This window comes from Caretta caretta, chromosome 2, assembly GCF_965140235.1.
Source record: "Caretta caretta isolate rCarCar2 chromosome 2, rCarCar1.hap1, whole genome shotgun sequence".
Taxonomy (NCBI): domain Eukaryota; kingdom Metazoa; phylum Chordata; order Testudines; family Cheloniidae; genus Caretta; species Caretta caretta.
In genome coordinates this window covers 15841540-16332125 of record NC_134207.1, presented here as the reverse complement: position 1 = coordinate 16332125, position 490586 = coordinate 15841540, and the positions used below count along the sequence as shown (strand labels likewise).

Below are 490586 nucleotides of genomic sequence, written 5' to 3'. Positions count from 1 at the left end.
GTTACAAGTCCCAACCTGTCTGTACATCCCACTTTGTATGCTCAAGTGACTGGTCCCTTGACTTCATAGTGCATACACATTTCCTGCCTCCATGGAAGCCATGCCTCCCAGTTCACGAGGTTCACCTCAGTTCACACAGCACTTTGTTGTTCCTTTAGAAAAAACACATAGAAATTTATCTCTTGTTAAGATCAGAAGGGACCATCATAATCATCTAGTCTGACCTGCTGCACATTGCAGGTCACAGAACCTCACCCACCCACTCCTGTAATAGACCCCTAATTGCTGGTTGAGTTACTGAAGTCCTCAGATCATGATTTAAAGACTTCAAGTCAGAGAATCCACCATTTACTCTAATTTAAACCTGTAAGTGACCCCATGCCTCATGCTGCAGAGGAAGGTGAAAAATCCCCAGGGTCTCACCAATCTGACCTGGGGCAAAATTCCTTCCTGACCCCAAATATGGCAGTCAGTTGGACCCTGAGCATGTGGGCAAGACCCACCAGCCAGACACCTGGGACAGAATTCTCTGTAGTAACTCAGAGCCCTCCTCTTATAGTGTCCCATCACTGGCCATTGGGGATATTTGTTGCTAGCAGTCACAGATGGGCCACATGCCATTGACAAAGATTCAAAAATAGAAGCAAGTAGAAGGATTGGAAACATATGCTTATAGATGTAAGAAATATCAAACACAGTCTAGAGCTTACACATATGAACAAATCTCTTTCCTGTCTGATAAGGTATTTCTCGCCCAGTGGTCAGTCCATACATCGCTTGTCCAGCAGAGAGAGCTGAGATCCACTTTCTTTGAGACATTCCCGCTGGAAGAGTGTTGCCGCCATAATGGGTGCTGTCTTGTGCCCTTACTCCTATTATACAGTTCAAGCCTTTTTGTCTCTCTTCATAACCTGGGTGTTGTGTTAACTTCAGTTCACCCCTGTGGTCGCCCTATCTAAGATCTTTGTCTTGGGCTCTTTTGTGCTTTGTAAAGGTCCAAGCCTGTCCTTTGTCTAGGCTGTCAACCCTCAGCTAGGCCGGGTCGAAAGATGTCAGTTGTTCTAACTCTGGACTGCGCTAGCTCTGAGAACCACCATGCCCTTGGAGATCAGTTTCACTTCCGGGAGCTTTGGAACACCATGTTCTACATGTTACTTAACTTGTAAAAGGATTTCTGTACATACATCTGACAGTAACCATAGCAACCAGTGAGTTCTCAGCTTTAAGCAAAGACCACACAGGGTTCCCTTCAGTGAAATCCCGTGAAGATGGTGATCACAGGAGAAACACGCCTGTCTAGGCATGGCTAGGCAAATCCCTGAGCATAGACTCGTAATTTGGTACTGCCCATCTGTTGCCACCACGGGATGCTTGGGACACAGTATCACATCTGATTTTGTTTTCTTTTTTCTTACTCATCCCATTACAAGCCGCCAGTAGGAATGTGATCCTGATGTGGCACATTGTAGAGAAGCAGGAAACTTGCAAACAGCAAGTTTATACAAAAAAATGGAGGTCCAAGAATAATGAAGTGATATAAGCATTGCCAGGGTGTGTTGTGTGTGGGAATCGAGAGGTATGCGCAGAGATTCATAGATTCTAAGGGCAGAAGACACAATTGTGACAATTTAGTCTCACCCACTGTATAACACAGGCTGTAGACCTTCCCCCCAAAGAATTCCTCAAGCAGATCATTTCCTAAAAGATCCAATTGTGATTTTAAAAATTTTCAATGATGGAAAATCCACCATGACCCACAGTAAGATGTTTCAAAAGCTAATTACTCTCACTGTTAAAAAATGTGTGCCTTATTGCTAGTCTGAATTTGAATAGCTTCAACTTCCAGTTATTCGATCACATTACCTCTTTCTCTGCAAGATTGAAGAGCCCATTATTAAATATTTGATCCCCATGTAGATATCTATAGAATATGTGAATATGTATCTACTGTGTCGGGGCAAGGCCAGCTGGCTATAGAAAAGTAGTGGGAGATAGATATATTAGCTCCAGGCTAAACAAATCCCTGGTACCAGGTTAAGTGAAATGGAAGCTGCTCCAGGTCAATTAAGACACGTGGGGCCAATTAAGAACTTTCCAGAAGGCAGGGAGAATGCTAGGTTGATTGGGACACCTGAAGCCAATCAAGGGCTGGCTGAAACTAGTTAAAAGCCTCCCAGTCAGTCAGTCAGGTGGGTGTGCATGTCAGGAGTTGTGGGAGGAAGTTGTGCCATTGGAGAGGCTGAGTAGTACACACCATATCAGGCACAAGGAAGGAGGCCCTGAGGTAAGGGTGAAGTGGAGCTTGAGGAAGTGAGGGCTGCTGTGGGGAAAGTAGCCCAGGGAATTGTACATGTCATGTTTCTAAAAGGTCAGCTACCATAGCTGTTGCTATTAGGGTCCCTGGGCTGGAGCCCGGAATAGAGGGTGGGCCTGGGCTCCTCCCCGACCTTTGCCCCCTGATTAATCACTGAGACTGGGAAAGGAACAGAGACTGTGCAAGGAAGGATAACTTCTCCTCACCTCCCTCGCTGGCTTATGATGAAAATGGCTCAGTAGACTGTGACCCTTGCCTCTAGAGAAAGAAGGGTTACGTAGAGGGTCACAGTGAGCCTCTGAGGCTAGCGAAATCCGCCAGGAAACGTGGGACCCACGGAGGCAAGGACAGAGCTTTGTCACACTACTATAGGTACACAAATCTATCACCTGTAAGTAATACAGTACACTGTCTTATTGAAAATTGGGTAAAATCCTGGCCTTATTGAAGTCAATGGCAAAACTCCCATTGACTCCAAAAAGGCCCAAGTTTCACCAGTGGCGTTGAAATGCATTAATAATAAAATTATCCATGAGGTTTTGTTTGCTGGCTGGGACTTTAGCCAGTGAATGAGCAATTAGAGCCATCTGCATGGATCTAGGTTTCCAAAGATTTTACTGAGGACAGCAATTCGCTATATAGCATTCCTGGATTAGAGATTAACATCCTGCTCAATAAGCAATCAAAACAATAACAGAAGAATCAAAAGATGTATTGCCTAATGATATAAGAAAAAGATACAAAGCGAGGGAAATGAGGTTATCATTTCTCGGTCTTATTTTATAGTGTGTGGCTAAATCATGTCAGAATGAAAAAAGATTAGAAAATTTATCAAATTAAGATCTGGGGTTTCATATTTTTAACTCAGCCAAGCATGCTCTGTTAACAGTGATTATGGAGACATCAATAGTGACTCGATGGTTCTGATTATATTTAATTTTTCACATAAAGTGTGATCTTGGAAATGTATCACGTAAAGATTTAATTGTTCAAAACTGTCCACATAATCTCAAGTAATCCCATATTATAGTTGGTGTGAGTGGAAAGATCTGATCCATATGTATATTATCTACTCGTCAGCAGTGTGGGGTTCATCCAGAGCTAAGCTTCAGTAGTTCATTATAACAAGAGGTGAGTTTAAATGAAAGCAGGTCCTTCTAGCTCCCTCACTAGATTTCCACTACTGTGACCTTCTTTGTTTTGCATGACAAGACTCTAAATATCAAAGATTTAAAGAACTCTTATTGTGAGTGACAATCTTGTTATTGGACAATAGCAGCCAACAAAATTTCTATTCTATTCTTTTTCCACTAAACAAATACGCAGTGACTTGTCTGAAACTTATTCAGCCTAAGTTTCACTTTGTATGGTGATTTTCCAACTTCTCATTCCAGAGATATGAGACACCTTCTCCCAGGCCAACTCTCAGCCCAGCCACCCGCTGTCTGGTTCTTAAAATGTTTAAATTCTGCAGACCACTGGGGAGATGCCTGTGGAGCAATGGTGACCTAGGGACTGTTGTTTGAGAACTTCTGCTGAATGCAGATCATGTAGTGCCACCTCCAGACTCAAATCATCACTTTGGAGAATAATGGCTCTTGGGAATGAAACAAAACACATTTGACAGCTAAGCCAACATTCCATAACTCCTGCTAAATGAAGAAGGATTCAAAAATGAGAAGGATAATGCATGGACATCACAGTAGTGAGAAAAATGCTTAATATGCAAATCTATAAAATCTCAAATATATTCTAAATGCAAGCCAGTAATGTTCTTTATCTATTGTATATGTTGGCTTATTTCATAGTCTCATTTTGGAACGAACAATTCTCCTAAACTTAAATAACCTCAATTTCTTTTTAAAACCCAAATCAACTAATAAAACATCTCAAAATACATACCCAATAAATTCCAGAAAGAAAAATGTCATACAACGCTCATCCTAGTTCTGCTCATGTGCACTTTGTAACACAGTAAACCCACTGTATTCAGCACCACAACATCATAAATACAGCTACAGTGTACAAAAGTTGACTATTCTTTATAAAACTTCACAATCACACCCAGCAACAGAACCACTAATCAGCTTCATTTATAGCTAGTTACAGATAACAACCTGAAGAAGAGCTTTGTGTAGCTCAGAAGCTTGGCCCATCCACCAATAGAAGTTGGTCCAATAAAATATATTAGCTGACCTACCTTGCCTCGGACAACAAACATGACAGGATCCATAATGAATTTGTTTTGTGAATAAGTAAATCATCTCCCCCCACTATTTGCCGAACACTAGCATGAGCCAAAATCCTGGATCCAACTCCCCTCTGCTCTTTGGGGGAAGTTTTGATTTAGATGCAAATGCCACAGCTTGAGCTCCAACCCTCCCAATCAGTCTTATCTACCCTGCGTGTTTGATCCATACACACGATCTGATTTCTAGGCCATGCCTCCTGATGTAACAGGCTCAACCTTCCATTTGGTAGAAAGACCATTTGTACGTATCAGATTTTGTAAAGCTTCTCGACATCATTAGTGGCTGAGTGCCCAAAAAATACTCTACATGCACTGGATTAAATGAATCAGTCCTATCACGCTCCAAACTTCTTTTGGTCCCCACACTCCCCTTCTATGTCTGCTTCTCCTTTCTATGTCCCACTACTATGCCACCCACCTGTGCCCCTTCATACCACCCGCCATGTCCCCAGTCCTTTCCATCCTCCATGCCTTTCTTTTGCCCTCTGGTCCCTTCCCAGACAGTGGAGAGTGCCGTTTCATACCAGTTCACCAAATACACCACCCACTGCATTTCCCTCCCAGCCCTCTACCCCACCTCTCCATGTCCCCTTTTCCATTCCCGCCTGGACTTTTGACCCCAAACACCGTTGAAGTCAGGATGAGCATTACCATTGACTGATATGGCAGCAGAATTGGTTCTATGGTTTCCAGTCTTTAAGAGTATGTCTACTTGGCAAAAAAAAACAAACCCAAACCCCCACAGTAGCACATCTCAGCGTGCACGTCTCCAGAATCAGGCTTGTGCTACAGCAGTGTAGACATTCCAACTCAGGCTGGAGCTTGGGCTCTGAAACCCTGCTCCATCCCGAGCCAGAATGTCCACACAGCTATTTTTAGTGCCATAGTGTGAGCCAAGTCTGTAGACTCTCTGCCGTGGGGGATGGATGGTTTTGCTATATAAATGTACCCATGGATAGTACAGTGTAGCTCATTACTGTAGTGGTAGGCCTGATTTTGCCCCCCCTACATAGGAGGAGCAGTAATTAACTCCACAGTAGCCCTAGTGAGATCAGTAGCAGAGTGTGCAGCATAAGATATTGCTTCCCTGAGTAGTAGAGATCATCAGATTTCAATTTGAAATTGATCAGAGACTAAAACACCCCACAGACATAACATGACCAGAAAAGAAAAAACATCTACAACTTATCAAAAGTGAAACCTGCCTTGAAACTTACCCCCCAACTATGAGAAATTTCATCTGAAGAGCATATTTGACAGACAAGTTATCCAGGCTTTGGGTACATGAGGCTGGGTTGTACCTGCATTTTATGTTTTTGACTGTTAGGGCGTGGCACATCCTGTGATACATTTGTATGGAAGATGCTAGGCAACGGTAAAGCATATTGGGAAAGATTCCATTATGGAAAGCCAGCGAAGGTGCTGATTTCTTTCCCTGGGCCAAATGGCAGCTGTAATGGCTTTCATTGTAGCTGCTCTCCAGCAATTGTGCTGTATTAAAGACATAGCCTCGGTATCCTTTGTAACTTGCACAGCAGAGACTTATGCAGTAGTAACTGTGGAGGTATGTGCCACTGCTCTCCCACCAGCCCTGCTCCTCCCCACAGGCAACATAATGAAAGGCAAACCTCACCACAGAGAACCTGCAAAGCCATAGATCTCCTTCCTGGTTCTGATCTGTTCTTTTGAGCAGAGAGCATGTCAGAGCAGGGATCCTAAAAAAGATTTACAATTCGGGCAGAGAGAGAAGCCAGTTTTTAAAAGAGTTAGAGATTAACCAACAACTTTAACTTTTTTTTTCCCCACGGCACTGATTTCATCCAAACCCCAGATGATCTGACTCCCTGAACATGCACGCTTGGTTCCTCTTTAGCGACACCCAGTCATGCTGATGTGAGCGCCACCTCCCTGTTTTCTAGCTGCCTCAGTCCAGGCTTTCAGGGAATTTCTGGGAAAAGACCTTTCTACCCTAGCAGTGCAAGAACTCAGCAAACCTCAGATGAGATCCGATGTGCTGCTACGGAGAGTTAAAGATGGTTTAAGTTTTTCATCAGAGTCCCTGCCAAATGGCTTACTCAGAAGTTTAGCAGCCTAGCTGTATGGTTGGGTGTGGAAAATACCACGCTCCACAGCACAGCTTGACTCATTATGAAAGCTGGTATGTGTTATTGTTTTAAGCATATCCCCCCTCTCTTATGGATGCTGTATCTCATGCATTCTCTCACGCTAAGAGATGGTATCTTTTAGGAACTGTTCCAGCTGTTTCATAGGCCATCACTCAGCACTCTCTAGTAAAGGACAAAACAACAAAGTCATGACCCTGTGTCCTCTAGGTTAGTGGCTCTAATCCAGCGAAGTTTAGATGTACCTAAAAGCTATGGGTGTGATTAAGGAATTTGTACATTCAATCCATGTAAAATTAAGAGAGACCTGGGCCTCCTAATCCCCTGGTGGCTTTAAAAATCTCACCCTACAGCTGTGCAGTGGCCTATGTAAAGTGAATTGGAGGGTGTCACTTGGCAAGTGGTGACACTGAAAAACACCATTGCAGCAGGCATTAATAAAACGTTTCCACAAAATGTTTAAACTGAAAAAAGCCACCTTTCCAATGAAAAGCCTCTCCTTCAAAAACAATTTGGTCAGCTTTCTATCATGAAACTTTATTATTATTTATTATTTCTTGTTATTAATAGCTTTCCAGGGAGGTGAGCTTTGAGCCTCAGCTAGTCAGTATCTGTGGGATCTCTCCATTACAAGGGCAATAGCCTTTTGGATGATGTGGCAGTCCAAGTCTTACAACTATATTACACCGCGTAATGGTATAATGCATCATTCATACAAGTGTTTTGCAATGCACGTCAGAGATGAAAAAGTGTGAGAGCCACTGGGGAGAGAGGCCCAGATCCACAAAGGGACTCAGGCATTGCAATGCTCAATGGTCAGATTTTGCCTGCCAGATCAGGCCCCAGAGGCAAGAGAGGTAGAGGAATGCCTATCTTCCCGGGGTTCATGGGGTCTTCTGGGGCTTAGGCAGGCGATAGGTGGCACATGCCTAGAGTGGAACAGCAGTGCACATGCCCAGAGAGAGAAACCTAGGTACCTGGGGAATTTTTACAGTGAGAACGTAGGTGCTGAGTGAGCTTAAGTACCTACTGGGTTGGCAGCAGCCAACCAGGGATTGTAGCTTGCAGTGGTGCTTAGAACTGGGACTTGGGCACTTACATCTGGGTTTTAGGCACCTTAGTCCCTTTGTAGCCTTGGGCCAGAAGTCAAGGAGAGGTAGTTAGGCTACGAAGGGTGGTCAGCCACAGGCTATAGATGTATGGCTTCAGAACCGTAGTTTAAAAGGGGGAGTCCAGTTATTAAAGTGTTGGACAGACTGTGCTAGATGGCTGGTGTAGAGGTAGCAAAGGCGATGGGAGTGCTGAACTGAAAGGAGATCGGCAATGGGAAGAGTGGAGTAAGTGAGAAGGGAAATATAGGAAGAGATGAGATCACTGAGCTACCTATAATTGGGAGTATGGTGATGAAGAGACCAAAAGATAAAGGGACTGATTCTCTAGTGGATACATTTGTAGGTGGAGCAGAGATAGGCCAGAGAATACATCATTTGGAGCTGTATTTTAACCCACCCCAAAGTTCAAGGAATTTCAGATCTGGCATTTTCAATTCAAGACCATCTCTACCTCATAGCTCAGGTGAGTTAAGTACACTGGGGCAGTTCCCCGTGTTAGATCTCCACATATAATTTACAGTCCATTTCAGCACCTCCAGGATTCCTTAGCAGCAGCTTGTGGTGTTGACCAGCTTTGCTTCAGTACAGAGATTGCAGGAGAGCACCTTACACAGTCACCTTATCCCATGGGAAGTTGAATTCTACCACATCTACCACTGGCTAAGGGAGGGAACATGTAGGAAGTGGTGGAGCAAGAACTCCAGAATGGGGGGAAGGGGGGACAATCAGCTCCTTCCTTGCTCTTTAAAGGACTACTGAGTGCCTGAGATAAGAAGACGGTCCTGGCCCCTTTTTTTCCCCATGGGTGGGTGGCTGAGTCCTTGTATAAATTGTATCGCACCTTTGGGATGAAAGGTCTTCCAGAACGGTAAGAGGCTGTTATGATGCAGCACTCGCAGGGCTATGCAAATTCTCTGATTGAGATCATCTGTGCAGCTTTATAACCCCGTTTTTGCTGCAGCAGCAAGCGTAGGAAGTGCTTCACTTTCTCAATAAGCCCAGTATCGAATACATCTCCTATGTCAAATCAGAAGTGCACGTTGGGGAGAAACTACACCAGAAATAATCTCAGAAGACTGAATGCTCTGAAGTTTTTAAAACCCTTAACTCTTTCATCACCTGCTAAACTCTGCCCTCAAATGTACATGCACACCCCTGTGCCTGCAGAGGCAGGATTTCCTCATTCAGGGCATACTATGGTGATGCAAAACTAATAGTGGCATGGCCTGTTTTCTCCAAATCTCCTCAATACCACTTTGCACTCAGTTGTTGCAAGTAAAAGTGAATAAATGAGGGACCAAGTGTAATGACCGAGTCCTGGGCAGTCAGACCTAGTGATCAGAGTGCGAGTCAGTCCGGGTCGGGTACCAGAGAGTCAGAGGCCAAGACAGGCCAGATGTAGCCAATGATTTTAGTTTATTGTTCATTTATTGTGTGGTTATGATTAACCAACATATGTCATATATAATCATTGTATGTTAAATAGAGTTAAGGTGTAGGATTATAGAAGTATAAGATCCACCAGTATGTAGAGGGAATAATCATGTTTTAGATACCTAAGTAAGTAACTGAAACACAAGGCCTGTAGACTGAGACCTGCAAGATTTTAGCTTAGCTATTTTAGGCCTTGGAGATAAGACATGCTGATATAAGTAAGTGACCAAAGAATAACCTTATGCCCTAAGATTATGGGAAAAAATGCACCAATGGGTGATATTGTGAAAAATTAACAGTAAGAGTAATCTTTGCTTACAAGATACCCGGTAATCACATTTTTCTAACACATGCCCTAATCGCAGCGTGCATTGTGTGCAGTAATGCTAATGAGGTATAGTCAGAATTACATTATAAAAGAGGGTGCCTTGATTGGGAAATTGAGCTCCCTATGGGAAACTCCAGCAGGAACCACCCCTCTACTGATGATCAATCCATGAGAGAGACATCAGACCGTAACAGTGTTGTTAAGGATGTGAGTATAACTATATTTGTAACTTGTGTATGGGTCTGTATAGAATTTCTATATACTTGGGTAATCATAACTTTGATTGTAACTTTAATAAAACTTGTAAAAGGGACATGTACTGGTGAATGTCTGTGTGGTCATTACCCTGGGCCTTTATGTGTTCGTAGAGACTCTAAATCTCTACAGCAAGTAGCAGAGGTGACTTTCACTCTGTTAAGCTTGAAACTGTATCGACCAGAGCTGAACCCACAGTGACGTAATACCACATTACAAAATTCACGTTAAATAAAATAAAAGGCTACACAGGAGTCCAGGCAGCAGTAGGCAGGCAGTGTCCAATTACCAGGAGGTCATTAATTATTAATTATTTTTATTAATTAATCATTAATTATTTTTTTAAAAATCATGGCTTTATGATGCTTTTTCCTGCCTGTGAGGTATAGTTTTTACTATCCCCATTTTACAGATAGACAAGTATAACCCATTGGTCAGTGTGTGTTTCACGTTCCCTACTGTGCCCAATCTAGAGAAGACAAGGGTCTTTTACCGATCCTTTCCCACCCTGCTCCACCCCCAGTGAGTGTCTGGTTCTTAGTGTAACAACCTACGACCCCAGTCATCGGCAGGCAGGATTGAACCTGGGACTTCTGGAGTTTAATGTATGCGCTTCTACTGCAGGAGCTAAAAGCCACATGCTTCTTAGCTAAGGCTGTAGAGCAGAATCATTAATCTCTAAGTGGTCTCAGGGCCACTAGAGGGGACAGAACACCACACCCAGGAGGTGTGTGTGTTACCTTAGCTCAAGCTGCAGCAACTTAGAGCTGGTCTACACTGGGAATTTACTTCAGCATAGCACATCTCTTGGGGGCATGAAAAAGCCACACCCCTGAGAGCTGTAGCTATGCCAACCTAATCCCTGGTCTAGACAGAGTTTAGGCTGTCAGAAGACTTCATCTGTTGACCTGTACCACCTCTCAGGGAGGTGGATTAACTACACTGATGGGAGAACCCCTCCCATCGCTGTAGTGAGTGTCTACACTGAAGAGCTACAACAGCCCAGCTGCAGCTGGTTTGCTGTTGCATTTAAGTGTAGACATGCCTTTATTCTTATAGCTTTGGAGGTCACCAGTTCAATCCTGGTGTTGGCCAAGATGGAGGCAGCCATACAAGCTTTCCCGCCCCTCAGCTCCATCTGTGTTTTCCCCCAACATTCTCTCTCTCTCCCCCTTCCACCTGGTCCATGACCTGCTCTTTTCCTCACCACATTGGGTCACATCTAGTATTTCATTGGTGACAGAGGCAGGCTTTAGGATAGGGGCTGTCCATGCATTACATAATGCAGAGGGGAAAGGCGGGGCCTTAATTATGTGTGTTTGTTTCAGTGTTACAAAGGGTAGGTGGGTCTTAAAAATCACCAAAAAAGTGTAACATAATTTATTGACAACCCCAGATAGCAACTTACCTATTTAAGTAATCAGAAGCAATAACTAGTAACCACAGCACTGCTGCTGTGTTCTCTGTCTCAGGCCAAGTGTACCCTAGAAAAGGTTTGCTAGGGCACTATAACTACAAACCCTGCTAATGTAGATGCAGTTTATACCAGCAAAAAAGTGCTTTTGCCAGTATAGTTTATGCCAGTTCCCTGAGACTAAGCCCTGGGGAAAAGCCCTTTTATGCCAGTCTAACTCTGTCCACTAGGGCTTTTACCAGGCTAAAACACTCACCCGCAGCCCACATTGCTATGCCAGCCAAAGTTTCTACTGTAGACCTGGCCTCAGTCCCCGCAGTGGGTTCCTGTCTATGTGGGTCAACAGGAAGTGCAGCACTGCAGCCAACCCTGCTGGATGGCTGTCCCGTCTGCTTTAGCTTTCCTGCTGAAGAGTAACCCCTTATAGCACAAAATCTTCCCCATGCCATCCTCTTCCGCTCCTCCCTCGCAATCCTTCCTAGCCCCAACTTGCCCTCACTCGGGTCTGGTTTTCCTCCTGCTCCCCAGGTCATGTCTCTCCCCCAGTGTTATTCCCCTCCCCTCCCCTCCCGCAAATACATGTTCTACCCTCCTCCCCCAGCTGCTGCTGCTCCAGGTTGGGTGGCAGGCACAAGGCAGCTAGGGACCTTCTGCACGACTCCACTTGCCCTCTACCTGTGCTGCTCCACGAGGCACAAAGGGGACAACTGACCCAGCCAGAGGTGCAGTAAATGGGGGAGGAGGTGGTAGCTCGACTGCCTGTCAGCTGGTTTGGGGACCGGTTTCACGTGCAGCAGGCCCTGCTTGTGAGCGATGCTTCAGCTGGGGCGTGTGATAGAGCGACAGCAGAGGCAAACATGCGCCCGCCACTTCAGACCACTGACACTTGTCAGGGATGCGGCGACCGGACGGTGCAGCCTATTTAGTGGAGCTGGCGTTTAGTGACACTCCGGGGCCAAGACTGAATGGCCACAGCTGTCCCGTCAGGATTCTGCTACAAAATCTTTGGCAACAATTTGCAATTTTAGTCTGGGCTTCTGCTGTGGGGAGCGACTGAGTTTTGCGGCTGTTTCATTTGTCATGAAAGTTCACCCACATGTTATGATGACTTTGAATACACAAGAACATGGCGGGTGGGGGAGAAACCCCTGAAGCGCTGCTGAAAGGTGCTGACCCAACAGCGAGGGGGAAAGTGAATTTGGTGCTAGTAAAAAAGTGAATTTAGAGCTGGTAAAAGGTGCTTGCCTCTCAGCCCTGGAGAGTGACATCCTGTATTTCAGGGTGGAAAATGAAACCCGTCTGCGCTACCATAAACACTGCACAATGTGGATTTTTATCTTTGTAAAACTGCCCGAGAGGCTAAAGGGCTGTTGCTCCACTGATCTTTTTCCCACAATAACCACAGAAAATATGTTTGTGAGAGAAAACGGTGCTGAGCTATGAACCCTTTGTCGCAGCTGATATTGGACAGAAAAGCCTGTTTGAGCCTAATACATGGGAGACACTGTTTGCGAATAGAAAAGGAGTACTTGTGGTACCTTAGAGACTAACCAATTTATTTGAGCATAAGCTTTCGTGAGCTACAGCTCACTTGCTCAGGAAAGCTTATGCTCAAATAAATTGGTTAGTCTCTAAGGTGCCACAAGTCCTCCTTTTCTTTTTGCAAATACAGACGAACACGGCTGTTACTCTGAAACCTGTTTGCGAATAGTTCATCCCAGTGAAATTATGACCACTGTAATCCAGCCAGCTCAGGAAAGCTTGAATTCATGCAGCTTATTATTTTTTGCAAGATGTCAAAGTAAATAGCTAGTCTGAAGGAACTTGGGCCTGCTCCCATCACAATCAATGGCAATTCTCCCTTTGATATCAGCTGGGAGCAAGATTGGGTCCTTGAGCAGGAAGGCGGGGAATAAGTGTGGGACCGGGAGGGAGGGAGAAGCAAAAGGAGCTAAGAGAGAGACACAGTGGGCTACCGACAAAGAGACTACAAAGAGCATAAAAGTCAATGTGAGAGGGCATCTCGGCAAAGCCCTGCTTTGGCTTACATGCCTCCTGCACTCACTGAATCTGGGGAGGGTTGTGTGTGCAGGTCTGAGGGCTCTCAGGGGAGCGAGTGAGCCAATCGGCAGAGAGGAGGGCGCTGAGATCGGTAGCAGCAGCGAGTCAGGTACAGACCCTAGCTTGCAGAAAAGAGAGGGACATGTGTCATCGCTTCTTGAAACCAGCGGCATTATTAACCCGGCTTTTTCCAGATTGCCTGCCAAATGAGTGGTGACAAAGAGTTGTGCGAGGTGTATGTATCTGTACAGTATACTCCCCTTTAAAGAAAACCCTTTTAGCTGCACCTTCATCCTTCTCCTCCCAGTCCTGGCCGGGCGTGTCTGCTCTATTAGCCGAAACGCCATATTATCCGAATCCCTTCTTTGTCCCCGTGCAGGAACCACGTGAGGCGCTGCGGCATGGATCTCATGCAGGGAGACGAGGAAGGGCTTCGGATAATATGGCGTTTCGGATAATAGAGTGGAGACACCTGGCCAGGACTGGGAGGAGAAGGACGAGCCCGCTGCTGAATGGCACCTGCGGCAGTGCAGGGAACCCTCTGCAGCCCCTTGTCATGGGACTGTGTGAGCAGGGCCAGGACAGCGGGCTGCCAAAGGCTCCCTGCACTGCTGTAGGGCCGGTGACGTCCAGTCACTGCAGGCGCAGGGTATGGGGGGGCGGGGGGCAGGGAGGCTGCAGTCCTGGTGGCACAGAGAAGAGATCCCCCCACCCAGGACTGTGAGGAGGAGGAGGAGGACAAGCCCATGGCTGCGGGAGAGACCACTTGCTGCTGAATGGCTCCTGCCCTCTCAATTATCTGAACTCCTGATTATCTGAATAAAATTGGTGTCCCCCTGCTATTCGGATAATTGGGAGTATACTGAACACCCCCCCCCCCCCCCCAGCCTTCCAATAGTTAACCTGAGCCATCAATCCAGACTGATTATGCCCCTGGCAGTGAGAAATCCCCCATGCTAGAGCAGCCTCCAAAACTGCATGTCATGCAGTCAAGCCCTATGACGTGATGGAATTGAATGATGGTTTTGAACCGAAGCTGTTACGATCGCGGGGGGAGATATAAATGATTAGCTGCTATTTGCAGTGTCTCTTCAAATGCTACACTTGGCTTGAATGGCTGTTTCCTGCCATTTGCTAGGATAATTTAACCCAGAGTCCAAGACACAGCACTTCTGGAAAATCATAGCCAGGAATAAAGTCGTTATTCTTTGTAATAAGAAAGCAATTTTAAACATATATTTATAGCTATCTCAAACCATAGAAACATAGGGCTGGAAAGGACCGTGAGGGGTCGTCTAGTCCAGCCCCCTGTGCTGAGAAAGGACCAAGCATACCTAGACCATCCTTGACAGGTGTTTGTGTATCCTGTTCTTAAAAACCTCCGATGATGGAGATGCCACAACTTCCATTGGAAGCCTATTCCAGTGCTTAATTATCTTTATATCCTTACACACCCAGAGACACCAACCCCCTCCCCCACCACCCCCTTATTCTTATCCTGGGAAGAGCTGTGATACTGTAAAACGTTATTTTAATTTTTTTTACCCTTTTCCTTATAGGGGAGTGACTAATGGGACACTGTGCCCTTTTTTGTATTGCTTTTGGAAGTGTGGCATGCTTTTTTCAAATAACATTTTGTAGCCTTTACACAGTGTAACACGCAGCTTCATCTAGATGTGCCCCACTGCCCTCTATTGGAGGGAATCAGAACTGTTCAAGAATATGACAGCATGTCACCCTATAGTGGCTAGTATTTCTTTAGATATGATTTAAACAGTAGTGGTTTAGTAGTAGGTAGGAACCATGATTTCTACGGCAGCTATGTGAGAAATTCATGCCTGCAGACGGCAAACCCAATTACTGTGTAAATCACTTGTAACCACAAAAGCTAGGGCTAAAACTTTTACCTTTTGGATCCCAAAACCACAGGTTTCCACTGTGCTAGCTAATGGAGCGCTCCTGTAGTTGTTATCAGTAGTATTAGGTCTCTTATCCATTCCACTAGAGACAAACATTCCACTTTCTCAGGTATGCAAAGCCTGCATGTTACAGCAGGAATCTATAGTTTGAGGGCAGAACTTTCCTGAATACTGTCACCACAGAGGATATGGAGGTCTTGGTGACCAGTGTGAAGAACAGACCATGACTATGCCCCCCCCCCACCACCATTTTTACTCCTACCCGTTGATTTCATGTCTCTGACTGACTCCTCCAAAAGGCCGTGATTCTCAGGGCCCCGCTGCGAATAGTTTGCACCGTTCTACCATACCACAAAATGTTCTTTGTAAAAAGACCCGCCAAGTACTACAGGAATCGCTCCCAAAGTCCAGCATAAGGCTTGTGCTAGAGGAGGCTGCTTGCACTTCAGAAAAGCCTATGGTTATTAACATCTAAAACAGCAAGGAGAGCCTAAAACTTTCTGGGTTGTAGTGCAGTAGCTGGTGAATCAGATCCTTAAAGGAAGAGCTGGGAATAAAGTTTTCTTTTTGTTGTTTCTTTGCATACGGAATCCAGACGTTCAAATATCTGCAAACTCTCAAGCCGCAGCACTCTAGTCCTTGAAGATTAATGCTATGTCTATCAGTGAAGAAAAATGAAGTGTTGGTTTAAATGAATGGTTCATGAAAGACAGAGAAATAAGAGGAAGAAGGAGAGGCAGAGATAGTCTCTTGGCAGCGTGCAGAATTTTTATGATGGAGGTGCTAGTTGCAACTGGTTGAATCAGAAGATTTCAGTTTAACATAACCTTTAAGCTTTTATTTTGTAAAAATCTCATTGTAATGGCAAAACACAGACTTCAAACTCTGAGCACTCTTTGAATTTTTCATGGTGAAAAGTAAATTGACACATGTATGAGAGAAAGAGAGAGAGAGATCAATCTAGGGAACAGAATATAAGGTCCCAGTCTCTCTCACAGGGCAATTTTCATTCCACAGAGATCACTCCTCCCTTAGGGGCTTTTTCCTTAGGACTCAAGCTTTATCCACCTTTCAAGACCAAGGGTCTGCTTGACTATCCTGTAGTAGGGACAGCTTAATTCGTATCAATCAGTCCTGAATGTGTGACTTAAGCAAGTAGTTAATGGAGGTAAAATAAAAAATAAAAAGTGTAAGGGGCTCACTCAACGTGGCCTTGCCAGGAGTTCCTTGTGCAGGGCATTCATCGGCATACTGTTTCACAGACATGACATGACACAGTGTTTCCAGCTGTTTGAGTAGCTCCTCTGTCCTCTCCGTCCACCTGGAGATGCACTTTGCCACGAACATGCCAGACGCCCTCTGTTCTAATCTGCACACACCAGGATTCCTGGCTTGAGGCATTTGGCTGAGCTGCAGCTGCAGCCGTTAAGCCTTCTTGGAAACACAGAATTTCACAACTCCAAGCCATATGATCGCTTTTTCTCTTTACGATGAGAAAACATGAGCTGCTGGTCTGTGACACTGGAAATTCCGCTGAACTCATGGCAATATGGTCCTTTCATTCTTGGATACAGCAAGTACAGATACTAGAGACTATGTGCACCTTGATTGCTTCGCGTGTGGCACACACCGGATGGAGCTGATTTATTGTGGCTATAGCTGGCACCCGCCTGGATACAAATGTTTAGACCTTGACCTAGGATAAATTCATATTTTTGCACAAAGGTGTTTTGTTTTTGAATGTTGTTCGTTTCAATGTGACTAGCGTAACCTGGAATCTGGGAGCCGCGCCTTCTCTTTCCTCCAAATGTTACACTGCCAAGTTCAGTGGACCACATCTTAGGACAGTGATCTTCTCATAGACACTACCCCTCCCGTTCTTCACACCTTCCCTACGTCAGTTACAGGGCTTCACTATGTGACACAAGTAATAGGACATGTTCTTCATTCTGTGCCACTGTTAAATACATTTAATGTAAAGAAACAAATAAACGTGCTGAGCTAGCAAATGCCCCATTTTCCCATACTATCAGTGTTTTGTCTTCAGGCACAGATCGGTCACCTACAATGCTGGAGTCCTTAAGGTCCTGTAGGGCCTATCAAATCACAGACACCCCAATGGATTCGCTGGCAAAATGTCTTGGGTGAATTTTGAAGGCTGCAAGGACTTCAAGTTAAATTAGTACCTTTGAAAACTCCAGGGAACTCTTAAGTAGTTAGAATCTCACCAATCAGCAATGTATAATTCCACATAAAGTGGTGTGACAGAGTGCAGAGAGACAGTTGCTGACCCAGCATTCTCATCAATTAAGGATTAATTAGCTCCACCAGGAAAGGCCTGATGGTGGAGGAGTTAATTGCCTAAGCAGACTGGTGGTTGATGAGCTAATTATCCCACCAGCTGGGAAGGCTCATTAAAAGGACAGGAAGGCAGTGCAAAGAAAAAGGGGCTAGCAGAGACCATGGGAAGGCAGGTTTCTGGCTGGTGAGATTGCTCCCTCTTCCTCTCCCTGAAGAAAGTGTTGAAGGACACTGCAATTAGACGTGCTGCATAGGGAATGGGACAGGGACTTGGTGGTGGTAACATTCAGAAAACTCTGAGGTGTTGATAAGTAAGTGGGGTCCAAGACTGGGAGGAACCCCAGAGCGAGAGTTGCCCTTGCTGTGAAGACCTGTGGGCTGAGATCGAGTTGTGCGGGTGACCCCACCTGCAAAGTGTGATTTTGGGGTGTGGGGAGGGGAGGCAGAAGGAATGGACAAGCAAGAGGCATCCAAGACTGTTTGTGAAGGACCCCAGGGCAAGAGAGGAGCCTGCCCTGTCACAGGTGGGATTTTGAGATGTGAGTAAGGGGGTTAGGCACCCAACTCTAGGAAGTGGATACTTTTGAAAATCCCACCCAAACCTTCTATTGGTCTTATATGGGTGCTACGTATTTGATGCATTTTTTACACATGGAAAGTAGCAGAAAATATCTACTCATCCCCCCCTTTCCCCTGCAGCATCCTTCTCTCCTTCCTAACTCGCTAGACTCCCATACTGTGGGAGTATGCCCACCCTGTCCTACAAAAGATCCAACCCGAACAAAGGAAATACTCAGCTCATCATTGGCTGGGACAGATACATCTGGAAGTGCCTGGTTTAACCAGCCAGGCTTCCCCTGTACTGTCAAGAAAAGCCTCTGAAAGGGTCCGCTATGTTTATAGACCCACAAACAGCCCCATCCTGCTGCCACGGAACACCGAGGGAGTTTGGCCGGTGGCTTGAGTGGCAGCAGGATTGGGCAGGAAGTTTCACTGGGCAGACGTGTCCAGGGGAGGGAGAACCATTCAAAAGTGCAAATTTCTGACACTGTTACTCAGCTGGAGCTAAGTGAGTAAGGAAATGATCAGGCGTTTTGTCTGAATATGCTGATGAAGGGAGTCGTGTTCAACCACCGCACCAGAATCTGAGCTCATGCAGGTGATGGGCTGTTTGAAGTGGCTCACGATGGAGAGTGCCTGCCTCAGGGCAGACGGTCAAAACTAGGGGCAGACCCCCCCAAACGGGTGGTGTGTTCTATAATTAAATGTCACCATGCCAGTAACAAATGTGAACTCGTGGATCACTATAACAGCCTTACAATGAAGTTACTGAAAATCCCTCATAGACTCTCCACTCTATCTTGCCACCCAGACAAACTGGATTGAGTAAAAAATCATCCCTTACACCAACAATCACACCAAATCCAGGTTGCTTCCAGTCCCAAGAGACCAGTCACTTACCCCAGATCAATTGGTACCCTTGATCTTACGCCAAAGATAACACCTGTAGCCAGTCTTATAATAAACTATCCAAAGGCTTACTAACTAGGAAAAAAGAAATAGAAGAGAGTTATCTACAGGTTAAAGCAAGCAAACACATACACTCAAATGAGTTACCATCTAAATCTTAAGTGTGACAGAGTTGAAGTGATCTGTCAATTCAAAGTGTCTTTCAGGGCAGCCCCTGGAGACAGCCTCTGTGACTTTGTCCTCACCCATAACTATTTCATATTTGGGGACAATGTATACCTTCAAATCAGCGGCACTGCTATGGGTACCCGCATCGCCCCACAGTATGCCAACATTTTTATGGCTGACTTAGAACAACGCTTCCTCAGCTCTCGTCCCCTAATGCCCCTACTCTACTTGAGCTATACTGATGACATCATCATCTGGACCCATGGAAAAGAAGCCCTTGAGGAATTCCACCATGATTTCAATAGTTTCCATCCCACCATCAACCTCAGCCTGGACCAGTCCACACAAGAGATCCACTTCCTGGACACTACGATGCTAATAAGCGATGGTCACATAAACACCATCCTATACTGGAAACCTACTGACCTCTATTCCTACCTACATGCCTCCAGCTTTCATCCAGACCACACCACAAGATCCATTGTCTACAGCCAAGCTCTACGATACAAGCGCATTTGCTCCAACCCCTCAGACAGAGACAAACACTTACAAGATCTCTATCAAGCATTCTTACAACTACAATACCCACCTCCTGAAGTGAAGAAACAGATTGACAGAGCCAGAAGAGTACCCAGAAGTCACCTACCACAGGACAGGCCTAACAAAGAAAATAATAGAACACCACTAGCCATCACCTTCAGCCCCCAACTAAAACCTCTCCAACGCATCATCAAGGATCTACAACCTATCCTGAAGGACGACCCATCAGTCTCACAGATTTTGGGAGACAGGCTGGTCCTTGCTTACAGACAGTCCCCCAACCTGAAGCAAATACTCACCAGCAACCATACACCACACAACAAAAACACTAACCCAAGAACCTATCCTTGCAACAAAGCCCATTGCCAACTGTGTCCACATATCTATTCAGGGGATACCATCATAGGGCCTAATCACAACAGCCACACTATCAGAGACTCGTTCACCTGCACATCCACCAATGTGATATGTGCCAGCAATGCCCCTCTGCCATGTACATTGGTCAGACTGGACAGTCTCTACATAAAAGAATAAATGGACCCAAATCAGATGTCAAGAATTATAACATTCAAAAACCAGTCGGAGAACACTTCAATCTCTTTGGTCAATTACAGACCTAAAATTGGCAATTCTTCAACAAAAAAACTTCAAAAACAGACTCCAGCGAGAGACTGCTGAATTGGAATTAATTTGCAAACTGGATACAATTAACTTAGGCTTGAATAAAGACTGGGAGCGGATGGGTCATTACACAAAGTAAAACTATTTTCCCATGTTTATTTCCCCCACCTCCCCACTGTTCCTCACCCGTTCTTGTCCACTGTTGGAAATGGCCCACCTTGATTATCACTACAAAAGGTGCCCCCCCCCCCCAGTCTCCTCCTGGTAATAGCTCACCTTACCTGATCACTCTGGTTACAGTGTGTATGGTAACACCCATTGTTTCATGTTCTCTGTGTATATAAATCTCCCCACTGTATTTTCCACTGAATGCATCCGATGAAGTGAGCTGTAGCTCACGAAAGCTTATGCTCAAATAAATTTGTTAGTCTCTAAGGTGCCACAAGTACTCCTTTTCTTTTGACTTTGGTTTGGTGTCTGTAGCCCCATCAGAGTTCAAACAGTAAAGAAATGGAAAATTTTCCTATGACTTTGTTTTATTTTCTTCATTCAGCTTCCAAGTCCCCAGGACAAGCTTTGTTGCACGTAGCATTGCCAAGGTGTGATAGGGCCATTAACGAGTCCTTTGTATTGCGGTGTTCCTTGATGGCTCATCTGATTCTGATAGTCCATCTGGATGGTGGGGGTGGGGGAGGGTGATTCCCATGCCTGGGTTCACAAGTTCAGAGCAAACATTTTCAAAGTTGTAAGGCAAAACTGACATATTTTCTTATAGCACAGAATACAGAGATTGCAAGTGAGATTAGTGCTTGCTGCAATTTATAAGCATTTCATAGAGTCTAAGCTCTAAATGCATTCTTATAAGACTAATAGCTATTTTGAGCAAAACTAATGTACAGGTGAACTGGTCTCGTCTCCAGTTATGAGTTTGTCAGTTCTTAGCGAATGCCTGCAGCCTGGGCAGGAGCTGGCATCTGGCCTGCCAGTGTCACAGCAGGGTCATCTCAACCTCTAGTTTCAAAGTAGACAGGACAAAGGCTGATCAAAATGGAAATTACAACAACTTGTGGAGGGAGGGGAAGGACCAAAATGTCCAGTCATTAACAGTGCATTTAAAGAAATCAAGGGGCTTTCAGTACAGTGTGAGACAAACAAGAGTCTGGATTGCTGGAGCCATTCTTTGACTCCATCTTTCTGTTAGCTAAATAGTAACCGACAGGGTGGCCAAACCAGTAAGCCAACAGAGTTGGATCCAAACCAGTGTGGTATATTGAGGACTGTGTTTGAATTACAAGCTATAACTTTAAGAGCACTGAAGTTTTTCCTGGTCCTGCTTGCAGCCTAGGGAGCGCTGTAGGAAAGCATGTGATCAGAGCCAGTATGGAATGAGCCAGCTTACAGCAAGGTGTGGTGGGTTGTGCCTCACTACCTGAGGCAGCCGCATTTACCTTCTGTTTTGGGGTTCTTGTGTCATCGTTCTAAATTCCAAGAAATAAAGTTGTGTTATGCTGCAGACTTCCGGCAAGAGGATCTATGTTTTATCAAACTCCTCTGTGTGTATGCAATGAACATAACCATCAGACACAGGTGCCCATGAAGAGAAGCATATGAATGCCACACTAGATCAGTCCTTTGGCCCACCTAGTTGTGTATCCTGGGTGAACTGCAAAGAATGGGGCGGATAATCCCCAAAGCTGGTGGATATTCCAACACTTAGATTTCCCAAGCCAGCATAAAACAGCTTCTACAATACCTCACTGGTTACCCAGAAGCCAACAACACAGTTCCCTTGAAGTAACCCAGCCTCAGGCCTCCACCCAGACACCCAAGTCAAATATGAGGAGGATTACTGAAAATCTTATTCATCATATAAAAAAGTTCTACCAATGCCAAAGGACCGGACACATTAATGCATATTCCAGATCTTACCCAAATAAATGCTTATAGCCAATTCTGATTAACTAAACTAAAATTTATTTAAAAAGAAAAGAGAGAGAGCAGTGGTTAAAAGATAAGTATACATACAGCCATAAGTACAATTCTTGACATTCAGATTCATAGCAGAGATGATGAGCTTTGTAGTTGCAAAGAGTTCTTTCAGAATTAGTTCATAGGTTATAATCCAATGTGTATATTCAGGATGATTCCTGGTTAGGACTGGAGATCTCAATCTTGGGTTTAAGCTTCCCCTGCCTGAAGCATTAAGCAGATCTGAGATAAAAAGGATCAAGCCCTTTTTTATATCGTTTCAGGCCTTCTTTGTCAGGTTGGAGTCCTTCGGTGACCAATAGGCAATAATGGAGACTTATTTCCTAACCATTGCCTGTAATTAATTGTCCAAATTAACACAAGGCAATTTATCCATTAGGCAGTCTATCACAAATGTCAAAGAGACATATAGACAATGACATTATTGCACCCAAGATTAATCTAAATGTTAATATTTCCTTTTGATCTCTGAATCAATAGCTATAGTGACAGACAGAAACTGTCTGTTTACATGGCTAACATCTTAACAAGATATGAGTACACACATACTATTATTATCAACCCTAATTTCTAATAATATAGGTTTGCATTTCAAAGTTCTAGCCTATCTACCATGGAATGGCCCTAATTACCATTCACATACTCTTCTAACATGTCTCTAGAGGTTGGCTTTGGGTTATTTAGCCTGCATGCTGCTTAACTCTTTCTCGCCATGTGTCATACTTTGTATAAGATTCTCTGCAATTATATAGCTGTGGTAGCAACAATGGTTTGCCTGGTCATACCTTAATCAGATAATGTCACAGTGGGGCTCTAGTTATATATCAAATGCGAGTCCTTCTCCTATCAAAGTTAATGGAAAGAACTCCCATAGACTATGATGTCCATGGAGAACCTGTATTTAATACTTTGGTATTTGTATTTAAACACAGTAGCAGCCAGAACCCAGGGTTGACTTCAGCCTATAGCTTCCTGAAGGGCAGATCCCTGCCCTCCAAAATGGAAGATAACCTTTGATCTCTGCAATCACACCCACTTCCTTAAATAATTGCAGTTACCAGGCAAATTGACTTCAGTGAGGAATAGGATTTAGCTGTCAATGGATTAATATCAATAAAAGTACCAGCTGGGACAGCACAGAGTATATCCACAACCACATACATGCTAGGGTTGCCAACATTCTAACTGCACAAAATAAAACATCCGTGCCCCAACCTCTGTTCTGACCCTTCCCTGACCCCCCTCCCTGCTTCCCACTCACTCCAGCCCCCTTCCCTCCATTGCTTGCTCTCTCCCACCCTCACTCACTTTCACTGGGCTGGGGCAGGGGGTTGGGGTGTGGGCTCCAGGGTGGGGCCAGAAATGAGGGGTTTAGGGTGTGGGAGGGGGTTCCAGGCTGGGGCAGGGAGTTAGGGTGCAGAAAGGGGTGTGGGCTCCAGCTGGGAGTGTGGGTTCTGGGGTGGGGCTAGGGATGAAGAGTTTGGGGTGGAGGAGGGGGCTCAGAGCTGGGACAGAGGATTGGGGTGCGGGAGGGGCTTGGGGTGCAGACTCTGGGAGGGATTTTTGGTGCAGGAGAGGGCTCAGGGCTGGGGCAGGGGGTTGGGGTGCAGAAGGGGGTGCAGGATCCTGGAGGGGATTTGGGTATGGGGTGGGGAGCAGGACTGGGGTAGGGGGTTGGGGAATGGTAGGGTGTGCAGGCTACAGGAGGGGGTTCTGGTCTGGGGCAGAGGGTTGGGGTGTGGGCTCCAGCTGGATGGCACTTATCTCAGGCGACTCCCAGGCGGCGGTGCAGTGGGGCTAAGGCAGGCTCCCTGCCTGCCCTGGCTCCGTTCTGCTCCCAGAAGCAGCCGGCATGTCCAGCTCCTTGGCGTGGCCAGGCAGCTCTGCCTGATGCGCGCTTCCTATGCCTGCAGGTGCTGCCCCTGCAGCTCTTATTGGCCGTGGGTCCCAGCCAATATGAGCTGTGGAGCCGGTGCTCAGGGCAGGGGCAGTGTGAGGAGCTTCCCTGATTGCACCTGAGCCTAGGGGCCGCAGAAAGATGCCGGCCACTTCTGGGAGCTGTGCAGAGCCAGGGCAGGCAGGGAGCCTGCCTTACCCCACTATGCCACTGAACGGACTTTTAACAGCCAGAGCCACCAAGGTCCCTTTTCAACCGGGCTTTCCAGTCGAAAACCGGATGCCTCGCAATCCTAATACACACACTCTTTAGCATGGAAGAAACTGTTGGCATGGGCTGTTTTACTATACTAGTTTAAAGGCTGAGGCTTAGAAACCTGTGAACAACTTTGCAGGCCAAAGTGAGAAATACTTTTAAAAAATGATTTTGGTCAAGGTGGACAGGTCTGTCTGTCTGCTCATTTCAGAATGCCGACAGCAGCCTCTCACTGCTGGATCAGGTTTTGTTCCAAATTCTTAGTTAAACATAGGATTATTTTTGTGGATTAGCTGTGAACTGTTTACTACTACAGACAATTCAGCATTATCATAAATCACACCAATACATTGCCACTGAGGGCTTATTTGACATGAGTGGATTTAAATTATGAGCAAATTCCAGTAAAGATCAGAAGACTAATTAAACAGCTGTTTCCTACATATATATTATATATAGTTAATTTTATTTGTATGGTACTATGAAGTCTTTGAGCATCATTGGAGATCTAAGTGATAAATCGCACTTCTCATGAACTTTGGAGCATCTAACCTGCATGATGCCCATTTTCCCATCTCCACTAGAATATTGTTCTCATATTCCAGATGTGGCTTCAAACAGATGCCAAAAATCATAGAAAAGTTATCCTCATCACATCACCCTCCAAATACGGAATCCAACATAAAAATACACAGGTCTGGGTGTGGGATGGATAGGGCCCTTCGTTTTCAGGTTTTATTTCTTTAATTTTTTCCTGGGAATTTGTCAGTGTTTACCACAACAACAAAAACAGGTGAACATCAGTGCAAAAACTATTAATTTTTCTGGGTTAATATCGGGGTTTATTTTGGTGGATGGAAAGATGGGGGGGAAGTATTCAGTAGATTAATGCTTTGAATTCTGTTCATCAATGTGGTTTGCTGCAGAACTAAAACAGAACTGAAAACACAATGCCACCTCTGAGTTTAAGAAAACAATACAGCTCTGTCATAAATATAAAGGGAAGGGTAAACCCCTTTAAAATCTCTCCTGGCCAGAGGAAAAATCCTTTCACCTGTAAAGGGTTAAGAAGCTAAAGGTAACCTCGCTGGCACCTGACCAAAATGACCAATGAGGAGACAAGATACTTTCAAAAGCTGGGAGGAGGGAGAGAAACAAAGGGTCTGTGGCTCTCTGTATGCTGTTTTTGCCAGGGACAGAACAGGAATGGAGTCTTAGAACTTTTAGTAAGTAATCTAGCTAGGTATGTGTTAGATTATGATTTCTTTAAATGGCTGAGAAAAGAACTGTGCTGAATGGAATAACTATTCCAGTCTGTGTGTCTTTTTTGTAACTTAAGGTTTTGCCTTGAGGGATTCTCTATGTTTTGGTATCTACCATCCTGATTTTACAGAGGTGATTCCTTTACTTCTATTAAAAGTCTTCTTGTAAGAAAACTGAATGCTTTTTCATTGTTCTCAGATCCAAGGGTTTGGGTCTGTGGTCACCTATGCAAATTGGTGAGGATTTTTACCAAACCTTCCCCAGGAAGTGGGGTGCAATGTGTCCAAACTACGTTTCCCAGTAAACCCAGTTAAAGTTTGGTGGTGGCAGTGGAAATTCCAAGGGCAAAGGGTAAAATTAATTTGTACCTTGGGGAAGTTTTAACCTAAGCTGGTAAAAGTAAGCTTAGGAGGTTTTCATGCAGGTCCCCACATCTGTACCCTAGAGTTCAGAGTGGGGAAGGAACCTTGACAAGCTCTAATCCCCGAATAAAACTTTCCATTTGAATAAACAGTTCACTGCTGTGGACTTAGAACTATTAGCCTATAAATATTTACATTTAATAATCGGGCCACACCATTTGCAGCGGATACATTCAACTTTATCCTTTTCTCCTGTTTTTGTTTTTTTAAAACTTTCGAATACTTCCTTGTGGTCTGAAATGTATTTTGAGACAGATTTTCATTTTCTTCCCATTTGAGTGTGTCAGATCTTTAAGCTGTTATCTGCTAACAGCTTGAAATGTGTATGCGGTAGGCGTGAGTTTCATCAGTACGTTCAGATGTGCACGCACTTCGGAGCTTGTGTGCATGCCTGTTTGTTTAGTGTGTGTATCTTAATCTAGACTAATACACAGCCTTATTTCAACAGGCAGCTTTGCATATCCGCCCAGACGAATGTATTATCATAATACACATAGCTCATGCAATGTATTGTATTTTCCTAATAAAACAAGTTTTTTTTATATATTTGAATAATACAAAGATAGAGTGAAAATCAGAAAAAACTGAATAATACTTTTTGTAAAACTCAGGATTTTTTTTTTTTTGTAAAAATCAGTTTAAACTGAAAACAAGGGGGCTTAGGAATGGACAATATTCATACATTTGAGGTCTGATATCTTATGACCCTTTGGGGTTAGAAATGCGAGCGTTTTTATTACTTTAAATGGGATATTCTAACAGGACTCAGTTCATATTGTCAGCCCTGGAAAGTCCCAAGAAATTGGCCTTTCAAAACTGCCACATTTCTGTGCATAAGACAGCAATGTAATATGTTCTAAAAAGCATTAATTTCATTTTCTCTTTACTTTTGAGCCCTATCGAATAGGACCCTTGGTGCTGAGGCAGCCTGGATTTGCAGGATGAAAAATACAAAATAATGTAAGTTACCTCTTTTGACCCAAGCAGGTAGCCGAAGTTCGGGATACTACAGGTTGTTTCCATTAGGAGGAGAAATTGACAATGGAGTCAGGTACCTTTGTGCAATCCCTGTTTGTTTACAAACAATGTACAGTCTCCGATTTCCCTGAACATAGGAGGAATCACACAACAAAGGACAGTTTCTTTGCTCACAGCTCAAAGCCCCTTTCAGCTGGCACTCAGCCCAAGTGCTCTTTCTCATCTTTTTTAGGGAGTGCTGGGGGCGGGGGGTGAGATGCTCTTGCTGGTTATTAAGTTGTGTCTGGCTTTCTCATAGATACTAAGGTCAGAAGGGACCATTATGATAATGTAGTCTGACCTCCTGCACAATGCAGGCCACTGAATCTCACCCACCCACTCCTGCAATAAACCTCTCACCTATGTCTGAGCTATTGAAGTCCTCAAATCATGATTTAAAGACTTCAAGGTGCAGAGAATCCTCCAGCAAGTGACCTGTGCCCCATGCTGCAGAGGAAGGCGAAAAAACCCCTAGGGCCTCTTCCAATCTGCCCTGGAGGAAAATTCCTTCCTGACCCCAATATGGCGATCAGCTGAACCCTGAGCATGTGGGCAAAATTCACCAGCCAGATACCTAGGAAGGAATTCTCTGTAGTAACTCATATCCCACCCCATCTAACATTCTATCACAGGCCATTGGGCCTATTTACCATGAATAAAGATCAATTAACTGCCAAAATCATGTTATCCCATCATACCATCTCCTCCATAAACTTATCGAGTTTAATCTTGAAGCCAGATAGGTCTTTTGCCCCCACTGCTTCCCTTGGAAGGCTGTACCAGAACTTCACTCCTCTGATGGTTAGAAACCTTCATCTAATTTCAAGTCTAAACTTCTTGGTGGCCAGTTTATATCCATTTGTTCTTGTGTCCACATTGGTACTGAGCTTAAATAATTCCTCTCCCTCTCTGGTATGTATCCCTCTGATATATTTAGAGAGAGCAATCATATCTCCCCTCAGCCTTCTTTCTGATCCTTCCCTGCCTCTCTTTTGTTTCTCTCTTCCCAGGCCCTCATACATGTCCACTGAACAAAACCCTCTGCCCGCATAGTTCTAATTCCTGGGCAGACTAGGTGACCAGATGTCCCGATTTTCTAGGGACAGTCCCTATTTTTGGGTCTTTTTCTTATATAGGCTCCTATTACCCCCCCACTCTCCATCCCAATTTTTCACATTTGCTGTCTGGTCACCCAAGGGCAGACTCACGTGTGCCCTTGTTTGAGTAGTTTTGGTTTGTCTTTTACATCTAGGCTGATGGGTGGTGTCACAGGTTGGCTGGTCCTTTAAGGAAAGCTGGGCTCAGCCTTGCCTGTGACCAGACTGCAAGCCCCCAGCTGAGCGTGAGGGAGACGGTTATAATGACTGATCCTAGCTGCAGAGGGGACTGCTTAAACAGAACAGGGAACTCAGTCTGGGAAGCAGACCCAGGAGAAAGGAGCAAGGAGAGTTCCCTCTCTTGACAATGGTCTGGGGAAGTCAGGCTAGACAAGACCCATAGAGGGCTGGTTAGGCCAAGCAAGCCACCACCAGGGAGTGCTGACGTCACCTGCCGTTTAAAAGCATAATCTGAGGAACATAAATACCCACCTGTCCATTGCTCTGTAAGGAGGAAGCTGGAGTAGAGGATTATTTTAGCTGCAGTAGTGCTTAGTGGCCCCCATTGAAATCAGAGCCCCATTTTGTCAGGAACTGTGCAAATACAGAGTAAGAGACAACCTCTCCCTGGAAGAGCTCACAGTCTTAACAGCTAAAACAAACAAAGGAAGTATTATTCTCTCCATTTTACAAAGGGGGAGCTGAGGCACAGAGAGACTAAGTGACTTGCCCGTGATCATACAGGAAGTCTGTGTCAGAGCCTGGGATTGAATATAAGGGCACTGTAGCCTGAAACCCTCACAGATGAGGTGGGCCTTTGTATAGCCCATGTTTAGCCTACACTAGGTCGACTGGAAGGTTACAAGAGTCCAAGTTATCCACTAATAAAAGGCCCTGGTACCATTTCAGCGTCCAATAATGATTTTCTAGAACAACTGCATTAGAGAGAGTAGATATAAAAGAGGTCTTTTGCCAGGAGACATTCATTCATGATGACTATTTGACAACCGGTTACCTGACTGACCCAGAGTACATCAGGAATGGACCTGAGACATTACTAAGACCACGCATCGTGCATTAGGGGTCAGTTGTAGTTGTGTGTGGAGCAGTGCTTAGCTGCAGTGCCCCAGAAACACACCAGGCAGCAGGCTATGGTGCAGGGAGTACAGTTTATCTCCTGGTTTCCCTGAGTCCCAATAGCGACCACACCCTGTGCCAGCAGCACTGACTTGGGAGGGGGGAAGGAGCTAAGACTCCGCCCACTCCCTACCATTATGAGTGTGGGAGAAACAGGGGCTGGTCCTCTCTCTGCGTGGCTACTTGCAATGCGGGAACCAGCACAGGGGAGCGAGGGGCGTCTTACTCTCTTGCAGTTACCTAGGAGAAGTCTCAAGCTGGTCCCTAAGCGAGACATTCCCATTTGATGTATGACCTCAGAAATACACAAGAGAAATAGTCAAACTCCATGATGAACTGGGTGGGGAATCCCAGCCGAGATTTTTTTTTCTCTGCTGAGTTTCAGAACATAGAACTATTGTGTGTGTCTGTATGTATATATATATATAAACCAGAGGACTCTGAGAACTATTATTGTGTGTTAATGAGTGTACAGCACTTAGGCTATCATTGTCAGCTGGTCCCTGTGGCTAGACTGCACCCAGCACCGCTGGACTGGAGCAGGTGAGCCCAATCCAGCCAATTAAAGAGGGCTGGGCTACAGCTGGGCTTATAAAGGGCGGCTAGAAGGTAGTTGGTGGAGGAAGGACTGATGTAGGAGGAGCCCTGTGGAGAGAAAGCCACTCTGGGAAGGAGCTAGTTCCTGTGGTGGGTCCCTGTGGCTGTTGCTCCAGTAAGGGAGCAGAGCCAATAGAGGCTCGGAAGTTGCTGGAAGCTGGAGAGCCAGAAAGCCCTGTGAGGGGTGGCACTGAAGCCTGGGGCCAAGGACTGAGTTAAGACTGTTGTCTGTGTATTTGATAACCTCTGTTCAAGAAATAAACCTCCTTGACTGAGACTGGGCATGGCAGTGCATGTTTTGGAGCTAGGGTGAAGCACAGCCTGGTGACAGGCATGCTGCTTTAGAGACAAATAAAGTACGGTTAGTCATAACTGCGATGCTTGGGGGTTTACCCCGACCGGTAAGGGGGTCTGTCTCTGCCTGCCCTGTAACCCTGGGTGCTTCTGTGCTGTGCAACTTTGGCTCAGAGCCCTGACACCAGCAGCCTGTTCACAGCACAGTGGCCTCACCCTGGGTTCCCCAGCCTGGTTACTCCTTGCAGGGTGACACCAACAGCCCTTCCTGTCCTGAGTCTCCCCAAAACCCCCTCCCCTGAAGCGTCCAGTCCCTCTCACTGGATACGCACAGAAGTTATTAAATTCACTGCCTCCAAAGAGAGCATCCACCAGCCTGGTTGTTTAGCTGAAGACCTGCAGTTCTGTTTAATGTGCAGCACGGAGATGGTTTTGCAATAAAACAGGAATAAATGTATTCCCAAAGAACAGGTTTATGTGATTACAAGTAAGAACAGAAGACACAAATGTGGTTACAAGTAAAACAACACAAAACACGCTTCCTAGTGACTAAAAAGTAACTTCAGCAAGTTACAATCTTTGCCTAAGCAGGATTTTCACCTATAGTTAGTTCTCAGAGACTTCACCCGCTTTGCAGAAAGATCTAACTTTGAAGGATTACAAGAGCTTTGGTCTCTTTGGTCCTCCTAGTGATGGGTGCCAAAATGGCTTTCCCCTTCAGCTTGTATTTTCCAAAATCTGTTGTCTCTGTTTCAAGAGCCAGAAAGGCTACCTGGGGTTGTAGCCTCCATTCCCCCACTGTGATCATTAAGCAGCCTCCCTCACGCTCCCAACCCTCCGCCCCTGCACTTGTTAAGCTTGATGGCTTTGTTTACCATCTACATGGATGTATTTATCATTATCCTCTGAGGAGTTATCTGGCTTTCTGTTTACAGGGAGACAGAGAAAACAGGTAAAACATTCCTTTCTCTCGGGTAGTCTGGACTTACGCACTGCTTGCAAAACACCTTTTAAGTACAATTTCCATCACACATCTATCATTCTTTATACACTGCCCATATATACCTCAGGCAATAATATTAATGACCAGCATGTTACCAGTTTGCATATGATACCTCAAGGACACCCTTTCTATACAGATTGTGACAACAGTGAGGGTGTCAGGCCTGATGTGAGTTATGTTACGTGGTGCCTTTTGCCACTTGTCACTGAGGGACTCCAGGGGTCACAGTAACGTCAGGCAGGAATAATAGAATCCAGGGACCTGGGGGAAAAACCTCAACAAGCAGGGCACAGGTAGGAGCAGTTCAGGGAAAATGGCAGAGGGATTGAAGGAATAGTCCTAATTCGCTAACAGGGCCCTGAGCTGGAACCCAGTGAAGAGGGTGGGTCTGAGTTCCCCTCCCCTTAGAATCACAGAATGATAGAATATCAGGGTTGGAAGGGACCTCAAGAGGTCATCTAGTCCAACCCTCTGCTCAAAGCAGGACCAATCCCCAACTAAATCATCCCAGCCAGGGCTTTGTCAAGCCTGACTTTAAAAACTTCTAAGGAAGGAGATTCCACCACCTCCCTAGGTAACACATTCCAGTGTTTCACCACCCTCCTAGTGAAAAAGTGTTTCCTAATATCCAACCTAAACCTCCCCCACTGCAACTTGAGACCATTACTCCTCGTTCTGTCATCCGCTACCACTGAGAACAGTCTAGAGCCATCCTCTTTGGAACCCCCTTTCAGGTAGGTGAAAGTAGCTATCAAATCCCCCCTCATTCTTCTCTTCCGCAGACTAAGCAATCCCAGTTCCCTCAGCCTCTCCTCATAAGTCATGTGTTCCAGTCCCCTAATCATTTTTGTTGCCCTCCGCTGGACGTTTTCCAATTTTTCCACATCCTTCTTGTAGTGTAGCGCCCAAAACTGGACACAGTACTCCAGATGAGGCCTCACCAATGTCAAATAGAGGGGAATGATCACATCCCTCGATCTGCTGGCAATGCCCCTACTTATACAGCCCAAAATGCCATTGGCCTTCTTGGCAACAAGGGCACACTGACTCATATCCAGCTTCTCATCCACTGTAACCCCTAGGTCCTTTTCTGCAGAACTGCTGCCGTGCCATTCGGTCCCTAGTCTGTAGCGGTGCATGGGATTCTTCCGTCCTAAGTGCAGGACTCTGCACTTATCCTTGTTGAACCTCATCAGATTTCTTTTGGCCCAATCCTCTAATTTGTCTAGGGCCCTCAGTATCCTATCCTTACCCTCCAGCGTATCTACCTCTCCTCCCAGTTTAGAGTCATCTGCAAACTTGCTGAGGGTGTAATCCACACCATCCTCCAGATCATTAATGAAGATATTGAACCAAACGGGCCCAAGGACCGACCCTTGGGGCACTCCACTTGATACCGACTGCCAACTAGACGTGGAGCCACTGATCACTATCCATTGAGCCCGACAATCTAGCCAGCTTTCTATCCACCTTATCGTCCATTCATCCAGCCCATACTTCTTTAACTTACTGGCAAGAATACTGTGGGAGACCGTGTCAAAAGCTTTGCTAAAGTCAAGGAACAACATGTCCACCGCTTTCCCCTCATCCACAGAGCCAGTTATCTCGTCACAGAAGGCAATTAGATTAGTCAGACATGACTTGTCCTTGGTGAATCCATGCTGACTGTTCCTGATCACTTTCCTCTCCTCTAAGTGCTTCAGAATTGATTCCTTGAGGACCTGCTCCATGATTTTTCCAGGGACTGAGTTGAGGCTGACTGTCCTGTAGTTTCCAGAATCCTCCTCCTTCCCTTTTTTAAAGATGGGCACTACATTAGCTTTTTTCCAGTCATCCTGGACCTCCCCCGATCGCTATGAGTTTTCAAAGATAATGGCCAATGGCTCTGAAATCACATCCGCCAACTCCTTTAGCACTCTCGGATGCAACGCATCCGGCCCCATGGACTTGTGCTCGTCCAGCTTTTCTAAATAGTCCCGAACCACTTCTATCTCCACAGAGGGCTGGTCACCTCCTCCCCATGCTGTGCTGCCCAGTGCAGCAGTCTGGGAGCTGACCATGTTCGTGAAGACAGAGGCAAAAAAAGCATTGAGTACATTAGCTTTTTCCACATCCTCTGTCACTAGGTTGCCTCCCTCATTCAGTAAGGGGCCCACACTTTCCTTGACTTTCTTCTTGTTGCTAACATGCCTGAAGAAACCCTTCTTGTTACTCTTAACATCTCTTGCTCGCTGCACCTCCAGGTGTGATTTGGCCTTCCTGATTTCACTCCCGCATGCCCGAGCAATATTTTTATACTCATCCCTGGTCACTTGTCCAATCTTCCACTTCTTGTAAGCTTCTTTTTTGTGTTGAAGATCAGCAAGGATTTCAATGTTAAGCCAAGTTGGTCGCCTGCCATATTTACTATTCTTTCTACACATTGGGATGGTTTTTCCCTGTAACCTCAATAAGGATTCTTTAAAATACAGCCAGCTCTCCTGGACTCCTTTCCCCCTCATGTTATTCTCCCAGGGGATCCTGCCCATCAGTTCCCTGAGGTTGTCAAAGTCTGCTTTTCTGAAGTCCAGTGTCCGTATTCTGCTGCTCTCCTTTCTTCTTGTGTCAGGATCCTGAACTCTACCATCTCATGGTCACTGCCTCCCAGGTTCCCATCCACTTTTGCTTCCCCTACTAATTCTTCCCGGGTTGTGAGTAGCAGGTCAAGAAGAGCTCTGCCCCTAGTTGGTTCCTCCAGCACTTGCATCAGGAAATTGTCCCCTACCCTTTCCAAAAACTTCCTGGATTGTCTGTGCACCGCCATATTGCTTTCCCAGCAGATATCAGGGTGATTGAGGTCTCCCAGGAGAACCAGGTTCTGCGATCTAGTAACTTCCGTGAGTTGCCGGAAGAAAGCCTCGTCCTCCTCATCCCCCTGATCTGGTGGTCTATAGCAGACTCCCACCACGACATCATCCTTGTTGCTCACGCTTCTAAACTTAATCCAGAGACACTCAGGTTTTTCTGCAGTTTCATACTTGAGCTCTGAGCAGTCATACTGCTCCCTTACATACAATGCAACTCCCCCACCTTTTCTGCCCCGCCTGTCCTTCCTGAACAGTTTATATCCATCCATGACAGTACTCCAGTCATGTGAGTTTTCCCACCAAGTCTCTGTTATTCCAATCACATCATAATTCCTTGACTGTGCCAGGACTTCCAGTTCTCCCTGCTTGTTTCCCAGGCTTCTTCCATTTGTGTATAGGCACTTGAGATAACTTGCTGTTTGTCCTGCTTTCTTAGTATGAGGCAGGAGCCCTCCCCTTTCGCATTCTCCTGCTCGTGCTTCCTCCCGGTATCCCATGTCCCCACTTACCTCAGGGCTTTGGTCTCCTTCCCCCAGTGAACCTAGTTTAAAGCCCTCCTCACTAGATTAGCCAGCCTGCTTGCGAAGATGCTCTTACCTCTCTTCGTTAGGTGGAGCCTGTCTCTGCCTAGCACTCCTCCTTCTTGGAACACCATCCCATGGTCAAAGAATCCAAAGCCTTCTCTCCGACACCACCTACGTAGCCATTTGTTGACTTCCACGATTTGATGGTCTCTAGCCGGGCCTTTTCCTTCCACAGGGAGGATGGACAAGAACACCACTTGTGCCTCAAACTCCTTCATCCTTCTTCTCAGAGCCACGTAGTCCGCAGTGATCTGCTCAAGGTCAGTCTTGGCAGTATCATTGGTGCCCACGTGGAGAAGCAGGAAGGGGTAGCGATCCAAGGGCTTGATGAGTCTCGGCAGTCTCTCCATCACATCGTGAATCCTAGCTCCTGGCAAGCAGCAGACTTCTCTGTTTTCTCAGTCGGGGTGGCAGATAGATGACTGAGTCCCCCTGAGGAGATAGTCCCCGACCACCACCACCTGCCTCCTTCTCTTGGGAGCGGTGGTCGTGGAACCCCTATCTCTAGGACAGTGCATCTCATGCCTTCCCAACGGCGGAGTCTCCTTCTGTTCCCTTCCCTCAGATGTATCATCTAGTCCACTCTCTGCATTAGTTCCTGTGGAGAGAACATGAAAACGGTTGCCTGTATCTGCGCTGCTGGTACATGGACACTCCCCTTTCTTCTTCTGGAGGTCACATGCTGCCAAATTTCTTCACCGTCCTCCTGTCCCCGCAGTGCAGCCTGCTCTGAATCTTCAGAACATTGTGCCTGTAGAAGCATATCCTGATGTCTGTCCAGGAAATTGTCAGTTTCTCTTATGCAACACAGGGTCGATACTTGTTTCTCCAGACCTTGAACCTTCTCTTCCAATATGGAGACCAGCTTGCACTTTGTACAGACAAAGTCACTTCTCTCCTGTGGAAGAAAGACAAACATGGCACATCCAGTGCAGGTCACAACAGCTGAACGCTCCCCATCCATATTACCTTCCTTCTACGAGCTTCCTCAGGAGTTGTAGTAACTACTCAGAGAAGCCGGCAAGATGTAAGCCTCAGGGGGCTCTCCGCAGGCAAACTCCCTCTGTTAGCCTCTCTGCTGTTGACCGCTCAGCTGGTTCACAACTGTCTGGCTTTTTATAACAGTCAGGCCCACTCAAGGCTCACCTGGAACAAAGCACTCCCAATTCACACTTTTCAAACAAACAACCAATCAAGCCCAAGGTCAAACTGTCCCCACAACAGACACTCAGATACTCACCAACACAAAAAAAAAAAAAAAAAAAGACCAAGAGGGAAGGTACGGGCCTCAGAAGGAGAAAAGACCAAATATCACGGGGCCCCTGATGGAGGTTGAGGACTGGGCTCAAAAGCCATTAGACTTTGAAGTTTCCTACTGGGGACTTTTCTTTTGATCCTTGGAAGGGGAAGGGACTTAGCTGTTATCTGGCTGGAGGGCTAGGCCATACACAATGACAGATTGTTGTGGCACCAGAACAACTAAAGGGGTCACTAAAGTGAGAACCCCTGCAACATTGCACTCGGAGGCACTCTGGAGGTGAGAATCGTGATTACACAGAGAATAGGAGAGACTGAGGTGCACCGATACCCGAGGCCCCTACAATCATAGGGAAATAACTATGAGACAAATCCTCAGAAGATCGCAACATGTGACCTGTACCCCTTGCTGCAGAGGAAGGTGAAAAGCACCCAAAAATCACTGCCAATCTGAGCTGAGGGGAAATTTCTTCCCTACCCCACATCAGTTAGAGCCTGAGCATGTGAGCAAGAACTAGCCATCCAAACACCTAAAAGACTGTTTGGTGCCACCTCAGTGCGCTGGCCCACCCTGACCAGTATCCCATCTCCAGCTGTGGCCATCTCTGATGCTTCAGAGGAACGAAACAAAAAAAAAGAATCATAGAATAACAGAGTTGGAAGGGACCTCTGGAGGCCATCTAGTCCAACCCCCTGCCCAGAGCAGGACCAATCCCATCTAAATTCCTGACCCCTGCAGGTGACTGGCTGGAGCCCTGAAGCATGAGATTTTAGGAACATAAGACATAAACCAGAAAGGACCCCCGCATCTGGGCTGCCAATCCCTGCCCCCCACCATCACAAGCAACCCCATGATACAGTCCCACTCATAATTTTTATAGGCCCATACAGACTGCCATACAAGAGTGAAATTCAGCCCTGTGATGGAGGGCCAGTCCTAAATCTGTGCATTGTTTACATCTCAATGTGGCCCTATTTTGAGACCTTTCCTAGTGCTGACACTTTGCACATAGGTGAATTTCACCCTGAGGACTCTATACTGCAAGGAGCTCAGTGACTTCCATGTGATGCTGGTTGAGGGCACTTCGCAGTTCACAAAAAGGGCTTAGCACCTGGACAGGATGGATCATCTGTTAGACTTAATATTGCAATGGATGACTCTACAAATGTTAGGGGAAAGGGTGAAGTATTTTTAGCTCCCACCATGTCATTGCAAACATCTTGATATTTGGAGTTTTTCTTAAAAACCCCAGCTCCTGGAGTCAGGTAACTGTGAGGATCTGTGCTTTCTTTGAAAATAAACATACATTTCTAGCCCTCATGTCTGTGAAGAGAAACTTCAAAACATGAACCTTAGACCCCCCAAACCAGAAGGCAAATGAAAAAAACTTGAAATGCTGGGGATGAGGAGAGGGCTTGTTTATTTTTTTTAAATCTCATAAATTTTAAACCAATCTCATGATGTGTTTGGGCCTGACTCATGATTTTGAGTATGTAGGATTGGCAATTCTGAGGATGTCACAGGGGAACAAGAGGACCATCAGTGAAAGGTCCCGAGGTGTGCTTATTGTGAAGTATACATATTGATAGCTCCTCGGGGGATTTTTTAAACAAATAATGGAATATTAAAATGTGAATGAGGCCTGTGGTGCAGAGCAATGATGGAATGATTACTTGTTTAGCTCTTTGCGAAGGTGGCCATCTTTTTGATCTGTGTCTGTACAGTGCCTAGCATAATCGGGTCCTGGTCCGCGACTGAAGCTTCTAGGCATGCTAGCACAACACAAATAATAATTAATAATAATAATAATTAATAATAATAACTCCACCTGGCAGGAGTTAGTATCCATTGTTCCTGGCGGCTACTCTTAGAGGTGCCACTTGTGCACTTTGGGTATAAATCCACATGCAGTTATGCCTCTCAAATGTTGCTTATTTTGAAGGGCATTGCTCAGTTTAGTCCCAAAGTTACTACGTCCCCTCACTTTTAGTGTAAATGTCAGAAATGTCGATTCCGGAGGCTGAGGTTATCAGAAGAGTTATTTACACTAATGGAAAGAATCTCACTGAAATTTACATTTTCTGCATTAATATAATGTTTTTCTTCTTCCTTTTGGTTGGTTGTGACTCATTCCAGCCCACTGTTGGGCATAGGCGACTAAGAGGAACTAACACAATCCCTGTGGGCGGCAGGTATGATAGTCCAGGAGAGGCTAAATCTCCCCTAACTCAGGCCGTGGCCCTGCCCATGCTCTGCCCTGAGGTCCCACCCTTGCTCCCTGCTCCCCAGAAGCTGGCGGGGGCTCAGCTTGGGCTGGTGGCCTGAAGCTTGGAGCTCAGCCAGCTGGTGGCTCGGGCTGGCCAGTGGCCAGATAGTATCCCGGGGCAACGGGTGGCTTGGGGTGGTTCAGGCCAGCCCACGCAGCTGGCTGGCAGCTGGGGGTGGCTGGGGTGGGCAGGCCAGTGCTTGGGGCGGTTCGGCCAGGGCTCCTCCAGCTGCTGTGAGGTTGTTGGTTTCACAAGTATGATTCAGTTTGACTTCTTTTAGTCCAGAAAGGGGAATGAAACCTCACCATAAAATGTCAGTAGAGTAAGATTAAATATCTTGATTATTTGTAAGGCATAGGGAACACGTGACTGAGTTCAGGACGATATAACGCTCATGTTGACAGAGACCATGGAAAAAGCAAGACCTGGCTTAGTGGGGGAGGGGAGGGAGGTCAGAAAAAGGCTGAAAAGGGTCTGTGAGGAGGTCGGGGTGAGAAGAAGGAACCCTATGGATGGGTGAGAGTGGCTATAGAGAGAGGCCTCTTTGATGAGCCCTGGAGAAGAGGGAGGATTTTGATATGCAGTAGCGGGAAGTGGCCCTAGCAATTGTCAAGCAGGGAAGCCTTGCATTTAGGGCAGGAGCTAGGTTCCCCTATTATGTCACTAAGTGGTTGTGACGAAAAACCCTATGGGCAGAGGGAAGGATTGCAGGACTGCTTAGCCTGGGGAGATAAAAGGAGTCCTGCGGCAGCCCGGACTCAACGGGGTGAAGACTGTAGCTTGGGGTAAACCAAGGAAGGGCTGTTGAGACTGGGGAGGGCTATTAAGGCTGGGAATGATTAAGGACATTGTTTGTGTTAGGAGGTTGGTTGTATCCCAGAAGGGGTGGCCTTTTGCAATGGCTGGAGAGCCAAGTGACCACAGGGGGAGAGTAGGACCTGGAAGAGAAACGGAGGGCCAGTGAGGAAACTGAGGAAACAACACCAGAGAGCTAAGAGCTCCATTACAAATGCCAATGTATCTTTTGTTCATAATACATACGTTGAGATCCCTGCCTGTAGAGGCAGGTTTTCTGATAACTCTGCCCGATAGCTACAGGAGAACAGAAATATGATCCTAAAGCCAGAGACATGACAGTACATTAGAGGTGTTCAAAAACCCAGGTCCAGATTTGAATCTTGCAAATAGCCCTAATCTTTAAAATGGACCCCACCTCCAGATCCTAGGTTTGAAGCTGAAGCCCCTATTCAGTCACCTAAACCCAGTTCACTGGGAAGACCTTCAGAAATCTCAGTCAACATTATATAATAAAGGCCTCATTCAGTACAAAACTCTGCATGGCTCCCCCCCAAGGTTGTGTGGGCCCTTATGAGCCAAGGACTTTTATTAAATCTTTCCCTGAAAGAAGAGAGGTTGTAAATCCCACAATGCAAAATATTTCAGCACCACAAGCTTCATTGTATAAACCGAGACTGTCCTGTTTGAGGAATGGCTGTAAAATGTTTCAAGATGACAGTTACATAAAGTTACACTCCAAAGACCAACTCTGAGTCAATGCACAGGCCCCTCTTTTGACACAACAGATATTCCATCCTCCCTCCGAGAATAGTATCCAATACCCTTTTCTGAAGGATGAAGGAGGAAAGAGAAGAAAATGCTTTGCAATTATGCCAGGGTTGGTAGCTGTGGAGGAAAAACCTGAATTACTCATTCTGCTGCTGAGCTGCAACGTCGTCTCCTCAGTGGGATTTCCTGAGTGACAAAATGCTGGGTTAAATGAATGCATCTGCTGTTGGCCACTGCCTTCACTTTACTGTACAACTTGTAAACCCTCAGATTACTATGGAATGACATTTGGTTTCTGACAAACTCTGAGCTTCCTGGATTCCTGTGAGTCTAAAGCTCCCTCTGAACTTGACCCTTTTGAGTCAAGGCTCGGAGGAAAATATGCAAGGCAAAGCCACCCACAGAGAGAGTAGATAGACCTTGGACATAACAGGGATGCTTAAAATTCTGCTTGGGAGCGGGGTCTGGGAGCAGTGCTTCTTGGGGTAATTTGTTGGTTTTGGCTACTAAGGAGATACGGCCTCTATTTGTCAGAAGACCTCTGTCGGGAGACCACAGAGGCATGGGCCAACCTTTGTTGTATACTCATCACTTTATTAGTAGGGTACTATATGGATCTTGAATAAGAAATTAGAGACGAACAAAACTTAGACATGGCAGGGACTTCTTAGAAAGTCATGGACCTCGTTTCCTGGGGCTAGTGTTGGATTGGTCCCTACAGTATCTTCTCCAGTGCGTTTACTAAAGCAAGGCAGTTTGTCCAGTTAACCATTCAAGCTTCTCTCTTCACTCTCTGTGTAGTGAGTGATGTCCTAGAAACTCCCATACAAAGATAGGGCTGTTAGCCGAGAAGAACCTGCCTCACCCAAAAGTACATTGGAAATAATAGAAAATCCGTACTCCTGCCAGAAGCAGGCTGCCAAACTAAGGTGTTCTCCTTCAGCAACATGACTTCAAAATATAACACTACCTTTTGAACACTCCACTTGGGATAACGGAGAGAGCGTGCTCCTGTTGTTATTATTATTTGCATTGTGGTAGTGTCTACAACCCGAGTTATGGGTGAGGACCCCGTTGCACTAGGGGCTGTACAAACACAGAACAAAACGATGATCCCTGTGCCAAAGAGCTTGCAAACAAAGGTAAGATATGTCATGCTTTTATCAGCATGATCTGATACCCACTGGAGGAAATGAAAAGATTCCCATTGCTGCTGGGTCAGGGACCATATGAATATCATATTGAGGAAACCACTATCTAGGTACTTATACTGTTCCTACTATCACCATCTCATGATCACTATTGAGTTTATGCTCACAACACCCCTATAGGCAGAGAAGCATCACCACTCCTGTTTTTGGGAACTCAGGGAGACTGTGGGTACATCTACACAGAAGCTGGGAGCAGACTTCCCAGGTTGGGCAGACAGAAGCGCTAGCTCCCCCAAAACAGCAGGGTAGCTGGGATAATATGGGCAGCATCTCGGGCTAGCCACTTGAGGTACAACCTGCCCAGACCTCCTGGGTATGTACTTGGGCAACTAGCCTGAGGGCACGTGGCAGAACTGCATAGTGAATCCATGGAACCTGAGTCCCCATCCAATGCCTTAATCAAAAGACCATCATCTTTCCTCAGATTATCTGAGACAAAAAACCAAAAAGGGTCCAAATAAATTTGCTAAATAACTTCCCCTCTTTATCCCTTCTCCTTTGATCTTTTTAACATTGCTATAAAAAGAAACCCAGCTTAAACCACATAAAATGCAGTATTCAAATAGCATGAAGGATTTGGTTTAAACCCACAGGAATAATAAAACTCAAGAGTTAAGATTAAATCTGTTTTTAACTTGCCTAGAATGCCTGTGTATCGAGGGGCTCTGCAAACCTAGTGTGATCACATTGTAAATGTGGTACATACCATATGCTGCAATACCTAAGCAATGTAGAGTGAATTGGAAGCCTTAGTTCTGATTTTTTTCTTAGTGTCACTGGTTACAGCCAGTCTCTCAATATTATTTGAACATAGGATTTGTGGTTTCACCCCATGATCTTGTTCCAAGAGAAGTGGTAGGACTCAAACAGCACTGGATGCTTCTTGCAGACCATAAGAGGGAAGAAATGTATCTCAGATAATATTCACATTGTGTTTAGTGATAATAACATTTGGATTTTTTTACCCTTGGAGGTTTTCAGGGATTTCTAAGGTACTATTACCTTTTATGGACGTATATTCTTGATGCAAGATGTGACTGCTCAGTGCAAAACCAACCAAGTTATTTAGATATGTTAAACATGGATTTAGTTGTCTCATTTGCAGCACCCAAACCTGAAAATATTGGCCCTGAATGCTTTGGGAGAAGCAGAGAATAAAGACAAAATCCTCCTCTCAAGGCCATAGCCCTGGACACCAACAAGGCAGTAGATCTTATGGGAAGACTTTACTATACTCATCACTGTTGGGATCACTGTGACCCTAGATGCCAGTTCAGTCATGGTGTGATTCTGTAATGAGGAGGGTGGAGAGGGCAAGTATAATACTCAAATAGGGACTATCCCTGCTAAATGGGGCAGTTAACAAAGATGTGTTCCATCCAGCCAGCCACATGCAACAATATCACCTCATCAAAGTAATAGTGGGAGATTCCCAGGAGTAATGTATAACATATGAAGTGGCCTGTGAGCAAAGCTTAAACAGGATCAAGATATCCTCAGGAGATGATATACTGTTTACAGTTGCTGGACAGAACTTCCAAGAGATAGTTTGTTCCAATGACTTCAGGCCAAGTCCTGTTTACAGAAACACTGAGTGTGGTCAAAATGTATCCATGAGATTTCCTATACAAAAGCTCTATCTATAATTCCTTTGAATGACTGTGGAACCAGAGTGTCTAATAGTTTCCTAAAGAGCGCTCCAACACATCACAGGGCTTCTGGGGACACTTGGCTTTCAAAGAATCAACTAGTGATTGATTTATGGAAGAGGTGGGTGAGTAGCCAAGAAATAATCCTCTCGTCTCTAAACTTGCTGTTCCTGGGCCTCAATGTTCAACAACCTCCCAGCCAGGGAATTACATTTTCCCTCTTCTCTTCTCCGAAGCTATCTACATTGCATTTACACCTGCTAAATACAGTGTGCTCAGATACTATGGTGATGGGCGTTCAACATAAGAAAGTAAGTAAATAGAGATATTTACCTGGACCGGCAGCTATTATTATTTTAGGGGAATTGTAGCGTCTCCTGTATTTAGAAGCTCTAACACATCTATTGTTTGCTGCAGGACTTTGAAATATGGAGAAAGCCCTGGGGCCAGAGAAGTACCTTTTCTTTATGCTTGAAATTCCATTCAAGTTTAGCTGAGTCATAAGCTGTTAAAAATCACCATTTCCCTTTTCTCATTTGTGTTCCTCAGAGAAATGTTGGCAATCTGAACATGAACGTTCTAACAAACTGGGCCCACCCTACTGCCTCAGGAGCAGCAGCACACTGGAAATGATTGGGAGCCACAGAAGCAGTTGAAGTTGTAGAGGGGGGTGGAAGAGCTAGGCCAGGCTGGCTCTCCCAGTAAATTCCCATACACCTGATGGTTCATTTTCCACCTGGATAACAGCCATTTCCTGCAGTCAGCTAACCTTAGTCCTATAGCTCAAGTGGTAGCAGTCATAGAATCATAGAATATCAGGGTTGGAAGGGACCTCAGGAGGTCATCTAGTCCAACCCCCTGTTCAAAGCAGGACCAATCCCCAATTTTTGCCTCAGATCCCTAAATGGCCCCTTCAAGGATTGAACTCACAACCCTGGGTTTAGCAGGCCAATGCTCAAACCACTGAGCTATCCCTCCCCCCAGTCTGTCCTGTGGCAGGGGAGCTTCAGGCTTCAGACCATGCTGATGCATGGTGGGGGGCAGAGGAGTGTTGTACATATCAGATTTTTTTTCCCTTGAAAATAACCCAAGGAAATTGCATATAAAAAGCCTATATTAAAAGAGGGTTATTTAGGTTGCAAATGAAGCACGAGATAGGTGAAAATGCTAGATTTATGGTTGTCTCTGAGTTTGGCCCTTGTGCGTATGCATTATGATACCATTTTTTTTCAATTACACATGATTACATAGTTTTTTCCCTCTGGATTCCTGCTTCATTCAGTGCCAAGGATGGATGCACAAGGAGGCAGAATTAAACTTGAATGGGCAAGGGCAAAACTGACATTCCTAGATTTCTTTTAGCATTGTTATTTGCATATAAGTATTATTTGTACAACAGTAGCACCTTGAGGCCCCATAATACTAGGCACTGCATAGACACACAGTGAGAGGCAACCCCTGGCCCACAAAGCTGTCAACAGAAACAGGTAAAGGTGGGTGGGGAAACAGAAGTGAAATGACTTGCTGAAGGTTACACAGCAAGTCAGTGTGAACAGAACTCAGGTCTCCTGACAACCAGTATAGTGCCCTATGCACTGGCCAGTGTAATCCTGAGACCTTTAGGTGGCTGCTTTTTCCCTCTCTGTCTCCTTTGGAAATTGCACAGATAAATTAATGGAAATGACATTGGCTCCTACTGTGATAGGTCTTCTCTACATTAAGAAACTCTCTTGCTTATGTTTCTCACTGTTGCTGCCACCAGCTTAGCTCTCTCAGTAGTAGTAATGGTGATAGTGTAAATGCATACTGGCTGCTGGCAACCACGTGCCTGGGAAATACTGTGTCCCATAAAAATTAAGACAAAAAAATGTGAATGAAAATGGGGAGTTGTTTAAGAAGAGTTTATTAGGTGGCCAAAAAGCCATGATTTCACAATTCTGAAACAAGACCTCTTTGGTTAAAAGCCCATGCTAATTAAGTAGGAAAGTGAAAGCAACAATTAGAAATTATATATATAAACAAATGGCACAAAAGGGAAAGTAGGTAGCAATCAATATAAATTAGAAGTTATGAGGAGTAGAAAATTGATAAGAGAAGCTAGACATCAGGGAAAAGACCCTGGGTTGGAGGATCAATAAGGAGTTTTTTTTACATATTTTTAGGATTTCTTTTATTCCAAAGATTTTGTAGGCCCACTACTAGATGGAGATGTAACATTATTAATAATGTTGCAGAAAAGATGGTAACATGATTAATGATACAGAAAAGGCAGAAATGTTAAAAGATTATTTCTTTTCCGTATTTTGAAAGAAGTAGGATGATATATGGGTATCGTGGGACATTCACGAGGATGATGAACTACTTTCCAGTCTGTTTGTAACTAAGGAGGATGTTAAATACCATATTTAAATCAGTGGACCTGGATAACTTGAACCCAGAGTCCGAAAAGATCTGGCTGAGGAGTTCTCTGTCCAGCTGATGTTATTTTTTATTAAATCTTGGAATACCGAGGAAATTTCAGGGGACTGAAAGAATGCTAATATTATGCAGTAATCAAACAGGCATGCAAAATGACCCAGGTAACTATAGGCCAGTTAGTTTAATATCAATCCTGGGTAAAATAATGGAAAAGCTGATTTGGGATTCAGTCACTAAAGAACGGGAATATAATTGCCAGCCAGCATCATTATGTGGAAAATAGATCTTGTCAAAGAAGCCTGAGGTTTTTTTGTTTTTGTTTTGTTTTGATGTGATAAAAAGTTTGGTTGATAAAGATAACGTCATAGATATACTTAGACTTTTGTACGGTGTTTGACTTAGTACCTCTGACACTCTGATTAAAAATTTGGTACTGTATACTATTAACGATGCACACATTAAATGGATTAAAAACTGGCTACATGACAGAAGTCAGAAAGCAGTTGTCTAATGGGGGTGTTTCCAGCGGAGTTCTAGAGATGGAAAGTAGGCCCATTTTGTTCAATATTTTCATCCATGACCTGGAAGTAAATATACAATCACTGCTTATCAAAATTTGAGGATGACATCAAAATTGGCAGAGTTAAAAAATGGTGAGGGCAGGTCACTTGCTAAACTGGACCCACTCAAATAACATGCATTTTAATACAGTCAGATGCATGGTCATACATCTAGGTTCAAAGAATATCAGGCCATACCTACGGAATGTGGGACTGTATCCTGGAAAGCGCTAACTCTGAAAAGGGTTTACGGGTCATTATGGCCAAACAACTGAACATGAGCTCCCAGTATAATGTGGTGGCAAAATGGGCTAATGTGATACTTAAATGTATAAAGAAGGGAGTAGTGAGTAGAAATAGGCCTGTGAATTTTTAAACTCTATATAATGCATTGGAAAGCTGGACAGTAGAATACTGTGTCCAGATCTGGTGAACACATTTTAAAAAGGCTTCTGAAAAACTTGAGAGGGTGCAGAGAAGAGCCATAAATATGATTCATAGACTGGAAAAAATGCCTTATAGTGAGAGATGTAAGGAGCAAAATCTGTTTACCTTAGCAGAAAGGTGGCTTGATTACAGTGTAAAAATATCTTTTTGGAAGAAAATACCATGTTCTAAAGGGCTCCTTACCCTAGTGAGGAAAGGTATAACAAAAAACAATGGCTGGAAGTTAAAACCAGACAAATTCAAATTAGAAATAAGGCACACATTTTTAACAGTGAGGGTACTTAACCATTGGAACAAACAACCCAAGGGAAGGGGTGGCTTCTCCATCACTTGGATGGCTGTCTGCAAGATCTTCTTTAGCCAACCACAAGTTATATAGGAGGTCAGACTAGATGATCTAATGGTTCCTTGTGACCTTAAAATCTATGAATGTAGTTGTGCTCTGAGCAATTAGATGACACACATTGGTTAATAACAAAGTTTGAGACAGGAAGGGAGAGTTCTCAACACACCAGTCAAAGAAGAAGGGGAGCTGTCTCTCTGCTCTCCCTACCCGTTCTCCCTTCCCACTCTCCCTTACTTTGACCCTGGCAGCCATGCACAGAAAATGGCAACAGCCACCTTGATCCCTGCCTACACTAGTGCTCCCACCATTGCTACCATGGCCGAAGTTCATCCAGTGATAAAATTTCCCACTTTTGTTATCAGAAAAAATCCAAGTTACATGTGGCCATACAGTCAGATTCTACAGTGGGTCCTGTGGACAGATGCCTGCACCCATGTGTAACCCATGGAAAATGATAAGATTCTGTCGGTCAAAGGGCTCCTCCCTCAAGCTGCTGGTCAGGGCCTTAGTGAGAACGCTCCTCAGAGTAGGAAAGGCCTTTGAGAGAACATTGCCATAAAGAATGTTTCACTTGCCATTATTTCGTATGCTTGCATAAGCAACACGAAAAGCCCATGCTCATTTAGGTTGCAGTTCAGCAAATCACTTGTGCACATGCATAATTCCCACTGAAGACACAAACTCGTGCTGGAGCACCTTGCTGGATGGGGCCTTACATTTTACAAAGTTTCCACAATGTCGCCTTTGTTTTCAGAAGAAAAGTTAAAAAAGAAACTTTTAGCGAAGTAGATTTCTGCATGCCAGCTATTTCTTCCCCACTCCTCTTTTAATCTGGATGACTACTTAGCATAGGGAATGACGCCCAAAGTTCATGCTAGTAACATGGCAATGTGATGATGTATTACAATTTCTGTGGTTTTAATGTGCTAATGCGTATGCTATGCAGTCATGCCATTTTTGTGGGAGAATGACTATACATTAATCCTTCCGATGCTAGAAGTGTTTTACTGCTTGTGCTGAGGTCCAAGTTCTTACTACATCTTTAAAACAGTGTTTCTCTAACCTCATGATTACTAGGCTATTCTAGGGGAACTGCTGCAAAGAATGATTAGGGTTTATAGTCACTAATAACAAAACATATCCTGTTCAAGTGAGGAAATGTGGCAACCAAACTGAATGTAAAGTAGATCTAGAAGTGAAATTTGAATTGCCACTCAAATACAGGATTTGCTTCACTAGATCAGATCATTAGTTTGTCTAGTGTGGTTTCTTACCTCTGACTGTGGCTAATATATTATACTCCTGCAGAAGATCAATCTTCCCCAAAGAAGATCAGCTCCATTGGGCAATGAAGGAAATGAGTGTTAATGAAGGAAAATTCCTTCTTTAGCCTTTTGCAGCCAATCAGCAAGGGTCCTGAAATGGATGATTTTATTACCTTCATTAACTTAACTTGCAAAACTGCAAAACCCATACTGAGTGAAAATGTACTGGTAGAGATAAACAGATCAAAGCATGCACTTATACTGTGAAATAGTGTGCGCATCTTTAGTCACAATTACATCTCTGATATGTACATATCTTGTTGTGTAATGCCAATTGAGACTTAAATCCCAATCCTACACTGGAATTCAGCTCGCATTTACTGTTGCAAATTAATGGAATTACCCTGGATTTACATTGGTGTAATTTAGAACAGAATTGAGGCCCTACACAGGAGAATGTTCACCCCTTCTAACCTTTCATGGTTCTATTCCCAGGTTCTGCCACTGATCTGTGGGGTGGCCTTGGGCAAGTTACTTCACTGCTCTGTGCCTCAGTGTCCCAATCTGTAAAATTGAAATAAGGATACTTCCCCTCCTTTGCAAAGGGTTTTGAGATCTATGAGTGTAAAACACTTTACAAGATCTAGGAATTATGATGTATTTCAGCTTTATAGCTTATACAACTTTAGCTTTTCCCTGTTCTGGGGTGTAGCGAAACCCCAGTGAACATTCTTTCCAATCCACAGCCTTTCTCCCACATGGTCCAGTGCGACTTGCTGATAGGACAAGGCCTGACACAGGATTAGGACAAAGCCCAAGAATTTTAGAAATAAGACTTGCACAGACAATGGCAGTTGCCAAAACTAAAAGAGACATGTCAATGGCTTTAAAACCCTATTGGCCAAATCCTGCCCTGACAGGCACTACAAGTGACAAATCGAAATGGGGAGCACACTGTGAATGTGCCCAAAAGTCTGCACTTCTGCTGTACATCCATAATTCCCATCAGTGCTCATGTGATATTATGGCATATTACAGGGAAAGTCTATTCCAGTATATTTTCCTGCTCCTAAGAGCAGCAAGGGTTGAGCCTGAGTATATTACCTATTGTGAGCTATTACAATGAAGGATGTAATAGATGTTTTGCTTGCATGAATTTTTCATGATCCTGAGCTTTGGTCTGGCTACAAAATGTAAGATCCAAATACCAGATGGAACAAGAAGTTGTAATGGTCATATAGGCCCAAAAGCTAGCCCTGATGACATAATTTGTTCCAGGGCTTATCCCTTAAACTGCACATATATTAATCTCTGCATGTCCCACAGCATTTATTTACCCATCTTTAGTCAAAAGTGAGACTTTGGCAAATTATTTGGAAAATTTACAAGTCAAAAATAAATTCCTGCACAGTTGAGTCATTTCATGGCTATCAAGGGCCACATTTTTAAAACACGCAGGACTGGAGTATTGGTAGCTTTGTGTTTTCAATCATCTGTGTGCACTGTTGGTAGTATTTACACTCACAAAATCCATTTGTGAGAGTTTGAGGCATGCAAGCCAATGATCAGCTCTATGTACCAGCTACACCGCACTGCTCTGGTGACACAGAGAAGTTGTAGCCCTCATTCAAGTGGCCCGTTAAGCTGGACTTGCAATTGCTTTGTATCATCAGGGCAGCACAAAGTAGCTAGACTAGAATACCCTGATGAATCTGGCCAGTAAATACTATTTTTGGCATAAACTGCATAAAAATAAAGTATGCAAATGATTTGCACCTGCAGCCTTGTTTGGGCACACATGGCCCCTGAGCTAAGGTTCTTGGAAAATGTGTATAGCAGAATTGGAGCGTGTAATTATATGTACAAACTAGAGCTCGGCTGGCAGCATCATTTAAAATGGGTGAAAAAAATTCCTTGCAACAGTAATTAGTTAGGGCTAGATCCTTCCTTCAACTGCACTGCTAGAGAAGATTATTCCCCAAGCCTCATCCTCCTGGTGTCCATTGAGGAGAGTGTCCTGTTTCCTCTTCAGTGGGCTAGAACAGTGGTTCTCAAACTGTGGGTCAGGACTCCAAAGGGCCAAAGCCAAGATCTTCAGCCTTGGGTGGTGGGGCTCGGGCTTCAGGCTTTGCCCCTCCCTCCCCTGCCCAGGGTGGTAGGGCTTGGGTGGGCTCAGGTTTCGGTCCTGCCTCTTGAAGTCACTAATTTTTGTTTTCAGAAGGGGGTCATGGTACAATGAAGTCTGAGAACCCCTGGGCTAGAAAATATGCAACAGAAGAGGTATGCACCAGGATTGACCCTGGCACGATATACAGTAGGAGTAACACGCCTTCACCACCCCAGCAGACCACTGTGTGATGCTCGAGGCATAATTTTGCCCTTTGACTTATCTGGAGAAGCAGGGGCCTTGCAATATTTTCTTCTCAGAAACCTCGTTATGGAGAAGAGGAATTGATAATGGGTCAGAGATCCTTGAACCTGCAAGCTAGAGGTGAAAATCCAGCGTGGGCTGGTCACGGCTGGAAGTTGTTCCTGTCTGACAGCTCTTTGTTGGTCCACGAGAAATGAGCAAGCGGATTCTATTCAGTTGCTGATGGACAAGGATCCAGTATGTGAAAGCCACCATCAGAACTGGCCACCTTGTTGGTAGTCTCAGCTGCAAGGCTTGGAGACTGTTCTGTTCTCTTAGGGTATGGCCACATGGCAGCTGGAGTTGTAATTTCCAGCTTGTGGAGATATGCATGCGCCAACTTTGACCAAACTAACATGATACAAATGGCAGCGTAGCTGAGACGTGCAGGCAGCAGCATAGGCTAGCTGCTCCAAAGACAATCCCATCTGTGAGGCTGGGTACACAGGTGGGGGGCCCATGCAGCTACGGCTACACTGCTATTTTTAGCACACTGGCTAGATCAAAGCTAGTGCAAGTATGTCTGCCCGAACTGGAAATTGTACCTCCCGCTGCAGTGCAGCTGTAGTCATAGAGGTGCTTCAGAGCAGGACTAAGGCCCATTGGCAGCGCAGTGTGGGAATGGTAGCACTGCGTGAATAGAAGGCTGAGATTCCTCAGGGACGAAATGCGGCAGCTTTCACATGCACTAAACTGAATTAGCCATTCCAATTTCCTCCTTTAAATTTGGAGTGTGTGCAGTTGGATCTGACAGGTATTCTCATGGAGCTCCTGACTGGCAGCTGGATATACAAGCAACACATTGTAACGGACTGAATGGAATACCGTGAATGAGAATGCGTGGGAGTAAAAAAGAAAAAGAAAAAAAGCCTCTCGGAATCTAAGTCAACAGAGGGGCCTGTTTCAGTACAGCTGTTATTTCTATTGCAGAAGTGGCTAAAGGCCCTGATAAAGAATTGGGGTCCCTGTGTGCTACGTCCTATACAAACAAATACCAGTTCCTGGCACAAAAAGCTGGGAGGTGGAGAAAACAAAGGTGGGGAGGACCCGGTAAATGGGGACACAATCCAAATTAACGGAATAAGAAGTTGGTGTCAGCACGCACTGCCTAGCCATTGTGGAGTGAATGGTGGGTGTCATGGCAAAGGTGCGTTTTAAGCAGAGATTTGACAGGGGGTGAGGTAACGGCTTTGCAGATTTTTTAGAGAGCAGTGTTTGATTCCTTCCTCCCTGGGTATTATAGTAAAGGAGTCACTTCTGGCTTCTTTGCAGCTATTTTATTAACACAAAAGGGGTTTCTAAATTCAGAACATTGAGCACCTACATAAACTGATTTACTTTTTATCCCCTTTTTATTAACTTTTAAAGGAAAAAAGATAAGGACAAATTGCAACTGTAATGCTCCCACCATCATGCATCATTTTCAGAGCTTGAACCCTGAATTTTCAGTATTGTAACACTTGAGCTACAGAGTGCTCATGAGACAGAGAAGCGACAAAGGAGGAAAGAAAGGGCACAACAGTCCAGCCAACAACTATGTCTCCTCCAAGATTACACCTGTCACTTCTGTGGGAAAATCTGCAGGGCATAAATTGGGTTCCTCAGCCACTTAAAAACTCGCCAATGAACCCCATTGGCAGACATCATCCTCTCACTGAGGGATAGCCGAAGAAGAAGAAGATTAGATAGTGATGTTACCCGGGGTTCTTTCAACCCAAAGCTCTTGGTAACTTTTACTCAGTGCGAGGTGGTGTCAGGAAATAAATCAGGGGAGACACGGCCGTCCTACTGATAGATGGCTGGCAGAAACAGGACAACACAAGAGTGCTTTCACTTTAAGCTAAACTTTACTTAGTCTCAAGCACTTATACACACATCCGCAAGAGGTTAGTAAAACACCCCCACTCCTTGATAATTACCAAAGCTGAGCGTGGCTTTTGAGTGGCACAGCGGCAGTCGCTGGGAAACACAAGATGCATCCAGAGAGAGAGAGTCCGGTCCTGAAGAGTCCCCCTACCTCAAACTTTTCCCCCTTATTTATACATGAGTAATAGAATGACATATGTCTTAAAGAAAACTTGTTAAGCAAGCGGTTCCAATGGGCAAGCAAGAGGCTCCTGATTATCGATTAACCAGGTGTGAGTTTTTGAAGAGTTTGCAGCCTTGGGGCCCCAATAGACATTTCTGGGGCACATCCTGCTCTTCTAAGATGCATGTATCAGCAACTTCAACGCAATTCTTATCAGGAAGGATGTGGGGGTCAAGCTGCCCTCTCTGTGGCACCCAAAAACACCCTTCCCCTCCTGCCTTGATTAAGCTAAGCCTGCTGACTTGGCTAATTTACAGCCTGCTGACTTGGCTGCTTTTAGTAATAAGTCATAGTGGTTTCAGGCACTTTACTGGTTTGCCAAAGTCTCCCCGTACAGTAGCAATAGAAAGCTGTTTTCTCAGAAATGGGGAAATGGACCTCTGGGTCTGCAATTTTTGAAGGTTGTGAGTGATGCAGGAATTTCCCTTCCGCGTGAGTTTGGTGCTTGAGAACAGGAGATAGTGAAAACATTGGCAAGAGGCAAACATAGTGTGAGCAGGTGCCTTTCACAGCCCTCCTCTGTGCATGTGTTGTACCTGAGTCCCGCCTGCGATGCCCTCGGAATTCCGTCTCCTCGATCACAATTCCAGTTGTGCTGAATCTTGTGCTGGGTTACGGATGTTGATTACCAGCTGCCAGGGGATACTCATGACTTTAGAAATGATTAAAGGGAGGTGGATTGAGGCCATGTTTCCTTCAGTCAAACAGGAGAATTGCTGCCAGACCCAGAGACCCAGTGTTTTTTCTTCCCTTAAGAGTAAAAGCATTTATACGTTTGACCAGCTGGGGTTGGAGAAGTCCCTTCCAGCCTCTGTGTAGCTGACCGTAGCCAGCTCTTGCATACAAGTAGAAATCTGCTTGTGACCATTAGCTGACCTTCCTCCTGAGTGACTCTGCTCATGGCACAATTCCAGTTAGTCTATTTCTGCCCCATCATGTCCTTACTTATCTTCCTTAATATAAATAATATACATAATAAAACAAGTCATTTTAGATTAAAGGATGTGAATGCTCTTTGAATGGAAAATCATAACACTAGTAATAATAATACTCAGCTCTTACATAGTGCTTTTCCCCAGTAGACCTCCAAGCGCTTTACAAAATATCATTATCCTCATTTTCCATATAGGGAAACTGAGGCCCAAAGAGGCAAAGTGACTTGCCCAAGGTCACTGACAGAAATAGAGTCCCAGTCCAGGGCTTAATCCACTAGGTCACGTTGCCTCCCAGGAAGCTCAGTGAGATCAGAGATGGCTTTTGCTATTTCTTCCAACCCCAGTTCTTCTAGTCTGTAATGGGGTGTCCACCCCACACAAGCCCTGAGTGGGATAATGTGGGCTAGGAGGGGCCAATTAACCTTATATGCTGCATCAGGGAGGGAACCAGGGACTGACAGGGCCTAATGGCTGCTGAAACTCAGCTGGGGAGGAGCTGGGATAGGCATATAAGACAGGAAATGAGAGCAGGAAGGGACTGCAGAGAGGTCTGCAGTCACTCCCTGGAGGGAAAGGGAGTTGGCCAGAGCCAAGGAGGAGATCCAGGGAGGAGAGTGAGCCCTGGGGCCCGGCCCAGTCCAGCCTGGCCCTGCCCTGCCCTGCCCTGCCCTGCCCTGCCCTGGACTGGACTGGATTGGTCTGGGGAGTCTTAGAAAAGGCCTTGAGGGGTGAAGTAGCCACAGAGAGCAGCGGAGATAGAGAGGTGGGGTATGAAGGAGCTCAGAGAAGCAGCAACAGGGTCTGAGACTGAGCAAAGCTGGCTTGCTAGTCACAGGTTAAAATCTAAAGTAGCAGGTGGGCCCAGGTCCCCTACCAGCCACTGGGAAGTGGCATAGGACCTGGAGATGTGGAATGGAAGACCATCTGAGGTAGCATCTGGACAGCTTCTCTGGTGGACCTTTTTACCCCAGAAGCCGGAGGAGGGTACTGCATAGTGACCTGGCCAGAGGGCTGAGTCATGATGAGGCAGAACCCTGATTCACAGAAAGAGAGGGACTACAGCATGAGCAACTGACAGAAGGTGGCACCAGATGGGGTGAGAGCTAATGCCCAGACCTAGCCTCAAGAAAGTCCACCTGTAGTGAGGGGACCCCTTCACATATTCTTTATGCTATTTTGAAGGCATTTTTCAATAAAACTATGTGGGATATAAAATTACCCTTGTAGCTACACTGACATACCTACAATGCCGGCAACTCTCATTTGGTCAAAGATGCACCCGTGACAAACCCCGCATGTAATACTGTGAGGCACTTGAAACCAGTGCCTGAGGCTGATCGCATCTGAGGTAAGCCAGGAGCGACTGCGCTGAAGCCTATAGAGTTCTGCCAGCATGGACGAGATCGCCATAGTGTGGGATCAGAATCCAGCCTAAAGAACATTCCTGCGTTAGAGGCTGGGAAAAGTACCAGATGAACTAACAGATTCTGTGGTCGCCGCTCTACAAAATGGCTAATACCAGAGATGTGTGTTATACATTCCAAAAGATGACCTCACCCACACTGGGCATCTTAGAATTTCTTTCTCAAGGACAGTAGGATTCTGCAGTGGGATAGCATCACTGAGGCGTGCACAGGCCCAGCTTTGGGAATATGTGTCCGTGTGTGCACTCATTCTTCAGGCTTCCAGCTGAACACATTGGATTAGTCAACATTTTTCTCCTACCCTTTCATCTGAAAAGAGAAACAGTTTCACAGGAGACAAACACAAAGTTAAATTCCCTTCCCCCCACATCCCACATGTCTGTTTTGGGAGTTGAACTATTTGTGATTAATAGTGGGCCCGATCTTTAGGTGGTGTAAATCAGTGACACTCCATTGACTTCAGTTGGGTTATGCCCCTGTATACCAGCTGGGGATCTGAATCAATATAGGGTGAAAACCATAGAATGAGAAGGGACCATGAAGGGACCATGCAAGGGTCATGTAGTCTAACCACTGTCTAGTCTCTGTTTTTGGTTAGTAAATATTTGGCAATTTAATTGGAATATGTCAGTTTTTGCCTGCATGAACTAATTAAGTAGTGAGGGCCCAATGTTCTGGATTCATACATGTGCAACTCTCCTAATGTCACTGGAGTCACTCCTGATTCTCACCAGCATCTGTGAGAAGAGAATCAGGTCCTGAGTGAGTAGGATCACTGACTTTAAGGCTCTGCATCCTTTCAGCCCCCAGCTGTGGGGAGAGCAGGCGGCAGCTCAGTTGACCCTCGAGTGGCGGCACTGCTCAAGTCTCCCACAGGACCAACGGTGGCCTTCCAGAAAAGGGAGGGAAGCGAGAATTCGATGTGGAAAAAACAAGTGGAGCATTTTATAAACAAAAATGAGCTTTGAGGCCATCGTTAGACATAACAAAGTAGTAAAGGGCAATGGTTGACATCCAGTCCCCCCTTGGAGCCCTTGGCAAAACTCCCACTGACTTCAATAGGGTCAGGATTTCAACATCTATATTGCTTTAGAGTTCAGCTTTTAAGTAAGTTGGCCCAGGCCATTGAGAGAACTCATGTGGTAGCCAGGAATGCAGGAGTTCATGGCTACCAGCCCATATAGCCATCTTGGCACCACTTTTTCCTTGAGAAATAGCTGCTTAACAGGCAACTGAGAGAACCCTCCTGCTATATTTTAGCTCCTTGCCTTCGGTGGGACACATTCTTATCGGCAGAGATAACTACTATCCCTGAGAAGCTGAAATGCAATGTTGGCATGTGCTGGAGCGGTGCTGTCCGAATGCTCACAGGCTTGACAATATTGGGGTGGGGGTGATATTTTCTTGTCTGTGAGGCCCTTTTGGTATCTCTAAGGGCGAGGACTCATGTTCCCCTGTTTGCCATTACCTGACGTTTTTATTAATGGTTTAATTTCCCCCTTTCCATTCAGTTCTGTGCTCATTGGAACTGGTGCAGGAGGAGGGGCCCCAGCACTGAGTGCCAGTTGCAAGCACTACACTGTTCCCTCTATTAAGCAGCCAAACGCTAAATAAGAAGGAAGCCTCCTCCCTCAGACTGGCTGCAGCAAAAAGGCAACGACAGCTGGAGGAACCCAGTTGAAAGAGCAGCTCTGCTACCTGTCTGGCTTCTTTTAAAGCCAGGAAATGGCTCTCAGCTTTTACCTTCTATGAGACAATAAACTCAGAGACGGCCTCTTTCCCCCAGATATACAGAACCACGTTCTGATCTCATTCTGATCTGTAAGAGCAGAGTAACTCCACTAAAGGCAATGAGAAGAAAGAGGGTCCAAGGACAGGGTAGGCCCATTACTCAATGAGGGGGGAAAGACAATGACAGGAAATGGCAGAAGTGCTGAATAATTATGTTTCAGTTTTCACCAAAAAGGTTAATAGCGATTGAACATGTAACATAGCAAACGCCAGTGAAAACGTGGTAGGATCTGAGGCTAAAATAGGGGAAGAACAAGTTAAAAATTACTTGGACAAGTGACAGGTTTCAGAGTGGCAGCCGTGTTAGTCTGTATCAGCAAAAACAACAAGGCCATCCTTGTGGCACCTTAGAGACTAAATAAATACATTTGTTAGTCTCAAAGGTGCCACAAGGACTTCTCGTTGTTTAGACAAGTTAGTTGGCTTCAAATTGCCAGGGCCTGATGAAATACATCCTAGAATACTCAAGGAGCTGACTGAGGTGATATCTGAGCAATTAGAGATTCTCTTTGAAAACTCATGGAAGACAAGAAAAATTCCAGAGGACTGGAAGAGGGCAAATATAGTGCCCAGCTATAAAAAGGGGAATAAGAAAAACTCAAGGAATTACAGACCAGTCACCTTAACTTCAGTACCCAGAAAGATAATGGAGCAAATAATCATACAATCAATCAAACACCTAGAATATAAGAGGGTGATAAGTAACAGTCAACATGGATTTCTCAAGTACAAATCATGTCAAACCAACCTAATAGCTTTCTTTGAAAGGGCAACAAGCCTTGTGGATGGGGAAAAGCAGTAGATATGGTATATCTTGGAAATAAGGCTTTTGATACTGTCTCACATGACCTTCTCATAAATAAACTAGTGAAACACAGCCTAGATGGAGCTACTATATGACAGGTGCATAACTGGTTGGAAAACCGTTCCAGAGAGTAGTTATCAGTGGTTCACAGTCAAGCTGGGAAGCCATATCGAGTGGGGTTCCTGCAGGGGTCAGTCCTGGGTCTGGATTTGTTCAATATCTTCTTCAATGATTTAGATAATGGCATAGAGAGTACACTTATAAAGACTGCGAATGATACAAAGCTGGGAGAGATTGCAAGTGCTTTGGAGGATAGGATTAAAATTCAAAATGATCTGGATAAACTGGAGAAATGGTCTGAAGTAAATTGGATGAAATTCAATAAGGACAAATGCAAAGTACTCCACTTAGGAAGGAACAATCAGTCGCACACATGCAAAATGGGAAATGACGGCCTAGGAAGGAGCACTGCGGAAAGGGATCTGGGGGTCATAGTGGACCACAAGCTAAATATGAGTCAACAGTTGCAAAAAAAGCAAACATCATGCTGGGATGTATTAGCAGGAGTGTTGTAAGCAAGACACAAGAAGTAATTCTTCCACTCTACTCCATGCTGATTAGGCCTCAACTGGAGTACTGTGTCTAGTTCTGGGTGTCATAGTTCAGGAAAGATGTGGACAAATTGGAGAAAGTCTAGAGAAGAGCAACAAAAATGATTAAAGGTCTAGAAAACATGACCTATGAGGGAAGATTGAAAAAATTGGGTTTGTTTAGTCTGGAAAAGAGAAGACTGAGAGAGGACATGATAACAGTTTTCAAGTACATAAAATGTTAGAAGGAGGAAGGAGAAAAATTTGTCTTGTTAAGCTCTGAGGATAGGACCAAGAAGCAATGGGCTTAAATTGCAGCAAGGGAGGTTTAGGTTGGACATTAGGAAAAACTTCCGAACTGTCAGGGTGGTTAAGCACTGGAATAAATTGCCTACAGAGGTTGTGGAATCTCCATCATCAGAGATTTTTAAGAGCAGGTTAGACAAACAACTGCCAGGAATGGTCTAGATAATACCTAGTCCTGCCATGAGTGCAGGGGGCTGGACTAAATGAACTAACGAGGTACCTTCCAGACCTACCCTTCTACAATTCAAAAATTACTGAGATCAGAATCTGGCTTCCATGAGCTCCATCTCTGTTCTTAATGGATCCTATCTTTCTTTTACCAGCTGTGGAGCACTGATCAACTTGCGTTTGACTATCAGTAGAACATCATCTACTTTTCTACCTTGTTAGGAAAATAAGACAACCTTGTAAAATGGAATAAAAATCAAGAAAATACTTACCTGTTATGTGTCCAGCAGAATTTGAAACCTTATTTAAGGAGGAGCTGGATGTTAATATCATTGCTTTGGAGCAGGGGTAGGCAAACTTTTTGGCCAAGGGCCACATCTGAGTATGGAAATTGTATGGTGGGCCATGAATGCTCACGAAACTGGGGGTTGGGGTGTGGATGTGGGGGTGAGGGCTCCCGCTGGGGATGCAGGCTCTGAGATGAAGGAGAGTGGGACCAACGGGTTCGGAGGGGGTGAGGGCTGGGGCAGGGGATTGGGTCACTGGAACGGGTCAGAGGTGCAGGTTCAGGGTGGTGCTTACCTCAAGCAGCCCCTGGAAGCAGCAGCATGTCCGCCCTCTGGCTCCTATGCGGAGGCACAGCCAGGTGGCTCTACATGCTGCGTGGGGCGGCGCTTGGGACGGGGGCAGTGTGCAGAGCCCCCTGGCTGCCCCTACATAGGAGCTGGAGGGAGGACATGCTGCTGCTTCCGGGAGCCACACGGAGCCATGGCACACATGGAGTTGGGCAAGCCCCAGACGCCGGTCCTCGACAGGAGCTCGAGGGACAGATTAACATGTCTGAAAGGCCAGGTGTGGCCCCCGGGCCGTAGTTTGCCCACCCCTGCCTTGGAGCCTAGATAGAATCTGAGGTACATTGTGATTTACTGCTTGCTAACCACTTTGTTCCATTTCATTGTGAGACACATCTAGAATAATGGATAACTGAGTTCAAAGTTGTACGGCTCATGCAGGGAGAGAAGTGAGGAGTGGAAATCTTTAAACTACAGGACGTAACAGTGAGAGTTAAGGAGCTCAGTGCACTCATTTTATTTAAAAAAAGGTTAACAGGTAACTTGATCAAGCTTTGCAAGTACATACACAGGATGAAGGTATTTGATGCTCTCTCAGCTAGCAGATATGGACATCACGAAACCCAGTCGCTGGAAGTTGAAGCTAGATAGACTCAGACTGGAAGTGAAGTGCACCTTTTTGACAGTGAAGATAATTAACAATTGGAACAACTTTGATTTCATAGCATTTAAGGCCAGATGGGACCATTAGGTCTTCTAGTCAGGGGTTCTCAGACTGGGGGTTGGGACCCCTCAGGGGGATGCGAGTTTATTACACGGGGGATCGTGAGCTGTCAGCCTCCACCCCAAACCCTGCTTTGCATCCAGCATTTATAATGGTGTTAAATATTAAAAAATGTTTTTAATTTATAGGGGGCGGCGGGGTCGCACTCAGAAGCTTGCTATGCGAAAGGGGTCACCAGTACAAAAGTCTGAGAAACACTTTTCTAGTCTGATCTCCTGCATTTCACAGGCCATTCAATTTCAGCCCATTACACACTGGGTTAACGCCCGCTAATGTGGGTTAGACTAAAGCATTTTAGTTTTCAGGACACTAAAGGGGCGTGTGCCACAGGCACAGAACAATTAATATCAAGGTGCCACAAGTGCCCAAGGCCCCTTCAATGGCAGGAAATTGATTAGGTGGGATATGCCCAGAAAATCCCATCAGGTGATCCGTGCTCCATGCTGCGGAGGAAGGCAAAGCCCCCTGCCCCAGGGCTCTTGCTAATCTGCCATGGAGGAAAATTCCTTCCTGACCCCAAATCTGGTGATCAGTATGACCCTGAGCATTTTAACAAAACACACCAGCCAAGCACCTGAAAATAGGATTTTCTGGACCAGCTCAGAGCACTGGTCCACCCCCAAACAGTATCCTATCTCTAACTGTGGCCAATCTTTGAAGCTTCAGAGGAGGAGGGCGGGAAATAACCTTAGGTAGGCATGTGGTGAATTCTCCATGATTTGAGGACTTTAAATCAAGATTAAATGTTTTTCTACAAACCATAGCTCTAGTTTGACCACCAGTTTTTCAGCTCAAGGCAGGATTCACTGGGTGAAATGCTATGGCCTATTTGAGGTCAGATGAGTTGCTCATAATGGTCCCTACTGGCCTGAAGAGCTATGAAAACTCTTAATGGCTCTTGGCAGCAGTTTGGCAAACTATGAACTGCTGCAGTCTGTGTTAAATGAGAACCTGAATTTCCTAGTCAGTGTCTGTTTTAATGGATAAACATAACCGGTTAGTGCTTATGCTGACTAAAGCATTCACACACACACACACACTGAAAATATTGGTAAGGGGGCTGGATGCCCCAGGGGATTTGTAATGGGGTTACACTGGCCCTAATCCTAGCCAAATCAATAGCGTCTGAAAGTTCTGACTGAAGTATGGTTACCATGTGATGACCATCAACTGGTCTGTGTGTGCTGAGCTGTTGAGTTCCCAGTGGACAGGTGTCCACATCCCAAAAGCTGCCATTACCACTGGCAGCCTCAGGAGAGATGCAAATTAATGAAGGAACCTGGAGAATGAAACACTCAGGATGAATGGTCAGAGGTTAATAGAATGACCAAATGCCCTGGAAAACCCATGGGCCCAATGTCTGGGGCCTGTCCTAACCAACTGGTTACATTCACAAAAATGGTTCTTCATCCCTGATTTTGTAATGCAGGATGGGGTCGGGGGCTCAGTGTTGCTGTGTTTCCTGCATCTACTCAGGACATTCCTGCTGAATGCTGTTGGCGTTGCTTGCCTCCATATCTGGGAGCAGAAGAGAGGCACTGCTGCTGAGGGTTCAGAGGTATGAGGAGGTGCAAAGAATGTGGGCTCCTTCTGAGATGTGACATTCTGGACTCCTCTCCAGATCTTATCTCTTGATTCAGTTGAGGATTGGCCCTGCTTTGAGCAGGGGGCTGGACTAGATGACCTCCCGAGGTCCCTTCCAACCCTGATAGTCTTATGATTCTATGATGTCAAGGGCTTGGGTCAGGTGGAAGTGAAAATGCAGCAAGACAAATGAAGGGAATGGGGGTGGCTGAGAAGAAAAGAGGGAGTGTTGCTGGTGGATGAGAGGGAATGTGGGTAGGTGAAAGAGTGGGGCTGGCAGCAGAGACAAGTAAATACTGAGGGGGGAGAGAAGACAGATGAGAAGAAGTTGAAATGAGGAACGGGAGGAGAAGAATATAGAAAATGGAGAACAGGAAAAAAACACAGGTGGATAAGACTCTGTATCTAGAAACTGGTAGCAGAGGAGACAAATAGCCATTTCAAAGGAGGTAGCTAATACAGTCACAATGAGCCGCTTCTCCCACCCCACTCTTCACTATGGTGTGCCTGACTCTCATTGTGGAAGGGGGAAGGAGGGTAGCTGGCTGAGGACAGGGAGAGAGGAGAGGACAGCTATTTCCCCCAGGCCAGCTGCAAACCCATAGACAGCTGAGCTCTCCCCCAGCGTATCAAGGTGTCCTAGTATTTCACAAGGAAAATCTGTTCCCCATATGGAGGGAAGCTAACAACTACTCCTGGTCCCCATGCTCTACCTGTCCTGGCCCCATGTTGGCCATCCTGCACCTTTCATGAGCACAAAGCACCTTTTACAACACACTTAAGTGCACCGAGGATTCCATCTCTTCCTGCAGTGCCCAGATTAGGCCACTCCTGCAGCAATGGAGATGCTGGGCCTCGTTCTCTTTTCACATACGCTGGTGCAAACCTTTGAAGTCCATGGCCTTACACTGGTGCAGATGAGTGGCGTTAGGCCTCGTGTTCTGAGACACACACCTGTCCTCCCCCGCCAGGGGGCCAAACGCTGCACCAATACTCGCATTAAAGCCGGATCTTTTGCAGCTGCATTGAAAAGAATGGCACGGCCTGTGGAGGAAGGTGCTAATTGTAAGGCTGCAGGATCTGGCTCAGAGTTGCTATCTGGATTGTAACTCCCCTGACTTTAATCAGTTTAAGCTGGATCAGTAAAAGCTATTTGAACCTGATTCATCTTTGGGGGAATGAATTGACCACGTTCTGTTCTTCCTCACTTTAAGGAAGAGACAGAGTCTGAATTCACACAGGCACAAATTTAGAGGCGTGAGGGAATATTGTGCCTGACCTTGGTGCAGGGGCATCATTGCCCCCCCCCCCAACCCCCTGCCAAGGCTTTTCCTGGCTCCTCACCAGCTGGTGCTGTAGTGTCTTTTCTGGTCCTGCCGAGGCTGCTGTGGGGTGGGCCATGCCTCCTAATCATTGCATTGTCAGCCCCACCTTCAACTCCCACCAACCTGGCAGGAAGCAGCCATGGCCTGCCATTGTTGGGACAACCACCCTGGCCCACCATGCCCCCTACTCCTCATGACAGGACTTAGAAATAATCATAGAATATCAGGGTTGGAAGGGACCTCAGGAGATCATCTAGTCCAACCCCCTGCTCAAAGCAGGGCCAGTCCCCAATTTTTGCCCCAGCTCCCTAAATGGCCCCCTCAAGGATTGAACTCACAACCCTCGGTTTAGCAGGCCAATGCTCAAACCACTGAGCTATCCCTCCCCCCAAAACAACTGTCACACAGAATGGCCCCCTCAAGGATTGAACTCAAAACCCTGGGTTTAGCAGACCAGTGCTCAACCCACTAAGCTATCCTTCCTCTGGTCTTGCCCACCACCTCCCTGCCCCTCTCTGGGATGGGACCAGCCTGCTCATCTCCTGAGCAGTAATGGCCATTGTGGGGAGAGGGAACTAGGGATGCTGACACAACTTTGCCCCCCCACCCCTGAATTTTTCTGAAATGACACCTCTGCCCGGAGGAAAAGAGCAAGACGACAGGGATGGCATCACACTAGGGAGCCACCAGACAAGGAGCAGACAGTAACGACAAATGGACCCAGGGGACCGAATCCCAGGCAGGGTGGTCAGTCCTACCTGGGGAGGTTTGTACCTAACAGAGATCCCAAAGGCCTGCTTGTCTCATGGATACTTTGGCAACCCCTAGTACAGCTCGTCATGCTGATAAAAATCTCACTGAACTGAAACATCAGAGCAATGAAATGACAGGTATAAAACAGGGCCCAGATCTCTACTTGAAATCAATGAAGTGACACCAGCATATAGCCATGTGGAGGATCAGACCTTGGCCCTCCCTGTGTATTCACATGTGGGTAACTATGCAGCCAATAGTTCCATTGGACTTGGCAGGTCTCCTCCCATGTGTGTCTGCAGGATGGAAGACCAGACCTTCTCCCTGTCTCGCAAATAAAAAAATTACCAGAATTTTTAAAAGACCATTTTCAGTTGGGGGTGGGGGGTAATTTACGGCAATCAGTGAGACTATTGCAGATGCTTATGTCCATGCCACCTAGTCTGCAAGCCTAGGACAGCCATAAACATAATGATGGGTAAACTCTGAGTATTTAAACCCCCTGTTAAAATTATAGGTTGATGCACCACTGCATTGTAACTTTCCCTTTAAGACTCCTCTGGCTAAAGGCAATATAGTGAAATGCAGGAGGTGGGGACAAAAAAAAAAAAAAAAGAAGAAGAAGACGTGAAGGCAGGGAAAGTTTCTTCAGAGGAAAAATGCAGGGTTTGTCCTTTGCCCTGACGTCAGATCTGTCTTTAATAAAATCCCCGAAGAGCCAGGAGAAAAATGCAGATCTGCCTGACTCGCTAGGCTGCCAGTTGAGGATTGCTCTGCATTTCCAACGTGGTGTTTTTGTACAAAACGGCTCTAAATCTGGGTTCAATCAATGTATTTAATCCTGGCTTCCAGTGATGAGGTGGCTTCTGCCCTGGCTTCTAGCAACAAGCAGCATTTTGCAGGTGAGTTGGCAAAGTGGAGGAGAGAAATGTTTTCTGCAAACTATTATTGGTAGGATTTTAGTGTTCATAAATTGGTGCATGTCGGAAAATGCAAGAGCCGCCTGATAAGGATTGGGTAGATCGGATCTGAGAGTGTCAAGGGTAAAGATGAGATGAGGCAGGAGGGGACATATCTAGAGAAGAACAGAGCTGCCCCTCTGACCCTAATCTTTCACCACCTCAAAATTGGGACCAGTTTTTGAGGACAGAAAAGCAGCAACAATTGCAAGTTGTTCAATCCTTTTGCACAGAGTGAATAAATTCCTGTTTGACAGCTTAAATGTGTCAGTGGAACATCATTGTGGGAATTGGATTAGAAGCCACTTGGGAACTAAGAAAGAGTCTGAGGGAATCAAGAACAAACGATGTGTATCTTAAGAAAGGTCCAGCAGCAACGTTTAAGGGGGTGGGGAGGAACAGCCTGCTGAGTGAATCAACAGGTCAGAACACACCACACGTGGCAGCAGCTCCCAGTACACAAGAGAGCAGAAGAGATACTGATCAAGGGGGGGCAGGCCCAGACTGCAAGCCCTGCTGGAGGGGTGTGGGGAGGAGAGGAAAGCAGCTAGCTGAGATCAAACGAGTTTGCAGAGCAGTGTAAAATGGTTAAAGGCACAGGGTCTGGCCTGTGCATCATGCAGAAGCCACCTGGCTGGCAACGAGAGAGATGGCCAATGATTGAAGGAGCGGGACAGCTGTGCAGGGAGTAGGCCTCGATCAAACTCTCTGTGTATTTCTGGCTCTGATCTCTCCAGATCTGGCTCTTTGGGGTAATATTGATTGCTAATTTGGCTCCTGAACCACTGAGGTCTGAGTATCACTCATCTAGTGTATCTAATGTGCCTGTGTGAGACCAGATACCAAGGTGATAAGCATGATATAAATCAATAGATAGACAGATATAAGGTCCACCCTAGGAAAAACATTCTACTTGCCTGTTCACCTAAGGCAAGTAACTTGTTTTGATGAGCAAGTAACATAGCATGAGTGCATATTTCCCCTTCCCGTTCTCATGGTAGGTGTGGGTGAAGACTATAGGTTTTATACCTGTTGTAATCCACTTTCTTGATGTTGAAAGAAAAGGAGTACTTGTGGCACCTTAGAGACTAACCAATTTATTTGAGCATGAGCTTTCGTGAGCTACAGCTCACTTCATCAGTGAGCTCACGAAAGCTCATGCTCAAATAAATTGGTTAGTCTCTAAGGTGCCACAAGTACTCCTTTTCTTTTTGCGAATACAGACTAACACGGCTGTTCGTCTGAAACTTGATGTTGAAAGGCTCTGTATTTAAAAACCAGACACAACATGAGTCTGGGGGGCAGGCTGGTGGTGAATGTGTAAATGTTATTTGTTTACTTCTGGCAATGTGTTTGCGTTTGATTAGCCCACAAAAGTAAAGCCAGTCCCTGGCCAGGAGACCTTCCAGTTCAAGGTCCTGATCCTTCAATCAGATCCAGGCAGCTGGACCCCTGTGCCTGTGGGGAGTCCCACTGAAATCTTTGGGGCTCTAGGTGGGTCTGATTGTGTGGATCAGATTGCAGGATCAGGCCCTAAAAGGCAGACCCATCAAAGACAGGCTGTATGTGGGGAAGACTTCCTTTTAATAACTACTTCTTTCATAATGAATTTGCTTCTCGTGGGCCTCCTCTACAGAGGGTGTCTTAAATGAAAAAGGAAGGGGGTTTGGCAGACTGTGGCAGGGAAGATATTCCCTGGGTAGGGAGTAGCGTGGTAAAATGCCGGGAGCATAGTGGGACACCAAGGCTGGTATGTCAGCATATGAGAGAGCACATGAGGATGTGGGGTTGCAGTAAAGCACAGTGGATGTATTCTGTAAATGTGTCACATTCTGCTCCATCTTATTAACGTTTTAGTGAGTTCTTACACATTTTATTGGGATTATCTTTTCCCCTTCCACTTCTAAGACCAAACTCTCCTAGTACTAGGAGTGCAATTGTACAGGGAGGAGAGAAAAAAACTACAACACTCTACTGCCTATAAAACTTCTAAATATTTCCTAAAATAGATTGTTCTAGACATAGGGTAAAACTTTTAAAAGCACCTTAGCTACTTAGCCTCCCAACTCCCATTGACTTGCAACAAAACTGATTCTTCAAAGTGTCTGTCACTTTTGAAAGTGGGACTTATAATGGCAGGACTTGGGAGTTTGATAACATGACCCGCAAGTGCTGTGCTTCTCACTGGGAGACCAAGAATCTTCCCTTTCTTCTGATTCTAGCCCTGATGGGTCATGAGATTTGAATCATGTCATTTCCACAGGACTGAATATTTCCTGTCTTGGGCCTCAGAGCAGGATGATTTTGTGGAGGGGGAAATTCCACTCATAAGGAGAAATAAAGCAATCAAAATTTAAGGGGAGGGGGGATAGGAAACTCTTTGAGGTTGCTCAGAGGTTTGGAATGTTAGAAGTGGTCTTGTTGGAGACGGTTAGCAGTCGGAGTGCAATGGTGTGTGATCCATGCAGTTGGTTGTGTGGATATCACCACCATGTAAGGAGGGAGGGGGTGTGCTTGAGATTTTTTTTCCTCAAATCACATTGGTAAACAGGTCCCACGGGCAAAGAGTAAATGGTGCTATTGCCCCCCTAAATAAGCAGGCACTTATGCAAGCAGCAGGAAAGATAATAGTTTATTTGGGGACATCATCACTTATATCTGGTGTGAACAGCAGAAAGAGCACCAACCAAACACTAACTTTGTGGTTTTTGTTTGTGGGGAGCAGGGGTGTATGTGCCAACCTCCCTTTACATCCCTAGATCTTCATAATCATTGCCACTGATCTGAGCTATGGGCTGCCCTAGACCTATGGGTAGGATGCTTTGAGAAGAGTAATGTGTAGCTTTGCCTTCTCCTTTTTTTCGGATTTACCGCCATGGGTTTGGGTCCAAGAAGTTTTCATTTGTAAAATATTTGGAACTGATGGCAGGAAAAACTGATTGTGATTTCTTGGACTCCTTCTCCAAAAAAAACCCACATTTTGATCAATCTTGAACCAAAAAAACAGCCTGGATTTGATTTTATTTTTTTCACTGGCAGCTTGTCTGGTGTTTAATCATTTCATGAGTTCCAGGGACCTGGCAATACATAGATGTTAGGAGGAGGTAAACTCAGGTTTGGTCATCAATTTTGTATTTGGAGCTTACAGCCTGGGACATGGATAATTTCGTGCAGTGTGTGTTCAAAGTGAGAAGAGCTTGACTTGTCACATTCACCCCAGAGCATCTCCACTGCCACTGCTATTCTGTCGGGGGCCATCCTTTTGTTCTGTGTTTGTACAGCACCTAGCACAATGGTCCGCTAGGCATCGCTGCAATGCAAATAATAATACTTCAGTAGTGACTTGCTCCCCCCGTACATACAGCAGTCATGCTTCCATTCTTGACAACGGGTCTTATCCTCAGCTGGTATCAATTACTACAAGAAGGATGTGGATAAATTGGAGAGAGTCCAGCGAAGGGCAACAAAAATGATTAGGGGTCTGGAACACATGACTTATGAGGAGAGGCTGAGGGAACTGGGATTGTTTAGTCTGCCGAAGAGAAGAATGAGGGGGGATTTGATAGCTGCTTTCAACTACCTGAAAGGGGGTTCCAAAGAGGATGGCTCTAGACTGTTCTCAATGGTAGAAGAGGACAGGACAAGCAGTAACGGTCTCAAGTTGCAGTGGGGGAGGTTTAGGTTGGATATTAGGAAAAACTTTTTCACTAGGAGGGTGGTGAAACACTGGAATGCGTTACCTAGGGAGGTGGTAGAATCTCCTTCCTTAGAGGTTTTTAAGGTCAGGCTTGACAAAGCCCTGGCTGGGATGATTTAGTTGGGGATTGGTCCTGCTTTGAGCAGGGGGTTGGACTAGATGACCTCCTGAGGTCCCTTCCAACCCTGATATTCTATGATTCTATGAATTGACAAAGTGCCATTGGGAGCTACACTGAGTCACACCAGCCGAGAATCAGGTTTAATTTATTCGGCTACCTTGAAAATGTATATGCTGTAGTGGAAACCTGGTAAATGGCTTCGCTAAAGTGCACCTGCTAACTGCACCGTGTTTATTGCTTTGGATTAAAAAGCTTTTGATTTAGGCTGTGTCTACACTACAGCCTATGTTAGCACAATTTGTCACTCAGGGGGTGAATAAATCCCACCCCAATGAGCGATGGAAGTTACATCGACATAAGAGCCAGTGTGGACAGCGCTATGTCAGTGAGAGAACTTCTCCCGCCGACATAGCTACTGACATTCTCAGGGGCTGCAGAAGTTAGGCCAATGGGAGCTGTCAGCTTAGAGCAGCTACATTTAGAGCAGCCGCACCACTGTAAGCTCTCTAGCATAGTCATAGCCTTAGAAACTCCCCTTTTGCCCACACACATGCACAAGCAAATAATTGCCCTTTCAAATGCAAAGTCCGGGACATGTCACTGCCTGGAGGTTAAGATGGTTCCTTGAAGTTCATTTAGGACTCAGTCCTGTTCCTACTGAAACCATTCACAAAACCCTCATTGACTTCAGAAGTAGTAGGGCTTCTTTGTACTTTTCATAACGTCTGTCATCCATCCCTAAACTAGGGATTGTGCCGATTGCCTTCAGCTTCATTCTGTAGCAGCTGGATTTCTGCAAAGAGTGCAGGGTAGGCCTGGGAGCCAGGACTCCTGGGTTCTCTTTCCAGCTTTGCCTCTGACTACCTGTGCCTCTTTGGGGAGCTCCTTCCAGGGGTCTTGAGATTCTCTGAGGAAACGTGCTAAGAGTGATTGGTTTTAATAAGCCTGCTTTCACTTACATAGCATGTTCATGGAAAGATCTCAATGACATCATGGTTTTGGGAGTCTCCATTTTTGGGAACCCGAAGTGGGCGACCTGGGACAGAGTTTTCAAAAGGGTCCGGACCACACAGCTGGGGTCTGATTTTTTTTTTTAATAAACACTGGCTCAGATTTAAAAAAAAAAAATAGCAAAAAACAAAAACAACCCTCAGCATTTTGAGTGCTGACCTTATTGAAGAATCTGGCTCTATGTATCACAATGGGAACTGCTGGGTCCTGAGCCCACTTGTCTGCCCATCTCTTGCTTAGGCTTTGTCTACCCTAGCACTTTTGTTGGTAACGCTTTTGTCAGTCGGGGTATGAAAAACACGCATCTCCCCCTCCCGCGACTGACATAAGTTTCATGACAAAAGTGCTCCGTCAGCGGGAGACGTTCTCCCGTCCACATAGCTATCCCCGCTCATTGAGGGTGGTTTAATTATGCCGGCAGGTGTAGAGCAGCTACACGGGAGACCTTACAGCGGCGCAGCTGTGCTGCTGTACGGTCTGTAGTGTAGACGTAGCTTTAGACACCTGAAGGGGAGCTGCACTTCTTTGCAAAAATTGGTATTGAGCACTTGAAAATCTGTCCCCTGTATCTGAATTTTTTTTCCAGTAAAACTGAGCAGTCACAACTTCAGTTAAAGACAAGGGATGTTCAGCCCTTCTGAGAATCGGGTAACTCGTGCTGGACGCTCAAAATCAGGGCTCTTAAAAAAAAGGTGTCTGTAAGTGACTTGCCCCAGATCACACAATGAGGCAGTGATGGGGCTTGGAATAGAATGCAAGTCTCCTGAGACACACTCCCTGCTTCCTTAGGGTATGGCTGGCTCCCTGATCCCCACTTTCTGGGTGTTTAATTTAAAAGCAAAAACGGAGGTTCCGAATCAGGAGTAGCCCAACATGGGTTGATTGATAAGGATACCCTTCTAGGGTGGGATTTATGTTGCAATACCCAAAGGTAATTGATCTCCTTGCTAGTTCTGGGTTGGAAGTCCTGATTCTTACCTACCCTCCTTGCCCCAAAGCTGTTGAAAAGCCTTCTCCCCATTGCTGCCTTCTCCTTCTACTGCTTCTATCCAGAAGCCCTAGGGGTCTCCTTCTTAGATGTGTGAGGTGCTGCTTATTCCTGATGTGAGGGCAGTGTTTCCAGGGATCTCTGAACCTCTTGTGCCCTGTATTATTTTAATAGACCTATATTGGCCTGTTACTAGTTCTGAGCCTCACTTCTGTCTCAGATGTGGGGGAGGGAGAGAAGGCTTGTGTGAGTTAACTGTCCGTATGAGTAGAAAGGGGAGGGGAGTGCTCAGGCTGAAACAGCTGCAGGAGAAAAGTGACATTAAGGATATGTTTTGCAACAAAACCCGAATAATGAATTTCTAATACTCAGGTTGCGAGCACATTCCAGCCCTGTGCGGTCATCTATACATCGGTTTGCCCTCTCTCAATAGCTCCCCGGGTTAGTCTACAAGACAGCGTCTCTTCTATTAGTCTGGGTCTGTCATTATACTTAGCCTAGAAGGAGAATGAAGATGGGAGACGAGTGGGCAAGGAATCCTATGGTTCATGTCCTGTGGGATGTCTTGTGGCAAGGCCAAAGAAAGACTTTAGGGGTTTGTGCAAAGAAACTCTGCAAGATCTTGAGCGCATCAGGGACTGAGTCAGCTCAGCACAGGAAGTCTCGCCTTCTGCACCAAGCTCTGTGCAGGCACAGGGGTCCGTCCACCTGGTTTGGAATCTAAGAGCTTATTGTTTTGGAAAAGTCATAAGAGAAAATGACTTACACATATTCAGTGATGGGGATGTATGGCAGAGTAATCCAGCGCCATTTATATTCAAGTGGACAAAGTTTACAGCACTTGGAATGCTGTGAATGGCTCATATGCATGGCAAAGGTCTGCTCCTGCTGGTCACTGAATGATCACAAATATTTTAGGTGGGGTGTGTCTTTATTTTCTCGGTTTATGAGCCATTCATCCCAGACTAAGAAACCAGACTGGACATGAAGTATTGACTTTATTCCCCACACACCCAAATATATAATGATCTAACCGAATTTACCCAGGTATTCAGTTAGAGTTAGATGTACAAGACTACTGCCTACAGTAGTTACTGAATTTAATACATTACTTAGTTGAGCAACATTGTGCTTAGATCTGTAGAAAACCCCTCAGAAAATATGTTCCTTGCTACCAGGACTGTTACAATCTAAGTAGACTAAACAATTTTGACACAAACTGCGCTGAATGACTCAGAGAGGGATGAGCTAGACTAAAAGAAAGCAACTTTTAAATGAGCTGTGTGTGAGAGACAGCCCTTTTCCCCCTCTCTAGGAATTGCACCACCAAATCCAACGCTATTTTCTGCTTTGCTTAAAGTCTTGATTCCTTTATGTACTGTACACTTTCTTAGATTACAAATGCTCCTGTTTATTTCATGTTTCCACACTGAAACTTCTTTTTGAGTAAAAGCCTAGGTTGGGCTAGGGGGAGGGGACTGATGAACATTTCTTCAAAATCTGAAAACATTTGCCCAGCTCTAGGCCTAGATGATTCTAGGGAAAATAAGATACCTTTCACATGGAACTAATAGAACAAAATTCCTATTTGCTTTACACGAAAATTATGTTGTAGCCAGCTGGCTAGTGTTGTGTACCACTGTCTCAAATCAGAACTGTATGCCATGGCCTTATACAGCTAACTGCGGGGAGAGAGTTTCCTTCACTTTAAATGGAAGAGGAGTCTACAGTTATAGCAGGAGAATCAGAATTCTAATATCAATGTCACTGTAATGTTCCAAGAGGTCTTTGTATTCAGCATCATGACAACCATGATATACTGGGTTGCCACAAATATATTAGAATATTAGCTGGTTATTTTAAGTGAGATGGCAAATGCCTGTCTGTACTGCCAGAGGGTTTTTAAATCTTCCAAGATCCTGCTGGCTGTAAATCAGAACTAATTAATTGTTATCTTGAGTTTGTATTGTAATTGGCAAAAGCAGATTCTGCTACCACACTAAGGCGTTTTCTGCACGTGCTAGGCTGAATTTCCGGTTTGATGAGCAGGCAGAGAAATCCAAATTCATATGGGAAAAAATAAATGCTGTTCAAGAAAGCGGGTACATGTGCTTGGCTGGCTGTGGGGGGAAAAAGAGGTCCAGGTTTGACAGAGTAACAGCTGTGGAATTTTAGCGGCTGCAAGGAAGGAGTATAGCACAAAACTTGTAGCCAGTGCTACAATGCCTAGAGTCCTCAAATGTATTACACTATAAACCTTTTGGGTTCCACTATGATGAGTTAAGTGATGGAAAATCAGCTTGGAGAATATCCCTATTCCATTAATCAGAGTTGGCCATTAACAAGTGAGATATAGGCTTCGCCAGCAAACCTCCTGGAAATTGACTAGCTTGTTACTGAGGATTTGGATAGTCACCCAAGGCCAGATCATACCAGAGGTTCTGGAACTAGGGATGCTGGGGGTGTGGCAGCACCCCCTGCCTTGAAGTGGTTTCCATCATAGGGTTTACAGTTTGGTTCAGTGGCTCTCAGCAGCCCCACTACACAAATTGTTCCAGCACCCCTGTCATTGGCTTTTAGAGTAATACCCGGTATGTTTAATCCCTATTAAATTCTACAGGGCTTTTCTATAAGGGAAGCCTCTCTGTGGATCTGGGGGCATGAGAAACTGGTGTGCAGGAGATGAAGGGGTGCATGTCTCTCCGTGCCTCACCCAACTGAAACATAACCCAGAGTCTGTATTTAATTCTTTCAGCAGTGCCCCTTCTACCCTGGGGATTCCCTGAGAAGGGAAGTTCCAAGGTGCACCATCAGGCTGTTGAATTCTTGGCCATCTCTAAGTTCGAGGACTTCACTGAACTTAGGCTGACGTCCGAGTTTGTAATGTGTATGTGATACACATCTGCTTTCAGATTCAGCTATGAAATCTTCTGCTTCTCACAGATGAGATGCTTAATGAGCAGATATATATTTAAAAGGCTGCTTATGTAAACCTAAAATAGAGCCAATAGCTTTTCAACAATGTCACTATTCATGACTTATTTTTGGTTGTGTGTGTGTTGAGGTAGATCAAAATCCTTTCCGTGATGCCATCCTGACATGCAATGCTCTGTGTTCTTGATTAAGGGAGTGAAGCTGCAGCATCTAATTAGATGAATGAAAGGAACATGCAGGCTGCACAGCCAAAACCTCTCTTGTTTTTAATCTAGAACCTTGTCTGTGCTAGAAAGTTGTACCACTTTATCTCTCCAGGTATAGTTAAAACAATACAACCCCTCACCTACACCGTGGACTCAGTTATACCAGTTGAAAGGTGTTTATGTTGGTGTATCTTATTCCCATATGGAAAGAGCAATAAGATATACAGGCATAACCACATCCTCATTAGGGGTTGTTGGTATAAATACTGCAATAGCTGATCACACTCCTAACCAACATGGTTATACTTGTACAATTTTTAAGTGTAGCCCAGGCCTTAGTCTAGGGGTAGTCAATAGGTGGACCACGGGCCAAATCTGGACCACCAAACACTTTTGAGCGGACCCCAGAATCTTTTTATTTACTTATTATTATCTTTATTGTTATTCTTTTTTAAATATTTTAATCTGAAATCTGGATCTTGCTTATACCTTGACCAAGAAATTTGGACTTTGACAAAAAAATAATTGACTACTCCCACCTTAGGCTGTAAACTATTAGCTGGGAAGAAACATGGTAGTCTCTCAGGTGCCACAAGCACTGCTCCTTGTTTTTGCTGATACAGACTAACACGGCTACCGCTCTGAAACCATTCAGCATTCTGTCATTCCTACCTCAATACTGCCCCCTTGTGTTTAGGTGTTGTGCAATTAAGAAACAGACTTACTGGTACAACCAAAGGTGTCGATGCATAGGCTCTCTGTTTATAGTTGTGACTGCAACATGAAATGCTGTGAGCTACTGGCAGCCAGCAATAGCCAATTTTACAATAAAATTCTATGTTAAAAAAGAAAAATCTCAGTGCTCGTGTGATTGAAGTTTTCTTTACGAGGCTAGGACAAAAACACAAGTGGCCAGCTGTGCTTGTCTGTCCCTTGGGAAAGTTTGTGAGTACATTAACCATTTAAATACTGAGATACTTCCATTCACTTGGAACGTGGCTATATAGGGCAGTGAGAAATGATAGCAATTGTGAATGTAGTGCTTTTTAGATGTCCCAGTTTAACAGTCTGAAGACCTCTGTTCATAGCACAACTGATCCATGTGATCCACCAGTGTGCTTCAGTTCTGACCTGGAGGGACCACTTACTCTGGAGGCCAGGTCCTCAGCTGCTATAAACTGGCACAACTTGTTGGAACTCCCCTGAGGACCTGGCCCTTGGTTTTTATGCCATGCTTGTCACCATGGCATCAGAGTATCTCTTGTGCTGGGAGGGGAATTAATCTCCAGGTCCATTTAACCCAGGGCCCCTTCTGACATTACTGACCTGTGCAGATTGTGGTGGATGCATGTCTAACAGGCAATGAACTAAGCACCCCCCCTCTCCTCCCATTTCGCACAGCCATCAGGGTGTAAACTGTTTTGTTGTTGCCAGTTTGTGTTGGATTTGAACCAGTGTTGTGGTGCTGAATGGCTCTAATCCCTTCATCATTCAGACCCTCCTATGCCATTTGTTTACAAGATGCAAAAATAAAGCAATTTCCTCATTGTTCCTCACAAAATTTGTGAGGCTCAACTGAGTGGATCTATTTTATGCAACTTGTAGAACTCAACAACTTAGTTTGTTAAATATGTGTGGGAGGAAGGCTGGTATTGTGGGTAAGGCATGAGAGTGAGAAATCTAGGTTCTGCCACAGACATCTTGTCTGATTTCACCTCTCCGTGCCTCAGTTTCCCCCCGATAAAATAGGGGTATTTAATACTTCTTCCCTCAAAGTTAAGAGTGACATGCCTGGAAAATGTTTATGAACTGATTTGAACTCCTCCAGTGACAAGGCACTAATAAAAATGTGAAGCATTTTGATGTACGTTAGTCACCCTTTCAGATAATCCATGCACAGGCCTCTCTGGAAGGCAGATATCCTCTTTGGTTGGACTAGATGACCTTCAGGGGTCCCTTCCAACCCTGATATTCTATGATTCTATGATTCTTTGTCTAGCTTGAACTTCATTTTGGTGTTATCACCTTTTATTTCAGGCTGTCTGATATCTAGCATCATTTTAGTTAAATGCCACATTTCAGTTCTGTTTCCACTGACTTCACTGGAAGTGGGAGGGGGGTCTCCAGTGCTGTTTGTAACTTTCCAACTTTGCTCCTTTTTTGTGAATTTATTCCAGGTGGTATTCTAGTTTCCATTTTATTTCATCAAAAAGCAACTGTTTTGTCCCAAAAGCCACATATAAGCCAAAGGAGAATCTACAGTTATATTTTTCCCAGTGTGTCAACTTTCATTTGTTTGGATGGTTTTTATATATATATAAAATAAATATTTGGTTTCTCTGTTGCACACAGAAATAAGATCCAAGTTCAAAACAGCTCTGGAATAGCATTTGTCCTGAGCCTTTGGATTTGAAAGTGAAGGATGGTTTGACAGCCTAACCTGGCCTCTTCTTAGTCCCCTCCTTCCCAGTGTCTGAGTTTGTTCCTTTGCTGTTTCTGGGCCAGCTATTCAGGAACAGTCTGTTCTGTCTCCCCCATTGATTCTTCACCTACCTTTTTTTTTTAAATTTATTACACAAATCCATGCTGTCTGCAACCACCAAACTGATGATTGTTGCCCCACAATGGTGCTTACTATAAAGCCTTGTCTCTCCAGTTCTAAGATGCAGGGGGAACAGTATCGTTTTAACACTTCCACTGGGCATTTTGCGAGAGCTGTATGAATGGCCTAGACTTGGAGATGACGCTTCTGTCCCAGAAGTGATAGGGGAGCCCAGACCTTTAAATGCCACAAGTGCTTCCTGGGAGAGCGTGTCTGCTCTTTGCTAGCGGGGTAATAATCTGTACTTACACAGGAGCTTAACAAACATTGCTTAAGCTTCATGGCAAACGTAGAATTAGGTTTTATTAGGGGCCAAATGCTGCTTGTTTTACTCAGTGAATTAGATTCAGTGAGGTTACCTGCCAGGGTTGCCAAGCCTCCAGGATTGTCCTGGCATCTCCAGGAATTAAAGATTGTCATGGGATGAAACCTCCAGGAATACGTCCAACCAAAATTGGCAACACTACTACTTGCCTGTGTAAGGCACACTGGGTATGGCCCGAAATCTCTCTTAAAGATGCATAAACTGAGGCAAGGAGAGGTTGCTTTGTCCAAGGACACACTACAGAGTGGGAATAGGGTCCAGGAGAGCTGACTCCCTGTCTCTCCTCATTCAGATACCAAGATCTGTTGTTTTCTGTTCTTATGCACAGTGGCTGTGCACTCTGCTAATGTGGGGTATTGCTCCCCTTGAAGTCAAGCTCAGAACTCCCCTTGATTTGTAACTACTTTGAAATCATGAACCGTGAACAAAAGAGAGAGAGGCACAGTAATATATTTTAACGTGTTAAGATTCATCTCACTGTAATATTGATCCCATTGTAAAAACATTTCTTCTCCTGGAGAGGCTAGGTGGGAAATAGATTCAAAGTGCCATGCAACTGAGTGAGCGAATGCATATTCGATACTGCCTTCATGATAAATCCAACAACAGCCAAGTGCATCTCTTGCCTTTCACTAAAGTTTTCCACAGATGTATAGGTTTTAAAGGAACAGTGAATAATTACCCTCCTTACAAGTATACAAAGAACATTGCCTATTATTGGACCAACAAGTAATTTCCAGTAGAAAAGCAGAAAAAGACTTTTGTACCCTAGAAGCTGGTTAATTACTAATAAGGATAAACTGAATTTAGACCATCTTTTTGGGTAGTTAATGGAAGCTTAGTGCAAGGAGTAACTATCATAACAAAACGTTGGATGGAGGTGGGCAGGGAGGAACAGAAATCTCAGTCCTGAGATTATAAGGGGACTCGGCAAAGGGTGTATGTGGGTGGGTGGGTAGGTAGGTCATTTTTATTCTGAATAAAATTCTTGTTTGACTTGCATATTGCAGGAGTTATGGGGGGAAGTGGATCTTAATGAGTGAAAGGTCGTGTCTTGGCAGGTCACTTCAATAATGGCATGCCACGCTTTGGGGGAAAGGTCCAGAGGTGGCTATGGAAGAAATGGACAAATGGGCCATTGAAGCTGTCATCATTAGTAGAGCTGGGGAGCAGTGATGCACTAAGGGTATGTCTGCACTGCAGCTGGGATCCAATCTCTGAGTCTGGGCAGACAGGCTCTCGCTAGTGGGGCTTGAGCTGGTGTGCTAAAAATAGCAGTGTGGATGTTGTGGCTTGGGCAGAGACTCAGGGAGTTGGGTGGGCTTGAGAGCCTGAGCTGCTGCCAGACCCACAACATCTACACTTCTATTTTTAGGGCACTAAGTCAAGCCCCATGAATCTGTCTACCCATGCTGGGAGCCTCGCTAACAGCTGTTGCGTCGATGTACTCTAAGAGGCCTAGCGCAGTGGGCCATGGAAGGTTTATTCTTTGGTATGGACAGAACAAAACATCATCTCACTTGGTTTTAACCTACTTGTTCATTATGTGTCTGTTCTGGGCAATGATGCTGAGCCTTGCAAACACTACTACTGGCATCGAATTGGCATGTCTGATACTAATCCAAATCTTCCATATGGCACCAAACCAGCATTCATTCTGTAAGGATCCGAGAGAACTTTTCCCTTCTCCTTCCTGGCAAATGGGAAATGTTCAAATGGCTCCCCGCACAATTTGATGGGGAGCCAACGGAGAAGTACTGGTCTCCTGCCTCTCCTAGTTCTGAGCCAGTCGCCAGGCCAGTAAATGCCCATAGTGGGATTGCCTGACTGTTACAAAGATTTCTTTCTGAGTTAAAATCTAGAAAACAGAATCCAGTGCTGGTGAGTACGGTCCAAAAGCCACAACGCTCAACCTTGGCCTCCACCCCCTCAGGGCAGCTCCGGCACAGCAGTATTGCTGTTGCGTTTCCTGTTGAATATCTGTGTTTTAAATTTCCATTGTTAATTTTTTTAAGGGGGGAAAGAAAAGGGCAATTTTAAAAATGTGGTTTTGACTCCAGAATCCATCTTCCTGTTGATACAGCTGTATGAGTGCCACTTAATGTTTTAGCAAACATACAACAGATCAGAGAAAGGGAATTTAGCTCTTAATTCCTCTCTCTTTTTTTTTTTTTTTTGCTACTTCACTATTCTGGGACTCTCTCATTATAATGATTTCTTCTTTCTCTGTCCCTCCTCTCCCCTTCCCTGCCCCCATCCCTCTTTCCCTTTTTGCACATCCCCACACCTGTTACATCATGCTGCAGCTCAGTTTGGGTAAAGCCTGATCAAAATTTACAGGATTTTCTCTTGCAGTCGATGAAAATGCTTCAGTCCTTTGATGAAAATAGTTGCAACTCTTGTTCTTTGGTGTCCTGTTCCTGGAGGAAAAATGTAATTAAATTAAATCACTTCACATTTGTTCTTTAAACAATTCAGTCATATGACGGGGGCAGCAAGAGGCCTATGAACTATTAAAGTTGATATGAAGCCATGTGAGGGTTTAGGCCATATTTTGAGGACTTGAGTCTCTAGGGGGGGGCTAGGTACTTCATAGACCTTCGTCATACCAAAATGAACATAATTATGGCTGTAGAGCCCTGGGATCTGAATACAGCTGTTGGGTATGAGTCGTGTGGGAAGAAAATTGGACCCTCTTGGGTTCAGGTGGGGTCGGTTCTCCTCCTCCTGCCTGTGGGTTCAGTGGAGCAGTGTCTGCATGTCCTACTACTGTCGGCCACCACCGCCATCTTGCTGCGTTGTGGAATGAGTTTGCCAAGAAGCCTCTCGCTCAGCACCACACGCAGCTCAGCAGGGGGCAGCGGCTGCTAGAAGCAGGGCATGCGCCCACTGCCATGCCAGCCCCGTGGGCAGGAAGTGGTGCCAGCCCTGGCTTTCGTTCAGGGAGGAAAAGGCTGGGGTTGGGTCAGGTTTGGTGGACTTGGGTCTGGTTCCAGCCTAAAAAATAGACCTGTGGATGGCTGTGCCTGGTTCCATGGATGATCCTGCTGCCATTGCGGTATCCACACACATTTTGTGAGCAGACCCGCCATGGTCAGCCTGAGCATCTTACTAGAACCTACCAGTCGCACTCTGCTATTTCTGTGGAGCTGTGAGTGGCTGCGGTGGCCAGGCGGGAACATCATGTTTCCTACCCTGGACGCGTGTTGCTACTACACGAAATGTTGGAATTCTGGATAGGAGATGGGAGACCTGTCTTCTTGCCTAGAGCTGAAAGTTTCCAAAGTGTTTACCCTGGGTCTGTCTGCTTCAGTTCAAGTCAACTGAGCACCTTTGTAAATCACACCCTGCACAGATTAGCTTGCAGAAAACTGAATGCTGGGTGTAATAGTGGTGTCCATGTATAAACTGAGACAGAGGGGTTTACTTGTTTGACATGTGGCCAACGTAGCTACAGATACAAAGCTTTTTTTCTTTTTATTTCTTTTTAAATAGCTCAGGGATTCTGACTTTTTTTATAATCTGAGCTTCAGATCTGCTCATGAAAGGTACCGTATAATAGCTAGATATTACCGGTATTAATAGAGGTGCTGTACGCACCTCCCTTCCTAGTCACGGTAGCAGGAGTCGCCTCCTCTCACATGGGTTGTTGCATAGTGTTCCTGTGCCGATCCGTCTATTCGGCAACATTAATGACCCCCATCACCATAATATCTAAGCACCTCACAGTCTTCAAAGAATTTGTCCTCCCAACTCCTTTGTGAGTAGGGCAGTGCTATTATCCCCATTGTACAGACGGGGCACTGAGGCTAAGAGAGACTGACCTGCTCAAGGTCACACAGGAAGTCTGTGGTGAGGCCAGGACACGAACCTGGGTTTCCTGAATCCCCAGCTAGCTCCCATCCTTCCTCTCTGCCTGAGACAGCAAAGGAACAATTAAAATAGTATTTATGTGATGAATGCTTAGCCTCTTTACGGCCACTGGTGAAAGTGTTGGTGTCCTTTTTCTTCGAATACATGAATGACTTTTTTTGCTTCTGCTCCCCAGTTGGGTCTTTATTCTTGTGGATTATTGTGGTGCTTTCTTTCAAATTAGAGGGTCACTTCTGCCATAAATAATATTTAAGATGACCCAAAATCCTGTGCCTCTGTCACTAATAGCACACAGTAGGAGAGGGTTCACCCCTCACAACTGTACAGATTAGAAGCTGTGTACTGAGCCCCAGTTGTATGGGTGGCTCTTTAACACTCTTCCATGTGAGACTGTGTATTCCCTTTTCCAGCCTCTGCAAAGACAGGAGTGGGGGCTGTTGCTCTGGTAAAGTCATGGGCATGATGCTCAGAGCAGACTGGAAGAGAAATCTCTTCCTCACTCTTTCTGCTAAGGGGAAGCAGAGGCTCCCATTGGCTCGCCTATGTGAAGGGCTAAATGAAGGTGAACCTGCCAAGAACTGCACTGGTAGGGAAAGGGAGACAGTTGAGGATGGTGGGACTAGACCCACACATGAGAAGGCTCTTCCCCAGCATGGCTCTTCATCAACAGCACCAGGCTGCCGGAACCTCTGTTCCGCTCCCTCCTTTGAGTGGAATGGTAGCTAACATCTGAACATGCCCGTCTAGTGCGATGCTCAGCTAAGAGAGCAAATGTGACCCTAGGATGTATTATCAAGGGGGGACTTGTATTATCAAGTAGGAGCAGAGAGGTGGCATTTCCTCTGTATACAACTTTAGTTAGTAAAGCTGAGGGAATAACTGGCTTTTTTTCAGTTCAGTGCCTGACCCCTCCACCTCAGCCCCAAAATATCAGTTAGTTTTTAACCAAAAGTGAATTGGGTTTTTTTTTTTTTAGGCTTTCTCGCCAAAATGAAAAACCAAAAAAATGTCATTCAAGACAAATGTCACTTCGAATGATGAAACAAATTGCACTGCAGAATGTTTTGTGACCCAAAGGCTTTGCCCTTCCAAATGCTTGCCTTGTAAACAAGTGCCCTTTCCCAGCTGAGATTTGGTGGAGTTTCTTCTTTAACTGAGAGACTGCTAATAATGACATTCAGAAGTTTCATAGAGAAAATGGAGCTCAATGTTCTTTCCCTGCTGTCAGAGCTGTGTCTTGACAGTTGTTCTCTCCATGTTTCCTTTTTGCAAAATGATGTCCCCACAAGGCCTAGGAAAAGGAGCAGGAGTATTTTTCTTCATGCTCTAACTATCCAGATAAGTCAGAGGCTTTAATGAGGGATCAGTCATGGAGCAGCCTTCCAAAAGGAGTAGTGGGGGCAAAAAAAGCTAGCTAGTTTTAAAATGGAGTCTGATCAGTTTAAGGACAGGATTATACAGCTTGGCTGCCTGTATTAGCAGGAGGCTAGACTTACTGGCCCAGAAGATCCCTTCCAGTCCTACATTACATCAGGAGGCTCCTATGGTTAAGACATTGGATTGGTATTTGAGAGGTCTGGATAAAGAGGCCTGGGTCTACCATGGACTTCCTGTCACTGTGGGCAAGTCATTTAGTGTGTCTGTGCCTTAGTTCCCCACCTGTACAACAGGGATAACACTTCCCTCTACCTCCCTTTGTCTGTCTTGCCTATTAGACTGTAACTCTTTGGGCCAGGGCCTGTCTCTTACTACCTGTGCATACAATGCCTAGCACAATGGGATGCTGAGTTTGGTTGGCCTCCAAGCATCCCTCACAATTACCCCCTTGTGGTTACAAAACTGTTCTGTAAACAGCCCTCTGCATGCTACAGAGTAGGCTTTAGATAGCACAGTTCTCAGGAAAAAAAATCACTGTCCATATGGCTTTAACCCACGTGACTTCCACCATAGTATGTATGGACATGCCTCATGCAGACTTCACAGCAGTAGATGCATAAATCTCAACACTGTTTGATAACAGCCTCTCTTAGGCCATTTTAGTTTAAAAAACTAGGACCAGATAAGCTCTGTGGAGGGAAGTAGAATCATGAGGGAGGTGGTTTTCAGTTAGTCATGACAACCACATTAAAGTTAGTGGGTTAGTTTCACAATCAACTATGTTTGGATCTCATTTTAATTTCTAACTTGTTCCAGTAACGAGTCAGTGTTTCCATAGTTGTCTTGCCAGTGTGGGTCGGAGGAATATTTAGGTTGATTTGATTTCCGATGTACCCGGTGAAAGTGAGAGCAGAATCTGGTACAATCTGGTTTTGAGTAATAACTGGGACACCAGATGTCAAAGTTCATTAATTCCACAACTGCACTGTGGAAGGAATAAGCAGTTGCAAAACGATAGGGGCAGAGGACGTCTTACGTCACCCAGTGCTTGCACCAACATTTTCAGTGGAATCTCAAATCAAAAAATCTCTCCCAGATTCCACTGACTTGTCCTCTTTTATGTTATCATGAGTCAAAAGGCAAAGAACTCAGCAGATTGTATGCTTCACATTCTGCAGCTTGCTGCTCCCCTGTAATATCAAAGAGCGGTGTCACATGAGGTTTCATATTTCCTTTTTAACTCTTTATTTTGGCATGTACTAAAACACAGTGACAAAAAAATTAATTAAATCCAGCAGCAGAGGCTTTAAGAGGCAGGGGTTCGACATCAGTATCCTTGTAGGACAACAGAAAGCTTGTTATGCGATCTAGCAACACAGCAGATTGGGAAGATACATCTCTAGGAAATCAAACAACACATGTTTTCAAGGAAGTGGTAAAAGCAGCATCCACTTCATGCCATACCTTCTCTATACTGTCTTACAGATCACTGAATCTTCAGCGGGTTCTTCTAATGTAGCAGATGCACAGGGATTTACAGAAATTGGGAAATGGGCTAGAAATACTCAGCAAGGCTCTGAAAGCTGTAGGGAAAAGTTACCTGTGGAGCTAAGTTAGAAACGTGCAGTCAGAAGGAATTTAGGACATGGAGCCTTATGGAACCTGAGTAGAAAGTACAGTAGATGTAGACTTCACCCTTTCTGCCCCAACATATAAATGAACCTCCTTGTTAGTCCAGAATGATCATTCTGCCCGTAGCAACACAATCATTTTGTTCTCTTGGGACTTGATGCAAACCCTAAAAGTCCTTTGGAAGGATCTTTTTTCTTTCCTGTTACCAGGCATCTGTATCTGTGAAGGGATTTTTAATGACATAGAATTATATGCATCTTTTTCCTTCTTGAAACATCTAATTTGGTCATCTCATCCATCCCCTAACCACATATTTTAGTATCTTAGACTAGTCTAGTTCTAAGTGTTTCCAGGCATTGCAGCTTCTATTGCTTCCCTTGGGAGACTATTCCACAGCCTAATATTCTCAATGCCTGGAAGTATTTCATGCTTTTCAGATTACATTCTTCCTTTGCTTAATGTAATCCCATCACTCCTCGTTATACAGCCTTTTAACACCCTACATACTTCCTCTCCCTCCTTAAGCTTTCTCCTTCCATGTTTCGGTAGATGGGACTGCATGGTCATTGCTGAGCCAAGGGACGTATACATAACTTTTAATCTTCCTCATCAATTTATCCCTCCAGCCAATCAATTGCTTGGACTGGTTTTCACTGAACTCTTTCCCGTTTGTCAGCGGACCTGATTTCACAGTAAGGCCCCTATACCCTATTGACATGCAATTTGAGAGCCCTTTACATTGCCAGAGCAGTGTAAATAAGAATCAGACCTTATCTCTTTGCAAAAGCATGCAGGCTGACCACATGTAATGCATTATTAATACTGGCTGCAGGAATACAGGCTTGCTTCTCCACTGTCCTCCACCTTGTATTGTCACTTCTACCTGGGAGTGGTGAACAATTTTGGATTTGGTAGCATGTTACAGTGTTTTTGCACTGGTGTATATGGCTACAGAAAGTGCAAGGCAATAGAGAATCGAGCCCATAGTCTCTGGACATTTGCCTGGCTAACCCTTTTATGGGCTCTAGACACAATCTGCAATCACTCATCTCCTCTTCTGTTTCATTGGATCGCTTATGTTGCTTTCTAGCTAGTAGCCTAAGGTGTCAGTTGGATGCTGGTTTAACATTTGGCTTCCATGTTTCTTTGATGAAAACTGCTTTCATCTCAGGAATATGGCCAGACTACACCAAGGTCAGATGTTCGAGTTGGTGTAGCAGTCCCTGTGGATGCCTGTGGTTTGTCTTGTTTCAGACATGTTAATGCTGTTTTACAGATCTCTCTGCACTCATAGTTAATAGAAGTCAGCTGCTTTGAGGGACTGCTGCCACAGCTCTGCCTGGTGAAGGATGGAATGAGCCATGGAATTTCAAGTTGGGTCTTGCAGGCTCAGATTCTGGGTTAGTTTCAGGGCCTCTTGATGTACAATCTTATCTTGCAAAAAGAAAAGGAGTACTTGTGGCACCTTAGAGACTAACCAATGAAGTGAGCTATAGCTCACGAAAGCTTATGCTCAAATAAATTGGTTAGTCTCTAAGGTGCCACAAGTCCTCCTTTTCTTTTTGCGAATACAGACTAACACGGCTGCTACTCTGAAACCAATCTTATCTTGGTTCCAGATATTTTGCTGACCTGCATGTCCCTTTCATCCTCCTCCTCACTTCCTCCAGCTATAAAATAGTACCTGAGCTTGATTGATGCTTGAGTTACAGGTACAAAAAATGCCACATTTAATGCAACTGAATATCACAGTTCAGGGCACTCACACCTGTGTTCTTTCTCTGTGGTCCACCAAAGGCTCCCACTCTAGGCTCCTGGCTCCCCAGCTGTAGCTTCTCTTGGGTGCAGTTACCCATCTCTCTCACTTCTAACCAACGTATTTCCAGGCTGCATAGCCCCGAGACTGAACTGTGATATCCCAGCAAAAGACTGTCTGTTTTGCCTTCTCTTCAGAGATGGTACACAGTGTAATCGCCATAGTTAATGTCATAAATATAAAGGGAAGGGTAAACCCCTTTGAAATCCCTCCTGGCCAGGGGAAAGCTCCTCTCACCTGTAAAGGGTTAAGAAGCTAAAGGTAACCTCGCTGGCACCTGACCAAAATGACCAATGAGGAGACAAGATACTTTCAAAAGCTGGGAGGAGGGAGAGAAACAAAGGGTCTGTGTGTCTGTCTATAGTCTGTCTGTATGCTGCTCTTGCCAGGGACAGAACAGGAATGGAGTCTTAGAACTTTTAGTAAGTAATCTAGCTAGGTATGTGTTAGATTATGATTTCTTTAAATGGCTGAGAAAAGAATTGTGCTGAATAGAATAACTATTTCTGTCTATGTATCTTTTTTGTAACTTAAGGTTTTGCCTAGAGGGGTTCTCTATGTTTTTGAATCTAATTACCCTGTAAAATATCTACCACCCTGATTTTACAGGGGGGATTTCTTTATTTCTATTTACTTCTATTTTTTATTAAAAGTCTTCTTGTAAAAAACTGAATGCTTTTTCATTGTTCTCAGATCCAAGGGTTTGGGTCTGTGGTCACCTATGCAAATTGGTGAGGCTTTTTATCCAACATTTCCCAGGAAAGGGGGGGTGCAAGTGTTGGGAGGATTGTTCATTGTTCTTAAGATCCAAGGGTCTGGGTCTGTAGTCACCTAGGCAAATTGGTGAGGCTTTTTACCAAACCTTGTCCAGGAAGTGGGGTGCAAGGTTTTGGGAAGTATTTTGGGGGGAAAGACGCGTCCAAACAGCTCTTCCCCAGTAACCAGTATTAGTTTGGTGGTGGTAGCGGCCAGTCCAAGGATAACGGGTGTAATATTTTGTACCTTGGGGAAGTTTTGACCTAAGCTGGTAAAGATAAGCTTAGGAGGTTTTTCATGCAGGTCCCCACATCTGTACCCTAGAGTTCAGAGTGGGGGAGGAACCTTGACAGTTAAGCAACACCGTTATTTCTAAGCAAGCACACTTTATTCTGACGGTAACGGCAATACAGAAAAATAATATTAAAACAATACAAGAGTCTACATGCATGCTAATAAACTTAGCAGAGATCATCTCAACCCCAGCATGGGCTCTGGGTGGTGGTGAATCTTTCAAACCCCACACAGGGGTTTTTCCTGTGCTCACAAGTTCACCACAGCTTCAGCTCAGAATGAGCACACTCATGACTCTGAGTCACTCATTTATCCAGTTTGGGCCTTTGAAGACGCCATGAATGGGTAAGCAGCCAGACGATGGTTTTAAGGTGAAGCGTCAAAGAGATTTCATTCACTTGCATTCCCTTCACTCCCAGTATTGCCTGGGTAGGAAATCCACTTCACATGTATTGTCCCCAAAAGACCTTTGAACTTCCTAACACTTCCCAGAGATTGCATTAATTGCATCTCCTAGAGAAGCAACATGTGATGCTGGCAGACCAGGTGTCAGATCATGCCAAGTCCCCCAGACCTCACTGAACACTGACAAATGCACAACTGAAAACCGGTCTCCCTTATGTGTATCGGTATTGTCAACATAGATATTAGAGTTATAAGAATGTGTTCAGATTTTCATAGATTTTATGAAATGCTTGTAAGATGCCCAATGTATTAAATCTTTCTTATAATAACATGTGTACCCCATGTTATAAGGTAATATTTAAGAGTTTGCTCTGTAACTATAAATTGTTTGCTCTAAAAATGCATCCCCCACACTCAAGAGAGAAGCATTACCAAGTATGAAATACTAGATTACCACAGGAGGTGTCATCTCAAGCCCAACAAAAGAAGGCCTATAGAGGCCAGACAAACCCATGTGGAACATCAATGAACAAAATCTGTTGTTGATTGCTACCCCCATACCCACAAAGGGGTGACATGCAGAAACACTTGTTTCATCACAGCTTGAAGGCTCGGGGAAGGGAATAAAAATCCCTGTAAAGAAGAAATTGTTATCCTTATGCTGCATGGATGTCAGGGAGAGGACAAGACTTCTAAGCATAAGCTAGGGACCCTTAGCTGTTTAGTTTGGATTAACCCTAAAGGACATGCTGAGCTGGCACGTTATAGCAGCGTCTGTTACTTTTTGAAACCTAATAGTGTAACTCATTTGTGTGTGTGTGTTTCTCTGCTTTAAGCTTGTAAGTCTTATTTCTTTTTCCTAGTTAATAAATCTTTAGTTAGTTTATTATTGGATTGGCTACAAGCATTGTCTTAGGTGAGAGATCTGGGCTGCACTTGACCTGGGATAAGTGACTGGTCCTTAGAGATTGGGAGTAACCTGAATATTGACATGATTTTTGGGGTAACAGACCATCTATCACAAAAGCAGGCTTGCCTAGGTCGCAAGGTAGACCAGAGTACCCCAGGGGGCTGTCTGTGACTCCATGATAAGGCTGTTATGGTGCTTGAGGAGTTCACACGTGATACTTGGTAGGTGAAATCTAATTATAGCACACACAACCAGTTTGGGGTTTCTGCCCTGCTTCTTAACAGTCTGCCCTGAGGTTGGCACTCAAGGTCATGAGCTACTCCAGACAGCTTGACAAACTCCACAATAGCACACAAACAATACAATGGACTCCTAAAATACTTAATCCACAAAGACTTAATGTAATCCCATAAGGTTTGTCCAGAATATTGTCATATCTGTCCCACAGAGCAGGTCTCCCATCTCAAAGTTGCTGCTGCTTTTGAGTTAGGAGTTGCAGACTCCTTTTGGTTTCTACTCCCTGTGCATCTTTTGCCAAAGGACCTTGAGATGTCATGGGGATAAGGCGGGGAGTCTACTGAATTGCAATTGTGCTTTATGGAAGAACACACACATGCCCCCACCCCCATTCCAAAGGGGATCTACAATTAGTAATAGCTTAACACTGAAATAGTTTTGTTTCTCTTTATTAGCCCAGCGGGCTTCTTGTGTTCTTTCCCATTACTGTCTGACTTACAAAAGTTGCCACTGCTGGTTTTTAAGGCATGTTTTCCACCTTCTGCCTTTCTGCTGTTTGCTTAAAGCAGAGAATTTCAGGGCCTCTGTGGTAAGTATACGTTTGGCCAGTTGCTGTATCTCCCATTCTGCATAGAAATGATACCCTGAATCAGGCATTCCACATGTTTGCAACTAGCAATGAGTGCCCTGGGGAGAGAGACTGAATGTATCTGTACGTAAGCTGTTGAGGATAGTAAAGGGGTTTAAGCATCTCTCCAGTCCCTAAAAAATACAAATTCAACTCCTAGTAGGGGCCAGCTCAGTCTGTATTTTCAAGCTTTTTAAAAAAAATCTGAGGCCAGACCTTCACAGTTTTGTGTATTTGACCACACCCACTGGAGCAGATTTAATCAGGCAGCAGGTTTCCATCTTCTGGTGGCAGAACTCTCTGTATTCTGAGTACTGCCGCAGCCGGGATTCGAGCGAGGCTGTCGGTGACCCAAAGACAGCAGCTATTCTCAGGGAGCCAGGCAGAATCTGTGCACAGTCTGTGCCAGGCAGACATTCCTCTTTGTGTAGCTCTCTTAAATGGCAAGATATTTATTATTTGTATTATCAGAGTGCCTGAGAGCCCCAGTCATGGACCACGACCCCATTGTACTACACACCTAGAAAACAAAGACTATCCCGGCCCCACGCAGCTTACAGTCCAGCTGTGGAGCATTGGTGCATGCATGCACTGGCATAAAATTCAAGCATGAGCCTGGTTCTGAATGGCTTTAAAACCTGAAGCAGCGAGTCTCCGAGCCGGGGTCTACAGACTTGAGCATGCAGGGCTCTGACTATGGCGCTAAAAACTGCTGCATAGCCATTGCGGCTCAGCCTGGAGTTTGGGCTCTGAAGCCTGGGGAGGGCTCCAGGCCAAGTCCAACTGGCTACACAGCTGTTTTTAGCACCAGAGTGCAAGCCTGAATCTGTAAACCCAGGCTCTGAGACTCATTGCTGCGGGTTTTGAAACACAGTGTAGACGTACCGTACGCTGTCTATAAAACCAGGTGAGGAACTGCAGCTGTGGTTATGCCAGATTCTTGCCAGGATAATGTGTAATATCCTCAGTCAGTCAGTCCCCCAGAAATATCTGTCTAGATAGGTGCTTAGATGGCACCTGTCATTGTAATATCTAATATCTCACAAACTTACATTGATTTATCCTGCACCGCTATGAAATAGGGAAGTATTATCTCCATTTTACACCTGGGAAACTGAAGCACACAGAGAGATTGACTTGTCCAAGGTCTCACAAGAAGACTATGATGGAGGTCAACCCAGATCTCCTGAGTCCCAGTCCAGTGTCTTAACCACAGGATCATCCTTTTCCCCCTCTGCTCTTAGTGCAGTGCCTGAGTAGCTGAACAATAATAACTTTTGCACTAGTTTAGTATAGCACTTCCATTAATGATCTCAAAGCAAATGGAAGATGTAACCAAAATAAGCCCTAGTCCTGGGAGGTAGACATGTATTATTTCATTTTACAGATGGAAAAACAAAGGCACAAGAAGGTTAAGTGACTTGTCTGAGGTCACATAACCAATCAGCGGCAAAGATTCAAATGAAAACTCGATCTCGTGACTCCCTGTCACGTGTTTTAGCTATAAGAGCATCCTTCCAGTAGTTTTTCTGCTGTTGAATAAGATAATAGGTAGATAGTAGACAACTTTATAGGGTGAATTGCATGAGGGGAGAGATGGGGAGGTCAGAGATGTGTTTCTCTGTCCGCATTAAAGAATGTACTTTTAAAAATCCTTTGCTTTTACAATAGTTTTTTTTTTTCTTGGAACATCAGTTCGCTCAAGAAAGACCTAATGCAGAGGCTGCACTTTGTCTTATCTTTTGAATTAAGTCTATTGTGCAATTTAACAGAAAGGATTGTTTTACTGTTCTCTGCAAGACCCACCTTGCAGATGATGTCATTCAAGGCTAAATGGCTGATGATATTTTGTCGGTTGCTTTGGGCTACACATCACAGCAACGGATGCACTCCATAGGCCTCTTTAACCAGTCTCCTCATGGGTGTGTTTTTGCCGTCTGTAACTTGACAGTCTATTCAAAGACTGGGGATGGAAAGACTCTGAGGCTGTGCCCATCAGTGCCTGGATTATTAAGCCACTTGCAAACTGAGAGCAAGTTCCCTGCTTTGTGAATAGCCATCTGCAAGGAAGATATATAGACAAAGAAAAGCAACATGGGGGAAAATCAGGAAACCAAAGTTGAAATAAACTGAACAGTGGTGGGAACATGGAGAGAGATTAAAAGTCCTACTAGATGGTGCCTTGATGATTTACTACCTGGCGGGGTAATCTGGAGGAATAATTCTTCTGGCTTGTTGAAACCGGAGAGGGGCAATGATTGCAATACAAAGGGAGAAGTAAATGCAGCACATAGATACTGTGCAAAGGATCCCCAGGCACCAATAAACTAGCCGTGTGGCCTCGTTCTGGAGCTGGAATTGGGAGGGAAACCCAACATCTGCCACTGACTCATTCATCAACCTCTTGTTCTTGGCAGCTTTAAGGTGGGCATTTGTAACCTATTCATAATACTTGAATTGCCAAATGGCACCAAAGTTTGTGCTGCTCTCCACATTTAGTGTGTAATTCACCCATCCCTACTGGAGACTTTTCTTTGCAGCTTCTCAGACTTTCCCAATTGACTTGTATCTGTCAAAGTCATCCTGTTACTGAATAAATAAACTGTGCAAAGCAAATATCTTATAATCTCTGTTGATTTTGCCAGATGAGCTCATAAAGCAAACAAATCCAGAGACAGAAACGTACATGTTCTTATAGCACATAAAATATTCCATCTCATATGCACACTGGGTGTGACCTTTGTGTGGCTGTCAATTCACCAGTGACACCACAGAATTTTAGGTGACCCTGGTCTAATAAAATGCTGGTCTTTATTAAGAAAACCTACAGGAGGCATCTAGTCTCCTTTTTAATGGCCAAGTTCTTTCTGTCTAAACAATTAGAAAAATACGCAAGGATGCTTTTCTGGGGAAATGTGAAAGAATTCTGAGGCCCCAGTGCTTGTGGCAGCATAAGCAATATTTTTGGCAAACAGCTGAACATTTGTAATCCTTACATTTTAAATAGATGAGTTCCAGTAGGGATGAATACTTTCCAGCATTTGCTTGCGTTTTTCACACAGATATCTTTCCCAGCTCATGCTACTGGAAATTAATTGTGCATTGCTATCAAATCCACGGAAATATTAATGACTGGGTTGATAAGTGATTTTATTTTCTCAGCCTAGTGAGCATTTCATTTCAGTAAAGACAGACCCTGTTTCTTCTCTCCCCTCCCCATCCCTTCTACTTAGCACAGTGTACAGTGCAGAGCTAGGATGAATCCCGTTGCCATCTGAAGTCAGATGACTCTATACGACTGCCCCTTACCTACTGGGTGACTGGCTTTGGAATCTGCCAATTTACACACTGTTGAGGGTTCTGGAGTTTCATGTCTGGATCCCTTTCTATAAGGTCCTCAGCATCTCAGACTGGTGGAACATGTGTCTAGAGGAGAATGAAATCCCTATAGCGATATTGGCCTTTTACAGTTCCGTATCTTTGTATTTCATCCAGATCTCTTGATAGTTTGTTGTTTCTGATGCTCATACATGTGCAGCAAGCAAGCTATCCTGCATTCAGCATTGCCTACAGTTTAATAGTGTCAAATAGCTCAGCAGGTTGGTAATTAGCGTTATTCCTGTGGTTAACGACAGCTTGGCAGCAGTTGTGCTGATGCCACTGCCTGTCATATTGACAAATATTGCCTCATTGTTGCCTTATGCTCCCCATCCGTCTGTCTATAACCACCCAATGTCTTTTTTACTTAGACTGTAAGCTCTGTGGGGCAGGGACCATTCTTTTGTTCTGTGTTAAAGCAGCAGCTAGCACAGTGGAGTCCTTGTCCATGACGGAGGCTCCTTGGTGATACAAATAATAAATGACATTCAGCTCTAGGTCCTGGGTCCAAATTGGAGCCAAGTCAGCAGGCAACATTGTGCATTAAGAGCCAGATCCAACGCCCACTGAAATGGGCCAGGTCCTACTTCCTTTGAGGTCAATAGCAAAGCTCCCAATACAAACCTAGAAATGCACTGCAGCTCACGTGGACTACCCAGTGCTAGAACCTCTTCCACTACACCCACAGAAACACACTGACATGCCTTTTCTCCTAGCTGCAGCATCCATCTGCTTCCCCTCTGAAATACAGGTCAACCCACCTCACTGCTTAGCTCTCAGGGTCTACCCCGCCCCCCCCAACCCTCCCAAAAAACCTTGCTAACCACAGAAATGTTCCTTTTCCTGTCCTACCTGGCACCCAGTTTCCTGTATATAATCACAGAATACAGACATGTCCCCACCCTTCTGTACATATTCCCAGCCCTCTGAAAGCACCCAGAGTCATTTGCCTGGAAACTGGGGGACGCTAAGGGTTAATTTTCCATAATAAGATCACCATGGACTTCCACATAGCCAATGAGGCCCAGATCCTGCACAGTATTTAGTTTGGTGCTTAACTGCCATTGAAATCACTAGGAATTAGGTTCCTAAATTCCTTTGGAGGCTCTAGGCCTGAGTGGTTTTGGCCTTGTGTTGCTGTCAGAGTAACAGAACCACACTTGCCATGAAAAGGCTGCAGGGTTAGGACACACCGAGACCTGACAGTCTGTTCTTCAACGGCGTAACAAAAAGTAACCAGCCTTGTGTACCAGATGCAGTAAACGATGTTGCTAACTTAATGATTTTGTTGCTAGACTTAGAGACTTTTTGGTTTCCCTAGCAAGGAAATAATGCCAAAATGACCTGCAACAAATCTAGCGACTTCCACTGCTGATTAGTGATATTCAGAGAATGAAGTCACCAATGTGTATAGTCACAAAATCATAATAAAATCCATTCCACGCTCTTCATACTACATGATCCTGCCGGCGGCCCTCAGCCCTAAGACGGGGGCACAGTGTCCAGACAGGAGACGGCAAACCCACCTAGCTGAGGGAGGCCTGAGCAGTGGCAGCCAGTGATGTCAATCTGCAGGCACAGCCTGGCCCAGAGTCAGGTGGGGAAGGAGAAGGCTGGGCTGGGTTGGGGTGGCTTGGCCGGGCGCACGCAGCGGAGCCGGAGCAGAGGAGATGGCATCTCAGCCACCTCCTCCCAAGCCCTGCAGGAACCAGCACCTCACGGGCACCGCGGTCTTTCAATGAGTGCGGCCTCCCACTCCTTCCTGGGGATAATCCCTGAGACTCTGCCCCTCCCCCCTTGCTGCGGGGGAGACTCCCTCACACGGCTCCTGCCTACCCCTCTCCCCCACAGACCCTACCCCATTTCCCCCTACCACCACGGTAGAGAGACTCCCTCACTTAGACCTTGCTAGGGTGACCAAATAGCAACTGTGAAAAATTGGGACGGGGGAGGGGGTAATAGATGCCTATATAAGAAAAAGCCCTGAATATCAGGACTGTCCCTATAAAATCGGGACATCTGGTCACCCTACATGGTGCCCTGGGAGCCCTTCACTCATTGAGGAGGCTTCTGGGTACACATCTGGCTCTGGAAACAGATCAACAGAGCCAGACGTGTACCCAGAAGCCTCCTGCTGCAAGACAAGCCAAAGAAAGAAACCAACAGAACTCCACTGGCCATCACATACAGTCCTAAGCTAAAACCTCTCCAACGCATCATTGGTGATCTACAACCCATCCTGGACAATGATCCCTCACTTTCACAGGCCTTGGGAGGCAGGCCAGTCCTTGCTCACAGACAACCCGCCAACCTGAAGCATATTCTCATCAGCAACTACACACTGCACCATAGTAACTCTAACTCAGGAACCAATCCATGCAACAAACCTCGATGCCAACTCTGCCACATATCTACATCAGCAACACCATCACAGGACCTAACCAGTTCAGCCATACCATCACCGGTTCATTCGCCTGCACGTCCACCAATGCAATATATGCCATCATGTGCCAGCAATGCCCCTCTGCTATGTACATCGGCCAAACTGGACAGTCCCTACGTAAAAGGATAAATGGACACAAATCAGATATTTGGAATGGCAATATTCAAAAAGCTGTAGGAGAACACTTCAACCTCGCTGGACACACAATAGCAGATTTAAAGGTAGCCATCCTGCAGCAAAAAAACGTCAGGACCAGACTTCAAAGAGAAACTGCTGAGCTTCAATTCATTTGCAAATTTGACACCATCAGCTCAGGATTAAACAAAGACTGAATGGCTCGCCAACTACAAAAGCAGTTTCTCTTCCCTTGGTGTTCACACCTCAACTGCTAGAAGAGGGCCTCATACTCCTTGATTGAACTAACCTCGTTATCCCTAGCCTGATTCTTGCTTGCATGTTTATACCTGCCTCTGGAAATTTCCACTACATGCATCCGACAAAGTGGGTATTCACCCACGAAAGCTTATGCGCCAATAAGTCTGTTAGTCTATAAGGTGCCACAGGACTCTTTGCCACCTCTTCAAGTAGGAGTATCCTCGATGATGTGTTCTCTGTTTTATCTTTCACTCTTTTGAACCACCAAGCTGCCCTGAGCCATTCAGATGTGAATGTGAAGTGAACTCTTACGTTTATGCACAGTTGATGTAAGCTGGCCATGGGATACTTGATTCATGGAACACTACTCAGTGTCTTTGGCACCAAGTGTGGAAAAGGTCTGTTTAAGTTTGCTGTAAATACTGATGCAGCGGGTCATCTGTGGGTATGTTATATTCGTGCCTTCAGTCTCACCCTTAATCACGGGTGAAGCTGATGAGTTCCTCCTAGTTAACAACTTGGGTTGGGGTGGGGGACTGATGGGGTTATTTTTGTTTTGTTTTTGACACATTCAACCCCATTTTCTGTTTTCAAATCATCCTTGGTCAGATTTTAACCGCGCCAAACATATTTATTATTTTACATGATTAGGTTTATACAAACATATTTCAGGTTCTAGTGGTTTGCAGCCAATTTGCTATGATTATTGATTAGAGTGGTCACTATTTTTAATTCACTATTCATGCTGTGTGATTGATCAGCTAAGTCACATGTTATTTCTTCTGCTCCTTGACTGTAGGAGTGAATGCAAATATTACTAGTCTATGAGTAAAACATGATAACAATGATTGAGTCCTCGCTATATCAACTAGAGAGGCCCTTAGATAGCAATACACTTATACTAAATTATTTTTCCCTACCTAGCACAGACTTTCCTGAAGTTTCACCCAAATCAATACAAATGTGCAAAAAATAGCATCGATCAGTGCCAGATACAAGTGCACATATTTTAGAAAGTGATTAAGTTGTGACTTTGCTGTCTTGTTTTCTATGACATCTGTCACTTTCCCTGTTTTGAATAATGACACAAACTCCTTTGCAAATATAGACTGGAAGTGGAAATCTAGATCTTTAATTTTAAATGTTAGTAGGGAAGGAAGGGACTCAGTGTTATGTGCTGCCAGGCTTTTCCTCCTGTTCTGGGCTGAACCTGCAACCTTCGTATATTGAGACCAGTCATGCTGGCTAAGTAATGGAGTGCTCCAGTTGCTTTGTTTCTTTTTCTTTTTGTCCGTGTGCAGTTTCAGTTCTTGGTTTAGATCAAGCCAGGTTGCCACTGATTCTGGGACAGTAGGGTGCTCAGACATTCTGTAAGCTGTATAGTCCTACTGAAACATCCTTCATTCATTAGCTTTTACAAGTTTCTTAGTATTTATTTTATTATTTGTATTGCTTTTCTGTTAAGTTCCTAACTGTGTAACAGGTGTGGTGTGTCATGATCAAAGCCCTCCTCATACTCAGTGCAAACTCCAACATACTTTTGGTAGTTGGGTGTATATGTATAGATGCAATGTTCCTGAGATCCACCAAGCGTTACTGGGGAATCTGGGACAGCTGCCTCCTGATGCTGTCAGACAGCCACAAAGCGGTTGGTAGAGACAGAAGTTTTGAATCACAGCAGTGTACTTTAGGACTGTGTTTGGGCAGTTACTCCTTTCCTAGCAGGGTTTAAACGATTGTACTTGCTTTGGAGCAGATGGATTGAAGAGATAAGCCTTCACATCACCAAACCACCACCAAAATTAGCACTCTTGTGGCCACCTTGTTGCCTGAGCAGAGAGGTTGAGACTCTAGTCACGGTAATAGCTTGGTGAATTGCAGACGTATTATGTCATCAAGTAGCTTGACCAGTCTGTCTATTTTAATACTCCAAGGACCAACCCTGTTCCAGAGGGGCCAAGTCAGGGCAGCTTTAGGAAACATGCAATTTCATGAGTACAGAAGGGACGTGGTGCTTTTTCAACAATTCTAAATCACTGAAGACCTGGCTTGCAGCTGCTGCATCACGTTACAGCTGGTTCAACTAAACTTTCTGCACATATATTTTAGGATATTTCATTCCACTAGGTGGAACCAATAGAAAAGGGATACAATAGTAGCTCGTAGTTACGAACACCAGAGTTATGAACTGACCAGTCAACCACACACAGCATTTGGAACCGGAAATACACAGTCAGGCAGCAGCAGAGACAACCCCTGCCCCAAGCCAAATACAGTACAGTACTGTGTTTAAATGTAAACTACTAAAAAAATAAAGGGAAAGCAGCATTTTTCTTCTTCATAGTAAAGTTTCAAAGCTGTATTCAATCAATGTTTGGCTGCACTCTTTTGAAAAAACAGCCATAATGTTTTGTTCAGAGTTACAAACATTTCAGAGTTACAAACAGCCTCCATTCCTGAGGTGTTTGTAACTCTGCGGTTCTACTGTATGTGGTGACTAGTGGATATAGAGCATAAAAATATGGACCTTTTTTGAGGTTTCACTTGCCTTGCTGTCTTGAATGGTTTGAAATCCCAGGCTTATTTGCTTCGTAATTACTAAGGACAGCAAATTTGGAAGAATACAGAATAATGTCTTAACTAATAACAGGCCTGATTCTGCAAGCCCTTGACAAACGCTCCTCCCATTAGGAGTTCTGTAGGTCAAAGGACTTGTAGGATCCAACCCCAAATCAGTCCAATTAAATGAATAGTCTCTGTTGGGGGTCTCAAACTCCTTTATAGTGGGGACCACAGTTTTATTAGAGACCCCACTGTTTACCACTTCAACTTGTGATTGTCTGGACCACCTCCTCTCTGATCCCCTAGCAGCCCTCTATCAACTATAGCAAGTGTTTACATAGAAAATGAATAGTAGAAATGTTTCAGAGTAGCAACCGTGTTTTATGAGCTCAGTTGCCTGATCTATTGGTTGTTTATTGATTAGGTTATTGATTTAGTTTGCCCAAGTAGCACACTGTAAATTTGGTAGGTCTTGTCCCAAGATCAGGCCCAGTATTATCAGAGTTATTGCTTTGGCAGTCCCATTGGCACAGCAATGACAACAACACTCGCAGCAGACCTTTTGTATCTGTCAAAGTTTTATTATGACAATGATTAGTCCAATAAGTTAAACAATCCAAACACGTAAAGTGAGATAATATAACACTGTAAGAGTGACCGGCACCATTACATGTATATGCCTACTCTATCCTTTGGGAGAGTGCTAAAGGTTGAGACAGATCCTAGTCCGACTCTGGCATGTCTGTGAGGAACTCCAATGGCTGCATTGGAGACCAGATGTTCTATAGGCCTTGTTGTCCCCCATACATATGTATGTACAGCTGTTCCATCCTTTACCATATCCCTGACCTTCCTCACCCTTATAGTGTTGGGGAGTCCTTAATCTATAGGTTAGTATATTAATTAGCTTATGCTTATTAACATAGATGTCAATTGGATGACTGTGGTTACCTACAGCTGAGCATCATCTGCTTATATTTCTCTCCAAAAATACTCTAAACTGGTTGAAACTGCCTTCTTGCGGTTACCTACCAGCAGTTTGCAGCATTTGTGATTATTACAATACAATAAACAAACTCTTGTGCCATCTTGTGACTTAAGGTCATCGTTGGTTTACTTACTCATGCTAATTTATTGCTACTCAGGCTATAAGGCCTTATGCTAACTGTGTAAACTATTCTTATAGGTCTAGGTCTGCAGGTCTCTTGAGTTCCTGCTATTGGTTCCTTACCCTTTATCTACTAATTCCTACTATAAATATTACCTGGCTACAGCAGGAAATGCATGCATAGCCAGCTCTCCACAGACCAGTTTGGGAACCTCTAACTAGTCTTTACAAAATTCACAGGTAGCTCTGGCAACATACTCCTGTTAGAGCAACAAACTGCACCTTGAAGGGAGTGTCAGTAACTTCTGAATGGTTATTAATATTTATATCCCAAGGAGCGAAACAGGAGTGGGGTATGAGGACGTGATTTGAGCAGGGCACTGGCAAGCTCCATCCAGACTCCTGGATCCCAGTCTCGGCTCTGTCAATGATATGGTGAATATAATATAGGGCAAGGCATGCTAACCTTTCTATGCCTCCATTTCCCCATCTGTAAAATGGAGATAAAAAGACTTGCTTTCCGCACAGTGATATTACAAGGCTGAATTAATGTAGTTAAAGTGTTTAGAGATCTTCCCATGAAAGGGGCTACATATACAGGGAGAGATCTTTGGAGTTCCCCCACTTTACACGAGCTGAGGATTTTGCCCAGTAAGTGACAAGTATTAATGTTCTTTAGGTAAACAGCCTTCCCTTGTTAACGTGATCGAGAGGCACTGCAGATTGTTATATCTCATTGGTCTCCCATGTGACTCAGGGTTTGGTCTAGGCTTATCTTTAGAAAAAACAACATAAAAGAAGAACACCTCAAGCGACACGGAGGCAATTGAGTGAATAAACTTGTCTGAAAAGTTTCAGAGTAGCAGCCATGTTAGTCTGTATTCGCAAAAAGAAAAGGAGTACTAGTGGCACCTTAGAGACTAAATAAATTGGTTAGTTTCTAAGGTGCCACAAGTACTCCTTTTCTTGTTTGAAAAGGCCATAACAACTGAAAGCAAAATGATGACACAGCAGTAAACCTGGGACTTGGCTACTGAAGAAAGAAGGCTGGAGATTCCCTTACGCTTGGTGTAAAAGCCACCTGTTATTGCTGTGACTGGCTTGAAAGCCAAGCTAAACAGCAGTTTCAGCACAATAACCCAGACCATCAAGGTTTCAAAAACAAAACTAACTTTCAATAACCGTGCTTCCTAGAGAACTGGTAAAAAGCAATGCCTGGTAAAAAGCAATGCCATCATGTAAGACATACCACTGAATGGTTGCCATCTACTTGATTCCTTTAAATAAGATTTGTACAAAAAATGCTTGGCCATTATAAACACTGAGATTGTGGCCATGTTATGCTATCACTTATCATCTTCTCTTTCTTCCCTCCCGGAATGGGTACATATTAAATAGCTAGCTGCCGTTGGCTGGAGATGTGTTATTCTATGCAGGTGCAAAAGGCAGTTCAGATTGGAGCCTGCCAAATAGAAGTAACAAGTGACCTTAACAGAGACCTATCAGCCATAACAGAGTGCGAGGCGCCCTGTGTTTTCCTTACATGAGCACAGGCTGGTAACTTGGAAGAAATAAAATCAGAAGTCATCATAAATAACTAGTGTTGAAATATTTTCTCCTGTACATCGAAGATGGCGTATTCCCAGACTACAGGATTGGAGTGTAATCATGCAAAATTAATTACTGAAAGCTGAAAAGAGAAATTGATTTTGGCATTCTGGGGGTTCCAGAGTATAGATGACAAAGAACTCAGCCCTTCGGGACTTTGGAGTCAACGTCATCCCCTAGCCTGCCTTTTTGAATCGCTCTGTAACCCAATCTTGTGGACTTTGTATGTACTGATGTTCTCATGAAGGGATTTCTAAAAGCTCAACTGGCATCTGAAATTGTGTTTTGTTTTTTTTAAATCAAAAGATGGCAATGAATGAAAGTCAGAACCATCATGATGCCTGTTGGGTGGCGTATGTGAAAGAAGTTCTGTCTGTCGAGGTGTTCATAAAGTGTCACTACCCACAGTATTTAGCCATTATTAGTGGGTCACTGTCTGCATCACAATCACTGTGAGGATTGAATGGCATCCTTTAGATTTCTCAACTGCTACAGGGATGTGTATTTGAATAGATGCTTAAATGCATTATAGATAATTTGCTGCAGCAGCTGACTGAACGAGCTGGAGGCTGAGTTCCTCTCTGATCCCCAGAGCTGGTTCTTCCATGGTAAAGGTTGAGGTGTGTTTTGGGGCAATAGGAGGAAGATACCTGTTCTGTTGTTTAACATCAGTCTCCAGAGAGACAAAGTGGGTGAGAGAATATCTTTTATTAGACCAACTTCTGCTGGTGAGAACACAGAGCTCTTCTACACAGAGCTCTTCTTGAGGTTGGGAAAGGTAATCAGTGTAATCAGGTAATCAGGTAATCACAGCGACAGTAGAACCTCAGCGTTACGAACACCTCAGGAATGGAGGTTGTCCATAACTCTGAAATGTCCGTTAACGCTGAACAAAATGTTATGGTGGTTCTTTCAAAAGTTTACAACTGAACATTGACTTAATACAGCTTTGAAACTTTACTATGCAGAAGAAAAATGCTGCTTTCCTTTAGTTGTTTACATTTAACACTGTACTGTACTGTATTTGTGGGTTTGGGTTTTTTGGTTTTTTTTTTTTTTTTTTTTTTTTTTGGTCTCTGCTGCTGCCTGATTGTGTACTTCCAGTTCCAAATGAGGTGTGCAGTTGACTGGTCAGTTTGTAACTCTGTTATCCATAACTCTGATGTTCTACTGTAAATACAAGGTTGTGTTCAGTAAATCAGACTCCAAAGACAATCATGTGGTGAAGGTGCTGACAAAAGAGAGGCTGCCAGCTTTCTGCCTGATCTTGAGCAATCACTTCAATCTCTCTGCCTCGGCTCCCTCTCTGTAAAATGGGGGTGTTAATAATGCTCCAGTACCTTTCAAAGATGTTGTGAAGATAAATCCACTAATGTATGTGGGGTGGTGATGCAACCCATGCTAACGCAAGGTGGCTCTGGCTAGACCACAGATAGAGCTTTGAGACTGCTAATGTCTCTGAAGTGTTGTCCCGAGTGACAGATTCACAGCAGTTCAATTCTCCATACAAGACACAACTCCCCTGGTCAGGTCGTAGATTCCTAGCATTTTAGGCCAGAGGGAACTATTAGGTTATCTAATCTGACCAGCTGTGTAACACTGGCCACAGAATTTCACCCAGTCACCAGGTTGTTTACAGGACTCAAACCTGGGACCTGTGAATGTGAAAGCATGACTAGAGCCATTAACTTAAAGCCAGTAGCAGACTTTTAAACTTCACTTGGCAGGCTAGCCATTATAGGGGACAGAACTACATTGTGTTAGTGTGGGCTACGCTCTGATTCAGGGCTCAAGCAGTGATGGAACACTCCAGAACACCGTTCTGACACTTTTCGGGGGAGCCATAATGGCCTTCCAGTATGTCCGGTACTTTCACATCCTGAAAGTGTGTTCTGACACTTCTGTTTTTTAGGACTGGAGCACTGCTCTGGGACTACAGTTATACTTCCTGTGAGGAATTACAATAGAACCTCAGAGTTACGAACTGACCAATCAACCACACACATCATTTGGAATTGGAAGTATGCAGTCAGGCAACAGCAGCAGGAGGGGGAAAAAGCCAATACAGTACAGTGTTAAATGCAAACTATTAAAAAATTAAGGGAAAGTTTTAAAAAAAAATTGGACAAGGTAAAGAAATTGTTTCTGTGCTTCTTTCATTTAAATTAAGGTGTTTACAAGCAGCATTTTCCATCTGCGCAGTAAAGTTTCAAAGCTGTATTAAGTCAGTGTTCAGTTGTAAACTTTTACAAGAACAACCATCAGGTTTCAGAGTAGTAGCCGTGTTAGTCTGTATCTGCAAAAAGAAAAGGAGGACTTGTGGCACCTTAGAGACTAGCAAATTTATTTGAGCATAAGCTTTCGTGAGTTACAGCTCACTTCATCGGATGCATTCAGTGGAAAATACAGTGGGGAGATTTATATACATAGAGACCATGAAACAATGGGTGTTACCGTACACACTGTAACCAGAGTGATCACTTAAGGTGAGCTATTACCAGCAGGAGAGCAGGCGTAGGGGGGGAGAGGGGAACCTGGCCAGTCCTTGCTTACATCCAGCCCCCCAACCTGAAGCAAATACTCACCAGCAACAACACACCACACAACAGAACCACTAACCCAGGAACCTATCCTTGCAACAAAGCCCGTTGCCAACTGTGTCCACATATCTATTCAGGGGACACTATAACAGAGCCTAATCACATCAGCCACACTATCAGAGGCTCGTTCACCTGCACATTGTCAAAGTCAGATTCAGGACTCACATAATCTGTTAGACCGCTCTGTTTATTAGCAAAGCGCTTTGCCAATGCACCCAGATCTGTGAGTCCCTGCAAAAGCTCAAGCTAATTTATTTATACAGACAAGCCAAAGCCAATTTAACATAACAGAACAAAAGGAAGCAGAAACTGACAAATATACATACATATCTTATTTGCATACTAACGTTTACCAATCTCCTAGCTCAGTAGAAGCTCTAAGTTAATTAGTTTGGGGACCCATTGTCTTACACTCCTTAATGTTTCTCTTCCTGACAACTATATTTCAACAAACCCTTCAAGTAGCATTTCTTTAATGAATTATAATTTCAATATAATTCATTCTACTTTCATATCTACCAATGTGATATATGCCATCATGTGCCAGTAATGCCCTTCTGCCATGTACATTGGTCAAACTGGACAGTCTCTACGTAAAAGAATAAATGGACACAAATCAGACGTCAAGAATTATAACATTCAAAAACCAGTCGGAGAACACTTCAATCTCTCTGGTCACTCAATTACAGACCTAAAAGTGGCAATACAACAAAAAAACTTCAGAAACAGACTCCAACGAGAGACTGCAGAATTGGAATTAATTTGCAAACTGGATACAATTAACTTAGGCTTGAATAGAGACTGAGAGTGGATGGGTCATTACACAAAGTAAAAGTATTTCCCCATGTTTATCCCCACCCCCACCCCCCACTGTTCCTCAGACATTCTTGTCAAATGCTGGAAATAGCCCACCTTGATTATCACTACAAAAGGCTCCCCCCCCCCCCCCCCCGCACTCTCCTGCTGGTAATGGCTCACCTTAAGTGATCACTCTGGTTACAGTGTGTATGGTAACACCCATTGTTTCATGTTCTTTATGTATATAAATCTCCACACTGTATTTTCCACTGAATGCATCCGATGAAGTGAGCTGTAGCTCACGAAAACTTATGCTCAGATAAATTTGTTAGTCTCTAAGGTGCCACAAGTCCTCCTTTTCTTTTTGCGAATACAGACTGACACGGCTGCTACTCTGAAACCAAACATTCTGAGTGACAAACAATCTCCATTCCCGAGGTGTTCATAACTCTGAGGTTCTACTGTATCTACGTACCTTGTGGATAAATTCTCCTGAATCTGGCATAGCCTCTCCAGATCCCAGGAACTGGAGCCTGTGCTCAGACCCACCACTAATGCATATCTTCCAGCACACTAATGCAACAAGGAGTTCTTAGAGCTCTGAAGGAATTCCAGCATAATCTGTATTTTACTGATGACATCTGAGCAAACAATTACATATGCTTCAGCTTCACACCTGATGCCAGGAGCCACCCCTGTTATTTCTTATCCAAAGGATGGCCAGAAACTATGATGCCCCAGTGTGATATGTATTGTCAGAGGTGGACATTTTTAATAGCTCACTGTTTGGGACAGAGGGGCGGGAGGCGTGCACAAATTATAACATAAACATGATCTTCTCTGAACTAAAACCAGAAGAACTATGGTTTGAGGGTTTTCGTTTGTTTTCGCCTTTGCTATCTATGTTGATTGAGCCGTAGTTTCATAGCTGTACAGGATGCAACCTTTGCCAGCCAATCTACTGGCTCACTCTTGTCTAAACCAGCAATAGCTTGGCAGCGGTCACTGCAAATGCATTTACTTATAGGGTTGTGCTGTGATTATGCGCTCATTACATTGCTGTAGAGTTTCTTTTTATATCTGGATTTGATCATTAACTGTTCTAATGATTAACCACAATGCAACTCGTTTGAAAGTATTTTCTCTCCTTAGGCTAGGTGAGCACAAGGGCCTGGTTTCCTTACCCTGCCCTTCCCTTGGGCCAGTGACGTTCTGTGCCCAGGCATGCACTTTTCCACCAGCACATTTGTGTGTCGAGCTACTTGGAAAGCATTTGCAAATTGATATGTGCACAAACGGAGGCTGGGTTTAGAGGCCATTGACAGCCAGGCCCAGTGGAGGTTGTCCATTTCTGATTGATGGGAGATGTTTTTACAAAGCCACCATGTGCAGAGCAAGGAAGGGAGCAATCTGTAGCCCACAGACAGCCGTGCAGAATTTCCTTCCCAAAGGGTTGACTGGGATTTGGAACTCCTGTAGTTGCCAGTGTTGGTAATAGTGGTAATTAATATGTCTTTTCAAATGGAAAGTACAGCTGGCTGGGATATATTAGATACTTGTCACTAAAGTTCTATGGGATAGCGGCCCTTAATGCACCTTGCGGCCGTCTCTCATGGCTTAACTTTGCAGCACAAACACTTTTTCATAATCTCTTCATTGACTGTCTCCTGTTCTGATTCTGTCTCGAGTACCTCAGTGCAGTGATCTCCCACCTTGTACCAGCTGAGGAAACATTCAACTACTGTAGTAGCAGAGGGCCCCTCCATACTCTCAGGACAACCAGATGTCGCATTGCAATGTGATGTTACATGACTGCAGTGATATATTATATATTATATATTATCAATATATAATAGGGCAGTGTCAAGATTTACACCCGTCTTTTCCATACCCCATCCTCTCTCCTGCTTGAGGACAGTGATGTCACCCTCCTCTTCTTGGCTGTGGGGAGGCTTACGGTCTCTCGGTTTTACACACTTACAGGATATTGGTTCAACTCTTACCTGTAAGACAGGCGGGGTTGGGAAATGGGACCCTGGCAGCACTTTCACTGCACGATCTGTTGCCTCAGCATGCCCCATTCTGGGAAGTCTGTGTATGCCAGTAACTTGGGGAGCTCTGCAAACAATGATCCTTGTCTCTTCCGATGTGCAGGGCATTTCAGCCATGTGCCGAGTGGCAAGGGCTGAAGCTAGCCGCTTTAATGTCCCAACGGCTGTTTGTGGAGCCTTAGGGAAAAAAGAAAAAGAGAAAACAAGGCACCATCAGTGTGAGTGCCTCAAGAGCCCATCAAAGAGGAATATGCAATTGTGACAGCAACCTGATGCCAGTGTGAATCACAATTAGGCAGAGATGGCTGCAATACACCTATGGTATTTTTGACATTGACACGGATGAATAAGGGTTTAAGTCACACAGGCCCAGCTCCACAAAAGGAATCAGGCATCACAGCGCCTAACTTTTAGGTGCCTAGAAAATCACAGGAAACCCGTGTAATCCACAAAGCCTGAGTTAGGCAGGTAGGCTCCCAATGCAAGGAATGGGGAAAGACAGGCATCTCAGCCTGCGCTCCACAAAGCCATCACGTGTACTAAGCCCCACCCCTCTCATGCAGATAGGCGCCTAAGCCCAGGCTGCAGGGAGGTGCCTCCCCTGAACCAGGGGAAGACAGGCTCTTGGCCACCCAAGTTGTGTGAGGGACCCAAAACAAAACAGTGGGGGTGGTGAACAGCATTCTGTATAGCTGTTAGTCCAGTGGTAAGGTGCTCACCTAGGATTTGGGAGTCTCCCAGTTCTAGTCCTTCTTTCTCTGGGGACAAAGGGAGTTGAACAAGGATCTACCACCTCTCGGGTTAGTGCTCTAAACACTGGCCTACATAGTCATTTTCACTAGCCCAAATAATATGTAATTGTTGACTTGTTTAGCTAAAGTGGAACAGCTTCAATAGGAAAGACTGAGGAAGCCCTACACCATAATATCCTATAGTCCCCATGGCTAGGACACTCACCTGAGGTGTGGCAGAGCCCAGTTCTCCCCCTCTGGAAGAGAGGAGACTTGAACTGGGGTAGGAGGGGGGATCTCCTACCTCCTGGCTGAATACCCTACCCACTGGGCTAACGGCTCTAATGGGGGCTGGCTGCCTGCCAGGCTGGGCCTCTGCATGTTACTGCACTGGCCAAACACCCATTTTTCCAGGTGGGAGATAGGTCTGGATGCCTGGAGAGAGGAAGCAGTGCACATGCTCAGGCAGGAGATAGGCACCCAGACATGCCCAGAGGAAAAATGTGGGTGCCAAGTAGAAGCAGAAGCAGAGTTTTGTGAATCACAGTGGTATCTATCAATGGGACTTACGTGCCTAAGTACCTTCATGGACCCCACCCATAGGACTTAAAGTAAATGTTAGAGCTAGCGTAAATCAAAGCCACATAGATGTGGGACGCTGCCAAGGAATTTGATTGTCTGTGACTTGTTCTACAACTGGGACATGCGGGGGAGCTAAGAATTCATGGACTGGCATGGGTGAACCAGCTTGGTAAAACAAGAACCAAATGTTTGGGTAACAGAGAAGGAATGAACATATCTTTCCCCCTCGCTAGCTAATGCACTTCCTATGGCGGGTCCGTATTTGAGACTGAAGTCTTGAAATACTGTACAAGAGGCAATTTGTAGCCTGACTGTAAATGAGAAGTGGCAGGGATCTCAGGAGACCAGCCTGTCCTCACAGGAGCCCCAGCTCAGGAGCAGGCCCAGGAGTTTCAGATAAGCTAGGGCTCTTGGGCCTTCAGATCATGAAGAGGTGTCAGGGAGTCACAACCTCTTTGCCCTCGCCCAATTGCTAAATGGAGAGACATCCCAGCTGGGTAGGAGATGGGTCTTCATGTGAAAAAGGCTGAGTATCACTCAGATAAGACCATCCAAGCTGGGTGCTTCTCCAAACTCCTGACCCTCTACCAAAGGCTGGTAATGGAGATTATGCAACAAGAGGGAGGTGGCTGCTCTCCAAATGAGGTCCACCTCCATAGCTCTTTGCTGTGACCCCTTCATTCCTTCTCGGTCCCTTTGAACTTGACATGGGTTAATTAGTGGATAAACCTTTCAAAGCCCTTCCCGAAAGGACTGTGAGCCTTGTTTGTTCATTTGTAGGCCGTGTCCCAGGACTCCACGACCATGCCCCCTACCGTCACCGTCGTGACTGAGGGCTACACACGGACTCAGTACTGTAAGTGGCCATGCGAGTGTCCCAAGTGGCCCCCTCGGTGCCCGGCAGGGGTCAGCCTGATCACCGATGGCTGCGAGTGCTGCAAGACGTGTGCCAAACAGATTGGAGAGAATTGCACGGAGGCTGATACCTGTGACTTCCATAGGGGCTTGTACTGTGACTACAGTGGAGACAGACCTAGGTACGAAATAGGAGTATGTGCACGTAAGTGATGTATGTATATTTTTGGCTTAGATACACAGCTCTGACACCTCCTATTGCTCTGAATGTACCCAAGACTTGTCTATTAACAGAATCATAGACTTGTAGGACTGGAAGGTGCCTCCTTAGTTCATTTAGTCCAGTCCCCTGCACTCAAGGCAGGACTACATAATAACTAGACCATTCCTGACAGGTGTTTATCTAACCTGTTCTTAAAAACCTCCAATGACAGAGATTCCACAACCTCCCTAGGCAATTTGTCCAGGTGCTCAACAACCCTGACAGTTCGGAAGTTTTTCCTAATGTCCAACCTAAACTTCACTTGCTGCAATTTAAGCCCATTGCTTCTTGTCCTATCCTCAGAGGTTAACACAGTGGTCCCCAGACTTTTTACCTTGCGCCCCCCCTCCACCCTTGCCTTTGTCTGCATCCCTCCTTCCCCCAAGAGACCATTTCTCCAGTTTGTCCAGATCATTTTGAATTTTAATCCTATCCTCTAAAGCACTTGCAACCCCTCCCACCTTGGTATTGTCCACAAACTTTATAGGTGTACTCTCTATGCCATTCTCTAAATTATTGATGAAGATATTGAACAAAGCTAATGTACTCAATGCTTTTTTTGCCTCTGTCTTCACGAAAAAGGTCATCTCCCAGACTACTGCACTGGGCAGCACAGCATGGGGAGGAGGTGACCAGCCCTCTGTGGAGAAAGAAGTGGTTCGGGACTATTTAGAAAAGCTGGACGTGCACAAGTCCATGGGGCCGGATGCGTTGCATCTGAGAGTGCTAAAGGAGTTGGCGGATGTGATTGCAGAGCCATTGGCCATTATCTTTGAAAACTCATGCGATCGGGGGAGGTCCCGGACGACTGGAAAAAGGCTAATGTAGTGCCCATCTTTAAAAAAGGGAAGAAGGAGGATCCTGGGAACTACAGACCAGTCAGCCTCACCTCAGTCCCTGGAAAAATCATGGAGTAGGTCCTCAAGGAATCAATGCTGAAGCACTTAGAGGAGAGGAAAGTGATCAGAAACTGTCAGCATGGATTCACCAAGGGCAAGTCATGCTTGACTAATCTAATTGCCTTCCATGACGAGACAACTGGCTCTGTGGATGAAGGGAAAGCAGTGGACGTGTTGTTCCTTGACTTTAGCAAAGCTTTTGACACGGTCTCCCACAGTATTCTTGCCAGCAAGTTAAAGAAGTATGGGTTGGATGAATGGACTATAAGGTGGATAGAAAGCTGGCTAGATTGTCGGGCTCAACGGGTAGTGATCAATGGCTCCATGTCTAGTTGGCAGTCGGTATCAAGTGGAGTGCCCCAAGGGTTGGTCCTGGGGCCGGTTTTGTTCAATATCTTCATAAATGATCTGGAGGATGGTGTGGATTGCACCCTCAGCAAGTTTGCAAATGACACTAAACTGGGAGGAGAGGTAGGTACACTGGAGGGTAGGAATAGGATACAGAGGGACCTAGACAAATTGGAGGATTGGGCCAAAAGCAATCTTATGAGATTCAAAAAGGACGAGTGCAGAGTCCTGCACTTAGGACGGAAGAATCCCATGCACCGCTACAGACTACAGACCGAATGGCTCAGCAGCAGTTCTGCAGAAAAGGACCTAGGGGTTACAGTGGACAAGAAGCTGGATATGAGTCAACAGTGTGCCCTTGTTGCCAAGAAGGCCAATGGCATTTTGGGATGTATAAGTAAGGGCATTGCCAGCAGATCGAGGGACGTGATCATTCCCCTCTATTCGACACTGGTGAGGCCTCATCTGGAGTACTGTGTCCGGTTTTGGGCCCCACGCTACAAGAAGGATGTGGAAAAATTGGAAAGAGTCCAGCAGAGGGCAACAAAAATGAGTAGGGGACTGGAACACATGACTTACGAGGAGAGGCTGAGGGAACTGGAGATGTTTAGTCTCCGGAAGAGAAGAATGAGGGGGGATTTGATAGCTGCTTTCAACTACCTGAAAGGGGGTTCCAAAGAGGATGGCTCTAGACTGTTCTCAGTGGTAGCAGATGACAGAACAAGGAGTAATGATCTCAAGTTGCAGTGGGGGAGATTTAGGTTGGATATTAGGAAAAACTTTTTCACTAGGAGGGTGATGAAACACTGGAATGCGTTACCTAGGGAGGTGTGGAATCTCCTTCCTTAGAAGTTTTTAAGGTCAGGCTTGACAAAGCCCTGGCTGGGATGATTTAATTGGGGATCGGTCCTGCTTTGAGCAGGGGGTTGGACTAGATGACCTCCTGAGGTACCAACCCTGATATTCTATGATTCTATGAACAGAACCAGACTCAGGACCAACCCCTGCAGGACCCCACTCGATATGGCCTTCCAGCTTGATAACTACTCTCTGGGAATGGTTTTCCAACCAGTTATGCACCCACCTTATAGTAGCTCCATCGATGCTGCCTAGTTTGTTATGAGCAGGTCACGCGAGACAGTATCAAAAGACTTACTAAAGTCAAGATATACTTGACTGTAAACCTTCCATTCCCCCTGCCCCTGAAAAAGATCTGCTGGTTCTCCAGCCTGTTAGTCAGTTGAGAGGTGACTGTAGGGGTCTTGCTCTTTGAGTTGGCTGTGGCCAGGAGTAAGAAGGACACCGCAGCTGGAGGCCCAGTCCTACCCTCCGATTTACAGCTGTATGCTCCTCCATTCCCTGGAACAGTAGGTGATGCTCAGTGTCTTGAGTAGGCAGGGAAGATGTCTTGACTGGCTGGCAGATACACATGGCTGGCTTCAGACCAAAGCAATACAGGCGCATGCTTGGGACGGTGGGCCATAGGGAGACCCACCACTCATCCCTGCCATGGGGGCCCAAAGGAGAATGCAGCCTGCTGCCTTGCCAAGAGGATCAGAGAGGCAGTCATCTCTTGGCCTGATTCCTCACCCTCAGCAGCTTGAGGTCCCAGCTCAAGTCTCGCAAGGGACCCTGAAAACCCTGAGGCTGGCCAGGTAGAGGGAGGTTAGGGGTCTCCTGCTGACCAAGTCAATTAGGACACAGCAGTTTCTCATGTGACACTTTACACCCCTTTCACCTTCACACTCCTTTCAGGCTCCTTCCCTGCTCTCAAGGCACTTGCTTCCTTATTTGGGATTGTCTACCCATTCTCCATGCATTTCAGCGAATACACTTCGGGACCGATCCTGCAGAGGACTTGGGGCCCCGGGGACTGAACGCACTCAGCACGTCCCAGGAACTGGCCCTTATATGTAAAGGCCATGCAGAGCTCCTTATTCAGCAGCAGCATCTGTCCCTGCTCATTGAGAGTATTATGCATCTGGTCCTGTCCATCCAATGTATATAGTATAATCTTCTAATAATATAACACCTGAAGGAGATATACAGGTGTTGGGATGAGTTTGAGGTTTGGGGTGAAACCTATGGAAAACGCAGTGACTGCATGTGGTTTCAAGTCAAAACCTTCAAGCTTCTGAGGGTTTGGATGGGTTTTTCTGTCTGAGCTTTGGGATAACTCCAAATGAAACTCTCAGTGTGAGGGGTACAAGGCAGTGTGAGCCTGCATAAATCATGCGGGGGAAATGTTTGCAACAAATCCCCCCAGCAAATTGAAACCACGGACTTGCTTCCCGATAGTGTGTATGCAAGGATTGCAGCGTATCACTGGAATTCTCTGGCTGAGTTTTGTCTCTGTGCCCTCACTCAGAAACACCCTCTTCACAACTGCAGGTGGGCACAGGACACAGCATCTTGAATCTGCATTTGGATTTCAAACAACTCAAATTGGGGCGGGAGTTGGATTCAGGGATTTTGTTCGATCCATTCTAAAAATAAGAGGCTTTTGCAAAATGTGAATCTAAAGTTTCAAATCACCTGGCAGTTGAAGTGAGGTTTGGTTCAGGCCCCTCTTTAACCAACCTTAAAACTTTGTGATCGTTCCAATGCAAGAACATCTTCATCAATGAAGAGAATAGAAGGGGGACGGCAATGCTTTATGTAGCACACTGCTTCCCTGGGACTAATTATGAAATTGCAGCTTTAACTTGCTACTGTATTACAAGCCCCTGACTGCCAATTGATTCCAATCAGAGCCTTGTAGAGCTAGCCTTCATTACAGAATGAGAGCTCCCATAACGTGCCTAAGTCTGCTTTTCATTGCGAACTCAGAACTTTGCCCCAAAGGCTCACAAGCCCTGTTTCCAAGAGCACCCGTGTTGATTTGTTTGTGTAAGAGTTGCGTGGAGCATTCATGAGGCCAGGTAAAACTCAGTAGTTCTATTGCTCCTGGCTCTCAGGCTGGGAATTCCTTCAAGTCCTATAAAATAATCGAGCAATCAACAGTCATAAGCTTTGCAGTCATAAGCTGCAATTCCCTGGATCATTATTACAGTCCTTTTGTGTCTGTTTGCTTGTTTGTAAGGGGAACTTGAAACTCAATGAAAAGCTCCGTGGATGCATGTGTGACTCCTGGCAGATCCAACAAGGAATAAAATATGTTCTTCAGACCTCTAAGAAGGAAACTGCCACAGCTGTGCTTCATAAGGGGGAGCTACCCTATTAGTGATGATAAGGCCTAAAATTATATGGACCTGCTTTGTTCTGCAGCAGAATGGTGCTGGCACTTAAATTTTGGCCCTGTCAGTCTGGGGAGTTCCCCATTAAAGAAACTAGCTATTCTGAATACCGTTCATGATTTTCGTGGTTTTGTCTCTCTCTCGATCTCTCTCTTGCTCTCCCCGTTTTAGAAATTGTGGGCGTGGGCTGTGTCCTTAATGGAATCCGGTATAAGAACGGAGAGACCTTCCAGCCCAATTGCAAGTACAATTGCACATGCATTAATGGGGCTGTGGGCTGTCTGCCATTGTGCACCAACTCACGCCCCCCGCTCATCTGGTGCCCAAACCCAAAGCAAGTTAAGATAGCAGGCAAGTGCTGCGAGCAGTGGATCTGTGATGACTCAAAGAAGATCAGGAAGACATCTCCACGACATATCTCCTCTGCAGGTAGAGTGTGTGTGTGGGTAATGGGCATCGCCTTGATCGTCACGGGGAATTGAACCCGGGACTGCCAGAGCTAAAGCCTCTGCAGCCTCTGCAGCTTGAGCTAAAAAATTAAGTCCCCCTAGCTGGCAGCTGCAGCAGACTCCAATCCCCTGTGAATCAGGCAGCAGAGAGAGCGCTGTGTAACTCACCCTGCAGAGTGGGTTACGTGCAGGCCACTGCTGTGTTCAAACCCTGTAGCACAGCTGCTGGACAGGTTTCTGCAAAATGCCCAAGTGCTCCTGACAATTGCATTAACCACAGCAAAAGAGGGGGGAGGGGAAGGGGGGAGCTGTCACTGAAGCTAAGACTTCTAGCACTGGGAAAGTGCCATGGGCTGCTTCCTCATTTAGCTCTGCCCATGTCACATTCAGGCTTAGAGTTAGCATGCAAGAGTTTATCAACACAGGGGCGTCGGGTCTCAGACAGAATCGTACACATGCGACTAGCCCCTCCTGCCACTCGCGCTGCCATGGCTGCACGCTGATTCTTAGCACACTAGCTCGATCAGAAATTACGCCTCCCACGCCAGTGTAGACATACCCAGAAACAGGCCCATTCCGCAGCCATGCAGCCCTGAATTTTGAGACAGTCTGGGTGAGGATTGGTGCCTATCACTATAGTGGCCTACCCCCCATAATCTGAACTCCTCCCCCAGACTTCGGGCCAGCGTGGGTCTAAACTACAACACGGGGCTCCCCCCTCCGATGGACCCTGACGCATGCAGCAGGGTAGCTGTGACGCACTCCCATTGCACTGCAACATCACCATGTCTGACTAACCTCCTCTCTGGAGTGTATGGAACATCCTGCCATAAAAGGCTGGATTGTATGAGCCCTAGCTAAAGCATGGTAGCTGAGAAAACAGGCAGAGAGGTGACTGCCCAAAGCTACTTTAGGTACTGATAATCCCTGTTACCATGGCAGCTGGATGCTTCACAGTCTTTAGTAGTGTATTTATCCTTATAACACCTGGTGAGGTAGCATAGTGCTATTATCCCCATTGTACGGATGGAGAACTGAGGCACAGAGAAGCTAAGGGACTTGCTGAAGGTCACACAGGAAGTCTGTGGTGGAGCAAGGACTTGAGTCCAGGTTTCCTATGGATTAGACTAGTGTCCTAAACACTGGGAAATCTTTCCTCTTCATCAAACAACCTTGAACCCCAAAAAAGTGTAACTTAGGTTCTAGATGGGTCTCCAGATCTGGGTTCAAATCCTGCCTCTGTCCGACTCATTGTGTGGCCTTGGGCGAGTCACTTAGTTCTCCTAATACAGCCTTTGTCTGTCTTGTCTATCTAGAATATACATTCATCAGGGCAGGGACTGTCTCTTACTTTATGTTTGTATAACACCTAGCACAATGGGGCTTCTCTCTCTGTTGGGACCTGGAGGCTGTACTGAATTACAGGTAAGACCAGTCCAAGTTCTGCAAACTGCGTGGAAACCTGAGCTAAGGATTGTGAATACATTAAACCCTGACCCCACCGTCAATCTGAGTGCCTTCTGAGTTCTCTGTGGACTATTCCCTCATCCCTATCTACAAATGAAAGGCTCTGGGCTACTCCAGCCCTCCACAAGGACTGTGGACCATTCCCTGAGTCAGCTGAATCAGTACAGAAATAAACTTTCACAATAAACTCAAATCTCATCTCACTCCTACAGTGACTGGTACATGTTTCCATTGTTAATTGTTCATATTGTGGTAGAATATGGGAGCCCCAGTCTAAGACCAGGGCCCCATTGTGCTAGGTACTATACAGACAAATAAAGGAGGCAACCCCTGTCCCAAAGAGGTCACAATCTAGGAGGTCGCATGGGATGAATGAACAGAGCTAAGCAGGAAAATGGAGCCCTTTCCATTTGATTTAATTGTCATTCAGTGTATTGGCCTGGCAGTTAGAATGAGCCTTAGAAATTATGTTTGTGGGGTAAAATGATGTCATATGACTTTGGTCTGTAGCTTACGAAGGAGAGAATGAATCCTGGCAGAAGAACTGCATTATTCACACCTCATCCTGGAGCCCCTGCTCGAAAACCTGCGGGCTGGGGATATCAATGAGAATTTCCAATGACAACGACCAGTGCCAGCTCATGAAAGAGAGTCGCCTCTGCAACATGCGGCCCTGTGAGGTGGATATAAACAAACACATTAAGGTGGGCCCATTTCACAGCTCGCCTTTTAGTTTGCTGATTGATTGCCCCTCTCTGCCCAGGTGCAGGGCACTGAGAGCTACGTGTTGGAGAGTGTAATAAGGTGGATCTTCTGACAATGAATGGGATGGGAAATAAGGAAACACTGACCTGCTGATTAGCAATTGCAGCCTGTGGCCTAAATAAAGTCTGGCCAATGCAGATAGGTGTAATTTCTCCTCCCTGGACCAGTAGGGACCCTATTCTTCCATTGCAGGATGGAAATAACTCCCACTGTGGGAAGATTGCTTTACTTCCCGCCAGGAGCTCCCTACAGATGACAGCAGCATACCAGCCACTCGTTCAGATGTGCCCATGACTGGGCTAGCCGGAAAGTGATGAAGCAATGCTCTCTGTAGGTGTAAAACAGTGGTTCTCAACCCACAGCCCATGGGCGACTTGCGGCCCAATCAGCACCCAGCTGAGGCCCATGTGACATCCTCGGGGCCATACAAGTAGTATATATATTGTGTGGGTGCAGCCCACAAAGAACAAAGACATCTACACATGTGGCCCACAATAGTAAATAGGTTGAGAACCACTGGTGTAAACTCTGCCGTTTGGAAGCAACCAGCCTGCCACGAGTGAGTTTGCAAGTCCATGCATGTAAATCTGCAGCACCTACAGGAGACAGGTGTGTGGAATATTCTGTGAGAAAGTGTGTGTGTGGGGGTGGCGATGGAGTTAAAAATCCTTGAAATTAGAGGGGATTTTACATTTTACTTTGATTTTTCTGTGTTGTGAAAATCAAAACGAGCAGTGAATATTTTTTTCCACACACGAGAGGTACGGCCCTAGTTTTCAGCAGAAAAGGTCAGCATTTCATCACTGAAGATTTGTCTTTGCAATAACACATGAAAAGATTTTTATTTTCCAAGGCAAAAATTGCCATTTTGTGAACAACTTTTGAGCAGCTAGATTTTGGGGCCTTAAAACGGCTTGAAACAAAATATGTATTTTTTTTCCTTGAGAAATGTTGCAAAAAACATCGTAACCATCGGCAAGTACCTATGTCATATGCTGAAATAAGGGTTTATGCAGCACTTAAAGGCTGTTGGCTCTCTGCATAGGGTGGTATTTGGTGTGGTAATGCTAACCTCACATGGCAGGCAAGGACTTCTAATTAGAGTTTGTAGAAATTTATCAGTACAAGAAATTTTCCCATTGCTTTTTATCAAAAGCTAGTTTTTTCATGAGGAAAGATCATTTGACTAAATTTTTCAATTGTTTTCTGTGGGAAAATCTGAAATGAAACAAATGCTTGTTTAGCTTTGACTCAAAATTTGCTTTTTCAAAAGCAGAAAAATTTTCAAAATGAGGAGCATTGAGGTGTTTTTTGTCTCTTCGTGTTTTCCTTTTCCTTCTCAAAATGTCTCCAACTTTGGAAAAGTGTCTGAGAAACAAAAACAACAAAAACAAAAAATGGTCACTTTTCCAAAGTAGGAGAAGTTTGGAAAAATTAGAGTGGAAAAAGGAAGGGGGAAAAATGAAAAAACTAAAAGAAATGGACCATAGGCATTATTCATTTTAATCACTCTCTGGGGGAATGGGTGAGAAAAATAAATTTTAAAAAATGGAATTTTTTTAAAAACATATTTGAAATGCAAACTTGTTTTCAATCCTGTGAATTTGAAACCATTTGGAAATATCAACATTTTTCACTAATTGTTTTCCGTTTTTGACCATCTTTACTGCCACCCTCAGGGAAGTGCTGCGTACGTGGGACAAAGTAGCATCTGGGAGCACCCAGCAATGAAAATTAACCTTTGCCTCTCTTTCTGTCCTCTCTCTCAATCTAGCCTGGGAAGAAATGCTTGGCCGTGTATAGGGCAGATGAACCAATGAACTACACCATATCGGGCTGTGTGAGCAAAAGTACATACCGGCCAAAATACTGTGGCGTCTGCACAGACAACAGGTGCTGCTCTCCGTACAAGTCGAAGACTATTGAAGTGAGGTTTGAGTGCCCGGATGGAACTGGATTTTTCCGGAAAATCTTGTGGATCAACGCCTGCTTTTGCAACCTGAGTTGCAAGAACCCCAATGACATCTTTGCTGACTTGGCACATTACCACGATTACTCTGAAATAGCGAATTAAATTGGCCGAATGCTGGAATGAACCACTGCTCTGATTTTACAGAGGTTTTAAAATAAAGGAGAATCTTCCATCCAGTGCCAATGTAACATTTGTTTCTCAAAGTCAGAGTTAAGTCTCCTTTGTTTATCCCACTATATTGAGAGGCTTTTAAATAATGGGAGCTAGGCAGCGAAATACCTTTAAACAAAATCTGGCCCCCAACCCACTGCAAATCCCAACCAGAGCTGTTGGGGCAGATCCTGCAGCTCGATGGATGGAGCTATAACAAGCTACACCAGCTGACTTGCTGCTGCTGGCTTTTCACTTACCACTGGGCTAAATCCTGATGCACTTCCTTTTACTTAACCAATATTCTGGAAAACTCTCATTGGCCTGCAATAGGCATTCTGCCAGGGTAAAGAGTTAAGGATTTGGTCCATACATTTGTATCAGGAGGTGAGGATTAGCCCCAATCTCTGTTCTCCTTAGCAGTCAATCATTCTTTAATTTATAGACCCCTCTATTAGTTCTTTCTGAGGTTTCACTGAGGCCTGGTCTACACTAGAAAATTGTCGGCTTAACTGTGTTGCTCAGGGGTGTGAAAAATCCACCCCCCCGAGCGGCGTTATGCTGACCTAACCCCCCAGTGTAGAATTTGTCCATTCCTCCAGACTTCACCTGTCGGGGAGTTGGATTCGCTGTGTCGATGGGACAACCCCTCCCGGCAGCATAGGCAGTGTTTGTAGTGGTGCAGCTGCGGCATTTCTAGCTCTGAGTCTCCAGCCCCAGGTGCACCTGACTCCTGCATGGGTGCACTAGCTGGGGAGCAGATGCAAAGAGCCACTCTACCCCTCCATCCCCACCCCCACCTCATGAAACGTCCAGGAACCAAGGAATGTCGAAGTCCTAGAACTCAGTGACTGCAAGGGCTGCTGTCTGGGGGAGACGGGGGGGCAGGTGTGAGTTGTGCCAATCATTCCAAATCAGTGCTCATGAACCTTCGTACCAGACCCACATGATCATGCTTTTTTCCACTTAAAACTCCATAATGCACCATAAAAGATTTATGGTGCTATAATGCAGCGTGGCCAGAGCCAAGAAATTGAACCCTGATCCAAAGGGCTCCAAGGGATGAAGAGGTTTGTGGCTGGGCTTCCAGGTCATCCCTCACGCTAGATGTACCTGAGCTGTGAAGTGAAGATCAGGAGCTAAACTTTTCCAAGTCTGAGAGAGTTTGAATCCAGTGTTCTGATTCAGGCCAATCTGTAAAACCATGTACATAACCCCGGGCCCTTTTTTGTGGATATATATACACACACTTGCATATAGTGCACCATAACATATTCTCCTAGACACTTTCAGTGGCAAAGAGAGGGACCAGGCAAAATGATCAAAGGATATAAAATAACCAGAATCATGCTCTAGGGTGCATTTGTTTAACTTTTTTTCATAGTGTGATTAGCTAAACATTAGAGATGCCAGAATGAACTGTTGGCAGTGGACGTGACGCATTGTTTACATCAATGGCTGAAAGACGCTCTTGTGAACTGATACACGACCATCATCTCCAGGATACGGCCATTTTCAAGTGAAGTGAATGCCTATCAGCCACAGAGCTTTTATCAAGACAATTCTGTGTTTCATTTGTACCAACTGAGAGAATAATAGCGGAAGGAGGTAAACTCCATTTGTGGTTTGAGATGGAGACCTTCTCCTATACTTTCAAGAGAAATATGAACCTTGTGGTGCAGAGACTGAGGACATCTGGGTTCACGTCCTGCCTCTGCCACAAACTTCCTTTGACAAGTCACTTAATCTCTCTGTGCCTTAGTTCCCCTATTTGTGAAATAGGAACAACAAGAATCTTATTCTCTAGGCTTTGTCTGTCTAGTTAATCTAGACTGTAAACTCTTCAAGGCAGGACTGACTCTTGCTGTATGTTTATACAGTGCCCTAGCACAATGGGATGCTGATCTCCGTTGGGACCTCGCGGTGTTACAGTCATAGAAATAACACAATAATAATGCTAGGGAGGAAATACCAATCTCTGAGCTGCTGCTAGAATTCTTTTGGTGCTACGTTCTACAGCAAAGATAAAGCTAAAATACTCTGTGCTGGGGGGAGGCCACAGACAAGGCCCTTTGGCCCAAACCCTGTTCACTCCAGGCACAGAATCCCATGGACATTCATGTACTTGTATGAGGAGGGGTGTGTGTGGAATTTGAGGGTCTGTTCCCGCTGCCATCAGCAGCGAACCTCCAGTTGGCTTTGAGGTTGGTAAATTTGTGATGTCTCACCCTCTGTGGGTGCTTTACCTCTGTAAGGACTGAAGGCACAAGCCTCAGTGGTTTGGAACCATTTAAAGCAATAAGTACATCTGATGCAAAAATAAAAGTACCAAATATATAACTTAAACAAGGTGCCTTTGCACTGAGTCAATTAGAACTTAAAAACACTGAGAAACGTATATGGGATTGTAGCCCCTGCTTGCTAGAAGTGGCACTCTGTCCCCCTCCAGTGGTGGCTAGGCCACCTAGAGATCCATAAGCCTGCTACCGCTTTGGAGAACAGACACGTGCCAGTCAGCTCCAGAGGTCCCAGGTTTGATCTTTGCTGCCTACTTTATGGGTCTTCAGCGTTACATAATTAAAATGCAAGCACGTTGCATTCTGTCGGTAATATGATCACTAGCATTGTATTGTATATAGGTAATGTCGGAAGTTACAGAGCTCATAAACACTAAGCGATATTTTAAATTAAGCCACTGATTACCCACCCCCTGCTTTTTGTTTTGTTTAGGAAGACCAAAATGTGCAAGGTACTTTAAGAAGAGCAGCGTATTAAAATGATGGGACTAGAATGCTCAGTGTTACAAATTAAATCCAAGCACAGCCTTGTCCATACACATATATCATTTCAAACTGTGATTTCATTATGTATAGAACTGCCAGAGCTGTATTTGTACGTATCATTGTTCTGAGGTATTTAGAAATTTGTTGGGAAGGTGCAATTGGTTGTGGTCAAGAAGCCTTTGAGTTATGTTAGCTTCATAACAAATGTAAACGTAGGACTTGGCTGTACAACACGGTGTGTGTTTTCCCAGCTGAAATGCTACAGCTACACTTTAAAGGGAATAAATAACTGCAAAAACAGTGAATTAATACACAACTGCCTCCTTATTTAGAAACATTTAGAAAGTGTGTGTGCGCGTGTACGCACAAACATATACATCTGTCCTGTTCCTTCCTTCTCTTCTGTACCTCTCAACCTGCAGGGCCCAAATATGAGGTGTCATGTGTGTCAAAGACCCAAAATGAAAGACACACAAAAAAATTAATCATTCAGGAAACTTAAAACGTGATGGGATCCTTTCCTCTAGCAAAAGGCCCCTCAGGCCCCAACTACCCTTTGATTTGTATCTACAGGTCTCCTTCCTTGTACAATACATGTCACTGGACCAGGACAACCCAGTCCCTACCGTTTGCCCAAGCCTGAGTGGGTAGTTTGGACTCCATAATGCCTTTTGACGCCTCCCCTTGGAGGGTGCAGGGTTTTTCCTTACTAGGGAGGAACGACTTGCAATCCCCACACAAGATTTATTCACAACAGACAGAAAAAAGAATTAAAAGAAGCTATTAGTATATTTAGATTTACACTTCTCCTACGCTAGAGAAGATGCTTAACTACAGACAAAGCTCATTATTGTGCGAAGTTTGGTCACCTTTTTCCTAAACCAGCTTTTACTAACCATCCCCACCCCACCGCGAGCTAGGTTACCCAAACCAAGCGGAACTGTAGGGGAGCGACTGTTCTATGGAAAAGCGCTTGGAGGCCAAGGAGGACAGTATGAGGACAGATGCCTCTATCTGTAACTTCTATGACTGAGGCATGTTGTAGCTGTGTCGGTCCCAGGATATCAGACAGACGTGATGGGTGAGGCAATATTTTTTATTAATATTCCTTAAGGCATAGACACGCTCACCCCACTTTCCAAGCCATAAGACTCAAGAGGGACGGGGCCTTGCAGAATATATCATGCTGTTGGGTATCAGACACACAGGAGGAATGCACCTTCTCGAAAGGAGGGGCTGCCCTAATTCAGGGCCTTGATTGCACCACAGCATGAGTCCTAGCTGGTACCAATGGTACCGCATGGTGGTACGTACCCCAGTTGCAGTGTCAGTCACCACCATGGGTGGAGTATTCCTCACCATGGAGATTAATAGAAATGCCAGCTCCGCCATCACATGTAGATCTCCTGGTACCACGAAGGTCCTCAGTTCACCGATGGTGCCACAAATCTCCATGCAGGAATAGACTGCACCAGGATGGGTGGTGCGGAAGTAAACAATGCTGAAACAAACCCTGTCAAGGTGCAAGGGAGCCTGGGGATTTGGTGTGAAGGGACTGGCACTGAAGTGAGTGGTACCAGGGCAGAGAATGGCACTATGGGCTTGGTATCCAAGGCAGCAAGTCATGGTGCCAGAGATGGTGCCAAGGATGTACTGTGCACCCTTGGGGCTCCAGCAGTACTCATCCCACTCCATGAAGTCCCCTTGGAGTGGGAAGTGACTTTGAATCTCTTTTTGCTGGGGAATTTCCAATGGATCTTTCTCCCACTCTCCCCAGAGGAGTGATGTGCCTACCTGAGTCCCCATGATGGCCGGCTTAGAAGATGGGACTCAATGCTGATCTGGAGCTCACTGATGCAATTATGGACGTAGACTGAGATGGTCTGGAGGGAGCGGGGGGAGGGGTGCATCATGCTTGAATGAGAGGAAGGCCGCACAGAGTGAGCTAACTGGGATAGTTTACGGCCCACCTCTCTTGCCCTTGGGGAACTTTTAATAAAAAAACTTACAAACAGAGCTTTTCAGGGATATAACCTTCCCCAAGGCAGAAACAGGAACTAGTGTGGTCGCCATCAGAAGGAAAGGCTGAGGCCTGAGGCTTGACCATGGTACCAGGGAAAATCTTCTGGCCAATAATCAGACAAAATCACTCCACGATGAAAGAATTGCCAGTGGACAAGCTGCACTAACACATTAGTGCTCACTGATGGGACCCACGTATTTACACTAACGTTCAAAAGAAAGGGCCTTGAGAGGTGCATGCTGGGGCATTCTGAATCACAGCCATTGAGAGGGACCTGAGGGGTGGTTGGCCCTGCACTGCCCGATCACTCCTCAGTTCCCTCTCTGCCCAGTTTGTGAACAGCCAAAACTACTCATGTCAAATTTGCAAATAGTTTCAGGTTGACCAAAGCTGCGTTTTCCCCTCAAATAAATTATTCATCTGGAAAACTTCCACCCAGCTTTACTGATCAAGAGAGTCTGATCTCAAATACATGGGGGTGGAGGTGCAGGCATCCCAACGGTGGAAAACATCTGGATGTTCACGCGAAGAAGCAGCCTCAGTTTCTCCCCCCAGGTTTTGTTTGCAGACTCTGTTAATTCATTCGTTCAACCAAGGCAGCTTTGGCTTCAGTGGATCGTTGTCATAGTCAAAGCCCAAACATCTGGTAGTTGCAAGGAAAAGCATGAAAACACGCCCTGAGGGCTCGGCTCCAGAAAGCAACCAAGCAGCACTGTGCTACTGTTCCCAGCACAATGGGCACCTGCTCGATGCCTGGGCCTCCTAGGTGGCACTGCAAATAAGACAATACAAATAAGAGACCTAAATGTATTAAATATCCCATGTTTTTTTTCACATTTGGGGTGGGCAGAACTGCCTTGCAACAACCGATCCTGGAGCTTGCTCCAGCAAATTGATTCCCCAGACAGTGAATGCATAGCCCTGGCTGTTTCTCAGCTACTTTCACTACTGTTCCTGTCGCTACTAGGTTCTCAGCAAATTTGTCTGTCAGCTCCTCAGACAAGATGAGAAACAGCTGTCCGCTGCTTCTTCCTCCCAGACACGTGGCATCCCCCAAAGCATGTGGTCTCCGTTTGACAGCCACCGGCCTTTTTTTTTCCCCACTGGCCACATCTGAACCAGATTACGGAAGCCATCTGCGTCTGGGTCATCTATACTTTGCATGCTGAGACCCCGTCTCTGGGAAGAGGGACACACTTGTCACATTTTATGCATGTGATAAGGTTCCACTGAACCAAATGAGTCTGCTCAAGTGAAGATTCGCAAAAGGACTTGCGTGCCTCACTGCCCCTTTAGGTGCCTAAATCCCAGAGTCAGACCCACCGGGATTCACAACCCCCCCCCCCCCCCCGAGCCCACAAGTGCCTAAAGTCACTGAGCACCCTCAACATTTTTTTTTGCAGTAAAATCTTTCTGGGTGCCTGTATTTCTGCCTCAGAGCATGTGCAGTGCAAAAACACAGGGGCCTCTCTCTCTATCACAGCGATTCTTTCATTGCTTATCCAGTGGAACTGCTTCAACAGGAGAGACTGAGACCACTACAGCAGACTGGCCCATAGGCCAGTGCTTTGAGCTCCTGCCTGAGAAGTAGCATATCCCAGCTGAAATCCCTTCTCCCCCCCAGGTGGGAATGGGACTTGAACCAGGGACCTCCTATCTCCCAGGTGAGTACCCTAACCACTGGGCTAAAGTTAAGAGGGAGGGGGAAGGTTGCCACTGCTGCCTCCTGTTCCCCCACCCTTGCTAAAATGGAATAGGCCCCTCACACCAAGAGAGGGCTTGCAGCTGAGAATCCCAAGCAGCGGGAGGTGCCTCCCTCCAGCCCAGACTTGGGAGCCTATCTAAGAAAGGGGCAGAGCTTGGCGTACACCCCTTGGCTTGGCAGCTACCTTAGGTGGGGAGCCTCCAAGGGTGCTGGCTTTTGTGACTCCCCTTCTGAGGTGCCTGTCTCTCCCCGTTTGTTGTACAGGGAGCAGAGGTGCTGAACTCAGGCTTTGTGAATCCCAGGGATTTTTCTAAGCACCTAGAAGTTAGGCGTGGGAAAGCTCAGCATCACCAAGCCTAAGTGTCTTTGGGAATCAGGGTGACCAGACAGCAAATGTGAAAAATCGGGACAAGGGGTGGGGAGTAATAGGAGCCTATATAAGAAAAAGACCCCAAAATTGGGACTGTCCCTATAAAATTGGGACATCTGGTCACCCTATTGGGAATCAAGTCCCACAAGCCGATAACTTTTCAGGATCAAGGCTTTATTCTTGTCTCTCAAAGTCACAGAACTGAGCTGTCTCATTTCTTCAGCTTGCCTCGCAAAAAAAGAATTTTGTTTAGATTTTGTTTCCCCAAACTATGCCTAACACACAGGTGCTAAAAACCCCATGTGTCTAGCACCGTGGGATCCCTATCCTCATGCTTCCAATGATATCACAATGAATTGTTTTATTAGGGCAGGGCCCACTGACAGAGCAGGAGCTGACCCGAGTGGAGCTCCAGTAAATATTTTCAACCCCCCAGGAGTTTTTAATAGCATGTGTGTGTGGGGGGGAAGGCGCTCCAGGAAATTACCAGAATTTAAGCCCTGCACAGGAGACAAGCATTTACCAGAAAAGCTCACAATCCGTATCACTCACCAGCCTCAGAATGAGCAAATTCAATGAACACAACCACAACAAAACACAAAAATACTACCTAAAACAACATGGCCTGGTAAAACTCTCTATTTGCAGAGCCCACAACTAGTTAAAACAAAAGAGGAGCACAGCCACATCGATAGTATAATTAGTGCAGATGAGGAACAGCCTCGGGAGGGGCTCTTTGGATGAGCAAGATGAACTTTCGTCCGGGCCAGTATTGTCAGGACCAAGCATTCAAATTTTACCAGTCAGATTCCCACCCAAAGTGCCGAGATAGACACAGAACCTTGTGGCTGTTAAAGCAGTCTGTATAATGCCTGGTTTCAGAGGAACAGCCGTGTTAGTCTGTATTCGCAAAAAGAAAAGGAGTACTTGTGGCACCTTAGAGACTAACAAATTTATTTGAGCATGAGCTTTTGTGAGCTACAGCTCACTTCATCAAGTGAGCTGTAGCTCACGAAAGCTCATGCTCAAATAAATTGGTTAGTCTCTAAGGTGCCACAAGTACTCCTTTTCTTTTTGTATAATGCCTGCCTTCTGCCCTTTGAGCCTTCGGTGCGGAGCAGCCCACTTCCCGTTTGTAGCTGATCCTTTCTGATTCAAGAGTCAACCTGAAATGCGGGCCCAAAATTGCAGGCTGCCCATCTACGTATTCAGAGGAATTTCCCCTGCTTCTAATCTCTGAGAGGAGGGGAGCTGGTGCCTTCCTTATCACTCTGTAGCCTCCTTCCCTAATCTTCCAGTCACTTCCTCCCTCCCTGTCTCTTGCCCAGTCCCATTTCCCCTTATGTTTCTCCACAATCTCCTGTCCCACAGCTGCTCCCGTATACTGATCGCCTCCAGATTTTCCCTCCCTCTCTTCCTCCATCAGTCAGGTGCCTCTCATAGTCTCCCTCTCTGGTGCACCTTTCCCTTGTCCCCACAGATCCCTATCCTCATATTATCCCTCAACTCCCCAACCTGTCCCAGCCACTTCCCTCTGGCTTCCTCTTGCCCCACACATTCCTTTGACCCCCCCCCACCCTCCATCCCCTTAGGCGTCTTGCTCTCCCCACTGGCTCCCACACTGTGAAATGACAGGGGAGTTGTATCCACCAGCTCCGGCTACATGGAAAGGACACTGTGCTCTTCATCTTCTTCACTTTGCCACGGCCAAAGGGACTCTGTTGTCAACAGTGTATGCGCCACATGGCTTCTGCTCGGCAAGGAAGGTGGATTTGGTCCATCTGTATTTATAGGGCCACCAGGTGGCAGCAAAGAGTCAGGAACCGGGGAGCCGCAGGGTGCTTGGTAAAATTGCCCAAATTTCACCACAAGAAAGCGGTAGCCAAAAAATTACCCGTCGCCACTTCACGATTAACTGGCTAAGGCGTTGTAAAAGTAGCCCAGTCAGCAAAAAATCACAGAGGTTGGCAGCACTGGGCTGAGGCCCGGGATTGCCCTGCCCCGCTGGCATCTCAGCTTCCCAGCTCGCAACAGCCCCCACACCTTAGGCCCTGGCTGGGCTGGGTTTAATCTGAGATAAGAACTCCATCACCAGACATGCCTAGCTCTGGAAAGCTGCAGCAGGGAGGGAAGCTTCCAGGACCGTGCTCCAAAAGGCTCAGCAAGTCTCCTCTTTAGTCCAATTGGCTCTGGGCAGGTCAGACAGCCCCTGTGCCCACTTGCAGAAAACGGACGTAGGGTGTTCAGCAGATTAGGCAAGCACAAGCCCTTTGGGGCGATTACTAGTCAGCAGGTGTGGGGGGGCTGTGGGGGGTTGCACACGCTCTGAGTTGTTTAAATATCAGACGTAGGGGTCACTAGTTACCAAACATAAAACCTGCATATGGCTGAGTGGAAATAGCATATCCACACGTTAAAACCTTGCCTTCTGTGGCAGCAACAACTGCTCACATATGCAGGGGCCCGGACTGCAGAGAGACTGTCAGTAACCCGTACTAGCCGATGATGCCAGGAAGGCAGAATGCACACGAGACGTAGCAGCGCAGTGGCCACTTATAACCCATACATGCTGGAGTCACAGCTTTACGGGACAGCACAGCTGAAAGCAGAACATACTAAAACCATGTCAAATGCTGCAGCAGCTGCTTGTTGCCCGAGAAGTACCGGACAGACACGAAGAGGATTCCAAACAGCAGGGAGAAAAATAAGCAGCTTTACTGAAAACTGCTTCTCCCGCCTGGCCCATCACTCACAGCAACACGTGACACTAATAAAAATCACATCTAGGTTATTTATCTGGAACTGGAGCTCTCCAGCTATTTGGCCTGCAGCAACATGTACACGAGCTCCCTTCAGCACACACACTCTGCTGTGTCAACAGGAGCCAGGTAGCAACTCATGCCCTGCTGTTACTGTTCTGCATTTAAAAGGACAGGGGGAAATCTGGGCCAAAAATCTATTCAGAACTCTCCAGAGGGGTGGCCCTGGGGGGGGAGGGGGGGAAGCAACATTCACCACCAGATTTCAGAGATAATATCTCTCCTTTCCTGAGTGTGGAGAGAGAAAGTGTGATGTCTCAGCTACCCCAGATGGCAACTAGTGATATCTCTCATGGGCCCCCTCAGTATAGTATCTGGGAACTAGCATAATGACAGCGCTGTCAGTGAGCCTGCAGGGCCACTTTGGCCTTTGGTGCTGTCAGGTAGCAGGCATGGAAGGATTGCTGGGACAGGGGTGGGGGGGATTTTGTGTCAAAGTTTTTACTGCTTCTCTTCAGGTAAGATCCTCCCCTGTGGTTCGCGATACACAGCCCAGTTTATTCCTTCCTTACAACTGCTTCTATTTCAGAATGGGCTGTTGGAGACTGGCTAGGAAGAGTGGAGCACTAAGTGAATTAATACTCCTGTACTGGAGTAGCCAGTCTAACCTCTGCCTCCCATGAGGCAAGCAACACAGAGCACACATCTTCTGAGCTCCAGGTAGGGGCCCTAAAGCAGATTTAAAAATGCATTCAAAAGCCACGCCATGACCTTCAGTGGAGTAAAGACAAGTCATTTGAAAACCAGCACTGGGGAATTGTTATATCCTACCCTTTGCATCACTTTAGTCTTAGCTGACTACATACCCACCCTTTCACAGAGCCACCACACATCTTCACTCTTAGGGCCCTGAAACCTTTTGCAGTTGATCACAGAGGAAATTGGTCATTTTTCAAACAGAAAGTCAGATCCATCTCACCCCAGCACACTGATTTACACCACAAGAGACTTGAAGGAAAGTTCACAGAATAAGTCACGTAAGGACTAGTTTGTCCTCTTTGAGCAGGAGACGGTTACTTCTTAAACCAGCTCTACTAAACATCTGAAAACACAAGTAAACTTTGACAGGCCAGTCCCACAGTTTGTTAATCAGATGAAAGGCGCATTCTCCTAGTAACTTAAGCTTTTCTGAAGCACTGGGGAACACCTATAATTTTTGTATACATGTAGTTGCATCCTGCCATGAAGTTATTAGAAGAAAATCTATTTAAATATATAGTATTGGCTAATGTACCTATTGAAAACTGACATCTACCAACCCTGGCATTAATGCCTGAGACACATACTAAAAGCCTTAGTAATGTAGTAGGACTGATATCACTACAAGATGCTAGCTAGGTAAATTCTGCTGTAGCTCAACAGGAAAAGTCTGCTGGCCAAAATTTGGAAAAATGATTGGGAATTTTGGATGCTTCAGGCGGGCCTCTTTAAGGCATGTTTATTTGGGCACCCAAAATCAATATTTTCAAAAATCTTGAGTCTGGATGATTCTTTAGTTCTGTACATATTGAACAAAAATTCACCTGAGCAACACAATTTGTAAAGTAGGGATGTGAAAGAAGGATTCCAAGTATAGCAGCAGAGACTTGGGAGGAGGATCATGAGGAATTACTTAAGAACTGTGGGAAGAAAAAGCGCATGTTGATTCAGGTTGTGATTAAATATCTGTAAGTTACCCTACTATGAGATCCAAGTGCTAACTCACCCTAAAAGCTTCAGCAGCATCAAGCCTAGCTCTTTATATAGTTCAGCATTGTTCCTTACCAAATGAGTGCTTTTGTTGCAAAGTTGCCATTCATCATAGAGGCCCTGAGCAGCAGGTCTCTTTATTGCAAGAGGGATTGGATAGCTTCCTGCTCGTCTTAAAGCCAAGCAGTTAATTTTTATTTAACAGGCAGACTACACTCCCTGGTAGGAGTGTTTACCCATTCCTGGAAGAGATGAGAGAAGGGCACAGTTGTACCCTTGTTTCATAGGATGGTTGGGCACACATTCATACTTAAGGTTTTATAGACTGGTTATTAAAAAACAAGTCCAGCTCTTAGGGTCCATACTGTCTAATCACTGCTGCCTGAAATGCTGTTACCGGGCTCAGGTACATTAATGATTTTTAAATTGTTTATACTTAGACCAGAGGGAGAAAAAAATGGGACCAAAATAAAGTCCGAGCAAAGCTGAACATCCATCTGTTGAAAATCCTGATCCTTAAATCGCTCCCCATCTAAGGACAGTTGATTTATCCAACATGTACTGACTAAGCTCTCTTTATCCAACACACACACACACCTGTGCCCTTTGTCTGTTAACCTGCTTCAGTCCTCTCTACAGAACCTGCACACATTGAACTTGATCAATATTTCTTCAGCTCTCCTCTGTCAAACACTCGCTCTATGTATCTTTTTTGAACTCCACTGCTAACTAGAGCTTGCAGGGGCTGCTTCTCAGTGGAGTGTGAAGGTCATGGCTGTCCCAGGGAGAATGACTCCAATTCAGGCTTCATGTGACTTTTATGCCACTACACTGCAGAACAAAACGAGAGTTCTGCAGTAGACATTCAATGTCTAACATCCTGTGGCCTAGAAAAATACACAATTCTGATTAGTTTTAAAATGGAATTAGGTGTAGGTGTAGATTAGTTTAAGAACAGACCTAGGTTTTAGTTAACAGGAAGCTGTATTTGAGATATGTTCTGGACAGGTCTATTAATGGGACTGAGGAAAGTATAGTTCAGCACTCAAGACCATTGTCCTATGCCTGCAAAGGGGGGTGGGGGGAAGAGAGACTAAGGGATCTTCTCCAGATCTCCACCAAGGGAATGCAAGTCTAGGCTCCTGTATTCCACTCCCAGCTTTACTCCCATGTGACCTTGGCCAAGTATTTTCTCTATAATAAAGTGGCAATAACATCTCCCTCCCCCAGGGGTGTTGTGGAATTCAACTTCTGTGGAGCACTTGGTCACAGGACCTGAAATCCAAAGTATTAAATGATCCCACATCCTATGTAAAGTCCCCATTATGCCTACACAGGGGAAAACAATCCTTGCACTGAACAGCTTACAGCAACAATGGGCAAGGGCAAAGAGGATCATAGAACGGGAAGGGACCTCCAGAGGTCATCTAGTCCAGTCTCCTGCACTCAAGGCAGGACTAAGTATTATCTAGACAAGGGGTGGGCAAACTACAGCTCAGGGGCCACATCCAGCCCTCAAGCACGAGCTGGGGAACAGTCTCAGGCTTGCCCCACTCTGGTGCTCCAGTTGGGGAGCAGGCTTGCGGGCTCACCCTGCTCCACATGTACTGTGGCTCCACACAGCTCCTGGAAGCAGCAGCAGCAGCATGTCCCCACTCAGGCTCCTACATATAGGGGCAGCTAAGGGGCTCCATATGCTGTGCCTGCCCCAAGTGCCACCCCCACAGATCCCATTGGCTGGGAACCAGAGTAGAGCAAAAGAATCTTGCTTACAATACTCCTAATACATCCCAGAATGATGTTTGCTTTTTTTTTTTGCAACAGCATTACACTGTTGACTCATATCTAGCTTGTGATCCACTATGACCTCCAGATCCCTTTCTGCAGTACTGCTTCCTAGGCAGTCATTTCCCATTTTGTACATATGGAACTGATTGGATTTTTTCTTATTGAATTTCATCCTATTTACTTCAGACAATTTCTCCAGATCATTTTGAATTTTAATCCTATCCTCCAAAGGACTTACAATCTCTCCCAGCTAGTGTATTCTGTGCCATTATCTAAATCATGAAGATATCGAACAGAAGCGGACCCAGAACCAATCCCTGCAGGACCCAACTTGTTATATGCTTTAAGCATTACTGAACCACTGATAACTAGTCTGTTGCTCTTGTACTATAGCCAGAATCAGGCCTGCTAGTTCACTAATGTATAATAGGGCTGGGCAGCCTGAAGGAGAGCCAGAATGAATTCTAGGAACATTAGAAAAATGAAAGGGAAGGAACAGAATCCAAGAAGAGAGTGATCTCTGATGCTGCATCCCTGCACTTCATGTTATCACTTTTCCAGATCCTGTCAGAATAGCTGGTACGACCTTTGCTGCTCACTCTACCTCTAGGACTTTCATCTGTTCTTCCTCCAGGATGGTTCAGAAGAGGGTAGGATGCCTTAACCCTCCCACCCCAGTATAAAGTAGCATACCACAGTAAGGGGACTATATTTTTCAAAATGGACACCACCATGGGCTGACCTGAGGCCACCCCTCTAGTGTGTGGAGCCAGCCCAAGCCCCCCTACCAGCCACCCACCTGGGGTTGACCTAGGCTAAGCCAGCCATCCTATGTAGACCTGGGGTTGTTGCTCCTCCCCCTGAATGTTCCTCCACACCCCACTAGTGGTTGCATTCCCCATTTTGCCAAAAAGTGACTGTCCCAGCTGAAACAGGATGTATAGTCACCCTACTGTGCAGGGATACTAAAAACACTTACTGGATGGCTTTAGAAAGTAGATACTATGCTCATGAAAATGTGAAGCAGTATGTCAGCTATGAGGGGCTAGACAGCAGGCAGGGTAAGCTAAGCCTGAGAGTTAAGGCATGTGGAAAGGATAAAGTGCAATCATCTCAAAAGATCTGTGCTCAGGATACAGGATTAAGACAAGACACTGCAAAGTTACAAATTTATTTGTTTTGAAATAAATACAAATAGTTCATTAAGAAAAACTTTTGATAGACTTTACACAATAGCTTTATTCTCTTTAATGTTTGTTCTTTCTACCAACCACCATGGAAACTCTGCACAAGAGTGTAAGGTAAGTCAAAGTGGAGTAACCTAAATTGTGTTCTTCTGAACAAGAACTACCCAAAATATTTAAGTATTACCACTTGCTATTTAACTACTCAGTATCTCACTTTTCATAGCTACACAAGAATTGTGATGTAGCAAATATGTATCAAAGCAAATGAAAGACTGTCCCAGTATGTATAGAAGAAAAACTGAACACTATGAAAACCTGTGGGTGGTAGAAAGGTGCCATACCCACTTACTTCCAAAAGAAGATAACCTGGAGATATCAGTAGGTTACACCAAGATGCAGAATCATGCATTGCTAAGTTTACAGTCACTAAATATTATGTTTATCAATTACAAAGTTGCCCCTCCCACTGCTGTGGAATACATTTCTCAGCACCAGCAAATTCAAAGTCAGAGGTTTTAGGAGCTAGTAATTAGTGACAGTTGAGTGCACAGTAATTACAAACCATCTCAGTTTTTCATCTTTCCTCAACAATTAACAGCTGTATCTGGCTTGGTTTACAGAATTGAGTTTTACAATTGTGCTGAATACACAAAAAACCTCAAACTCCAACAATTAAAAGCCATACAATGTGAAAGTAAAAACTGCTTCCACTGAGCAGTCATCATGGTCAAGTACAGCTGCTGTAAGTGTCAACTTTGCCACCAAGTTGTGAGCTCTTTGGTTCAAGGTCCCGCCAAAGAGAAAATATTAACCTGCTTTTAAAAGTTAAACTGGGTCTTGTTAAGCAGGTTTTAGGATCCAGGAGGGTGGGGGCAATAGGAACTAAATCTCAAAAACCCCAAATACAAAAAACCTTGCCTATTTTAGTAGCATATTATTGTACTTAGGAAAAAACAGGTTCAAATACCAATTAGGAGGCCTATAAATGCACAAGTTTAATTTTTTCCTACTCTTTGAAATTGAACTATATACAATTTGAGTTTAACTCCAGCTTCAACATGAGGCTGTACCATTTTTTTTAAGTCAACCATAAAGCACTGCTTCCCCTCCACCAACAAAGCCTTAGGTTTTTTTTTTTTTTTTTTTAAACATGCCAGAAACTGGGTCACTTTATTTAGCCAAAGAAAACGAGATAAGTGGGCATATCGTGGCTTCAAAACTTTGTTTGAACAGGATGTTGGGTAAGTCTGGTTTGATTTTGAAATTTTCACAACCATATAACTTTTGGCACGCAGCCCTTAAATTTTGGCATCAGTTGGAGGAGGGCACAATAGCAGCAACCATCTGTATTAAGTAATAAAAATAGAGCAATTGAGATGTTTGCTTTCTTTGGTCTCTTTCAAACTGGTAAACAGTTCATCTTACAGGAAAGCTTGATATTAATACCAGCTATGTGTTGTGATACACAGTGGGCAGTCATTAAAACTTTTACAGTTTCAAACTACATCCAGGTTTTTGTGTGTTTTATTTTCTTTTTTTTTAGGTATTTAACAAGAAACTTCCATGGATTTGGGACTAGGTTGTTCAGTATTGCCTGCAGAGTTAGGAGTGAGCTCAATGCGTGCGTCTGGGTGGGTGCGGTTTCTGGACCCATCACCAGTATGGGATCTGCTCCTGGTACCCTCACCGGTATGGGACCTGCTTCTTGTTCCTTCTCCAGTGTGGGATCTGCTCCTCTGTCCCTCCAAAGATGTGACGCTGGAACCAGATGCTGTACGGGACCTCATAAGCCTGGTCATACTAGCTGAAGGCACTGAAAGAAGAGTCTTGTATTAGTGGATTTGTTTAGAATAATTCAGTGTGTTTGAAAGCACGCCCTTGTCTTGAATTCCCAAGCTGACAGACTAAGGCCCTGATCCCGAACACACTTGTGCACATGCTTAATTGTACACATTTAAGTAGTCCCACTGTTCATAATGCATGAAGTTAAACAGGGCTTCAGTAGAACAGTACATGTGGGAAATCAGGTACAAAACTGAACAAAAACAGGGACTAATTAACTTCTTAGATAGGCATTAAGAAAAAGACTGCCCTTCAACTCACGCACAAGTGTTTAAAACAGACTAGTAATTTTATGCCAACAACGGACCTTTATTCTAATATACACACTTCAAATCACCTGTGTCTGATGGTTATTACAATGGAAGGGAATGTGTAATTTCTGAAGTGAAGTCATTTTAGACTCATACTACACATTATGCATGTCACAGCAGAGCTAATGTTGTATACAAAAGATGCTAACTCAAACATTCACAAGGAGGGGTTGAGTTTCCCCTCATTATTAAAATTCAGTTTAAATATCCATGCATTATGTGCACACAGGGGAGATGCACAGAAACCAAATACCAAATGTCTGCTTTGCAACCAAATTGTGCATGCATTTTTAAAATTCACACATTTCTAATTGGGCAGACCGACCGCCAGGGTCATATCTACCTGGTCTTTACACAGCCAGGTCAGATGTTTGCAAGTTTGTGCACTCCTGCTAAATGTGCAGCGATGACCCACAGTTGCATGTGGCGTTTGAATCAGGCTCTGAAATTATGGTTCAAATTATGCAAGAGATTCATTTCTCCAATACATGAAGCAAAAATGGAGAAAGGGGAATAAAAGGCAGTAAAGAGATTCTCAATAGCTCATGCTGCAACTCTCCCAGGAATGCTATGCAACAGCTCACACAGTTCAGGAGTCAGCTTAGTTCAATTCATCTCTGCAGATTTAATATAGTAGCATGAGAATATTTCATTCTCTGTCTTCTAGTTGGAATGGAGCACTTTATTTAAGGGCATCTTTACAAGCTATGCAGCCAAACCACCTCTCCGGTGGTACCATGGCAAGTTATTACCAGTGAAGTACATACAATGGTCACAGTCAAGTCACACTGAGATAGCAGGGACAAGATAGGAGAACTACAGTATCTCAGGTATCACTGCATATATCACCTGTGGGCACCAATATTACTGATTGGACTAAGTCCTCATGCTACTCTGCTGTGGTCCACATGCCCTTTCCCTCAGACAGCAGATATTTTGTGGTGTAATCTAGGTTTTCACAAACAGGTTACTCTATTACCCCACTGTAGAACTTAATTATAGCTAGGCATTCTTTTAATAAATACATACTTACTGTATCCCATTCCCTGAACAAAATATTTGAAAGCTTCTGCAAGCTTTGCAGGCTGTAAAAGGAAATGGAAACACATTGAGTACAGTAATTGTCAAATGAGAAACACTAGTATAAGTAGTCTTATTCTCCCCCTGGGCTCTACTCAATAGTGTTACACATATAAAGAATGAGTACACAACTGAGAAAATTCCCTAGGTCAGATTTTGTTCTCTCCTCCTCTGCCCTGCCACCCCTGTTATATACCTATTGTACATGAACATTACTGTACAGCATGTTAGTTCAGTCAATTCTCCAACTGACCTCCAACAGGCCCAAGTTTTGCTGATTCAGTTACCGAAACAGAAGATTCAAAGGAACAGTTTGTCTCAAAGCACATAGAACAATTTATTTATAGCAGTTTCTAGGCCAATTCCAACTAGCTGAAGTTTTAAGTGTGTTCTGCATTGGCAAGTTTTTCCTCAATAAAATGAGTGAGACTGCAAGCATAGTTTAATAGACTGCTACTACTCTTGAACTGCTGTGTGTATACACACACAAATGTTTTCCTCTGCTACTGGGCAAAGCAGTGACTCAACAAACTGGGGTGACAATATTTTTAATTGAACTTATGCAACATTTTCTTTTGCACCTCAAATCTAGAGAATAATGGCTCTTAACTTTACATAAAATCAACAGGAGGAGCAGAATAAGCTCTACATTGGTATTCAAGCTTCTTACTTAAGGTTTTGCCATTCTAAACAACTTTTAAAAAAAACAAAACAAGGATGGAGTGTCTTTCTTGCACCCCTCCCTGTCACTAATCACATTATACACTGCTAGCGCAATCTTGATCTCTTTTCAATTGTAGCTGTTTACAAATTCCAGTTTCTTCAGAGTAATTTCATACCTACATTTCAGAATGCCTCCATTTGGCTCAAACTAGAACAAAACGTATACCCTGCAAGTTAGTGTATAGGGTCAGCTTCTTTAGTGAATCGCCCTAAACAATAGTTAAAATAGTAGTGTACAAAGTCTGTTGTATGAGGAGCCTTGGAATTTATGTCTAAACAGATTTCAAACACTTGTGCATTCTACTAGACCAGATTAGTGCACGTAAGAACAGACTAGTTATTGCCTGCCTCCCACCCTGAACCAAACTATAAATAGCACAAATAACTAAATGTTTGACTTAATGATCGTTCAGAAGCAGTAATCCATGTTAGTTTAGTCAGTAAGAAAAAGGTAATGTCTATATTCCAAATACAAACCCTTACACAGTTAAGGCTTAATTAATTAGTGGAAATATCCCATCCTAACCTTAATTTTGTGCTTGGTTGATCTTTAAAAGAGAGATCAGGTGACAATGACATTACTACTCATGAATGATAGTCACTTAACACTTGGAAACAATGAATACCCTTCAGAATGGGGCCCCATTTGTCACATTCTGCAAAACAGACTAGTGTAATGAGTTTCAGAGTAGCAGCCGTGTTAGTCTGTATCCGTAAAAAGAAAAGGAGTACTTGTCACATCTTAGAGGCTAACAAATTTATTAGAGCATAAGCTTTTGTGAGCTACAGCTCACTTCATTGGATGCATCAGATGAAGTGAGCTGTAGCTCACGAAAGCTTAGAGACTAACAAATTTATTAGAGCATAAGGTGCCACAAGTACTCCTTTTCTTTTTACTATAAGAAGCATTAGCAAGTTCAGTCAGTCAAATCATACCTGGGAAACTTGAGGGAGACCACCACAGTCTGCCATCTATAAGAAAGTAAAAAGGTAGGTCAGCACAGTGCCAGAACAGGAGTTCCTTTGAGTTCAGAGATTGTACCAAAGAAATATATTCAAGGTTTATGTATCTGGCACTTTGGAGACAGACATTTATTCTCATCACACAGACAGGAAAGCTTGAGTAGAAGGCAACAGGTAAGGCTTTTTATAAGGTGAACACCAGTTTCTTAATGCATTAGAAATCCAGATGGCCAACGCTTACTGGATTTCAAATGGTATGCCTTGGCTCTGAACAGGAAGATGGCACACAGGTGAAGGAGGAAATACCCTTACAGGTGAGGGTATTAAAAGCCAGCAGCAATGGCTGAGATGGTGGAGGACTCCAACAGGAGGTAGATTTGTTAAGGGAAGCAAGATCTGTGAAAGCAGTCAGACTGTCTACACATTTTTTGTAGCACTTAAGTTTTCTTGCTTGTCCACCCCTTCAAAAAAAAAAAAACACACCAAAAAACACAGGAACAGGAACATTTCAGTGAATGCTATGAACAGAAAGTCAAATTGTGAATTACAGGAAGCCTGCAGTCCTATCGGGGATTAGCTAGCAGTAAAACAAATCTTGCTATGGTCTAGTTATAGGAACATAACAATTCATAACCTCAATCTCAGAAAGAGTGGTCATGTACAGAGGTCTCCAGCTGAACAATGACAGAGATGAGAATTTATGATTGCAGGGTGAGGGGGGCAGGAGAGGATTTAGATGGCTAAAATTCTCTATTAATGTTAGACCAATGCAACAAAACATTGAGAATCTATTGCTTTGACAATAGTACTGACTGCCTTCTTAATTATATCCTAGTATGGAATATGGCACGAACGCCAAATCTTGACCAGACACTTTCTATAAGAGATTAAATAAAGTTCAGTACTGCAAACTACAGATGCACCCACTCCATGACTGAAGAGCAAATACTAGAAACAAGCTCTCTTCTCCCAAAACTCTTGATTTGGAAATCCACTGTGTCAAATAAAGGGAAACATTAAAAGCCACTTCTGATTCTGAGCTATGCTGGAAAGTAGCCCAGAGTAACAGAAAAGGCAGCCAGGTAGGACAGTGAATGAAAATCAGAACATTACATATTTATTCTACAGAGTGATTACAGCTTGTTTTGTTGTTGCAGGAAGAGAAGAATCTAAATAAAAATGAGTTTACAAAAAAAGTCAATAAAGATTTCAAAAGTAAAGATGGATACAACACACACTATGTCAGTTGCAAAAGGTTTCAGACAAGGTCCAGGGGTATTTGGGCCTGCATATTCATCTTTTAGAAGGAGCCTTCAGCTCTAATCAACTTCTATAGGAGCAGAGAATGCGCTGCACTTTGCAGGAGTCAGAACCCTGAGGTTAACTGAACTATTTGAAATCTCCCAAATAAGTTTTGCTGAATTAAAGGGTCACTCCAGATGAACAGGTGCACTGTTTAATTATTTAGACCAATTCCTTTAGGATAAGGACATTCTATCAAATCAGAGTTGAATGGAAAGTTGAATGTTTCCTAGAGAGAGGGGCACTATCTAGCTAACAAGTCTGTCCATCTGCCAGTCAGAAAAAGCAATTAGAAAGTCTTAAAGGAGATAACTGAATTGGAGACAATGTCTATACTGCATGTTAGGGGAGGGCTTCCTCAGCTCGGTTACACATACTTCTGCTAGCTACCTCTCTTCAAGCTAGTAGAAGTATAAATAGCAGCATAATCATGGCAGCTCTGGAAATGGCAGTGGAGGCATTACTGAGCTATACCAAGTACAAACTCTGCTGCAACCAGCATTTATACTTGTGCTAGCTTGATGAGAGGTAGAGAGAGTTCTTGTACACAAACAGGGGAATCCCAACCCTAACTCGCAGTGTTAACAGTCTAGGACGACTGAGGGCTTGTCTATGCTAATCTGCAGTTTGGACTTTAGGGGGAAGAGTTACAGCATGCACAAGATTGCTGTGCTGTAATGTTAATGCAAACTAGGTACCCTTCAGTTTGCATGTGCAGTGTCCACATAGAGCAATTACAATGCAGCACTTTGAGTGCAATAATTCACAACCATGTAATGCAAATGTGGGGCAGGGCAGACAGTCTGAAACTTGTGCAGGAAACAAAGCAGAAAACAACTCTTTAGGTGGGGCAACCCAGCCACCCTGGACAATGGCCTGTGATATGATCATGATGAACATATTATGCAGTCAGTCACTATGCTACTTGCAGTATTCTTGAGCCCAGAATGTTTGTGGATGAGTCTGCTCACAGAAAGCGTGCAGACAAGAGAACAGAGCAACTGCACAATGTACACAGGTGCAACTATGGACCAGAACAAAGCTAAATCCAATTTTAGGTTTATGAGCATCAAATACATTTAATCAGGCATGTCATTCCCTCAGTCAAAGTTAATACTATTTAACTAAGGTTTAGCTCATCTGTCCCCATTCTCTTCCCTCAAACCCTCTTTTGAGGTTTCAGGAGGTTTGTATGAACCAGAAGTCTTTAAACCACGATTTGAGGCCTTCAATAGCTCAGACATGGGTTAGGGGTTTGTTACAGGAGTGGGTGGGTGAGATTCTGTGGCATGCGTTGTGCAGGAGGTCAGACTAGATGATCATAATGGTCCCTTCTGACCTTAAAAAGGGTATGATTATGCCACTCCAAAATGACCATTCAACAGGTCAAAGTCAGGGTCTCAAACTTAGTAAAATTGATTTATGTCTGTTTTACATATGTAAAAGATTTAAATGGTTTTCATTCTACTTCTGATCTAGCCTGGGTCTGACATAAGGCAATTAAGAGAAAGTTGTTGATCACTTGTGATCAAATAAATTCTACAAAGTGTCTGGCTACTGAAATCCAGAACGTTATTTGTGACTACTCCTTTGAGGCAAAAATATCCTATTAGCAGAAGCCTGACTAGTTCACTCTGCAGCAGCATTTTGCACTGACAATACAGTTTTACTTCATTAAATGACCCCCTCCTAATCCTGTCAAGTACCAGTTTTTAAAATCTATTATAGGATAAGTTTCTAACTATACAGCCAGTATCATCCTCTTCTTAATGGTTAGCTCAGGGTTTCAACCCTGAGGTTCTGTATATTGTCTGTGAGTCCACAGGTTAAAGACACTTTTGTCTGCAAGTTTAAATTACTGTATACATATGTTGTATAACTAAAATGGTCTTTAATTTAAAACAAAAAAAGACCAACCCCTTCCCCCCCCCCGAAGGTGAAAAAGTGTGTGAGCCCACAGCTATTTCCCCTCCCTCCTAAGTCTGAAGCATGCAAACAAATTCTCTCCAAATATTGTTTCTGCAACTGATGTTTTCTATCCTCCACTCCAGTAATGATTTCATTCACTCGTGCTGACTGCTCTGTGCTCAAGAACAAAAAACAAACAAACACTTTCCCCAGTTAACTTAAAACTAATCTTACACAAATTTAGTATGTACTGGCATGTACCACACTGAGCTCATTTGTGCTCTCTAACTTGTGGTCTCACTTAAGACCAATGTGGTTGCATCATCGTAAAGCAAATATGTAATTTACGGTTCTTATTCCTATTACCTTTAGGAGTGTGGTCTTTGTTGGGTCCAGCTTAGAGTTGCACTCTACCTATATGGAAAAATAGCTGTGTTAGCATCTTATTTATTCTCATCTTCAAGACCATTAGTCTGAACTTATTAGTTCTTTGTGGTTCTCTCATCCAACTACTTTTTCCTTAAGTTAATTGCATTAATACCTTGTTCTCCAAAAGGGTTTGGCATACCCTAAATATTACACATCTTAGATTTTACCCCCTGTAGCTTTTCTAAAATATTATTCAAATTTTGTTCTAATAGTCTATTATTCCCACATGTACAGGCAAGTCCATTAGCAAGGAATTAGGAGAGTTTTGTGCTTCAAACACTGTAGTGGCAACAAACTGGGTCATGTGACTGGGGATCATGTGGTAGAATCCCAAATGGTAAGCAGCCATATGGCCAAAGAATAGACATACCCATTAAGGCACAATATTTTAAGTCAAGCAGCCATCTGAGGCTAGCTATATTGGCCAAAGCAACACACTGCTTCTAGAGTCACCAACTGCAAGACTCCATTTAACAGCAGAGAACATGCTACAATACTGGATTCAGATTCTCCTCTAAAGGAAACACATTTTTAGACCATTTTTCTCAACCAGCTCCTTCTATGCCTAAAGTACTGCTATGGCAACTGAACCTAGAACAGTAGCCATTACATAATGGTATCCAGACAGAGGCTTAGACATCTAAGAACAGTGACTGCTCTGTCTTGAAAGGTCTGACAGGGAAGAGCTAACTGTGCTGGGTCAATAGCAGGAGACTTTCCTATATGGGTGTGATTTCTGCAATGCTGCTATAACTTCCCAGTTTGCATACTGATTAATACAAAGGAAAAGAAGTCTCTTTATTATGAAAGTCTGACTATACATACCACAGCATCAACAGCAGGAGAACTGTCACCAACCACCAACAGTGAAGGGCATCTGGTGGGGGCGAGGGGGGGGGGGGGGCGGAGGGAAGAGATACAAGGCCATGGTTATTTCTATGCTCATTTCAACTTTCTCTGCCTCCACCCTGCTTTTCCCAAAATTCTCCTTTAGTATGATTGGAAGGATCCTGACCTGGTTAAGTGAGTAGAAGCAAGTTCTTGCATCTGATGTCCTAAAGATGTACCTGACTAGTTTTATTACTATTCCTGGAATCTTCTATATTAGTGAACAGCCATGTATTTTCTTCTACTTTTCTCCTGAATTCTTGTACATCTTCCCCTTTTTCCTACCACTTTTTTCTTAAGCATTTATCAGGGAAATGGTTATATTTTTTAAAAAGTGGAATAAGTTTAATATTAACATTTAAACTTAATTTATCTTTCATTAACCTTATTTTTTCTACTAGCTAATGAGAAAGTTTGTCTTTTTATTCCCTCCCCACCCCAGTAAACAAAAGTTTTGTAAAAGCACTCATGCTTCTAGTGGTTATTATACATACTTATGTTCAAATTGCAAGGTGATTGTTTTCTTAAGTGGGGTAAGGCTTCAAATTAAGCCAATTACATCCACTTTCTAAGCAAAGCAGTTTAAACCCCTTAAACTCAGGTTTGCAAATCCATCATAGTTAAGAGTAAAAGCACCACCAGGCATCACCTTCTCCACTATTTAATCCCCACTTGAAGTACTACCCATCATGGACATGCTTCCCCTGTGACAAACTAACTAAACAGGCTGGGGGGGGAGAGATGAGTGACAACACATGCAAAGATTTAAATGCTTGCAATTGCTCCTCCCTTACGGCTAATTCAAGGTTTTAAACAGAATGCTACAGTCCGACCTATTCACTGATTCAAGTTTGGAGGATCACTTTACAGCCAACTTGCTGAGACTGCAACTTTAGGAGGCACAACAAACTCTTCATGAAGGAAGTCATGATGTGCAGCAAGTTTTTAAACCCGAAATCCAAATTTTGAGACCCCTTTGTACCCATAAGCAGCAGCATGCATCTGCAATACTGAGCTGCCTTTTTATTATTATTAATTACTGAAGTGTACTGAAGCTTATTTCAATTAAAAACCTGGAATGTATATGCAAAAACACCCACCAATCATACCATTGCTTTAAGGCCTTTAACACTGATATATTAAAGAGCAACTTGAGAGAGTCTCCTTGTGGCACACGATATTAAAACACTTATTAACCAGTCAGGATGCTTTTATTATGTTCTTCACCAATTGTAACTGGTAAAATATTTGGTCAACCATTTTTATTTAAATATACTGTTTAAATATGAATATATTGTAAATAAAACAAGGAGTTCACATTCCTGTGGTTCTTTTGGGTAATGCTGATTGCTAATTTGGCTCCTGAACTGAGATTGAGTATCACTGCTCTAATGACTGTCCCTGTGACAGTATCCATGCCACCGATAGTTACTCAAATCTAGCACAGATTTAACGTTTTTCCAATTCATACAAACCAGTAATACTTACTGTAGAGTAACAACATTTGTTCCAGGAACAGGACGCTCAATCTCAAGATCTCTTCGACTGAAGATTGAGAGAGAAAAAGCTTATTGATACATTGGGATTCAGGTATTCACGTGAATCTCTACACTTTTCCAAACACGAAAACATAAGTTACTTAAAGAAAAGTATATATCAACTGAGAGATACAGCTGAGCTTTCTTTAGATTTGTAGTTTTAGTTTAGTCAGCCCCTGAAGTTTAAAAAACAAAAACAATACACGCGGTAGTGTTAAGATGACCCTTTGATAGAGTTATGGTTTCCAATACACTCTAACAGATCAAGCAGAATTGTATCTGCTGCATAAATTATATTTGCTTGTCCCTTGACTAATTGCTTAACAGATTTCACTGTAAAGACTAATTGGAGAACAAAGTATATTACCTGTTGTATGAGTTGACAAAGAGATGAAGATTAGTTTGATTCATATCATGGACAATATGTTGGCGATAAGTCTGGATCAGATCATGGCTGTTATGAATCTCTTCCTAGATTAAAAAACAGGATAATTTAATATTAAAATACTACTATGATAAGTGGCATTGTAGCATTGGTTAATTACAATTAAGACTTAATAAAACAAGCAAGACCCTTTAAGAAGCTTGTTACTTATTGGTGTTCTCAAACCAGTGGTACCAGTATTTTTTTTAGGGTTGAAGTACTGCGAATTGTCTGAAAGTCAGTTCCAGATTTAAATATGTTGATGTATAGTTTTATTAATTCAAGGCACTTAATCTCATAACAGTGCATGGTTTGCAGTTTGCTTGTGCAATGTTGATGATCAACCTGAAATACACATCCTTTCTAACAAACCCAAAGGATGCAAAGAAAAGTCCCTGGAGAGATATATAGTATCAAGGAAATACAGTTAAAACTGCTAACACACTTCAGGATTAAGAGCCAGACTTTTAAAAATGTTTAGTAATTATGTTCAGACCAAAACAGACGTTCACTAATTTGTCAGCTTTGAACATCTACAAAACTGAGCTCAATTCTGCAAGACAAGAGCAAGCAGCAAAGCTTCAAGGTCTTTAAAAACTGCAGTCTTTGAAAGTTAGTACTTTAAGAGTCTCACTCTACACAAGCCTTAGAAAATAGAGCATCTGACATTAAGGTAGGCACAAAAAAAAGCTTAGTTTATACCAGTAACTTGTTTTCTGGATTTAGGAATTGTGGTGCCAAAATACAGCAGGAGCGCTCTTATCAGGAGCCAAAACAATAAGCTGTATTGTACTATCAATGTTTAGAGTAGAAATTGCCACTGAAATCAGTGAGTTCTGCTTAGAACTTGACAATGATATTTAGTTCACCAATTTAACAAGCAATTAAATCTCTCCACTATGGCTATATGCAGCCTTTCATACACTGCATATCAAACTTCAGTGATCGGGGAAGTTGCACCTGGAAACATTTGAATTTAAAATGTTGCGTTTCAACCACAAACTATTCACAAGTTATAGCTTTAGTTTCAGTTTGGGGTATTTTAAAATTGTACAAAAAGTACAAGTTTTCAAATGTTTGAAGGATGATACATTAGCATCACTGGGTGCAGTGGCGCGCACCTGTATTCCCAGCTACCTGGGAGGCTGAGGCTGGCAGATTGCTTGAGCTCAGTAGTTCTGGGCTGCAGTGTGCTATGCCAATCAGGTGTCCGTTGCCACTGACAGCCTGGCCAGCAGGCAGCTGAAGGAATGGCTAAAACATGAATGATGTCTTATGATCAGTACTGGACCAATCGATCAAGGTGACATTAGCTTTCCCCACAATATGAGAGCTAAATAAGTGGAGCCTCAAAGTAGCTTACCTTCCCAAAAAGATGTGAAATGACCATATCTGGAAGGGCATGAGCCCATCCTGAAATCTAAACAGTGAGAAACAGTTAAACAAGAGTCATTGACCAGCATAATCAAAAGGAAGATTTTTCAGCTAGAAGTGCTAGCTCTCCCAGGATTAGGTCAGATATTTACACTAGTTACTAGTAATCATGTCAGAGGGCACTACAAGTGCAAGTAGCACAAACCACACTGGAAAAGTGCCCACAGGATAGAACTCTTGGAATATCCTTGCAGTTTACTTAGTGTAAGCACATAAGCATCATAGTGAATGCACAGTAGATGGAGGAAAGAATGCCCCATACTCATGTAATCATTCCTTCTTAGAACTTTGTTCACAAACAGCCCACAAACAGCTAGGCCAAAAATTCTACCTTTAGGACAAACAACCTGCATCTGGATAGTGTTCCTACATTGGTACCCAACACATGTGCAGTAGTAGTTCCCAGAACAAATGCAAATAAGTTTTGAAAGGAGCAAAATCCAATGATACCACCGTGAGGCTCAGTGATTCTGAATGAGTGTTGAGAGAAGCATGGGGAATGGGACACAAGAATTTAAGTGAGCCAAGGCTATTGGGTGAGGTGATCACCTATTTTGCAGGCCAGTTAGCCCATCTTTATAAGTAGCTTTTCAGTCCCTCCCAGGTCAAGTAATGTTTGTTAATCCAGTAAAGCCCCTCTTCTGTTGTTAAACCAAGGAGGTAAATATCTCTCAATCTTATGAGAAAGACTATCCTACACCCCCCCAACCCCCCCTCCCATCTCTGGAACCAGAGCACATTTTGTCATGGCATTACAAGGTGTGCCTTGATTTGCTCAATTCAGGACTTGGCAGACAAGTTGTTTAGCCTAGAAATACCAGAGTTTTTGTAACTTCCTCCATTTATCCATTGGAAGTTCTATATGCAGAGACTTAGAGCCACCCACCTGTTTTCTGGGGTGCAAGTATGCCCAAACACTTAATATGAACATGTTACAAACATGTCCAAAAACCATGCATCTTGTCCAGTATTAGCTTGTACATACCATTTTTAGGCTTGCATTGTTCACTCATTTAAACGTTAGACCTTGAAGCTTAAGGTCCTTAGTATCCCTTAGTCTTTAGATTAAAATGTGGTCAGAAGATGCATGAAGATTATTATGCATTTTACTGCACAGAGGTGTCACTTCTAAGACAGTGACACATTCTTGATGATCCTGTGTCATAACCCTCCTGGCTATTGCAGTTAATTAATGCATTTTTCCCCGATGCCCTTAACATTTTTGAAACATGTACTTTTCCTAATTTTCAATGCCCTAGCTCACATTATGGATTTCTGGTTGGCAGGCAAAGAAGGGGTTACTTACCTGTAGCTGAAGGTTCTTTGAGATGTGTGATCCTATCTGTATTCCACTGAGGGTTTACACATGAACACACATCTTGAGCTGGAGAATTTGAAAGTAGTAGTCTCTGTTGGTCTGTTCATGCACCCATGCTTTACCTCCTGGTTTCAACTGAGGTAATAAAGAGCAAAGCAGACTGACTGGACCTCCTGTTCCTTCTCCACAGCAAACTGAACAGATCCCCAGCAGAGGGGAAGAAGGGTGGGAAGTGGAACTGCACATCTCAAAGAACCTCCAGTTACAGGTAAGTAACTGCATCTTCTTTGATTGAGGGTCCCCATTGTATTCCACAGAGGGTGATTAACAAGCAGTACCTAATTCAGAGGAGGGTGCGAGGAAGAGGATGGAACAGTGGACGGGAAGACAGTCACGCCAAATGAGGCATCTGTGACAGAGTCTTGTGCCAAGGAGTAATGCGTAGCTAAGGAATGTACTACCCTACATATCTGGAAGCAACACATTGTGCAGGGCAGCTGTAGTTGATGCTTGCACTCTTGTGGAATGGGCTCTCACCCCAACAGGTGGAGGCAATCCCAATAGCAAAGCAGAATGCATCCCAAAATCAATGTTCTCGTTGTGTCTGACACCGTTTATTACAAACGGACAAGAAAGCACAAGATCAACCGTACTCAGTGTAGAAGCAGTTCATCCGTGGGACTAATGCATTGCCCACAAGATCCTGTTGTCCCCAGCCTATCTTCATGCACCACAGGCAGCACTGATGTTTGTTCATGTACAGAGAAGAATGTAGGCAGGAGACGCAGATCTTGAACCCAGGCATAATCCAGTTTCCAGGCATAGGGACTGGTAAATGGATTCCCCAAAGTCTCTCTCCTAAAAACTACTACTATACACTAAAAACAGCAAAACCAAGAAAAACTACATGCAATTTTAAAACGGGTTGGGGTGTTTTTTTTAAAGTGTGTCAGACAAGAGGACACTAACAGCTCCTACTCAGACAACAGCTCCTACTCAGACAACAAGGCAGTGAGAAGGAACTGGAGGCATGGTCAATCCACCCCAGTTTATCACCTTGGTCAAAACCATGAGGTGAAGACAGGGTGCGAACCAATGGACACTACTACTTTCAAATTCTCTGGCTCCGGACACATGGCATGCATGCTGTGATGGGGCAAGGCCAGATGGCTATAGAAAAGTAAAGTAGTGGGAGAGATATATTAGCTCCAGGCTAAACAAATCCCTGGTACCAGGATAAGCAAAATGGCAGCTGCTCCAGGTCAAGACACCTGGGGCCAATTGAGAACTTTCCAGAAGGCAGGGAGAATGCTAGGTTGATTGGGACACCTGAAGCCAATCAGGAGCTGGCTGAAACTAGTTAAAAGCCTCCCAGTTAGTCAGGTGGGTGTGCACATTAGGAGCTGTGGGAGGAAGTTGTGCCGTTGGAGAGGCTGAGTAGTACACACCATATCAGGCACAAGGAAGGAGGCCCTGAGGTAAGGGTGAAGTGGAGCTTGAGGAAGTGAGGGCTGCTGTGGTGGGAAGTAGCCCAGGGAATTGTACATGTCATGTTTCTAAAAGGGTCAGCTACCATAGCTGATACTATTAGGGTCTCTGGGCTGGAGCCCAGAGTAGAGGGTGGGCCTGGGCTCCCCCCACTTTGCCCCCTGATTAATCACTGAGACTAGGAGAGAGAGACTGCAAGGAAGGATAACTTCTCACCTCCCTCGCTTGGTTATGATGAAAATGGCTCAGTAGACTGACCCTTGTCTCTAGAGAGAAGGGTTATGTGGAGGGTCACAGTGAGCCTCTGAGGCTAGTGAAATCTGCCAGGAAACACAGGACCCATGGAGGCAAGGACAGAGCTTTGTCACAATGCATAAACCTGCTAGTGGAATATAGCTAGGGACCATCACTTGAAAGATGGAAAACTACATACTGCACTAGCTTGTACAATGAAATTGTTTCCAGATCTAGATCTCAGCTACATATTTTTCCACCTCAACAAAAGCATTTACAATAAATTGACAGCTACAGTACAATGGCACTGCTGGGTACAGCTACAGCAGTGGTCACCAACTGGTCTATTGCACTCAATTGGTCAATCCTAGAGGAACTCCCAGTTGATTGCAATCTCCGGCAGTGCAGTGTGGCTGCTGCTAAGGCAGGCTCCCTGCCTGTTCCCAGCCCCATGCCGCTCCTGGAAGTGGCCAGTGTGGCCCTTCAACCCCCTGCCCCAGCCTGGAGCTCCCTTCTGCACCCCCAACCCCCAGGCTCAGCCCAGAGCCCCCTCCCACACTGTGAACCCCTTAGCCCCAGCCCAGAGCCTGCACCCCCTCCCAAACCCCTACCCCAGCGAAAGTGAGGGGGGAAATGGAGTGAGTGGGGCAGGGTAGATCCTGGGTTGCCCTTAAATTCCAAAAGTGATCTTGGGCATAAAAGGGTTGGAGACCACTGAGCTATACTTTATCAACCCTACAGGAAGTACTCCAATTAAAACGGAGGAATGGAACCAAAAGCAATTATCCTTTAATATTGCAGCCACAATTTTAATAAGGGAATACAAACTGAAAAAAGCTTAGCTAAAATCTGATGTGACATTTTAAGAGCCCATTGTTCAAGTGCAAACCTTTTTAAAAAAACAAACCAACCAGCCAGATTGCATGTGATTTAAAAAAAAAAAAGTTTACCTTAGTTGCTGCCCAGTCCATCCATCCTTCAGCACAAGGGTTTACATTGATGAGAACTAGTCCTTCCACCATTTCTGGATTGTTCAGCTGCAATTTAGGAAATCATGTGAACATGCAAGTTGCCAGATATATAACAGTACAGAGTTTAAATTAGAGGGATAATCATTTTGGGGCAGGGTATTGGGAAGTATAATTTTATCATGTGAAAGAGAGAAGCTTTGTCTTTATTATCAAAGTTGTCCAGCCAAATTACTTTGAGAATTTAACTTCTTCACTTTAATGGGAATTCTCTACCTTAAATTTAAGAAACCACCATCCACAAGTTAACTGGGTAGAGCCCTGGGTTTAACAGATCTAATCTTTTGAATTAGCCATCCTGCAGATCATGTTATTTCACTTTAAAAACTTGACTGCTTAAATAAGTGGGTATGGCAGGGTAGGAAGTATTTACATAGGCTACAGGTTAGCTTCAAGGCAGCTCCATGAAACTTACAGCAAACCTAGTTAAGATGTAGGCACCAGCTCCAGTTCCCATTCCAATAACACTTTTCAGCCTATACAGAGCAGTTATGTGCAACAAAACAAAAAAGTGTGTCAGTAAAAGTGCACTGAAACAAACAAGTTCCATCCAACCAATTTCTCCCTTTTAGGTAACACCTCCTACATGCCAGTTCATGATTACATAGCTGGTCAGCAGCTGGTGTAAATGGTCACAACTGCATTGACTTCAGTGGGGCTTTGAAAATGTACAACAGATCTGCTCCTAGCAGTTAGCAAAGTAACTTAGTGCTCTCTTGGTTTCAGCTAAATAGTTATATTCATGGGACATCTGTCCATCTGCATTCTAGTAATAGTGACAGTTACAGTATTTCTTTAGAGAAATATACTGGGTGAGCTACAGTATTCTGATTCTGGAAGGGAAATCAGCTGCCCTGATTTGCAAGATTTCCCTGGCAAATACCAAGTGCTGAAATAGCTACGGCTTATTTTAACAGCCTCCTATCATGACTATGGGACAATGTCACCCCAATCTTTTCTTTCTTCAGCAGTGAAAGTGAAGGCTGTTATGCCAGTTATCAGGCAATACATAAGTTACCAGAATACACTGAACTGAAACTAGTCTTATGAATAACTTGAACAGCATATACCAATAAGGTACGAATAGTACCAATTTCAGTACAGTGCAAATTAAAGCATTTTACTACAGTAGAAGGGGAGAAAAATCAGTACAAAACAAGTCATACAATATTTTAATAAAAACGTGACACGAGACTGGTGTACTCTAAATCAGTGACATTAAGAAGTGGGAAAAATATATACCAAACAGGCTTGTTTAACATTTATCTGAATTCAAATTAGAATGTCCTGCTCTGAGAGGCTAGATGCTAGAAATTTAGTGATTCAGAGTCTTACACTGAACTATTGACACATTTGAGGACATTAAATTTTCAAGATGACAACTTTATCACTGTTGGAGCAGGGAAAGAGCAAGACAAAAAGGAGTACTGTCCAAGTTTCTGCAATAAAGTAGTCTGCACCATGAACAATTTAAAATTAAACTAAATGAGAAGTCTACCCAGAGAAAAATTTGAAATAGTTTGCAAATTTTTTGAACAAGCAATAACTGAACAAGACTTCTCAAAACAAGGAAAAGTGCCAGTAAAACTTACTACTTTTAGAAAAAAAAGGACAAGTGCAATATAGGGAATAAGGTGGAAATTAAAAAGAATGACAGTGAATCAATCTTTCTAAAAAGGACTTATGAAGAGTTGGGACAAAAATTGAGAAGCAGCACATGAAAATTTGAGTTTAGAAGCTGGACACATTCTCCCAAAAGTTAGGTGAACTTGCTTATCCATTCAGTACACCACATGCTGAAGAAACTGTCAGAACACCAGAGACCAAAATGGAGGCTGAATGACAAGTATACAACTCTACTTACCCAAACTGTTTTAGGATCCCAGGGAGCATTTCTGCCAGCTGATCCATGGAGGGATACATGTATCTACAGGGAAAAAAGGTATTGGTAAAATTTGTAATTACCCACCAGTAGGGTTTCATCCACTGGATCAGATGGACATTTAAGACTAAAGTAAAAAGATGTAGGTGTTATAGATGTAATACTTTGCACTTCTGGCTCAATTCAGGCAAAGATCTGAAAGTGATTTTACAAAAAATAATTAAGCCTTGGCACTGGTACAATGGAGAAGTCATTTTGCAAATGGGGTAAGTAGGGCTGGCAGGAAAGTTACATTTCATTAAAAAATTAAGTTTTATTTGTTTTTGTTCATATATGGAACCAAAGCCATCATGAGTTTTTGTAAAACACAACCTGGTGGTTGGGGCACTCACTCAGGACATGGGAGACCCAGGTTCACATCCCTACTCTGCCCGATTTGGAGCAGAGACACAGCCCAGACAAGTACCTGAACCATCAGGCTATAGCAGCAGTTTCTCCATCTCTGCAGTTGCAGCCATTCCCCTCTGTGGAAATAAAATACTCACTGGCCCAGAGAAACTGACTGTATAGCCCAGGGGCTAGGGCACTTCACCTGGGTTGCAGGAATTAAGTAGAGCCAGGATTTAAACTTGGATCCCCCACATCCCAGGTAAGTGCCTTAACCACCAGACTACTGGCTATTGTACTCCTCCCCCCTACCCAGATCCTGGCTGATCTGTATTCGCAAAACATTTCAGTTTCAACAAAACTGCATTTTGATAGAAAAAAGTTTAGTAAAAAAAATTTGACCACCAACTCTCAAGGTAAGTGACTTGCCTAATGCCACTAGTTTTGTGGCAGGAGCAATTAAATTCAGAACTCTTGACTCAGTCTTCTTGTTTGGTCATTAGATGCTTCTTCAAAAGGAGGCTGGTCATTGACTTTAGGCAGTAAAAAAACAAACCAAACTCACTCCCCCTTTAGATCTGAAATACAAATTTTGTACCAGTCAGTCATTCATCACATGCAATCTTAAGTGTTGTGACACCTCCAAAAATGCACACACACACAGAGCTGAGTTTAGTGATCTCCGGATTCACTGGGCTCAGCTTCCAGATCTGCCAATACTTCAGTACTTTCCTATCTTGTAGAAGTGTTGCAAGTGTTAACATCTGTTTCAGAAAAAAATTACTTCTAAACTTGCAGGGAGGGCACCAACCCCCCCACCCCCACCCCGAACTAGAAGTGGTTTACAAGTAATTCATATTGGGGAAACTAATAACTCTGTTCAAGAAGTCACCCACAAAGGAATATGCCTAAAACCAAAAAGTATAATTGTTCACCTGGAGTTTGAAGCAAAACTGCTGTCTATGTGCTGGGAGAAAAAGTGGTGCAAGATGAACTACTGCTACTGGTTCAGCTTACAGAGTATATTTCAGAAAAAGTTTTATTTTTATGTAAATTTTTCCACATTGTTTAACAATCCTAAAGCATCAGGAAAAAAACAGTAGGAAACAAAAAAAAGTACCCTGAAATCCCACCATGCAGTGAATAGGCTGGAGAAGTTTAAGGGTCAAATTCACTGTGGATAGAAATTGGTGCTCTATTAAAAGTCAGAACTATGCCAGCTTGTCCCCAAGGGTTTTAAATAAGCCCTTTTGCCTTAACTGTGCTTCATTATTAGCATTAACCTATGGCAATGCTAACAGTCAGCTTGTCTATTGAGAGTCTAAGAGAATCAGCTAAATGACTAGCTGGGCAATACTTTGGGAACTAACTGGCCAGAATTTTAATACCTTGAAGTACTGTTCCCTACAAGGGCAATACTACAGGACTTTTATAGAATGTGTCCAAGTGGATTTTGTTTTGGAATCCAAGAAATATCCCACCAGAGTAGATGTTACTGGGGTAAGCAAATAAAGCCCTTGCTGGCTAGTGTTCAATAACTGATGAGCCTCTCAAAAACACTAGGCAGAAAAACCAGTTCTCCTGTGAAGTGTCTACTTTCATCCATTATCAATTTCCTTGAGGTGAAGCTATGTTGGGTCATGAAAGAGGTTTTGTATATTGGGCAAGAGAGGAACGGTATTTGGCTTCCTACTTCCCCTTTAGCCACAAGCCCCCACTGGCACTTAACTGTAGGTTAGAAGTGCATTTAAAAGTTTTGAACAAAGGAGGCTTTGTCTCAGTGATGCCAACTGGGGGAAAAGGAGGAATGCCACCATCCCTGCCCTCCTACCCACCTGGTTTTTGCACTTGCTCAAAGTTCTATAGGCCATGACCTGACCACTTTTAAGAAGAACCATGCTTAATACAATTGCTGCTGGAGCATTACTCTGGCCACATGCTTGTAATGTCACTGAAATTTGACCTGCCATTCCTCTGTACTGACAGGAGGGGCAGCCAGGCCAAATTTTAGTAGGTGGCATTGCAAACTGGCTAATGGGGTTGCAATGCCACTCAAAGTTGGCCAAGCTGCCCCAGATAAAGTGGCAGCCGAGCCAAAGTTTGTTGCAACCTAGCATACAAAGTGTTCCAGTACAGCAGCATGCAGGGGAGTCCAGAGAACTCAACTCCTGGTGGCATTGGCTCACACAGAGTAAAAGAGGAGACTTTCTGGTTGAGAGAGACAAGGGTCTCTGCAGGGAGATTGGAAGGAGGGATGAGCAGGGACCAGAATGGGGTCCCGGACAGGGAGACCGGCTAGAATTTGCCACCCCACTCCAACAGCGAGAAATGTATGAATTGACACCACACTGCTATCTCTACCCACTTTGGACTAGAAAACAAAAAGTGTTTGTGCATTTGTAAAAAAAGTGTTTCAACTATTTCTGCCAACATGGTTTAAGAACATATGTACAGAAGACAAACTGGCACAGGTTAAGAATCTAATCCAGTGGTCCTGCCAGAGACTGAAGGGACATTCCTGACAGGCCACTCAAAATGACAGCAAGCACCAAAGAGAAGATACTCTACAACATGTACAAATTGCATTTGTTTCCTAATTAGTGAAAGCAAGAACACTGTTGGCTGTGGTACATGTAGTCTTTTCAGTAATGTCAGCGAGGGGTGTGATGGGGGAGGAGGGAGAAATGAACCACCATTTCTATACTGGCAAAAGCCCTAGTGTAGATACAGTTGTCCTGCCAGGTACCCTTGCTTTGTTAATATACCGGATTTCACTCAAACGGGTATGAACTAGCAAGCTTAGACTAGGCCTTTGTCTATGAAGCCACAGACTCCAAGGTGTGTTTTTTTATTATTATTATTAATAAGTCTGTTATAGGAAATGGGCAACGTTAGTGGTTAGGTTGCTTTGAAGCACAAAATCCACAAGACTGAGTAGATGAGACAGCTGTTGCACCAAGAAGTACACTGAATTCACACAAGGCCAGATTATCAGATGCTCTAAAAAAAAACTGTCGCTTCAGTTACATCAGTGGAGCTATGTCAGTTTATGCCAGCTAAGAATCTGGCCCACAATCTTTTCCAACAAGACTTCACACAGCTTAAAAGTAAGGGATCTAGCCCAACTTCCATAACATGGGTAAAAGCTCATTAATTAGTACTATTATACCTAGCTCTTACACAGTACAACTCTTACTTCATTTGCCCATTTCCCTTTGCCTGTTGGCAACTCCTCCTATATCATGTGGATTATCCAAAATACATCTTAATGTAAGGCAATCCAGTCTTGACACACGCACTTTGGCCAAGATAATCCATGCAAGCACCAAGATCTTTCCCCAGCTCCAACTCACCCAGCTGGGAAAGATGCTGCTCCATCTTGTTGCCCTGGTGCATCCACATGACAGACTGCGAAATGTTGTGTTATTTCTTGCATATCTTCAAAGTTGAAGAGGGGGTTGAAGCAAGTTTTGTCTTAGAGGGAAAAAGAATGTAACAGTCATTAAGATGAAAGACTGAATGGCTTACACAGTTGTAATGCAGACACCACAAGAAACTGCAATTTGAGAGTTTGTACGAGTATTTTAGTCTGCGTTTCTTTAAGTTTGAGATAAATGGTGTTACTTTACTACTTTAACACCTTGAGGCAGATAGCTGAACAGTTCCCAAGAAATTCTCATGTAAGTAGTTAAATTCTGGCACTCGGTCAAAATTTGTGGCAGACCAAAGTCTCAAGGAAATTCCTGACATGAAAGTTAAACCAGAAGTCAGGTGGGGCAGAAGCATTTATCCCAGGATTTGTTTAAAAACAAAAAAATTTCCATTTTACTTCATTTTAGTCATCTTAGAGTTATAATAAAAGTGAAAGAAAGCAAATCCAAAGTAGAGCTGACAGTCAATTATCTTTTTTGCAGAGTTCTCTTGTCCTTATCTCCAAGGACTGCAAGTTACACCATGCTAGTCTGAGGTTTCCTATGCTAGCTACAAGCAGAATACATTAAAATGAAAATGTTTTACAGGAATACTATGAAGCAGATTAGGCCTCAACATTTAGGGTTCTTTAGAAATATGAACTTCTCACTTTAAGGTTTCAGCAGAAGCCTGTTAAAGGTTTATTCATTTCCTCCTGAACTTAAAACCCAATGCCAGCTGTATTGCACTAGGGTGAGACCCAGCAAGAAAACCTATTTACACTGTTAAACATGAAAAGAAATTCAGAAGTTAGGCAATGCACCACAAATGGATAAGTTTTTTAATCCTTCCCTTGTTAAAATGCAAGGTAAGGAACAGCAAAGTTACTTAATCTTTTTTCTGCTATCAACCTCTAACATCACATGTAACTGAACTGAGTAGTTTTAGTATAAAATGTGATGAACAATAAAACTTTATAGCATAAAGACAGGTTTTTCTTCCTTCCTAGACAGAAATCTCAACTATTGTTAAGGCCAAGAGGCCACCTGTCCCTCCCTAATCCATGGAAAGTACAAAATGAAGTATAGGGATACTTCTAGCAAACTACCATGAAGAAATGAGTTACAATAGGCTTACTGATGGAAAGTGAACTCTTTGGAGCGGGGACCATGACTGTGTGTTTACACAGTTCAATTAATCCCTAATTCTACTTGTGGTAGTGACTATGGGTCTAATAGTAAACATTAATAACTGAGTAAAGAAATGCCAAGTCTCGTGGAGTGACAGTGGCAAAAACATATTTGGTATTAGATCTGATTTTTTGGTCTAACTGGCGTTTTATTAGATTGCATCTATACAAGATTAAATCATGCAGCACTGAGAAGAAACGTCACATTTTGTGCTGACACCATTTCATCATCCATTGATTTATTCTGGTTTGAATCTATACAAAGTTCTAGATATCCTGACACATACATAGCTAAATACTTAAACCCTCAGCAGCATTAGGACAAAATTCAAAAAAGGAGTCTTCCACAAGTTTCTTTTCACCCTTTTGTCATTTTGTGACGTATACCCTTTTCCTGCTCCAAAATCCTTATCAAGCACATGTTGGTGCATGGTCCTTGGAAGATTCCCAAATATAGGCTATTTTTGACCCAGAGGTCCTTCACCTTTTATCTAGAAAAATTTTGTTTATAGGTACAAGGATTATACAGGAGGGGAAAATCTCTGCCGATGGGAAGGCATGAGATGCCCTGTCCTAGGCTTGGCGGTTCCACAACCGCCACTCCCAAGAGAAGGAGGCAGGTGGTGGTGGTCGGGGACTCTCTCCTCAGGGGGACTGAGTTGTCTGCCACCCCGACCAGGAAAACCTGGAAGTCTGCTGCTTGCCAGGAACTAGGATTCACGATGTGACAGAGAGACTGCCAAGACTCATCAAGCCCTTGGATCGCTACCCCTTCCTGCTTCTCCACATGGGCACCAATGATACTGCCAAGAATGACCTTGAGCGGATCACTGCAGACTACATGGCACCTCCAACTTTTATCCTTCTTCCCAGAGCAAGTAGTCTTCTTGTCCATCCTCCCCATGGAAGGAAAAGGCCTGGGTAGAGACCGTTGAATCGTGGAAGTCAATGAATGGCTACATATGTGGTGTCAGAGAAGGCTTTGGATTCTTTGACCATGGAATGGTGTTCCAAGAAGGAGGAGGAGTGCTAGGCAGAGACAGGTGCCAACTAATGGAGAGGGAAGAGCATCTTCGCTAGCAGGCTGGCTAACCTAGTGAGGAGGGCTTTAAACTGGGTTCACTGGGGGAAGGAGACCAAAGCCCTGAGGTAAGTGGGGAAGTGGGTTACTGGGAGGAAGCAGGAGCATGCGAGAGGGCAGGGCTCCTGCCTCATACTGAGAAAGGGATGATCAGTGACTTCAAGTGCCAATACACAAATGGAAGAAGCCTGGGAAAGAAGCAGGGAGAACTGGAAGTCCTGGCAGTCAAGGAATGATGCGATTGGAACAACAGACTTGGTGGGATAACTCACATGACTGGAGTACTGTCATGGATGGATATAAACTGTTCAGGAAGGACAGGCAGGGCAGAAAAGGTGGGGGAGTTGCATTGTATGTAAGGGAGTAGTATGACTGCTCAGAGCTCAAGTATGAAACTGCAGAAAAACCTGAGAGTCTCTGGATTAAGTTTAGAAGTGTGAGCAACAAGGGTGATGTTGTGGTGGGAGTCTGCCGGGAGACCACCGGACCAGGGGGATGAGGCTTTCTTCCGGCAACTCACAGAAGTTACTAGATTGCAGGCCCTGGTTCTCATGGGAGACTTCAATCACCCTGATATCTGCTGGGAGAGCAATACAGTGGTGCACAGACAATCCAGGAAGTTTTTGGAAAGTGTAGGGGACAATTTCCTGATGCAAGTGCTGGAGGAACCAACTAGGGGCAGAGCTCTTCTTGATCTGCTGCTCACAAACCAAGAAGAATTAATAGGGGAAGCTAAAGTGGATAGGTACCTGGGAGGCAGTGACCATAAGATGGTAGAGTTTAGGATCCTGACACAGGGAAGAAAGGAGAACAGCAGAATATGGACCCTAGACTTCAGAAAAGCAGACTGACTCCCTCAGGGAACTGATGGGCAGGATCCCTTGGGAGAACACCACGAGGAGGAAAGGAGTCCAGGAGAGCTGGCTGTATTTTAAAGAATCCTTATTGAGGTTACAGGGACAAACCGTCCTGATGTGTAGAAAGAATAGTAAATATGGCAGGCGGCCAGCTTGGCTTAACTGTGAAATCCTTGCTGATCTTAAACACAAAAAAGAAGCTTACAAGAAGTGGAAAATTGGACAAATGACCAGGGAAGAGTATAAATATTGCTCGGGCATGCAGGAGTGAAATCAAGACGACCAAATCACACCTGGAGTTGCAGCTAGCAAGAGCTGTTAAGAGTAACAAGAAGGGTTTCTTCAGGTATGTTAGCCACAAGAAGAAAGTCAAGGAAAGTATGGGCCCCTTACTGAATGAGGGAGGCAACCTAGTGTCAGAGGATGTGGAAAAAGCTAATGTACTCAATGCTTTTTTTGCCTCTGTCTTCACGAACAAGGTCAGCTCCCAGACTACTGCACTGGGCAGCACAGCATGGGGAGAAGGTGACCAGCCCTCTATGGAGAAAGAAGTGGTTCGGTACTATTTAGAAAAGCTGGACGAGCACAAGTCTATGTGGCCGGATGCGCTGCATCCGAGAGTGCTAAATGAGTTGGAGGATGTGATCGCAGAGCTATTGGCCATTATCTTTGAAAACTCCTGGTGACTGGGAGAGGTCCTGGATGACTGGAAAAAAGCTAATGTAGTGTCCATCTTTAAAAGAGGGAAGGAGGAGGATTCTGGGAACTACAGGCCAGTCAGCCTCACCTCAGTCCCTGCAAAAATCATGGAGCAGGTCCTCAAGGAATCACTTCTGAAGCACTTAGAGGAGAGGAAAGTGATCAGGAACAGTCAGCATGGATTCACCAAGGGCAAGTCATGCTTGACTCATCTAATTGCCTTCTATGACAAGATAACTGGCTCTGTGGATGAGGAGAAAGCAGTGGATGTGTTCCTTGATTTTAGCAAAGCTTTTGACACTGTCTCCAACAGTATTCTTGCCAGCAAGTTAAAGGTGGATAGAAAGTTGGCTAGATTGTCGGGCTCAATGTGTAGCGATCAATGGCTCCATGTCTAGTTGGCAGCCGGTATCAAGTGGAGTGCCCCAAGGGTCGGTCCTCAGGCTGGTTTTGTTCAATATCTTCACGAATAATCTGAAGGATGGTGTGGATTGCACCCTCAGCAAGTTTGCAGAGCACACTAAACGGGGAGGAGAGGTAGATATGCTGGAGGGTAGGGATAGGATACAGAGGGCCCTAGACAAATTAGAGGATTGGGCCAAAAGAAATCTGATGAGGTTCAACAAGGACAAGTGCAGAGTCCTGCACTTAGGACGGAAGAATCCCATGCACCACTACAGACTAGGGACTGAATGGCTTGGCAGCAGTTCTGCAGAAAAGGACCTAGGGGTTACAGTGGATGAGAAGCTGGATATGAGTCAACAGTGTGCCCTTGTTGCCAAGAAGGCCAATGGCATTTTGGGCTGTATAAGTAGGGGCATTGCCAGCAGATAGAGGGATGTGATTGTTCCTCTCTATTTGAGATTGGTGAGGCCTCATCTGGAGTACTGTGTCCAGTTTTGGGCCCCACATTACAAGGATGTGGAAAAATTGGAAAGCATCCAGCAGAGGGCAACAAAAATGATTAGGGGACTGGAACACAAGACTTGAGGAGAGGCTGAGGGAACTGGGATTGTTTTGTCTGCGGAAGAGAAGAATGAGGGGGGATTTGATAGCTGCTTTCAACTACCTGAAAGGGGGTTCCAAAGAGGATGAATCTAGACTGTTCTCAGCGATAGCTGATGACAGAACAAGGAGTAATGGTCTCAAGTTGCAGTGGGGGAGGTTTAGATTAGATACTAGGAAAATTTTCACTAGGAGGGTGGTGAAACACTGGAATGCGTTACCTAGGCAGGTGGTGGAATCTCCTTCCCTAGAAGTTTTTAAGGTCAGGCTTGACAGAGACCTGGCTGGGATGATTTAGTTGGGGATTGGTCCTGCTTTGAGCAGGGGGTTGGACTAGACGACCTCCTGAGGTCCCTTCCAACCCTGATATTCTAGGATACTCAGAATTCAAGCCACTTTCTCCCTTAAAAACCAGGGTATTAAGGAAATCATGTCTGAGGTAAGAGTGGCTCCACACATGCCAACAATTAGTCTTTTGATGCCATTTATCTTAATGGAAAGCTGTCAAAGGGCACCACTTTCTGCTCCTATTTGCCTGCATTCAGGCTCATTTCCTTCCTCCTGACTGCCAGCTAGCCTAAAGTCTACCATGAACAAAATCTGGGCCCCTTGTTCCTCTGTACCTCCATATTGGTTTTATGGAATGGCTCATAGTTAAGTCTGGGATGCAGCAAAGGCCAGTTTGGATCAACCTGCACTGATCAACAATTTATTGGCAAGCTGCCACACCAAGATCCTAATTTTACCCCTGAAAACAAATGTGCTGCAAGGATCATGGCAGGATGTAAGTTAAAGAACCACAAAGTGATCAGCTGTTACAACAGCACAGTGATGGCCAGCTGTATGAAAGATCACACTTACGATTCAATCCAATATCATGGTATGTTAGGATGGCAGGCCTGTTTCCTTTGGGAGTCCCATACATAGTAACATGGACAGAGCCATGAAGGGTCTCAACATCTTGCTCCTGCAAATAAGAAACAAGTGATTACTTATTTAAATGCTTCACTCAGACACTAACTTGATCTTTTGCATCATGCACATCCAGCATAATTTGGACATCATTCAAAGTGAAAGGAAAAACAATAAGGAACTCATCACAGCAATATTCAGACTCTTGATACAGACACCAAGTTCATGGTCATTTTTATCTTATGGGACAGATGGCAAGAGCACTGGATGGTGTTGATAGAAGTTTTAAAATTGGACTAAGTAAGACTGGGGGGGTGCCATACATTTTGCTGCTTCTGTAGGCCAAGCTTATTGCACATGCAAAGGGCCCATTGTATCCCTCCATTCTCCACCACAAGCTCCATATGCCATCCTCCCATTCCCCTCTATTTTAGAGACTCAATGCAACCCTCCTTCATGCCAAGGCCAGGATGTCCCCCCATACCAGAATTGATCATTCCCCACATTCTAGGGGTTGTGCCCCTTAGTCCCCCTCCATGCCAGAGGATCTGTGTCTCCCACCAGAGTCCCCCATTCTACCTCCACCAGGTGTTTTACATGCTTCTCCAATCCCACATGCCTGCCACCCTTCCCATCCCAATAATTTTTTCTCCTTTCTTTGGTCTTTCAGGAAGAAAACATTTCTCAAAATGTACTGAGAAAATGGGCAGACCTAAAGTGAACACTGTTAATGCTGGAATGCATTAATTGACACCATCAACTGGTTATTTGATCTACAAACAATTAAATGGGCAACTGAAGCGACTAGCTCAGCTAACAAGATGCTAGGGTCTAATGTGTTGCCCTCCGCCATTTCTTCCTTTCAGTTTTCCAATCATCACCAAAAAAACCAACATTCTGTCCTCTAATGCCTTGAACACTCCCCGAAGTTCTGGGATTGACTGGATATGGTGTTCAAAAGTTAGTGTTACATTATCCAGAGAGTTAAAGGCTATGAAGTGACTATAAGGCCTTGCAAACTTGGCCAATAAATAACCACCATTAACAGCCTGTACAGAAGTCAGTTAAATAGACACATGCAGTGCTGTTGTAGCCATGCTACACTGTGGTGCTTGTCATGACTACAAACATAGCCCTCTACTTTAAAGAGGGAGTTTCACTATGGCAAAGTGCCCAGTGAACTTTACTGATTTTTACTGTAAGCATCCACACAAAAAAGTGTCACAATCAGATAGAGATGATGCAGTCATCCTAATATGTCTGTGATCAGTACTAGATAAAACCACTCCATGAGTGTTATAACAACTAGTGGTAGCCCAAATCTTAACTCCATTAGAGGAAGACACTAAACAAATACAAATTAGTACAAATAAAAAACAGACATCTCTCACTATGCCTACAAGTGTTAAATGACAAACACTTATACTGTACTAGTCTGAAGTTTAGACTGACAGCACTCTGAGGGAGGCCATTGTTAGGGGGCTACATTTCTCATTAAGCAGTTATCAGTAGCTTGCTCCTGGGGAAATTCTGCACCACTGTGAAATGCAGAATTTTGCAGAAATTTAATGTTGTGTGTGCATAATTTCTCCCCCCTTCCCCCCAGAAATGGGCTGCAGTGCTGCTGGCTGCCACTAGATCCAGCTCACACATAGAAGACACTGCTGGGTGGAGGGAACTAGAGGGCTCCTGGCAGCTGCAGTTCCCAGCACACCCTGAGGGAAGGAGATGGCAATGCACAGGCAACTCATGCAAGCCTGGGACCAAGTATCTGGCTGTTTCTCCCTCTGGATCCCTGGGCTCTGGTGGGGGGAGGGAGCAGGTGTTAGGGGGAAGGGAACGCTTGTACCTGGGCTGGGGGACCCTGCAACTGGGCTTGAGTGCACTGGCTGGGAGGGCACCATGGCTGGGCTCTGGGGGAGGGAGAAGAGTTGTGGGTGTTTGGACCCCTAGCTGGGCTCTGGGGGAGGGAGAAGAGTTGTGGGTGTTTGGACCCCTAGCTGGGCTCTGGGGGAGGGAGGAGACAAACTGGAACTGGGTTTTCATAGGGGTTTCTTTAACTCACTATTCCTGGGGGAATTGTGTATTTGTATTGTTACAGACATACTTACTGACTGGTATTTTGAAACTTATTACATAATCACATCAGTTTCAAATATTTTGGTAATGTTATTTTAACAAATAAAATTGGCAGAATTTTAAAAATAGTGTGCAGAATTGTTGCAGATTTTTTGCACAGAATTAATTTTTGGGTGCAGAATGCCCCCTGGGAGCAGTAGCTATAGGAGTTGTGGTTCAATCTTGTACTAAGAAGTCTAACATCTACATGATTTTTAAAAAAAAAAAAAAGTTTGAAGTTTTCAGCTGATCATACATACATGTGACCATTAGTACAAAATTCTCGACTTAAGTCTCCTTAGGTTTTAAATGCCAAAAGAGGTGGTGGTGGTGGTGGTGAATATAGGAGTTTGTGAAATATTTTATTCATGTTTGTTGTCTACATTATGATTGACAATGCTTATCTAGTGATATGTACTTACAATACTTATTCATGAGATATGCCAAATGTTTTCAGTCCCATAGCATACTCCACCCTACCCACCAGTTAATAACTACAAGGGGGAAGGGATGCAAGCCAAAATAGGAAAACAACAATTGTGACACTATACCTCAGGGGAACACCCTGCATCCTTATAAAATGATTGTGTGGTATCCAATGCAAAGTCTGTCATGTCCAGTGTCTTCGGAAGGCTTATAATGCACTGAGCATTGTTGTTCTAGTAATGTTATAGGTTGCAATTTCATGTATATAGTTATGAAGCTGAAAATGTGTCCTCATGGTTTAAAATAAGCCCAGACAAAAACTCCAAGAGCAGAGGGGCAGTTCACACATCAGGGCATGTATGGGACATACCCAGCCCAGCCACACAGGAACAAAGGACACTAACCTAGGCAGCAACAAAGGATTGGTTGGACTCTTGAGTCGCCCCCCCCCCATTCCTTGGTCAGTTTGGGACTACGATGAGGTAATGCTCACCTGACTCTGAAGGGGGGGGCAAAGCCAAGAGGGAAGAAAGGACATGATAAAAGGGAAGGGAGAGACAGACATACATATTTGCCATGCTCTCTCTCACCTCCATCTACAGATACCACCAACTGACTGAAGTCCTAATCAAAAGGGGAGAGCCTGGCTGAAAGGCAGCCAGCCAGCGGTGAGAAGCATCTAAGTTTGTAAGAGCACTGGAAGTGCTAAGATCAGATTAAAATGTGTTTTGCTTTTATTTCATTTGACCAAATCTGACTTGTTATACTTGGACTTATAATCACTTAAAATCTATCTTTAGTTAATAAAAGAGTGTCTATTCTACCTTATTCTTGTCAGCAAGTTAAGGAAGTATGGGCTGGATGAATGGACTATAAGGTGGATAGAAAGTTGGCTAGATTGTCGGGCTCAACGGGTAGTTATCAATTGCTCCATGTCTAGTTGGCAGCCGGTATCAAGTGGAGTGCCCCAAGGGTCGGTCCTGGGGCCGGTTTTGTTCAATATCTTCATAAATGATCTGGAGGATGGTGTGGATTGCACTCTCAGCAAATTTGCGGATGATACTAAACTGGGAGGAGTGGTAGATACGCTGGAGGGGAGGGATAGGATACAGAAGGACCTAGACAAATTGGAGGATTGGGCCAAAAGAAACCTGATGAGGTTCAATAAGGATAAGTGCAGGGTCCTGCACTTAGGACGGAAGAACCCAATGCACAGCTACAGACTAGGGACCGAATGGCTAGGCAGCAGTTCTGCGGAAAAGGACCTAGGGGTGACAGTGGACGAGAAGCTGGATATGAGTCAGCAGTGTGCCCTTGTTGCCAAGAAGGCCAATGGCATTTTGGGATGTATAAGTAGGGGCATAGCGAGCAGATTGAGGGACGTGATGTTCCCCTCTATTCGACATTGGTGAGGCCTCATCTGGAGTACTGTGTCCAGTTTTGGGCCCCACACTTCAAGAAGGATGTGGATAAATTGGAGAGAGTCCAGCGAAGGGCAACAAAAATGATTAGGGGGCTGGAACACATGAGTTATGAGGAGAGGCTGAGGGAGCTGGGATTGTTTAGCCTGCAGAAGAGAAGAATGAGGGGGGATTTGATAGCTGCTTTCAACTACCTGAAAGGGGGTTCCAAAGAGGATGGCTCTAGACTGTTCTCAATGGTAGCAGATGACAGAACGAGGAGTAATGGTCTCAAGCTGCAGTGGGGGAGGTTTAGATTGGATATTAGGAAAAACTTTTTCACTAAGAGGGTGGTGAAACACTGGAATGCGTTACCTAGGGAGGTGGTAGAATCTCCTTCCTTAGAGGTTTTTAAGGTGAGGCTTGACAAAGCCCTGGCTGGGATGATTTAACTGGGAATTGGTCCTGCTTTGAGCAGGGGGTTGGACTAGATGACCTTCTGGGGTCCCTTCCAACCCTTATATTCTATGATTCTATGAAGCAGTGAATTTGGTTGGAAGTGTCAGACTCCTCTTGGGATAAGATGCCTAATGCAGATCAATTTCTTTGTTAAATTGATGAACTCGCATAAGCTTGCAACATCCAGGGGTCATAACTGGACACTGCAAAAAAGAGAGGCTCCTAGGATTGTGGCTGGGACCAGGGGTATTGGCTAGTGTCATTTGGTTGCACAATCAAGCAGCGCCTGGCCAAAAGTGCTCACTCATGTAGCTGGGAGCAGCTTACATGCTAGAGGCTGTGTGTGAACAGCCCAGGAGTGAGGGTTCTCACAGCAGAGCAGGGTAAGGCTGGCTCCCAGAATCAAGGATTGGAGTGACCTAGCAGATTACTGGTCCAGATAATGTCAGGGGAACATCACAATATTTAGATAAGTTAAATACATTCAAGTTAGCAGGGCCTGATAAGTACCTTAGGATAAATTTTAAGGAACCAGCTGAAGCAATCTTCAAGAACACATGAGGATAAGTTTCAGAGTAGCAGCTGTTAGTCTGTATCTGCAAAAAGAAGGACTTGTGGCACCTTAGAGACTAGCAAATTGCTCAAATAAATTTGCTAGTCTCTAAGGTGCCACAAGTCCTCCTTTTTTCTTTATGAGGATAAGTGAGGTTCTCACAAAGATGGAGAAGAGCAAACATAGGACTATCTTTTAAAAAAAAGGGAACAAAGACGACCTGGGAAATTAAAGACCAGTCAGCCTAGCTTTGATACTCAAAGATGCTGGAACAACTTATTAAGCAAACCATTTGTAAGCAGCTAGAAGGATATTAGAGTTAAGGAACAGACAACTAAGCATGCCAAACCAGCCTAATTTGCTTCTTTGACAGTGTTACTGGCTTAGGGGATGGGGCAAAGCAGCAGACATATATTTTGATTTTAGTAAGGCTTGACAGTCCCACATAACATTCCCATATGTGAAGTAGGGAAGTGGGGTCTAGATGAAGTTATGAGATAGGTGTACAACCAGTTGTACGACTACTCAAATAGCAGCTATCAGTGGCTCAGTGTCAGAGGACATATCTACTGGAGTTCCACAGGGGTCACTCCTGGTCTGGTACTATTCAATATTTTCATTAATGACTTGAATAATGGAATGGAGAGTATGATTATAAAATTTGCAAATGACACCACTAGAAGGGTTTGTGCAAGCATTTGCGGATGGATTAGAATTCAAAATTATCTTGACAAATTGGTCTGAAGTCAACAGGATACAATTCATTAAAGACAAGTGTTTCACTTAGGAAAGGGGGGAAATCAAATGTACAACTACAAAATGGGGATAACTGGCTAAGCAGTAGGACTGTTAAAGGATCTGGGGCTATAATGGATCACAAATTGATTATGAGTCAGCAATGTGATGCAGTTGTGGAAAAGGGCTAGTATTCTGAGATCTACTAACAGAAGCGTGGTGTAAGACAGGTGGTAATTGTCCCACTCTGCTTAGCACTGGTGAGCCCTCAGCTGGAATAGTGTGTTCAATTCTGGGTGCCACCCTTTAAGATGTGGACAAACTGAAGAGAATCCAGAGAAGAGCAACAAAAATGATGAAAGGTTTAGAAAGCCTGATCTATGAGGAAAGGTTAAAAACTCATGTTTAGTCTTGGGGAAAAAAAGCAGCTGTAAGGGGACCTGATAACATATTTGAAGACTAAGGGCTGTTATCAAGAGGACTATGATTGAAGGTTCTCCATCTCTACTGAGTTAAAACCAGAAGTAGGGAGCTTAATCTGCAGTAAGGGTAGTTAAATTCTTGAATAGACTTTCAAGGGAATTTGTGGAATCCATCATGGGATGTTTAAGACAAGGTTAGACAAACACCTGCAAGGATGGTCTAGGTTTACTTGGTCCTGCCTCAGCACAGGAGGCTGGATTTGATTACTTCAGTGTCCTGGCCAGCCCTACATTTCTATGCTTCTGTGAAAATCAGTACTAAAAGATAGTTGAAATAAAAACAAAGAAAGCTAAACTACACTTGAACATAATCTTTTGTAATGAGTGACTAGCCAAGCAATGAAATTCAGGTAAGAGCAATAGTGCTTAGTAGAACCTTAGTCCTAGCCACCTCCAGGCATGCTTTACTTGACCCCCCCCCTTTTTTTAAAAAAAAAAAAAAAGAAAAAGAGTTTTGCCGTAAGGCATACTTTCAGGGTAGCTTTGTTTCTCAAAATTAAAGGACTGCACAGAGGAATGAATATACATCTACATCCAAACAAACACCTTTACAGTACAAAGCCAGAATACCTAATACTTGTAAATAGGGTCAAAAACACAAACAAAAACCTTCACCTTTAATCCAATTCACAACTCAGTAATATTAAATACACAGTACACCTTCAACATCTAATGCTGAAAGTAAATGCTAGAATTTGTAAATTCTACTCAAGTTTCTTTAGTCATTTATTCACATTTTTGGTTTATGCACCAAAAATGCAAGACGCACAAACATCAAGTGAGTTTAGATAACACTTTATCTCACCTATGTTCAATGTCACTAATGTTCAGTCTCAGTCTTTTTACACACCCCAGATCAATACTTACTGCATTATTTATTAGATAAGCAGTATCTTTCACATCCAGCACCATTTTTAGACACAGCAGTATGATATAAATCCAACAAGTCACTAGGCAGAAACAAGCAGCAGGTTTTAGTTTGACTCTGTAGAAAACCGGGTTATATAAACAAGCTGCTATTCTGCATAAGCTCACAGCTCCTGTGAAGCTCCATACAGAAAACCAAAACAAATTAATTTAGGAGGACGTCATTCTTAAATAGAATTTGAGTCAGGTTTGACCAGAAGAAATGCCTATTAAATACAGTTCAGACAACTACCAAAACGGTGAAAATGTAACTCTCCACTGTACATAATGCAACACATACACACACCCCCTACCTATTCTGAGGGGGGAACCCTCCACACACTTAATACACATAAGTCAAATGATTAATTCTGGATGCAACTCTTGTTATCTTCATACGCACTGGTAGAAGCAAAATTCCAAACTAAACTATTTCAGATACAAGAAAATTCAAAGCTTTTAATCTCAAAGTCTATCTCCCCCCCCCCAAGGTAAAAGTAGATCCAGTACTTTTCAGAAAAAATGTGTCTTTGAAGAAGCTTCTAGAAAGAATTTCTAGACAATGACTTTAAAATAGCACTTTCTTCCAACAGGAATGATCAGACACATGCAGACACTTATTTTGCACTTATGCGCCTTATTTTCTAAACAAGGCATGAACTACAGCATTTATGGATTTAGTACAAGCTCACATATCATACAATTATTTTTTATTCTAGCTAGAGAGGTAACTGGTATGGGATACGACTGCACAGTAGCTGCTGTAAACTCTCTCCAGTTTAGTGGTTGCCACTGGAAAGAACAAAACTCCCCTCTTTTATAGAGGAGTCTACATTAGACTTTAAATACTTTTTTCCATTTCATCCATTTGACAGAAAGATCTTTAGACTTCAGCTAGACAAAGGTATTAACATTTAACCTATGCAACCCACTGACCCTTCACTATTCCAATTTACCCAATCTAAAGTTTGTCTCAATTTCAACCCCCAGCATCAAACTATTTTTGGTTGAATCACATGTAGGACAGGGACACAAAATTCAGATGGTTGATGTGAATAAGACTGCTCTTTTAAAGAGGAGGTGTAATTCTTCAGTCTTTATTAGGAGACCATGGTATAGATTTGTAACCGACTTAAGCTATTTTCCCCACAAGAGTTTAATTAAGAATTCCAGAAATTCTTATACCTGGCCAAATCAAATCAGTTTCCTTTATATTACGCTAACTACTTCACATCTCCACTGATCCTTAGCGATCCAGAGATCTGTCCATGCGATGTGTAGGATGAGTGTTTTAAAATGTAAAGCACCAAAAACAGATGGCAGCACATCCCAATCAATGTCAATGTTATATTAAGAGGCTCTTCACTGACCAGTTTGTATTAAAAACAGTCTTGGAAAAAAATCCAAGGTACACTAATCCGATAGAAGGATAAAGACAAATGTGCCATCTGGTCTTATATCTCTAGCTTTTAAAAGAGGCACATCCCTACTGAGTGTCCTATAAACAAAAAAAAAATCTCACACCAGTTATGGTAATGTTCTATATAATGCAATTTGAGAGAAGACATCTTAGTCTGAAAAGAGTTTATCCATTTTAAAATAGACTTTTGGTCATCAAATGACACTGTTGTGTAGTCATAAGGTTAGAGGAGTGAAGCAATTTGTACACTGCTAGCATGCAAAGAAGCCCATTTATTTCCTCTAAGGCTTTGTCTACACTGGCACTTCATTGGCAAAATTGTGTCATTCGGGGTGTTAAACAAAAAACCCACCACCCCCGAAACGACAAAAGTTTTTACCAAAGAAAGGCTCAAGTGTGAACAGCTCTTTGTCAGCAGGAGAGAGCTCTCTCCTGCTGACAAGCAGTAGCCACACCACATGCCTTTTAGTGGTATGGCTGTAGGGGCACAGCTGTGCCACTAAAAGCCTTGTAGTGTAGCCATAGCCTTAGACTGTTGAGGAAGGTGGGTTAAGTTGGATATGTTTACAGTTTTTAAGTTATGGGATATATGCTCAGAGCATTGTGGACACTAAATAAAAAAGTTAAGTAGGCATCTTGCTTGAAGCCAAATATTGTGTTTCAACTCAAACTAGTGCTACATCAACACGATTTGAAAGCTAAAAGCTTATCCTTAATCCCATAGTCTCTTCAAGTGCTTTTATTTAAAGTGTACCACTACTTCATTCCACACACAGTCTCCCTCCTTCAAGAAATTCTAGGGAAGCAGCTTTTTTTTAAAATATATTAACCTAAACTTGTGCAAACAGTATTCCCCTTTAGGCTTGTTTTAAATCCACATTACTTATAACTTCTTGGATGAAGAAGTGAAAATTTAAAATCCCAGTTACTAACTACTGTTTATGTTCTATTTAATTTCATTCTATTCCTCTATTGATTTTTAGATGTATAAAGCATTTTTACTTCTAATTTAGCATGCAATGTCTGGTTCTCTAATTGCAGGGTAATGTTGGTCTAAAACTGTTCATGGATTTTTTATTTTTTTTTTTAAAGAGACAGTCACCACATTTTACCTATGTTTAGTTCTGTGTAAAAGCTTGGTCAGTTTATCCATTTAAATTTAGGCCCCATGTTTAATTTTCAGTTTAGTGGTCAAAAATCTCCCTGCTCCAGGAGGATGGAGTTGGGCACCTTAAACAGCGATTTCAGTGGCGCTCAGCACCACTGTCTTCCATAGCAATTGTAGTTACTCAGTGTCAGGCCATTTATAACACTCCGTATTACCAGTGTCTCTAGATGAGATTTTGGTACCTTATTGCAGCAACTCTAGTTTAGTTCTGGCCAGTGATTGTTCACACCGTAATTAGCAAATGGGTTATGTTGAAACACTATCTCCCCTCAATCATCCATTTGGGAGAGCACAGCAATGGGGCTGATCACTGCAGCTATGACTATTTGCACCAGCTGGGAATGTGCCCCTATAGTATTGGAAAAAAAGAAGCTCTTCTTGTCAATTTTATGACATGGTTCTTTTTGTAAGAAAGACAAAGCAGTAGGGGGAGATGAACTGATGGTCACTTTACCAGTGAACAATGATGGCCAATAGCCATGGATTTTTAAAAAATGATTAAAACTCATCTCTGCCACCTACAACTATAGTGCAGCAGAAACAGTCGCCTTGTTAGTTATTTGGTAAATAAAAAGTTTTATGGCTGACAACCCACTTTTGAAGTGTGATCATAATTAGGAAAATGACCAATAATGTCTACCAACCCTTACCTGCTTAGGGTTATGTCTACACTACGAAATTAGGTTGATCTTCTAGAAATTGATTTTTAGAAAATGATTTTACAGTTGATTACATATATCCACACTAAGTGCATTAAGTTGGTGGAGTGTGTCCTCACTACTGTGGCTAGCATTGATTTACAGAACGGTGCACTGTGGGTAGCTATCCCAGTCTCCACCACCCATTGGAATTCTGGGTTAAGCTCCCAATGCGGCAAAAATATTGTCGCAGGTGGTTTTTGGTCCATGTCATCAGTTGCCCCTCCCTCCATGAAAGCAACGTCAGACAATCATTTTGTGCCTTTTCTCTGTGCAGATGCCATACCACAGTAAGCATGGAGCTACCCACAGTGCACTGCTCCGCAAGTCAATGCTAGCCACAGTAGTGAGGATGCACTCCACTGACTTAATGCACTTAGTGTGGACATATGCAATCGACTGTCTAAAACTGAATTCTAAGAATTGACTTCTATAAAATAAATCAGCAATAACCCAAATCGGAGTTCAGCCTGCACAGATTCTTCTCCCCAGACAGCAATCAGATCCAGCGTCTCCCTTTTGGTCCACGCTGGAGCTAGTTTGTGATTCTGGGACTGCATGGTTACTTGTGCTGCTGAGTTCGCCACGCTGACCAAACAGGAAATGAAATTCAAAAATTCCCGGTGCTTTTCTTGTGTACCTGGCTAGTGCATCGGAGTTGAAAGGGCTATCCAGAGCACTCACAATGGAGCACTCTGGGATAGCTCCTGGAAGCCAATCAATATGTACACACTACCCCAAATTCAACCCAGCAAGGTTGATTTTAGCACTACTCCCCTCATTGCGGAGGAGTACAGATATGGATTTTAAGAGCCCTTTAGGTTGACGGAACAGGGTTGGTTGTGTGGACGCAGTCATTTTTAAAATTGACCTAATGCAGCTAAATTTGACCTAACCCTGTAGTTTAGACCAGGTCTTATATTTATGATGCAAAACCAAAAATTTTATGCTCTATTCTGCATCAGTTTAGCATAAATTGGTGTTAAAACAGCTCACCTCTAGAATTTCCAGTGCTCATGAATTATGATGTCTAACAACTCCAAGGGATAACTCCAAAACCTAAGTAAAGTACCCACTAATACTGGCCAACATATCCACACCACAGTTGCCAACTTTCACGTGGTAAATACACACCCCAACTCTCACAATAAGCCAAAAAAAATCAAGCTATCCCATTTCAAAACAAGACCAAAACAAGCCACTCCCTAAGAACCCCAACACTGATTAGAACCTTCTGGTGTGCAGCCTGGGACTGTTGTGTTGGGCCCACTGTGCACCCCAACTCTCTCCCTCCCTCCCCCTGCTTGCCTGTGGCCGATTGGGGGGTGTGGGGAGGGGAGAAGAGTGTAGAAAGCAACAAGCTACAAGCCAAGAACTAGGCAACAAGCAACTCACAAGCTAACTAAGCCAAAAACAAGCCAAATTTCTGCATTCCCCCCCTCCCATGGGTTTGGCATGTCTGAGCCACACAGGAGAAAATTTAGGAGTTAATTGTGTCACCAACTTTCCCTTGTTTTTATTATACTCTTTAGTGGAGAGCTTCCACAGAGTGGAGGCATCAGCCATATATATATATATATATATATTTGTATTATATTATAAACTCTTCAGGACAGGGACTGTTTTGCTATAAGTTTGACAGTCAATTTCCCACTATCATAATCTATTTCTCTCCCAAATCTTACAGTTCAGGTGGGTATATAAAAACAGACTGACTACTTCCTAATCTCAAAATTGCATTACCAGCTAAAAAATGTCTCCTGAAATTCAAATGTCATTGTAGATGAGAACCACTGCTATAGACTGCAACCGGGGTTGGGGAGCCCCTGGAGGACCACAAGCAGGTTTCAGGGGGTCCACCAAACAGAACCAGTGTTAGCCTAAGCCCTACTGTGCAGGACTGAAGCCTGGGGCCCTGAGCCCTGCCACCCAGGGCTGAAGCAGAAGCCTGAGCAACTTGGCTCTACAGGGTTCCCTGAGGCACAGGGCCCCAGGCAATTGCCCTGCTTGCTACCCCTTAACACTGGCTCTGGCTTTTATATGCAGAAAACAGTTGTGGCACAGGTGGGCCATGGTGTTTTTACAGCATGTTGGGGGGTTTCAGAAAAAAAAGGTTGAAGTTTTCATTAACTGGAAAAAATAAAGTAACTAAATTTACAAATGTTTTAGATAGCCCCATAAGATTTTGAACAACTTTTCTGAATCTAAAGGTAGGCATCCAAATCCATATTTAGGCATGAAATAAGCCGATTGCCGCCGCCCCCCCCCCCCCCAAGGTGATCTTAGCTCCCAGTAACATTTGACTTGTGGGTGCTCAGCACCTCTGGAAAAAAAAATCAAGCCACCTATTTAAATGCATAGTTTTAGGTACCTTAATTAGCAGCACATGTATGCTCTTCAGGGGTGAAAGTAATAAATTCTTAGTAGTGTGGGATTGGGGTCAGTGTCCCCAGCCAGCCCATCTATGCTATCTGGCCCCTGCTGCCTGCGGCTCCAGAGGCGCTTTTAAAGGACCCAGGGCTCTGGTTGCTGCTGTGGTAGCAGTGACAGTGGCCGAAAGCCCCAGGCCCTTTTAAATCACTGGCCCCAGGGCAGCTGCCCTTTTGCCTCCCTGGTCAGTGGGGAAGCGATGTTAAAGTGTGGGCTGCGTACAGGCTGGTACTGGTACACTGTACCAGCCTGTACTGGTTCATTTTCACCTCTAGTGCTCTTATCACCAGTAGCAATTCAATATACTGGAATATTGTGTTTCAAGAAAAATATATAACTGCTACTAAAGATGGCAGCTGTCTTGTAAGCTAAGAGAAAGATCATAGAGCAGGAGTTTACACAAAGTTATTGTTGGCTAAACATTCAGGACAAAAAACCTGTTGGTCTGGATTAGTGGCTGTTAAATATCTGAATTTTTATTTTTGGTTTCATTCTTGCAGTTAAGACTGATTTATAAATCATGCAAATTTGAAATTAAAGTAGTCAGAATAGAGACAGGACACAAAAGGTCATTTCTAGTCATATTTAACCAAAATATTGCAATACTCCAGTTAGCAAACTTAATCTGGGATTCAGATTAATTTGGAACAATTGATCAATCTGGACCCAAACTGAAATTTTATCTTCCATGTGCTGCTTAAAAAAAGCCTGCTTTTGCAACAATTCTTTGATATATGTAGTTAACTAGATTTAGGGTAGAGTGCCAAAATTCACAAAGATAGAAAAAGGATTTACTTGAATAGATGCTATAAAACAGATATTTACTGTAAATAATAAATTAAGGCTTGTTCCTGTGTTTAAGTGCTGTATTTTCATAGCAAAATTGCACAGCAGATACAGTACAAACTTGCAAAATCCAGTACATCTTTCCAGTATCTACTCCCCTAAACTTCATCAGCAGAAGTCTGATACTGTATTTAATGCCACTCATTTCATGGAGAAACTGCCTCCCTGCATCCTTTGGACAAGAATGATAAGTTAAGGTCCCACACCAAAAGGGTGGGGTTTTTACATTGTCTATGGGCTCTGGCAAATTCTGATGTATGAACAGAGGAACAATCTTACAGTCCTTACTCAGGCAAAACATCCATTTGAGTCAAGAGAAATGGAAAAATGGAAAATGTGAACATTAAAATATTGTTTCAAAGTTACATGAACTGGCAAAGATGTAAACACAGGCAACATGGAAAGAATAAGCAACAGTGTTTCTGGACATTTGTTTAGATTAACCTGATCAACCATCTTTGACTAAAGAGGGTACTACTAAAAACAATAGCCACCACAACTTCAAGTAAAGAGACTGAAAAATTTGGGAAGTCTACCAGGCCTTCAAAGACAAGTGTGGCTAATGGCAAAGACATCACTCTTTGATCTGGACGTGGACAATTCACAAGTTTAAAACTGCAGACAATGGACTTTTCTGGAAAAAAACCTACAAGTGCAGACATTAACTGCTTTCCACTGCTCAACATGCTCCAAGAATCTCTTGGAAACTAGACACTATACAAGGCACACAAGACCTACCTGCCAATAAGAAAATATTTAGAACAATTGATTTCACCTTCATCCAGTCAGCCAGTCACATCCTCATTAGCAAAATAAAACTACTTGCAATGCTTTCCCCTCTTTAAGTGGATACTTCCTCAGAACCAGTTTCTGAAGACCTCTTCACAATGTTATGAAATAATTGATACTATTCAGCTTCATGCTTTGCAATTACATTGTTTTTGAATAAGTCACTTTTGATCAGATTTTGCATAAATTGGTTTACCAAATGGAAGAGTGGAAAAAAGTGTTTACTTGCCTGAACATCAAAATCTTGAAGAAGGCGAGTGATTCCCTGTGAAGAGAGATTTGTAACATATTAATGCAGATATGCATTGCAGCTGCAAAATTAGTCCAAGTATATACACTTAGTGAAGCTCCCAAATTTACAAGAGACCAAATTCTATAGCCACTCCCTCCCCCACCAAAATACAGTAAGACTTCCATTACCTTCAATGGGAGTTTTACTCAGCAAGTGAACAGCTTAGCCCCAAGTATTTTACAGACACTAGTTATGCTTTGACAGATATACTTGCTTAATTTATAGCATGTATAGTGAAGTACAGAGAAGCTAATGATTAACCTAAAGTAATGAATTAAATCAATGAACAAGTCAGAACTGAATAGAATCCAAGAATTTTAACTCCCATTCCTTGTTCTAGCAGCTAGACAGCACTCTTTTAGGGCTCCCCTACACTGGAAAGGGACATTATATTAGAATCCGAGACCCCTTAGGGACTGCATGCAGGTTTTTGTGGGGTCATCAAGCAGGGAGGCCTCAGAAAGGTTGAGAGCCTCTGTTTGAACATGCGCTAATGTTTCACAGTTCATTCATGCAGCTGTTACTCATTTATGTGAATTTCCACTTAAGTCAATGAGACTACTTGTTTGTTCTGAGGGTTAAATCTCTCCTGCCTTACATAAACAAGGATTGTGATGCTTAACCCTGGTATTTACCTTATGGTTAGCCATCAACACTAAACAAGCCATTAAAGGCTGCCCAACACGAAGTAGGCATACGGTACCACTCCTCTACCTGCAAGCCAAGAGACTTTATAACCTCCTCAAGACAATAAAGAGCTAAATGTATGCCACCTTAAATATTTCTATGTGCAATAAATAAAGAATGTAGATATATTAGCTGCATATATTTTAAGAACAGAACTTAACTAGGAAGGAAAAAGTTGATATGGTGGCTGAGGACAATATGGATAAGAGCAGCAGGACCCTAGAACTCCATATTCATCAAGCTACGCTAGTGAAAGGAGAAATATACATGCAAAAAAACAGACCCCCCCCCCCCCCCCGAGGCAATGAGGCCCTAGACGACTAAACCAGGATACTTTAGTGACTAACATTTTGGTCTTGACCAATGGCATCATGATAAAAAACTATCAATTAGAAACACAAGCAAGGCCTCAATGGAATGATTGCTTTATCAGAAGTCTGAGTCTGGATTACAAGAGGGCTACAGAACCAAGCTATTTATATTGGTAGCTAGGCACTCTCATTGTGCAGTAAGATATCATATAATGTAAAGTTTGTAACTCCAAAAAGCATTAGTGTTTCAGGATGAGACGTTTCTGAAACCTCTGAGAGCTGGTCCTGTTAAAAAATAAATAAAAATCCTATCTTGTAGGAATGGGTTTGGTTAGGTTATAACCAGGAACAATGTTATACATAGGAACAGGTCATAGACAGCTCTGGAAACATTAAGGGTAGAAAGCATAGCTATTTTGCTTATTCACCACAGGGTTGTGGTACTCTAGAGCTGGAAAGCAGATAAATAATATGCATCCAGAGAGATTGTGTGCTACTTAGAAGACTGCTTGTGTGTTTAGAACTAAGGTAGCATCTTGGGTCAGAACATGTATATATTCCTCTTTTACTCAAAAAGACCAATTTTCCATCTGCCCATGACAGAGATCCAGAGAGTTCTCCAGTGTACTGTTAGAGATGTTGACATCTTTTAGAAATAAAACATGTTTAAGAGGAGTCTTCAGTGATGACACGCTTAAGATCAGTGCTTCTCCTCTTACTTTAAATTCCAGGTGATATTCACATGAAAAGAGGATCTTTGTTTCTGAAGAGATTTCCTGTTCTTTTATTGCCAAGAGTGTTTGCATGAAAACAATTTGGAATCTGGGTAAGAGGAACAGAGAACTATTTTAACACAACTGAAACAAAATGGTTAGTGGATTTCCAAAGTTTTGGAGTGTGTAGTCTTAATGAAGGTGGGTGGATGAAAGTTACAAATCTAGGAATTAAGAGTTTAGCATGGGAAACAGTGCAGAAAGATGTCTAAGATTTACTGTTGCCAGGAATTACAGCCACATGTTAACAAGACTAAGAAGGGCAAATCTGAGGGATCCATTCATAGGCAATAGCGAACTATTTGCTAAGAATGTATTCCCATTACAGCAACTTTCCACTCAGAAAAAGTGAAGGCAAAATTTGCCTAGAATTGCAGATTAACAGAACAATCTGGCCTACATATTTTGAGACATTGGCGCTGCTTTACGAATCATTGGGATGAGATGTTCTAGGGATAGTGGTGCTTTCCATCCAAGTGTACAGGTGGTCTAGACTATTTATTAGACTGTGGAACCAGATCCACAGAAGCACACAGACTGTTAGTGCTATTCATGATTAGGATAGCCAATGAACTTGAATGCTGTGGACAAAAAAAGTTAAAAAAAACCCAAACACTCCAGTACATGGGGGAAGATGACTAACATTAAAGTAGAAACAGTGGTATAAAGAGTTAAGTAAGGGTGTGTTTACAAAGTTTCTGTGCTGTTTTAAAGTGCTTCTATCAGTACAGCTTTTCTGCAAGTTTCAGTAAAAAATATATATAAAACTGCATCCAAATTAGATGATTACACCAGTGTAATTATCAGTTTCTAAACTGATAAGTGGCATAAAAATGATGCAGACCAGCCCTAAGCAGGAGGAATGGTTGAAAGGGGACCAAAACAGGACAACTTTCCTTGTGCTGTGTCATATTATGACCTGTATTAAGTTTTATTTACACAGATGAAGGAGGCAGGGGTGAGAAAAGAGGATTTGTGTACAAGTTTGTTTTTTAATTAGAGGACTAGATAACAAGGCCCAGTCCTACTCGGATTTTCAGACACAGCAAGATTAGCCCCCAGTGTTTCCACATACCTAGCATTTGTCTTTATGACCAGAGTAAGAATTTTACAATTTTTCATATGAAGAAAAAATATGCAGTTCAAGCTAATTCCAGATTACAAAATGTAACTATTTAGTTAAAATTACCTCATCTTTCTCTACCAGAGGTTTCACCTCTGCGAGGTGAGCATCCTGGAGCTCCGTCGACATGGTTAGTAGCGGATATCTGCAAAGATCAAGAAAGCTTCAGCATATTTATGTTTTTATTTTACACCAAAGCATTTTAAACGCGAAGGAAAAAATAGAGACCACCTCCCAGAGTTTCAGGTTGAAGACTGAATCTGCTGGGAAGTATACATACACACCTTCTCCCCTGCCCACCCCAGTTAGAATATGAAGGTTACAAAATCAATTAACACTGCACAGAAGTGAGGCAGGGATTCTATAGCAAAAGATGTGTTCATGTCACTCAAGGGTGTATCAAAGTGTATGCACAAGGAGTCAGAATAAAGGTTACATAATCAAGGTTGTAGGGGTACTTACTTCAGATATGTCCTAATTGGAATATTTGATTTTTGTAACCCTACTATTTTTTCAAAGCAGGCTTTCCCCATGTAGTTTTCTATATTTACGGAAGTGGGGGGAACAAATTCAAGTACATGTATAAGCCATCCTGCTCATCAGTTTGAATCTTGGACAGATTCACAGCACAGACCTCTACCACTTCAGCTAACAGAATAACCAGTAGCAAATGTAAACTGATTTCCTCCATGTGGACAGCCACAAGAGGGATGTAACACTGTTCTTTGCTTGACAGACAGTAGAAGAAAGGTGGAAATCCAGATACTTGCATTCTGTTCCTGGTTCTGGGAAGGGAATGTAATCTAAGTGCAGAAGTAGGAGACCTCATAGCGAAGGATATACATTTGGCACATTCAGTCTGAAAGTTAGTGTGGCTCAGTGGATAGGATTCTGGATTTATTCTATTGGATACCTTGGCTCTGCCAGAGATGATCTTGTGCTCAATAACATGGACAGAGAAGTGCACAGCAATATTAACATGACAGTGGTAGAGGTGCAGTCTGAACTCAAGTCATCTGGTTCCCAGACTAGTACATCTAAGATGGTATGTTTTTTGATGTTGGAAAATAGGCTGGTGCAGGCAGTTTAAAGCTTGAGCCTAAACAGTGGTGACAGGATTTCCAGAAAACTAAGAAACAAGTGTTGAACAAGTTTGGCTGTGCAAAGGCACAGTCAATTTCCAGGATTTAGGAATCTGGATTATAATTCATCCAAATTGGATGACTTTTCATAGGGGACAGTAATATTCCCAAAACCATCCCTCTGTCAAATTTCAGTTCCAAATTTACTGCTCCAAATTTCCAATCAATGATCATTTGTACTGTAGTAGCACCAGGAGACAGGGTAGGGGCAGACTAAGTAGCATCCCACTAAGGGGTTTTCAATCCAAGTATGATCAAGTGCCAGCAGAGGCACCCTGATCAGACATTTTTGCAGCATGACAACCGCAGGCCCAGCTGGAGGCAGTTAACCATTTTCTATTCAGGGATTATGGTTAAGGCTGTGGGTTTGTCATGGAGGTCACTGAAGTCAGATTCTGTGCTTTATGACCTCTGACTTCTACAGCAGTTGGGGTGCCTGGATCAGGGGCAGCTCGGGCAACCCCTGAGCCAGTTGCACTGGATCACTGCACCCCCACCTGCCCAGCAGGAGCAGAGTTTGGTTGTGAGGGGGGTGCTTACCTGGGGGGCTCCCTGGAAGTGGACATCCCCCTTGCTCAGCTCCTAGGTGGAGGTGTGACCAAGCAGCTCTATGCACTGCCTCTGCCAGAGCAATGGCTTTGCAGCTCCCATTGGCCAGGAACCATGGCCAATGGGAGCTGTGGGGGCCACATCTCTGCCTAGGAGCTCAGCAAGGGGGATGTTGCTGCTTCTGGGGAGCCCCCCAGGTAAATGCTATCAGAGCCCACCTCACCTTGTCCTATACCCCAACCCCCTGCCCCTCCCCACACCCAAACTGCTGCAAGGGGGTGTGTGTGGGGGAACCAGGTAGGGAGCCTGCTGCACCTCCCCCCAAACACATGTTTTAGTCATGGGTATATAGTATAAGTCATGGGCCATCAATTTTTGTTCACTGCCCATGACTTATACTAAAAATACCTGTGACTAAAATGTAGCCTTAATTATGAGCACCTGGGTGGTAATTACTGGGGCTAAGGATATAATTGGGAGGATATAATTAGAAGAAACAGAAAGCAAAAGCGCAATTGCACTAAGAAGGAAGGCTGCATGGAAAGCTCCTGCTACAAAGTGTGTTATGTTCTGGATGTAAAAGTGCAGAGGAATAAAAGATACACATGATGAAAGTGAAACAGCCTGGGCATGTTTATGACAGTGAGTTGAAACCAAGTACTAAAGCTATTCAAAGTGGTCAGGAGACCAAAAAAATTACTAGCATGACTAATTTCCATCCAATCTTGTTCTCCGAAATGGATTTACCATTTTTGCTTAATGTTTCCAGAAAAGTTTGAGGTAGAGACTAGGAATAAAAAAATTAATCTAAAAAAAGTCAGAAGTGTCAGCTGCCTTCATTTGCAGTTGCTTGTAAGGGAAAAATATTAGGCAACCGTGAGAATAGAAATCTATACAATCAATACATAGTAAGCTACTGTTCACACTAAATGCACTATTAAAAGCTAGAGATGAAAAAGCTGCAGCTTTTTCATTAAGATATTTCTCAATGGTCTAATAGCCCCAAAGAAAAAAAAAAAGAAAACCACACCTTGCTAAAACTTATTTCACAGTATCCCTTTCACTGAATTCTACAACATGGGACTGAAGAATGTAAAAAACAAAAGTGTCACGCTTTGCTACTAATCCATTAGTTTCAATTCATGTTCATAAAAGTAATGCAAGCATGTCTTCATGAGGGATTGTGAAAGGTCAGACTACATTTTTCCCCAGCATTATTAGGTGGGAACCACACCACAACTTTTATTTTTGTGGTGGAAATACCCATAAGTTTTTTTGCATGGAATGGTTTAGGTCTCAAGGAGGTTAGACCACAAAAAAGGATTTAAAAAGCCATGCCAGAAAGAATATCTTAGGTATCTTATGGCATCAAAATTGTTTTTGCAATAGTTCAAAGTTGTTACATTGTTTTTGTAAAAAACTAAAGCTAGGAAGTGCTGACCAACATGCTTCTCCGCTACTTCTGTGAAGATCTGAAAAGAAAAAGCTGTGTGTGTAACCAGATGTATTTGATCTCTGGAAATCTACTGGATCTTCAAATCATACTTTGCATCAGATCAGGTATTTCTGACTTAGTAGGTTTTCCTTTTATCAATTAAGAGCACTTGAAAGATTCTCAACAAACGCTAATATTCCTAATATAATTGGCATAATATTGTTCCACTGGTTTAAAGACTGAAGCACAAACCGTATCTGACTTCACTGAGCCAATTTATTGTCTGAAGAGAAAGTGGCTTGGGTGAAGTGGTTTTGCATATGTTCACTGCAAGTTTCATTATGTTTAAATAGGTGCTTTGTGTTGCCTTCTAATACTACACTGTAGCTTGTAGCTGATTTAACAAAATAGATTTCCTGGATCAAAATAGTTTGCTCTTGCACAAGTGCTCAATACACAAAGTTCATCTATATTTGCAAGCATTTGTGTAAAGTTGCCAGCACTGGGGGGAAAAAACAAAACCAAGGTTCTCATTTCACTTCACTAGTTCAGCTTTTGGGTCTATATTAATTGAACATCCTTGCAACATTCAGCAGTAGGCTCCCACAAACTTGAACCTGGTTATTAGATGCAATTCCAGCCAAGTTAAAGGATTAAAAATTTCAAAAGGCTCACACATTATTACGAGGAGAATTAAAGGCTTCATGCACCTTAATTATTGGAACAGAATCTTCTCAAAACTGATCATACATCAGTGATTGCCAACCTGCAGGAGCAGAATCAGATTAGTTTATGGCAAGACAAGGGGAACAGGAAAGGAAACCTGTTCATCCATTACAATGGGGGTTCCAACAGAAAAGGTGGGGAATCTCATGTTTTTAGGCCCCATCATGGTGTCATCAGCAGCAATCCCTAGATTCGAGGATGCTCTCTACCACAGATTTACATATGGGTCCTGAGAGGACTCAGGAGTCACATCCTGGAATATCAGATCCACCCACAACAAGTGCAGACATTTCCTGGCATGTCAGCTGCCTGCTGGGAGAAATCCTTGTTCCTTCCTTCTCTTTTCAGCTTCAAGGACAAGGTACTTCTGCTCAAAGCAGGCCACTGCCTGATGGAGGATGTGGCATCACTGAAGTCAGCTGGTAGCTTACTTCTCCCAGCTTGTGATGTCCACATCAGTTTTCTTGAGATATGCTTCGTTTGCCTTTGTAGCATTTCCTCTGGCCACCATGGGATCCCTGACCATAGGTGATCTGAGAGTAGGTTTGGTATGGGAGGTGAGAGTGTGGCATTGGCATACAATATCCAGCCCAGCAGAGTGGATGCATGAGGATCATTGCTTCAATGTCATAAAAAAATCCAAACCAAGCAGAAGTTTAACAGGCAAAAATGACACTTTCACTATGTTTTCTGGGGCAAAACCATTCATGACTACTTTCAATTACACTGGTATCTGAATAAATACTTGAGAACAAACAGCCAGTGTTAACTCTTGTTATTTAGTGCTATAGAGCCTCAGAGTCAAGTGATAATTGAAAAAGGATTCTCAAGTAAAGAGTTAGTCGTCTTGAGATTTAAGTTTTAACTCAAAGTGTGGCCCAAATGTACCTTAAAAAGCTAAAACCAAAGAAACAAGAACTACATATTATCTTTAAAAATCACTACTTACGTTAATCAGGATTTTCTGGGGCCTGCTTAATGGTTACTGAACATATGGGGTTGGCAATACAGTAGAACCTCAGAGTTACAAACTGACCAATCAGCCACACCCCTCATTTGGAGCTGGCAGCAGCAGAGAGAAAAAACCAAGTACTGTTTTCTACCAAAAAAATAAAGGGAAAGCAGCATTTTTCTTCTGCAGAGTAAAGTTTCAAAGCTGTATTAAGTCAATGTCTCATTGTAAAAACTTTTGAACAACCAACATTTTGTTCAGAGTTACAAACAACCTCCATTCCCAGGATGTTTGTAATGGAGGTTCTACTGTACTATGATTCCATAAGAGTAAGCTCATTTATTCACAAAAAATTGTGAACCACTGTTACTCTGCCAACATTATTAGAGAAACCTTTCAGTATATTTTCATTTATTGCAAATTTGATAACTAAATGGAAGTCACCCTTTGGCAACTACTCCAGAAGCATTTCATGCACTATTCCAGTGATTTTCAAACTGTAGGTTGGGACCTCAAAGTGGGTCATGACCCTGCTTTAACGGGGTTGCCAGGACCAGCATTAGACTTGCTGGGACCTGGAATTGATGCTGAAGTTGGGCCCTTCTCCTCCACATGGAGAGATAGTAATTTTGTTGTCAGAAGAGGGTTGTGGTACAATTAAGTTTGATAATCCCATGCAATAGTGCAAGGGTTTTCATTTAAAAAAATAAGACCAGTTCAAGTATTCAATGGGTCCTTTAAATAAGATATAATGGTAGCAAAATCTTGTTTTCAAAGCCAAAATATTTTAATGTAGATTTATACAATGTGGTAGTCAATTTGGAAAACCCACATCTTAGCTGACAATCTGCAAGTCCTGTGCCAAACAACATGTATACAGCATAAACTGCCACAATGAGACTACTGTTTGTAATTGAGCCAGAAGCTGATCTTTAACTGGGTTTCTGCAAACCAATTCAACTCTGCAAGGATACTAAGCCACAGTATACTTCTATGAAATCATGCCTTCCAGAAATATCATATCTTTGCACGTAGGAGGCTAATCTACCCAGACTCTTCTCCAGTCCAGTATTGTTTAATCCAGGGGTGGGCAAATGTTTTGGTCCAAGGGCCACATCTGGGTATGGAAATTGTATGGGGGGCCACGAATGCTCATGAAATTGGGGGTTAGGGTGTGGGAGAGGGTGAGGGCTCTGGGCTGAAGCAGGAGATTGTGGGGCAGGAAGGGGATCTGGGCTGAAGCAGGAGATTGTGGGGCAGGAAGGGGTCAGGAATACAGGCTCCAGGCAAGTGCTTACCTCAAGTGGCTCCTGGAAGCAGCAGCATGTCCTCCCTCCCAGCTCCTATGTGGAGGCATGGCCAGGCAGCTCTGGGTGCTGCCCCATCTGCAAGCGCCGCCCCCTGCAGCTCCCAGCCAATGGGAATTGTGGGGGTTGTGCCTGGGGCAGGGGCAGCATGCTGAGCCCCCTGGCTGCCCCTACATCTAGGAGCCAGAGGGAGGACATGCCACTGCTTCTGGGAGCCATGCAGAGCACAGAAAACCCCAACCCTGTTCTCTGGCTGGAGCTCAAGGGCTGGATTAAAAACATCTGAAGAGTCGGATGTGCCCCTGTGGGCTGTAGTTTGCCCACCCCTGATTTAACCTCTGAACTGTATGATTTTCACTATAATCTGTTATCCATGGTACTGTTCCACTGTAACCACTTCAGGGCAGAGACTAGATGCTATGCCTTTAAACTGGAAGCTCCTCTAGAACAGGATTCACTCTTTTAGCCCCATGCCCTATATTTTGACAGTAGTACATAGAATATATGGTTAAAACCTGTAAAGCTGGCAGTAAACCACTACAGACTTCATTACAGGAGAAACACCCTACTTCTACTACATAAACATTAAGGGGTCTCAAACTCAATATTTATAAATTTAAATTACATAAACCCTCTGCTAAGTGAGAACTAAAGATATTCCTCTAAAGTATGGGTCCCTCCCCATTTAAAGATTGCAACTTCATTCATTACACACAAAATATCATTAAGTGGGCTTCCCAATATTCTTTATTGTGTACCTAAAGATGTGCTAGGCATCTCACAGCATAGAAAAGCCAGCCTCTGTCCAAAGAATAGAATGCAAACAGACAAGCAGCAGAAGCAAGCCATTGTCCCTGCAGCTCATTAGTGCCATAGCATGTTCCTCTCCCCATTCACTTTCTGGGTCTGACTGTGGCTGATATTTCCAAGCTATATCTACTTTGGTGGGGGACGGGGATGGGACAGATAATCTATCAAGGAACAACCCTCATGAGACAGTATGCCAAATCCAAATACATAGAATCACAGGAGCTGGAGGGGGAAGAGACCTATTTGGTTATCTAGTTCATGCCCCTGCCAGTACAGAATTGCTCCATAGATGCCATACCAAAGTCTACACTGAAGGAACATTAACGTTGCAAAGTAAAGCACTCAAGTTACAAAATGCCAGAATTAAGGTTGGCTCTGCACCCTTAGTTTGCCCCCCCACCTTCTTATAGGCGCAGAGGGTAGTGCCTCAAGTTCCCTCTGAGCTGTGTGGCCATACAGCAGGCTATCAAGGGCTGCTGCAGCCAGGGGAGAGGGCTGGGAGGAGTTCCCTCTCCCTGCCACAGCCCCAGGGCAGCCTGTACCCTGAACCCCTCAACCCTGGTCCCATCCTGGAGCCTGCACCCCCAGCCAGAGCCCACACCTCACTCTGCCCCAGCCCTGTGTCCCCTCCCACCCCTCTGCCTCACCCCCACCACACATCTCCTCCATATTGGGTCACATAACAAAATTTGTTCTGCACATGGAGATAAAAAAATTAGAGGGTACATTGGTAGTGCCACATATTAAGGTTGCCTGACACTTCCTATTACAAGACTGATTTTAGTTGGTTAACTTGGCAAAGTTATAAGCATTTGGATTGAAGTTCCCATGCTGGATATCTCCCTCAGGCAGATTTTTTTGGGGAAAACATGTTAAAACGTATTTTGCCTACATTAAATTCTGATGATCTTTCCTTTACAGAGCTCTAGCACCCTGGTGTTCTGGACTAGAAACTTTAAATTTGGCAGATGGTGCTTGCATGTCAGGGATGTGCCTTCTGTTGCCCATGGGGGGGGGGAAGGGGAAGAAGAGAAGAGGGGGAAAGGTGGGAGGACACACAAATTTGGCCAAGTTATAAATCTTTGAAGAATTGTTGTTTGCACATGCTCAGTAGAAACTTAGCTTTTACTTGCTAAAAATCACTGAAAATTCAGTCCTCACTGAGCATGCTCAAGCTGCTCTCAGCTCTTAGTACGGAATGAACTGCATATGTGCTCCACAAAACAACTGAGGATGCTTCAGCCCAGGACTATAGAGGTGAGCTGGATTTTCCCTGTGATCTATGATCCCAGCCCAAGATAGAGACACAAAAGGAGCACAGAGCCCTACTCCTGTTCTTTCAGCCATTTCAGTAGCAGCCAAGCAGTGTGAAGGAGAAAGCCATGAGGTCCAAATGCAACGGGGAAGAGAGCCAGACTGCAGGAGGGAAAAGGAATAGATTTGGACAAGGAGTCTGGTAAAACTGGGACCTGATGGGGAGAAGAGAAACTGGTATAATCTGGGAAAATCACAGATTGGACAAGAAAATGGGTGGAGGGGAAACACTGAGTTTTACCCATATTAATTTTTTTAAACATGCTTTGACTAGCTAAGCATATCAGGAGTTCCAGGTAGGACCCTGGAATTCAGCATGGGAGAACTTGTTCTCTCTCTCCCACCCATGATAACTCTACCCTAAACTCAGCATAGTTAGTTCCTGAAAATTTCCATTTGCTCCTTAACTTTCTGAACCTTCCTACTGCTTGCTTTCCTGTCTACCCTCCACTTCAAATTACCCTGAGGCAGTGGCTCTCAAACTTTTACTGGTGACTCCTTTCACATAGGAAGTCCGAGTGTGACCCCCCCTTATAGATTAAAAACACCATTATAAATGCTGGAGGCAGAGTGGGGTTTGGGATGGAGGTTGACAACTCATGACCCTGAGTGGTCCCAACCCCAGTTTGAGAACCCCTGGGCTAAGGGAAGGTGCACTGATGTGGCAGTGGCAACTTGCCTTTTCCACAGATGGGTGTTAATTTTGGGTATAACCATTTATTATAAAGCAGACCGCCCCCCCCCCCCCCCCCCATCTACCCTAGCAAGCAGCCAAATATCAATCTGAAGTTGCACATGGACACTACTGGCAAAACTGGAATCAATAAGCAGATTCACACACCTTGCCATGTGCCAAGTCACCACACTTGACTTTGCTTTCAGTGAAATTTGACTATCCAACCAAAGAGTTGGGAGCATTATTAACAACAAACAGTACCCCAGACTCCTACTTCTATCCACCTGTTCTGCCAATAGAGCACACTTAGAGCCAGGGTGAAAACTCAGGAATCATAATTCTAAAGCATTTCATTGCTGTCTGGCAGTTGTGCAATCCACTGGCAAAGTAACACATCCCTCTCTAGTGGCTACTCCACAGAGAATCAGTTATTACTTTTTTAGCTCACATATGAGAGGTCTGCTCTGTTTGTAATAAGTAGTGTTTATCCACAAAATTACTAAAATGTACCATCTAGAGAAACAGGAATTAAGAGGAAGTTTAAGAACATTTAACCTAATACCAATCAGGAACATGACCCCCACTACTTAATGCAGGGTAAGAATCATATGTGGATAAGGTATCAGTAAAACAAAATACTAAGTAAATTACACACTAATAAGAATTAAGAAAAAAGGTCAGTTCAATCAATCTTTTCTGTTGTAATCACTTTTGGAAGCTACCCACAACAGAAGCCTTTACGAGAGTCTGAGGCACGACCAGAAAGGGTTAAGCATCCTGCAGGAGGATGAATGACTCCAATTCAATCCTTAAAGACATATGGGGATAGAATGTTCATGTTTATTTACTACTACATATATATGTAATGCACAAAATGTAATCAAACTGTCCCTGTCTATGCTGTATTCTGATAATTCAGAGATCAAAAGGACATCTTAGCATTTAAATGAACTGTAAACATGGATATTGCTATATTCATCTCTTTGAAATATATAGAGAATCTGTTAATGATGGATAATTACCAGTGATGCTTAGGAAATGGGTCCACTTCAAAGTCCCCATGAGTGCCTATTGTTTGACTAAAGGCTCCGAGCTGTCAAAGAAGGCCTGAAACTGTATTAAAAACATGGCTTGGGTCCTGATCCTCTGATGAAGCTTAAGCAGATCTGCGATGACAGGAAGTTTGAGATGCAAGACTGAGATCCCAGTCCTAAGCTGGTACACCCTGAATAGGATATTGGACACTGGACTATAACAAGGATCGGCAACGTTCAGCACATGGCCCATCAGGGAAATCTGCTGGTGGGACGGCAGCCATCACATCATTCAGCCTGCGCTGCTTCCCGCAGCCCCCATTGGCCTGGAACAACGAACCATGGGCAGTGGGAGCTGTGGTCAGCTGAACCTGTGGACCCTGTAGGTAAACAAACCATCCCAGCCTTCCAGCTGATTTCCCTGATGGGCTGCGTGCCAAAGGTTGCCAATCCCTGGACTATAACCAATAGATTAATTCTAGAATAACTCTTTGCAACAAAGTTCATCATCTCTGTTATGAATCTGAATTTCAAGATTGTACTCATGTTTGTATGCATACTGATAGTTTAACCACCTCTTTTCTTTAAAGAATTTGTTTAGTTAATAAGAATTGGCTATAAGTGTGTATTTGGGTAAGATCTAGAATATCTGTTAATGTGTCCCATCCTCTGTGATGGGTAGAACTTTATATGATGAATAATATTTTCATTAATTGTCATATTTGACTAGGGTGTCTAGGTGGAGGCCTGAGGCAGAGTTACTTTAAGGAAACTTGGTAACTTCTGAGTAACCAGTGAGCTATAATAAAAGCTGTTTTATGCTGGCTTGGTAAATTTAAGTATTGGAATATCCACCAACTTTGGTGGATGCCTGTCCCGTTATTTGCAGTTCACCCTCATTGAGGGAGCTCAGCTGGCTCCCCCTTAGGAATCCAATCACAGAGTCCAATTCATTTTAGCATAAACAAAATTCCTTTTGCCACTTATGTTTTAAGAGTAGGTGAATCCTGTTTGGCTTTTAATAAAAAAATCTTTCAAGCCTCCAAATTTCTAAGAAAAATAGATCTTTTCATATATGACAAATCTTCAGAAGTGACTGATGATTTTGAATCCCCAACTTGACACTTAAAGAAGGCCTGATTTTCAGCAAGTACCAAGCATTCTCTGAGAAGGGAAACTTCAAGTTGCCTCATTGTAGGTGGTCAAAAAATTGAAATGCCCAAAATTACTACGTACTTTTGAAAAATCTCTGCCTGTGTTCCAGGACAGCATGTATTGACCAGGAGGGAGGCCCTTCAATCTCCCCCTTCTAGACTTCATTTAGCAGATAAGAATGACAAATCTTTAGTTGTAATTAAAGACTTTGTAACATTTTATATGTAATATTTGTAACAGGTTCTCTTTATAAATTCTTGTAAAATAGAATAAAATGTGTAAAGTTTGTTATTTTATGTGAAAGCAAATGGCGATATGACTTTTGTGCTTGCTAATGTAACAAGTGTTGCGTCATTGCAGAAGTAGTTTAAACCTGATGTCAAAGACTAAGTATAAGTTAACATGGTATAAGCGTATCCACAAACATGACTCTTAAATATTTATAAGAAGCAAAACCAAGTTTGTAATAACCTAAAAATTATCACAACATGAAAAGAATTTAACTGTACATAAACAACTTCACTGAAGCATAAGAACATCCTAGATTCTTAAAAAAAGAAAAGTAATGAAGATCTGCAAAAAGATCAACCACACTCCTTCCTACGAATCATGTACTCCTGCCACCAGGCTGTCTATTCCATTGTATAACTAGTTTAGTAACAAAGAATGCCTATTAAAAACCTGTATTGTTCAAACATGAGACTTACATTTGTCTAGCACCATAAGTATCCCTGGTACTTAATTTCTTACATGAGAGGAAAGTGATCAGGAACAGTCAGCATGGATTCACCAAAGGAAGGTCATGCCTGACTATTCTAATCGCCTTCTATGATGATATTACTGGTTCTGTGGATGAAGGGAAAGCAGTGGATGTATTGTATCTTGACTTTAGCAAAGCTTTTGACACTGTCTCCCACAGTATTCTTGTCAGCAAGTTAAAGAAGTATGGGCTGGATGAATGCACTATAAGGTGGTTAGAAAGTTGGCTAGATTGTCGGGCTCAATGGGTAGTGATCAATGGCTCCATGTCTAGTTGGCAGCCGGTGTCAAGTGGAGTGCCCCAGGGGTAGGTCCTGGGGCCGGTTTTGTTCAATATCTTCATAAATGATCTGGAGGATGGTGTGGATTGCACTCAGCAAATTTCCAGATGATACTAAACTGGGAGGAGTGGTAGATATGCTGGAGGGCAGGGATAGGATACAGAGGGACCTAGACAAATTGGAGGATTGGGCCAAAAGAAATCAGATGAGGTTCAACAAGGACAAGTGCAGGACCCTGCACTTAGGACGGAAGAACCCAATGCACAGCTACAGACTAGGGACCGAATGGCTAGGCAGCAGTTCTGCGGAAAAGGACCTAGGGGTGACAGTGGACGAGAAGCTGGATATGAGTCAGCAGTGTGCCCTTGTTGCCAAGAAGGCCAATGGCATTTTGGGATGTATAAGTAGGGGCATAGCGAGCAGATCAAGGGACGTGATTGTCCCCCTCTATTCGACATTGGTGAGGCTTCAGCTGGAGTACTGTGTCCAGGTTTGGGCCCCACACTACAAGAAGGATGTGGATAAATTGGAAAGAGTCCAGCAAAGGGCAACAAAAATGATTAGGGGACTGGAACACAAGACTTGAGGAGAGGCTGAGGGAACTGGGATTGTTTTGTCTGCGGAAGAGAAGAATGAGGGGGGATTTGATAGCTGCTTTCAACTACCTGAGAGGTGGTTCCAGACTATTCTCAGTGGTAGAAGAGGACAGGACAAGGAGTAATGGTCTCAAGTTGCAGTGGGGGAGGTTTAGGTTGGATATTAGGAAAAATTTTCACTAGGAGGGTGGTGAAACACTGGAATGTGTTACCTAGGGAGGTGGTAGAATCTCCTTCCTTAGAGGTTTAAGGTCAGGCTTGACAAAGCCCTGGCTGGGATGATTTAATTGGGGATGGGTCCTGCTTTTGAGCAGGGGGTTGGACTAGATGACCTCCTGAGGTCCCTTCCAACCCTGATATTCCATGATTCTTCTGTGTCTGTAGTCTAGGTATTGCACACTTTTCTGAGTAAAGCCTCCGCCCTGAGGATCTTACTATCAACTAGTAGCTAAAAGCCCAGACTGTCACATGTGTAGAGTCATTGTGAAAAACAGCCAAAAATGGCTCATTTGCCTACACTGTGCTGTAATAAGCAATGTAGCAGTTTGTTCACGTTCCCTATAATTTGTGCACAGAGCTGCTTTGGGCTAGAGGCACCACCAGCTGTGTTACTCCACATAGCTATTACTCCCACCTTCTCTTAACAGCAGTCACATTCCAACCAGCACAGAACCTTGGACTCCAATGGAAGAATTCTTCTGCTGACCTAGCTCTATCTACCCCAGGGATTAGGTTAGTTTAGCTATGTCCCTCAGGGACAGATTTTTCATACCCAAAAGACCTAGCTATACTGATGTAAGTCCCAGGGTACACCTGTCCTCAGATGTTTAGGCTTCAGCATGACAGTGACAATCCTGGAAGATCTGTATTTATTTGTGAAGATGGCAAATCATGGGCATGTGCTGAGGTGAGAACCTATGTATATTTGAGGTTACAGCATGCGCTGTTTGTGTTGGGGGGTGGGGATGCTTTGTGTTCCTCTGTGAGAGTAGCAGCTGAGCCAGGCAATCTGTCCATCTCTTCCTCACACAACCAATGAAAATCACTGCACATAAGTTAGCTTAGAGTAATGGTGGGGATTGGTTGAGTTAGCTCTGACATCAGACTCTTGGCCTGGGATAACCTAGACCCATGCCTTCCAGTAGCTATAGACTGCATGGATGTAATTCATAAAGTGAACATGGCTGAAAACTTAAATTGGACTGCAACAGACTGCAAAACCTAGTGATTCAACCTGGTGATATTCTGAACAAAATGAACTCTCAGCCATGTTTATAGCTGTTTCCCTCACTTCACAATGATTCTACAGACATGACATAGGCTTCAGAGTAACATTCCTGGTATCTTGCTATAAAGATTTCATAGGCATTAGGGACCAATCATAATGTCCAGTCACTTTCCCTGGAAATACAGATTAAAAAAACATAAGAAAAAATAACCGTTAAGGGTGGGGAAGTGGTGGAAACAGGGAGCAGGGTAAGGATTAGATCACTAGGGAGAGGTGTGTTAGAGCAGTACAGCTTGGGTATGAGCTTTCTTGGTATTGTGATTTTTAGGGCCCTCAACATAATGTTTACATAGTTAATGCAACAGTGGAAATGGAGTGTTCAAAACAGATCAGCAGTTATAAGTCAGATTTGAAAGGAACTGTGTGGTCAGTCTCCAGCTGTGCAGAGAAATACTATTGACAGCTGAAAAAGATTTAATAGAATGGTAACAACTGAAAGGGAAGTAACTCAAAACAAAAGGAACACAGGAAGTGTGTCTGCCACACATTAAAATCAGAACTGTAATAGTCACATGCATCCTGCTTTGTGCAAACACACGTCTGTGGGGAAAAAAAACCACTAGACTACTCAGTCTTACATCAGCAAACACACTGTATACCTATGCTGTACAAAGTCAAATTTGGCCTATGGAACTGGGGATAGTCCAGAGACAGTAACATTCTGTTATGCAATGTATGAAGAAAACAGGCCTGATCCTGCGCCATCCATTTGATGTAAGTTTAACTGGAAACTGACTTTAGTTCAAGGTGTAGGGGTTTTTTTTCCCCTACTCTTGGGGCTACAGGACCCAAGACTGATAAATATGATGCCTGCATGTAAGGGACTCATGTTCTCCTGTGCAAGCAGCACCTACTACTCTTAAGTTGATGCAGAGAACCCACCAAAAATCAAGCACTGTTTATATTGTGTTCTATTCAGATATAACTATCTGAAGTGATGCATATTCAGGAACAGTTCTGAATTGCTTCTTACTGCTGCTATTCCTTAGCATAGCTTAAAATAAAGATGGATACATTTATGAATGGAATCATATGTTGGGTTGCTTGTGATGCAAGGAACTGGACTCATAACAAAGGAGGTCCCTTTCAGTCCTGTCCACATTATTGACCAGATGGAAAGATTAGAGTTTTATTGCGTCAGGAAGGGTTGTTTCACCATGCACACATGAAAAAAATTTCCATTGAGAATCAAAGTTTACAGACAAGCATTTATTTTAAATTGCCTAAAGGTAATGGATAATATCCAACAAAAATTATAAAAATCTAATTCTGCCAAGCAGAACTGGCAATGGGATTACATCCAGCCAATTGTTCACTTCATCTTGAAGAAAAATTACAGAAGGGAGAAGGGTAGGGAGGAGAGCATGACTGGAGAGCATTACTGAACAGTTCAGTAATCAGTGGTACTGATAGTTTGATTTTCAAGTGGTCTTCATTGGCATCCAAATCAGTATTTGAAAAGGGAGTTGCTGTCCACTGCAAGCCTTATATAGAAGGTTTAAGGCTACTGCACTAGTTTCCAATGCCAAGGAAACTATTTTTTTTTTTTTTAAAAGAACATGCATCTCTGAGAAGTACATTGTGACCCAAGTACAGCTTTTAAGAGAATGGAGTTTACTATTTCTTCCTCCTTTTGCTATAGAGTAAACTGCATATTGCATGATGGTACAAATTTGCCAAACACCAATCAACTTCCAAATATGATTACAGTTATAAGGCAGTGATGGGAGGAAGATTAATATGGTACATGCAATTTTGATTAATGGTATACAAATTTTCTAACATTTCATTTTGTTTCAGTAAGTAAGTGATAAGTAATGTGGTTATTGATAATTGCATGCATTTTGTTTTTAGTATTCTGTTCAGTTTTCTATAGTTCAGGTCTAAGTTTCACATTCTTGTCCCTTAAATAATAAAGGGAGTTTGAAAATGACCACGATTCCAGGGGTGTTTTTTCTAAAATCAATCAGCATTTAGTCATTCATTATTTCAATGACCGATGCATGCAATTACTGCTTGATGTTCTCATTGCTACCACAATATTCCTTCAAGCACGCTGCAATTCCTATTTTGTTGTTAAATTAGAGAAAACCACAGATTTGCTCATTGGTCCTGTATGCTGGCAAGGTCTGAACTAATTCCATCTAGTCACTTTCCCAGGTTCTTCTATTTGTTTCATAGAACTAAAACACTTCTAGACTCTGGAGAGGACATATGTTGAGCTAAAGAGAGTAAACAGCTAACTTTCCAGAAAGGCCTCCCCACCCATGATGCATAAGTATATGGTTGGTAAATCTTAAGTGCAGTTTTTATTAGTTTTGGGGGACAATAGAGTCTACTGGATAAGGCACTGGCTATCAAACCACTTGGATATGTGTGTGAGCATAGGTAAGTTTTTTGCATGAGTCAGGGAAATCAAAACATTGTTTTGGAGCGGACCCAAACCAAAACACTTATTTTTGTCAAAGCAACGTTGACCTTGATCTGTCAGCTGCTGCAGTGTCTCATGGAAGTTTTAGTTTGAGTGCCTTGTGAACTCATTTTTAATAGGCCTGGTTCCCAACTGGACTACATCTCCCATGATGTACTGTGGTTCCATATCTGGTTGGACAACCACTGTTCATCATGGGAGATGTAGTCCAGCTGGGGAGCCTGGCCTATGAAAGGAAGAGGGGGCATGAGATACCATGGCAGCTCAGGTGGATGCAGATTAACATCACTGACCCAAAGTGTTTTGATTTTCTTCAAAGAAACAAAACGTTTTAGTTTAGGACTATTGTAACATTTCAAATCAGATGTTTCCAAACTGATTGAACAGAACTTTCTGCTCAGAGAAAAAAAGATGTTTTGTTCCAATCTGATGAAAACAAATGTTGAAATGGAAATTCTGATTTTCATCCAGATTAATAAATTTTCAAGAAATACAACCTCACTTAAGTGAACTAGCACCAATACTTCATTTGGGCCAAAGTATTCTTTTTATCCTGTAGCACAAGAGTTCTGCTTTGTACTGCAATTTCAAATAGATTTAGCTGTCCAAAGAATCTTTCTGCCATAGTTCTGACACCCATCTTGCATTTTATTGAAAAACAAACTGTCCAATTCAGAATATTCAGCTCTTTAAAAACTTCTAGGCTGTGCTCACCACAAGTTTGGCTGAGTCTAACCACTACCCTATGTGTTCATTTCCCTACCATGTGACAGTTTTCATGTCTCTGCTCACCTTATTTTTAAGAATTTGGGCCGGAGTTTCTAAGTTAAATGTCAACACTCTTAGGTCTCAAGTGACTACCTAGCTTTAGTGTTTACCCCAGTTTGAAAATACTCCATACTATAAACCCTATGTCATGGTATCTGGGCAGGTTGTATTGCAAAGTACTAGGTAAACAAATTTCTGTAATATTCCTATTTACATTCATCAAAACATTCCATCCTCACTGAATTAATTGTTTTCACTGTATTGAGCCCTTTACAAATGACTAGCTCATACTAGTATTTCATAAAGGAGAATACTCACACACAAAAGTGCACTATACAGTTTCTGAAAACTCTTGCTTTCCAAACAGACTAATGCACAAACTTGCATGGAAGAAATTTACTTGTATTCTGGGTAGTCTTATTCTCTTGCTTCCCAGTTTTACTATTTGATCTGTAAAATCGTATGATTCTTGCAGTCCACAGAAGTATCTGGAGCATAAACACACCACAAACAGCAGTATGTGTTTTTAATCACATGCATAGTAAAGGCATTATGAGTCAAACTATGCTAGAACAAGGATTTTAGATTAATACAAGTACAGAAAGTATACAAGAATACAAGTATCCATTTCCAGCACTAAATTTAAAGTGACATCATTTCTAATGAATTTGTCTAAATTTTTGCTTCAGTTTTTGTTGTCATTGTTACAAGTTACATCCTATTGTTGGAACTGCAAATTAGACAAAGAATGTTTCTCCCTATTTTTAGGATTTATTTTGAGCCTCTGACAAGTCAGTTTCATGTTTTTTTTTTCCAGTGCGGTCAGTTTCTCTTTGCATGTCTTTCACACAAGGAGACAGAAAAAAAAAGTGTGTCAAATATAGGAAATCATGACCCTATAACCACATTTGGCAGGGACACTCAACAGCTATAGGGCCTGAAACCACCTTTTATTTTTTACGATTTTCTAGATTTCAAGCTGACCATTTCCAAACCAACCATTTCCCTTTAAATTACTTCTTTTGGTCCTCAGATTTATTTTTAGATAGATCCCCTCAGACTTCAAGAGAAATTAACAAATGTTTACTGCCATCTTACTCATTAACCTCTGCAATCCTTAAAAAGGGAACATAAGGAACATTTCTTGTGGGCTGTCTAAAACAATGGGTAAGATACAGAGGGGGCCCTCAACTTGCAAGCATTTCAAAGGAAGGCAGCAACACTGGAAAAAAAAAAGAAATATCCTTAGCCACACACTTTCACCCAATTCCATCTTCAAAGCAAGATGCTTTGAACATGAACAGTGCCCCAGAAGTATTCAATATACAGTACTTAAACTACAGCTATAAACACATAATGAGATACAAGAGTAAACAATGAAAACTGATCTGTTGCAATCAAGGCTACAGTTAAGCTAGAAAATTTGGTAGATATGGCTGAATTACACTAATAACTAACTTATGTAACGCCTTTCACACAGAGAAATAGTTTTTCCGTTCCAAACCCTTCCCAGTTCTGTAAGTGCAAAGAGGCTGAATCATAACATCAGCATCTAACAAGATTCCAGCTGTTTTCACCACTTTCAGAGAGGGGCAGGGAGGAGATCTGGGACATCTGTTATGGAAACCTGAACTGCCAGTACTTGGTGTCTCTCTCCCATTAGCCACAAGTCTCCAGTGACATTTCCAAGCCCTAAGATTCTAGCAGATTTAATATAGAGCCCAGCTAGTAAATTTGTTCAAGATAATACAGTAGTAACTGGTCAAACTGAAGTCCATAGGTACCAGGATTTCCCCCAGTTCTTCTGGGTCCAGCTGGTAGACACCAAAGATTTCACCCATCTTGACTTCTGTCAACACGCTGCTGATCCTGCCTATTCCATTCCTTCCCCTCCCACCCATTCCAACGAAAGAACACAAGGGACTACCTTCCACCCCAGGGTGCAGCCTCAGATTCCAGAGGCTCCCTGTCCCTCGGGCCCACCCACAGCCAGCACGCACCCTGCCAAGCGGGAACCGCTGCGCAGAGAGAGGGGCAGGTGCGTCCCTTTCCAGGCAGGGCTCTGGGAAGCAGGGTGAGGAAAGATAGAGGAGCTCAGTGCACAGACCTTCTAGGGCAGCAGAGCCAGAGTGGCTGGGATGCTCAGCCCTCAGAGGAGTCACATTTTGGGAAGTTAAGTAGTCCTCCTTCCAGCCTCTTGCAGCTCGCCACAGCAGAGCGGCTCTGACCACTAGGTCCTGTGGGAGGGAGGGAGTGAAGACTGGAGCCCCACACCCAGGGGGGCTAACACTCTCCTCCCACACCCACCCAGAAGGGCGGGGCACTTGCACCCCGGACAGCAGCACCAAATTAAGCCCACCGGGCCCCCTCTTCCCTGCACGCAATGGAGAGCCAAGCGTGCCCAAGGGCCCCCCTCCCCTGCCCTGGGAGGGGGGAGAAACATGGAGAAGGAGGGGCACGGCCAAAGGAGCCCTCTTTCTCTACCCTCAGGAGGGTCTGGGGGGCAATATGGAAGGGGCCGGCAACGGCCGAAGCACCCCCCCCTTTCCCTGCCCTGGGTGGGGGGGAAGAAATACGGGGGGCCGGCAAGGGCCGAAGAAGGACCCCCGTCCCCTGGGGGGAGAAGTTCACGAGGTTTCCCGGGCACCCCGCGGACGAGCAAGGCAGGAGCCGGGCTAGCGCCGCTCACCCTCACAGCCGCCTCCGTCCGTAGGACTCCGCTCCCCGTCACCCAGCGCCGCGATCGCGTCTGGGTCCGAGCCCCGGCTCGCGAGCCATTTATACCGCTCCGGCCCCGCCCCCCGCCCGCCCCGCTCGAGCGCTACCTGCGGCCGCCTCTTGCGCGGGGCTCCGCCTGTCCGCGGGCGGGGCGAGGAGCGCGGCTGGGCTGGCGCAGACCCCGCCCGCCCCGGGCCCGCGCTGCGAGGCGGAAGCTGAGGGACGCTACCCTGGCTCGTGACAGGCCCAGGCTAGCAGCCTCCGCCCCACGGCCCCAGGCCCGTCACAGGCCCGCCCGGCTGGAGCTGAGGCTGCGGGGAGCTGGGCCCCGCCTGCCGCTTTGGGCCCCTCAGGCCAGGCCAGGGACGGTCACAAAACCACCCTTTGGCTGCCAGCCAGCCAACCCCGCAGGCCCCGATGTTTCTGCCCCCTGGCCCGACACCATCGGCAGCCCGCGAGCGGGAGGTGCCTTTGCCAGCGCCCCACCAGCGAGATGGGCGCAGGGGGCGTTCGTCGCCTGGCTTGCTTGCAGGGCACGCCTGGCCCTCACCAGAGGTGGCAAAACTCACCCCCCGAGTGACACAGTTGACTGACCTAGACCCCGGTGCAGACAGTGCTATGTCAACTGGGGGGCTTCTCTCGCCTACGTAGCTACCACCGCCCCGTGGGGTGGAGTACCGGCCCGGACAGGAGAAGCTCCTCGTCGGCATAGGTGGCATCTTCGCTGAGGGCTTGTCTACACGTGACTGTGCCGCTGTAGCACTTAGTGAAGACACGAACTACACCTAGGGGAGAGCTTCTGTCAGGGTAGCTAATCCACCTCCCCGAGAGGGTGGTAGCCGTGTCGATGGGATGGGATAAGTCGGCAGAGCGCTGCCTACAGCGGGGGGTTAGGTTGGTGGATTTTCCACACCCCTGAGTGACGTCATTAAATCGACATAAGTGTGTAGTGTAGATCAGGGTGAGCGCTAGAGTGGTGGAGCCGTACCACTGCAGCGCTGTAAATGTAGACAAGCCCTAATTGTTGAGTGTTGTGACGCCTCGGTCCTCTTCGTGAATCTCTAGTCCCTGCTCCTCATAGGCCCAGCCCGCACAGTTTGGATCCTGACTTCCCCCATGTTCAGTGGTGTTCAGATTCAGTGTTCTGGTTTGGGCCCAGGGTGCAAATGTCCTCAGTGTCAGATCCAGTGCTCTGGTTCTCTAATGTATTCCTTGATGTTTAAAATGTTTTTTAAGCTTTATTTTTTAAATCCTTCTTTTCCCCCATTTCAAAGGGAAAATCAAAATGTCAAGTAGGAATAAAATAGGTTTAATTTCTAGAGGACCCTTCATTCAAAAGTTTCCTTAAACCATACATTTCCTCAGGCAGGGACCCTGGCTTTAGATTGCCCAGCTCTTGTTTGAATCCTTATTCAGTGGTGAATGTAGCATCCTGATTCAATATATGCACTATACTACACTGCCATGGGACACTGACCCTTGCTGTAACTCTCTTCACCCAGGCACTAATCCTGGCCTGTGAGAAGGGGAGGACCCAGAAGGAGGGGGAAGGCTGGAGAGCAAACTGACCCCACATTCACCCCACAGCAGTAGCCTCTGTTCCACAGGGTGGAGGGGAAACCAGGCCAAACCTGAGTGGTCCTGTGACCCCATAAGCCAGCTCGCAATGCCTGCAGAGGCATGTGTGCAGTTTCTGTGGGTGCAACTGAACCAATGAACCCACACTGAAGCTGCCCTATGCATAATAATCCTAAAGCATTTGGAAATGCTGTTCCACATAAATAAATAAAAGCTATAAACAGGGATCATTTTGCCCATCTCTGAAATGCAGCAATTTGGGTGTGAAATGCAATAATAATAAAAATAAATATCTAGCTCTTATACAGCACTTTTCATCAGTGGGTCTCAAAGTATTTTACAAAGGAGGTCAGTATCATTTTTCCTATTTTACAGATGTGGAAACTGAGGGACAGAAGTGATGTGACTTGCCCAAGGTCACCCAGCAGGCCACTAGTGGTTTAACAGTGCATGGTGATATCATAATCAGATTAGGACAGGAAGTGAAGCATTCTGGCAGACAGAACAGTGTGATGGAATTTGCTCATGACACAGATTAACAATCATATTTTATGTGAATTTAGCTGATTATATTTAAACTCTTACAAATCACTTTATATATTTACTTATATTGGAGCATTTCACAATCTTTAATGTATTGATCTTCACAACATCCCTGTGAGGTAGAGGAGTACTATTATCCCCATTTTATGGATGGAGAACTGAGGTACAGAGAGTAAGGCTATGTCTACACTTAAACTGCTATGCAGCTCAGCTGCAGCTGTGCTGTTGTAGCGCTTCAGTGCAGACACTCACTACAAGGACGAGAGGGGTTCCCCCATTGCTGTAGTTAATCCTCCTCCCTGAAAGGCAGTAGCTAGGTTGACAAAGGAATTCTTATGTCAACATAGCACTGTCTACACCAGGGTTTAGGTCAGCATAGCTAGGTCTCTTGAGGATGTGGATTTTTCACACCCCTGAGAGACGCAGCTATGCTGCTATGAATTTTCAGGGTAGACCAGCCCTAACTGACCTGCCCAAGGCCATAGAGGAAGTCTGTAGCAGAGCAGAGATTTAATTCTAATCTCCTAAATCCTAGGTTAGTGCTCTAGCCACAGGACCATCTTTCCTTCCAATTGTAGATAGGTGTGATGCAATGCCAATCAAGGGCCTAAGCTGGCAACAAAGTCAGTGGGGCTACTAGCATGAGCAAGGACTTTAGCATCAAGTCCCAAGAAATGACCAAAATATAGTGAACTAGTGGAATAGTTGAAAATAGAAACCCAGCTTCAGGGTTCTCAGACCCCACACTTTTCTTCCCCGCACAAGAACCTTTTTCTCACAGTTCACCTACTGGATACAGGTGGGGTACAGTGGCAATTTATAAAAGGGTCCAAAGCTCAGTAGTTGTAGGAAATGTTGAAAAATTAATGTGTATAATAGTGAAATCTTGTTGTAGAAAATAAAAAGAGTATCATGTACAAGTATCAGTTTAAAATAAAGCAAAACCAGTATGACAGAAAGACTATGAATTTCAAAATATCACATCTGTACTCTAAAACACGGTCTGCTTGTGCTCCCATTGAAGTCAATGGCAAAACTCCAATTTATTTCAATGGGAACAAGACTGGGCTATAACCAGTGATGAGCTGCCAAAATCTTAACAACCTGTTCCCTATAAAAAGTTCTGATTTAAGGGATGTGCCCCAGTATGTATTTTTTGTACCAACAGGGTTCATACGTCCGTATTTTCAGGCGATTTAAGAACCAAAAAGCCTGACCTGTCTGGGAAAATACAGATGTATGTTAACCCTGCCTAAAGTTCTTTTTTTAAAAGATGGGCCTCAACCAGAAATGAGCTCCGTTTCACATGTGTGGGTCCCCGCCACACCCTGGGGGTGTGCTAGGGTGACCAGATGTCCCGATTTTATAGGGACAGTCCCGATTTTGGGGTCTTTTTCTTATATAGGCTCCTATTACCCTCCACCCCCTGTCCTGATTTTTCACACTTGCTGTCTGGTCACCCTAGGGTGTGCACATGTGTGGGTCCCAGCTGCTTCATGCCCCCCTCATTGAAGCAGGTGTGCAGGGTTACTGCCCTGGGAACTGCAAGGCAACAGTGGACGTAGGGCCAGCTGCAGACAGGGGTGTGGGGCATGGCTAGCTGGAGGCAGGGGGTGCAGTGCTGGCTGCAGGCAGGGCAGGAGGTGCGGGGGTGGCTGGAGACAGGGGCTGGCTGCGGGCAGGGCAGGGGGTACGGCAGGAGCTGGTGCGGGCAGGGCAGAGGGTGCGGCAGGGGCTGGTGCAGGCAGGGGGTGCAGGGGTGGCTGGAGACAGGGGCTGATGCGGGCAGGGGGTGTGGGGGTGGCTGGAGACAGGGGCTGGCTGCGGGCAGGGCAGGGGGTGTGGCAAGGGCTGGCTGCAGGCAGGGGATGCGGGGTGGCTGGAGACAAGGGCTGGCTGCAGGCAGGGGGTGCGGGCAGGGCAGGGAGTATGGCAGGGGCTGGCTGTGGGCAGGGCAGGGGGTGCGTGCGGCAGGGGCTGGCTGCGGGCAAGGCAGGGGGTGCGGCAGGGGCTGGCAGTGGGCAGGGGGCGCGGGGGTGGCTGGAGACAGGGCAGGGGGTGCGTACAGCAGGGGCTGGCTGTGGGCAGGGCAGGGGGGTATGGCAGGGGCTGGCTGCAGGCAGGGGGTGCAAGGGTGGCTGGAGATGGGGTGGCTGGAGACAGGGGCTGGCTGCGGGCAGGGCAGGGGGTGCAGCAGGGGCTGGATGCAGGCAGGGGGTGCAGAGGGTGGCTGGAGACGGGCTGGCTGCGGGCAGGGGGTGCAGAGGGTGGCTGGAGACAGGGGCTGGCTGCGGGCAGGGTGGTGGGTGCTCACGGGGAGAGCGGCTCCGAGCAGTCCGAGCAGCAGGACGCAGCCCAGGCCCAGCAGAGCAGCTGGGGACCCGCCAGGCAGCAGCGGGATCCCCAGGGCCAGTGGTCCGGGGAGCAGCAGCAGCAACAGGGCTTGTGCCCAGGGCCAGGCAGCAGCTCACATGCCCCCCGCTCACATGCCCCCACCCCCCAGCACCGTGCCCCCGGTGGCCAGAGGAGGAATTATGTCACTTCCTGGCTGGAGCCCATCAAAGCCTCAACACCCCCTGCAGGGAAGCGGGTTAACAACCGGTTCTAAAACTGCTTCAAAATTTAACAACTGGTTCGTGTGAACCAGTGCGAACCGGCTCCAGCTCACCACTGGCTATAACACCTTTGTAGCTAGGTCCAGGCAGAGTAGTGGGGGTTACAAATGCTCCATGCCACAGAAACATCTTCTGCCAGCACCCCCTCAGGGAGCTGTTTCTGCAAGTAACAGCCTGGGCGCTGTTGAGTAAAGATTGCCAATAAATACCATATTTGTGGGTATTAGATTTATGATGTCCACAAGTCCACAATGGAGTAGGTTTAAATTGTTACAGGCTTGAGCTACTTTGGTTTCTCTGGTTTGCTGTGAGACATGCTGTTTACTATTTCAAAGAGGAGTCCTGATTTTAATGTATCTGTTCTGCGTCCTGCACTAGCCAGAACTATGAAATACTAACATAATAATAAAGTGTCCTCATGGTGCGTAGTTGTCTGAACGGCAGAACAAAAGCCAGGAACTCCTGAGTTCTAAACTGAGCTTTAAAACTGGCTCCCTTAAATTCTCTGCATCGGTTTTCAGATCTGTAAAATAAGCCTAATAATGCAAGCTATGGTGTGTGGTGTGTGTGTGTGTGTGTACAATTCGGAACTGCTCAGTTGCATGTCATGGGGTAGATCTAAACTTGCAGCGGCGTGTAGAATACGGACACTGCATGCCCTGCTACCATAGGTATAAATAAATGTGTAGACAGTGAGGAACTGCTTAGGCAAGTACAGGAAAGCCATGCCAGAACTTTAGGATGTATTCCCTGTATGGGTCTCTATACGCCCTAGTAGTGCCTCCCACATCTACACATCTACATTTAGTAGTGTCATGCTTCTGGAGCCCCACTGCAGAGGAAGGCTCCAGCGTGAGAGGTGGGGGAAGGGAGCAGGGAAAGGCTCCAGTGTAGGGCCCCTCTGCGGAAGCTTTTCCTCTCTGCTTCCCCCATGCCAGAGCCTTTCACTGTGGTGTAGCTACACATATGCTACGTAGTACATGCCACCACAAATGTAGACAAGGCCATAGTCTTTATGCTGCTACCAGCACACCGGTGCCTCAAATGGAAGGGGGTTTTGCTTCTGGAACAAGAACACTCAAATTCTATCCCCACTTCCACTGAACAGTTCCAGGTAACTATGTTGTGCAGCATAAAGACAACTATTAAGGCTAGGTTGATGCAGGTTTATTACAATACTTACCAACAAAACGTTGTTGTGAATATTAATTAGTTAATGTTTGTAAAAAGTACTCCTAACAATAATATTATTTGATGCAAAGGTCATATCCTCATCACATCATTTCCCCTGCACTGGCGAAAAACAGCAAAGGTAACAACTTTAAAATATGGACATGTTTGCTTAGTGCATTTCCATGGTCTTTTACATTGGACATAGTAGTTCTACCGTCTTTGTACTCATTTTATAGTTTGAGACCTGGAAGCTGATGAAGCCATCCAAATCCGTTCACTTGGAACTTGAGCCTATTTTGAATCCAAACCTTCAAAAATAAGAGGTGAGCACAATGCACTGCCCCACTGAATCTCACTGTATTTGTTATGATCATGCCAGAACATCTATATAGCTCATCAGTTTTTAAAACTATGCAATAAGAACGAGAACACTGGAAGGAAAAGGTAGACAGGACTATTTTCCCAAGGGATTAATCCTTCATAGAGATGAGCCTGAAATAAACCCCCAGCTCATAAACACCTAAATTTTGGGAAAATTCCAGTCTGGGTCAGGATCTGGACTTTGTGGCTCAGTCCATCTTCATGCAGAGCTTAAGAGTTCTTCAGTCTGCTCTGCTTCTGTGCTTCCTGGGGAAGGGTCCTGCAGATTGAAGAGATTCAGTGGAACAAACCGGAGGTCAGACTAGAACTGGGCAAAGCTTTGGCAACATTTGCAATGAAACCAAGAGAACGTCTCTTGGTTTCAGGTTTTATTACTAACCAGGCTCATTGAAAGTTTTGCTGAGTTTGGGATGAAAACAAGGCAAAAGTTGGTCATTTCATTTGAGTTTCACTTTGAGCTTTGCAGTTTATTTGAAATTTAGGTTACACATGGTTAGAAGCACTTCAGAAATACTTGAGACAGAAAGAAAATAGATGGAAAGATGCATCCACAATGTAAGGGGTGCAAACCCATGTGAACTGAAACCCTGGGAATCAAAACCCACAATGGGCCAACATTCCAAGGTATATTGTCCATTGTAAGGATGGGATTTATTACTCATTGTAAGGCTGAGAATATCATAGTGGTTTATGATGTTTTTCTGGGCAGGAAGATGGATTGCAAGAGAAAACAGTAATTTCAGAAGTCCAAATTAGGAAGTATTTACTATGTGAAGATGCAATATCTAACCTATGCAAAAGGCCAAATCCTGCCCTATGCTACAGAGGAGCACTGACAAGGCTTTGAGGAGTCTCTTTCTGCCGCTGCCCCAGTTCACAGCAAGAGGCCTACCTAGGGCTCAGAAGAGTGCTAGAGACTTACGCAAGTTGCCATACAAACTAGTGTACCACAATCCCTATGGAGCTAATTAGTATTTATACTGCAGTGTGCTACACATCCTAGCCAGGGGCACTCTCAGCACCTGCACAGCAAGATCCGTCCAGCCCCCACCATCAGTCTGTCTCTTATAACTAATGTGCATGCAGTACCATCCTTCCCCCACTTCTATGTGTGGGTGGCTCTCACTTGCAATGGCAGTATTTATCACAAAGACTTTTAACCTGCAATATAACAGATGTTATTGTCTGTTTCATTGCCCAAGTAGCTGGAGGCCTAACAGGCAATCCTATTATTAGTGGTTTAAAGTAAGTTAGAGATGTCATAAACTTTGTTTTATTAAGATGAATTGCTAACAGTTATGGAGGTTTTTAAAAACAGGTTAGACAAACAGTTGTCAGGAGTGGTCTAGTTATTACGTAGTCCTGCCTTGAGTGGAGGGGACTGGACTTGATGTCCTATTGAGATCCCTTCCAATGCTACACTTCTCTGATTCTATGTATCTATATCTATATAGCTATACAGAAAGACTTTAAATCCCAAGAGAAATTGTACACAATTCCTTCCTGAGCAAAGGACTGACCAGGTTCTCTCGTCTGCCTATTGTGTTCTGATAGCGAGAAGTCATAATGCTTAGAGCTTGCCTTATCTACGCTTGAAACACTACAGCAGCAAAGCAGCGACACTGCAGCTGAAGATTCTTCCATCGAGTAGTTATTCCATCTCCCTGAGAGGTGGTGGCTAGAATTCTTCATCAATCTACTGCTGTCTACACTGGGGGTACGGTCGGCTTAGGTACTTCGTTCAGGGGGGTGAATTTTTCTCACCCCTTAGTGACATAACTGGGTCGACTTAATTTTTGAGTGTAGACCTGGAGCAGGTATTTAGATCTCCCTTTACAAACAGAAAAGGAGGACTTGTGGCACCTTAGAGACTAACAAATTTATTTGAGCATAAGCTTTCGTGAGCCTATGCTCAAATAAATTTGTTAGTCTCTAAGGTGCCACAAGTCCTCCTTTTCTTTTTGCGGATACAGACTAACAGGGCTGCTACTCTGAAACCTGCCTTTACAGACATTAACTAATGAATCCTCCAAATGCCTCAGGGAATGGAGGAGGGGGGAAATGAAGCACTAATAGGTTAAGGGCCTGATCTAAAATTCACTGAAGTCAATGGTAAAACTCCCTTTGAGTTCAATGGGCTTGGACTTGTATCAGGCTCCAAATCAGTGTCAGCGCTACGATTAGAACACAGATGTTCCTGCTATCCACATTTTTATTTAATCCACTAACTCACTCTGTCTCTTGTGTCAGTAGTGCCTTGCGGACTTGAAATATGTCTAAATGCCAGCTAACAAACTGCACTAAGTGCCTTCCATAGAATGCTGCTGTTTGAGGCAAGGAACGTAAAAATATAGGCAGGTTAACAATAATGCTTAGCGCTAAAGGTGGACTCAGGAATTCCGGAAATGTAGGACATGATTATTACTTGTATTAAGTATTGCCTAAAGCAGTGGTTCCCAAACTTGTTCCGCCACCTGTGCAGGGAAAGCCCCGGCGGGCCGGGCCAGTTTGTTTACCTGCCGCGTCCGCAGGTTTGGCCGATCGTGGTTCCCAGTGGCCGCGGTTCACCGTTCCAAGCCAATGGGTGCTGCTGGAAGTGGCAGCCAGTACATCCCTCGGCTCACACCGCTTCCAGCAGCTCCCATTGGCCTGGAGCAGCAAACCACTGCCACTGGGAGCCACGATCGGCCGAACCTGCGGATGCGGCAGGTAAACAAACCGGCCTGGCCCACCAGGGGCTTTCTCTGCACAAGCGGCAGAACAAGTTTCGGAACCACTGGCCTAGAGGCCCCAACCTGGACTGGGGCTTCATTGCCATAAGCACTGAACAAACACATTAAACTAGACGGTCCTTGCCCCAGAGAACTTGCAATCTAAATACAGACAGACCAGCAAAGGGTAGACTTATTATTTCCATGTTACAGATGGGAACTGAAGCACAAGCTCATCCAGGAAATCTGTGGCAATGCCCAAAATTGCTCCCAGGTCTCCTGGACTTTAACCACAAGACCATCCTTCCTTCTTTTTTTGACTTATAAATCAGTGCAATTCTAGTGTTAAAAGTGGGAGTGGACGTGTTACTGCTGCCAGCTGTAAACAAGGAAGAAAAGCTGAGTAAAAGTTAAAGTTTAGTATCATTTTTTCGAGTTAGACCATTGTGCATTTAATTAAAAACAAACAAACCCTACACACTCTTTACATTCATGCAGCAGTAAAATGATTGTATGGTAACTTCCAACTTATCTGTATGTATATATATATATATCTTACTATATGTTCCATTCTATGCATCTGATGAAGTGGGCTGTAGCCCACGAAAGCTTATGCTCTAATAAATTTGTTAGTCTCTAAGGTGCCACAAGTACTCCTGTTCTTTTTGCAGGTACAGACTAACATGGCTGCTACTCTGAAACCAGAAAAATGATTAGTCACTGCATGAGTAACTCTGGGTGTTTCCATGCGCTTATTAATAGTGCTACAGTTGTAATTTTGAACAGGTAACCTATACATTATGTACAGTATATTAGAGCTTTGCTGATATATGTTGAAGTGAAATTCCACTCTCGAGAGACACCCTATCAACTGGGAATTATGGTGTAATAGAACCTTCCCTTGCTGTCTATGGATCCCTCGGTGATGTTAACATGCACCCACTCAGATCAATTGTCCTTCTAGAAATCATCCATTGCAGCTTTGGATCGAGGAAGCTGACCTCAATTTAAAAATATAAATAAATAACACTACAGATTGCCTCCTGCTGTATCAGCTCCACCCTCCTTTTCCCCTGCTGCTTTGCTGCTGTCACAGATTTGCCTGATGCTTGCCTGAAATTAATTCATTACTCATATCCGGACAAAAGTACTCATTTCCAGTTTGTAAACTGCTTTTGGCCTGTTTATCTGACTAATTCAGCAGAATTTATAAGTGGGATGAAGTCATTTTCTGTCTGGGAGCATGAGTCTTGGTCAAATCTGAAACATTTGTAGAGGAAGAGATCCTGTGCTGATGATTTTTATATATTTGTCTTTAAGGTCACTCTCCTTCAATATGCTCTTTTGCTGAAGTGGCAGATGCAGTTTAATAAGGAAGTCTTTGAGCATTTTACCAAGACAACTGCCTCACAGCCAGTTTTGCTATGTAGGGAATAGAATCTATGTGATTAAACTTCTAAGATTTAGCCTGAAGCAAATGCTTCATGTCCTGAGCACACTTTGAGAAACTTTGGATCCAGATCTGAACATCATCTTGGTATCTGTGATGTGATAATACTCAAGAATAACAGAAGGTTACTTTTCATCTAACACTGAACTTTATTAGACAGAGGAAAGGGGTATTATTCCCAAAGCTACCCCATTTCTCTTTCCACTTCATTGTAGAAGCTTCCCCAGCCTGTTCTGCCAGGCTGCCTGGTAAACTTTTAAAGAAACAGTATGTGTATCCTTACAATCTCTAGTGCTGTAATGGGCAGAAACCCTGGATCTAAAGTCTCCCAAACTTTGGACATGCTTGAATATGATCCAGACTTTGCAACTTGAGCTCATGTTTACTTCCCCCCGCCTAGCCTATCCTGCATTAGTGTGCCCTCCATCACAAAGCTTAAAATCCCTCAAAGCTGGTTCTATAAAAGATACAAAACCCAATTATTTTGCTACTTCTTAAATATATTAAAAGTTGTTTAAATTCACCCTCTCATCTAAATTCAAACCTATGGAACCAGATGCAGTATTGTCAATGGCAAATGTTCAAAATTCATGAGGCAAGCCCCCAAAAGTCATTAGATTGACTTAAAAATCATAAGATTTTAAAACAATAATAAATGTTGAGGACTTTATTTGGCTTCCGGGCAATAGGGCTTTACATTTCCAAGCTTTACTCTGCAACCATCAAGGCTATACATTTCTTTTATTAAAAAATGAAAGCTGAGATTCTCATTAATCATTGGTGATGAGATGAATTTACTGAGCAGCATTTGCCACAGCAGACACTGTCCGAGGGGCATTCGTGCTTTACTCAGCTGAGGGCTGTACAGGCAACTTGCCACAAGCCCGAGGGCTTTTCTTGATTTGTGTAAAATGTAGCAGTTTGCAACCACCTTGTTCAACACACTTGTATGATCCATGGAGACTACATGGCCCAGCATGCAATGCTCCCTCTTGATCTGATACATCAGGCTACTCTGAGCAATCCATATTGGGAACTGTGGTTGCCAAAGGCTAAATAGTTGGCTGCAGTGCTGGTTTCTGGCTAACATTTTGCCACCCCTGAATCATACCATGCATAAGGGATGAACAGACTGAGCGGAGTTTGACATTTTGTGATTAACTTAGTCTGTTATTTGACTTTGCAAAACCATTCGCTCTCCTGCTCCAATTCTGTTTTAAAATATGTTTCTCTAGCTAGATGGAAGCCAGTGCTGTAAATTAGGAACTGAAGAACCCTCCTCAAAAACTGGGCTGGCACATGTATGTCCCATATCAGAATGTCTCCCTCTTCCTCCCCCTGCTTGGTCTCTCCTAAGCAGAATCCTAGTAGCCTTTAAATTGAACTTTTGAACCCATAAAGTTTGAATGGGTTTGAAATCAGGTGAAACAAGCTTTCAGGTGCCTATCAGTTATAGAGAACATCTGACTACAATTCAGACACAAGTAGAATTCAGTCTTTACTTAGAACTTATAAGGAAGGCCAGCAAAATGGCACAGTTGCTGTCTAACGTCAGTAAGAAGACAGATAATGTATAACCCCTGATTGCATTTGAAGGTATATATCCTTCTGGGCTCTAAGGCTGAGTGCACATTCACATAGCAACAGCAAGTGGAATGAATATCAAAAGGAAAGAAAAAGTCTGGATCAGGCAGCTCTGTCCTGAATCACGTGTAACACTTTCAAACTGTGGGATGACCCTGGAATGTTTTTTAAAGTCATATGTTGTGAATGCTGAGCTCACCGCTTTGTACCCACTTTCATGCAAGCTCAAAGCAATTAACTTGTTTCCACAGCGTACTAGAACTAACCGTATGAACAAGGACTGCAACCACGTGCCCTTAATTAAGCACATGGTCTTGTGATTCTGGATTCAAAATATAAACACCCAGTAAACAAATACAAATACCTTGTTTTGGTTTATTCCTTGTTTTATATTCAGAAATAGGGTTTGGGGGTTTGTTTGCATTTACTTGTTTCAACACAAGGGAGAGATGATGATTAGTTGTTACTGGGAATGACACGCCATCTGACTGACTACACAAAATGTAAGGGTCAAATACTGCAGCAGCTCCTACTCATCTGAGTTCTCCTTACTCCTGTTGTAGACAATGGAGATAATAGCCACAATTGGCCCTAAATCAACACTGATTTTGACCCAGTAGCTTTAAAGATGACTCCCTATTAAATCGGACATCATGAGTCTGTCCAAGGTTAGCAAATCGAAATAAAAAATTCCACCATTTCCATTACCAGCTCAGTAACTCAGCTACGATCAAATCCCAATGTACACAAGTGTAAACTTAAAAGGTTCATGCCTGGTCTACACTAAAAAGTTAGATCAACGCAAGGCAGTTTACGTCAACCTGGTTTTCTATGTGTCTACTCTAAAATTGATCTTCCATCTCTGTAAGCACTCTGTTTACATTGACACAGTAACACCACCTCTCTGAGCGGCATAGAGCCACGGTCGATGTACTTAGGTTGACACAGATGCTTACTTACGTTGACCCTAACTGGCCCCTCACACTGACCACTCTGGTCGCCATTGTGAACTCCAGTGCCCAGGTGTCATGGAAACTGGAAGCCCTCCTGCCCTTTAAAGCCCTGCAGATTTCTGAAATGCCTTTTCCTGACTTCCCGGCTTGGTGAGCACACCTAGCAGTTCTCCATTGTTGAGTGCAACTGCCTAGCTGACGACGCCAGATACACACTCCAGGTGTGCTCCTGCCTGGAGAAGACAGGAGATATTGGATCTCCTGGGCTTTTTGGGGAGAAAAGGTTGTGCAGGCACCGCTTCGAACCAGCTGTAGAAATGTCAACATCTACGAGCAAATTGCCCAGGGGATGGACAAGAAGGAGTACACCAGGGACCAGCAGCAGTGCCACATGAAAGCCGAGGAGCTGCGGCGTGCATACCAGAAGGCCAGGAAGGCCAACAAGCTATCTGTTGACAAGCCGCAGACCTGCCACTTTTACAAAGAGCTGCAAACTATCACCACCGCCACAGCATCTGGGATACTTCCAAGGAGCCTGAGCCACAGGCCCCTACCATGAATGATGATGAGGAGGAGGAAGTGGTGGATGAGGAAGAGGAGGAGGAGTATGGGAGACAGGCGATTGGGGAGTCCAGCTGTGCAGTGAGCCAGGACCTGTTTTTGACTCCACTGCAATCCAGCCAGTCAAGCACAGGGGAGCCCGATGCAGGGGAAGGAACCTTGGGTAAGAGTGTAGATAAATTTTCAGTTATAGAGATGCTCCCCCAGAGTAGCAGGTCACAATCTCTTGACTTTTCATTAATTTACTTGGGCTAGAATAGGTACTGAGTGTGGTACAACCAAGAGAGGTAGAGTTGCTATCTGCTTTTCATTCTCCTCTAGAGTTAGGCAGGGGTGGCCATGCGGAGCAATTTATGTCCACAGTGATGTCCCTTGAATGCTCCTGAGAGATCTCAATGAAACTTTCCTGGAGATACTCTGCAATCCTCTGCCAAGGGGATTTCTGGGGAGGGCTGCCTTATTTCTTCCTCTGCGGTAGGATACTTTCCCATACCACTCAGTGATAACTTCAGCAGGTGCCATTGCAGTACCCAGGCTAGCAGCATATGGGCCCAGGGGGCTTCGGAATGCCAGCAGCAGCTGACCTCTCTCTGCCTTTGTGACCCTCAGGAGTGAGATATCAGCTAAAATCACCACTGCCTGTGGAAATTGGTGCCAGTATTCAGTGTCATTACCCTAAACCACTAGATGCATTCAACCAAGCAATTCCCTCCTCATTTCCCCAACCCCTGGCGGGCCATATTCACCATAGATGGTGCTGTGAGTTTCACTGTGCATGAGCAATCCCAAGCAAAAGTGAGAATGTAGTGCCTAAAACTTTAGAGGAGCAATGGGAATGAGTTTGGTGTCTTAAGATTTGCTTTCCATAGTGAATAGACTGACAGAGGTACCTCTGTGTGTTTTATCTGCAGCCATCTTACTCATTGCAGCCTTTATGGTCTCCCCATCCACATCCACAGGACACCTGAGCCAGATAAGGAGGAGAAAGAAGAGTGCTTTATTGGACCCTGAGCACAGAGCCTGGAGGAGAACACTGTAGACAACCTGGAGAAGAAGAGAGTGGAGAGGAGAAAGGCCCAGGAGTCCCAACTGGAAAAGGAGAGGAAGATGCACCAGGACATAATGGGGCTTCTCAGGTGGTAAACACAGATGATGCAGACTCTGGTGGACCTGAAAGTTCAACAATCCCGGCTCACCTCCCACTGCTGTTCATTGGGAAGTCAATATTGGGACCTCCCTACAACCCCCATCAACATTCCACGTGGCATCAGGGGTCTCTGCACTACCCCATCACTCCACCCTGGGGGACATTAAAGACAATCACAGCTTTACATACACTGATCAGTGAAAGCCATGGTTGGTGAATGTGTAGCTGAAATGGACGTGACTGTTCTTTCCCATTGATAAGTTCTGTTCTATTAATTTATGAAGTTTTATTTTTAAGATTGCACAGGTTTGTTTGCACAGATGTTACAGAATAAAATTTTATTATTTGGAACATAATTCATCTTTATTAAAACATATGCTTCCAAGTGCTCAGCAGTTCTGAAAGCAACCAATTACTTGTTACTGCACAGTGTCCCACAAGTCATATGATCCATCACAAACAAAATTAATAGGTGCATTGATAATGTGATTTCCTACATGTACAGCAAGCATCAAACAATTCCTACCAGGCCACAAAAGAACTAGGGCAGGTAGAGCACACTACAACAACACACATTACTCACTGCTAAAGTGCTCTTTTAAAGCCTCCCCAAGTTCTTCTAATAGCCCTTGTGTCTGGCTATTCAAATTCAGCAGACAGCGCTCCACCTCTGCGCTCCACCCCAGCAGAAACTTTGCCCCCTTTGCTTCACAGATATTCTGCAGGACACAGCAGGCAGCTATAACCATTGGGATATTTTTGTCACCGAGGTCCAATCTTGTGAGTAGACAATGCCAGCGACCCTTCAAATGACCAAAAGCACATTCAACTGTCATTCTGTACCTGCTGGGCCTGTAGTTGAAGCGTTCCTTGGTGCTGTCGAGGTGGCTGGTGGCCGGCTTCATGAGCCAGGGGATCTAGGGGCAGACTGGGTCCCTCAGGATCACTATCGGCATTTCAGCATTCCCAAAGGTAATCTGCCAGTCAGGAAAGAAAGTCCCTGCTTGTAGCTTTCTGAACAGTCCTGTATTTTTAAAGATGTACATGTGTCATGCACCTTCCCTGACCAGCTAACATTGATGTTGACGAAACATCCCCGGTGATTCCCCACTGCTTGCATAACCTTTCTGTTGTACTCTGTGGCAAGGTAGTCTGGTGCCTCAATAGGGCTATGTGTGCCAGCTATCACCCCATTGCAGTTCAGGAATCCCATAGCTGCAAAGCCATCTACTATGTCCTGCACATTGCTGAGAGTCAGAGTCCTGCGTAGCAGCAGGCGATTAATGACCCTGCACACAGCCCCGTCCGTGGATTTCCTGACTCTAAACTGATTCCCATCTGGCAGCAATCTGGCGTTGCAAGTTTCCACAATGCAATCGTCACTCACTTTTGCACTGTCAGTACAGCTCTCATTTTGGTTTCCCTGCACTGGAGCTTGCTCGGCACACAGATCCAGGAATAAGAAAAGGAGGACTTGTGGCACCTTAGGGACTAACCACACGTCCTCCTTTTCTTTTTGTGGATACAGACTAACACGGCTGCTACTCTGAGATCCAGGACTGTGGCCTTGCATATCCAAAAGTTCTGCAGCCACTGCTCAGCATCCCAAACCCGCACCAGTCAGTGCTTGTGTCTCAGGCCCAGAAGCCGTGGTCCACAATCCGCAGCTGCTCCATGAACTCCACCAACAACCTTGAATTGGTTCTTGCTATGTCCCACAGCAATTTATCCTCGAAGGAATTATCATGCTCCCCACTGATTCAGTTGTTCTTTGCAGCTCTGCCAATACTGCAGGATCGTGCGCCCTGTGCTTGCAGCGTTCATGACAATAATGCAGAGCTGTGCAGGCTCCATGCTTCTGTCAGAGATGGTGAACAGACAGGAGGGCCGTGCAGATTTGAGAGATTTTGAAAAAATGCACAGAAATTATGGGATACAGATACCATTATAGGATGGAGACCATAGCAAACTGGAAAGTTGATTGACCATGCTCCCAGTCACCCCTGCGAGACTTGTTTCAGCCCCATCATGCGTTGCCAAAGCTTCCAAAAAGACAATGCGCTGGACGGTGGCAAGTTGCACAGTGGGATGCCTACCCATGCACTGCACTCTGCATCGATACAAGCACTCCTAGTGAGTATATACACCAGCAACACAAGGAGCCAAGTATGCACGTGCACAGGTGATGTACTAACTGCAGTTGCTATATGCCGACGTAACTTGAGTTGACATAAGTTGTAGTGTAGACATGGCGTCAGCCGTACCCTGTCCTGTGGAGTTGTGCAATTAAGACAGATGATATAAAGAGCCTCCTTCTGCTCTTTGTCCCTGAGCAGAAACTGAACACACATGCAGTCCTTGAAGTCCCAGAGACTAGCAACAGGGCCCTAGCTCCCCACTGCCTATTAACTCTCCCATTTTTGTTGCCCCCTAAGCCATCCTGGTGAGCACTTATGCAAGTTGCATCGGTAGATGAGACTATTCATGGGAGTAAGTGCTTTCCAGCTTGCATAAAGGTTCCACATTCCAGACCTAAATCAACCTACCACTGAAGTGCAGCCACCAGGGAATGAAATGCCGTTTAACAGCACACAGCACAACCATACAACAGTGTAGGCCAGGAGGTGAAGAAGAATTCTATGCCCAATTATTACTAATAATTATTGTTTATATTACATTCTCTACGGCGGTTGGGACCCCATTGGGCTAACGCATTGTACAAACGTAATAAGAAACAGTCCGTACCTTGCACAGCTTACTATCAAAACAGAGTAGACAGACAAAGAGTGAGAGAAAGGAAGTGTTAGTATCCCGTTTTACAGATAGGGAACTGAGGCACAGAGATTAAATCTTATATATTAAAAAGTGGATAGGGAATTGGAGCTCTTACATTTTTTGGATGCCAACTAGATATACCTTTGAAAAGAGCCAGACTTTCGTAAATGCTGAGCACCTACTCTCTGAAAAATGAGGCTTTTTAAAGTGTCTTAGGTCGAACACCCAAAAATAGCAGCACCAAAAATCACTAGTCACTTTTGAAAATGTGGACTTTAGTGATTTGCCAAAGGTCACTCGAAAAGGCTGTCAGAAGTTAAGAAGTCTCAGCCCTTTAGCATAACCATAAGACCATCTTTATTCTCAAAACTATGAGACAGATTGAGGCAGACAGAATGCAGTTACCAAAACTAGTCATTGGCCTTATACCTCTATTCTTGCAAAAAATACCATGGGATCTTTGAAGACAACAAAAGCATGCAGTATTTATAAGACTTTCACCACATTGTCTCATCTTTTACGAAGTGTACATTTCAACCACAAAGTAAGAATTACGAGTATGATGAATAATGATAATTTCATTCAGGCTGACAGCATCATGTAACGGTACTGAAACAAAACATTTTGAGCTTTTAGGAGGCCACATAGATTGGAAAATTACATGTAGACTGTTTTATTTATGACCCGTTAGTTCAAAAAAAGACCCTGAGGCAAATTTATTAGAAATTAAATGAAGAACATTTGTTGCATCCAATGAAGTGAGCTGTAGCTCACGAAAGCTTATGCTCAAATAAATTGGTTAGTCTCTAAGGTGCCACAAGTACTCCTTTTCCATTTGTTACTAAATGAAACTTCTCCTCTTTAGCATGTATTCCCTGATGGAATGCATTCACTGCTTGGTTTGTTCTGCAAATAATTGGCGACTTTCTTTTCACAAGAAGCTCTTTAAAAGCATGACAAAAGATGTTGTAGGTTTTGAGCTCAAATTTCAAGCCAGAGCTTCTGAACCATAGCTGGGCAAAACTCCAAAGTCATGTCTAGACAAGCAAATTGAGGTTGGTTAAAAATGTGTGAGTTAATACATTTTTAAACACGAGCACATGTGATGGGGAAGCCTGTGATGGGCCACACCCAGCTAACACATTTCTAAAGGTGTGAAACTCTATCTACACTACTGTTTAAGAATGTGCTAGGTAACATGTTTTAAAACACAATGTATTTACCTCATGCAAGAGCCCTCAGGGGGGGTCTTAGCCTGGGAAAGGACTAGGGTGTCAAACCCTTCACACTTTGCTACAGCTTCCTATCCGTTTCAAGATATGAAAGCATGGTGGAGAACTGCATTTAGCGGCACATCCTAAACCCTCGCCAAGTCTGAGTAGCCAGACTGGGTGCTGTGCAGACACATGGGGGTCCCAGTGGGGACAAACCCTCCCTTAGCCACAGAGCAGCCATGGAGCTGCTCCACAAGACTGTCTCTTCCCAGTGGTGAAAGTAGCCGCTGTAGGTCCTTACACAGCCCATCTCACAGGTGGGAGGATCCAGGGTGTGACTTGAACTCTTCTTTATATAGAGCCAGCCTATCAGCAGCTCTAGGGAGCTCCCAGCAGGATCTAGCGCTTGGCATAGCCCCCAAGGGAAAGTAGCAGTGGGAGCAGCACCTGCCTTTCCCTGGTGTGCATACTGCCCCTGGAGGCAATGTCTTGTCAGTACAACACACTCAATGTCACTGCTACAGAGTGAGCTGTATTCCACTGTCTCATGCATAAACAATTAAACTTCCAGCTGGGTTTGAAGAGCCCAAGCCAAGAAAAATAAGCTTTAGTGACTGTCGGCTCCATACACCTCCACACACACAGCTGCAGAACTGCAGAAGCTACTTCCTGTTCAAAGGGGAAGTGGCCCTCTCCAGCAGCTACAGGAAGTTGGACATTCCACAGCCACACCTTCGACCCTGTCCCTACAGACAGCAGCCATGCTCCTGGGAATGGTGAGTCATCAAACATCCTGGCATGGGGATGGGGACTTCCTGACTGAGTAGCAACTAAAAAAAGAAGTTTCAAGGCTTCAGCTAGTTGGGCTCAATGGAGATGCAACAATGTAACTCTGGGCAGAATTTGCCTTGCAGTTAGAATTAGTTAGCAGTTTGGTTGATGATGCACAAGCCAGAAATGGTGTCTGTCTCTTTTTTAATTGACTCTGCCGGATTAATAGGAGTAAAAAGTAGCAAAAAATTATTTTGATCACTAAATTCAACAGACATGTCGCTACATATACCGACTGAAGAGCTACTGAGTTAAAAAGACCCCATTGTTCATTGTAGCTTTGTAGAGGAGAATGACACTTCGCTACAATACACCTTTATTTTCTCTAGCCATTTGTGCATGCTGTACCCCAGAAATATTGCTCAGGGATACATATATTTAAAATTTCCTAGTTATAAGCATTTCTATTTCTATAGTATTCTTCATCACAGAATCTGTGCATCTAAATAGGCAACATGAGGGTCTGATAAATATCAGTTCCTCAAGAAAAGGTGTGCTTTCATAAAGGTGTGTGTGTGTGTGGGGGGGAAACATGCTCTGGGCATTTGGTGTTACTGTGAGGACCTTTAAGCATGGGTATTGGCTAATAAAGTCTATACTGATAATATATAATAGCAAAAGAGAGAGAGAGAGAGAAAATAAGAGACACCACATATGCAAGGGTGAAGAGAGAAATTTTCTGATTAGACTTTATAAGAGATGAGGAGTCAATGAAGTGGGGAGATACTTACTATTATCTCTCAATTAAGAAGAATCAGCAACAATAAATAACATCCATAATATACAAACAGAGAAGCTAGAAGCTGGTGAGTTGCAAAATAATGGAAAGAAAAATTGCCTATTTTAGCAGCTAGCACCACCTTCCTCAGTGCAAGAAAAATACCTTACCCCGATATAGTATTTTATTTCAGCAAACACACCTGATTTGTAGCAATTCTCTTGCTGCAGCAGACAAGATGGTGGTGTGATCTTTTTAGGGCATCTCTGTCGTAGAATGGTGCAGTGTTTGTGCTGTGTCATTGGAAGAGGTACAACCAAAATACATTTTGTCTTAGTAAAAATAACTCGGGTCAAATTCTGTTACCCTTTCCACTCCCTGAAATCCGTGGGGTTGCATGGGTGTAACAGAGGGAATAATTTGTCTCTTGACATGTAACCCACATGTCTCCACTCCCTGCTCCTGCCCTACCCTACCCTCTTTCCTTGCACATCTGGGTTTGGTTGAATTAAAATGCTCTTGTTCATGTTTCAGGCAATGAATTGTGAAGAAGCCTAGATAAATTGGACCAGATTGCCCCCCTCCCCCACCATTCCATGGCAGAATGTGTGGGAGAGGTAGGAAAGAAGAGCTAGTGAGTTGTCCCCAGATACTTATGTTCTTGGAGTGGGGTAAGGTTGAGGTTTGACCCCTTGGAACTAGCCAAAGATCCTGCCCTCAGAAACTCAGATGTCAGTGGATCGGCCAGGGGCACAACCAAAGGCTACCTATCTGCTTGGAGGGTCTGTGTCTCTACACTGGATCAGGTAAAACTGGCTGCCCGATAGCACTCTTCCAATGGAGCTGTCCCACCAAGGCTTAGCTTCCTGCTGCTGCCCCTGAGACCTCACCACACGGCATGAAGTAGGGTTCCTGGGGAAGACTTTTCAGTGGATTTCCTGCAGGGTTGGAAGGAGGATGATGCACAGTCCTTCAGCCAGCCCTGGAAAAGAGTGGACATTCCCCCTGACCTCCCTTCTTCCTTGTGGAAAGGGGAGAACCACACGTGGATGGTATCTTCCCCACACAGACTGGGGAGAGGGGAGCAGATGACTGGGCCCAGTACAAACACCTCAAATGTATCAGTATCATTCAGGCAACATTGTTCAATACAGTTTTGTCAGTGTCCCAGATTTGAGCTATGCATCAAAAACAGGGGCCATATTGTCTCCTACACTAGTAATTTTGGCACAGGAGACTGGAAAGTCTGTGTGATTTTTAGTCCCAGATCTTCCACTAGGTCAGTCCCTTCTATGCAGCTTCCTAGATTTCACGGTTCAGCGAGTCCCCTAAACCCATGAATTCTCTAAGATTCTCTACTATCTAGAGCCAGATATGTCCATTCAGTCTGTAGTGCCCCTGCTAATACCTTGCACAGGTGGTAGATGGTTGGTGCCACAGAGAGCAGCCATCCCCGTGGTCTCTTTGCCTACCTAGATTTGCCCATATAGCAGACAACAAACTGTGCCATGCACCCACAGATGGGCTGCTGTGAGATAGGTAGGGAAGGGGGTTTTTATATCTCCCTCATTACCATGCTCCTGTTTCACAGCCTCTCGGCTGGGATCGACAGAAATCCACAGGATCCCAGAATGCAATATGGCCCCATGTATTTAATTTTAAAATGTCTAGATTAAATCCCATATCATAAAGCTTGTCCAGCCCAACAAACAGACAAGCTAACCAATCATCTGATGAGAGATTTTGTTTTTCTGCAAGCTACCTAAATGACTCCTCTGCCCCTTCCCCCTGCACTTCCTACCCTGAAGGAATTATCAAGAAACACTGCTTCCGAGGGACAAACAGAGCTGATGGGGTTTCTTCTGCTTATGTGCAGGAGTTCACAAACTTTTTTTGCTGGGAAAATATTTCAGGCTGTGATGACCCCCCTCCCCAAAGTGACCAACCTCCCCCCCACATACCATGCCACCTTTACTTCTTCAGAGCTGGGCTCCTGGCCAGCAGTCACCACTCTCTGGCTGCACAGCTCTGAAGGCAGCTCAGAAGTAAGGGTAACAATACCGCGACCCCCCTACCTTAGGCTTGTGACCCGCTTTTGGGTCAGGACCCCCAGTTTGAGAAATGGTGTGCTAGATACACATACACAGCATGTATTGTTCTTCGTTTTGCTTTGGCGTACATTTTAATTGGCAACCCATTAGCTTAGGAAGGAACAGCAGTTGATTGAGGCTCTCAAAATACCAGTTGCCGTTCACCACTGAGTACAGTTCTGAGTGGGCAGAGGAGAGGTTATTCTCATTCAACCTCTTTAGGACTTCTAACTGTGTGACTCAATCACTGTGTGCCGAGAATTGTGAAAGAAAGACAATTGTGAAATGGTAAATTTCTACAAGTATATATCTAATCTCTCTCCCCACACACTCGTACACACACAGACCTGTTACTTGAAAGGAAGATAAGGAACAGAGCTCCTTAATTTGATCAGAATGACAGAGAGATTGGTGCCCCTTTTGGTAACCTCTCTGAAAGGGAGGACCAGCTCCTGAGATGATATAATTAAACTGCTTAGAGAGGATATATGGGTGGTGGTGCTTGGATGAGAGGAAAGAAAGGGAGTGGCTCAGTTCACTCATTTAAAATTCCAGCAGACACAAGGACAAAGAGCCTTCTGGGGACACCAGAAAGAATATGGAAAGCAACTGGATCTATTTATCCACTGAGAAAAATTAGCTTTCATTTGTATCCCCACTATGTACCTTCCCAGGCAAAAAGCACAGTTCCAGGATGCGATAAATGTCCAAAACTCTCTTTGTTACAACCAAGGCAGCAAAACACCTTTCAGAGTGGGGTGAGCGACTGCTTTAAAAGCAAGCCATTCCCAAGGGAAACTGAAACAATTTATAGTCCTCCTTTGCTGTTTAATGTGTTTGATTTGCCTACACACTTTCATATGTCAATCCTCTCACTGTCTGCTGGGGAATGTTTAAAGAAAAAAATCTTAACTAAAAATGCACAACAATATTTCTGTTTATACTTGGTTTTGTAACCCATCCACGCTATAAAAGAGATACAGATGTGGCTTAATCTCCTGGACAGTGTCCCTTGGACTGCTTCTGCTTGTACATGCCCTTCTCATTCGGGGTTTCTAAATGTGAGCACTGTGTATGCTTCTACTAATCATTCGCTAATTACTCACTTGCAACTGCACTCGCTTAGGAAATTGATCCGTAAGCATCGCAGATCCTGGGTGGTTGACACAGCACTTCTTTTTATTTCCCAGTTAAATGCTCACATATGTTGTTCTTCTTGCAATCTTCACAAAGGCCCGGATTGTGCACTGCTTTGGGTACTAAAATGAGTAATGCTGGCTGATCTTGCCCTTTGCAAAGCTGTGTTTTTCTTTTGAAGTCAAACAAAGGCCTTTGTGTCCTAATGGAAAGAATGATTCTAGAAGGGAAACCACAAGGTGTAAAAACACATTGCAACCCAGAATCCACTTCCAAGCCCTATGCTGCTGTCCTAGCTAACATGCCCTTTTGCAGCGTTTCAAAAGGAACTATCCTCCTTGCTAATGAAGATGAATTTTAATGACAGTTTCTCTGCAGATCTGGGGAGCAGGAACCAATCCTTATATTTCGATTGTCTAACACTTTCTATTATAAAAGACTGTTACAAGTTTTTTAATTGAATTTTATTTTTTTATTTTTTGAGATGCTCTCATATGTCCATTGTTTGCAGCAGGCCTTTGAAATTCAGCAGGGGGGAAATTCTAGGGCTAGAGTTCGTTGTCCGATGAAATTCTATTCAGGGTTAGTTGAGTTATAAACTGTTCAAAAATCACCATATCCCTTCTCTTGCTTGTGTTCCTCAGGAAAATTCTGGCAGTAGTAGGCCAAAATAATAACAACTGGACCCACATGATCTAAATAGCTTTGCCCATTCCACAGCCAAGCACCTGCAGCGACGCACACTGTGCTGGGAAAGCCAGAGGCTATGTCTACACTACAGTTTATGTGGGCATAATTTACGGCATAAATTACATTGACATAAGCGCCAGTGTGGACAGTGGCCTGTCGGTGGGAGAGCTCCTCCTGCTGACATAGCTACCGCCGCTCGTGGGGGCTGGAGTAAATAAGCCAATGGGAGAGCTCTTTCCTGTTGGCATAGAGTGGCTACATTAGAAAGCTTACAACAGCACAGAGTGTGTCATAATATAATAATATGTGGGTGTGTGCAACGCAGAGGTGTAATGCATAATCTTTCACCTTTAGACAGGCTACCCTTTTTTAAGCAGTTTGTTTGCACTGAATTTTTCTAACTTTCATATAGGTACCTGGGACTTATAACCATATATTTTGGGGGGCACAGTCTTTGATGAGAGCCCAATCCAGCAAGCCTAGTACACACAGCATCCCCGCAGTCTTCCACGGCAGTTCTGACCACATTAGGCTTCTTTTTATAGCATGCCACTGGTACTGAATTCTATGTTCCTCTGTAGTGTTTAAGTGACAACTATTGCAGCTACTGTGGGGAATGGTTCCATATCAATATTTAAGATAGATAATTGCCAGTAGATATTGTCAAAACAGCCAGCAAGGATATATTGTAGAGACAGAACCCAGAAAGAGTCCCTCAGGATATCCATTAATAAAGTTCTGCCAAATGACAATTCCCCCAAATAAATACGAAATTCCAACATTTATTTAAAGTCCTTTCCACTCTTCATCAATATTTTTAACTTATAAACCTATGTGCTGTGACGTACTATTAGGGCTAACCTAAGGTTCCACCATGTGTGTGTGTGTGTTCTGATATTTAGTTTCCCGAACTGACCCACAGGCAGAACGTCTCCAAAGTTCAGTAATCAATGGTTTTGTAACATTTAACAAAAGGAACTTCCCCTCTTTAATGCCTTTCCCCCATATTTATCAAACTGGCAATAGTGTAAATGGATGCCATTGGCTAGGTGAGGTCACTCACTGCAATCCTATTGATGTTAATGGGTAATTTAGAGCAGAATCTGATTCTTTTCATAAAGCTTCTGGTAGCAGGGTCTTCTGTAGCTCCAACTTTGGATCCCAACACATATGGTAAAAAACAAACAAACAAACAAAAATACCGAACAAAAATCCAGACGGTAGTTGGCATCAGTGAGGTATGGCACGATTAATTTGTAACTGAGAGCCAAATTTGACACCATTTATACTGTTGAAGTCACATATTGTAACAAGTAACTACATCCCTTGGGAAAGACAGCTTATAAAGTTGATCCTGGGCTTTTCTGGGTGACTCTGTGCCTAAAAAGAACTGGCCTGTGGTTAAGACAATAGGATCAGGAAAGTCCCAAGAATACTTAGATATGAAAAACCACCAGTCTTCCCTGATTCGCTGAACAGCAAACTTTCAGAGATGCCCAGTCAAAAAAATCGTCATGAAAATATGTCACCATCCTTGTACAGCTGTACTAACAATGCTCTTGGGAATTAGGAGTGGTATTATTCATCCAATTTACAGATGGGTAAACCTAGGTATAGAAAGGTTAAGTGGCTTACCCAAGATCACCTAGTGAGTCAGTGACAGAGCCATGAATAAGATCCAGGAGTCTTGACTCTCACAGTCCCCTGCTCTTATCACTAGACATATGGGTTTAGTGTAAAGCTAGAATAATACCACTGAAGTTAATTAATCTTTTGGCTAAAACTGGTCAATTCCTTGGAGATACTCCAAATGTAAATCAATCTAATGGAGAATAGAATATGGCCTATTGCCTCTTAAATAAAAACATCTCATACAGTGTACAGTTTGTCTCTTAATCATTCTGTTTTGCTGCTCAGTTATAAATTTATTAAAATCATTTACCATGATCATGTCAATGAGATTGAGTAATGGGCACTTACACTAGGTTTATAAGACAAGGTTATGAAACTGGTTCATATCTTACAAGATAAGCCTGGGACAAAGTAAACAGCATTACAAATGATTAGCCAGTTTGACTCCAGGTTTCAGCTACAACAATGCCTTTTATATGGAAAGTCTGTAAACAGTAATGAAAATTCTAGTGTGTGACTGCAGTTAATACTGCAGTTTATTGTCGGCACTTTGCTCCTCGCATACTTTTAAGAGGCTGGCAATAAAATGTTACTGTTCAAGCTCATTTAACAGGGCTATCACATGACACACACAGGTCAGAATTCATAACTGTGACACTAACATAATGCAGCACACCTTCATTTTGCATACTATCTTCTGTATAAACTACAGGCCTGATTCTTTTCTCACACTGGTTTTGCACCAGACTGGAATAACTCTATTGACTTCAGTGGAGTTATTCCCAATTTACACTGGTGTAAGTGAAAGGAGAATCCGTCCAATTCTCTTCTCACTTACACCAGTGTAAATTGGGAGTAACCTCACAAAACACATGATAGTATGAAATACTGCAGTTACACAGTACTGTGCAGGAACAAGAGTTACTGGCCGGACAAATGAAGAGGACTAGGCAAGGAGGGAAAGGTGTGGTTGATGGCCATCTGAAAACTGAGGGTATGTCTACACTACGAAATTAGGTCGAATTTATAGAAGTCGTTTTTTTAGAAATCGTTTTTATACAGTCGATTGTGTGTGTCCCCACACAAAATGCTCTAAGTACATTAAGTGCATTAATTCGGCAGGGTGCCTTCACAGCACCGAGGCTAGCATCAACGTCCGGAGTGTTGCACTGTGGGTAGCTATCCCACAGTTCCCGCAGTCTCTGCCGCCCATTGGAATTCTGGGTTGAGATCCCAATGCTTGATGGGGCAAAAAACATTGTCGCAGGTGGTTCTGGGTATATGTCATCAGGCCCTCCGTCCCTCCATGAAAGCAACGGCAGACAATCATTTCACGCCTTTTTTCCTGAGTTACCTGTGCGGACGCCATACCACGGCAAGCATGGAGCCCGCTCAGCTCACTGTCACCATATGTCTCCTGGGTGCTGGCAGACGTGGTACTACATTGCTACACAGCAGCAGCAACCCATTGCCTTGTGGCAGCAGATGGTGCAATAGGCCTGAAAATAATCGTCATCATGTCCAAGGTGCTCCTGGCCTCCTTGGTAAGGTCGGTCAGGAGTGCCTGGGCAGACATGGGCACAGGGACTAAATTAGGAGTGACTCGACCAGGTCATTCTCTTTAGTCCTGCAGGTAGTCCTATTGAACCATCTTATGGTGAGCAGGCAGTAGATGAGGATGGCTAGCAGTCCTATTGCACCATCTTCTGCCGGGCAGGCAGGAGATGAGGATGGCTAGCAGTCATACTGTACCGTCTGCTGCCAGCCAAAGATGAAAAAGATAGATGGAGTGGATCAAAACAAGAAATAGACCAGATTTGTTTTGTATTCATTTGCTCCCCCCTCCCTCCCTCTGTGTAATCAACGGCCAACAATCATTTTGGTGAGGTCTGTCAGGGGCTCCTTGAAAACTTTAATGGAGATTCAGTCCTACCTGAAATACCAGAGGGAAGGATAGCTTAGTGGGTTGAGCATTGGCCTGCTAAACCCAGGGTTTTGAGTTCAATCCTTGAGGGGGCCATTCTGTGTGACAGTTGTTTTTGTTTCTCCTTGATGTAAAGCCACCCACTTTGTTGATTTTAATTCCCTGTAAGCCAACCTGTAAGCCACGTCGTCAGTCAGAGCAATGGCAGACAATTGTTCCACGCCTTTTTTCTGTGCAGACGCCATACCACGGCAAGCATGGAGACTGCTCAGATCACTTTGGCAATTAGGAGCACATTAAACACCACCCGCATTATCCAGCAGTATATGCAGCACCAGAACCTAGCAAAGCGAAACTGGGCAAGTAGGCAACGTCAGCACGGTGATGAGAGTGATGAGGACATGGACACAGACTTCTCTCAAGGCATGGGCCCTGGCAATGTGGGCATCATGGTGCTAATGGGGCAGGTTCATGCGGTGGAACGCCGATTCTGGGCCTGGGAAACAAGCACAGACTGGTGGGACCGCATAGTGTTGCGGGTCTGAGACGATTCCCAGTGGCTGCGAAACTTTTGCATGCGTAAGGGCACTTTCATGGAACTTTGTGACTTGCTTTCCCCTGCCCTGAAGTGCATGAATATCAAGATGAGAGCAGCCCTCACAGTTGCGAAGCGAGTGGCAATAGCCCTGTGGAAGCTTGCAACTCCAGACAGCTACCAGTCAGTCGGGAATCAATTTGGAGTGGGCAAATCTACTGTGGGGGCTGCTGTGATCCAAGTAGCCAATGCAGTCACTGAGCTGCTGCTATCAAGGGTAGTGATTCTGGGAAATGTGCAGGTCATAGTGGATGGCTTTGCTGCAATGGGATTCCCTAACTGTGGTGGGGCCATAGACAGAACCCATATCCCTATCTTTGCATCAGAGCACCAAGCCGGCGAGTACATAAACCGGAAGGGGTACTTTTCAATGGTGCTGCAAGCACTGGTGGATCCACAAGGGACGTTTCACCAACATCAATGTGGGATGGCCGGGAAAGGTACATGATGCTCGCATCTTCAGGAACTCTGGTCTGTTTCAAAAGGTACAGGAAGGGACTTTATTCCCAGACCAGAAAATAACCGTTGGGGATGTTAAAATGCCTATAGTTATCCTTGGGGACCCAGCCAACCCCTTAATGCCATGGCTCATGAAGCCATACACACGCAGCCTGGACAGTAGTCAGGACCTGTTCAACTACCGGCTGAGCAAGTGCAGAATGCTGGTAGAATGTGCATTTGGACATTTAAAAGCACGCTGGTGCACTTTACTGACTCGAAGAAAGAAAAGGAGTACTTGTGGCACCTTAGAGACTAACCAATTTATTTGAGCATGAGCTTTCGTGAGCTACAGCTCTGTAGCTCACGAAAGCTCATGCTCAAATAAATTGGTTAGTCTCTAAGGTGCCACAAGTACTCCTTTTCTTTTTGCAAATACAGACTAACGCGGCTGTTCCTCTGTTTACTGACTCGGTTAGACCTCAGCGAAACCAATATTCCCACTGTTATTACTGCTTGCTGTGTGCTCCACAATATCTGTGAGAGTAAGGGGGAAATGTTTATGGTGGGGTGGGAGGTTGAGGCAAATCACCTGGCCACTGGTTACACGCAGCCAGACACCAGGGCGGTTAGAAGAGCACAGGAGGGTACAGTGCACATCAGAGAAGCTTTGAAAACCAGTTTCATGACTCGCCAGGCTATGGTGTGAAAGTTCTGTTTGTTTCTCCTTGATGAAACCCCCCCGCCCCTTCGTTCACTCTACTTCCCTTTAATTTAACCACCCTCCCCTCCTCCCTTCGATCACCGCTGTCAGAGGCAATAAAGTCATTGTTGCTTCACATTCATGCATTCTTTATTCATTCATCACACAAATAGGGGGATAACTACCAAGGTAGCCCAGGAGGGATGGTGGAGGAGAGAAGCACCAGGAGGGGTGTTGGAGGAGGGAAGGACTAGGCCACACAGCACTTTAAAAGTTTAAAACTTTAAAACTTATTGAATGCCAGCCTTCTGTTGCTTGGGCAATCCTCTGGGGTGGAGTGGCTGGGTGGCCAAAGGCCCCCCCACCCTGTTCTTGGGCATGGGTGAGGAGGCTATGGAACTTGGGGAGGAGGGTGGTTGGTTACATAGGGGCTGTAGCGGCGGTCTGTGCTCCAACTGCCTTTCCTGCAGCTCAACCATACGCTGGAGCATATTAGTTTGATCCTCCAGCAGCCTCAGCATTGAATCCTGCCTCCTCTCATCATGCTGCCGCCACCTTTCAGCTTCAGCCCTCTCTTCAGCCCGCCACTTACTCTCTTCAGCCCGCCACTTACTCTCTTCAGCTCGCCACCTCTCCTCCCGGTCATTTTGTGCTTTCCTGCACTCTGACATTGTCTGCCTCCACGCATTCGTCTGTGCTCTGTCTGTGTGGGAGGAGCTCAGAGAACATTTGCTGTGTTCATGAGCTCAGAGAACATTTCATCGCGAGTGCGTTTTTTTCGCCTTCTAATCTTCACTAGCCTCTGGGAAGGAGAATATCCTGTGATCCTTGAAACACATGCAGCTGGTGGAGAGGAAAAAAGGGACAGTGGTATTTAAAAAGACACATTTTATAGAACAATGGGTACACTCTTTCACGGTAAACCTTGCTGTTAACATTACATACATAGCACATGTGCTTTCATTCCAAGGTCACATTTTGCCTCCCCCCACCATGTGGCTAGCCTCTCCCCCCTCTCCCCTCCCCGTGGCTAACAGCGGGGAACATTTCTGTTCAGCTACAGGCAAACAGCCCAGCAGGAATAGGCACCTCTGAATGTCCCCTTAAGAAAAGCACCCTATTTCAACCAGGTGACCATGAATGATATCACTCTCCTGAGGATAACACAGAGAGATAAAGAACGGATGTTGTTTGAACGGTGTTATACCAATAAAATAAAAATCAGCAGGATCTTATTAAAGAGGAAAAGGCAAAATACCACATGTTTTGGGCTCTGACCCGGAGCGGCCGTTTGCCCCTCTGGTTTTCTGGTAGGCTTGCCTCAGCTCCCTAAGTTTCACGCGACACTGCTTTGGGTCTCTGTTATGGCCTCTGTCCTTCATGCCCTGGGAGATTTTGACAAATGTTTTGGCATTTCGAAAACTGGAACGGAGTTCTGATAGCACGGATTCCTCTCCCCATACAGCAATCAGATCCCATACCTCCCGTTCAGTCCATGCTGGAGCTCTTTTGCGATTCTGGGACTCCATCATGGTCACTTCTGCTGATGAGCTCTGCACTCACCTGCAGCTCGCCACGCTGGCCAACAGGAAATGAAATTCAAAAGTTTGCTGGCCTTTTCCTGTCTACCTGGCCAGTGCATCTGAGTTGAGAGTGCTGTCCAGAGCAGTCACAATTGAGCACTCTGGCATAGCTCCCAGAGGCCAATACCGTCTAATTGTGTCCACAGTACCCCAAATTCGACCCAGCAAGACCGATTTCAGCGCTAAGCCCCTTGTCGGGGGTGGAGTAAGGAAATCGATTTTAAGAGCCCTTTAAGTTGAAAAAAGGGGCTTCATCGTGTGGACGGGTGCAGGGTTAAATCGATTTAACGCTGCTAAATTCGACCTCAACTCCTAGTGTAGACCAGGGCTGAGTCTCAATGAAGTGGAGAGATACAGGAAGGCTCTCCCAGATGATGGAGCTTCAGAGGAGGCTCCTACATTTATAGTGGTAAAACTACAAACGGAGATAAAGGAGGCAGGCGTGAGCTTAGCAAAGGAAGCGGGAATGGGAGCAGAGAGACAGAGAGAGAGACAAGATCCACGGAGTATTCTTGAACACGTCTCTAGGGGGGCTTAAAACAAAACAGGTTTGAATTTCATCCATTGGAGTTGCTTGAGGATGGGGGTCATTTGTCTGTGTATATGTGAGGCAGCCAGAAGCATTGTGCCCATGCTGGAGACCTGAGTCTAATGGAGAGCACTAGGGATGCAGTGGAGTAGACAAGATGACCTAATCGGCTTTTCCCCACCTCTAATTTCTACACTCCTGGGTTGAGAGAATTCCAGTAATGACGATGGGGGGATGGAGGATTTCAGGAGAGGTGGAGCTGAGGCAGTGGCATGCAGCAGCAATGTTGTGCATTTGAAATGAAGCCACAAGTTTGCTAGGTAGAGGCAGGTAGAGAGACGTGTCATCTAAAGTGTCAAAAGACACGTACAGTGTCTCGTCAATGTAAAAGTGGTAGTTTGAGGGTAGAGATAGGACTGGCCAAAAGACAGGAAGGAGGTGGCGTCTGGGAGTCTTATAGGGCCATGGCACCGAAGAGCAGCAACAGAAGCACTGACGGAAGCTACACAGGCGCAGTACGAGCCATGACAGGAGGGAAGCTGCAAGAGGGTGGCCTTGGTGGGTCCAATAGTACTGAGGAGAGCACTGAAGTCAAGCACTGTGAAGTGAGAGGCAGAGCCTTCACCAGCAGAAAGGCAGCTGCTAATGGCACAGAGCAGTATGTTCTCCAGGCATGCCCACATCCACCCAGATGGGGAACAGCCAAGGATATTGTTCTGTGACGGGAGAGAAGAGAGAGAGCTAGAGCTTTAAACACTCTGCTGAGAAAGAGAAGCTTGAAGAGAGGGCGGTAGTTTAAGATACGGAGAGGGGAAGTGGATGGTAGGAGTAGAAGTCCTTCAAGGACAGAGTGAAGAACTGACTGATGTAACTTCTTCACTGACTGAAAAATGCTACATCCACTGAAACAGGATTATGCATTGCACGTTCTGCAGCCTGTTCACGAATGGGACGTGCTGCAAAAACCAAAACAAATGTTGACCTTTAGTTATTCATGGAGACCTTCTGCAGTTGGTCCTTCACTTCATGCAGACTAGTCAGTGCCAAAATATATTAACTCAAGTCCCAAACAGATGAAAAGATGCCAGTGAGATGTCTTTAAATGTAATGAGCTTAACCTTCTCAATGTGAACCGACAGGTGCGGAGGAGCACAGAGTTTGAACAGTCACTTCCCGTGGGGGAGGATTTATCACAGGGGATACTCTATATCCTAGTAAAGAGGAGAGCATACAAACTGATAAAGTTCTGATAAGAACTGAAGAGAAACAGTCAAACAAAAAGAAGTCCTATTCCATTACATCTCATGAAGGTAGACAACTAAATATTGACACATTTTATAAGTGCTTGTATACAAATGCAAGAAGTCTAAATGCTCAGATGGGTGAATTTGAGTGCTGGTATTAAATGAGGATATTGATATAACAGGCATCATAGAAACTGGGTGGAACAATGCTAATCAATGGGACATGGTAATACCAGGGTACAAAATATATAGAAATGACACAGTAGGTCATGCATGGCTGGGGAGTGGCACTGTATGTGAAAGAAAAGCATAAAGTCAAATATAGTAAAAATCTTAAATGAATCAAACAGTAGCTCACAGAACCTCTATGGATAGAAATTCCATACTTGGCTAATAAGAATATAGCAGTAGGAATGTACTACTGATCACCTGACCAGGATGGTGACAGTAAGTGTGAAATACTCAGGGAGATTAGAAAGGCTACAAAAACAGAAAACCCAATAATAAAGGGGGGATTTCAGCTATCCCCATATTGATTGGGAACATGTCACCTGTCGATGGGATTCAGAGATAAAATTTCTTGACACCTTAAATGACTTCTGTTTGGAGCAGCTAGTCCTGGAACCCACAAAGGGAGAGGCAAGTCTTGGTTTAGTCCTAAGTGGCACCCAGGATCTGGTTCAAGAGGTGAGTATAGCTGAACTGTTCAGTTAACGTACTTGTATGGAGGAAAATACCAAAGAAACCCACAGTAGCATTTAACTTCAAAAAGGGCAACTATATAAAAATGAGGAGACTAGTTAAGCAGAAATTAAAAGGAACAATAACAAGAGTGTAATGCCTGCAAGCTGCATGGAAACTTTCAAAAACACCATAATTGAGGCTCAAACTATATGTATACCCCAAATAAAAAAAAATAAAATAAAAACAGTAAGAGGACCAAAATAATGCCACCATTGCTAAACAACAGAGTAAAAGAGATGGTTAGACACAAAAAGACATCCTTTAAAAATTGGAAGTCAGATCCTACTGCAGAAAAATAGAAAGGAACATAAACTCTGGTAAGTCAAGTGTAAAAGAATAATTAGGCAGGCCAAAAAAGAACTTGAAGAGCAACTTGCAAAAGCCACAAAAATGAACAGCGAATTTGTTTTTAAGTACGCACAGAAGCAGAAAGCCAGCCAAACAATCAGTGGGGCCTGTGCATGATTGAGATGCGAAAGGAGCACTCAAGGAAGACAAGGCTGTTGCAGAGAAGCTAAATGGATTCTTTGCATTGGTCCTTACTGCAGAGGATGGGAGGAAGATTTCCACACCTGAGCCATTCTTTTTAGGTGACAAATCTGAGGAACTGTCCCAGACTGAGGTGTCAGTAGAGGAGGTTTTGGAACAAATTGATAAATTAAGCAGTAATAAATCATTAGGACCAGACGGTATTCAAAATGCACAGTAAACCTGTGGAACTCATTGCTAGGGGATGTTTTGAAGGCCAAAATATAACTGGGTTCAAAAGAAGAATTAGATAAGTTTGTGGAGGATAGGGCCATCAATGTCTATTAGTCAAGATGGTCAGGGACATAAGCTCATGTTCTGAGTGTCCCTAAACCTCTGATAGTCAAAAGCTGGGACTGGAGGACAGGGGATGGAACACTTGATAGTTGCCCTGTTCTGTTCATTCCCTCTGAAGCACCTGGCACTAGCCACTGTTGGAAGACAGCATACTGAGCTAGATGGACCATTGGTTGGACCCCGTATGGCTGTTCTTACGTTCTTACTACCAATTTATTTCCAAATGCTTAATAATGAATAATTAGTTAAAGGGAGGTATTTTAGTTGTTAGAGTAGGTGACTAAGAGATCTGGGTTCTGTTCCCAGATCTGCCACTGCTGCCTTCTGTGACTTTGGGCAAGTAACTCAATGTATCTGTGTTTTAGTTTTCCTATCTGTTAAATGCGGATAATACTTACAAGAGCAGTGAGAACAAATTATTAGACAAATTCAGCCTCTTTCCCTGTTCATAAGTTGTCCACACACAGCCTATGATTTTTTCCCAATATATTTGTTATTTGAAATTATTCACAAAACAGTTTCTATGAGTAATTCTTTGTCTCCAGATTGTTTGGAAGAAGTTGGTTACAAGTATTTGGTAGCAAAAATTTGAGCTGTGTTGGCTAGAGTTGAGGGGCACATACCGTCAGAGGGTTACACGGTGTACTTTCAAATCCCTGATTGAGTTAAGTATAACTCTTAGAATCAATTCTCATTGATCAAATGATTGTGCTGGATCAATTGATTAGGCAAGGGCTTCCCCGTTAATTTTTAAAATGCAAGTGATGCGTATCTATGCCAATTCTATGCAATTGCTCCTATTGTAGCAGGGCTTTATTATATGATGTACAGAAAAGTCTCTCTTTCTGGAGTAAACTGGAAAAAGAAGTAATTAAACAGATTTTAAAAATTAAAATTAGGCTCCACCTAGCAGAGAATATCATAGTGTCATTTCATTGCTGGGTTTCAACAAGATATTTACAACATTTGCCAGTAACATATCTGTGATCATCCAGTTTTGCTGAGCAAGGAAACAGCTTGGTATCAGGTATCAAACTCCACAATTAATGCAGCTGAGGTTGCAAACAGAACAGTTTAGCTCCTCAAGGAAGCTGTGAACCCAGAAGCACATTCAAAACTCAGTAAAACTAGACTTAGTATGTGACTTGGACGGAGAGCAGTGCAAATGCATTGCTCCGATGTTGAAGAGTAATGTTGTTACATTCCTTACTGTGAGCAAAATCCTACCCTTTTCTATGTGGTCAAGCTGGAGGGAAGGGGCAATGGGACCCATTTCACCCCCAAACTACTTGCTAATCTGGTGCTCAGAATATCAATTGCCATAGTTTGTACACAGCCCCAAGAGGTCAAGCCCCCAGCCCCCTACTCATAATCTGTGATCAGTACCAGGCATTAGACAGGTGGGTGCGTATTTCACACCAAGAGCTGTAAGGGATACCAGACAGAACATCCGTCCCAACCGCAATGAACCTGAACTGAAGCAGGATGGCTCAGTGATAGGCAGTTCTGCTCTGCTGCTGTCACTAAGGATAAGAAGGGCAGGTTTTGCCCTATATTATTTAATGGGCTATAGTGCTCTTATTTTACATGTTGACTTTAAAAACATTTTTAGCAAATGATAGTATTATAGTAGTGTGAGTGTGTGTGTGTGTGTGTTATATCTATAGAATGATACATACCAGAACAAGAAGCAATGGTCTCAAGGTGCAGTGGGGGAGGTCTAGGTTGGATATTAGGAAACACTATTTCACTAGGAGGGTGGTGAAGCACTGGAATGGGTTACCTAGGGTAGTGATGGAATCTCTATCCTTAGAGGTTTTTAAGGCCCGGCTTGACAAAGCCCTGGCTGGGATGATTTAGTTGGGGTTGGTCCTGCTTTGAGCAGGGGGTTGGACTAGATGACCTCCTGAGGTCTCTTCCGACCCTAATCTTCTGTGATTCTATGATTCTATAACTGTATATTTTTAAATCTTCCCCCTCCACCTTTGCCAAGATTAGGCCATTAAAAATCTATTTTCATGGACACAATCTTAAGCCAGGGCAGTGTTTTCTTTAACACCTGAGGCAAAACGAAAAAGGTTATTAGAATGTTATCTGAGTTAAAAATGGAGGTGATTTAATGCTTGGTGGTTCAGTACAACTCCAAAATGGCTTGGCCTAGAATCTCCAGATTTCTGTTGAAGCTGCTGGTCTTGGCATGGATGGCTGCATTCAGCTAGTTGTGTCGGGCTAGTTTCTGCCACCTTTCTTTGTACCGAGTATTACCTTACTCCATGAGTAGCTCCACTGACTTCACTGGGACTACTCTGGAGTAAGGTATGGACTTGGTATGAGTCATAGGATATGGCCCATGATGCTAGGATATGGCCTTAAGTCAGAAAAAAACAATTCTTTATTTGTATTTCAATAGTTCCTAAAATAGTTCTACAGTGGCCAGAGCTTCATTCTGCCAGGCACTACACATAAACATACCACTTACATGGTAGCCGCTTTAGGGCTACCAGCTTTTTGTTCAGTGTTTGTATTACACTGAGTACAAGGTGCCCTGGTCCATTTATCTTAGGTATTTATATGGCCCCCATCACCATCGCATCTGAGCACTTCACAATCTTTTAATGTATTTATCCTCACAACACTCTTGTGAGGTAGGGCAGTGCTAGCAGAGGGGAAACATTTTACAAAGGGGAAACAGAGGCACAGAGATGCTAAGGGATTCACTCAAGATCACCCAACAGAGAATTGCACCTTGTTCTCCCAAGTCACAGGCTAATGCCCTAACCACTGGGCCATCCATCCGCATTTAAAATGCCTAGCCACAACTACAATACACATGAATTAACAGTAATATATTAAGAGACAGGCCTTGCCTTGAGGAGCTTGCAGTCTGTACAGACAATGAATGGGAAGTACCGCAAAGGCACAGAGAGGTAAAGTGACTTGCCCAAGGTCACAGCATGTTAGCTGCAGAGGCGGGAATTGTCCCCAGGTCTGCATTCCAGTCCAGGAACATTAGGGTTCCCAGTGTTTCAGAAGCCAAAGATTAGAAACCATTCGGGGTAACCTCTGTGCCATTGTTTCGTCTTCTTTATTACTGCTGTCATTGTTTGTTAGTTGCATTACAGTAGTTCCCAGAGGCCTTCTTGTTCCTCTAGGGCCCATTGTGCTAGACGCTGTACAAACATGCATCGCGAAAGAGCCCATTGTAAGAAAAAGGTAAAAGAAGTAGAGAAATAAGGGATCATTGGAGGGAGGATGACAGCGAGGAGCATGTTGGGTTACTTAGATTAGATCAGTTAAGTGTTACTTTAAAGGTATAAATGAAATATCAGCACACTCAACTGGACCCTTGTCTGCAAAATGGGGAAACTATTTCCTTACTGAAAAATGACAATTCATGGGCCAACCGGCATGGTACTTCCAAGCAATTAACATGCATTAATTGCTACTCTTTAATTAATGGGAGAACCCAAAGTAAGGGACTTCCAAGACTAAAACATGTGTTAACCTGGAATTAACCTTATTTAGAGGAAAACCTTAATAGAAGACTGTAATTAAAAACACCACCTGCCTGCACAGACCTCAGAGCCAGGGAATTAAGAGTTAAAGTTGTACTGGGGAGAGTTAACTATCCTTAAGCTATTGCAAAATAGGGTGTGGAAGGAAGAGAATATTCACAGAAAGTCATGCCTGCAGATGTCTTTTAAAAATAAGCAATACAGCCCCACCCCAGGTCATTGCCTGGAGAGCCCAGGCTCTCCTCAGAAGTCCAATGGGAAAGTCTCCAAACAAATTGGAAGTCTTGTATTAAAGTTCAAAGCAAACAAAACAGCTCCTTTCTAGGAGGTTTCTTTCCCTCAGACATTTTTATGAGGAATCCAGACTCTTCCTAGAGATCTGGCAGTCAAAGGCCACAAAATTAGTTAGTAACAATTTCCTTCTCTGTAGGACAGACCACCTCCAGTCACGTCAACAGTCTTCCCTGCTATGTGGGGGAAAGACTGCTCATATCATACTCCAGCATGCTACAAATTCCAGTAGTCCAGGGGCTACACTTCTCAGGAGTCTTTTTGACTGGGAGAAAAAGAAGCCTTGACATATTTCAAGTCTCCAGTCCTGGACAGCCTGTAGCCTAAGTTCTCTGACAAACCACAAACTGTCATCCTGGGACCACTTCCTCTTGCTCAGTTGTAATCTTCAAATGTCAAACTTTATTTCCTTAAAGAGCAGGTATGCCATGTTACACATAGAAATCAGGGTCTACAGTACCCCCAGAGCTTTAAATCGAAGTCTAAACTGAGGTAAATAAAGCAGGTAGCCATCCTCAGACGTAATGGACAAAGTGTTACTTTTTTATTATGACATTTCATATACATGGCACAGAAGTAACCCATCATCTCATCTTCCTAGTAAACTTTGATTGCCCCACAATTTAGATTTTTGCAACCCTTTTAATCCTTTGCTGCCTACAGTGATTGCGCTCCCCATTCTGCAGACATTGGTGAAATTCTGGCCCCATTGAAATCAGTGGCAAAACTTCCACTGACTTCAAGAAAGCCAGGATTTCACCCAGAATCTGTAGATCTCAAAGTGCTTTAGAAAGGCAGGCAAGTATCCGTATCCCCATTTTACAGATGGGTAAACTGAGTTGCAGAGAATCTAATTGTTTTGCCCAAGGTTGCATGCAAAGGCCCGTTTCGGTAAAAGGATCCACATGGGCAGACCCTTGCACTGCCAGTGGAATTCCACTGCTTTCAATGGACTCCATGTGGACATAAGGTTCTGCCAGTGTTCCAAAACACAATAGATCTGAGCCAAATCAACAGCATATCAAGTGTTTAATATCACAACTAGTTGTCATACTGTTATGCTTATTGCAATCAGTCCTCTAGCTCTCATGAACGGAGCATGGAGTTAAGGTGGGGGGTGTGAAGGCATCTTATGATTCTTTTGGCGAAAATTAACTCTGCAAGCATAATTTTATGGGGTTTTTTATTTTATTTATTTAAAGAGTTCCATTCTGTCTCTCATAAAGGTCTTTATTTACTTTTTGTTGCGATTACAGTTAGTATTAACACTGTGGACTGAGGATTTTACCCAGATCCACATTTTAATTTAGGTAATGCTGTTTCCAAAGATTTAATTTCTGGATTCAAACACAACACTGCAAAACACGTGAGTCAGAACCTCAGCTGGTGTTTTACACTGATCTACACTAACTAAGAATCTGACCCATATTACCTAAAAAATAGGGGCCTAAACTAATAGCCAATAAAATATCTCTTTAGAAATTTCTAAAGAGAATTTAATCCTAATGTATTTTGACCTTTTGTACAGCCATCGGAGGGGGAAGAAGAAAAGAAACATTCTGTGATTCCTTAGAATGATTATTTATCGGGCAAGATTCTGCCACATTTTCTCATGTTCGTACTTGACTTCAGTGGTATTATGCAAAATGATTACAGGTGGCAGAATCAGGCCCTTTATTTCACTGCCAGTAATGTGCTCCGTGCTATGCAAGATGCAGAACATAGATTGTCCCTGCCCCAAAGAGGTTGCAGTCTGAACAAGACAGTCACAGAGTAGACAGCAAACACTGGAAAACATGAAGAGGGAGTTGGCTTGAGGTCTAAACAGATACAAATTATTATAAAGGTGATGATAATTTGCCATAATACACACGAGACTGTTACCTGTTTGATGATACTGCATGCATTGATCTGTTGTCTGGTTAAAAAAATAAGTTAGTGTCAAAAGAATATCCTAGCTTTCCTGCTTGGCTTGTGATATAAACGGTATCTGTTCAGTAAGCTGGCTGTAATAAAGTCATCTGGCTTTTTGAAAAAGCAAGTGGGTCATCTGTAGCAGCCTGACTAGTGACCTCAATTTGCTGAGCTGCAAGTCAGTTCTTCTAGGCTTCTCCTTTATAAATGCTGTGATTTTCTGCCGTACATAATTCTGGTTACAATTCTGATTGGAAAATGGAGCTGCTTAGGGGGACTTAAAAAATGACATCTGTTCAATAATAGACATGTGCCAGAGCAGCTGAATGGGGCTTCTGTAGGTGGGGCTGCCTCTGGAGTTAAATACATGTGCAGATGGGGACCTATGAAATGGAAATATCCAGCTGTAAATGGCTATGATTTCTGCTTCCATTTTAAAGTATGGAGTTCACAGCATCCGGAGCAAGTTAATTCACACGTAACACAGGGCTCCCAGTGTAACCTATGCAAGAACTCCTTTTCGAATTATTTCAGAAGGAATTGCCTCACCCACCTGTAGTAAGAGCTGTTTGCCTTTTACCAGGGTCTTAAGAAAAGGTGGGTCAAACTCAGTTACACATTTAGGGTGACATTCAGCCCTGTGCAGCCAGCCAGCAAAAGGCTTATGCACCCCTGAAGTCCCACATAAGGCCTATTTTGAGGACGTGAGTGGGGTGAGTGCCTCAGACAGGCGCTTTGCACAGGGGAGTATTTCACTTTGTTCTGTAAGTGAATCATTCGTGAGCCAGTCTGATCTTTTTGGCTTGTATTCATGATTCCGAAGCATTGCCCAGATACTTTGGTTGAACAGAGTGACTTTCAGCATAGGGATTACTTTGGCTTTTCGCTGTTCATATTGCATGGTCGACTAACTCACGAATAACAAACGAGGCATTTCCAATGCAAACTTTCATACAAATGATGATTTGTATTGCACTTTGTAAAACTTTTCGTTGTTTCTAGGGGTTTTCCTTGCAGGATCTTCCTGTTCTAGTTACCTCTGTGCTCGGAAGATACCACTGGGTTCCAATTCAACAATGAAGCCGATGGCACGAGGGATAGTGAGAAGGAAATCCTGCTTCCCAAGTGGTCATGAGCAGGTGAAAGGTAGCCCTATGAAAACACACAGTAGGTGTTTCCCATCCTACCACCCACTGACACTCTAGTGCAAGCAAAGAGCCTGATCCTGCCAGATACTGAGTGTCCTTAGTACCCATTGATTTCAAAAAGCATTCAGCACCTTGTAACACAGGGGTCCAGACAAAACAAAGACATTCAACTCCTCTCTCCCCAACACACATAAAGGGTCCAGTCCTGAAGTCACTGAATCTACTCAGGTGAGCAAGGGCTGCAAGACCTGGCCCCAAATGAGAAAAAATCTTCTCAAAGTGAAGCCAACCTCCCTCCCACCCCACCCCGCACACACACACTTTAAAACAAATACTTCAGAAAAGGGAGGCTCCAAAATGACTGAAATGTCAGCTTTATTGAAATGTGCGTGTTGTAGCCATGTCAGTCCCAGGTATTAGAGGTACAGATAGGTGAGGTAATCTCTTTTATTGGACCAGCTTCTGTTGGTGAGAGAGACAAGCTTTTGAGCTTACACAAATATCCTGAGAGAACCCGTTTCAATATGGAAATAAAAACCCCTCTCCTACCGCACACCCCTAGTTGTCACTTAGTACCCCACACCGGAACCCATATAGGGTATCATTAAATAATGACACCTCATACTTGATGGGGACCACATCCTGAACACCCAGTTCTGGCCTTCAAACAACCCCCCAGCCTCTCCAAGCTCATTGTCAGAAGCAAACTCCCCACAGACCAGGAGACACCAACTCAAAACGACCCCAGACCCTGCCATAACAACACATCAAGACCTGTAGACATATCTCCACTACTGTGATGATCAACACCCCACACAACCCACCTTTCAAGATCCACGGTCCCTACACATGCCTATCACAACACTGGCTGTGTCTCATCCAGTGTACTAAATGCCCCAATAAACAACTATGTTGGTGAAACCAGACGATCACTATGCTCTCGAATGAACTCACACTGGAAAATAATAAAAGACAAAAAAACACAAAACCATCACTCTATATCTGACCTCTTAGTCCTCATCCTCAAAGGAAACCTGCAGAACTCCTTCAGATGATGAGCCTGGTTGTTTAACTTCATAATTGCTAGACACTAAAAATCATGGACTGAATGGAGATGCCGGACTTATGGCTTATTACACCAATATATAAGCCACTAATAACCTCCCCCACCAACACACCCCAGCGGGCTTTTTTTTCCCCTTTCCCCCCTTATGACCTGAGGGGTGTTAACTTCACCTTGAATGGTCCCTTGAAATGTGTGTTAACGACTTATGCTAACCAATTGGTTCCACGTTGTGATTAGCTGTGACGCTGAGGCTATGTCTCCACTGGCAATTGAACCACAAAACTTTTGTCTTTCAGGGGTGTTAACCCCTCCCACCCCAGACAAAAGTTTTGCCGCAACCAGTGCCAGTGTGAACAGTGCGACAATGCAAACTCTCTTTGGGGGTGGAAGTTTTTTGTTGGCAGAAGAGCTGACAAGGAGCGGCTACACTGCATGACTTTTAGTGGCACGGCATGACTCAGCCATGTCGCTAAAAGCTGTGTAGTGTCGACATAGCTTGAGGCTATGTCTGTACTAGAGACCTTACTGCAGCACAGCGGTACTGCTATCGCTGGGCCGCTGTAAGGTCTCCCATGTTTTAGGAGCATCGCCAGCAGATCGAGGGAAGTGATTATTCCCCTCTATTCAGCATGGGTGAGGCCACACTGGAGTATTGGTTTTGGTCGCCCCACTACAGAAGGGAGGTGGACAAATTGGAGAGAGTCCAGCGGAGGGCAACGAAAAATGATGAGGGGGCTGGGGCACCTGACTTACGAGGAGAGGCTGAGGGAACTGGGGTTATTTAATCTGCAGAAGAGAAGAGTGAGGGGGGATTTGATAGCAGCCTTCAACTACCTGGAAGGGGGTTCCAAAGAGGATGGAGCTCGGCTGTTCTCAGTGGTGGCAGAGGACAGAACAAGAAGCAGTGGTCTCAAGTTGCAGTGGGGGAGGTCTAGGTTGGATATAAGGAAAAACTATTTAACTAGGAGGGTGGGGAAGCACTGGAATGGGTTACCTAGGGAGGTGGTAGAAACTTCATCCGTAGAGGTTTTTCAGGCCCGGCTTGACAAAGCCCTGGCTGGGATGATTTAGTTGGGGTTGGTCCTGCTTTGAGCAGGGGATTGGACTAGATGATCTCCTGAAGTCTCTTCCAACTCTAATCTTCTATGAATCTATGTAGCCGCGGTAGCTATGTTGGCGAGAGACGCTATGCACACAAGTGCTTCTGTCAGAGAAACTTATGTTGGTCCGGGGTGTGTTTTTTCACACCCCTGACCAACAGACGTTTTACCAACAAAAGTGCTAGTATAGACATAGCCTGAGCATTTTCCAGACCTGAAGAAGATCTCTGTGTAAGCTCGAAAGCTTGTCTCTCTCACCAACACAAGCTGGCCCAATAAAAGCTATTACCTCACACCTTGGCTCAGCTTTATTGAAAGATGCTCCTAACCTTTGTTCAAAGTGCCAACATTCTCATCATATGATGTGGAGGTGGGTTTAAAGATGCTCGCTAGAACACTGCATGACTGAGCGGCACGTAATACGGTAGCTGCTGTGGGGAAACATTTATGTTATGAATTGCAGATGATAGTCACAAAATATGCCCTGGGCAATCTTTCCCAACTGACACACCCTCCTGTAAATCGGAATGCTCCAAACAGCCCAGAGCAGATCAGAGCACACCCTGTTTACTTGATCCCATCCTCCCTGCTTCAGGCATGTTTCTCTATCAGGCATGCAATTTTAGATCAAAGGGGACATCCTTGGACTGGGATGGTGATTGTAGGGAAGAGAATCCTCGGGGGTTCGGGCCCAGTGCTGCGCTCCTCACTCAGACAAACTCCCACTGAAGGACATGGGATGAATTCTGCTGTCCTAATGTGTTCCTTCTTAAGGCAAAACACTCACTGAACTCATGAAACACACACACACACACACACCAACAGAAAAAGAAAGACAGACAAGGTGGGTGAGTTAATATCTTTTTTTGGACCAAATTATGTTGGTGAGAGAGACAAGCATTTCAGCTACACAGAGCTTTTCTTCCAGTTTGGGAAAGGTACTCAGAATGACACAACTAAATACAAGGTGGAACAGATTGTTTGGCATAAGAGACCATTCAAGGTGAAGTGGCCGGTTACCGCCTCTGCAGTCACAGGGCAAAAAAGGTGGACCAGTGGGTTATAGATTGTTGTAATAAACCATAAAACCAGTGTCTGTATTAAGACTATGACTTTTAGTATCTAGCAAAGTTATGAATTTAAGCTCCCAGGCTTGTCTTTTGAAGGTTGCGTGTAGGTTTCCTTTGAGGACTGGGACTAAGAGATTGGATGTGGAGTGATCGTTTTGTGAAAAGTAAAGGAGTACTTGTGGCACCTTAGAGACTAACCAATTTATTTGAGCATGAGCTTTCGTGAGCTACTGCTCACGAAAGCTCATGCTCAAATAAATTGGTTAGTCTCTAAGGTGCCACAAGTACTCCTTTTCTTTTTGCGAATACAGACTAACACGGCTGTTACTCTGAAACCTATCTTTGTGAAAAGTGTTCACCATGGTGAGAGGGTCTTTTTGTCCTTTATCATGTTTCTGTTTGAGTTCATTTTTTGTCCTATGACTGCAGAGGCATTAACAGGCCACTTCACCTTAACTGCGTAGGCTAAAAACAATCTGCTCCATTTTATATTTAGCTGTGACACTCTGAGTACCTTTCCCTGACCTGAAGAAGAGCTCTCTATCACTTGAAAGCTTGTCCCTCTCACCAACGGAAGTTGGTCCAATAAAAAAGAATACTTCAACCCGCTGCTATCCTGGGACCAACATGACTACAGTAGAACCTCAGCATTACAAACACCTCGGATATGAAGGTTGTTGGCAACTCTGAAATGTTCGCAACTCTGAACAAAATATTATGGTTGTTCTTTCAAAAGTTTACAACTGAACATTGACTTAATACAGCTTTGAAACTCCTATGCAGAAGAAAAATGCTGCTTTTAACCATTTAATTTAAAGGAAACAAGCACAGAAACAGTTTCCTTACTTTGTCAAATCGTTTTATTAAACTTTCCCTTTATGTTTTCCGCAGTTTAAGTTTAACACAGACTGTACTGTACAGCAGTGGTTCTCAAAGCCAGTCCGCCACTTGTTCAGGGAAAGCCCCTGGGGGGCCAGGCTGGTTTGTTTACCTGCCAGGTCCCCAGGTTCAGCCGATCAAGGCTCCCACTGGCTGCGGTTCGCCATTTCAGGCCAATGGGGGCTGCGGGAAGCAGCACGGCCCAAGGGATGTCTATACTATGGCTCTCCAACTGGATGACTACATTGATTCTGGTTTTTGTCCATTTACCACAAATATTGTCCTCATGTTGCCTTTCGTATCCTGGATTCCCTCTTAAAATGGGTTGTCTGTGCTGCAGTTACCCCACTGGTCACTATTTGCATAGTGGAAGACCTTAACCAGGATTGAGGCCGTGTTGACCTAGGCTCCATACAGACACATAGGAAGAGACAATCCCTGCCTTGAAGAGTGTACAGTAGAATTGTAAGCTCCATATGAAGAGTGATCTGGTGCCAGCAAATGGAATATTTTCCAATTATTAAAGTTTGACTTGCAAACCTAAATAACTAAATGATAGCCCTCTCAGCCCCACAGTACAAAAGGGGCAAACCCTCTTCCTTACACCCAGCCAAGTCTCCTACTCCGTGCCCCTGAGTGTGCAATCCTACCCCTCATGGCACAGTGCAGGTTTGTATGTGGACCTGCACTTCAGAGGAACTGGATACAAGAGAGGAAATTTGCTGTGCTTTGTGGCTGGACCATGACCCAGTTTATGGGGTACTTAGCCAGGAAGAAGCCAGTTATTATCGACTCTGATGCAATCCCAAAAGCTGAGAGTGGAAGCAGTTAGACATGTGAGGTTTGGTTTGGAAGAGAGTTTTGCTGTCTGCCAGCCAGGGGACGTGCTAAAGATCACAGAAAGCACATGCAAGTGCAAAAAGTCATTACCAAAGAGGCAATACACCCACAGGCAGAAGCAGTGAGTCAGCCAGCGTTTGCATTTCCTTGTTAAGGAGCAGATGGAGGAAGAAACAATTGGGGGCGGGACAGGAGGAGTGTTGAGGAGAGGGCAGCAGAGTGGAGGTAATGCCTATTCAATAATGGGGTGGGGCTTTCATTACTTGGGACGTGCTTCTCCGCACCTGCGAATTCAATCTGTGCCTGCCCAGCTCTGTACTGCTCCAGACCACGCAGACGCAGACCGAGCTCCACACCCTCCTCCCTTTCAAGCAGGAGGCACTTGATCTTGTTTAGTTAGGTGGAGATGGAGCGTGGTCATAACTGGAAAAGGGTTCATTTGTGAGTAGAATTTCAGGAAGAGACAATATATAATACTCCCTGCAGAGTAAAGACAGAGCTGATCAACTCCTGACAAACTCAGATAGGCAGTTTTTACTCTTCTGCCAGGGGCAATACAGGTGCAAACGGGTATTATTATTAACCCTGATTATTTTTTCACTTTAAAAAATTATGCACATTTATATGCAAACTAGGTGCGGCCCCAGGGCGATCTGATCGTTATTTTTGTTTTTTTATTTGCTTTGTATTAATTCCTAGGAGCCCCAGTCATGGGCCAGGGCCCCGTTGTGCTAGGTGCTCAGCAGACACAGAAGAAAAAGACTGGCCCTGTCCCAAAGAGTTTGCAATGCGTCCCTTGTTCTTCCAGAGTTTGGCCATCCTCGGTTTGTCCCCAGAGCAGAACTTACAGTATGCGATGGGTGCTGTGCTCCAGGTGTGGGAAGGAAGAGGTTTGTAATCCAGAACAAACAAAGACTTCCCTTGGGTTTATTTTAAACTAGCTGCTGGATGTTAACTGTGGTGCACGTCTCATAAAGGCCCAGTTCTGCTCCCATTAAAGTTAATAGATTCCCATTGATTTCAATTGATCAGGATGCAAAGGAAGAGTAACTCAGGGATCTGATTCACCTTCTCGCCGCAAAAGACTGACACTGTGCCAATGATAAGGGGATAAAGATCTGACCCGTCAGTATAAAACGCTTCCATTGACTCTGTTGGGAACAGGATCAACAACCCTTAAATAGAATTTTGCTGAGCATATGTTAATAGCTGTTACTTATTAAATAGGTTCACCTGACCAGAGTTCTACTACCCGGAGTTCATTCTTCGTACAGTTTTGTAAAGAGATGTCTGCATTTCATAAAGCAGTCTGTGCCCCCTGCAATAAGTCTGCCTGTCAGCATGGCCATGCAAGAGTCATTTACAGCAGTTATTGACTTTTTTAAAAGCTTAGCAGTCCCTTTAATCCATCAGTCACAAACACAACAACAACAAAAATCCTAACGCCAAAAGTTGCTCGTTTTGTGACATTACTGCTTGAGTGTCCTTGTTGTTTAGAGACCATGATTCCCTCCTTGCAGCAATGCTGCCATAATCCTGATTTGTTCAACTTTTGTCAGGCTCCCCTTTGAGACCCCAGTTTCCTCATTTCCTATATATTGTCAGAATATACTCTAGCATTTAGAGTCAGCACTGAGTGTCAGGACTCCTGGGTTTGATTTCCACCTCTATTATAGCTTTTGTGACCTTGGGCAAGCCACTTAATGTGTCTGTGCCTCAGTTTACTTATCTGTTAATGATAATTACATCCCGAGTGTGTTGCAAAGCTTAATTAATTAATGGTTGGTAGAGCTTACTGAGATCCTCAGATAAAAGGTACTGTAGAGGCTCAGTGTATTACAGTTAATATTCCCCACTAAACCACAGTTAGAATAGTGGTAAGATTGCTTCAGTGCAATCCCACCAAAAATCAAGGAAGTCACAAGTTAAGGCAACTGTCAATCACATGGCATAATGCCCAACTGTCTCACTAACCAAGCAAACTCACAGGCTTCTCCACCCCACAACAAACCCTCTTGGTCCTCCACACTCTAAAAATCACACTCAACCTTGATTCCAGCCACAATCAATTGAAATATAGGTCCAGATGATCAGCTGGTCTAAATGTGAGTGGTTTCACTGATTTTAATGGAGCTATGCTGATATTTATACCAGCTGAGGACATGGCCTCTGTTCCCTCCAAGTGAAATTCACCGCTGTATAAAGGGCTTGCACAATGCCTATGCAATACTTAAGTCTCACAATAGAGAATAAGTTAGGGTGACCAGATAGCAACTGTGAAAAAATGGGACAGTGGGTGGGGGGTAATAGGCACCTATATAAGAGAAAGTCCCCCAAAATGGGACTATCCCTTTAAAAATGGGATGGATGGCCACCCTAGATTAAGTGGGATATGGGCCTTCTATACACAGGGAGAATTTCACCTTCTAGACACGTGCACTGGTATAAAGAGCTTTTTGCACATGGAAAAGTATGAGATCAGAGTTAATGTTGCCCATTGGAGTCTCTAAAATACTACAAGATCCTCTAATGAGGAAGGCTGCATCCGTGCAAAGTTTAGGGGTGATCCATAACAGTGGAATGGCCATGAATATTGAAAGTCCCCAGAGCTTATATTCAACCAGAGACCCAATATGTTGTGATTCTTGTTCACCAAGGGTACTCAGCTCATAACTAAGAAGCATATCAGGATAATGGGAGCTTTGATGCTTTGCAAAGAAAATATCAAATGCAATAGGCTTTTTTAAAAGAAATAACTTTCTTTTTTCATATCACAATTTGCCAGCCATAATAGCTGCAAACCCTAGAAAAAGCATAATAAAAATAAGCATCTCACATTCTTCACAGCCCTGCTAGATGATACTCTTTTCTTAGTCCTTATTATAAACAAGTATAAAGGAGGCAAAGTCCAAAAGAAACAAAATTACGTTTTGCTGCTTCGCATAACGAATAGTCTTAAGTGGGCGATATGTCTCCAAGTCAGCTGAATGGGAAAAGGGAGCTGATCTACTGGTCAATGCTAGGCATTGTCTTGGCCTTCCATGTTGACTATAGGAGCTTTTTAACTACCAGAGTTGCTCTGATGAAGCAGTTATGGTCAGCATTTTAACAGTACAAAAGCCTAGACTGTGAATAGATAATAATACTGTAGCTCCTTTAGCCTCAGCAGTTAGCCAGGATTTGGGGCCTGTCTTGTGAATTTGTTTCTGTTTGGAGGAGAAATCAGTGATATGAGTCTTCCTCCCTCTTCTCATCCAAATCCTCCCTTTAAGACTCCTTTGTAGTGTAATGGACTACAAACACTAACCCATTGCCTTCTGCACTCCTGCAATGATCAAAGGGGACTGTGCTGGAAAATCTCTGGCTCTATAAACTTTCCCCTTTGGCTGTTTGTCTTGTGGGATCACAGAGTATCTCAAAGGGATAGCCTTGAGGATGCAGACAAAGCATTTTTGCAACAGCACATTACATGGCTTTTAGTTTGAAAGTAGCTATTATTTGGTGACTAATTGTACTTTATTTACAGTTATATGTCCAGAATCTAGCAGCGCATGTCCCATTTACAATAGTGGTTTTCACCGTGGTCTCAGACTCCTGAGGATAACATAAACGGGTTTCGCAAAAAGAAAAGGAGGACTTGTGGCACCTTAGAGACTAACAAATTTATTTGTTAATGCTCAAGTAAATTTGTTAGTCTCTAAGGTGCCAAAAGTCCTCCTTTTCTTTTTGCGAATACAGACTAACACGGCTGCTACTCTGAAACCTGTCATAAATGGGTTTGGTATTATTACTGTTTATTAATTGCTGACAATGTGTTTCAGTTGGTGACCCCGCTCTTCGAATTCCTCTACTGGCTTCCCTTTGCAATTGGAAAATAGCCCAGATCAGATTTAAACTTCCAACACAACTCTGCTCTTTCCTTCATGCAATATCTTATAGTAATAGGGTGCATGTGTGTGTGTGGGGGGGGAGATAGCTTATGAAGGTGCTATTAATCATCTTTGTTGCATCTGTCATGTAAGTCTGATATCAGGTCGATTTATTTGCTCATCCAAGACTCCTAGTTATACATTTAACTACCCAGAACAGTGTTGGCATCAAACCCAGTGATCTCCTTGTCTCTTTGTCTCCAGTCTCTTTGTCACATTGGCACAAATCTACAAAGGAACGTAGGTGTTCCAATTCTGAGCATTGCAGTGCCTAATTAGGTGCCTGCTTATCCAGTGGAATCCACAAACCCTGAGTTAGGGGCCCAGAATCCCAATACAATGCATAGGGAGAGATAGGCACTTAAGAATTGGATCCACAAAATATATTACAATCACAAGAGCTGGCCAGGAGATATGTATTTTCTATGAGATAATAATAACCAAAAATTATCCAAATACTTTTTCCAGCTTCTGGAATTGAAAACCAAAAATTATTTGGATTTTGAAATCAGATTTTTTTCAAGTTTCAGTTAAAAAAAAAAGTTGAAATCCTGCAAATTTTTAATATTTTAATATGGAGAAAAAAGCCTTTTTATCAACAAAAAAGTTTCAGTGGAAACTTTTCAATCAGCTCTAATAATAATAATTAGATGTACATGGGCTCCCGTCTTAGAAATGGTTATGCTGTAAGGAATCCATTGAGAGCTAGAATAAAGGGGCCCATCTTTCAGAGCTGGTTGAAACAAATCTGGGGTCCCCTGCAAAACCATTAATACCCGAAGTTTCACCATGGAACCTAACTTGCCCCCAGATCCTATATCACACCAGCTGGTAAGGGGAGTCAGTCCTATGGGATAAAGTAATGGGAACATGTCCAGAACTGGTTTGTGTTGAAGAAACCAATAAAGGGAATAGTCAGTGAAAGTATCTTTGTGGCTTCAGATTTGGCAGACATGTAGGCAGTGATGAGCTGCCAAAATCTTAATAATGGGTTCCCTCCTCACCCCACGAGGGGGTCATTGCCTACTCCCATCCCCCAGGACTCCTGTCCCATCCAACCCCCCCGTGTTCCTTGACGCACCCCCCCCAGGACCCCTGCTCCATCCACTCCCCTCCCCTGTCCCCTGACTTCCCCCAGAACTGGGCAGGAGGGTCTCGTGGGCCACCATAGTGGGTGCCCACCCCACCCCTAAGAGCCAGAGGCACCTGCCAGGGGACGAGGTGGAGAGTCCCAGCGGTGCTTACCTGGGGCAGCTCCCAGGAAGCATCTGGCAGGTCCCTCTGGCTCGTAGGGGTGGGGGAGCGTAGCTGGGGGGGAGCAGGGGGAGCGGGTGCTCCCTGACTGATCACATCAAAAGTGGCGCCTTAGGCACCGACTCCCTGGGTGCTCCGGGGCTGGAGCACCCACAGGGAAAATTGGTGGATGCAGAGCCCCCACCGGCAGCTCCCCGCCCCGCGCCAGGCCCCAGCTCACCTCACCTCCACTCCGCCTCCGCCTCCTCCCCTGAACGCACTGCCCCGCTCTGCTTCTCTGCCCCCCGGCTTCCCGCGAATCAGCTGGTCAGCAGGAAGCCGGGGCTGGCTGAGAAGCAGGCCGCGGCTTCACACTCAGGCTGAGGGTGGCGGAGGTGAGCTGGTGCAGGGAGCGGTTCCCCTGCGGGCCCCCCCCCCCCCCCGTGTTACCTGCTGCGGTGCGGGCGGCCCTCCTCGCGCCTCCCCGCCCAAGCTCACCTCCGCCTCCCTGGGCCTGAGCGGGAAGCCGTGGCCTGCTTCTCAGCCTGCCCCAGCTTCCTGCACAAACAGCTGATTCGCGGGAAGCCTGGGGTGGGGGGCGGAGAAGCAGAGCGGGGTGGCGCGTTCAGGGGAGGAGGCGGAGCGGAGGTTAGGTGAGCTGGGGCCGGGGGTGGGGCGGGGAGCTGCCGGTGGGTGCTCTGCACCCACCAAATTTTCCCCTTGGGTGCTCCAGGGCTGGAGCACCCATGGAGTCGGCGCCTAAGGCACCACTTTTGGCCGGTTAAATTTAGAAGCCCTTTTAGAACCGGTTGTCCCTCATGGAACAACCGGTTCTAAAAAGGCTTCTAAATTTAACAACCGCTTCTAGCGAACCGGTGGGAACCGGCTCCAGCTCACCACTGCATGTAGGAATTGGCTTTGGCTAGTATCTGAGGAACCTACAGCATTTGCCTGTGTGATGCCCTTAGCATGCAGGCAGACAAAGACTTTGATGTAACACACATGGGAACTAAATAAGGGGAAGCTGGTGAGAGAAGGTTTTTCAGAATTTTCCATGAGGGATCACTGGGAATAGACAACCACCTGTATGCAAACATCTTTGGAGTACAGTGCATCTGCGGATGAAACTCGATATTGATTACTCTGTTTTGATAAGGCACATTTCATATGGGCTGAGAAATTTACTAATTCATCCCAGCTACCTTTCTTAGCCAAAGATCTTGAGGTTTTTTAGCGCAGTCCTCAGTACATTCTCTGCATTTCCAACACAAAATGGGCCAAAGCCTCTTTTCCCCAATGTAAATAATTCTGAAAGCATGCAAAACAAGCTCGGCAAGATCAGGCTGGCATTGTTCTGTAACCTGTGCATAAGTAGAAATCCTTGTTCTGCTCTATGAGCTTTGCAGAAGTCTGCCCTTTTTGTGAAATGCTAGCAAAATGTCCACTGAATGCATCCGATGAAGTGAGCTGTAGCTCACGAAAGCTCATGCTCAAATAAATTTGTTAGTCTCTAAGGTGCCACAAGTACTCCTTTTCTTTTTGCTAGCAAAATGGATATTCAGGATAAGAAATGAAGGCACCTGTGTTCAGAAGATTAGCTTTGAAGGTTTAATAAATATCTACATGACAAACAGCAAAGTCAGATGGCAAGACTGTCATCCATGCAACCGCCTAAGCAAATGATAAGATAAAGTATAAGAATGATAAGAAGCTGAAATTAATCGACTGGTTCTTTCTGTTTCAGATGCATGAAGGGGATTAGAATGAGCTAGTGCTATATGATCAGTACCAAGAATGGGGGTATTTTAATCACACTGAATTTTAATCATTTAGAGGGGGCTGGTAGCCCTACCTGTGATGAAGGTTGCCTGAAACTTTCCATTATATGACCCAGTTTTCAGTTCCTTATGACTTTGCCAAACTTTAACTGTTTGGCCTGAAATTGTCCATGCTGGGTTTCTGCTTCAGGCTGGAAAAAAAAAAATTCTTGGAAAATTTCAGCTAAAACAGTTCAGCCATTTCTGAGAACGAAGTTAGGGGGGAAATATGCTATTTTGCCCATGTTAAAAATTTCTGAGGACCTTTTCTTTGAGAAGCTCTAGTGAACCAGGGACTTAAAATTTGGTGGAGCAGTGGCCTTCATGTCAGTGATGTTCCTTTTGCTGTCCCTGTGAAAATCTTCCCAAATTTGACCAAATCATAAGCCTTTGAAAAAAAAATTAGTTTCTGCATGCTCAGTAGCGACTTTCTAGAGCTTTGCTGCTAAAAACTCAGAAGACTCTGTCCTCACTGAGCATGCCCCAGACTGGGCTGAGCAGGACTGTCTCTGCAATTGCAGTTCTGGGCTGCTGGGGCTGTGTTGTGCCAGGGCCAGATACTGGAGCTGCGAGCAGGGAGCTTGTCTCTCCTGTGCTTTCAGTGACCACCCTGCAGTGCCCAGGCAGTATGGAGGAGAAAAATATCTGATCTGAATGCAGAGGAGACAAGAGCAGGACTGGGGGTAGGGGAAGTCGATTGGGACAAGGGGCCGGGGCAGGAAGAGGACTGGGTCTGGAGGAGAACTGGGACTTGGAAGTGGTGGGAAACTGGCACTGGCTGAGCTAGGGTGAGGGACTAGCTGGGACAAGAGTCTGGGACAAGAAGAGTGGGGACTAGGACACGGATGCTAAACAAAGAGCTCAGGGAGGGAGACAAGGACTGAGAGCCAGAGTTGATGGGGAACAATGAAGGGGGAGTGGGAGCAATGAAGACCAGGGGCTGGAGAGAGACAGAGCATACAAGAAGCCAGTATGGGGTGGGTTGGGGTAGGGAAGTCAGTAGATTGGAACCAGGAGGACTATGGAGGAGTAGACTAGAACTTGCTGGGCAAGGAGACTGAGATGAGAAACCTGAGGAGTGGGAGATGAGCTGGTTAGGTGAGGAGAATGGGTCTGGGATGAGGAGCCAGGTGTGGGACAGAGACAGGACTGGGAAGGGACAGATGGGAGGGGGCGAGGCAGAAGGGGACAAGATTCGGAGGGAAGGGATGGGCAAAAATGTCTGTGCCCGCTCGAGCACGTTCCTTTGCAGAGTCTGGGTTGGAACTCAAGATTCCGGACTCTCACCGTTCCACTGCTGTCAGCAGATAAACTGTGGAACTCATTGGCAAAGTGTCATGTCCCCGTGTAATGCTGCTCCACATAATGAAAGACAACCTATTACTGCTGTCGGTTTCTCTGCTATCTCAAGTGGCAGAGATCCCTCCGGTGGATAAAGGTTCCAATCCTGATGATCACTCATGTGGGTTTCAATGTGATGACACATGATGGAATTTCTGTTCTTTTCTGTTTGCTTTTTTAAAAAAACCTAGGGAATTACGCACACATTGCTATGTATGGATAACCTTAATTCTGGCATTTCCCAACTTTTGAGTGCTTGATTTTTGTAAGCTTAATAATGTTCTTTTCATGCATTTTTGTGTATGTAATATATATTTAATTGAACAAGGTTTATTTTAATGGTTGGACCATACCTATCAGGACTAATCGATTATGGAATATCTTGTGGTGCATATTTAAGACCTAAATTTACCTCTGTCCCTCACGTACTTGGTAATCTCTCACTCTTTATTATTGTAAATTATTAACATCAGATATGTTTAATAATGAAAATTAAGTTATTAAAAATAAGATGGATACATCTTAAAGAGACACTGTCATTTTTTAGGTTCAAAATATAGATTTTGCATAAAGAAATTTTACAAAATCTAGGTTTATGTCTTCATGATTTTAAAATAAATGAGCAGAAACAGTGTAAGATGTTTTAGATTTAAACATGTGAAAAGCCAGATTTAAAAATTCCCCTGCAGCACTTCCCAGACCGTTCATTAAAACTAGAAAGTGAAACTGACCAGTGTAGTTTCAATGACCACGTTGAGTGAAATGCAAAAAGTAAACAAACTGCATAAATATTTAAAGTAAATCCCATTAAGGGATAAAGCATGACTGCACATGTATTTTTTTCAAGCTTCACTTTTAAAAAGAGGAATTGTGCATGAATGCAAGTGGTACACTCTTCAATTTTCATCATGTATCCCTTTTATTGGACTTTGCCACACATTTAAAAGGCGTGTGTGACAGTTTGGTTTTAAGAAAAGGAGTACTTGTGGCACCTTAGAGACTAACCAATTTATTTGAGTATAAGCTTTTGTGAGCTACAGCTCACTTCATCGGATGCGTACTGTGGAATGTGTAGAAGATCTTTTTATACACACAAAGCATGAAAAAATACCTCCTCCCACCCCACTCTCCTGCTGGTAATAGCTTATCTAAAGTGATCACTCTCCTTACAATGTGTATGATAATCAAGTTGGGCCATTTCCAGCACAAATCCAGGTTTTCTCACCCCCCCCCACCCCCCCCCCCCCCACACAAACCCACTCTCCTGCTGGTAATAGCTTATCTAAAGTGACCACTCTCCTTACAATGTGTATGATAATCAAGGTGGGCCATTTCCAGCACAAATCCAGGGTTTAACAAGAACGTCTGGGGGGAGGGGGGTAGGAAAAAACAAGGGGAAATAGGTTACCTTGCATAATGACTTAGCCACTCCCAGTCTCTATTCAAGACTAAGTTAATTGTATCAAATATGCAAATGAATTCCAATTCAACAGTTTCTCGCTGGAGTCTGGATTTGAAGTTTTTTTTGTTGTAATATCACAACTTTCATGTCTGTTATCACGTGACCAGAGAGATTGAAGTGTTCTCCGACTGGTTTATGAATGTTATAATTCTTGACATCTGATTTGTGTCCATTTTACGTAGAGACTGTCCAGTTTGACCAATGTACATGGCAGAGGGGCATTGCTGGCACAAATAAATTGGTTAGTCTCTAAGGTGCCACAAGTACTCCTTTTCTATTTGCGAATACAGACTAACACGGCTGTTACTCTGAAACCTGTCAGTTTGGTTTTAGAGGGTTGAGACTCGTGCAGTACATTGCTTTCAGGACTCTGTTTTATCAATAAAGCAAAGTGATGGCTTTGTGATTAAGGCCCAGACAAGGGAATCAGGAGATCTCGGTTTTATTCTCATCTCCGCCATAGACTACTTGTGTGAGTTCAGGAAGCCAGACTGAGAAAAATCATACTTCCCTTGCTCCCAGGGAGATGGTGAGGCTGCATGTTTGTCAGATGCTCAGCTATTACAAGGATAAGCATAATTGGAAAGCTTATGAAAAATCCTGCTCGCATTTATTCTGCATCTTTCACCTGAAAGTGCTTCAGAAAGCTCCCTGCCCCTATCGCCCTCATAGAGTGTAACTCCTATTGGTTTTTAACTGGAGTTCTGCATTTGTTAGGACGATAGAATCAGGCCTGTGCTATTTCTGGCAAAGACCAAAGAGGATCAGCTGGATTAAAGGTAACCCTGAGATCATACCTTCATTACAGAGAAGAGTCACTCACAAACCAGAAACGCTCTCTTTTTTTTTTAACAAGTCTATAACCAGTTTTATCATAGAAAGGATGACAGGTCTCCAGCTTTTACTTCTCAGTGGTCTGCTCTGGCATGCTTCTAAGGATGTCAGAATCGCCAGGATCAATGATAGCCAGTGTGCACGCTCGGTAGTATTTTCTACATGTTGTACCCAATTCAGTAGTGTTGCCGTTGTAGTGATGCATACCAGTCTTTGCCAACATAGCATGGTACTCAATCTCTGATTTTCTCAAAGCAGGACAGTTGTTGGCAAGGATGACCAACTTGGCTTTGCCCTGCCGAATCGTTTTGCTGGGATGTGGAGAGACTTACCCTGCAAAGATGAAATCCACCTCCATACAAAGGTCCTGCATAAGGCACTGAACAACACTAAGCCCCATTTAGGCCCTGTGCTGAGAGGTCAGTGGTCTTGCAAATGTCCTCCACATTGGAGTGAATTTCCCCCAGGAGGTTTGCAGCAGCTAAAACCAGTCAGTGCCAGCTGGCTGCCTAGGCAGGGAGGCTTTGATCCCTCCCTACCCCTATTCAAAGTAACTTCTAGGAAAAATTACAGTCCTCTGCTGTAAGAAAAGGAGTACTTGTGGCACCTTAGAGACTAACCAATTTATTTGAGCATGAGCTTTCGTGAGCTACAGCTCACTTCATCGGATGCATCGATGAAGTGAGCTGTAGCTCACGAAAGCTCATGCTCAAATAAATTGGTTAGTCTCTAAGGTGCCACAAGTACTCCTTTTCTTTTTGCGAATACAGACTAACACGGCTGTTACTCTGAAACCAGTCCTCTGCTGTGGAAGTGTTGTTAGTGGCTCTGTAATTATGGCTGTGATTAATTTTCCAGTTAAAATGGGATTAAATCCCTTTGTTAGGGGTTAAAACAAATATTAATGAAAGCGCTTGCAAATAGATTTGTGGGTCGGAGTGAAGGCTGTTGAAAAGTATAGTGAATTTTATTTTTACATATGTATATTGTTAACTGAATGCACCAGCTGTAAGGGTAATGGAACATTTATATATATCAACCTTAATGGCTCAATGCCATAACTTTTTAAGCTTTTATGTGTCTTAATTGTATCTTCTTGTTATGGGCTATATTAATAAAGGGGAACAAATTTAACCCATAATAAAGTTGGTTTGCTTTTGTTTGTGTTTTTTGTTGTGTGGAAATAACATTAATATGTCATTTCAAAGCTCCTGGGGTTTCAGCAATCAGTCCTTTGATATGCAGAAGTTAGATACACAAAAGCTTATAATGTGACCCAGTCTGCCCTCTGGAAGCCAGTGCAAAGTGAAACTCAACATAGAGTATTCATTCTAATGGCCAAAATGTGTGTATATAATCTCCCGCAATCTGTGTGAATGCAGGAATTTGTCTGTGGCCACCCAATCTGTTTGCAAATGCAAGAGTTTTGTTGGAAAATGGGTGCACACCGAAAAGGAAGATGCTTTTAAAAAGTAGCCCTTAAAAGGGACCTGCAAAGAGTTTACAAAAAATATTAATTTGTCTTTTTTTGCTTCTTTATGGGGTCCTGAAAGGTGAATTTATTTAATCTTAAAAATATCAGGAGTATCAGTTCATGTCTTCTTTGAAGGACCTGCTGAATCTATCTTAGGTACCTATAGGGCTCCCATTAGCATTGCATCAGAGTGCCTCTGTGTTTGACACAACAGCTCTAGGAGGCAGGGAAGTGTAGTAATCCCCATTTTATAAATGGGGAAACTGAGGCATAGAAAGATTAAGGCCTAGATTGTCGAAAGTATTTAGGCACCTAACTCCCATTGAAGTCTGGGCCTAAGTGTCTTGCCCAAGGTTATACAGGAGGTCTCGAGCAGAGCAGGGAATGCAAGCTAGTATCCTAGCAAATGGACCATCCTTCCTCTCAAGGTGAAGGTCTCAAGGGAGGTATTTTCTGTTCTGTAACACCTTAACCTAAGAGAGGAGCTTTTGAATCTCTAAGAACTTCCCTGCTCAAACCTGTAAATTAGTCCGCAAAAAATAGTCCTCAAAAAAAGCAAACAAAATCTAAGAGCTTTGTACACTGGCTGAAAATCCCTTTCACTCTCAACTTCCCAATGCTTACTTTCTGGACTCTTGTGACATCATTCCATGAGTTCTCCAGTCATCATTGACTCTTCCAGACTAGACCAGACCTGCATTTCTAATGTAAAAGCAAACAGAAAAAAGCTCCCAAACTTTTCCAGTCTTCTTCATACATCATAAAGAGGCCAAAGCACATTTCTATTTTCAAACTAGGTACCTGTGATTGTTAAAAGAATCACTTAAGATAACTACAACTGAAAAAAGACTAGAGAAAAACACCTTTTTTCTCTATTTTTCAGTTTGGTTACATTTGGAAGGATTTAATGTACACTCAGTTCTGCTATTTCCTTGTATACTAAGGTCTTGTCCACACTGAGACACTCAGGAAAATTAATCCATATTAACCAAAGGAGTAAGTTTAAAGTGGATTAATTAAAACTGAATTAATTCCCAGTGCAGATGCTGTCATTCAGAGTTAAAGTGGCCTTAATTCAGTTTAATTTAAATAAGTGCCAGGGGCCTCTCCAGACCCAAAAGCAGCTAGAATTGGGAGGGTGCAAAGGTGGCTTAAAGCCTTTTAGCTCCTTCTTCCCCTGGGATAAGAGTTCTGTGCTGTGCCTCTTAAGGCTTGTCTATATGGGGAAATTTCCTGGCCTAGTTATACCAAAATAATTATTCCACTATAGTTATATCAGTATAAATCCCTGTGTGGACACTATTCTAAAATAAAAATGATTTTATTCTAGCCTAATTTCTCCACATTGGAAGGGATAGGACAGAATTTCACCTGTAATCTCTATCTATAATCATCTCACATGTACTTGAGAGGAAGTTTGGGTTAAAGATCATTCTGGTTTAGGAATAAACCCATTACTTTTTATTAGGTTGAAATAAACCAAATTAAGTTTAAAAAGGAGGAGAACCATTCTTTAAGTCTGTCAGTATTGCTGACTTTGCCATGTGTCTGGACAAAATCAGAACAAGACCTTGCACACAAAACTCAATAGTTTATCTTAGCTTGTAAACAAATCAGTGGCTTCCCAACTTAATAGCTTGAATAAGATGAGTAGCCAAAAAGACAATGGTAATTAAGCAACTGCAGTTAGCAGTGTTTTTGGAATAGTCTCCAAACAATTCTTGTCGAAAGTGAGACATTTCCATGTGGTAGTTTTAATCTTTTATTTCTCGGTACATTTTGTTTATTTATTTAATGTGCTTCACTTCAAGCATATTAAACATGGTCAGTTTGCTAGGGCATTGGGGGAAAAAAGAGTGAGATTAAAATGTGACAACATGAATCAAAAACTGCCAGTTTAAAATGGGAAAGGGGCCTGAACTGAAACCATGGATCCACATTTCATAAACCCTAAATAATCTCTCCCTGAGGTTTCAAACAGAGCTGAAACCCTGGACCCAAACAAACATTCTGGCATTTGAAGGAGTTTGGACTTTGAGACTTGGACCCATCTCTGCTGCAAAACTTTGTAAATTATTGTTGAGTCCACTTTGGTTGTCACTTGGAGTGCAGTCCAGCTCCCACTGAAATAAATGGAAAGACTCCCATCAATTTCAATGCATGTTTAATCAGGCCCTTAGCCAGGTAAATATTTAGCTTTTGTAATCTTTCTGCTTCACATGCATCTGGCCTTTTGATTATTTTTATTGCTCGTCTCTCAACTCCCTCTACTTTTTCCAATGTGTTTCTGTAATATGTTGCCGAGAACTGAAAACAGTAGTCCAGATGTGTGCAAAGTTTCGTGTTTTTTCACATGCAACCAAGTGCATGTACAGTTTTGTGGGGGCTGGTTCGAAGGCCACTTTTGGATTTTAGGCCCACAAGACACACACTCAAACTGTGGTACAGTACATTGGTAGAAGAATGGATATAACTTCATCAGTAAGTTTCATTATTCAGTGCACAGTGAAGACTGCCATCACTGGCAGAGCAGAGGTGGGGCTTGACAGTAGATTCATGGCTCGGCCAGGGGCTAAGACATAAAGGGCTGATAAGTGAAGAACAGCAGTTTGTGCTTGATGCAACGGGAAAGCGGGAGCCAATGGATGGATGCAGACCTGGGGGCAATGTGGTCAAAGCAATAAGCCGGGAAGATTATTATTATCTGTATTGCAGTCATGCCTAAGAACCCTAATCAAAGATCAGGGCCACACTGTGCTAGGCAGTGATTTCTGCAGATGAGTTCTGGATGGGTTTGAGGGGAAAGGGATAAGATTGCAGGAGAGGGGGCCAGAAGGAAGGTAAAGGCAGCCGTTGAGACAGGAAAGGATGAGAACCTGGAGAAGAGTTCTAGCTGAGTTGTATAAAAATACAGAAAAGGGAGTTAACAGGATTGCACTGGAAGATTAAGATGACCGGAGGCTTCAATAAATGCCTGAATAGTTTTTGTTTTTGTTTTTTGCACTTGAGGTCGGGTTGTTCTCGCTTCCTAATAGATTTATTTAATCAAATTCACCTCCTCAAAGAAATATATTTTATGTACAGTTTTCATGCACTGTAATTACACCCAGGTCAATACTGTTAATACAACATCAGGAACAGGAGCCTCCTGACTGGCCAATGAATAACCCTCCACCACTAAAACAATGCATGAAATTGCAGGTTTTTTGGTAGGGGCATTGTCTGTTAGCTGATTGGAGACACAACGGTGTGTGCATCCACACGTGTGTAATACTCTGTGTGAGGGACTCTGCCTTAAAATTAATTGCTTTGGATCCTGTAACCTTCTGGATCTGTTTACGTTCCTGAAGCACATTCCATTACTTATCTGGGGTTAGACTGGCAGTGCTGTCCAACAGCCTATAAAAGCATGACTGGTATGCTGTCCTCCTTTACCATCCTCCATGGGGAAGCCCATCCTTGGGCTGGTTCAAGGTGGAGCCTTCGTGTTCACAGGGAATAAATGTGCCAGAAATACAAACACAGTAATGGAGTGTTAATGCACTTGGCTAATGCTTCAAAATCCCCAGGATTTGCTATATAGGATCTTAATATAGCAAGTGAATGTGCAATTGTTTGGGTTGAAGCAGGGGGGAAAAGAAAAAGTGTGTCAGCCTTTGGAAACACACGTGGTAATGACCTCAACCCCTGCTGAGAAAACACCTACTCACCTGAGTAGCTGTGACCTAATGGTATGTCAGTACTGTGAGCAAGATTTGGCCCAATATTTCTCATCATTGGTGTCATGGTTTCACAGTAACTGCACCTGTATCTCCCCTCCCCGTCCTTCCCCCCTCCCCTCCATAGTCCACTCCAGGTAGTCCACTCCAGGAGTGGCCAGCCAGGTCTCAGGTCTCCAGCCATCACCTGTCTCTGGGCTGGGACCAGGGACGCCAGAACGGTGGGGGGCAGGGAACCATGGCATCATCACTTTTAAAGGTGGAAGGGCTATGCCCTCCCACCTTTCACTGTCCATAAGAGTGAGAGATGTGGGGGGAGGGGTGGAGAGGAGTGAGCAAGAGGTGAGGCCTCAGGAGGAAGAGGCAGTGTGAGGGTGGGGCCTAAGAGGGAAGTGGGTGGGGGCATCGGGGGAAGAGGGTGGCATGGGGGAGTGGCCTCGGGGAAAGGGGCAGCGCAAGGGCAGGAGGCTTCGGGGGTAGGGGTGGCACGAGAGAAGGGGTGGTATGGGGGCGCAGGGCCACAGTTTGGGTGCCGGTGGCCACCCCACTTTTAGGGAGCTTCCATCACCCCTGGTTGGGACCCTTGCCCCACTCCCTTCTCTCCAGGGGTTTTAAGGCTGCACAGCCACCTGCCATACACTGAGATATCCACAACAAGCCAGTCTGCCCAACAGCCAGTGCTTTGCTTTCTCTCCGAGGGCTATGGACAGTGCCAGTTACCACACAACTCTTTCTAAGCAAACACATTTATTCTTTGGGTAAGAGCATTACAGAGAAAACACAATAAAAACAATAAACAGATTTAAACCCACACCAGGAGTCACCCACCAGTCTAATGGGGCCCTAGCAGGCCAAAGTCTTTCCAACCCTTCCACAATGGTTGAGGCTCCTCCTTGGATAGAAGGTCCTGTTCATTTGCTGAATCAGAAGGAAGGCCCAGAGTCAGGTTAAACTAAGCCTTTTTATACCAAAAGCCCTTTCTTAGTTTGAGTCTCTGGAAAACCCAGCCTGAAGCAGTACAAGCAAACCTCTCCAGGGGATGGTACCTCTCTAGAGTTGTTTAGTCTCAGTGACTTACCTTAATCACCTCCCATCTGTTTTTAGTTCCTGGGGAGCTGCAGTAACCCTCCCCCCTGGAGTAGAACACAGCCATACATAAGACAGTGACAGATTTAATACAGTGATCACCAAAGGTACTGCATGGGATTGCAGTATCTGCCATAACCTGTATGTTTTCCCTCTCTCAAAACAGTAGATTCCATTGCTGGAGTTACTGATCCCTGAGATGTTTTAAGTTTAGCTGCGAGGTATCACCACAGGCCACCACATTTATTTGAATTGGCTTCCTGGTGTTTTGGTTCTAGTGTTTAGGAATGCTGCATTGACAAAGAGGCTGAATTAATGAAATTTATGCAACAAGTCCCTTACATAGTCCTTTGCCAAGCCTTTTAGTGGAAGATGAAGAAGCAGACACTTCAGTATTGTGGAAGGGCATGATGTTTGTTGTTGTGGGAGAAGATCAGCTTTGCAATACACCTTTTGCATCCTTAGCATCTACTAAGTCATCGAGTCAACCTTCCTCTCTGGTTATTATTATGCTTATAGGTAGCACCTTGAGGCCCCAACTGACCTTGGGTCTCCACTGTGCTGGGCACTGTGCAAACACAGAGTCAGAGACAGCACCCAAGAGTTTACAGTTAAAAAGACAAGACCAACGTGCGGTGGGAGGGGAAACAAGAGGCATAACAAGGTGAAGCAGCATGGCCAAATTCACCAAGCAGGTGAGAGGCTGAACCCAGAATACAGCCAGGTCTCCAAGCCCCACTCCAGTGCCCTCTCCACTAGACCACACTGCCAAGAACGTAAAGTGTGATTAGTTTGAATATCTACCTGGAGTAGCATAGGTGCTGGAACTAGGGGTGCGGGGGGTGGCTTCCATCATATGCAGAGTTTACAGTTTGGTTCAATGGCTCTCAGCACCCCCACTATACACATTGCTCCAGCACCTCTGCGGAGCAGAGAAAAGGATGGTGCAATGGAAGACAGTGTGCCAGATAAAAACTTAATGGAGACGGTTGAAAGCAACAACAAAACCTTATTTGACAATGTCGATAAAATTACATGCTGGAGGAACACCCTGCACACATCCATTGCCACTCACCTATGTAGGTGGCATGTAGCAATGCAGTACAATTTAAAAGATGTCTTATGACAAATGTTGCCAGGTCCCCCCTCTGTTAGGGCATACGGGACGTTAGCTCCCTCTGCAAATACCCATATAGAGATCCCCCTGGAAAGTCCATTTGACTGGGGAGAAATGGGGAAAATGGCTCAGGCTGCAATGTCCAGCTGTGGATGCAAACATCACCCAGGTTTGAGGGCGTTGGGGTTTGAGGTTTTGTTCTGGGCCTGTCAGCTAACGTACTAACTCAGCAGAAGAATAAGATCATATATGTAGAAAAGGGAACACAACTCCTCTGTCTGAGAAACAGCACTATCCTATGAGATTCCCAAGAGCATTCTTCTCCCTCGCTTTCCCAAGCAGCCATTTTACAGTCATGGTAAGAGCCCCTATGCAAAGGGAGCAGAAAGCTGAGCCAGGATTAATTCCTTTTTAACTAGGAGCCGGTGCCCCAGAAACGTGTCACAAGGCTCCGTGTGGCTAACCACAACTTCTGACCTTGAGCTGAACTTCCTCAATTTTGCAGGAGGGGTTAAATGCTGACTGCTGTACTCGTGCCTATTTTTCACCAGCATAAATCTATATATTCCCTTTCAGCAAGAAAAAGATCTGTGGGGAAGGGGGAGTCCAGTTTAATCTCCCTTTTGGATCTTCCCAGCTGCGCTCTCCATTGCGCTATACAAGCCCTTCACTGAGAACCAAAATATTGTCAATTCCACTGTTCAAGAGACCTCATGAAATACAGCACTATGACTTACTTAACTTCGTATGCTTCTCAGACACCGGTCATGTGCTTGACCAAAGATCAATAGCGATCCACGGCCTCTGGTGAAAGCAAACTGGATGTCAGTTATTGATTAAATTCTTATTATCCCTTGTAAGAGATTACTAACCCCAGGGTGGGACTGCAGGTGTTCTGCACTGTAAGCATTACCCTACCTCCTTTGGTAATTGGAAACCCTTGGAAAATGATAAGGCTGGACCAATGCCATCCTCTGGAGCTTACACAACCATCCTTTACACTTTTCCTTCTGCTCAGCAGAGATTTATGGGAGTTTAAACATTGCATCCTGCGGTCTTTGGCCTGACATCTTCTCCCAAAGATGGCATTTCTAGCAGTGCATCTGTAGCCCCCTCGCCCCATGCTGGGGCACTGGTGGGTAAGTCAAAGGGAAGCGCGCCACCTCCTGAACCATCAACATATTTATGATAAAAGCAGAGGTCTACAAACACCATTAGGACTAGTTGAAAGCAGAGAGTTCAATACAATCTCATCAGAATAAGCCCTATGAAGGATGGCGAATACGTTGGTATTATGAGGAACCGCTAGAAGGAAAAGAACAAGAAGTGACTTTACACTAATTATTTGAGATCTTAGAACTTTGGGGAATAAGATGCTTAAGTTTTACCAAAAGCTTCCCTTTCTCCAACATAGAGCTATGCTGCTCCTTCAGATTTTGCATTTCTCACTGAAAGGATATATAGATATTTATGCTGGTGAAAAACAGGCATGAGTACAGCAGTCAGCATTAGCCAATCATTACTACACAGAGGTATCGGAGACACAAAATTTCTTCCGACACATAAAGGAATCTTGCTGCCATGCTTCACTCCCTGTTTATTTTCGTCTCCTACTCACAACTTAGTTCCTTTTTCCATGCTGTCCTTGTGCACGGAACAATCTCCCATCCCCGTGCACTAGGCCGTCTCTCTCTGCTCATTCAAACCATTATTATTATTCATTAATATTACAGTAGCACTTTGATTTCCCAACAGAGATAACTGTACAGACAGTTCCTGCCCCAAAGACCTTACAGTCATGGGCAGCAGGTATAATAGGCCATGAGAGGCCAAGCCTCCTCAAACCCAGGCTGTGGTCCCACCCGTGCTCCGCCCTGAGGCCCCGCTCTCGCTCCCCATCTCCCCCGAAGCTGGCGGAGGCTCAGGTTGGGCCGGCAGCCCGGAGCCTGGGGCTTGGCTGGCTGGCGGCTAAGGTTGGCTGGTGGCCAGGGGAAATTTGGGCCAACAGGCAGCTCGGGCTGACTGGTGACCCAGGGTGGGATAGCTGGGGTGGTCAGGCCAGTGCTCGGACTGGTCAGTGGCTAGGCTCATGCTTGGGCTGGCCAGTAGCCCAGGGGTTGGCCTGAGACTCAGGGTGGCTGGGATGAGCGGGCCTGTGCTCAGGGTGGTTCAGATGGGACTCCAGCGGGCGGGGGGAGGTGGGGCAGAAAGGGCAGGGCAGGGAGCCTCGCTTCTCCAAAGAGTGGGCGTTCCGTGCTGCCCATGCTTACAGTCAAAATAGATGAGAAAGTCAAAAGGCGGGAGGGAGAATGGTACAGAAAGGTGAAGCGATTTGTCCAAGGTTGGTAACAGAACTGAGACTAGAACCCAAGCTTCCTAAGTGCCACCCTGTCTCTCCGTTGAAATGTAATCTCTTCTGTGATGGCCACAAGTTGTGAGATCATGTATATTAATTCTGGAACAGCAGTAACTTCTGTAGAATTAAGGTTGAAGGCAATTTCTCAGTACAAATCCAATAACCCTCAAACTTGGTTCCTCTCCATCCCCAACCCAGGTCTTGGTAAAAAAAAAATTAAAAAAACCACCCCAAAAACCCAAACCAAAAATAAATCCCATGCTGTAACCACTAGACAACACAGCCTCATTAGACCAGACTGCTTCACTGCATTATGTACTGGGGGCAGTGCTGTCTCTACAGATTCTACTGCCCCAGGCAAACTGCCCCAAGCAAACTGCCCCAGATTCTACTGCCCCAATAGCTGCCCAAAGCAAATATTTACTGAACATTCTGCAACCCTAATATTTTGCAGCCCTAGGGAGAAGCTTGAGCAGTCCGCATAGTAGCCCAAGCCCTATACTGGGATATTCACAGACTGAGGCAGATGAGCAGAGCCACACACAAGCTTTTGTTGAGGTCTGCGGTGGCATTTTTCAAAATGTGAAATGTCCTGTTACAGGATTCGCCTTTCTCTAGAAAAATCTGCCTCAGGCTGATTCAGCTAAAGGGAAGTATTACTTCCCCCGTGGTATTTTTAACACAGTACAATGAATGTTATTATATCCTCCGTTGGGTCTGGGAAGCATGAGTGAGTGGGTGAAAGCAAGTCACAAGATTTACTTGCTAGCCTGATTGTTTGATTGAATCTTAAAAAAAATATGTAGATAAGATGGTAATGCCTCAGTGGCTGCTGCCTTTCAAGTTTTGTTTTGCTCTTTATTATCAGAAAGGCTAGGCACAGAGCTGAAAAAGGATCCCGCGTTTTCGACCCCTAAAAAGACCAGCAGGAGTAACTGTTTCCATTCGCCCTGTTCCTCTGCACTTTTGGGGTCAAAATTGCCCCTCAACTTGTTGATTTTTCAGGCACATTTTAGTGTTTGCAAAAAAGCAAAATGAACCATGTTAGATTGGAGGGTGCCTTGGTGGGATGGAGGATGTGTTGCTTAGAAATGCTTATGGTTAACAGTGTCACGCTGCAGTTTCACTCTGTCCCATCATCCTGCAAACATGGCTGCAAGGTTCATCTTTTGCATTTATTATTAAAACAAACCAAACCCCAGGCATGCCCTATTTCTGCTGGTTTTATAGCCCCGTAATGAGCAACAGCTGGTGCTGAAAAATATGTGATGAGGTGGCAGGTATCAGAGCCCCACTCCCCCGTCTCCTTGGCGCACCTACTCCCCTCTACCTTACATGCTCCAAGTGAGCAACCAAGGCAGGGAAGGGTCTAGTGAGAGGATAAGGGAAGGTGGTGGGGAAGGGGATAGAAAAGGAGGCCCGACTCTTCCCTCTTCCATCACCTCTCACCATGCAAAACCAGGATATGGTACCATACACGGTGGGAGGGAATAAGGGCTGGGCTGTTTTCTCCCTGTCGCAATCTCTTCTCATCTCCCACACCAGCCTCCTGCTCCTCCTCTCTCCCTCCAGCTATGCCCCCTGCTACCCATTCACCTCACTCATACTCCCACCCCCACCATTTCCCCCATGCTATATCAGCTCACCCCCCGCCCTGCTCAGAACTCCCACCTCAGTCCCTTCCAGCCCACCCTTACTACTCAGAAGGCCCCTCCCAACCCCCCAAAGGCCAGGCACAATGTCCTGTCCCTCCTCCCCCTCCCTAGCCATTTGCCTCTGGAAAAACCCTTTCCCATAAGCTCAGGAAGCCCCTCCTCCTGGTCAGCTTCGCCTGCAACCTGAGACCCCATCCCAACTCCTGCCTTTCCTGTTGCTGTGGCTGGAGAAGCCGCCGGGATGTGCAGAGGCCTGGAATTCCTGAGCAACACCTGCTGCTTTCAGCCTATGGACGGCACAAAGCAGCTCCAGCCCCACCAAGCACTCCCAGTGGCAGCCAATGGCACCCTGTTGTATAGCAACCACACCGCAGCATGGGGGCTGAGTATCAACACCCTCCGCTAGGGCCAGAGCCTTTGACAATCTGGCTCCAGTTGAAGGTGCTAAGCATTTGAAAATCTGCTCAGCAACATCCATGGTGTGGCCAACGGCTAGGGCATTGCTGCTGGGGATTAGCCCCACTAAACACCAGCTTCCCCTGCCTGTTACTGCTGCTTGTCAGGATGCCTCTGCACTACTGCTCAATGTACTAACCTACAGCTGCTGAGTTGCTCACTCCATTAGGTGTGACAGGAGGAACATGACGGCTGAGCTGCCAACATACCCTCCTGGAATGCACCTACTGGACTGCCCAGCATCCACAGTGCATCCAGGGGAACCTGCTTTTCTCCTGCACATAATGGAGGAGTCTCATGGAGTATAGTTAACAGCATGGTAGTCAGTTCCAACTGGGTGGACGTGGTGTGTTCAGCAGCAGTCTGATGATCATAAATCCATGGTACTCCCACACCTTGAATACTGTTCTAGTCACCTCATCTCATCAGAACATAAGAATGGCCATAGTGGGTCAGATCAGTGGTCCATCCAGCCCAACATCATGCTTTCCAACAGCGGCCAGTGCCAGATGCTTCAGAGGGAATGAACGAAAGTGGGCAATTATTGAGTGACCCATCCCCTGTCATCCAATCCCAGCTTCTGGCAAACAGAGACTAGGGACACCCAGAGCATGGGGTTGCATCCCTGACCATCTTGGCTAATAGCCATTCAAGGACCTAGTCTCCATGAAACTCTCTCTGTTGAGATGGCGTAATCAGAACTGCATGCAATATTCAAGATGTGGGTGTACCATGGATTTATAGAGTAGCATTCTGGTAGCTTCTGTCTTATTATCTATCCCTTTCTTAATGGTTCCTAACATTCTGTTACCTTTTTTGACTTCTGCTGCACATTGAGCGGATGTTTTCAGAGAACTGTCCACAGTGACTCCAAGATCTCTTTCTTGGCTGGTAACAACTAACTTACATCCCATCATTTTGTATGTATAGATAGGGTTATTTTTTCCAGTGTGCATCACTTTGCATTTATCAACATTGAATTTCATCGGCCACTTTGTTGCCCAGTCACCCAAAGTTTTATGAGATCCCTCTGTAACTCTTTGCAGTCTGCTTTGGACTTAACAATCTTAAGTAAAAAATGGTCTCAAAAAAGATATATTAGAATTGGAAAAGGATCAGAAAAGAGCAACAAAAATGATTAGGGGGATGGAACAGCTCCCGTGTGAGGAGAGATTAAAACACTTGGACTGTTCAGCTTGGAAAAGAGACGACTAAGGTGGGATCTGACAGAGATCTATAAAGTTCTGACTGGTGTGGAGAACATGAATAGGAAAGTGTTATTTACTCCTTCACTGAACACAAGAACCTGGGTCACCCAATGCAATTAACAGGCAAACAAACAAAAGTATGTCCTTCTTCATACAACATACAGTCAGTGTGTGGAACTCATTGCCAGGAGACCTTGTGAAAGCTACAAATATAACTGGTTCAAAAGAAGAACTAGATAAGTTCATGGAGGACAGGACCATCTTGATTATTAGCCAAGATGGTCGGGGATGCAACTCCATGCTCTGAGTATCCCTGAACCTCTGACATACAGAAGCTGAGACTGGAGGAAAGGGAGTGGACCACTCACTAATTGCTCTGTTCTGATCATTCCCTGTGAAGCACCTGGCATTGGCTTCTGTTGGAAGACAGGGTGCTGGGCTAGCTGGACCATTGAGCTGACTCAATATGGCTGTCCTTATTCGTATGTGCTGCTGCTGAAAAGACTGTGTCTGACTTCTGTGCTACTGAATATATACCCCATTCACTGGTCATATCCTTAGTTTTTCCATAGTAAACTGTACACACAAATGTAAGCCCTCCTCCCCTCTCCTCCAAATAAAATACACTATAAAGCTGGAAAGAAAGTGAGAGAGAGAGATTTTAGTTCTAGGGTGGAGTCCACATTCTCTGATGATAGGAGCCATATGACTAGGTAGGTAGGCAGATAGACAGCAATCCTCTCTTTCTCTAGATAGACTGCCATTATTGCACACCATGGTTTGTAGATAGGATCAGATATTCGTGATGATACACTCCACCCTTAGGTGCCCTTGAAGTATGATGATATTTAACACCATTGATTGAGAACCATTGTACTATAGCTTCTTATCATCCGGTGTTCTCCAAAAGCCTTGGAAGAACAGAATGTATTAGATAAGAGATGGGAAGGAACTGTGTAGCTCTTTATAATATCAGCTCTAATCTGAACCTTTTACATTTTTAAGCAGGGTGTGACTCCGTGTAATTTGGTTCCATCCAGCTAGGGCTCTGAGATTTCATCCAGGTCTCTGTTTGGCTGGCACAATAACCAGCAGGACAGGCACCACCTGCTTCTAGTACCCATATCAGACGGGGCAAGTTGAATTATCGAGACAGGGCTCCTGTGTGGGGAGCCTCAGGGGCCTAAAGAAGACATTTGATAAAGAAGGCTGCACAGGTTTGCCCTTTATGAATAAGTCCTGTGGGGTTTAATAGAACATGATATCCTTTATAGTTTTTTAAAATACTCTATAGAAATGAATAGGAAAGTAAATCCATCCTATACAATTCTCTTGGCTGGTTTAAAAGAAAAGTTCTATAGTAACGATCTCATTCTTTATTAACTTCTATGGGTGAAGTCCTATTAATGTCAATGGGCGTTTTGTCTTTGCAATAGAGCCAGTATTTCAACCGGTACGGTCACCGAGTGATTCCTCCGGAGCCCTAGTCAGTTTCCATAGAGCAGAGTGACTAAGGCTATATCTACACGACAGCCTACGTCGGCATAGCTTAGGAATAGACTATCCCTGAGTGACACTAGTTACACCGACAGAAGCGCTCGTGTGCATAGCAGTATGTTGGCGATGGCGACATAGCTTCTGCTGCTCATGGAGACGGTTCTTTTATGCCGAAGGGAGAGATCCCCCATCGGCATACGGTGCCTGCACCAGGCTGGATCGGTACAGCTGCCACGCTGCACCGCAGACAGGACATCTCCATAAACCATAGAGGGGATTGGGGTAACTATAACTCCTGGAGCCGTGAGCAAATTTAGGCTCAGATAATAGGGCTATGCATGGGCGCAGCACTGGGGCCTTGCTAAGGCTGATAATGGAAAGCAAACCGGTAAGCCAGAGTCAGGAGAGCGATTTCTTTTCAGGCTAGCTGCATGCCTTAGCTTGTCTGGTGAAACTCTTTTGATGGATGGAAAAGAGTTTCTATTTAAATGTACTGGCAAACAAATCCAGTGAGAAAGCTCTCCTGAGGCAAATTTCATTTCCAGATAGTATCTAATTTAACACCCATCTTTATATACATTTTGTATTAGCATTCATTTAAACTGGAACTCGAGAGGAATGTTTAACTGTGACCTTTCCACTGCTTGATACTATCTGAGATTCTGAATGAAAAATAAGAGACTCGGAACTGTATTTTGCATCTTTTTTTCTCCCAGCAAGTATTTGCAAAGAGGTCAGCTTCCAGCATTCTACCCATGCTATCCAATAGACCTTGGTGACAGTTTGCATTATCCAGGGATTTCAATATGCGCAATTCTATCCCATTAGCTTCAGGTTTTGTTTCCACAAAATGACATAATCATCATAAGCAGCATTTTTGTGTGGTATTGTGCATGCCATGGATTCATATGGTAATTCACCAAAGCATCTGCTCCTCCATATCCAAACTACCCTAGCCTGCATGTGTATAGAATTACATACTAATGACTCCTTGTCTGGCATGGGATTGCTCCTAAGACGGTCAGTGAAATATGGAGTATGTTAAACGTAGCCCAGCTTGATAGTGTGTGAAAGATCTTGCCTTGTGAATGCTGTTCAGTCGTCTCGGTCAGATAAATTGGTGGATTCAAACCACTTTCTGGAGGACCGGTGTCCACAGACAGAGGTGTGGGCAAAACCATTTTGCTTGGCCCATGCAGTCAGAGGCCTAGAACAGCCTTGGACATTGTCCCAAGGTGCTGCCAGGCTGCAGCCATCTGCGGAAAGCCTGATGACTGGAAGCAGCACCAGGACTGCTGGCAGAGAGGTTTTGCCTTCTTTGGAAGGTTAGTGGCTTTTACACCCGGCAGCGGATGTAAACAACCCCCTTCGGACTGAGAATTTAAACTGAAATTATTGGCTTATTTAAAAAAGTATCAGGCTTGTTCAGAACAGTGCACCTAAGTGTTTCACTCACACTGCGATCAGTGGACTCACCCCAAGTGTTAGGCCCTGTCTATACTCAGGACACTGGAATAAGATAGCTTTCAAACCGGGATAAGCTGCACTGCTGCAAGCCCTGTTTTACACCACAGCAGCGTATCTATCCTTGGCTTTGTTGCACGGCTATAGGCGGGGTCAAGCTGAGTGGTGCGGGGTGGAAGAAACGTACTCCAAGCTCCAGCCACAAAATAAACTCCTCATGCGGCTGTTGACAACAAGAGGCGCTGCTCGCAGTGCATTCATTATGCAGCTGTTTGAATTACGACTGGGTATGTTCTCTGGGGGTTACTCAGCTTGGTTCCTCTTCGGGGGTGGGGGGGTCTGCATAGACCTATGGGCTCTACTGGACTCTTTGGGGTTGGCTCCTTCTTGAGTGAGGGGGAAAAAAGTAAGTGGCCGTGTCTCCCAAGTGCCCCGCACTCATGGTGCCAGCATGAGGCATCACTCATAGCAGATTGCACAGGTCTGCAATTTCCCTCTCCTATTTGATGTGCTTTCACGATCAACGCTGGCAGGGAAATTACCATATACCAGGTATCTGAGTTAATGGCTCACTGAGATGTATGGGGCAGTTCTCACCTCTCAGCTGTTGTTCTGGACTCAGGCTCCTGGTTTACCGCAAAAAGGTAAAGTGAATGTTTCTTCTTCACACCTCTGACAGCTAGACACACAGGCCAGGGCTACACTACAGACCAGAACTATGTCAGGCAGGGATGTGAAGAGGTGTAACCCCTGACCAACGTAGCTGTATATCAGCCTGGTGGAGCTGTGTCCACACTAGCCGCGCTTTGCTGGCATAGTATACTGGTGTTCCTACAGTGGCAAAGCACTCCTAGTGTAGATACAGCCAGGTGTTGCTGTGTCCTCACTGTTTCTGCACTTGCCTGCATGTGATGTGTGTGTGTGTGTGTGTGTGGGGGGGACGCATATCCCAGGTTTTTTTGTGCTGCAACGCTTCTTTGGGTCAATTGCAGGAGACTTTGTCCTTTGCGGGGGGAGGTGTGGGGGGGGATTGTGGGAAGGGCATTGGAGGACTATAAGCACTTAAGTGATTTAGCCTGGGTCCTTACTGCAAAGTGGGCAGGTTTCAGCCTGAGTTAAAGTGGGTTGTAACTCCCCACCACCACTAGGTCAGGAAACTTAAAGCACCTCCAAACCCAGGTCAGATTTTTTTCAGCATGGGCACTAAAGAGCTTAAGGCTAAAACCCAGGTCAGAGCCCGGGTTAATTGTGCAGTGAAGACATACCCATAATTAGATTCTGGAGCACAAGAAGGCAGATTGGAATCTGAACCCTAGGTGAACCCCAAATGTCCTCAGTATAGATAGGGCCTAAGTGAAAAGAGAATCCGAATGCAGAGTGGAAGACTTTATTTACAAGTCTGGTTGCTGTTCAGCTTTTGGGGAGTTTAGGAACCTGCTGAATGTCTCCTACCATTTGCCAAGACTGGAAAAAGGAAAAAAGGTGCTAATCAGATCAGAAGTAAAACACATGTGGGGGACAGTTACTCTTATAAGGAAGCACAAAAGAGAAGAAACTGCAGGGGGAGGACTCTAGGGGATCTTGTGAAGAGTTTTCTCCACCTCTGTATTTTGTAAAAATTCTAATGAGTTGCTATGACACTCAGTCATTTTCCCTTGGAATCTTACAATGCAAGTGCCTGGCCTCAAGTCACAGGTTCGCTCGCCTGTGCCAACAACAACACTGGACCTTGTACTGGTAATAAAATTAGTTTCAGCAATGAAGTTTGTTTTTCTTTCAATACACAAATGGGGGCAGCTGACAGTTTAACAGTCAGTGCCCCTCCCGCTCCTGGCACTGGAGTGTGAAAAGCCTTAGGTGTGCTGCTTGTGGAAATGGAGCATGGCAGGGAAGTTCTGACAAGCCAGTAGTTTGTTTTTCACATGCACAGGGAAGTCAGCATCACCCCATTCTCAGAGAACCCCAGTAGCTGCCTTATGCACCCCAAGATCTAGTTTGAAACTGCCCTTTTTTCCATGAGAACTATCTCCAAACTACTGAATGGATCCCCCTCTATTCTGCCCCAACTCTCCCTTAGTTGCCCTGGTTTCCTTTCCATCCCTCCACACAGGCTCCACCCTGCTGGTGCAAGAGCCTTCTCCTCAGCAGCTCCTACCCATCTGGAACAACCATCCTATTTCTCTCCAGGTCATTTCACAGTTTCACTAACAAAAGGATCTTTTCTCCCTTGTCTATCCCTCACCAACAGCCAAGGGAGACAGAAAATATTGAAACACTGTCTAACCAACACTGTGGCTCAGGTGGCTATTAACTAGCTGTTAACTGGTGTGTGGAAACCAACCTGCCTCAGTTTACTTCCTCACAGCACCATTTGCAGGGACAGTTGCTTTCCCTGCTGCTTTTTGTCTCACGCTCCAGCTGACTCCTTTTCCTCTGATTTTCAAAAGCAGCATAAGAGAGTTAGGTACCTAGCTCCAACTGGATTTCAATGGGATTTGGGTACTTACTCCTGTAGACATTTTTAAGTTGCCCATCAATGGGTAATTCCAATTTAACAGCCACTACCATATTCAAATCCAGCTATCATAAATAAAAGCAAAGCTTATTATCACAGGATAGGAAATAAAGAGAAAAGCACAAACAAAGTTAAACGTCAATGGGATATAGACACAGCTAGAGTAATCACTATGAAAAGTGTAGCCATGTAGCTTCTAGGCTTAGTTGCCTAACACTAGGAAAAACAAGATGAAAACCTTGCACATTAGAAAGCCCCAGCTCTGACTCAGCAGCTGTATGCTGTCTGTCCTCTCAGAGACTAAGTGAATCTCTCCAGAAGCGTGTCTCAGCAAAGTACGTGACACCTCTCCTTGTGATACTCACCTGTCACGTGCATATTTCCCAATTCAGTACAGCCATGAACAGAGTCATGCTACAGTAAAGCAAAACAGTTCTTGTTTTTCCTGTTTCAGCCCAAGGTAACTCTGAATACATCACAGGAGCTACCCCTGCTTGAGTTCTATATAAATCGTGTTTCTTTTCCTTGTTACAGTGTTTTCAAGAATCATGATGTAAAGTTGGTAAAAAGTTTTCTTGCCCAGTTCCATTGACTAAATATGAGCATGAATTGTTTCCAGAAGAGCTCTTTAGTATATTGCTTACCTTCACTCCTCTTATAAAAATGTCACACAAATGGAAAGATGCCTGTTCCCAGGCAGGCTAGGTGAGACAAAAGAATTTTCCATTGTTTTGGAGGTTAACTTCTCCAAGCTGTATGTAGCAGGTGCAGATATCACATGGTCATGCCAAAAGCAGCGTTCATCAAAGAATCTCAAAACACTTTAAAGAAGAGGGTAAATATCACTAACCCCATTTCACAGATGGGAAACTGAGACACAGTGAGATTAAGTAAATTGCTGAAGGTCAGACAGCAAATTAATGACAAAGCCAGTTAACACCTCACAGATGTATGGGGCAATTCTCACCCCACAGCCATCTGCTCTAACCATCTAACCACTGAGCTGTTCCCATAACCCTGGGGTCAATCCGCTTACCTTTTGCCAACAGTGGCCCTCACGAGCCCTACTGCAACATAGTCTGAGCAAGAAAGATGCAACCTTGAGACGCCCAGGGACTGATTGTTTCATTCAGTAGCTGCCCCAGCTAACATTTAGATACCCACTTCAGGGTGTTTTACCTGAAAATGATTTCAGATCGGTTGGCAGTTGCACAGAAACAGAAGGAGGATCATCCAAGGATCACATCAGCCCTTTCTGCCACGGCATCACACTAGAGGGTCATGGTCAGTTGCTTGTCTAATGTGACCCCTAAATCCTTTTCAGTGCTTGTATGATGGTCACCATCTTGGCTGATGCACTAAGGATTGAACTGGGGACCTCCAGAACTAAAAGCATGAGCTGATACAGCTTGAGATAAAGAGCCAAGCCTCGGTAACGGGGGACAGTAATAGCATCTGCAGTTTGAGCACAGAAGGGGACCAGTACCGCAGACTCACCAGTGCATTATGCTTGGAAGTTTACCGGTAGCCTTGACTTCCCCTTATCACATGATGGAGGTGACTGACTGGAACCTCATTACATGGCCGGAGTGTTAAGCTCACATTCTACAGTGAGGAGTGCTGGCTGGCTTTTCTCCTCAAATACCTTTATGTGGTTGTCAATATTTTCCTACTGTTTGCCATGGAACTATGGCAAAGTTCATGCAAATCTCCATTAAATAAAGAATGAAAGACTTGTGAAATTCTACAACCTCCTGCCAACTTGCCCTCTGAGTCTCCCGCCCCCCAACCCCATTTCAGAATACAGTTAGCACTTTCAGGTTCTTTAAATCATTTTCAGCGTGCAAGGCATGGATCATGTCCCATGATCACCATCTTTCATTTGGGATAGATTTGTGTTGGTACAAAGCATTGTGCAATCATTTATTATTAGAGAAGTGATGGGAAAATGGCGAGACAACGGAGCTCATTTGCAGCCTGGTTTTGGGTATCTATGAATAAGAAGGACCCTGCCCATCAAAGCTGGATTGCTTCAGTTTGATGAAGTGCCAGCTGGATATTTAATTAGAAAATGCAAGTTTGCTGAATGTTTGTGGGCTACAAAATGAAATTCATTGTGTTGTTAAATGCATTCTGAATATTGGAATTTGGATAATGAAGTATACACTCCACTGATCTCTCTGATGACCATAAATTCACATCTGATGGCAAATAGTTAAAGAAAGAGGCAGCAGACTGTATAATGTTCAAGATTTTGGAGTGACAATACAGTACTTTGCTTTCAAGACTGCAGGGTGTGCTGTTTATGAGGGCAAGGTACCAAATTTGTCAGAGAGAGACAATGTCTCAGCAGAGAATAACGCAGTAGGCTGCCAAGCTCTTTGTTCCTGCAGGATACTGGGTTAAAGATTTGCTGACGCCTTATGGAATACGCTGAAGAAAACATTCCATTCAGGGAGGAAGATATTTTCAGTGGCCAAAGCTTTCTAAAGGGGACTAGTGACAGTGGATGCCAAACCAGAGCTATTTTAAAGGACACTGAGCTGTGATGCATAAAGCTTCTCAGTACAATGAATGTTGTTACTGGATCTAAAATGATCAAGCCCTCTCTCTGTTCTTTAGAGCTTCATGTCTGTTTAAACTACTGATCACTGTGCTTCATTAATCCCTTATTTATCTGTACTCAACAAGCAAATTACCTCCAGTAGATGACAAATGGAAAACTACTGCTGTCATTTTAAAGATTCTTCCCTCTTGTTTACCCTTTACCTTTGCCTTTCAGACCAGGCAGATTGCAGGGCTGATTGCATATTAACCTTCAGGGTTAACAGAAAATGGATAATATTAAAAAAAATATTGTTCTGTCAAGTAAAACAGATGGCAATTTACAGGCAACTTAATAAAGAGCACAGGGAAGACAGGGTGAGTTTTATGATACCAGGCTTTAAATACAATGTAAAATAGCCTATAGTGCTAGCTAGGAAGGCAAAGTGATAGCAAGAGTTAAATAATCAATAGTAATCAACAGAACTCTAAAAACATTCTGGGCTCAGGGAGTCAAGCTGTGCATATTTTGGATCAAGAAAAGGAGTACTTGTGGCACCTTAGAGACTAACCAATTTATTTGAGCATGAGCTCATGCTCAAATAAATTGGTTAGTCTCTAAGGTGCCACAAGTACTCCTTTTCTTTTTGCGAATACAGACTAACACGGCTGTTACTCTGAAACCTAATATTCTGGATCATAAATCATAATCTGTAATAAAGGTCCTGAAAAATAATTACTGCCCTCACGGATATTTATCCAACTGCCTTTTACTTAGAGGATGCTCAGCTACACCTGCACCACCTTATGGTCTTTAATGGGGCTGGGCAGGGGTAGAGGGTGTAGTTCAGAGACAGTGGGACTGCACTGCACAGGTGGTCCTGAAAATGGAATTTAGTTACGCCACTAGCCGTCACCTTCAGCCCCCAACTAAAACCCCTCCAACGCATTATTAAGGATCTACAACCTATCCTAAAGGATGACCCAACACTCTCACAAATCTTGGGAGACAGGCCAGTCCTTGCCTACAGACAGCCCCGCAACCTGAAGCAAATACTCACCAACAACCACATACCACACAACAGAACCACTAACCCAGGAACTTATCCTTGCAACAAAGCCCGTTGCCAATTGTGCCCACATATCTATTCAGGAGACACCATCACAGGGCCTAATAACATCAGCCACACTATCAGAGGCTCGTTCACCTGCACATCCACCAATGTGATATATGCCATCATGTGCCAGCAATGCCCCTCTGCCATGTACATTGGTCAAACTGGACAGTCTCTACGTAAAAGAATAAATGGACACAAATCAGATGTCAAGAATTATAACATTCATAAACCAGTCGGAGAACACTTCAATCTCTCTGGTCACGCAATCACAGACATGAAGGTCGCTATCTTACAACAAAAAAACTTCAAATCCAGACTCCAGGGAGAAACTGCTGAATTGGAATTCATTTGCAAATTGGATACTATTAATTTAGGCTTAAATAGAGACTGGGAGTGGCTAAGTCATTATGCAAGGTAGCCTATTTCCCCTTGTTTTTTCCTTCCTTCCCCCCTCCCCCAGACGTTCTGGTTAAACTTGGATTTAAACTTGGAGAGTGGTCAGTTTGGATGAGCTATTGCCAGCAGGAGAGTGAGTTTGTGTGTGTGTGTGTGTGTTTCCCGGGGTGTGTGTGAGAAAGCCTGGATTTGTGCTGGAAATGGCCCACCTTGATTACCATGCACATTGTAGGGAGAGTGGTCACTTTGGATAAGCTATTACCAGCAGGAGAGTGAGTTTGTGTGTGTGGTTTTTGGAGGGGGGTGAGGGGGTGAGAGAACCTGGATTTGTGCAGGAAATGGCCCACCTTGATTATCATACACACTGTGAAGAGAGTGGTCACTTTGGATGGGCTATTACCAGCAGGAGAGTGAGTTTGTGTGTGTGTGTGGGGGGGGGGCGGAGGGTGAGAAAACCTGGATTTGTGCTGGAAATGGCCAAACTTGATGATCGGTTTAGATAAGCTATTACCAGCAGGACAGTGGGGTGGGAGGAGGTATTGTTTCATGGTCTCTGTGTGTATATAATGTCTTCTGCAGTTTCCACAGTATGCATCCGATGAAGTGAGGTGTAGCTCACGAAAGCTCATGCTCAAATAAATTGGTTAGTCTCTCAGGTGCCACAAGTACTCCTTTTCTTAGTTACCTGTTGTTGATTGTGCAGCAGCTACATTACTTCTGCAGGGCTAACAGTAGTAAAAACATATTATTGTCACAAATTAGTAAACTGGGTTCTGAACACACACAAGGAATTTATATGCTGAGTTATTTTGACAGTGGTTCAGAGAGGAACGGCAGAATAAACAAAGAGGGCAATCATATGTTTTACAAAGAATTATGGAAAGAAATGAATAACGGGAAAGAATTTCATAAGAAACTAATATTACTTTGTACTTCCGGAGTGTCAATCATCTGTAGATCTCAAAGCACTTTACATGCATTAATTGATTAAGCCTGACAAATACCTCTCAAAGTAAACAATATCCCATCCTATAAATATGTAAATAGAGCCTCTGGCTTGTGCAGTATCACATGGGAGTCACAGGCAAAGCTAGGAATGGAGACCATGTGTAGTAAGGCCCTGATCCAAAGGATATTGAAGTCAACAGGGATGCTTCTATTGATGACATTGGGTTCTAAATCAGACTCTGCATCCGCAGTAAACTGAAGCGAGGGGATAGAAAAGAGCTAATAAAAGATATGCATCAAGGAAAGCAAGGGATGCAGAAAGGCACAGTGAAATATCGCAAGGTTGGAGGGGCGGGTCACAGCAAAAGAGCTATTTTTGCTCTATTTACACTGGCCAGGCTAGTGAGGAAATGAGGGAACAGATTTAAAAATTTTATTAAAGCTAATGTTAAAATTATATAATACACAGGTTGAGAAAAGAGTGTCTATACATCTGGGAATAGTGCTTAGATTATCCACAAATACAAAGTTTGTTTTTAAAGTCATAAGATACATTTAGTCCTGGTCTATACTACGGGGTTAGGTCAAATTTTGCTGTGTTAGGTCGATTTAAAAATGACCGCATCCAGACAACCAACCCTGTTCCGTCGACCAAAAGGGCTCTTAAAATCGACTTCTGTACTCCTCCCCGACGAGGGGAGTAGCGCTAAAATCGACCTGGCTGGGTTGAATCTGGGGTAGTGCGGAAGCAAATCAATGGTATTGGCCTCTGGGAGCTATCCCAGAGTGCTCCATTGTGACCGCTCTGGACAGCACTTTGAACTCCGATGCACTAGCCAAGTACACAGGAAAAGACGCAATGCTGAGGCTAATGCGGGAGCAAACGGACATGATGAAGCATCTGTTGGGGCTGCAGGAAAGCCAACAAAAGCACAGACCCCTGCTGCATCCACTGTATAACTGCCTACCCTCCTCCCCATGTTCCATAGCCCCTCACCCAGATGCCCAAGAACGTGGAGGGAGGCTCCAGGCACCCAGCCACTCCACTCCAGAGGATGGCCCAAGCAACAGAAGGCTGTCATTCAAACAGTCTGATTTTTAGTGTGGATACAATAAGCAATGTGGCCTTGTCCTTCCCTCCTCCCCAACCCCACCTGGGCTACCTTGTCCGTTATCTCATTTTTTTTAATTAATAAAGAAAGAATGCATGGTTTCAAAACAGTAGTTATTTTATTTCGAAGGGGGAGGGTGGTTGGCTTACAGAGAATTAATATTAACAAAGGGGGCGGGTTTGCGTCAAGGAGAAACACACATAACTGTCACACCAAAGCCTGGCCAGTCATGAAACTGGTTTTCAAAGCCCCTCTGATGCGCAGCGTGCCTTGCTGTGCTCTTCTAGTCGCCCTGGCATCTGGCTGCTCAAAATCGGACACCAGTTGATTTGCCTCAACCTCCCACCCCACCATAAATGTCTCCCCCTTACTCTCACAGATATTATGGAGCACACAGCAAGCAGCAATAACAGTGGGAATGTTGGTTGCGCTGTGGTCTGACCAACAGCGCAAGCGAGCTTTTAAACGTCCAAAGGCACATTCTATCACCATTCTGCACTTGCTCAGCCTATCGTTGAACTGCTCCTTTCTACTGTCCAGGCTTCATGAGCCATGGGAGCAAGGGGGAGGCTGGGGTAGGTGCAACCACGCGGTCCTGGGAGAGCAGCCTGAGGCAGAAGCCTTCAGCTCACAGGAGAGCAAAGTTGCAGTGGAAGCGGTGGAGCCATACACCATGCCCTGGAGGTTGCTAGGAGCTGGGCAGGGAAGACGTTCCCAGAACCCCTGGCCAAGCTAGATGTCCGACGAGTCTGACTACCAGTCCTACTGCACCGTCTGCTGCAGAATTGCAGGAGAGCAGAGTTCCAGCGGAAGTGGTGGAGCCGTACACCATGGACGAGGACGGCTAGCAGTCCTACTGCACCGTCTGCTGCGAAGGCACCCAGGAGCTGCTGCTGTGTAGCAATGCCAGATGCTGCAGGTGCTTCTGTGTCGAATGCTTGGAGGTCCTGGTAGGGTAAGGTACTTGGCCAAGGCAAAAGAGCAAGAGCCCTGGAGCTGTCACATGTGTCAACCACAGAAGTGCTATGGGGTGTTACAGCACTGACTGGACTGGAATGTACGGCTGTGTAGCGGGGCGGTGACTCACCCCTGCGGCGCCTCCTGCTGGTCGTCCAGGGAATTAGCATTCCAGCCTCCAGAGCGCCCTCTGCAGAGCAGTGTCCCGCTGCCGCTGGGTCCTGATTCCCTCCTGGACCCCTGTGTATCCCTTTCACGCCGGGGTGCTGCCACCTGCAGTACCCCGCACAGATCTGGGTCTCCCCTCCCTGGGGAACCCTCAACCCTCTACCCCCACCTCGCCTCAATCTATAGTCACTGCCAGTCATCACCTAGCCCCCATTCCCTGGGGCCAACTGCAATATAAGCGCCACTCATCATAGGCAAGGGGGGTTTGACCTGCTGCCTCTGCCTACCCCTTGGGCTGCCCTCTGCAACCCCGGTACCTATTTGGCCTTCCAGGCCTGCAGCCTGGGGGGGTTTCCAGGCCGGAGCTCCCCAGCTCCTCTGGCCTTCCCCCAGCCCTGCTCCACCTCAGGTACCTTGGTTTGCTCCCAGCAGCCAGGTCCCTCCCTCTCCACAGGCTAGAGAGAGAGTCCTCTGCTCCTGGCTTTACTGGCTTTTATAGGGCCAGTTGGGTCTGTTTGGGGCATGGCCACAGCTGCGGCTGCCTCCTAATCAGCCCAGCTCTTCCCCTGCCCCAGCCGTCTCCCTCTTTTAAGCCCTTCCAGGCAGGAGCGGGTGACCACCCCACTACAGGCTGCAAGACTTCTTCACCAGCAACAAAGGACAGGAATTTGATGCACCTAAAAATTTAAAAGGGCCCGCACATTTCCCAGAGTCACTGCCCTTGTTAACAGAATGTCAATGATTGCATTGGCTACTTGGATCACAGCAGCCCCCACAGTAGACTTGCCCACAACAGCCGTGGTGACGGTGAGCTGAGCGGGCTCCATGCTTGCTGAGGTATGGCATCTGCACAGGTAACTCAGGAAAAAAGGCGCAAAACCATTGTCTGCCCCTGCTTTCACAGAGGGAGGGGCAACTGACGACATGGACCCAAAACCACCGGTGACAATGTTTTTGCCCCATCAGGCATGGGGAGTTTAACCCAGAATTCCAATGGGCGGCGGAGACTGCGGGAACTATGGGATAGCTACCCACAGTGCACCGCTCTGTAAGTCGATGCTAGCCACGGTAGTGAGGACTCACTCCGCTGACTTAATGCGCTTAGTGTGGACAGACGCAATCAACTGTATAAAATTGAATTCTAAAAATCAACTTCTATAAAATCGACCTAATTTCTTAGTGTAGACATACCCATAGTGTATAATCAGCAATAACCCAAATTTAAGTCAATAAATTTAACAATACAGTTTGGGTATTTAGAGTCCAAATACTCGGGTACATCACTCATAAAAAGCTGTACAGAGAGTACTACAGACAAGTTAGACCAAGAGCAAAGGGCAAACAGAGAGTGGAAAAATTACCCAACAAAATTAAATGTAGGTGCAGGTGGGAAACCCCTGAGTCTTTTAAACGAAGTGGAGGGCATAAAAAACTCTCTAAAAGTCTTAAATAAATGGCAGGTATCAGAGAGGCACCTGGCTGCTTAAATGTGATTAGAGTGATTATGTTTAAGAAGCATTGGGAAAAAGAAATTAGGAAATTATTAGCCCTTGAGTCTGGCATTTATTCCAGGCAAAATTTCCAAGCATTGAGTAATGGAAGTCAATATGGAGATGTTTCAGAGAAAGATATCTAAGAACAGATACACACAGGGTCAGTAGGAATAACTAAACACTATCAAAATGAATGCAAAAAGAACAGGAGTACTTGTGGCACCTAAGAAATTAACAAATTTATTTATTTATTACTTTAAGGTGCCACAAGTACTCCTGTTCTTTTTGCGGATAGAGACTAACACAGCTGCTACTCTGAAACCTATCAAAATGAAAGTTCTCCTTCAACATAACCACTGATTTAAGCCTGATTCTGCAACTGCTGCATGCAAACAACTGCCATGGCAGTACCCTAGCCACGAAAGGAAATGTAGTGTCTACAGTGGGCCAAATTCTCTGCTGGTGGAAAAGGGCAAAGCTCCACTAACTACAAAGATGGTATTAACTCTTTTACACCAGGTGCCAGTTTGGCCCAGGATATATCTATACATATGGAAGGCAGTCAACATAAACTGATAAAGACATTGGAGAAATGCCAACCAAACAGAATCACTAGAGAAGGGATTAGATGTCGGTTGATGAGAAAGGAATAGAGAGTAAACATTAATGGTCAAATCTCCAAGTGGAGGCAGATTAAGTGGGGGAACTGCATAATTTACCATTATTATTCATTTGTATTGCTGTAGCATCTAGATTCCACTCAGGGATCAGGGCCCCATTGTGCTAGGTACAATAAAGATATTTTCATTAGTGATCTATAGGGATTTGTAAATTCAGTTGCAATTACATTTTCAGATAACATTGGAATAGCAGAAAATGTACAAAAGGACCAATCCAAACGGTAAGGTGACCTGCAGAGATTAGTAGAAGTGGGCCCTTCATCTGCCTGTCCATCTAAGTTATTATTTTATTTAGCTATGGTTCTTCTGTAGTGCCTAATCAGCTAAACACTGTAATGAGATGAAATTAATAGGCATACATCTATGGAGAGCAACTCAGCAGTACATCTGCAGACAGGGGGACACATCTGGAAAGCATAAAGACCAAAGGGTAGACCAAAGGGTGAGAGAAGCCTGCAGAACAGCATCACGATAAATAAAGGCGTTGCTTTTCTCCAATATGCTTCACATAAAGGGAGATCAGCTGTAAAACGAGGGAAGTAATGCTGTTGCTGTATAAAGCCCTGGTGCAACTGCACATGGAATATCACGTATAGTTCTGCTACCTAAGTTGTGGAAAGATCTAGAAAAGCTGGAAAGAGTGCCAACATGATAGAAGGATAAAAGGTATATGGAGGGACTAAAAGCACTCATAAACCCTGAATCTTCCCTACCTGTCATTTTAGACCAGATTAACTGGTGCGCTCCAGCTGCTGTGCATTGGTCCAGTGACGCAAAGTTGCCATAATTCCGGGTTTGCAGCTGCTCAGCATCACCAGAGCTACACAAAGCAATCAGAGTGTATGGGGGCACCTGGATCCTTATGTCACCATTGGCACCAAATTCAAAGTGGATGTAAGATGCTACCACTCAGATTTTGGCGCCTCCCTCCAAGTTCTATTGAAGTACATGGGGAGTACAGATACCCAGCACCTCTGAAAACAGACTAGTAGACGGTTGTATCCAATTTGCACAGGTGTAGAATGACTACATGGCAGCAGACAAGTAGTTCTGATGTTAGGGGGAACTATATTTAAAGTACTGTTGAAAAGTATTGCAATAAGGAGTGCCAGGCTGACCTTTTCTAGTGGTCTTTTCTGTCCCCACAATAATGATTCATCTCATTTTCTGGAAACACCCAGGTTTGCATTTATACATATCACTGAACAGGAGAATTTGCGTGTTTGATCTTTCAGAAAACAAGTTTAAAAACAACTTATAGTCAAAATGTTCAGTGAAGGGAAATGCAAGTGCCTGGAGTATTGCGAGAACAGGTGTATTTATTCTCATTCAAATTAGTTACTTATTAAAAGATAATGAAAACAGTGTGTACTGCAAAGAAGGAATAAATAGTTAAAGGTGCAGGTGATAAACATCTGAGGTAATGATTAACTAACCCATAAGCTTTTGTAACCATAACAGGCCTTAACATAGCTCAACATTTAACATAGTTTAGCAGGAGTAAAAAACATAGATCTGTGCCAAAATGTCCCAAAGTTGAATAACAAATGTCTCATCTCAGGACAATTTACTGTATGCTTGTGAGTAGGTAGGGAAGACTGAGAGCAACACTGCCCTCTGCTGATGGGAATATCCGATTTGCTTCAATGTGTGTAATCTTGTCGCAGTTGAGTGGCGAGCACAACAACACTATGAACTTGACTACTGCTGCAGAGACAGGGGATTCTCTTTGAGAGTAAGTGGGAGGGACCTGTGGTTTTGAGAAGACAGTGCCAAGCTTTCCCCCTGCTGACAGCCACAAAGCTCTGTGCTCCCAAGGTCATCATACAACAGCAACAACTGCATCTCCAATAAAAGTAACTGAAGGTGACAGAAATTACTTGGTTGCCAGGCAGTGAGTCTGCCACCTGATTGGGATTGTAGGAGGCAAAGAGAGTTATTTCAAACCTTTCTTTTTATACTTTAATAAGAAGAAATCTAACAGACAAAAGCGAAATGAGATTTACAGTGAAACCAAGACCGACAGCAAGAAAAGGAGAAGCCAGGAATTAGGAGTCAAGCTGAGGGTTATTTTCTTGCCAGCAGAGATAATGAGTTGATGCAGGATATTTGTTTTAGGACTTAAATTGTTCCAGGAGGGCCAGTATGGGACACCTGCCCTTTTCAAAACCTGTACCTGCTCTGTTTCACTTCACCTGTCCCTCCTATAGAGGAACTTGGAGTCTCTCCTACCAGCTGTCCTGCAGGCCACAAGAAGGCAGGTGGGACCAAAGGGCAGAGGAGTGCAAGACGGCTCAAGAGCCAGTGCAAAGGAAGGCCTGGAGAAAGAGAAAGACTCTTGTTCATTATAGAGCACAGCAGCAGCCACCCAGCAGAGAAGACCAGGCTACGGGTGGGGAATTAGGGTAGGGAGAGAGAGGCATACAGACTGTGTAGAGAGGAGGTGAAGGCTCAAAGAGGCATGGTGCTGGGGAGCAGGGGACAAGAAGAGGCCCGTGGAGAGGCTGGGAGAGACATGAAAAAATAGGATTTGAAATTGATGGAAGAATCAGGAGAGGGCAAAGAGAAAGACAGGGGATGCAGACAAGGCAAAGAGAATGCCACAGAATCCAGGAGCCTGCTGTCAAATATGCAGGGTTCTGCCTATAAGATGCAGGTCTTGCCCTCTGCGCTTCCATCTGTTCTTACTCTGTCTTCTCACAGGCTCCTTCATGCTGACATTCCTCCACTTCCAACATCTACCATAGCTCCTCCCCATCCAGCCCCTTTGCTCCTGGTGACCGAGCCAATCTCTGGCTTTTCTCAGAGAAGCCTTCTGAAACACAAGTCCATCTCCTCCCTTCCTCTCCACTCTGTAACCTTTGCATCTTCCTGAATCATGGGCCGTCCTTCTCCTTCCATAGGCCGGTGCATGCCAAACCTTCAGACAGCCACCACGACAACACTGGCTGGCCATATACACCTCTGACTCAGCACCATCCCTGCTGAAAGCCTCAGCTGTGCCTTCTCCTCCTCAACCCTAGACTGCTGCAATGCTCTTCCCCTCCCAGACTCCAGTGCGTGTCCAGTGCTGCTGCCTCCTTTCTGACGGGGACCAAGTACTACAGCTCTCTCACCCCAAGCCTCTGGAGAAACTCCATTAGCTCCCCACCTCTTCTTGGGTCCAATTCCAAATGTTCCTGCTTTTACCTTTAAAACCCTCCACCTTACTTCAGACGATTGGGCTGAATCTCTGCTTGGACCTGATGCAGTCACCAGGTATGAAGTTCTCATTGACTAGCACTTTGTGCTGGAGAAAAAGACTACATGAGCTGCAAGGCAACAGAGAATCAGGATCCTCCTCAGTTTCTGCCTCTTTCCCCTTCTAGAATCATAGAATCATAGAATAACAGAATTGGAAGGGACCTCTGGAGGCCATCTAGTCCAACCCCCTGCCCAAAGCAGGACCAAGCCCAACTAAATCATCCCAGCCAGGGCTTTGTCAAGCCTGACCTTAAAAACTTCTAAGGAAGGGGATTCCACCACCTCCCTAGGTAACGCATTCCAGTGTTTCACCACCCTCCTAGTGAAAAAGTTTTTCCTAATATCCAACCTAAACCTCCCGCACTGCAACTTGAGACCATTACTCCTTGTCCTGTCATCTGCTATCACTGAGAGTAGTCTAGATCCATCCTCTTTGGATCCACCTTTCAGGTAGTTAAAAGCAGCTATCAAATCCCCCCCTCATTCTTCTCTTCCGTAGACTAAACATCCCCAGTTCCCTCAGCCTCTCCTCTTAAGTCATGTGTTCCAGTCCCCTAATCATTTTTGTTGCCCTTTGCTGGACTCTCTCCAATTTCTCCACATCCTTCTTGTAGTGTGGGGCCCAAAACTGGACACAGTACTCCTGATGAGGCCTCACCAGTGTCGAATAGAGGGGAACGATCACGTCCCTCGATCTGCTGGCAATGCCCCTACTTATACAGCCCAAAATGCCATTGGCCTTCTTGGCAACAACGGCACACTGTTGACTCATATCCAGCTTCTCGTCCACTGTCACCCCTAGGTCCTTCTCTGCAGAACTGCTGCCTAGCCATTTGGTCCCTAGTCTGTAGTGGTGCATTGGATTCTTCCGTCCTAAGTGCAGGACTCTGCACTTGTCCTTGTTGAACTTCATCCTTGTTGAACTTCCTTGTTGAACTTCTTTTGGCCCAATCCTCCAATGTGTCTAGGTCCCTCTGTATCCTATTAGTACCCTCCAGCGTATCTACCACTCCTCCCAGTTTAGTGTCATCCGCAAACTTGCTGAGGGTGCAATCCACACCATCCTCCAGATCATTAATGAAGATATTGAACAAAACCGGCCCCAGGACCGACCCTTGGGGCACTCTGCTAGATACCAGCTAGAGCCCGACAATCTAGCCAACTTTCTACCCACCTTATAGTGCATCCATCCAGCCCATACTTCTTTAACTTGCTGACAAGAATACAGTGGGAGACCGTGTCAAAAGCTTTGCTAAAGTCGAGGAATAACACGTCCACTGCTTTTCCTTCATCCACAGAACCAGTTATCTCATCATAGAAGGCAATTAGATTAGTCAGGCATGACTTTCCCTTGGTGAATCCATGCTGACTGTTCCTGATCACTTTCCTCTCGTCTAAATGCTTCAGAATTGATTCCTTGAGGACATGCTCCATGATTTTTCCGGGGACTGAGGTGAGGCTGACCGGCCTGTAGTTCCCAGGATCATCCTTCTTCCCTTTTTTAAAGATGGGCACTACATTAGCCGTTTTCCAATCTTCCGGGACTTCTCTATCTGCTCACCACATATTGGCCTCTTCTCTGTCTCAAACTCACCATCACTAGCACAAAAGCCTTCTATGAAGCTCCTTCCATCTGGAACAGCCACAAGTTTCTCTGCACCCCACCATCTATTTCTGAATCTCCTCCAAAACTCCCTTCCTTATAATTCTTAATTTCTCTCTCCTGCTGGTACTCATTATTTCAATCTATAACATGACTTAACTCAGAGCATTTTTGATTACCATCTGCATGAAATAAGTGATGAAAAAACCCTTGTAATAATCTCTATCATTAAAGGTTAAATAGGACTGTCTCATGAAAGGGTCCTTCCCCCCCCCGAACAAATGCCCTATTATGTTCCACTTTCTCAGCTATAATTTAAAAAAAAATTGCCTCTTGTTATTATGGTTGTGAAGAAAACCTTTACAAATGGGAATGCAGCAATGTCTGCCTGTTTCTGCAGTCACCCTAATGCAGTAGCTCTGAAGCCTGATATTCATATGAGTGGGGCAGGGCCGGCCTTAGGGAAAATGGCGCCTTGGGTGAACTTTCTTTGATGCCCTTTCAGTACTGTTCCTGAGCAGCGGGTGGCCGCTTAGTAGGTGGAGCGACGGTGGCACTGCAGGTGTCATGCTGCTGGGAGGGCAGAGAGGGGACACGTTTGAGTGCCTGGCTCCCGCACTGCAGCCCCCTTTATTCTCTCCCCTGCCTCCTGGGTGGGCACGGCCCTTCTGCATCCTCTTGACCACGGCACCCCCCTGACCACGGCACCCTGGGCGGTTGCCCACGTGGAGTGTTAACTGGCTCCGACCCTGCAGTGGAGTGTTAACTCAGGAGTCTAATGATGACCCTGCAAGCTGCAACAGGGATGATTATTTCATAGTTGATCAAAACATAAAAATGAGGATGAAAGCCCTCATATTATAAAGTTCTGTACCACCTGAGTGGGATCCACCAGCAAGGAACCAAGCCCACAGAGTCCAGTGGAACCTCCAAGCCACACTCAGGGAGAGCTAAGTCTGAAGACCCCAGCAGAGTATCTGAGTCCCACCAAGGTGGAACCAAACCCAAGGACCCAGTAGGGCATCCAAGCTCTGCCAGTGGGAACTAAGTGTTGCCAAATGTGGCACCTGAGACCCAATGAGAGACAGAAAAGCCGGAGGAGCTCAGCAGCTCACACAGGGTCATAGTGTAACCTCTGGGTAATTTACTATGAGTGGCGTATGGGTGGAGGTTGGTATGTGGCAGAGTTTGAAAGGATCCAACGGCTTTTTATTCAGTTTATGCCAGTATCTGAACTGAAATTTAACTAGATTAAAAACAAAACAATCCCAAAACAAAGACTCCCCTCCCCCCCAAACCTCTCAGTCTTGTCCCTTATTCATTCCTCTCAGCCGACAGTGAAGGAGGAACATTCAGTCACTGATGTGCCCATGCTCTGCCGGCCGGTTTGCCTGTAGTACATTCTGCTTTAATTTTATCCTCCACGATTTCACTGCAGATATTTTTTTAAAATCCCAAATGAAGCCCAACTTGTGTCCTGAATAATAACTAAGAATTGGCAGGGTACCCGGTTGCTTGCCTGTGCGCTCTATGCCAGAAAAGAGACTCTGATGCACACCAGTTCCTTTCTTTTCCCCTGTGTGGCAGGGCTGACATCAGGGAAAGAAAAAATACAATTGGAATCCATTAAGAGTAATGTCCTGTTTAATTTCCTGCCTGCTCTCAGGACAGCTCAGACAGGGGAAAATAAATCAGAGTAAACTTGTATCTTAATTAATTGTATAGGAGGGTGGAGCTTGGGAATTGGAACATAATATCAATTACACACAGGCATAAATAGGTACCGTGCGTCTACAAATCTTAATACGTGCAGGTCTGCCTAGGTGTGCAGTTGCCCTCCTAGGAGAACTGGAGGGAAGTAGGCTACTCTAGAGCCAGGGATGGTGTATTCTTAATCATTATTCTTACAAATCTGCAGCCTCCTGGGACTTAGTGGTTGTCGCTGTGCTGCACAAAGTGGCCACTTGGACCTCCAGAGCAACAGCGGTGAGAGCAGGTAGTCTCCTGTTCAACCAATGGTCCTCTGCTGCCTTTTGAGCTACAGGAAAACCTTGTTCAGCTGTGAGCAGTAGAGTCTGTGCCACTCAGCTGAGCTTTGTGATTCCATCCCGTAGACAGCAGTAGTGCACACCAATTAATCAGTGCCTATCAGTACTATTATAATACAAGTGTCATCACTGTGTATTGGTGCGGGTTGTATCCTAATTACACTCGCTCTTGTCCCACTGGTATATAATTATCATCTAGGAACAGTTCTCACTCTCCCCTCCTTTTGCTTTGCTATAGAGGGCTTATTAGAGATGCCATGTGACCTGTAGTCATCCCCATTTTGGGTGGATGAGAAGAAAAGGAGAGAACAGGAACTGTGCCGGGGCATGTGGAGGGAGGGAACAAAGGGAGGGCTGCCTGTCCACAAATCCTTCACAAGGGGGAGGGTAAAGGTGCGTAAGCAGAGTCAGGATGAGCTTCACCCTGACATCTGGTGGTGAGTTGTGGCAAGTTGTGGAAAAGAACTTCAGGGGTTGATCTCATTTGCATAGGCACACCCACCCTGCCTAGCATGAGTCCATAGCTGCCCAAATGGTCACTTTGGCTGCTGTGGGATCCCCTGTTTCTCTGTTATTGGGGCAGGAATAATAAATTGTTATTATCCTGATTATGTGAATCAAGGACAGTGGAACTGTACTTGGCCTTTTGTTATGATGGAGGGACTCGCCATCAACTAAGTAACACTCACTAGGCAAGGGACATGGGTTCCAAAATCTCAGTTAATTGAGAGAGGTTGTGGACAGGTATTAATACCTGGGGGTAATGAGCCCCTGGTGAGGGTGCTACATGCTAGTTGCATCTCTGTCTCTCTCCACTGTGGCACGTCAGAGCTAATTTTGATTCTATTGAGAGTCTAGTTACAGGCTGCTGAGCTGAATTCACTTGGGGCTAATGGTGTACCAGCACTGAGGCTCCCCTATTACAAGGTGAAATCACAAAAGAGCTGAAATTGCTGAGTGTTGTGTTAAGTAGTGGGGAAAAGCATGGGACAGCTGGTGGAGCAGAGCAGTTTGCGGGATGGCTGGAGTGGCTCATCGGGGAGGGCTGGCATAGCAGAGTGATTTGTGGGATGGCTGGTAGAGCGGAGCAGAGCCCCATGGAGAGTTGGGGCAATCGGCTTCAAACCACGTAAGGTGCCCCTTAACCCTCCTACCTCCACCCAGGTTGGGAGGTAAAACTCTGCAGATAAATTTTTGAACTCTGGGGCGGCACTGACCAAGGACAGAGAGACTTTGGGGTTGTTGGACTTTTGGGACATGGCCCAATTTGCTTGGGATGGGATGGGTTTTTGCTCGTGGGTTGTGCTATGAATCCTGTTGGTGGTGTTCCCCCAACATAATGCCACATTGTTTCTCTCTGTTATTAAAAGGCTTTTGGTACATTCAGACTCTGTGCTTGCAAGAGGGGAAGTATTGCCTCTTGGAGGTGCCCAGCGGGGGTGGTATATATTTGTCCCAGGTCACTGGGTGGGGGCTCGAGCCGGTTTTGCATTGTGTTATTGGAATGGAACCCCTAGATACTGAACCCGGCCCTTGTTGCTGCCAACTCTGACGGGCAGAAGGGTTACAGGTGCAACAACAACAAGCTGGGAACTGCCATTTTGGTCCTCTGACTATTCAGTGCCTCTTCCCATGTGGCAGCTTTGCATCCTCTAACAAGTACCTGCGCAAGAGGTTTCAGGTCATATTGTTAACACTGCTCTAATTGCAGCTGTATTCTCTGGAACAACAAGTACCGTAGATGACATAAATCAATAACAAAGTGATGACTGAAAGCCCTCCTGGAGGCAACAGGATGGTTCAAGGGACTGGGAATGGAGGATGGGGCATTTTAGCTTTCAGTTCACTGGCTCAAATCTAGCCAAGGTCAGTGGTGTTTGAAAGTCATACTGAGTGGTTGACCAGATGAAGAATCAAGAATTTCTCTCTGCCTGCATTATGCTCAGTCTTACATTAGCCCAGGGATCGGCAACCTTTGGAACGCGGCCCGTCAGGGAAATCCGCTGGTGGGCTGGGACGGTTTGTTTACCTGCAACGTCCGCAGGTTCAGCTGATTGCAGCTCCCATGGCCCACGCTGCTTCCCACAGCCCCCAATGGCCTGGAACGGCGGACAGTGGCCAGTGAGAGCTGCGATTGGCTGAACCTGCGGACACTGCAGGTAAACAAAGCAGCCCGGCTTGACAGAGGATTTCCCTGACGGGCCATGTGCCAAAGGTTGCTGATCCCTGCATTAGAGTATCTTCAAATCTTCATGTGACTAATATGGATTCTTTTGTTGATGGCGTTAGGGAGAAAAACAGGGAGGAGAAGTGGAAAGTGGGAGCAGTATATACTTATCATGAGATCTGTCCTGTTACAGATGTGTTTCTAAAAGAACAGAAGCCTGTTTGAAGGAAATAATCACTTCTGTGGAAGAGAAAAAGTAAGATCCCTGTGATGATATTTAATTTCTTTGATAATTTGTATCCAAACTCTTATCCTTAACTAATCGTTTAAACCAAATTTTATCAGCTGCCTTATTAGCCTGTGGCTGTGGACTCTGATTTGTTTTTGATGGTCACTGTGGTCACTGTAGCTTCTTCTTTTTCTGAATTATTTTTCATATTCATTAGTTCTGCCAGACTTCTGTTCTCCAGCCATGAAGCAGACACACAAGGCCTTTGCTTTCATATTTTTCCTGTTAAAGTGCAAGAGGAGAATGCAAAACATGTCTGCCAAGCCAAGTCTGTCAATAGTTGGCCAAGGCCTGATGTATTCCAGAGAGGAAACTAGTAAGCAAATAATCTTAAACATGAACACCAAACATTCACATCTGAACTTTCCTGCATTTCAGGAGTACAGATCTGGTCTGAGGCCTCGAGGGTACATCTACACTGCAACAAAAACCCGCGGCACCGAGCCTCAGAGCCTAGGTTAGCTGGCTCGGGCTGTAGGGCTAAAAATTGCAGTGTTAGACATTCCGGATCAGGCTGGAACCCGGACTCGGAGACCCTTCCCCCATTGTGGGGTCTCAGAGCCTGGACTGCGGCACAAGCCCGAATGTCTACAGTGCAATCTTACAGTACTGCAGCCCAAGCCGACTCAGCTGACCCAGGACAGCCAGGTGTCTTTTATTGCAGTGTAGACATTTGGACTCAGGCTCATAGGGACCTGATCCAAAGCCAGTGAATGAATAGACTTCCATTGAATTCAGCGGGCTTTGGGTCATGTCCTAAATACATGCCAACGTAGGACCTGATCCTGTGAACAACTTTAGTTTGAATTCAGCCAAACTACTCATACGAATACAATTACTCAAGTGGGCAACTGTTTGCTGGATCAGGGTCTTATTGAAAGCCCTCTTGCCTCGTCAGGGTAGACCAGGCCTAAGAGTCTATAACCATGGTTGTAGGACAGTCTGGTCTGGAATACATTTTGCAGATGTGGTTATGAAATGATCTAAATAGGACTGAAAAGTTATGTCTGCCTGGATCCTGTTTAAGCCATGCTTAAAACCTGTTCTGCTAATGCAAACGCTTCACTTGTATAGCTTTTCCAATAGAAACCCGCTTTGTTTTAAACCAGAGGGGGGCAAACTATGGCTCGCGAGCCACGTCCGGCTCGCGGGATGGTCCTGCCCGGCCCCTGAGCTCCCGGCCCGGGAGACTAGCCCCGGGCCCCTCCCACGCTTTTCCTCCTCCCCTGCAGCCACGGTGCCGGGGGGTTGGATAAGGGGCAGGGGATCCCGGGGGGCTGTCGGGGATAGGGAGCAGGGGGAGCTTGGATGGGGTGGAGATTCTGGGGGGGTGGACAGTCAGGGGACAGGGAACAGGGGTCGGTTGGATAGGGCAGAGGTTCAGGGGGGGCAGGGGATGGGGATCAGGAGGTGTTAGATAGCAGGTGGGGTCCCGGGGGGCGGTTAGTGGTGGGGGTCCCAGGAGAGGGCAGTCAGGGGACAAGGAGCGGGGGGGGGGGGTTGGATGGGTGGCAGGTTCTGAGGGGGGCAGTCAGGGTGCAGGAGGTGGGAGGGGTCAGAAAGGGGGGCAGGGGCCAGGCTGTTTGGAGGGAATAGCCTTCCCTACCCGGCCCTCCATACAGTTTCACACCCCGATGTGGCCCTCGGGCCAAAAAGTTTGCTCACCCCTGTTTTAAACAATGATTTTTGCAAGAAAAAAAATCCCCCCCCAAAAGTTGGTTTCTGAAATCCCCCCTCTTTTTTTTTTTTTTTACCCAGTGGCAAATTTTTGAGAGGAATAAAAGGAAAGAACAAGGGAAAAATGAGAAACCTAATTTTTTTAGTGGGAAATTTACAGTTTTTTAAAAAATTTTCCATAACATTTTTTACCTCTTCCAACCCGTCCTATTAGTAACACAGCTAAGGGTACAAGGTTGATCCTCAAACTCATTTCATTGCACCTCCCTTCTTTGTGTCTGTACTCCTTTGTGCCCCCTGCAAGGCGAGCAGCGGCTGCTGGCGAGGTGCCCAGCTCTGTGGGCAGTGCCGTTCCAGCAGCAGCGCAGAGGTCGGGTTGGCAATGTGAAAAGTGATGATATTAGTCAATATCACTTTTCGCAGCAGATTTAGTGCCCCATTGCCACCCGTATGTCTGCGCTGCAACCCCAGGCCTGACAGCTGGATCCCTGCTGCCACCTCCTGCTGAGGTATTGAGATGAGGGGAGAAGAACCCAAGCTACCTCCTGGAGGAATTGGGGGTGGGGAGGGGAACCTGAGCCAGGCTGCCTCCCAGTGAAGGACTGGGGTGGGGGATGGGGTGAGAAGATCCCGAGCTGCCCTCTGGAGGGATTGGGGGAGGGGAAAAGGTCCTGAGCTTGGGTTGTCAGCTCTGGGTGGTGGGGAAGGGGCCGGATCCGGCAGTCAGCCCCCAGTGGCTGGGGGGTGGGATCTGGCAGCCAGCTGCAGGTGACGGGAAGGGGGTGGGGGTTCTGGCTGTCCCCTTTACCCCTTCCCCTCCCCTCCCCACGCACAGCCCTTCTGCACAAGCCCCAGCTGCCAGGGGCTGACAGTCGGAGCTCTTAAAAAGCGTACAGCTTGGGCCTCCATTGACACATTCCTGCGCCTGCCTTGGGAGGCCCGCCCCATAGTTTGCGAACCGCTGAGTAAAGTAAGCTGAGAGCAGGGACCATCTTTTTATTCTGTGTTTGTTCAACACCTAGCCCAATGGGGTCGTGGCCCGTGACTAGCTCTGTGGTGCTACTACCATAGAAATAGTAACAGTGAATATATTTGAGTCTTCTCTGAATGTTCTGGTGACCACTGCTGTCCTAGGGCTGGAGCACAGGGCTGTGCCGTCAGCCTCCTGCCTGGAGCAGGGTGCTGGACACCTCTCCAAGCGCAGCCCAGGGACAGTGCTATGGTTTGACAGATCTGCCTCTGGGCCACCTTGTTGTTTTTACACTTTTGCTGGGCTTTACTGTAATTACTGTATTATTATTAACATTGCTCCAGAAGCATTCAGAGGTCAGGGTGCCCCTGTGCTAGGCACTGTACAGACATCAAATAAGAGGCTACCTCTATCCTTAGGGCGGCCTGCAGCGTACAGGCACTGCCCATGTAGCTATTCACCTCGGGGAAAGGCTCTGGCAGCGGGCAAAAACGCTGGCAGTGGGACGCTAGACTGCTAAAAATATCAGTGTAGATGGGGAGGCACTGCTTGGGCACTTAGAGAGCAGTGTAGGGTATATACCCTGAGGGGTTCAGACCATAGGCGCCGACTCCATGAGTGCTCCAGGGCTGGAGCACCCAGGGGGAAAAATTAGTGGGTGCTCTGCGGCCACCGGCAGCCAGGCTCCCCTCCCCGCCGCTCTACCTCATCTCCGCTCCGTCTCCTCCCTGAGCGATTCGCGTCTCCGCTCCTCTGCCTACCGCCCAGCGCTGGCCGCCGCCAAACAGCTATAGCAAGCTCCAGGAGGGAGGACCGGGAACATGGCGCGCTCAGGGGAAGAGGCAGGGCTGGGGCGGGGATTTGGGAAAGGACTTGGAATAGGGGCAGGGAGGGGGTGGAGTTGGGGTGGGGACTTTGGGGAAGGGGTTGGAATGGGGGCTGGGCAGAGGTGGAGTCAGGGCGGGGCCAGGGGCAGAGGGGGGTTGAGCACCCACCGGCGCAAGCAGAAGTTGGCTCCTATGGTTCAGCCATGTAAGGCATTCTGCTCTGCTCCCATGTACCTCACTGCTATTTATACCCATGCTCGCTGGATGTGCAATGTCTGTGCTATGCATGACACTGTAAGGATAGATGTACCGAAATACAGGCCCTGCCACAAAGAGCTCGCAATCTAAACAGGGAAAAGATGTAACGGGAGGGTGTGGATCCCTTCACGGGGAGGAGAACAAGGGCGCTGGTATTTCTACAAATGCTATTGTATCCAGGAAGTTAAATTAAAGAGGGGGCAGAAATCAGCTGATGTTAAAATAGCCCCTACTTCTGTGCCTGAATTTATGGGCCAGATCCTTGACTGGAGTAAACTGATGCAACTTCAATGGAGTTATGCCAGCTACGCCAGCTGAGGATCTGGCCCAAAGTAACAGTGTAACATGGTCTGCATGCTAAGCTGTTCTGTACCAAGCTTGGTGCAAACCCTCAGTGTATTAACATGTTCACCCTTCCTGTAAAATACAGTCACTCTGTAAACAGCTGAATGCTAGGAACTCTTTACTGGTGGGTTTCAGAAAATCTCTGTGCCTTCCATTCCCAACTCTGCAATCACAGTCAGCTTGCCAAAGCCATTCTACTCACAGAGAGCTGCTGTGCCCACCCAGTAGTCCCACCTCATGCAAACAACCAGATGGATGCATGAACAACTAAATTCAGTCCATGACTCTCCAGCTTATCACATGCCCCCTGCCAGCAAGTACCAGTCAAGAGACCTGTGACCTGAGCAGGTCAGTGGATGGAGATATCAGGGCTGGCATTAAAGATGAGCCAGGGAGGCCATGTGTTGATCCAGATCTGGTTTACCCTAAGATTTCTTACTAATATTATTTATTATTTGGATCACTGTAGCACCAAGAACCCCTAGTCATGGACCAGGACCCCATTGTGCTAGGCGCTGTACAAGCAGAAACAAACCCCATGATTGGCTGTGGTCTCAGCACAACAGCAGCCTAAATGTTGTTTAGTTTTTTTTAGGCATCAGGTCAAAGGAGAGTTTTGAGGATGGTTTTGGAGGAGGATCACCCGGTAGCTTTGCAAATTTTATGGGGAGCTCCTCCCAAAAATAAACGGCATCGCAGGAAAACGCACAAAGGCGGTTGTCTGACAATTTTACTAGTGGAAGATGGAGGCTGGTAGCATTGGCTGATCGATGGTCACAGTCAACATCTCAATAGCGAACGAGGGATGATAGGTAGGATGGGACTAGACTGTAAAGGGCCTTGAAAGTGAAGACAAGTGGACTAGGTTTGGTGCAACTGGGAAAGGGAAGCTAGTGGAGAAATGCAGAGACGGGATGACATGGTTACAATGATAGACTGGGGAAATAATCTTTGCGGCTGTATTCTCAATGGGTCTGAGCTGAGCAAGACGGCATTTGTTGAGGCCAGAAAGAAAGACGTTTCAGTAATTGAGATGTGAGATGATGAGAGTTTTAGCTGGATGGATGGATAGGTAAGAGAGGCCGTATCTTAGGGACGTTATGGAGAAAGAATCTGCAAGATTTAGATGTAGCCTGGATGTGAGGAGCCTAGAGAGATATCTGAATTGAAGATGACATCCAGGTTATGGGCCTGAGTGACAGGCAGGAATAGTGTTGTCCCCAGTGATTGAGAAAGGGAGTGGAGGAGGGTTTCTGGGGGGAAGATTAGGAGCTCAGTTTTAGACATGTTGCACTGGAGTGGACAGCTAGACATCCAGGAGAAGATGTCAGAGAGACAGAGCTGAGATTTTAGTTTGGACACAAGGAGACAGCTCTGGAGTAGAGAGGTAGATCTGTGAGTTGACAGTATAGACAAGGTAGCTTAATTTGGGGCTGTGGGTGAGATCACCCAGAGATTAGGTACAGAGGGATGTACAGTAGTGTACTCACCACCAGGGCTCACTTCTGGGGCTCAGCCCTGCAGCCAAATCACAGAATTTCAGCCCCCTTCTGGGATAACAAAAAGGTCCAGCTTGAAAGTTCACAAACGGTCCCAACACAAAAGACCCTTTTGTCTCCCCCTGCCTTGGGCCTTTCCATGGCCCATCCTTTGGGGTCATTCTTCAGCCCCACCCTGGGCTCAGTATTCCTTCCATTGGGCTTGTGTGCCCCTGAGTACTGGTAGGGGATCCCAGGCCCATCCTCCATCCTGGCTTCTGGCCCAGGGACCTTGTAGTAAGCAACTACGTCTGCTTCTTCAGACATACTGCTGTTTCCCTGGGCTGCTTCCTACCTCTAATCCCCCTTGTGCCCCTTCCCTCAGCCTGTGCTTCATACAGCTTCCCTTTGGTTCCCAGGCTTCTGGCCTCTCCCTAGATCCTCCCAGCTTCTCCTTTCTCTCTTCTGCCTCTCTTAGGCTGACCAGCTCTCTGTGGGATTCTCTCCACAGGAAGCTCCTGTCTCCTCTGAACTCTATCCCCTACTGAGTTCCCTCTGCTCTTCATAAGGCCCAGGTACCTAATGAACCTTATCTAGCTCTGGACCCATCTCCCCACAAGCCAGGAGCCAGCACCCTTTTCTTTCAGTAGGGGAAGGAGCTCTAGTTCATAGCTACTGGTATCGGATGCGTTAGCCTCTCCATTACTCCCTCACCCCCTTCCACCTAAATTTCCCCTTGACCTCTGTGAACCTGCATTCCATCTCAGGGCAGTGCCGTTTTATATATCCCCTAAAGTCAACAGGAACTGAGACTGTTGGACCCTTGTCAGGTTCAGGCCCTACATCAGTGTTTTATGTTGGCTCATCTCCATACGTTGTTCCAAGGAGCACCAGAACAAGTAGAACACACCCTTCATCCCCACCACATTCTTTCTTCGTTGGCGTCATGCAACTGATTTCTATCATCTCTACCGAAAACAATAAATGAAGAGGGCCCAGTAAGAATCTGCTCCAGTGCGGTTTGTGTCTGTGTTTTGGGAGCGTGAGATCATCACCCAGACTGGATTGGAGCATGTAATGCTACATTCTTCACAAAAATCACAGAGCACATCAAGGAGTATGTTACAAAAAAGTAGTGCTCAAAATGTTGATATTTAGCCAACGATTGCCCTCTAGTGATAAGAATGCCGTACTTCCGTAGTATATTATTCTGGGCTGTTTTGAAAACAGGCGTATATGAATTGAGACTTCGCTTCCAGTATTTGTGTTTCTTGGAAGTTGTAACCATTGTTCAGGGACATAGTTAGGGTCCCACCTACACTACCAAACAGCTGTGCATTGACAGTATGGGGACAACTACACTGAGAGGGGTTTTGCACTGTATGTGGGCCTTTGATGTGTAGCATAGTTACACAGATAAGAATTGACTCTCAGATATGTTACTGTAGGTTTCTTCAGCTTTGTTCTAGAAGCTGATGCATCAAAAACCATTCTGTTCATATGATTACAAATGTCTCTCTACCAGGGGTTCTTACAAACACATTTTTTGGTGGTCTCAGCATGCGGCCACCAACTCTTGCTGGTGGCCATTTTGACATTTTCCCTAAAATAATTAATTAATAGGATAAACCAATAAATATGCACATATACATGTCCAAATCATTGTAATTTATTTATTTAGGATTTTTTTTGGCAGACCCAATAATAAAAATAATGTACAGTTATCTCTATTCCTTGTTGGACCTAAACAGAATAGAAACACAAATAAGGTGCTTTGGATGTTCTTGTCTTTTTCTCTTGTTGTTTCTTTTGCTTTTTTGGTTGCTTTTTTTTAAAAAAAACTTGCTGGTTACTCAGTCTGCTGTGAAAAGTGATATTAACAAACTGTCAAGTTTCCTTCCCCACTCTGAACTCTAGGGTACAGAAGTGGGGACCTGCATGAAAACCTCCTAAGCTTATTTTTACCAGCTTAGGTTAAAACTTCCCCAAGGTTCAAACTATTTTACCTTTTTCCCTTGGACTTTATTGCTGCCACCACCAAGCATCTAACAGATATATAACCGAGAAAGAGCCCGTTTAGAAACGTCTTTCCCCCCAAAATCCTCCCAAATTTTACACCCCCTTTCCTGGGGAAGGTTTGATAAAAATCCTCACCAATTTGCGTAGGTGAACACAGACCCAAACCCTTGGACCTTAAGAACAATGAAAAAGCAATCAGGTTCTTAAAAGAAGAATTTTAATAGAAGAAAAAGTAAAAGAATCACCTCTGTAAAATCAGGATGGTAAATACCTTACAGGGTAATCAGATTCAAAACATAGAGAATCCCTCTAGGCAAAACCTTAAGTTACAAAAAGACACAAAAACAGGAATATCCATTCCATTCAGCGCAGCTTATTTTCTCAGCCATTTAAAGAAATCAGAATCTAACGCATATCTAGCTAGATTACTTACTAAGTTCTAAGACTCCATTCCTGTTCTGTCCCTGGCAAAAGCATCACCCAGACAGAGAGAGAGAGAGGCTTTGTTTCTCTCTCCCCCCAGCTTTGAAAGTATCTTGTCACCTCATTGGTCATTTTGGTCAGGTGCCAGCGAGGTTATCCTAGCTTCTTAACCCTTTACAGGTGAAAGGGTTTTGTCTCTGGCCAGGAGGGATTTAAAGGTGTTTACCCTTCCCTTTATATTTATGACACAAACATACAAATATTACTTTTCATAGCAGACTTACTCAGCCCTGGCAAGCCCGGGGACAAATTAAGACCTGGATGGGGATGTGGGTACGGAGACAGCGGGGGCCAAGGGTGATGGAGCACTGAGGGGAGGCAGCAGGCGCCAGGAGTGTTAGTGGGGAGTGAGCTTGGGACCAGAACTCACCACCTCGCGGCCGGGGAATGGAGCTCGAAGCCCTGTGGCTGGAGCCTGCCACCAGCCACCCGAGGGCTGAAGCCTGACCCCACCGTCCCTGAGAAGGTGGGGAACTCACACCTGCTGCCTGCTTTTCCAGCTTTTGTGTCTCCCGCGGGGGGCAGGGCCCAACCACTTCTGGAGGCCCTGGAGGAGGGTCTGCTGCTTCCCCTGCACAGTCCCCAGTTACTGCCCAGGAGGCTGTGGCTGCTAGAAAAGCTCCTGGTGGCCGCATGCAGCCACAGTGGCTGCATTGGAGAAATGCTGCTCTAGGCACTGATGAGCTAGGGGAGTTTTAGAACCTTTGCAGTGCAGATTACTGAGCTAATAAAATACTAGAATGTACTACTGAAATGGCCAAAATACCTCACTAAGGCAACAGCAAACAGTGGTAGTTTTGATTATTGCTGTATCAGATAATAGCCCATCTGTTGAACGTGGCTATTACTTTTTCTCCCACCATTTGTCTGACTGTTCTATTCAGCTTGTAAGCTCTTTGGGGCAAGTACACCACCTAGCACAATACAAATAATGCTTCGCTCTTTCCATCAGTCGATTGCAGGGCCCTTTACAAAGGAAAATGAAACTTTTCCATGAAAAATATTATTTTGAATGAAACCCTAGTTTCAAATTAAAAAAATAAGTTGTGAGAAAATTTTCAAAAAGCTGTAGTGAAAATAACATTACCCCCATTGTACAGATGGGGAAACTGAGGCACGGAGCAGTGAAGTGACTTGCCCATGGCCACCCAGCAGGCCAGTGGCAGAGCAAGGAATAAAATCCAGCTCTCCTGAGTGCCAATCAAGTGCTCTATCTAAGAGGCCACACTGCCTCTCATTTAGCTCTGACATCAGTCCAGGACTCCTGATGCTCTTGTAATATAAATAATAGTTCACACCTCTTAAAAATTCCACATTTCCAATTTAGCAGAGCTTCTGTTTTCACTGAGGTCAGGTTGTTAATTTACAGCATTGATTTCTTTTTCCAGTTTCCTTGGTGCTCATTTAGCATCTGAGTGCTGTCCCATAATCGAGAGCAAACAGACACAAGACTCACAAGCTATCCATCCAAGTAACCCAATAAGCAGTTACTGCTATAACTCAGTGAGTGCCTTTCTGCACCACAAAGGACCCCTCAGTCTGCCATGGTGAAGGCCATTTAAATTCCTGCCCAAACAAACATTACCTCAGCCACATGTCCAGCAGTCCAGGGTATTTGTTCCTGCTCAGGTTGCTGGAATTAATGTTTCTGAGGCGGAATTACAACAACTAAAGGAAGAAAGTATGTTTTTAAAATGTTAATGCACAAAGCAAGAAACATACAACCAAGAGTACAGCAGCCATTCCAGAGAGGATATGTTCTGTGTGTGTGTGTGTATGTGTATATATATATAGAAAGAGAGGCCTAGCTTCCTGCACCTCACTTTGGGTAGAACCATGCAATCCAACCACTCTCAGACTGGATCTCGGGGCTGCAGGCCCCTGGTTGCTGGCTGCGTTAATGACACAGACCCAACTCCATTTTGGCACTCAGAGTTTCCTAAGGTAGCCTGTGACAGCAAACATTGGCAGTGACGCCAAAATAACAGCTTCCAAAAAAAGCATCGGGGCTTAAATTCTCATGGATTATTTTCCGGAGCCCCCCACGCCTCTCCCAAAGTGCTAAAAAAGATCTAGGGCCCAGCGGGGGGAGGAGGAGGAGGCCCTAGGGTGCTGGGCTTCAATCGCTGGACAGGGGACTGGAGCTGAGGGCTTCTGTCCTGTTGTAGTCTGATGGGGCTAGTGACTTATGCCCTGTGGAATGGCAGGGCTCCGGGCTTCAGCTGCAGGGAGGTGGTCTTGGGGCTTTAGCCCTGTGGGGGTGGGGGGAACAAGACTTGGGGCTTCCACCCTGTGGGAGGTGCCGGGGCTCCCCAGGCATTTGAAAATATTTACCAGAGCTCTGCTCTGGACAGCTCCGGCTGAATTGAAGCCCTGCAAAGCATCATTTGTCCCTAGAAAGTATTTAGGGAAATGGGTTAACACAAGGAACAGGCTAGACACAGACTGCCTTACATAAACTTAATATTTCTACTTGGGCTGTCAAGCGATTAAAAAAATTAATCATGATTAATCGCTCTGTTAAGCAAAAATAGAATACCATTTGTTTAAATATTTTGGATGTTTTCTACATTTTCAAATCTATTGATTTCAATTACAACACAGAATACAAAGTCCACAGTGCTCACTTTATATTTATTTTTTATTACAAATATTTGCCCTGTAAAAAAAGAAACAAAAGAAATAGTATTATTTTTTCAATTCACTTAATACAAGTCCTGTAGTGCAATCTCTTTATCATGAAAGTACAACTTACAAATAGAGAATTACGCACAAAACATAACGTCATTCAAAAATAAAACAATGTAAAACTTTAGCGCCGACAAGTACAATTTCTTGTTCAGCCAATCGCTCATTTATGGGAGATAATGCTGCCTGCTTCTTATGTACAATGTCACCTGAAAATGAGAACAGATGTTCGCATGGCACTGCTGTAGTCGGCATCGCAAGATATTTACGTGACAGATGCAGTAAAGATCCGTATGTCCCTTCACACTTCGTCCACCCTTCCAGAGGACATGCATCCATGCTGATAATGGGTTCTGCTCGATAACGATCCAAAGCAGTGCAGACTGATGCACGTTCATTTTCATCATCTGAGTCAGATGCCACCAGCAGAAGGTTGATTTTCTGTGATTCGGATTCTGTAGTTTCCGCATCGGAATGTTGCTCTTTTAAGACTTCTGAAAACATGCTCCACACTTTGTCCCTCTCAAATTTTGGAAGGGACTTCAGATTCTTAAACTTTGAGTCGAGTGCTGTAGTTATCTTTAGAAATCTCACATCGGTATGTTCTTTGCGTTTTGTCTGATCTATTGTGAAAGTGTTCTTAAATTGAACAACATGTGCTGGGTCATTATCTGAGACTGCTATAACACACAATATATGGCAGAATGCAGGTAAAACAGAGCAGAAGACACACAATTCTCCCCCAAGGAGTTCAGTCACAAATTTAATTAGCGTATTATTTTTTTAATAAGTGGCATCAGCATTGAAGCATCTCATCTGGAATGGTGGCTGAAGCATGAAGGGGCATATGATTGTTTAGCATACCTGTCATGTAAATACCTTGCAATGCTGGCAATTTGTTTGTCTTAACGATTGGCTGAACAAGAAGTAGGACTGAGTGGGCTCTAAAGTTTTACATTGTTTTGGTTTTGAGTGCAGTTAGGTAACAAAAAAAAATCTACATTTGTAAATTTCACTTTCACAATAAAGAGATTGCACTATGGTACAGACTGAACCTCTCTAATCCGGCACTTCCTAGTCCGGCAACATCCGGGGTCCGGCATAGGCACCAACTCCAGGGCCAGAGCACTCACAGGGAAAAATCCACCACCAGCGCCAAGCTCCCCCCTCCACCCCCCTCCCCTCATGCCTCTTGTGCGCCGGCGGCCCTGTGCTTATCAACTCCTTCTCCGCCCTCCCAGCGCTTCTGGAGTGCCGTGAACAGCTGATTCGCAGCATTCAAGCTCCAGGAGGGAGGGGGAGGACCTGGGGCCGGCGGCTGGGACCCCGGGTGAGGGGCCGGCGGCTGGGACCCTGGATGGCAGCGGGGCCCACGGGCGGGGGACCACGCTGGGTGCAAAGTCTGGGGGTGCTTCAGCACCCCCTGAACTCCTACTTTCCTGCATCTGTGGAGACCCGTTAGCACTCTGCATTGACTTCCTGTGGTTTGGCATATTCTCTGGTTCGGCACCCGTCAGGTCCCGAGGGTGCTGGACTAAAGAGGTTCAACCTGTACTTGTAAGAGGTGAATTGAAATACTGTTTCTTTTGTTTATCATTTTTACAGTGCAAATACTTGTAATAAAGATAGTAATATAAAGTGATCACTGCACACTTGATATTCTGTATTGTAACTGAAATCAATATATTTGAAAATGTAGAAAAACATCCAGAAACATTTAATAAATTTCAGTTGGCATTAATTGTGATTAATGTTTTTGAGTTAATCGTGTGAGTTGACTGCAATTAATCGACTGCTCTACTTTCTACCGCTAGCTCAGGAAGGTCCAGTTTATTTGCCTCTCAGAGTTGGGACAGTTAGCCAGTCCGAGTTGCAGCGTACTCCCTCGAGCTCTGAATCCATCAGTCTGGGTGTCAGCTTCCATGTGACAGCAGCCCCCTTCTTGAGGCCAGCATTGTTAGATTTAAGATTCTCTTTGATCCAAGGCTTTAGCCTGGGGAGGAGTGAACCATTCTAGCCTACGTGCAGACAGGGAGGGGGTATTCTATAGTAAACACTTTTCCATTAGTTCCTCCAGTACTGTTATCTGGGTCACGGTTTTACCTTTTCTGCTTGGTTCCAATAACAACTCCTTTTGGATCTATCTCCGTAGCAAGTAACCCACTGGAGCCAAACACACCTTTGTCTGCCTGCAGCATAGTCATAAAAACATCCTATAACTATTTCCCAGATTGTCACGATAGTATTATCCATCCAGAGAATACTTGGGTCACCGGAGCATAGTGTGATTCAATGGGGTGTGTGGCAGGGCTATGGATCTGACCCCTATCTCTGTTGTACCTGAGAACCTCACAAACATGAGTGGATTCGCCTCACAGCACCCCCAGGAGAGAGGTCAGTGTTAGAGCTGGTTGAAATTTTTAAAACGTCATGAGAAAGGTCAAGGTTGTTTCCATTTTGAAAGGCTCAAATGTGGCCCAGTTTTGAACATGTTTCCTGCAATGTTTTTCATCACAATCCCTCTTTTGCCAAAAACCTGGTTTCCAACAGCAGTGGGTATTTTTCTGCACAAAATTTTGACAGGAAAAAAATTTTTCATTCAAAATGTCGACCAGCTCTACTTTTCATCCCCAGTCTACCAAAGGGGAATTGAGAGAGCGAAAGGAAGGCCTGGCTTGTGCCCTTAGACCCAGCCCTGAGCAAGGGTTGGTGGAAGCATCCCTTTAAGGGTTTTACAACGCTGCCCATCCCTGTTGTAACAGAGAGTGCTCTGAGGGACAGTTACTTTCCTGCTTCCCTCTTACCCCAGGGGGTTGTGAGTTACAGCCACCCATTAAAATACGTGCACACCCATGGCAAGGCTCTGCCCACTTTCTCTAGGGGCAGAAGGAGTTAGTGACGACACAACGCCTGCAGATTCCTGCCCGCTGGGACCCATGGAATTCTTACTCCCCTGAACAGCTGTGTATTCCAAATCACAACCTAGCTCTAGGTGACTTACTTAACAGCACACTGAACTTGGAGGTAGAAGGGTCACCTGAGTTACAGTTTAGGTCCATAACTGTGATGTTATTACATATTTATATGGTGGTAGTAGCTAGGCGCCCCATCAAGGAACAGGACCCCATTATGGTAGACACAGAATCCTTCCCACTACAGAAGATATGCTAAACTCTGACTCATGAGACATAATCACGTGCAAGGACTTTGACAGACAAATGGTGAGTTAATTAAATTATAGTATAATGTAACAGTTTGCATTTACAGGGCACCATTTATCCAAGAATCTCTAAAGTCTTAACATAGGCAGGACAATATTATGGCTATTTTACAGCTCTGCTAAAACAAAAGACCATGTTGCCTTCCACACAAGGAGATAATGCAACTGTATGATACAAAAAAGGCTTGAGTCACGATTGGAATGAATTTGGGAATGTCCTTGCTGAACAAGGCCAGGAGGTTGCTAATGGGAAGGAAATAATGCTGAGAGTTTGAACAGCGCTCCATGCACTGCTGGCATTATGCAATTAATTAATAATAAGCCAACAACCAATTAGAACCAAACTTACAGCCCAGTGCAGGGGTCTCTGATGCCTCCTCTCGTTCATTCACACTGGGCTCTGACAGCGTTAGCACTGGAAGCATGGCATTTAGTATGAATCTGGGGCCAGATACACACTCTGAGTCCGTATAAGATCCGGCTGGAAGGAGGAATGACTCCCGTGGCTTTCAGTGGTTGAGTCAGCACTCCAGGGAAAGGCCAATAGAATAAAATGGAGGATGGGAACCATCTTGGGATTTTTAAACCAGCATGTGAAATTCTAGAATGAGGAGAGAATTCTCGCTTAATTCAAAGCACCTGTAGGAAGGTCTATTGCATTCTGTACATTTTAGGGTAATTCCTATAGAACCTTTCTCTCTTTTAAATTCTACAGGACTTCTCCTGGCCCACTCCCACAGCATACCTACCCCGTCCATTGTGTGGTCACCTGGCTCCTGCAGCATGGTGATGCAGGTTGGCTGCATGCTCCATGTCCACTGGGGGTAGGACAAGACGTAATCAGCTTAATCGGCAGCAAGGGACATTTAGGTTAGGTATTAGGGAAAACTCTCCAACTTGAAGGATAATTCAGCACTGGACGAGGTTACCTAGGCAGGTTGTGGGATCCCCATCACTATTTTTAAGAACATCTATCAGGGATGGTTTACGTTTACTTGGTCCTGCCTCAGAGACAGAGGGAGGCTGGACTAAATGGCCTCTCTAGCTTCCTTCTAGCTCTACATTCCTATAATTCTGTGCTGGCATGGGACAGTGGCATGTACCTGAGAGGGTAGGAGGCAAACTATTAAGAATAGAAATGTAGCACCCTCTCGTGGCCAAATAATTTGTTACACGAAAACACCTGTTTGTAGCTTTATTGTAGAATTTGCAGAACTATTTAAAACGGTGCTGCTATGTGACTTTTACATAAGGACCCTTTAGCATCACACTGTCACAGAATACAATAACTTCTGTCCTGCAATTTACATTTATGATCTGGTGTTTAAGACACTGGACTGGGACACAGAAGATCGGGGTGGATTCAATACCAGGTTCTTCCAAAAATTTCCCTGTAACCCTGGGCAAATCACTTGGGACTTGATTTTCAGAGTGCTAGGCACCTGCCAGCCCCATTCACACCAGCTGGAGTTGTGGGCACTCAGTATCTCTGAAAATCAGGACTTATGGTCTCTCTGCCTCAGGTCCCCATGTGTAAATGGGGATGATAAAACATCCTCTCTTCCATCATTGGTCTATCCTGCTGTTGTGTCTTTTTCCCTTTACACAACAAAAATAGTTTGAAGATACCACACAGTCCAGTGGGGATCACATAACCATAATCATTAAGCAGATGCAGCATGCTAAGCCTTGTTCATATTCACACTCCTGGTCTAGCCAGCTTCTGAAACACAGAACACAGTGAATGCCTCTAGGGCACACAAACTCTTTAAACCCAATTACTGTACCCTGTGCTTTCCCATCCCCTGTCTGTAAAATGGCGATAATCTCCTTTATAAAAGTGTTTTTAGATCTACTGAGAAAACCGGCTATACAAGAACTAGGTTTCTTCTTTGGATTGTAAACTCTTCAGATGGAGAACTGTTTCCTGCTCAAGCTAACAGATTTGGCGGTAAAATATTGTAAACCACAGACATTCAATGGGAGGGAGAAAGAAACCTGAGAAGCAGCAATATTGACAAGTTACCTAGGAATGCTACTGGGCAGCAATTTAGACATGGGCTTACAATGGAATGTGGTGATAAGAAAGACCAATGGAATTTTGATGTTTGTATCAGAGAAATTTCATGTCATGGAGCAGGGAGGTTGGAGTCTCTTAAACTGGTGATGATGCTACCACATCTGAAATAATGCATTCAGACCTGGCCACCTCTTTACAATTAAGATATTGACAAAAAGGAGGGAGTTCAGAAAAGAGCAATAAAAATGAGTTAAGTGGCAAGATTAACGGCCAAACGCTATTTGCCCGTCTCCAGCAAATGTGTAGGCAGGATCTGAATGAACTCTCCCCTGCCAGCTAGTTGGGAAGGGGAGAGACTTCAGGAGCAAACTGTATTTACATGTTTCAGAGTAGCAGCTGTGTTAGTCTGTATTCGCAAAAAGAAAAGGAGGACTTGTGGCACCTTAGAGACTAACCAATTTATTTGAGCATGAGCTTTCGTGAGCTACAGCTCACTTCATCGGATGCATTCAGTGGAAAATACAGTGGGGAGATTTATATACACAAAGAACATGAAACAATGGGTGTTACCATACACACTGTAAGGAGAGTGATCAGGTAAGGTGAGCTATTATCAGCAGAAGATAATAAGGGTGGAGGGGACCTTTTGTAGTGATAATCAAGGTGGGCCATTTCCAGCAGTTGACAAGAACCTCTGAGGAACAGTGGGGTGTGTGTGTGTGGGGGGGAAATAAACATGGGGAAATAGTTTAACTTTGTGTAATGATCCATCCAGTCCCAGTCTCAAAAACAGACTCCGCCCCATTCCTCAGATGTTCTTGTCAGTTCTTTCAGAGTAGCAGCCCTGTTAGTCTGTATTCGCAAAAAGAAAAGGAGTACTTGTGGCACCTTAGAGACTAACCAATTTATTTGAGCATAAGCTTTCGTGAGCTACAGCTCACTTCATCGGATGCATTCAGTGGAAAATACAGTGAGGAGATTTATATACACACAGAACATGAAAAAAATGGGTGTTTATCATGCACACTGTAAGGAGAGTGATCACTTAAGATGAGCTATTACCAGCAGGAGAGTGGGGCGGGGGGGAGAAAATCTTTTGTAGTGATAATCAAGGTGGGCCATTTCCAGCAGTTAACAAGAACGTCTGAGGAACGGGGGGGGGGGGGGGGGGGAATAAACAATAAGAATAAACAATAAACAAGAATTGCCACTTTTAGGTCAGAAATCGAGTGACCAGAGAGATTGAAGTGTTCTCCGACTGGTTTATGAATGTTATAATTCCTGACATCTGATTTGTGTCCATTTATTCTTTTACGTAGAGACTGTCCAGTTTGACCAATGTACATGGCAGAGGGGCATTGCTGGCACATGATGGCATATATCACATTGGTGAATGTGCAGGTGAACGAGCCTCTGATAGTGTGGCTGATGTGATTAGGCCCTATGATGGTGTCCCCTGAATAGATATGTGGACACAGTTGGCAACGGGCTTTGTTGCAAGGATAGGTTCCTGAGTTAGTGGTTCTGTTGTGTGGTGTGTGGTTGCTGGTGAGTATTTGCTTCAGGTTGGGGGGGCTGTCTGTAGGCAAGGACTGGCCTGTCTCTCAAGATTTGTGAGAGCAATGGGTCATCCTTCAGGATAGGTTGTAGATCCTTGATGATGCATTGGAGAGGTTTTAGTTGGGGGCTGAAGGTGACGGCTAGTGGCGTAAATGGCTTGTCTAGTTTTTGTAAAGTCCGGCCATGAGGAAGTTTGTGTGGAAGGCTGGTTTTTTATGAGAGTAGCCAGTTTTGAGAGCTCATTCTTAATCTTTCCCTGTTTGCTGAAGAGGATGTTGATCAGGTGGTTCCACAGTTTCTTTGAGAGCGTGTGGCACAAGCTGTCAGCATAGTCTGTGTGGTATGTAGATGTAATGGATTTTTTACCTTCATTCCTTTTGGTATGATGTCCATGTGTTTGCATTTGGAAAAGAAGATGATGTCTGTCTGTATCTGTACGAGTTTTTACATGAAGTTGATAGACTTCCACTCCATACGGCTAAATTCAGTGCCTTGCATAATAACAGGTTCAGGGCTGGTGTGTAATTTTCCCAGGTTACTGGGTGGGGGCTTGAGCCAATTCTGTGTTGTATTGTTGAAAAGGAACCCCTAAATATTGAATCTGGCCCTGGTTGTTTCTGGCTCCACCTGGCAAAAGGGTTACAAATACACTCATTACTTTTGATCGATGATTTGCATGAGTAAGGCAGATTTGGCTTTATAAGTGTTAATTTTGTGTAGGTTGGCTAAGTAATGACTATGAGAGAAGGAGAGATTATTTAGGCTAATTTAGGGTGGGGTTCATTATGAGTAATGGGTTGAAATTAAGAAAGGGAAAATGTAAATGACTACCAGGGAGAACTTAGTGACAGCAAAGATCTGTTGGATTGTGGAGCAGTCTCCTGTGGGATGTGGTATAAGTCTTTAAGATGGGTTCTTCCCCCAAATGTCCAGTGGAAAGCTGTTTCTGATCGTGAAGAGACTTCAGATACTGACTGAAGTGAGACCTTAACCAGATGTTACGTGTCACCTCTAATAAAGCCAATGAAGAGGTGCGTAGATTCCCCAGCCCTGGCTGAAATATGTGAATGCTCTCTCACTGTCCAGAGACCCATTAATCTGTGTGCATTCTCATTTTCCCATTTCTCTGCTTATTACAGGAAATAAAAACATTGTTCCAGCTACAGTTACTTATGCAATTATTACCCGAGCTCGCCACTTAGCCATGAAATTACACATCTGTGGGCCAGGCCTTCAGCTGGGGAAAACTGACATAGCTCCCTTGGCTTCAATGTAGCTACAGCAATCTCCGTCAGCTGAGAATTTGGTCTGTTGCCTCTTAGCAGGAAAGTGCTGGTCTCTGGGGAAAGACATACCAAGCAAGTGCCTTTGATGAGGCAAAGGTTGAGGAAGAAGCGAAACTGAGACAGCCATTGATCATCTCTGTAGCTGTTGGAATTGGTACTTACAAAATTAATTCCAGCGCCTACAGTGACAAAAATTGAACATGCCCCAGTGATTGAATCGATCTGTTTAACTTCAAGGAGGCATTCAGGAATAGATTCTATAGATACTGCTCTTATTACATATTTGTATTCCCAGGGCATCTGGGAGCCCCAGTCAGGGACCAGGACCCCATTGCAAAGTGGATGTTAAACTGCCTATGTTGTCCTTGTAGAATCCCTTACTTTGGCCCACATTGTGCCACCCTTACTCATACCCAATAACTGGATTCCTAGGAGTTTATGAGTGGAGTAAGGCACTATTCAGTGTGAGAAAGGTTAGCACAATCTGGCCCTATGGGCTCAATTGTCTCTTGGATGCACAGTGCACCAAGTTTCAGAGTAGCAGCCATGTTAATCTATATCCGCAAAAAGAAAAGGAGTACTTGTGGCACCTTAGAGACTTATGCTCAAATAAATTTGTTAGTCTCTAAGGTGCCACAAGTACTCCTTTTCTTTTTGTGCACCAAGTGTAAGGGTCTGTCTGCACCAGAGCTGGAAGGTGCACATTCCAGCTGGAGCAGACATACCCATACTAGCTCTGATTGAGTTAGTGTGCCAAAAATAGAGGTGCAGCCCTGGCAATGCAAGGGGCTACCTGTCCCACTTACAATCCCGTCCTAGACCAGAGATACATACTTGGGGCAGCTAGCCCCTCCCACTGCTTGTATCTCCATGACTACACTTCTAGTGCACTTGCTTAATCACAGCTGCACTGGTATGTCTCCTGAAGCTGGAATTTACAGCTTCCAGCTCCAGTGGGGACAGACCCTAAAGAGGGAGCAAGACTCCCCCTTACCCTCTGCTTGGCCTCTTGAATCTTGGGTCTGGGCAGCAGGGGTAAGTGGGCATGGTGCATCCACTCCTCCGCCTTGCCCTGAGCAGGTAGTGGGTGGGTTCTTGGTTCTGCCTCTGCCCCTACAATTTGCTGAGCTGGCACAGGGAGAGGAATCCTTGGCTGCTGATAGGAACTAGCAGCGAATTTCTACTTCCTAAAAGCAAGGAATGGGGAGGGCAAGATTTGTGCTTCTTTAAGGCATGATTCCTTCTCTGCACTGCTCCAGGGATAGTGCCCCAGTGCGCTGCCCCCTAGCCAAGGCTATAAGCCAAATCTAGCCCTAGCGGAGTGTCATAAATATAAAGGGAAGGGTAAACCCCTTTAAAATCCCTCCTGGCCAGAGGAAAAATCCTCTCACCTGTAAAGGGTTAAGAAGCTAAAGGTAACCTCGCTGGCACCTGACCAAAATGACCAGTGAGGAGACAAGATACTTTCAAAAGCTGGGAGGAGGGAGAGAAACAAAGGGTCTGTCTGTTGCTGCTTTTGCCGGGGATAGACCAGGAATGGAGTCTTAGAACTTTAGTAAGTAATCTAGCTAGGTATGTGTTAGATTATGATTTCTTTAAATGGCTGAGAAAAGAATTGTGCTGAATAGAATAACTATTTCTGTCTGTGTGTCTTTTTTGTAACTTAAGGTTTTGCCTAGAGGGATTCTCTATGTTTTGAATCTAATTACCCTGTAAGGTATCTACCATCCTGATTTTACAGGGGTGATTCCTTTACTTCTATTTACTTCTATTTCTATTAAAAGTCTTCTTGTAAGAAAACTGAATGCTTTTTCATTGTTCTCAGATCCAAGGGTTTGGGTCTGTAGTCACCTAAGCAAATTGGTGAGGATTTTTACCAAACCTTTCCCAGGAAGTGGGGTGCAAGGATTGGGAGGATTTTGGGGGGAAAGATGTGTCCAAACTACGTTTCCCAGTAAACCCAGTTAGAGTTTGGTGGTGGCAGTGGATATTCCAAGGACAAAGGATAAAATTAATTTGTACCTTGGGGAAATTTTAACCTAAGCTGGTAAAAGTAAGCTTAGGAGGTTTTCATGCAGGTCCCCACATCTGTACCCTAGAGTTCAGAGTGGGGGAGGAACCTTGACACGGAGCATCAGGACACATTGCAAGCCCCACCTGTTTTCCAGGGAGGACTGACTGAGGAATGACTGCGGGGCTGGAATGTGCTGGGATGGGACATGGTGCTGGCCTGTGAAATAGAGCAGCTGTTTTCCTGTGATTACAATAATCAGTGGGAGTGCTGAGCTGGCATTGAGGTGCTATGGAAAGACCCAAGCCAGACACAGTGTTGTGTTAAGGGGGAGGGAGCGGGGTGCCTGTCTGTGGTCTTTTGACCTTCTCAGTGGTCCTGCGTTTAGTTCTGAGGTGCCATTTCCACAGCAATAACAAAGGCAAAAGGTGCCTAACTGCTGAGGGACAGCGAAGCTGCTGCCAGTGCAAAACAGCTATTTTAAGGGTATAACTGGCTCTAGCAGAATCCAAGGGTCAGCATCAGAAAGCCATTCTGGGGGAAAAAAAGTTATAGGGCAACCTTGCCCTGGGGAGTGTTGACCCAGGAACCATTGTCGGGATGGGGCTGTGATTGCCACTACAATAGCATGGCACTCACACTGATTGGGTGTCACAGAGACAAATACAAGTGGGACCTATGCAGCACTTGGCTAGGAGACCCCTAAGGGATGCCAAGGTGCTGCAGGATGTAGGAGTAGTGATTCAGAATGGGGTGCTCTTGTCACTGGACTGAATTGTAAGGAAACTTCAGTTCGCCATCTTGGTTTCCTTGAGTTGTACTTCACCCTCCATATTGTAGTCCCCCTTCTTCTTCCCCCTTTTGTCTATAATCTGCCTAGCAACAGCACTTTGGTGGGAACTATTGGCGCCTTTTTGTACATTTTGGCGGGAAAGGGTCAGGTGGCTTGGCGAATCCTGCCCGGCAACTAAAGGCGATAAAAGGTTACAGCACCCTGTGGTGGCTGCTGTCCACCATAGAGGCAGCCCAGTGCTAAGATCTATTCCCTGCTGAGTTGCCATGGCAAGCTGAGAAGGAAGAAGATAGAAGATGGTTTACCTGATCCTGTCCTGAGTATCCTGCTGTTCGTGCTCCTGGCTCCTGTCCCTTGATGTCCTGTGGTCCTGATGGTGTCCTTAGCTCCAGTGTGTCCAGAGTGTGGTGTAAAGAACAAGAATGGTGATGTGTTAACACTTTTAACTTGTCTTACCCACCCCTGGTGTTGTATGGTTTTGGGACCTTTGCTTCAAGCCTGTTTGTATTGTTAACACCCGAGTGGTTTTCCTGTTTGCTTATTGGGTAGAGCTGTTGGGGATCCTTTAATAAATTGTTCTTTGTTTTGCACCTAATCCTGCCTCTTTGGTCTTTTCGGAATAAATTATTAACCGATGATAGATGCGAGAGGGAGACAGGCTTGCAGTGTGGGCAGCTGGACTTGTCATAAATATTAAGGGAAGGGTAACCACCCTTCTGTATACAGTGCTATGAAATCCCTCCTGGCCAGAGAAAAAGTCCTTTTACCTCTAAAAGACTAGGAAGCTCAGGTAACTTGGCTGGCACCTGACCCAAAATGACCAATGAGGGGACAAGATACTTTCAAATCTGGAGCAGGGGGGAAAGGCTTTTGTCTGTCTGTGTGATACCTTTGCCGGGAACAGATCAAGGATGCAAGCCCTCCAACCCCTATAAAGTTAGTAAGTAATTTAGCTAGAAAATGAGTTAGGTTTTCTTTGTTTTCGCTTGTGAAATTCGCTGTGCTGGAGGAAATGTGTATTCTTGTTTTTGTGTCTTTTTGTAACTTAAGGTTCTGCCTAGAGGGATTCTCTATGTTTTGAATCTGACTGCCTGTAAGATTATCTTCCATTCTGATCTTACAGAGTTGTTGTATCTTTTTTTGTTCTTCTAATAAAGTTCTGATTTTTAAGAATCTGATTGGGTTTTTTGGGTCTTAAAAATCCAAGGCTGGTTTGTGCTCATTTTGTTTATTCTCAAGCCTCCCCAGGAAAAGGGGTGTAAGGGCTTGGGGGGATATTTTGGGGAAATAGGAACTCCAAGTGGTCCTTTCCCTATTCTTTGTCTAAATCACTTGGTGGTGGCAGCATACTGTTCAAGAATAAGGCAAAGTTTGTGCCTTGGGAAAGTGTTTAACCTAAGCTGGTAAAAATAATCTTTTAGGGGGTCTTTCATGCAGTTCCCCACATCTTTACCCTCGAGTTCAGTGTGGGGAGGGAACCCTGACAGGACTTAATTAGGGTTTCCAACTCCTTTAGTAGTTAACAGACCCAATGCCCCTGTGAGGCTATAGGGCCTGCTGTTGCTCTTGGAGGTGGGGTTTATGGACAGCACGTGAAACTGGAGACCATGGGCATCAAAAATCCTGGGGGAAGGTTTGGACCAGAGGGAGCATTTATAACACTCTACTGGCCAAATTTGCATTTGGATATTTACATCCTGCCAATCTGAAATCAAAATATCCTGTCTTTTCAGTCTGGTGCAATATTTATTTTTACTTCCTATCCTAACATCTACTGTGGTGCTGCTGTGAGCTGTTCAGACAGCTGCAGTGCTTAACCCCAGAAGTGGCTGCATTTCAGTAGCACATTTAGTGATTCATTAATCTGGACTTGGCAGTTTCAGGACCTAAGTCGGCTCTCTCTTTCCCATAAATATCTGCCACCGGATCCAGCTGGCACTGTGCCCACCTGCAGGGCAGCAGGATTGTTATCACAGTGATTGAAGGCAGGCTTCTCTAGAACAAAGGCTGCTGCTTCTTAGTCACTGATTTTCATTTTATAGCATGTTGTTGCCCCCCAGTTTTCACAGAAGCCCCTCCCCCACCTCCGCAATGCGCTCTGCTGAAGAATCAGGCAGGTTCTAAAGTGATTGTCTAGTCCGATCTGCTGCTGGACATGTGGGCCTCTTCAGGCCATTGGCTTTTAATCATGGTGCTATCACAGATTAAATCAGCAGCATTCCCTCCCCTGCACACACTCTGCATCCATAGAAGGCTTGAAACTTGGACTACACACCCACCCACCCACCCGGGGAAGGGAGAAAGATGCCCCCTTCCACAGAGAAGTGGGGCTAATCACCAGCTGACTTCCTTCCTGAGTGTTGGCCCTTAACATGACTGCGACACCCACAGTGCTTTTCCTGGCTGTGTCACACTAACCAGCCTTTCATATTTTCAGCATGTTTAATGTGGGTTAAGATATCAGCCGATCCTGGTCATTTTGTCATGGATGCAGCATTGATTAGACTATGTGCTGGATGGATAAGCAAGGGTCAATTTGCTCTCAGGGACATGGCCTCTGAAGGGCAGGCTAAAGAGTGGCCCTCCAATAACAGTCAGACCACTAAGTCCAAGAGCAAAGCGAGCTGAATTGTACTTACTGTCTGATCTTAAATGAATTGCAGCTGCGTTGTCATACCGACGTCTCAGATTTCTAGTGGTAAGCAGTCTGCTTGGATGAATTTCAATGGATAGGCTTTTGCTTTTGAATTACATTTATATCTGACAGGATCTGTGCCCCCTGGCTCCTTTAAAAAAAAAAAAAAAAAGGCTAGTAAGTGGAACAGCCATAAGGAAATGAAAAGCGAGGCTAGCGAAGAGTATTAAGAAAGCAGATTTTAGGAAAGGAAATACACTTATGGAAACCCCAATGAGCTCTTCCAAAAAAACCCCAAAAAATAAAAAACAACCCAATTGCACCCGCCCCTAGACCAGGACTGGGTAAGGGTGCTTTGAATGTAACCCTTCACTTTTCATGAAGTAGTAGGGACTGATCTGAAACCCTCTGAAGTCACCAAGTACCCTTCTATTGATCTCAATGAGTTTTGATCCAGCCCTTACTGAATTTAGATTTTGAAAAGATATCATTACCATGAAAGGGTGCTACGGGCTGAAACGGTGCGTTTGGTTCAGTGTAATTCTATGGAGAAGCTCCAGGCTGATTTGAGGCTGAAATCCAGTCACAGAACAGGCATATCTGAGGCAGGGTAAGGTTTGCCCCAGATCAGATCAGCACTACCCCCGCTGCTGAGCCTGTCGTTAACACATATAAATGGGAATTCCAGGGAACAACCTTTCAGGGCACCCCCCGCCCCAACCCTATGCCCAAAGTGAAAGAATTGTTTTAGATAAAGAGGAGGGAATTCAGCCCCGCACCAGATTCCACCCACAGGGACGCCCTTTTGTTCCCGGTGGGGATTCTGCTTGGTGGAGAGCATCTGGAGTAAGTGTCCAAATCAACCGGTGTCCTGTGGGCTGGTCAGCCCGCTCCAGTACTTATTCTGGAGAATTGTGGGTCTTTTCCTCCGTCTTCTCCACTCCTACAAACGACAGAATCCAGAGATACCAGTAGAACCAACTGACCGTCAAGCTGTGCTCAGATTAATCATCTCAGGCCTCTCACTTGTTTGTATAAATCGGCCTAACGGGGCCCAGGAGTGGAACATGCCCCCTCATGCTAGGCAATGTACAGACTGAGAATGGGAGACCCTCCCTGCCCCAAAGAGCTTACAATCTCTAACAGACCAAGTAATTTGTCAGGAGCCCAGCTGCCACATCTACCCCCCTTTGCTGCCATTGCTTGCTGAGTTCCCCCACCCCACCTATGCGGCCTCTGGCTTAGGGCTTGATCCAGCGCCAGGGGACTGTTTCCTTTTCCCTGCCTCCATTTCTTACCCTGTTTCTATCGTACCAGGATCCTGTCCTCACCCAACCAGGGCTTATTAGCCCCAGGACTCAGATTAAACCTTGTCCCAGGGCCAAGGCCCCTCCTGCCTAGTCTCCCTCCCGCCGCTCTGGCCCAGAGAACCCCAGCCTCCCACTGAGTGACCTCTGCACCCCCAACTAATGCCGCCTTTACCCCAAATCAATTAGCACTACCCACTTTATTCCCCTCTGCCCCGGCAGCATACAGGGATGGAAGCTTCCCAATCAATGCATTCATTCTTCTCCCTCCTTGACTCTCCCCCACCCTTCATAATGCAGGGCAGCCCCTTCATGCCAGTGTAAGGGGGCTGTTGGCTCCTTATTGCAATTGAGGGAGTCAAGAAGAGCCCAGCAGGCCTGTCCTCCGTGTGCTCTGGGGCTACCAGGGGCCGAGTGGAGCGGAGCCAAAGAGGGAGCAGCAGCCCCACGCCAGAAGCTGGAGCAGCAGTGACCAGCCACACCGAGGGGGAGCCAGGGCTGAGCTGCAATGGGGCACTGCAGGACCAGAGCCAGGAGAGTGAACACTGCAGTAACACTGTAGCTAAGCACAGGGAGCAGCTGGGGACCGCGAGGGGGACCCTGGGCAGAGAGGGCCCAGTGCAGGGAGATGTTGCCAGACAGAACAGCCTTGAAGGTCAGCCTTGGAGGGGAGAAGCGACCCTGATGGGAGGGCTGATACTGGGGAGAAGGCTCCTGCCACATAGAGCCTGAGGGGGTGTGGCCACCGCCCAGGACCGGCTCTGGGCACCAGCAAAGCAAGCACGTGCTTGGGGACGGCACATTTCCAGGGGTGGCGCTCCGGCCATCCTTTTTATTCGGGGCAGTTGAGCTCTCGGAGCTGCGCCACTTCGATGGGGCGAGGGCGCCGCCCCCCTGCCAGCCGTGGCGGGAAGGGGAAGCCCCAGCCCCGGTATGCTGAGGGGGAAAACAGCTCCTGCAGGCGCTGGGAGAAGGTGACCTCACTCCCTCCGCTTCCAGCGCCACCTGCGAGCCCCAGCCCCGCTGGAGCTTGGGGGTGGCAAATTTTTTTGCTTGGGGAGGCAAAAAATCTAGAGCCGGCCCTGCCACCGCCAGAGCAGGTGTCTTGCCTGCTGTATCACTGCAGCACATCCAGGGCCTGGGGCGGGGGTGGGGGAGGCCTGGGACATGTAAGGAACAGGCCGCAAATTTTCTTGAGTCCCAGAGACGATTGGTGACAGTGTCTCCATGCCCTGGATCCTTTTACCTTTTCCGTTTTTCTCTTACCGGTTTATAGTTGCTGTTTAATAATTTGTATGTGGTTTAAACTCAGCATAGCAATCAGTGGGTCAGGGACGTGGCCGGTGAGGTGAGAATACTCTGGTGTGGGGACACCCTAGCCTCTGCCTGAGGGACCCATGATGAGACTGGGGGTTAAGCCGCCCAGGAACCCTAGACCCAGCTTTATTGGGGCTATGAGGACTCTGCCGCATTGGAGACTGGAAGAGGCATCCCCGAGATCAGGCGGCCATCAGGGAGTTGGGGCAAGGACTCAGAGTCTTTCGCTATCCGATTCCACTGGGGTAGTATAGAAGCCAGGAACATGCCCACACTAGTGGGAACCATTCCCCTGCTTAGACCGGTCAGTGAGTTAACCTGCTCACCCTCCCAATAACTTAGTGCAGGATGGGCACCTTACTCTCCCCCACCACCAGAGCGGTTTGTACGGGACCGTACCTCTTTGCAGGTTGCTGCAGCTGCCCCTGCTATCCTGGCACCTACCAGACCCTCACAACTGCTCCTCCTCTTTCACCCTCACTCACCTTTTCTGAAAGAAATAGCTACTTAGGGCCAGCTCACTTCCTGTCTTGTCCCTCCCTCTTGGAGAAATCATCCTACAGTCCAATGAAAGAAGGGGCTGTGGAACCTGGGCTGCTGTGTTCTTTGCTCCCCGTAACTCCACTTGGTCTAGAGGATGGGGGGAACCTGGAGTTGTGATATGCCTTGATTTTAAGCAAGGCTTTTGACATAGTCCCCAAGACAGTCTCATGAGCGAATGAGGGAAGTGTGGTCTAAAACAGCGATTCTCAAAGTGGGGTCCGTGGACTCCTGGGGGGGGGCCGCGAGGGCACTCTAGCGGGACCACGAGTCATGTCTGGCTCCAGGCGGTCCATGAGTCATGGCTGGGGCCACTGGCCCCGCTGATCAACTGCACGCTGTGGAACAGCGGTGGAGTGGGGGGCGGGTCCTGGGGGCTGAACATAGAGTCAGCATGACTCATGGATCGCCTGGAGCCGTGAAATTCAGCAGCAGAGGAAAGCACGGGAGGACCCAAAGTGAAGCAGCACCTGCCAACCGGCTGGTGCATCTGAAAGCACATGGGAATTCTGCATGCAGCCCTGCCAGTTAGGGTGGGCCAATCCTGCTCCTCTCACAGCAATGCAGATGCTAGCTTCAAGAGAGGCGCTGGGTGTGAATCCATGTACCATGGGCAGCCAGTGCTGGGGTCCGGGCACACAGCAGGGAGGGTTCGGACGGGTGCTCAAAATTTGTTTTTTTAATTAAGTTTTCTCGCTGTTTAGATTAAATAAAGAATACTCCCTACCCAGACATATTTATGTATCTCTGTCTAATAATAAAGAATAATGAAATAAATAGCAGCGATAGTGGTAATTTTATTAATAATAGCACTTTTCATGAACACTGGTAGACTTGGGGAGTCTGTGAAAATTTTTTAAATCGAAGTGGGGGTCCTCAGGATGCTAAAGTTTGAGAACTGCTGGTCTTGAAGAAATTATTATAAGGTGGGTGCACAACTTGTTGAAAGCCTGTAAAAAGTAGTTATCAATGGTTTGCTGTTAAACAGCAAGGCCAAATCTAGTGGGGTCTCACAGGGGGTCAGTTACTATTCAATATTTTCATTAATGACTTGGATAGTGGAGTGAGGAGTGTGCTCATAAAATTCACAGATGACACCAAGCTGGGAGGGGTTACAAGCCCTTGGGAGAACAGGACTAGGATTCAAAATGCCCTTGACAAATTAGAGAATTGGTCTGATATTAACATGATGCAATTCAGTAAAGACAAAATGCAAAATACTTCACTTAGGATGGAAAAGTCAAATGCACAACTACAAAATGGGGACTAACTGGCTAGGTGATAGCACTGTTGGAAAGGATCTGGGGGTTACAGGAGATCACAACTTGCATATGAGTCAACAATGTGACGCAGCTGAAAAAAAGGCTAATCTCATTCTGGGGTGTATTAACTGAAGTGTGGTATGTAAGAATGGGAGGTAATTGTCCTGCTCTACCTGGCATTGGTGAGGCCTCAGCTGCGCTACTGTGTCCAGTTCTGAACATCACACCTTAAGAAAGATATGGACAAATTTGAGATAGGCCAGAGGAGAGCCACAAAAATGACAAAAACTTTAGAAAACCTGTTCTATGAGGAATGGTTAAAAAGCTGGGGATGTTTCCTCTTGAGAAAAGAGACAGAAGGGGACAAACCAGATAGTCTTCAAATATGTTAAAGGCTGATACAAAGAGGAAAGCGATCGAGTGTTCTCCATGTCCACTGAAGCTAGGACAAGAAGTAATGGGCTTAATCTGCAGCGAGGGAGCTTTAAGTTAAATATTAGGAAAAACTTTCTAACTATATGGCTAGTTAAACACTGGAATAGGCTTCCTAGGGAGGTTGTGGAAACCCCATCATTGGTGGTTTTTAAGAACAGGTTAGACAAACACCTGTCTGGGATGGTCTAGGTTTATTTGGTCCTGCCTCAGCGCAGGGGGCTGGACTAAATGTCCCTTCCAGCCCCACATTTCTGTGATTCTCTTCAGAGGAGGAACCAACATCTACCCAGTCCCATTCACCCAGGCAAAATTTCTACTCCGTGAGAGCGCATGCACAGGCAAATCATCCACTCGCTCCGCACGTGTGTGTGTGTGTGTGTGTATGTGCATGCACACACACACACACTTACACTTTTGAAGCCCCATTACCACCCATTTGAAAATGGCATTTATCCCGGTGTAGAATAAGAATGTCACCCCAAACAAAACAGCCAGCTGCCCTGGACTTTAGGAGAGAGCCAGAAATTAAAGTCACAATCAAATCATCAGTAAAGCAGTAGCAGCTGCTCCTACCTTCCCACAGCAGAAAACAACCAGCCAAACTAAAAAGTGAGCCTATGCAATTCCTTCACCTCCCCAGACACCAGATCTTGTAATGCCCCTTCTTCGCAGCTCAGCTCTGCCAAGTTTAGACATCTCACTTAAAAGTTCCCAGCAGTTCAGGGGCAATTGGCTGTAGGTTTAATACCCCAGTGTGACACTCTCTTCCTTCGGGGGACCGCCCTACACCCCCATGTTCATCTTTATAAAATGATTGTGTGGCCTCAATGCAAAGTTTGCCATGGTGGATGTCTTCGGAAGGCTCATGATGCACTGAGCATTGTTGTTATAGTAATGATATAGTAATTGTTGTTATAGGTTATAATTTTCATGTATATAGTGATGAGGCTGAAAATGTATCCTCATGGCTTAAAGCAGGCCCAGGCAAAACTCTCCAAGAGCAGAGGGGCAGTTCACATCTCATCAGGGCACGTATGGGACAAACCCAGCCCAGCCACACAGGAACAAAGGATGCTGGCCTAGGCAGCAACAAAAGGATCTGTTGGACTCTTGAGTGAATCACCCTCCCGTTTCTTTGGTCAATTTGGGACTGTGATGAGGTAATGCTCACCTGACTCTCAAGGTGGAGGGGGCAAAGCCAAGAGGGAAGAAAGGACATGATAAAAGGGAGGGACGTTTGCCATGCTCTTCCTCCTACATCTACAGACACCACCACCACCAAGCGACTGAAGCGCTGATCAAAGGGGAGAGCCTGGCTGAAGAGCAACCAGCCAGCCTGTGGCGAGACGCATCTAAGTCTTTAAGGGCACTCAAAGGGTTAAGATCAGCTTAGAATGCATTTTGCTTTTATTTCATTTGACCAAATCTGCCTTGTTATGCTTTGACTTATAATCACTGAAAATCTATCTTTACAGTTAATAAATGTGTCTGTTTAGTCTACCTGAAGCAGTGCTTTTGGTTTGAAGTGTGTCAGAGGTTCCCCTTGGGAGAACAAGCCTGGTACATATCAATTTCTTTGTTAAACTGATGAACTCATATAAGCTTGCAGTGTCCAGCGGGCATAACTGGACATTGCAAGACGGAAGTTCCTAGGGTTGTGTCTGGGACCGGAGATATTGGCTAGTGTCATTCACTTGCAAGTAGCTGGGGGCAGCTTACATGCCAGAGGCTGTGCATGAACAGCCCAGGAGTGGGGGTTCTCACAGCAGAGCAGGGTAAGGCTGGCTCCCAGAGTCAAGGATTGGAGTGACCTAGCAGATCACCAGTCTGGATAACATCAGAGGGGAACGTCACACCCAATAAGGAACCCTTTGTGGGCAAACCTGTGTAAAGCTTAATGCAGACAAAAAGCCTTAATGGGTTCAAAAGGCCAGTCCTGACAGCGCCTATCACAATAGGCAACAGTCACAATTGGGCTGGCCCTTTAAGAAGAGTTGGGCTCAGGCCTGTCTATTTGTCTACATCCCAGGTGATGGGGCTGGGTCAGGCAATTAGGGGTCATGTGATGGTAGCCATTCTGGCCAACATTTTCAAACTGATTTCAGGGAGGTTTGCCCAATCCCCTGCCTGACTCACCTCTTCGGCATCCCCACTACACACCAGCAGCCTGACCCATGAGCCCATATGCCCATCCCTTCCAAATCTGAGTGAGTGGAGCTTAGGGCTGTAGCATCACTCAGGTTTGGCCTGGCCACCTCTCCTAGAGGATATAACCTTATTACCTAAGGAGTTGGGAGTTTTTTGGCTGACATACTATGAGACATGGTCCATATGATGGTAGCTCAAGGACAGGGTGTGTCTGCTCCGTCAGAGACTAGGGGAGGGTTTGCTAAAGAGACTCAGAGGGGGCTTGGCAGAGCTTCCCTGCTCAGAGTGTTCTGGGATCTGATATAAGGGTAATGGGAGTACACCTAACTGCCTGTAGAGATGCTTCTGCATGGGATCCAGAGATGGCAGGGAAGAAGCTCTTCCTGCTAGCCAAAGGCAAAAGCCTGGAGCTACCTGAAGCAAGAGAGAATTAAGGAGGCCATAAGGAGTGGAATGGATTGCTGGTGGAATGGATTGTCTAGAGAAAGCAGAGGCCAAGGCTTTAAGGATTAAGAAAAGAACTAGATAAATTAATGGAGAATAGGTCCATCAATGGCTAGTAGCCAGGATGGGCAGGGATGGTGTCCTTAGCATCTGTTTGCAAGAAGCTGGTAATGGATCACTTGATGATTACCTGTTCTGTTCATTCCCTCTGGGGCGCCGGGCATTGGCCACTGTCAGAAGACAGGGTACTGGGCTAGATGGACCTTTGGTCTGACCCAATACGGCTGCTCTCATGATTCTAAATATGAGTTAAACTGAAGGGGAGAGCAGGCTTGAGTTATGATGGTTTGGTTGAGTGGGAGAAGGAAAGAAACTCTGGCAGAGTAAGACCCAGTTACAGTGACCATTACAGGAGACTACCTTGAGGAATTCATGACAACACCACTCTGATACATAGCAGTCAAGGGTGCACAGATAGATATATCTTTGACAATCTGATTGATTATAATAAAAAATTTATTTTGATTCTTACTGAATTGAAAACTTCAACAATAAATAAAATGTCAAAGTATGAGTGACCCAGACTCCCTTCAATCAGACAGAAATGACGATAATAATCACTATGCTCCAAGGAAAGAGAAATAGGAAGAAGCATCTGGAGACCAAAAAAAAAAAAAGTGTTCAAGAAATTCAGTTTGGTTAAAAACAAACCACACAATCAAGAAGTGCTTTGGAAATTTTGCATTGGTAGCAAATGCAGTTCAAGATTTAATGTTATAGCTTTTTTTTTTTTTTTTTTAAAGACCGTTCTCAGTTCCTAGCAGGAAGTCAGTTGAAAATACTGGCGGTGGGAATGGAATTCTCCAGTGGCTTCTGTTGCTGCCTCCTAGAAACCAGCTGGATGAACAGAGCAAACTGGAAGTTAGATAATCAGATCCCACTGATTTTCAATTGGAGTTTGACTCCAAACTGCCAACTTCTATTACAACCCAATGGCAGTTCGGTGCTGAACTGCCAGGAGCGCCTTTGAAAGTCTCCCCCAGAAATGACTTAAATATACAGGGAATTTATCAGCAAACTCTCTCGTTTATAAAAGAAATGCAAAAACAGTGTTCAAGTTGTACAAGTTTCTGCAAAACCCAGCCACCCAAGCACAGGCTGAAAACATTACACTGCTGTTAAATCAAATTCTCAGAGTATTTTTTTTTAAAGCAACCATTTTGAGGGAAAGAGGGTAGTTTGTCACCTGACTGGGAAACACTGAATTATAATAATCATTATTAAAAAGTGGTAATATCAAAAATATGATTCAGGTGGATATTGTTCATTCTTCTACAAAGTGATTTTAGAAGAGAAAACAAGTTTTGTTACAACTGCAGAATCATGCGCTTATCCTGGAAACATGCATGTGAGTGGCTTTCTTGGACATCTCTCTAGGACAGCAGCTCTTAATGTCAGGGTTACTAACAGTTGTTGAAAGAAAAGGAGTACTTGTGGCACCTTAGAGACTAACCAATTTATTTGAGCATGAGCTTTCGTGAGCTACAGCTCACTTCATCAGATGTATACCGTGGAAACTGCAGCAGACTTTATATACACACAGAGAATATGAAACAATACCTCCTCCCACCCCACTGTCCTGCTGGTAATAGCTTATCTAAAGTGATCAACAGGTGGGCCATTTCCAGCACAAAGCCAGGTTTTCTCACCCTCCACCCCCCCACACAAATTCACTCTCCTGCTGGTGCTAGCCCATCCAAAGTGACAACTCTTTACATAATCAAGTCGGGCTATTTCCTGCATAGATCCAGGTTTTCTCACATCCCCCCCACCCCCATACACACACAAACTCACTCTCCTGCTGGTAATAGCTCATCTAAACTGACCACTCTCCAAGTTTAAATCCAAGTTAAACTAGAACATCTGGGGGGGGGTGGTAGGAAAAAACAAGAGGAAACAGGGAGTGGCTAAGTCATTATGCAAGGTAGCCTGTTTCCTCTTGTTTTTTCCTAACCCCCCCCCCCCAGATGTTCTGGTTTAACTTGGATTTAAACTTGGAGAGTGGTCAGTTTAGATGAGCTATTACCAGCAGGAGAGTGAGTTTGTGTGTGTATGGGGGTGAGGGGGATGTGAGAAAACCTGGATCTATGCAGGAAATAGCCCGACTTGATTATGTAAAGAGTTGTCACTTTGGATGGGCTAGCACCAGCAGGAGAGTGAATTTGTGTGGGGGGGTGGAGGGTGAGAAAACCTGGCTTTGTGCTGGAAATGGCCCACCTGTTGATCACTTTAGATAAGCTATTACCAGCAGGACAGTGGGGTGGGAGGAGGTATTGTTTCATATTCTCTGTGTGTATATAAAGTCTGCTGCAGTTTCCACAGTATACATCTGATGAAGTGAGCTGTAGCTCACGAAAGCTCATGCTCAAATAAATTGGTTAGTCTCTAAGGTGCCACAAGTACTCCTTTTCTTTTTGCGAATACAGACTAACACGGCTGTTCCTCTGAAACCTAACAGTTGTTGGATTTCGAGAACTCTGACCTTGCCTATTGCTAAAGGGAGGGTGTTATGGGTAAATGGATGGAGAGTCATGGGTGTGTGGGGAAGTGTCCTGTTATGGAAAAGGTTGGCCGCTAGTGTGAAAATGAAGTGTGTGAAGCTTGTCCTTCATGTTCTATGACTCTAGTGGGCCAGCTTGTGTGTGTAAAGTTACTCCCATTGGCAAGTGGTTGGACGATGGAGGTCATAAATAGAGAGAATTGGACTGATCTTGCCATGACATTGTAAGGGTTAGGGTTAGTGTTGCCATGATAACACACTCATAAAAACCAGACAGAGCAAAAATGGGGGTCTGAAAAACTGGCCTTATTGAAGTCAGTGGCAAAACTCCATTGACTTCAGAGTGGTGTGTGTGCGTGTTTAATTACCACAGATTCCAGTCGCCACAAAACAAAATAAAAACAAAGAAAGAAACAAGGAAAAAAAACAAACAAGAAAAATATCAAACCAGCAGCTCTTTCAGGATCTGCTCCAGAGCCCACTGAAGTTCAGTGGGGAGACTGGCATTGGATATGGTTCATAGATTCCTTGAATCCCATCTTCATGATATTATGAAGCAAGGGCTACCATCCTCAAATCGCCCTCCCCTCCCAATTTCATACTTTAACTCATGTTTAAAATATCAACGAACAACAGAAATGAAGGTCAAACAGATTTTAGGAAGAATCTGTGCAAAGTCCCCAGTACAACATTTCTTATGCACCCCTTGCTGCATAGAAGTAATGCTGTTAACATATGCATTTGTCTAAAGACACAAATCTTTCCGAGGTCTGGATCATACCACAGAATCTGTACATAGAGGATATGCCCTGGTAGATGCCCATACAGTTCTGTTCACTCCTATAGCTCACATCCTTATACCTGATACTTTCACTTAAATACATTTAAATAGATATCGCCTTCTAAGTTGTAAAAAATAGAGTAAAAAATTTCCTATCAACTTTTGGATTTTTTTTTTAAAGGTGAAAGTTACTGTTAAAAACTACCCTTGGTTTTTTCCCCTTGTCAAGTAGAATACAGGAGATGTCATTATTAGTTTAGAATACAAAATGATACCATGTAGAGACAAAGCTTTGGTTAATTGTTTTTTTTCCTATAAAAAGTTTAATTTAGGGATTTTCGTCTTTAAAAAAAATTACATCTGTTGCAGAAATATAAAAGGCACATGTAAACCACTGAAAGAAAAAAAATGTCCACTGCTCTACCTTGAATGTATTCAACAAAAATTAGCATTCAGAGTACCTATCAAAAAATAAAATAGAATTATATTTAAAGAAACCCAAACAAACCAGTGGCTAAAAAGGGCATTTTTGCTGGCATTTTCAATCACAATCTTATTTTGTTTTTCTTTGTCTCATTATGGCTGTGTAGGATGCTACATTAAAATATGCAGTTAACTGGAGATGAAGGATTTGATCCAGAATTTCTAGATGTGGATATGTTGCCAAAAGTAGCCATTACTCCCTGCAAGTCAGGTACATCACCTTTGTCCATAATACAATGCAGAACCAGAAATGACACAGTGAAGAGAAGAGATGGTTTAAAGAAAAGATCAACAGCAGAATAAGTGAATGTGTTCTTCTGAGGTAATCCTTACTACAGTGTTCACAGCCAGCCATGTTGATGGGACATTCAGGAAGCTGTTTTCACCTCTCCTCTTCAGGGAGTTCCTGCCTTATGCAAGCAAAGCACACACACATACAGTAATTCCTAGAAAATTCCCCTAGTTTACCCTAACAGCAATAGGCACATCTCTCCCAGTATTTCAAGATTTAATAAGTCCATACATCCCCTGTGATTCCGCACATCATTTATTCCCCATAATTGATCCTTAGGTCCCCAATGTCTCTATTCTGACATAAGGAAGTCAAGTGCAGTATGGAACCACTACCGCATGCTACTTTCATTCAATGATCCTCACAGCAGTGAGACACACTTCCTCAGCTGCAGAGTCTGATCGTCAAATATGGTCAGCTCCCAAGATAATCTTCGATAAACCTCTTCAAACACTTCAGTAACTGCCCCCTGCTGGAAATTGCAGCCACAAATCCCTGCCTGTGGTAAGGGTCATCTGCCCTTGAAAAAACGTATTTTGTCAACAGAGGCAAGAGTCAAAGTGATATTGGACTCGAAATCCCCATCATGGACCATGGTTCGCCGAAAAGCCCCCCCGGAACCATTGTTTTCCCAGTAATGATGCCAGTTGCCATTGCTGTCTGCTCCAAAACCATACACATCCACCTAACAAGAGAGAGAATGAAAAATGTTACATCCTGAAAGACTTTGCCTTCAGCTTGGTGTGTTCTTAATTGACATTTTGAGGGAACTCTGGTGATTCTCAACCTTTTCCACATTGTTTTTATTTATTATTGATATTGTGGTAGCCACCCCAAGTCCCGGCTGCCCTAGCCCTAACACTCTGCTTCCCTAAAGAGGAGCAATCGGCTTGGGCTGCGGCCAAGGGCAAGCAGGGCTTTGGAGAGAAGTGTGGGTGGGGCCACACCGGGCAGTTTGGGGAGGCACAACCTTCCCCAGCCTATACAATGTGTCCCTCATAGCCCCCAGCGTGTTTCCAACTGCATAATACAGGCTAGAGAATTTCACACAGTAATTCCTGTAGTGGAGGGAATTGTCCCTAATGTATAAACTCCCAGGCCCAGAAAGCAAAAGGCACTGGGAAACTGGCCATCGGCCATACACAGAAGGGGCATATGGATTACATGAGATCAAGCAGGCTGAGGACTTCTTGTGTTTAATTGGACTCCTCTGAAATGCACTTCAAACCCTAATGCTTAATCATGTTTTTTTGTTTTGTCTGAGAATTCACTTATATTTGCGACTGTCTCCATGTTATTTCCGACTCTGGGTCAAAGACACATCTTGTCTAACAGCTGAAATCATAAACGCTGAAGGAAACTTGAAGTCAGAGGAAGCGAAGATGGAAAGAGGCTGATAAAGATGAACAAATGATCTAGGGATCTCCTGTTAGCATCTGCTATAATTACAACCCTTGACCCCAACATAGTATCAGTGTACACTGAAGCAAGGAATGGAACAGTTTGGTCTTTACCTCATCACATAGGTGGAGTGCAAATATCACTGACAGAATGCCTGTCGAGGGGTATCTTCCATGATGCTGCAGCCAGTGGTCATAAACATATTTGATAAAAACTGGGTGATAGACCAGGATCTGTGGAGAATCGGAGAGTTGCATTCATAGTTCGTAAGAAACACTGGCTGTTCCCTAACAGCACAGTTAGGGTGAATTATTCTCCCCACCTACGCTAGCTGAGGATCTGGGCCTGGACTTCTATTCCTGGCTCCGCTTCAGTCTCACTGTGTGGTTCTAAGCAAGTTCCTTAACCTCTGTTTTTGTATAGCTCCAATCACACTCACCTGCCTCACAGGGGAATTATGGGGCAGATTAATATGTACAGAGCACATAGAGGTTTCTGGCTAGAAAGTTCCAAAGAGCAGCAAGTGTTATAGCTCTTGTTCTACGCATTGCCCCAAATCCTTCCCTCAGGGCAGAGTCTCGGCAGAGGTGTCCTTGGCAACTCCTCCAGACCATCATCCCCGCAGGGCAGAGTCTCGGCAGAGGTGTCCTTGGCAACTCCTCCAGACCATCATCCCCGCAGGGCAGAGTCTCGGCAGAGGTGTCCTTGGCAACTCCTCCAGACCATCATCCCCGCAGGGCAGAGTCTCGGCAGAGGTGTCCTTGGCAACTCCTCCAGACCATCATCCCCGCAGGGCAGAGTCTCGGCAGAGGTGTCCTTGGCAACTCCTCCAGACCATCATCCCCTCAGGGCAGAGTCTCGGCAGAGGTGTCCTTGGCAACTCCTCCAGACCATCATCCCCTCAGGGCAGAGTCTCGGCAGAGGTGTGCTTGGCAACTCCTCCAGACCATCATCCCCTCAGGGCAGAGTCTCGGCAGAGGTGTCCTTGGCAACTCCTCCAGACCATCATCCCCTCAGGGCAGAGTCTCGGCAGAGGTGTGCTTGGCAACTCCTCCAGACCATCATCCCCTCAGGGCAGAGTCTCGGCAGAGGTGTGCTTGGCAACTCCTCCAGACCATCATCCCCTCAGGCAGACTCAGGCCCAGAACAGCCCCTGGACAGTCAGTGCCCCTTCCCTGTGGGGCTGCTCCCTATTCAGAACAGAGTGGAAAGGCAACATCCACTCCTCACACCTTCATCACCTGCAATGCTGGCTAAGGCTAGGGTTTTCCATTCCAGCCCCGCTTGGCCCTTCCATGCTGAGTTTGTGATGGGAGGGACAGCAAGGTATCTGGTTAGCTTCAGGTTTGCCTTTTTACAGAGAGTCAGGGGTTAATTGCTGATATCTCTGTGTAATATCTTCCCACTGGGTGTTTTACATTTTCCATGGTGGGGGAGGATGCCTATTTCTACACTGATGCTCTGAGCTGCTGCTGTTCTCTCTGCCAGGACCCACCACACAGCCTTAATTTGCCTCAGCACCCTTTGTCATTCCTTACCTGAAACCCTCACTGTCTTCCCCTTCCTTGGATGGTGTAAATAGGAGAGGGAAAGAGAAGAGCTGAAGAAATCATGTCACTTCCTTCCCAGCTCCACGCCATGGTCTTGGAGGATGCAACTCTGAACTGGGCTATTATGGCTAAGCAATGCCAAGGTGCTGGATAGCTTGGCACATCAATTAAAAGCCACTTGGGATGACTTCTGATTTTTCCAGCTACGCCCAGGGCCTGTATTCTATAATAATGGTAGCTTAATGCCTTCTCTTAGAGCAGCTCAAAAGAGCTTTACAGATGTGAAGATTCATTAATGACAGATAGGGACCTACGGTAGCATCATTTCCCCCTCTTTTACATTGGGAGAACTGAGGCAGAGGGATTTGCCTTAGATCACACTGAAGTCTGTGGCAGCTCCCAGGTCTCCTGACTCATAGTGCTTTAACCACTAGATTATGCTTCCCGGCATGTTTCTAAAGGTGGGCCCTACATTTTAGCAGTGATGGGACCATGAATTATTTGCATACCTAAAATAGATTCACTGTATTTTTCTAATTTAAATATATGATAAAAAAATCAAACAGATACATGGGATCAAATTCAAGAACCTCTATCCTCTTCTGTCTATATTGGGGAACAGTGCCTAAGGAGGAGACCGTTCACGACACTGGAAGATTCAATCTCCACCTACTTTGCAGGAAAGGAATGTTTGTTTCAAAACCCCATCCATTCCCTTAGGGCAGCTGGAATTTTAAGACTCCAAGACCATACTTGTAGTTTTAGGGAGAGACTTTCAGAAGTGCCTAAGGGGTTTAGGAGCACAAGTTCTATTCCCTTCAATGGCACTTGTGCTCGTAAACTGCTTTGGTGCTTCTGAAAGTCTCCTGCTTAAAGGACTCCAAAGGCTTGCAATGGCTATCTGAAAATAAAGGTTTGATTCTCTCTGCCTTTAATTACTCCCCATACCCATTGCACGCTACCCAAGCTTTTCTACAGTGGATTTGGAACACACAATACCAGACTAAATCAATCCTCCTCCAGCAGTAGTCCGAAATCAAAGGTAGGTGAAATGACCCATTGTTCACCTGTGAAATCATGTAGTATTCAAGGTATTCCCCGAAGCATGAAACATCTGTTTGACCTCTTTATGGTAAGTGAATTCCCCGGCTGACTATGCTCTGTAGGCCTGATCCAATGGCCACTGAAATCATTAGGAGTTTTTCATTGACTTCATCCTCTGATTTGTTTAAAGTTTACCTGTCTTCCTCTTGTGTGTACAAAAAAGGAGTTCCTTAGAAGAGCAGTTCTCAATGGGGTGGGGGTGAGGAGTGGGTGCTCTCCTGGGGAGCCATACCAAACTTTCTGGGGTGGGGTAGAGGGTGGCAACCCTTCCTACACACTCACGGGGTTGCAATGCCACTCACTGAAATTTTGCCTCTCTGCCCCTCTGTCATGGTGGGGGTGGGGGGCGGGGCAGCTGGGCCAAATTTCACTGAGTGGCATTGCAAACTGGATCACAGAGTCACAACCTCACTAGCACTCTTCAGTGCTGAAATTGAGAATACTGCCTGAAAACTTTGTGAATAATAAGATATGTGCTTTTGAAAGGTTTCCTGGCCTATGCACCGTTAGACTGCCAACTCAAACGGCTGATTTATTTAAAGCAGAATCCCCTTTATTGGACTCAATATACTAAATGACCCCAGTTCCATCTAGAGCACATTGGAAAGTCTCATGGTATAAGACAGGGGCTTCGAGTTAAAAAATAAGTTGGGGGGAGTGACGGAAACAAGATTGAGAACTCCTGTCCTAGAAAATGAGAATCATCCCTTGTGTTCAAGCAATTTAATTAAAAAAAGAAAAAAAATCATGCACAATTGTTGACTGAAAACTAAACATTGTATATTTTGTTCAATGTTTAAATAGGTGCTATTCTAAGATGTTAGTCTATGTCAACAGAAACACAGAAATCGTTGGATTGGATCAGACCAATAGGCCAGATGTTTCTGATTAGTACCAGAGGAAGCTATAAAACCTTAATAATGGGCAGAAACGGCACAAGTTTCCTCCTAACCTGAGTTAGTTAATGCTGAGTCACAAGGCTGTACATTTTTACCCTAGCTAAAAATGTAACTGTGGGTATTTTTATTGCTTGCGTAATTACTTGCACACTTCTTTGGATCCTCCCAAGCTTTTTGTCCCAAGAATATCTTGTCGCAGCAATTTCCGCAGGATGATTAACAGAGTAAACAAACAGACACAACTCACCTTGTCTCTTTTCACTTTGATTTTACGTGGAACCGGAACATATGTGCTGTTCAAGAAAAATATAGCCAGATTAGTAAAAGTCAAATGAAAGGTGCATTTTAAAGTAAAAAAAAAAAAAAAAAAAAAAAAAAAAGGAGTATATTCTTAAAAAAATTTATCAGGAAGAGGTTAAAATAAGAATAATTGTGACTGAAAATAACAAATATAACAAATTCATGGAAAATACGCTACCATTTCAACATCTCATTGAAAGATGACCACACAGAAAAGAATTGCACCTTAACTGTGGAGTTTTGTTTTCAGCCTAATGCATGGCTTGCATACATTTCACCACTAGGGGGAGACCCCCTCCCTCTTAATTGTTCTGGATAAGGATTCGTTACTTTCAGCGGATGCGTAGAGATATTATTTGGTTGTTAGTAATAGAAAGGCAGTTACCGTCCACACCACCACTCACGGTATATGGCCCCATCCCACATGCTCTCAGAACATTGTCCCTCCCCTCTCAAACAGCTGGGAAGAATCAGAAGTTGCCAGCAGCTGCTAATGTAAAGATCTTGGTGGCTAGATCTTACAGTTGTGCTTGCAAGTCCCTGGGGTTGGTGAAGGCCAGAGTCCTGTGTTCAGAAAGAAAAGCCTGATTTCCTCTGCATCACAGGCACAAGCCATTCTGGTATAATACTACTGGTCACATGTGTGCAGGGATCCCAAAACACATATACATGTAAAGTGTCTGTGAGTTTTCTTGAAGAAAGAGCACACTGGCGCTTTGGTTTCATTTGTTGTTCAGAATGCACCCTAAATTATGCTAGATCCTTGCCTTAAAACATAACAAGACAGAGCCTCACTCTAAAGAGCTCACCATCCTAATAAACCACCAAGGAGGGAAAGGAAACCACTGCAAGATTCCTATTGGTTGGATCTAAATGTTTAGAGTTTATTTTTTACTCTTTTTTATTATTAGGTATATTTTTAACTCATTCCTAGTTTTAACTCATGCCTATATTAATCTGTTTATCTAGCCCTTCTCTATTATCCTTTGTTGCTGTTTCTTCTTATACTCAAAACTTAGATCAACATAGCTTCGGCGTTCAGGGGCGTGAAAAATCCAGTGCTTCCATCCACCCGGCTACCCATCGCTTGGTGAGGTGCTGCTCCTACCATGATGGAAACACCCCTTCCATTGGTGTAGGCTGCACTCACCCTACGGGGTTATGCTGATATAGTTATGGTGCTACCTCGTTACCTAGGGAGGTGATGGAATCTCCTTCCTTTGAGGTTTTTAAGGTCAGGCTTGACAAAGCCCTGGCTGGGATGATTTAGTTGGGGATTGGTCCTGCTTTGAGCAGGGGGTTGGACTAGATGACCTCCTGAGGCCCCTTCCAACCCTGATATTCTATGATTCTATGCTGCTATCATCCCCGTAGTGTAGACAGTTACCAGAGTCAACAGGGGAAGTCTTGGCAGTTTCAGGTCATATTCGGGACGGCGAAGGCAAGAGTGCTCCCTAGCTAGGAGGTACAAGAGTCGGCAGACGAATGAAGAGAATGGACTTCGGGAGACGGGGAAGATCAATGGGCATGAACTAGTGTTAGTCACATGTTCCTGCATTTCGAGGGCCTATCATATACTCCAGATCTTGCACAATATATGCACCCTGGTAGAAAGGAAAGCAAGAGCACCTAAAATACAGAAGGGAGAGAGACAAATCATGACTAAGGTATGAATCGCCAAAGGAGGGCACAAGCTGGGTTTGAAGGAGAGAGCATTCAAATTGAATATGGGGCTTTTCCAGCCCCAGTGTGCCTGGCCTGTAGCAAAGCCTTCAGGCTGAACCACACAAGCTAGCAGGCATAAACTGATTTGAGGGAGGAATGAGGAATGGAATCAGGAGGCAGCAGGGGTCCAGTTAGACCTGCTGAGACACAAAAAGTGCTGCCCTGACAATCCGACAGTGGACCCTGAGCTGGGGCCTGCTGAAACAAAGCCACCTGGTCAGCTTACCACTGATTCTCTTTACCATATTTTCATCGAGTGGCACAGTGGCTGCACAGAAGCCTCAGTCTGATGGGCAGCTCAGGGAGATTGATACCCACTATGCTGCAGCCAGCCCCTATGTACAGGCAGGTTAGCAAGAGTGGGTCTTGCGGTCTGTCTGCAAAGCAGAGCCCCGTCTGTTTTAAAACACAACCAAAGGCACCTCCAGTTGTTGCTTTTGTTTGGTTTATTATTCCATAAGTGCTTGTTTGGCTGACGATGTTCTGCAAAGCGCTGGAATACAGTTTATGAATGGATAAACAATAAATGATTTACTCCTCCTTCAAAGCCTATTTAACAAGGCAGATTAGAGGATTCCATTGTGTTTTATAATAATCAGTACAAAGCTGCAGACGGAGGGCCAGACTGTGAATTCAGTCACTCTGGTGTAAATCGGGAGTAACACTAGTGATTTGACTCCACTGATTTGAAATAGGTGCAACTAAAACCTGATCTAAATTACTTGAAAGATTCCTGTTGACTGTTCCTGAGGGTTCAGGACTTCAGAGCAGAATTTCTTGCAGATTGTTATCATCCATTGAGTTAGTTGGGGGGGGGAAAGAAATGAACCTGAGAAAAAAGTCAAGGTTCTTGCTTCTTTTCAAATGTACCAATTTTTTGTTTTCCAAAAATTTTCAGCAGTTTTTAATTAATTAATCTGCTTAAACCAATCAGAATTTTCAAAAGCTATGTTGTCCACCCCCATCTTTGTTGAAACAAATTTTCCAGTTTTGAAAAATTTGGATTCTGAAAATCCCCAGCATGTGACATTGTCTCCCAAGCAAGAGTGGGATTAGGGGGAAAAATTATCATAAAATAGGAAACATTCATAGAATCATAGAATATCAGGGTTGGAAAGGACCTCAGGAGGTCATCTAGTTCAACCCCCTGCTCAAAGCAGGACCGATCCCCAATTAAATCATCCCAGCCAGGGCTTTGTCAAGCCTGACCTTAAAAACTTCTAAGGAAGGAGATTCCATCACCTCCCTAGGTAACGCATTCCAGTGTTTCACCACCCTCCTAGTGAAAAAGTTTTTCCTAATATCCAACCTAAATCTCCCCCACTGCAACTTGAGACCATTACTCCTTGTTCTGTCATCTGCTACCACTGAGAATAGTCTAGAACCATCCTCTCTGGAACCACCTCTCAGGTAGTTGAAAGCAGCTATCAAATCCCCCCTCATTCTTCTCTTCCGTAGACTAAACATCCCCAGTTCCCTCAGCCTCTCCTCATAACTCATGTGTTCCAGTCCCCTAATCATTTTTCTTGCCCTCTGCTGGACTCTTTCCAATTTTTCCACATCTTTCTTGTAGTGTGGGGCCCAAAACTGGACACAGTACTCCTGATGAGGCCTCACCAGTGTCGAATAGAGGGGAATGATCACGTCCCTCGATCTGCTGGCAATGCCCCTACTTATACAGCCCAAAATGCCATTGGCCTTCTTGGCAACAAGGGCACATTGTTGACTCATATCCAGCTTCTCGTCCACTGTAACCACTAGGTCCTTTTCTGCAGAACTGCTGCCGAGCCATTCGGTCCCTAGTCTGTAGCTGTGCATTGGATTCTTCCGTCCTAAGTGCAGGACTCGGCACTTGTCCTTGTTGAACCTCATCAGATTTCTTTTGGCCCAATCCTCCAATTTGTCTAGGTCCCTCTGTATCCTATCCCTACCCTCCAGCGTATCTACCTCTCCTCCCAGTTTAGTGTCATCTGCAAACTTGCTGAGGGTGCAATCCACACCATCCTCCAGATCATTTATGAAGATATTGAACAAAACCAGCCCCAGGACTGACCCTTGGGGCACTCCACTTGATACCAACTGCCAACTAGACTTGGAGCCATTGATCACTACCCGTTGAGCCTGACAATCTAGCCAGCTTTCTATCCACCTTATAGTCCATTCATCCAGCCCATACTTCTTTAACTTGCTGGCAAGAATACTGTGGGAGACCGTGTCAAAAGCTTTGCTAAAGTCAAGGAATAACATGTCCACTACTTTCCCTTTGTCCACAGAGCCCGTTATCTTGTCATAGAAGGCAATTAGATTAGTCAGGCATGACTTGCCCTTGGTGAATCCATGCTGACTGTTCCTGATCACTTTCCTCTCCTCCAGGTACTTCAGAATTGATTCCTTGAGGACCTGCTCAATGATTTTTGCAGGGACTGAGGTGAGGCTGACTGGCCTGTAGTTCCCAGGTTTCTCCTTCTTCCCTTTTTTAAAGATGGGCACTACATTAACCTTTTTCCAGTCGTCCGGGACTTCCCTGGATTGCCATGAGTTTTCAAAGATAATGGCCAATGGCTCTGCAATCACATCCACCAACTCCTTTAGCACTCTCGGATGCATCGCATCCGGCCCCATGGACTTGTGCATGTCCAGCTTTTCTAAATAGTCCCGAACCACTTCTTTCTCCACAGAGGGCTGGTCACCTCCTCCCCATGCTGTGCTGCCCAGTGCAGTAGTCTGGGAGCTGACCTCGTTCGTGAAGACAGAGGCAAAAAAAGCATTGAGTACATTAGCTTTTTCCACATCCTCTGGGAAAACTGAAAGTGTTTCTGTAAAAAATAAAAATCTGACTTTCATTTTTTGCGAAAGGCCAGATTTTGGAATTTTTTAGAAAAAGTTTTCCTTAGCAACATTTCAAACTGCTCTGATCATCAGTAGGTGAAATTATTCATGAAAATCTCCACTTTTCCTCTCTGCTTTAGGCACTGCAGTTGAGCAAAGGGCTAAAACATTTCAAAACACTTTCCCCAGAAGTGAAACAGTTTGACCCAGACTTGCTCTCTGTGTGCACGGGGACATCATCAATGATGGGTGCTATGGGGCAAACACCCTAAGTCATGATTTGTAACCAGGATATCACTTCCTACTTAAGAAAAATGTAAAGTACACAATTCCTTAGATAGAAAAACCCATGCCCAGGGACGGGCCAGGAAATACTAGTTGGTGAACAAAAGAAAATCCAGTTTTATTTGAATTCATAGTTCAACGTTGACAAAGAACAGTCACTGAAGTACAGTTTAATTGTCACCTTAACGTCTGTTTGTGAAATGACTAATTTTTACTACAAGTCATTGTGTGATGAATCACAGCTTACGAGGCGAGGCTGAGGGAACTGGGCTTGTTTAGTCTGCAGAAGAGAAGAGTAAGGGGGGATTTGATAGCAGCCTTCAACTACCTGAAGCGGGGTTCCAAAGAGGATGGAGCTCAGCTATTCTCAGTGGTGGCAGATGACAGAACAAGGAGCAATGGTCTCAAGTTGCAGTGGGGGAGGTCTAGGTTGGATATTAGGAAACACTATTTCACTAGGAGCATGGTGAAGCACTGGAATGGGTTACCTAGGAAGCTGGTGGAATCTCCATCCTTAGAGGTTTTTAAGGCCCAGCTTGACAAAGCCCTGGCTGGGATGATTGAGTTGGTGTTGGTCCAGCTTTGAGCAGGGGTTTGGGCTAGATGACCTCCTGAGGTCTTTTCCAACCCTAATCTTCTAGGATTCTATGATAAGCTTATCTAAAGTGACCACTCTCCTTACAATGTGTATGATAATCAAGGTGGGCCATTTCCAGCACAAATCCAGGGTTTAACAAGAACGTCGGGGGGGAGGAGGGTTAGGAAAAAACAAGGGGAAATAGGTTACCTTGCATAATGACTTAGCCACTCCCAGTCTCTATTCAAGCCTAAGTTAATTGTATCCAATTTGCAAATGAATTCCAATTCTCCAGCGAGAAACTGTTGAATTGGAATTCATTTGCAAATTGGATACAATTAACTTAGGCTTGAATAGAGACTGGGAGTGGCTAAGTCATTATGCAAGGTAACCTATTTCCCCTTGTTTTTTCCTAACCCCCCCCCCCCCCCCCCGACGTTCTTGTTAAACCCTGGATTTGTGCTGGAAATGGCCCACCTTGATTATCATACACATTGTAAGGAGAGTGGTCACTTTAGATAAGCTATTACCAGCAGGAGAGTGGGTTTGTGTGGGGGGGCGGGTGAGAAAACCTGGATTTGTGCTGGAAATGGCCCAACTTGATTATCATACACATTGTAAGGAGAGTGATCACTTTAGATAAGCTATTGCCAGCAGGAGAGTGGGGTGGGGGGAGGTATTTTTTCATGCTTTTGTGTGTATAAAAGATCTTCTACACTTTCCACAGTATGCATCCGATGAAGTGAGCTGTAGCTCATGAAAGCTCATGCTCAAATAAATTGGTTAGTCTCTAAGGTGCCACAAGTACTCCTTTTCTTTTTTCACTATACAGTACAACCACAAGCTTCGTTCATGCGTCAGCTTTCAACAACTAACTGTTGTTCCAGTGAAGAATTTCCCCCTCCACCCAGGGTTAGTTCAGCAGATGTTCAGAGGCTGCCCTTGCCCCTTCGCCAAGCTCATCTGCAGCGGTCAACAAGTGGATGGGGAAGGTGAGAGGTAGCTGCTGGAGCAGTGCGGGTGTACACAAAGTTATGGTCCAGCTTTGCCTACCTGGCATCTCTTCCTCCCCATTTGTTTACCAAACAAAGAAGAAAACAGATCTTTTAGCAGGGCCTGGTCCCAGCAGGAAGTGTCCTCACCAGCTCATGGCCATAGGCTAGGTACACGGTTCATACTTCCTGGGTCAACTCATCTAATCCTGACTCTCTCCTCATAGTTAGTCTCCTCTGTTGAGCCCAGCAGATACAATATTTTTCCTCTCTCCACAGGACTGATCCCAGAACGTACCTTCTGTTTCATCTCCAATTCCCTTCGCAGGAGATTCCCAGCACGTGAAAGAGAGAACTGCCCCTCTCTCAGTGTTCCTGTGCTCTTTTCTGAAGGCCCATGTACACAGCCACTCTGAAGCGTCTGCTTGATGCCTCTCAGCAGACCAGCAGACCAGCCAAGCGATGGGGGATGTGTGTCTTTAACCTACTCCCTGGGAGCCTTCCTGCAGTGGACTCAACCGGAGCTTTGTTCCTCTGAGTCTCCTCCGGAATGCTCAGGTCCTACTCAGCATATGCACTTACAGGGCCTGCTCCCAAGTGACCCACACACAGCTGAGCCACCTGGCAGACAGCATCAGGGGAGTCAGGGACCAAGGCAGTCCATCCTCTCTTGCTTAAGCTACACCACGAGCTTAGCCCACAGGTGCAAGTCTGCTCTGACAGCACCATGACAAGGCATCTTTGCCTACCCACATCTGGTCACCAGTCTCTTTGGGCCACAGATTTCTTTCTGAGCTATGAGGAGCAGGTCCCTTGGGAGCTCTGCTTTCACCAGGATGGAGGAAAACAAGGTGGTTCTGAGCCCGTCTCCTCTGCTCTGTTTATCTAACCTCTGGGATCTGCCTGAGTCAGACAGCTGGAGACAGATTAATTCTGTGCAGAGGCAAGACCGCTCCTCTTTTCCACACCCTGGGACTAACTTCTTGGTCCTTCAGCAGTCAGTCATAGGTCTAATCGAGCAAGATCTTGAGCAAACAGTTTGCTATATACGTAGACTCTGACATGGGATGATGTCAGACTGTTTCAGAAAAGGAGACAATATCCCATCAGGAAATGAAATCACACAAGAAATCTAACACTGGGTTTGCTTTATGTGGTGGGAGAAGGGAAGGAATCATAGAATCATAGACTTCAAGGTCAGAAAGGATCATTATGACCATCTAGTCTGATATGGCACAACGCAGGCCATAGAACCTCACCCACCCACTCCTGTAACACACCCCTGACCTATGTCTGAGCTATGGAAGTCCTCAAATCGTGGTTTTAAAGACTTCAAGGTGCAGAGAATCCTCCAGCAAGTGACCCCTGCCCCACGCTGCAGAGGAAGGCGAACCCCCCCACCGGACCTCTGCCAATCTGCCCTGGAGGAAAATTCCTTCCCGACCCCAAATCAGCTAAACCCTGAGCATGTGGGCAAGACTCACCAGCCAGACTCCCAGGAAAGAATTCTCCATAGTAACTCAGATCCAACCCTATCTAGTGTCCCACCACAGGCCATTGGGCATATTTACCACTAATAGTCAAAGATCAATTAATTGCCAAAATTAGGCTATCCCATCATACCATCCCCTCCATAAATGTATCAAGCTTAGTCTTGAAGCCAGATATGTCTTTTGCCTCCCCTTGGAAGGCTCCCCTTGGAAGGCTGTTCCAGAACTTCACTCCTTTGATGGTTAGAAACCGTTGTCTAATTTCAAGTCTAAACTTCCCGATGGCCAGTTTGTATCCATTTATTCTTGTGTCCACATTGGTACTGATCTTGAATAATTCCTCTCCCTCCCTGGTATGTATCCTTCTGATATATTTATAGAGACCAATCATATCTCCCCTCAGTCTTCTTTTGGTTAGGCTAAACAAGCCAAGCTCTTTGAGTCTCCTTTCAAAACACAGGTTTTCCATTCCTCAGATCATCCTAGTAGCCCTTCTCTGTATCTGTTCCAGTTTGAATTCATCCTTCTTAAACATGAGAGACCAGAACTGCACCCAGTATTCCAGATGAGGTCTCACCAGTGCCTTGTATAATGGTACTAACACCTCCTTATCTCCACTGGAAATACCTCGCCTGATGCATCCCAAGACCGCATTAGCTTTTTTCACAGCCATATCACATTGGCGGCTCATAGTTACTCCAAGGTACTTCTCCTCCTCTGTTACTTCCAAGTGATGCATCCCCAGTTTATAATAAAAATTCTTGTTATTAATCCCTAAATCCATGACCTTGCACTTTTCACTATTAAATTTCATCCTATTACTATTACTCCAGTTTACAAGGTCACCCAGATCTTCCTGTATGATATCCCGGTCTCTCTCTGTATTGGCAGTACTTCCCAGCTTTGTATCATCTGCAAACTTTATTAGAACATTCCCACTTTTTGTGCCGAGGTCAGTAATAAAAAGACTAAATAAGATTGGTCCCAAAACCGATCCCTGAGGAACTCCACTAGTAACCTCCTTCCAGCTTGACAGTTCACCTTTAAGTATGACCCTTTGTAGTCTCCCCTTTAACCAGTTCCTTATCCACCTTTCAATTTTCATATTGATCCCCATCTTTTCCAATTTAGCTAATAATTCCCCATGTGCAACCATATCAAATGCCTTACTGAAATTGAGGTAAATTAGATCCACTGCATTTCCTTTGTCTAAAAAATCTGTTATCTTCTCAAAGAAAGAGATCAGGTTGGTTCGGCACGATCTATCTTCTGTAAAACCATGTTGTATTTTGTCCCAGTTACCATTGACCTCAATTTCCTTAACTACTTTCTTCTTCAAAATTTTTTCCAAGACCTTACATACTACAGATGTCAAACTTACAGGCCTGTGGTTACCCGGATCACTTTTTTCCCCTTTCTTAAAAATAGGAACTATGTTAGCAATTCACCAGTCATACGGTACAACCCCTGAGTTGAAAGATTCATTGAAAATTCTTGCTAATGGGCTTCCAATTTCATGTGCCAGTTCCTTGAATAGTCTTGGACGAAGATTATCTGGGCCCCCCGATTTAGTCCCATTAAGCTGTTCGAGTTTGGCTTCTACCTCGGATGTAGTAATATCTACCTCAATATCCTCATTCCTATTGGTCATCCTACCATTATCCCTAAGCTCCTCATTAGCCTAATTAAAGACTGAGGCAAAGTATTTTTTTAGATATTGGGCCATGCCTAAATTATCCTTAATCTCTACTCCATCCTCAGTGTTTAGCAGGCCCACTTCTTCTTTCTTTGTTTTCTTCTTATTTATATGGCTATAGAACCTTTTACTATTGGTTTTAATTCCCTTTGCAAAGTCCAACTCTACATGGCTTTTGGCTTTCTCACTTTATCCCTACATGTTCTGACTTCAATAAGGTAGCTTTCCTTGCTGATCCCTCCCATCTTCCACTCCTTGTAGGCTTTCTGCTTTTTCTTAACCACCTCTCTGAGATGCTTGCTCATGCAGCTAGGTCTACAACTCCTGCCTATGAGTTTTTTCCCCTTTCTTGGGATGCAGGCTTCTGATAGTTTCTGTAACCTTGACTGGAAGTAATTCCAGGCCTCCTCCACCTTTAGATCAACAAGTTCTTCAGTCCAATCCACTTCCCTAACTAATTTCCTTAATTTTTTAAGGTTAGCCCTTTTGAAATCAAAACCCATAGTCACAGATCTATTTTTGTTTATCCTTCCATTTAGTTTGAACTGAATTAGCTCATGATCGCTTGAACCAAGATTGTCCCCTACAACCATTTCTTCTATGAAATCCTCACTACTCACCAAAACCAAATCTAAAATGGCATCCCCTCTCGTTGGTTCAGCAACTACTTGGTGAAGGAATCCATCAGCTATTGCATTCAGGAAAATCTGAGCCCTATTATTACTACTAGCACTTGTCCTCCAGTCTATATCTGGGAAGTTAAAATCTCTCATGATCACACAATTCCCATTAGTATTTACTTCATTAAAAACATTAAAGAGGTTTCTATCCATATCCAAATTAGATCCCGGCGGTCTATAGCACACCCCAAGCACTATCCCAGGGGAGGCTCTAGTAGCTTTCTTCCCCAGTGTGATTTTTTACTCTGTCTTATCCATTCCATCGCTTCTTATTCCTTTACAGTCTACCTCATCATCGATATACAATGCTACTCCACCACCTTTACCTTTATTTCTGTCTTTCCTAAAGAGCACATACCCTTCAATACCCATACTCCAGTCACGACTAATATTCCACCACGTTTCTGTTATCCCTATAATTTCTGGTTTTACTTCCTGCACCAGTAGCTCTAGTTCCTCCATTTTGTTACCTAGGCTCCTCGCACTGGTGTACAAACACCTTAATTTTTGCTGTTTGGCTTCGCTCACATTCTTTACCCGATTAGGCACAGACATTCTACCACCAGTATCACCTATTAGACTGGTATCTACACTACCCTTCCTCCTTATGTCCATTCTCCTACCCACGGCCGTATCCTTTCTTACTTTGTTTTCTTCCCTCTCGATGTTAAAATCCAGCGTGGAGATTACCTGGACATCTCCCAACCATCTCCCCCAGATTCCTAGTTTAAAGCTCTCTTAATCAGTTGTGCCAGCCTCCATCCTAGAAATCTATTTCCCTCCCTACTCAGGTAAAGTCCATCCCGAGAGAACTGTCCTCTGTCCATAAATGCCTCCCAGTGGCCATACATCCCAAAGCCCGCCTTATAGCACCACTGCCTGAGCCATCTGTTGATGGAAGGAGAGGAGAGGACAGAACTGAGGGGTTGGGAATTGGGGGAAGAGAGAAAGATTGTGAAGAAGCTCTCCCTTTTATAATTACTCTGACATTCCCTCATTATTATTGCTGAACTTTTCAAACATACGGATACTTGGGATATAACCTGATCTCTGATACATGCATGCAAATCTATTCCAAACTCTACAAGCATTAAACCAATTAATCTTCCCCAGACTCCTGTGGAGGAAGTAGGCTACTTAAGAGATCACTGTCCTTGGTTACAGACAGGGAAAACTGAGGTAGACCAATTAAATGACTTGACCAAATGGCCTCATTAGGTACCAGGTAGCTTTGGTTCTTTTTCTGCCTCTGGTGTTGATGTGCTGTGTGACCTTGACAAAGTCCCCAAGCCTCTCTATGCCTCAGTTTCCTCATCTGTAAAATGGGGATAATAATGATTGCAGAAGTGCTTAGCAGGATGGATCACACCGTACATGAGCCTCGCAGATGGGATTAGGAGCCAGATGCCACTTGTCAGCTCCAAGCAGGAAGAATGGATAATGAAGGACCCACTGGAGGTCCCTCCAACCAGCTAGTTCTATCTTCAGCTATGACCAATAGAAGCCTCGTGTATCTGAAGGTTAAAAAATACAGGTTCCACTCATTTCCTTCCCAAACTCCACCTGAGAGAAGAGAGGTGAGCAGCCACAATGAGTCATTGTCCCAGGAACCAGGTCAAGAAGCCAACAATCAAAGTGGAAACTGACTAGGACACTGGTGATTTAGAGCAGCAGCAAACATTTTTTACCATTTCTCCAGTTTTGCTGTGCGCGGGACAAAGAGGAGTCTTTTCTGAACTCCCACACCAAACAATGTGCCCAAAAGTCAAACTGTTACAAGAAAACAAATGCAGAAGAGCCAAATTCTGCTCCTGCGTGTGCTTGCAGAACTGGAATCTTCTGATACACAGGTAGAAGTGGAATTTAACTCAGTGCTGCGCTTCTGGTCTTGTCTCTCTTGTGCTGTGGTTACACTTTGTGATAACACACTATTGTGACCCTGAGAACCCCTCAGTGCCAAACGGCAAAGGTTTCAATGTTCTGTAACAGAAACTATCAGGTCTGACAAACTCACTACATCTAACACACTGCTTTCATAGTATTTATCTACAAAGGGCTGTGTAAGGTGGCTAATCGAAGCTTACATCACACTGGGTAATGTATTTAGGGGTGATATTTAAGGAGTTATGTACACGTGCTGAAGATATGTTCAGAGGCAGAGTTGGCAGACAAGTTCTCTGTTAGACGTAGGACGTTTATTCACCTGTCTCAGTTCATCTGAAAGTTAAGCACCATCAGCTAGACACAATGGGATCTACATTGGCATTCCAAATCAACACAAGGATATGATGTCAACACAGGAAGACATTGGAGGCTAAACCCACAGGTGGCTGTCTTGTCTCTGGGGTGCAAACACAACTTTGCAGTATAAGAGAAAAGACAAAGGACCTCTGTGTTATCCATTTACTGAGAAAACCCTTTGAAGGGTAGGGGTATACATGAAAACCTGCATCCAGGTTATGACTGACAACCAGCAGCTCTGCCAAAGACTGAATCCTTGGGAGAGAATCTACTCTAGAAAAAGGAAAGATAACCATTGGGAAGGGCAGACCTAGAACTGCGTTTTAAGTTTTGTTTTATATATGTAACCAGTTCTGCTTCCAAGATTCTTACTCATCATTCACTTGAATCTTTGTTGATAAATGTATTTTTGTTTTTATTATAAATACTTCTTAGGGCTGGAGCAGGAAGTGTGAATCCTCCATTGATTCAAACAAGCTGGTGCGTATACTGTTCCCTCGGGAACAGTGAACCTGGCAATTCCTGTGAGTGTCCAGTGTCAGGGGCCGGATACCACAGAGGGATGCTTCTGAGGTGTTCCAGGACTGGGGTGCACCAAGTGAGAACCTTCCAGGCAAAGTAAGGGCTGGCAGAGCCCTGAGGAGAGTTCTTGAGTGACAAAAGGCTTGGAATTGTCAGGGAGATGATACCCAGCTACCACCAGGACTCCCTCACACTGGAGGCTGGGGGTAACAAGGCGACTCACACTCCTGGGCACCCCAAGGAAGCATCACAATGATGACACAGCTGCTATGTCCCCCATTCAACTTGAGCACCTGTAGACCTCAGCTTTACTTACAAGTTTATTGTGCCCGTGGTGAGTGCGCTGACAATCCAGCGCAGGTCCAGTGTTTTGAAGGGGATCACAATCATGCTGACATTTTCTGCCAGGTCTCGGAAGCTCTCGGGGTAAACAAAGTGGTGAGTGGTTTTGCTTCCAACGTCCGATTCAAACCCGGCAGTTGGAGCACGATTCATTCTGCAACCGAGAAAGGAGAGAGAGAAAAAAAATCAAGAGGAAAATTGTTTCCCAAACTTACTTGCTGGGGTGTGTGGAGAATACAATTACTAGGCAGGGTCCTCATCTCCATTAAGGGTACATCTGCTCTGCAATCGGAAGGTGTGATTGCAGTCCATGAGAGCAGGTTTCACGGTCTGTTACAGCAGTGAAACCTGCTCTCAGGGACGCTGTTGTAACCGATGCACAAGGATCAGCTATTGATTGAGTGGCTCCCACGACACTCCCAAGAGGAGGGCAACTCTCATCTCAATTTTACAGATGAGGAAACTGAGGCTCAAATTGGTTAAGGGACATGTCAAAAGTTGCACTGTGAATAAATGTCAGAGCTTGGACTAAAACCCAAGTTCCCTAGCTCCCAGTCACATGTGCTAACCAATGGAGCATGCCACTGAGCTCTTCACACACACAAATGACAGCTCTGATATGGAGGATGTTGACCATGACATTCCATCTTTCACACTGATCCTTTACTGTTACCAAAATAAGCCCCGAGCAAGATAAAGCTCAGCTGGCTTTAGGCTGTTTCACAAACTTCATAACCAACCTGGGCTCAGAGAAAGGGCGGTTTGAGCCTTGAGTGAATCAGATCTGTCGGAGGGTCTAGCAGTTTCAATGGCAGTCTGGGGCTTCATTTGAACCCAGAACACAGCCAGACTCCGGGGTCACAGCACAAACCCACTGGGATTGAAACCAAAGAAAAATCTAAAGGAACTGCCACTGTCAGCCTCAGCCAGCCATTCGTAGAGCCCCCATTGTGTGCAGTAAGAGCTGTTTGAATATCTAAGGATAGAACAGGGCCGAATCAATCATTCTGATTGGAAGGGAACTCTCAAGGTGAGCTGGGCTCTGCTCGTGCTTGGTGTTCTTCATCCTGAAAGTAGCACTTTCCCAGTGGTCTCAAGGCCAAGCTAGTTAATTACATTGTATGAATTCTGACACCATGGTCAAAATTATCTACAAATAATTTAAAAAGTCTCTAGATCTTTTCTTTTATCTGAGCTGGTACTGAACCAGCGCCCCCGAAGAGTGCGAGAACTCACTGTGCTGGTTGAGATTTAAACAAAGCTTCTGACTGCTGTGGCATTTGAATCCCCCATTGCATGTTCTGCAAAGATAAGGTTATTCAACCCAGATATCCAGGCTAAATTCCAATTGGGGAAGTTCCATTCTGCCTCATTAAAATGACCCCTGCAATTTCAGCTGGACACGATGGTCATCATTTGCTACTTTAGAGGACTAGTGATGCTGCCCACTGTAACACAACTGGTGTTGTCTAGTTGCTTCCTGTCCTACCTGGGGTTTTACTGTCGACTGTAGAACAGCTACTTCATTCCACTGCATGTCAGTAGCGAGTGAAGTGATTTCATAGAGAATTTTTTTATGCAAATCATAGAATATCAGGGTTGGAAGGGACCTCAGGAGGTCATCTAGTCCAACCCCCTGCTCAAAGCAGGACCAATCCCCAATTTTTGCCCCAGATCCCTAAATGGCCCCCTCAAGGATTGAACTCACAACCCTGGGTTTAGCAGGCCAATACTCAAACCACTGAGCTATCCCTCCCCCCCTTTCTGGGTACAGAGTACACCAGAGTAAAAGCTAGCAGAATTTGGCCTTTTATATCAGTTTAAGTTTGTAAAAGTCATGTTGGGAGCCCAACTATCTGCAGTAAAAGCAAATATCACATTTATTTAAAATCTCCGGTTTTTAGATGAAGAATAGGACACACAATTATGAGGCGCCTGGCATCATTTAAAGCAGGCATAATGCCATGTTAGGACAGTTAACTCGTGGAGCCAAATTCCACCCTGGTCAAACTAGCCCAGTTATGCTAGTGGAGTGATGCTAAGGATGCATTTGACCAGCTGGGGGGCCTGATCCTGCAAGGAGCAGAGTACTTTCAACTCCATTGATTTCATTGGGAATTGAGGGTGTTCAGCATCAATGGAGGATTTGCTCCTCTGTTTGGTTCAGAGAGGGACACTAATTCCCAGTTCTGATCTTGAGGGGGAAGTAATGTGCTAGTTGCTAAGGGTCCAGTCCCACTCACATGAAAGTCAGCTCAAGAGAAGAATGAGGGGGGATTTGATAGCTGCTTTCAACTACCTGAAAGGGGGTTCCAAAGAGGATGGATCTAGACTGTTCTCAGTGGTAGCAGTTGACAGAACGAGGAGTAATGGTCTCAAGTTGCAGTGGGGGAGGTTTAGGTTGGATATTAGGAAAAAACTTTTTCACTAGGAGGGTGGTGAAACACTGGAATGCATTACCTAGGGAGGTGGTGGAATCTCCTTCCTTAGAGGTTTTTAAGGTCAGGTTTGACAAAGCCCTGGCTGGGATGATTTAGTTGGGGATTGGTCCTGCTTTGAGCAGAGGGTTCGACTAGATGACCTTCTGAGGTCCCTTCCAACCCTGATACTCTATTATTCTATAAGTATTACTAATTACTTCAGTGGGATTTAACTCAGGACCCAAGCACTGGATTCTGCTCTGACATGAATCACCCTGCAGCCCTGTGGACTCACAGGATGCACAGCAATGCAGAATTTGGCCCTACAAATGCTGGCAAATGTTAAATAACTGAGTCAATCAGGAGGTTCAGGATCCCTGAGTCTCTTCTGTACTCACCTGAGCACGAAGTCGTGGGCATCGATATCTTGGCCGTATTGAGATTGCCTAAGGTTCCCGGAGTTCCCCACGACGGCACACCTTCTGCACCGGGAGACGTCTCTCTCCAGCAGCTGCTCCCCATCTCCAGGAATGATCTCAAACAATTCCTTGATAGTGTCATTGATATTTTTAGGATTGCCCTCTCCTTGCAATTTCTGTTGGGAAGAACAGGGTCACTCGGGTCACGAACACAGAAGGCTTTTATCAAAGCGGGGTGTTGCTCACTTCTTCCTGATGCTCGGCTGTGCTCATTGACAGCACCGATGGCATTCCCTGCAAGACGTTCTGCAACAGTTCTCAGTTTGGGTGGGGGGGAGAGGGAATCAAGTGATGATACCTCCCATCCCACACACGTTTTAACCTGATTTCCCCCTCTTTTCACTTGCCTCCCCACCCCTTTCCTCTCCATCTGCCAACAGTGTGACATGTGACAATGGCACATCCCCTTCAGTTCATGCCTCCAGCACTGAATTCAGTAGGACACACATGCCTCTGGTTTCCCAGAGCCTAATCCTACCTCTGCGATAGCCCCTTGACAGCCCTCTCATGCTGTGTCGAGGGCAGAACAGCACTTTTCCAGGGCACTATCTCCAGCTATGCTGGGCTGTGGAGGAGCCAGCTGGTAGCTGGGGGAGGGGGAAGCCACCATCAGTGAGAGCAGACCCCAGAGCAACCCAGAATCCTGGAGCTGCAGAGCTACCTTCCCTCTGCATCTGGGCAGCACCTGCTGAAAACAGGAGTCCTCTCCCTGCCCATCTGCCCTGCACACAGCCCTGGGGATATGGCCTAAGTTCACAGTTCAGATTCTGACACGTTACCGTCCGCTTCCCTCAGATCTGTTAGAGTGCTACTATCCTATACACAGATGTACCTTTGCTGCTTTAATATGCGTGGCAAAATTTTACTCCCCTGTCCATACAGCATTCTGAAATGAAAATCTAGACAGGGTTTTTGCATCTCCACTGAGACTGTTTACTTTAGAGGAGCAGAGAAAGAGGGGATCTGATAAAGCTACACAAAGTAATGAAGGTGGCAAATTCATAACTGATAAGAGGAAATACCTTTTTGCACAACACAGAACTGGTCTGAGGAACTTACAGCCACAAGATATCATTGAGGCTAAGAGCTTAGCAGGAGTACTCAAAAGAGATTAGACTTTTATATGGACAATTAGAATTTCCACACTTACAGCAAAGATTAAAATAAGTGTTTTGGAAAGGAGCTAAATGTTCATGCATCAGGCACTCAGACAAGCTCTAAATAAAGAGGGGTCAGGAAGCAACTTTCTCTGCGGGCAGGTTATTCCATTATTTGGTGTTCTTATACCTTCCTCTGCAGCAGCTGGTACTGACCACTGTTAGAGATACAATACTGGTTAAGTTGGACCACTGGTCTGAGCCAGTCTGGCATGTTCTGTGTTTTCACCTGGACATATTTTCTCTCTGGCTACACTAATATTCCCTGCAGTATTTCAGTGTAAAAAATGTAAACCGCACAACTCACTCTCTTGCTTTTCTTCCTTTCTCAGGAGTGGCACTGTGTAAAAGCCCATGCAAACCACTAATGGCCGTACATCTGGATAAGCATGGCAAAAATAATCCAAGAGTAAGGATGAAAGGAGCCAAATCAGTCAACATTGGTACAGTGTCTGCCCAGTCCAGGGTGTGCAGTCAAGCAATTGGAGCACAGGCTGATAGTCAAGAACTTGGACTGAAACCCTGGGTTCACTTAAGTCAATGGACTTTAAAGCTCCCACTGACTTCAGTAGAATCAGGATTTCATCCCTGGATTCCATTCTTTGTGGTGTCACTAATTTGCCATGCATCTTGGGCAAATCACTATCATGTCTGTGTGCCTCAGGCTCCCAATGGGAAGCACAATTCTTTAAGTGCTAAGTATTTTATTATTATTATAAAATGTCACATGTGATGAGGCAAATATATGCTCATATAGATCTAAACTCTGTAAGTCATTTATGAACAGCCAACCAATCCAAAATATATTTCCAAAGCAAGTTTTTTCAAGCATAGCAACAGCCTTTAAGGACAGAGGGACTGATCCAGAGCCCAGTCTAATCACTGAGAGTATCCATTGGTTCTGTGGGCTTTGATTTGGATCAGGCCATATAGCCACAACCCGTCTGACCGTCTCAGATGCAGCTTGTTTTGAGTTACCTGAACACATAGAGTAATGTCTTATGTGTGTACAATCAAATACATTCTTAGGCCTCACAAAACCGATTTTTTAAATACACAAATCTTTCCAGAAAAAGTCATCCTTGAGCTGATTACATACCTGAGAAAATTCAGGCCAAGAGGTAATTTTTAGAAAGTACTAAGGCTTTCAATAAAATTGCCTTCTCAGCCATAACTATACATCAGTAGATCAAAGCAGAATTACCTTTTTATGGGCTTGAAGAGTCAAAAGCCAAACTGCACATTGCTATGGATAGGGTTATCTGTTTATATAGTTCTGGGGTCAAACTCTGATTTCTGTTACACCAATGTAAATCTGAAGGAACACCATTGAAACTGATTTAATTAAAGAGTGGTATCAGGAAAACCAGGACTTTAATTTTCAATTTCCCCTTAGCTTTATATTATAATAAAAACTATAATAGAGGTCATTACTGTTTACATTACAAAATCACCCAGAGTTCCTAAAGAGGACCAGGACTGCATTCAACTGTGCGCTATTCACATATAAAAGAGAAGGCAGTCCTTGCCCCAGTGTGCACCGTAAATGTCCTGTTTGCACTTGCTTATAATTTTCTCAGCGATTCTCTTTTTGGACTAAATTTTGTTCCTTAATCTCAGCTCAAAGCTGATTGTTTTGGAATGTCAGCACAAACAACATTCAGCTGTTTGAGCTAAGAGAAAAGGTGCAGAGTTGAACTCAAAAGTGGGTGAATGTTAAAATTTTATGTGCAGCCATTTCTTACTGAAGAATATTTGCTTGGTTTGTTTAAAAATCTATTTTAATGAGCTAAATTATAAGCCATTAAAATTCATTTTTAAAATTCATTTTTATCCATGCACAATTTTAGGACTGAGATTTTTGAGTTCTCATGCCATAGTCCCACAGCTGGGCTTTTCCTGTATCTCCAAAAGAGCGTATCGTGAGAGGTATGGATCAACAGCTTTGAAGAAGAAGTGGGATTCAATTAATGTTGTGTTCTAAACCTGACTGATCCCCTGTAGCCCTAGGCAAAATGCTAAGGGACAGTAAACCTGAAATCTAGCCAAGCTAAAAGTAGTTTCTGATTCTGCAGTTGGCTCTGAATCAATTTTTGCAGTTTTACAGTTACATTTTCTTAAAGTGTTTTTAATGTTTTTCCTCTCTCCGGTTGCTGTGTAACCCACACATGTGAAAAGGGAAACCAACAATATATGGGCTTCATGAAACTGACTATATATGGAACTGTCAAAACAAAAGGCCCTCAAAAATGCCCTGACTAGTTGTTTCTCTTAATCTCTTTCAGATAATAATAATTACACATTTTCATGCAGAAAAGTCATTATTAAAATTGATGGTTTCCCTTTAAACTCTCTCCATCTCAACTGGCAAAATACAGATAATCCTGAATTTGCCTCATATGGCTGCTGCCAGGATTAATGTTTGTATAATGTTTTATACATGAAAAATGCTATATAAGTGTTTATGTTAATTCTATAGAATTAACATAGTGATGTAATTAACAGCTGTGCAAAACATTCTCACAAAGCTTTAAATACTGCACCTGCATTTTCAATTTACTCTTTTCTCCCTCTTTGTTTTTACAAACAGTTAAGTAATTTTAAAAAAGAAATTAATGCAAAACCCTATGTTGATGCAACAAACTCCACACTTAAAATCAAATCATGAAATGCAGAAGTTAATATTTTCCTCCTTCATTTGTATTTCTTAAATATTGACAGTGAGTCTAATCCAGAATCCATTGAATTCCCTGGGATGCAGCATATTCTAAAGGATAGAGCACTAGAAAGGCAACCATTCCTGCCTCTGCCACTGAACTGCTGTGTACCCTTGGGCAAGACACTTCACCTCTCCGTTTCTCTGCTTCCACTCCCAGGTTTAGTCTGTCTTGTCTTTTCAGACTGTAAACTCTTTAGGGCAGGGACTCTCTCTCACTCTGTGTTTGTAATTCCTAGTACAAGGAGGCCACTGGCCTGCAAGGCACTATCTTAATACAAATAACAAGTCTTTCTCTATTGGTCTCAATGAGGTTTGGATTATGTCCGGTGGGTTTTGTTCTCAAGACTGAAAGGAGGACACTGTACCTGTTTGCCCCTCCATGGAGTTGATAGCTTGTCTCTCTCACCAGCAGAAGCTGATCCCATAAAAAGTATTACCTCACCCATCTTGGCCCTGCTTAAAGGAGGCAGATTGCCAGAAGGTTTCTAAAGATACATATTTATGCAGTATTTCCAGTCCAAGCATTCAGAAACCATGAGTCAGGTCCCCAAACAACCATTAGATGGCCTTAAAAATATCGAGATTAAAAAAAGCCAGTACACTGGGGAAAAGGTCTTTTTATTTTGCTTTCTGTTTTTCAAGCCTGTAAGTTTTCACATTTGCAAACTTTTCTCTACAACCATGAGGGTTAGAAACTTAGTTTTTATTTTAGATGTAAGACGAGTGTTTCAGTCAATCACATGACCCTGGGAACTGTGGCATTAAGAAAAACACCAACTACCCCAAGACTCCTGATAAAATCATGCTCTCATAGTAGTTGGATGAGTGATGTGTTTTAGTTAAGATAGCTGGGGGAGTTGGAGTGTGATTTTTACTTATAGCAGTTTTAATTTACTGACTTCAGAGGAGTTACTCTGCACTTACAACAGAATAAGTGAGATCAGAGTCTGACCTCTTAAGTGACATTTAAACACAAAGAAAAACAAGACAAGCAAGCAAACAAACACCCACTAAGAAAACTTTAAATAAATACTAACTCTAACACTAGGTTAATATAAGCTTTTTATTGGTCGGTGACTGAGTTTCTAGGTAGGTTTTAGGGTGCCAGATTATTATATTTCAGTCTAAACCCATTGACCTTACATTATTGCTTTCTTGTATTTCAACTGACCAAATACTGCAAAAGTAGCCACAGTATGTGTCACAGAGAAAATAACATTCTAAGTGAGTCAGCTAAGGAAGGAGGAAAACAAAAATGAGATAAACAGAGAACATTGTCTCACACAATATATTGTAAAAAGAAAAGGAAGACTTGTGGCACCTTAGAGACTAACCAATTTATTTGAGCATAAGCTTTCGTGAGCTACAGCTCACTTCATCGGATGTATATAATATATTGTGCCACGTTTTAACCACAAGGAGGCTAACACTTCAGCTTAAAAAAGAAAAACAACTAAAACACAAACGATAGCTCAGAAGATCAATGTCAGAGGGTTGGGCCAAATTTTGCTCTGAGTTACAATGAGTCCAGGGCTGGATCCGAGAGCAGAATCTGGGCCACACCTTATATAAAAGGATTATTTTGGTCATCTTGCTGAGGTCTAAGCAAGGAAAATGGGGTATGGGATATTCAAGTTCACCACACTTTTTAAAACAAAGACCCAATGGGGTAATTCTTGACATGCCATCTGCATGGGGAAACGGGTGATAAGCCTATATCTGGTTTCAGAGTAGCAGCCGTGTTTGTCTGTATTTGCAAAAAGAAAAGGAGTACTTGTGGCACCTTAGAGACTAACAAATTTATTTGAGCATAAACTTTCGTGAGCTACAGCATCTGATGAAGTGAGCTGTAGCTTACGAAAGCTTATGCTCAAATAAATTTGTTAGTCTCTAAGATGCCACAAGTCCTCCTTTTCCTATATTCTGTGTAACTCAAGCAATCATTTACAACATGCAACTTTTACTCTTTTAGGGTCCAATCCTGACAACAGGTCTTTTGCTATTGACTTCAGTAAGGGCAGGACCGGGTCTATACCTAAGAGTAAAGAACATTTCTAGATACTGGGCCAAATCCTGCTGTTGATTTTTCATGGGTTTATTGGAGAGACTCACCTTTTACAGTGATGTAGTTGAGAGCATCACCTGGGCAAGGGTATGAAAGTGATGCGCAGAGACAAGAACAGGAAAAGACGTCTCCCTTTTGCACCTGTCTCTAGGCCTCAGGTGAAACTGAGGCATTCAGATATTGGCTCACATGTTCTGAGAACAGTCGTCATTTTCATGCTACTGGACAGTCTGATCCTACAACATTTATTTCCATGAATAATCCTTACAGGCCTAATACATGATTATGCATGGGAGTAAGGGTGGCAGGATCAGGCCTTTAGACTGTAAGCTCTTTGGGGGCCAAGGCTGTCTTTGTGTCTTGCCCAGTATCAAGCCCTCATCTGTGTTTAACAGGAATATGGTATAGTTCCACAGATAAACAATAGCTCCACTGCGGTCAAAATAAGGTCTACACTACACTGCCAACAAAACAGTTACACCTCAGCCCCTCTGCTGTCACTGTTCCCCTGAAAGCAAGTTTAAGCCACTGCTAGCAAGCCACAGTCCCCTCAGCAGCTATTGTTTCAATCACAATTACAGGAAAAAGTCAGGCCTTTCCTGCCTGTAGCCTCCCAGGCCTTTCCTGCCTGTAGCCTCATTCCCTATGCTGCAGGTTTCTCTACTGGAGATTACTTGCTCCCCAGCAGCCTCTCTACTCCACTCCAGTATCCCTGGGAATCCCTCCTGGGCAGCTTCCTGTTACTCCTTCTAGGAGAGTGAGCTGATCCCTGCTCAGGTCCGCCTCCCTTTGAAGCCCCTGGAGGAGAGGAAGGTGATCAGGAACATTCAACATGGATTCACCAAGGGAAAGTCATACCTGACCAACCTGATTGCCTTCTATGATAACTGGCTCTGTGGATATGGGGAAAGCAGTGGACGGGATATATCTTGACTTTAGAAAAGCTTTTGATATGGTCTCCCACAGTATTCTTGCCATCAAGTTAAAGTATGGATTGGATGAATGGACTATAAGGTGGATAGAAAGCTGGCTACCAACTGGCTAACGGCAGTTCTGCAGAAAAGGACCTGGAGATTACAGTGGATGACAAGCTGGATATGAGTCAACAGTGTGCCCTTGTTGCCAAGAAGACTAACGACATATTGGGCTGTATTACTAGGAGCATTGCCAGCAGATTGAGGAAAGTGATTATTCCCCTCTATTCAGCACTGGGGAGGCCACATCTGGTGTATTGTGTCCAGTTTTGGACCCCCCACCACAGAAAGGATGTGGACAAATTGGAGAGAGTCCAGCAGAGGGCAACAAAAATGATTAGGGGGCTGGGGCACATGACTTACAAGGAGAGGCTGAGGGAATTGGGGTTATTTAGTCTGTAGAAGAGAAGAGTGAGGGGAGATTTGATAGCAGCCTTCAACTACCTGAAGGGGGGGTTCCAAAGAGGATGGAGGTAGGCTGTTCTCAGTGGTGGCAGATGACAGAACAAGGAGCAATGGTCTCAAGTTGCAGTGGGGGAGGTCTAGGTTGGATATTCGGAAAAAAATATTTCACTAGGAGGGTGGTGAAGCACTGGAATGGGTTACCTAAGGAGGTGGTGGAATCTCTGTCCTTAGAGTTTTTAAGGCCCGGTTTGACAAAGCCCTGGCTGGGTTGATTTAGTTGGGATTGGTCCTGCTTTGAGCAGGGGGTTGGACTAGATGATCTCCTGAGGTCTCTTCCAACCCTAATCTTCTATGATTCTATTCCTTAGTAAGTAGGGTGGGCTGAACCCAGAGCAAGCGCCCTGGTATAGTGACACATAAAGCCTCAGGAAGGCAGAAAGCAGCGTAACTCCCATTGATTTCAATAAGAGTTACACACCTAAACACATCTGAGGAGCTGGCTGAAAGATATTTCAGGGCTGGAGGCTACGAATGAGGCACAGTGGAAGGGACTGGCTTCATTTCAGAATAGGGATTTCTACTCCATAGCCAATTAATTCTCACAGTCAACGGGAATTTCCTATTGGCTATCAAGCTGGCTAACTGCAGTAGCTAATTAGCTCACTCTCAAACTGTTTGAAACCTCCCTCCCAAATCTGAATCCTCCCTGTCTGAAATAAAGTATTGGTGGGAGGGGCCTCCCCACTGCACACAGGATGGACAACATAAGAGTTTAGGACAGGAAGGGTAGACGATTTCTATGTTCAAGTGAAATTGTGGGGAAAATGGATATTCTGTACGCAGACAGAATGTAATTAGCACCCACGCTGGAATTTTGCCAGCACACTGGAACCGATAAACATACTTTTGCAGTTTAACAACATAGACCACATTCGCCCAAACAGCACCACATACTCGGGCCCTGAGTCAGCAAAGCTCTAAAGCACATGCTTAAATAACGTTAGTGTGTACTGAATAGGTATGAGATTACTCACAGACTTAAAGCACATGCTTAATTTCTTTGCTGAATCGGGGCCTAAGTGTTCCAAATGCAAGTACAAAAAACTGCATTATGGTCAAATAGGACCCAATCCAATTTCCACTGACACAAATTGGAATCCATTCACTGATTTCAATGGGATCTGGATCAGGCTATCGTGCCACAGAGGAATAATCATAGGGGATGCTTCTTCCTAAATGGCACCTGTCATGAAGTGGATAGTTTAGATCCTGTAATTATACGATCAAAGAAAGCAGTGCTAGTTCTTATTCAGACAGAATTTCTAATTTTTTTAAAAAAAATACTGCTATTTTCTCAAACTCAGTAGCTCATGACAATGAGTTCCACAGGTTAATTCCATTGTATAAGAAGTTTCTCTTTTGAATTAGCCGTTTTTGGTGGGAGAAGAAGAGGAATAATTTTGTGGTTAAAACACAGGACTGGTGTTTGAGAGCTCTGGGTTCAATGCTGAGCTCTTCCACAGACGGTTATCACCCTGGATAACTCACTATGTGCTTCAATTCTTTATCTGGAAAATGAGAACAATATTACTAACTTCCTCCCACCCTTTGACTGTCTTGTCTATTTAGACTGCAAACTCTTTGCGGGAGGGACTGTCTCTCACGAGTAGACAGTGCCTAGGCCCAGTTGAGGTCTCTAATTATTACAGAAATACAAACAATAATTACACTACAAATTTTACACACACATACGCACCCCTACTTACCAGCCACCACTTGTAGCTCTCCTCTGGAATGAAGGTGTTCCGAGTGGTCAGGAAAGGTTGAACAGTCTGATTAAACCTCTCGTCGAACCAGAAGGAAAGTCCCAGCTCGGGAACACATGAACTACAGCTGCATGGTCTCTGGGAGTATTTCATTAGTTTTTTTAACTGCGTGACAATCTGCTTGGGATCCCAGGTGACCATCACCGAACTGTTAGTGTAATTCAGCAAGAACGACGTTATCGTGATGACAAACAATAAGACAAGTGTAAACATTTTCAGATTTTTCTTCTTGACGGCGACCATCTTTCCTTTGGGGTTCCTTAGCCTGGCTGTCAGCCTGTGACTCAGTGACCGTGGTAAGGCAAAGAGAAAGGTTGTCACAGGTTCACAGGCTTTTTCTATGATCAGATGTTTAGGCCAAACAAAGAAATTCAGTTATCTTCACTGGCAAGGGGAGAGGCTTCGTTTTACCCTGGAGTGATTTAAAGCAGCAAAATTGGATTGTCCTTTTCTTTCCCTTTTAAAAATGATCCCAGATCTCTCTCTTCAACTCGCCTGGAAGCTGCTAATTTCTCCCACTGAGCATTTAATCAAAACTGATAATGATGATTTCCTTTCCCCATTCAGGAAGATTGAGAGGTAATTAATATCAATGTCTGAGATTCGGTTTCCTGTATGGGAGTAAAACTTGAACTACAGGAGCTAGATAAAAGAAGGCTGCTTTTTCCTTAAAATTATTTCATTAATGCGGCCATTAAGATCATCCTGTGGCTTTGGTCCCAGGTGATACAGGCACCTTGATGCTCATTTCAATCACAGAGAGTCACTTGCCGTCTGCAGACACACAAAAGGGAAAAAAAAAAACACAGTCAGAGATGTTCGAGTTCCCATCAACTCAGTTTCTGTTTTGCTTTCCCCACCCCCGGCTTCCCTGGCTTCAGATCATCTCAAGAACCACAGTAATAAAGTTGGCTGCACCTTCTGTCGTAGGACTTGCACTCTGAGAAGTTTCACAGCAGTCTCTCCAGAGGGAGGACTCAGGGGCCTATAGAAATCCAATCACTGTCTGTTGATTTAATGATTATGGAGCTAAGGCCCTTTTAAATTACCCTTTGCAGACACCACACGAAATCAGCTCATCACCTTAGACTGATCTTGATACCCGCCAGTTACACAGAGTATTTATAACTAAGAATAACTGATCAAGAAAGCAGAGGGCAAAAGGGAGAGGGAGCGAGAGAGACACACACATACAACCGCACCCACAAGTTAGTGGACCATATGATTTACAAAGCCCCAAGAAACAACAGGTCCTAAGCAATCAGAAAGGGGAAGGGAAATCAGGCCAGAAGCGCGCTCTGTTCTAGAAACGCTTTTGAAAGGGTTAAGGAGCTTTGGAGGGGTATTTTTTCCTACCTCTACTATCAGTGTCAGAGAAGAGGATAGGGCCAGCCCCGACCTAAAATGTTTTCATGGGATATTGGGTGTCCACCAGGAGAAGACCCCACACTTTTGCTTGCTTTGCTCTTTGCCTCAGGCAGAAATCAACGGGTGTTAGCTGCCGGCGTTTGAGGAGCTGGGCTACAAAGACGAAGGCCTGGTTTACATTTAAAGCTTAGACTGGCACATCTGCGGTAGTCAGCGTGTGGTGGGAATTTTGAATTGTTTGAGGGGGAGAAAAGTGACATTGTTTAAATAATGCATCCTGTACATTTTTTGGGGGGGAAAAAATCAAAACCAACCTCACTGTAATTTTTAACGTAATGAAGAGCTTCCAATAAAAATTGGTAGGAACGTTTTTTTTTTTTTAAGAAAAAACAAAAAGTGACACCCCCCCTTCTGAACCCTTCAAAAGGAAGGCAATACTTCAAAAGTTCATTGTTTTCGTTGAGCTAGTTTTTCATTTCACAAACAGCTCTATTATTACACTGCTCCTCACTTAAAGACAGGTTTCAGAGTAGCAGCCATGTTAGTCTGTATTCGCAAAAAGAAAAGCAGTACTTGTGGCACCTTAGAGACTAACCAATTTATCTAATTTATTAGTACCACAAGTACTCCTTTTCTTTTTCCTCATTTAAAGTTGTCCTGGTTAATGTTGCTTCGTGTTACGTTGCTGACCAATTAGGGAACATGCTCGTTTAAAGTTGTGCAATGCTCCCTTATAGTGTCGTTTGGCAGCCGCCTGCTTTGTCCACAGCTTTCCCAGGAAGAGCAGCCCATTGCAGCTAGCTGGTGGGGGCTTGGAACCAGGGTGGGCCAGCAGCCCCCCATCAGCTCCCCACTCCCCTAAGTTCCCTGTGCAGTAGCCACCCAGCAGGCTATCAATTGCCGGCGGTTCAGCTGTCCCTTCCCGCACTGTGTGTGCTGCTCCTGCCCTCTGCCTTGGAGTTGCTCCCGGGAGCCTCCTGCTTGCTGTGGGGGGGGGGGCAGGGGGGAAGAGGGAGGACTAATGTCAGGGTGTCCCCCTCCCCCCTGCACCCCGCTTACCCCATCTTCCATAGAGCGGGGGGGGGGGTGACACACGACAGGGCTCAGGACAGTGGGAGCTTCCTGGCAGCAGCTGCCATCTCAGCTTGCTGATTAGCTTAAAAAGACAATGTACTTAAGAGTGGGGTCAGCATACTTAAAGGAACAATATGCTTCTCTCTCACACACACACGGTGTGTGTCTCTGTCTCTGTCTGCCATGCTGTCTCCCTTCCCTCCATTCGTGCTGCCTTGTAGAGTGTGAGGCCACATTAACAACGAGTTAACCTTTGAGGGCTCACCAATTGCTAGTTCATCATTTAGCAGTAAGGCATTCCCAGGGAAATATCCCACCCTCTGACTTCACCACCTCAACCAAGCTTCACAATCATCATCCCAGCGTACCAGTATCAAATTGTTTGTTTAAAACTTATACTGTGTGTGTGTGTGTGTGTGTATATACATATATATAGTCCTTTGTCTTGTGAAAAAAATTGCCCTGGAACCTAACCCCCCCGCTATTTACGTTAATTCTTATGGGGAAATTGGATTCACTTAACATTGTTTAGCTTAAAGTCGCATTTTTCAGGAACATAAATACAACATTAAGTGAGAGGTTACTGTATTACACTTACTGGGGGACTCAATGATATTTCAGATCACAAGGAAATGAGAGGGGTGCTGACGGTAGGGAAGGATGGTGATGCAGCTAGGGCTGGTAGTCAGGGCCCCCGCGTTCTATTCCTGGCTCTCCTACAGGCTTCCCGTCTGGTCTCAGGGAAGTACCCAGGGTAAAAATGCTTTGAATAGCAACCCCTGATTTTGGGCACCTCAATTTGAGACAACATAGGCCTGCTTTTCCGAGTAAGTTCCAACGAGATTGTGAGTACTCAGCACCTCTGAACATCTGGCCCAAACCCAGGCACCTAAAATTGGCAGCCACTTTTGAAAATCTCATGCTTCATTTCTCTCATTTGTGTAACAGGGATAATAATGCCAACAGACTTCAAAAGGGAGTTGTGCAGCTAAATTAATTACTCTTTGCAAGGTGCTTTGGGTGCCACCTATGGTTGGGGCTGAACAAATACATTATAGGGTTTCAGAGACTGAAAAGTGTTCCCAAAGTTCACCGGCAAGTACAGGGGTACATGAGTTTGCTTGTTGCAAGGGCAGAAGTGTAAGGACAAGTGTTCTCCTTCACTGTAACAGGACAGTTCAGAAGCTACAGGTATTTTACAGGATCATATTCCACAACAAATGTGTTTGCTAATGAATATTGTTGTGGCTTTTGCTCTCGGTCTCCCACTCTATGTCTTAGCAGCTCAAGGGGATTGGAGGGCTTGAGGAGGAAACCTACAGTATTACATCAAACGTTCACACTCCCAGAGCATGTACCCTAGACATACACTAGGAGACTCTGCACTTTCACTTACTCTGCAGTCCTGTTGCCTACCAAAAAGGACTGGGCTCCATATGTGAACTAGCTCCTTACCTCACCAATGAGCAGGCTGTGTGGATAGGTGAACTCCTTCGTTTTTGCTCCTGCCTAGGGCGTGAGGCTCTGCTCCAGGGACTGAGAACCAGACCCAGCCCGCAGGCGCTAACTGCATGCAGAACAGCATGCAGAGATTAGAGTCTGCTTCTAGGAATTTGTGCCATTTTAGAACACTCACCAATACAGAGGTCCAGGACTCTGCTGGCATCAGCCCAATGAGGTTACAACAGAAAGAAATGTACAGTGAAATCACTGAGTTGCAGACCTGTCCTGTGTTCTAATTCTCATAGGAGTAGAACTTACAGAAAATTGGCACAAGAGAGGTGTGTGAAACTGCTAACCCCAAACATTTAGAAATCACAAATAAACCCCAAGCAGTCATGGGATTTTGCAAAAAATCATACATGCTGGGCTTTCTTCATTTGCCTTCTGGTTTTTGGTGTTCACGTTTTCAGGATAACAGAGCTAAAACGTACGTTTTAATAAATGAAAGCTGAGAGGCTCATGTAATCGCATTACTCCAGTAGGGCTTCGTGGAAAACACCAAATATCGTGAGGTTCGTAATACAATCATGGGAGTTGGCAACACTGGTAAGAGATGAGTTGAGCTAGCATGTTTGGATCTAGAGTTGCTATTGGGCTTGTCTACATAGGATGCTCAGAAAAAATAATCTGAATTAACTAAAGTTGTGAATTTAAAGTGAATTAGTTAAACCACATTAAACCCATGTGCACACTCTTATTCATAACTAAATAATCCACTTAAAATTTACACTTTTAGTTAATCTGGGTTCATATTCCTGAGGCTTGAGCCATACTTAAAGGGTATATTGGCATAGCGATGTGGTTAGGGATGTGAAAAAAACCACACCTGTGACTGACATAGATATGTCGACAAACTGCCCAGGATACATGAAGCTATGTCAACAAAAAAGGATTTCTGTCAACAGAGCTAACACAACTCAGGGAGCTGGTGTTCCCACACTGACAGAAAAATGCCTTCTGTTTGTGTTGGCTTGGTCTACTCCAGGGGTCTATGTTCACACAGCTATGCCAACATAACCATGACGGCATAGGCTCTGTAGTGAAGCCATACCCTGAGTATCTGCATATAAACAAGCCCTTAGGAGACTGGGTTCCTGGTTAATCCAGGAGAAGGGTGAGATGATAAGTATAAGTAGGGGCATAGCGAGCAGATCGAGGGACGTGATCGTTCCCCTCTATTCGACATTGGTGAGGCCTCATCTGGAGTACTGTGTCCAGTTTTGGGCCCCACACTACAAGAAGGATGTGGATAAATTGGAGAGAGTCCAGCGAAGGGCAACAAAAATGATTAGGGGTCTGGAACACATGACTTATGAGGAGAGGCTGAGGGAGCTGGGATTGTTTAGCCTGCAGAAGAGAAGAATGAGGGGGGATTTGATAGCTGCTTTCAACTACCTGAAAGGGGGTTCCAAAGAGGATGGCTCTAGACTGTTCTCAATGGTAGCAGATGACAGAACGAGGAGTAATGGTCTCAAGCTGCAGTGGGGGAGGTTTAGATTGGATATTAGGAAAAACTTTTTCACTAAGAGGGTGGTGAAACACTGGAATGCGTTACCTAGGGAGGTGGTAGAATCTCCTTCCTTAGAGGTTTTTAAGGTCAGGCTTGACAAAGCCCTGGCTGGGATGATTTAACTGGGAATTGGTCCTGCTTCGAGCAGGGGGTTGGACTAGATGACCTTCTGGGGTCCCTTCCAACCCTGATATTCTATGATTCTATGATTCAGAAATCTCACAGCTGGCCTAGAGAGGTAGGATGGTCTTCTGGTTAATAAGATCATAGTTCAATACCTATCTTTCTGTATGACTTTGGGCAAGTCACTAAGAGTATGATTACATTGCAATGTAAGCCAGGGGTTAATAGAATTCAAGTTGCAGACCTGGGGTTTGTTGACCTAGATCGTTTGAGTGTCTACACTCATTTGTAACCCCAGGTTAGGAATTGTTGAATCCTGGGTCCCAACCTGGGGTGCCAGTGTCTACATGGCATTATGAGGGCCCGAGCCCAACCACCCTCTCACAACATGGCCGCTCTAGCCCTTTGTACATGGTACAGTGTGGGAAAACATGACTGTCCACCAAACTTGACTGACCAGAAGACGAAGGAAGTTGCCCTTTGGAATTGTGGGATACTTTCGGCAGACTCCCAGAGCATGAGTCTAATGGGGCTATGTCTACACTGCAAAGCAATAGAGCTTGACCCCTGGGTCCCAGCTTGACCTGGTTTAGCATAATTTGTGTGTAGACAGAAGGGGAGTTAGACCTGAGTTCAAATCCTGGGTTTACATTTCAGTGTAGATATACCCTTAATCTCTCTGTGTTTCATCTGTAAAATGGGGGCAATACTTCTTTTGTCTAGTTAGACTAAGAGTTGTATAATGGGGAAGCTATTGCAAAATAAACTAGGTGTGAATTTAAAGCTTAATTACTATTTTGTATTAACGTGCCAGTAACACTCTTACTCTGCACTGAGACTGCCTTTGTGTGGTTTAGATTAATCACTTCCAAAGCAGTTTAGGCTAATCTAAACAAAGGTGCTCTTAATGTGGAATAAGAGTGTGCACATCGGCAGCTAGTGTGGAATAGTGATTCTGGGCAAATTCCCCATTGCAGACAAGCCCTAAAAACTCTTCAGGGCAGGGCGTGGTTCCTGGTGTATGTTTGTGCAGTGCCTAGCACAATGGGACCCTGATTGTGGTTGCAATCATAGAATCATAGAATCATAGAATATCAGGGTTGGAAGGGACCCCAGAAGGTCATCTAGTCCAACCCCCTGCTCGAAGCAGGACCAATTCCCAGTTAAATCATCCCAGCCAGGGCTTTGTCAAGCCTGACCTTAAAAACCTCTAAGGAAGGAGATTCTACCACCTCCCTAGGTAACGCATTCCAGTGTTTCACCACCCTCTTAGTGAAAAAGTTTTTCCTAATATCCAATCTAAACCTCCCCCACTGCAGCTTGAGACCATTACTCCTCGTTCTGTCATCTGCTACCATTGAGAACAGTCTAGAGCCATCCTCTTTGGAACCCCCTTTCAGGTAGTTGAAAGCAGCTATCAAATCCCCCCTCATTCTTCTCTTCTGCAGGCTAAACAATCCCAGCTCCCTCAGCCTCTCCTCATAAGTCATGTGTTCCAGACCCCTAATCATTTTTGTTGCCCTTCGCTGGACTCTCTCCAATTTATCCACATCCTTCTTGAAGTGTGGGGCCCAAAACAATACAAAATAATTAATCGCAATGTCAGTTCTTGCAAGAATTCTCCCATTTTGTTCTAAGATGAGGCCCCCTCCCCCATTCCCATTCCAGATCTGATCCAGACGCAAAGCCACAGGAGCCAATGGATTCAACTTGTCTCCTTACATTTGAGGGATGAGGAGTTGGCACTCCAGTCTGGATCCCATCTCTGGTTTTGAAAAGCAAAGTGGAGAAACCCAGAAAACTCTGAAAACTTTTGTTCAAAAATGAAGCAGCCTTCCCTTTCTCAGCTTTCCTTCTCTCAGACACAGCTCATTTGATTTATTCCAAACTTCTCCCCCCAAAATCAAAATCAAAATCAGGCTCTGGCCTGAATCTAAGCACAAAAAATAAGGCCCAAAGGGTTTCTTTGCTGAAGGTCAGAAGGGGAGGGGGTGCCAAAAACCCCCCAACAAGGCAGAGGATTGAAAGTGGTACTAGCGTGGCTTTAGCAGTGTATTCATGCATCACTGACTTTGCCTGTATGTGACAGCTGACCATGCACGGGAGAGTCAGTTTCCCTCTCCCAGTGCATCAGCCTGCACTAATATTGCTTTTGCAACATTCTTCATACTAAGGAAAGGAAGTGTAAATATTTTTTTTGCCATTTTGACTTGTATGCAGGCAAAATTCAGACGCAGCCACTCCCCAGCAGAGGAAGAGGGAGACAATTAGGGACAAAGCTTATACTGAAGAACAGTGTTTGTCTCGGCTGAAGCTTTGAGAAATTACATTCAGTATGCAAAGAGAACCTCCTTTAAGAAAATGTCATGGCTGCAAAGTAAAGTGCTCAAAAGCCAGGAAATCATTAACTCAGTGTTGCACATGCAACCTTAACTCTTGTAGGCACCCAACCTTAACTCTGCCCGCCTTTTATATATGCATTACTACTATGCAGACTTTACTTGTATGGTTACATTTACTATTTTTGCAGGCTCGTTTCCTCTGTCAGGACCTGATCTAAAGTCCATCAAAGTCAAAGACTTCAGTAATCTTTGGATCAGGCCCTCAGCGTGCAGAGTGGACAGGGAACTGTGGAGTTAGGCTCCATGGCACAAAGGGGGGTTGCATCCACCCCGCATTCCTTATCTAATGTAACTTGTATTGGTCTAAGGTGCCTATCGTGGGATCTGAGGCTCTGATTCAAAGTCCACTGAAGTCAATGGGAAGACTAACTGGATTTCAATTAGCTTTAGATCAGGACCATTGTGCCTTTAAGCCTTGTTCCCATCAGGGGCCCCCAGGAGTTTCAGTAATTCAGGCTGCAGTCTAACACTGGCTAGAGCTGGCCCGGACTACGATAGACAAAGCAGAATTCCCAGTGTCCCCATTTCAAGTTTTCCATCTTGAGATATTTGCATGTGGCCCAAATAAATACAATAAGAAAATAATAATAATAATAATAATTAATCCACCTTTAAAAGAAGTTGAAGATTGTGGCCCAAAATCAACAACCCACCCAAAACCACCTCTGCCACCCAAATCCTGAAATTAGATCCTCAATTTAGGGAAGCCAGAGCTGGATCATTCAATTGTTCTCACCTTAGTCTGCTGAAGTCAGACTCTTAAAAATACTGGACCAAAAACCCCTTTTCAAAATTTAATTTCCTGGGGTATTTTTTGTCTGTTTTAAAGAAAAGAAAAGAATCTTTCACAGAAAAAAACTTGTAAAATGAGTAATGTTTATGCAAGAGATCTACTCTCGCGTTCAGAATAAACATAGATTTTGCCAGGATAATTTTAACCTCAGTGGTGAGTTAAACACAAATTTAGACTTTTAGTTGACACACTTGTCTCCACTGTTTCCAGAGACATGTTCAGGTCTCCTTTTATAGCACATGTGAGGCAGGTGAGAAACCAGATGAGCTCGTGTGGACCTTTTCCAGCGTATAAATACACACCTGACACCCAATTTTAATTCATTTTATTTACTGATTCCTGTGTTTGCTCATGTTTTTTTAAGAGTACGCCTATTAAGAAAGTTGGTTCATGAGACTGACAATGTGATGCTGTTGGACCTGAAGCCCGGTGAAGTGAACGGAAAGATTCTCACAGACGTTTGGACAATGCTCAGTCTTTTGCCTCAAGGTCACCATTTAAACCCCTACAGTGGTCAAAATTCTCATCATCTGCCCATTCTTCACTATGAATTTGGATGGTCTCACCTTCAAAGGGGACAATTGTCCATGAAACCAAAAGAATGCCCCCCCCCCCAACGCACACACCATCTTTCTGGGAACTAACTGGCAGTATTGACAGTCTGAAGCAAACAGTCAAGGGTTGAAGGGAGATGGAGACTGAGCACCCTTCTCACACAGAGACGAACCTTTCAGATGAAGGTACAGGCACGCTGGCTGCGACTGGTGGGGAAGCGTCTCGTGTCACTACCTGTTCGGTAGATGCTATGTGGATAGATAAAAGAATTCAGCCTTGAATGCTGCCAATCTGGCATTCGAGTCAATTAAAACAATTGCTCCCGCATCCCGATTGAAGGCTTCTTCTGCCACATCTTGGACCAAAACCGATCCCCCCCTACAATGGATTTATAAATCTTGAAAACCCGAGTGTTTCCACAGGAGGTGCTGCTGCAGCCTGTCCTCCAGAAGAGCGTAGGGCACGTCTGCCACAAGGGAGATAGCAATGCCAAAGATGCTCAGTATATGTATCTAATCCTGCCTTCCTGCAGCTGAGCTACCATATAGAGGAGAGAGAACACCAGGAGGAAGGAGTCTGAGCAGCCTCCTCCCCCTGAACTCCATCAACCTCCATCCGCTTCGTTCTTCTCACCCACTTAACTTGGGAGTGGAGGGCAAGGCGAAGAAAGGGAAAAAGAAGGAATGTTTCAGATAAAACATGGCCAGTTTCCAGCTTCTCTGCTGTTATTGACATTGCAGGCAGAGAGAGAGAGAGAGAGATTTTGTGGTTTTGTGTCTGCAGGCTGCTTTCATTGCTGCTGGATGTCTATAGCCTAAAGAGATTTTGTTTGGGGCAGTTAATTTCAGTGGCTGCAAGGAAGTAATATTGTTTCACATGGTGGCACAGGTCCCACGGACTGTGCTGAGCGATTGTCCCAGTGTGGCATTAGCTGGTACTGTGCTATAGGCCACACTATTGAAACTCCCTCTAATACCAATGCCTTCTAGCCTTCCACATGCAACCCGATGCACTTGAATTTAAGCAGTCTGGAGCAAATGGACAAGAGAACAAGCCTTTCTTTAGTACAAGGATAGAGGATAGAACTCTGGAAGCCACCATTTTACAGAAAGGTTGAAGAAACTTTGGAAGTGATGGAAGGGTTAAATCTGGTTCCTAGCAGCATTACCAAGGGTTTCTTTTTAAAAACCTAAAGAAGAAGTGAAAGATGAGGAGATGAGCATAAAAGAGCCCTGCACTTTTGTGTGAGTATATAAATACTCAAGGGTTGTTCCCTATACTATACTCACTAGTGCCCTGTCCTGTTCACTTTCAAATGTCCCGTTTCCAACTGGACTTCCACCACTTCTCTTTGCAAACTATCCCCTCAGACTATTAGATCCCATACTAGCAGCTTCTCCTCTCCATTTGCCATAGCTCATTTTATCCCATTACTCCCAGAGATATCACCCGAAATGACTCCTCTCCTTTCTGGGGGTTTACAACCCCAACAGGCTCTCATGTTCCCTTCTGATCACCTCTCAGCCAAACAGCACACGCTTCGCTCCTTTAATCTCGTCACACAAATCAATCCTACCAACCCCCAATTATTTTTTGCTGTTCTTTTCTCAACTCCCTCCACAAGTAGCAATGCTATTTGGTTGTCTAGAATTAAAAAACAAACAAAATGTCCTTTTGCTTACAGACCCTTACAGAACGGTTGCCTTGTCCCGGGATACAATGTTTCTGCCTGTGCAACCCAATGCAGTATTGGAGAGTTGTTTTGTTTTTACTGCTGATTGTACTGCAAACTCAGAGTTTACATGTCCACTATCTGCTATTATCTACAGAGCTATACCTGCACCATGACAGGTTTCAGAGGAGCAGCCGTGTTAGTCTGTATTCGCAAAAAGAAAAGGAGGACTTGTGGCACCTTAGAGACTAACCAATTTATTTGAGCATGAGCTTTCGTGAGCTACAGCTCACTTCATCAGATGCATACCGTGGAAACTGCAGCAGACTTAGTTTCCATGGTATGCATCCGATGAAGTGAGCTGTAGCTCACGAAAGCTCATGCTCAAATAAATTGGTTAGTCTCTAACATACCTGCACCAGCATCCCTGCTCTGCAGGTTTCTCTTGCTCATGGAAGATCTGTATTTTAGACTACTCCCACTCCCCAAACACAGATATATTAGCCTGAAGTTTTCCAAACTGAATCTTGTTTTATTCTTTCTGATCTTATTTCTAACCTTTCTGGATCCCTATGTATTACTTCCCTACATATTACTGGTGTGTTGGGGTTTGTTTGTTTGTTTGTTTTACGTTTTCTTAAACTAATTGGGTTTTTTAAAAAAAAATTCTGGATTTACAATAGGTTTGTTTGTATGTTAAGTTGTGGTCTTTCTACATTTTTTCTGGAAGAGATTTGTGGCTTTTCTGCAAAACTGTTGGACTGTTTCTGTGCCCTCAGCTGCCAATTTCCATCCCAGAGGTGATTGTACTTCAGTGGTGGGTTAAATGATTCTTATGCCTAAAAATGCATAGGGACCCTTCTGTACAGTGTTATGATAGGGAACTGCATGAAGATAGTGGGGGATGAGATAGATAATGAATTATTAGAACCAGGAATGGTTTGGTGAAGCTTAGGTTAGCCCCCACATCCTCAGTCTTAAAATCTCCATTCCAGCAAAGCAGACTGGAGGATTAGGAAAGTCTATGCATGAAAACTGTGCCGATTACATGGTTTGGATGTAAATATAACATGATTTGTGCTCTAGCAGACTAATTTGATCAATTAAACCTATAAACCTGTGTCACATTTAAATGATACAGAAGGCCAAATTCTTCTCAGTTACACCATGTAACACCAGTAACTTCAGTGAGCTTGCAGAGACATAAAGGAGAGTAGAAGCTAATCCTCGGTATATATTTTTATTCAGTTAATAAAACCCTTATAGTTCAATTCACTGCTACAGTTTCTCTCCCTTTCCCCCATGTGTTACAGAAAACAGGAACATAAATCAGTTTTTCCAGGGAAGACAGTCTTTTATGTCCCACTGACCTCAGTATGCACAAACGTCCTTGGACACTTTCCAGCTAAACAGTTATGAGTTCAGGATAAACCATATAGATTAAATGAACTAAATAATATAAAGAAATCCTCCACAAGAAGGATATGTAGAGTAACTGCTCTGCCGGGTCAGCCGTAACTAATGCAATGTCTTATCCTATGAAATGACAATGGTGGTGGGGAGTCTTGTATGTTATTTCAAACCAATTCTCAACAAGTTTGCAGATAAAGCCAGACATTTGCCACCTATACAGTATCCCTGTGCTGTTGGATGATGATAAGTTACTTGCTACGCTGTAAATATAACCCACCCTAGTACAGTATAGGTTTTCTCCCCCTCTAGTGGCTGGTCTACTTGAGGTTAACAGCCAACTACTGCTACCATTTAATGGAGTTATTCTTTTAGTTCAAGGTTAGTGTTGAAAGTCCTGGGTTCAAATCTTGGTGCTAGCCTGTGTGGGGCTTGTTACATGTAGTCATTCGTTCTTGAAAAAGCCACTTCTCTAGATTGATGTCAACTTGCAAAGTGTTGAGCTAAAGGGGCACATGGGAGCAGTGGGTAGATTTTTCCTCACACAGATATTTCCAGCTTTGGTTTATTTAGGTAATGGGAATGAATTAAAGTCCCAAAGTGCTTTACAAACAGGAACTACTTCTCTTTCTCTCTCTCTCTCTTTCACACACACACACACACGATGCACAGCAACCACCCCCACCCCAGGTTAGTGCAAGAAGTGAAGGATACCATGTCTGATTGTGACTCCATAGGGAATAAAAGGAGGCACTTGCAAAAAAGTGCCAGCGGATCTTCAGTGATCAAAGGGCCTGGGTTCTTACTTCTGTGGCTCACCTGAGAGACAACTGGCCAAATTCTGCTCTGTAAACCGGTGAAGATCCAGAGCAGCTTCTGGAGAGGCTAAAGCTACCCTGGATTTAGGCAGGGGTTACAGAGCAGGAGCCATCCCTTAAAGAATCCTAATTCCTGCACCCAGCCACACAGACGACCTTTGCAAGAGCTGAGGAGTGGAGCTGTTCAATGTCCAGCTGTAGGCTTGCCATCCCCACCCAGGCTCATCACCGTCCACCTTTCTACTGGACTCCCTGACCAGTGTCTGGCTCCTATTCAGAAAGACACTTCACTGGAATAACCCTCTCCTGGAGGCTGCAGTACAGGAGAGAGTCTCTGGTTATGTTAGATGAATTGTACAATTACGAGAGAGTCTGACATCCCTTTGCAGCATTCAGTTGAAATCAGGAGCATGAATCTCTCTTAACTAGATGCCACTTGGACCCTGTGGAAGCCCTTTGTCATCGGCAAAGAAAAAAATGGAACAATCAGCTTCAGGAGATACTGACCCATCGCATCAAGGCCTCTCCTCACCCTTCCCTCTGTGCTGTTTTTCTTGCTGTGGTGCCATCTTCAGTGACATTGTTGACCCCTAGTTGTGCAAGCTACGTGTGTCTGCCTCTCTCGTGTCCTTTGCAGGTACATATACAGCACCTAGCATACCAGGGTCCCGCTTCACAGTTACAGCTCCCAGGTGCTACAGTAATGCCAATAATAAATAATCATCATGATTCAGCCCCGGCTCTGGCACAAAGCTAACTCACCTGCATGTCATAAGTCCTACGCTGCTAACAGCTAAAGGGGCTTCTCCTCCACCTCAAGTGTGGGAGGGTAGAATTCTGTGGCTCTTGCAGGCAGGTTGTGAGGCTGCATCATTGGCCACCTGTGGCCAATAGTCCAGACCAGGGGTCGGCAACCTTTCAGAAGTGGTGTGTCAAGTCTTCATTTATTCACTCTATTTTAAGGTTTCGCGTGCCGGAGATACATTTTAACATTTTTAGAAGGTCTCTCTCTCTAATATGTAGCTAAACTATTGTTGTATGTAAAGTAAATAAGGTTTTTAAAATGTTTAAGAAGCTTCATTTAAAATTAAATTAAAATGCAGATCTTATTAGTTTAGTGTGATCCTTGCCCTTGTTTTTCCTTGCTGAGTTTTCCAAAGTCTGGCACATATTTGGATAGTTTAAGCTGCACACAGGCTTCTGAGAGATCAGTTGTTAACTGGCTCCGAGAGGGACAGAGGATAGGTTTCATGTGTGAAAATACCTGTTTACACAGGTATGTGGAGCCAAATGCTGAAAGCACTGCAAACGCAATTTTCTTCAAACAGTTCAATTTCACGGGCAGGGACGTCCTGCAGGTCAGAATAGAGGACCCATGATCTCTCTCGGTAGCTTCAAGTGCACTCCGCAGATCTACAAACTTTGATGCCCACAATTCTGAGCTTTTTAACTGAATGAGTTGCAGTTTGAAATCTTCAAACACCCATCCACTGAAATACAGACAAATCCAAGTCGCTTTTGTTGAATTTTTCAGGTTTAATTAGAAAAGGAAGCCTTGGGCCAAATCACTGGAAATCTTGAGATCTGTCAGACAATTCTGATTCCAGTTCTTGCATGTACATTCCAGTCTCATCGACACTGACAGTGCAACGTATCGATAGCTCTTTTATGTGTTGGAAGCAGCAGAAAGTGGAAGTTCGAATATCCTGAGAAAAAACTGCTAGCTTTACAACAAATGCCTTCCAGGTTTCATAAAGATCCAGAACCATTTGCCCTGCACCCTGGAGATGGAGGTTGAGTTCGTTTAGGCGAGCGGTGATGGAAGTTAGAAACATGAGCTCACACAGCCATTTGTCATCATCCAGTTCGGGGTAGTTTTGTCCTTTTTCTGACAAAAAGACCTTGATTGCATCAAAACAGTCTACAAAGAGCACCAAAACCTTGCCATGACTTACCCACCAAATGCTGTTGTGAAGTGAAATGAATGGACATCTAACTTTGCTTTCTTAGGAGCTGACATTTTGTCAAATGTACCCCTCAACTTACAGTGGGGAAAAATACCGTGACAGACTACATCATACGCAATGTGCTGTTCCACGTGACATGATAGTGATGTAAGCAGCAAATCAGGACTTAAAAATATCCCAGTACAGTGGTACTGGAACAATTTTTAAGGTGGGGGTGCTGAGCTGTGCCCCCTCTTGCCCCTGTCTGCACCCCTCACTGCCCCAGGCTGGGGCCAGTGGGCCCCAGCTGGGGGCAACTGCAGAGCCCTGGGCTGGGACCCCAGAATGGCAGCAGAGTGCCCGGGACAGGTGGCTGGGACCCAGGGCCAGCAGTGGGTTGAGCGGGGACGGGCGGATGGGACCCCGGGTGGCAGGGGGCCAGCAGTAGGATCCCAGAATGGCAGCAGAGTGCCCGGGACAGGTGCCTGGGACCCAGACAGTGTGAGTGCCACTCAAAATCATCTCGCATGCCGCCTTTGGAACGCGTGCCATAGGTTGCTGACCTCTGGTCCAGACCATGGCGAAAGCTCCACGCCCCCTATCTGGTATTTCTGAGCCTAATCACGGATCCTGCAGCCACACCCCAACCCTCTCTTACATGCTGGCTCCATTTGGGGCAAGGGTAGAGATCCCCTCAGCAGCCTACAGGGGATGGGGAAGGGAACCTTCCCTATGGGTGTGCTCTGCCTGTGCCCCTCCACCAGAGGATGAGAGGTGAGGACGGCCCAGCCGCTTCCATGCCAGAAGTGGCCATTAGTCTGTGTGAATGTGTCTGACCCTGGTATGTGCCTGTCGGTGACCAGCAGCTCTATGGTGCTTTTATCCCAGGGGCCAGAATTGTGCTGCTGAATCATAGAATCGTAGGACTCGAAGGGACCTCAAGAGATCATCTAGTTCAGTCCCCTGCACTCATGGCAGGACTAAGTATTATCTAGACCATCCCTGCCAGGTGTTTGTCTAACCTGCTCTTAAAAATCTCCAATGATGAAGACTCCACAACATCCCTAGGCAATTTCTTCCAGTGCTTAACCACCCTGACAGTTAGGAAGTTTTTCTTAATGTCCAACCTGAACCTCCCTTGCTGCAATTTAAGCCCATTGCTTCTTGTCCTATCCTCAGAGGTTAACAAGAACAATTTTTCTGCCTCCTCCCTCCTTCTTGTAACAACCTTCTATGCACTTGAAAACTGTTATCATGTCCCCTCTCAGTCTTCTCTTCTCCAGACTAAACAAACCCAATTTTTTCAACCTTCCCTCATTGATCATGTTTTCTAGACCTTTAATCATTTCTGTTGCTCTTCTCTGGACTTTCTCCAATTCGTCCACATTTTTCCTGAAATGAGTAGCCCAGAACTGGACACAATACTCTAGCTGAGGCCTAATCTGTATAGAGTGGAAGAATTACTTCTCGTGTCTTGCTTACAACACTCCTGCTAATACATCCCAGAACGATGTCTGCTGTTTTTGCAAAGGTGTTACACTGTTGACTCATATTTAGTTTGTGGTCCATTATGACCCCCTGATCCCTTCTCCAGTACTCCTTCCTAGGCAGTCATTTCCCATTTTGTATGTGTGCAACTGTTGTTCCTTCCTAAATGGAGTACTTTGCATTTGTTCTCATTGAATTTCATCCTATTTACTTCATACCATTTCTCCAGTTTATCCAGGTCATTTTGAATTTTAATCCTGTCCTCCAAAGCACTTGCAACCCCTCCCTGCTTGGTGCATCTGCAAACTTTATAAGTGTACTCTCTATGCCATTATCTAAATCATTGATGAAGATATTGAACAGAACTGGACCCAGAACTGATCCCTGTGGGACCCCACTCGATATGTGCTTCCAGCTTGACTGTGAACCACTGATGACTACACTCTGGGAATGGTTTTCCAACCAATTAGGCACCCACCTTATAGTAGCTCCATCTAGGTTGCATTTCCCTAGTTTGTTTATGAGAGAATCATGCGAAATAGTATCAAAAGCTTTACTAAAGTCAAGATATACCACATCTACCACTTCCCTCCTATCCACAAGGCTTGTTACCCCATCAAAGAAAGCTATTAGGTTAGTTTAACACAATTTGTTCTTGACAAAACCTGACTGTTACTTATCAGCTTATTATCTTTTAGGTGTTCTCAAATTGATTGCTTAATTATTTGCTCCATTATATTTCCCAGTAGAGGAAGAGGAAGCAGGATTTTATATTAAAACAGGATGTGGACAACAGAGTTTGCATGCTGGAGGCAGATCCGATTCCCCACCCCACTTCCTTGGACCAGAAGGATGGGATGTTTTGTTATAAGCTGGCTATAAAAATACATACATACATAAATAAAATACAAGGCATGAGGCCAATGGCCTGGGCAAGAGAAGAGGTGTGGATGATGCCTGCGGTGAGGATCCTTCCTTCCCCAATGAAAGCCGGTATATGGGAGTTTGAGCTGCCGTTCCAGAATTGTTCCTCTTGCCCCATCATCCCCCACAAAGACCCCCTCCATGGGGGCAGGGATCCATGGCTGTGGAGGAGATAGGATTGTGTGTGTGTATGTCTACACACACAAACACACAGAGAGTCTAGGGCTGTACCCTCTTCTTTAGCCACCTCCACCCTGGGGGCAGCAGTGTCCATTTCCAAGCTGTCAAGGAGCTGGGCTAAGCTACAGGTGCTGCAATCGGCAGGGTAAAGGCCTCTGAGAGGATCCGCGAGGCAGGACCATGGGGCAGGACCATGGGCCATTTGGTGAGGGCTGAACCCTCCTGCCGCCCAGAGTGACTTAGGGAAAAACTCCATGTAAGGATCCTCTCGGGACTTTCTGCTCCCTAGGCTCCAGCCACAGGTGGGAATGATCCAGGCCTTGGAAGATATCAAGAGGAGAAGTGGGTTTGAGTTAGTGAAGCCTGAAGAGGCCTAGGTACTGGTGGACAGCTGGTACCCGTTCAAAGGGGTCTGGAACACATGACTTATGAGGAGAGGCTGAGGGAACTGGGATTGTTTAGTCTGCAGAAGAGAAGAATGAGGGGGGGATTTGATAGCTGCTTTCAACTACCTGAGAGGTGGTTCCAGAGAGGATGGTTCTAGACTATTCTCAGTGGTAGAAGAGGACAGGACAAGGAGTAATGGTCTCAAGTTGCAGTGGCGGAGGTTTAGGTTGGATATTAGGAAAAACTTTTTCACTAGGAGGGTGGTGAAACACTGGAATGCGTTACCTAGGGAGGTGGTAGAATCTCCTTCCTTAGAAGTTTTTAAGGTCAGGCTTGACAAAGCCCTGGCTGGGATGGTTTAGTTGGGGATTGGTCCTGCTTTGAGCAGGGGGTTGGACTAGATGACCTCCTGAGGTCCCTTCCAACCCTGATATTCTATGATTCTATGAAAGGGCTTGCACTCCAAATAGCCCAGTATTTCCCCAAACTGGGGTGAACATTTCACGGCCAAATGTAATCTGATGGGATTGAGGGCTGTAAAATCTCATTCCGAGGATTTTTAAGCCAGACAATACAATGGATACCATTATTCATGCAAACACTGTCACTAGGTCAGATTCACAGCCAGCAACGTTTATGTTCACCATGTGGAATTCACTAACCAGGCGGGGAAGAAAAAGCTAATGTGATGTTTTAAGGATTTTTAAAAAAAATCCAGTGAAGTTTGGTTTCATTTTTATGCCTTTTGTAACTCCCTAGTTTCCCTGAGAATAGATTTCCTCTGGTGCTTCTGTCTCTGGCCAGAGCCATGGAGAGCAGAGGTCCGCAAGAGTAAAAACCACACACAGAGAAAATACTTTATCAAGTCTTGAATAAAAGTTGTGGTCCACTAAGGCCTTGTCTATGCTGTGAGCCTTGTGTAGGGTACATGTAACATGCTACAGTGAATAGCAGGCTGCGTCTACACTGGGGTGTGAGAGCAACATGTAGCAGTGAAAGGCTCTGGCTGGGGGTAGACAGCAGGGAAAGGATTCAGCAGTGGGGAGCTTCCAGAGTTTTCCCTGTTTCCTCTCCCCATGACAGAACCTTTCCCCACTGCTGGAGCCATTCCCTGCGATGAGGAAAGGCTCCAGCACTGGGACACGACAGTGTCAGGGGGAAGGCACTGCTTGGGTTTGTAGAGAGCCGTAGATGCCTCTAAGGTACTGGTGTGTCTTTACTCTAGTTGCCTAAGCAGCGCCCCAGTGTCTACACTGCTATTTATACCTGGGCTAGCTGTGTGTGCAGTGTCTGCACTCGATACACCACCGTAAACATTGACGTAGCCTTAGAGTGTGGGGTGACGGAGATCGTAACGAGCTGGCTTGTACGCGTGTGTGCCACTCTCCCCTGCTAAACAGACCGAGAACTGCTCCTCTGGGAGAAACAAGGCCTGTCTACACTTCAAACGCTGCAGCTGCGCCGGAGTTGCACTTCCGTAAAGACACAACCAATGGGTTCGCCCATTGGCATAGGTGCTCCACCTCCCCGAGAGGTGGTCACTGGGTTGACAGGAGAATTTTCCCATTGACCTAATACTGTTTACACCAGGGGCTAGGCTGATATAACTGCATCGCTCCAGGGTGTGGATTTTTCACATCCCTGAGCGATGTCGTTATACCGACCTGATTCCCTAGTATAGACCAGGCCACAGATCCTAGACTGATGAAGGAGAATCTGCCTCAGCTGTTAATTCCAATGGCAGGAGCTTTAGGAGGAGGATGACAACAGGTCAGCTCCAGCCAGCATGGACATGTTTTGATTCACGATGGTGGCATCTTAGAGAAAAAAAACAAGTGTGTTCTTAGCTCAGATTAGCTAGCTTGGGTTAAAATAGCACTGAAGATCTGGCAATCAGGCTTTTAACTTGGGTTAGCAGCTCTCGTTCAGCCCCAGGCTCATCTGTACGCTTTAATGTGAGCTGCTAACCCAAGTTAAAAGCAGAGTTGCCGTGTCTTCACAGCTGTTTTAACCTGTTAGCTAAAGTGGGTTAGTTAACCTGAATTAAGGACACACCTTTTTTCCAGTGGAGACATAGCCACAGTGAAAAGCAAGAAACCTTTCAGGGCCCCAGATGTATTGCAAGACATATAATCTTTGTGGCAGATTTCTATGAATGGCTAATATTATGCACACCTACATAAACTCGGGGGTGATTCATTTCCGACACGTTCAGTAAGAACAAGGTGTCACAATATTGCCAGAGAACTTTCCCATTTACCATTTGATAATTTAATTAAAATAGGAGAGGATTTTGCTTGTAATAGCTAAATAATCCCCCCCCCTTCCTCTCCAGTGCTGTTTTGGGGTGTTTGTGTATGTGGTCAAAACAGAAGATAAGGTGCAATCGCACTGAATGCCCACAACCTGGAACAAGTGGCTCGGGGTCCAACCTTCCTTCTCATCTGAGGAAAAACGACTTGCATCCCTTCTGCCCCTACTTTCTATTGCATTGCAACACACACATTTCTTTGATGGTCACTGTGAAGCTGGGTCACATTATATAAAGCAGTCTAGACTGTCAGTGTGCAACCCCTAGATTTATTAAAACACTGTAACCCCAGGGGACACCAGTTAAAAGCAAGGTGCCTTGTGAAGTCAAATATTCTCAAAGCATCAAACCCTATGAGGAAATGCAGGATGGTGGCCTGGTTAGAAGGCAGCAATTCCCAGGGATTATTCCAAGATGGAGAAAGGTGTCGGGAAAAGGAGCTGACATCATTTCGTTCATCATAATGCATGGGAAAGAACTGGAAGTGGTTTCTGCAGAGTAAGAGTTAAGCATCTCAGGAGGTTAACTGTCTGAATAAATCAATGTGTATCTCACTTTATCAGCCTGCAGACTTCAAGGCAGGCCCAGGCGAGGCAGCTAGATAGGTGTTCTCTCTGCCTGGTGATTTAATCTACACTTGAGTAGATGATTCAGAGCGGAGCCGCAAGTCAGGTTAAGTGAATGGCCTTCTTGCCCACCTCTCTGCACAGGATTAATAGGAACTTGCATGGGAAACCTGGATTCTGGTCCCTGAAAATAAATATTTATCTTGGCAAACTTCAGTGCACATCACAGAACAGGGTTGTAAGGGAAACCCTCTCTGCAGTTTTCCAGGGAGAGGCTGGACCAGAAGAGTCTGGGTGCCTATCTGCACTCAAACAGCAACTGTTCCCCCCTCCCACAGGCTGGGCAGTGCAGACACATTCTGTCCAAACAGGCTGAGGAGAAGTAGAGGCTTGCCCTGCCCCTGCATACCTCAGCAGCTACTTCTTCATGGACTGGTTTCTCCTAGGACGGACTCGCTCTCGCTAGCAACTGAAAGGAGCAGCGTCGACATTGTGGCACGAGCTAACCACCCAACCTCGGACCCTGAAAGTCAAGCAGGCTTGTACTCATGTGGCTATCCCATGCTGCCTCCCCTGCCATAACGTCCACTCTGCTATTTTTAATGCGGTTGCTTGAGCGAAGCTAGTGCATGTCTGCCTATGCGGACTGGGGGGCATGCTCCCAGGTACAGTGTAGACATAGCCTTTGTGAACTCGCAGTGCTAGTGAGCAAAATGTGAAAAGGATCAGGTCGGGGTTACACCTTCCCTCCTAGGTAGAGTGCCAGGTTAATTTCTAGACCAAATTCCTACTGCTGTCATCTGAGCTGGAAATCCCATGAAAGAAGTTAGAGACACAAAATGGGTGAGAGAGACAAGCTTACGAGCCACACAGAGCTCTTCTGCAGGTCTGGGAAAGGTACTAAGAGTGTCTCAGCTAAATGCAAGGTGGAGCAGATTGTTTAGCATAAGTAATTAACACATCAACATCAATGCACTTCTGGGGATATATCACAAACTACATTGATGGCAACCACATGTGCTTAAGGGGGTGGACCTAAAGCCAGCAAAGTCAACAGGCTTTGGATTAGGCTCTAAGTGAAGAAGGACTCAGTAAAAGGTTTCAGAGTAGCAGCAGTGTTAGTCTGTATTCGCAAAAAGAAAAGGAGTACGTGTGGCACCTTAGAGACTAACCAATTTATTTGAGCATAAGCTTTTGTGAGCTACAGGTCACTTCATCAGATGCATTCAGTGCATCCGATGAAGCTGTAGCTTACGAAAGCTCATGCTCAAATAAATTTGTTTGTCTCTAAGGTGCCACAAGTGCTCCTTTTCTTTTTGACTCAGTAAAAGTGACTCTTGAGGTTACATATTTAGTCTCCCTTCCTGATCCCAAATCGCTATGTATAAGTCAAAAGATGGATTTTCCTAGCTGACAGTGCATCAAATTCAACCCAGAATCTTAAATCCATCTGTGGCCTTTCTGCTTCTGAACTCATCATCACTCATCCAGGTACTCCAGTCCTCAGTCATTGTGGTAGCTGAACTTCTGCCTTGAGAAGGTAGCTAACAGTTGTCCTGATAATGCATGAGGCAGGTCAGAATCCATCTCCCTTCACTGAGCTCCATTCACCATGCAAGGCTAGGCGTCAATGAAATAAGTTATGACTAGAAAACACATGAACTATTGAAACCACTGGGAGTTATACCCTGGATCCATGTCATTTATAGAGAGTTGATAAGCTAAGTAAAGGGCCATTTTAGATTGACACCAATTACTGACTATAACCACACCACTTCAACCCGTGCCAGCCTATGTGGAAAAATGACTAACATCTGGTAATTAACCAAAATAAACCTCCCCAGCTGACCTTTCCTAGCTCATTATGGCTATAACAGAGCAAGACACAGCTAAGTCTGCAGCCTGTGTTGGCACATTTTCATGCAAACATCATCCGTGTGCCAACATGTCAGTTTCAGGAACCAGCTGTGATGCTGGTAAGCCAAGTGCCAGCTCTGGCCAAAGCCTAGGTGTCAGCTGAGAACTGGCAAACACACAGCTGGAAGACAGGCCAGGTCACTTGTGTGTCAGGATAGTTCAAGGTAGACGTTAAAATGTGTAAGAACGCGGTTAGTGTTTAAACATCATGAAAACCTGGTGGGATGTTGCATGCATTGTTTTCACGTACCGGTACCCTGTTATAATGTAACAGCAAACAGTTGCATTGTATATACCCCTGGAATTAAGTAACCCATCAAATGAGAAAGAAGCCTTGTGTAATGCAAATGAAGAACAGAAAAGTGCTAATTCCTGCACATGGAAAGCAAATGGTCATTGTGTGTGTGAGATCAAAGACTTTGTTAAGAGTATTCCTCCCCTCACCCTCCATGAAGAAGGGACCTAAGTGAGAACTGTTGCTGTCAGTTTGGTTTCTGTGAGAAGAAGCTATAAATGAGGACCCAAGGAAAAATTCTTCATCTCTGGACTAGGTGGATTTGAACAAGGCAGAATAACTGAACGAGACGACACAATTCCACAAAGTTACTCTGGGTAGCCATAAAAGACTTTTGGGAAACTGGCAGATTATGACACTTCTGCTACCTTTTGAAATTATAGTCTGTGACACATCTATACAAATATTTGTACCTGTTTTAACCTCTCAATAACTTTCATTCCTTTGTCTTAGCTAATAAACATGTAGTTAGTTTACTATAGAATTGGCTGCCAGTATTGTCTTTGGCGTGAAATCTAGGATGCAAATCGACCTGGGTGAGTGACTGGTCTCTTGGGACTGGGTGTAACCTGAATATTTTGTGATTTTTGGAGTAAGTGATCATTACATAGTTCTACCTTGCCACCCAGGCAAGCTGACTGGACTGTGACTCCATTATAAGACTATTGTAATACCTTGGGAGTTCACATTTGGGACTGGGTTGGTGAAATCTAATTCTAGAACACACCACCAGTGTGGGGTGTCTGCCCTGCTTTTGACAGTGTGCTCGGAGGTTGGCACTCATGGTCGTGAGCCACTCCAGACAGTGGGACTCCAACCACCACTTGCAAACTGCTCCACAGGTGTCCACTGTTTCTTCCTCCAGGCCCTGACAAAAGGCCAGTGCCAGGAGAGATTAACTAATGCTAGTGGGGGACTGTCTTTGCTGGGAAGCTACGCTGTCTTAAAAACATGCTCGCATGCTGGGTATTGTAGCATGGTGAGCCCCACGGCTGAGCCAGTTGCAGTATATGTCGCTTCGGCATCTTTACGTACTAAAGGGTTTCAGAGATAAACTAGAGAGCCTCTGAGAGAAAGAGCCCATGGTCCAATTTGGCAACGCTGGTGCCAGCATATTATGAGCAGCCTTGGATTGCTTCACAGCCTGACGTATTGGATGCTTCACAGCTTGACAATGTTCACCAGCAATGTGCTGATAACTACAGCAGAAGAAAAATCATCATCAGCACTGTCCCTTACAGATGTGCATTGCTGGGAAGCTACTTTCAGATCATAGAATCACAGAATCATAGAATATCAGGGTTGGAATGGACCTCAGGAGGTCATCTAGTCCAACTCCCTGCTCAAAATAGATCAGGTCATCCAGCTAACTGTCCTCAGCTTGGTTAAGAAATCATACTTTTCTCCCCACTAGGCTTATGTTAGCAGATCTCTTCCTACCCTACACTATAGTAGATATGTCATCAGAAGCTCTTAAGATAATACCTTTCCTCCCCAACCTCCTCACGTGCTGCTGGGCAGGCAAGTTGGGTTGCAGACTGACAGTTTATAAGCCTGAACTGGGACAAACTAGGTAGTAGCTTCTCTGATATGGGCAACTGTCCACTAATGGGTAAGGCCGGGGCAGTCTTTTTGTAGTGACTAAGCTAATCGTACAAGCTACAAGGAGTCAGACTGTCTGGCCCACGTGCTCATCTCTGACCATCCTATCTAGGATTCCCTGCATATCTCTAATTTGAAATGAGGACAAACAGTTCTTTGCCTGGTTGTGTCCTTGTAAACTGACAATTCATTTCTTATAATAATTACACCATCTACCCTGAGGCAGCATTAAACATTTATTCATTATATGCACTACATCTTCTTCCTTAGAGAAGACTTGGTATCTTTGTTCTTTAACTAACCCAGATGTGATTTCACTTTTGCACTTCTTATGTTATGGAGATGTGAAGTTTGTAAATTACGAGCCAGTTTCAGAAACGCACGTGTCACATCGCCCATGCACAAACTCCAGTAAGTGTGAGCTCACACATTGGCGTTTGCGTCTATATTGGCACTGGCGTTTGTGCAAGGGTGTGTGTGCAAAACAGTATGCGGTCAATCCATTACACATCCTTTTGAAAAATTAGTGGTCGCATGATAAATAGTTTGTAAAGTGTCAACAAATAGCATGTTACAGACATAACTAGTGTGCTCATAACCATCTATAATCCATATCAGTCAAGGATGTTATACGCCACCTGTTGATCTATTGAACTCTGTAACAAACTTTGACAGTTTGACTAAAAATGTACTGAATCACCTATTAATCATGTGTTCATTTGTATGCATAATTGATCAATGTACCCTTAATTTCAAGTGTAACCAGTTTGGCCTGGCATGTGCTGCATGCATTTCCTGCCACTCCCAGTGTTATGAAGGCCGCATGATCAAAAGTCAAGTTCAGCACATAGCGCCTAGTCCTGCCCCACTGAAGTCAATGGAAGTTTTGCCTTTGACTCAACGGCAGCGGAGCTGGACCCACAGAGCAGCCTGTACACAGGAGGGGAATTGCAGAGATGAAGGATTCCAGTGACGCACAAATTGCAGGCTTTATGTCTGGAGTTTAGAAAAGGGTTTTAAAAGAAACAAAGATTAGCACACATTAGAGGCACAGAAAAGGGCTTCACATAATCCTGAATATGAAAATATGTCAAGTGTTGCACACAAAAAGGATTTGCATATATCAAAAGGTGCCTATAGGATGGCTGGACTGTGCAATCTAAAGCGCATTAAAACGTTAATATTGAATAGCGTCGATACTGATCATTGAAAGCCAGAGGGGACCCCCTGCCCCCAAAATTGCAGCACCTTTTCTCAGTTTTCTTACATGATTAAAAATACAAGAGAGATGTCAAGGCAGCCAGTGCTCTTTGCATGTTGAAGGGGTTTCTGGTTCAAAGAGAAATTCAAAGTATCCCTTTCTCATATAGGCAAGATTAGTAGAAGAAGATTTAATTAATATGGCACAAAATGGATTTTCCCTATTTAAAAACAAATGGAGTATTGTGCTATAGTCCACAGGTTTATGAAAGCAGGAAAATTAACACAAAAGAAAACAGCATCCAAATCAGGCAACCCAGGTATAAAAGAAAAGCTTTGCCTTCGGAGTGCTAGGCTGAGATCACAGAGCCCGTGACCCAAGCTCCATAAAGCACAGCTCGAGTGATGGTGATAGGATTTGCATTCAGCACCAGGGTTGCAGTTGGTCCCATATCTTAAAGGCACAGCAGAAGTTAGAAGAACACTGTTCATAGGTCATTGGTTATTGAGTCAGGGTTGCGATGCCAGAGAGTGTTTGCAGAGGTGGGATATACTTTTGGCTATCTGCCCTTTGATGCAAACTGGTGTATCACAATAGCAAGACATTTCACTCAGCAGACGTATCTTCCTGAGCCAGGGAGAAAAGTCATCCCCAGCAAAAATGGCTAAGTACCATCCCGAGACCCAATGGGGCAGGATACACCCTCAGTTTACTGAATTTCATGTCTGATGTAACTCTAGTAGCATCAGGGATGATCTCAGCAGGAGCAGCAGGCATTATCTCAACACAAAGATAGCAGAGGAGATGTAACATCTGAGCTAAAATCTCAGGTTCAAGTGTACATCTCCCACTGGAAAGTTTGGGATGATACAAATGTGCATTCCAGAATAGAATTTCACCAGCGTGGCACTTTCCCAAACCCTTGCCCTTTCCTGCAGCCCTTTGGTAGAGAAGAAGTGTAATTACTTTAAAAGATAGCCACTGAACTCTGCCTTCACTCACACAAGTGGCTTTCTTCCCAATAGACCTCAGAACTTTATGCGCACGGGAATCACTTCACTCATGACTGAAACGTAGCCACATCTGGGGTGCAATGTGAGAGCTGTTTAACAGTGCACCAGCATCGCTACACAATAGCTTGGAAGAGGACGTGAAACTATTGAGTCTTATTGAAAATGAAGGGGTGATTTAGACAGGGAAACGTTACCCACTTTGGAATTAGTTCACCGTCTGGGGTTCACACTCCCACTCTCGTCAGAAATGTCATGGCAACTTTTGAGGTGGAATTTTCAAAAGCTCTTGGCACTGGCCTAAAGCTGAAGTTTCTGATAAAACTGCCATTGATGTCAATAGCACAGTCAGGCCAGTGCTGGATGCTTTTGAAAATGCCACCCCTAATGACCATGTGGGCAGAGACTTGGGCCGATGTCTCATTTGAAAATAATAAAGCACCAACAATTGACAGTAGAAATTTGTTTTTCAAGCGGGAGTAGCCATACTTTTAATCTACAAAAAGAAAAGGAGGACTTGTGGCACCTTAGAGACTAACAAATTTATTTGAGCATAAGCTTTCGTGAGCTACAGCTCACTTCATCGGATGCATTCAGTGGAAGATACAGTGAGGAGATTTATATACACGGAGAACATGAAACAATGGGTGTTACCATACAGACTGTAACAAGAGTGATCAGGTAAGGTGAGCTATTACCAGCAGGAGAGCGGGGGGAAAAGACCTTTTGTAGTAATAATCAAGGTGGGCCATTTCCAGCAGTTGACAAGAACGTCTGAGGAACAGCGGGGGGAGGAATAAACATGGGGAAATAGTTTTACTTTGTGGAATGACACATCCACTCCCAGTCTCTATTCAAGCCTAAGTTAATTGTATCCAGTTTGCAAATTAATTCCAATTCAGCAGTCTCTCGCTGGAGTCTGTTTTTGAAGTTTTTTTGTTGAAGAATTGCCACTTTTAGGTCTGTAAATATGTGACCAAAGAGACTGAAGTGTTCTCTGACTGGTTTTTGAATGTTATAATTCTTGACATCGGATTTGTGTCCATTTATTCTTCTACGTAGAGACTATCCAGTTTGGCCAATGTACATGGCAGAGGGGCATTGCTGGCACATGATGGCATATATCACATTGGTAGATGTGCAGGTGAATGAGCCTCTGATAGAGTGGCTGATGTGATTAGGACCTATGATGGTGTCCCCTGAATAGATATGGGGGCACAGCTGGCAACGGGCTTTGTTGCAAGGATAGGTTCCTGGGTTAGTGGTTCTGTTGTGTGGTGTGTGATTGCTGGTGAGTATCTTCTTCAGGCTGGGGGGCTGTCTGTAAGCAAGGACTGGCCTGTCTCCCAAGGTCTGTGAGAGTGATGACTCATCCTTCAGGATAGGTTGTAGATCCTTGATGATGCGTTGGAGAGGTTTTAGTTGGGGACTGAAGGTGACGGCTAGTGGCGTTCTGTTATTTTCTTTGTTGGGCCTGTCCTGTAGTAGGTGACTTCTGGGTACTCTTCTGGCTCTGTCAATCTGTTTCTTCACTTCAGCAGGTGAGTACTGTAGATGTAAGAATGCTTGATAGAGATCTTGTAGGTGTTTGTCTCTGTCTGAGGGGTTGGAGCAAATCCGGTTGTATCGTAGAGCTTGGCTGTAGACAATGGATTGTGTGGTGTGGTTTCAGTGAAACAGGGGCAAAACCCACATAGTTTCTTCACCTTTCGTTAAAATCTCCCCAGGGACTTGCAGAGAACCTTTTATTTCATGAATTCAGCTCTTGTAAAAATCCCATTCTACTCTGCTTGTTTTTAACAGATCGGTGTTGGGTTTTATCTTCTTTTTTTTTTTTTTAAGAGAGAAAAAGAGTGCTGAGAAATAATGACTGTGTCCATACATAAGTCATTACTAACAGAGTTCAGCGGACAAGAGCCCCCATGGGGGAACTGACATATGACTTTTTGCGAAGGAAATTTAGCAGCTGCTGAAGGGCGTCACTGTTTTTCAGAAGCATTAGCAAGGACGGAGAAGTGCTCTATTTGAGTCATCTAGACGCTTCATCCTGATAACTCACTGCCGTCAGCTCGGAATTTGACCAGTAATGGCTGCTTGTTCTCATGGGGACACTGCCCCACTTTGTAAGAGAACATGAACACCAGAGAAATAACTGCACCTGAGTTCTTTTGATCATTCCCACGTGTTCATTTAAAAAGAGAGCCTTTTAGTTAATATATCTTCAGGTGGTATGAATCGATGCAGCACTATTGACTTGAATCTTTATTTCAATTATGCTCCTCTGACTCACATCAGCCCATTGTCAGCAGTACAAATAATTTTCTTACATGGGCAGCAGAAATGTGTACAAGATAGGGAAACAGAGCAGACATAGGCAGTATATTGGGCGGTTATGGGTTACAGGAAATAGACATACTATGAGTGCAAAAAGTTATCTTGTATTTAAAAACAAACTCAGTTCACCCCTCTTGATCCAACTCTCCTCTAACAGGACGGCGTTTTAATCTACTACAGGCATTTCTCATTTCCATACTGGGCATTTGTTTTTGCATCCACAGGGCTGAAATGTATTTATTGGCTGCAGTCATGCCTATTTGAGAAATAGAGCTGTGCCTAGCTTGAGTAACTCAACAGCATGCTGATAAGTTCAAGGGAGACAGAGCCCGGAAACAACTTTGGCATCGCCTTTTAGCACCAGACCAGAAAACTTTCAGCTTAAAATCATTAAAAATACAGCTGTTTATAATGACACCAGATTCGATTGGAGCATAAGGTTACACGAGCCTCAAACTATGGGCCTAGTAAGGTCCTGGTTTGCATGGCAGAACGATGAAGTAAAAGGCATAAGGCTTGCCCCGATTCCCTTGTGCCTGCTACATGCATCACAGATAGCAGCATAGGAAGGGAAGCAGGTTTTACAGAGCAGGGCAGATTTAAGGGTCAGAGCATGGTCAGCAAATGGGCAGCCTGGGGCACAATGGTCACATCACCTTAGGCTTTTTCAAAGATAAAAAGGTAACAAAAAACAGAAAACAAAAATCACAGGCCTAAACAAAAGTGGAATCTCACCCACATTGTGTTAGTTGCATTTTTCCAGTGATTGGAACCTTGCACCACAAAGATACTTTTCCTTGGCAAAGTGTTCTGTGATGCTATCCAGTTCCAACTTTGCTGTCTCCATTGTCTCAATTGCAGGAAGAGCAAGGTCCCTCAGCTGTGCCCATGGTACTGCAAATGCATGTTCATAGTGCTCATTGTGCACTCAGCACTAGCCATGCCAGTTGGTAGGGTGAGAAAAAGTCAACACAACGCTTCCATTTCTGGAAAAACAGCGTCAAGAGGACTTGACACTCTGAAATTTTATTTTTTGTAAAATAATGCAGCTTGAAAGCCAGTGTCGTGAACCAAAGCTAAAGAAAAATATGAGTATTGTCCCAGGGGTTTAAGAACTTCCTCCTTTGACTCTTCTAAAGTTATATTCTGAAATGGACAGGATGGAGGAAACCAAGTAGAGTAGCTACCTCTTGAAATCCCTTACATCGATATTTTAGTTCTCGACCCTATTGTCTAAGACCTTGAAATATCTCCTTTGATGGTTATCCTTTGCTTCTAACACAGAACCTTATTCAAATTCATCCTCCATGTGGCATACCTCTTCCTATGGCTTGGATAGTTTGTAGTTTCAAAACCCAGTGCTTCCCACCTGTCCTGAGATTCTTTTACAAATTTCCTCACACTTTTCTTCAGATCTGAGCTCATTCGCAGTGCTCTCAAATGTCCAGGGAACTTTGAACAGGTCAATGGTTTTTGACTGAAGGATTCCAGAGGTTGCAGTCATGATCACGAAGCTCCTGTGCCATGATAACAGATTGAGGTAGGACACCCACACCAAAGACAGGTTGCTTTTTGCTCAACGTTTGTCCTCACTACTCCAGTGTTCAGCCACAGTTTCATCTTCCAGGCATTCAATTATACTCTGAAAATTTACTGTCATTGCCTCAGTGGCTTTCATTTGAGCTGCCCATCTACTCTTGCAGAGTGCCTTTAGATGTAAAGGTCTCCTTCATTTTTCAGAAGCCTGTTCAATTTCATCTGCTGCATCAATCGTGTCAACTTCTTCAGTGGTCTGAACTGCATCATCAAGTTCCTCTTCCCTTTGCAAAACTGTACTCTCTTGAACAAGTGTTTGACAATAAAGATTATTTTTAGTTCTTTCCATTGATGGTTAGAGTCTGCAAAATATACAAATATGTCCTGCAAAGTTGCAAAGAAAAACTTCAGGTCTTGACTGGACTTTTTTTCAGCAGCATGCACCAAAACTAGGTTAATTTGATATCCTGGGCAATGGGTGTTTGGTGCATACATGTTGTCTCCCTTGCCTGAAGATACTCTCTTATTTTTGCTGGCAATCTTCCATGTGCTCTGACCACAATACTGGCCCCATCATATCCCTGTCCAGACACGTATTTGGGGTCTAACCCATATTTGCAGGATACAATATTAGTTAACTGGTCACATAAGAATGCAGCATCTGCCTCATTTACTGCCACAAAGCTTACAAAACCCTCTTTTATATCTGCTTTTCCTTTGATAAGATCATTATTAACAAAGTGAAGCAAACTGGCCATTTGATCAAAATGGCTAATATCCATGGTTGCATCTTCATTGACGGTAAAAAACTTAACTACTTGGCGACTATTAAGTATGCACATCCCTGTTTCTGATGGTAAAAGACTTATAAATTCATCAGTAGCTGTCTTGCTCAAAAATTTGATGCTCTTGGTATCACTAATAGGCTGGACAAAAGTTGTATTATGTCTGGCAAGTAGCTTAATGATACTCAAGTAAATACCACAACTGTTGCTCTCCAGAACTTCACAGGGGAGACAAACTAGCTAAAGTTTTGACTGTGTCAAGTAGGGTTGCCAACTTTTTAATCGCACAAACACTGAACATCCTAGCCCTACTCCTGCCCCGAGGCCCTGACTCCTTCCCTGCCCCTTCCCTGAGGCCCCGCCCCCCGCTCACTACATTCCCCCTCCCTAGGTGGCTCGCCTTCCCCCACCTTCACTCACTTTCACTGGGCTAGGACAGAGGGTTGGGATGCAGGAGGGGGTGAGGGCTTTAAATGGGGGTGTGGGCTCTGGGGTGGGGCCAGAAATGAGGGGTTCAGGGTGCAGGAGGGGGCTCTGGGCTCGGGCAGGAAGTTGGGGTGTGGGAGGGGGTGAGGGCTCCGGCAGGGGGTGAGGGCTCTGGGGTGGGGATGGGGATGAGGGGTTTGGGGTTCAGGAGGGGACTCCAGGCTGGAGCAGAGGGATTCAGAATGTGGGAGGGGGATGCGGGTTGAGGCAGGGGGTTGGGGTGTGGGATGGGTGATGGCTCCGGCTGGGGGTGCGGGCTCTGGGGTGGGGAAGAGGGGTTTGGGGTTCCTAATATTTTCAGATGCTTGTTTATCAAAACATGCCTTGATACTATGACGTTTCACAAACTATAAATCTGGCACTGTACATGTTGTTTGCTCGTCCCACGAAGAGACACTGACTTTGGCATATTCTTTCAATTATTGTTAACCATGTAGACTTTTGAGTTTCTATACCCCTGAACAACCAACAAATGTGACAGTATGCATAAACTGACAGATATGCTAAGCCACTCGACATGCAAATCCACATGCGGTGCATTTTTCATTCTGTAAAATGAAGATAAAAAATGATGGCTTGTTGGGGAAAAAAAGGAAACGATCCATTTGGCATATCGCTTTCAGTGGGCTAGCAAGGACCAAATTGTACAAGCATATGCAATTGCTCAGCTGATAAAACTGAATCTTGAAAGTAACTTTTATCAGATGGGAACATCAAACCTGTTCCAGCAAGAAGATTGTTTTGACCTGCTTCCTTGTTGATCTGCTCATCTACAGGGCCTTTGATTTTGTTCCTTTCAAGTTCATTTACAAGGTCTTTGGGTTTGGGGGGTTTTAAGATCATCTATGGGATTTTTGCCTTTGTCAGTTTGTAGCTGAACCATGATAAAAACCTGCATCACGGCCCATCTTTTTGCTGCTCTGCTACTGGCAGATGGGAGGAGGAGGAGAAGGGGGGAGGGGGATGTCATCATTTGCTGATCATTAAATCTGCCCCTGCTACAGAGCTGCTTCATTCCGACACCCATGCAGGTGGGTGGGATGGGGAAGGAAGTGGGTGGAGCCATGGCTCTTGCGGAAAAGGATAGGACGTGATCCTGTAATTAAAGACTCTCATAAGGCATACACACAAGAGGGCTGAATTAAAGTTGCCTGGGCAGCCTTAATTCTGGAATCTCCTAATTATGGAACTCTTGACTTTGCAACTTTAATGTTCTTTTAACATTGTTCTCTGGGTGTAATTTCTATAGACTGGAAAAGCTCGATTTGGTCCAATAGTCTCATCTGCTAATCGCACCCATGGTACTCCCATGCTATGGCGTTAGCTCTTCTGAAGCTCCAGGCAAACAGGAAAATAAAGCAGTGATCATGTCAAAGTATCTTAGGATCTATAAACTCACTTCACACAGGCAGTGCCTGTAGACCAAGGCTTTGTGCCCTTTGAGCTGTGTCATGAAGCGTTTACTTCCTAAGCATTATGACTTACACTGCTAGGGTCCTTTTACAGGCATGTCTTGGTGCTGAGAGACTGGTCTGAGTCTTTCCCTGGGGATTTTGCTACTGCACAGGTCACTTCGCTTGGACAGAGTGATCAGTACAGAAAAAGGATTCCCCAAGGAGACACACAACCACTAGCATTTACAGGATCTTAACGTTATTCTGGCATTGCAACAGCAAGGGCTGAGATCCACACTGTATGCTGCTTTTCAATCACATTTTGGTTGGCAATTCAGGATGACTATTTTCTAAGACAAGTCTTCAATTAACCTAAAATAAAATAATAATAGTAATAATAATGGTGTATTCACCCAAGGACCCAGCTGGACTTTCAGAGGGGGAAGGTGAAGGTGGGTTTTGAGATGAAGAGGGTTGTGTCAGATGGCATGTACTTTGCAGTGTGGGAATGTGTGGTGGAGAGTTCCCATCAGCTGTTGCTTAGAGAAATGCTGCAGGCAAGAAAGCAGGAAAGACAAGCTGGGAAACTGGGCCCTTAGGGCTAGATCAGTGGTTCGCAAACTTTAGTAACCCGAGCGCCCCCATCCCCTTTCCTCCTCCCTCCCAGTGCCTCCTGCACACAGTGGAACAGCTGTTCTCCAGCATGCAGGAGGTGCTGGGAAGGAGGGGGAGGAGTTGAAGGAGGGAGGGGGAGGAGTTGATCAGCGGGGTCGGCAGCCCTGGACATGAGTCCACCCCATCCCTGCTCGTCCCCCTCCCTCCCAGCGCCTCCTGCACACTGGGGAACAGCTATTCCCTGGCATGCTGGAGGTGCTGGGAAGCGAAGGGGAGGAGTTGAGGGAGGGAGGGGGAGGAGTTGATCAGCGGGGCCCAGGGTGTCCATGGACCCCAGTTTGAGAAACACTGGGCTAGATTGTGCTGTTTATGCACAGCCCTGCATATGGATGGTGTGGAGCCAGCCCATGCCTGGGGTGGGGGGACACTGGGACAGATTGGGCACATAAAGGGGGGTTGCACTATGATGCTTCTCTCTCCCCTCGACCCCCACCCCCAAAGTTCTGGCCCCCTCTGCAGGTTGGTGACGAAGCCCCACCTCCTCGCCACCCTCTTTTGGATAATTTGCTTGCTTTGGGGGGCATTGCTCATGGGGCTTGCTATTGGGCTGTTCCCATGGGCGGGATCTGCAAAGGGAGAAGGAAAACTTCTTGTGCACCCTGACCCCGACAAGCCCATGTGAGGGCCAGTTGCAAGCTGACCCTTAATGTGGAAAGGCCAGAGTCTGCCATCCTTAATGGAGCCAAGCTCTCTTGGAGAATTAAAAGGTCCTATAGAGCCGGGGTTAAAACAAGGGGGAGAGGTACCACTCCCCTTCTCTCCCTGCCTGGAGAGAGCAGCACTCCTCCACATCCTTCCCCGTTAGTCCCCCACGGATGCAATGAGATCTCCCTTCCCATTTCTATCTACCCGAACCTCTACTATTGACTCCAATCCAGGCTGCAGGTCTAGCCCTAACTGAAGACAGTGGCTGGACAAACACCTTTATTTCCTCTTACGGTAGCTCCATCACCCAGCCCCCATGTAGAATAGAAAGCCGCAAAATGACTCAGCCAAAGGATTCAGGGAGTGGAAATCCTGATTAAATGGTTAAGATGACACTGAGTAACTAAGGCCTTTTGCAACTTCCCCAAGTCCCTTGCTAGGACTCACATCTGCTCAGCACCTGCAAAGCAGAACCAGGAAGCACTCCTTTCTCAGTGTTGAAACTTGCCAGGTGCTCAGCAGCTCGGGCTGCAGTTTTGAAACTATTACACTGAGCTCCATTGCACTCTCACAGCAGCATTAAGCAACAACAAAACCCAGACACGCCCTTGGTATCATTGTCATTGCTGTCCGGGGAGACGGGCTCCTGTAACCAGCCACGGCCCTTCAGCAATGCTCTGAACCTGAGCGAGGTTTCACGGGGCAGCTCAGCATACCTGCTGCAAGCCGCTCACAATACGGCTTTGTGAGAACACAAAGGAGCCCATTCACTTTGGCTACACACTGGCACGTCTCTATTTTCCCCCAAACACAGTGCCTATTATTGCAGGCTTTCCCCCTTCCTAGCAGGACGCTGCCTCCCACCCACTTGTTTTGTGGCTGCCACTCTCCCTATCCCCAGTGACACTGGGATTCTGGAGCAGAAAGAGAATGAATCAGCTTCCCCTGGAGTAGCATTATTATTACTGTACTGTGGTAGCACTGAGGAGCCCCAGTTCTGGCCAATGAAAAAGGGAAAGTGTGTCACAAGGAACGAGAGACCAGCAGGAGCTCCATCTCGGGCCATGCGGCAGTGAGAAGGAACTGAGGTCCACCCCGCCCTTTATCGTCTCGGTCAAACCCAGGAGGCGGAACAAGGGCGCATGAGCAGACCAACGGACACCAAAGGAGCAAAGGAAAGCTACCCTGGACAGCTCTGGGCTTCAGCTAAACAATTGGAGCTGTGAGTGTTCAACACCTCTGAAAGTCCCCACTAACGTCCCATTTCTGCAAGGTGCTACAAACCCTCAGCTCCTAGTGCTTTTGCATGATCAGGCCTTAAACTTTCCCCTCATGAACACTACTGTCAAAGCAAAGAGACAGCAGTTTCAGACCCATTTACTCATTCCGTAATGGTTCTGATGCCAAAGAGCAAGACTTGATTGTAGGTAATAACCACACTTACACTTTATTCTTTTGGGCTTTCTCTGGTGAAATCCAGCCCTGATGTGTGAGATCACTGATTTAATTGGTATTACATCTCAGCTGAAGTAGGCCAGAGATCTTCAAATGGTTGTACAAATGTCAGCTAATTAATTAAATGATCATGAGAGGGAGGAAGAATGTTCTTCATAGACCTCAGGACCCCATCTGGAGACCTCAGGAGGTCATCTAGTCCAACCCCCTGCTCAAAGCAGGGCCAACACCAACTAAATCATCCCAGCCGGGGCTTTGTCAAGCCAGGCCTTAAAACCCGCTAAGGATGGAGATTCCACCACTTCCCTAGGTAACCCATTCCAGTGCTTCACCACTCGCCTAGTGAAATAGTGTTTTCTAATATCCAACCTAAACCGCCCCCACTGCAACTTGAGACCATTGCTTCTTGTTCTGTCATCTGCCATCATTGAGGACAGCTGAGCTCCATCCTCTTTGGAACCCCCCCTTCAGGTAGTTGAAGGCTGCTATCAAATCCCCTCTCACTCTTCTCTTTTGCAGACTAAATAACCCCAGTTCCCTCAGCCTTTCATTGTAAGTCATGTGCCCCAGCCCCCTCATCATTTTCATTGCCCTCCGCTGGACTCTCTCCTGTGGTTAAAGAAAAAAAGACCAGAAGTCCTGAGATCTGGTATATGTTCCTGGCTGGAGCCGTGACTCATGGGCAAGTCATTTTGGCCAACACACTCAAAGGGGGTCCTCCGAGACTCTCAAAGCTCTTGCAGACCTTATATTTAGCCTCCTAACACTCCCCGTGAGGGAGGATGTTGTGGTTAATCCCTCTGACAAACAAGGGGTTGCTGAAACACTGTGGTACAGGAGTGAACCGCAGCAAGCGTAGAATGCTGTATTCAGTTACAGCCAGAGGCAGAAGTTAGGAAGGTGACATGGAATTCCACAACGTGGCCAGGACACCCGGGATAACATCAGCGTATGGAATACGCTCACATGACTAGTGCAGGTGGTCACAAAACTCATCTGAGAGGCAGCACACCCAGCAGCGCAGTGGCCTCTAAGGCTGTGCTAGGGCATTGGTTCAAAGAGTTGAGTGGCACCTTGGCACCCTTTCTACAACAGCGAGGGGTTCCCTGGAAAGCTCCCATGCAAGTGCTTCCCTGTCCCGCGCGAGCTTTGTGCACTTGAAGGCATGGTGTTCACCGGCAGGCTGCGTGTTTAGGCTGGCTAAATAAACTGCCCTTGACGTTTTGTTGCATGTATTTCGTTTACACTCCCACAAAGAGTTTTACAAACAGTATTACAAAAAGGTTGATCTACAGAGAATCCTGTAGACAAAAGGATCTTGTGCTTCTCTTTGTAGCTCTGTTGCTAACTCAGCTGTAAAGCCTTCTCCTCCACCTCTCTTTACAACATGAGCGTTTGCAACTGCATTGTGTTGCCATGGCAGTAATAAAAAACAAAAGTAAACCAACATTTCTTATTTCTTTAAAAAGACCCAATACTTGGTATCCCTGTGTAAGGTCTCTGCCTTTAATTATAAATCAATGTTATACCTGCTATCACAACACAGGGGATTTATAGCACTAAACTAAACCGGAGAGGCTGTGACAGCATGATGCATATAGGAAGCAAAAAAGGAGGGTACTGCCGTCTGTGTGTAGTGCGTAGTGCCTGTGAATGTGTAAGTACAATAAAACAACCACTTAGGGCGTACGTACACACACAAATATTCCAGGGTTTTTATAAACTGGTGGTTGGTTTTGCCGCCCATTCTGGCTTAACGTAAGAACTCATCCTTCTACGCAGAAGCAGTGCTACGATAATACAAATAAAATAATAACATTAATAGTAATAAATAATAATAATAATAATAATAATAAGAGACAGGCAGGCTCAGGAGTAAATGGAAGAAACTATGGGCTACCTCCAATATAACTGGCTAGGAGAAGCTGGGTTAGCAGCCCCAGGCCTATAAAGAGAGCAATGCTATGCCTCTTGCTTCTAGTTACAGTGACTTAATAGAAATTGCAAAGTCAGCACACAGTTGGCAAACGTGTGTCAGCGTGAGGGGGATAAGGAGAGGGATCGTGCACAGTTTATTACTCTGAAGGTCTTGATTTTCCTGGTCCGCTAAGGCCTTGTGCAGGAGTAACGAGCAAGACACTCAAAATGTCAATGCTTCACCACTGTGGCAGGAGCACTGGGTTATTAGGCAGCCTTGAAACGTGCTTCTGAACAAGAAAAATCTGTTGACATGGCATTAGGCTGTCAGTTGCCAAGGCATCACCCCTGGCAGGATGTGGCATGGAAGAGGGAGGAATGCAAGGCAGAAGGCCGGGCACGAGCCCAACAAAGACCTGAGAGACAATGTAAAACTGTTCACAGCATCAATTTATTAGACATCAAGAAAAATAAGGAGGATGGGAACCACCTGGTGCGGGAAAGCGAGTGGGCAGCCACAGAGATGTGCCCTAGCTTTCCTTCTCAGGTAAGATTCGGGTGCCCATTTAATTCTGCAAACAGCAGCACCCGGAGGCTGTGTGGAGCACAGGTTTGGGTGTTTCTAGGCTTGCCAGTGTTAGCTCAAAGCAAGAGCATTTGTAGCTAGTGCATTAGGATTATCTGCTGCCCCTCTCTGCCTGTGAAGTCTTGCATTATTTGAATCAACACTTCTACAGTTTGAGGAAGTTTTAGAGTGAATCTGATCATGACAGAGATAGACCAGAAGCTGGCGCAAGAAAAGATAGTACCTCACCCAACCTGTTTCTCTCATACCCTGGGACCAAGACAACTACAACAACGCTGCAAACGTGTGGAGATGTCTATTCCGCATGTGCAATACTCTTATTTTAGATCTAAGTCTGTATGTGCGGGTTAGTCCAAATTCTGTGCAGTGCTTCATGCCTGTCCTCTTCTGGAGCCCCATTGGTCATTCTGGAACAAATACAGCCATGCAAATCCATTCACGTCAATGCAATTACACTAATATAACTGAGGGCAGAATTTGGCACTAGGAGTCTATGGGTGGATTTGTCAATTGGACAGTGTATGTAGATTTTCCCGTTCTTTTTCACTATGGACTAAATCCTGAGGTCTTTATACACCAGGTCCAAATCAAGTCTGCTTGAAGTCAGTGGGACTTGCCATTTAGTTCCATGGGCCCTCAGTCCTTACTCAAATTCCCCATTCTTCAATGCACGAAGGACTTGAGGATTACTATTACTGTATATTTACAGTAGTGCCCAATCTGTTAGACAGTTTCCAAACACTCAAGACGGATGGCTCTTGTTCCAAGCAGCTCACAATCTAAGGACAAACAGATTAGAGGAAGGGGAAATCTAGGCAATTTACATAAAAATTAACTTGATTTACATTAAGATGCATGGCAGAAGTGGGTCTTTAGTGTGGACAGGGTAGGGGACTTGCAAATGATCTCAGGATGTGGCATGATGGACCTAATCTAAAGCCAGTCAAAGACAATGGAAAGACTCCCATTGACTTCAATGAGCTTTGGATCAGAACCTATATTTCCAAGGGTATAATGAACAGCATCTAGTATCAATTACCAGATTGCCATATTAATCAGAAATGGATCACTCTGTACCCTAAAATATCAGCCTCTCTCTATTCAAGAGCAGTTTTCTGTATAAGGACAGAAATTCATTAATGATCACTAGAACTGATTGTTACAGTCAGGAAATAGATAAATAACTATTAGGAATGCCACTCAGTCATTATTAGAATTAAGCAAGTATCTGCTTCTTTTATTGTTGGAACCCAGCCCCTTCTACTACCCCAGTTCCAAATCATAGAGTTGGCAGGCACAGGCATATCAGTATATTTGAATAGATAAGAAAGGAATTTCTGGATCACGTCACTGGTTGGTCAGGTCATTTATCATCTCAGTTAGTTCAGGTCACCAGTTATTCCCTATTTCCAGAAAGGAAAGTCCATTTAGATTTCCTTAGCTAGATCGGCGTTTGCTTTAACTTTGCTCAATTGTATGGGGATTTTCTCCCTGAATTAAAGATGTTCTCCCTGTATTGTTCACAAACAATTAAAAATCAAAGAATGCCAGTCCCAGCATCAGGACTGACTGCATGGTTAGGTCATACATCTAATCCATCCACAGCATTTGTGCAACACCCAACCCACAGCTGAACAGTCTCCAATCCTCATGTTAGGTGTGGGCAGAGTGGATCACATGAACCAATGGTAGACAGTGACTGGCCTCCCATTCACTGCTCAGACACTCCTAGCCAGGACTGCATTATCAAGGCCTAAGTGGCTCTGAGGAACCTTAGTATGGCAGGTGACCTCTCTGCTCCCTCTCTAGCATCTCTTCCAAACTGTGCTGCCCTTGTGAAGGAAAAGGAAGGCTGCCATTCTGGTGTAAATAGCCAGCCCCACAGTGCCTGTCATCCAGTATTTATATTTCTTAGTTCAAGCCTCATTAAAAGCCCAGTTACTGGCCTTTTGAACACTGAATCAGCGTTCAAACATTTAGCCCATGCTTTTATGAGACACTGCCAATCAAGTGTAAGGAAAAATAAATATTTAATGTTGCCTCTCTCCATTTCATCTTCACATCAAATATGGCATGAAGAAAAAAAAAAAAAAACCCAACAAGAAGCCAGTATGTAATTATACACTAATACCGACAGGATTTTAGAGTGCAGGAGGTTCTGCTAGGCTCTTATCTCTGAGTGGAGTTTTAAAGCATGAACTGAACACACACAAAAAATCCCCCTGCTTCGTGCTTAGGGATGTTTCAGTCTTTTTAGCATCACAACAGTATTCAAATAAAGTGCCAAACACATTAACCTTCCCTGGCTCTGCTTAGTCCTAGCAAGAGTCAAAGCCGCAGGAATGCAAGATCCCAGCAGAACAAGGCACTGAAACATCTTAAGTGACTCTGTTTACCTTAACCACCCTGTACAAAAATACCCCATTACATTGTTATGATGTGGCATTGTCAACTTCCCTTTTTCAAAGGTCCCCACAGTATATTGTGTCTTTATATCAAGATGCTATTATAACCCTTCTGCCAGTTGGAGCCAGAAACAACCAGGGCCGGGTTCAATATCTAGGGCAGGGGTTCTCAAACTTCATGGCATCACGACCCCCCTTCTGACAACAAAAATTACTACATTACCCCAGGAGGGGGGAGACTGAAGCCTGAGCCTGCCCAAGCCCTGCCGCCCTGGGCGGGGGGGTGGGGGTAGGGGTAGTGGGAAGGGGGGAAGCCTGAGCCCTGCCATCCCAGGCTGTGGAGGGGGGCCAAAGCCCAAGGGCTTCAGCCCCAGGCAGAGGACTTGTAGCCTGAGCCATGCCACCCAGGGCTGAAGCCCTCGGGCTTCGGCCCTGGGCCCAGCAAGTCTGGCGACCCCATTAAAATGGGGTCCCGATCCACAGTTTGAGGACCACTGATCTAGGGGTTCCTTTGCAACAATACAACACAGAACCAGCTTGAGCCCCCACCCAGTAACCTGGGAAAATTACACACCACCCCATGGTCCCTCTGAGAGGCAATACTTCCCCACTCGCAAGTACAGAGTCTGAGTGCAGAAAAGAAACTTTTAATGAAAGGAGAGAGGTCACCTGACATTAATTAGTGAAAATGCCACAAGCAGGATTCATAAACATAAAACTGTGAGCAGGACACCTACCCCAGAGTCCGTGGGGCAGAGTCTTCTGCCTCACGTTCTTGAGTTCTACAACCAAAAATTCCTTTACTGTGTCCCTCTGTGCTCCCTCACCATACCCCACTCACAGTAGCTGTCCTTGGTCACTGAGGACCCAGGGTTCAGAAGTGCATCTGGGTCTGTTCACCCTCCACCCAGGGAAGAAGGCACCTTGCTTGCTCCACCATCCGAGCACTTGCTTTGGCCTGCCACCGCCCCACCAGCCATGGTTCCTCTCTGCTGGCTGCAGTTCCTCACTGCCTGGCCACCCCGCCAGACACTTATTCAACTCACTGCCTCGCCAGCTGCTCGTTCGCCTGCCAACTGTCACCTTCTGCTGCCGCCTGCCTCTCTGCTGTGACCTCTGCACATCAGTCTCTTAGTAATTTTCAGCTCTTTGCAGCCTGGGCATAAACACTGTCCCACCACAAGTGATTTCAGGTCTCATTTGAGCACTTTAACACAACAAAAGGCTCCTAATGAAGCCTATTTAGCTCTCTCTTTGAACAGTGGGAAAGAACAGGTTAAACCAGACTGGGAACCCTTAGGGAAAGTCCTCACCTCCTGGTTGGGATAGCTGTCCCCACCCCTCTTACTTTCAGAGGTGTCTGGCATTTGAGCCCCTTGCTTAGCAAGTTCCTTTCAGCTAAGGGTGACCCCTCAGTCGGGACAAGCTCAGCACAGTTCTTCTCCCCTTTAGTCATACAATGAAGATAACAATAACATTTCACTACCCCTGCATTCAAATTTAATAATTTTATTAAGATAATGATGAAGTAAAAAGAAAACGGTACACAGTTTAAGCATAGAAGTTTCTGGTTATCAGGGAATAAGGTACAGATTATCAAGTGGTGCGAAATTCGGTTTAGGAGCGGGTGGCGTAAGGAATACATAATCTGCAGTCTCCCCGATTGGGAGTAAAAGTTTAACGGGTCAAAGTACAGACATTGAGCTATGGGGGCATGTTGTCCATATAATGACTATGTTCAGGTGTGGAGTATAATGAGCGGGTACGATGATGAGGATGGATCTACCCTCATTTGGTGGGATTTATTGTTCAGTGAGTTTATGGTTCCAGTTCATATGGTCCAATGGAAAAAGTCTCTCAGTCCCTTTCCCATAGTTGATGCATGATGTCGTACCGGCTCACACCTCCTGGTACTGTCGGTGGCCGGTGATGTGTTCGATGTAGATGTCCCTGGACCATCGGATGGTGTCCGAGACCATGAGGTGCTGCATGAGCCGTGCGTAGCGTCGACCAATCCCACAGGTCCGCAGCACACGCTCGTTGCAGGGGTCCCAAGCGCCCAGGACTCCGACGATCAGGGCATCCATCTGCACCGCGTAGCCCTTCGCTCTCAGGGTGTCGGCCAGGGGGGCGTATTTTTCCAGCTTACGAGCTCAGGATTCACGGAAAGCTGGGGTCCTGTTCTTGAAGGAGATCGTGATGTCAACGAGGATGATCTTTTTCTGGGGCTCGTCGGTGACTACCACATCAGGTCGCAACTGGCTGTCAGTGCCGGGGATGGCGCAGTTCACGGCAACCTCCCCCAGACGCGGTGCGATGGCTTTCGCTAGGCGGTTCTGGATGGCGTTGTGGCGCAGCTGCCAGGCTCTGGAGTGGGGCTTGCAGCTGCACAGGACGTGGGGCAGGGTCTCGTTGGAGTAGCCGCACTTCCTGCAACGCTTGTCTTTGTTCCCGTGGCGGACGGCTCCGTTGAGTGGGACGCAGGTGAGCCGGGCGTGGTGGATGAACCGCCAGTTGGCGAAACGGGTGAAGCCGCCCCCCACGAGGAAGTGGTTGCTGGCATCCCATTTGCTGGTCAGTTCAAAGGCTTTACCCTGGTCCGGTTTATGCTTCAGGGTTTCCATGTACAGCGAGTGGATGGCCGCCTTCAGGGTCCTCTCCAGCATGTCCCTGGCGCTCGGGGCGACGATGGTGTTGTCGTCGGACCTGACCTGCGGCACCAGGACTCCCAGCTCTTGGCGCTCCTCGCACCACTCCCAGCGGCAGCCGATCATAGAATCATAGAATATAAGGGTTGGAAGGGACCCCAGAAGGTCATCTAGTCCAACCCCCTGCTCGAAGCAGGACCAATTCCCAGTTAAATCATCCCAGCCAGGGCTTTGTCAAGCCTGACCTTAAAAACCTCTAAGGAAGGAGATTCTACCACCTCCCTAGGTAACGCATTCCAGTGTTTCACCACCCTCCTAGTGAAAAAGTGTTTCCTAATATCCAATCTAAACCTCCCCCACTGCAGCTTGAGACCATTACTCCTCGTTCTGTCATCTGCTACCATTGAGAACAGTCTAGAGCCATCCTCTTTGGAACCCCCTTTCAGGTAGTTGAAAGCAGCTATCAAATCCCCCCTCATTCTTCTCTTCTGCAGGCTAAACAATCCCAGCTCCCTCAGCCTCTCCTCATAACTCATGTGATCCAGACCCCTAATCATTTTTGTTGCCCTTCGCTGGACTCTCTCCAATTTATCCACATCCTTCTTGAAGTGTGGGGCCCAAAACTGGACACAGTACTCCAGATGAGGCCTCACCAATGTCGAATAGAGGGGAACGATCATGTCCCTCGATCTGCTCGCTATGCCCCTACTTATACATCCCAAAATGCCATTGGCCTTCTTGGCAACAAGGGCACACTGCTGACTCATATCCAGCTTCTCGTCCACTGTCACCCCTAGGTCCTTTTCCGCAGAACTGCTGCCTAGACATTCGGTCCCTAGTCTGTAGCTGTGCATTGGGTTCTTCCGTCCTAAGTGCAGGACCCTGCACTTATCCTTATTGAACCTCATCAGATTTCTTTTGGCCCAATCCTCCAATTTGTCTAGGTCTTTCTGTATCCTATCCCTCCCCTCCAGCGTATCTACCACTCCTCCCAGTTTAGTATCATCCGCAAATTTGCTGAGAGTGCAATCCACACCATCCTCCAGATCATTTATGAAGATATTGAACAAAACCGGCCCCAGGACCGACCCTTGGGGTACTCCACTTGATACCGGCTGCCAACTAGATATGGAGCCATTGATCACTACCCGTTGAGCCCGACAATCTAGCCAGCTTTCTACCCACCTTGTAGTGCATTCATCCAGCCCATACTTCCTTAACTTGCTGACAAGAATACTGTGGGAGACCGTGTCAAAAGCTTTGCTAAAGTCAAGAAACAATACATCCACTGCTTTCCCTTCATCCACAGAACCAGTAATCTCATCATAAAAGGCGATTAGATTAGTCAGGCATGACCTTCCCTTGGTGAATCCATGCTGGCTGTTCCTGATCACTTTCCTCTCATGCAAGTGCTTCAGGATTGATTCTTTGAGGACCTGCTCCATGATTTTTCCAGGGACTGAAGTGAGGCTGACTGGCCTGTAGTTCCCAGGATCCTCCTTCTTCCCTTTTATAAAGATGGGCACTACATTAGCCTTTTTCCAGTCATCCGGGACTTCCCCGGTTCGCCACGAGTTTTCAAAGATAATGGCCAATGGCTCTGCAATCACAGCCGCCAATTCCTTCAGCACTCTCGGATGCAACTCGTCCGGCCCCATGGACTTGTGCGCTTCCCCAGGTGACGCGTGGCATTGCGGGCGCGGGACCACAGTGAAGCGATGTCACGCCCGTCCCGTCCAAATTCGCCATCCAGAGAACCGCTCAGGAAGCTGGCGGTGTCTTGGTTGGAGGGGGCTCTGCCGATCCGCTTCTTTTGTTGCGTCATGGAGGGCATTTACTGTGATGTTCCTTACCATGGCGTCAGGACACGTCAGCAGGTGGAAGGTATGGGTGATCACCGCGATGTCACACAGGTCACCCATGCGGGGAACATTGGCACCGCCATGCCTGTGGGTGATATAGACCAGCTCATTGCTGGCTCTCTGGGGAAGGAACAGCCACTTCTTCACCAGCTGCCGGACGATCTTGTCTGCCTTGTTGAGGGGTACCTTCGCCACGGCGGATCCCCTTAGGATGAACGAGATGCGGGGGATCAGGAAGGTGTTCAGGGCGTTTATCTTCTGCCATGGTGCTAGCACGGAGGCGTCGACCTTGGCGGCATCCTGCAAGATCTCCTGGATGGTGTTCTCGGGTGTCTGCCGGACACGGAAACCTGCTGAGGTGCCAGTACGCCTGCCCCTCTGCCAGCGGGATGACGGGCTCGCCCTGGATCTGGAACCCTGTCGTCTGCACCGAGTCCCTTTTGCTGCAGTCGATGTGGAGAGATGCACACTTCTTTGCATTGAAGCGGAGCCCCATCCAATAGGCAGCTCGACTGGTTACATCTAGCATATGTTGGAGGTTCTCTGGGTCATCCGCGGTCAGGACCAGGTCATCTGCGTAAGTCAGGACGCTCACCCTTTCACCATGGAGGTTGAAGCCATCGGCACCATTGGAGATCGCTCGCAGCAACGGCTCCATGGTGAGGTTAAAGATGATGGGGCTGAGGGGACAGTGCTGCTTAACTCCGCTCCTGATCGAGATCTTGGTGGTCTCCCCTTCGACTGAGCGAATGGTGATGCTGCATCCCTCGTACACCTCTCAGATCACACGGAGGAAGTTCTCTGGCATCCCAAACTCCTGGAGCGTGGCAAAGATGTGGTGGTGGGGCATGGACACAAAGGCGTTAGCCAGGTCGAGCCATGCTACCGTGCACTGCCTCCATGCCCTTCTGGCCATTTCGATGGTGGTTTGGAGGACAAAGTTGTGTTCATAGCAGCCCTCGCAGGACATGAAGCCTTTCTGGGTGGAGCTGATGGCTCCCCCGCTCACCGACCACTCCGTGATCCTCGACGCCAGGCAGCTGGCATAGAGCTTGTACATTGTGGAGCAGAGGGAGATGGGCCTCCAGTTGCTGGGGTCATCCCGCTCACCCTTCTTATACACCAGTACTGTCATGGCCTTCTTCCAGGAGCTGGGAGTCCGGCACAATCGCTTGCACTGGTTGAAGAGCGTGGCGAGGATCAGGCAGCCGGGATCTCGCTTTTTCAGGAGGCTGTAGGGGATGCCGTCTTTCCCAGCTGTGTTTTTTGTTTTTGAGAGTCTGGCCATCACTTCCTTGGGCGTAAAGTCAGTTTCCAGGACACCTGCTTCGTCGACACGGGGCAGGGAGCGGAGGCACTCTGGGCGCTGCGTGTCATTCTGGGCTATGCGGTCGAATACATCCTTGAAGTAGCTGTAGAGATGCTCAGATGGGATTGTGCAGTTGGGCGAGGGCCCGTCTAGGATCTCCCTCATGGCTTTGGAGCGGTTTACCTGGTAAAGTGATTTGTAACCCAACACCAGCCAAAGCTGATCACTTGGAGCTACACAACTCCTGTCTGCTAGATACCTAGAAGAGTAGGTATGTTCATATAAATACAGTTTGCTCCTGAAGTCTCTCCCCCTCCTGAACTAGCTGTCAGGGGAGAGTTCATTCAGACCCTGCTTACATTGTTACTTATTAAAATGACCAATCACAAATCCTCACTAGCACTGGAGCAGTTTTGAAAAGGAGTGTCCTCTTTTGGCATGCCAAAAGGAAATTTCCTAGCTCATGTTATTGATTAAAAATGTACCCCAAAAGCTATTCTAGCTACGGTCACACGCTCAAACCAGAAAACTCGATCTTCCTCTCCGCAGATGTTTCCTGGCAGTGAAATCATATATGTGAGGCTTTTACCCCAGACTGGTTCCAGCTGTCAAATGCTTGGAAGACACAGTATATTCTAGAGACCTTTGAAAAAGCGAAGATGACAATAGCACATTGCCACACTACAACAGTGTATTTTTGTGCAGGGACGTTAGGGTAAACAGTCACTTAAAATGCCTCATAGTGCCTGTCAAGGTTCCTTCCCTACTCTGAACTCTAGGGTACAGATGTGGGGACCTGCATGAAAACCCCCTAAGATTATTTTTACCAGATTAGGTTAAAACTTCCCCAAGGTACAAACTATTTTACCTTTTGTCCCTGGACTTTATTGCTGCCACCACCAAGCGTCTAACAAATATAACGGGGAAAGAGCCCGCTTGGAAACATCTTTACTCCAAAAATCCTCCCCAAACCCTACACCCCCTTTCCTGGAGAAGGCTTGATAAAAATCCCCACCAATTTGCATACGTGAACACAGACCCAAACCCTTGGATCTTAAGAACAATGAAAAAGCATTCAGTTTCTTAAAAGAATTTTAATTGAAGAAAAAAAGTAAAAGAATCACCTCTGTAAAATCAGGATGGTAAATACCTTACAGGGCAATCAGATTCAAAACATAGAGAATCCCTCTAGGCAAAAATTTAAGTTACAGAAAGACACAAAAACAGAAATATACATTCCATTCAGCACAACTTATTTTATCAGCCATTTAAACAAAACAGAAACTAATGCATATCTAGCTAGATTACTTACTAAGTTCTAAGACGCCATTCCTTTTCTGTTCCCAGCAAAAGCATCACACAGACAGAGAGAGCCTTTGTTTCTCCCCCCCCTCCAGCTTTGAAAGTATCTGGTCTCCTCATTGGTCATTTTGGTCAGGTGCCAGCGAGATTATCCTAGCTTCTTAACCCTTTACAGGTGAAAGGGTTTTTCCTCTGGCCAGGAGGGATTTGAAAGGTGTTTACCCTTCCCTTTATATTTATGACAGTGCCTTGTTCTGCTTTGATCATGCATTAAAGCCACCTATGGGACTTGGATGCCCAATTCCTATTAGTCATCAGTCTCAATCATCCATTTGAGATGGCGGAAATGGTCACTGCTGGTATAAGTGGGCACAACTCCATTTGCTTCAATTGTTTTGTACACTCTTACATCAGAGGTGAATTTCTGTCCATAACTGCTTTGAAAGAGCCCATCCTCTCCCATGGCTTCCTATTGAACCGTCTAGGAAGCAGCATTTAAATACAAGAAGGCAAAGAAACTTTCTTGACCAATCTTTATCCTGGATTATTTAATTCTGGAAAGTAAACAGTTTGTGCAAAAGCCACTGCACATACTAAAGTGGTACTGCACCGTTTGCTTATCGATGCCCACCAGAGAGAGCAAACGTGCCCGTGCTTAGTGTTAAGTATTTGGCCTGGCAGTTTGATTTCATGTCGCACAGCAGTTATTCAAAACAAGAGCACCTATTGGCTTCATGTCAACTGCCCTTTAGGATTTAGCCTGTCAGGTTGCATTGCCATATGCTCTTTATTTTAGTAGATTTCATCCTTACACATTCACCACTGGATGTTCTTGTCATCAGGTCCAATCAACACAAGCCTCCCCAAACAAAACTTGACTTGTAGACCACCCCGTTTTTGTTTGAATGAGCATTTGGTTGTAATTTAGCACTATTCATTCACATAGTGAAGGAAAATGGTTTAAAATGTATCAGTGATTTGTTTGGAGAGGGCAGGAAAAGATAAGCAATTCAACTCAATTCCCTGTAAAATTGTTCCTTCCCTGGCTCTAAACATTCTGTAGCTTCCCAGTCAGGGAAGTGAATCTCCACTCTCCTATTCTGTGTGTTTTCCTGTGGTTTGGATTAGGATTTGTGGAATATATACATTCCTCTAAATTGAACAACTTCCAGACCTTCAAGCTACTTCCTCCTCTCTAGGAATTCCAAAAACAAAGAAATAATATACAACACATGCAGATGGACACACATGCGTGCACCCACAAAAAACACACACACGCCCTTAGAATCATAGAACATCAGGGTTGGAAGGGACCTCAGGAGGTCATCTAGTCCAACCCCCTGCTTAAAGCAGGACCAATCCCCGATTTTTGCCCCAGATCCCAAATGACCCCCTCAAGGATTGAACTCACAACCCTGAGTTTAGCAGGCCAATGCTCAAACCACCGAGCTATCCTTCCCCACCAGCAGTTAGGTCTGGTTTACACTACATAGTTAAGTCCATGCAAGGCTGCTTACATCGACCTAACTATGATCATAGAATATCAGGGTTGGAAGGGACCTCAGGAGGTCATCTTCTTATCAACCTTCTTCACCTAAATAGCTGTGCAACCCTGTTCCTGGTAAATTTTTAGACTTCCCTCAGCAAAAAAAAAAAAAAAGGAACCTAACATTCTGTGGAGTTTAAACACACATATTGATGTGAACCATTTCCACATAAGAAAGACTGAATCAACTCAACACTACCTGAACCCTGACAAGATGATCCACCAACTCAATTATGAGTAATAGTCAAAAGCCTAAACCCTGCAGACAATTATAGAACACTTAATCACAAAATTTAATCAGGGAAATAATTAGGCACTTTATCCTGATTAATGCACAAAAGGACATGCGACTTGAAGCTTCCATTGCCAAATCAGAATTATACATGGGGAATGGGGAAAATGCTGTCAAGGAGACAGACTGTATCCTCTCTCCAAAATGTATGAAAAACTGAGTAGAAACTGCATGCCAGACCCTTAGACTTCAGTGAAGCTACAGTGATTTACCCCAGCTGGGTATCTGTCTCCTTAGATTCCATTGCTGTAATGCACATCTCACAAAGATCAGGTTATTGTTTGTATTACGGTAGCACCTAGAAGCCTTGACCTATCTCTGAGCCCCATTGTGCTAGGTTCTGTACAAACACATAAGCAAGAGACTGTGTTAAGTATAGTATAGCAGGTGCTATCTAAAAAGTTGAAGGTCATGGAGCAGAGCAGTGAGTAGAATCCATAAATCTCCTGAATTTCATGCCCGTGTCTTGTCCAATGTACCGCCCTCCCTCTACGAATGGTAGAGATATAGTATTAGCCTTGATAGGTATAAGGCACAAGAACATACAGTTAATACGTTTTCTACTCACTACTGTCTAAGCAAAGTAATTTTCTCCCCTACATGCTAATAAGAGGGTTATACAGTACTACTTTCCCCTCACTTCAAGGTGCTGGGAAAAACTTGTTAGAGGCAACCACAACATTCATACGCCGGTTATCTAAATACTGGAGGCTCCAGGCAGAGGCTGCTAGAGAGAAAACAGTCTGTAAACATTCCCTGGCAATTTTATAACTAGTAAATATGTAAAGATGGGCTGGGGAATAGACTAGATGACCCAATAGGTAATTTCCATCACTAAACTCTGGGTTTTGTTGGCTGGGAAAAAAATTGTTTAAACCATTATGGAGCCATGCTACTTAAAGGTTGACAGAGTCATGAGAAGCGACTGAGGCCTTGCCTGGCTGGAGAAATGCATCGGGGACATAACGGTATACATGATTTTGCCCTTGGAGTAAACAAAAACAGTCATGTTTAAAAATGTGCGAGTCGGTTGTGAGTAAACCCAGAGTCATGTTAGCTGGTCATGGCTAATCCCAGCTGAGACCCCAAGATTAACTTCAGTCAGCCGACATGTTCTTAGGAAAGAGTTGCCCCTTGCACCCTGGGTGCTAAGTCTTTTATTATGTCATGTTAGTGAACGTGTTTTGTAACAGTATGCCTTTTCCTCAGTGTCGGTCTAAGGAGAGAGACAGAGGAGCTCCAAAAAACATTAAAAAAAAATAATAAAAGGGGTCAGTCCCTCAGTGAGTGTAAATCAGACTGGTGTAAAAACACCCTCAAGTGGATGTAAATCAATGGAGCTAGGCCAATTCACCAGAGGGTCTGGCCCCAAATTCTAAACCACCCTCCTTAGATTTTATGAGCTGATTTTCTTTTAATTATAACAAATGATAAACACCCACACCCCTCAAGTGATAAATGAAACCCTTAAATATAAGACAAAGGATCCGAAAAAAGTGAATTGTAGTCATTTTTCTCTGACTCCTCAGCAACAGTCATCTATCCTAGCTACTGAATGAATCCTTTTTGTAAATGCAGCATACTTAGCAGCAAACACTCAAAAGTTTTATTTTCAGTCATTGTGAATCTCTGAACAAGAATTCCCACTGTATTTTAATGGCTATTGGCCACATCCATCAAAAGAGGTATACAGGTTTTGTTCAAATTTTAATAAATATGGCATCCCCATTCATTATTTAAGTAACATTCAAATATAATTTCTATCAAAGCTAGTTCTTTTTATATATATATCAAACTGTTATTAGTTACAGATGTGCCTTTAATAAAATATCAGGCAAAAATAAAAGGTATTATATTACATACAAAGGAAAATGAAAGGAAAGAGGTAAAATCTACCGTCACTCCAATTTCCCCTTGACTGAAATGAGTGGTTTTCCAGAATTAAACAAAGGAATGCAGGATTTGGCTTGTCTGGCCGATATATCCTCAAAAAGAACAGTTCCATTACCCTCTGTCTGGACGGTATCAACTGTTAGTTAGTTTAGAAAGTCTACATGCAGATATTTTGACACAGCTAAATATTATTGTCTGCAAATCAGATATACTAGTGCCCATATGGCCCTTTAAACAGCTCTATGTTTTCAGTATTTAAATGTTAAGGCTATTGTTTTCAGAAGAGAACAGTGACTTTAGGGACTTCAATGTTGGGGTGCCCAACTGGAAGACTGAAAGGGGTTGGTTGGTTTTGTGAGTCCACTTGCACTTTCTGAAAATCAAGCCTCTGTAAGGTGTCTTAGGTTGGGCCCTCAGCATCAGAGGCATCCAAGATCACATGTGAGAATCCTGACCACAGACCACTTGCTTCCCACCCTGAAAAGCATCCAGTTACTTTATACATATTGGTCCAATTTAGCAACATGCTTAAGCACATGTCTAACTTTAAGGAGATAGGTAGTCCCGCTGAATTGGGCTACTCACATGCTTAGAGTTAAGCATGTGCTTAAGCACCATGCTGAATCAGGGCCATGAAACCCAGATAATAGTAACCTGTAGCCCACAAATGCCCCCCCCCACCCACGTGAGGAATGAGGGCATGAGAAGTTTGACCCACTCTGTTGTAGATCTTGGGCCATTTTCTCTCTCTCGCTCATCCGAGGCTGGATGCAGGATGCCCCCACAGATGGCCATGCTGTATGCAGGAGGAGTGGATTGCATGCTCTCCATATCCAGCCCCCTTCTTCCCCACTCCCCCATGCAACAGAACTGTTAGTACTGACCACTGGGCCATGCATTCCTCTTCCCGCCCTCCCCCCCTCCTTAAAATCTGACTTGTTATATACAAGGCATCTATTGTGCAAGAGTCATCTTAGGGTTTCCTCCCCACTCTTCTACCAAATACATCAGATGAACACACTGTCATCACATCTGCTGGATGGCTGAAGTGGTAGTGACAGACCCAGAGAAGTTTTATTTTTCAGAGCAGGAGACATTTATTCTGTGACAACATTCCATTGAATGGACTTTATTTCCATCACACTAAATGAACAAACCCACACTTCACCTTGGCTAGTATCCTGCCTTTAGCAATGATATATGAAGCAGAGAAAGAGAAAGGCAAAAACACCCCCCTGCATCTGTCCAGCAATGAAATCCTCTGCTTTGGGAGAAGGTGCTACACAGGTCTGTCTGATGGAGACAGGTGTAACTGAGAGAGTCAGAACTATAGCTTGCTGATAGAACAGATTTTAAAGACATAGTCTTCCCTTATTTCTGCATAAAGACAGGGTCCTAAATAGACATCAGGATCCAGATTCTGATTTCATTTACACCAATGTAAATCTGGAGTAAATCCATTGGCTGTAATGGAGTTACTGTGAATTCACATCAGTGTAACAGATCAGAATCTATGTGCTTCTGTAATGATCTCTCCTACCACTTGGCTCAATGGCAATGTTGAGATATTCAGCACTGCAGTACAGACCTCAACCCCTATACTGATCCTGAAGGAGTAACTCCACTAACTAGTGGTAGTAGTTGGTTGTTGTCTTCTAGAAGATCTACCTCTCAAGTGGGACTTGACAGACACTTTGCCAATATAATAGACTACCACCAGAAAACAGTTCATAGAATCACAGAATATCAGGGTTGGAAGGGACCTCAGGAGGTCATCTAGTCCAACCCCCTGCTTAAAGCAGGACCAATCCCCAACTAAATCATCCCAGCCAGTGCTTTGTCAAGCCTGACCTTAAAAATATCTAAGGAAGGAGATTCCACCACCTCCCTAGGTAACACATTCCAGTGTTTATCTAGATTAGAACATACATCTCCCCACCCTTGACATTCCACCTCTTCCGCAGGATCAATTCCATGGAACACCATGGAGCAGCTGAACACACTCCATTCCTGCAGGTCAAATGCACCCAGATGTCAAAAGGTATTTAGGCACCTAACACCTCTTGATCTCTATTCTGAGCCTCCTGTAATGTACCTTTATAGAGAAGCTCATTTCTGACTGGCTGCAGTTTTATTTTTTCTTGACTTCTTTACTAATTAATAAGGATCAGCCATCCAGCAAGCTGAGTGGCTCATGCAGGTTCCATCTGGCACAAAGATTTTCCCAAAATAAACTTTTTAATAAGAGTAATGGCTAAAAGCCGACCTCGGCACCTCATTAAAGAAATTGATAAGAGTAAATCAGGTCAATCTGATTAAGTAACTCAGTGGCTTCAACCAGATAGAAACAGATCTATATAATGTGCTTTCAGAACAGCAGCAGCAGCAGAGTGGGAATGGAGGAGGAGAACTCTTAAGGAGCCACCAGCATTACAGGAGGGTTTATAATCTTGCTGAAAGTTGCATATGCAGTTAACTCCTTGCATAGGATATATCTTGCACAAAGGGAGCTCCAGCAGTTGTAGGTTTAAAGATGAGCTGCAGATTAGGAGCAGACTTTAGCATTAATGCGTGTTACAGAACTACAGAGTCTTTCTTTTACAATAACCATCTGCACTGAAGGAGAGACACTCGATTAAAAGAACTGATTGGTCTAAAGGTCAGTGACAAAAAAAACAGAGCCACATTCTGATCCGGTACACCAGCATAAATCTGAAGTAACTCCACCAAAATCAGTAGCGCTAATCTGGATTAGGGCAACGGAGATCAGAATTCTGCTAGTAATGAAGTTCCTAGAGTTGGAGTGATTATTTTGTAAATGGAAAAGCTAAGTCCAGACCGTGTTAAGATGCTTCTCTTTGCTTATATTTGCCTATGGTAGTGATAGACTTAACAGTCACTACAGGATTTCCATAATGCTGAGGGCAGTGCAGCCAGCAATGTGCTAGCTCGTTCAGTCTTTAGACTACCACTAGCCAAATAGCATCTTGTTAATGACCACTGCTGATCCTGGACCTCGTTTACAGGTATCCAGGTGACCCTGTTGATACAGTTTTGGAGGTATTTGCTCACTAAGCAGAAAAAATGGTTTCTTAAGCAACTGTGTGGCTTGTTGATGGGTAAATAAAAGGGTTTAAAAAAAAGATTTTGACAGGAACAGCTTAATGGGAGATCTTGTTCGAGTGGAAGTCAAACTGCCTTTAAGGAATGATACATAGTAAACAATAATAATGATTAAAAGCCAAACTTGGCATAAATATACCCCTTTCACCCGAGGAGCTCAAAACACTTTACAGACATTAAGTTTCATGATGTACAGGCTCTAATGTACTAATGAATAAACAAATAAATAAGTGGCTTGCACACAAAACCAATGCTTCTGCCATGCACCATCTCCTGATTATTACCAACAGGGTTTTGTAAGTGTCAGCAGTTTCAAGCATTCAACAATCAGGAGACAGTGCCTGCCCCCTGGCCATCCCTGCAAAAAACAAAACAACAACAAACCCATGAGATTAAAAAAAATAATGTATGTGGGGGTATTTTCTGTGCCTTCTGGGTTCCATTTTCAAGCTTTTCTCTACAACCAAGCTAAAAACTTCACTAAAAAAAGAAAAAGCACCTCCATCATGTAGTCCCTGTTTGGAAGAGCCTAGATATGGCAGGTTTCAGAGTAGCAGCCGTGTTAGTCTGTATCCATAAAAAGAAAAGGAGGATTTGTGGCACCTTAGAGACTAACAAATTTATTTGAGCATAAGCTTTCATGAGCTACAGCTCACTTCATCAGATGCATTCTGTAGCTCATGAAAGCTTATGCTCAAATAAATTTGTTAGTCTCTAAGGTGCCACAAGTCCTCCTTTTCTTTTTCCTAGATATGGCGACACCAGTTCTTAGCTAATGCCTCTCGTGAAGAGCCATCATAAAGGGGCCACAGTACAACAGAGACTAGGGCCATAGACTTTTATCAATGGGGAACTTGAAGGCACAGAGAGACAGAGGTGGGAACAGAACCCAGGAGCTCTGACAGGAGAGGTGCTGGGTCAGAAGGGGGCTGGGGGTCAGAAGCCAATGAAGTACTCAGCCCAGCCCTCAGACATGCTGGCTCTTGTATCACCAAGGGCTGCATTCGGCTATGCACATGTGCATAAACCAGTTTCACAAGACAGCGAGTGTGTCTGAAGTTAGGAGACAACCATGAGGATTTAACTTTGCTTTTATTTTATTTTAAGTACAAGTCACAGGCTATGCAGGACTTAGAAAAACCCAGGGGTAAAATCCAGGCTCTATTGATATCAATGGGTTATCTCCTATTTGACTTCAACAGGGCCAGGATTTCACTTCAGGACGCAACACGCACTCCCTCTTTCAAAGTCAGTGCAGGAACTTCCTTCATTATAGAATCCAGGTTCTTAACAACATTCTGTATGATTATGGGATGAAACTCACCTCCACCCTTCTGTAAAACAATTCAGTGTGTGTGTGAGGCGGGAACCCTGCAGATTTTGGTGAGAGGGGACAGAATCTATCTCCCAACACATGGGACTGTAATGCAGTGGCCCCTGACAGTATGCCCCAAAGCAACAACCCACCATGAGAAATGGTTCCATCTACAAAGGAACAGGGAGGGATTCAGAGGGGTAACTATCAACCCATGTACATTGCCACATTTTTGAAGCAATCCCTTCCCCCCCCCCCGACCAATCAATGCAGATGGCACTAATATAAAAGCTACAAACAGAAGGATGAGGCAGCTGTTTATTTGCAGAGATCACATACATCTCCTCCATCTCAAATGTTGGGGCGGGAGTTGTTCTAAATTTTCAGAGACTTTTGTCTAATTCAAAGGACTCTTTCAAGGCTCTTTGCTGGCATTGAGCAAAGTAAAGCTCACGATAATCCTTACAAACAAAAAAGAGCCAGACGCATCCTGTGCATGTGACCTCAGGGGGAAAATGTGTTTTACGTGGTTATCAGCAGCAATTCTGAGCACAACACAAGGAATCTGACGATGAAATACAGGAAACAAAATATGCACTATATAGGTCACATTTTAGGTGCTGGGAAGTTATCTCTGGTTTGGCATTCTGAGAAATAGATGGCAGACAGCTGATCAGGCTGCTAAAATGGGACAAGGGGCAGTTCCTTCCATTTCTCTCTCACCACCTCTGTATTTTTGGGATCTGATATTCATCTTTAAAACTAAATTAGGCCCCAGAAGAACAACCCCTCTTTAAAAAAATCCCTTTTACATAGTGCATATAATGGCCATTTGATCTCTGTGGCCATTCAAATTTCCAATTAAATCACTGTTTCTTAGCTACACCTGCTCCCACCTCCAGACCTCTTGCAGTCGCACTCAAGATATTCAGTTTTATGGAGGACTTGCAAGTCACAAACACTTAGACCACATCTCTCATGAGCTGAACCATCACTTACAAAAGGCAGGTTTCACAGTAGCAGCCATGTTAGTCTGTATGCGCAAAAAGAAAAGGAGAACTTGTGGCACCTTCGAGACTAACCCATTTATTTGAGGATAAGCTTTCATGAGCTACAGCTCACTTCATCGGATGCAAAAGGTAGACATGGCTACGCAGTCTGCCGTGCTTCACAAAGCCATGCTTGCAATGAAGAACTGCAATCTGAAAGTCATGAGAATGAGAAACATTGACACGTGATACACTGCTCTCTTTGAAATGTAGAGGTCATTCTGGTTTAGTGCAACAGAGCTACATTTTAAAATCAGCTTTATATTTTATTTTAAAATGTTTGAGTCGTCAGCACTGGAGACCGTATTTCAATGATGTTTCACTTTTAAATGTACATTCCCTCCCCCAATACAATAAAACTGTTTTCTCAAAGACAGTGAGAACATGTCTTTCTAATGGCATTGGACAGATCTCAAAAAGAGACCACATATAACAATCAATTGCTATGTATAGCAGAGTCACATGCACAGAGAACTAAGCACATGTGTAGCATTGAGATGCCAACTCATAAATCAAACCCAAAAGGCCTACAGCATTTGAACGAACAGGGAATCTTCACAGAAACTGCACTGACAGATCAGACCCTTGGTTGATCTAAACCAGATTCCTTCCCAGGCATGGACCAACAGATGGTGTGTCAGGAAGGTTTTAAACCATTTTGTAATACTCTTTGGGTGAGAAAGAAAAACTTCTCTCATCTTTCTAGAGCACAGGATACACTCTGAAGCATGAGATTTGATTACCCTTATCATAAATCCTGCTTGCCTGACATACTCAAAACTGCCCTGCAGCAGTGAGTTCTACAGGTTGACTAGACACTTCCCATTCTGCCCCTCCTGCTTGAGAAGATCTCCCCATAAATATTTGCAAAGCCTCTTCACTGCCCTCCTTCAAATTCCTCCTTAAATCTCTCCTTTGCCACATGCCTACAAAACCTGGACAGTGGTTAGGCAGCTGGTATGCTGAGACCACTGTTGATTATGCTGACCAGTACTGGCTCATTGTATCCTTTCACTCCCCCATCTTTATCCATCTGCTAGATCTTGTCTTAGACTTAGGCTGTAAGCTCTTTAGATCAGGGACCATCTTTTAGTTCTGTGTTTGTACAGCATCTAGCACAATGGGGTCCGGAGGCATTACAATAATACAAACAATAGATACTAATAATAGGCATCAGTTTGCCAATGTCCTGACATTTGGTTTCTAAATGTTTTTATGTTTTCAGTTCACTGTTTGCCAGTAGCACAAGGCTTCTCGCTGGACAACCACAAACGGATGGACCTTGGAGCAGGTCTGATTCTATCTACTGTAAGGCAATTGGACCACATATACTACCCACAACAGTGTGCATTACACCACATGCAAGATCAGGTAGGCCAACCCTTGGCACCCAATGTGGGGCAGGTTAGGTGACAGGTAGCGAGGAAAAAAATTGCCTGGATAACACTCCCATTTAAATACTTCAGCTCAATGGATTGACTTTGTTTGGATTCCCCCTCTCCCTGAAGTGAGAAAGAAAATAGGACTTGTGCATGCTCTGTAGGCAAAGTCCTGCTCTCCTATGCCATGCAACATTTCCATGTCCTCAGTAGGAATTGATACTGCCAAGAATGACCTTGAGCGGATCACTGCGGACTATGTGGCTCTAGGAAGAAGGATAAAGGAGTTGGAGGTGCAAGTGGTGTTCTCGTCCATCCTCCCCGTGGAAGGAAAAGGCCTAGGTAGGGAGCGTCGAATCGTGGAAGTCAACGAATGGCTACGCAGGTGGTGTCGGAGAGAAGGCTTTGGATTCTTCGACCATGGGATGGTGTTCCAAGAAGGAGTGCTAGGCAGAGATGGGCTCCACTTAACGAAGAGAGGGAAGAGCATCTTCACGAGCAGGCTGGCTAACCTAGTGAGGAGGGCTTTAAACTAGGTTCACCGGGGGAAGGAGACCAAAGCCCTGAGGTAAGTGGGAAAGCGGGATACCGGGAGGAAGCACAGGCAGGAATGTCTGTGAGGGGAGGGCTCCTGCCTCATACTGAGAATGAGGGGCGATCAGCAGGTTATCTCAAGTGCTTATATACGAATGCACAAAGCCTTGGAAACAAGCAGGGAGAACTGGAGGTCCTGGTGATGTCAAGGAATTATGATGTGATTGGAATAACAGAGACTTGGTGGGATAACTCACATGACTGGAGTACTGTCATGGATGGTTATAAACTGTTCAGGAAGGACAGACAGGGCAGAAAAGGTGGGGGAGTAGCACTGTATGTAAGGGAGCAGTATGACTGCTCAGAGCTCCGGTACGAAACTGCAGAAAAACCTGAGTGTCTCTGGATTAAGTTTAGAAGTGTGTGCAACAAGAGTGATGTAGTGGTGGGAGTCTGCTATAGACCACCAGACCAGGGGGATGAGGTAGATGAGGCTTTCTTCCGGCAGCTCACGGAAGCTACTGGATCGCATGCCCTGATTCTCATGGGTGACTTTAATTTTCCTGATATCTGCTGGGAGAGCAATACAGCGGTGCATAGACAATCCAGGAAGTTTTTGGAAAGCGTAGGGGACAATTTCCTGGTGCAAGTGCTCGAGGAGCCAACTAGGGGGGGCGCTTTTCTTGACCTGCTGCTCACAAACCGGGTAGAATTAGTGGGGGAAGCAAAAGTGGATGGGAATCTGGGGGGCAGTGACCATGAGTTGGTTGAGTTCAGGATCCTGACACAGGGAAGAAAGGTAAGCAGCACGATACGGACCCTGGACTTCAGGAAAGCAGACTTCGACTCCCTCAGGGAACGGATGGCCAGGATCCCCTGGGGGACTAACTTGAAGGGGAAAGGAGTCCAGGAGAGCTGGCTGTATTTCAAGGAATCCCTGTTGAGGTTACAGGGACAAACCATCCCGATGAGTCGAAAGAATAGTAAATATGGCAGGCGACCAGCTTGGCTTAATGGTGAAATCTTAGCGGATCTTAAACATAAAAAAGAAGCTTACAAGAAGTGGAAGGTTGGACATATGACCAGGGAAGAGTATAAAAATATTGCTCGGGCATGTAGGAATGTTATCAGGAGGGCCAAATCGCACCTGGAGCTGCAGCTAGCCAGAGATGTCAAGAGTAACAAGAAGGGTTTCTTCAGGTATGTTGGCAACAAGAAGAAAGCCAAGGAATGTGTGGGCCCCTTACTGAATGAGGGAGGCAAACTAGTGACAGAGGATGTGGAAAAAGCTAATGTACTCAATGCTTTTTTTGCCTCTGTTTTCACTAACAAGGTCAGCTCCCAGACTGCTACGCTGGGCATCACAAAATGGGGAAGAGATGGCCAGCCCTCTGTGGAGATAGAGGTGGTTAGGGACTTTTTAGAAAAGCTGGACGTGCACAAGTCCATGGGGCCGGACGAGTTGCATCCGAGAGTGCTGAAGGAACTGGCGGCTGTGATTGCAGAGCCATTGGCCATTATCTTTGAAAACTCGTGGCGAACCGGGGAAGTCCCGGATGACTGGAAAAAGGCTAATGTAGTGCCAATCTTTAAAAAGGGGAAGAAGGAGGATCCTGGGAACTACAGGCCAGTCAGCCTCACTTCAGTCCCTGGAAAAATCATGGAGCAGGTCCTCAAAGAATCAATCCTGAAGCACTTGCATGAGAGGAAAGTGATCAGGAACAGCCAGCATGGATTCACCAAGGGAAGGTCATGCCTGACTAATCTAATCGCCTTTTATGATGAGATTACTGGTTCTGTGGATGAAGGGAAAGCAGTGGATGTATTGTTTCTTGACTTTAGCAAAGCTTTTGACACGGTCTCCCACAGTATTCTTGTCAGCAAGTTAAGGAAGTATGGGCTGGATGAATGCACTACAAGGTGGGTAGAAAGCTGGCTAGATTGTCGGGCTCAACGGGTAGTGATCAATGGCTCCATGTCTAGTTGGCAGCCGGTATCAAGTGGTGTGCCCCAAGGGTCGGTCCTGGGGCCGGTTTTGTTCAATATCTTCATAAATGATCTGGAGGATGGTGTGGATTGCACTCTCAGCAAATTTGCGGGTGATACTAAACTGGGAGGAGTGGTAGATACGCTGGAGGGGAGGGATAGGATACAGAAGGACCTAGACAAATTGGAGGATTGGGCCAAAAGAAATCTGATGAGGTTCAATAAGGATAAGTGCAGGGTCCTGCACTTAGGACGGAAGAACCCAATGCACAGCTACAGACTAGGGACCGAATGGCTAGGCAGCAGTTCTGCGGAAAAGGACCTAGGGGTGACAGTGGACGAGAAGCTGGATATGAGTCAGCAGTGTGCCCTTGTTGCCAAGAAGGCCAATGGCATTTTGGGATGTATAAGTAGGGGCATAGCGAGCAGATCGAGGGACGTGATCGTTCCCCTCTATTCGACATTGGTGAGGCCTCATCTGGAGTACTGTGTCCAGTTTTGGGCCCCACACTTCAAGAAGGATGTGGATAAATTGGAGAGAGTCCAGCGAAGGGCAACAAAAATGATTAGGGGTCTGGAACATATGAGTTATGAGGAGAGGCTGAGGGAGCTGGGATTGTTTAGCCTGCAGAAGAGAAGAATGAGGGGGGATTTGATAGCTGTTTTCAACTACCTGAAAGGGGGTTCCAAAGAGGATGGCTCTAGACTGTTCTCAATGGTATCAGATGACAGAACGAGGAGTAATGGTCTCAAGTTACAGTGGGGGAGGTTTAGATTGGATATTAGGAAAAACTTTTTCACTAAGAGGGTGGTGAAACACTGGAATGCGTTACCTAGGGAGGTGGTAGAATCTCCTTCCTTAGAGGTTTTTAAGGTCAGGCTTGACAAAGCCCTGGCTGGGATGATTTAACTGGGAATTGGTCCTGCTTTGAGCAGGGGGTTGGACTAGATGACCTTCTGGGGTCCCTTCCAACCCTTATATTCTATGATTCTATGATTCTATGAATTCGGAATGAGGTAGGTGAGTAGAGTTTGACTGCATAAGAACAAGAGGTTATAAGAGGTCTTTGAGATGGGGCATGAGGATATTTCCAAGTCCTAAATGCATCTGTCCATAAAGGATACTTATACATCTTTTGAATACTACTTTAACTGTTAAAGACATTCAGACTCAGAGCTTTTCAGTGGTGAGGAGGAGAGTAGGACAGGGCAGTACAAAGTTAGTGAGCAACAGTGATTACAAGCCAGAGTGGTACTCATGGTAGAAGGCATGATATACATTTGTTGTGAGAGTGACTCCACACTTTATCCAATCTCCCTGTCTTCCTCAGGCCAGGTTTGTTGATTTTACACAATAGCTGCCCTTTCCGATGGGTGATCACATTTTGATGCCCCGAATGTTTCTGACAAAGTTCATCCTGTTTCTAACTAAAGCACTCCTAGCCCTTAACAGCACTCAGCAACGATCCCCATGACCTTTCAAAGAGACTTGGTTAGAACACTATCACTCGAGGGGAAGATTTTTCTATCCTGGGGTTTTATCCTGCCACCCACCACTGGAGCATCTAAGCACCTTCCATGTAAAAATCAGTGGCAATAGCAGAGGCCCTGGTGAATTTTATGGAGTGTCTGGCTCCCCTCCCTTTTGAGGGTAAAAACTCTTCTTGGTGTACATTTTTTTTTCTAGGCTTTATTCATTTAAAGGATGATTTGTTTCCTGGGGAGGTTGTTTTGTTTTTTTTAATTGATGGCCATGGAGACTGAAATCTTCCATTTATCCATAGAACAGGAAATGTATGAGCAACCACAGGGCAAACTTCTCCCACCTGTGTGCTTCAATCCCAACCCAATGGGATCACACATCCACAGCTGAGTGTAGTGTGGTCTCCACCCCTAGTCAGGGAGTGACCCAGCAAGGTGCTGAGCACTTCAAACAAGCCCCACTGAAGTCAGTGAGAACTGTGGATGCCCAGCAACTTGCAGGATAAGGGCCTCATTCCTTGTCCTGTCTGCTGAGGTTGTCAGCAAGGATGCTATTTGTGATGCTTCTGGGGAGTGTGGGGAACATTTATAGGCTGTAGAGAAAACAGGTTCTGTTCCAGGAGAAAGGCAAAATTGTTTCACTTTCCATGTCAACCTTCTGCATAATTCCCCTCACTCTTAGGATCAGCACTTTTCTGTTAACTTTACCAATTAAAAAATGAAGTATGTTGAAGAGAAATGAAGTTCTAATTCACTTGGGGACAGTGGAGAATGTGCTTCCTTCCAAAGGGTTATTTTTTAAATTATTATTGGATTCCAGCAGTACGTTATTCATGGTATTGATTCTGACAATAGTGCTGTCAAGCCAAAACACTGAGAGCAGCGGAGGTGCAGCAGAAATCCTGCTCATTAAAGTCTCCACAGGTGCACTCTGAGGCAGGCCTTAAAAGGGAAACAGAGAATTAAACTCTCACCCTAAGCAACAGGCAGGCAGGGCTAGTTGCTCAACATGAGTGTGGTTTTTCCTCCAATCCTGACCCTGCCTAAAATGGTTTTTCCTTTCCTGAAGCCCTGTCCTTCATGGGGAAGTTAGTTCCAGACATAAAGAGCCTGCCTCTTTTCTACCTGCTCATGTTCACATCTTCAAAGCCCTCTTATATCAGTTGAGACACTGACTCCGTCTGACGGCTACTGGCATCCCTCGTCAGCCAGAGGAGACTTGTCATTCAAGGAAAGCTCCCAATTTCAGTCTTTCAGTGTGCCACGCACACTTCAGGTCCTCGGTAGGATTTCACGCCTTGGGGGCCTGTGTGATGACATGGCTGAGACAAACGGCTCTGTTCCTGCCACAGAGCTGAAGACTACAGAGCCTGCTCGCTGATTTAACAGGTCTTCCCGAGGGCCAGCAATGAAGCCAGTAGCCTCCATTCTAAAAAGCTCACTGTGTTCACTTTCTCCACAAACCCCTTTCCCAGGGCTGCCATCAAGGGAGGGAACAGAGAGCCTGACACATGTCCTAGGCTTAGCCAAACCAGGGAAAAAGGGAAGAGCTGTATTGCTGCTCCCCATCTTCAGTAGCGGCTCAATGCAGGTCAAAAGCTGTTGAATGAAGCATAAGAGCTGGAGGCCAGAGCAACTTCTATTATTCTGCCACTGAACAGCAGAGATGAGTAGTGTGGGGCTCCATTCCCCTCTTAACCCCTTTGTAAGTTCTGGCTGGGAGACCAAGGCCTCACCCACCCTGGAATGCTCAGTGAACACTCTTGCTTGTGTAACCCTTCTGCCTGTCAGAGTTGGCAGCAACAAGGGCCGGGTTCAGTATCTAGGGGTTCCATTCCAATAACACAACGCAAAACCGGCTCGAGCCCCCAGTGACCTGGGACAAATATATACCACCCCCGCTGGGCGCCTCCAAGAGGCAATACTTCCCCTCTCGCAAGCACAGAGTCTGAGTGTAGCAAAAAGCCTTTTAATAACAGAGAGAAACAATATGGCATTATGTTGGGGAAACACCACCAACAGGATTCATAACACAACCCATGAGCAAAAAACCCACCCCAAGCAAATTGGGCCATGTCCTTCCCCTTTGGTTCTTAAGTCCAGCAAATCAAAATCACCCAAAGTCCCAAAAGTCCAACGACCCAAAAGTCTCTGTCCCTGGTCAGGGCAGCCCCAGAGTTCGAAACTTTATCTGCAGAGTTTTACCTCCCAACCTGGCTGGAGATTGGTAGGGCGGGGGGAGGCTTAAGGGGCACCTTACATGGTCCAAAGCTGATGGCCCCACCTTTCCATGGGGCTCCGCTCTGCCAGCCGCCCCATGAGCTGCTCTAGGCATCCAACAAACCGCTCTGCTCCACAAGCTGCTCTGCTCGCTGTCCCACAAACTGCAATGCTCTGCTCTGCCAGCCGTCCCGCAAAATGCAATGCTCTGCTCTGCCAGCCGTCCCGCAAAATGCTCTGCTCGCCATCCCGCAAACTGCTGCACCATATATCTTCAGGCTCCCCCACTACTTAACACAACACTCAGTGATTTCAGCTCTTAGTAAGTTTAGCTCTTTTACGACTTCAGCTTGTAGTAGGGGAGCCTCAGTGCTGGTGCACCATTAGCCCAAAGCAAATTCAGCTCCGCAGCCTGTAACTAGACTCCTAAAGGAATCAAAATTAGCTCTGATATTCCACAGTGGAGAGAGGAGGCAGTGCAATTAGCATGTAAGGCCCTCACCAGGGGCCCTATACCACCAAGTATTAATACCTGTCCCCAGCCTCTCTCAATTCAGAGTTTTGGAACCCTTGCCTAGCAAGTGCTACTTAATTGATGGCGAGTCCCTCCAGCATACAGTTCCACTGTCCTTGATTCCCATAATCAGGGTAATAACAATTTATTCTTCCTGCCCCAATAACAGAGACACTGGGGATCCCACAGCAGCCAAAGTGACCATTTGGGCAGCTATGGCCTCATTCTAGGCGGGGTGGGTGTGACTATGCAAATGAGATCAGCCCCTGAAGTTCTTTTCCACAACTTGCCACACCTCACCACCAGATGTCACGGTGGAGCTCATCCTGACTCTGCTTACACTTGCTTTTACAACAGCTTATATAAGTGGACCAGCTCCTCTGCCGTATAAACTGGAATAGCTCCATTGACTTGGCAGCTGAAGATCTGGCCCAAGGTGCTGAAGAGCTTTTAATGAAACTGTGTTCACCTACTCTATGGAAACAGACAGTCTAGTTTTTAACTGCTCCCTCCCACCCTAGCACAGCTCAGGTTGTGTGTGCAGTTCATTTGAAGCGGCTGGCTATAAAAACGATTAATTAAATTGAAGAAATCTCTTTCCTACCAGACCTGTGTCTTTGTAGACACAGTAGGTCGGGGGCAAACCATTGTCCCTACTGTGGGAAGCAATTAAATGTTAAAGAGAAATATGAAGAATGGTGTGTCAACACAGAAAGCACTTAGACGCAGTACAATTACGCTGCTGCTGGCGGGGGGGGGGGGGGGGCGGAGGGGGGAAACGGTGGTTACTAGGATCCCAGCCTTTAATTTTAGGGTTTTTTTTTTTTTTAATTCTCCAAGGTGAAGGAAATTCATTGCATTAATAAAGAGGAAGGATTTTCACTCATGGGGCAAGATCCGTGGCTATCTGAGGGAGTGCCAAGCAGGTGGAAAGCTGCCTTAAAGGAGAAATCGAGTGACCTCCCACAAAGAAGAATCCTCAGGTGACATAACCTTGAAAAGTTATTCTGGGAGTGTTAATATCCAACAAACTAGGTTTACAAGGCCTGGAGTGATCTTGTCAAAAATTAGGATGATCCTAAAAAGAAATGGATGGGGGCAGTGTTAACCGCATTATGAAAGCGCTCTTACAACAGGAATTTTAAAAATATTGAATCTGTCTTGATGAATGACTGCTCCTAGCAGCATTGGGCTTCTCACATGTAATACGCACACTGCTTAGCAACTGTTGAACAAGAGACCCTGTATATTTGATCAACTGACTGTCAGGAGTTCAGTGTAGTTTGTAGTCTGTAAAAAGTGTGTCCTAGGTTTTTCTCTGCTCCTGCAGGTTCCCAAAGGAAGAGCCCAGAGATTTTTCAGAATACTATGGTTTTATAATCAAAGAATAGAATTAGCTTTTCTAAACAAGTCATGCAATTAACAAAACAAAAAAAGTAAAAACCCCTCACCCTTTCTGTATTTAAATACTGCTACTTGATTCTCATAAAGCACTTTTCATCCTTGTATTTTAAATCACTTTGCAAAGGAGGGTAAGCATCATTATCCCCGTTTTACAAATGGCAAAACTGAGATAAACAGAGAGACGGAAGTCACACCACAGGTCTGAGGTAGAGCTAAGAATAGAAGCTCGATCTCTTGACACCCAGCCAGCGCTGTATACACTAAGTCAGGTTACCATGCTGCTGTGAAGAGGCAGGAAGTTGGACTGGTAGAAAGCTCTCTATTTAAGGGCTATGGCAAGGAGAGTGTCAAGGTTCCTCCCCCACTCTGAACTCTGAATTCTTGATCAGGTCCTTTCTGCATTAAAACTGCTCCCACACCACGCTCGGACGCATCTGTGGTTACTAGGAACGGTTTGTCAAAGTCTGGGGCCCTTAGTACAGGGTCAGACATGAGTGTCGCTTTAAGCTTGTTAAAGGCCTTCTGACACTTTCCGGTCCACTGAACAGCATTTGGCTGTTTCTTTTTGGTTAGGTCTGTCAGTGGGGCAGCGATTTGGCTGTAGTGCGGTACAAATCGTCTGTAATAACCAGCCAAGCCTAAGAAGGATTGAACCTGTTTCTTTGACTTTGGGACAGGCCACTTTTGGATAGCATCCACTTTGGCCTGTAGGGGGCTGATAGTTCCTTGACCCACCTGGTGTCCAAGGTAAGTCACTCTGTTTAGGCCTATTTGACACTTCTTAGCCTTAACAGTTAGTCCTGCCTCCCTTATGCGCTCAAGGACTTTTTGTAGATGTTCCAGGTGGTCTGCCCAGGAATCCGAAAATATGGCCACATCGTCAAGGTAGGCGACTGCATATTCTCCTAATCCCGCTAGGAGACCATCTACAAGTCTTTGGAAAGTGGCGGGTGCATTTCGCAGCCCGAAAGGGAGTACATTAAATTCATACAGCCCGAGATGTGTGATGAAGGCTGACCTTTCCTTGGCAGATTCATCTAGCGGTACCTGCCAGTACCCCTTGGTTAAGTCCAAGGTAGAGATGAACTGGGCCCGTCCCAGTTTCTCTAACAGTTCATCTGTGCGTGGCATTGGATAGTTGTCTGGGCGAGTTACAGCATTTAGCTTACGGTAGTCCACGCAAAAACGTATTTCCCCATCTGGTTTGGGAACTAGAACCACTGGAGATGCCCATGCACTTTCAGAGGGGCGGATTACACCCATCTGTAACATATCCTGGATCTCCCGTTCTATAGCAGTTTTAGCTTGAGGAGACACCCGGTAAGGTTGGACCCTAATTGGGTGAGCATTACCTGTGTCAATGGAGTGGTATGCCCGTTCAGTCAGTCCTGGGGTGGCTGAGAACGTTGGCGCGTAGCTAGTGCACAGCTCCTGGATCTGCTGTCGCTGCATACGCCCAAGGGTCATGGAGAGGTTCACCTCTTCCACACCACCAGCACATTTCCCTTTGTAGTAAACACCTTCAGGCCACTCAGCGTCGTCTCCTCCCTGGGCTGTAAACTGACAAACCTTTAATTCTCTGGAATAAAAGGGCTTTAGAGAATTAATATGGTACACCTTAGGCTTCCGGTTGGAGGTGGGGAATGCTATGAGATAATTAACAGCTCCCAGGCGCTCCTGGACCATGAATGGTCCTTCCCACGATGCTTCCATTTTATGGGCCTGGAGCGCCCTTAAGACCATGACCTGGTCTCCTACTTTGAAGGAACGCTCTCTGGCATGTTTATCATACCAGGCTTTTTGCTCTTTTTGAGCATCCTGTAAGTTTTCTCTAGCAAGGGCTAAAGAGGTTCGGAGGGTGTTTTGTAGGTTGGTTACGAAGTCCAGAATGTTAGTTCCTGGAGACGGTGTAAATCCCTCCCATTGCTGCTTCACCAACTGCAATGGCCCCTTAACCTCACGGCCATATACAAGTTCAAATGGGGAAAACCCTAAACTGGGATGTGGTACAGCTCTGTAGGCAAAGAGCAACTGCTGCAACACTAGGTCCCAATCATTGGAGTGCTCATTTACAAATTTACGTATCATGGCCCCCAAAGTTCCATTAAACTTCTCCACCATGCCATTTGTTTGATGGTGGTAAGGAGTGGCAACCAAGTGATTTACCCCATGAGCTTCCCAAAGGTTTTTCATAGTTTCTGCCAGGAAATTAGTCCCTGCATCTGTGAGGATGTCGGAGGGCCAACCTACCCTGGCAAAAATGTCTGCTAGTGCCTGGCACACACTTTTAGCCCTGGTGTTGCTTAGAGCTACTGCTTCTGGCCATCGGGTGGCAAAATCCATGAAAGTCAGTATGTACTGCTTTCCTCTGGGTGTCTTTTTCGGAAAAGGACCCAGAATATCCACAGCTACTCGCTGAAATGGAACTTCAATGATGGGGAGTGGCTGGAGAGGGGCTTTGACCTGGTCTTGGGGTTTTCCCACTCTTTGGCACACCTCACAAGACTGGACATAGGTAGAAACATCCTTGCCCATTCCCTCCCAGTGGAATGACCCCCCCCAAACGGTCTTTGGTCCTGTTCACCCCAGCATGGCCACTAGGGTGATCGTGGGCTAAGCTCAAGAGCTTGGCCTGGTATTTACTTGGAACTACCAACTGTCTCTGAGGATGCCAGTCTTCCTGGTGTCCACCAGAAAGAGTTTCCTTGTATAAAAGTCCTCTTTCTACAACAAACCTGGATCGATTAGAAGAGCTGAGAGGCGGTGGGTTGCTCCGTGCCGCCGTCCAAGCTCTCTGGAGGCTTTCATCTGCTTCCTGTTCGGTCTGGAACTGTTCCCTTGATGCTGGAGACATCAGTTCCTCATGGGATTGTGGACCTAGGCTTGGTCCCTCTGGAAGCGATATAGGGGATGGAGCTGTTTCTGTTGACTGTGAACCGCTCTCCGCTGGTGCACTATGTTGGGATTCAGGCTCCGGCTGAACCTCTTGTGTAGGGTTATCGGCTGCTGCCAGTTCAGGTTCGGTGGGGCCCTCTGGTGTTGAGGTTGCAAGTACTGGATTCAGTGCTGACACGGGATCTGGTGTTGGTTGTTCGTCTGGTTCCGGTTCTGGGACTGGTTCCGTCTGGGTCTCTGGGACTGGATCCACTACTGCTGTTGCAGACATTAGCCTGGGGTCCGGGTCCATCACTTCTGACCGGGTCCTGATAGAAGTTTCCGGAACAGAGCTAGGCCTCACAGCTTGTTTAGCTTGGCTGCGGGTGACCGTTCCCACCCTCTTGGCCTGCTTCACATGCTTGGCCAAGTCTTCCCCCAACAGCATGGGGATGGGATAATCGTCATAGACTGCAAAAGTCCACATTCCTGACCAGCCCTTGTACTGGACAGGCAACTTGGCTGTAGGCAAATTGAAAGAGTTGGACTTGAAGGGTTGAATCGTCACTTGGATCTCTGGGTTGATTAAATTGGGGTCCACTAAGGAAGCATGGATAGCTGACACTTGTGCTCCGGTGTCCCTCCACGCGGTGACCTTCTTCCCGCCCACACTCACAGTTTCCCTCCGCTCCAAGGGTATCTGGGAGGTATCTGGGCCTGTGGACCTCTGGTGTGATTCCGGTGCAATGAACAGTAATCTGTTGGGGTTTTTGGGGCAGTTGGCCTTTACATGCCCCAGCTCGTTACACTTAAAACATCGTCCAGCTGACGGGTCACTGGGGCGAGGAGGGTTGCTGGAGAACGGGGTGGTGGGACGATAAGGGGTCTGGAGGGTTCTTTGGGAGGTAGGTGGGGCTTTGGGCAGCCCCCGGTAATAGGGTGTGGTCTGGGGTGGTCCCTTCTGGTCTCCACTCCAACTGCGACCAGTTTTCTTCTTCTCTGCCACCTCCACCCATCTGGCTCCAATCTCTCCTGCCTCAATTACAGTTTTGGGTTTCCCATCTAGGATGTATCTTTCTATTTCCTCAGGAACACCCTCTAAGAATTGTTCCATTTGCATTAGGAAGGGCAAATTTACTGGAGATTCAACACTTGCTCCTGATATCCAGGCATCCCAATGTTTCACAATGTGGTAGGCATGTCGGGTAAATGACATGTCTGGTTTCCACCTTAGGGCTCTGAACCTCCAACGAGACTGCTCGGGTGTTATCCCCATTCTGACTCTCACCTTGGATTTAAACAGTTCATACTTGTTCATGTGTTCTTTAGGCATTTCAGCTGCCACCTCAGCTAAGGGTCCACTGAGCTGCGGCCTCAGCTCTACCATGTCTTGGTCAGTAGAGATGTTGTACCCAAGGCAGGCCCTTTCGAAGTTTTCTAAGAAGGCCTCAGTATCATCACCTGCCTTGTAGGTGGGGAACTTTCTGGGATGGGAAGTGGTACCTGGAGAAGGATTGCTAGGGTTTGTTGGTATATTCTGCTGGGCCTTTATCCTCTCCACCTCCTCCACATGCTTCCTCTCTTTTTCCTTCTCCTCCTCCACATGCTTCCTTGCCTCCATTTCCCTCTTGTGGGCAGCCTCCTGTACCTCCTTCTCCAGCCGCATGAGTTCTATCTGTCTTTCATGTTCCCTTTGTTTTTCCTCAGCCTGAAATTTGGCTAATTCCAGCTGTATTCGAGCTGAGGATTTGGTCATTCTAACCTCTCTGTTTTTAACTAACTTTACACCCGAGGTTTAGAAATAAACAAACAAAACGTGGCTGTAAAATTTTGCTGTGCTGGAATAGAATACCTATTCTCTGATAGTGACTGTCAGCCTACAGAAAAAGACAATTCCCTTGTCTCTGCTCTGGGCCCAAATTAAAGCAAAAAACCTCCAACTACTTGGAAACCTGCTTACCCAGCCCAAAGAAAAAGCAAATGGGTAGAACACACACCCCCTATTTACTTTTAGGAAGAAAAGAAAAAAAAAACCTCTGGGTTGGAAGACTGTGAATTTCCCTGCAGGAGTTAAGTACCCTGCCTCCAGGCAAAGAAAACCTGCAATTCACAAGATAATCCCCTTTTGTCTCTGCTTGGCCACAGTTTCAGCTTTCAGTTTCAACTGCTTTCTGGACTCCTTTTCAAAGGAAAAAAAAAATTTCCTTTTTAAAATCTGTATTTCTAGTTCAAAAAAATCTCAACTGGATCTCAAAATGATTTCAGGTTAATCCCACCACTATGCCACCATGTCAAGGTTCCTCCCCCACTCTGAACTCTAGGGTACAGATGTGGGGACCTGCATGAAAAACCTCCTAAGCTTATCTTTACCAGCTTAGGTCAAAACTTCCCCAAGGTACAAAATATTACACCCGTTATCCTTGGACTGGCCGCTACCACCACCAAACTAATACTGGTTACTGGGGAAGAGCTGTTTGGACGCGTCTTTCCCCCCAAAATACTTCCCAAAACCTTGCACCCCACTTCCTGGACAAGGTTTGGTAAAAAGCCTCACCAATTTGCCTAGGTGACTACAGACCCAGACCCTTGGATCTTAAGAACAATGAACAATCCTCCCAACACTTGCACCCCCCCTTTCCTGGGAAATGTTGGATAAAAAGCCTCACCAATTTGCATAGGTGACCACAGACCCAAACCCTTGGATCTGAGAACAAGGAAAAAGCATTCAGTTTTTTACAAGAAGACTTTTAATAAAAAATAGAAGTAAATAGAAATAAAGAAATCCCCCCTGTAAAATCAGGATGGTAGATATCTTACAGGGTAATTAGATTCAAAAACATAGAGAACCCCTCTAGGCAAAACCTTAAGTTACAAAAAAGATACACAGACAGAAACAGTTATTCTATTCAGCACAATTCTTTTCTCAGCCATTTAAAGAAATCATAATCTAACACATACCTAGCTAGATTACTTACTAAAAGTTCTAAGACTCCATTCCTGTTCTGTCCCTGGCAAGAAGCAGCATACAGACAGACACAGACCCTTTGTTTCTCTCCCTCCTCCCAGCTTTTGAAAGTATCTTGTCTCCTCATTGGTCATTTTGGTCAGGTGCCAGCGAGGTTACCTTTAGCTTCTTAACCCTTTACAGGTGAGAGGAGCTTTCCCCTGGCCAGGAGGGATTTCAAAGGGGTTTACCCTTCCCTTTATATTTATGACAGAGAGACTGCCAGCTGCTACAACCTTTCAGGAGGTGCAGCAGGCCCCACCCTCCAGACTGCCTACATCTGATGTCAGAAGGTGGAGATGCATGGCCCGTGCTCCATCCCTGTCCCCTGGGGGTGATGGGAAGGACCAGTCAAAGTTCAGGGTAACTGTGATTGTGTCTAGCTACTGTATGGAGGGTTCCAAGTCTTCCCACACTTTCATACTCAGTGGCAGAGTAAAATAGGACCCACAGAATAATATGCCCATTGATTCTTATAGGGAGACAGTCAATGCTAGATGTTTTTTAAAGATAAGGTTCACCATGTATTTAAGTATACGACATTGGTATCACGTCTATGTCTCACTAGCATATACTAGCATGGGAAATGCTAGTGAACTGCACAGTTTGATCTTTGTATAAAGCAAATTACTTCCTCTTAAGTTAATTCAGATGACCAAAAGCAATGCAAGCTTTTTGGATAATAGCCTTACACTGCTCGTCTGTGGCAAGTGAGCGTGTTGTTGGTAAGGACTCTCCCAGAGTGACATATTTTGTGGCTGTGTTCAGTATTTTGGTGAGAGGGCTGCTGGGTTACACATTTCTTTGATCTCTGTGCTGCTAATTTTCAAGCCAACATTTGCAGAGGCACTTGCAAAACAAGAGCATCATTATCTGCCAGTCTCGCTCTGAGTGGACCAAGAACACAGAATCATCTCCAGAGGGTAGTTACCTAGTAAGAGTCTGACACCTTTGGTGATGCATACAAAGCAGAGATTGCTGACTGCATCCAAGCAGAAGCTAAAGAACAGGCCTGAACAGAAGCTAATATTGACTCCCAGGGGTAGGTCATCTGTTGCTTCATCTAACATTTGCCACAAACAAGAGTCTAAATAGTGATGGAGCAATGATTCGCCCGTACCTGAAGGATTGGATAAGATTCCAACTGCACAGATTAAGGCCTCTATGCTATCATGTAATTGCTGCTCAATTTCTCTGGGCAGCCAGATCTTCCCTTTTAGGGTTGTAGACTGCTGCCTGCCACCTGAGCACCAATAACAAAGTCCCTAGTGGACTTCATGGAGTATCTGGCTCTCTGCAAAACCTGTGCTTTGGTTATTTTGTGTGTGTGTGCGTTGTTTTGTTTTGTTTTTACTTATTTATAAATGGGGAGGGGGCATTTGGGTAGATGGGGGTGTCAGGGCTGTGAATATCTGAAGATAGTGGGAAGGCTTTGGTGAAGAGGAAGGTTGTGCAGCGTTTCCTAAAGACGCTCAGACTCTGGATTTGCCTAGTTTCCTCTGGAAGATTGTTGCATAGCCACATCCCCTCAGCTGAGAAAACTTCGTTCCTTCCAAACTCAAGGACAATGGATTATATCAGAGGCACCTGTCAGGTCACTAAAGACTATGTAAACATATTATTTTGTCTCCCTGCAGCTGTATATTTTAAGTGCTCTACCAAAGCGTCTCTTCCACAGCAGACAAATGAGGAAGACTCTTTTCAATGTTTCGTTTGCTGACAGTCAAGGGATACTCCAGTTGTTACTAGTCAGATTTTAAGCTTTCACTTGCAGGTGATGAATTCTGTCACAGCTCAGGGCCACTGTACCATATTCCCACTCTGAGGTGCACCCACTCTCAGGCTTCCAACTCCCCAGCGGTCATGGCTGGGCGGAGACCTACGTCTCTCTCCCTCCTGCCCGGGGTATTTCCAGGTGGCACAGTTTCTTGCCTATAAGGACTCTTAAAGTTTTATTTCTGCATGTTATGCAAGCGTCTCTCGGCACTTACTGATAAACCAGCACACAGTCTATCTATCACACACCACTGTTTGGAGAACACACAGTCTTCCAGGTCTTAGAGCATGGGACTTTGGACCAGGATTACTGCAGTCTGTTCCTGGCTCTGTCCTGGACCTAGCGGCTTTGGGGAAGTCAAGCTAAAAATTATTGAACTGCATATTCAAGAAATAGGCACTAATTTTCAAAGGTGCTGCATTTCCCAGTGATACAGGTTCTCACAACCTTTGAGCACGTGGCCGCTTATTCAGATGCCTAATGCCAAGTTTTTAAGTGTGGGCCTTAAATCTCTGTGTCATTTTCCACTTTTGGTCAATATTGTACTCATTTTATAATGACACAGGAAGTATTGTGAGGCTTAACTAGTTTGTGGTGCTTCCAGATCCTTGGATGAAAGACAGTTTATTATTATTGTGCAGGAAAAAGAGATCCACACCCTGTACTGAAAACTGTTCACACAATTATGAATATTGGAAAGAAATCAGAAGTGTTCTTATACAGAGCCAAAATCTCATGCAACTCAAAAAACAAAACTAGAACTAACTGATTGTCTGAACAAGGGAAAACAGTAATGGAAGAAAAAAATACAAACTGAACGATGTCCAGATGAGCAGCAAAAGGCTCCAACACCTTGATCTCCACACATCAAATAGAATACATCTACTTATATGCACACTGTACTCAGTTCATAAAAGAACACTTGCTCCCCAACAGACACATACAGATCTCCAACTTTAGATCAAAGCCCCTTTAAAGGATTTCTTTCTATAAAAAGAAAATGGTTTCATATCACTTCCTCTAGCCAGCCTCACACTTTTATATACCGCTTCATACATTATACATAGGACAGCTCTTTAGATTAAAGTTTATAAATATGCATTTCTCTGAGGTCTAATCAATTATTGCCTATCACTGAATGGCTGCAGATTTTTATTTAGAAACATGGGGAGGATTAACTACTATGCAATACTGTAAATAAAGCTCAGTATTGTAAATAAACCTCCATTTTGTAGTAATTAACTCCAGTAGCTAAAACAGTTGATTACTATTTCAAGCAGCAATGATAGCTGTCCTATCAGATTGCCTACCTGGAAACTTGACACACAATGCAACTTTCCCATGTACACAGTCAACTTCCTATCAGAAATTCTGCTCTGATTTACACCACTGAGGGAGCTGCATAGGAGCTAAGTCAGGGGAAAGTTTAACCCTGAGCTAGGAAACAACCTGCAGAGAAGTGATATTGACTGCCGCACAGAGGGCCAAATCTTGGTTCTATTGAAGTCAATGGGAGATTTTTGCTATTGGCAGTAGTAATGCAACAGGACCCAGAGCAATGTCAGTACTAAAAGGGCTGAGTTTTCAACAGAGCTCAGTTCCACCAGCTTCTCAGGGCTGAACATTAAGGAATCCAGAATTAGGTGCCTAACTGGGGCCAAGCTCTTTTAAAAATTGGGTCCCATATTTCTAGCTGATACTGGGCAAAATCCTGGTCATACTCAAATCAGTGGCAAAACTCCTAGTGATGTGAAAGGAAGCAGGAGGTGGCCTAAGTGATTTGATTTGTTGAAACCAAGATGTGGCAAACAAGACAGAGCCAGCTTCATCAATGCATCATCAGTATTTAAGAGCATCTAAGCAATTACATTAGTGAAAGTGGGTCACATTCTGCTCTCAATTTCAAAGGAGCCAAAATTGATGAAATCCAGAATAATTCTATCAATGTAACCAAAGCAACATTTGACCCAGATGATCTTTGTCTTTACTTACTTTTGCACTGGATTAGCTTTCCATTCATCTTGTAAGTCATTTGCAGCAGTCCCAGGGTTGAATTATCTGTTCAGTGCAATATACATCCATGGTACTTTAAAAGTTACTCATCATTCTTGTTTCTATCACCTACTGATTGTGTATCTTCACTAAAATACTGCTCAGCGTTTCCAAGTATATCACGCAGAAAAATCACTTTATAAATTTCAGGAAGATGAGGAAATATTAGACTGACAATGTAACTTTTATTTGGATCAGTCGACTTTGTTAATAGCTAAGTGTTTGAAAGAATAGATTATTTCTGGCATGCAGTGCACTGGAAAATTCTCCTTCTGCCCCATCTCCTGTGAAAAGAGCCTGAATAAACCAAGCAGCAGGTACGGATGAATAGAAGAAAACATTGTTGGTCAAACTCTGCAGTGTGGACACAGTTTCATTTTACTGAGGTGTGCACACAACTTTTAGATACAATGCAGGAAAAGAGTTAGTGTGTAGTTTTCAGAACATCTTGGTTCAATCAAATGTAAAAATCCCGAAAAGCAGCTCAGCAGAACTCAGACTTTGCTTCTTGGAAAAAATTTTGAAGGAGAAAGTAGTTAAGCACATTGAAGTCAACGGTAAATGGGACAAAATACAACATGGTTTTACAAAAGGTAGATCATGCCAAACCAACCTGATCTCCTTCTTTGAGAAAGTAACAGATTTTTTAGACAAAGGAAACGCAGTGGATCTAATTTACCTAGATTTCAGTAAGGCGTTTGATACTGTGCCACATGGGGAATTATTAGTTAAATTGGAAAAGATGGGGAACAATGTGAAAATTGAAAGGTGGATAAGGAATTGGTTAAAGGGGAGACTACAACGGGTCCTACTGAAAGGTGAACTGTCAGGCTGGAGGGAGGTTACCAGTGGGATCGGTTTTGGGACCAATCTTATTTAATCTTTTTATTACTGACCTCGGCACAAAAAGTGGGAGTGTGCTAATAAAGTTTGCGGATTATACAAAGCTGGGAGGTATTGCCAATTTAGAGAAGGACAGGGATACCCTACAGGAGGATCTGGATGACCTTGTAAACTGGAGTAATAGTAATAGGATGAAATTTAATAGTGAGAAGTGTAAGGTCATGCATTTAGGGATTAATAACAAGAATTTTAGTTATAAGCTGGGGACGCATCAATTAGAAGTAATGGACGAGGAGAAGGACCTTGGAGTATTGGTTGATCATAGGATGACTATGAGCTGCCAATGTGATATGGCTGTGAAAAAAGCTAATGCGGTCTTGGGATGCATCAGGAGAGGTATTTCCAATAGGGATAAGGAGGTTTTAGTACAGTTATACAAGGCACTGGTGAGACCTCACCTGGAATACTGTGTGCAGTTCTGGTCTCCCATGTTTAAGAAGGATGAATTCAAACTGGAACAGGTACAGAGAAGGGCTACTAGGATGATCCGAGGAATGGAAAACTTGTCTTATGAAAGGAGACTCAAGGAGCTTGGTTTGTTTAGCCTAATTAAAAGAAGGTTGAGGGGAGATATGATTGTTCTCTATAAATATATCAGAGTGATAAATACCGGAGAGGGAGAGGAATTATTTAAGCTCAGTACCAATGTGGACACAAGAACAAATGGATACAAACTGGCCATCGGGAAGTTTAGACTTGAAATTAGACGAAGGTTTCTAACCATCAGAGGAGTGAAGTTTTGGAATAGCCTTCCAAGGGAAGCAGTGGGGGCAAAAGATCTATCTGGCTTTAAGATTAAACTCAATAAGTTTATGGAGGAGATGGTATGATGGGATAACATGGTTTTGGTAATTAAATATTCATGGTAAATAGGCCTAATGGTCTGTGATGGGATGTTAGATGGGGTGGGATCTGAGTTACCCAGGAAAGAATTTTCTGTAGTATCTGGCTGGTGAATCTTACCCATATGCTTAGGGTTTAGCTGATCATCATATTTGGGGTCGGGAAGGAATTTTCCTCCAGGGCAGATTTGAAGCGGCCCTGGAGGTTTTCCGCCTTCCTCTGTAGCATGGGGCACGGGTCACTTGCTGGAGGATTCTCTGCTACTTGAAGTTTTTAAACCACGATTTGAGGACTTCCAATAGCTCAGACATAGGTGAGATGTTTTTCGCTGGAGTAGGTGGGTGAAATTCTGTGGCCTGCGTTGTGCAGGTCAGACTAGATGATCATAATGGTCCCTTCTGACCTTAGTATCTATGAATCTATGACTCTTAGATTTACTGACACAGGTCCACACAAGGAAGAACATATGGGGCTTTGCTGACCTGCTCCAGCTAAGGGGCTGTCCAAAAGTTTATACCACCCCATCACACATTCTCTCCTATGGATATGTCAGCAATGAGGATTTACTCCAGTGATTATCCAACCCTAAAGCAGCAGGAGGTTTAGATTATATGACCACCTGAAGGGTTAATGTTTAGCTAGTCCACCTGGAAGCAGGCGGGGCACACCCTGACTGTTTCCTAGAAGCAATGCACACATTGCTCTATCCAAGGACAAGGGCTAGATATGAACCATGAGAACTTGATTGTTTGGACAGCAACGGTGGGAGGCTTTCTTAGCCTGGGCTCAAGGCCTGAGAACCAGGATTGTAGTAGATAGGGGATGGTAACTAAGTATATGAATTAACGTCACACATTCCTTTGTGTAGCAGTGTGTAATGCTTAGGGGGAGAAATATAATAAAAGGAGAAGGTGGAAGGCGGGGGGGCAGAAAACAGCCCATCTCAGCTGACCAGCCTGCTTGCTTGCATAAAGCTGTGTTCTGTCTCATCATTAAACCGCCACAACCACCATTGTCTTTTTAAGAGAATAAGGAAAAATGTTAAATGTACACCACATATTATGGTATAAATACCTTTCTGCAGGGTAGATTTTATACTAACCATGGGCATAATGCCCACTGATTTTGTAAGCTTCATTGTGCACTGCTCAGCAAATTATTTAAATTTGTGTCAATGAACTCAACTCACCAGGAACAGGATCATTAATTCCTCCTGCTGGTCCTGTCTCTTGTCAGAAGAGACTGCCAACTTCCTCAAATTATAATCCACAATTGTGATGTAAACTAAGGGTCCATTTTCCTTTTGACGCACATGGGAATTACATGCATCCAATGGACTGGAGAATATACTCTTACATCTATAGAGGCCAGATTTAGTTCAATTGCATTTAGGGTTTTAGTTCTTGTCTGCATCACACACACTCCCAGCCAGAGTTATATCTGCAGAACTAAAACAAGATAGTGTTCCCATTCTAGCTGCTATCTAAAACAGCTTACGCAACTTTCCTTGTAAGTCATCAGAGCCACAAAGCACAGTGCTTTTTTAAAAGGAAATGCACAGCATTTCTGAGCATGTATCCCATAATGCGATGTCCCAGCACGATGCTTAATGCATTATGGGTATCTTATGTTGGATTGTGGGATACTTACAGGATCCTATTGGAATTCTGGCACTTGGGGTCAAACTCCCATGACTCCTTCCCCAGGCACACATAATTTGTCTGTTTTTTTGCTAGCCAGTGCCATTTTCAAGCTATTTAACTTTTTTTAAAAGCAATTCAAACTGCTGTCAGGCAGCCTGGAGGACGTTCCGCAGAGCACCATGCTTCTGACGATCATTAACACAAACGGGCTCCATGTGTATTGGCGATCACCAAGGCCAGTGGCTTTGGAGGAGATGGAAGATCACCAGCAACATGTTGCCACATGGATACCATTCAAGCGGAAGGATGAAACTGGGCAATTAATACTGCATGACTTTTCCTTGGACTGGCTTCACTTAGTGGAGCACCACTTGTGGGTCCAGCCAGCCAGCACTGATGGGTGGGACAAGTTAGTGCTACATACTTAGGATGACCAGCCATGGTTGCAGCACTTCAAGATGTGGAAGGAGACTTTCCTGGAAGTCTGCACAGAGCTCATCCTGGAGCTGCAGTGCTGGACACCAGCATGAGAGCCCTCCTCAGTGTGGAGAAGCACGTGACCAATGCCTTCTGGGAGCGTGCAGTCCCAATTTCTACTTGCCAATAGCTAGCCACTTCGGTCTTGGTAAAGTCAACTGTTGGAGCTGTCGTCATGGAAGTATGGACTGCTGTTGGAAGGGTGCTACTGCTGCCCTGGGTCACAAAGCCGAATGAGTTTGTTAGATATGACAAGTTCACAGCTCAGGGTTACTGCTCATGACCCTACCCTCCCTCTTTTACAGGAAGTGAGGCTGCTGGGCATCATTAAAAAAAAAAAAGAAAAAAAGAGAGAGAGAGGGAGATGGAGGTTTGATAACAGAACGCCGGATGCCCCAGTAAATCAATATTGTTGGAGCCAGCCAGGATGTGCTGCTATCACACCTGTCCAGGAGCAGCAATCAGTTGGCTTAGAGACACATGATCAGCTAGGGGGGGAGATGAGAAAGATTGATTCTGACAGCTGTAAAGCAGCAGAGTTGTAATACTGAGAAATGTGTCTGTGCCCTAAAGAGGAATTTCTATCCATAATCAAACCCTATTGCCAAATGAAACCTGTTTAGAAACAAAGGTAGAAAGGAGCCAAGCTTTGACACGTATGAAAGAGCTCCCTTTGCAGACACATGGAAGTCTGAAAGGGATGCTTTTCAAAAGTACAAATCTCACCTGTTCTTTTTCCCTTAACACTTAGACACAGATGGCAGAATGCAACATCTCACAGTCTAGCAGTCTGTTCAAGCAGTGTCATTTTCAGCTGTACCACGATCTCACTATTGGAGAAATCTGTGCCCACAAAAGAGATGTCACCCTTCTACAACAGTGTCCCTTTGTGTGGTAAATCTAGGGTGTTAGGACTTTGTGGCTGACATTCAGCCACGTGACTCAGTCCCTGGGAACTACACATGGGAATGGGAATAGAATTCAGGTACTCCTAAACCAAAAAGGAGAGGTACCTACCACTTTCGCTAAGGGAAACCTCCCTAGGAGACCATGACTATCTTATAACCCAGCTGAGCACTTCTGATTCAGTCCCATAATACTTAGCTCTTTTATAGTTCTCTTCAGCTATAGATCGCAAAGCCCTTTATCGATTGGGGGGGAAAGGCACAGAGCAGTCATTCGATTTGCCCAGGGTCACACAGCAGACCAGTGGCAGAGCCAGGACTAAAATCACACACAGAAGGACACAGTCCCTGGCCCAAAGAAGTTACAATTTAATTTCATTCCATTCTATTGAGCCTCAATCCAAAATATCATTCCGCGACCCTCCCTATTAAAAAACTCTCCACTGAATTGTGAATACTTAGTAACTTACTCATCCCTAATACTGTCAACAGGGTAAGTGGTCTTGCCCAGATGTACTGCATATCTTTAGAGCTCTTTTATTTCCTTGCCACCAGCACATTGTTTATCCAGCACTGCTATCCCTCACTGACTGCTGAGAAGGATAAGATGATTATTCAACATCTTTCTCCAACCACCTGCTCTCTTGATCCTTGGCCTACACGACTGCTAATGTGCTGTGTAGATGCCGTAGGCTAAATTCATTCAAGCATTGTTCATTTTTCACTTCTGCTTTAGAACAGTATCCTAAGATGAGTGGGGGAAGCCCCATCTGGATGAGACAGGGCAAAGCACTGGAGACCTAGGTCCCGCTGGAGTACTGCCCTTGCATAGTCATTTACTCCTGTGCAAAGTGGTGTAACAATATAATTCCGATTTAGTAGCATCTCACACCCACTTTGCACATGTGGGACTGTACAAAGCAGTGTAGAATCAGGACAGCATTGTAAGGAACAAATCTTCAGCAGTGGGAAGACAGCTAGATCACCTCACAGTCCCTCTCTCCCCCACCCTCACTTCCATGACCCTTCAGGACAGCAGAACATTAGAAGCAGCTATGTCCAGATAGAAAGACACTTCTAGCTCTTCTGAGCCCAACCCACTCCTAGTGGCAGCAGATATGCTATAGAGTGGGCCTGACTCTGAGCCCATTTGCACCCAGTTAACACCCATGTAGCTTGAATGGAGTTATTTCCATACTCCCACAAGTGAGAATCACTGTTTTCTTTGCTACTTTGTGCCTTGCATTCATCCCAATTCACCAGTATTTCCCTCCATACTGTATTCTGCAAATAAACTCCACACCGCTGACAGAGGGAGGTGCCATGTCATATATGTGACTGAGACCCTTTCAATTCCTAAACATCCTATGAAACAGCTTGATATTATGCAGCTGTAATGCCAGCAGACCCCAGTTGTTGGCAAGCGGGATCGAACCTGGGAAGCTATATGTATGAGATAAACACCATATGCCTCTTAGCCAAGGCTATAGTAGACTCAACAATCTCTAGATCAGTGGTTTTCAAACTTTTTGTATTGGTGACCCCTTTCACACAGCAAGCCTCTGAGTGTGACCCTCTATTATAAATTAAAAAGGGGGCAATTTAATTTAATGGGGGCTCATGACTATCAGCCCCATGGAGCTGACAGCTCATGACCCCCACGTGACCACCTTGTGACCCCCTGAGGGGTCATAACCCCCAGTTTGAGAACCTCTGCTCTAGATGGTCTAGATGCCACTAGAGGGGGACAGAGCACCATACCAAGCAGGCCTGGGTTACACATCTGTACACATACCAATGGCTAGTCCCCTGGGACAGATTTACTGGTCCTTAGTTACCTGCTTCTTAATGATTCCAAGGTTTAAGGCATTGGTTTCACAGCCAAATGATGTTGTGTTGAGAACTACAAGGTTAATGACCTCTGGATAAGTTCTTTTGTAGCCCATATTGTTACTGGGCTTACCGCAGTCATACATGCTAGTCAGCTTCTGTGTTTCCCAGTGTGTCCTCCACATCTCTATTTATCAAGAGAACACTGAGAAGCCATTTAAGGTATCAGCACATGTGTGTGTTGCAGGTGGCTTAGGAGCAGGGGGCTTATCATCTGATATAAAGAGTTCATTGCTGCCAGCTCAAGAATCCAGCTAGCTTGACACCTGTGCTCTCTAGGATGCTGCTTCAAGCTTTAGTATTCCCAGTTTTAAATGCCTTTATTTATATTGGTATTCATTACCCACAGTCTGCTTTGACTATCATAGCACGTTAGATGACACACTGCATTATTCTGGAACATAACATTTGCCTCTTGTCTCACTCAACCAGTACACAAATAGCTATGAAAAAAGAGTGGCTGATCTAACTCATACCTGATTCCTGTCCCATCTCTTTCAGCACAAGTGGCCGAATCACTGCTTGAGTGGACGAGAAAGCAGATGGTGCTATAAAGTTAGGCTGACTTTGGCAGTGCCTTTGTAACTCACTGGTGAGTGTGTGTGTGTGTGTTACAGGGTCCCCTCTGCACATCCACACACTATATGAGTTGTTACCACAGCGAGTCCCAGAGCCTTGGCCTTTTAGATCAAGCTGTAGCAGGTCCTGCGTCCAGGGCTGGAGGTTTCTCAGTCAACCCCTGGTGCCTCAACCCAGAGGGTGGCCATCACACCTTCCTCGCAGTCTCTTCAAGCATTGTACATAGACTATGAATTTAGCCTTGGCAGCCCTGAAGGTTAGTTACTAACAGACAGCAAAACTGAGGCAGAGAGGTGACGTGAGCTCAGACAGGAAGTCTGATGATTCAAGAATAGAAGCCTATGCTCCTAACTAGAGTGCTTTTGCCACAAGTCTATCCTCCCACAGATGGGGCCTGACCTGAGTGGCACCAGTACTGAGTACTCTCAGCATTCATGGCCCTCAGAATGAATTGCAAGGACTCAGAGTACCCCAGGGCTGCTTGGTGCGGTGCTCTGTCCCCCCCTTGCGGCGATCTAGAGAGTGAGGAGTCTGCTACAGCCTTAGCTAAGAGTCATGTGGCTTTTAGCTCATGCAATAGAGGCTCATGCATTTAGCTCCACAGGTCCCAGGTTCGATTCTGTCAGTGTTATATCAGCACCTTGCAGATTTGGGTCCCGCAATGGCAGGTGAAAGGCAGAACAGTCCACACAGAGAATAAGGGGAGGACTAATAATGCAAATAAGAATGGAGATAAGAGTGCAGAGTGGAAAGGGAAGAGGGGGAAAAAAAGTAGACTGAAGGGGCTGGGGGTGAAGAGAAACAGTAGAGTGGAGACAGACTTTGGACAGTAGCAAAAGAGAAACTGAGAGCAGAACTGGAAAGAAATAAGAGACAGAAAGAAAAGAGAGAAGACCAGCTTTTTTTCCAAAGCTTTATTAGGAATCAGACCTGTATACACCATCACGCACATTCAATATTTCACAAGGTAGAGCTGGGCATTGCTATATGGAGGTTTCAGAATGATCACTTCTACTTAGGCCAAGATAGCCAATATATCAAACTCTGCATGTGCCAACATAGCCCAGTGTTGTTTATGCACCCCTGGAGTCCTAAATTATCAGTTACAAGGTGAATGTTTCCTCATTTAGATTTTGCTTCTTGTGGCAAAGCATAAAGATGCTTTATCTGCAGGGATGTTGCCCCCTCTATTCCCATGGCTGCACAACTCAAGCAACCAGTGCTGTGCCAAATGAACCCATGACTGAACCACAAATTAGATCAGTTTATTTGCTTAGCTCAGAAAGAGGATTTAAATTAACAAAGGAACCTATGCTTTTGTAATCAGGTCCTTCATGCAGCTTAAATGGACACCACACACCAGCCTTGCCGTCCCAAGTTCATTACAGAGGATTAATGTCTTCCACTTCTGAGAGGGTGTCTTATGAAGAGGGTCGGTTTGTATTTGAACTCCCCCTTCCGCATATGCAAGTAAGAAGAGAAAGCTTTTCTAAGGGCCTGTTTATGTTAATATTTACTCCACCTTTTAGACAGCAGAAGACCAGTGCCACTTCCCTCTCCCCTCGATCTCCACATTACATTTGTAAATTATTTGATCATTTTAGAATAATACACGCTGCCGAGAAATAGTTAGGTATGTTCTCCCATAATGCCATAACCTTTGCAATGCAGTTAGGGGCTGTTAAAATTATACCGTTCTAGCAACCTCTAGATTTCTGCTAACCTCTTCTGCTAACTACTTCGTATTAACAGCAACGCGAACTCTAGCTTGTTCTTTGGAAAATGATAGGCCTTACACACCTTCAGCATTAGTAGAGACAAATTTGATTGACACCAGTAAAGAGTCTTCAATGTAAGAGGTAGAAAAGCAGTCTGATTTTTGGACTTCATTTGCATTTGTAGGACTGGAAACAAGCAAGTTCTTTTGCTTAGTAAATTTAGCAGGTCTGATTTGGAACTCATGTCACAAAGAGAAATCCTTGGGGTTTTGCTTTGATGGTCATTTTTTCTGACTATAACCACATTTCATTTGTGGTAGGAAAGAATGAAGAAACCTACTTTGAATTATAGACCAAAAAGTGGAAAGGGTCCTTCTCTCGTTTGAAACAGACTATGTCTTCACTGCAGAAGAAACAAGTTATCTGCACTTGAGTTAAATCATCTTGACTGAGAGCAGCCACGCTGTAAAATAACACAAGTAGCACACAGTAACTGTGTTAGCAACTAATGAGCTGTGCGACCTCAGCGGTAACCTACGCACACCCCCCCAGAAGGCTGACAGCCCAAGTTATAAATGCATTACCACACTCAAATTAAGGGTGATGGTCCTGTGTGGACAGGACTCAAGTTAGGGTTATAACTCAAGTTAACTCTGCAGTAAAGAGAAGCCCATAGACGGATGGAATGCTGGAATCCAACAGACGATGAAGAAAGACAATGTAAGAGGATTTAAAAGGGCGCATATTGGAGGTACTGTGGGTTGTTGGAGGGAATTCATGGCAAAGAACCATTCTGCTGCATGTTATAATCCAGGGGTTCTCACCCGCAGCCAGGATCCAGGGCCGGAGCCTGCCGCCTGCCACCCCAAGGCTGAAGCCCAAAGCCCGAGCCTCACCACGCCCAGGAAGGTGGGGAACTCAGTGGCTGTCTGTTCCTCCAACATTTATGGCTTCGGATGGGGGCAGGGCCTAACCCCTGCTGGTGGTCCTGAGGGAGGGGCCCCTGCTTTGCCCTCCCCTACTCTGGTCACTGCCCACGACGCTGTGGCTGCAAGAAAAGCCCCCGGTGGCCACATGCAGCCATGGTGACCACACTTGAGAAATCCTGTTCTAATCCCAGCTGTGCTCCCGACTACTTGTATGACTTTAGGCAACTTGCTTCTGACCAAATTTTCAATGGTGGCCTCATTTTTTTGATACCTAGCTTTAGATTGCACCTGTGAGCAATTTGCCATTGAACAGGTACGTGCAGCTTGCATGGAACGGGGTCCACAAATAAGGAATCTGATTCATATCAGAAACTGGAATTTAGGCAATGTTGTTCCCTATTAGGGTTATATGAACTGAAGGATTTTTTTCAGATTTAATTGATGCATTTATTGTATTCTTCACTGAGCTGTGACAGCAGCCTGGTATGCAACACTAAAGACATTTCAGAAATGTCAGTGTAACGTATTGATTAAAAAGACAAGTCCCAAGAATGATTTACCAGTTTAAATACTCTTTAAAAGCAGCAACCTTTGCTCTTCTGTTAAGCACTAGAGAGCTAAATTAATAAAAAAAAAATAGCTCACTAATCCCTGGGAAATGACCACATTATTTAGTTAGTCTGGAGACCTTTTAAAATGTGCATCCAATTTAATACCTGGGGCTCAATTCTCAGTGCCAGTTCCTCCCCCACTGCAGAAAGCTGCCCTGAAGGAATAGGCAAGGATTTCTCCTTATCAAAAGGAATTGTAGGGTTGCAGAAAGCTGGTGTAATCAGTTCTACATCACCGTCAACCTCCCTTCTCTGCACAAGGTGAATGGAGGATGGGCAGGGGTCTTGCTGGGGGTGGAGTGCACAGTTGTCTGCAAGATCCTCAACCACTGCAGCTGCTGGATACAGACAGCATATTTTAGAGCAGCTGTAGGGCTACTCTAGGTTACACTGTGGACTGTTTCAGTCTCCAGCTGAGAGAGGATCAGGGAAAAGAAAGGTGTCCTAGTACCAACTGTTTCCTCACGCTGGTGGATTGATTTAAATCACCACGTGGAAAGCCTTCATTTAAATCAACTTTTCCACTTGCACTTCAGTTATTTTCCAAAGAAAGATACATTCTCACTTGTTGATATAACCGTTCAAACATGTTGATCTACAACTAAAGAGAACCTGTACACTACATTTGGTACACCTTTTCGCTATCTAGGACTATGCACATTTAAGCAATTATACAGCTTCATATTTTCAGATTCTTACTAAAAATATACAATTAATATGTGAGAAAATGGTAAATATACTGCTTTGAGCATAAGCTTTCGTGAGCTACAGCTCACTCCGATGAAGTGAGCTGCAGCTCACGAAAGTTCATGCTCAAATAAATTGGTTAGTCTCTAAGGTGCCACAAGCCCTCCTGTTCTTTTTGCGAATACAGACTAACACGGCTGCTACTCTGAATCCTGTCAATCTACTGCTTATTTACTAGGTAGTTAACTTTTTGCTCACTGGGATGGTAAGTGAAATTGAATGAAACACACAAAACAGCTTCTAAAATTTATTTTTATTAAACAAAACAGCCTTGAATGTGTCGAATACATAAACTTCGCCTATAAAAACATGTTTCATATTTACAACTAAATAGTTTAATAAAATAAGAGGGATTAACTATAATCAGTTAAGTAAACTGATTATTTCTGGTCAGCCTGGGAAAATTTTCTAATATGCTTAAGGGAAAGTAACTGAAGCTTAAATTCCTGCTTGCCAAAGTCTCCTGAAAATGATACAATCGCCTACATTACTTCAGATGACCTATTGTGCCATATTTATAAAGCTTGACCACAAGAGTTAGATGTTTGTCTCCATTCTCTCTTTATTTAGAAAAGCAGCCTTTAACTCAAGTTTTTATAGAAGCTCATGGATTCAGCAAATTTATTGTTATTTAAAAGTTAAGACATTATAAGAAGTTTAGGCCTTAACAGAGAGTTTGTACTAAATTTAGATTTCATTTTAAACAGGTTTATTCGCAAAAAGAAAACACAATTTAAGTGAGAAAGTCAAAAAAAATCCTAATTAAAAAATTATTTGATGTTAACATTGATTTGCATCCACCTTGTTCCTCACACCTCTTCTCAGCTGGGTCAGCTTGGTACAGTTTAGGACTGAACGCCTGGTGTGGGGGATAATGGGCAAAGGCACTCAGCTTCTTCGGAGTATGTGAGAATCACTGCCATTGGGAGAGAAAGCCTTCCCAGTGAGTAGCAGCAGCAGAGGTCCATTTCTTTAAGTTACAGCCTCATGACAAGAACGTTGTGCACTGACCTTTTCCATTATTAACAGGTGCTCTGTTCAACAGTTCCCATCACGGTTTCTGTACACACTGTACAATGCGTTGAAAAGCCAATAACTACAGTTTCTTTTTATTGGTGCTGCCCAGAGCCTCCCTTCTCCCCCACCCCCAATGCCAGGGGCTTATTCTAGTTGTCGATTTTTTTAAAGTGTAACTTTACAGAATAACAAAGGAAGCAATGAGAGAATTTCTGTCCCAAAGATTTTACAGTCTACTCCAGAGGTGCTGGAAGTAGGGGTGCTGCAGCACCCTCTGGATTGATGTGGTTTCCATCATAGACAGGGTTTACAGTTGGGTTCAATGGCTGCACCCCCACTATAAAATTTGTTCCAGCATCCCATCTACACTCGCTACAGACAAAGGAGATATTATGCTCCACATTTTATTCTTAGAGAAGAGAATGAAGACCGATGAAATGACTTGTTCAAGGACACAAATTGGGGAAGAGCCAGGAATTGAAGCCAGACCTAATTCAGTGCTTTTACATGACCATATTTTCTGTTTAATCTTCTGTTCCAATAAGTTTTACTCCGTGGCAAAGTTCAAAACAGACAAAGTTCAATTAATCCTTTAAGATTAGTGGGCCCTCCAAAATCCGTTTTGTGCCTTTGATCTAAAGAAGCCTCCGTACTGCTCCATCTGGGCTAATCCTGCTGTTTTTACTCATACTCCACTCTCACCTAAATCAGTGGGAGTGCACTCAGTAGGGAAGGAATCCTCATACAGAGTTGGTCCATCAGTGGTGCTTAGCAATGGTATGGGAGAAGAGCCCGATGCGTGAGTGCAAACCTTCCCACAGCGGCTACAGATCCACTCGCCAGATGGAGGTTGGACTTTGGAGCACACTCCACTTCCTGATTTGCCTGCAGGCCTCCGCATGGCTTCTCTGTTGGCTCTCTGCAGTGATAGTGGGCAGGATTTTCCCTGTTGTCAGTGGGAATACTGAATTTCTGGAGGCCTTGCTAGACCTTGTCACTGTATCAGAGCTTTGGCCTTCCTCGGTGTTGTGGGCAGTTCTTAAATTGGCCATAGAGCACAATCTGTCGTAAGGGACAGGGGCTTTCTAGTTTCCACCTTGTCCAGAGTGCTAATTTGTACACACTGCAAGTGGCAGGCGGGAGACATGGACACGTCATCCATAGTTGTGAATAGGTACTTGTGGGCATTAAATAAAAAAAGGGAGGGAGTATCAGAGGATGGAAGAGATAACAAGTGTCCATGAGAAAGCTTAGGCTCTGATGCCTAAGAGGCATACAAACACTAACAGGAAACACATAGTGTTTCAAAGAGCTTACAATGAAAATAGGTAAGACAGACCAAAAGGACTGTTATACCTGATTTACAACTGGAGACCTAAGACACTGTGGGTGTGTCTGTAATGTGATAAAAAACAGTCTCAGAGATTGGGTCAGCTGCCTTGGACTCATGGCGTTCAGGGCTAAAAATAGTAGTGTAGATGTTCAAGCTCAGGCTGGGGGACAGGAGCTCGGGGACGCGGGGTGGCAGAGAAGGTCGGAACACAGACCTCTACTCTGCAATTTTATAACCCTACAGCTCGAACCCCATGAGCCCAAGGCAGCAGACCCTAGCCCGTGGCAGCCGTGCTGTGGGTCTTATTGCAGCCTAGATATACATAGAGATTAATAGGCTCTCTCAGTCACAAAGTTGCTGGCAGATCTATGAATTAAATTAAATTCAGTTCTCCCAAGTCCCTGTCCAATGCCTTAACTGCAAGACTTCTTTGTCTCTAATAAAACCCACATATGACAAGCAGATTTGTAACGAATATCCCCATTACTTTCCAGACTTTGACTTTGTTGTGCAATTTCTCCTTTAGTCAAGGGAATTCAAGTACACAGCGAGTAATTACATGAGAGAAATTTTTTGTTTGCATTTGGATGTAGATGGGAAAAAATGCAAGCCCAAGTTTTGTTAGACAGCAAAATATCTTTAAAAGGCTTATGTGCCCCATCAAAATGCCAAAAGGACACTTTTAACAGCAGTACCTACAGGAATTGAGGACTCACCACCTTCTGCTCTACAAGCAAGGCACATGTCTTTGATGTTGCTTTTTCTAACATATGCACACTGCTATATATTTAGGTATATATTGTTTGGGATTTAAAAAATAATTATAAGACACTTCACTGCACACACTTCTCCCACTGGGGAGAGGATGAGAGAACAAACATGGCAGATGTTGCTTACTGCATTACTAGATGGTGCTCAGATATTGCAGTGATGAGCACAGTATAAGAACCTATAGAGAATAAAATAGCAACTGACTTGCTAGACAGGAGATGCAAAGCAGGTTGGCAGGTTTCTGAGAGCAATGACTAAATTAAAATGATGGAACTGAATAGGTCATTGATTCTATTCTGATGTCTTAGCTAAGGTGTCTAATCACAATAGAATTATATTATTGTAAACAGAGGCGTTCCAACTCCATCATAGCTCTTTTTGACCTAGCATTTGGACCATGGAGGCATGGTGGGTTCAGAATTTGAAAGTTACATAGACACACATGCCTCAAACAGGGGCAGATAAATCTCTTATTTATCACATTATGAAATGAAAAATGAGGAAGTGCACAAATTCCAACATAGATCAACGTATCCCAGGTTGGAAGAAATCATTGCTGCTTTTCTATTGCGATAAATTGTCCTCTCCAGGATGTTATGGATTATAGAGCAGATTATAGATTGCTCTTAGATTATAGAGCAAAATTGCCAATCCACTGACTCAATCAGCTTGAATTTGACTCATTGGCTGTCTAATTGTGGAATAGAGAAGAAAGCATTGGGTCCAATAGTAATTCTTTCACAAAACCACACATCCTCTTGGGGGTTTCAAGTAAGAGCCCTAGACGCACCTCAAGCCCATTTGTTGATGGCTTTAAAAAAAAAAAATGCATTTGAGTGCATCCTACCAGGCATTAAGACTCTTCACTCTGTATTTCCTTTTAACTTAGTCCTGTTGTTAATAGGTTTTTAAAGTAAAACTGAAAATGAGCTAATTTAAAGCTACTTACTCTTTATTGCTTTATTTATTTCTTTATTGCTTTATTTCTTTATTGCTTTATTTAAGAAATGAATAAACAGATTTTTTTTAAAAAAATTTTGGATTAAAGCAGAAGATATCCACCGAAGAGAGGGCTGGGTGCCAAGATTTCCCTCTTGCTTTTACTCTGTCTGTGCTGTCACGCTGCTTTTTACATGTTGGTTTTGCCAGCTCCATCTACCTTCTGTGCTACAGTCTACCAAGGACTGCAACCTTGGATCAACGCTTCTTCCTACTACAAAGATGCAGAGAGGAGCAAATGGAAGTAAGATAGGTTTCAGAGTAGCAGCCGTGTTAGTCTGTATCTGCAAAAAGAAAAGGAGGACCTGTGGCACCTTAGAGACTAACAAATTTATTTGAGCATAAGCTTTCGTGAGCGACAACTGATGAAGTGAGCTGTAACTCACAAAAGCTTATGCTCAAATAAATTGGTTAGTCTCTAAGGTGCCGCAAGTACTCCTGTTCTTTGTTTGGAAGTAAGATGTGGCCAAAAGAAAGTTTTCCTCAATACCAGTGAGGGTGTAAAGATTAAAAAACAAACAATTTTACAGAACTGGGAACAAGGGAAAAAAAAAAAAGTATTCATAGCTCTCCAAACAGACTGTTGTCAAAGACTCCAGCAAGTGGCAAAGTTAACGGCATGTTAAATGTTTGCAACTGAGAGGTGAACTTGCTGGCATTTTCTTATCTTTAAAGGGAACACTTCTACTTCTACAGTCTTTGGAACTACTCACTATTTGAAACACAGTGTGTCCAAAAGGACCTACTGAAACACCAGGAAAGAACTCTTATTAAACGCAGCTAATCTTACACTTACATAGCACCTTTTATCCCAGAGTGCCTCACTAACTGCAAGACTGCGGTCCCGTCTATGCTACCCTAGAACTAGAAGGCTTATTTTCTTTTCTCCCTTACACAAGTTTTACAGAAATGTCTGCCAACTTCAATAAGAATGACCTTACTGGGTCAGAGCAAAAATCCATCTAGCCCAGTATCCTGTCTGCCAACAGTGGTCAATGCCAGGTGCCCCAGAGGGAATGAACAGAACAGGAAATCGTCAAGTGATCCACCTCCTGTCGCCCATTCCCAGCTTCTGACAAACAGAGGCTGGGGACACCAACCCTGCCCATCCTGGCTAATAACCATTGGTGGACCTATCCTCCATGAACTTATCATGATTTCCTCCTGATTTATACTACAGTAAGCAAAAGGAGAAATGGATAGAACCATAAGTAAACACTATTAAGACAGTCAATTTTTTTAAAGAGATACTTTTAAGTAGTTTCAGGCACTAACACTGGACTCCTCAAGTCCCCCTGCCAATTTTTTTGGTGATAATGTTAAGTGTTCTGTTGGTGTGGTGAAAACGCACAGACCGCTGGGACAACTTACTATACAGGGGAAGCAGTTAAACTGACTAAGCACAAAGTGTTGTCAAAAGCACAAAGAGCACGAACAAAATAGAACTGTATTTTCCCACTCTAATCTCTCTCATAGTGATCTTAGAGGATACTCAGAGCAGCAAGGTAAAAAATAGATTCAGATGGAGGGGGCTGTTCGTTTTTAACTCGTATCCCTTTATGCGGAATTTTGCCAGGTGTGTAAATTGAGACTTGTCTTCACTGAGAAAGGTGTTTTGTTTTAAACATTGTGATAAACAACCTGTGATTGTTCAGGACTTTACAGTGAGAACTATCACTTGTGTTGACCTTGAGGTGCGTAGGTGAGGCAGTACCACTTCCCCACCCATGGTTGACCATGCCAAGTTTACCTCCCAGTAACTATCGTGCTGTAAAATCACACCCTATGTTATTTCACAATAACTTCCCCACAGAGACAGTTTGTCTTCACTGAAACAAACAGGGTTTTGTTTTTTAAAATGTAGCAAGATAGCCAAGGCATAGCAGTTATCCATCTGTAGTGCCCAGGATAAATTAGGCAAGTTGGGGGAGGGGGATAAGCAGTATAGTGCAGACCTTACCTAGCAACTTCTTGGTGAAAGCTACCAGTGTCTTGTCTCCACTTAGGATTTTACATCAGGATAGCTACTGTGTGTCTGTTATCTTGCTGTAAAAAGAGGATAACCACCTGCATACCAGTGAAGCTCAGCTGTAGACTATGCCACATCTAAGACTGTGTCATTAACACGTCCTTCCCCTTCCTCCCCTCTCCCAAATTCTCAATGCCCAGCCAAACTGTTTACATTTTTGTTTAAACACTTAAGTTTCCAGGCCAGAGTAGAGAGGACTCTAGTGTAACCATTTCCTGTGGACAGACAGCCACAAGCGCAATAGTGTGTGTTTGGGGGAAGGTTTGGCAAAGCACACAAAGACTTTTCTACTGTCGTCATGGTTCCATAGGGACAATACAACATCGTATTGCTCATGACTCACTGACTTTACCGAGTGTTGGATCAAGCCCTATAAACTGGATAGGGTTCAGTTTATTTACCTCAGTAGACAAGGGTTGACACAGGGTAGTGCACAAACTTATCTTCGCAGTAAGTAGCTATTTCACGTAGGTTTTTCAAAGCAGATGCTTAATACAAAGCCAGCCCCTCAGTTACAGCTATGCAAACAAATACAAAGAAGAGGTCAACCCAAGTGCATGTGTTGCACACCACCAGGAGGCAGGAAATGTATAGATAAAGGTGACTCTTCATCTTTAACTTACATCATTGTACAAACACTAATATGAAGGAGCCCAGTATGGGATCATAGATAAAGTGTCCATCTTTAAACTTCAGTGGAAAAAAAGAAATAGATGAGAATAACCTGGGATTTTCTCTTTTTAAAGAATATTTTTAGAGCTTATAAAAATTGACTAAAAAATAAGAGATTTCTCACCCTTCCAATCTCTCTCTAATCTATAATTAGGTTGCTTTTCCTTTTAAAATGTGTCCTGTGAGATACTGTAGGCCAGACTCCCCTTGTCAAGGCTATAGGCATCAGCTGAGCACTGACACATTCATAGCTGGAAACCAGATCAGCTCACCTGTATGTGATAGGTGTTAGACAAGATAGGTGTTAGAAGGATATTATAGAGACTAAACACATCTTTAGAAGTCTAAGTCGCTGCATGTGTTAACCTTACTTGTAATGTTTGTACCTCATACTATAAGGTAATACATAAGTTTTGCTTTATAACTGTAAAAATGCCTCCTGTGAATTTGTGAACCCAGCTAGGAGGCGAGGTTCCCCCGCCCATCAAGAAGGGCTATCAGAACTAATGTTCATCTACACTAGAGCACTTACAGTGCGTCTGGTGAAGATGCTCTAAGCCGACAGGAGAGAGCTCTCCCATCAGCTTAATAATTACTCCCTCCGGAGAGGCGGTAGCTATGTCTGCAGGAGAAGCTCTCCTGCCAACATAGTGCTGTCTACACCAGTGCTTAGGTTGATATAACTTATGTCGCTCAGGGGTTTGGATTAATCACACCCCTAAGTGATGTAGGTTATACTGAAGTAATTTGTAGTGTAAACAAGGTCTAAGGGGAACATTGAGAAACATCTCGACACAAAGACTGGGCTAATGGCCCTCTCACGTCCATAAGAACATAAGAACGGCCCTACTGGGTCAGGCCAAAGGTCTATCTAGCCCCATATCCTGTCTTCCGTCAGTGGCCAATGACAGGTGCTGCAGAGGGAATGAACAGAACAGGTAATCATCAGGTGATCCATCCCCTATTGCCCATTCCCAGCTTCTGGCAAATGGACGCTAGGAACATCATCCCTGCCCATCCTGGCTAATAGCCATTGATGAACCACCCCCCTTTTTTAAAAGAACAACCCTTTAAAAGAACAACCCCCTCCATCTGAATCTAGCCATTTTTTAAAAATTAGCATCACATTAGCTGTCCTCCAGTCATCTGGTACAGAAGCGGATTTAAATGATAGGTTACAGACTACAGTTAGTAGTTCTGCAATTTCACATCTGAGTTCCTTCAGAACTCTTGGGTGAATACCATCTGGTCCCAGTGACTTATTACTGTTTAATTTATCAGTTTGTTCCAATCCCTCCTCTAATGGTACCTCAATCTGGGACAGTTTCTCAGATCCGTCACCTAAAAAGAATGGCTTAAGTTTGGGAATCTCCCTCACATCCTCAGCCTTGAAGACCGATGCAAAGAATTCATTTAGTTTCTCCGCAATGACCTTATTATCCTTGAGTGCTCCTTTAGCATCTCGATCATCCAGGGGCCCCACTGGTTGTTTAGCAGACTTCCTGCTTCTGATGTACTTAAAAAAAAGCTATTACTTTGAGTCTTTGGCTACCTGTTCTTCAAATTCTTTTTTGGCCTTCCTAATTGTATTTTTACACTTCATTTGCCAGTGTTTATGCTCCTTTCTATTTTCCTCACTAGGATTTAACTTCCACTTTTTAAAGGATGCCTTTTTGCCTCTCGCTGCTTCTTTTACTTCGTTGTTGAGCCACGGTGGCTTTTTTGGCTCCCTTACTATGTTTAATTTGGGCTATACATTTAAGTTGAGCCTCTATTATGGGGTCTTTAAAAAGTTTCCACGCAGCTTGCAGAGGTTTCACTTTTGGCGCTGTACCCTTTTATTTCTGTTTAACTAACCTCCTCACTTTTGGCAGATAAAGGTGTTACGTGCCAGAAAGCTTGTCCAACCGACTTGAATTCTGGAAGAAGGAAATAAAGATCTCACATAACATTTGTCAATCTTTGCTCTTTGGACTATCATAGGGCTGAAGATATGAAACAAAAGCATTGATCTCCGGGGTCAACATGGTTAACACTGCAAGACATTCATTGCTGACAGATTCAGTCACTTTTTGGAACCATAGACTAACTCATTTGTGTTTATATGTTGCCTGCTTTAACCTGTAACTAACTCATTTTTTTCTCCCTAGTTAATAAATCCTTAATTTACTATAGGATTGGCTACAAACATTGTCCGTAGCATGAAATGAGGTACAAACTGACCTGCAGTAAGTGACTGGTCTGTAGATAGACTGGAATGCACAAGCGGGACTGTCTGTGGATCCATGGTAAGACTGTTATAGGCATTCACATTTGCTACTAGGTTGGTGAAATCTAATTATAAAACATACAGCCAGCTTTGGGTGTCTGCCTTGCTTTTTGACAGTCTGCACTGAGGTTGGTACTCAGAGACATGAACCACTCCAGACAGTATGACAGCCTGTAGTCAAATACATAATTTAGATTTTTAAAAGTGTATTGTTATATGAACATGTGTAATTTCAATATATATGGTACATCTGCACACATTTCTTTAAAATGCGTATTAGACCCACACATGAGATTTCTATCAAATAAATATATATGAATGTATTTTTTATCCTTTCATTTGTTTTAATTTATGCCAAGACTAGAAATGGTCTTGTTAAGGATTTGGAACATGTGCTCATTGTAAGAAAGAATCTCAAACACATGTAAAAAATAAAGCTACGATTTTGTCATGGAGGTCACGGAATCCATGACTTCCAAAGAGCTCTGTGACTTCAGCCCACAGCGGCTGGGAGCTGCAGGGATCCCTTGGCACCCATGGGGGCCATGAACAGCAGGGGCCCCTTGGACCTCTGAGCTGCCAGGGACGGTGGGGGACCCCCCGGAGCTCCAAGCTGGGGCCCCCTCAGCTGCCTAGCCGCCACAGTGTGGGGACTCCACAGCTTCCCCTTTTGTCAGGCATTTTTAGTAAAAGTCAAGGTCACGGGCATCCCTGAATTTTCCTTTATTGCCCATGACCTGTCTGTGACTTTTACTAAAGATATCAGTGACAAAATCTTGGCCTTAGGAATCAAACATGCACAACGGGTGATTTGTTAACCTTTAACGTTAATTATTTTTACTTCATGTTACTAATTGTGTGCCAAATTACATTTGTAAGTAAAAACCATTTGAGTTAGTATAGTTAACTTGAGTTTATACTACTTTTCCCCCCAAAGGAATCCCCAAATACTCTACAGTCTTCAGTAATTGATTGTACAAGGTATCAAGTCAGTGAGAGTTTCGAGCCTAGGATCAGGCCCCTAAGAGCAGGAAGACTGTCAGTTTTATAAGGGGAAAATGCCTGATCCTTTTCCCTCCCACCAAAATTCGGTAGAGAAATATTGCTCGTAGTTGTATGCCAGTTTTCACCCAGAAAGAATCCTTTACAGCAGAAAGGCTGACAAACCCTGAATAATGCAGTCACTTCTACCAGCAGCATAACTTTTAGAGACACAACCCTCTGCCCCTGCCCCCCAAATAAGGAGCTTTTGCAGAGCAGTGAGTCTGTCAAACTACACAGGACACTAAACTTTCCAATCTATTTAACATTAGCGAACACATCAGTGTGAATCTCTCCTGAGTGAGGGGGCTCTTTAAGCGTCAGATTACCTTGAAATACTTCTTCACTGGGTGCGGGAAAACAGAGAAACAAAGCCAAACAGACGTTCAAACAGCCTCCCCAACACCAGTGTCCTCTCAGTCCGAGAGGAATTTCCCACTGAAACCCAAAGTTAACTTGTGCCATGCGGCGGACGCTGCAGAATTTACCCCAGAGAGCTGTGACCGGAAAGAGCCGCTGATCATCCAAATAAACATGAGAAGTCCCTTGATTAATTTATCCGTATCGACAGCTACCAGGGCGACCATCTGCTCAGCGAGAGGCCCGGGCGCAATCTACCAACATTTCTTTGCTTCTTTGCTGGATTAACAACTGCAGAGCGGCCGGGAGGCTAAGCCCTGGCTCGGCTCCCTCTGGCTGAAAGTGGGCGTCTTTTCAGAAAGCTTTTTTGGAAGGAGCAGGGGGAATAATGCACAGCTCAAGCCCAGTCCGGCGGAGGATTTACAGGCAAGGAGCAACCCACAAAAAGTTCTTCCCGGGCAAGCGTTCAGAAAAAGACCAAACTAAACCGAGCGACCAGCCGGCCTGGCTACACCGTGTCTGGGTGGCTCAAGAAGCGAGTGTCCCCCTGTGTCTCTCGAGTCCCCGGAGGGCAAAGCCACAGAGTATTGAATTACTTTTTTCATTTCCCCTCTGCCTGTCACTGAGCAGCTGGCAGAGATCAAAACCAGAGCCTCCCCGGGGAGCAGCCTCTTCCCCTCCCCAGCCGAGCGGCTGCCGCGCGTCCAGCCAGCCTGCAGGCGACGGGGAGCGGGGGGTTGCTGCGAAGGGATAAGGAAGGAGGGAAGGAAGAGACGGGGGCGGCCCACGGCGAGCGCTGCGCTGGGAGAAACGCACAGCCCGCTCCATGGAGCGGGGGGCCCGGGATCGAGCTGGGACCGGGGCCGGCCGGGGGCTGGCTCAGTCCCAGCCCCACACACAAGCTGGGGGACCCGGGGAGCGACCCCGGGCTAGAGGCAAAGTTACGGGGCGACAGCGAGATCCCCGCAGGGCCGGCGGCGTTGCCACCCGCAGCCCCCGGGGGCAGAGGCGTGCGGACAGCCGAGCGGCCGCGCCTTCGCAGCCTGTGGGCGGAACGTCTCTATCCCATTACCGGAGTCGGGCGGCTAGCGGGGATCCCGCGGGCTCCTGCCAGCCCTGCCCCAGCTCTCCGCCGCTCCACGGAGCGCAGAGCGAGCCCGCCGCCCCGGCTGACCTCCGGCCCCACGGGCGGGTCTGGCGTACCCTGCCCGGCCCTGCGCCAACGCTCCTCCCGCTCCGGGATCCTTCTGCCCCGCCGGGGTCACCCCAGCCACTGCGCCCCCTGGTGCCACCCCCAATCCACTGCGCCTTTGCCCCGCTCGGAACTCTGCCCATCCTTTCCCCGGGATCCCCCCGTCGCGGGCTGAGGGTCCCAGCGGCTCACCGGAGCAGCGCCCCAGCAGAGGAAGGGCAGGGCGAGCGGGCCGGCCGCTCACAGGTCCTGGGGGGCTCCTCGGCGCTCGCCGCGGGTCCCAGCGCCGCCGCCTCTGCCTTCCGTGTCTCCCTTTGTCTTTCCCAGCCAGTGGGACTGGGCAGGAGCCGGCAGCTCCCGCGTGGGAGCCAGGCGCCCTTCCCGGGAGAGCCTGGGCGAGCCGCTGCTCCGGCCGTTCCTGCCTCCTCCCCAGTTGAGCTTCTCCCAGGCAGGGCTTCCTGCGCACCTAATATAGCGCCTCCAGAGCCACGTGGATCAGAGACAGGGCTAAACACGGCGGCTGCGGCTCCTCCTCAGCCTGAGAGACAGAGTGTGAGAGGGACAGAGGGAGGAGAGGCAGCACAGGGAGAAAAGGGGTGATGGGGGGGAGAAGAAACAGCGAGGGGGCGGCACAGGGAAGGGATGGGTGGGGAGGAAGGGGCGCGATAAAGAGAGAGAAAGAAGCGGAGAGGGGGAGGCTCAGAAAGAGGGAGCGCAAGAGACCGAGAAGGAGAGAGTGCGAGAGCGCATGAAAGAGAAAACCAGCGAGAGAGAAGGAGAGGGAGCGGGAGAGAAAGAAGGAGACGCGGGGGCAGAGAAGGGTGTGGAGGCGCCGCAGGCAGCAAGAAGGGGAGAGGAAAAGAGACCGTGCCGGTGGGGAAGAGAAAAGAGGCAACTGCGGAGAGTGTAAGCATGGGAATACCGGACACACCAGTGCTTCAAGGTGCTGTGTAAACCCAAAGCACCCGGGAAAGCGAGGGACACAGACCGGGCATAGGGAGTACAGACAAGAGATTAACTTCAGTGAGTTACACCTGGAAACCTGAGCGGGCAAAGGAAATGAAGTGCAGAGAGGGAGACAGAAGCATAAGTAAGAAGAGGACCAGAATCTGCTCTCCCTCCCCCAGCACGCACGCACAAGCAAGTCAAATCCTTCCCTGCACGGAGAACTGCTGGCCACAGCCCTCCCTTTCTTTATGAGCAGGGAAAGATATGTGCCAGCTTTTTAGATGTTAACAAAAGTGTTTGGACTGGGATTTCCAAAGTTACCTAGGAGACTTAGGTGCCAGGAGTTGGACACCCATGGACAAACATTTCCAAAGCCCCCAAGTGACTTAGGAGCCTAAATTCTGCCTTACTTCATCTCTGGCACCCAAGCCTGAACCTAAAGCTGCTACAAACTAGACATAGTGAGGAAACATCTACTGTAATGCCGGTGTTTGTGACAGTGACCTGCACTATTACTGCTGTCAGCGGGTTCCTTGCCCAGGGCTCACTCACCCAGCCTCTGGTCTGCAGCATACAGGCGTTCCACCACCTCAGTCCAGTCCAGTCCAGTGATGAGAGGCTGGGACCCGGTCTTCTGCCCCTTCAGGGGTTGTCAGCAAACACACAACGAAATGAACATAAATGAATGGCCCCGCAGGTGTGGTCAGGCTCCCTTTCTTCAGAGGGCTTTGGTAGGCTGTGGCCCCAACTGGGCTCAAGGCTAATCTAGAACAATAGTCCCACTAAAAGTCGATCAGCATCCAGCCATCCCTTCCTGGAAGGCAGGGGTTGTCAAGCAGCAGTGGTCCAAGGAGCTCTTGCTTTCAACCAGCCCTTCTCCAGGAGCTGAGGATTAGATGTTTGCTCTCCTCACTGGACTGCCACCAACTGTGCTTAGCTGTCCCACCCTCAACTCCTCCCTCTGAGAGCTCTCCCAGGTGTGGCGGAGGCTGACTGAGCCCACACTAGTCATAGGAACATATGGATTACCATACCACATCAGACCAGTGGTGCATCTGTTCCTGTCTCTGAAAATGGCCAGAAGTAGGTGCAAGAAACTCTGTAATGGATGGTTATGGCCACAGGGAAAGTTTCCTCTTAACCTGATTAGTTAGTGGTTGACTATGTCCTGAAAATAAGGGTTTCTATCCCTTATCGTTTTATCAGAGGTACCATGGGATGTTCACATTACCCATATAAAATGTATAATTCTTTTTTGAGCTCTCAGCCTCAATGTAGTTTCATATAGCAATGAATTCCACAGGTGAATTCTATTAGTCTTTCTTCTGGAATTTCAACTATTCAAGCATCCTACTGAGCTAGTCTTGAAATTTGGGACACTTGTTCTTTATGCCAAGTAGAGAAAAAATATTTGAAATTTGGCTTTTTCATCAGAGATCAACAAATATTATGAATTTACAAACAATAAATTAAACTCTTTTGGGGGGATGAGGCCTCCAATATGGGAAAATCCAAGTCATCTATGGTCTCTATTCATCTGTTTTTACTTAAGGAAATTATCAAGGTCAAATGCACACACTGCAGGTACAGAAATTAATAGTCACAGCCACTCAGAGTGGACTGCTAACAACTAGTACAACATAATTGGCTCTGTATCAATTTGTTAACTGTATGATAATAAATAAACAGCATACAAACTGATAATCTTCTTTCCCAATTGAAGAGGAGTGCAGGTTTAATACTGTACCCATTCCAACATATAAATCAGTGACCTACCTCCTCTGCTGGAGCAGACATCAAACTCAGGATCCCACTAAATGATTCTGAGATAAAATGCCTGCTATAGACAGACGACCTCATTAGATTATCGCCCACCCAAGACTGCTTGCAAAGAATCTATACCTGTTAGAGACCTACTGCAGCACATGGTCCATGGAGGTCATGCTGGAAAAAAGAAATCAAAATCCTGGCCTTTTAAAAAAGGAATTCAAAATTCAAACTTTACTTTGCTGACACGGAAATAGAGGACATTGTAAATTATATATACTGTGGCCTCTCAATAAAAGCATCAGGCAGTTTTAAGATGGCTATAAAATATTGCAAGAATTAAAAAGAATACTATGTCATTGAAGAACCCCCTTGAAACATTCAATTCATAAAGCTACTGCTAAAATTATTTAACAACATATGCAGCTGACTTTACTATGTGAGTGTGAAGTCTGGGATTCATCAATTGCCCCTGAGTAGAAAGGGAAAAATTATACCACCCCAGGTCAAACCAGTGATCTATCTAGTCTAGCAAAAGGTCTCTAATGGTGTCCATGTGGTTCACTGGAGGGGAAATACCTCCATGAAAGGACAATTGTATTATATAATAACATGGCAATGGGAGACATGTCTTCCTAAGTCCAGACTGGCATTGCAATGCTGAGCGTAAGGACACCTAACTTTTGGGTGCTTAGAAAAAATCACTGAAACACACTGAGGTCCACAAAGCCTGAGTTAGGTGCCCAGGCTCTCTATACAATGAAGGGGTAGAGCAGGGGTTCTCAGACTTTTGTACTCGTGACCCCTTTCACACAGCAAGCCTCTGTGTGCAACCCCCTTATACATTAAAAACACTTTTTAATATATTTAACACCATTATAAATCCTGGAGGCGAAGCGGGGTTTGGGGTGGAGGGTGACAGCCCGCATGTAATAACCCCCCATGTAATAAGCCCCGACCCCCAGTTTGACAGCTCCTGGGGTAGAGAGACAAGTGCCTTAGAATGCAATGCACAAAAGCCAGCATACTAGATTAGGGTGACCAGACAGCAAATGTGAAAAATCGGGACAGGGGGTGGGGGGTAATAGGAGCCTATATAAGAAAAAGACCCCAAAATCCAGACTGTCCCTAGAAAATCAGGACATCTGGTCACCCTACACTAAATGGGGGGGAGGAGCTGCCTAAGATAGCCAGTGGGAGAGGCCAATGACCAGGATGAGTACTAATCTCTGCCTCTCTCATGGAAATTGGTGCCTAAATATCGGCTGCAATCAGAGGCCTAGCTCTGCAAGTGATCCACAAATGTGTAAACATCTCCTGGAGCCAGGTGACTTACTGCCGAAGTAGTTTCTTGCACGAACTTATTTGGCACCTACATTGTTCCATGCAGACTGGCCAAAGGTGATAGCGATGCCTGTTTTATGATTTGTAGCCCACTAGTTAGTTAGGGCACTCACCTAGGATGCTAAAGACCTTGGTTCAATTCCCCCACCCTCTGCTTGAAGGAGAAGAAAAGATTGAACAGGGGATCTCCTACCTCCCTGGAGAGAGCATGCTACCCACTGAGGGGCTCCCTCAAGAAGCTGTTCCATTGTGGATCACTACAGAGTAGTTAGAGCAAGGGGACTAGACGCTGGGTCTCCCACGTTCCATATGAGTGCCCTAACCACCAACCTACACAGTCATTCTCTCTCTCTCTTTCTGCCTCAGTGACTATTTAAGCACTGCATCTCCAACATTTCATTTCTGTGGGTGTTAGGGACCTAAATCCCTTTGTGAATTGCACGCTAAGAGACCAGAAAACAAAACTTGATAGACACTGGGCTTGTCTACATGGGACAGCTATATCAACATAAGCTAAATTGTGAATTTAATTGGCTATAATTATGCCTGTATAACTCCCCATGTGGACACACTTATTCCAGTGTAAGGGGGGCTTTTTTGGATGCAGCGTAAATTAAAGTGGACAAAAAGTTATTCTTATTTCAGAATAAGAGTGTCCACCTGGGAAGTTATACTGGCATAACTATATTGGTTTAAGATACTGGTATAACTGGTCAAATTTTTCCCATGTAGGCAAATCCACATACATTCCTTGCACAACATCATCCCAGATCCAGATTATTGTACATTCAATGAGATTCAAAACTGGACCGTGCTCAAGGTAGAACCCTCAGAAAGGGTTACTGAGGAAACCAGCTCCACAAGCTACACTGATGTGTTGCTAATATTCTAACAAGGTGCTCCCACTAAGAATCTGTCCGCTGTGCTCTATGGAATGGGGAGCATATGCCCTACAGAGAAGAGAGATGCTGAATCTGTTTATTTGTTTTCCCATTTAAGCACAATCTAATACCCACAAATCAAGAGAAGACCCAACACTCAGAGACTTAACACAAAAGCTTTGGTAGACCGGTCCTAGGGTTGGGGGTTCCACGACCACCGCTCCCAAGAGAAGGAGGCGGGTGCTGGTGGTCGGGGACTCTCTCCTCAGGGGGACTGAGTCATCTATCTGCTGCCCCGACTGGAAAAACTGAGAATTCTGCTGCTTGCCAGGAGCTAGGATTCACGATGTGACGGAGAGACTGCCGAGACTCATCAAGCCCTCGGATCGCTACCCCTTCCTGCTTCTCCACGTGGGCACCAATGATACTGCCAAGAATGACCTTGAGTGGATCACTGTGGACTATGTGGCTCTGGGAAGAAGGATAAAGGAGTTTGAGGTGCAAGTGGTCTTCTCGTCCATCCTCCCCGTGCAAGGAAAAGGCCTGGGTAGAGACCATTGAATCATGGAAGTCAACAAATGGCTACGCAGGTGGTGTCGGAGAGAAGGCTTTGGATTCTTTGACCATGGGATGGTGTTCCAAGAAGGAGAAGTGCTAGGCAGAGACAGGCTCCACCTAACGAAGAGAGGGAAGAGCATCTTCGCAAGCAGGCTGGCTAACCTAGTGCGGAGGGCTTTAAACTAGGTTAACCGGGGGAAGGAAACCAAAGCCCTGAGGTAAGTGGGGAAGTGGGATACCGGGAGGAAACAAGAGCAGGAGCGCGCGAGAGGGGAGGGCTCCTGCCTCATTCTGAGAAAGAGGGACGATCAGTGACTTATCTCAACTGCCTATACACAAATGCAAGAAGCCTGGGAAACAAGCAGGGAGAACTGGAAGTCCTGGCACAGTCAAGGAATTATGATGTGATTGGAATAACAGAGACTTGGTGGGATAACTCACATGACTGGAGTACTGTCGTGGATGGATATAAACTGTTCAGGAAGGACAGACAGGGCAGAAAAGGTGGGGGAGTTGCATTGTATGTAAGGGAGCAGTATGACTGCTCAGAGCTCAAGTATGAAACTGCAGAAAAACCTGAGAGTCTCTGGTGTGAGCAACAAGGATGACGTCGTGGTGGGAGTTTGCTATAGACCACCAGACCAGGGGGACGAGGTGGACGAGGCTTTCTACCGGCAACTCACGGAAGTTACTAGATCACAGGCCCTGGTTCTCATGGGAGACTTCAATCACCCTGATATCTGCTGGGAGAGCAATACAGCAGTGCACAGACAATCCAGGAAGTTTTTGGAAAGTGTAGGGGACAATTTCCTGGTGCAAGTGCTGGAGGAACCAACTAGGGGCAGAGCTCTTCTTGACCTGCTGCTCACAAACCAAGAAGAATTAGTAGGGGAAGCAAAAGTGGATGGGAACCTGGGAGGCAGTGACCATGAGATGGTCGAGTTCAGGATCCTGACACAGGGAAGAAAGGAGAGCAGCAGAATACAGATGCTGGACTTCAGAAAAGCAGACTTTGACTCCCTCAGGGAACTGATGGGCAGGATTCCCTGGGAGAATAACATGAGGGGGAAAGAAGTCCAAGAGAGCTGGCTGTATTTTAAAGAATCCTTATTGAGGTTACAGGGACAAACCATCCCGATGTGTAGAAAGAATAGTAAATATGGCAGGCGACCAGCTTGGCTTAACTGTGAAATCTTTGCTGATCTTAAACACAAAAAAGAAGCTTACAAGAAGTGGAAGATTGGACAAATGACCAGGGAAGAGTATAAAAATATTGCTCGGGCATGCAGGAATGAAATCAGGAAGGCCAAATCACACCTGGAGTTGCAGCTAGCAAGAGATGTTAAAAGTAACAAGAAGGGTTTCTTCAGGTATGTTAGCAACAAGAAGAAAGTCAAGGAAAGTGTGGGCCCCTTACTGAATGAGGGAGGCAACCTAGTGACAGAGGATGTGGAAAAAGCTAATGTACTCAATGCTTTTTTGCCTCTGTCTTCACGAACAAGGTCAGCTCCTAGACTACTGCACTGGGCAGCACAGCATGGGGAGGAGGTGACCAGCCCTCTGTGGAGAAAGAAGTGGTTTGGGACTATTTAGAAAAGCTGGACGAGCACAAGTCCATGGGGCTGGATGCGCTGCATCCGAGAGTGCTAAAGGAATTGGCGGATGTGATTGCAGAGCCATTGGCCATTATCTTTGAAAACTCATGGTGATCGGGGGAAGTCCCGGACGACTGGAAAAAGGCTAATGTAGTGCCCATCTTTAAAAAAGGGAAGAAGGAGGATCCTGGGAACGACAGGCCAGTCAGCCTCACCTCAGTCCCTGGAAAAATCACGGGGCAGGTCCTCAAGGAATCCATTCTGAAGTACCTGGAGGAGAGGAAAGTGATCAGGAACAGTCAGCATGGATTCACCAAGGACAAGTCATGTCTGACTAATCTAACTGCCTTCTATGATGAGATAACTGGCTCTGTGGATGAGGTGAAAGCAGTGGACGTGTTGTTACTTGACTTTAACAAAGCTTTTGACACGGTCTCCCACAGTATTCTTGCCAGCAAATTAAAGAAGTATGGGCTGGATGAATGGACTATAAGGTGGATAGAAAGTTGGCTAGATTGTCGGCTCAGTGGGTAGTGAGTCAGCAGTGTGCCCTTGTTGCCAAGAAGGCCAATGGCATTTTGGGATGTATAAGTAGGGGCATAGCGAGCAGATCGAGGGACGTGATCGTTCCCCTCTATTCGACATTGGTGAGGCCTCATCTGGAGTACTGTGTCCAGTTTTGGGCCCCACACTTCAAGAAGGATGTGGATAAATTGGAGAGAGTCCAGCGAAGGGCAACAAAAATGATTAGGGGTCTGGAACACATGACTTATGAGGAGAGGCTGAGGGAGCTGGGATTGTTTAGCCTGCAGAAGAGAAGAATGAGGGGGGATTTGATAGCTGCTTTCAACTACCTGAAAGGGGGTTCCAAAGAGGATGGCTCTAGACTGTTCTCAATGGTATCAGATGACAGAACGAGGAGTAATGGTCTCAAGCTGCAGTGGGGGAGGTTTAGATTGGATATTAGGAAAAACTTTTTCACTAAGAGGGTGGTGAAACACTGGAATGCGTTACCTAGGGAGGTGGTAGAATCTCCTTCCTTAGAGGTTTTTAAGGTCAGGCTTGACAAAGCCCTGGCTGGGATGATTTAACTGGGAATTGGTCCTGCTTCGAGCAGGGGGTTGGACTAGATGACCTTCTGGGGTCCCTTCCAACCCTTATATTCTCTGATTCTATGATTCTATGATTCTATGATTCTATGATTAATGGCTCCATGTCTAGTTGGCAGCCGGTATCAAGTGGAGTGCCCCAAGCGTCGGTCCTTAGGCCGATTTTGTTCAATAGCTTCATAAATGATTTGGAGGATGGTATGGATTGCACCCTCAGCAAGTTTGCAGATGACACTAAACTGGGAGGAGAGGTAGATACACTGGAGGGTAGGGATAGGATACAGAGGGACCTAGACAAATTAGAGGATTGGGCCAAAAGGAATCTGATGAGGTTCAACAAGGACAAGTGCCGAGTCCTGCACTTAGTACGGAAGAATCCCATGCACCGCTACAGACTAGGGACCGAATGGCTTGGCAGCAGTTCTGCAGAAAAGGACCTAGTGGTTACAGTGGACAAGAAGCTGGATATGAGTCAACAGTGTGCCCTTGTTGCCAAGAAGGCCAATGGCATTTTGGGATGAATAAGTAGGGGCATTGCCAGCAGATCGAGGGACGTGATCGTTCCCCTCTATTCGACATTGGTGAGGCCTCATCTGGAGTACTGTGTCCAGTTTTGGGCCCCACATTACAAGAAGGATGTGGAAAAATTGGAAAGAGTCCAGCGGAGGGCAACAAAAATGATTAGGGGACTGGAACACATGACTTATGAGGAGAGGCTGAGGGAACTGGGGATGTTTAGTCTTCAGAAGAGAAGAATGAGGGGGGATTTGATAGCTGCTTTCAACCACCTGAAAGGGGGTTCCAAAGAGGATGGATCTAGACTGTTCTCAGTGGTAGCAGATGACAGAACAAGGAGTAATGGTCTCAAGTTGCAGTGGGGGAGATTTAGGTTGGATATTAGGAAACACTTTTTCACTAGGAGGGTGGTGAAACACTGGAATGCGTTACCTAGGGAGGTGGTGGAATCTCCTTCTTTAGAAGTTTTTAAGGTCAGGCTTGACAAAGCCCTGGCTGGGATGATTTAGTTGGGGATTGAGCAGGACTAGATGACCTCCTGAGGTCCCTTCCAACCCTGATATTCTATGATTCTATGAAATCACTATACTTTGAACTTGCACATATACTCAGGGCTTGTGTACATGGCTCTGCAGTTTGGACTACGGGGATATGAATTATAGTGCAGTTGCACACTGCACACTACACTAGTGTATGCAGCAGTTCACCCTGCTCCCCATAGTCTGAACTCCAAAACCATGTAGACATAGCTTAAGTGTACTGATAATATAACTCAGTGCTCAACTTATGTAATATGGAGTGAGGATGAAAGCTTTCTTAGGGCTTTAGGGGGCGCGCTCTTATAGAAAATGTTTTTGAAAATATTTGACAGATGTTACAGTATGGTCCATTCCAAGAGTTAAAAAAAGATGTAATTTTAATAGTTTCATGAGGAAGGCTATGATTTTGTCACGGAGGTAACAGAAGTCAAAGAATCCGTGACTTCCGGAGACCTCTGTGTCTTCAGCCCACGGCAGCTGGGAGCTGCAGGGTCCCGCCACCTCTTGCAGCAGCAGGGAGCTGTGAGGTACCCCTGCTGCCTGAGGCAGCGGGACCCCAAACTCCAAGCTGCCATGGGCAGCGGAGGTACCCTGCAGCTCCCAGCTGCCACGGCAGTAGGGGCATCCCCACAGCTCCCCGGCTGCCGCAGCGGCAGGGGAACCCCCACAGCCCCTGGCTGCCACTGGGGGAGGGGGGCAGGGAGACCCCCGCAGCTCCCCACTGCAGTGGCGGCAGGGGGATCCCCATAGCTCCCTCCCATCAGGGAGGGGTCATGGGGACCCTGCAGCTCCCTACTGCTGCGGGGCACAGGGGAAACCTGGAGCTCTGAGCCGCCATGGGTGGTGGGGGCCCAGAGCCCCCAGCCACCCCACAGCTGCCCAGTCCCTTCCCATTTTATCATGGATGTTTTTAGTAAAAGTCAGGGACAGGTCACAGGTTTCTGTGAATTTTTCTTTATTGCCCGTGACCTGTCCATGACTTTTACTAAAAACATCCATGAAAAAATCTTAGCCTTATTCACGAGCCCCAGGGATAAATCATCTCTGGGAGGATGGATTTAGTAGTAGCCAAAGATGGGATGAACTCCATTAGATGCAGGGAAATCATCCCAACTTTTCCTTCAATTTGATGGTGAGTTTCTCAAGAGACTCCTGGGAGTACCCAAGAGACCCTTCCAGCAAGTTATAATTAGCAAGGCCCTATGGTCAACTGGATGGCCTTTCTCTGTTTGTCTGTACAGTGATAACTTTCGAACACCACATCTGATCAAAATATCATGGATTGTCCTAGGCATCAGCGAGCAGAACCCTACGGATTTAGGTGAAAATGGAAAACCAGACGGGGTGGGGGGGATTACGGTCACAAAGTCCCTGGCATATGGGGGAGAATGGGGAACCCTGCATAGGGGAAGAGAGCATGGGGGGCACATAGAACCCCTGGCATAAGAAGAGGAGGGTTGGGGGACCATGGAATGGTGGTGGTGGGGACGACACATAATTCCAGGAATGAGGGGAAAGGGCACATGGGGATACAGGGCCCCTGCCATGAGATTCTGCACCAATGAGCTTACAGATGAAATAGATAAGATGGACAGTGGGAGGGACAGGAAAGCGAGGTACAGAGAGAAGTGAAGGGACTTGCCTAAGGTCACACAACAGATCAGTGATGGAGCTAAAAATAAAATTCAGAGCCCTGATCCTAAAAACACCCATATATTTACCTTTATTACCATGAGTAGCCCCACTGAAATCAATGGAATTACTCTGTCATGGGCTTGTCTGCACCAGTGGGGTGTCTCGTGAAGTGAACTTGCCTTAATTTTATAGCAAAACATTGATATTTAACTCAAGATGGTCACCTGGGCTTTAAATTCCATAACAAAACAGCAGGCCTTTGCTAGTCCAAACAGAAGGTGCAGTCAGGCCCTGCCAGGCTGGGTTTCAGGGGGCGAAAATAGGAGATCCATCCTCCCCATCCCAGCTCCATCCAGAACTTGCCCCTAGGAGAAGCAGCCAGGACTTTTTATCTTGTCTGCTGGACCCTGATTGGCTTCTGCCTGCTCCTTGCCCTTCCAGCCACAGAAGGACCAATTCTTGTTGGTTCTTCCAGCTCTGTGCAGCTTTTAGAGGTCTGAACTCATGGTTCTTTTTCTCCAAAAAGGGCACCTTCTTCAGGGCATGGTGCTAAGACAGCAGAACAATCAGCAGGGTGAAGCAAACATCCAATACACTTTATCACATAATCGTGATAGTAAAGTTAAGCACATACTTAAGTGTTTGAGGGAATGGGGGTCCAGGTCTCCTGAGTTCCAGTCCAGTGTCCTATCCACTGGACAATGCTGCCTCTCTCAGTTGCATTGCTACAGACCCTTCAGAGAAGGCTCACACTCACAGGCCACCCTGCTACAGTGAAAAAAACATATGCAGAGTCTTATATATTTTATCTGGAGTACTAGCAACTGTATAGTTAAGGTTTCCTAAGTGCTTCCATTCTAACCCACTTTTTAGTCCCTTATATTTGTCACCACTTGAACAGAAATCTTCCATGCCTCATCTCTTCCCAAGGGTGACTGTCTTTTTTGAAGAAAGCTTGAGCAAAAATGACTCAGCTGGTTTTGAGAATGAGGGCAGTTAAAATAATATATATAAATAAAGAGATACTTTCCCAATTATGAACAGTTTTTGTGATTTATCTTTGATGGGGTCTAGCATCAAAATGGACTAGAACAGTGAAATTTGGTAGGTTTTTCCTACAGAGATTCTTTTGTGTCCCAGGGGAAACAAATTACATTGATCTGACTGAGTTAAAAGAAGTAGAAAATTGTAGTTGGTTCCTGTGCTGTGATTTTTTAAACAGTGTAAGTGTAGTTGTCTTTTTAAATAATGATCTATCTAGGTACTTCTATACCCCCCCACCCCATCACTGTTGTACCTAACCAGCAAGTTAAAGAAGTATGGGCTGGATGAATGGACTATAAGGTGGATAGAAAGCTGGCTAGATTGTGGGGCTCAACGGGTAGTGATCAATGGCTCCATGTCTAGTTGGCAGCTGGTATCAAGTTGAGTGCCCCAGGGGTCGGTCCTGGGGCCGGTTTTGTTCAATATCTTCATAAATGATCTGGAGGATGGTGTGGATTGCACCCTCAGCAAGTTTGCAGATGACACTAAACTGGGAGGAGTGGTAGATACGCTGGGGGGTAGGGATAGGATACAGAGGGACCTAGACAAATTGGAGGATTGGGCCAAAAGAAATCTGATGAGGTTCAACAAGGACAAGTGCAGAGTCCTGCACTTAGGACGGAAGAATCCAATGCACCGCTACAGACTAGGGACCGAATGGCTCGGCAGCAGTTCTGCAGAAAAGGACCTAGGGGTTACAGTGGACGAGAAGTTGGATATGAGTCAACAGTGTGCCCTTGTTGCCAAGGAGGCCAATGGCATTTTGGAATGTATAAGTAGGGGCATTGCCAGCAGATTGAGGGACGTGATCATTCCCCTCTATTCAACATTGGTGAGGCCTCATCTGGAGTACTGTGTCCAGTTTTGGGCCCCACACTACAAGAAGGATGTGGAAAAATTGGAAAGAGTCCAGCGGGGGCAACAAAAATGATTAGGGGACTGGAACACATGACTTATGAGGAGAGGCTGAGGGAACTGGGGATGTTTAGTCTTCAGAAGAGAAGAATGAGGGGGGATTTGATAGCTGCTTTCAACCACCTGAAAGGGGGTTCCAAAGAGGATGGATCTAGACTGTTCTCAGTGGTAGCAGATGACAGAACAAGGAGTAATGGTCTCAAGTTGCAGTGGGGGAGATTTAGGTTGGATATTAGGAAACACTTTTTCACTAGGAGGGTGGTGAAACACTGGAATGCGTTACCTAGGGAGGTGGTGGAATCTTCTTCCCTAGAAGTTTTTAAGGTCAGGCTTGACAAAGCCCTGGCTGGGATGATTTAGTTGGGGATCGGTCCTGCTTTGAGCAAGAGGTTGGACTAGATGACCTCCTGAGGTCCCTTCCAACCCGATATTCTATGATTCTATGATTCTATCTCCCAAGTATGTTTAAACAGAAATAAACATCTCTCTCACCTCAGGCTTTGGGACTTGAGCCAACTGCTAACTATTAGGGATTAGGATGAGACCTTCATGAGAGAGACAAGGTAGGTGAGATAATATCTTTCATTGGACCAACTTCTGTTGGTGAGAAAGAGAAGTTTTCAAGCTACACAGAGCTCTTCTTCAGGTCTGGGAAACTTACTCTGGACAGGTCTACACTGGAAATGCTACATTGGCACTTGAATGAAGATGCTCCTAGGCCAATGGGAGAGCTTCCCCTCAACATAGTGCTATCTACACGGGGGATTAGGTCAGTATAACTACGTCGCTCAGCAATGTGGCTTTTTCACACTCCTGAGAGATGTAGTTATACCAATATAGATCTGTAGTGGCCTCAGAGTGTCACGGCTAAATACAAGATGGAACAGATTGTTTCGCATAAGTAGTTAATACGTATTTCAAGGGGCCATTCAAGGTGAAGTGGCCTGTTAACACACCTCCAATCATAGGGAGAAAAGAAAGAGAGGAGAGAAGTTGGGGGTTATAGATTGTTGTAATAAGTCATAAATCCAGAGTCTCTATGCAGCCCATGATTTCCAGTATCTAGCAAAGTTATGAATTTAGGCTCCCAGGCTCATCTTTTCAAAGTGTTGCGCAGGTTTCCTTTGAGAATGAGGCCTGGTAGGTCAGATATAGAGCGATCGCTTTGTGAAGAGTGTTCACTCTGAGGCTGTGTCTACACGACAGTTTATGTCGGCATCACTCATGTCACTCACGGGTGTGAATAAAGCACCCCCCGGAGCGATATAAGTTACACTGCTGTTCACAGCTTCTCCTGCTGATATCGTTTCCGCCACTCACGGGGGCTGGAGTAGTTAAGCCAATGTGAGAACTCTCCCATCAGCTTAGAGTGGCTGTATTAGAGAACTTTCACTGATGCAGCTGTGCCTGTGAAGTCCCTAGTGTAGCCGTGCACTGAGGAAGTTTCCCAGACCTGAAGAAGAGCTCTCTGTAGCTGGAAAGCTTGTCTCTCTACCAACAGAAGTTGATCCAATAAAAGAGATCACATCACCCGCCATGTCTCTCTCATGTCCCGGGATGGACACAGCTACAACAACACTGCATACCGTCATGAGAGACAGATTAGCTCACTTCTGCCTCCTGCAAGGTTTCTTGCACTTGCCTCTGAAGCAGCTGGTGCCGACCACTGCCAGAGACAGAATACTGGATCAGAGGGACCTCAGATCTGAGCCATTCCATCAGTTCTTATGTTCCCCTCATTCCCTCCCTTCCTACCCTCCAGGGATGTTAGCTTGATTAGTTTCTTGTGAAGTTTTCTTTGTTTGCTTCTTAGCGACTGTGGGTGAGTGAGTGAGTGGGTGCAGTGTGAGTCTGTTTGTAAAGAAGTTATTGAGGGAAAGCTAAATAGAAGAAATTAATCTTATTTCTAGGTCTGACTGTGGTGCAGTCATGATCATAGTTATCTCTTGTGGGAGACAGTTCATAGTCTAGGCCCAGCTCCATGAGGAGGTCCCCCTCATTGACTGACAGTGTCATTCTTCTGTTGGAGCAGAGTTGTCAGGGTGAAGGGAGGGGGAGAGATTTTCTCTCTGGTAGCAGGAGACAATCCATGGAGGGCTTTGGAATATCAGCATAGAGACGTGACTCTGCATTCAGTGGGGAGCCAACACAGGGACAGGACCTCTGGGATGATATGATCACCATAACCTGTACCTACAGCTTTAGCATTCACTTTGCAATCTTAACATTCTCTCAGTGAAGGGGTTTTTCCTTTTCTTTGTTTGTATTTTTTGTTTTGTTTCATTTATTTTATAGAACACAGATTCGATGATCACACACTAGAACTAGAAATTAGGAGATGCAAGTTCCTTTGGAGATCTGAGGAGAACCCGCTTTGTAACGAATCTGACACAAGGGAAACCGAAATATTACTCTTCTTATTTAGTATTATTGAAATTGTGTGATTATTTCTGTTATTATTTATTTAGTGTGTAGGAGACAACATGGTCCCTACCCACAGCAATGTACAATCGAGCAACAAAAAGATTTCCCACTAAGAAACTAGGAGGAAATCTGTGCATTAAGGCGAAGGGGAAGAGTTTGCAGGAAAACCACACTGGATGGTAGTGACCTGCCTCAAATGGGCAAGAATAGACATCCGTTTCTTTGAAACACTGTCATAGACACAGTCTCCTCCCATTTGGGCTAATATAGCTCCATTGACTTCAATGGACCTTCTTCTGATTCACACCAATGTGAGCAAGAAAAGAATCAAGGCCAAGTGCTTGATGTGCCAGGAGAAAGAGACTAGGAAGAGCCTAATTCTGCTCAATGAAAGTATGTCTGCATGACGGAAGATCCCCAGGTAGCAGCAGCAGGCGACGGGGGCCTCAGGGAAGGGGCAGAGCAGGGAGGGAAAGAGGAGGGGCCACCATGGCCCAGGTGTCCAGCGGCGGAGCAGCAATGGCTACACAAGGGGAGGCTTAGCCTCCCCTGGCCTATTATACCTGCCACCCATGTCTACACTGCAGTCAGAGGTGTGACTACAGTATGTGCAGACTTACCCAAGCTAGTTTTGGTCTAGCGAACTCGAATAATAAGAAGCTACCGCAGCCCGGGGACCAGCAGAAACTGTACAACCTCACCCCAGGACTGTGGATATGTACGCCAGTGGCTAGCCCATGCTGCCATTGCCTCACTGCTATTATTATCAGAGCTAGGTAGAACAAAGCTAGCTCAGGAATGTCGACACATGCTGCAGTCACATCTCTGATTGCAGTGTAGACGTACCCACTGAATTTACATTGGCGTAGGGAGAGGGTTATGTTGGGGAGAGTGGCCAGTAGGTCTGACCAAATTCCTCTCATGGAGAGGTAGGTGAATGGGCTCTCTCTCTACACTGCATTACATCAATTTTACATTGATATGACTCTACTGAATGCTACTAACAACGGTGCTGTTGCACCCCAATGTGTATGTGTGTGGGAATGATTCTCTGATGCTCAGATGCCATGCCAATGGCTGCAGAATAAAATCCTAGACAGAGGAACTTTATCCCGCTTAGGCTGTGGATTTTCCCAGTTCAAATCCCATTTATTTGGTTTTGGGGAGATAATCCAGGGTTTGTCCCACAGACAGTATTTCTTCAAGAGCTCGGTGCATATACTGTAGCTTGTACCAACCATGCAAGTCGCAATTTTTTTATCCTATATGGGGAAAGTATGGTCTGTTCTAAACTTCAGGCCAGATTTTCAGCTGGGGTGAATAGACATAGTTTCAATGGAGCTACACCAGCTGGGGATCTGGTCCTTTGCTTTATATTTAAAAATCAGAGGTGGTGTCTGGCTGAAGAGATATATATCTATATATTTGCATATCTGGTATTTTATAGCAATCTCCACAGTGGGAAGATTGTTTCTCCGTAGTCAACATTTTAGAGGCCCCTCCACGCTGGAGACATTAAAAATGAATAATTTAAAGCAGCTCCATGAGACAGAATTTTGAACATATGTTTTACAGGCCATGACACCCCTCCCCCTTCTTTTGTCTTATCGTTTAATATTAGAAGCAGGCTGTGTTGGAAGCCAAAGACTCTTCATTTAGGGCTCAAGCTGAACCCTGCTGCATACCAACACAGGGGACTTCTGGGTTCTAAGGGTCCCCCTTATGCCCAGGTGCAGGCTACCCACATCACTGGACCCTGTGCAAAGAAAGAAGAGGGGAGCTGCCATCGGGCTGCTAATCCCTCTCACATGCAGATTGGCAGGGCCTGGGCAGAGCTGTGACTCTGCCCCCACATGCCATAAAACACACCCGAGCTGATGTAGAGGTGCAAGTAAGCAAAAAGGCTGGAACAGATTACTTCAGCCCTGCAGCACAGGGGGCAGGAGCCAGACTGTGACTCTCAAGGTCACAGTCTGGTCCCTGCCTTGTCCCATAAGGTGGGGTTCCCAATGCAACCCTGCCCGGCAATTTATTGCTGCTTCAGAGTTGCAGTTAAAGGGAAGTCATCCTGGTTACTTAAAAAGTTCTCTAAGGATGAAAAAACTTGTGCAGTTTGGAGAAATATGTCAGCAAGACCTAAGGCTAACACGCCACGCAGGGAGTAAGAAGGCATGTGTTTTCCTTCACTCTCTCCCAATTTACTCTTGCCCCCGTCGGTAACCCTCCATCATTTAAACAAGTCCATTTCCTTTGAGCCTAAGCCAAGAAAGAGTTAAAATAGAACTTCAGCATTTGGAGTGCACAAACCTCCTGTCCTTGCCTGTGTAAAGTGTGTGTCAGAGGTGGCTGGTTTACTTTAGAGGATGTGGACTAGCTAAATATGACACCTGCGCTGAGTTGCCCACTGCAGAAAAGGAGGTTCAAGAGAAAGCCAATAAACAGACCATTGCAGCTGACAATGGTCCAAGTACTTCCGATTTCTTTGCTGACCCACTGCTTTCTGAGGGAAAGTTTTTATAGGCAATGAAATGTCACTGAATAGTTACTGTAGCTTTTGGGATTGTGGAGTTTGTGGGAATGCTTATTTACTCTGGAACAAAAGTCCAATCATTACCCCAATCCTTCAGTGAACTCCATGCAGCTAGACCACTGACAAGCCTGGAGCCCCATTGCTGTTATTCCTTAGCAGGAGACACTGCAAAGTCATCTCTCATTGTCTCCTAGAGAATCAAGGAGACTCAGCACTTCTTAAGATCAAGCCACAGAATTGAGGATGGCTTATGCCGATCAAAGGTGTGATCCAAAGCCCATTGAAGGCAATAGAAAGGTGCCAACACAAGGGAGTACTGAGTTCGAAAGATCCCCCTTATGCCCAAGGGTACACTACCCACATTACTGGAGTGACTTCAGTGGACTTTGGATCAGGTCCTCCTGAGCCTCCACACCTCACAGAATTGGGTCCCTGATTTGTTAAAAAAAAAAATCTAAGTAAACATACAAACATTCCAAATTGCCCCTAGAGTTCAAAGGGCTTGGAACTGGAAGAGCCCTGTGAGTATTCTCATCTGACCAGCAACCCGAGTATTTGCTTCAGTATTCCTATATACGGGACTGCACCATATGCAGCTTTGAAGGACGTGAGTTTAGGCCAAACTGCAAAATGGATGCCCATTTCAACCTGTGAGGGCTTATTAGTATTGCATATGGTATGTCATATATATAAAGGGAAGGGTAACCACCTTTCTGTATACAGTGCTATAAAATCCCTCCTGGCCAGAGGCAACATCCTGTTACCTGTAAAGGGTTAAGAAGCTCAGGTAACCTGGCTGGTACCTGACCCAAAGGATCAATAAGGGAACAAGATACTTTCAAATCTTGTGGCAGGGGGAGAAGGCTTTTTTTTGTCCTCTTTGTTTACATTTTGTTCTCTCTTGGGACTGAGAGAGGCCAGACAGAAATCCATCTTCTCCAACCCATCCTAATCCAAGTCTCCAATATTGCAACCAGTATAGGTAAGCCAGGCAAGGCGGATTAGTTTATCTTTTGTTTTATGTGAATTTTCCCTGTGTTAAGAGGGAGGTTTATTCCTGTTTTCTGAAACTTTAAGGTTTTGCCCAGAGGGGGATCCTCTGAGTTTTGAATCCGATACCCTGTAAAGTATTTTCCATCCTGATTTTACTGAGGTGATTCTTTTACCTTTTCTTTAATTAAAATTCTTCTTTTAAGAACCTGATTGATTTTTCATTGTTCTTAAGATCCAAGGGTTTGGGTCTATGTTCACCTGTACAAATTGGTGAGGATTATTATCAAGCCTTCCCCAGGAAAGCGGGTGTAGGGCTTGGGGGAATATTTTGGGGAAAGATGTCTCCAAGTGGTCTCTTTCCCTGTTCTTTATTTAAAATGCTTGGTGGTGGCAGCATACTGTTCAAGGCCAAAGCAAAGTTTGTACCTTGGGGAAGTTTTTAACCTAAGCTGGTAAGAATAAGCTTAGGGGGTCTTTCATGTGGATCCCACATATGTACCCTAGAGTTCAGAGTGGGGAAGGAACCCTGACATGGTGGCAGAGCGGTGGGATCATTCTGAACCAGAGATCATTTTGAACCAAAAGCACAGACCTGAAGAGGTTTTTTTTTAAGCTGAGAGCAGCTAGAGGATTTTTTGTCTATTTGCCTGGAGACAGAGGTGTTAGTTTTTTTACAAAGGGATTTTTCTTTTTTTGAGCTGGAGTTTTCTCTACCTAAAGGCAGGGTAGTTAACCTCCTGCAGGGAAATTCACAAGTGTTTTTTTTTTTCTCCTAACTCTCAGTTATAGCTAGAGTTAAGCGCAAGAAAGCAGGAAAATGACTACCAGTGAAGCAGCTAATAAACTAGAGCTGGCCAGATTCGAAGTTAAAGAGAAACAAAAAGAGCATGATAGACAGATGGCCTAAAGGTGCTTGGAGGTGGAGGCAGAAAAAGCCAGGGTGGAGGCAGAGGAAGCTACCCACAAGAGAGCTATGGAGGCAGAGGAAGCTGCCCACAAGAGAGCTATGGAGGCAGAAAAAGCCAGGCTGGAGGCAGAGGAAGCTGCCCAAAAGAGAGCTATGGAGGAGAAAGAAAAAGAGAGGAAGCATGCACTGGAGATGGAGAAGGGGGCTCAGCAGAATATACTAACCAACCCTAGCAATCCTTCTCCAGGTACCGCTTCCCATCCCAGAAAGTTCCTCACCTACAGGGCAGGCGATGATACCAAGGCCTTCTTAGAAAACTTCAAAAGAGCCTTGCTTGGGTACAGCATCTCTACAGACCAGTACATGGTAGAGCTGAGGCTGCAGCTCAGTGGACCCTTAGCTGAGGTGGTGGCTGAAATGCCTAAGGAACACATGAACAGTTATGAACTTTTTAAAACCCAGGTGAGAGTCAGAATGGGGTTAACACCTGAGCATTCCTGTCGGCGGTTCAGAGCCCTAAGGTGGAAACCAGACATGTCATTTACCCGACACGCCTACCACATTGTGAAACATTGGGATGCCTGGATATCAGGAGCAAGTGTTAAATCTCCAGAAGAGTTGCCCTTCCTAATGCAAATGGAGCAGTTCCTAGAGGGTGTTCCTGAGGAAATAGAAAGGTACATCCTAGATGGGAAGCCCAAAACTGTAATCAAGGCGGGGGAGAATGGAGCCAAATGGGTGGAGATGGCAGAAAAGAAAAAAAACTAGTAACAGTTGGGGTGAATATCAGAAGGGGCAACCCGAAACAAAACCCTATGACCGGGAGCAACCCAAGGCCCCACCTACATCCCAAGGAAAACCTTAGACACCTTATCGTCCCACCACACCAGTCTCCAGCATCCCACTTCGCCCCAGAGACCAGTCAACTGGTGATGTTTTAAATGTAATGAGCTGGGGCATGTGAAGGCCAACTTCCCCAAGAACCCCAACAGATTACAGTTCATTGCACTGGGGTCACACCAAAGGTCCTCAGGCCCAGATGCCTCCCAGATACCCTTAGAGAGAAGAGAAACAGTGAGTGTGGGTGGGAAGAAGTTTACAGTGTGGAGGGACACTGGAGCACAGGTGTCAGCTATCCATCAATCCTTAATGGACCCCAACTTAATCAACCCAGAGGCCCAAGTGACAATTCAACCCTTCAAGTCTAACTCTTTTGATTTGCCTACAGCCAAGTTGCCTGTCCAGTACAAGGGCTGGTCAGGAATGGGACTTTTGCAGTCTATGATGATTATCCCATTCCCATGCTGCTGGGGGAAGACTTGGCCAACCAGGTAAAGCTGGCCAAGAGGGTGGGAATGGTCACCTCCGCAGCCATACTAAGCAAGCTTCCACACCTATCCCTGTTCCTGAGCCTTCCACCAGGGCCCCGTCTGTGTTACCAGAGACCCAGATGGAGGTGGAACCGGATCCACTGCCAACAACTGCAACGGCCATAGTGGATTCAGTCCCAGAGACCCAGCCAAAGCCAGTCCCCTAACCGAAACTGGTGAAGCGACCAGCACCAGAACCATTGCCAGCACTGAGTCCAGCGCTTGCAACCCTGTCTACAGCTCCAACACCAGAGGGCACCACCGAGCCTGCACTGGCAGCAGCAGCAGATGACCCTACACAAGAGGCTCAGCCAGAGCCTGAAATACCCCATAGTGTACCAGTGGAGAGCAGTTCACCATCAACGGAAACAGCCCCATCACCTGCATTGCTTCCAGAGGGACCAAGCCCAGGTTCACAATCCATTGAGGAACTGATGTCTCCAGCATCAATGGTACAGTTCCAGACCGAGCAGGAAGCAGATGAAAGCCTCCAGAGAGCTTGGACAGGGGCATGGAGCAACCCACTGCCTCTCAACTCTTCTAATCGATCCTGGTTTGTTGTAGAAAGAGGACTTTTATACAAGGAAACTCTTTCTGGTGGGCACCAGGAAAACTGGCATCCTCAGAGACAGTTGGTAGTTCCAACTAAGTACTGGGAAAAGCCCTTGAGCTTAGCCCACGATCATCCTAGTGGCCATGCTGGGGTGAACAGGACCATAGACCGTTTGGGGAAGTCATTCCACTGGGAGGGAATGGGCAAGGATGTTTCTGCCTGTGTCCGATCTTGTGAGGTATGCCAAAGAGTGGGAAAACCCCAAGACCAGCTCAAAGCCCCATCATTGAAGTTCCATTTCAGCAAGTAGCTGTGGATATTCTGAGTCCTTTTCCGAAAAAGACACCCAGAGGAAAGCAGTACATACTGACTTTCATGGATTTTGCCACCCGATGGCCGGAAGCAGTAGCTCTAAGCAACACCAGGGCTAAAAGTGTGTGCCAGGCACTAGCAGACGTTTTTGCCAGGGTAGATTGGCCCTCCGACACCCTCACAGATGCAGGGACTAATTTCCTGGCAGGAACTATGGAAAACCTTTGGGAAGCTCATGGGGTAAATCACTTGGTTGCCACTCCTTCCAAGCCTAAGAAGGATTGGACCTGTTTCTTTGACTTTGGGACAGGCCACTTTTGGATAGCATCCACTTTGTCCTATACGGTGTTGATAATTCCTTGACCCACCTGGTGTCCAAGGTAAGTCACTCTGTTTAGGCTTATTTGACACTTCTTAGCCTTAACAGTTAGTCCTACCTCCCTTATGCGCTCAAAGACCTTTTGTAGATGTTCCAGGTGTTCTGTCCAGGAATCTGAAAATATGGCCACATCGTCAAGGTAGGCGATTGCATATTCTCCCAATTCCACTAGGAGATCATCTACAAGTTTTTGGAAGGTGGATGGTGCATTCCGCAGCCCGAAAGGGAACACATTAAATTCATACAGCCCGACATGTGTGATGACGGCTGACCTTTCCTTGGCAGATTCATCTAGCGGTACCTGCCAGTACCCCTTGGTTAAGTCCAAGGTAGAGATGAACTGGGCCCATCCCAGTTTCTCCAATAGTTTATCTGTGCATGGCATTGGATAGTTGTCGGGGCGAGTTACAGCATTTAGCTTACGGTAGTCCATGCAAAAAAGTATCTCCCCATCTGGTTTGGGAACTAGAACCACTGGAGATGCCCATGCACTGCAGGAGGGGCAGATTACACCCATCTGTAGCATATCCTGGATCTCCTGTTCTATAGCAGTTTTAGCTTGAGGAGACACCCGGTAAGGTTGGGCTCTAATTGGGTGAGCATTACCAGTGTCAATGGAGTGGTATGCCCGTTCAGTCAGTCCTGGGGTGGCTGAGAACGTCGGCGCGTAGCTAGTGCATAGCTCCTGGATCTGCTGTCGCTGCATACGACCAAAGGTCATGGAGAGGTTCACCTCTTCCACACCACCAGCACTTTTCTCTTCATAGTAGATACCTTCAGGCCACTCAGTGTCATCTCCTCCCTGGGCTGTAAACTGACAAACCTTTAATTCTCTGGAATAAAAGGACTTTAGAGAATCAATATGGTACACCTTAGGCTTTCGGTTGGAGGTGGGGAATGCTATGAGATAATTAACAGCTCCCAGGCGCTCCTGGACCGTGAATGGCCCTTCCCACGATGCTTCCATTTTATGGGTCTGGAGCACCTTTAAGACCATGACCTGGTCCCCTACTTTGAAGGAACACTCTCTGGTGTGTTTATCATACCAGGCTTTTTGCTCTTTTTGAGCATCTTTTAGGTTTAGGTTCAAATGGTGAAAACCCTAAACTGGGATGTGGTACAGCTCTGTAGGCAAAGAGCAACTGCTGAAACACTAGGTCCCAATCATTGGAGTGCTCATTTACGAATTTACGTATCATGGCCCCCAAAGTTCCATTAAACTTCTCCACCATGCCATTTGTTTGATGGTGGTAAGGGGTGGCAACCAAGTGATTTACCCCATGAGCTTCCCAAAGGCTTTCCATAGTTCCTGCCAGGAAATTAGTTCCTATAAAAGACTGCTTTGCTTTTACACTCTTAGATAAAGTAAGTTTTCACTATAAGGGCAAAATAAAATCTAAGAGGAATAATAAAAGTTAGAGAAGACTAAAACCCTATGGGGATATTAAGCTAGATAAAGACATGGGACTACTGTCAACATACAGGAAGTTAAAATCATGTAAAAATATTCACCAGCAATCAATAGGTGAATAATAATAATAAAAAAAGCACAGCACAAACATCCCCAACATAAATGGATGATAAAGAGAAGTAAGTAGATAGTAAAGAGGTGTAGCCATAGTGCAGCTTATCGAGCGTTTTATATGCATGTTACAGGAGTAGTCTCCCAATCACAGATAACTCTTTTTAGCCCAGCTGCCATCACCTACAGAAGTCAAAACAGAAAAATTAGCCTGATGCACTGAGTGCATCTCGATGCTGCAATGGCCTGTGAGCACCAGCTCCCATCCGTTTCAGTGGGGAATTCTCAGCTTTTCACAGGGTGAAGCTTAAAAACTGTGTGTGACATTACCGGTGTCATTGAATCTCATCTCATTTGCAGTTGTCCTCCAGCATAGATGGAAATAAACCGAAGGCAAGATCAGAGACAGCAGCAGAAAATAAATACTGTTGGTTAGGTCAAGTATCCATCAGGTATGCTTGTGAGAGACATGGCTCCAACCCCCATAAAGTATGATAAGCAAAGCCTATTAAAGCAACATTTTGACAAGCATGCATTTTCGGTGGATCAAACAGAACAAATACAGTAACATAGGCCAACCCTTTCAAAATCAGGCTTATGTGCTCGTCTGATCAGACCCAGCGAAACATTTCATTTTTCCTGCTGTCAAACAAGTACACAAACTGTGCTGTAGAGCAGTTTTAGAGATAAATGGTTTCCTCCCCCCAGACCTCAAAGGACATAGTGCATTTCACAAAAGGCTGTACATATTAAAACACCTCACCTCACCCTACCAAAACAAAACACTGCTCTGTACATACCATTCTCAGCCCTGGGGAGAGCATGAAAGAAGAACAAGCAACACATGACATCACTTAATGAATGACTAGAAGGCACTCAGATACTGGTGATGACAGCTGTATATAGACGAGTACAGATTCCCTTGTGCTAGATACACAGGGCCAAATGAACAAATCTGTTGCTAAAATTGCACCAGCAAATTTTGCATGTGCAACCGACTGTGTGTGAAAACCCAAGGCTGGAATTTGCAGGTGGGCATTTGCATGCAACTGCTTGCTTAAATAACCAACTTGCATTTCATATTTGAAGGCAGGTTTTCCATACAGTCATGGGTTCACATGCAGAACTGGCTGCCTCACATTTGGAGGGCTGTTTCGAAATTTGGACCACTGTGTAAATTATCTGATTAAGGAATAAAGACATTAAGCACGGCATTGAAATCTATGGGTTTGATCCTGCAGTCTTTGTTTACTTGACTCAGGGGGACAGTATTGGAGGTTTACTTATCAGGCATGTAGAGCAAGATGAACTTTCACAGTACTGTCCTTTATGCTTGGTACATTTCAGTGGAAGTGTGATGTTATTAACAATTAAAAGATTGCTGCTGAAGGCATCTTCAGTAAATAAGGGAATATTTATGATGAAAAGCTTGATATATGATATGCATCTGAAGTGGTTTTTTACCCTCGAAAGCTTATGCCCAAATAAATCTGTTAGTCTTTAAGGTGCCACTGGACTCCTTGTTGTATTTATATATAATCTAGGAATTATTATTATAATGAAAAGGTTTACACCATCAATCACATATTACACAATAATACAGGAAAGTTTTCTGTGGATTAATCATTCCAAAAATGTAGTTTCTCTGCAAGATTTTTTTTTTGAGAACTTCCTTTAAAAAAAGTTAGCTGGCATGGGAGAGTCATGTTTGTACAACCGAATGTGAGTGACAGTCCAGTGTCTTCCTTTATTGTTTGTTTCTGTAATTGAAGGAAAGATTCTTCCCACCATGTCCCATTCCCACCCTCTTGTTTTGATTAGGAGAAGACTCTGTGACAGACATGGCAATTTCCTGCTGTATCTTTGGGAGGTCTTATTGAATTAAATTGAAGTCTCTTTGGGGTCCATTGTAGTAAGTGCAAAGTTTATGGATTGTGGGCCAGGATTGTATACAACCTCTCTAGCAGGGAGCTGTGAGGTGAGACTGGGAGTTCAAAGGAATATTAAAAATGTGCCAGACAAGAATGGACTTTTGGCACAATAAGTTTTAAGTAGATTTCCTGAGGAATACCTAGGGGAAGGTGAATGCAAACTCCCCACCTCTAGTTATGAAAAAACCTAGATGACTGAAACCTGAATTTGTGCTGGAAATGGCCCACCTTGATTATCATACATATTGTAAGGAGAGTGATCACTTTAGATAAACTGTTACCAGCAGGAGAGTGGGGTGAGGGGAGAGAAAACCTTTTGTAGTGATAAACACCCATTTTTTCATGGTCTGTGTGTATAAAAACATCCTCTGTATTTTCCACAGTATGCATCCGATGAAGTGAGCTGTAGCTCACGAAAGCTTATGCTCAAATAAATTGGTTAGTCCCTAAGGTGCCACAAGTACTCCTTTTCTTTAGACGTTTGAAGTTACACTCTGAGGAGTGGGACGCTGTCTGTTAATTACCTGTTCCCAGAGTCAAGATCAAAAGCCCCAGCTGTATAAAGAAAAAGCTGAACTGCCCAGTCGGGGTTCTGGTTCTGAATCCAAGACAGTTATGAACTTGTAATCATGGGAAAACTCAGTTGTTGGTTTTGAAGGATTGACACCAACCAGAGTCCAAAGTGAGAGTTGGGGTGAGCTGTGATAAGCTTTTTAGCATGCATGTGGGTTCTTTTATTGTTTTGAATATGTGTTCTCTGTAATGCTTTCACGTTAAGAATAAGTGTGCTTGCTTAGAAAGAGCTGTGTGGTAATGTGTAAGCGCAGGCAATGCACTGGGCAGAGCCTCTGAAGTGCAGACATCAGCGTGTTGAGGCAGCCTGGCTTCCTGGGAATATCACACTGTAGGCAAGGAACAGGGCAGCCTGGAAAAACCCCAGTCAGGAAGGAGACTGACACAGGTCTGTACAGGTGATGGCTGAGGGGCCAGGGGCAGGTGCCCTCAAGGGACTGCAGAGGAGGGAATACAGAGGCAGTTGGCTTGAACTGTGACAGGCTCTAAAGTGGGCGCCAAACAAGATGTGGAATAAACAAGAGCTGCCTTAGCCAGCGTTCCAGATTCATGACAATGAATTATGAAAGGATGAGATCTCACACAAGGGCATTTTAATTCTAGGAACAACTGAAATAATTTTGAGTTCTCCCCCTGCACATCCCTAAAGAGGGAGCCCCGTCGCATGGTTGAGCAACCAAGCTCAACCTATCAGTAACTTTAGATATCAATTGCCAGATCCTCAGCTGGGGTAATTGACCTAGCTCCTTTGACTTCAGTAGAACTATGCCGATGTAAGGATCTGGCCCCAGTTTCTCTAGCATGTGACATTTTGAATGCATATTCCCTCGCCCCTTATTTTTAATATTTTTTATTTTAAAACAATCTGAGGCCCAGATCGAGCCTGGTCAGAACTGTATGGTAAGCTCTTACTCTATTGAGACATAGATAACCTGGTGATTGATACTATTAATGCTGTTTATTTTGTACAAATGTTACAAAATGTACCTCTTCATAGGAAAAACCCGCTGACATCTGGCCAAAATGGTCAATACATTTTTTTAATAAACATATATTTGTATTTTCTCCCCAATAAAACTTGTACAGACACACAAAAATGGTCTCCTAGTATGGGAAAATATACTTTTTAGCATGCAAGCTTTCAAAATAAATGTAAGGCAGGGCCATCACTTCTTTCTCGGTTTGTACAGTGCCTAGTGCAATGGGGCTCTGACCCTGATTGGAGTTTCTAGGTGTTACCACAATACATTATAACAACAGCAAGTAAAAGGAGACTGAAATATTTTCATACGTTTTAAGGCCAGAAGGTCTAGATACATCATCAATTTTGACCTCCAGTATAACACACATCATAGATATCACCCAGTTACTACTGTACTGAGCCCAGTATTTTGTGTTTGACTAAAGCACGTCTTCCAAAAAAGCACTTGAAGACATCAAGATGGGTGAGATAATATCTTTTACTGAACCAGCTTCTGTTGGTGAGAGAGACAAGAACTCTGTGTAGTTCGAAAGCTGGTCTCTCTCAGGAACAGAAGTTGGTCCAATAAAAGATATATTACCTCACCCACCTTGTCTGTCTAATATCCTGGGACCGACATGGCTACAACAACAGTGCATACAACCACTGAAGACATCAAGACATGGAGAAGCCATCACCTCCTTTGGTAGCCAATTCCTTGTAATTAATCACCCCCCCCCCCTTTTAAAAAAATCATGCCTTATCTCCAATTTGAATTTGTTTGGCTTCAGCTTCCAGCCATTGATTCCTGTTATGCCTTTCTCTGCTAGATTAAAGAGAACCTGGCATTCCCAGCCCGTGAAGGGATTTATACACAGTAATCAAATCTCTTCTTGAGCTTCTTCAGCTTCTCACGGCAAGGTATTTATTTTAGGGCTGAAATCATTTCTGTAGCTCTTTTATTTTAAACATCTGCCCCTCCCCATCTCCTCCAAGGCATCGATCTTGCAAAGATTTAACATGAATTTTAAACCAGGACTACTGGCGTGCTGTACTTTATGACCTGTGTGTAGCTACTGCACTCCTCACAGAGCATGAAAATAAACACGCATGTAAGTCTTTGCAGGACAAGGGCCTAACGTTGGATTTGACTAATGTGTACACTCTCTATAACCCTTACATGCTATTTATAGCGCCTTAATCCAGGGACATTGCATTAACAGGATAACTTCTTACTATTTATATTGCTGCTGGAAATTGACTGGATTCTGCAATCATTAATCTTTGTATCTTTGCTTCTGGCCATGACTCAGGAGTTAATGTTGTCTCAGCGTCTCTGTTCTCAGCCACCTTCCTCCAGCCCTGTTTCCTAGCTAACAGCTGTTTCCAATCACATGAAGCTGACACTCCAGCCGGGCCAGCAAGCAGCCCAGATGTTTTATTTTTAATAAAACAATAGCATCTGGTGAGTTATGAAGCCGAGAACAATGAATGCATTCTTGGGGACTCTGATGCTTTTCTCCCCCGCCAGGAGGAGAAAAATGTCACACAGCCTCAGTCAGTAATGCAGACAATGCATTTACGCAGCCAGGCACCTTACCTTTATTTAAAAAAACAGAACATTACCCCCATCCCTCACCCCATAATGCTGCTTATGAGGATGCAAGAGAAGAGTCATAATTAAAAAAATTACAGGCAATCTGCCTCCTGCCAAGGAAAAACTGTAGCCACGGGTCTCCTGTAAGCAGGGGAGTTTCACAGCCATTCACCTTGCTGGAAGGCATCATATAGTGCTGGTGCTGCTGGCTAGGAATAAGGGGGATGGGAGGTAAGAATGCTTCAGAACTCCATTTGCCCTCGGTGCATCCACTGCCACCAGCCATTGGGCCTGCAGGAAGGGCTTGTGGGGTCCCCCCACCCTAGTCTCTCCCTCTTTCCTCTGTCCTTCCCTGCCATCGTTCCCTCGCGTCCCCCCTTTCTTTTGTATAGGTCTGAGTGCAGGCAGGCAGACATGGCACCCCAGTGGCTGAATCTTGTTGTTATAACATTGTCTGTTTCTGCCTGTGGGGCTACAATATGCTTGTTGCATAGATGACTCTTTTCTCCCCATTCTGGAGGGCCACAATCTAAAGGGGAGGACACGTGACCGCCCCATGTGTCCCCAGTGACCCCCCCCCCCCGCCCTATGCCTAGCCCAGGGCCGCCACAGTCTCCTGGCCCCATGTTATCGGGGGGGGCTCTGTCCTTCTCTCCCTGCGCCTTCCCCTGCTCTCTCTGGCAGCCGGGCGGGGAGTGGGATGGGGCCGCTTCTGCCTGAGAGAGCCTGGCTGAGAGGCAGTGGCAGCCCACTCCCTGCCCGAGCTCAGCTGCCTGGGATAGGGGCTGAGCATGCCAGGGGGAGGAGGAAGTGGGGGGGCCCTCCAGCTCACTCGGCCCCTCTTCTGGGCATCTCAAATCTGGGTTACGACACCCCCCCCCCCCCAGCTCAAAGTGTAGACATACCCCTAGAGGGAGCGAGGTACTAAGCAGGTGTGTCTAAGAGCACTGCCTCTCCTCCCTCCAAAGCTATGGTTGGGGCCAAAGCCGAAGCAGAGTCAGGACCAAAGACAGAGGCTGAATGCCAGAGCTGAGGGTTGTTACAGAGTTGGAGCTGGAAATCAGAGCCAAGGGTAAGACACAGACTATTTGGAGTCAGGGAGGGCAGGCGGGAGGCTGGAGCACAGCTTGGAGCCAAACACGGGAAGGCAGAGAATCCATAGGTGTGTGCACTGAGCAGCCACTGACCTTCTGCAGCTGCTGGGCTAAGAGCAAGCCACCTGACTGCCTTAGCCAATCAAGTGCTTCAGCTGTGGCCCAGCTGCACTCGTTGGCTGCCTGATGACTGGGCGGGTACAGCTGCTGGCCCTCATTCCTGACAGTTGACTAATATTTGGGGCAGCTAGCCCATCCCATAGCTCACACTGCAGTGGCTGCCCTCTATTTTCAGTGCGCTCACTCAATCAGAGCTAGGGCGGGTATGTCTCCTTGAGCTGGGAATCACACCCCAGCCTGAAGTGTAGACATGCCCTAGTTCTGTAGTGTCATCATTCTCTAGCTCCATCTGCTCTGCCATTGCCCAACAGCCTGTGAAAGCTCATACTGTCTTAGGGTTGGAGCTGCTCTTGTGTATCAGAGCTTCTGAAAACCAGGTTCCAATAATGAACCAATAACACTCAATTACGTACCTTCATTTTGTGGAGATTCATAAGTGTAAATGACCCTAATTAACTTATTCTAGACACTATAATGACTAGACACACCTAGCTAGAGTTAAGCGAGTGCAGGTCAGGGTTGTTTGACTCTACATGACTGTGTTTTGCAGAGGTTATGTCTGAGCTAGAGCATTAGTTCAGTGTGTGTGTGTGTGTGAGAGAGACACAAGTGATATATATTTTATTGTTTCCTAGTTCTGCAGCATCTGAGGGTGGTGAAGCTACATTAGAAATCCCAGAAATCATCCATAAAAGACAGTTGGCAGAGAAAAGTCACATCAGCAGCCAGTGCTCTTGGATAATGAAGGTGTGTGGCTGACTTGTGGAAAAGACAGTTTCTGTTGATTTCTTCTTTTGTTCCAAGATGTTGCACTTCCTGGTAAGGACTCATACAGAAGATCACTTTTAGCCTGAACATGAAATTCCTGGGTTGTGCTTTGGGCCATGAAAAGGAAGAGAGGCGCTTACATTGCATTAAAATCCCACAACCTCTTAAAACCTCTTACACCACCCCAGTTCTGATTGCTTATATTATGTGGGCCTTAGGCCTTTTCTATACTTCAAAGGGTTTGCAGTATAGATATACTGGTAGAGCTATAACAGCAAACCCTTCTAGTGGAGATGCAACTTGTATCTGTGAGAAAGTTCTTTGGCTGGTATAGCTTAAACAGTTCCCTGACTAGAATCAGCTAGGCCGGCAAAAGACCTTTTCTGGAATATAACTGCATCAACATTAGGGCTTTTGCCAGTACAGCAATGTCAGTTAGGGGTGTGGGTTTTTCACACTCCTAACTGACTCAGCTATACTGGTAAAACTTTTGAGTGTAGGCCTTATTCTCCACTGTTTTACACCCTGGGTAGCCATTCGCATCTGTGCTCAGTGGGTATAAAATGCTGCTGTTCTGATTAGGTCGTGTTTGACATTCATTTTGTACCAGTATACACAGTTACACAGGAGGGCACTACAATTTAGGTGACCACAACCTGGATGTTGACCTAGGAAGCAGACACTTACAATGGCTGTGCCTTTGCACATCCTCTGGACCTATGTCTAATAATATAACAATGCCTGTGTTATATGCATGCACACCAGAGGCATGTTTAACTGTTTCCCCCCCCCCCCCTCCTTGGAATCCATTTTGGATCACACATGGCTGGGGAGGGGAGAGGAATGGGGACAGTGAAATGGAGGTTCTTCTCCGCTCAACTGAAGCTAAACCTGCCCCACAGCATGTACCATCCCCCATAACAGTAATGAGATGGGTCATAACCAGAACAGGTTATTAGACAAACATCTGTCAGGAATGGCCTAGGTATACTTGGTCCTGCCTCAGCACTAGAGGAAGGACTAGATGACTCTTAAAGTCCATTCCAGCCCTACGTTTCCATGAGTCTGTGATTCTATAACCCATCATGCTGCAATATCCCTCATAACAATAACAAAGATGGCACCACATAATACTCATCTGCTGTGCTGCTATTTCCTCTCTGGTCTGTTCCCTGGTTCCTTCCTCAAACAGGCCCTGGGACTCCAGGCTGAGGCTGCACTGTCTGTGCCCTAAAGCAGTCAGTGTCTGTCCCTCTGCCCCCACTCAGATAATAACACTCAAAAGCCATTCTGCACAGCCATGGACTCTGTCCTTGGGGCAGGGCAGAGCATATGGTCAGGCTCCTTGTAGTAGGAGCAGGTTGACGATGAGTTTACAGACTGGCCGTTGGCATCTTTTGCCTTGTGGTACACAGTCTTCAGGTTTTTGATTCTTTCCCTGCACTGAATTCCCTGCCAGCAAATCCCCTTCTCTGCCAGCCCTTTGGAGATGTTATTGCACATGTGATGATTTTGGTTATGTCTCCCCAAATCATGCCCCTTGCTGACCTCACACCAGAGTCCACCAGAACATTTTTCAGAGTAGAAGTTGTGTAAGCCTGTATCCACAAAAAGAACAGGAGTACTTGTGGCACCTTAGAGACTAACACATTTATTAGAGCAGAAGCTTTCGTGGGCTACAGCCCACTTCCTCGGATGCATAGAATGGAACATATAGGAAGAAGATATATATACACATACAGAGAAGGTGGAAGTTGCCATACAAACTGTAAGAGGCTAATTAATTAAGATGAGCTATTATCAGCAGAAGAAAAAAACTTTTGTAGTGATAATCAAGATGGCCCATTTAGACAGTTGACAAGAAGGTGTGAGGATACTTAACACAGGGAAATATATTCAATATGTGTAATGACCCAGCCATTCCCATCTCTATTTAAACCCAAGTTAATGGTATCTAGTTTGCATATTAATTCAAGCTCAGCAGTTTCTCGTTGGAGTTTGTTTTTGAAGCTTTTCTGTTGCAAAATTGCCACCCTTAAATCTTTTACTGAATGGCCAGAGAGGTTGAAGTGTTCTCCTACCGGTTTTTGAATGTTATGATTCCTGATGTCAGATTTGTGTCCATTTATTCTTTTGTGTAGAGACTGTCCAGTTTGGCCAATGGTGTCAGCTTCAGCTAGCAACACATTGGAAGGAGGAATTCCTGGATGGCGTCTCTGTTCAAGTGCTGTTCAGCAGCTATGTAGAAATGGAGCAGGCTGTGTGAAATGTAGGGTTTAAATGCTGACCAGGAGTCTATAAACTGGCAGGTGACTTCTGGAGAAGATTCAGGGAGTGGGTAGAAAGGCAGAGAAATATGGCTCTGGGTAACTTGTGGGAAGGCTCTGGAGGACTATCAG

The 490586-nt window shown here is 44.9% G+C and overlaps 3 protein-coding genes across 12 annotated transcripts; 1 reads left to right on the top strand and 2 right to left on the bottom strand.

Moving 5' to 3' along the window:
- Positions 1–63902: 63902 nt before the first annotated feature.
- On the top strand, positions 63903–119744 carry CCN4 (cellular communication network factor 4). 2 transcript variants are annotated; one of them, XM_048841700.2, is made up of 5 exons: positions 63903–64137; positions 107023–107302; positions 112014–112271; positions 114269–114462; positions 116298–119744. In XM_048841700.2, exons 1-5 carry the CDS (start codon positions 64090–64092, stop codon positions 116595–116597), a joined length of 1080 nt encoding a protein of 359 aa, XP_048697657.1. In that variant the 5' UTR covers positions 63903–64089; the 3' UTR covers positions 116598–119744. The 2 variants fall into 2 exon arrangements, with proteins under 2 accessions (XP_048697657.1, XP_048697658.1); XM_048841701.2 differs by lacking the exon at positions 63903–64137 and having other exon boundaries at positions 107051–107279.
- Positions 119745–130977: 11233 nt separating this feature from the next.
- Positions 130978–196978, bottom strand: NDRG1 (N-myc downstream regulated 1). 2 transcript variants are annotated; one of them, XM_048841703.2, is made up of 17 exons: positions 196871–196930; positions 196289–196418; positions 177025–177103; positions 174002–174037; positions 159292–159397; positions 153542–153662; positions 149784–149846; positions 148335–148395; positions 147842–147928; positions 143781–143837; positions 142361–142464; positions 141944–142000; positions 140393–140444; positions 139505–139552; positions 135902–135937; positions 134196–134247; positions 130978–132822 (listed from the first exon to the last, which is right to left on the bottom strand). In XM_048841703.2, the coding sequence occupies exons 3-17, from the start codon at positions 177085–177087 to the stop codon at positions 132557–132559; spliced, it is 1209 nt and encodes a 402-aa protein (XP_048697660.1). In that variant the 5' UTR covers positions 177088–177103; positions 196289–196418; positions 196871–196930; the 3' UTR covers positions 130978–132556. The 2 variants fall into 2 exon arrangements, with proteins under 2 accessions (XP_048697660.1, XP_048697659.1); XM_048841702.2 differs by lacking the exon at positions 196289–196418 and having other exon boundaries at positions 196871–196978.
- A 29526-nt stretch (positions 196979–226504) lies between these two features.
- Positions 226505–457859, bottom strand: ST3GAL1 (ST3 beta-galactoside alpha-2,3-sialyltransferase 1). 8 transcript variants are annotated; one of them, XR_012666868.1, is made up of 8 exons: positions 457495–457631; positions 357477–358310; positions 348310–348506; positions 345466–345645; positions 332060–332105; positions 312960–315440; positions 305734–305802; positions 304991–305585 (listed from the first exon to the last, which is right to left on the bottom strand). XR_012666868.1 is itself a non-coding variant. In XM_075124920.1 (7 exons), the coding sequence occupies exons 2-6, from the start codon at positions 357777–357779 to the stop codon at positions 315339–315341; spliced, it is 828 nt and encodes a 275-aa protein (XP_074981021.1). In that variant the 5' UTR covers positions 357780–358310; positions 457495–457631; the 3' UTR covers positions 226519–227185; positions 315294–315338. The 8 variants fall into 8 exon arrangements, 3 of the variants coding, with proteins under 3 accessions (XP_074981021.1, XP_048697663.1, XP_048697662.1); XR_012666869.1 differs by lacking the exons at positions 304991–305585; positions 305734–305802 and adding an exon at positions 226505–227185; XM_075124920.1 differs by lacking the exons at positions 304991–305585; positions 305734–305802 and adding an exon at positions 226519–227185 and having other exon boundaries at positions 315294–315440.
- Positions 457860–490586: the final 32727 nt, after the last annotated feature.

Bases quoted from the DNA above. Each gene is read 5' to 3' on its own strand.
- NDRG1 (XM_048841702.2), bottom strand. From the start codon at position 177,087: ATGTCGACGGAGCTCCAGGATGCTCACCTCGCAGAGGTGAAACCTCTG. The intron at 174,038-177,024 runs GTAATTTTAACT...CTCTCTTCACAG, and splicing joins CTCTGGTAGAGAAAGATGAG to GGAATCACTCGCCTTCTTCA. The intron at 140,445-141,943 runs GTAAGTATTACT...CGCCCCCACCAG, and splicing joins ACAAATGTTGTTACTCTACA to ATGCCCTTCACTGTTGGTGG.
- CCN4 (XM_048841700.2), top strand. From the start codon at position 64,090: ATGAGGTGGCTTCTGCCCTGGCTTCTAGCAACAAGCAGCATTTTGCAG. The intron at 107,303-112,013 runs GTAAGTGATGTA...TCCCCGTTTTAG, and splicing joins CGAAATAGGAGTATGTGCAC to AAATTGTGGGCGTGGGCTGT. The intron at 112,272-114,268 runs GTAGAGTGTGTG...TTTGGTCTGTAG, and splicing joins ACGACATATCTCCTCTGCAG to CTTACGAAGGAGAGAATGAA.
- ST3GAL1 (XM_048841706.2), bottom strand. From the start codon at position 357,779: ATGGTCGCCGTCAAGAAGAAAAATCTGAAAATGTTTACACTTGTCTTA. The intron at 345,646-348,309 runs GTGAGTACAGAA...TCTCGGTTGCAG, and splicing joins GCCCACGACTTCGTGCTCAG to AATGAATCGTGCTCCAACTG. The intron at 328,493-332,059 runs GTGAGTTGTGTC...GATTCTCCACAG, and splicing joins TCAAAGTGAAAAGAGACAAG to ATCCTGGTCTATCACCCAGT.